The 576,716-nt window shown below is 47.2% G+C and overlaps 6 protein-coding genes and 2 long non-coding RNA genes across 25 annotated transcripts; 2 read left to right on the top strand and 6 right to left on the bottom strand.

Annotated features, from left to right (window-relative positions):
* Positions 1–35,145: 35,145 nt before the first annotated feature.
* On the bottom strand, positions 35,146–130,849 carry CAPN15 (calpain 15). 6 transcript variants are annotated; one of them, XM_048866762.2, is made up of 13 exons: positions 130,608–130,849; positions 106,608–106,908; positions 58,513–59,995; positions 50,685–50,893; positions 49,243–49,426; positions 46,342–46,565; positions 44,999–45,124; positions 43,706–43,858; positions 41,827–41,988; positions 40,695–40,924; positions 39,701–39,846; positions 38,820–38,998; positions 35,146–38,466 (listed from the first exon to the last, which is right to left on the bottom strand). In XM_048866762.2, exons 2-13 carry the CDS (start codon positions 106,781–106,783, stop codon positions 38,289–38,291), a joined length of 3,450 nt encoding a protein of 1,149 aa, XP_048722719.1. In that variant the 5' UTR covers positions 106,784–106,908; positions 130,608–130,849; the 3' UTR covers positions 35,146–38,288. The 6 variants fall into 6 exon arrangements, with proteins under 6 accessions (XP_048722719.1, XP_074988979.1, XP_048722720.1 ...); XM_075132878.1 differs by lacking the exon at positions 130,608–130,849 and adding an exon at positions 110,566–110,925; XM_048866763.2 differs by lacking the exon at positions 106,608–106,908.
* A 330-nt stretch (positions 130,850–131,179) lies between these two features.
* LOC142073346 (uncharacterized) lies at positions 131,180–138,457 on the top strand. The gene is made up of 2 exons (XR_012670170.1): positions 131,180–131,948; positions 134,302–138,457. It is a non-coding gene; the product is annotated as an uncharacterized LOC142073346 (long non-coding RNA).
* A 28,356-nt stretch (positions 138,458–166,813) lies between these two features.
* RAB11FIP3 (RAB11 family interacting protein 3) lies at positions 166,814–347,093 on the bottom strand. 6 transcript variants are annotated; one of them, XM_048866367.2, is made up of 15 exons: positions 345,177–347,093; positions 286,416–286,509; positions 241,564–241,655; positions 209,048–209,235; positions 204,500–204,676; positions 195,768–195,902; positions 188,863–188,898; positions 184,645–184,738; positions 181,468–181,571; positions 178,761–178,901; positions 176,997–177,078; positions 173,880–174,017; positions 172,822–172,977; positions 171,885–172,025; positions 166,814–170,453 (listed from the first exon to the last, which is right to left on the bottom strand). In XM_048866367.2, the coding sequence occupies exons 1-15, from the start codon at positions 346,173–346,175 to the stop codon at positions 170,340–170,342; spliced, it is 2,691 nt and encodes an 896-aa protein (XP_048722324.2). In that variant the 5' UTR covers positions 346,176–347,093; the 3' UTR covers positions 166,814–170,339. The 6 variants fall into 6 exon arrangements, with proteins under 6 accessions (XP_048722324.2, XP_048722325.2, XP_048722326.2 ...); XM_048866368.2 differs by lacking the exon at positions 195,768–195,902 and having other exon boundaries at positions 345,177–347,062; XM_048866369.2 differs by lacking the exons at positions 195,768–195,902; positions 204,500–204,676 and having other exon boundaries at positions 345,177–347,062.
* Positions 276,265–277,966, bottom strand: LOC125643559 (uncharacterized). The gene is made up of 2 exons (XM_048866374.2): positions 277,391–277,966; positions 276,265–276,801 (listed from the first exon to the last, which is right to left on the bottom strand). Exons 1-2 carry the CDS (start codon positions 277,947–277,949, stop codon positions 276,551–276,553), a joined length of 810 nt encoding a protein of 269 aa, XP_048722331.2. The 5' UTR covers positions 277,950–277,966; the 3' UTR covers positions 276,265–276,550.
* Positions 347,094–369,277: 22,184 nt separating the features above from the next.
* DECR2 (2,4-dienoyl-CoA reductase 2) lies at positions 369,278–407,863 on the bottom strand. 5 transcript variants are annotated; one of them, XM_048866198.2, is made up of 11 exons: positions 407,746–407,863; positions 407,270–407,379; positions 404,954–405,022; positions 403,624–403,675; positions 390,431–390,566; positions 389,238–389,362; positions 386,690–386,783; positions 380,753–380,857; positions 379,622–379,810; positions 377,266–377,454; positions 369,278–376,205 (listed from the first exon to the last, which is right to left on the bottom strand). In XM_048866198.2, exons 2-10 carry the CDS (start codon positions 407,365–407,367, stop codon positions 377,420–377,422), a joined length of 903 nt encoding a protein of 300 aa, XP_048722155.1. In that variant the 5' UTR covers positions 407,368–407,379; positions 407,746–407,863; the 3' UTR covers positions 369,278–376,205; positions 377,266–377,419. The 5 variants fall into 5 exon arrangements, with proteins under 5 accessions (XP_048722155.1, XP_048722154.1, XP_074988976.1 ...); XM_048866197.2 differs by having other exon boundaries at positions 407,698–407,759; XM_075132875.1 differs by lacking the exon at positions 407,746–407,863 and adding an exon at positions 407,528–407,730.
* Positions 407,864–407,878: 15 nt separating this feature from the next.
* On the top strand, positions 407,879–414,639 carry LOC125643505 (uncharacterized). Of its 2 annotated transcripts, XR_007358738.2 has the most exons (3): positions 407,879–408,510; positions 411,965–412,044; positions 413,125–414,639. It is a non-coding gene; the product is annotated as an uncharacterized LOC125643505 (long non-coding RNA). The 2 variants fall into 2 exon arrangements; XR_012670169.1 differs by having other exon boundaries at positions 411,965–414,639.
* A 9,302-nt stretch (positions 414,640–423,941) lies between these two features.
* On the bottom strand, positions 423,942–433,666 carry NME4 (NME/NM23 nucleoside diphosphate kinase 4). Its single transcript, XM_048867406.2, has 5 exons — positions 433,352–433,666; positions 427,264–427,394; positions 426,223–426,324; positions 424,988–425,100; positions 423,942–424,359 (listed from the first exon to the last, which is right to left on the bottom strand). The coding sequence occupies exons 1-5, from the start codon at positions 433,503–433,505 to the stop codon at positions 424,239–424,241; spliced, it is 621 nt and encodes a 206-aa protein (XP_048723363.2). The 5' UTR covers positions 433,506–433,666; the 3' UTR covers positions 423,942–424,238.
* A 6,843-nt stretch (positions 433,667–440,509) lies between these two features.
* Positions 440,510–555,190, bottom strand: XPO6 (exportin 6). 3 transcript variants are annotated; one of them, XM_048866287.2, is made up of 24 exons: positions 553,941–555,189; positions 521,692–521,782; positions 519,034–519,146; positions 514,923–515,120; positions 506,802–506,961; positions 506,079–506,156; positions 500,165–500,621; positions 496,235–496,361; positions 495,206–495,315; positions 484,524–484,632; positions 480,384–480,473; positions 474,776–474,845; positions 472,271–472,430; positions 471,392–471,484; positions 465,865–466,009; positions 465,142–465,288; positions 463,444–463,633; positions 457,359–457,514; positions 455,661–455,775; positions 453,561–453,732; positions 452,920–453,081; positions 448,975–449,073; positions 445,598–445,828; positions 440,510–441,227 (listed from the first exon to the last, which is right to left on the bottom strand). In XM_048866287.2, exons 1-24 carry the CDS (start codon positions 553,941–553,943, stop codon positions 441,126–441,128), a joined length of 3,378 nt encoding a protein of 1,125 aa, XP_048722244.1. In that variant the 5' UTR covers positions 553,944–555,189; the 3' UTR covers positions 440,510–441,125. The 3 variants fall into 3 exon arrangements, with proteins under 3 accessions (XP_048722244.1, XP_048722243.1, XP_048722247.1); XM_048866286.2 differs by having other exon boundaries at positions 480,384–480,476; positions 553,941–555,188; XM_048866290.2 differs by lacking the exons at positions 440,510–441,227; positions 445,598–445,828 and adding an exon at positions 446,543–446,637 and having other exon boundaries at positions 480,384–480,476; positions 553,941–555,190.
* Between the last annotated feature and the right edge of the window lie 21,526 nt (positions 555,191–576,716).

The raw sequence follows: 576,716 nt of genomic DNA, 5'->3' as shown, positions 1-576,716 counted from the left end.
GTTCAGAGTGCTAAGGAGGTAACCCACCTAGGGCACGGGATTGGTCCTTAAAGGATGGGCCAGGTACGATACGGCTCTTATACCCCATGAGCTCTGGGAGTGGGTCCACTGCCAGCTTCTCTAAAGGGCTGGTGAAGGTGAAGAACCCCCGCTACAGAGGGGGAAAGGGCGCAGGCCCCAGAGCCTCTTCCACACGGTCAGTTTGGGGTTCTTCTCCGCCTGGAAGATGTACCCAGCACAGGCCAAGCCTGACACTGAGGCCTCTCCTGGACTTCCAAAAAATTACCATGGAGACAAGAAAGGGCCCAGGTGGGCGGGGGGGGAGGGAGAAGGGAGGCGAGTTTAGAGAGTGAGCCCATCCTTCCCTCACACTGCAGCGGTGCCCCTTATCCCACGGGGATGGGCCTGGCTCCCCACCCTGGGCATTGTGACCTGGCCCACAGGGTTGCAGCGCTGCTTCAGTTTGGTCCCCTCAGTTACACAGCGACCCCATGCGCCAGCTCACAATGCCACTCTCGCAAGTTCCATGGGTTTGGGGGCCCTCTCCAGTGGCAGGGGGGCAACTGCCCCTTTTGCCCCCCGTTCCAGGTGCACCTGATTCTGCTGCTTCTCCTCGCCTGAGTAACTTAACAGCCGAGGGAGCCTTCGACCTGCCAGACTTCAGAGCCCCACGGACGCTGCCCAGGGGAACCCACCCGGGTGCAGAGTTCTGATGGACCTTGGGACCATCCATCCTAGCTCCGCATGCCCTCGTTCTCCTCCAATCACCGGTGGCTACACAGCACGTAATGCCGCTTAGCAGCCACTGTATTAAAAAGATGAATCCAACTTTTAAAGGGACTTTGAAATACCCATCCAGGAATTTATAGAAGGAGCCACTGAGGGAGGACGGGGGACGCACCTTTCCAACGAATGGAGACTGCAGCCCTAGCATTTCTTGGCCTCAAAGTGTGTTCAGCTGCAGCTTCCTAATTGTCCCAGCTGTGTATCGCTACCCCATCCCCCCGCCTTCTCCACCCCGCCGGTGGTGCTAACCTGCGGGTCCTTGGCTGGTAAGCCCCGATTACTGACCTGCTATTTGCCTGTCAAGAGTTTGCTCCACAGACAAAACACCCCCTGTCAAATTAGTGAGTCAGAAGACGTAAGAGAGACCACCGCTGCTAATTTGTACATTAACTGGTTCTGACAGAAATATTTCACAAGTGAAAAAACAGAAAATGTGCCTCAAGAAAACGGTCAGCCTCCATACCGGCAAACTTCTGCTTAACTGGTTAGTGCAGGGGGGAAAAAACCGCAAATGCCAGGCAAGGTGAGCAAAGCTCACAAGCCCCACTTCCTCTGCCCTCCCCCATCTTTGGGGCAAGAGAAAGTGGGCCAAATGCACAGCCAGCTGCACCAGCAGTTCTGGGCCATATGCTGCTGTTTTTAGGAGGTGGGGTTAGAACTCTGGCTGGTTCTGGGTTGGATCTTCCCAGCCGCGGTGAGAAGATTGGGGTTTTGGGGTTGTTTTATTCAACTAGGGCTCAGAGCTGATCCTGAACTAGCAGGTTGGGTTGCAATGGCAGGCGCTCAGCCCCTGGGTCTGCAAATGTTGCAAGAGGCCTAGTGCAGGGAGGGCCTGCCAAAGAGAGAGGTAGAGCAAAGGGGTAGATTCAGAGGTGACACGGGGGGAGCACGTGCCCCTTCCCCCCCCAATTTCTGCCAGGGTTTGCCAGCCACACCTGGGCCCCCTCCCTGCGTGGCAGCTCCTGGAGCTGGCGAGCTGCAAGCTGCTGCCATGAGGAGAGACAGCAGCAAACAGCTGGGAGCTGTAGGGAGGGGCCACTGAGGATAAGGGGAGTGTGCCTGGGGGAGCGTGACAAGTTGTTCGGGGAGGGGGGACCTTTAAATTTTGCACTCCTGCTACCAGCAGGTACCAGTCGTCTCTGGGTAGATTTAGATGTACATGGCCTCAGCATTCACAAATGGGGCCAGAGTTTCTGAAGTGCTCCACATTCAGCCCCGCCCCGTGAGATGCTCATGGCCAGTTTCTAAAGCACCCACCATGCACCATCTGGCCCCAGACCTACAAATGCTTGTGTCCATGATCCACTGAGTCACTAGGATGGCTAACATGGAGGAAGTGAGTTAGGCATTTACAGCATCGTTCGTATGGATTTGCTGGCCAAACAGCAGCAAAGTGGGGACCCGAGAGCTCCAGATACTTGCAGGGTGTGTACACGCCAAGGCACACAAAGAATGTTCAGGGGGGCCCCCAGGGGATCAGTTGAGAAGTAGTGGGATGAACCTGAGTGACGGAGAGCGCTTGCTTCCCGGGTGGGATCCACTAGGCTGGGGAGGAAGTGGTAGAAGCTGTATCCTGGACTAGATGAACCACTAGCGCATCCACAGTCCCAAAGAGGCTCTGAAGCTTTGTACTGGGGACTCGTATGTTGACCCCAGCTAGGTCTGGGCTCCAGACAGTCTCTGGAAATTCTTCTAGATAGTGTCAGCTCTTCAAGTCCTTCTTTTCCATTCCCCTGTCTTGAAGCTGCTCCTTGGAAATTCTGCAGTTTATCAAACCCTTTTGCATGACATCCATCCATCCATTTAGTTTTGGGGCTTCCAGCCCTATACATTCTTCGAACCTTCTTTTCAAATGCCCAACCAGCTAAGCTGCATTCCTTCCACTGTTCTATAATTGGTACCACCTTCACGCTTCCCCCAGTTCATTCGTTCTGAACGTAGGCCATCCTTGTAACTCCAAGCACCCATCTTAACATTTGCATCGCTCCCGTATTCCAGCTCTGCTCCTGTCTCTTCCTCTGTGCTCAGAATTTGGAGCCATACCCAAGTGCAGGCCCCTTGTAGATCTCACTTTTCAGTTGGACAGGCGTTCTCCTATCACAGATCGCACCACTCACGGCTCTCCATTTAGTCCACGTCTCTCAGTTCAATGTGGAGTTTATCATTATCCTCTACTATCAAACCCAGTTACTTGAGCTGCTGTACCTTTGGGAGTGGCTGACCCCCCAGACTTGCAGTCTTGTTGACTTCCTGCAAGGTATCATCGAATCTACAGACCATATGTTCTGTTTTATTTCTGCAGATTTTCATGCCATTTCTTTCAAGTCCCTGGAAATTACAATCTGCAGATTATAGGATCACTATTTGTTCCAGTACCATAGGTCCCATGATGCTAGGTGCTGTACATACCCAGAGCGAGGGAAAGTGCCTGTCCTGACCAGTTTACAGTCTGAACAGAGGGTGAGAGGGGAACCAGGCACAGAGAGCAGAAGGGACTTGCCCCAGGTCAGCGGCAGAGCTGGCAATAGGACCCAGTTTTCCTGAGTGCTAATCCAGTGCCTCACCCACTAGGCCATGCTGCCTCTCACTGGTGCAGTACCAAGTTTATCAGACTCCAGGCAGCCCCAGCCAGAAGAGAGGGGGATGAGGACAAGGGAGTGTGTGTGTGAGAGAGAGAGAGAGAGAGAGTGCGCGCCAGCCATGCATGAAGCTCAGGGCCACTTCTAAGCATGAGTCAAGGGGAGCTCACCCTACAGACCTAGAGCCTACACACTTTGAGGAACCAGCCTGAATCCTGGAAGAGCACACTACAAGCATGGCTTTCAGACATACAGTGGGGCGGGGCTGGGGACAAGAACACCAATGCCTGGTCCAGATCCTCATAAAGCTGCACTGATTGACACCAGCTCAGGACCCAGCCCACTGCATCCATGCTAACCTGTGGATAACAGACCTACAGCTGCACAATGTAGCCACACCACCAGGACTGAGTTCCTCTTGCATGCTGAGCATCTGAGTCTCTTTTGCTTCATAGAGCAAAGACACCTGTGCAAAGTGGGTGTCCCACGGTACATGGCCTGACTATTCCAACCTTGGAGAACTTGTATCAGATGCTTGCTTCAAATGCTGACACTGCTGACATGGGCAGTGGGTGAAGAACCCTTTCAGGGAGGCTAGCCGCCGGCCCTGCCCTTTCTGATGGAGCCCCCCACCCCCCCCACCCCGCTTCGACTGCCAGAACTCCGAGCCCACCCACCCCCTCCCACGGCCAGAGGAGCCCCAGCCAAGCTGCCCCACGTCCCAGGCCATTGGTAGGGTTGCCAGGTGTCCAGTTTATGACCAGAAAGAAGCACTAACCAGACACCAAAAGTCCAGTTGCCACCTGCAGGAGCATGGGCGACACATAGGGGGGACATGCAGGGGGCAAGTGCTCCCCGAGATTGGCTTGCCGGGGTGGGGAGAAGGGCTCTGTCCTTCTCCAACTGCCACTGTCACCTCCCGCAGCCAGCCTCTCTCTCTCGCAGGCAGCCACCACGCTGGCCGGGCTCTCATGCTGACCCAGAGTGGAGTGGCTATTGGGAGAAGTGGGTGGTCATAGAATCATAGAATATTAGGGTTGGAAGTGTCCAATATTAGGTTCCAACCCCCTGCTCAAAGCTGGACCAACACCAACTAAATCATCCCAGCCAGGGCTTTGTCAAGCCGGGCCTTAAAAACCTCTAAGGATGGACATTCCACCACCTCCCTAGGTAACCCATTCCAGTGCTTCATTACCCTCCTAGTGAAATAGTGTTTCCTAATATCCAACCTAGACCTCGCCCACTGCAACTTGAGACCATTACTCCTTGTTCTGTCATCTGCCACCACTGAGAACAGCCTAGCTCCATCCTCTTTGGAACCCCCGTTCAGGTAGTTGAAGGCTGCTATCAAATCCCCCCTCATTCTTCTCTTCTGCAGACTAAATAACCCCAGTTCCCTCAGCCTCTCCTGGTAAGTCATGTGGTCCAGCCCCCTAGTCCTGTCCCTTCTGCTCCCCACCCGGGCCTGGCTGCCAGGGTCAGAGGCTGAGTGAGCCAGAAACATGCCGGGGAGCAGAAGGGGAGGGACCACCTACTTCTCCCTCTGGCCGCTCCGCTCTGGGTCAGCGTGACAGTCCAGCTGTCCAGTGCAACAGCTGGGCTGCCTGAGAGAAAGCCTGGCCGTGGGAGGCAGCAGCAGGCCACCCCCAGCCCAGTCCCAGCTGCCGGGAACAGGGGCTGAATGGGCTGGGGGGCAGGTGCAGCAGGAGCCAGATAACTGGTGGAGTGGGGAGAGTGCAGCAGTCCCCGGGCTAGGCGTAGGGGGTGGAGAGTGAGTGGAGGGCAGTACCTTGAGGGAGGGGGTGGAGCATGGGGCTGGGCCTTAGGGGCAGAGGGTGAAGCAGGGGTGTCCAAATTCCAGAAATGGGAAAGATGGCAACCTTAGCCACCGGCCGGCCCGAACACCACTCCAAGCCCCGGGGCCACCAGCTGGCCCAAGCACCAGCCCGACTCCTAAGCTACCTCGGGCTGCTGGCAGGCCCCAAGCTCAAGGCTGCTGACTCAAGCTGAGCCCCCACTGACTTTGGGGAAGAAGGGGAGCAAGTACGGGGCCTTGGGGCAGAACATGAGCAGGGCCTCAGCCTGGGTTAGGGGAGGCTTAGCCTGCCCTGGCCTATGATACCTGCTGCCCATGAGAGCAAGTCTGTGCTTCCCTCTCTGGCTTTCCCTTGCAAATGCAGCTGGGAACCTGTAACTGTGGAGATATATTCCTCCTGGGAGTACAATAGCCTCCAGAGATGTAAGACTGGGGGATCACACAGAGCCAGCCTAAAACACAGTGCTGGAGCCGAGAAACAAATACGAGCCAGCTCCTGACTGAAAACAGAACTTGCACCCAATATGGTGTTTCACACGTATTTATATGAGCCATCACTTGCGATGTGATTAAACAAGAGCAGGCGCGCCCATTGTGCAGCACGGCACTCCGAGAGCCTGGTACACCAGCCTGCTAAAGCCGACAATGGGGGCCAAAGGCCAAACTAGTGGGTCAGCCACAAATACAACAGGCCGCACCTGCCACAATGAGCAACGCTCCTGGGACATGTCTCCACAGCAAGCGGAAACCCCTGGCAGCAAGACTCACAGCCTGGCTCGGTAGACGTGAACCTGCAGGGCTCATGCTACAGTGCTAAAAATAGCTGTGGAGACATTTGAGCTGGAGCTTGGTTTCTGAAGCCTAGACAGGGTGGCGGGCTCCAGCCTGAGTCTGAACACACCAGTGTGTCCCCAACGTTCCAAGTGTAGACATTGCCTTAACCAGTGTAGGACCTGCGGGTATGACACAGGCAAAGCGCTTCTAGTGTGGATAAGCCATCCCAGCAAAGCTGAGCTTTGTGCAGGTCTAGTAAAACCACCCTCCAGGACAGAAATAAACTAGCTTGGTAAAAGCCCAGCTTTCCCGGCATAGCTGCATCTATACTGGGGGCTGCCAGCACAGCTTTGTCAGTCAGGAAACCCCTCTGCCCGCCATTCAACACAGCTGGGCCAGCAGAATTCTGGAGTGTAGACATGGCCTAAGATCCAAGAAACTTTGCTGGTGTAGCGCTCCCAGCAAAGCCTCCTAGCGGAAACAAGGCTTACACTAGCAGAAAATGCTGTGATTGGTAGCATGTCCCCAGATGGACTAAGCTATACCCCCCATGGGACTGCTTTGCTGGTATAACTCCATCAACACTGGGGCCTACGCTGACATGAAAGCGTGAAACCCTAACACCCACGACTGGGATTACTACACCCACAAATGAGGGGTCTCTACTGCAGGCCTGGCTTAACACCAGTATTCTCAATAGCTGCTGGCATCACTTCATCCAGACCAGTGGGTGGTACCACTCAAATGAAACTGGCGCAGTTAAAGCGGTACAATCTTCTAGTGCGGCCAAGGCCCTTAGACACCCGAACAACGGGGCCAGAAGAGCTCCGAGCCCCGCAGCTCCCACTGAGGACAATGGTGAAGTCTCTTCCACTGAGAACCCCGGGAGCTGATGGGTGCTGAGGCCATTTGAAAACGTGGCACTACTGGAGAACCCCTATATGCAGTGCTGCTGGAGGATGATGGTGCCTAAAGTGCCCATCGCTGTAGCATCTAGGCACCATCTTCCTTAGCTCCCAACATGAAATTCCACGGGCAAGCCCCCAGCCCTTCTTCCCCCTGCATGGCCGGTTGGCTCACTTTTGGCACTAAGCTTGCTAGTCAATAATAAACATCCTGCCAACATACACCCTCTCCCCAGTCCGCTCTTCACTCATCCCCTTGCTCATTCACTCCATTTTGTAAAGTTCTACCTGGATTAGAAAAGGGATAGCAGGGGAGGGAAGGTGGCTTAGTGGCTACAGCACTGGGCTGGGACACAGGAGAGCTGGGTTCAATTTCCCACTCAGCCACCCATTCCCTTGTAACCTTGGTCAAATCACTTAATCTGCCCTGACTGTCAGTTCCTCATCCATAAAATGGGGCTAAACCCATTGCTGCTTCATGGGACTAGTGTGATGGTAACAAGTCATTGAGGCTTGGCCGGTGCTACAGTGATGGGGCCATGTAAACAGACAGAAAACAAAGAACAGCAATGAGTGTCTGTGGTACTGGGTGCAGACATTTATTAATGATCCGAAACTGAGCAGTGAGCCGCAAGCTGGCCAGGTTTACATTCATCACACAACTAGTGGGAGGCTTCTGCAGGCCACATGGGAACAAAGCTGGGTGACACACCCAGAAGAAGGATGGCAAAGGGAATCACATTGGGGCGAAACATCCCTCAGCAAGACAAGGGCGGGGACTGAGGCCAAGACCGCAGGATCAAATGCATGAGTCTCTACAGCTTGAGCCAGTTGTAACTAGCTGGGGGCAGCAGCCCCAGAAACATCCATACCTGGGCTAGATATCAAAAGGAGATAAAGCACCACAGTGTTTGTGTGTGTGTGGAAACCCCTCTGGGGGCAGCTATATTGCTGCTCTGTCACAGTGTCTGAACCCTGGCTCTTGGGTGGTTTGCTGTCTGAATATACTGGGGTCCATGCAGTGAAGGGCGGAAAGGAAAAATGAGTTGGATGCAGAAAGAGTGGCTCAAGAGAAGCCTCTTGAGGGTTGTTAAGAGAGAATGCCAGGACAGGGGATGGCTCACCCACCCCAGAGATCTGAAGGACTGGGGCAGATTTAGAAAGGAGCACTCGAGATGGGGATGTCATTCAGGGGTACCCAACACCACGCAGGGTCTCTGGAAAAGTCAGGCCTACCATCAGGGGATGGGAATGCCTCAGGTCAGACAGAGAGCTGTGCAGACTGTTTTCAAATCCCCTTTTTTTCTAAATGCTGCATCCCTGCTGATAAAATAAACAATCCTGGGGGTTAAGGAGTCTGGCAGATCCCTGGGCACCATTGGTCCCAGCTTCCCAAAGGGGGAACGGCCAGTGTGTGAACCCAGTCAGACCTGCTGGGTAAGCACAGTTGTAGCCCTGGGCCCCATCAAAGAGGGGGACGGATGTAAAATTCCAGCCCAGGATAGGGAAAGGCCTGAGAGGGTGAATGCAGGGAGCCCAGCAAGGGGACAGCATACAGCTAGACCCGTAACTGTGGTAGCCTCCACAGAGAGGAGATGAAAAAGATAAGGACAATCTAGTATAGAGGGAAGCTAAATAAGAGGAGATGAGACAGAGATGCATAACATAATGGAAAGCGTAGGGCAGGTCAGTCAGGTTCCCCTGCGTACCCTCTCAGAATAAAAGAACAAGGGGGAAGCAACTGAAATTAAGTGACAAAAAAAATTTAAGCCCACCCAAGGAAGTCCTGTTTGAGATGAGATAATTCACCTGTGGAACTCACTGCCACAAGGTATCAAGGCAGAGAGATTAGCAGGATTTGTAAAAAAAGGCTTAGCCATTCATATGAATAATAAAGACCTTGTCCTACAGCAATGCCAGCCCTGCCATGAACCAGCCACACAGAGGCCCGGTTTTCAAATGAGTTCTGAATATCTGGCCAAGTCAGTGCAGTGGCCAGCTGTTCAGAAGTGCTCAGCATCCAGTAGCAGGCCTTGAGACCAAGGGAAACTCCCTGTGTTGGGTGCTGAACGAATGGAATGGAGAGGCACCTCTGTCCCGTAGCATAAGCACCAGAGCAGACCAGTTCCTGCAGGTCATGCTGCAGCATCACAGGCGGGCGGCTAAGTCCAATTCTTGAGCAACTGTCCTTGCCACCGATAACGTAGGTGTAAAGCACAGGGCCAGAGGATGAAACCGGCACACTACTAGAGCGTGAGGCTGGCTGCACTTTTCACTCTCTTCCCTTTCCTCTCTCTCAAGAACCTCTCTTCGGCCTCTTTGCCTCCCTGTCACAGCACTGAGATCAGTGGGGCCTCTTGCTAGGTCTTCCCAGCTTGCCGTGGCGATATTCTAAGTTTTCAAGTCCCTCTTGAAAACATCCTTGAACCTGAGCCGAGGTCGGCCCAGTGTCCTTGGAGCAGCCACCAGTTCTCCGAGAAGGACATACTTTGGAATGCGTCCAATGATCAGCGCAGGTGACCAAGCTGGTGTTTGAAAATCTGGTCATCAGAACCACGGCGATCAGCATCCGAGAAAAACCTAAGTCAGACGATCAGCTACAACAGAGAACAATCCACGGGCTCTGCCACTGGTGCATCTGTTAATGGCTCAGTGCTTGCTCTTACCCTCAGCCCACTAAGACATGAGAGAGACGCAGCTGAACACACCACAGGTGGCCCAGGGGATCAGAGCAACATCCTCCAAACCACTGGCATTCAGCCGAATACCCAGCATGGCAGCCTCCCTTTCCACACAGTGCGCTGCTGAATTAGGGATTGGCTCACCTGTCAGTCAGCCGAGCTATTAACGCCTAGTTCAATTCAGAGGGCTTAGTGACTGCAACCAGAGACCAACAGGGGAAGGGAGAGAAGCCATCCTCCAGGGATGCTCTCAGTCAGGCCTGGACTGCCACTGTGACAGCACTGCTCACACGCCTGCTCTGAGAGATCACGAAACCAGTGAATGCCTCCTTAGCACCACGCGTGGCAGCGCCCCTCTCCACACGAAACACGGCCAGGCTGACTCCGATGGGCCTACTCAGAGCACTAGACTGGGACTCGGGTTCTATTCCTGACACCGGCCTGCAGGGTGACCTTGAGCGTGTCACTTCACAGCCCTGTGCCTCAGTTCCCCTTTTACGAAGTAGGAATAATGATGCTGGCCGCTCTGGGGAGTGCTCGGAGATCCGCAGCTCAGCTCTTGTAGAAGAGCTAAGGATTACAATGATACAGTTAACCCCATGCAGGACCAGGACCCCCATGCTCAGCACTTTGCAGAATCAAGCCCTTGGTAGAGACCGTGAGGCTAACGCTCTGAGTGCTGGTATCATGTGTCTCGCCTCCCCCTTGGCACCGAGTCTTCTGTAGGGCAGATGACTTGGGCGGCAGCAGCAAAGGGGTGGGCTGAGATCTATGGGACCCTCTCCCTGCCCCTGTCAGGAGCTGCTTGTTTGGGGCATGGGATGCAGCAATAGGTTTGCAAGCAGTAACGGGGGTCCCCTCCTACCTAAGCCATTCAAGAGGGAGCAGGAGCCAGTTTCAGGGCATGGTCTGTCCTCACTGTGCAGTGAGCCCGTCAGAGCAGGACCTGGGTTGGGGTTGTCTCCCTGCCCTCCACACAGGGCCGGCTCTAGGATTTTTGCCACCCCAAGCAAAAAAATTTTTGGCCGGCCCTGCTTTTTTTTCGTGCCCCCCCCACCCCTGGCTCCGCCCCAACTCCGCCCCTTCCCAACCCCTTCCCCAAATCCCCAGCCCCGCCTCCTCCCCCGGGCGTGCCGCATTTCCCCCCATTGCTTCCTGCAGCTCCCCCCCGGCACAACCCTCGCCCTAGCTCACCTCTGCTCCGCCTGCTCCCCTGAACATGCCACCACTCTGCTTCTCCCCCCACCCAGGAGAGGGAGAGGCAGCGCGTTCAGGGGAGCAGGCAGAGCAGAGGTGAGCGAGGGGGGGAGCGCAGGAAGTAATGGGAAGGGGGTAGAGGAACCGCTCCCCGCCCCAGCTCACCTCCGCTTCACCGCCACCACCTCCCCCGAGCGTGCCGCTGCTCGACTTCTCCTCCCTCCCTTCCAGGCTTGCCGCGCGAAACAGCTGTTTGGCGCGTGGCAAGCCTGGGAAGGAGTGAGGAGAAGCAGAGCAGCAGCTGCGCGCTCAGGGGAGCAGGCGGAGTCGAGCTGGGGCGGCGGGGGCACATTTCTAGCTAGGGGCGGCATGGCCGGCGCCGGAATGCCGCCCCTAGAAATGTGCCGCCCCAAACACCTGCTTGTCTTGCTGCTGCCTGGAGCCGGCCCTGTCTCCACACTCCCAACCTCCCCATTGATTCTTTCCACACCTGCAATAATCGACCAGTTAAAGCCCTGGATACTAAATATGCCTCCAGCCAATCAGAGTGTTGCTTTTCACTGATGCACCCTCTGTCCTTCCCACAAGGCCTCTCTTTGGAGGTTGTGATTGGTCAAGACTACAACAGGCTGATTTGAGGTATTGTCAGCATTAATATCTAAGGCTCATATGGCACCATTCTGTCATAGACCTCCAAGCCCTTTACAAAGGACGCCAGTATCATGACGCCTATTGTACACATGAGGAAACTGAGGCATTAAGTGGTGATATGTCTTGCCCAAGATCACCTGGCTGAGCCAGGAACAGAACCCAGGTCTCCTGGCTCCCAGGCCTGTGCTCTATCAATGAGGCAACACTGCCTGTCCTCTGCAGTCATTAGCATGTATCCCAACATTTTCATAGTGTGTTGAGCGATCTCACTGTTAAGCTTTTGTTTTATGAGCAACTCACCTTTCCATTCCTAGCCCGATGCCATTTTGCATTTGGTTCAGATGCTGCCTGGACAGACAGAGAGAGACAGTGCTCTAGGGAGCCTTGATGTTCCTTTCTTGTTTGGCGGCTTCTGTGCACAAGGACAATGGTGCCGCCAACCCCACACTCACCTCAAGAGCTGTGGCTGCCCTTTGGGGAGCTCACGCGGGACGTGTGAATGCAGAGAGGCTGTTGGAAGGACGATTCTTTTCCAGGTGTGACAGCAACGCATGTCAGAGGCTCCCGCTCCCAGGGGCCCTTGAGGCGCTGTAGATGTTGGTTCCTCAGAAGGCAGGAGAGCTAAACGCACCTGAGGGAGGAAACGCAGCGATCAAAGGGACGCGAGCCATCGCAGCTTCCCTACTTGGCTTGGCCACTTTTGGCAGAGTGGGTCTTTTTGAAAACCCGAAGCGCAAGCGGGCAGGGTGGGGCCATAGTGTGATGGTAGCTGCTGGGCATTAGAACACTAGGGAAGGTGAGATATTGGGAGCGTTTCTAAAAGCTCCGCTCCAGGAATTACTGGGGGATAGGACCCAACGCAAGACCTCCTGCTCCCAAAGCACAGGTCCCTGGAGTGAAAGGAGGCTTGCCAGGTGCTGTTAGCAGACCCAGGCCTCTGACACGCACTGGAGCCATTCCAAGATGTTCCAGCAGAGGGCACCACACTGTTCATTTAAATACCGTTATCATCTTTGCTAGTGTCATGCGCAGGGAAAGGGAGACCCTTTGGTCGAAGGGCAGTAACTGCCCAGCTCGGGGTGTGAGATTCTGAAGAGGGGTAATAGGGCTACCAGCCCTTTCCTGGGGTGCTAGCGGTGGTGTACTTTGGTACCTGCCCCTCTCTGTGGGGTGTTGGCGAGGGGGGGTATACAGGGGTACCTGCCCCTCCCTGGAGGGGGGTGTCAGAGAGGGGAGTATACAGGGGTACCTTCTCCTCTCTGGGGAGGTCTTGGGAGTACACAGGGGTACCTGCCGCTCTCTGGAGGGGGGTGTCAGAGAGGGTGATATACAGAGGTACCTGCCCCTCTCTGGGGGTGGGGTTGGGGAGTATACAGGGGTACCTGCCCCTCTCTGGGGGGGGTGTTGGGCAGTATACAGGGGTACCTGCCCCTCTCTGGGGGTTTGGGGGGTATACAGGGTTTGACTGAGGGCAGGGGGCAGACTGCCAGGTCCTCAGCAGCACCAGTGCAGCTCGTTGGGTCCTTGGGTCCTTGCCCCAACGAGTCTCCATGGGGAGCACTGGTGGTGAATGCAGGGGGTGTGAGGGGGTAGGTCATACTCTTCAGGGCCCCCCAGTGCAGGAGGGACTCCATGGCCATTCAGGAAGGGAGGAGCTCACAACTCAGGCCTCTCCCCCCTACCCCGGGCCCTTCTCAGGCTCTCCTTTCTTGGGGGGGGGGGCGAGACTGGGGGGCCTTTGTTCTGAACCGCACAGCTCCCGTCCCTGCCATGAACCCCAGGATCTGACTCCCTTGTGCCCCAGAAGGAGCTGACACCCTGGGCAGGGGTTGGGGTGGGCACCCGTCTGAGTGACCCATGCGAGTGGCCAGGAGCAGGCAGCCCATCCATGTCTAGTAACGACTGATACCCTGAGAGCAGCCAGAGGCCCAGCCAGGATCGAGACCCTGTTGTGCCCAGCACTGCCCAAACACACATGGGGACATGGCCCTGAGAGGCTCACACTGGTAGTGACAGCACAGAGTGCACATAGTGGGCACGGCAGGGTGGTGAATGGGGAGAGGCGGGGTATGGCACTGGGGCACAACAAGAATTCATCTGGTCTGTGGAAGTTGTAGCTTCTCGTGAGTTCTGGCAGGTTCCTGAGGCCCATGATCCCCGGCCTGACCTCCCGAGGCTCCGTGCCAGGCCGGCCCCCTCTCCTGCGGCGGTAGCCACATTGGTGTGACAGAGCATTTTGAAAAGCGCTGATCCACCAGCATGGGGGGCTCTGGCCATCCCCCCGCCAGGCAGGTGGGAGGCAGGGAGCGCACTGGCTGCGGCTGGCTCCTCGGGATAGCAGCACACGCTGCGTGATCTGTTGTGGCAGCTTCCCTGCAGCCTGGAGCCAGCCTGGAGCTAGCACTGAGGATGGCTTTAATTGCTTTCAGATTCGGTAGTGAGCCCATGACAGCCTGGGCTATGCAACTGGAGCAGCTGCAGCACGGCCAACTGCCCCCGGTTTGCTAGGGACAGGGCCTGGTTTTCATCCCTCTTCCGGCTGCTTTTGAAAGGAAAAAACGAAAGGAAGGCAAGATGCTGCCTGTGCCCCTTTCCAGACTGGCAACCTCTTCGCTTAGAGCCCAACGCTCTAGCAGCTTCAGGCAGCCCCTCTGGCCCAGCGGCGCCAGAACCCCGTGACATGGGGACCTCCCAACCTTCCTCTATTAACTCCACTGGGTGGTAACAACACAACCAATAGCAACCTGCTGCCCCTCACCCACCAGCTGAGGTTTCCATGGCATGCACAAACCTCGACTGAGCCTCATGTCTCTGCTACTGTGTCTGGTCATCAACCCCATTTTACAGAGGGGGAAACTGTGGCACAGGGCAATGACATGATTTGCCCATGGTGACATGAATCAGGGGCTCCCAGAACCATGCTGTAATCCATAGGCGCCGACTTCCCCTCTGCCCGGTGGGTGCTCGACCCCACCCCGCCCTTGGCCCCACCTTTTCTCGTCCCTACCCCTCTCCCTTCCCCCAAGCACCTGTCATTGCCTTGCGTCTTCTCCACCTCCTCCCCTGAGCGTGCCTTATCCCCACTCCTCTCCCTCCCTCCCAGAAAGTCCTAAGCGCCACCAAACAGCTGTTAGGCGGCACAGGGGCGGGAAGCACTGGGAGGGAGGGGGAGGAGCAGGGATGCGGCATGCTCGGGGTGGGCGGGGAGAGCTTGGTTGCTGGTGGGTGCAGAGCACAGGCTAATTTTTTCCCATGGTGCTCCAGCCCCGAAGCACCCACGGAGTCGATGCCTATGCTGTAACCTCACCAGGGCCTCTGGGCCCTGAGCTTCTACCCAGCCAAGCAGGCTAGTGCTCTGTAAACTCAGCTTGCCTCCCACCCCCACAGTTAACAATCTGAGGGCTGGGAATGGGGCTTTTGCTCTCACCAAGGGGCTGTGATGTTTGCCCTGAGATGAGCGATAACGGGAATGTCACAGAGGGATGGGGGTGGGGATTTGCAGGGGGGATCAGACCCCAAAGAATGTCAAGCAGGCGAGGGTGATGACAGAGCGATGATAGAGCCAATGGGACTATTCAGTCTGAAGGGCAGAGAGCACAGTCTAGTGGGGGTCATGTCTCAACTCTGCCTGGGATCATGGGCAAGTCACTGCCCTTCTCTACACCTCGGTTTCCCCACCTGGCTCCTGGGGCACGACGATGCTGAGGAAGCACAATGGGATTCTCAGCTGGAAGGTGCTGTAACATTATTACTGAACAGCCGCATAACTGCGGGGCAGGAGACACAGGGGCCATTCTTTTTGAAAGGGACAATTGCCATCAGACATCATGCACCCCTCCCTCCCGCTCTCCTCAGGGCTCAAGCAAGGTCCCCCTCCCCACCCACCTGGGCATGAACAGCAGGGCTCACTGGGCAAGGGCTCCACAATTAAAAGCCTGCACCAGATTGAAGCTGCATGGGTTGGCCCCTCTTCATCGTGATTCCTGCCATAGAACAGCATTCGCTTTCAGCCCCTCTTTCCCCAAGCACCAGTAAAGCACTAGCCAGGCCGGAGCTGCACTGTGTGGTCCCCAGCGCCCCTCGGGGGATAGAACCGGGCACCCAACCTTCTGCTACCTGAAGCAAAGGGGGAGCCCCGTACGGCTCTGGCAGCAATAGCCCCATACACCACTCGCTGTTATCTCCCACTGCAGGGAGACAAAGGCCCCCACCTCAGCCTGGGGAAGCGGGAATTTAGTATCACAGGCTTTTAAAAGGCTCAGCCCTGTTCGCACTGTACCCGGGGCCCATCACTGCAGGGCTGTAGCCAGGGCTCCCACCTACTGCACAGCCCTTTATGTAACAGGTTGGGTACAGTGCAGAGGGGCTCAGCAGCCATCCCCTTGGTCACAGGTCCCCAACAAGCGCCCCCTGTCAACTGCTCCCCAGACACTGTGAGGGAACCCAGCCGCTGGGCCCCAGGTGTTTCAAACTTGAAAAGAGCCCAGGAATTTCCCGCAGTCTTGGGAACTCAGGGCACAGACCCTCTATCTTGCACGCCCTCACCCCCTCCTGAGACCTGGACCCTGCTTGTCCGGCTACCTCATCCCATAAACATAGCCTCTCGCAGACGTGAGCCTTCTGGGTTAGTCTAACTCTCTCAGGGGGGCCGTGGTCAGTGTAACCATACAACACAGAGAGCCATTCTGTTCAGGAGCGAACACCATCACTCATTTACGTAACAGATACAGCACAGGAGAGGCCAGTTCCCACAGAACACAACAACCTGTCATGTCCACCCCCCCATCAGCTCACCTTGGGAAGCCTGGGTGACCGCCTGTGTTCAGGTAGGCAGGGCCCCTGCCTCCTCAGGCCCCTACATGCTGGGTTGCATCTCCCTCCTTTTGAACTGAACTAAAAATGGCTCCTGAGCAACTCCTGGCCTTTTATAACTTTCAGGCCCCCCATCAGGTGATGTCTTTCTCAGGTGATCACAGACCTTGGCCAGGTGACTTTGTTACCGAGACAACTTCTGCTAAACCAGTTCTCCTGATGGAAGCCATCTATTGTAATTAGAGAGCACTTAACATCAACAACCCTTTGCCACCAGTCTTGGGCATTTCAGTCCGTCGTGGAGGCAACCAGCCAATGGAGAAAGCAAAGGGGGGCTGCACATTCAAAACGGAATCTGTGGTCTGGTAAAGTTCCCTGCAAAGGGTTCCTAAGCTCACACAGCATTCACACATTATACGGCCAGATCCCCCAAATCCTCACATCTCGCCCACCTGACTTACCTTGTGACAGCTCAGTACAATGTCTATGCAAGTGAGCTAGCCCTCTTCAATACCATGGCAGTCCTGGCTGACTCTGGCAATGAGGAGCAGACTCTTGGGACAGGCAGACCTTCTGTTTAAACCTAAACTCCCTGGGCATCAGCTGGCCTGGGGGAGGAAATGCTGCTGGATGCACTGACATCCTGCTTGCTAGACAGGAGTGCCAGAGCAGCCACAGCTTTAAGGCTCTGGCATTCCCATCTTCCGCAAGCCACCCCAGCAGGTAACGAGCCCTTCTGCAAACGCTTCCAGTAGTTCTGTCACTGGAGCCTCAGATCTGCGCAATAACTGACCCCAATCAAGATAGGAGGGGGAGAGGGGCCAGGGCTGGGAATCAGGACTCCTGGGTTCTATTCCCATCCACTGGCAGGAGTGTGAGCTAGTGCATCAGAGCCATGGCAAGGGAGTCAGGACTCTTGGGTTCTGTTCACAAGTCAGGGGAGTGGGGTCTAGTGGTTAGACTGGAGGCTGAGAGTCAGGGCTCCTGGGTTCTGTTCACATTACCTGGCAGGAGTGTGGTCTAGCAGGGATTCTGCTAGGGGCTCAGATTACAGCAGGGATTCTGTTCCCAGCTCTGGGGAGTGGGGTAGAGCATGGGGGACTGAGAGTCAGGACACTGGGTTTTAGTCACAGCACCTGGAAGGAGTGGGGTTTAATGGTCTGAGAATCAGGCCTGTTGGGTTCTCCTTCTTAGCGCTGCCCCTGACGTGATCTGTGGCCTTAGGCACGTCACCTCTGTCTGGCCATCCAAACTGCCAATCCTAGGTGCTTTTAATTTGTCTGTCACCACAGCCTGCAGGTGCCAAGGCTCCACCCACCCTGCGCCTCAGTTTACAATGGAGGGAATGGTTCTTCCCCAGGGGCAGTGGGAGATGGCATTAATGGCAGAACGGGCATCAGATCCTTGGCGGCCAGGTGCTAGAGGAGCAAAGGGGCTCAGCAGCAGTGGGTGGCGATGAGGAGGGCACCCCACTGTGAAGCAGGGCAGGCCTCTCACATGTCCTGCGTATGACTGGGTGAGATGTGCACACACACACAAACACTCCAGGACGGGCTTTGCCCAGGTGGCTAAACGGCAATGGCAGCTGTTCCCAGGTCAGCTCTCTGAGCAGCTCCGGCAGACCAGGGCCTTGGGGTGCCATGGTCAGCACTGGAGTCCATTGGCAGACCTGGGGGCAGAGGGTCAGGTCAGGGGTCTGAGGTACATGGCGTGTGGAGGAGGTGGAGCCCAGCACTGGAGTAGCGGGGGGCTGTGGGTCAGGACTGAGGGGTGTTGTCAGAACTGGGGGGGCAGGCCCCCTACACACAGAGCTCTGCCAATGCCCCTCAATCCCGACCCGCAGCCCCTGCTACCGCAGCCCTGAGTTCCTCCACACACAGCCTTGCCAGTGCCCCTCAATCCGGACCCGCAGCTCCTGCTAAGGCTGCCCCTGAGCAGACACTCCCATCCCACCAGCATGGTGTTCTACTTCTGTGCCTCAGGTAGCATAGTGCTACCAGTGCGTCACCTCACTGCCCCCTTCCCTCCAAGGGGTAATTACCTGCCTGGTCATTTCTGCCCACCCCGCCCCCATGCTAGGCAGGTGATGCATGAGCAAGCAGAACCATCAATAAATCCCTTAGCCCAGCCACCTGTGGGCAGCTTTCCCAGGCCCCACTCCAGAGACGCCAGCCCTTCCTGCTGGTTCATAACACCCTCTGCCCCCTTCCTCACAGGAGAGCTGTGACCTGGACACTGAGGCCAGCCAGGGGAGGGCTGGGGCATTGACACGCTCACCTGTGAGGATTTACACTGTCAGTGCCCACAGCAGGAGCCGGGGTCTTTGGAAAGCACTAGCTTTCAAGGGAGGGACATCCCCTTGGGCGTGACACCTTCGGGGGCTGTGCTGGAACCAGCTCAGATGGGGTGTGAGTTGGGCTGTTGATCCTGCTGGCCCTGCTGTGTGCAAGGAGCTGCATGAACCACCAGTGGCACAGGGACTGTAGGCCCAGAGGAGACCTGAGCCAGGGGTGCCTTGGCCAGCAGCTCAGGAGAGCAGGGCCCAGGTCCGGGGGGAAGGGGAGGAGGCCAAGCTGAAAGCTGGAATCTTTCCTGCCGGGGAGTGGAGGCACTGGCAGCTGCGTACGGCCTAGAGGCCCATTAACCCGGCCGCGAGCAGCCTGCATTATTGACAAGGTTGAAGCCAGGCCCTGGCGCAGGCAGCCACGGAGCCAGCCCAGCTGCATGTGCGCGGGGCCGAGTGCGCGGCAGGCAGCCCCCAGGCAAAGCACTCTGCCTGCTCCACAGAGCCCCCCTCCCCAGCAGCTGGGCAGGGGGGCTGCTCAAAGGAGTCTCTGAGTGGGAAGTGTTTCATGGCAAGAGGGGGTTGGCTCCTTGTTGGAGTGGCTGGAAGGTGTCCAGCATATGAGCAGGCCTGGACTGCTCTGGACCCAGGGTATGGGGGGGGGGGGTGGCTTGGTCCAGAGACAGGGATCCCAGGGGAGAGCAGTGTGTAGTTTCCCCACCCCCACCCCTCGGTCACCAGGCTTTGGCTGTGCTGGCTGGGGTTTCATAGGCAAGATCCTGGCCAGAGACATGCTCAGTGCCCAGAGCATGGAGGTGCCATGCCCATGCCCACCCTGCCCAGCCAGCGCCACCCCTCCATACTGACAGAGGCATCACATGCAGGTGATGTCACATAGGGATGGTGCATGTGGACAGCACCAGGTATCACATGGGCACAGGGGGTCTCACATGGGGGTAACACAGGGGGATGGTACAGGGAATATCACATGTGGAGTCATGGAGGGTATTGGGGGCATGGAGATGGCTTGGGGTGGCATAGGGATTATCTCATGAGGGTGGCACAGAGGCATCATCCATTGCAGAGCACCACACTGAGGCTGGGGCAGGGGAGGTGCTAAGGCCCCTTGCAAACCCTGTCTGTTCACCCAGACACTGACACCCCCCACCCCGCCGGTTGTTCTTTTCAAGCCTGCCTTCGTCTCAGCGGAGCTCCGCGGCGTGAAATGCACAATATGCTCTATCTGCCCTGTGGGAGCCATAAAATATTCACCAGCAGCTCCCATTATCGTCAGATGCAATCAAAGAGGCAGAGCGTATGCGAGGCCCTGCTCGGTGACACGGCCCCGCGCTCTCCTGAACGGGGCAAACTGGCCACGGGGCCCGGCCGTCCCTGGCTCCCACCCAGCAAGGCAGGGAGACTGCGAAACAGGCTCTGCTCAGGGGGAGCAGAACCCACCGCAGATGAGGCACTGGTGCTAGCATCTGACAGGCGGCCAGAAGCCTTCTAGCTCAACGGCTGCGTGTGTACGGAGAGGGGCCGCTGAGGCTACCCTGGTGCACATCCGCCAAGGCACAGGGTGGGGATGGGGTTTGCACCCCCTTCAGGGGGGGTGTAGACAGGCCGAGTATTGTCCCGATTTTATGGTGCTCTTCTCCCATCATGCACTGCGCCCAGCCAGGGTGCCCTTCCCCCAGTCACAGTCACTACTGCCGCACAGCTCTTCCTGCCCTTCCCACCCAGCACAGGCATCGCCTCCCAGGATGTCCTGGCCTTGCCAGGGTTCAAGGGAGGGATCCTCCACAGTCGGCACTAAGGTCCTGCCCCAATCCATGCCCCTTGCCCACAGCCCTGCGGCAAACACCTGCCTTTGTGCCCCTGCCCAGCTGGCCCCTGACACTGGAGCAGGTGGGGAGGTGAGCCAGCTGGTTCTAAGCCAGCCAGTGCTGTTTTTCCGAAGCATCGTCCCCTGCCTGGTAGCAATTTAGACCCGGATATGGGTTTATCTGGTGTTCTCATGTGGAGTTGCTGGGGACACAGTGGGGGCCGTTTTTCACACATGCAACCCACCCCCGCCAGTGTGATGGTGCGTGCGAGGTCATGCCGATGGGGGCAGGGCACTCTCAGCAATGGGATCCGCTCACAGCAGCACCAGAATGTCTGCTATCCTGGAGATGCAGCAGTGCACACCCTACCCCGGGGACTGCCCCCAGCCTCTCTGCAGGGGCTGATGCCCTGCGGCAGGGCAGTGACACATGTAGGCTTTGCCCTACAGGATGATGGGAAGAAAGTGGCCACGCCCCAATCCCAGCTCCTGCATCAGAAGCCACTGCCTTTAGCAGGTCCATGTGTGAAAACACACGAGGCAAATCAGGACCAGGCTGGCCAACAGGGCGATTGACAATTCCACAGAAATCACTTTAAAGGTCTTTCCTCATGGCAGCTTTGGCCTTGACTCCAGCTGACTCTGAGCGAAGGACATCGCCTATGGACTCACCAGCACCACTTCCCTGGAGGCCTCCTACTTCTAAATCTAATTACCACCACTGGGGCTAGAACTTCAGCTAAACAAGTAACTTGATCCTCTCTGGCAGTAGGAGTAGGCTCTTATCCTCTCTGCAGAGTAGCCACCAGAGGGGGAGGTGCTAGACCTACCCAGAGCAGGGTGTTGGAGCTTGTTGGCGTGGCCAATTGTTGATTGTACAGCCCCAGATGATCTGGCTCCAGGACGGTCACTCCCCAGCATGTGTTGTGTGAACTGACAGCTGGTAGGGTCATGCACCGCCCCTGAGCTGCAAAGCAGGATACTGTGCAGTGGTGAATAATATATTTATATTGTATAAGGGGGAGTTGCCAACAGAGCTGGACGTTGAGGCCATCGGGTGCCATCACACTGCTCTTTAATCAGAAAATGTTGCCATTGTACAAATACTGGCGGAGAAATACGGAAAAACCCAGACATTGTTTGTTTGTCCTGGCAGATTTTTTAAAGGAGTCTTTAGACGTAGCAGGTGGCAATAGAGCCGGGCAAAATATTTTGTGTGAAATTTTTTTCTGGCACAAAATGAAGATCTAGCAACACCTAAACATTTCCCGCATCTGTGTCAGCTTCACTGACCTGGTCATTTGCCAAATACCCTACCAAAACAATTCTGAAATACCCCAAACGTTTCATCTTCACATTTTTCAAATGAAATATTTCAATGTTTTGGTTTGAAATGACTTTTCATTTCAAAATTTCCTTTAATTTTAGTTTTGAAAATTCAAAAATGTTTAAAAATGGTCATAATGGAAATGAAACCTTTCCACTTTGTCATAATGAAACATTTCACTCAACCCCAAACATGTTTTTTTTGACTTTTCAATTCCCCAAAACTTTTGAAAAGTTTTCACTTTCCATGTGATCTGAGACTAATTTTCTTCTGACTTCTTGCCAGTGAACCAAAAACTCCATTATTCACCCATCTCTACTTGGCAACACCTCTGTTTGCCAGGGGCAGAGAAATCAGCATGCTATTTTGGTTGCGAATGTGACCATTACGGTTACAGAACCTTTTATAGCTCTGAGTTTTGTCTGTTGACTGGTAATGATGGGGGCTTGAATGTGAGGTCATTAAGGCTCAGACAGCATCTATGGTCTCAAAATGGGGTCTCTGGATCGCTGGTGGCTCATGGAGCATTTTTGCTTTTCCTCAGCGCTGGATGATGAATCTGTGAGTCTCCAAGCAGTGCCTAGTCCAGGACAAGTGGAAGTCCCAGAAATTTAGCCAAGCACATCTGCTGGGCATGCCAATCCACCAGTGGCTGGGCAAAAAATGACATCAAAAAGAGCCTCAGCATCAACTAATCTGTGTTGCCAGTTTTCAGAGTAACAGCCGTGTTAGTCTGTATTAATTCTTGACATCTGATTTATGTCCATTATAACATTCATAAACCAGCCGGAGAACACTTCAATCTCTCTGGTCACGCAATTACAGACATGAAGGTCGCTATCTTAAAACAAAAAAACTTCAAATCCAGACTCCAGCGAGAAACTGCTGAATTGGAATTCATTTGCAAATTGGATACTATTAATTTAGGCTTAAATAGAGACTGGGAGTGGCTAAGTCATTATGCAAGGTAGCCTATTTCCCCTTGTTTTTTCCTACCCCTTCCCCCAGACGTTCTGGTTAAACTTGGATTTATGCTGGAAATGGCCCACCTTGATTATCATACACATTGTAAGGAGAGTGGTCAGTTTGGATGAGCTATTACCAGCAGGAGAGTGAGTTTGTGTGTGGGGGGGTGTGAGAAAACCTGGATTTGTGCTGGAAATGGCCCACCTTGATTATCATGCACATTGTAAGGAGAGTGGTCACTTTGGATGAGCTATTACCAGCAGGAGAGTGAGTTTGGGGGGGGGCGGCGAAGGGTGAGAAAACCTGGATTTGTGCTGGAAAGGGCCCAACTTGATTATTATACACATTGTAAGGAGAGTGATCACTTTAGATAAGCTATTACCAGCAGGACAGTGGGGTGGGAGGAGGTACTGTTTCATGGTCTCTGTGTATATAATGTCTTCTGCAGTTTCCACAGTATGCATCCGATGAAGTGAGCTGTAGCTCACGAAAGCTCATGCTCAGATAAATTGGTTAGTCTCTAAGGTGCCACAAGTACTCCTTTTCTTTTTGTGTTGCCAGTGTCTGTGTTCTTGAGAAGTCAGCACTAAGCCGGACAGATGCTGCAGTGATGGACACCTTAGAGATGCAGACGACCAATAGCAGAAGCTGCTGCTGCTGCTGCTCTTGAGGGAATCCAGTGCTTGGCTGGGTGCACTGCTGGAGGGTCACCTACATATTTAGTCTGCAGAAGAGGAGAGTGAGGGGAGATTTGATAGCAGCCTTCAACTACCTGAAGGGGGGTTCCAAAGAGGATGGAGCTCGGCTGTTCTCAGTGGTGGCAGATGACAGAACAAGGACCAGTGGTCTCAAGTTGCAGTGGGGGAGGTCTAGGTTGGATATTAGGAAACACTATTTCACTAGGAGGGTGGTGAAGCACTGGAATGGGTTACCTAGGGAGGGTGGTAGAATCTCCATCCTTTGAGGGTTTTAAGGCCCGGCTTCACAAAGCTCTGTCTGGGATGATTTAATTGGGGTTGGTCCTTCTTGGAGCAGGGGATTGGACTAGATGACCTCCTGAGGTCTCTTCCAACCCTAATCTATGATTCTATATCTCCAGGCAGAGGTCTTCAACTGCCAGCAACAAGGGAGACTCAGGCCAGACAGCGGGTGCTGTCCTCATTTTAAAGACAGGTTCAATCATCAAATAATTATTATTTAATTGGTCAACTGCTCATTGAAAGGCAATTTCCCACACCCCTCTGTCTCAGAGCTGCACCTCCACAGCTCACCCAGTGCCCCATAATCCTGACTCCCAGCTCTCTCACTATCCCGGCCCTGGGGGACCTGCTCAGCAGAAGAATTGGGGCATGAGCTGCCCAGGCCAGGCCGACAGCCAATGGCCACAGCAGCCTCAGCTTAAATCCAGGCTCAGGACACCTCCCTCAGGTGCCTCAGTCTGGGGCCCCCCAAGTCAACTCCAGCGCCACACAGCACCTCTCCCCCTCTTGTCTCCGCCCCACTTCTCTCTAGCTTGACATCCAGATCTGGTCGTTCCTGTCACAGTGCTGAGAGCTATTTGGGGGTCTCCGGCATTGAGCCGCCCTTTTCAGGATCTGTCTCGGTCACTTAGCTTTGCTCAGCAGCTACCTGTGTTGAACCTACCTCTCAACATGCATCAGGCCTGAAATCCTGCTTGTCACAGGCTGGCCCGACCAGCTTCCAACCCCCCTCCCTTGCTCTTCCTGACAAACCTTCCCTTTCACGTCCCCCACCCTCAAGATTTAGCCTAGCAGTAGGTTCGAAAGGGGCAGCTGATTTCGTGGTTAGATGGAGGTGGCTTCCATTCGGTCTTGGGGTAGTCCATCAGCCATAGCCCTTTTTCAGGTATCCCCACCACTAGCAACAGCAGGTTATTATCCAGTGTAGCCCTGGCTAGTTTAACTTGCCTCGTGGTGGTCACTCTGACCTGTGTAGTCAGGCTTAGGGCCCCTGAAAGGCAGCTAACCCCAATATTGCATTTTACTATGAATGGGAATTTGTCCAAACATTTATATCAGAAAGTGTGTTACTCGCTCATTCCTAGCCCTGTGTTGTATGTCATCCAGTAAGGGAGCAGATGTGCCATCATGTGACCTTTGGTGACCAACCACAGGACAGAGATGGCAAAGAATCAAGGCAAACAGTTGGCAAGGGTCCCCTCATCTGAAAACGCTGTGGTAGAAACTTGGGAAGAAGAGAATGAGGATGCACCAACCAAACCGGGGATACAATGCACCAAGAATCTTTCAACTCTCTCTGCTAATAACCATACCTACAATAAAGGGAAATCCTCTCACATCACCACAATTTTGCTTTGGTCTGGCATGGGAATTAGACTCCAGAGAAAACCAGCCTGGGGGAATATTACAGAGGGAGCCCAGCAAGCAGTGCAGCGATCAGAGAGTGGAGTGAGGGTGCTCTGGGAGGAGTGGTAACATCCTAGGTGGCAGGGAGACAATGCCCCAATTCAGGAGCCCCCTGAAAGGCTCAGGCCATCCCATATAATTCGCACCTTAGCTGCCAGCACTGCTGGTAACAGGCATCAGCCACAGCCACCATCATCTTCTTGGTGACTGTCCCCAAAGCCACCATCACTGCTACTGCTGGCTGCAGTCCCCGCACACCTTCCACCCATGCTGCCAAGAACGGAAACTCAATGGACTCTCAAACAAATGGGGGATGCAGCTAGGGTGGAAGTGACGGGCTCCCCTCTATGACTGTTCGACAGAGGTCAGGCTGTAGCGACAGGCTGCGTTAGTCATTCCCGGAGCTAGAGAGAACCACAGGATCTGTATCCAGCAGCCTCAGTAAAGGATCCCCCTTTTTACTCAGCCTTACTAACCCCAGCCTGTCTCCTCTCTTCACCAAGAGACAGGACAGAGGCTAGGCCTAGCTGGTGGAGGAGTGGGGTGAGTTAAGGAAGCCGAGGGCAACTTGAACCTTGGGGGTGGGTGGCTGCAGAGCATGCCCCAACATAGCACTAGGGTCTACGGCCGAACACTGAGGCAGCATCCAACAGGTCCCCCCTTCACTCCTCCCCCTGTATTTGACACTGCCCTCTATGCCCCAGCAAGAGATGGCAGGAAGCTGATGGGATGCAGCGGGGAGGGGAAGCAGCTGAGGAGAACAAAGGGTTGAAATAATAACTCCCTCCCTCTCCAAGTTGTCCCTTTCTGACCAGAGCCAGGCCCCAAAGCAATGGGGAAAGGCAGGGAAGCCGAGGAGACGCTGAGCCTGCCCCCCCCCCCCCCAAATTAACTCTCCATCTGTTTCTTCTCAGCTGAGGCTGATGGCTTGTGACAAGGCCTCCTCACTGCAAATCTGTTTTGCCTGGAAAATCTATTACAAGTTGCTCTAAGAAAGACAGAAATTCTCTCCTTCTGTCTCGCCGCACTGGTCTCTCAAGGTGCCCACCCCAGGCAAGAAAGAGGTTTGGGAGCTGGCGTGCGCGATCTGCTGCCTCCATCGAGGTGGAAAGCTCGCCCGCTGACCGTGAGGCCAGGCCTTGGGCTGCCTCCCTTCCTCCCCTACGCTCTCGGGGGTAGAGGGCATCCTGCCCATCTCAGGGGGCCAGGCCTACCTTGCCTGTTACAGTCAACAAGAGGACACCCTGTTGTACCTTTGTGGGAGGGGGATTCAGCCTCTTAGGGGCTATAAATGAGAACTCTACGCAGTCCAAAATAGATGGGCAATGCAAATCCCATCAGTTATTCCAGTGCTGAGTAACCTCTCCCTCCCAGCCCTGCTAATGCATATCCCATCCCACGGCTAGTCCAGTGCTGGACCACCCCTCCCCCTCATCACTGTTAATGAAAATCCCATAAGTACCTACATGGCAAACAAATATTTAATAATGGGCTCTTCAATCTAGCACAGAAAGCATAACACAATCTGAAGGCTGGAAGATGAAACTTGATTAATTCAGATCAGAAATAAGGTGTACATTTTTAGCAATGAGGGTAATTAACCACGGAACAATTAACCAAGGGTCGACTCATGGTGGATTCTCCAGTGCTAGCAATTTTTAAATCCAGACTGGCTGTTTTTCTGGAAATTGTTTTGGGGCAGGTCTCTGGCCTGTGCTATGCAGGAGGCCAGCCTCCATGATCCCAACCTTGGAATCTATGAGTTTGGAAAACTGGGGTCAAATTCACCAAATTGTTCTGATGGGGGAAAAAACCTAAAAAAGAATTCTAAAAAAATTTAAACCCTGTTTTTTCAATTTGAAACGACGACTCCTTTCAAAACCTTCTTCAACTTAATTTAAAGAACATTTTAAAAACTCACTCAGGAAAAGAAAAAGAAAATGTTTCCTATGAACCAAAATTTATTTATTTAATTTTAAGTTCACTGAAACTTTCTGAAACTTTGCACATTGGATCATTGTCAACCTGAAATGAAAACTTTCTTCTATTTTTTTTTTCAGAACAGCCAGTGAACTGAAAAATCAGGTACTTGCCCAGCACTAGTGTTTAATACTAATGCCAGCTGTGCCGCTGGATGCCTTTATAGATTAAGCTAAGGTCCGGCCCTTCTCTGCCTCAGTTTCCCCATCGATGCCATGTGGTTAGCAGGTTTGGCCTACCTCCCAGGCAATCATGAGTGTTCATTACTCACACACCCCCCCATACGTTATCCCAAGACCAGCGATGCGCTGCACCCCCCACACCACTGTAGGAGCCGTCAGGGGGGTTGATTAGCACTTTGGGGGCTTCTTTTGCTCTATTAATAACTTCAGAGCAGCAGTGCACAGACAAGGCAACAGGCCTTTCAGTGAGTCACAGCTACAGACGCAGCACTCAGCCACGTGTTGCCCAGGTGTAATGAATGGGTGGGTAATGAGGGCAAAGTCCCCTGGCGCTATGTTGCTCAGCGGTGGGTGTCAGAGGCAGCTGTGGGTCAGAGCCCACACACTGTAGGGTGCACAGTCCTCTCTGGGGGCACGCTCAAAACCAGGGGCAGAGGAGTGAGCTGCAAAGGCCTAGCAGCCCCCCGAGTCCATCCCCTTTCACGCACATAGCGGAGTGGCACTGTTAGTGCCACGGAAAATCCAGGCATTGTGCTGATGGCCAGTGGGGTAGAAGGCCAGGTGGAGAACAAGCCGAACCCCTCTGACTCTTTCAGTGTGGAGCCAGCCCTGAACCCACTTGGCTGGCGTAACTTGGCCGGCTTCAGATCCGAAGGCAATGACTCCAGTCGACTGACAAAGGGATGAGCTGGGGCAATTGGCTCTCTGGAGCTGCCTTCTGGGCCATGCTGAAAGCAGCAAGTCGCGTGGCTGGAGACAGTTCTCACCTGGGTAGTGCTGCACTCCGTGCACCCACATGCTGTGCTTTATTATTTACAGGGGATTTAGTGACCCCAAAGCCCCTCCTCTAGTCCCTTGGGGTCCCAAGGGTAAAGGCTCCAGGCCCAGGGCAGTCCCACTGGCAGGCTGAGACAGAGGAGGGAAGGATGGCCTGGAAGACTGGAGAAGGGCTAATGTGGCACCCATCTAGGGGGAAAAGGAGGAACCAGGCCTGGTTCCTCAGTACCTGGGAAACGACGACAGCAATGTATGAAACATTCCATTTGCAACTACCTGGAGGATGAAGGGATGATCGCTAGCAGCAGCATGGATTTACCTGAAATAGCGTAACTGCTTTGGTGGATAGGTGGAATGTGGTGGACATAATATACCAGGACTTCAGCAAGGCTTCTGCCACAGTCCCACAAGACAGTCTGATAGGTAAGCTGGAGATATGCGGGCTCGACGGAACTACCATTACGTGGATACAAAATTGGTTAAACAACAAACAAAGAGTATTAATGGAATGATGTAAGATTGGAGGGAGGTCTCAAGTGGGGTTCCCCAGGGATCTGTTCTGGGGCCAGTGTTGTTTAACATGTTTATTAGTGATCTGGATGTAGGTATAGACAGCAGACTGATCAAATCTGCAGATGACACAAAGCTGGGGCAGGGAGCGTTGCCAATACTTTGAAGAATAGATCTAAAATTCAGAGGGTTCTTGATAACTGGGAGAACTGGGCTATAGGTGACAAAATGAAATTCAACAAAGACAAATGTAAGGTGCTACACTTAGGGAAGGAAAACCAAATGCACAAATACAGAACGGGGAAAACTGGCATGGCAGCAGCACTGCTGAAAAGGATCTGAGACATGTGGTGGATCACAATCTCAACATGAGTCAGCAACGTGCGAAAAAAGCAAGTGCAGTTTTAGGTTGCATTAATAGAAACATAGCATGCAAGTCACGGGAGGTGATAGTACTGTTCTACTCGGCACTGGTTGGGTCTCAGCTGGAGTATTGTGTCCCGATTTGGTCACCAATGCAGAGACAGCCCAGGCCTGCCAATAGTGGGGGGATGGAGCAGAATGAGGGCAGCTGGCTTCAGCAGTGTTACTGAGCATGCTCAGTACAAGCCAAGCAGTAAATCTGTGACACCCTCCATCCTCTTCCCCCCATCCCCATGCGTTGTCTGTGCACCAGTGTATAGAAACTGGAAAGGATCCAGAGGCAAGCAACAAAGATGGGGTGGAATCTAAGCCACATGAGCAAAGGCTTAAAGGACAGGGGATGTTTACTTTGGAAAAGAGGAGATTAAGAGGGGGACATGGCAGCGGTCTTCAGATACTTGAAAGGCTGCCATAAAAAAACGAGGGCAGGACAAGAGGCAATGGGTTCAAACTAGAGCATAGCAGATCTAGACTGAATCTCAGGAAAAACTTCCTAACTGTAAGAACAGCAGGACAATGGAACAGACTCCTCGGGCACTTGTGGAACCTCCTTCGCTGGAGGTTTTCCAAAGGAGGCTGGACAGCCACCTGTCTGGGATGGGTTAGACACAACAAATCCTGCATCTTGGCAGGGGGTTAGACTAGCTGACCCTTGCAGTCCCTTCTCACCGAATAGGTCTATGGCCCTGTGAGTAGGACACTCGCCGGGAACTCAGGAGATCTGGACTCAATGCCCGGCTCTGTCACTAGGTGATTTTGGACACTCAGGTCCAGATCCTCCGAAGTATTTCAGCACCTAACTCCCCGTGATTTCCCTTTGCGACACTGGGCCTCAACACCCCACCTGTGCACTGGGGCAAAACCGTGACTATCCCCCGGGGGCGTTGGGCCGGTACAGATGGCGGGGCACGCGCATACTCTGCTGCTCTAAAACCTGCGCTGGTACATGCCCTGCCCGCCCCCCCAGGGCGTGGGACGCTGCGGGTGGGCCTGCGCAAAATGCATCACAGGGAACTTTTTCTTTTCCCTTCCCTGGTCTCAAAGATAAACACCTCTGCAACATTTGGCTTTTTTTCAAAATTGTCTATCCCCCCAGCAACATTTTCCTTTCCCCCTTCCCCTCCCCTATCTGTTTGTTCGGAAGCCGCAGAACCAAACAACTTCGGCTTTTTCGCAATGAATCACTACCATCCTCTCCCGCCCCCTAACTGACCCCTCTCCCCATGGGATCCCCCATCACCATGGGACCGATGACCCCTCAACACCCTTACCACCACATCCGGTTTCAATTAAGGCAGGATGACCTGCTATAACCCAGCTCCTGGAGGCCCTGGTAGGCCCAGGAACCTAGGAGTGACTTCAAACGTGGCTCAGAGCCTGTGGCGGGGGCCAAGGTGGTATGATGGTCCCAGGGCCACGCCCATGGACTTCGGACTGGCTGTGGTGGAGGAACTCTGCGAGATCGATGTAGCAATGCAGAAGCAGCTGAGTCCCTCCCCCCACTGCACACCGCTCTTAGCACCAGATGGCCTGCAACGGTGCTGTCCGTGCCCCAATCGACAAGCTGCCAAATGCAGCGTAGCATTGAGTGAGATGCAGCTCTTGCCTCCCTCCCCGCCTGGCATCTCAGGGCACAGAACTCCCTGGGTCTGAACCTCCCATCAGAGCACAAGCCCTTGGCTCCCAAGAACACGTTAATCCTACAGTCCCCAGAGGGGGGGATGAGGGGCAGAGCTGGCCAGCCAGTGATGTGTGACCCCGGGATCTTTCTCCCCAGTGACAGTAGCTGGTGCTGCCCCCACTTAGTCCTGCTCTGCTGAGAGATCATGGAACCTCTCCACTCTTCGCCTGGCTCCCAGACCTCCTAGTTGCTAGGTCGCTCTGACATTGCCAAGGGCGGATCAGTGCGTCTGAGTTACACTGGTTTTTGTATTGCGGGGAAGGGTGAATGACACATCCCTACTCACATTCTGACGTTAATAGGCTGCAGGTGGCATACAAACAAGAGGAAGTATTTCTTCACACAATGCACAGCCAACCGGTGGAACTCATTGCTAGGGGATAGTGTGAAGGCCAAAAGGCTAACAGGGAGGTGGGTGTCAAACAAGCCCTGAATAGGTTCATTGAGGATGGGTCCATCAATGGCTATTCGCCAAGATGGGCAGGGATACAACCCCACACTCTAGGTGTCCCTAAACCTCTGGATGCCAGAAATCAGGCATGGCACCCCATAACTGCCCTGCTCTGTACACGCCCTGAGGCTCTGGCATGGGCCAGCGTCAGAGCCAGCAGGGCAGCTCTCAAGTTCTTCGATCCCCTGGGCTCCCCTGCACTGGCGGGCAGACAGCCTGTGTGAGGTGGGCAGCAGCTTTGCAGGAATCTTGGTCCAATGGTCCGTATCAAGACTTGGAATGATCCTCGTCCTTCCCAGCTGGGGGCAGTGAGTGGCTGCAGGGCTGTCACCCCACAAGTGCTGCAAACTGGTGTCCAGGAGGGCAGGCTTGGAATACCAAGGGGCCAGGCCCCCAGCACTGCCGTATGCCAGAAAACCCCATCCTTTTCCCCAGCGTAGCCACGGGTTAACCCCGTTTACTGGGCATGGTCACACCTCGGGGCGGGGGGTGGGAGCTTCACCTTCCAGTGAAACGCACAGGGCCAAGATGCCCATGGCTGGAGTTTGGGGAGGGCTCAGAACCCACCCTGGCTCATTGCAGCTGAGGATTGGGCCCCGCTGCGCAGAGTATGGTCAGGAGGGCTGGGCAAAGATCCACAGGGGGGAGGGGGCACAGTAGGAGGCGGTGGGGTGGGATTCCACTACGGCTTGGGAAGTATTCAGCTATGGGGGCCAGACAAGTCCCCTGGCCAGAGAGAATCTGTGAAGCAGGGGTAGAGAACATGCAATGAAGACCCACAAATGCGATGCCTAGTCCAGATTCCCCACCACCTGCCCACTGCTCCCACGGCCACCCCACCCGACAGCAAAGGGGCAAGAATGCTTGGTGGGCTGTGACAGCCCTTGAGCACTGCTGACATGGGGACATGCACTGAACAGAGCACCCTGCCCCAGCAACCAAAGGAAAACCCTGGGACAGTCCAACAGGGCTCAGGCAGAACAGGTTTCAGAGTAACAGCCGTGTTAGTCTGTATTTGCAAAAAGAAAAGGAGGACTTGTGGCACCTTAGAGACTAACCAATTTATTTGAGCATAAGCTTTCGTGAGCCACAGCCCACCCCATTGGATGCACACTGTGGAAACCGCAGAAGACACCACATACAGTGGATAGGCTATTACCAGCGGGAGAGTGAGTTTGGGGGGGGGGGGCAGAGGGTGAGAAAACCTGGATTTTTGCTGGAAATGGCCCATCTTGATTATCATACACATTGTAAGGAGAGTGATCACTTTAGATAAGCTATTACCAGCAGGAGAGTGGGGTGGGAGGAGGTATTGTTTCGTGTATGTGGTGTCTTCTGCGGTTTCCACAGTGTGCATCCGATGGGGTGGGCTGTGGCTCACGAAAGCTCATGCTCAAATAAATTGGTTAGTCTCTAAGGTGCCACAAGTACTCCTTTTCTTTTTGCAGAACAGGTTGGTATCCTAGAGAGAGAACCAGGCCTCAACTCAGGCCAATGTATTTCTTGTGACTACTCTGCCCCTCGCTGGCTGGTCTCAAAACAGATTTCTGCACAGACATTGTATTTCCACAGCTCCTAGCCAGGGACTAGCTCATGCACTGCCCAAGCAGCAAGGAAGGGTCTGACCAATGTTTCCATGATGGCATCAGAAAGGTTTAGCCCCACCCAAGATATCTCTCGGTAACTCAGTCCAGCTGGGAATAGGGCAGAGACATTTGCAGGAATTGGGGCATTATGGATTTAAATCAGTTTGTTTCTGTCTATGCAGGAGCGCGCTCTCTCTGTCACCTCACACACACACACACAGTGTGTTGCCAACGCTTGCAATTTTATCATGAGTCTCACAATAAGTGATGTTTTTTTTCTCAAGCCCCAGCTCCTGGATTCAAGTGAAAGGCAAAAATCCCACCTGTCATTTAAAAACAAACACTGTCAAGCTTAAAACAGGCCCCAACCACCCACGACAGGGAAGGAAACCAGAAGACAAAGAAAATGAGCCCCAGTTTTATTTTTAAAGCTCATGATTTTTAAGTCAATCTCATGACTTTGAGGCCTGACTCCGGATTCTTGAATAGTTGGGGTTAGGAACACCACCCACACCCACACCATTTATAGCACACCCTTTATGCAGATCCTTGGGCCCAGATTCCGACGCGGTGTGAGCGGGTGGCACTGCCGAACTACGTCCCCTTACAGCAGTGGCAATGGCGGATAGCTGAAAAGAAGCTGCTAGAAACCAGGAAGCCTGGACATTCTCATAAGGAATCTCGGGAAATGCTGTCTCGATTAAATTACTCTAAAATGGATGTGAACCTGTTTGAAAGACCGTATTAAAAGCATAGTTCACTGTCAAATGGGGGCCACCATAGCTAGGGGCAGTCCTGCATCTGAAAATAACAAATAACGGAGTGGAGCGTGTGCTTACAAAATGCGTGGCTGACACGCAGCTGCGAGGGGTCGCCCGTACTAGAACTCAAAAACGACCTCGATAAATTGGAGACTTGCTCTGAAATGAACAAGATGCAATTCAATAAAGACAAGTGCAACGTACTACATTTACGGAAGACAAATAAAATACACAGCTCCAAAATGGGGACTAGCTGTCTAGGTAGTAGTGTGGCTGAAAAGGATCTCTGGGTTACAGTGAATGCCAAATTGAATAAGAATCAACAATGTGATACAGTTGCAAAAAAAGGCTAATGTTAATCTGGGGTGAATTAACAGGAGTGCTGTCAGTAAGAGACGGGAGATAATCATCCAGCTCTACTCAGCACTGGTGAGGCCCCAGCTGGAGTCCTGTGTCCAGTTCTGGACCCCTCACGCTTTCGGAAAGATGAGCAGCCCCAGTTCGAGCACCTACGCCCAGCCATACAGCACACTACATCCCCAGTGCCAGTAATGAATGCAAACATCCCAGATCTCAATAGCACAGGTCCTGCTCCCAGCACGTCCCACGGGCCAGGAGATGTGCTGGTCTAAGCAGTAATATCGCCCTCACCCACACAATGATTGCTGCAGTGACCACTTCCCCCTGCGAAGGATTCTGTCGGCCCAGGGACTGTTTACGACGCAGCAGGTCCAAGATTTCTCAAGGATTCAAAGAATCAGAGCAGCATGGGGCTGCTGGCCTGATCCACGGGCCAGTTAAGGAACATAGCAAATAACAGACATGGCAAGCTGTTGGTGTGTTACTGCTACCCTCTAGTGGACAGAATTAGCACTGCTGCACAGGCCCTATACTACTAGCCATCAGGAATTCTCTCTCAGCTCAGGGCAGGACGGATCCAAATTCAGTCCTTTTTGTTGCAGTGAGGCTTCGAGTGACAACAGGGTGCAGCACAGTTATAATACCACATAACATTTATGTCCTGCCACCTCTCTAGGGCCCACAGCTCTTTACAAAGTTGTCATTATTCCCTTTATACAGATTGGGAAACCGAGGCACAGAGCGAGGCAGGCTTCTTCCCCAAGGTCACCCAGAGAGCCAGGAATAGAACCCGCCTCTCCTGCTCCTGCTTCTCAGGACAGTGCCATACCCACCCAGCCACATCACCTCCTACACACTGTGCCATCCCAGCAGGCCATGGATTTGTTAACTAAAGTTCAGAATTCAAAGGATTTGGAAAATTTGAGGAAGAACCACCATAAAATTGATGAATTGTAGGAACTGCCACAACAACTCAGACAAAGGTTCCACCTACACCAGCATTCAGCCGCAGTACCAGCTGCTTTAGAGGAAGATAGGAGAAACCCTGCAGCAGCAGTTATGGGATAACAAACTCTCAGGGAAAGTTTCCTCCTGACCCCCATTAGGGAGAGGTTGACTTGTGCCCTGAAGCATGAGTGTTTATATTTCCTCCCCAAACTCTTGTTTAGTTTTTAATGTTTACTATAACAGTTCTAGATACTTATGTTGTCCCTAGATGTGTCCAGTCCCTCTTTGAATCTTGGTAGGTTCTTGGCCTCTGTAACATCTTGTGGCAATGAGTTCCACTGGCTAACTGTGTGCTGCGTGAAATCATTTCCTCTTCGTTTTGAACTTTCAATTTCACTTCTTGTATGAAACACAGAGAACCCTGCTTCCCAGCGTGGGCTTCTAAGTGTATGACTGAAAATGACCTACACAAATAACAACAGAGTAAACGAGTGGCTTAATTAAAAAACAAAACTTTATTTGGTCCATTGGAACCTGAGTTTGAAAACCACCCATGGATTAATTCGTATCATACAGGGATTACAGATCTGATTTACAATTGATAAAATAGCCTGTGTTTCGTAAGAGCTGGACCGTATTTACAGGGTTAAAAATATTCACAGCTCAGAGAGAGAAAAAACAAGAGAGAGAGAGAGAAAAGAAAAGGACGGAATCGTCCAAAGAAGGAAAGGAAAGAACAGAACACATCGTTCGACGAATAAAAACTACAAATAACAGAGCTTGGCTCAGCTGCTCCCTGCCGTCGGGGGGCCAGCAGGGTCTGAGAGGCAGCGCACACGATGGGGCAATATCCCTCCCAGCAGAGATTCCCCCATTCCCACCCCCCTCCTTCCCAGGGAGCACAGTGCAGACCATAAAAACAGAAGGGAGGAGAGAATTGTCCCACGCTCTCAGCCTGGAGGGGAAACCTGGGATCAAAATAAGCCTTGGCACTGCCAACCCCCTCGGTGCCCAGCAGAACGCCAGCCTGCCCCCATTCTGGGTCTCTACAGCACAGCTGATCTCTCAGGGAGTGAGACGCTGCTCACGGGGGACAGCCTGGCAAGCTACCTGTGCAGGCCTCACCATAGCACACATCTCTGCTGGAGAATCTGAACCCGGAGTACACCGGGGGCCTAAATGCCTAGGGACTGAGTGCCTGTTTCAGGACCTCCGAAAACTATCATGTTAATCAGGGCAGGTAAATGAAACAGGCAGTTCCAGGGCTGAGCTAGGGCTGATTCCATCTGAGCATCGCTCCCCCTCGCTAAAAACACAGAACATTTCCCAGGAGCCTTTGGGGGAAGATTAGTGCAAAGCTTAAATCCAGAGTTAAAACCGCCCTGGGATTTTCATGTCAAAGGGCCTACTATGGGAGAGAGGCTTTGCTGAGCTGGGGGAGTCACGCTCTGCACAAAGCCGAGTGGACTCATCTGCCGTGGGACCTGGCTAGCTCAGAATCCCACATGCAGAGGTGGCAGCTTGGGGGTCTTGGGCCCATTACACTGATCAGCCATGAGCACGGATCTCCTGCTAGCGCCCAGTGGCCAGGGGCTGCACTGTCACTCCCATGACACCCCATGCCAATGCTCTCCAACGGGCCCCACGACGTCCACTGCACAAGGCGTTTGCTGCCGCTCCAGACTCACTGCCTCTGCTCTGGACGTGACCCTCACCCCCTGCTCCCTCTGCCCTGAAAACCCACAAGGTGCCTAGGCAGAACCCCCTGCCCCACCAGCAGCTCTGGGATCCCTGCAGAGTGGGGTAGTTGTGGGGCAGGGATTCCCTGACTAAGCTAGCTGGGGTTTGACTGGCCGTTCAAAGCAATGATCGTTTAAAAAAAAGAAAAGTCAGTGCATGGCAAAACTGTCAAACAATGGGGGAGGGGCGCAAGTCTGCTCAGCCCCCAGCCTGTGTCCAAGCCCCAGTGCTAGCTGGTGTACCCACTACGCTGTACCCACCCCATACACTGACAGCCCTGGAGAATCCCTGCTCCAGCTGCGCCTTTCACCTGGGCCCAGCCATGTGCTGCACTGAACCATCAGTCGAGCTCAATTTTTTGTGCAGGGGCAGCTCCATTGGCTTCCCTGGTGCAGAGCAGGCCAGGATCAGGCCAGACAGCCTGTAGTCGGACCGTCTCTTTGGCTGGTCTCCCTGCACGCCGGCACCAGCCCTCCCAAAGCTGGGACAGCGGTGCCACAGGTCGAGAGGCGCACTGAGGAAGGCTGGACTGTCAGTGCCAGGGGATGGTTCTCCAGCACAGCTCATGGCTTCTCTCCTAACACTGCTCCCTACGGCCAGTACTGCATAGTACACATGTGTTCCTCGCACACACTGAGCACGGGCGCTGGGAGGGGGCTGGAATCCCACACATGCCCCGTGTCTCATAACGCAGCGAAGAAAAGGGCCATTTCACTCCATTTTGGTAAAAGACGCTTTGTAAAACGTTAACAGCTGCTTTTCAAAAGAAATCACCGCCCCCCTCCCAGGGGAAAAAGCAGCTCCGAGCAGCCTCGTTTTGCCCGCTGCAGGAGGGGGCTGCCCCCAAACACTGTTCTTTGCCCTGGTGAAATATGGACAAACATCCCCCTGCAGGCCATGGGACAAAAAACTACCAGTCCCAGAAACCTCTGGGGCATAAGGCTTTACCCAGAGCTGGTTTGGGGGCTCAGAGATCAGGCCATTGGCCAGCAACTTTTACCAGATTTGTGGGTCATGTAAATTCCCAGCCTGATCTTCCTCTCCCTGATATTCACCATCAGCCTCCTGCAAAGCCGCTGGCATGAGATGCAGCTGGAGGCAGAGATGCCAGTGCCCCAGGCCGGGCCGAGCAGAGGCGATTCCATGCACCCATGGCCATTTAAAGCAGCAGCACCTTCCCGACAGCCCACGTGAGCCCACTTCGCCTGGGCTGGCCCCCTGGCTTCCTCTGTCCTTGCCAGGAGCTCGGTCTCACACTAGCTCTCAATTCTCTTTGGCTGGCAAACAGCCGACAGGAGGGCAAGGCAGGGCCCGAGGCCGGCTACACCGGGCCCCACCAGCTTGCTGCAGCCATGCTTCCACAGCGACCAGGCGGGCGATCCCGGAGCCGGGCCCCGCGGTACCAGGGAGCGCAGACAGACGGACAGACGTCAGTCAGAGGTATATTGTTTTTTGCAGCATCAGGTGCCTGACGCTAGCGGAGGGAGCAGAGTCCTGAGTGACCGTAGGGTTGGGAAGGAACCTGCCTCCCCGCCCCCGTTCTCCTCCCCCAGCCTGGCCAAGGCTCCCGGCTGCCCTGGCGATTGGTGGCCATTCCTCCAGACCAAGCGCATGCGCTGGAGGGGCGGGGGAAGGGCCAGGATCCTGAGACTGCCCCCGCCCTGGCTGGCTCCCTGTAAAGTGCGTGCGCTGGCGGACAGGGGTTGTGCGGAGGCAGGGAGGGGAGCGGGGGAGGATCCCCAGCCCTGAGGGAAAGGCGCTTGGCGGGATGCTGTGGCACTGCCCCCTGGTGGCTCAGCACCGCCGGGTCGGGAAGCAGCCCGAAGCAGCCGGGGCCAGGGCCTTGGTTAAAGCAAGAAGGCAGAAGCAGGAGAGGGGCAGGGAGGGCTGGGCTGGTTGTCATAGCGGCCGGGGCCCGTGCAACCCCGCCACTTCAGGGGTGAGCAGCGGGTTGTGGGTCCCTTTCGTTGACATCCAGTCATTGAGGAAGGCCTGGGCGGCTTTGCGGTGCACCAGGCGGTGGGTGATGGAGAAGCCAGCATTGCCTTCCAGCTGGGAGAGGATCACCAGCACCTGTCTGCAGGGGGAGAGTGATCAGTGTGGGTGCAGCCGGAGCCTGCTCTCTGCCCATGGGTGAAGCTGCTGAGAGACACGTGCTCCTATGTGGGGCTCCCTCATGGCAGGGCCTTGTTAGGGCCACAGGGCTCGGGGGCTTGGCCAGCAGCTAGGCTCCCTCGGCAGCCCCTTTCCCAGAGGGGCTCTGTGGTTGGGCTGGAGGTACCGGACTCCCTCACCAGCCCCTGCCTCATGGGGGTCTCTGTGGTCAGGCTGGCGGCAGCAGATCCCCTCGCCAGGCCATGCCCTGGGCCGGCAGTCTGGGCCCGCCACACAGCAGCCTCATTCCTGGCATTCCCCGGGGCGTCCCCTCACCTGTGCAGCGGTGGCACGCTGTCCTGGGTTTTCAGGCTGCCCCGCGTGGACACCACATTGAAGCTGTCCGTGCAGTCGCACTGGACGTGCAGGTAGGACTTGGGGTGCCGGTTCTCCACCACCACGATCAGCCCCGCCCAGCCATGCGTCAAGTAGTAGCAGGTCATCCCCTCGCGGCCCTGCCGGGACAACCAGCAGGGTCAGACGGGCAGGCCCCTCCCAACCCCTGCGCCAGAGCCACAGAGTCAGCGCCCACCGTCACAACAGGAACCCAGCCAACCAGAGGGAGCTGCCGGCCTCTCCTGCTCACTCCAAGCCATCCAAGGCACCTGCCCTCACTTTGCATCACCAGTATTTTCCCACCTCAGCACCCAGGGGAGGGAGGGATGATCCTGCAGGCACAGGGATGCCCTGTGTCCCCATCCCCTGCCCTCCCTGCTCTCCAGGGACTGAGCCCATTCACACCCCCATGCACCCAAGCAGGGTACCCGTGGGATCTGCCAGCCAGGTATTGCCCTCCCACCAGCCTGCCCTACTCACCTGGCAGGGAAACCTGGCCCCCAGAGGTCAGGGCACACGACTGAGCTGAGCCAGGCTCCCTGTGGGAGAGGGACGGAGAAGCTGCAGCAAAGGGGAGACCCCCTCTAGCCACAAGCAAGAGCCACCAGTCCGACCCAGGGGAGATGTCTCCGTAGCCAGCAGCAGCGGTGAGCTAGGGGCGAGTGGGGCCAGCTGGCTATTTGTAGTGCACTAGCTCCAGCCCCACTAGCGCACATCCCTCTCCCCGGGCAGGGAGGCTGCAGCACAGACGGACCTGGGGCAGCCCGTGTGTACCGACCCGTCAGCCTGCAGCTTGGGACTCAGCAGGGCCCCGCACCCACCTCGTGCCGCTCGCCCTTGTTCTCGGTCAGCAGGATGATGGCGTCGGCCAGTGTGGTGGGCTGCGCCTCGACCTGCTCCACCATCACCAGGCGGGAGCTGTAGATGGCCAGGATGTAGCTGGAGCTGTCGGCGGGGGGGCTGGAGGCTGGGGAGAAAAAGATGGCTTCAATGAGGGGGTGTGCCAGGCCCTCCAGCCCCCACCATCCTGCCCGTGCTTCCCCACTCGTCCAGCTCCTCCATCAGATTCCAGTTCAACTCCTGCTGCTTGGGACAGGACGCTGCCCAGGGCACCCTGTTCCCTTCACCAGCATCTCACTGAGCTCCACTGACATCACAGCCCCCTTGGGACAGGCCTTAGTCACCCCCGGACAGGGGAAACCGAGGCACGGGGCGGCGGTATTACTGGCCCCAGTCACATAGTGCCTGGAACAGGACCCAGGAATTTGGATTCCCAAAGACAGGAATTCTTGAGTCTGTCTGCAGTGATTGGAGGTGACTCACTTGCCAACTGGTGGCACGGCTGGCTCTGGGGGAGCTCCTAGGAGGGCCAGTCTAGCAGGCAGAGGACTAGCAGGGCTCGCATTGGGAACTGGCACCGAGTTCCCAATGCCAGCCCTGCTAGTCCTCTGCCTGCAGGTAACTGCAGGTACCAGGCTGGGGAAGGGCTGGGTGGGCTGTGCTTACGGTGGCCCTCTTTCCCCCGTGAGATCGCCTGTGTCTCATGAAACGGAGATGGGGCGCAATCCTGGAGAGACAAGGACCTGGACTCTCGCCAAGCTGCCTTCCCTCTCCAACCCACCCCACAGCCCCTCAGGGCAAGCTGCAGGGACATGCCCAGCCAATGGGGAAAGCCGGGGGAGATACCACTGTCCCCCCCAGCCCCTGCCTGCAGCACAGGAGCGAGGCGGCAGTACAACCGGTCCCACAGCCCCTCCCTGCAGGGCACGCTCAGTGGGCTGGTGTGCTGAGCTGGGAGTGCACAGGGGGCCTCACCCTGGCCAGAGGACGTGCCCGGCAGCGGGGCGTTCCAGTGGTTGAAGGCACAGCACACGACAGCGTATTCGCCTGGCTCCAGCATGACGTCGCAGTTCACAAACTTCTTCACTGCCCGCTTGCTGTGGGCCACCAGCCGGCCCAGGTTCAGCTTGTTTCCGCTGGTGAATGTGGCGCGGAACACCATGATGCACAGGTCCAGCAAGTGGCTGTCCACCGTGTCGGAGCGCCTGCCGGCGGGGGGGGAGGGAAGGGAGGGGAGGAAAGAAGTCAGGACTGAGCCAGCCATGCCCCTGCCCACCCTGGATGGGGAGGCTCTAACCGGGGGATACGGCTTGACTGCCAAGGTGAGCGGTGCTGCCATGAGCAGGACAGGCGAGCAGAGCAGATCCACCAGCTGGGCCTGGGGAAAGCATGGCAGGAGCACCCCCTAGCAGCAACGTGAGTGCTTTACAGGCATAGCTCTGTCATACAGAGTAGGGATTCAGGGGGCAAGCGTGTACCCAAGAAAGGCTCCCCATGCTGACCTGGGTGCTCTTTGCCTGATACAAACCCCTCCTGCTTGCACCCAGCTCAGGCAGAGGGAGACACGTCCCGGGTGCTGGTATCAGCGGATTACAATAAAACCCAAGGCAGATTTTGGTGATCTTTCCCCTTCATGTGTCTCCTGCACCAAGCCTGTGCTTTACACTCGCCGCCGGCAGATGGGGCAGAGAGCTTCCTGCCAAGCCCTGTTCTCATCCGCAGTAAGCGGCATCGAGGCATCGCAGCAGAGCCGCCTCCCAGGCCAGTCCCAGGAGGGAAGATCCAGACAATTCCCAGCCCAGGCTGCTTTGGGCAGTCAGGGAATAACAACAGCTGGCCTGTCGCCAGCATCACTCGAACAAGGATCCCAAAGAGCTTTGCACGTGTTAATGGCAGGGCAGGATTACTATCCCCATTTACAGAGGGGAAACTGAGGCCCAGAGCATGGCAATGACTTGCCTGTGGTCACCCAGGGGCGAGGGGCAGAGCTGAGAATGGAATCCCAGACTCCTGGCTCCCAGACCTGTTCCCCCCTGCACTGCTTGTCTGAACTGGATCCAAGGCATTGCTCCTTGCCCAAGTGCCACACCTGGTTTTCCTGCCTCACCTGCTGCCCTCCTGGAAGAGGGCGAACTCCAGCGCAGCGCGCTCCAGCACCGTCAGCGAGGTCACCGTCACGGGTCCGCTGGCCTTGTTGGGGAAGGTGCCCTGCACCCGAACTTCATGCCAGTCTGAGTGGAGCTTGCAGATATCCACCGAGTCAAAGTATCTGCCAGGAGCGGGGCCAAAGCCAGCGTCAGTCCCAGGCAACGGTAGCCATGGCTGAGCTGGGGCTTGCAAACTCAGGCTGCACCAGGGCCTTGGTGAATGGATCCAGCCCCACCCTACCCACTGCTGGGCAACAGAGTGCCTCCAAGGAGGATGCAGATGGCTACCCACAGACAGGAGCCGCACTGCGGGTGGGTCAGCATGGTGCGACCCACATTCTCTGCAATGGAGAGGGGCTTCCCAAAGAGCAGGGGCTGGGCCAGACTCGCCTGGCCAGCACACCCCCACGCTCAGCCTCTCTCCTTGCACGGCTCCCAGGCTGGAGCCCGAGCCCAATGGGGTGGCCCTGGGTGGCTGTGCTGCCCAGCAGGGGGTGCTACAGGGACTGCCCTGGAGACCTGGCCCAGGCTCCCCAGCCCCTGGTGTTCCCAGTGGAAGAGGCAAGGAGCGGGTGGGAAAGAGGGAGGAAGGGGCAGAAATAAAGGAAAGCAGCACGGGGGATGGGGGGGGAGGTAATTAAATGGCTCTTTCCCAACAAGTGCAGGCCCTGCCCCCATGCCCAGGGGCCTCAAAGGACCCTGAGGGGCTAGAGGCATATTAGGAGAGGATTCCTCCTTCAGGAGATGGCACCAGCACGATGACCACCACTAGGTGGCACCAAAGCACCAGGCTTGGCAAGGGACAGGTGATGCGGGCACAGCCCAGCCAGCGCTGCACCAGACCCTGCCAGCCCTGCCCCTGCGGCCCTGAAGGCCCACAAACAACCAGGCGCTTGGATTCAAGTCTCCTCTAAGGTGGCACACACCACTGGCCTGGGCCCACGAATCGCCAGCAGCACATCTGGCAGGACTTCCTCATCCCAACACTGGCCAGGTCTGACCCTGCATCACATACCGGACCCACTGGGATCGCGGGTGGGAGTCAACACAGACCCCTGCCACAGGGGCCGGCCGGCCGCACTGCCCTGGCCAGAGGGGCTAGCGAGGACTGCCTTAGCTAAGAGGCCTCCCAGCCCCTGGAGCATTTACTGCTGACTCTGAATTGGGCATTTTAATGCAGTCTGTGTATCTGTCCATGTCTGACCTCGTGCCCAACTACCCATGCTTGTGAGCCTCAGCCCCAGGCTGTCATGGGAACCCAGGGGTCCTCTCCACAGGCCCTGGCCTTGCCTTGCTGTGGAGTACATGGGAGCCCAGAAGCAGGGCAGGACTCAGCCCTCAGGATTTCTCCAGAGCTGTGTCCTGTCCCAAGTGACGGCTTCCCCCATGCCCCTCAGGAAGCTCTGAGAGAGCTCAGGAGCAGCCAGATTTTTCCTGATTTAGGGGCTAAATTTTCCCTTTTGTAATTTCATCCCGTTTCCCCTCCTCCTTCCCTTTGAGCCACCTCCCTCGCCCCAGGTATTTACCCCATGCAAACCTTGGTACCCTCCCAGCCCCAGCTGCCACTCAGCCAAGCTCTGCCTAGCTTGGCTTTTTTTGAAGCTAGACTCTCAGTCCAGGTGGCAGCAGAGTCTGACATGAGCCCAGGGATGTTGGGATCTGGCGCTCTCACTAGATTCAGTCCCAGGGGGAGGCAGGACAGGCCCGGTGGGGGAGCTGCCCAGCTCCTGTCCTATAACAGATAATGACGAGGCCAGGAATTCGGAGCCCAGCAGGGCGAGGGGGACCCAGTGCAGCCCCCAGGTGCTGGCACACGGGGAGCCTCCTGCTCAGCTTTACCTGATGAAGTCGCCATACTCCATCCAGAAGACGCCCTCGCTACTCCCATGGGGCATCAGATCGTGACGCAAGTGCACCGGCCAGTGGGGCCACTCGTCGGACCAGCTGCCATTCCAGGAGAAGCGGCCCCAGGGGTTCCGGAGCCGCAGCAGCCTGATGGGACAGAGGGAACAGTCCCCAGAATCACAGCAGTGCCTGGCGAAGGGCATAGCTACTGCGCTCATCAGCTACAACCCACTAGACATTTTTCATCTCCCGAGACTCTCCCCCATCCCCAAGGGTGAGCCAGCAAAAAAGGTAACTTCTTGTCCTCACTCTGCCAATGCACCTAGATCCTAAACAGCTGCCACTATCCCACCCCTGGGATCCTGGCACAGCTCTGCCCTGCCAGTGCACCTCAGTCCAGACCCACAGCCCCCTGCCTGCTATCCCAGCCTTGGGCCCCCCACACCTCCACCAGTGCCCTTCCATCATGTATCTGCTGCAACCCAAGTACCGTCCTTAAGCTGCACTCAGCAGAGGCTACTTGCACGGCAGCACCAAGCAGCAGAGTGGTGTGATGTAGGCAAGCCATTAAAGAGATCCCAAACTGAGTGCACTGAGCTAGCTTTGAAAGCAGGCCTTCCATAGCATACCCCTCCCCATCTCTGCCAGTGAGGATGAGGAAGTGGCATGGCATATTGCCAGCGCAGGTAGCAGCCCCACCCCAAGGCCCTTACAGCCTCAGCTGGAGGCTGGCCTGTTTGTACCAGACAAACAGACAAAATCAGGGGGGCAGGTGGGGAACCTTTCTGTGCAGCTCCCTCCCCCCGGCCAGTAAAGATCAGGGACAGCTAGCCCAGCTAGATCAGGACCACCCAGCATACAGCAGGCAAGGACGCTGGGGGTGGTGGCCTACAGCACAGCAGCACCCCAAAGCATAAACCAGTTTGTGTGACACCAAGGGACAGAGCAAGGGATTCCACTGTGGAGACTTGGCCATGTTTGTTATTGGGGTTCCTGGAGTCCCCTTGGGGCCAAGGCCTGCAGGGGGGCCATTCAGCACAGATTGCCCCTTAACCCAACACCCCCATCCTCAGCCACATGACACACACACTCCATTTCCCCGGGATTTCAGCTCGGCCCTACACTGACACCACAAACCCGCTAGAGCAAGGCTCTGTCAGTAACCCCTGGGCAGGTGCAGGGGGCTGGCAAAGCCTCAACACTCCAGGCTCTGTGCTGCTGGCCCCACCCTCCCGAGCACAGAGGGGACTGGCGACACGATACCATGTGCACCGTGGCCCGGCTCACCTGCGGCTCTGCACGTCCCGCACGTCCAGTATTGAGTAGGCGTGCCGCGGGCGAAGGCCCATGCTCTCATAGGCTGCGTCATCCACCTTCATGTTGCCCCCGCCGCAGGAGGCGCCCATCAGAAACCTGCAATGGGCAGGGAGGAGAACAAAGGAGATTGGCGCCAGGCCGCGTGGCACTGACAGGGATGGAAGGAGAGGCTGGGAGCTAGCCCTTCCCCTCCACATAAGGACATAGAGCCAGGGACAATCATTCTCTAATCCCAAGAGGAGCTCCCCTGGTTCAGTGACAGGTGGCCCAGTGCCAGCCAGGAGATGGCCCCGCCCACGGCTGCTAGTGCCAGTCACACATTCTGCTCTCAGGAACGTTCGCTCTCTATTCATCCCACAGCCAGGCTCTTTGTCCCGAAGCTCCCCAGGTCTCCCCGTATTTTGCCCCAGCCCAAGGCCCCACTGGCAATGCCAAGGGCTAGGGCTGCCCATGCCGGGCATACAGCAAAACAGACTGCAGCCACCCCATGTAGATGGTGCCTGCTGAGACCACTGGCCTGGCACACAGCACTCAGGTCTGCTTGGAGCAGGTTATAGACCATTGAGTGCTGCACTCTAGAGCTTCCACTGGACACCCTACTTCAGACACAGAGAAGCACTGCATGCTGGGCTCTGTAGTCTCTGCAGGTGGCATCACACTATTAAAGAAAAGGGCAGACAACCAACTGTGCAGCAGAACCCTGGACATCGCATATGGTCTGTTTAATGATCCCGGCTCCACTCTCCCCTGCCAGAGAGAAATATCGCCAGTTCCGAGCACTCAACACAACCTGCCATCCAGGACCCTAACTTCCCTCCCTTATCCCTGCATCTCCCAATGCCCTTCATCGCAGATCCAAATGAACCCTGCCTTCTTCTAGTCTCACAGATCCGGTTTCACTCCTCACTGCAGCAACGTTACGCCCCAGTGGGAGAATATGCAAGGGTGGGGCCTTAATAATATAGAAGATTGGAAAACAAAACTCAAGCAAAGCAAAAACATCAAATGAATCATCAGGTTAACAATCAGCCATTTAAAATGCAACCCAGTCTGGTGATAACTATGGGAGCGAAATTCATCAGGGTTGGATTTTCTGTACAAAAACGAATAAGGAGAAAGTCACTTCCTAGCACTATGCCCAGGGCCCTGCTGCCAACATTTATCAAGGCTGCCAAGTGGGGCAGGTTGCATCCTGGGTTGACACTCTAGCTTCTCTTCTGTGCTCTCTATGAATAAGAGCTGCCACTCTAGACTCTCTTTTACAACTCTATGCTCCTGACAGCTGAACATGAACCCCTCCCGCCTCATCTTACCCAGCCTCCTTAGAACTCAGCATTTTGGCCCAGATGAGGTCAGTGTCAATGGGCTCCTCGCGAGGGTTAGTGGAGCTGACCTGCAGCATCAGGCTCTCGCAGGGGGCGCCGGTTAGCGTAGCCAGGCCTTCGATGGCGCGCCCCGCCTGGAGGGCAAAGTATGAACCATGCAGCTTGGCCAGAGCCTTCTCAATGAGGGCTACCCACAGCTGCTTCCTCTGGGCCTGGGAAAGGGAGAGAACCAGGGGTTACAAGCACATGGAGGCGTGAAGCCAGCTACACAGAGTCGCACTCACATTCATGCAAGCCAGGACCTTTGCGCGAAAGTCCCCCCCCCCCGGTCTCCTTGACCCCACCCTGCAAAGATCACGCAGAGGAGGTCACAGGGTGAGTTACTGAGTGGCTGCCTTTGAATGAATCTTATCTGACCAGCATCTTGTTCCCGTGGCATCACTCCCTCCACCACATGCTGGAGTTGACCCAAGAGGCTGTGAAGACTCTGCCGACAATGTGGTGCAGAGATGTATCTGGACAGGTTTTCAAACGCAGGCTAATGGCCCCACTTCCCAGTAAATCTGGATTTAGGAATGTTTAATAAGAAAAGGGGATTTCAAATGAGCCTTGAATGTCTGGATTCATACCCACTCCCTCCAAAAGCCAGCCCCATGGATTAGGCTGATTACAGAGCATTTGCAGATTGAACCAATTATATTTCACACAACATAGACACGAGATTGCTTCAAGGACAAATAGATGACAGCTCAGAGATGTCAGAGACACAACAGCAAACTTCTCTCCCCCGCAGTGCAGGGACAATGGGAAGAAGTAATTAGACAGAGGCTGCTTCGCAGGAGGAGCGTTCCCTTAAATTGCTTTATTATGGTGCTAGGCTGTGGCATTGTTACGCGGATTATATATTCATAAATAAATGCAAAGACTGCGTGAATACAACTAGAAATCTGCAAAGGTTCCATCAGCACTAGCCACATGGCACAGCCTGTATGATTGATTGTGCAGCGCCTAGCATAATGGGGTCCTGGTCTATGCCTGGGGCTCCTAGCACTACCACAATACACATAATAAATAATCCTAGGGCAGGCGCTTTGTTAGATGAGTGAGGCACTTGGCAAACACACGGCAGCTCCCCACCCAAGGAGCTTACAGCCCATGGAGATAAAAAACAGAGGCGGAGCAGATGACAGCAAAGTGACTGAAGCGATATCTGGCATGTCTCTTGTTGGGGCTAGATGTTAAGTTACACATTTCAAAAAGTAACAGAAAACACCGCCTACATGCAACCTGGCTGAGCTAACACCGTGCTGCAGGAACAGTGGTAAAGTGCTTTGAGATCAACAGATGAAGCGCACCCTAGGATTATCCACATTGCATGACATTTTGTGACTGAAAGGTGACATTCCAGGAGGAGGTGACTGGGGTGGGACCTTCTGAGATGGGGGAGAAGAATGAGGCTTCTTTGTGATCTACAAAGAAAGCCTGAAAGTGCTTTTGTGTTTTGTTTTTAAAAGTCCCTTCTCCCTGCCCTACAAAAATGTTATTTATCTCTGCTTGAGATCCTATACAAGTGGGCCCTGATGCTGCTCTTACTTTGACTTTTTAAAACTCAGGCTTTTGGTTCACATTGGTTATCGCTTATAAATTCCAACACCTACAAAACATCTAAGAGAAAAATTCCTTTTCTTAAAGGTTCAATTCTGCTCTTCCACCCAAGACCAAAGAAAGTTCAATCCACATGCAAGACCTGCAAGGAAACCTCCAAAAAACTCAGGGAAGGCCCTACTTAATATTTCTAAGGTAAAATAAAAACACACTTTATTCTGAAAATAAATATGTAACTGTAATTCTTATCCAGCCTTCTCTGTGCTTCATGAGGAGGCACAAGCTGGGCACAGAGATGTATTTCCCCCCTTTTTAGTTTCCCTTTAATGGTGCCCTGGCTTTCCTATATATCTCTGTTCACTCACAGGGGAGCTGGAACAGATGCCTGCAGAAATCCGGCCCACGGTTGTTTTGATTTTGAAATGAATGCTGAGGATTTGCAGAAAGCTGCCAGCCAAGCAGAGACCCACACTGTTTTCTGTGCCCCTGATTTTCTCGGGTCTCTGACACTGAGGCAGTGCGGTTTGTCCGGAGGATTTTCCGGCCTGTGTTTCAGAAAGGACACTTCCAATCTCCTTCATGCAAATGAGCCCAGCAAGCAGCCGCTGGGCCTGTCAGACTGGGCAGGGAGAACAGGCAGTGATGTCCCAAAGGGGCCGAGCCTTTTTTAATCAGTCACAATCCAAGCAGATGCCAGCTGAGCACGCCCAGAAGCGATCTGACAATTGCTCAGAGTGTATTTATGTCAAACATCCCCCCTCAAACCAAGCAAAGGTTAACGGAGGCAGTCCCCACTGAGAACGGGGCCCTGCCCTGCTTCAAACTGTGGCCCTCTTTTCTCCCATCCCAAGGCTCGAAGACGGCTCATGCTTAAAAAACAGAAGAGTCTGTAAGTGCAGAAGGGAGGAAGGAAACTCAGCAAGTTACATGCACGTGAGGCCCAAGGAGGCTGCAATGGAGACAGCTTGGCAGTCTAACACAGGCGCCGCCTGCAACCACTGTAATAAAGGGAGAAACTCACCCCACAGCAGGCCGTGGAACCATGACTGTTCCCCATTACCCATTCCACAGCCAACAGCAAGGCACAGGGTGGACTGTGATCAGCATCCCCCCTAGCCCTGTGATTTTGATCTACATGTCCTGGTGGAAGGGGCTATTCGCGTCGCTCTCTGTCCCACTGCAGGCCTGTCAGAGCTCCCCACCCGCTCACCCATGGAACATCAACCCCTCCTGTCGGCCACCCAGTGGCCAATGGTTGCCAAGGCAGGAGGAGGGGGTGCTGACCTGAGAGAAGAGGAGGTAGCCACACTCATCACAGGGCAGCATGTCATCCACCAACACTGTGGTCCACGTGCCGTCTTTGCACAGCCGCACCTGATAGGCTCCTTCTGGGCACATGGTCCGCGTGATCATCACCCTCTCCACCAGCTCCGGCCGCTCTGCCAGCACCGCCAGGGCGCTCAAGAACCTGGGGAGAGACCAGACAAGAGGCCTCAGGAACCGTGCTGGAGGAGGCACGTCTGCGGCATTGGTATGGAGAGACGGCCTTGAGCTGAGAGGGGGCACAGGGCCAGGTGGGCGGCGGAAGAGAACATTCACCTTGGGGATATTCCTGTGCCTGCTCTACAGAGGAGCCAGGAGCTAGCTAGACGTGCCCTTGGATCCCACCAGCCTAGCTGGACCCTTGGAATAGAAAGGTCCCTCCAGCTGGATTCCTGCCTTCTTAGCCGGCTGCGGGACACCCCAGCCACAGGGTACCTGTGATCTGGCTGGGGTGGGCGAGGTGCCAGCCCAGCCCCGAGAGCTTTGCCAGGGATTCCAGCTGCAGCAGGCTTGGCCCCTGTGCTGTATCCTGCCCTGTGGGGCAAGGAGTATTTTGCGCACTGGCCCTGCCCAATGGATTAGCCCTTTTCATGCTTTCTGCTTCCAGGAAGAATAGCAGAATGGTGTCCAGGTTGGCTAAGCATAATGGAGTACAAAGCCTGGCACTGCCAGCAGGGAGTGCCCTCCACCTAGAGTCAACACCCGAAAAACTCTGCTTTATGTTCCCCATGGGCTGCAGAGAAGAAAGAGACGAGGCAGCTCCAGAGACCAGGAAAAGAGCAGGCTTTCTGAGCTATCCCGGCCATTCACTGCCAAGTCAAGGGGGCGGGCATGTAGATGGGCATGGAACATGCCAAGTGCTCATCAGCAACCATTCTGGAAGAGACGTTAAACCTTGTGCTTCAGGGTTTGAGCCAATTGCTAGCTATTAAGTACCAGGATGAGGCAAATTATCCCACATCTGCTACTGCGGGGTTCTTGCCTCGTCATCTGAGCGTCCAGCACTGGCCACCGTAAAACAGGACACTGAGCGTGAAGGACCTTGGCTCTTATCCTGCCTGGCCATGCCCAAGTCATCTTACAGCCATGCACATGCAGCCACGCCAGAGGGGCAGAGACCACAAGGGAGTGGGACAGATCCCGGCGGCCCTGTCTGAACTTGTCTAGCAGGAGATCAGGAATGGGGCTCAGGAGTTCATCTGTGGATGCAGACACTAAATAGGAGAGGAGACTGGCTCTATAATGAGGGGTGAGAGCACACTAGGGACTGGGATAGCAGTGGATGTAGGGGGTAGATGAAGGAGACTGGGGTCCGTGATGGGATGAGGGATGGCAGCTGGCACAGGGGTGTTTGCGTGAACACAAGAGAGGGTCGGTGTGGCTGGAGTGCTATCAGCCCTTACCAGCAGTTTCCCAGGAGTCCCTGCAGAATGTCCGAGGGCCGGGGCGTCCGGAACACTGACCACTTGACTGACCAGTCCTTGGAGATGCTACAGTTGATTTCGTGGGGCCGCAGCCACAGCTTCACCCTCTGCTGCACGCTGTCCCCATCAGGGAACCCCACCGCCTTGGGCCCTGGGTGAAAACTGTCATCCACAAAGTTGACCTTGTTCTGCAAACACAAGTATACTGTAAGGGAGGAGTGGGTCTGCACAGCCCCCCACGCTCCCATCAGCGCAACTCCAATGGCAGGGGACTCCTGGCTCCCCACACCCCCCGGGAGGAAGAGCCAAGGTGTATCTGCCACTGCCCTGGCTGGGAGGGTAGGACACACTGGAGGCTGAGCCCTCGGGCTGCTGCCAAGGAGGGTGGCACCTCAAATGCTCCCCTAAGGCTGGCATTCAGAGTACGGTGCCTGGAAACTGTAGTGGAGAGGGCACAGCAGCATTAGACCTCAGCAGGCTTTTCCCAGGGCTGCTGCTGACTGGAGCACCTCCGAGAGCGTGGAAGAAGCGGGTCCCTGCAGCTCCCCCTGCAGGAAGCTGAGCCAGGCTGAAGGGACCATCCTGCTATTCTCCACATGGGTCAGGGGCTATCTCACAAAGGGCAAGAATTCGCCCTCACACACCTCTTCATATCTGGTCCCCAAGGAATGTGCAGCCCCACGAACACATGGGAACCACAACTGCTTTCCACCCTCCTGAGACCAGTCTCGTGGCTAAGGAACGAGGAGACCTGGGGTCAATTCCCCACTCTGCTAGACTCCCTGTGTGATCATGGGCTTGTCAGTCAGTCTGTAGCTGTGGAGTGGGATTGATACCCCTGCCTTTCTCACACCGTGTTCATCTTGGCGAGTTAGGTTGGGTGCTGTTGGGGGCAGGGCCTGTCTCTCACCATGTGCTGCACACCGGGGCCTGGAGAAGATAAGAATAGCAGCAAACCTCCAAGGAAGCCTCTACTCTAAACCATGCTCTGAACGCTCACTGCTCTGTGCCATCAAGGAGCCTTTGCCAGCTGCTCCCTTGTGGTCTGAGTCATGGAAGCTGCAGGCTGCTCAGAAGCACTCAGCTTGAGGAGGCCAAGCAGGGGAGGAGCCATTGACCAAGGACACATGCAGCAGAGAGGTTAGACAACAGCGATAAAAATCAGAGGGCTGCTGCCTCAGCCCCAGACCATCCAATTCCCTTCCTATTATAGGCCCAGCCTGCTTCCACCTGCGCTGCACTCTGCGCGGAAGGGGGAACCAGACCAGGCTGATCACTAGGAGGGTCTCCAGTGCACCCATAGGAGGAGGATCTGGGAATCGAGAGACTGTGCAGGAAGAGGGCTAGGTTGAAGCATTTGTGTCAGAGATAAAGAAAGAAGCATTTTGGGGGCTGAAGTGCAGGTCTACTCTGGGAGACCCTGTGGCCAGCTAGAGAACTGTTGGTGTATCTGTTGTCTTAACACTCAGGGAGCAGCCCCTGACAGAGGAGAAATAACATTTACTCAGACTGTTTACAACTGGCTGGTACAAACCAGAATCTTTTTAAATTAAAGAAAAATCAAATTGTTACGATAGAAAACAAATGAGATTTAAATGAGGTTCTCTATCCATGGCAGGGGTGGGCAAACTTTTTTGCCTGAGGGCCACATCGGGGAATAGAAATTGTATGGCGGGCCATGAATGCTCACAAAATTGGGGTTGGGGTGCTGGAAGGGGTGAGGGCTCTGGTTGGGAGTGCGAGCTCTGGGGTGGGGCCAGAAGTGAGGAATTCAGGGTGTGGGAGGAGCTCTGGGCTGGTGGAGTGGGGTGCAGGGAAGGGCTCCGGCTGGGGGTGCGAGCTCTGGGGTGGGGCTGGGGATGACGGGTTTGGGGTGCAGGAGGGTGCTCTGGGCTGGTATCGAAGGGTTCGGAGGGCGGGAGGGGGATCAGGGCTGGGGCAGGGGGTTGGGGCACAGGGAGAGGCTCAGGGGTGCAGGCTCCAGGCGGCTCTTACCTCAAGCGGCTCCCGGAAGCAGTGGCATGTCCCTTCTCTGCCTCCTTTGTGCAGGCACAGCCAGGCGGCTCTGCATGCAGCCCTGTCCAGAGGCACCGCCCCTGCAGCTCCCATTGGCTGTGGTTCCTGGCCAATGGGAGCTGCACGGGTGGAATTTGGGGCAGGGGCAGCATGCGGAGCTGAGGCCCTAGGGTGTTCCTATGCATAGGAGCCAGAGGGTGGGGCATGCTTCCGGGAGCCATGTGACACAGCTCCCGACCCTGCTGGAGCACTAGAGGGGGGCCATGCCACTGCTTCCGGGATCTGCGTGGAGCGGGGCAAGCCCCAAACCCTGCTCCCCAGCAGGAGCTTGAGGGCCAGATTCAAACAGCTGGCGGACCAGATCTGGCCTGCAGGCCATAGTTTGCCCACCCCGATCTATGGGGCTAGCTCTCTTGGCTCCTGTTCCAGTCTGAAATCACTGTGGGAGTTGGGTTGCTCATTTCTTTAATTAGTGTTTCCTAATTGTTCACAGCCTTCCTGATTTTGCAGAGGGTTTTTTCCTACTGACAAGTTTCACACTTACAATATTCATCTGTATCGAACAAGAGAAGTCCCAGGGCCTCCTTAGTCCTCTCTGAGGGGAGCTCGCCACACAGTCAGAGACTAAATTCATGAGCAAATAGCCTGTGCTCTATTTGAAACCAGCAACATCTTCGGATATACTGCACGTACAAAGGTGGGTCTGTGGCAGTATCCCCACTGGACAGGTGGGGAAACTGAGGCTCAGGTTGGTAGCAATGAATGTGTCAGAGCCAGGAACAGAACCTTGTTCTCCTGACTCTCATTCTAGCACCCTCATCACTGGACCAGGAGCGATACCATCAGAATTGGAGCAGTTACCGTTTGTCGGGCGCTCGGGGTTCCGGTCACCACCCCTTCCTTCATGCTCGCTGAGGCTTCCCACCCAACTGCCTTTCTGGATGCGGTGCTTGATCTGGTCTAGAGCATGACGGGCTAGCTTCTACAGCAGCAGTGGGCCCCAGTGGTACCAGCTGCCACCAGAGTACATACCAAGGATTGGGCAGGAGGGTACTCGAGCAGAGCTGGCGTGTGTATTTCAGCCCACACTAGGAATTACACCTCCCAGCTGCTGTGTCCACACACCCTGGACATGATTGTGGGCAAGTCATTCCTGCTCTGTTTCTCAGTTTCCCCCTTTGTACAACAGTTTGCTGGATTACCAGAGGGGAGGACATGAGAATTAGCCAACACGGCAGATTCTCGAGTGGTGTAAAACTGTCACAGCTTCCCTGACTTTGATGGAGCTCTAACAATTTGCATCAGCTGAGCATCTGCCCCAGTGTCTGTGCAGTGCTTTAAAACAGAACGTGCTCTATTAGTGCCAGGTGTTACCATTAGAAAGGGAGGGAGGGATACAGGATCAGGGGATCCAGACAGCATAAGGTAGAGAGAGAAATGAGAAGGGGAAACAATGCCAGGCAAAGAGACAAAAGAAATGGGAGAACCTGAACGAGTTTTGTGCCTAAGGGGGCAGAGCAGAAATAAGACTGTAGGTGGGGAGATTAAATCTTATTCCATTCTGGGACACAGAAGGAGGACAAGGCTAAAAATGAATAAAGCCAGGGCCGTGTTGGTTAATACACAGACCCAGGGAGAAACATTTTGAAATGTACAAGCAAAACAGACGAGAGCAGAACGCCATCAGCAGTTAATTCAAGCAGAACTTCCTCGCTCAGAGGGCTACTAACATATGGAATAAACCACCAGAGGAGACTGCTGATGCAAATAGCATCAATGGGCTTTAAGAGGTTACTCCATATATTTCGGATGCTTGAGGCTAGTCCAAATGGGAACTGCCACAAAAGAACAGAGCAATGGTCCATCCAGTCCGGAGTCCAGACTCTGGCAGCGGTCTGTACAAAACATAGCCATGGCTTTAAGACTATCAAACACAGCAGCAGATCGAACTCTTTAACCTCCTCTTAAATTCAGGCACAGAGCGGGAATGAATTCAGTCAGGCAGAATCTCTCATGCTGTTATGGTGGGAGCACAGATCAAGACCCAGCACACAAAAAGAGAGGAACAGGAAAGAGTGGGGGAAATCTGTAGAGGACGAGAGGTTTACTGCTTTGTTAATTATCCATCGTGGTGTATTTCTTTCAGGTCCCAGGATCCTGTAAAGCTTCTCCCTCCAACCTGTTGCAGGAATTCTGATCAGGTGGGTTGATCTAGCTGCAAGCTTCAGGGATAATACCTTCACAGCTGGCCAGAGGGAGTTCGCTGTGCCTCTGGGGTCTGGAGAGCCGCAGGGCACTGGGCTAGACCTCTCTGTCTGATCAGGTGTAGATTAGCCATCAGGGAATGAGGTGAGTTATTCTCTACCTGACTATTTTAGGCCCTGATTCAGCAACACACTTAACATGCCAGTAGCCCCAATGCCTCCAAAGTCACTTGCTTAAAGTTAGGCCCATTGTAAATACCTTCCTGAGTCAGGGCCTTATGGATGTAAAGGTGCGCAGCTGCCTTGGCAAAGATGGGCGCTGATAAAAATAAATGTAGGCCATAATTTTCTACAGCCTTGTATTCAGAGTCAGTATTCCGGTGGTCAATAATCTTCAGTGGGGAGCTGTAGGGGGGAAACCCCAGCAGGGCTGAGTGAGGATGGAGGTGAATTCCTCACCAGCAAAAGGGAGCGATAGTACCCAGATTCCACCCGCAATAAAAGCTACAATGCCCAAGTCTTCTATAGTGCTTTTAATCAGTAGATCTCAAAGTGCTTTACACAGAGGTCAGTATCATTATCCCACTTTACAGATGGGAAAATTGAGGCACCAGTCAGAAAGTGACTTGCCCAAGGTCACCCAGCAAACCAGTGGCAGAGCCAAGAGTGACACCCATGTTTCCCAAGTCCCAGTCTAAGATTCTTAACACTAGGTAACAGTGCCTCCCACTAGCCCAGAACAGCTGGATGCTTTCTCCATAAGGTGCACCTACATTACAGTGATGAAAGCAGGAGAGATTAGAGACTTCTTTAGTAGAAGCAATGAATGAAGGTTGCCATCAAAGCATCCTATCAGAGCAAATCATTGCAGCGTGGCCAACCCTTACGGCAAATCTCATGTTTGTTTTTTTTCTTAAAGCCCTAAAACCTTGGAGTCACATGAAAACAACAGAACTACAGCTTTCATTTAAAAACAAAAACAAATCAAGAAATGCCTAGCCTTCCTGGCTGCAGACAGAAGCTTAAGAATGTGAACCCTAAAGTTTAAAAAGCCAGATGGCAAATAAGAGCTCCAAATGAATGATTTTTAAAACCTCATGTTTTTTAAGTCCATATCATGACTTTTTAGGCTCCAAGTCACAGATTTTTAAATTCTTGGGGTTGGCAAAAGTGGTATTATTGCTATCAGTCTGCATCCACCTTTTGTCTCTTGTTTTATTCTTGGACTATACGTTCTCTGGGGAAAGAACCATTTTTGTTCTGTTTATACATCACCTAGCACAATGGGGTCCTAGTCTCCAGCTGGGTCTTCTAGGCAGTACCAGAATACAAATAATAATGTTCCTTTATAACATCATTAGGTTTCAGAGTGAACACACATTCAGTAGAACTGGGCAATACACACACCTCAGAACTAGTGTTTTGGGCTCTCTGCAGACTCAGGCAGACAGCACTGCAATGGGTCAATCTGTGAAAGTATCCTCTGCAACCATAAGGGCTAGAAACCTAAAGGGAAGATTAAATTGAGCAGATTGGACAAATGACCAGGGATGAGTATATAAATATTGCTCGGGCATGTAGGAATGGGATCAGGAAGGCTAAATCACACCTGGATTTGCAGCTAGCGAGGGATGTTAAGAGTAACAAGAAGGGTTTCTTCAGGTATGTTGGCAATAAGAAGAAAGCCAAGGAAAGTGTGGGCCCCTTACTAAATGAGGGAGGCAACCTAGTGACAGAGGATGTGGAAAAAGCTAACATACTCAATGTTTTTTTTGCCTCTGTCTTCACAAACAAGGTCAGCTCCCAGACTACTGCACTGGGCAGCACAGCATGGGGAGGAGGTGGCCAGCCCTGTGTGGAGAAAGAAGTGGTTCGGGACTATTTAGAAAAACTGGACGTGTACAAGTCCATGGGGCCGGATGCGTTGCATCCGAGAGTGCTAAAGGAATTGGCAGATGTGATTGCAGAGCCATTGGCCATTATCTTTGAAAACTCATGGCGATCGGGGGAACTCCCGGAAGATTGGAAAAAGGCAAATGTAGTGCCCATCTTTAAAAAAGGGAAGAAGGATGATCCTGGGAACTACAGGCCGGTCAGCCTCACCTCAGTCCCCGGAAAAATCATGGAGCATGTCCTCAAGGAATCAATTCTGAAGCACTTAGATGAGAGGAAAGTGATCAGGAACAGTCAGCATGGATTCATCAAGGGAAAGTCATGCCTGACTAATCTAATTGCCTTCTATGATGAGATAACTGGTTCTGTGGATGAAGGGAAAGCAGTGGACGTGTTATTCCTTGACTTTAGCAAAGCTTTTGACACGGTCTCCCATAGTATTCTTGTCAGCAAGTTAAAGAAGTATGGGCTGGATGGATGCACTACAAGGTGGGTAGAAAGTTGGCTAGATTGTCGGGCTCAACGGGTAGTGATCAATGGCTCCATGTCTAGCTGGCAGCCAGTATCTAGCGGAGTGCCCCAAGGGTCAGTCCTGGAGCCGGTTTTGTTCAATATCTTCATTAATGATCTGGAGGATGGTGTGGATTGCACCCTCAGCAAGTTTGCGGATGACACTAAACTGGGAGGAGTGGTAGATATGCTGGAGGGCAGGGATAGGATACAGAGGGACCTAGACAAATTGGAGGATTGGGCCAAAAGAAATCTGATGAGGTTCAATAAGGATAAGTGCAGGGTCCTGCACTTAGGATGGAAGAACCCAATGCACAGCTACAGACTAGGGACCGAATGGCTAGGCAGCAGTTCGGCGGAAAAGGACCTAGGGGTGACAGTGGACGAGAAGCTGGATATGAGTCAGCAGTGTGCCCTTGTTGCCAAGAAGGCCAACGGCATTTTGGGATGTATAAGTAGGGGCATTGCCAGCAGATCGAGGGACGTGATCGTTCCCCTCTATTCGACATTGGTGAGGCCTCATCTGGAGTACTGTGTCCAGTTTTGGGCCCCACACTACAAGAAGGATGTGGAGAAATTGGAGAGAGTCCAGTGAAGGGCAACAAAAATGATTAGGGGACTGGAACACATGAGTTATGGGGAGAGGCTGAGGGAACTGGGATTGTTTAGTCTACGGAAGAGAAGAATGAGGGGGGATTTGATAGCTGCTTTTAACTACCTGAAAGGTGGATCCAAAGAGGATGGATCTAGACTATTCTCAGTGATAGCAGATGACAGGACAAGGAGTAATGGTCTCAAGTTGCAGTAGGGGAGGTTTAGGTTGGATAATAGGAAAAACTTTTTCACTAGGAGGATGGTGAAACACTGGAATGCGTTACCTAGGGAGGTGGTGGAATCCCCTTCCTTAGAAGTTTTTAAGGTCAGGCTTGACAAAGCCCTGGCTGGGATGATTTAGTTGGAATTGGTCCTGCTCTGGGCAGGGGGTTGGACTAGATGGCCTCCAGAGGTCCCTTCCAACTCTGTTAGTCTATGATTCTAACCACTTGGGCTTGCCAGAGAGATGCCAGGCTCAATGGCTCAGAACCAGCTCATTCCCCCCACATGCTATGCAGAGTGCCAGAGGAGCACGGGCACAGAGGGCAGAGTAATGCTGCGGGGTATTAAAGGGCCTGGCAAGCACTCACCTCCTGGCAGAAGCTCACAATGTTTTCCCACAGGGCCTTGGCCTCCCCCTCATCTGTCTGGCGCCGCTTCTCCGCATCCATGCTCTCCCGCCTCTTGAGCGGCTTGGCACCTTTGCGCTGTGTCATGTACAGCTGCGGGGTGTGGCAGGCTGCACAGTGCTTCGCCTTGAGTTCGTTGAGCAGTGTACAAGCAGGGCAAGACCACTGGCTCGGGCTGTCCTGGACCAAGGGCGGCTGGGAAGGGAAGAGGCGGGCCATTTTCCGGGCCGACGGGGCCTTGCTCCCACAGGAGGTGCAGCCCCCTTTGTCGGAGCCACAGTCAGAGCACTTGGGGGCCGGCTCGCCCTGCGCTCCATGCTCCTGGAAGCCGTGCAGTTTGGAGCAACCACAGGCTTTGCACTTCTGCGCCAGGGTGGGGTTCTTTAGGGTGCACTTGGAACAGGCCCAGGTGGTGAAGTCGGGGCTGGAAGGGCTGCAGGGGATGAAGCGAACCGAGTCCCCCGCCAGGTCGATAGTGTCACTGCCTTTCAGCGCACTGCAGGTCTCACACTTGCTCGACCCAGCTGAGTTGAGCAGGGCACAGGTGTTGCACTGCCAGTGGGACGGGCTGACCTCCATCTCCTCCTCCAGCACGCTCAGCCGCTTGTTGGACAGCAGCTCCTGGAAGCGGGCAGCAGGGGGCGCCCTGGCCTGGCCCTGCGGTGACCCCTTCTGCCCAGATGTGGGCTGAGAGGCGTCAGGCACCTGTGGCTGCAGCTGGGGTGGCACCTCCCTGCGGCTCCTGGGCACAGGGTTGTTCTGGAGGCCAGGGGAAAAGGGGCTGAAGGTTGGCATCTTCTGAACGTCCTGGTCCGTGATCACCGGGCTCTGGATGGCAACAGGGTCACTGTCCAGGGTTTCTATGGCAACACCGGGCTGTGCGGGAGCTGAGGCCACATGGAACCCAGCTGGGGCAATGACTTCGGGAACTACCAGCGCCTCCGGGGGGATCTTGGGTAGCGAGAGCTTGCGTGGTCCCCCACAGGCGGAGCAGGAGTTGGCCATGGGGGTGTTGTGCAGAGTGCAGCGCTGGCAGGCCCAGCCATCCTCCAGCTCCGCCTCGTCAGGGCTCTTCCCCCCAGACTCTTCGCTGTTGCTCTCCACCTTGTGTGCCTCCTCGGTGGCGATCCCCTTGGGCTCCACCAGGACAGCGGGCTTGGGCAGGATGCCATTGATGATGGGCAGTGGGGAGCCGCCAGGCCCAGGCTCTGGCGTGAAGCCGCACACCTCACAGGCCTCCTTGCCCAGGAAGTTCCTGAAGGTGCAGCGGGCACACGGCCATTTCTGCTCCTCCACGCTGAGCCGCAGGATGTGGTTGAGGTCTGGCTTCTGGCGGGGGGCCTCACAGATGGAGCACTGGCGCTGGCCCACTGGGTTCAGGAATGTGCAGCGGGTACAGGACCACTCCCGCACAGCAGCCATAGAACCAGGAGAGTGGGTGTGACTGCAAGAGAGCAGGAGAAGAGATCGTTACCAACCCACAGCGCAGGGAGGGGAGCAAAGGAACACATCAGAGCCTAGAACTCTGTGCAAAGGAGCCTCGAACCAGCTACCATCTGATGGGCTCTTGGTAGGGGATGGACTCTCTCTGCACTAGCCAGGAAGAAAGTGTGCATACCTCTGTACCAAACACCCACAGCTCCTGCTAGAAAGGTGCTCACATGCTTACGTAGACAGGACCTTGCTTACAGTATGGGAATGTACAGGAACCCAACGTACTAGGGACTGGTTTCTCTGGCACTGACAACCCGTTTCTCCAAGCGCACAGCACCAACCTGGCTTCCTACCAAACAAATTGAGGAGCAGCAGAAAGGCAGCAATCCAATGCTGTGCAATGCCTGTGGTCCCTCCCTGGACAGAGGAACACCCTTGCCCGCCAAGGAAATGCCAGGCTCTCAGTGGATGCATCAAAGACCTGGAAGTGATCCCTTCCCTCTTGCTTATCACTCCGAGATTTCACGTGTCAGAAGAACCTTCATGGGGAATTCTCTGAATAATCACATGGCACCAGGCAACACAACACAGATTCAATTGCACTTCGGACTCTACCCCACAGGAGCAGTGCTTTGGCCTAGAACTGTAGAGAAATGCATGGAGCACAGGCTGACAAGTATCTTAATACCATACCTCCAAGCGGCTTTTCTAAAGCAACTTTCTCCAGCTTACACTTGATTAGTTTAAACCGCACCTGTGTCCATTCACCTTAGGTGAATATCTGGATTACTTACAGACAGACACAGTGATCATGTAACAGAAGACCCTGTTGTAAGACAGATATGCAAGGGGAAGAAAAAGACACTCTGGTTAAAAAATCAAGTTTTTAAAAGAAACAAATGTTCTTACCCGGGTAATTCATAACAATGTAGCTTATTAAAACTTGAACACATTTTAAAAATCTAATCTATATCTCACCCTGAATGGTGAGTATTTGCTTTGTTCCCACTACTCAACTGTGGCACTAGCCAGTTTCACTTTTGGTCTCAGACTCTTTCTAGTAGCACAGGAGAAACTTGCTACAAGGTTTGCAATGTAACACCGCAAGGGAAGCTTTAAATCCTAACCAGGCAAAAAACAAACCCAAACCACTTTTCATTGGAAAAGGAAATGAAGTGATGGACACACTGCTAGTGATCTTAGATTTTGTCAGATCTTTTAGTACAGAAACATTTGGTAAAACGTTGAGCCTATGCAAAGCTGGCTGTTCCCTCAATGCTGGGGAAGCCTTTATTCGGAGCTGTACGCTTGGAGATTAATCCCTCTGCCTTACCATCGCACTAGTAGTGTTTTCTGCCTGAAAAAAACACCATCTCCCCTAGCAGGGATGCAGGGTCAGATGTATACCCACCAGAGTAGCAACGTACCAACAAGCGCCAGAAAACGCAGGGTCCGTGCCAACACTCCAGCCACCCTTCACCCCAGAGCCTGAGCGAAGGTCAGCACATCAGGCTGAAATGGGAACTTCCTGCCTCTTTCCTCATTTACGGGAGGGATTTGAAGGTTAGACAAATTATAAATCTAAACAGAAAAATTATAAAAAGACAGATAAAAATCCCAATCTGTGTCAAGGGGATGGGACCCCTGAAAGGGGAGCATGGCCGTACACCTGACTGGTCAGCTGCCTCCTAAACGTGTATTAAGAGAAGGCACCTGGGGTAACTCAGGAAAGGGCAGGAGAGAGCTGCCTGAGAAAGACACAGGAGCAGCAGAGGAGAGCTGGGCCAGGGATCCACTGCAAAGACTGAAAGGTGAAGAACGTTGTTGGTGAGGACTGGCCAGAGCTGGGGATGCCCTGGCAAATTTCAGGGGAGCTTGTGCAGAGGCCCCTAGGAGAACCCGCCTCTGTATGGGACGCTGAGCCTAATGTTGGAGGAGGGACTTGCAGGCAAGGGACCCCTGGGGGAGTGGAATGCTGCAGGAAGCCCCCATGCGATAGGCTGGAGCAGAGGGCTGTGGGAAGCTGAGCCCTGGCCCAAGGGGTGGTCCTGCAGGGATGTCCCCTGAGCATGGGTAGGAGGCCCAAGCAGGAAGGAGGCCAGATGTGGGACTACGGAAAAAGAGTCGTGGGAAGGAAGTGATTCTGGGAGCAATCAGGTGGGTGATCCGGAGCAAAAGGCAGAAAGAGGAGAGGGACAGACCCATTAATGGAATGGTTTAATCACGAGGGTTTTACAGGTTATTGCATGTATGCTACGCCTAGAGGCAGGCTTTTGAATTGGGCATTGAGAGAGACTCAGCTCCTTGTATGGCTGGACCATGTCATCTGTGTCGCCGGATTGGGGTCACCCTATGACACCCAAGCCCAGTGGGCCCTCAGCAAACAACCCTGATCCTGCCATCAGGTCCATCAAGGCAGACCCCTTCCCCCACACTGGGGATCAGTGCAGCACAAGGGTCCACCTGTGCAGGTCTGGCCTCATGATCAGGCTCACAAAGAGAAACCCAGCAGTTCTACAGCAAAGAAAGCTACATCTCAGGCCGCTAAATAGCACCTCCTTGCAGCACCTCTCCCTTGGAAAAAAGAGCTTTGCAGCGTGCTCTGAGGGCTGACAAGTTCCAGCTACTCTGGGCCACAGGGCAGGAGCAAGATCCAGACCTGAGGGGCTCTCACACTGGATGACAGGCGCCTCTGGCTCCCAGCTCCAGTGCTCCTACTGATCTCAGCTGCAGCAGAACAGCATGGGGAGTGAGGGCAGCCAGGCAGTCCCAGAGCTTTAGGAGTTAGTACAAACACCTTCAACTCAGCCCAGATATCTACAAGTAGCCAATGCAAGCCCATTGTGCCCCGGCACAGCGCCCTAATTCCCGAGCAGCCCAGATCCTTCTGCGACAGCTGCACTTTACAAACACAGCCCCAAGCTGAGCACTTTGCCACAACTGAGTCTTGAGGCAACAAACCCATGCAACAGGGTAGTGAGAGCCACACAGGAGGGGAAGAGACACAGCCTCCTGGCCACATGCAAATGAAAACAGCTATCTTCACCAGCGCTGGAAGACAAGGCAACAACCACTTAACAGTGACACTCCCAAATGGAGAGCCCAGGTAACCAAGAGTGGGAAGCCCCCTCCCCACACACACCCCACCACCACCAGAAGGGCTGCTGTGATCTTTGCCATCTCTTCTACTGGATTTTCCCAACCCCCCAAGAGAATACTTCTCAGAGACTCAAATTAATTCTGAGAGCCCGCGCAAAATCTCTTTCTGATTCACATCATGCTCTTTAATAGTTTGTACTTTACCATGTGTTTATTGGAGTTATTTCAGGAAACTTTCATAACAAGGTGAAATATAAAAATTGATTTTCCTTTCTTCTGCCTTGAGTCATACAGCTGTGAGCTACCACGAGATGATCAGCAGCCTCTCATGCAAGTCTCCAGCTTACTGGAGTCCACTCTAGCTATTTCTACCCACTATTTCCATCCGTGTGCTCTACACATACAGATACACACCTGCAAACACACACACACGCGCACACTTACTTACCAGTCTCTGTACTGTAGCTGAAGCCAACTGACTCAATCAGGATGAGGGCTGCAGTGTAGGGGCTGTACAAACCCACGGGGAGACATGGTCCTTGCCCCTAAGATATGTGCGCACACGCAGACAGACAGAGCGACTGACTGACCCTCATTTCATACTCTGATCTGCATGGGTGGGCCCCTTTGGAGCCCCCTGACTTCCTGTAACACACACAAGTATGGGAAAATTCAGTTGTTCCCCCAGTTCTGTGGCCACCTCCCTCTGCTTCCTGACCTCACAGACACTTCTCAACTCTGGGGGAAGCAAATGAGACAAACTGACTGTGCTCGCCTCCAGGCTGGGCATGGGAGGACAGGGAATTTGGTTTACAAAGATCAGTCACCACTCAGCAAACCACAGACCCAAAGCACGCAACACCAAGGAATCAGCTGGCTCCTTACTGCCCGGTGCAACACACAGGAGTCTCTTAGCACACGCAGCTGCCACCTGGGAACAACCGAGTGCAAAACCTGCTGCAGCTCACCAGTGGAATGAGCTTCAGCAGTCTCAGTGCAGCGCCTCGTCCACATGACAGCTCAGCACGATCACATGGACTTGGGGTGCTAGTAGCAACCAGAGGCTACCACCACCTGACAGCTGTTAGCTTACATACATAAATGAAGCTGGCAGCTGCAGCCACACCGCCAACACACCACTGCAGTTGGTGCCACGTTCAGCACAGAAGCCATAGATGGACTGGGCTGCAGAGACTGAATTAGCCCGTCCCTGCTGTGGCACGTCACTGGAGAGGCCTGCGCTGCTGTATCCCCCCGCTTGGCTGAGGCTACAAGAGTCAGGGACCATCAACTATCAGGTATGAGGAGGGAGAAGAGGAATCCGCATGGATCTCTTGTCATACACTGGCCACAGACAGATTAGGCACCTCAACGCTCCCCATGCCCAAAATGGGGCAGCATCCCACGTCTGTCAGCATCTGCACAACAGGGCCCAGGCTGGCCCACAGCCAAGCTCTAAACCAAGATGCTAAACCACAAACATCCCCTTCTCACGAGCACGCTGCAGGCCCAGAGAAACTTTTACCTTTGCTCTTCACCTGGGTGAGTGTGGGGAGTGCCCCTCAAGTGCTGCAGGGTCATACTTTGATGGTAGACCTTCAAGGAAAGCCAGTGGGGTTCATGATCAGTAGGCCACCCTTTTCCCACACCAGCTCAGGACTGAATCCAGACCTGTGTGTGACAGGGGTGGGATATAAATGCAGGGACCCTAACTAGGAACAGGAGCCTATGGAACTTCTTGGAAGAACAGGGCTAGAACCCCTGATGCCCTAAGTAAACTTCACTCTGGGTTACCCCAGGTTCTGCTTCTTGTGCCTGAAGTCCCCCCTGCAGTTTTGATTGAAGGCAGTATTCTTCCATTCCTGCCTTACAGCATTGTGTAATACTGCTGTGGGGTGTTAACCAGCCACCAAGTTCTACCCCAGAGCTGGCTGCATTTCAGTGGTGGACAGAATTAGCCTTTTCTATAAATTTGGCAAAGTGTTTTGCAATCCTTTGGCACTGCAATACATTATTATTACTGCCTCAAGGAGAACGACAGCCTGCTAGCCTCTGTGAACGTGGGCACCGGTGCAAGGAAAGATTTGAACAACAGATCCCACACACTATGCAGACCTCCCATCTAAATCACAGGACTCAACAGGTCTGTCCTCTCAATTAAAAAAAATCTCCTTTATACTTACACTACAGCCAAGTCCACTCTCCTCTTCATCACAAGGGGCCTGGCTCAGAAAAGGGAACATGTATCTAAAGTCTCACTGATGGTGTATTCACCATGCCAGCAGCCCTCGCATCGGCCAGGTGGGAAATGCCCACTTGCTTATGACCTGAGCCAAGAAGGGAGGGGAATGGGCATCAGTAGCACCAGTAATACTGACTGAGCTGCTCAGAAGCGCAGTGCCCATTGCAAAAGTCAGTCCGGTTAAGTTGAGGAGGTGGGGATCAGATGAACGAATTCCTGCTCCACTAAATCACAGACAAACTGGGGGATGCTCTGGCCTAGCTGCTTCCCAGCACTTTGCAAGGAGAAGATCCTAATTACGAGCCTCTGCCCTGGGCCACCCTGTCTGTCTCTGATTCAGCCCGTACACACACTGACCCACTCTACCAGTCCTCATCAGCACTGACCCTGCTCTCCAAGTCACAGAGAAACCAGCCGCTGTTCCCATCCCTGACCCTCCTCTTCCCCTCTCAGCCTCCCCAATCAACCTGACCCCCTAGCCCAGGAGCTCCTTCACCCACCCCTCCCAGGAGCCTGCCCTTGAGGGAACCCCCCAAACCATCCCCTCCTAGGAATCCCTACCTCCCACACCCCAGTCCCTGCTCCTTACCCCTGCTGCTGGCAAGCCTCAGGTCTATCCACCCCACCTCCCTGGCACTGAGAAGAGCCAGAGCCCCAGCTGCTGTGGTTTCAGCACACCAAGGGTCCAGCATGCACAGCAGCACACGGCACTTACAAAATTGCTGCATGGCCACTGGCGTGGACATGCCTATGCACAGCTTGCAAGGAAGGGAGAGGGCGAGGAACTGGCACATTTCATTGGTTTTTCTACTGCCTTGCCAGTTGCCAGCCATGCTGGTTAAAAACCAGCCAGCTGGCAACCCTGCACTCCAGCCACTGCTCTGGTGAGCAGGTGCAGCCCACGTCCTGTGGCATGGTCGAGAATGCACAAAAGGCCCCATGGGTCAACTGGGGAAGCGCTGAGCTACACACAAAGGCCTGGCCTACACCACACAGTTGTACCACTTTACACCCGCAGAGCTTAACCAACACAACCCCCTCGTGCGAATGCACTTACACTGGTATGAAGGTGCTTGGGAGTCACATCCCCGAGCTGACTCAGTTATACCCGCACAACTTCCCAACTTGCATGGAGGACAGGTCCACCAATGGCTGTTAGCAACCCCATGCTCTGCGTGTACCTAGCCTCTGACTGCCAGAAGCTGGGACTGGATAACAGGGGATGGATCACTTGATAATCACCCGGGTCCGTTCATTCCCTTTGAAGTCTCTGGTATTAGCCACTGTCCGCAGACAGGATACTGAGCTAGATGAACCATTGGTCTGACCCAGTCTGGCCACTCTTGGTGCATTCCACTGGATGGCGTGAATTCACCTCTCCGAGAGAGGATCACTAAGTCAACAGAAAAATTCTAGCTGCCCTTCGCTGAGGGTTCAGCCACCTACCTACTGCGCTCAGGGTGCCTGATTTTTAAGTGTAGAGCAGGCCTTAGAAAACAATCGCTGCAGTGCTTTACACCGCCTTGAGTTCCCAAGCTGCCAGGTGCAGGTGGTATGAGCTTGAGGTTCCACCAACCACGTCACAGTCCGGCTTGCAAGAAGGGGGTACATGAACCAATACAGTCTGGGAGCTGCTTTTTAGAGCAGTGGCTCCCAAATTGGGGTTCGCGAACCCCTGGGGGTTTGCAGAATGTTACAGGGGGTTCGCCAGAAAAATTTCACTCATGGCGGCCAGAGGACCCAGGGCATTGGAGGCAGCAGGTGGGACCCGGTTGCAGGGCAGACAGCCCGAGCCCCAGGGAGAGCAGGGCAGGGCACTTGGGGCTGGCAGCCCGAGCCCCGCCCCCCACCCCGTGAGCAGGGGAGCCGGCCACCCAAACCCCAGCACTCCACACGGGGCTGGCAGCCCGAGCCCCAGGGAGAGTGGGGCCAGGCAGTTGGGGCTGGCAGCTCAAGCCCCGGCGGTCAGCGGGACCTGCAGCCCGAGCTCAGTGGAGCTCAGTTGACCGGGGCGGTCAGCGGGGTCCAGCAGCCCCGCGGAGTGTGGAGGAAATTTAAACTTAAATCCCTGGAAATATTTAATTTGTAATGGGGGAGGAGGTTCACAAGATTTCACAAGTTAGTGAAAGGGGTTCGCAGGCTGTTAACGTTTGGGAACCACTGGTTTAGCGCTTTCCCACGGGCAGATTTCAAGCGATGCTGGGGAAGAGAGCAAAAGGGATACGAATCCCAGATCAGATGTGGGCCGGCAGAAAGTGTGGGGGGCATTCATAGCAGCAAAGAAAAAGGAACCATGAGACTGAACCTGCCTGAAGGGGCAGAGGCTCCTTGCGGAAGCTCCAGGACATGGGACTGAAGGGAAAACTGTGTGCCATTGCCTCCGGGAGGCTTCCCTTCCAATAACATTTCCAAGGGCACGGATGTGTCAGAAGACCGCTGCAGCTGGAATTTCCAGCCGAGCACCACCCCCTCCCCCATGCAAGAGGCAGTCCAGAGCATTTCCAGATGTACAGGGAGAGAGAATGGAGAGCCCATTACAGAGCTACAATTGTTCCTCTGCTGATCTGTCCCTTAACTAAACAGGACAAGATGACTCGGGCTAGATGGTGCAGAGGGGAAAGCACTAGTCAGTCCCCCTTTGTAAAGCTGGGCTCCCATCCTGATTGGCTCTCGGCTGTGACGAGTTTGGTGGCCTCTGTTAAGCTGGCAGTGAATATTTGCCCATCACCACCTTTGGCATGCTTGTGAGAGAGGCCCAGGGCTGGAATAAGCTAGGGGGCTGCTGGTGAGGCAGAGTTGGGGGAGTGGGGCAGGACTAGAATAGCAGCATCCGGATAGTACTGACAGCCGCTAGCAGGATTGGGGGGGGGCAGAGGGGGAGGCTGGAACAGCAGTCCTCACCCCCCTGCAGCTGAGAAGTGAGGGGCATTGGCACATCAGCTGTTCCCAGCCCTTGCTACCCAACCCACCACGTTCATCTACTCGAAAAAGAGGACAACAGGTCCGATGGGAGAGGGAAGTAGACTCTTACTCTCTTGAAGGGGCAGCATCCACCCCTGTACTAGCCATCCCTATTCTGTAGTAACATCCAGCAGGCAAGAGGCAGATGACAGGGCCCTTCCCTGGGGACTTACAGCACAGTGAGACTGGAGGCCTAACTAGAGCAGGGATCAAAAAGAGCAAGAAACAAGGTGAGGCAGGGGACTGCTTCGTTATACCGCTGCTTTGCAGGGAAATGAGCAAGCCAGGGGTTGGCATGCTGCCACCAGCTGTGCATTATGGAGCAGATGCATACTGGTTTCTCCCATGTGAAGGGTGCTAGCCATGCCCACCCCCCATCTAGAAGTGCCCCCTGCTGGCGGGTTAAAGGAGTTTTGGTACAGTGTGATGAGAGAGAGGAGATCCAAGCATCAGAGTGAAAACACACAATGGTCCCCATTATGTAGGTACTAGCCCAGAGTGACTGCATTGACAGGAACAGAGTTATTCACCATCTACAGCAGCTCAAGGGTCACCAGAATCAGGCCCTCTCTCTACAGAAAATTCTTCTAAAAGATCTGAAGCCCTTAAACCTGTTGTCTCAGTTCTCTCTAGTGGAAAAATCAATTGTTCTGGTTAACAAGGTGCAAACTCGGAATTCTCTAATACACAATATATTCCAGCCAAATCCTCCTGCTTGACAACGCAAGAAAAGCACTAAGCTTCTTTACAGAAGCTATCTGACTTGATTTTCCTGTAGCAACAAATCATAGAAATATCAGGATTGGAAAGGACTTCAGGAGGTCATCTCATCCAACCCGCTGCTCAAAGCAGGATCAATCCTGAATTTTTGCCCCAGATCTCTAAATGGCCCCCTCAAGGACTGAACTCACAACCCTGGGTTTAGCAGGCCAATACTCAAACCACTGAGCTATCCCTGCCCCTGACAGACAGATGGAGCACAGCAAAAGCAACCCTTCTGCATTCACTGATATTTCCAGTCTCAGACACTGCTCCACAACGGTAGCACGGACAGCTCTGAGGCACGTGGATCTCAATGTGGCCCCACAGCCATTTCACAAAAGCCCCACCCAGGAGGCCCAAGAGACAGTCTCTTCTCTTGAGAGATACCCCATGACTGTAAAAGCAGGAGATGCTGTCAATCAGGTAACAAGCCATACGCATCCAAGATTGGAAATAGGTGGCTCGAGGTCAGGACTGAAGTGCAGGCCAGACTTTGGCCATACCCTAGGCATCAAAACTAAGATTAACAAATTCTCGTCACTTATAATCTAATGCAGAGTTAACCCTCCTGTCTTCAGGATGAAATGCCAGGGGGTTTGCCCACTGCTAGCATGCCACAAAACATGGTTTGGCAAGTATTTTATACCTTTCCCACCGTGAACCCAACACCTGATGAGAAAAGAACTGTTGTCTAAATGAGACAGGTCCCAAGCAGGGACCCTCATCAAATCCTGGTAAATTACAGTACAGGCAGGAAGAGTCCGACCATTATCCCAACACTTCCAAGCCTGTTCCAGACAGCCAACCACCCCGCCCCTGCCAGAACTAGGCACTGACTGCCAGGGCTGCCCAACATGAAAAGAACCACCCAAATACAAGAAAGCTGTTCCTTTTTCCTTTCCACCCTCCGCACCCAACTCACCTCCTAACCTGCGCCCCCAGCTGTGCTGGGGACTTGCTGTGAAGCCAGTCACTGCTGCCTGAATACAGCTGTTCATACTAGAACCAGGCAGGGGGAGCCCATTTCCCGAGAGAAGCAGGTCTTCTAGGTCAGCAGCCGAGCAATGCCATCCTGCTTTTCCAGGAAGGCCCATTGTGATGTCACAAGCGCTGCTTCATACACGGGTTACTCGCCCAGCTCCAGCTCCAGCTCGAGCCAGCTACCCTTTGGCTTCACTGTGCTCAAACTTGCCCACATCTCCGCTGACTTCAGAGATCAGCTCTGTTTTACCACCAGGGATGGCGGCACCAGTAAGTGGGCAAGATCCTACTAAGAGAATGTCTACACTACAAAATTAGGTTGAATTTATAGAAGTTGGTTTTGCAGAAAAGCGTTTTTATACAGTCGATTGTGTGTGCCCCCACACAAATGGTCCTAGTGCATTTGTCTGCCATTTAGTCAGCAGAGTGCGTCCACAGTACCGAGGCAACCGTTGACTTCTGGAGCGTTGCACTGTGGGTAGCTATCCCACAGTTCCTGCAGTCTCTGCCGCCCATTTGAATTCTGTGTAGAAATCCCAAAGCCTGATGTGGCAAAAACATTGTCGCGGGTGGTTCTGGGTACATATCATCAGGCCCCCCCTTCCCTCCCTCCCTCCATGAAACCCAGGGCAGACAATCGTTTCGTGCCTTTTTTCCTGGGTTACCCGAGCAGACGTCATACCACAGCAAGCATGGAGCCCACTCAGCTCACCGTCACTGTATGTCTCCTGGGTGTTGGCAGACGTGGTACTGCATTGCTACACGGCAGCCGCGCATTGCCTTTTGGCAGCAGACAGTGCAGTATGACTGGTAGCCATCGCTGACGTACTCCAGGGCGTTCTTTTAACCGACCTCGGTGAGGTTAGGGGTGTCTGGGCAAACATGGGAGTGACTCAGCCAGGTCATTTCCCTTTTAAGTTTCGTCTCATGGAGATTCAGTCCTGCCAGCAGTCCTACTGCACCGTCTTCTAATGAGCAGCCAGGAGACGACGATGGCCAGCAGTCATACTGCACCGTCTTCTGCCGAGCACCCAGGAGATGACGATGGCCAGCAGTCGTACTGCACCATCTGCTGCCAGCAAGATGTATAAAGATAGATGAAGTGGATCAAAACAAGAAACAGACCAGATTTGTTTTGTATTCATTTTCTCCTCCCTCCCTCCGTGAAATCAACGGCCTGCTAAACCCAGGGTTTTGAGTTCTATCCTTGAGAGGGCCATTTTGTTTCTCCTTGATGCAAAGCCATCCCCTTTGTTAATTTTAATTCCCTGTAAGCCAACCCTGTAAGCCATGTTGTCAGTCGCCCCTCCCTCTGTCAGAGCAACAGTAGACAATCGTTTCACGCCTTTTTTCAGCACAGACGTCATAGCACTGGGAACATGGAGCCCGCTCAGATCACCGCGGCAATTATGAACACTATAAACACCACGCGCGTTATCCAGCAGCATATGCAGAACTATAACCTGCAAGAAAAGCGAAACCAGGCGAGGAGGAGGGGACTGCAGCGTGGTGACGAGAGTGATGAGGACATGAACATAGACTTCTCACAAAGTACGGGCCCCTGCAATGTGCACATCATGGTGTCAATTGGGCAGGTTCATGGTGTGGAACGCCGATTCTGGGCCTGGGAAACAAGCACAGAGTGGTAGGACCGCATAGCATTGCAGGTCTGGGACGATTCCCAGTGGCTGCAAAACTTTCGCATGCATAAGGGCACTTTCATGGAACTTTGTGACTTGCTTTCCCCTGCCCTGAAGCGCAAGAATACCAAGATGAGAGCAGGCCTCACAGTTCACGAGCGTGTGGCAATAGCCCTCTGGAAGCTTGCAACGCCAGACAGCTACCGATCAGTCGGGAATCAATTTGGAGTGGGCAAATCTACTACAGAGACTGCTGTGAAGCAAGTAGCCAATGCTAACACTGAGCTGCTGCTATCAAGGGTAGTGACTCTGGGAAATGTGCAGGTCATAGTGGATGGTTTGGTGCAATGGGATTCCCTAACTGTGGTGGGGCGATAGACGGAACCCATATCCTTATCTTGGCACCGGAGCACCAAGGCAGCGAGTACATAAACCGAAAGGGGTAATTTTCAATGGTGCTGCAAGCACTGGTGGATCACAAGGGACATTTCACCAACATCAACGTGGGACGGCCGGGAAAGGTACATGACGCTCGCATCTTCAGGAACTTCTGGTCTGTTTCAAAAGCTGCAGCAAAGGACTTACTTTCCAGACCAGAAAATTACTGTTGGGGATGTTGAAATGCCAATAGTTATCCTTGGGGACCCAGCCTACCCCTTAATGCCCTGGCTCATGAAGCCGTACACAGGCACCCTGGACAGTAGTCAGGAGCTGTTCGACTACAGGCTGAGCAAGTGCAGCATGGTGGTAGAATGTGCATTTGGGCGTTTAAAAGCACGCTGGAGCAGTTTATTGACTCGGTTAGACCTCAGCGAAACCAATATTCCCATTGTTATTACTGCTTGCTGTGCGCTCCACAATATCTGTGAGAGTAAGGGGGAAGACGTTTATGGCGGGGTGGGAGGTTGAGGCAAATTGCCTTGCCGCTGATTACGCTCAGCCAGACACCAGGGCGGTTAGAAGAGTACAGGAGGGCGTGGTGTGCATCAGAGAAGCTTTGAAAACTAGTTTCAGGAATGGCCAGGCTACAGTGTGAAAGTTTGGTTTGTTTCTCCTTGATGGAAACCCCTTCGGTTTCACTCTACTTTCCTGTAAGCTAAGAACCCTCCCCTCCCGCTTCAGTCACCGCTTGCAGAGGCAATAAAGTCATTGTTGCTTCACATTCATGCTTTCTTTATTTATTCATCACACAAACAGGGGGATAACTGCCAAGGTAGCCCAGGTGGGGTGGTGGAGGAGGGAAGGACAAGGCCACACAGTACTTTAAAACTTCTTGAATGCCAGCCTTCTGTTGCTTGGGTAATCCCCTGGGGTGGAGTGACTGGGTGGTCAGAGGCCCCTCCACCGCGGTCCTGGGCGTCTGGGTGAGGAGGTTATGGAATTTGGGGAGGAGGGGGGTTGGCTACACAGGGGCTGTAGCAGCAGTCTGTTCTCCTGCAGCTCAACCATACGCTGGAGCATATGAGTTTGATCCTCCAGCAGCCTGAGCATTGACTCCTGCCTTCTTTCAGCAAGCTGACGCCACCTACCATCTTCAGCCCACCACCTCTCCTCGCGGTCATATTGTGTTTTCCTGAACTCTGAGATTGTCTGCCTCCACATATTTTGCTGTGCTCTGTCAGTGTGGGAGGACAGCATGAGGTCAAAGAACATTTCATCGCAAGTGCGTTTTTTTCGCCTAATCTTCGCTAGCCTCTGGGAAGGAGAAACATATCCAGCTGGTGGAGGAAAAAAAAAGGAAGAGTGGTAGTTAAAAAGACACATTTTATAGAACAATGGGTACACTCTTTCACGTTAAACCTTGCTGTTAACATTACATAGCACATGTGCTTTCATTACAAGGTCGCATTTTGCCTCTTATTGAGGATATGCCGGTTTGGTGTGAGAGATCACACACGCAGGACCAGGCAGCAGAATTCGGCTTGCAGGCAACCATGGTAAGCCACAGTCTTTTGGCTTCTTTAACTTTCAAAACATGTGGGAATGGCTTCAAACGGCAGCACCCTTATTTCCCATACGAAGTAGCCATTGGGTTGCCCATTAAAAATGGCTTGGCAATTTAAAAGGAGGGGCTGCAGTTTCCAGGTTCACGTGCAGCAGAAACCCAACTAACCCTGCCCCCCCCATACACACACAACCCCAATTCTCTGGGATAATGTCTTCACCCCCTCCCCCCACCGCGTGGCTAACAGCGGGGAAGATTTCTGTGCAGCCACAGGCAAACAGGCCAGCAGGAACGGGCACCTCTGAATGTCCCCTTACTAAAACCACCCTGTTTCAACCAGGTGACCATGAATGATATCACTCTCCTGAGGGTAACACAGAGAGATAAAGAACGGATGTTGTTTGAATGCCAGCAAACACCAGGACCACACGCTGCAATGCTTTGCTCTGCAATGATTCCCGACTACGTGCTGCTGGCCTGGCATGGTAAAGTGTCCTACCATGGAGGACGGAATAAGGCTGCCCTCCCCAGAAACCTTTTGCAAAGGCTTTGGGAGTACATCCAGCAAAGCTTTATGGAGATGTCCCTGGAGGATTTCCGCTCCACCCCAGACACGTTAACAGACTTTTCCAGTAGCTGTACTGGCCGTGAATACCAGGGCAAATTAATAATTAAACATGCTTGCTTTTAAATGATGTATAATATTTACAAAGGTACACTCACCAGAGGTCCCTTCTCCACCTTCAGGGTCCAGGAGCCCGCCTTGGGTGGGTTTGGGGGGTACTGGCTCCAGGTCCAGGGTGAGAAACAGATCCTGGCTGTTGTGGAAACTGGTTTCTCCACTTCCTTGCTGTGAGCTATCATCTTCCTCGCCCCCAAAACCCACTTCTGTGTTGCCTGCCACTCCTTGGACAGAGTCAAAGCACAGGGTTGGGATAGTGGTGGCTGCACCCCTTAGAATGGCATGCAGCTCATCATAGAAGTGGCATGTCTGGGGCTCTGAACCGGAGCAGCCATTTGCCTCTCTGGTTTTTTGGTAGGCTTGCCTGAGCTCTGTAATTTTAACGCGGCACTGCTGCGGGTCCCTGTTGTAGCCTCTGTCCTTCATGCCACTGGAGATTTTTTCAAATGTTTTGGCATTTCATCTTTTCAAACGGAGTTCTGCCAGCACGGATTCATCTCCCCATACAGCAATCAGATCCCGTACCTCCCATTCGGTCCATGCTGGAGCTCTTTGGCGATTCTGGGACTGCATGGTCTCCTGTGATGATGAGCTCTGCATGGTGACCTGTGCAGGTGAGCTCGCCTCATTGGCCTAACAGGAAATGAAATTCAAAAGCTTGCGGGCCTTGTCCTGTATACCTGGCCAGTGCATCTGAGTTGAGAGTGCTGTCCAGAGTGGTCACAACTGAGCACTCTGGGATAGCTCCCGGAGGCCAATACCGTCGAATTGCGTCCACAGTACCCCAAATTTGACTCGGCAAGGCCGATTTCAACGCTAATCCCCTCGTCACGGGTGGAGGAAAGAAATCGATTTTAAGAGCCCTTTAAGTTGAAAAAAAGGGCTTCGTTGTGTGGACGGGTGCAGGGTTAAATCGAGATAATGCTGCTAAATTCGACCTAAAGTCATAGTGTAGACAGGCCTGAGTCTCTCTCAACCTCAGCATCATCCCCAGAGCCATCCTCATCCCCTGGAAAGCACTCCAGGGCCTGAAGCTCTTAGAGTTGACTCCTGAGCCACCGGCCAAGTCAAGTAGTGCTCCACCTTCCTCTAAAGCAGTAGTGTACTTCTGCAAAGGAATTTTATAGAGCGTAAATCCCCAAAGACTTTTAGAAACATACAGACTTATTCGTAAGGGAAAGGGCACTAAAGCCAATGACAGGAGATCACAAGGCCAGGGTTCAGCTCCCAGCTCTGCTACTAACTCCCCTGTGTGACCCTGGGCAAGTCACTCTGCTTGCATGTGCCTCGGTTTCCCCATGCAAAACAGGGATAGTAATTTACCTGTCCCTCAAGTGGAGAGAGACTCAGGCCCATTGAGGTACAGATTCTGTCTACACCAGGTGAAAAGCTATTGGGGCTGGAATGCCTTGAGCTCACAGCTCACATCACCTGTTATCCCAGGGGTTTTTAAGGCACTGTTTGTAACACTTTGGCTGCCAGGTTTAACTCCACTGTCTACAACAGCTGCTCCCTGGCCCATCCAGGAAGCCAACAAACCTTGCAGATCCAATAGTCTGGCCAATTCTACTCCACCCTACAGCACAGAACCTTGCATTTGGAAGTTACCCATCAGTCCGAACCCGCCCTGCTCTAGCCACTGGGCTGGGTACACTGGAGCAGGTGCTGCAGGAATCGAGCATGCATTGGTACAACTGCCATGCTGCTGAAAGGTTGAGCAAGAAAAACACCTGCTTCATGAAACCGCAGTCTCACTGTGTGTGGCCACACCAACTGCAAGCTTGGATGGGGCTGCGGTTTGAACCACTGCAAACCTAGGCTACTCCTTCGTTCCCTCGGTCCAGTAGAAAGGGGGGAGGGGTTCAAAATCCATCCTCTTGATGAAATAAAAGTTTCTTGTTCCTGAAATATTAACTGAGTGCTCCAGGGCTTTATTTTAAATGTTTACCTTCTCCAACTCCTGCCTGATCTTTGGAGTTAGCCTAGGCCAAACCAGCCACCAGCTCCCAGGAAAGCAGCTCAGAAGGGGAAGAAATTTACCAGGGGTCAGGTCATTAGTCCTTCATGCCAAACTCTCATCCAGCCGGCCCCCGTCCTTCCAGAAGTTTCACTCCCCTGAATGCAGCAGAGACAGAGTTATGGGCCATTTACTGAAGCACTGCGAATGCATATGTGCTGAAAATTGCACTTTCCACTGGTAATAACTTGTGAATGAGTTGAAGCATGAGGACTGTATTTGCAGAGTTTAATAAGGACATGGGAGTAGGAGGGTTATTCATCAAAATATAAAAGTGTAAGAAATCCAATTCTGCGGCTACAGAATGGGCAAAGGTGTACGATTGGAGGGCAAACTATAAGAGGGGGCAGCGGTATTAAAAGGACCATTAATGCATTCATGTCACACACACCCAACAGCCCACAACAGACGCAAACTGCCTAACTCCAGATCGTGTATCAATCCCTCCCCAGCTTCAGTTTAGCAGCCTTTCTGCCCCAGTAAGGTTAGCTCTACTAGCTCTGCCGTAGCATACATATCAGTAAACATACTGTGGAATCCCACAAAATATACCAGACTGGAGGATACTGAGGATGGTGACTTTTAAGCAAATATTTCTGGTCAAAATATAAGAACCCAATCAATGAGAACCCTGTAATAAAAACAGACTCAGAACACTGGGAGTTTATTTTGTAGGAGACTTTGGCACTAGCAAAATAATGCACAGAACCCATGGTAAACTGCGGTGTTTTGGGCACCAATTTACATCAGTTGCTGTATTCCATAAAGCATTTCTTACACGTCCTACACTTTTCACTCACCATTCTTCTGATCAAACAGGAAAGCTGGGGGCTTTGGAAAGCACTCTGCTGAAATATGGAACGAAAACACTTTTCTAAGCACTTACAGCACAATCCAGCTACTGTGGCTTAGCTGGATCAGGCCCTTAGGGCAAAGTTTCTAAATCTGCCTCTACTGGGTGCCTGCAGCTTTGCAAGCAATGGAATCTAGGGCGGGATGCTCATACTAAGGCCCCATTACACTGCTCTGGCAGGGCATGGAAATGGCTGTTCAAGACCCTCACCTACACAGGGGGCCTCCTGGCTAGGGCAAAGGCTCTACAGAAACCCTGGTGCCAGCTCCCAGCATAGAGGATGGACCACAGGACTGTGGCTCGAGTGCATTGCACAGGGGTATTCTCCACTCCCCACTGCTCAAGAAGGCCATGGAAAGAAGAACATGAGAAGCCCTGAGGTTGGCCTAACACACACCGGGGCTGGTAGAGCCCCATGCACAGACTCAGAATACAGGAGCAATCAAGGTAACTTCTCCCCATCCCTGCCCCAAACACAGGAACACCCTAATGAGAATCAAGTTATAGATGTCTAGCTCCTCGATTGGTGACAGCAGATGTTTAAAGATGACTTATTTGCATCCACAGAACTGCAGGTGACATTCTAGAGACTAGCAGGCGAGTCCTCAGCTGTGACCAAGCACTTGCCCTAGCACAAATCAGAGCAGCCCAAGGGTTGCTCTAAGTTGCACTGCAACTTAGCAGGGATGAGCAGCCCCTCACCTCACCCCAAGGACCCATTCTGCCAGGCAGTGACACGCAGAGGATAGCAGAGTTTCAACCACACTGCCTTTTCCTAGCTATGGCCTCTGCACCAGGGCCAGAATAAGGGGCCAACTTAGGAAATGCCTTACTAGCCAGTTAAGCTCTGCACTGCAGGTAGAGGGAGGACAGCAGGATCTAGTAGAGGTTATAGTGCATCTGAAAATACAGCCCCTGGAGTTCTAAGCTTGGCACCAAGTTTTAAGTGTCCAGAAAGGGGGTCTCCTCTCCGACCTCCCTGTAGCCTGAAGCTCTAGAGTACTGCACAGCCTCTGATGTTCCTACCCAATAGCTAACACAGAGGAGATCCAGGATTTTATTATTTCTCCCATAAAATCACCAAAGCGGGATCTCAATTTTTAAGGTCTGCCTGATGAGAAAAACTAAGATGTGCATCGTTAGCCTTTAATTGGTCTTAATATCTCAGGACACTGAAGCAATTACCTTTTGGGAGGAAACCGGTTTAGCTAGCAGTGAGCTGTGCAGTTACAGACATGTCGAGACACTGTAATCTTCAAAGGCTCACTCACAAGTGAAAAGGTTACCCAGATCTCCATCTGGGGCAACCGGCACAATCCCAAGGGGTATGAAAGGAATGAAGACAGCCCAGAAATTATTTCAAGGAGGTGTGCAAAGTCAGCAGTCCATCCTCAGCTAACAGTTGGTCTTGTCACGGATTATATAAAATCTGGGCTGAAAATCCTATGGTGAAGAATTCTCTTCTTAACACAAAGGGAAAGTCATTTCACCCACTCCTTGCGCGATCCTGGATGTAACATGATAAAAAGCATGGCAGATGGGAAAGATATCCAGTGGGGAGAGTTTAAGACCTTGGTTCAATTCCCTGCTCTGCCACAGACTTGCTGCGTGACCTTGCGCAAATCACTTAGTCTCACTCTGCCTGGTTCCCCATCTGTACAACAGGGACAAGAGTCCTGCCCAACCACACAGGCAGGTGGAGGAGAGAGACGTTAAAGATTGCAAGGTGCATAGATACTGCTGTAATAGGGGCGGTACCAGTACCTCTAGAGAGAGAGAGAGAGAGAGAGTCTGATTTGGGAATCTGGATTCTATGTTTTTCTTTTAATAGAGAGGGATTTCAAACATTCTTCACTGGAACCACTGACAGATGCAATAAGCTTCATACGAAATGGAAAGGGGGGGGGGGGAAGGGCGCACTCAGAAATCTCTCCCATGATTAAAGCATCTGTATCAAGATCCCAGATCATAACAGCTTTGGGAAGATTTGCAGTCAGGCTCTGGATCCTTGGGCTTTTCTAGTTATAATATTTTTAAAAAATGCATGGAGACCAATTATATCCAACTGATAGAATGAATAAACCAAACCTCACTCGCTGGGTCTGAGAGAGACATTTCTGCAGTCAGAGCTACAGCCTAACAGCTTTTCAGTGCGGCCAAGTTACCATTGCTATGTAAGTTCAGTCATTTTTGGACTCCATATACGTGACTTCTCAAGCTCAATGCTGCATTAGCACAAGGCTTCTTGCATTTAATTTCCCTAAAGTTTTGAGGGGAGGGAGGAAGAGGGGAATAAGGAGAAAGCACTATTAAGGCCTGTTTACATCAAAAAATTGCGCCAATTTAACTCATTTGGGGCACAAACTGATGGGGTCAAATTGTGCATAGCGGGGGCTGCATTTTCATAAATGGGTTCAACAGCACCTTATCTGTTCATAAATGGGTTCAACAGCACCTTCAGTGAGGAACTAACCGTAGAGCCATTTATGAGTGTGCACACCAGCAGATTGCACTGACCAGCACCAACTTCTACCTAGTGCTTTTCATCAGTAGATCTCCAAGCATCTACAAAGTGGGGCAGTACTATCATCTCCATTTTTCAGACGGGGAAACTTAGGCTCAGGAAGGTGAAGTGATTTGCCCAAGGTCACCCAGCAGAGCCAGGATTAGAACCTCATTGAACTACACCAGTTTCTGCACCAATTTAGTTGAATCAGTGCGACTTTGGGGAGTATACAAGGCCTAAATCTCTCTAAAGATTCGCTGGCTCTGCAAAAGCACCTAAGATGTAGACCCTTAAACACATGCATCCCTGAGGATAGTTCTTTAAAAGGCACCCGGAAAAAAAATCCTATAGAAAACCTAGTGCGTGTGAATTCAGGAGCTGACTACTTTAAAATGACAAGAACCAATGCACCAAAACTTGAACAATTTCCACTGTCGTGATCCTGCAAGGTTCCAAGCATCCTTAAATCCAACTGGAGCCAATGGGATTAAAGGGCACTTGGCACCTGAGAGATCAGGCCCACAATGCAGGCTACAGAACCAGTCGGATATTTCTAGCTTCAACTTTTGTTCCATTTGTGATGGAAGAGCAAAAATTCCAGTCAGAACACAAGGGGGAAAGTTGTTTTGTTTATTAAGAAAGTTGGGGGAAAGTTGGTTCAGCTGGTTATGTTTACATTTTAAAGAAATAACATTCAAATATTTGGCCTGAGAAGAGGCATAGAAATTTTCAGCTCAAAAGGAATTCGTCTGACAAATTTATGAGCAACTGAAAATGGGGAGGATTACGAGGGAGGGCAGAACTCCCTTGCTAGATTCTGTGGTGACTGGTGCCGCAGAAATATCATTAGATAAAACAGGTAAGACAGCTCCCAGGGTTGAAAATGAAGATCTGAGCCCAAACTATGAGAGCCAACGGCAGCACGTGTGTTAGAATAAAAAAGAACATGCGCTGATTCAGCGTTACAGCTGAGGTTTGAAAACATGAGGGGCCAGATTCTCAGCCAGCTGTAAAACAGGATTTCACTGGATTTCAAAGGACCTGGGCTGACTTTCACCAGCTGAGAAGCTGGTCGATAAAGTCAAGAGATGCAAAGCCATTTTACTACAGCAACTGTTACTTGGCCTCGGGCCCTTATGGGTTACCCTACTGGGTAGCACTAGATCACTGTTTCAGTTTAAAACCTTGATACATAGGTGCCACCTTGCCAAGTTATGACTGCTGTGGGAACCATAATGGGCTTTTTGCATTGAATTGCTTTGTGGAGGGTTGATTTTTTTGAGGAGGGGGGGGACTAAAAAGAAAAAACAGAGCTTGATCGCATTGTTGGAGTGTGTGATGGAAGTGGGATATTCCACAACATGGTGAAGTGTCCACATCCCCCCAGTCCTGAGGCAGTCTCACTCCAGAGAACATCAGAGGGAGCCTTTCCCTTCATGGGGCCTGGAGGATCAAGCATATTCTGAGGAGTGTTTTACATATGAGACTGTATGTTCGGGTGCACACTTGGAGAATATTAAATAACAGCTCTAGGCTTATTTCAGGGTAGGGACCTCCAGACAAAGAAGGCACCACTAAAAACTCCACAGCTCTGCCACCGTGGGGCCAAGGACTGGATCCAAAGTCCACCAAAGTCAATGATAAGACCCACTGATTTCAACAGGATTCAGATCAAGCTCCGATCACAGCACACCAGCATCTCCTGTTCCAAGTACAGGAAGATACTGGTTACAGCAGGGGCCTCAGGCTGGAGTGTAGCATGGGCTGCCTGTGCACAAGGGGCCATCTCTGGAGCTCCACATGCAGTCTGCTATTGCCGCTGGCAGCAAGTTGTGCGACTTCCGAACGTTGTAATTTCATAGGTCACAGCCAGAGGGAGTTCCGAGAACTAGCTGCCAGTTACCCAAGGACAGAGTAAAAGTCTGGACAATCTTGTAGCTGATGTAACCCCCAAGAACAGCCATGCAGAATTTTACCAAAACACCCCCGAAGGCTGATGGGTTTGGAGAGTATATTGGCTTGAAGTCGGGGCGTAGGATGCTGATGCTCTTGTCTGAAGGAAGTTTTGGCGCTGATGGGGTTTAATTGTTCTCTCACCACACTGTAGATCCTCTGCCTCCTCAAATCACCTTTGAAGGACACAGCCAATACAAGACCCAGTGAATCAGATGACATGTTCCTCCCTCCTGTACCCATGGCAGTGAGCAGCCGGCTGAGTGGAGGGGGAAAGTCATTACAAAGGGATCTGCAGTTTGGTAGCCACAAAATAAGGCAGGCTATGCTCAAAGGCAGCCAGCTGCAACGGCACGCCAGGGATTTGTGCTCCTGGGCTCTGGTGGGTGTCGGGAGTGCTGAAGAGCTGGCACACGCAGAGCCCCAGGGGGTGAAATGCTCACACCACTCAACTCCTAGTACTTCCAGAGGATTGACTGGCACCAAAGGGCATTGAGATGCAGGAGCTCAAAAGGGGCCAGAGAGGCTGGTTAGTAGGCAAGAACAATGGGGAGAGTCCCCAAGGCTCCAGAAAGGATGTGGAGATCCCAGAGCCAAGGTACAGGAAAATCTAGAAGATATGTTGAACGTTTTTTTTCCCCCCAATACCCTGCTCCATCCTCCTCAGGCAACCCAGCCCACGCTGAACAAGGCTGAGACACTGGCAGTACTGCAGCAAGAAGTGGATGACACCTAGCCCTCACTCTTCAGCCACTGATGCCACTCAGTCTCTTGGTGGCTTCTCCTAGGTTCCTCTTCTCCTGCGCCTGGAGTTCCAATCCCTTCCGGCACCCCCTCAAACACCACCCCCTGCAGTCCTATCTTCTCCCCATCGGGGCAGCGGTCAGCCAATGCCCTCCTGACCCTTCCCATCAGCCTTCCTCTCTGACAGACACTTGGCTCTCCCACACTCATCCCTAGTGCCTGCAATGTCCTCTCCCTTGCCCCCACATTTGACCTTCACCCCGATCAGTTCTCCTGACTGTGAAATTGGCTGCCCTTGCCTTTGCTGAACATTCCTCCATCAGTCTCTCGACCATCATGTTCTCTCTCTCTACCCATCACCTCATCTCCCTCAGCACCACCCGCTCACCTCTCTTCCAGGCTTTTTGATCACACAACATCCATGTCTTCTCCACCCCCCCAGTTCCCTTCTCCCCTGTCAAATTCCTCCCCTCCCCTCGCCCCTCTCCCGCCAAAGTCTGCCCTGCTAAGCCCCGACCTCCCAAGTTCTCCATGTCCCACTGAATACCTCTCAGCATCTTCTACTTGGTGTACTGCAAACCCCCCCACACACACACACACACCTACTTCTCACCCCCCTACAAGACACAACAGCTAGGACCATCTTTCTTGCCCATTGACGCAGGCATGGTAACCAGAATGCCAGGAATCCGGGTCTCTGGTCCAGGCAGGGTAATGGAGTAAAAGCAGCCCTGCCAGGTATCAGGAAAGTTTGTGCTGAAAGGAAGAGAGCAGCTCCACATACCAGCTATGGCTAAGCTACAATGCGACATACTGGAAGCCAACGGAAATCAGTACCAGCATAGAAAACGTTGTGGACATCCTCTCAGAGCTGGGAAGTTAATTACACTAATTAACTCTATATCTTAGCTTTTTAAATCAAAAATCTCTGTCCTTCTAAGAGGGCACAAACCTCAGGAACAGCACCACAGAGCCTGGCACTACCAGGAGAGGAGTGAAGACTACGTGATGTGGCTAACTCCTCTCAGAACAGCATTACGAATAGCTTGGGGGTGCTGAAGGATATCACTCTTGCTGGCCAAGGTTTCAGCACTCCTTTCTGAGCCTTTCATTCATGCCAGGACAGGCCCACCAGGGAGACTCCATCAGCTCTGATTTATAGCTGAGCTGCACGGAAAGTTGGTACAGCAAGGAGAGGAGTCCCTTCCACTCCAGCCAAGGATGCAACTCCTCCCCTTGGCGCAGGCTTGCATAGCTTGGGGGTTGGGGACGCACGGCTTTTTCCTGCGTGTTCTCCTCGATTGCCCATCTTAACCTTCTACCTTCGAGAGTCACTGAGCTGGCTCTTCTCCAGATACACACTCGCCCGTCCTTCCAGCTAGCCCGGATGTGGCACCTGGCATATACCAGCGCTGCACATAACTTGCTGCATCAGCCAATGGATGTGGTAGGATGTAGAGGGCTGATGCACTGGCCTGTCACGTCTAGAACCACAAAGTCAATGCTAGATTTAGACATAATTAAATGAAAAGGTCTCAGTTTTTCCTAGTGGATCTCGGAGCCACGACACAAGACTTCCCTATAATTTGCATATAATTTGGGCACAGCTGATGGTAAATGCTCGAGAGAGGCCCAGGTCTGGAATAGCAGGGGATGCTGTCAATCAGGATCGAGGGGCAGCAGTAGAGCTGGGTGTGGGGAGCAACGGGACAGACTAGCAGGAGCTGCTCAAGGGAGAGGTACACTGGACAGAACTGGGCCTCGGTAGAGCTCTGTGCAGGAAACTGCACAACCTGGCCTGAATGTAGCCAGCACTAACAGCCCCTCACTTTGAGGGGCAAAACACTGCCCCCGATTTAAGACGTTAAACTCCTTCCTCCCAGAGCGAAATGGAAATTCCAAGTTATTTGCTGTCTTTAATGAATACTTTTGTGTTTATGAAATCCTGCTGTGTCTGATGCTCTACAGAGCAGCCCCCCTGCGCCCCTGCTGGGAGTAGCTGTCCTGCACAGTGGACACAAAGCTTCACAGCTCCTACCACTACATAAGACCCTACAAATATCTCCCTTTCCATTTGCTTCTGCCTTGACCCAAAGCGGAGAACTGTGCGATTCCGTAGCCCCTGCTCTGTCCCTGAGCAACAGAGAATCCTCTGGTTCTTGATCCCTGCAACACATACATCTGGCCTAACCAGAGTGCTTTACAAAGCCCTAACAAATCAGGCCTCAAAAGCCAGGGGAATGAGCCCCATTCCAAAGATGGGGAAACTGAGGCACAGACAGGCAAAAGCCCCTCTCTCCATCTTCCACATTAGCCTTCCTCCTTCTAGGGTGATCAGATGAAACGAAGAAAATATCAGGACACATGGGGGGAAGCAAAAAAAAAAAAAAGCTGCCAGAGTTGACGAAGCAAAAACAAAACAAAACAAAAAAAACCGCTGGAGCGGCCAAAGCCACAGTATTGGGACAAATGGCGCCCTGACCGATGGGCGCGGGACAAAGACCTAAAAACCGGGACAGTCCCAATTTTATTGGGACGTCTAGTCACCCTTCCTCCTTCTCATGCCCTTCTCTCAGCCTGCCAGCTCTTGCTGGCCTTGACCTCACAGGCAGCAAGCTCCACAAGGGTTCTTAATTTGTCTAACAGGCTTGGCCAGCTGTGGGGTTAGAGGCTAATCAAGTGAAAACAGGACCGGCCCATGACTACACAGCTAGTCAACGGCAGAGAAGGGAACAGAAGCCAGATCTCTCAGCCCACAGACTTGTGCTTCCAGCTCCCAGGCTGGGATTCCAGAACATCTGCATGACTTGGGCCACCTCCCAACAGACTGCTCCCCTCCCACTGGGAGTCTGCCAGATGCACTTCCTGCCCTGTGCAAACAGGCTCTCTCTTGCTGGGAGGAACTGCAGACCAAGAGTGACTTTGATCCAGGCAGTGCCATCTGCCTCCCTGGGGCAGGTTGATGACTCAAGAAGAGTAATGCTATGCTTTTGCCACCACTGGTGGTGCTCTCGGGGGCAACACGTGAGCAGGACCTGGGACCTTCTGGCTGGAGAAGGCCTGCAGAGGAAGCACTGGGCCTGGGGCAGTTGGAGGTGATCAGTACCTCCCTCCAAGAGGACCAGCTGTCCCAAAGGAAGCTACAGCAAGGCCTCTGCTCATGACACCACCTCTTGCTGCATATATTGGCAATTCTCTTTCAGGGAAGAGACCGCTGAGCAGGCTACTGACTCTGGTGGTGTCTGACATCCCCAGATTTCCCTGAGTCCAGCTGATCTGCTTTTTGACTGGGGTACATTACACAAACTGCACTAGTGCCCCAGTAGATGATCTCCTAGTGATGGGCAAGGGTCAGGTGTTCAAGGCAATTCTCTGCAAGCAGCCAGCTGCATTCGATGCCACCGATCATGGGGTTCTGCTGACATGTCTGTGGTCTCTATGGATATCATCACTGGAGTGGCTCTGCTGCTTTCAGGGAAAGTGATCCCAGGGCAGATGAGAACAGCGTCCATCCAGGATGCACCAGATGTACATTTCTATATGTAGCCACCATGAGCAGGGGAGTAGCGACCCTGCCAGGAAACGTCAGTTGCATTGCAGGGCTCACAATATGAGCATTCCTAGACCATGCTCACACCATTGTATGTAATGTAACTAGGTACTGGGGTTCTCTGTCACACACACCCTAGTGCCCTTCCACAGGACACAGCATTAGAACAAGCTCACATGAGCTGCTAGGAAAGAGTTGTGCTGGAAGATTTGGTTTAGCCTGCTGATTAGGGGAGCCTGATGTCCATGGGTCTGCCTGGCCTGGCAATTGATCGAAGGGAACTGTAGCCTTACTTTGTGTCTATGAAGAGAAAATTGTTGGGGCTGCCTGACCTCCAAGGGACATCACTGTTTTGAGCAATGACAGATCCCATTAGCCTCATAGAAGCCCCTACCTCTCCCATCAGCACCTCCTCTCTCCTGGATCTTCCTTCCTCCATCCCTTCCCAAGGTGTTTCAGGGCTAGCAGATGAGTGCAACAAAGCGCAAAATTGTCTGCTGCTGCCACGCTGCATCCATCCGACAGCCTCTGCCTTCCCCATGGACTGGAGGCGGGGGCAGGGAGGGGGCCATGAAGCTGCTGCAGACGCTGTCAAACTCACTACAACATTTTCCCACCCACGGGATGGTGGGAAGTAATTCACTTTGACAAGTGGCTAAACCCTGCTTCAGACTCTGCCTTCTCTGACAAAAGCTACTGCCACAAGTCCAGCCCTCCACAAACCCTACGCACTTCTACCCCGACACACAGGAAGCAGGAGGGGCAGAAGCCACTGGGCCAAATGCTGCACTGGGGTAAGCAATGTAACTTCACCCATTATTAAGAGAGAAGAGAAAAGAATCAGGAACAAAAGAAAAAAATATTCCCCCCCCCCCCCCCTTGCACAAAAAACTGTCCCCCAGTGGGGACAGAACCAACAGCACCCTTACACTGGTGGCTCTGTTGCGATATCTGCGCCTACAAATTTACCTTGAAATTTAAATTTACAAATTTACAAGCAAGTGGATGTTCAGAAAAGGTCACAACAACCTAGAACAATAAATGCTGACAGAAAAAGGGAGACAGACTGAATTAGTCCAAACCAAATGTCGGAAATTAGGTCTAATTGGTGAACAAAATAACGAGGGGATGGGCTATTCTGCCCACCACTCTCTTTCGCAGCTCTTAACAAGAGAACACTTTTGTAGGGGACATTAGCGGAAGCAGCTGTCTGCCAACAACCACTACAGAGAGCTTTACCTTGAGGCCTTCCACCCCCACTTTCTCCTGGTAGCCTGGAATCTAGCGCGACACCACTGGGCCTTCATTATCCTGATCCTCTTCCTGACCAGGCTGGGCCAAAAAAGGAACCCAGATCACATAGCCACCTCCACAAGCTTCAGCTAAATCCCAGCCACCACCCGGGATGTGAGACTGCCACTCCACCTCACTCCTCCATGTATGTGTTCTCTTTCCTATCCCTCTCCTTTTTCCTAGTAAGAGTCTGGCTTACCTGGCCAAAACACGCCACAACACTGCCGTAAGAAAGGCACCTACAAGCAATGCCCTAAAGAGATAGACACTAGTACAAGTTTGCCAGATCAAGGAGTGTGTTCTTCCAACAACGAGGCAGGCCAGAGCCAGGAGCTGCATTTTCTATCCTTGCTGTTCTTTTCTTCCCCCTCGTGTGTGCTTTTGGCTTGTTTGGTCTGTCTTGAGTTTAACAGCAAGAGCAATGACAACAGCTCCTGCCCATCTCAGCTAACTCGCTCTCTTTGGCAAAAAGGACTTATCACCATTTTTAATACCATCTAACTGACCATCAAGCAAGGGGTTTTTCCCCTCTAAAGACACACTCTAGCTAAGGGAAAGGGAGCAAGGGACGCTGTTAAAATGAAAGCCTTACTTAACACTTCACATTTCAATGCTTTCACTGGTTTTCCAGCTCTTCAATAAAGGGTTAAAAGGAGTGGTAGCGGTGTTTACACCAGCTCTCTGTATGCCAACCTCTGAACCTTGTTTAACACAGGGTTGGGTTAACACCTTTGACTCTTTGGACCCAAATATTCCATTGAAGTTAATACAACAGCTCTCCATTCCCTGGCCTTGCAGCACTCATTAGTAATCCCGCCTCCTCCAGCAAACCCAAGGTGGAGAGGCAAGTAGCTGCTAGGCCTGGATTTATGGTGGCACTGCCGGTGTAACACATGCCAGCCAGCCACTGCAATAGCAAAGCTCAGCTCCTGGATGGAGGGCTGGCTGACTGTACGCGCGTGCTTGCCCCAAGATGCCGTCACTCAGCACTGTTAGGACGCTGCTGCCGAGAACTGCGACATAGCTAAGTGATAAATGGGTTAGTGAGTTTCATCCCCAAGCATCTGAGGCGTGCACTGTGGAATTACTTCAGTCCGGAAATGCAGCACCCTCTGGAGTGAGGCACCGCAGCTGTTTAATGGTGCACAGCAGCTCAGGACAGGAAGGGATGAAAGCCATACCTAATCAAGCCTGCAGGGAAGGTTACATAGTCCTGGTGTCCTGGCCAAGTTCCAGGCAGCCTAACACATCTAACTCAGGAAATGCATCATGGGACTTTAATTGCCACAGCTAGTCAGGCCCCCCATGGTCAGGTTTCATGCCAGCTGTACAGCACCCCCCAGCATTGTGATGGACTATTGATTCAGAGCAGATGCAGACACCAGCTACCTATCCACCACCACCGAGTATCCCCTGATTGCGAGTCCACCATCAAAATGCTGAGATGGCTGGACACTGCTTGACTTCTAATGCCAGATTAGCTCACAAACCAAGGGGATGTGGCAGCAGAACAGGCTCAACAGACAGCAATGGGACTGAATTTCCCACTCCCCCTCCCACACCATAAAGCCTCTGGCTGCCATGTCCCACTGGACCTATGGGCCTTCAACAGCATGCAGCTTGAGAAGATTGTCAGTGGGCTATGCCCAGACCCCTGTAACCCGGCAGTATCCGAGTGCCTCACAAACATCCCTGAATTCAGCCTCACAGGCAGGTTGGTGTTACCCCATTTTACAGGTGGGCACCAAGAAACCACAAGATGCACCCAAGGCCAAACGGTGTGTGTGTGTCAGAGCCAGGAACCAAAGGCAGATCTCCAGGCTCTCAGGCCAGTGCCTTACCCAAAAGGCCATCCTTCCTTCTGCCCTCATGGGCAGACATCACCATGCTCAAACCACGAACACAACTGACGCTCCACTGCCCCTGTTTTCAATCGGCAAAAAGCGAGGATTCAATGGGCCATGGAGCCTGAACTCTCCACTCTCCCTGGGCGGTGCAGCTTTGCCAGGTCAGCGCTGCAGCCTCTAGCAGACCAGCACAGGGAGCCTGCATAGCTGCTGCCAACACTTCCTAGACACAGGAGCCCTCCAGGGCTGTCAGTCAGGCACCTTTCCGTAGCACTAGAGTCACATCCTGCCTTCCCAGCTTGTCCTCGGCTCGCTGGTGGCCCAGCCAGCCAGCTGGCAGCCAACGCACCTTGGTAGGTCTGAGAGCACCTCCCTCAGGAGCAGGAAGATGAAAGACCGAAGAGCGCTCCCCTCGTTCCACTGACGCCGCCTTTATGGGCTTTCCCCCTACCCTGCCAGATACACGACTCCTTTTATTGCCAATTTTCCATGGGTGGTGAAGTTCCGGATGCTCCGGGGTGGCCTCTCCAGTTTATTTGAATCATATGGGCATATGGTATATTACTGCAATTAAGGAGGGCAGCGGGGAGGGATTTTAAAAAGGACAAATCACCAAACTGCTTCTGCAATTCAATGCACGCGAGGGGCTGTGAGACTTTCAAGCACCCTTTAGCACTGCCGGCACCAGCACCTGAGTGGACGGGCCTGGGGCATTAGATCAGGGACTGGTGGACCCGCTTCCAGGCCTTGGCCTGCGTCACACACGACCCTCCAGGGAGACTCTCACCAGCAAACTGCTATTTGTGGCACCGCCATGAGCTTCCTCCCACCGTCAGCTATAGCAGCTACTTCTCCATAGAGCTCTGTGGTCCTACAATGTAGGGAAGAGGCTGTGTTCACACTGAGACGCTGGGAGGACAAGAGTGGTCAGAGCCGGAGACAGAGGGCAGACAAATGGGGTCTGATTCAGGGCTGATTCGACCACCCCGGGCAAATCTACCCATCCCAAGCCCCAGTTTTACTATGACTACAAATCCCAGCACGCTGTGCACAAGCAGCCAGGCCTTATGATGAATTCCATGCCCCCTCATGCCTAAGCTTGACTTGTAGCCTGCAGCAGAGCGAGGCCCCATTTAGGGAAACTGGGGGCAACCTCAAGCAACAAAGTCCCCCTGACTTCAGCATCCTGAGGCAGCCTTCCACGAAGAGAATCTTTTCATCACCCCACAAGACTGACTGGGCCACCATGCATGGCACGGCAGACTCGGCGGGTGCATCAGACTAGCACAGAGAAGCAGTACGCTTCCTCTCCGTCCCGGGGCCATGTGTCGTTAACAGCTGGCAATCTAGCAGGGAAAAGCTTTCCCTGGAGACAGAAGATCCATACAGGGCCAGCTGCTCTACTGACCCAAACTGTGCGGCACACTTCCCCCATGGAGCCAGCCCACTGCTGTAAAGCCAGCAACCCCACTGAGAAACCTTTTCAAAAGAGCCCTTAAATAACCAGCACATGGTCTTGCAGTTAGTGCAAGGAGTCAGAGTCTTTGGGCAAGTCACTTAAAAAGTGGCCCACAGAGAGGAAAGAAACTGGGTTTGTGCCCTTTTCTGCTTCTTTATGATTTGACTCCAGTAGGGAGTCAAAAAATGTTTGAAGGGTTGTGGTTTGTTCATTTTTTAATTAGATATGTAGGTCTCATCTATCCTGGATGAGTACAGATTTGGAGCCAGAGTGCTTCATATTCAAGTATTTGACAGAACGTCAACCACGGCTACTTCGGTTAGGGTAACGTTCTCAGCAAACATCCTGCAGAGCTGCAACAAGTCTCCCTGTAAAACTGGGGACAGCCAGATGTGCCCAGCATGGTGTTTCTAGGCTTAAAAGCTTGACTATCAAAGCTCTCTCACACGCACACCGTTTTCCACCATACTTCATTCATCTTAAAGAAACAAGCACGCTTTTCCCAAGCTTGCAGGTGACCTGGAATCTCAATTTCCTCCTCAGTAAAACATGCCTAATGATGCTCAGCTACCTCCAGAGGAAGCCGTGATGAAGATGTATTAATGTTTGTGTAGTGCTTTAAGATCCTGAAATGGAAGGTGCCAAAGAAACACGAAGCACTGTAAAGCACAGGCGAAGGTGCCTATATGCTCTGTCACTTATAGGACAGAGAGCGCTATATGGGGGCATGTAGGGCATGCGTCCAAGGAAACATCTCAACACGGGTGATTAGCCAGAGGTAACGTGGGCCTGATTCTCCTCTAAGCTATACTAATTGTGGCAAACTGCCGGCACTACTATCATGGGTCTCACACTTTCTTATCTTGGGGGGGGGGGTGCACCGTTTCTTGTCCCTGAACAAGTGGGGAGGGATAGCTCAGTGGTTTGAGCACTGGCCTGCTAAACCCAGGGTTGTGAGTTCAATCCTTGAGGGGGCCATTTAGGGATCCAGGGCAAAAATTGGGGATTGGTCCAGCTTTGAGCAGGGGGTTGGACTAGACGACCTCCTGAGGTCCCTTCCAACCCTGATATTCTGTGATTTCTATGAACTGGAATATTAACTGCCCCACTAGTGTCCTAGAGGAGGGGAGTGGAGAGGCAGAGACCTGGGCCTGCCCTCTACTCCAGGTCCCTGCCCAGGGGCCCTAGGGATAGCGGTAAACCACTTGAACCACTTCCTTCCCCTGGGCTACTTTCCTCTCCTGCCCTTCAGCTTGTGGGGCTTCCTGCCCTCCCTCTGCACAAACCAAGTGTCCCTTTACCTAGGGTCTTGGTCTTCTTAGCTCACCGCAGCATTTCTCCAAACTCTCCTCTGCTTCCCCCCAAACTGCTCTCTGCTCCAACACCAATCCACTCGGCTTCAACTCCGCCTCTTGTCTGATTGAAGGGTGGGGGGGGGAGGGTTATCAGGTGACTGGCTTCAGGTGCTTTAATTAATCTATAGCAAACTTTCTTCCCTCTACAGGGAATAAGGCTCCCTTCTAACACTCTCCTGCTGCCCTCTGGCCATGCTGTACCACATAATGTAACATCATACACAGGAGAGCAGCTCCTGATTTACACCAGTGAAAACAGAGTCAGACCTATGGAGTTCGGTGTCAAGAGTTCATAGTCAGTTCCAGAGATGCAGGATCTTTCCCACTGGGACAGCACCTCACAGGCATCTTATTCGAGAGGGAAGGATTTCACAGCTTGCGCAGGCAGTCATGAGACGAGGTTACGGGGGCTTGATGGCCCACAGAGGGGAGAATCAGAGGCAAGCTGCTGGGATAGTGAGACAGACCCAGGGGTTTCTATTCTATAGGGAATCAGGACCAGCTGAGGTGCTCACCCACAGCCTCCGTTCCCAGCAACAGTCCTCCAGCATGGGGGGTGGGGGGGGAGGGGGAGAATTTACTGTTGGCTACCCACCTGGATTGCTGCTCAGCTGGGATTTATGCTGCAATTTTCAGCACTGCTAAATAAAGTCAGCAAAGAAAAAGGAGGGAGGGGGGTGGATGGGTCGCGGTGGCAGCATGGCTCCAAAGCTCCCATCACTCACATCTCCACTAAGTGAATCACAAGGCACTTCCAGCTGTTGGGCTCCAGCCTCCAGTGCCTGAAATGCTTATACCTGGCTTCACTTCACACGGACACGCAGGGTACCTCGAACAGGAAGCCTCCCTGCTTTTACTGCATTGCAGGGGTCAGACTCACTGTGAGCGGACAGGCACAGGGAATGCAATCAAATGCCCTGGTGCACACAGAGGCCCATGCCGAGATTTGTACAATGTTTCCCAGGTTCCTTGCATCAGCCGAGGGGCAACCCTGCCAACATCTCTCCATCACCCATCGGCACACTTCTCTGCAACCCCTAGGAGAAGCGTGGCAAAGGGCTCTACGAACTAACTGACATGTGAACTAAGGCCCTGATGCAGAAAGGTACTAGAGCACATGAACAGCCCCAGGGAAGCTAGACAAAGTTAAACACATATTTAGGCCTTAATTCAGGAAGGTACTTGAGGGCACAATCCTGCAAGGTGCCAAGTAACTCACAGAGAGTGTCTCCTGGGTAGAAGTCAACCAGTGTCGAGGGCACTCGGCAGATCCCATGGAATATTCACTGCATGCTGCAGAATTAAACTCTGTCATGTTCCCACTGAAACAGCAAAATTTCCATTGGACTTCAATGGTAGCCGCAGCCCTTCACCATCAGTGAAATGCAGACTGCTCTGACAGCACCACATCAAACAAAATTCAGGGAGAGAGTAATTATGATGGGATAGCCTAGTTTTGGCAATTAATTGATCTTTGACTATTAGTGGTAAATATGCCCAATGGCCTGTGATGGGATGTTAGATGGGGTGAGATCTGAGTTACTACAGAGAATTCTTTCCTGGATGTCTGGCTGGTGAGTCTTGCCTACATGCTCAGGGTTTAGCTGATTGCCATATTTGGGGTCGGGAAGGAATTTTCCTCCAGGGCAGATTGGCAGAGGCCCTGTGGGTTTTTCGCCTTCCTCTGCACCTTGGGGCACAGGTCACTTGCTGGAGGATTCTCTGCAACTTGAAGTCTTTAAACCATGATTTGAGGACTTCAATAGCTCAGACATAGGTCGGGGTTTATTACAGGAGTGGGTGGGTGAGATTCCATGGCCTGTGTTGTGCAGGAGGTCAGGAGACGATCCTGATGGTCCCTTCTGACCTTAAAGTCTATGAGTCTCATTTCCCGTACTAGAATGTAGTCAGCTCACTGGGGCTCAAAATCCCCAGGTCCCACAAGTGCTGCATGATCTTTAAGGGACCATGAGCGGTCAGGACCACAGTTTTACACCTCGTCAGATCCAGCCCCACTACCATTTTGGTAGATGTGGCTTGGGACTGATTCCAAGGGCACCTGTGAGCTTCCAAGTTCTATTTTCTGAAGCACCTCCTTGCAGTTTGCCACCCAACTACTGACCAGGCCCAATTCCATTTAGCTTGGGCGGTCAGATGGGATCACAGCAGTGGATAGGATCTGCAGATAGCAGCTCACTAAGTCTGGATCAGTTCATACACACAGCTGCTCCAAAAAGGTCATTTAATTCCTATATCTGTGACACTCCTGCCCACTGGATATTGTTCATCTCTTTGGCTACCTCTTACATTGGTGACAGCCTCTGAGAAGCTCGAAGGATAAACGCTTCTATCCATACTGGTCTCATCCTTTGCTAATCAGCCAACATGCCTTCCCCTCTCCTCCTTGTGCATCTCCTGGAGGTGCTTAAACAGACCCCGGTTTTGTGGTGCTTCCTCTCTTCCCTGTGCCGATGACAGCAGCTCTGGGGCCAGCATGCTAACTGATCCTAATGGGCTAGTGCAAGGATATGAAATATTGCTTTGGGCTAGAGGTGCTGACTAGCTAGTTGCAAAGCCAAGATGGAAATTCACCTCAGCTATATCTGCTTCACAGAGCACCCTGCACAGTAAAGAGGGGGCACTAGTCTATGCGATCCCAGGGCCTGCCAGACAGAAACCCTCTCTCTAGACTTCCTGCTTCACTAAAGAGGACAGTAGAATGCACCATAAAATGCCAGAACTCTTGCTGTTTGCTGTCCTTGGTATTTGTGATGTCACAGGATGCTGCATTATGGGATACCATCAGTGAGCTAGGAAGCACCAAGAGGATATCAAGGGGTGGAATTGTACCTTATAATATGCGGATTCCCTGACCTACTCGGTGCCTGCCGATTCAGGGGAACATTCTGCACAGAAATCCAGGCTGCTCAGCTTTGCTGTGTGGTTCACCTATAAAATGGTCACTCTTTTGGTTTCTCAGGCACAGCAAGGTGAATTAAACAGATTACACTGAACCAGAAAGGGCAGCAGGGACAGACTCAGAGTTGTTAGCAGCGGCTGGACTGTACATGTTCAGTTCTCACTCTGGGACATCAGCACTGGATGCCCACAGCAAAGATGGCCCCCCTTGGCCTCCCAGGGTATCTACCCAGAAGGAGAAAACCTTCACTTGCCCCAGCCAGGCCTCTGAAATTCTCACTCCTGTGATATTTCAGTAAGACAGTAATTACCAATTAAGCACCTACAAATTATACTGTACCCTGGAAAACTTCGGACCCAGACTTTATTAAGCACAACATACTGTTTACTAAAAAGAAAAGGAGTACTTGTGGCACCTTAGAGACTAACCAATTTATTTGAGCATAAGTTTTCGTGAGCTACAGCTCACTTCATCTTTATGCATCCGATGAAGTGAGCTGTAGCTCACGAAAGCTTATGCTCAAATAAATTGGTTACTCTCTAAGGTGCCACAAGTACTCCTTTTCTTTTTGCGAATACAGACTAACACGGCTGCTACTCTGACACTGTTTACTGCCTCCTTCAGAGTACGATTGTTCAAGTTAGCAGCTAAATAGCTAGAATCCAGCTGTCCAACTGTCCAACCATAACCAATTAACACCTTAATTGCCAAGTACCATAGAAACAGCACACCAGGAACAATCTGATTCCCAGGCAATCCCACTGCACTACACCCCTCACTATACAATGCCTGCTCCCCCCACCTGCAGCTCCCCTCCCTCTCTCCCGGCTGACTGGTAGCCACGGGCAGCTGTGTGGTGTACTGACCGGCCGGCCCTCACCCTGGGGTCCCCAGATCACTGCATTTTCCACTCTCCACCCCACCCCCCACAGCTCAAGCTCTCCTCTAACCCTACAGTCCTCCCTCCCATCCCATCCCCCATGCACACAGCTGCTAAATAAATCCAGGCACATCATCATTCTTGGATTTATTTATTTTTTTTAAAGTTCCACGATTAAGGAGTTAAGGCAGGTCAAATTCTGCAGCCTGTTTAAACGCACATCTCCTGCCCCTCCTGCCAAGGACTTCCCCCTCCTGAGTAGTCTTGGCACAGGCTGGCATGTGCACACTCTGAGGGGAGGGAGGGAAAGCTAAGCAGCACCACTGCCAGCCCATGGGTCACAGACGAAGGAGAGAGAGAGTCAGCATTCTGCCCACAAGAGACTTAACACTACACATGACAGATGGGGCTTGTCGACTGCTGTGACCGCTCAGCCACCTTACTATGGACAGTGCACTTGCAGACAGCCTATTAAACACACAGAGCAAGCTGAGACGCTCCCCCCCCGCATCCTCCAGGCTGGCTCTAGCACCCAGACTCGCACTCCAAGGGAGTGGGAAGTGTCTACATGACTGCAGTGAACCAGAGCATCGTGACCCGATTTTATTTGCTCATTAGGAGATTCTGTACTGTCCACGTGCTCTGCGTCATGCCTAATTCACCCACCGCCATGGCATCTCGGGGCCGGGGAAGCTGCTGTCAATACGTTGACAATCCTGATGATCAAGCAGTCTCATGCCAGAGGATGGAATCCCAGGGCGCGTGCTAATTATTTTTTTTAAACACCCCCAGAAGCATTATGTGCTTCTAAATCTATCCCTCTCTGCAGACACACACTAAAGCCACCCGGCAACACAGCTGTGAAAGACTCCTCACTCAGCTTCCTAGCATGTTAACAACAAGCAGCTATGGTCTGATGAGACTCCCTACTCCAGCCAAGGCTGCGTGACCCTCAGCACAGGGACCAGAATAAGCACAGAATTGCCAGTGCACACAACCTCAGTCCCCTAAATGTAGTCTGAATGGAGACACCGCCTCCTCTGGCTCAGGGGAAAGAAGCTGCTGCTTTCCTGCCATTCTGCTTTTGGTCTGCATGGCTATCTGGAGGCACTCTCATCATGCCAAGGGTCAGCTGGAAAGAAACTGCTTGCATCACAATCCAGCCTGGGCAGACCAATGTATAGCTCCCACCAGGCTCTAAGGGGGACCACAATAGCCATTCGGTGAGATTTTCGAAGACACAAACTCTCACTAACCGTCAATGGGAGTGAGACACCAAACCGATACTGGTGCACCCATTGTCTTTAAAACAAAGGCGGGCGCCTGTGGAAACTACAGGGCCCAGCAAGCACTGCCACTCTGAGCACTGCATGCTGGGAGCTGTAGTCTCCAGGGTCTTACCCACTGCACTGAAGATGAGGGGGCTGCAATCTGATCCATTGTACACAAGGCAGAGGCAGCTCTCGGGCTCCCAACAGGTTGTCAGGCTGGCCTTCCACAGGACAAACTTTGCGTGGTTCTGGCACCAATCCAACAGCTGTACCTTTCTGTGAAGCTCTGTCAGTATGTCTGGGCGTGGGAGGGAGGTAAACGGCAGGGCAAGGAGGCATGTAGGGTACACCCTGAAACACCAGGGCCACACCCTGTACAGATTTGGGGTGAACCGCCCAGCAAAGACACAGATCTCAAAGTGAATGTGTGCGTAACCTTCCAGTCGGGGGCTGCAGGCACTTTGCTGCTGGATTTGATAACCTGCTATACCAGAGAAGAGCTTCCACCTAGTACAAGCCATCTGTAACACAGGCTCTTCCCCCCCACCCCCTTCAGTTGGTTTCTTCATAACTCGTCATTGCCGACTTCAGTTCCACTCCCAGGGATGCAGAGAGAGACCATTTCTGGCATGAATGACGGGATGTTCTGTTAGCTAGTCCTCACCAGCTGCATTATTTGTGCTCTGCTAGTACTGTGCCTGGAGGCCTGGTGAGGCTTGCAGTGGGTCACTGGGCAGCTGTAGTCCTGGGGGAAGGTGCCCTAGCAGTTATTGGGAAGGCTAGGCACTAGAGGGAAGAAGGTCTGGAACAATGCAGCGGCGAGGCCTCACTCAGAGCAGAGCACAGATGCACAATGTAATCTACAGCCCAAGGACTTTTACATTCCAAAAGCACTGACACCTCATTCTCCCAGTCCTGATCAATTTTCTTGTTGTGCCCCGACCCCCAGAACAGTTGCCCTCCCCATCACACTGGCCATCTCACCCTGGATTCAGATGGACCACTTGCAACGGACATGGCCCAGAAGTCTGTTTCCCCCAGGTACAGCAAACAAGCTTGAGATAAGTTGAATGCAGTTCTGACAGAGCCCTTCTATCCCACTCCATGAGCTGCCCAGGGACTCAGGGGCAGGGAAAAATCACTACCTTTTAAATGTTCTTCTGTTGGCTTCTCAATCATCTTGTTAACCAAGACCTGACTTTCCATTCTGTAGGAGCGTAGGTGAGGTCAGACCAGATCACACTTAAATCCAGCATCCTGCCTCCTGCAGCGGCCCATACCTGATGCTTCAAAGCAAAGCAAAAACAACCACCCAACAATCCAAGAAGCTTCCTGCCTGACCTCTGCTGTGATCAGCTGTCACCTCAAAGCCCGCGATTCGGTCACCCTTACCCTTGGCTGCTGGGACACATTGTAGTGGGAGTGCAAGGGTTAACACAGCCAGTTTCTCAGAGGGGCAGACATTCCCCAGCACTCTGCTGGCGCAATATTGGCTCTCTTATTTCCCCAGCCCTTAGCATGACCTCTGGGGAATCGTCCTACCTTTGCCTTCCTTGAAGTGGCTGAACCGTGCCTGGGAGCTCAGCAGGTTCCCCCTTTCTGCTGCCAGCATATTAATTCCATAGTTACTTCTGAGAGGCAGCTGTGCACGATGTCTCTCGGCGGCCCCAGAGCTCCTTCGGGATGATCTTCCCTGAAATACTGGTCCACACTTCCGCTCCAAACCTGTTTCCTTTCAGGCAGCAGAGGAGTTTGCAGTGAAACTAACAGAGCTGTTCAGGGAAGACTCAACAGAGCTCTCTTTTTTTAGTGCTCGCTCTTCCCCCTCCCGCCAATCCCCTCTCCTTTCCCTGCCCCCCAAGTCCCTAAGGACTTTTGTCCAGGTATCAATGAGGAGAAATGCATCCAGAATGCTCCAAACCCGTCTCCAGACCCCTCCCCAAGGGGGTACAGCAAGCAGTTCCAGTGGCATGGGGGACCCACCAGCTGCCAGAGCAGCTTTCACACACACAGGAGACTGCTTCCTTGATAACCAGCCCACAGCTCTGGACTCGCTCTGGAAGGGATCATGAGGACAGGACCATGGACCTGAGTGTATTCACAACAAAATGCTAACCTGCTTCTGTAAAGCAAAACCATCAAGGCGTCTGCAGACTGGGAGACAGCCACAGATCTGCGTGTACATGCAGATATCAGATATCACAGCGATGGGTGCAGAAAGAACCTAGAGGAAGTGGCAAAGCCACTGGTCTCTTGCTACACCAATGGTGAGCATCTTGACATTAACACTATTTAAAACACAGGCCAGCTGTGCTTTCTCTACTGCACTACAGCAGAGCTCTGTGCTGCCAGAGCCCAGGCAAAGGGTCTCAATATTTGCTTTCGAAATCCAATCCATGGGCTCTAAATGCAGCTATTAGATTTTGCACTGGGCTGGCCCTTACCATGCACTTTCTGAGTCCACATGCAGATTCCTGGGGAGGGCCACAGGAAAGAAAAGTTATAAAACCCTTCCATTGCCCTGGAAAAAGGATACATAGCTTTTCACTTCTAGGTCCTGGCTTGGAATCCCGCCCAGGTTGGTAGGGCCTGAACTCCATTATCACTGGAGGGCTGTTCAGCGACCTACGTGTGGCTCAGTTGAGGCCCCAGTGAACAAGCATCCTCCCTCCCAGAATTCACCCCACCAGGGCCAGAGACACCAGACTCCCTTTTTGTCCCAGGCTTATTGCGAAGGCAGCACAAGGGGGAACCCTGTCCTGGTGCTGCTGCTGCTGCTACCTGTTTGTGGGCAAACTGAGCACATCAGTCTCCAGAGCTACCATGCCACCACCAGTCACCAGCACTATGGTGCACATGCATGGACTCCACAACCCTGCCCCACCCCCCAAGTATGTCCTCCGAGCTCTCCACAGCTCCAGAGCAACATGTTCAAAATAGCAACAATTTAAACAACCGAGAGGCTTTGCAGACTAATGCCCGGGTCAAGCTGCCTGTGTGCTAAACATACAGGTGCGACTGAAAGGCTGGGGATGTCTCAGGAGCAGCTGGGGGGCCACAAGGAAGCCAAGATATCACCCCAAGCACCATGTGTTTCAGAGAGACCTGGCACACAGAGAGTTACAACCCAGCATTCCCAGCTAGATGGTATCCGTGGCAACGAGCAACACTCTTACTCCACCAAGTCCCAGCTGAAGTTCAACACCATGGTGATTCCCAGAGGGAATAACAGCGAAGCGCACAGAGCTAAGCCAGACGTGCCCATCTCACTACTAACATAGCACCCCGCTGCTGTGGGGGGGTGTCCCAGTACTGGCATTACAGACGGATCCCAGCCAGATGACAGCCCAGAGGGAAGCAGAGAAGAAGTGAAGACCCTGGCCCCATGTCTAGCATGAGCAGGAAGGGTGTCCAGAGACACGCAGGCCATGTCTGTACCATTACGGTTTGGGAGACAGGGTCTCTCTTCCCTGCTCCACACATGGAAACAAGCAGCATAATCTGCTGCAACTCAGACACATCATGAGTCAAACCAGAGCCAGGTCTTCTCCAGCCGCATCTTAGCTCGGGGCCTCTTTGAGCCCAGTCTGAGAGACCTGGAAGCAGTTCGCCAATTCCAGAATCCCCATGCGCACAAGCCGGTTTTGGCTGGTGCTGCACAGAAGTGGCTCCACTCAAATCCAGAAGCTCTGGAAATATACCCCTGACATCCCTAACTGAACCTCCCACCTCACAGCACAGTCCCTGGTTTGTGCTGTTCAAATTAAATGGCTCAGAGAATGAGATGAGAAGAGGGGAGTTTAGGGAGGTAAAGAGTAGAGGGAAAATAATAAAAAGTTTCTGGCAGGTCTAACCCTGCTCCATGTAGAACTGAGGTGAGGGAGCTCTCAAAAAACATGAGCCACCCAGTAGGCAGTTGTAGCCTCTGGGAATGAGGTATTTGGCTCTGTTTGAGTCAGGCCAGAATCCACTGGGCTGCTAGAGAGACTAATAGATCCTCATAACTCCACACAAAAATTCCCCTACAAAAACATCGGTTAGAGCCAAATTTCCCATATAAGCTTATTTACACAAGACCTGGAGAAATGTCCCAAACTAGTGATCGTATCATTTTTACCTACACAGAGACATGGCTCAAGGTCTGAGCAAATGGGATGGAAGCCAGGAAACTCGTAAGACTGACCCAGACTCTGCCACTAATCGCTTGTCTACACTTGCAGCTGTAGAGCGCTTTGGGCTAAACCAGCCTTCGGAGAGCACACCAGGGAAAGCGCTCCAGTCTGTCCACACTGAGAGCTGAAAGCGCACTGGCGTGGCCACATCTACAGCAGCATTGGGAGCAGTGCATTATGGGCAGCTATCCCAGCATTCAAGTGGCTGCAATGTGCTTTTCAAATGGGGAGGGGGTGGGGTGGAGTGTGTTGTGTGTATGTGGGGGGGGAGTGGGTTTTGGGGGGGCTGAGAGTGTGTCAGCACACTGACTTGTAAGTACAGACCCCCTCCTTCCCACGCCACTCTCTCTCTCACTCACTCAAAGCAAACATTAGCTGTTTGGTTTTTTACATGGAGCTTTGAAAGGGCCAATTCCACATTCCTCCCAAGTTCACAACAAAGACAAGAGAAGGAGTACTTGTGGCACCTTAGAGACTAACCAATTTATTTGAGCATAAATTGGTTAGTCCCTAAGGTGCCACAAGTACTCCTTTTCTTTTTGGGAATACAGACTAACACAGCTGTTACTCTGAAAAAAGACAAGAGAGGCCACTTCAGTTAATGGGATTATGGGACGTTTCCAGAGGTCAATCGGAGCGCTGTAACGTAAATTCTCGTGTACACTGGACCTGCAGGTCTCACCCAGTACACAATAGCCGTTAATCCTCTGGTGGAGGTGGAGTATAAGGAGCGCTCCAGCCAGGGAGTTAGAGCGCTGTACGTGCCTTGCCAGTGTGGACAGGGAGTAAGGTAGAGCACTCTAGGAGGCTTTATTGCAGTGTAACGTGCAAGTGTAGCCAAGCCCTAACTCCTTTCTGTGACTTTGGAAAAGTCACTTCCCCTCTCTGCCTCAAATGTAAAGTGTGAATAGTGTGACCAGCCAACCCTCCCAGCGCCCTTTCGGGGTAAAGCCATTTACATCTCTAAAGTTCCAGCCCCCAAACCTCCACCTCGGGTGACACACATGTGCAGGTACAGCCCACCAGCTTCAATAATGACCAATATAAATTCTGCTAATCTCCCTAAATAAAACCACCCAGTAACCCAGTGCATGGAGATGTGCTGGGACACCAGAGGATGGGAGAGGACCAGAGATTTGGCTGCCTTCCCCCGGTTAATATGCAGAACACCGCTGAGATCAATGATCAGCTAACGGCACCATGTGCAAATTAAGAAATCTGGAGAGTTTACAGCCATCCTTCACCACTTGTTAACACTCCCAATGGCCTTGTAGGCATGCTGAGCAGCAAGGGCAAAAGCACAGAGCCTGCAGAACCCCACCCAGGAGAGCCAATTGTTCAATGCTACCCAGGCCACTGTGGCTGCTCCAGATTTGGTGATGACCATGCTGATCTCTGCAGGACTGGAGAGAACCCCGAAGCAGCTTGTGGCTGTAGGTGACAGCACTGCCCAAGCCGCTGCTGGCAGGACCAGAGGTCGCTGTCTCTCAGCCAACTAACAACAGCTAAGCCAGCTCCTTGCCAAGCAGCCAGCATGATCACTGGCCATAAGGAGGGGAGGTGTTGTCTAGTGGATGAAGCGCAGGAGTGCTCCTGTATTTTAATCCTGGCTTTGGCACACCCAGTCTGTGGATAAATCACTTTCCCCCACCACCCCCACTTCTGTGCCTCAGTTTCCCCATCTGTAAAATGGAGAGAATACCACCTCCCTTGCAAGGGTGGTGGTCTGACTACTACTGTCTTTTGAGCCAAAAATTCAGTAGAAGTCATGCTCTGCTCCCTACAGTGATTGGGGCCCACCAATATTTAATTCAGTAAAAGCCTTTTAAAAATGTATTTGATGCTGCAGCAGAATTTTTAGAATTTCTACAGTGCTTGGAAAAGTCAAGAGACTGTGCTGCAGAATTCCGCTCCAGCTTTTCACAGAGCCCTGGGGGCTATGGGCTAGAACAAAACTGGCTGCAGTCGAGGGGACCAGAAAAAAACAGATTCAACTGGGAGTTGTCTCACCACAACCTTCCTCAAAAGAGGAAGATTGGTAACATAGGTGACTAAAAGAAATTTTCAGTGTTAAATTAAATGCATTTTCACAGCGAAATCCGTCCAAACTGCTTCATGAGGTGTCTACACACAGGAGCCACCAGTAAACCACTAAAATACAGTCATCTCTGGGGTATAACACATCAGCTATTTAACAGCACATAGCAACGCAACAGATTAGTACAGCAGGTACCATATCAGTCTGCAATTACAGGGGGGAATTCAGAGAGGCAGAATGCAATTACTCAAGTTTGAATTGAGCAAGAATTTTTTTTACCTCTCTTTGTGAAAAATGCCATGAGAATTCATGACAAGCAACCACAACCTCTCTTAAGTCTCACTGCAAAGACAGTCCGGAGCCCTCTAAGACCAACCCTAGTTCAATACTGATGGAAGACTGCACCCTAACGAGCCACCAATACCAGCACCTAAATGATCCATAGAAAACTGTCACCCAAAGACTGACTCGGCCTAGCTCCATTTAGCTTCCAAGATGTGATGAAATCACAGGCAAAGGTGACTCCAAGCTAATCAGAGATTTCAACAACAGAACAATAACCTCAAACCCCAGGGGTTCCAACTCTATAGAAGGCACTTAGGTAGCTCCCAGCACCACAGCACCTCGCTAGCTTTAGCAATACACAGCCTCACAACTCCCAGGGAGGCAGGGCAGCACTGTTACCCCCTCTCCATGATGGGGAACTGAGGCCCAGAGGCTAACTGATTTGCCCAACATCACACAGGAAACTTACGCAGAGCAGGGCTTTCTCACACCTTCTAAGCCAGCGCTCTAACCACTGGGCCACCCTTTTCTTTCCTTCAGGTCCTTCTGTCTTGAGCATAAGAGGAATGCCAAACATGAGGCCTACCCAGTCTGCAGTATCAGCATCTTTAAACACAGTGCCTGCCTCATTCCAGCCTATAAACCCCTAAAGGGCGAAGGCACCTTTTCCTCCCTCCCCACCACACTGCAAGTCTCTGCTCTCCCCCACACCTTACTCACAATCACCACCTACCAAGCAATTTTCTTTGAGTAAACAGATCAGTGTTCATTCAGATTACACAAGGCAGCTAGAGTCCTTTGCTCTGCGCTGGACTACATAGACCAATGTATTATTAGCTCAGAAGCTGGCTGTACCCAGGCAGGAAATCAGCAGGCAAAATCAAGTCAATCCTAGAACTTCACTCCAGCCTCAGATTGACTGTGCAGTACTGTACTTCCTTCCTGCTCTGCTGGGCTCCAGGGGATAGGACATTCAAAGGCAAGAGCCGACGCCGTCTGCTCGGGTTTGGTTTATTTATTTATTTATTTATTAGAAGAGTGTATTCATCCACCCTGCTCTGGATACAGATTAGCTGCCTTTGCTCAATATCGTTGTTCCACAGGCCTCGAGATGGGAACTGTGGGTACTTTGATGTATGGATTGAAAGACTGTCTAATTTCATTGGGGCTTCTGAACCTAGCCCTGGAACTGCTGCCTAAAAGCAAATTCTTCCCACGCAAGAACTCCTTGGTGGATCACAACTGGAGATCTTCCTGCCTGCTAGAGCCACAGTCTACCTTTTTTTTTTTTTTTTTTTTGGTGGTGGGGGAAGGGGGCTATTTCTTTACTCCTGCTCTAGTGGGAAACACACAGCTCTCATACAGCTCCCCTAACAAGACACCGGCTTTATCTCTTGGAAACCAGTTGTTCCTCCTCTTGAGCACCACATCCATCACACCTTTTCCACCATGGAGGCTGACCAGTTAGGAAATTTACATCCATGCTCCAGTATCCCACAATGCACCACCTCACCACACCGGTTCTCAAGTCCTCAAAAATATGAATCAAATGCTGCACTGAATTAGATCAGTCAGATCTTCTACAAGAGTAGCACACATTGCCTTTTCGTATCACGCAGGCCCACGAGCTGCAGACCGGCTCAGCCCGGCGGACCCTGGCTCCTGCCTCTCCAGCATATGCCGCTCAGAAGTTTCAGCCGGAGGATGAACGGTTGTTTGTGCCATTGTTTCTCTCCCCTGTGAGAGGTTTGGAAATTCAGTTTCAGAACCCTGATATGCAGTATAGATGAGAAGCAAGCATTTAAACTGGGAGAAGAACAACTGTTGCACAGACATAGAAGGTACACACTTGAAATCTAAACAAGCTAACAAGAGGCCATCCCCAGAGGCTGGTGGCACAGCTATAATGGCACAGACTACATGACATGGCCTTTTTAAAGCCCCCTGGAGCACTGCTGGGAATCTGGTCACATGGCTGAGAGCAAAGGTAACAAATGATTAAATTACACAGTTGCCAGCTTATAGGAAACCCAAGGCAAAGCTGCGAAGGAGCACAGCATGAAATCGTTCGCCCCAGGGTCTCCCCGTGTCTGTGCCAGCAAGACCCAGATGTCACGAAGCAGGGCAAAAAAAACTCACTGGGGTTTACAGCAGTGGGCAAAAGACAGGTACACGACATACACAAACACTGTCATCACAGCAAACACTTTCAGAGTGAAGCCAGAACAGCTCAGAGACGCTTGGAAGCAAGCTGCTACTCCTACAGTCTCTATACAGACTCAGGCTGGTACAGTCACCCTACAAGCCAAGAAGCTATAAAAAGCAAGCGTTAATCAGAGGCTCAAATATTATTAGCACAAAACACAGCAGCCTTTATAGCCAAGGATCCCCGGGCAGCACACTGTTAGATGCTTTCAACATACCTCTCAACCTGCAAGAGACTAAATATAGGACACCAGCCACCTAATAGGAGGAAAAATCTTAATTGCAAGCAGCTCACGGGGAGAAAAGATAGTGGGACGTATAGTGATTCAGCTGCAGCTGCAGTTTGATCTGCAGATCTCGCTGGAGCTGGGGGGATTGGTGATGTGGGACAAGTTCCCCTCGGAGGTAATTGTCTCTGAGGCCGGTTTGGTTTTTGGTGTCTGATTTTTATTTTCCTCTTGTTATTTCTTGCCAAGGGCAGAAGCACAAAAACACCATATCTTGCTCTTAGGAGTTCATGGACTCTTGCTGCTTATCCCCACCAACCTGGAGTCATAATCCTCCATTTGTGATACCGTCATCACTTCTATAGCAACCAGTTGGGAAGTCACAAGTAAGAAGAGGGGCCATACGCAGCAGGACCAGGGCCAATGCTTAAAGGAATCGAGAGCCCGTTCTCATGAAGGCAGCTTTGCAATTAAAAGGAGCAGGGAAATTTGGGATAGACATGCACAAGGTTTTCCTTGAGACATCAGCTGCTCTTTAAAAAGGACCCAGCCTGGCCCTACTGATGTCAACAGGAATTTGGCCCCAGATTTCAACTGGACCAAGATCTGGCCTCAGTAAAGCTAACTCAGCACCAGGGCCAAGCAGGGCAGAAGGTAATTTAGCCCCAAATTACTGTCCTGGGTTCAGGGCACAGCTGAGAGGTATGCAATCAGGCTCCTTCCCCTCTTTCTTACCTTCGTGCCCGGTGCTGTAAGTGCTGATGCTGCCGTGTTATAAGGGCACTTTCCCAAACAGGGCCACTGTGGCTACTCCTATACCAGCTCGCAACCGGGTGCCCCGGGTAGGGTGGGCTAGTGAAGCCATGGTCCGACTCCGTCTCTGCGGCCAGCGATGAGGCAGAGCTCCCCATGGTTCCCCCCTACCCAGATCACGCCAAGATTTATCCTAGGTTAGGTCCGAGCCAGTGGAAAGGGGCGAGGTGTTGCGGCATGGACTGGCGTAAAGATCCCAACACTGTAGAAAGGGAGGTCGGTTCTGATCAAAAGAAGGGAAAAAAAAAAAAAGGAAAGGAAAGGAAAGGAAGAGAAAGAAACAAGGTATGATATAGATCACCACCACTGGGATTCCCAAAACCTGCTAATGAACTCTCTGAACAAGACAGTTCCAGAGTTTATTGGGGATGGGGAGGTTTTGTTTTAACAGGACAGTCCATCCCAATCTGGAGGTGGGAGACGCAGGGTGGTTTCATAAAGGCTTCCTTTGGCTAAATACCCTAGACTCCTAGCTCCCTAAATTTGGGGGGCAGCTATACCACACCCAGCTGTACTTTGGGTGTGATTGACAATGCCTGTGGACGCCTACTCTACTGTTCCCAACCCACCAGGAAGCGCAGTTGGTGTAAGACAACCGAGCAGAGCCAAGCACAGAGGACTGTCATTAAGATAAAGGAATCTAAGGATAAACCGTAGAGTCCCAATCACAACACCTGAAGCACCAGCTCTTGGGAACGACTAGCACAGAAAGGGTTTCTGAAGGCCCCAAACTCTGAAAATCTGACAAGCCAATTAAGTCAACCCTGAAAAGTAGGACTTGTCTGTTTGTCTAGAGAAGCGGTTCTCAAAATTTTTTTACTGGTGACCCCTTTCACACAGCAAGCCTCTGAGTGCGACTCCCCTTTATAAATTAAAAACACATTTTTAATATATTTAACACCATTATAAATGCTGGAGGCAAAGCGGGGTTTGGGGTGGAGCCTGGCAGCTCGCAACCCCCCATGTAATAGCCTTGTGACCCCCTGAGGGGTCCTGACCCCTAGTTTGAGAACCCCTGGTCTAGGACAAGGAGGTGTTTTTTGGGTTTTTTTTTAAAGGAATAAAGTTTCATTCCTTTTTTTCAGCATCATCATACTAAAAGGGATGGCAAGCAGATTTTGTGCCTAGGCTGGTAAATTTTCCTCAACCATTTTTTGCATAGTGGAATAAAATGTGAAACATTTACACCCTTCCAGGTAGACTAGATTTCTAACAAACATTCAACAACAAAAAGGGGCAGCCCTTCTTCTTTCTTGTTCTTCCAATTTTCACAATTTACTGCATCAAACTTCCACAAAATAGAAGTATAGGAACATTTACTTTCTCCTTTGGTCTTCAAAGACTATATTATATTACACACAGACACACACCTTTTCTTAAGGAAAAATAAAGATCTTACAGTCTGAATTTGTGTAAGAAGGAAAAGGATCAAGGGAACATTTATCAGAGTAAAAAAGAAGAAACAAGGAGGGGGAAAAATTTCACAGCAGAGCTTATTCAATTACCCACCAGGATTTGCAGAGGCGAATGAATTGTAGGAAGACCTTCATGAAGAAGCAGCTTAGTACAATAAAAGACTGAAACAAAGACTGTAAAATACAGTTTTTCATTCCCAGGATTGTTCCAGGGGATCAAGAAAGGTCTCGGTGGATAGCAGACCTCAGAACACTGGAGCTCTTGCAACAGGTGCAGTTTTGCTAGAAGCTTAGCACCAAAACTAAATGCATTAGTTATTAAATGGATATTATTAACCACCTTTTAAATGGTTTCTTCTTTATTCTCTATGGTCTGTAATGATCGGTTAAAGAAAAAAAAAAGTCTGAGAATAATTATTTCTTTGCCCTTCCTTGATTTTTGTCTCCCTAATTGGCCAGCACAGATTCTGTGCATCTGCATTACCAAAAGGCAGCACGGCTCTGGTACATTGCTGCCAACACGAGAAACTCATTGATTATTGGGGGACTGGCAAAAATGGTCCCTTTTTTTTTCCTTCAATAACTGCCATCTGAGTAGTTAAGTTGTAAGAAGTTATATTTTCCCTCCAGGGGGTGGGGGGAGGTGGAATAAAAAACAAAGAAAGATACTTAACATCCAGAGGACATTTCTCCTAAGATTAGTATAATTTTAAAGGTAGGTCAGATTTGAGACATGGTCTGTTTTGCATCTGCCTCAGCTGTTGATAACTTCAACAGTGCTACTCTCCTATATGTTCCAGCAGCCACTTTAGCTAAACAGCTGAAGGGACAGAGAATGTTTGGCACATGACCTACAGGGCTGGTAGGCTGAAACTTTTTTCCCCTCCAGGATTCAAATTTTAACAGGCAAGAGGGAAATTGAGATCAGAAAAATGCAGACACTAATGATTCACCAAATTAAAACACAAGCAAAGGATGGGAAGGAAATCTAACATTAAAAATCTTTCTGAGCACAGAGTTGCACAACCAAATAAAGCAACTCAACAGTCTCATTTGAAACCATTTCCTCAGCAACTCACCCAAGTTGAAAAGGCCACGCCACTCCTCTTCCCCCTTCTATAAGAGAAAGCCTCAGGGACATGCAAGTTTTAACTCCCCAGACTCTGCTAGGTGGAAGACAAGTTAGCAATGATGCAAGCAGCTGGCATCCAGCATATTACTGCTGCCCTGTCCCATTCCTCCTCCCCTGCCCCTCCAGGTCTGTTACAGGAAGTCTGATCAGCCACCCTGAATACAAATGTATTTTGGGAAACAGAGATGATGGAATCCTGGTTTAATACTACTCAGTAAACCTCTGTGGTGGGTGGAGTTGGGTGAAGGAAGAGATCTATATATAGGGTCAGGATAACCTAGCTAAGCTGGAGCTGTCTCTAACGCTATTTGGGCTACTTTTCTGTCAGCACTGTGAAATCGGATTGCTTTGGGCAAAGCATTAAATACCTCATCTTGGGCTGGACCCCTCAGCACTAAGAATGGCCCTCCCTTTAACCAACAGGAAACCCTGTTGTTAAAAAAATGTGAGATCCAGTTTGCAAACAAGCAAGAGCAGGATCATAGTGTCAGCATTGGATGCCTCCTCATTTCAACTTTATGCAGAACTCATGCCGGCTCCCATGTCTAGAACAGTGGTGGTCAGGGAATGGCTTAATAATCCAACCCACCATTTGCCCTTCAGAAAAATAAGTGGTGTTTTTTAAAAATGAATGCAAGTTCTAATAATTACATGCTACTTCACATGGGTATTTAGCCATGATTAGTTAATTCTTTGCAGCAGTGTGAAAACAGGTAAAGTGCAATATAAGTGCTGAATATTAAGGATCTCGCATTCAGTGATTTGTAAAACTCCAAAGGTGGAGAGGGCACACAGAAGGGTAAATAATGTGTGTTAAATATATTTAGCAAGTGATACAGCAAGCCACAGAAAACTTCACACAGGTGGAGGGGAGAAAACAAACAGAGGCTTCCACTCCCTAGTTAGGAAATTCCTGGACATCTGGAGCTGGGGGACAGCAGATTTTTCCTCCTAGTGAAGAAGGCACTTCTTCTATTGATCTTATTTGTACTTGTATCGATTTCATTTGCTCCAGGACACAGGGGCAACACAAGGAAGAATGGGGTGGGGGGTTAGCTAGTAGAAATGAATAATAGTTAAGCACCTATGTGTTTTCTTTGTGGGTTTTAAAGTGCAGTAATGACTAGGTATGGAGTGGTACAGTTAATTGCTCCGGAAATACTGTTTTCAAAACAAACTGATTTGATTTTTGGAAGTAAATTACCCCTACCACCACTCCCTCACATACCCTCTATCACCCACTTACCACCCCTCGCTCACACATCCCTCCCCAAAGCCACCAGCAGCAGCCTCCAGAAGAAGTGAGCCAGCCAGCCGGCAGGCAGGCACTCACAGCGCGGGAGGACCGAGGGGTGAAGCTCTCCCATGAAGGGCACTCTCCGGCCAGCCCAGAGCAGCAGGCGGCGGGATCGCTGCAGCAATGCCAGCTCCAGGGGTCACGCCGCTGCGAAGCCGATCCCGACCAGGCGTGCACGAGGCTCCGCTTCTCGCTCACACAAGTGGCTCGGGTCGGCACGCCGGCTCCCGGGAAGGAAAGCGAAGCGGACTCCGGAGCTACCGGTGGGCGGCTGGTAGCGTTCCGGGGCTCCCAGCGACGAGTGGGCGCGCTGAGCTCCTGCCCCGCTAGGGAGACAGCGCGCCCGGGGCAACGCAACAGCCCAGCGCGGTCCGCACCGACCCCGCCTCGCTCGCTCCCGCCGCTGCCCAGCCCGGGGTGGGGTCGCTCCGCTCACCCGCCTTTCGGCTGCAGCCGCTCCGAGCCCCCGGGGGGCGCAGGGAGGCGGGGGGGCACCCTCTTCCCCACAAACTGTGTGCCGGCTGGAGGAGGTGGAGCCTCTGGCAGTGCCCTAGGATAGCAGCTGCAACTGCCCGGCCACCTCGCCTCGCACGGGAGATCCCCCCGGCCGTCTACCCCTCTCCTGGGAAGAGCAGCGTGCAGCGCCGGACACGCGGCGCAAGGGACTCGCTACCCGCCAGGAGGAAACGGGAGAGCGCAGGGCTGGCCCCACAACGCTGTGCTCGCAGGCTGAGCCCAGGGTCCGAATGGCTCACAGCTCGCACTGCGGTTCCCAAGCCGGAGCAGATGCTTCCAGCCCCAGGGCCAGCTGCGCACCACCTTGGAAACAAAGCGCGATGCCAGGGGGGCAGCGAGGGGGTGTATTTCGCGCCTGCAAGATGTAGCGTCACACAGTGATGGGTGTAAGGGAGCGCACAGCTCCTGGGGGTATGCTCAGTGACAGACTTAGAGTTAGGGGGGCCCTGTGTGCCGCTTCATTTTTGGGGACCTAGCCAATTCTCTCATCTCTCTCCCCCCCCACACACACACACACACCATTTTCCCTCCTTCATCCTCCTCCTCTATTATAAGTAATGAGAAATAAAATAAAGTGAGGTACCTTGAGTGGGGAAAGGATGCAGGCTCTGGGCTGGGGCACAGGGTTGGGAGTGGCAGCACTTACCTCAGGTGGCATGGCTCCCAAAGCAACTGGCACCCACAGCCCTCCAGCAGCAGCTCCTAGGCACGGAGGGGGAGTCTCCACATGCCGCTGCCCGCAGGCGCTGCCCCGCAGCTCCCAGCCAATGGGAGCTGTGGAGTCGGCACTCAGGGCGGGGCAGCGCACGGACAAACAAACACACCCCAGGGACCATAGGTCATTCTGGCCGCTTCCGGGAGCAAAGCGGTGCAGAGGGAGGGAGGCAGAGGGGGCAGGGAGCCGCCTTAGCCCTGCTGCTGGCACATCTCTGTGCACCCCTTGGGGGGAGGGAGGCAGCGAGTCTCCATGCGCTGCCCAGGGCCAAGGCAGTGCATGGAGCCGCCTCCTCCTCCTCCCCCCCACCAGGGGCGCACAGACATGGCAGCAGCTGGCCGCTTCCAGGAGCGGCGTGGAGCCAGCAGCCACGGCATGCAGACAGCCTGCCTGAGCCCTGCTGCGTCACCAGCTGGGATTTGAGGGCAGTTTGTCAGATATTTTTCCTGCATTTTTGGGGGGGAGGGCTGTTGTTGGGGGCCCCCATGCCACCACACAGTTTGTTTCATGGTAAATCTGCTCCTGGGTATGCTGTAAGGGGGAGGGGGGCGTCACACACTGATGTGTATATAGTTACAGGATGTGTGGGTAAGGGGTTTTAGAGTGATGGGTGTAAGCTACTGGGGGTGTGCATATAAGGGGGTCATAGTAATGTGTATGTAAGGCTGTGCATAGCTACACAAGAGTGTTTATGTAATGGAGTCACCCAGTGTATAGCTACAGGGGGTGTATGTGTAAGGGGTGTTGTATGACTGTGTAAGAGTAACACAATGCGTATGTGTTAGTGTAAGAGGATCATAACGGTAAGGGGAGGGTCACACACAGCGATCAAGTACATGTTACAGAGGCATGTGATGTATATGTGCATGGGTGTCTATTTTGTGCGTAGAGGAGTGATGGGAAGGGGGAAATGTAAATAAAATAAGTAGGCGTTTGGCTCCATTGGGCCAGGGCTGAAAGATGCCATAGGGGTTCGAAGCAGTGTGGGTTTCCAGAGGATGTGGATAGGACTTCAATAAGAAGCTACACTGGGGGAGGGGAAACAACTACGTTCCTTTCCATCCTCAGATGCCTTTAGGGAGTCACAGCTGCTGGACTGGGAAAGCAAACAGCCTCCCTAGGATGGCAGGAAACTGTTTAAGCAACAAAACGCCACCACCTTCAACCCTCTCCTCCCTATATTTTGAGGCTGAAATAAGGCCCTGAGACTTCATGGCCATGACAGCATGCAGGCACCGGTCTGAATGGTCCTGTGGTACAATAGGTAGCCGCATAGGCTTCCCTGCTGGCAGCTGCAGCAGCTTAAGGGCGGTTCAATTGAAAAGTGGCCAGGTAGAAATTGACACTTCCTTGTACAGTCAACGCCCTGCATGTAACTGCTGCCTTGGTGACAAAAAACAAAGTTTTCACTGCCGTTTCCACCAGTTAACCCTGCAGAGCCAGCACAGCTAGGGAAAGGACAGACTCCAGCTCACTGTGCATCAGTAAACAATGCTGTATCATGCATCCAATGAAGTGAGCTGTAGCTCACGAAAGCTTATGCTCAAATAAATTTGTTAGTCTCTAAGGTGCCACAAGTACTCCTTTTCTTTTTGCGGATACAGACTAACACGGCTGCTACTCTGAATGCTGTTGATAGTTTCTGATCAGTTACAAAGTTGTGCAAACCCCCTCACAGCCTGTACAACCTCTGGGACATCAATAGGGTTGTGAGCAGGATGGCCTCATGGCTAGAATACCAGCCTAGGACTTCAGAGACCAAAGTTCAATTCCGTGCTCTGCCACAAATTCCATGTATGCTCTTGGCAAGTCACTTAGAGGGGGAATTAAGGCACAGAGAAGCTGACAACAGAACTGCAACATCCCTGGGAGGCAGGGCAAGGATAAATACAGTAAAGATTTTGAGGTGCTCAGATAATACAGTAATGGGGGCCAGATAAATATGTCTTGTAGAGAGCTGTAAAGGAGGGTAAAATTTTCCCTGCAGAGTCTATTACGGGTGGTGATGTGCCAAGAAGAGAGCACCCAAGTTCCCGTTACCAGGAAAGATCCTTTCTACAGAGTACATCAAATGTGGGGTCACTAAATGGCAATTATCAGAGCCACATACTTAAAACCACCCCTTTAACAACATCATAGGAGCTACACATATGCCACTAAATAAAGCCACATCTCTCAGTTCCATATCTGAACTCCCTATAACCTGGGATCATGGGGGATTTGTTTCTGGACTATCTCGGGGTGTCGTGGGGGGAGGAGAAGCCAAGAGCCAGGCTGGCTTGAGCTCCATTTAATACCACTTCCTAATACTTTGCAACATTGACACAGAGGGAGTGGAATCAGGGTATGACACATACAAAAAGGTCACAAGCAATAGGAATAGCAGTTTCAAGCCAGCTTCATGTCAAACTCATTGCTGCTAAGGTCAAAGAAGTTTCCACCTCTTCTGTCTACAGCATGGTGAAAAGTAAAGCAGTGACCACAGCTAGAAGCAGGACACCAGGGCTAGACAGAGCAACTGTCTGATCAAGTACAGTAAATCTATCATGCCTAACAAACTTCAAGACAGGGGATTATACAGATTTGAAAGGGGAATCAAAATCCTAATTAAAAGCTACGGAAAAGCAGCTGACTGTGTCCTTTTAAGTGGCAACTAATCCCAGCACCTATTTCTGTCATTGATTTATGAGTAGGAAGTTCATTTTATCTGAATAAGCACTGAGATCGCAAGCCAACTGAGATTAAGCAGGGCTGAGTGTACACAAATTTCAAAAAACAAACACTGTGGAAACCCGGTGCTCTACTAAGCCAATTAACATTACTTCAATGAGGTGCAATAGGGCTGCTCATATTTTCCAGTTTATTAGCCAATTGTGGATAGATTTTGAGCACAGAGTTAACAATAGCATGTGAGCTGGCATGGCTGGTCTCATTAGCAACACTGCAGTAGTTTAAACAGGTGCCTCATGTGGCTAGGGGAGGAGGAGAAAGACAAGCCAGGCCACAGCATCCAATCTCTGCAAGCATTTAAGAGCAGGTCTAAATTTCCAGAACCCTTTCCTCCTCTGTGTTTATAGTCCTTGCAATAGACCCTTTATCATCTCGGTCAGCCCAGTGGTTTGCCTCACCTTTACAGTCTGCCTATTGAGAACAGTTGCATTATAAGCAGGAAGCTTTATGTTGTGTGCTACAAATGTGCTATATATTTAATAGGCATCGGAGTCTAACAAGAAGATTCCATGAAAGGAAAGCATGCAAGACTCTCATTAGAATAATGCTTCTTGGATGACATGCACACAAATTTCCTGTTTTTAGACAGATTTATCCTAACTCTGAATTTCCCCTGCAGCCAGAAAACAAACAGTTTCTCTTTCCTGCTACAGTTGAGTGTTGATTGGTCAAGAGCCGATCCTCCCGTCTGAGGCTGTGCCAGCCTGTGCAGGGTAGGATTGTTGTTATTGGACATTCACAGCTAGAGATAAACATGAGTAAGAACCAGGCACTGTCTCCTCACTCGACCCGCTTTATCAGATCTCCCTGATTCAGTGCAATGAGTGCTTCTGACACCATCTTTCCATACAGCAGCATCAACGGGGGAGCAGCTAGAGCAATAACAAGGGAAAGCCAGATGAAAGTGACGCTAAAATGAAGAGATCCTCTGTATTGACTGCCATTTACAAACTATGCACCCCTTCTGAACCAGCTGCTCTTACGGTCACTTAATGCTACAACGTTTGGAAATAACTAGGAATGAAGTCAACTAAAAACTCACCAAAAAACTACGCGAAAGAAACTGTGTTTACACAGCTCTTTCAGGCAGGCCTGAATAAAGAACCAGGTCTTTCTCTGTGCCCTGACAGTCATGAAAGGCTGGCTGTGTTAGATCAGTGGGGAAGTGAATTCCTGAGTCGAGGATCACCCCCATCAATGAGATGAGCAGATTTAACTACATTTTATACAGCATCTATTTCCCCACCCCTCCTCTAACCCATCTAATAGGCTACCCCATGGGGGGTAGAGTGATCACAGGTATGGTTGTATTTCAGTGGAGGTTTTAAAACACATTGCATTCCATGTCACTGTACAAAACTGAAGATATTCCACAGGGTAAAGGGAGTGTATGTAATTGCATGCCAGCTAAGCCACAGAGATAAGTGGACGAAGGGCTAGCCCATCAACACAGGACACAGCCAACAGCTGGTATAAGATGTGGAGTTTCAGAGTCACCAGAGGGAGCATGCATCAGGCAGGGACTGGAAGAGCCAGATCTCGGAGCAGGAAGAAGTAGGCATCCCACCCTCTGACACTATCCCTTGGGCAATGCAGATCTAGATTTAGTTATAGTTCATCTGGGGAACATTTGGATGCCAGAGTGATGGGTTCTATAGAAAATCCTATGGTAGCTAGGTAGCAATATCTTGCCTACAGAACTTATCCTGCAATGTGAGAGATGAGGGCTATGCGCAGCATCCATACCGCATTCCTGCCCCAGTCTACAGAGCTGCTCTTAAGCCCTTGCTGTGCTTTATCAAGCCTCCTTTCATGATACAGGGAACGAAAGACTTACAGATATTAAGTTAGCCAGCTAAAGTTACCGAGAACCCTTCCTCCAGGTTACAGGGTTTGGAGTTTCCCTGAACTAGTCATTTACTGTGTCCTTATTTCCAATTCACTGTCCTAGATTTTGGAGGGCCAGTGTTTCGGAACTGGCCTCAAGCAAGTGGAGAGGTCAGATGAGCGTTACAGGCAGTAGGTTGTTATTTGGTATTTGCATCAGAAACAAACCTAAAAAGATAGATATCGGAATAACTGAGAACTGCCCAAATGTCTGCACACGCACCCCAGGCCCCTCTATATAAAGTACAAATAGTCTGGTCTACACCACTGTAGACCAGTACACAGATTTTATATTGGTGTAACTACTTCAGTTTGGAGTGATTTCTTAATGAAATAGTTATACAGGTACAATCCCTGGTGTGGATGCAGTTATACCAGTATAAAGCGGCTGTATACTAATGCAGCTTATTCCCCTTCCAAAATGGGACTAGCTATACAGGGTATGTAAGCACTTTTATACTGGTGTAACTGTTTCGACCCTACAGGGAGTTGTGCCACTTTCACAACTCCAGTATAACTAGTGTGTTCAGACAAAGCCTTAGCAGCACTTAACCAGCACAGCAGCAATGAACAAAGAAAACGGTCACATGGGGAACAGGTGACTTCCTAAAAGGCAAGACTTCAAAATAACATGGATGCTTTCAGGGAGTTGGTGTGGCTATCCAGACCAGAGCACGAGCAATGGCATCGTACTTGCTATAGCTAGGGTCTCCCTCCAAGAGAAACGCACAATGCAGAGGTGACCAGCAGCTGACCCCTGTGAAGTGGGTGGGGAAGGAATCCACAACTACTCCAAGACCACCCCCCTAGATTTTCTCAGAGTGCCATTAAAGAGAGCAGCTCAGATATCACCTGCTCCAGATGTAACACTCAGGTGCCTGGTTAGACATGCGGTCATGCTGCATCACTGCACTGGTAGTTCCTCCATCTCAGCCCTCTCTCTCTCTCTCTCAGGTAGTGGCTACCACACCCAGTGACAGGCAGAAAAGTTTCACTCTGGAAAACAAGTTGTATGACAATAAGGCACGGGAGTCACAACACAAGAGTTGAGTTTGCAGCTCACACCAAACGGAAAGTGATCACAGAGGCTGCTGCATGCGTTGCAAGGAGACCACACTGCTGGGTCTGGGCAGCGGCCCAAGGGGCACACTGGCACAGGGTGCAAGCAGTAGACTAAAAGGGGGTATGACAGGAACTAGCCAAGTCACTGACCCAGAGGCAATAGGTGGAAGGGCTGACCTCATCCTTCTTTTGTGAAGGCAGTGCATAACCTCCGGGTCATCGCTGCTCCTCAGATAGCTGTAGTGAGAGATGCCTGTAAGTGGCCAGGAGATTATACCCCAAAACTGGCCTCAGTGACCCAGGCTGGATCACCCCAACTCTTCACCTGAGGCTGGATGCCAAGGAGACTCCATCCAGTCCATAAAGTGGACTGACTTGGTGAGAGCATTTCACACAGGTACCCCTTGCAGTCTGACCTCTCCCCATTTGATTCCAAACCCAGTTCAAGGTCCTGGTTCTTAGCTACAAAGCTCTGGATATCTTGGAGGCTTCCCCTCTTTGACAAGCTGACAGCATCCAGGGTAAAGCTTCCAGGCCCTAAAAATGGTCTGTCCCCAACACAGGGCCTGAAGGCATGGGATCCTTGCAAGGGAAGATCAGGATAAGCCCAATTTAGCCCCGTTCCTAGTTCACTGGGATGTGAGGCTGGCCAAGAAAGAAGTCCTCTAGAAAAAGAGCAGCCAAGCCAACCCTGAAAGTGCAAATCCAGCCCAAACACACCCATCTCCACTCCTTGGGCTGAGAAAAGGAGCAGGTGACATTGTACTCCATATGTTTATGGAAATATGCTTATGAGTGTAAATATAATTTAACTGGAATATGCTTTATGCAAAAGGTGTCTGGTAAGGTGTCGTTACAAAGCTTATAAGCTACTGAGGGTGTTCATCCTATTTGTAAAAAGAATGAGGAGTACTTGTGGCACCTTAGAGACTAACAAATTTATTTGGGCATAAGCTTTCGTGGGCTAAAGCCCATTTCACCAGATGCATGCAGTGGAAAATACAATAGGAAGATATATATACACATACAGAGAACATGAAAAAAAGGGGGGTTGCCATACTAACTCTAACAAGACTAGTCAATTAAGGTGGGCTATTATCAGCAGGAGGGAAAAAAAACTTTTGTAGTGATAATCAGGATGGCCCATTTCAAACAGTTGACAAGAAGGTGTGAGTAACAGTAGGGGGAAAATTAGCATGGGGAAATAGTTTGTACTTTGTGTAATGACCCATCCACTCCCAGTCCTTATTCAAGCCTAATTTAATGGTGTCCAGTTTGCAATTTAATTCCAGTTCTGCAGTTTCTCGTTGGAGTCTGTTTTTGAAGTTCTTTTGTTGAAGAATTGCCACTTTTAGGTCTGTAATTGAGTGACTAGGGAGGTTGGAGTGTTCTCCGACTGGATTTTCAATGTTATAATTCTTGACATCTGATTTGTGTCCATTTATTCTTTTGTGTAGAGACCGCCCCTACTCTACTTGCGCTACATTGATGACATCTTCATCATCTGGACCCATGGAAAAGAAGCCCTTGAGGAATTCCACCATGATTTCAACAATTTCCATCCTACCATCAATCTCAACCTGGACTAGTCTGGACAAGAGATCCACTTCCTGGACACTACAGTGCTAATAAGCGATGGTCACATAAACACCACCCTATACCGGAAACCTACTGACCGCTATACTTATCTACATGCCTCCAGCTTTCATCCTGACCACATCACACAATCCATTGTCTACGGCCAAGCTTTAAGATACAACCACATTTGCTCCAATCACTCAGACAGAGACAAACACCTACAAGATCTCTATCAAGTGTTCTTAAAACTACAATACCCACCTGCTGAAGTGAAGAAACAGATTGACAGAGCCAGAAGAATACCCAGAGGTCACCTACTACAGGACAGGCCCAACAAAGTAACAGAATGCCACTAGCCGTCACCTTCAGCTCCCAACTAAAATCTCTCCAGCGCATCATGAAGGATCTACAACCTATCCTGAAGGACAATCCCTCACTCTCACAGATCCTGGGAGACAGGCCAGTCCTTGCTTAGACAGCCTGAAGCAAATACTCTCAGCAACCACACAACAAAAACACTAACCCAGGAACCTATCCTTGCAACAAAGCCTGTTGCCAACTCTGTCCACATATCTATTCAAGGGACATCATCATAGGACCTAATCACATCAGCCACACCATCAGAGGCTCGTTCACCTGCACATTTACCAATGTGATATGTGCCAGCAATGCCCCTCTACCATGTACATTGGCCAAACCGGACAGTCTCTATGCAAAAGAATAAATAGACACAAATCAGATGTCAAGAATTATAACATTCAAAAACCAGTCAGAGAACACTTCAACCTCCCTGGTCACTCAATTACAGACCTAAAAGTGGCAATTCTTCAACAAAAAAACTTCAAAAACAGACTCCAACGAAAAACTGCAGAACTGGAATTAATTTGCAAACTGGACACCATTAAATTAGGTTTGAATAAGGACTGGGAGTGGATGGGTCATTACACAAAGTACAAACTATTTCCCCATGCTAATTTTCCCCCGACTGTTACTCACACCTTCTTGCCAACTGTTTGAAATGGGCCATCCTGATTAACACTACAAAAGTTTTTTTTTTCCTCCTGCTGATAATAGCCCACCTTAATTGACTAGTCTTGTTAGAGTTAGTATGGCAACCCCCCTTTTTTTCATGTTCTCTGTACGTGTATATATATCTTCCTACTGTATTTTCCACTGCATGCATCTGATGAAATGGGCTTTAGCCTACGAAAGCTTATGCCCAGATAAATTTGTTAGTCTCTAAGGTGCCACAAGTACTCCTTGTTCTTTTTGCTGATACAGACTAGCACGGCTACCACTCTGAAACCCATCCTATTTGTACCGAATGTATCATTCTGGTATCTGAAGCTAGAAATATGAAGTATTACTCTGAAGTCCTATTGTAACTATGCAAAGTGTGAGCCATTAATGGTGGCTTGGAAACTTGATGGCTCCCATTAACTAGTACAATTGGTTCTGAATGGCTCTGTTTACTCAAAAACTTTCCTGGGTAGGTGCAGGCAAGCCGTGCAAGAATGGAGAATGAGGTCTTACAGTGACATGTGATCATGTCACCTGGTACTGGAATCCATCTTAAACCTGGTGCTTTTCCTTTTAGAAGGAAGCGTGGGAACCCAGAGAGAGAGAGAAAGGATTCCTGCCTTGTGCCAAAGATATAAAAAGGGATAGAAGAGAACAAAGGGGGCTGGAGTCATGAGAAATCCCCTAGTTACCACCTGAGCTGGAACTAACAACAACTGTATTGGGGAAAGGATTGGGCCCAGACTAAGAAGAAGTATAGTCTGTGAAAGAAGCTTATTGGAACATCTCTGGGGGTGAGATTTACCTGTATTCAGTTTCTTAAATGTTCTAGGCTTAGACTTGCGCGTTTTGTTTTATTTTGCTTGGTAACTTGCTTCGTTCTGTCTGTTATTACTTGAAACCACTTAAATCCTATTTTTTATACTTAATAAAATCACTTATTTATTATTAAACCCAGAGTAAGTGATTAATACCTGGCGGAGCAAACAGCTGCGCATCTCTCTCTATCAGTGTTATAGAGGGTGGACAATTTATGAGTTTACCCTGTATAAGCTTTAGAAAGTGTGAAACTGATTTATTTGGGGTTTGGATCCCATTGGGAGCTGGGTGTCTGCGTCCTGGAGATAGGAAACCTGCTGAGCAGTTTTGGTTGAAGTCTGCAGCTTTGGGGTCGTGGTTCAGACCCTGGGTCTGTGTTGCAGCGGAGTAGCGTGTCTGGCTAAACAAGACAGGTTCTGGAGTCCCAAGTTGGCAGGGAAAACAGGCTCAGAGGTAGTTTCAGCACGTCAGGTAACAGTCCCAAGGGGGTCTCTGTGACCAAACCCGTCACAATGGGATCCTTACAAGGCAAGATCAGGATATGCCCAATTTAGCCATGTTCCTAGTTCACTGGGATGTGAGACTGGTCAAGAAAGAAGTCCTCTAGAGAAAAAGCAGCCAAGCCAACACTGAAGGCACAAGTCCAGCCCAAACACACCCATCTCCACTCCTCAGGCGGAGCAAAGGAGCAGTAAGAGCTGCATTACCCTAGATCCATCTTCCCCTGCCGCTTCTTATCTCTGTCCCACTGGTGGGCCCTGCTCCCCAAACTGGAAATATCACATACGCTGGTGACTCCAGGTAAAGCAGCATGGGGCTGCTTAAAGCCACTTGCCTGCCCTACCGGTTCTGGAGATGGCCTCCGACACAGCCAACTGTCTGGGGAGCTCCAGTTTATAAGGCTGCAAAGCTCAGGCCATCATCCCACTAGGCCAAGGTTCTCTCCCCGGCTGTCGCAGCACCACTTTGGTCACAAGAGTACATGCAACCCAGCCCCAGCAGCACAGAGCCTTCTGATACAAGGAGGGAGCATTACCAAAGAGTGAAGGGGAAAAAGTCAGAAAACAGACAGGGAAAAGGGGAGGTGGTGCAGACTGTACTGGGGTAAGGGGATACAGAGAAGGGGGAGAGAAAGGATAGAACCCCTCCTGCCATCCATGATAAGAATAGAAAAAGGTTGTGAACCAGTGGCTTGGGTCTTGGTTTCCACTCTATAGGCCAGATCCTCAGCTGGTGTAAGCCAGCAAAGTGCCACCATAATCAATGCATGTAAGTTGCACCAGCTGAGGATCTGGCCTGTTATTTATATGTCGGCTACAGTCTGCTAGGATCAGCACTAACTGACACTGGTGTGGGGTCGGTGAATGGAGGGAAAACGAATATATGAATAAACCATTGTCGAGATACCACGCTGATGAGCACCTCACCAATGCATACAATACACTCCGTATTTTTAAGTCATTCACGATGCTTGTGGATTCTTCAGAACTACAACTCCCAGAAGGCGTTGGGGCTTCTTACAGCATCAGTGTCTGAACCTGCCTGGAGACAGGAGCCTATCTGTTGTGGTTAGGGGTTACACAGAGACTTTTGCTCTCCGTTCAGAACAGGCTGTCGCCTCACTGTTCTGTTACCATTTCTGCTGTCACTAGCTCAATGAGGGCTCTTTGACACCTAGAAAACTCAGCAGGATCCTAACAATACGGACTCTGGGTAGCTTCCTACAATCAGGAACAGGGGCAGGATCTCCGGAGGGATCCGCACATGCCCACCCGGCTCTCCGGATGGTCCCACTGCCTGCGTGTTCAAATACAGTAACAGACATTAATTATTCGGCATGGCCAGTGTGTCATTAGCAATTGCATCTACTAGAAATTTATGAACAAAGATTCCTCTGAATAGGTTAAATGCGCTTGTCCCCTGTGAGCACTAAGACCTAGTAAGCTTTGAAGTTTAAAGGTTAATTTTTGTTATCCTACTGCAAAAAAACAGCTATTTTAAAAAAGATGCATTTCCCCCATGTTCTCAAATCTCTAAACCAGCTCAATGGATTTTAATAAAACCCACCCTATCCCAGCCCTGCTCCCAGTCTCCTTTGGGCTGAGACACCATATGAGAAATTATAGCCCTGTGACAAAGTCGCGAAGAACCCCTGTTTGTAATTGTTTGGCTCCTTTAATCTACATTTCAGAGTGGCCACAGTGTCCCACAGAGACACTAGAACAGCTGCAGCTCAGGGCTGTGGAGTGAATAAGAGTTAAAACTACAAGGCTACCTACTTTTAGGTATATACTTTGTGAATCGTACGGGGGCGGGGAGGAGTTAAAAAAACCCTCAAAACTTTACTACAGTTTATCTTTAAAATTACAAGCATGCTTCTGCACCTAACTTCCACCTTGTGCTGTCAGTTACACCTGTGCAAAGTGGGTAACCATCAGCGCAGGCAAGCAGAGAATTTTATTTCATAGTATTTTGCGGATACTTTGCACAGGCACATGGGATGCCAGATGCCAAGGCAATGGAGAATCAGACCCACTGCATGAATTCAGGCCTGGATGTAGGCACTGCTAATAGCATCTAACCAGCAGTATACAAGACATGCTAAAAGTGATACCGAGCAGGCAAGAAATTCCTCCAGACTCTGAGGCCCAGTACAAGTTCATAGATTAAGGCTGGAAGGGACCACTGCGAACATTTTAGCCTGATCTCTTGCACAGCCATAGAATCTCATCCAGTGATTCCTGAAGCAATCCCAGTATGTTCCTGCTGACCTAGAGCACATCTTTTATAAGACAGCCAGATATTCAGGCCATTCCAACTCCAGCTCCAAAACTATTTATTTCTGTTCCTCATGAAGATGGCCGCTAACTCAGAGTTAATGAGACATTTTCAGATTGATGCCAGATGATAACATGCAGCATAAGTGACGGTATTAGGATAGATGGTTCCACATCACTTTTGGAAGCATGTGTGCACATACAAACCTCCTAACTGTGCTTGGGCACAGGAAGTTGAACGTGGGTATGTCACAGTCTCACTACCCTGCCTGTCTGCTCTGATCTTAGCGCAGGCGGGCAACGGATATGGACAAGAATTTGAGAGCAAGATCCTTGTCCATTTCAATCCTCCAGCCGTTCGAGAAAACCGAGCCGACAGGGAGAGAAGTGCACAGCACAGCGCAACGGTCTTGCCTGCCACCACAAGGAAACCAATTGCCTCAAGTTGAATAATAGGGCTTCATATCTTAACAGCGCTGCACAAAAACAAGCTAGTTAATATGTCACCTGGCAGAGCATTTAATGATTTAGCTTCCAAGTAAACACTTATTTTATAGGATAGACAGATTTTCAGCAGACAGGAGAACAGTGTGACAGAAAACAAAGTAGTGAGGCCTGCTATGATCTTGTCAGCACTCAATAGGCTAAGCAGGACTGGGCTGGGTTGATACCTAGATGCAAGAAGATGTCTAGGTATTGCAGGTAGTGGTGGTTGGGATTCAGTAGGTGGCGCTCTTCCCTCCAAGTCAGTTATGTCGCTGGCAGGTAGTAGCGGGTGCTCTTTCACAAAGGGAGTAAAAACAGATGTCCTGACCATTTGCGGTCTTTGCTGATCCAACAGCAGTTTTTTAAGAAGAGAGCCATTAATCCCAGTGTCCTGGCACAATTCCAGTCTGGACCATTCAATCTGGCCTGCCTGAATTTTCACATGGATACAGTATTCCTCACATCCCTTCCAAAGGCTCACGTGGTTTTGCTGTGCACCATTAACCAGGTGTTACGTGCTGTCCCAGAATCAGCTGCATTTCAGTGGTGAGTGAAGCAATTTATATCTTGATGTATAGATACCCACACAACATCAGCAAAGCGCTGCAGGATCCATTTGTATGGGAATGAGCATACACAGGCAAAATCATCATTACTTTGAAATGTAGGTAGAAAGATCCAATGTTCAGCTTGAGATTTCTGAGGTCAAATGTGATCATCTCAAGCTTTTCAGAAACAGCCTGCCAGTCCCAAAAGAAGCAAGACGCTGTCCTCCTCCCAAAGGCAATAAGAAACCCACCAAGAAGTCTCAGTGGCGATGGACTTGACCCTCTAAAAGCCCGAAGGGTGCTGCACAGGCCGCAGACACTCTCCTGTCCCACGGGAGCAGCTCTCCAGTCCCTACTGTTGTATTTAGGTGATTTAGAGTGAAAAGCACAGTGCCCCTGAGACAAACAACAAACCCCAGGGCCTGCTAATTACATCAATATAAAAGCACTATCTGGGCTGTCAAACATTGGCGCCATTGACAGGACAGCAATCCTCTGCGATGTAAAGGCAGGGGAAAAAATCCCTCTTGCTGCTGGTGACCCACTTCTCTGGATTGGATTCAATTTCCCTTCGGGTGCACTCTCCCTCTTCCAATCCAAAAACAGAGGCAGCTGCTCTTCCCCTGAGAGTGAGGAAATACACACACCCCACCCGCGCCATCCTTTAACTCAGGAACAATAAGCAGCTTTAGGGAGCCTCTGTGGCATTTTCCATCCACTAAGGCAAGAGCCTCTAATACGTGGGAGAGGCAAGAGTTATGCTCAGGCCCCTATCCCTGCCTTTGCTTCCTCGATAGTGATCAACAAACACTAGACAAGCATTGGCACTCCAGACTACCCAGGACTCAGTGTACTGGGAGCCTGTTCTGCTCCACCCCACCCCTTCTAGTCCAAGGCAAAGATGAAGACTCATATATAGTATAACCCAGGGATCGGCAATGTTTGGCACGCAGCCCTCCAGGGTAAGCCCCCTGGCAGGCCAGGCCGGTTTGTTTACCTGCTGCGTCCACAGGTTCGGCCAATCACAGCTCCCACTGGCTGCGGTTCACTGCTCCAAGCCAATGGGGGCTGCGGGAAGCGGCAGCCAGCAAATCCCTCAGCCCTCGGACTTACCCTGGTGGGCCACGTGCCAAACGTTGCCAATCCCTGGTATAACCTGATAGCCATATTCAATACACTCCAGCCTCACAGAGGTACATCCCATGGAGCTACATTTGGGATGGCAGGGGCAAGGAGGCGGATTAGTGAAAGAAAACCAAGGAGGACACCTTAACTCAGCAGCCTGAACTACATTACAAGCAGGATCTGCTTTGCCCAGGGGGATTCTCATAGCGAGGCCATGTTCACATGTCCTTGTCAGAGCCACGGTGCCCCTCATTCCATCGACCGGCTATTAGCTACTGCTAACGCCCAACACTACTAGCTTAGAGCACTCACTGTTCTGAACTCCATTCCTTTCCCTCTCCTCCCCAAGTGATACTGAGCCCTGATGCTAGCAGCTCAGAATGGTCCCATCTGCCCCCATGCATGGCAAGAGTTCATGATGGGACACAGAGGACTAAGCAGAGAAGGGAACAGGGTTTAGATGGAAAAGAAGAGAGGAAAAATGTCTATTCATTTTTTTCTAGCCTAACTTAAAATAACCACATGCCCCAAAAGCGAGGGGCCAGATCCTTAGCACGTGAGAGTTAGCTTCGCTCTACTGACTTCAGTGGACCTATGCCAATTTGCAGCAGCAACAGATCTGGCCTGCTCTCTCTCTAGGACAGGGCCGGCAACCTTTCAGAAGTGGTGTGCCGAGTCTTCATTTATTCACTCTAATTTAAGGTTTCGTGTGCCTGTAATACATTTTAACATTTTTAGAAGGTCTCTTTCTATAAGTCTTTAATATATAACTAAACTATTGTATGTAAAGTAAATACGGTTTTTAAAATGTTTAAGAAGCTTCATTTAAAATTAAATTAAAATGCAGAGCCCCCCGGACCAATGGCCACGACCTGGGCAGTGTGAGTACCACTGAAAATCAGCTCACGTGCCGCCTTTGGCACGCGTGCCATAGGTTGCCTACCCCTGCTCTAGGATATGAATATGGCTTGTGCTTGTAGGTGCCAATAACTCAGGGGAGAGGCACTGGCAACTCCTACCAGGATATCCCTCCCCAGTGATTTCAACAGTCTTGTATCAACAGAGGAGCAACCCAGCAAACTTACTCAAAGCCCTCTTGACAAAACCCAGTGAATTCTTTTCCACATGACAAAGCCAATTATACCATACATACTCCAGCCTGCCACAAGGACAAACAGTGCTGAGGTAACGCCGAGGGCTAGGCTTAAACTCCCAAAGCAGGAGGAATTCAGAGCAAAGATAAATGGTGTCCTCAGGACGCCCAAGTCTGGCGCACACAATCCAGTACGTACCATCACTCACGCCTGTCTGTGCACCAGGGATACCTGGCTGCCTACATGGGTCACTCCAGCACCTCAGTAACACAGACTTTAGCAGTATGCCAGACTCTTTTAGTGGTACTTCAAACTTTTCTATGGCTTAATATTTATTCAGATTTACAAAGACAACACGCACCTGGCACATCCTGGGCTCCCTCCTTAACTGTACAATAAGTCATCAGAATAGGGAAGACTGCTCTTCCCACCTCAAGGAATTGACCCCACCCCACCCACCCACCCACACACACATACATAAAAACCTACCACTGCAATCAAAGGCCTTTCAGCCCCCAAACATCTGGGGAGCAGTGGGGGACGGTGGGCCACCCCTTGTGTCCCAAAAGGCAAGAGATCAAGGCTCTGACAGAGGTTGAGTGAAGCATGAGAGACTTTTACTCATAAGGATCATTAGGATCTCATATGTACTCAGGGATTCCAAGTATCAGTTCAATACAGGGTAATGTTTACATCCCGAATGAAGTGGGGTGATGCAAGTCACTTTTCCCAATACATTACTGGACTCTTGATCCCTTAACATCGCAAGCCAGACTCGATCCTGGTCCCATGCCAGTCAATGGGAAAACTCCCATTGGCTTGAACAGTGCGTGATCACACTCAGACATAAACTAATCGATTATGCTGCTTATCGTGCCAGTGGGTCCCACAATGCAGCTGCAAAGGAAGTCACCCAGCAGACTCAGTGCAGCTGGTCCTCAGCATGCCTCAAGATGAAAGGAAAATGATTTCCTGGCCTTATAGATTTCTGTTACCATTTACAAAAACCACACCTAATGCGTACAATGAACAGATGGCAACCAGATTTTCCTTTAACACAACAGGCAACCCCTAGGAACTACAGGTCCCAACATGCACTGCTACACTGTGATCTGGTCACTCAGATTAATAAGTAACATTGCAACCTAGGATGCGTAAGACTCTTGGGGCCACCCTGTCTGTATTAAAAGGCAGCTCTGGTCTATACTTTGCCCAACCTAGCCTTAAGTCTCAGCACATTAATAGCAGGGCCTCTGGTAACTCCTGAACAAACCATTACTGTCTCCCACTATCAGTTGATAATATCCCTGTGCATGTGCAGTAGGTACATTAAGGAAAACCATTCATTATGTTTGGCTATTCACAGGCACTAGTGCATATCGCGGAGAAAAGCCTACAGAATATCAAGCACAAATGTATTCTCCTGTTGTAGAAATGAAAAAAAAAAAAAGGCATTTTCAAACACGCATGTATATAATCTTGTCTACCAGCTAGTACACAGGATAACCATTCCATGGAATTTGCTTTCAGGCTAAGCAAGGTGGAGGAGATGTAAAACTCAATTGTCTGAATGCAAGAAGGGCATATGAAAGTTATTTAAATAACAGAGGCTTTGGTTAGAGGAAAGAGCCCATTACATGCACTGTATCAGACTTACAGTGATGTATTTAAGTCTTATTTGCAGTATAGTAACACCGAGGGGTCACAAAGACAGATCTAAGTCCCTGAAGAGCTTACAATGTGAGACAGGTGACAACAGGTGGATACAATAAACAGGCAATAGCACCTAAACACTTGAACACATGACCCTGCTTCAGATAGTGACAGGAGTCCTGTTCTAGCAGTTACAGCATACAAATGGGAGGCAAGATTTCTGGGTTCTTTTTCTAGCTCTGCCACTGATTCACTGTTCAACCTCCAGGCAGTCATTTAACTAGACTGTGTCTCCGTTTCCTTGATATAACCTGACGTGAACAATACTTCCCTGTCTCTCAGTGGGATTGGGAGGCTAAATTCATCCCTGTTTGTGAAGCACTCAGGGACTGGAAAGCACCGCAGAAGTGCAAAGTGTTAATAAATAAATTCATTATATTGGGAGGGATTCACTAAGGTTCCACAGCATCTCTGTTTCTGCCCTGTAATCTTTTTTTTTTAAGCAATCTGGCTCCAATTATAAATAAAGTCAGAAATATTAAGGGGATAGGCATAATTTTAGGCTCATCATATGCACTATTATACAGCAATAATTACAACCACAACCTCAGCAGCGCTGCCCATTGGTCCCATATTTACTGGACTATATTCCTATATGGGACTGCATCCAGGTTTTCTTATCCATATTTTATCCTGGCTATTAAGAAGCTGTTCCCATCGATCTGAGGCAGTCCAGCTTTCAGAATGGATCTACTTTGCCAATCCAGCTAAAAATTCCTCTTCATGCAAGGTGACCAGGTGTTAGCAGAAGAGAGCCCAGTAGCTCTGCCCACTTTGTGGTTTGTTATAAAGAGCAGTCCCCTTGCTACACAGCACATCAGGGCCAGGTCCCTGAGCAGTAACAGGCGAGGTTGGGCAGGTAAGGGAGTGGTTGTTATTTACAAGAGGCAGAACAAACCACAGCAAAATACTGTGAGGAATAAAACGCACAGAAAGCACAGGGCCCAACAAGGAATCAGGTGAGTGTGAATTAGCAATAGCCAGCAAAAGCCAAGATTGTCAGTCCCAACTTCCAGAGGGCTTTAAAATGCTTCTGGGCCATTAGGAGAGTCAGTGAGTTTCAAGCAGCAAATATCTCACCCATCCTGCAACCTTCTCTCTCCCAGTTCATTTAGCTTTCATCTTATTTCAACAAGAGGAGAGAGTCTCCACTGCCCTGTCTGTAATGATCCAACCTGACATCCCCAGCTACACCACTGCCCCCTACACTCTATGGAACCATTCCCAGCCAGGACAGGACAACACCCCTATCAGGGTTTCCTCCCCACTCTGAACTCTAGGGTACAGACGTGGGGACCCCCATGAAAGACCCCTTAAGCTTATTTCTACCAGCTTAGGTTAAAAACTTCCCCAAGGCACAAATCTCTATTTGTCCTTGGTCTGAGGTATGCTGCCACCACCAAGTGATTTAACAAAGAACCAGGGAAAAGGACCACTTGGAGTTCCTCTTCCCCTACTGTCTCCTACACCCTATGGACCCATTCCCAGCCAGGACAGGACAACACCCCCGCCCCCCAACACACACACACACGCTGCCCCTTCACTCTCCATTCCCAGTTAGACATTTGGCGGCAGAGGGGCACTCCTAGATAGGCTCAGAGCAAGATACAGCTGCACTCTTCTCTCCTGGTTATTCCTACTTGGGTAAGAATGCTGGGGGATCCCCCTCTTTTGGCGGGGCTCAGAAAGCTAGATAGGCTGTAGAAGGGCTGCCCCCCATTTGCTGACTACTCCCTCCTTTTAGCCAATGGTTTTACAGAGAGGATCCCCTTTTCCCAGCTGTAGAAAACTCCATGGGGAGAGGACTCCCTGCCCCCTTCCTCTGCCTCCCCTCTAAACTCGCCCGGCTCCCTGGGGAGGGGGAACTCCACCGCCTGGCTCCATGGGGGGGGCGCTCCCTAGCGCCTCGTCGTCCCCTCCGCCGGCTCCAGAGAGGGGGCTCCCCGGCCCGGCTCCATGGGGGGGGACTCCCCAGCCCCTGCGCCCCTCCCTCGCGGGTGGCACTTACCTTTGGCGAGAGGCGGCTGGGCTGCAGCTCGCGTCCCCCGGGCCCCTCACTTTCCCCCGGGCAGAGTAACTTTGACCCTCTCCCTTCACGGCTCCCAGCTGCTTCGGAAACTGTTTCCTCTCCCTTCAATGAGAAGCTCAAGCGGAGCCTGCCCGGGAGTCCAGAAACCCGGCCTTACGCCAACTCCGTAGCGCAGCAACCTATAGAGGACCAAAGGGGCTACGTCGCGGAGACAGTGTAAGAGTCACGGTGAATCGCTCAGGAAGACTACAAGCCCCAGGGGGCTTTGCGAAGCCGGAGCGGAAGCCGCTGTGGAACGCGAAGCATTGTGGGAATTGTAGTCCGTTCGGGCACACTGCCACCCCCGACAGTGGGTTTGTTGAGGCCGCGGCTACAGCGCCGAACCCAGGAGGCCTCCTGGCCGCGGCGGTACATTGGGCTGAGGTGCCGGGGATGAGGAGCAGCGAGGATGGGAGCGGGGGACTGGAAGGTGGGAACTACAAGTCCCATAGTGCTCTGCGCTTGGGATGCAACTTCCTAGCTCAAGCTGCTGGGCACCTCCCCGCGCATTCACTTGGGGTTGCTGCTGCCCGCAGCTGCCCACGAGCGGCCTGCAGCGCTGCCCACCGCCGGCAGCGGGCGCTGCAGAGTCTGGCGGCTCAACGCCCACGCGACCCCCAAGAGCCGGCTCGCCCCGATCCCAGGGGCTCCGGCTAATGGGGCCAGTGGGCTCTGACTGCCCCCACCCCACACACCAGGGCTGAGGTGCAGCAGCAGAGCGATTTGCACGGGGCAGCCGCCAGCACAGAGCGGGTGGGGAACAGGCAGGGAAGGAGAGAAGGTGGCTGCATAGCTGTGCCGGGGGAAAGGGACACGTGTCCCGGTTATGGCCTGGTCCCCTGACCCCATCGCAGATGCTGAGCCAGATGTGACCCTATACTTCTACAGTACCTGTAATCCCAGACACTCAGCACTAGCCTAGCCCATTCCACCTGCGTGGCTCCAAGGGCTTTACAAAGTTGGGCATCCTTCACCCCCATTCTACAGCTAGAGAAAGCCAATGCACACTGAGTGTCAGAACCAACAGTGGAACTCAGGAGTCTTGGTGTCAAGTCCTGTTATAACCACTAGACCATGCTGCCTTTCAAAGCAACCCCCACCCAATACCTGGAAGAATCAATTCACTGCTGAAATGCAGCTACCTCTGGGCTGGAACACAGCACCTGGACCTGGTTTAAGACAGGAAGCTGTAGAAATTCTCTCCTCAATTCATTGGACCGTGTGGAGTCAGGAAAAAACAACAGAGTGCCAGCAGGAGCCCAAATTCAATCCTGTCCCAAGGTAAGGGCCTCTGCTTTGCATGTGGTTTATACTTTGAAAAAAATCAATACAAAGTAATAAGACTTTGCAGCTTTGCTGCAGCTTTAATCAAATTCCAAAGCACTTTACAGACTACCCCCTGCCAGGGAGCCGAAAGTTGTTATCCAATTTTTATTTACAGAAAAGGTAAGCAAGTTGCCCAAAGCCAGAACAATTTCTTAGCAAAATCCAAGAGTCTCCGCATTTAGTGCCCCACTTTTGCAATGAGTTCAGTCGTGCCAACTCTAGGCATTCAAACATCACTAGTCAGGCCCTTCAAAAAGTCAGAGGCTTTTTTTTCTTTTTAAATAAATAGGAGTTCTTTTTCTTTGCTTTCTCTCTTTTGAGCCTGTAAGGATCATGTTTTCAAGCTTTTCTCCACAACTGTGAAGACTAGAAACTTCCTTTTTAAAAAATGATAGCTCAGATTCTCACAGTCCCCGGACTCCAGGAGCACCAAGGAGCTGCAGGATTACTTCAAGAAGACACCAAATATGGAGACTTGTGATAAAATTGCAAGTATTGTCAATGCACAAGGGTTAGAACCTTTGACACTGCAGCAACAGGCATTTTAAATGAGGTAGCTAGACTTAGGGCTTGTCTACACAGTGTGAAAAAACACACCCCGGAACAATGCAAGATTCAGCACTGTAAAGCGCCAATGTAGACAGTGCACCAGCTCTCCGTGCTCCCAGCGCTGGTAGCTACGCCCCTCGTGGAGGTGGGTTTTTTAGAGCGCTGGGATTGCTCTCTCCCCGCGCTCTGCCGCAACTACGCAAGCCGCGTTAAAGTGCTGCTGCAGTGTAGACTAGCCCTTAGATTAGAATGCTGGCATCCACTCCCCTGTTCTAACCACTGAACCAGCCTGAACTGTCAATGGAAACCACACACAGCACGCAAGCAAGATTATCGTAGGTCAATCCCCCCAAAAATGCTACATCTGGGAATGTAGGGACTATACCTTTACCTGTGAAGACAACTGCCTTCAAAGTTGTGTACTACAGACTCCACTTGGTATGTCACGGTGTTCAATTAAATTACACACAAACACTTTCCAGCAATTTAGGCCTCACTTTTCACCTTTTAAAGTGTCCCATGGTCTGAGAAACGTAAATGTGAAAACCCTACTCATTCTAAATATCTACATCGCTTCCCTTTCCCTTTTTCTATTTAAACTATAAATCAACCAGTTTATTGCAGAGAAATTAAGAACAGAAATAGCCACTATTTTTGAAGGACATACCAAAATGGTAGTTAGTCACTGTTCTTATTTTGTCACAGAAATTAAAGTGGAAATCATTGTTCCCAGATGCTGATCCGCTAAGTAAGATGACTTGGCACAAGACATTAAACAAATTATTGTTGTTCAAACAAAAACAGCTTTGTTAATTCAGCTGGATTCAGAAGGAGGAGAGAAATCAATGTTTGTTAAAGGAAAAAGGACAGGCACTTATTTGGGGTAACATTATCTTTAGGCTTGCAAATAGTGGAGCCTTACAGAGAAAGGGACACATTTTCTGGTTATGGCCTGGTCACCCTTTGTTTTCTTTTTATACTTTTGCCCCCTTGGCCAGTGAAACTAAACCAGTCAGTTACATTTCAGTTTATAGTCAGCTTCACTTCCTGCTCCTAATGTCCTGCCTCAGCCCACCAAGCACAAGGCATAAAAATCCAAATAAAAGAAAAAAACACCCCACCACTCCAAAAAAATCCTCCCTGCGCCCACATTTAACTGAAGGGTCAAATCCCCAAGTAATCCACCCAAAGCCATCCCCGTACACCCCATCCCCACCCTTTTGAGGTTGTCTTTTAAAGAGATGCATGGAAACCTTGCAGATAAGGACAGATTTTGTTGGAGACTGGGATTGGTTTATTTCTTTGTCGCCATCTAAATTTGGGCCTTAAACTGACTTGACATGGGCCCCTTTAATGGGAATCTCTGCCAGGGGGACCCTAAGACACTGATGGCTGAATAACTTGGATTCATTTAAGTCCCTCTATTTCTGCGTATAAGATCCTGTGTGCCTAGCAGAACACTTGGCTCCTTGGAGAATCTGCATTCACAGCCCTGTGTTAAGCCTGATCTCTCAAGCTCATAGCAGCACACAAACCCTACCTGGTGGAACGCATCCTGGGGCTGGGGCTTGGAACTGCTCTGATGGAACCTTGTCCCATTCTCGTCAGCTGGGAGGAGGGGCACTGTCAGGTGGAGCATGTTTGTGTACTTCATGGGGGTATAATTTAGACTTCTCTCTCACACACACACCAATCAGTATAACAGGCCTCCAAAAACGAAGTGAGAGTTGAGCTGCTAGTTTTTTTCTTTCCACCCCAGATTGGTTTAATGGCTGAGACGGTGCCACCCACCTTCCTACCACCTGCTTGTGGTTTGGGACGCTGAGCCCAGACAAAGAAGGACAGTTACCGAACTACACACGTCAGGGAAAGCATCAGCAAACGAGGAGAAGGAGGAACAGCTAATTACTGCTCCACCAGGAAACAGATCCTGGGTGTATGGATACCTCACTGACTCCATTTCCACTGTACAGCATGCAGGGAAATGAGACCACTTGCATGGCCACTCACCCAGACAGGAGTCAGAGATACGGGAAACCACAGACATGGGGATGGTTAAGCAGAAGCAGGAGGTCACTGCTGGTGCAACTGATCCTGCAGCTTTATTCAGTTGTTTTGATACAGATCTATGGGGAGTTCCTGCCCCTCTCGGTCTCTTGTCCACCTTCCCTTCCCAATCCCTCACCTAGGGCCTCGCAATGCCAGACTCCACTGCTGGGCTTTCTATCCCCAGCTCTTGTCCCCCTGGAGTCTGAGGCCTGGTCTACGTGGGGACGGGAAGGTGAGCTAAGTCGGTCTAAGTTACACAACTTCAGCTACGAAATTTGCGTAGCTGAAGTCAACATACTTAGAGCTATTTACTGCAGTGTCTTCACTGCGGCAGGACAGCTGCTGCTGCTCCCGCATTGACTCCGCCTACGCTTCTCGGAGTCAAAGGGAGAGCGCTCAGAAGTCGATTTATTGCATCTTCACTAGAAGCAATAAATTGACCCCCGGTGGATCGATCACTCCGGAGGTAAGTGTAGACATGCCCTGAGTTTTAACAAGTATTGAAAAAGCTACAGTCACAACATAATGCAGCTCCACAGTGGGGCCCCACACGAGCCGCACTGCCCGCGGTGCACCTCGGAGACAGCCACAACATGGGCAGTAAGTGACCTTTGTGACTCTCTGGTCCTGAGAAGCACCTTAGAGCAGCCTCAGGGCTGCTCTAAATTGCCCCAGCTGCAAAGAGCTGTTCTGGTAACCTGGGACAGCCAAAGTGCAGCAGCATTCCTAGCCACTCCCCATTTCTCCTGGTCTACAGACTGTGGGCCACTGGAGCTGACACACGAGCTGCCTGCAATCTGGAGATTTCCTATGCCAGATGAATCCCCCAGACAGCTGGCTAAGCCAAATTTAATGTTGTTTGGCACTGGCAGAGTGGCACAAATTAGCCTTAGCATCCCAGGATCAGGCCCTTTTTCTTAAATTAACTGTAACCCATTCATCCCATTCCGTTGCTCCCATCTTCACTCCCTGCATTTGTCTAATTCCAACTGGAAGCTCTTAGGCGCAGGGGCTGTGCCTTTCTGTTTTTGCAAAGCACTGTGTAAACAGCTGGCACTTTTCAGAGACAACCAGCCTGATTCGCCACTGCCATGGGTGCAAAGGAGATGCAAAAGCAGACCCAGGGTGTACCATACTGCACGAATGTGAAGGACTGCACAAGGGATGGGGCAGTGATCCCCAATGGAGACCCATCCACCTCACTGGCGGCTCCACCTAGGGGATTTATGAAATGGAAGCAAAACTAGTTGTTTATTCCAGCTTTATGTAAAGCAGAGAGAACAGATGTGCTGTGTCTGAGCTCAGCCCACTCGGGATCAGAAGCTCCTCTTAGACAATCAATTATATCACATCCACTTAGAACCATACAGAGGGTTCTCTCAGCTCATCCCCAGCTCCCTCGCACCAGTGGGAAGCACGTCTCTTCGGGAAAACAATCCATCGCGCACTCCAGCCTCTCAGGAAGAGCAATCAGCAGCCTCTATTGAGTTTAATACCTTCGCATTTGCTGCACTTCACAGGGAACAATAATTAGAAAATTGTCACTTGAAGCCAACTCGGCCTTTCCCTTTAGCTGCAATGTTACCAATTAAAAGGGGTTAATAGTCAGCAATTTACACACATTAACGTTTATAATGCCCCCTGGAGGTAAATACTATCCCCATTTATAGATGGGGAAACTGAGGCACACAGCAGGGCAGGGACTTGCCTAAGGTCACACAGCAGGTTAGGGGAGAAGCTGGGAAAAGAACTCATATTGTCTGACTTTCCCCTCAACTTTGGTTCTGTGCTTAAACCACTAGGCCAGTGGTTCTCAACCAGGGGTCCGGGGCTCCCTGAGGGGCCACGAGCAAGTTTCAGGGGGTCCATGAAGCATGGCTGGTGTTAGACTTGCTAGGGCCCAGGGCAGAAAGCTAAAGCCCCGCTGTGCAGGCCTGCAGCCTGGAGCCCCAAACCCCACCACCCAGGGCTAAAACCAAAGCCTGAGCAACTTAGCTTCACGATGCCCCCTGTAGCATGGGGCCCCGGGCAATTGCCCTGCTTGCTACCCCCTAGTGCCAGCCCTGGCTTTTATATGCAGAAAACCAGTCGCTGTGTCACAGCTGGGCCGTGGAGTTTCTATAGCATGTTGGGGGGGCCTCAGAAAGAAAAAGGTTGAGAGCCCCTGCACGAGGCCACACTCCTGCTCCTGTCTGCACTGGTGAGGGTTCCAGAGCTGGAAGCTCCTGGGGGCGCTCACTGAGTGTTTGTACAGCGCCTGACACAGCGGGGTCCTGATCTCAGTTGGGTGCTGCTGTAACCAAGGATTGGAGTGATAATCGCCTGTGGGAGATGGACAGGGATCCATTGGCGGTTCTTACCCAATGCATGAGGCAAACTGGTTTGTTTGGCCTGGGGTTTCCTCCAGCAGACTGTTCTCATGCTGCCAGCTGCTCGCGCTCCGGCGGTGTAAGACTACACGGCATCTGACACGGCAATTGGCAGCACCTTCCATCATGCCTCCAACTTTGCCAGGCTCCCACGTGCCCCTCATCCCAGGGCCCAGTGCGGAACCTGCCTCTCACACCCGGTCGCCACTTCCCCCAAGGTCACTAAAAGCAAGAGAGGAAAAATCGTTAGTTGCTTACAGCTGGTGCAGCACATTGAGCAAACCCAGGGGAGAGGCACAGGACCAGGCAGGGGGCCTGAGAGGGGAGGGGTGAACTGGAAGCCATGCAGGCCTGGGTGGGAGGCAGACAGAGCCCTGCAGGAACCCAGGCTGCTGCTGCAAATTCAGAGTGAAATAGGGAAAGCCAGAAAGAGAGACGAATTTGCTGGGGAGGTTGGGTCTGAAATCCAATGGGGATATCCCAAGCACCCACCGCACTAACATCAGGGGTTCAAGCCCTTTTCTCTTCCCTCTTTGATGCCTGCTTTCCCTGTGCAATTCGTCTCCCCCATCCACATGACCCAGGCCGGCCCTACATGCCAGCATCGGCTCCTTGGCTGGGGCTGACAAGGGCAGGACCAACTTCCCTGCCCCTGCCATCCCTCAGCTATTTCCCTTTCCTTCCTCTCCCCCACCTGCAGCTGGACTCTTCCCACCTCTCAGCCCGTGGTCATTTCTGGTGCTTTTCTCTGATCTCTTTGGCAAAGAGGTGCCCAGCCCCGGTCACAGCATTCCCAGTGCAGCCCCACCAGAGTCATGGAGTCATCCCGTGCTCTGGGATGAGATCTCTCTGCATACACCCTCCCCAGATTTCAGCAGCCCTTTGTGCCTGCCGGACCTTTCAGCACCTGTTCAATCCGAGCTCTCCCTGTTGCCCCTCCGCTCCCTGCTGTAGGGAAGCAGGTGCATTACGGGATGCATGGATCAGGAGCTTGCCAGCACTCAAAGGAGAGCTGGTGGGACCATGCTGGAGCTGCAGAGCACTGCATATATGTTTATATCCTCTGGGCTTATCTGGGGAGGAGGAGCTATAGGGTTTTAACAACATTGCTGAGGCCACAGCTCAGAGCACCCAAGATCCTGATGCCAGGGGTGGGGAAGGGTGCAGGGAATGCCAAGGTCTCAGCCCACAAAGCTCTCATCTTCTCTCAGATAGCTCATTTTCCTGCATGCCATTCCCATCATGGTGGCACCTCAGAGCACCATGCCTGTGCCTCGCCGTGGAAACCCAGTATGAGCCACCAGCTGCAAAGAGGAGGTGCCACCCACCCCCAGAGGCTCCTTGCATCAAGTCTGCAGGGAGCTGGGGAAAAATACCCTGGCCTTGCTGCTGGAAGCCACAGGGCCCCCATGGCGGCTGTGGGGTATGCAGAGAAGGCTCCTTTGGAGCAGGAAGGGGGAGTGACCTCTGGCTCCTGGGCTCACAAAAGGCCCTTGAGGAGGAAGATCCAAGGGGCACACAGCTACCTAAGGGCTCCCTCTCCTCTGGCCAGGGCCCAGGGAGCGAGTACTTGGCTCTAGAGCCCACGGATCCAAGCTGGGTCTTACTGTCCAGCCTCATTAAGGGATACCAGCCAGAGTATTCCTCTCTTCAACCCACTCCCCTGCCCCTGGGCCTGGAGCTACAGCTGGGGAGAGCAGACATGTTTGGGAGGAACTCACCAGCTGACCAAAGCCTAGAAAATTGGGTTTGCAAAGTGCATAGGAGCTCCCCGGACCTCAGACAAGACCCAAAGACCTCCTGCTGGTGGGCAGAGCCCTGCCTTATAGAAAGCAGGAGATGGGAAGGCAGCGCAGCACTATATAAATGCTCCTGGCCTGCCCAGCCTTGCAATGGTGGGAGTGTGTCAGTCAGACAGACAGCTGGATGATTGTTGTTGCTAGTGTGGCCCCGTGTTTGACTTAGAGTCAGCTGCTGCAGTTGGGCAGATCTGGGTTTGCTGAGCCTTTGGGGAGGGCCAGTTGGATCGTAGCCAGGTCCCCACCATGCTCCACTCAGTAGCTGCCTCAGTGAAACACAGCCATGAGGGAGGATCCCAGTCTGTGTGTATCAATGGGATGTGGGGGGAGGGAGCAGCAGTCAGAATGGGAGGACCCTGCCCTTCCTCTAGGGCCCTTCCACTCAGTTTCCCACCCAGCACTAGGGATCCCTGGCCCCAGGGAAGGGAGGGATAAGGAGATTGACTGCAATGCAGAGGGAATAGCCCCTGGCTGGGGAGCCTGGACCCAGTGCAGGGAGGTGCCCTACATGGAGCTAGGCAGCCTCTCATTCCTTCCACCCCCCTAATATCCTAGTGAATTTGCTGCACCTCCTGGCCTCCCATCCTGCTGCAGCTGGGGGGCTTTGGGTCCCCATTGCCAGGAGCCCTCCCCTGCGCTCCCTAGCTGCATCACTCAGTGCCCCAGAGGCAGGGCTGGAAAGAGGGAGGTACCCAAGCCAGGCTCACCTGCTGCCCAGAGGTCTGTGGGGCGGGGGGGGGGGGAGTGAGCTGAGGGCTAGAGGGGACACGCCACTCTCAATACAGGATGAGCACTGAGCCTGGCTCCTCGCAGGGATGCTGAGTCAGTCCCAGCTGGGCTGGGGTGGCTCTGAGAGCAAGAGAAGGATGCTCGTTAGCCAGTTCTGTCCCCGCTTGGGGCTGACATGGCTTCGTGGGCCCAGCTGCGTTTGCCTTGGGATCATGCCAACTCCACAGGCGCTGCTCAGTCACTGCCAAGGGAGGCAAAGGCCCTGTGCTGCACACTGGGGATGTGGCAAACAGCCCAGGCCAGCTGCATGGGGGGCACGCTTGCCCTGCAGGAGCCAGAAACCACCCCACAGTAAGAAGCCACAACTGCAGCCACCCTACCCCCAGCTCACGTCTGACCCTCTGCAACTCTCCTCTGAATCGGAGAGGGCGCTGGGCTGGCAAGGAGAGGTTTTGAATTGTTGTAGCATCACCAACCCCAAACATTACAAAATCCCATGCTAGGCCCCGAAAATCATGAGATTCTGAAAATCGCATGATTAGGGCCCTACCAAATTCACAGCCAGGAAAAATGCATCACGGACCGTTAAATCTGGTCTCTACTGTGCAATCTGGTCTTTTGTGTGCTTTTACGCTATACTACACAGATTTCACGGGGGGAGACCAGCGTTTCTGAAACTGGGGGCTCTGACCCAAAAGGGAGTCGCAGGGGAGGTCGCAAGGTTATTTTAGGGGGGCCACAGTGTTGCCACCCTTACTTCTGCACTGCTGCCTTCAGAGCTGGGCGGCCGGCCAGCAGCCGCTGCTCTGCAGCTTCCCAGCTCTGAAGGCAGCGCCGCCGCCTGCAGCAGCGCAGAAGCAAGGGTAGCAGTACCACAATCCCTTGTGCCTCCCGCCCTGCCCCCAACTCCTTTTTGGGTCAGGACCCCTACAATTACAACACTGTGAAATTTCAGATTTAAATAGCTGAAATCACGAAATTTACGATTTTTAAAATCCTATGACCATGAAATTGACCCAAATGGACCATTGGTAGGGCCCTACACATGATTTTTAACCAAACAAACCATTTTGGGAGACGTTTATTTGCCTGCTGGGTTTTGGGGCTTTGGAGTCACATTTTCACATTTCTCTCTGCAAACAGAAGGGCTAGAAATTCAGGCCCAGATGCTCAAAAGTATTTAGGTACCTATCTCCATCAAAATCAATGGGAGTTAGGTGCCTAAATACTGTTTGGGCCTTTCTTGTATGAAAGCTGACATCCTCCAATAATCCTATGACTCCTGGAGCTGAGGCTTTAGGAAAACACCAAAGATCTTGAGAGTCTTGCTAAAATAGCAAAAGTTGGGAACACCACGTGCAGTGACTCTTGTGTCTTCTACTCTTTACACAACAAATAGATGTAAGCAGAGTCAGGATGAGCTCCACCCTGACATCTGGTGGTGAGGTGTGGCAAGTTGTGGAAAAGAACTTCAGGGGCCGATCTCATTTGCATAGGCACACCCACCCCGCCTAGAATGAGGCCATAGCTGCCCAAATGGTCACTTTGGCTGCTGTGAGATCCCAGTGGCTCTGTTATTGGGGCAGGAAGAATAAGTTGTTATTACCCTGATTATGGGAATCAAGGACAGTGGAACTGCACTTGGCCTTTTGTTATGATGGAGGGACTCGCCATCAACTAAGTAGCACTCGCTAGGCAAGGGACATGGGTTCCAAAACTCTGTGACTTGAGAGAGGCTGGGAATAGGTATTTATGCTTGGTAGTATGGGCCCTCTGGTGAGGGCCTTACATGTTAATTGCTCTGCCTTCTCTCTCCACTGTAGAATACCAGAGCTACTTTTGATTCCATTAGGAGTCTAGTTACAGACTGCTGAGCTGAGTTCACTTTGGGTTAATAGTGCACCAGTACTGAGGCTCCTGTACGACAAGCTGAAATCATGAAAGAGCTGAACTTACTAAGAGCTGAAATCACTGAGTGTTGTGTTAAGTAGTGGTGGAGCAGTTTGTGGGACGGCGAGTGGAGTGGCTGGCGGAGCAGAGCAGTTTGTTGGATGCCTAGAGCAGCCCATGGGGCAGCTGGCAGAACAGGGCCCCATGGAGAGGTGGGACCATCAGCTTTGGACCACATAAGGTGCCCCTTAACCCCCCCAATCTCCACCCAGGTTGGGAGGTAAAACTCTGCAGATAAACTTTTGAACTCTGGGGCTGCCCTGACCAGGGACAGAGATTTTTGGTCATTGGACTTTTTGGGACTTTAGGTGATTTTGGGTTGCTGGACTCAAGAACTAAAGGGAAAGGACATGCCCCAATTTGCTTGGGGTGGGTTTTTTGCTCATGGGTTGTGTTATGAATCCTGTTGGTGGTGTTTCCCCAACATAATGCCACATTGTTTCTCTCTGTTATTAAAAGGCTTTTTGTTAAACTCAGACTATGTGCTTGCGAGAGGGGAAGTATTGCCTCTTGGAGGCGCCCAGCGGGGGTGGAATATATTTGTCCCAGGTCACTGGGTGGGGGCTCGAGCCGGTTTTGCATTGTGTTATTGGAATGGAACCCCTAGATACTGAACCCGGCCCTTGTTGCTACCAACTCTGACAGGCAGAAGGGTTACCTATAAGATGGATAGTCCCAGGGGCATGGTGGGCACCAGGGAACCATGCTTACTGAACATACACATCATGCAAGGCCAAGCTGGCTCGCCTCTGGTGTCTTCATAGAATCATAGAATATCAGGGTTGGAAGGGACCTCAGGAAGTCATCTAGTCCAACCCCCTGCTCAAAGCAGGACCAATCCCCAACTAAATAAAAAACTAATTCAAAAACATAGAATACTGGTATGACATTTCACTCCATATTCTTTATGAAAATATGCTTATGATATGAATATGACATAACTGAAATGTACTTTATGCAAGATGGGTCTTGTAAGGTATCATTGGAATGGTTATAATTTACTGAATGTGCTTATCCAATTTGTATGCTAGTATCATTTCTGTATCTGAAGTTAGGAATATTGACTATGTATCTGTATTTTAATTATGTTACTTTGGGTGATGCCCACTGCTAACACTTCAGGTACAACAATGGAAAAGCCAGACAGGGCGGATGTCCCATTGGCGAGGACGGTGGACTGTGAAAAGGCTTGGCCTTCTTGCCGAAGCTCCATATTGCCACTGACTCATGGACGCTGTGATGCTACAGAGTCAGGTGGTCTTGTCACCTGATACTAAACATTTCTTGGGACTTCTTGTAGCTTTCCACTGGAATGGGGTGGGGTGTCAAGTTAGGGAAACAAAGGATTCCAGCCTTATGTAAATCCTATTTAAGGGTGGGGAGGAAGGCAAAGGGGACTCCTCCTTTCCATGGCCTGACTGCCCAAGAAGAAAGACTGCTAAAGCCACCTGAAGGGAAAGCGGGGGGAGGAGGGAAGTCCAGACTGAGACAGGTATCCAGTCTGAAAAGGAATATACCTGGAACTTTGAACCACAAAAACTTTGCAACCTGCCTAAACTAACATTTAGGGTAAGAAATTACATTTTGTAACCTGTTTCTTAAGTATATTGAGCTTAGCTTGCGTATTTTGTTTTATTTGCTCAGTAATCTGCTTTGTTCTGTCTGTTATCTCTTATACAGTATTCACTTAAAATTTGTTTTGTTTATTATTAAACCCAGTTTCTGTAATTTCTAACTGGGGGGGGGAAAGAAGTTGTACATATCTCCCTCCACATTGAGGGAGGGGATGAATTTCATAAAACCTTTGGGTTTGTACCCCTGAAAGGGAGTGGGCACGTCAGACCTGGGGGAGCCCTCTCTGTGCAGCTAGCTGTGGCCCTGCCTGTGTGCTTGGCTGGAAGAGGCTTGTGAGCCTAATCCAGAAGGCCAGGTAAAGGGGACCCAGGCTGGCAAAATAGGCTGATTGAGTCGGGGATGCTCAGTTAAACCCCAGCACATCAGGTGGCATCCCAGAAAGGGGGTTGAACCCGTCACCCGGACATGCTGCCTTGGCTGCTGTTGCCACAGCACACTGGCTGGGTGTTTAGCACAGACCGGCTGATGAAGCAGCAGGTACCTGGTCAAAGATCTCACACCCATATGACTGAAATGTGCACAAAGGCTTGGAAGCCATCCTATTCTGGAATCCACCATTTTCTGCTCCCAGCCAGAGCTCTCACCCAGTGCCATCCTGCTCTGCAGTGACCCCGGTTAGTCCAGTCCTGAGCCCCCCACTCTCAGCTCGGCCAGTCCACCTCGCTCCTGGCCAGCAATGCTGCAGTGGCCCCTTTGCACTGAGGCAGAGGACAGGGCAGTTCCACTCTTCCTCCCCCGCAGCTGGGTTGCAGTACAGGCAGCCCCTGTGGAGTTACATTTCCATATGTCACCAACGCCATTCAGTCACTCGTTTATCCCCCTCCTTGTTGATCTGCACTTGGACCAGGTGATGCTACCCAGATCTCGCTCAAGTGTCCCTTTCAGCCTAATAAAAACATGCTGCTGAAACACATTACTACGCAGGTATAACAGTCAATTTGAAAAAAACACTTAATTAACCCTGTGCTGGTGGGGGGATTTCAATGTGGGTGTTCTCTGAAGACAAATACCAGGATTGGGACAGTAACATCCAAGTGGTGGAAGAAACACTGCCTGGCTCAGTTCCAGTCATTCGGGAGGCTCAGTAACAACAATACATTATATAGCACTTACCGTCAGTAGATCTTCAAGCACTTTACAATGGAAGCTGGCATCATTATTCCCCTTTTAAAGATGGGGAAACTGAGGCACAGAACGGCGAAGGGACTTGCCCAAGCAGGCCAGTGACAGAGCCAGGAATAGACCCCCAGCCTCCTGAGCCCCTGGCCAATGCTCTTCCACTAGGCCATGCTGCCTCCCTATAATTATTTTTCAAATGAAAACATGACTCAAAGTAGGAGCTTTCAAAGCAGGTTCCAGAAATGCCTCTCCCAGTATTACTGTATGGCTGGGGCTGGCATCTCTGCCACTAGATGCTGCCATTTTACCAGGCCTTCCAAGCAGAGGGTCCTTTCTGCCATAGCTCAGAAGACCTGGCATCGGATTCTCCATTGCCTTGTACAATAGGCTGTCACTGCAATGTGCAAATGTACTGTGAGTGCACAAAGCTATCACTGCAGCCCCCTCCCCAGATGTGCATGATAGCACATGGTGCCAGCTAGCGGGCACACAGCTGCAGGAAGTATAGCTCATCTGGATGCATAAGGACCCTTCACAAGGGGCTTGGAGAAGGCGTCAGTGACTCGCCCCTGGCCCTGGGCCTTGGTCCATTTTCTTTATTCAGAGCATCAGGCTGAGCGTCCACGACATGCTGGGTCTGCCGCTGTAACACCCTGCCCGCAGCCCCTCAGCGCTCCCAGCAGCACTCAGAAATAGCCAAAATAGAGACTGTTCAATCAGAATTCACTGCCCCACTGCATGCTGGGCCAGGGCACTGTGGGGAGAGTCTGGTCACTCAGCTAGATCCCCAGGAAAGCTGGAGGTTACTGAAAGCTAGACCCAGATCTGCAAAGGTATTTAGGCACCAAGAGTTAGGTGCCTAAATACCTTGGAGGAACTGAGCCCTAGGATACAACAGCCCTGGTAGAGCCTTAGATCTGACCAGGGTTTTGTTACTAATCCCAGGTGCAGCTATGCTGGACTAAAGCAGGAGCAGCTGATCTGGATTGGGTGAGTGACAGACAGTAGAATCAGTTTGGTTTTCACATCTATTAAACAGCAAACTGTACTGGCTGGAGAGTTAGCCAAGGCAACAGAGAGCTCCTAGGGGAAGAGGTCATTTAACAACCTAGGAGGCAATTCAGAAAGGAGGTGTGCTGAGACCCCCCTCCCAGGAGGGGACAACCCTTGTCAAAGTACCAAGGTGCTAATAGCAACCTTCACCTGAATCATGGCAGATTTGCAAAAGCAGCGTCGGCCTCACTCCGCTCCCACGGATGTCAACGGTGAAATGCCCATTGGTCTCTATGGGGGCTGTGTTCAGGCCAGCCAGTGCTGCTGATGCTTTTGAAGATTCTCTCCCATTAAAAATTGAGTTTGTGCCCTTTCTTTGCTCCTTTATGATGGAGAAAAAAAGGTCTGGGGAGGTTTGGTTTGATGTTGTTTAGTGACGTTCCTGGTATTTCTATCGAATCTAGCAAGATTTTTAACCGCCCTTTATCACAGTCTGCAGGACCATCTTCATCTTATGTGTTTGTACAACACAATGGCGCCCTGATCCAGGAGCAGGGTCCCCCAGCACGACAGTAGTCTGAATAATAAACAATAAGTAATAATCTGAGCAGCTCTCAAGGAATTAGAAGGAACAGTGATTACAAAATAAACTCTTTCTCCCTGCCCAAAGGAGTAGAGCTTGGTTGTATCTGAGCATGTTTCAGTGGGATGGAAGTAGCCATGTGTCTGGGCTGGCAGACTCAACCTAATGTCTGAAACTGGGGTTTGCAGTGGTTCTGAGCTCTCCTGGCTCCTGCAGGAATTTAGACCCATGGTCCAGGTTTGCCTCTCATAAGGTTCTGTTCCTGGCCCCCATGAACCTTCCCCGACTGGTGGACAGTCTCATTGGTCCACTAGGACGCAGCTGTCATGGTTGGTCGTGGTGATGGAGCGAGAGGCGTCTCTCACACAGAGAGGGCCAATCCCACTGGGGGCTCTGAATATCAGAACATAAACCTTGAACTGGTCTCTATCCAGTGGGGTGCCAGAGCAGAGCACCTGGGTGACATGTACACAGCAACGCATGTTGCAAGGCAGACAGGCTGCTGTCTTTTGTGCTATCTGGAGCTTTTTCAGGGCAGGAGGCCACATGCCCAGATAGACTGAGTAGCAGTGGTCAAGCCTAGTGGTCACAATTGCACAGATCACCACCGCCAGCTCTGTGTCTGATGGGAGAAAGTCCAGTCTTCTGCCCAGTGGCAAGTGGTTTGTCAATAACTGGTTTTGTTGGGGGACCCTTTGGGGAGGGTCTCAGAGCCCTCCATTGCACATTCACACCTTAACTGAAAGGGTTGAGATACTGACCCTTTAGCAAAGATAGTCTTCCCCCAAGTGTCTATTAGTCATTGGAGTTCTAGGTGTTAAAAACAAGCTGAAAGTCGTCATTTCCCTTCTTAATTGCTTGGCTTTCAGTCTCCTCTATTGGAGATCACTGGTTCTTCCAGTAGCATAACCCTTGTCTACACTAACAGTTTACTTTAAAACCGCCTCCCCCCTCACACTGTTGGGGAGGGGTTAGATAACGTGGGGTTAACCACCAGGGGCAGCAGAAACCTTTTCTATACTAGAACCCCAGCGTTGTAAGCGTCAGCATTGGTGCCAGCTGCAGCAATGGTTGGGATTTTAGTTACAGAACCACCTGGGCCCGATCCATACACACAGGCTGAACTTTCCACAAGGTCGTCACCATGGAAGCCAACGTGACTGCTCACAGTCGTGAGACTTTGCACATAGAGGAAGAAGGGTTCAGCAGTCAGGGCGCCAACCTGGGCTTTAGGGGACTCGGGTTCTCGGCCCTGCTTTGCCAGAGACTTCCTGTGTGACCTTGGGAAAGTCACTTAATGCCTCTCTACCTCCTTGTCCCCAACTGTACAATGGGGATTACGGGCCTCTGCCTCACAGGGGGGGTTGGGAGTGGAGCTGGTTGGAATTTTTTTAATTACACTTGGTTTCCATCAGAAAATACTGATTCAGCAAAAGCAAAAGTGTTCACAAAAATGCATCTGTTTCAAGAACAAGACTGTAGGTCCAGGATGGAATTTCTGGTCAAAACGAGAGAGCAATACCCCCAGAGTAGCCAATAATCCAGTAGGTAGGGTACTTACCTGCACGATGGGAACGCCAGGTTCAAATCTCTGGTCTACCTAGGGTTGCCAACTTGCTGATTGAAGAAAACCAGTCTTGCCCAGGCCCCACCCTTGCCTGGTCCTTTCGAGGTCCCCCCCCCCCCAACTCACTCCATCCCCCCTTCCTCAGTTGCTCGCTCTCCCCCATCCTGACTCACTCGCTCATTTTCACTGGGCTGAGGCGGGGGTTGGGATGCAGGAGGGGTGAGGGCTCCAGCTGGGGCCAAGGATGAGGGGTTTGGGGTGCAAGGTGTTCGGAGTGTGGGAGGGGGCCCTGGGCTGGGCCAGAAGGTTGGGGTTTGAAGGGCTTCAGCTGGGTGTGCGGGCTCCCAGGTAGGTCCAGAAATGAGGGTGTGGTTAGATGTTCGGCTGCATGTGTGTGTTCTCAAAAACTCAAAAGGTAATAACAAAATATTTTTTAAAGTACATCAGAAGCAGGAAGCCGGCTAAAAAACCAGTGGGGCCCCTGGATGATCAAGATACAAAAGGAGCACTTAAAGATGATAAAATCATTGCAGAGAAACTAAATGAATTTTTTGCTTCAGTCTTCATGGCTGAGGATGTTAGGGAGATTCCCAAACCTGAGCCATCTTTTGTAGGTGACAAATCTGAGGAATTGTCACAGATTGAAGTGACACTAGAGGAGGTTTTGGAATTAATTGAGAAACTTAATAGTAACAAGTCACCAGGACCAGATGGCATTCACCCAAGAGTTCTGAAAGAACTCAAATGTGAAATTGTGGAACTATTAACTATGGTTTGTAAACTGTCCTTTATGTCAGCTACTGTACCCAATGACTGGAAGATAGCTAATGTAACGCCAATATTTAAGAAGGGCTCTAGAGGTGATCCTGGCAACTACAGACTGGTAAGTCTAACGTCAGTACCGGGCAAATTAGTTGAAACAATAGTAAAGAATAAAATTGTCCGACACCTAGAAGAACATAAATTGTTGGGCAAAAGTCAACATGGTTTCTGTAAAGGCAGACTATGTCTGACTAATCTGTTAGAGTTCTTTGAGGGGGTCAACAAACATGTGGACAAGGGGGATCCAGGGGACACAGTGTCCTTAGATTTCCAAAAAGCCTTTGACAAGGTCCCTCACCAAAGGCTCTTATGTAAATTAAGTTGTCATGGGATAAGAGGGAAGATCCTTTCATGGATTGAGAACTGGTTAAAAGACAGGGAACAAAGGGTAGGAATAAATGGTAAATTTTCAGAATGGCGAGGAGTAACCAGTGGTGTTCCCCAAGGGTCAGTCCTAGGACCAATCATATTCAACCTATGAAGGGAATAGAGAATAAGACAGAGAGTATCTTATTGCCCTTATATAAATCCATGGCTGCCCACATCTTGAATACTGCATACAGATGTGGTCCCCTCATCTCAAAAAAGATATACTGGCATTAGAAAAGGTTCAGAAAAGGGCAACTAAAATGATTAGGGGTTTGGAATGGGTCCCATATGAGGAGAGATTAAACAGGCTAGGACTTTTCAGCTTGGGAAAGAGGCGACTAAGGGGGGATATGATAGAGGTACATAAAATCATGAGTGGTGTGGAGAAAGTGAATAAGAAAGTTATTTACTTTTTCCCATAATATAAGAACTAGGGGGCACGAAATGAAATTAATGAGTAGCAGGTTTAAAACAAATAAAAGGAAGTTCTTCTTCACTCCGTGCACAGTCAATCTGTGGAACTCCTTGCCTGAGGAGGTTATGAAGGCTAGGACTATAAAAGAGTTTAGAAGAGAACTGGATGAAGTTAACTTTAGGTTAATGGACTTAACTGGAGGTTAAGCCCATTAATGGCTATTAGCCAGGATGGGTAAGGAATGGTGTCCCTAGCCTCTGTTTGTCAGAGGGTGGAGATGGATGGCCGGAGAGAGATCACTGGATCATTGCTTGTTGGGTTCACTCCCTCTGGGGCACCTGGGGTTGGCTGCTGTCGGTGGATAGGATGCTGGGATGGATGGATCTTTGGTCTGACCCAGTGTGGCCTTTCTTATGTTCTTCCTGTGTGCTCCCCCAGCTCTGCACAGATAGCCGGCACAGCAGACCTCGAGCGAACCACCCAATGACCACAAGATTCATTAAGAGACGAAGGCACCAGGCCAGGTTTATTGTCAACAAAAAACGGTAAGAGCACCTGGCAGACTCTATGAGGATACTAAGACATGTATGCCCATGACAATGGACGCAGCTCAGTGAATGGCAGGACTTTCCATTCCGCACTAGGCTGGACAAAGATACTCCCTCTGAGATACATCTTTATACCCTGATACAAACAAGTTAGTACTGCCTCTGACATAGTTACTGCCCCCTGAAGTGGCTAGTTATTACCCATCGCCTTGTACGTGTTGGTTCAATCAAAACATTTTTATTACGTACTGTCATCCTCACCTTAGCTTTTAGGCGCTGCCCCTGCAGCTCCCCTTGGCCGCAGTTCCTGGCCAATGGGAGCTGCAGATCCGGTGCTCGGGGGGGTAGCAGCACATGGAGCTCCCTGGCCACCTCTGTGCCTAGGAGCCAGAGGGACATGCCAGCCACTTCCGGGATCTGTGCAGAGCCAGGTTGGGAGCCTGCCTAGGCTGCCAACCAGACTTTTAATGGCCCGGTCAGCGGTACTGACTAGAGCTGCCAGGGTCCTACTACTGGGCGTTCCAGTCGAAAACTGGACACCTGGCAACTCTAGGTCTACCCAAAGCAGTGCGCTAACAACATCAGTCTCTCTTAGCCCTGTCTCAGTGCAGGGACTAGACTAGACCAGTGGTTCTCAACCAGGGATCCGGGGCCCGCTGGAAAGCCATGAGCAGGTTTCGGAGGGTCCTCCAAGCCAGGCCAGCGTTAGACCTGCTTGGGCCCAGGGCAGAAAGCCAAAGCCCCACCACATGGGGCTGAAGCCTGGGGCCCTGAGCCCTGACACCAAGGGCTGAAGCCAAAGCCTGAGCAACTTAGTTTTGTGGGGCCCCTGTCACACGGGGCACCAGGCAATTGCCCTGCTTGCTACCCCCTAACACCAGCCCTGGCTTTTATATGCAGAAACCATGCATAGCAGGGCTGTGGAGTTTTTATAGCATGTTGAGGGGCCTTAGAAAGAAAAAGGTAGAGAACCCATGGACTAGAGGACCTCGCAAGTTCCCTTCCAGCCCGGCATTTCTACAATTCACTCTGGCCCACTGAACATTCGTGTAGTTATACAGTGCAGAACACCACTAGGAGCAACTGACTCTAGCTGTAGGTTAGGGCCATCATCTGGGCTGGAAGAGAGCTAGGTTCAAGGCCTTGCTCTGAAGGGGGCAGCAGATCAGGGGCATGAACTTGTAACCCACCCTCCCCGGGAGGGCCCTGCCTACTCAGCTACTGGCTACGAATGACCTCACTCTCTCTCTGAGAAAAAATGCAAATGGTCTCAGGTCAGGGGTGCCGGAACGGGGGGACGGACGGACCAGAGGTCTATGGCCCCATCACTTTTCACCAGCCATAAGGACAAGTGACAGGGGATGGTGAGGAGCGAGCGGGGGGTGGGGGGGAGGGCAGGGTCTTGAAGGGAAGGGGCGGCACGACGGTGAGGCCTCGGGAGAAAGGGGCAGCATGGGGGGGGGGCGGGGCCAAGGTTCAGACTCTGGTGGCTCCCCCACTTTTAGGGACCTTCTGCCGCTCCTCTCTCAGGTTTGTCCTGCTGCAGAGTGAAAACAAATGTTGACCCCTGCACGTTTTTTGTGACATGGAATGCCTGGTTCCCAGCCAGCCCTAACGCTAGATTCCCAGGCCAGGAGGGACCACTGCAATCAGCTTGTCTGACCTCCTGTAATGCACAGGCCAGAGAACTGCCCCCAAATAATTCCCAGAGCAGACCTGGCTCTAAAGTTTGTGATGTGGGGGGGCCCGAGAAGTACCTACGACTGAGAGCTAGCCCTAGTGTAGAGGGGGATAGAGAGTCTTCCAGGACAGCCAAAACCTATATTGCTAATGTAGAAAACAAAGCAGGAAATAATGTTAAGATAATGACCATTTATTGAGGAAAAACCTTTCTGGCTTTCTTACACCAGCAGAAGGCTGCCCGAGAAAGGCACAACTCCCAATGTTTCTCTGTTGAGGGCACTTGGGCTGAACCCTGAATTGTTTTTCCTTCAAGTGAATGGTTTATGTTCTCCCGTAAAGGACCCCGCCTGTGTAAAATCCAAGTGTCCCAAGATCCGCTGACAGGGCCAGAATGCATAAATGTAAATCAGAAGGAAATTGCACCACTGTAAGTGTTGTAATGATGAGAGTCACCCGGGTAATTGCTTATTAAAGTCTGAATGGAAGAGTAATGCAATGCCCAACATGCTAAAAAGGGCTCAGACACCTGAGATCACACAACCCATACCAAACAGCCCCTCAGGATCGGATGCTGGGAAGATCTGAAGTCTCTGTGTACAGCCTGAGGCCAAATAAATCGCCCTAGGACCACATTATTCTGCCCTCTGGAGACCCCTGTGTGTCCTGGTTTCTCTGTAACTCTCAGGGCAGGGTCCATTCTGTGCTGGGGTCTTGCACAGCGGTGGCACCTGGTTGACACCTTCACAGAGTTTGAGGCCAGTAGGGACTATTGAGATAATGTGATCTGTGTAACACCAGCCCTAAGACTTCCCTGAGTTAATTTAAAGGCTGTTGCCCTTTGGCCTGAGCACTTAGCCAATAATTGGGGCTGTGCAGGGCTGTTTCCATCAGGAGGAGAAATGGATTATACAAGTCAGGCCTGACCTTGTGGGGAATCTTGTTTATTTACAATCAAAGTCTGGTTTCTCTCCCTGCAAACAGTGGAGACAAACAGCAGCCCGTGGTTGCCTAAACCACCCCCTGGCTGCTTGGAGGGTTATTTGTTTTTGAAATAGCGACATCCAGAGAACCCAAAATACCACTTGTGCCCCCCCAGTACAAGGACTCTAGAACTGGCCCTGCTCATTGGGAGTGAATGAGGGAAAAGCCTGTGCTATATTTTGCCAGAGGCTTGACCAGCTGTGATGTTTGTCTCCTTAAGTCTCCCGTCACCTCCAATTCACGAGGCAGCTTTTCTCATCTCAATTTACCCTAATTGGCAGTGAAATAACAGCAAGTTTATGGGTCACAGGGGAAATCTGGGTCCTAATGAGGCATTTTGGGCAGCGCCGGAGACTGGAGATTGGAGAAAACCCTTTCCAGGAGGCCTGGGACCATTTTGTGCCAAAAAATGTGGGTTAGTAAACACCTAACTTGGCAATTTCAGCAGAGTCAGCTGTCTGGTCCAATCAGCACAGGTCTTGCATGAAGCTTGATCACAGATGGCCGATCTCTACTTCGGATTCATTCAGTGCAAGCCAAGCAGGTAAGGTCCCCGGAGTTCCAGAGGATGGGAATCTAGCGGAGAGCAGTGAATGCTCATCAGGAACAATCTCAGGAAAAGCTTCCTAGCTGTCTGAACAGTCATGCAATGTAACAGCCTTGCCTAGGGAGGCTGTGGAAACTCCTTCACTGGAGGTTTTCCAAAGGAGGCTGGACAGCCACCTGTCTGGGATGGGTTAGACACAACAAATCCTGCATCTTGGCAGGGGGTTAGACTAGCTGACACTTGCGGTCCCTTCTCACCCTATGGTTCTAGGATTCTAACTTACTCAGGAAACACTTACCTGACCCCAAACTCTGTCCAGATAAAGCTGGGCCCAGATCTGAACAAGGCCTGGCTTTGCAAAAGAAAAATCCCAACCATCCAGATTCACAAACCCCAAACCACCCTTGCTTTGCCCCCCACCATGGCTTCATCCACACTGGTGCTGCAGCTAGCTTTGCCCTCAGCATGTTGAGCAGCGACTCTTAGGTTCACTGAATGCTCTAAAGGACATGGCGTGAAATGTCATCCCCACTGAAGACAAGGGGAGTTTTGCCATCATTTCCAATGGGGCCAGGACTTTACCCAGGGGGCATATTAGCCCAGTGGGGAGCAAGTCTAACGTGTTCCACGCCCAGGCCAGCTTGTGACACTGATGCTGCTGTAGCTGAAACACCGGGGAGTAGCTCATATGGTGTGGGCTGCCCTCCCATCGCTGCCCCACAGTGCACTGCTTGCTCCTTTGCCTTGGGAAGTGGGTCCGTTCCAGGGGGGCAGTGCCCCCACCCCCACTTCACCATCCCACTGGGCTAAATGCACCTGAAATAGGAGCAATAGGGTAGGCGCTCGGTAACATGCCACCTACACCCGAGCCAGAGTGAACATCTCAATTACACACCGGATAGCTCTCCAAAGTCGACAGGGATTATTTTCCACCACCCCTGAGCCACGGTGCTGCCTCTCCTTCATCCCGGGCACCAGCCCTGCTGTGAAATCAACCAGGAGCTGTGCTGAGGTGGGGCTGGCCGGTGCAAAAATCCAGGGCGGGACAATCCCTCCAGGGGCTGGGCACAGTGCCTGATTGCAGGATAGTTATTGTGCCTGTAGAGATAAGTAGTTGTGTTAGGAGTCTGGAGAAGAGGAAGGAGCCCGGGAACGTGAACCAGGAAGTGGGAGCAAAGTAGCTGTGGTAGGGGATGGGAAATTTTGGCCGTCAGCAGGATAAATTTCACTACCCCCCTCCCCCCCAGTATAAAGGGTGGTGTCATCACTGGAACCTGCTCAGAACAGATAGAACCTGGACTCCTATGGCGTAATCTGAAAGTCTTTTCCTTGGGGCTGGCCGGGCAGCTGCCCTGCCCCCATGGGAACCCCGGGGGTGCAGTGTTCCCTCTAATTTTCGACAGGCCGTGTGCGCAAAAAATTTCTTCTGTGCAAATTGTTGTGCGCGCAGTTGAGGATCTGTGGGTGTGCGCACACGTGCACAGTTTAAAGGGAACAGTGCTGGGGTGTCTCCGTCCTTGCAGTCAGTGAGCTTGGAAGCCTGTCGCAGGCTGTAGCTGTAAAGCAGCAGAGCCGGGCTCATTTCCCAGCCTCTGAGGAGGTGTCAGAATTCTCCCTCTGGTTCCTTTCTCACGGGGGTTGCCCTAACTGTGGGGAGATGGGTCAAGTGCTTGCACCCCCCATCCCTGCCTCCCCCTTCCACGGGGGCGGGGGGGGAATGAGCGCTATCGCATAATGAGCTCCTGGCTCAGGCAGGGAGGGACCGATACAAGCTAAACAGTGTTTGTGTGTGTTTATAACCCCCCAAAGCACCCAGGCTGTGGCTGGTTTGATGCTCTGCTACCCAGGGGGCTAGTTCGGGATCAGGAGTGTCAATTTCAGCTGATTTTAATTCTTCACTGTGCCTTTTTGCCATCCAGGGTGGGCGGTGACTGTGCAGAGCAGCTCTTGGCCGCACCTGCTTCCCTGCCTGCCACCCCACACAGGGCCCCTGGCCTTGACGTGTCTTCCCCTAGCGGTGAGGAAAGAGCACGCCTGCCACCTGCCTCTGGTCCACTAGGTCTGGGGCAGCAGGCAAGGACTTGATATAGGCAACAGCATCCACGGCTGTTGCTGGGAGGCAGAGCGGCTGAGCAGCGGGCTCGTCTGTGAATGTGAGGGTTTCTGGGCCTGGGCTGTCGTGCACCTCCTAAAGTACTGCGGCTGCACGCCACCACTATTCTGCGCTAACGATATTGCAGCCTGCAGCCATAACACTGCACCGATCTGCACCCACGAGCCGACAGAACTGCCCCAACACCTCAGCAGGCTGCACTCGAGTCTCCAGCCTCAGTGCCACAGCATTCTGCAATAAAAATCCCAGCTGCCCTAACCTTGCAGGAGGGCGTGCGAACACTGCAGCAGCCTGCAAATGCGCCAGCCCTCAGAGGCTCTGGCGACAGTATTCATTTCCATCCTCACAAGCAACTGTCTCTGAGCACACGGCCTGAAGTTAAACTCGAGGTAACCAGAAACGTTTCCAAATGGGTGCAGTGTTGCCCAGGGACTGAGCAGCCCGTAGGCACACATGGCAGCTGGAGACCCCAAGCCAAGGCTGCTGCGCTTGGCATCTCCTGACATACGCACGGCAGGTGCAAAGTCACAGCTGTTAGTTGTCTAGTCTGTCAGCTGCAAAAGAGAGAACCCCCCACCCCCACCCCCACCCCCACCCCTCTTGGGGCAGAGATCAGTTCTCGCAGCCTCTGGCAGTTCTAGGCTGTAACTTCCACCATATTCAGGGAAGCTGGGCACAATTCTCACAGGGTTCAGAGGCAGCCGAGCTGTGGGCTGACCAGGCTCCTGCACTACACCCCAGCCCAGCCAGTGTGCAAGGGAAAATACTGCAGACACTGCAGGGCGGCTAGGCTGCCAGCCTGACCAATCCATGCTATATCTTGACTTTGGCAAAGACTTTGGTACAGTCTCCCACAGTATTCTTGCCAGCAAGTTCATAAAGTATGGATTGGATGAATGGACTATAAGGTGGATAGAAAGCTGTTAGATTGTCGGTCTCAACAGGTAGTGATCAACAGCTCGATGTCTAATTGGCAGCCGATATCAAGTGGCATGCCCAGGGGTTGGTCCTGGGGCCGGTTTTGTTCAACATCTTTATTAATTATCTGGATGATGGGATTAATTGCACCCTCAGCAAGTTCACAGATGACACTAAACTGGGAGGAGAGGTAGATACACTGGAGGGTAGGGATAGGGTTCAGAATGACCTAGACAAATTGGAGGATTGGGCCAAAAGAAATCTGATGAGGTTCAACAAGGACAAGTGCAGGGTCCTGCACTTAGGACGGAAGAATCCCATGCACCGCTACAGGCTGGGGACCGACTGGCTAAGCAGCAGTTCTGCAGAAAACAACCTGGGAATTACAGTGGACGAGAAGCTGGATATGAGTCAACAGTGTGCCCTTGTTGCCAATAAGGCCAATGGCATATTGGGCTGCATTAGTAGGAGCATTGCCAGATCGAGGGAAGTGATTATTCCCCTCTATTCGACATTGGTGAGGCCACACCTGCAGTATTGCGTCCAGTTTTGGTCCCCCCCCACAGAAGGATATGGACAAATTGGAGAGAGTCCAGCAGAGGACAATGAAAATGATCAGGGTGCTGGGGCACATGACTTACAAGGAGAGACTGAGGGAACTGGGGTTATTTAGTCCGCAGAAGAGAAGAGTGTGTGTGGGGGGGAGTATTTGATAGCAGCCTTCAATTTCCTGAAGGGGGGTTGCAAGGAGGATGGAGCTAGGCTGTTCTCAGTGATGGCAGATGACAGAACAAGGAGCAATGGTCTCAAGTTGCAGTGGGGGAGGTCTAGGTTGAATATTAGGAAACACTATTTCACTAGGAGGGTGGTGAAGCACTGGAATGGATTACCTAGGGAGGTGGTGGAATCTCCATCCTTAGAGGTTTCTAAGGTCAGGCTTGACAAAGCCCTGGCTAGGATGATTTAGTTGGGGATTGGTCCTGCTTTGAGCAGGGAGTTGGACTAGTTGACCTCCTGAGATCCCTTCCAACCCTGATATTCTATGATTCTATGATGTTAGGAATCATTAAGAAAGGGTTTTCGCATCGGCGTGCTGCTCTTTTAAGACTTCTAAAAGCATGCTCCACACCTCGTTTCTCTCAGATTTTGGAAGGCACTTCAGATTCTTAAACTTTGGGTCGAGTGCTGTAGCAATTTTTAGAAATCTCACATCTCACAAATCACCTTCTTTGCATTTTGTCAAATCTGCTGTGAAACTGTTCTTAAAATGAACATGTGCTGGGTCATCATTCGAGACTGCTATAACATGAAATATATGCAGGTTAAAACAGAGCAGGAGACATACAGTTCTCCCCCCAAAGGAGCTCAGTCTCAAATTTAATTGACGCGTTCTTTTATTTAAACGAGCATCAGCAGCATGGAAGCATGTCCTCTGGAGTGGTGGCTGAAGCATGAAGGGGCATACCAATGTTTAGCATATCTGGCACATAGATACCTTGCAACGCCGGCTACAAAAGTGCCATGTGAATGCCTGTTCTCACTTTCAGGTGACATTGTAAACAAGAAGCAGGCAGCAGTATCCCCCGTCAATGTAAACAAACCTGTTCTTAGTGATTGGCAGAAGAAGAAGTAGGACTGGGTGGACTTGTAGGCTCTAAAGTTTTACACTGTTTTGTTTTTGAGTGCAGTTATGTAACCAGAAAAAAATCTGCATTTGTAAGTTACAGTTTCACGATGAAGAGATGGCACTCCAGCATTTGTATGAGGTGAACTGAAAAATACGGTTTCTTTTATCATTTTACAGTGCATATATTTGTAATGAAAAATAATAATATAAAGTGAGCACTGTGCACTCTGTGTTGTGTGTTGTAATTGAAATGAATATTGAAAATGCAGAAAAACATCCAAAAATATTTAATAAATTTCAATTAGTATTCTATTGTTATAATCTTTTTAATCGTGATTAATTTTTTGGATTAAATTGCATGAGTTAACTGCGATTAATGACAGCCCTAATCAATAGTAATAGAGGATGCTGAAGAATTGGCCCAGCCTTGTTAGTTATAAGGTGCTGAGACCCTGTGAGGGGGAGAGTCGCCTGGGCTCCAGCCTGAACCCAAAGGTCTCTCTCGCTATTTTTAGCTCCGCAGCCTGAGTCAGCTGACCCAGGCGCTGAGTCGCGCAGTGTAGACGTAGCCTGACTGTTTCAGCTGCTAGCCCATGGGCCACCTCATGAGCTGACCTGGCTCAAGCACCTGACTCCAGGAGCAGGTTCAATGCAGAGGACCCCAAGTGGAGGCAGGTGACAATCTCTGGCCCTTCAACCACGTAGGCACCGAAGCCCCTTCCTTAGGTACCTAGCTGTCCTGAGGCCTTGTCCGGGGAGCGTGGGCACCTGGCTTAGGGCCAAGGCTTCCACTGGGTGGCAGGCTGTGTAGGGAGTAGCAGTGCAATGCCAAGCCTACATACCTTTCAGTACCTAGGCCTAAATCCTTAAAACGACAGACTCTCCCCTCATATGCTCAGGCCTGCCCTCTGTCAGACTGAATGTGCCAAAGCTGTGTGCTTGGGTCTCCCATCTGCAGGACCTGCTCGAATCACTAGCACCCACTCTGCTCCCAGAAGCACGAATGAAAGCCAGGAATCCTGATACTGAACAGTCCGTTGATGGCCTCACAAATCATTGTGCATCCCAAGTGCACGTCCCCCCTCTAAGCCAAGGCCTGGTCCACATACAGGAAAACAACCTGCTCTTGCATCTCCTGCTCTTGAGCTAAAGATGCAACTGGCAGCATGCTATAGCTCTGAAGGCCTGTATGCAAGCCTTGCTGCTGACCCAGGTGGGAAAGAGCTGAAATGAAAGGCGGTATCATACTGCATGCACCCAAGTGAACAGAGGGTCGCCCAGGTAATCAGTTCTGGCAGCTCCTGTCTTTAAAGTGCTTGGCATTGCAACCTGAGCACTTCGTTATACGAATAGCTTTACGGCCCACACAAGTGAATGCGAGAGCTCTGGAACAATCGTAACTGCTGGAATTATTTATTATTGCAAAACACTTGTCTATAGATGTGAAGCTGGCTGTTAATAGTGGTTGTGGTATTGTGTTTTTAGTTTGGTTAATGGCAGCTGTCTCTGAGAAAAGGCTGTTTGCCAAGGACTGGGGAGATATTTCCCCAAGTGCCTAGAGAGCAGAAGACCCTGCCTGTGCAAGCGCCAAACAGTCAGAACTTTATTACATCTATTTATCTTTCCAGAGGCCAAGTCTCCTTGCTGAAGGCCCTTCAGGGGGACTGGGTGGCTCAGGACGTCGGTAGGGATCAGTGATTCGGTCCCAGTCTGAATCCAGCCCGGCTCCATCAGGATTAAGAACTTTTCCCATCCCAGGGATGGCTGGTGACCTCTACATGAGAGGAGTTTTTTGTTTTTGTTTTTGTTTTTTTTTTGCGGGGGGGGGGGAATCTCAGCTCCAGCTCCCACATCACAAACTCAGCACCACCCTTTATGTTAATTAGCAGGCTCAGTAGAGAAGCCAAAAATGCACCAGCCACTGAGACTGGAGAGAGGAAACCCCTTCACCTACGCCAGTCAGGGCAAAACATAGCAACTGGGTACTCTGTGTGGGGGAAACCTGCCCGGCAGATAGAAAAGCTTCATTCCACAGAGCTCTCAAGCCACTGCCTCTCATAACCACTGCCGGCTAAATCCACCCAGTTGTTAAACAGGAGTTTCTGCTTAGAGCAGTGACACCCAGATCTCAGTGGTTCAGGAGCCAAATTAGCAATCAACATTACCCCCAAAGAGCCACAGTCCTGTGACTTCATTGGTTCATTTATATAGTGCTATTGAGTAATATTTAAACAGCATGACAGGGAAATATTTAGTTTATATCTATATTATTCTCACAGCAAAATAACTGACTAAGTATTATTATTTTATCAACTACAATTGGTCAATGACATAGTAAAAACATTCTGATTGGTTAAGAACTCAGACTGGTTAATAATGAAATCACACAGTGTTTTAATATGTGCTGCAAAGAGCTGCAGGAGACATGTTAAAGAGCCGCTTGCGGCTCCCGAGCCTCTGTATGAGTATCACTGTCTTAACTGCAGATTATATATAGGCTTGGATGATTGGCTTTTTATTGGTAAATGTCAGTAAATATGGATCTCACTGTACACATGCAAACTGACAAAAAATATTTCCATAGAGAATCACCACCACTGACAGCAGAGTCGGAAAATGCTGCTTGAGAACTTATGAGGGCTTGACTGAAAGCAGTTTCCTTTGTGTACTTTGACAGGTGACGTTGACAATCTGTGGGTTAATGTTTAGAAAGCTTTTGTTTTGGAATCTCAACGGGTACAGTCATTAAATAGCTGTTGTCTGCCCCCAAACTGTGAACATCTATAAAAACTAAAAAAAAAAAAAAAAAATGCTTAAAAATAAATGTTGATATTATTGGCCACAATCATAACAAAATAAAACCAAAATTGGCCAAGCCTAAGTATAAATAGCCAATAGGAGCTGCCCTAAGATAGGACTTCATCATCATCATCATCTGCTCTTCCTCCCAGCCCCCTCTCCAAGTGCCCCAGCCAGGGGCTGCACGGAGCTCCCTGCACATCACATCAGTAACTGTACCCGCAGTAAGGCCAGGGACAATGTGCATTAAGGGACTCCCTGCCCCAGCACTGGCCACCTGCTCGCCCAGGCCTGCTGCAATCACAGCTTGGCAGAAGCCTTCAAGGCAGTAACCCTGTTGTCCCTCAGCCTGGACCAGCTGTCAGACCGCAGAACACCTTCCAGAGAAGCTATTTCTTGCTGTTCTTGGGTACAGCTCAGGCCAGCAGCTTCGGGTACATTACACACAGCACTGAGTAAGGAAGGTGGCTTTGGGAACAAGCTCAGAGCAAGCAATTCAGCCGTGGGAAACGCACAGCAGGAAGGACACGTGTGGTGCAGCTAGCCCAGTACCCAGCTGCCTTGGGAGTGGCATTACAGGATCAAGGGCCTTCAAGTGTCCCAGAGTGGCAGGTGTCGGCTATGATAACGGGCCCACTTTGAAATGAGTTGATGCTTTTCTAATGTGCTGCGGGTTAGGGTGTGGCCGGGGGAGGGGGTGTTGCTATGCCGGATACCGGCAGTGTCTGTCCCTCCAGCCATTGACCACAAACCCCCAGCCCTGGAGGTAAGATGGAAACACGGGGAGGGAGGAACACTGGAGTGGTTACAGCAATCCAGAGTGGTCAGGGAGTAACGTACAGCGTGGCCTTGGCTCCAGTACCCACCCAGTGGCCGTGGTGAATTCAGAGAGGTGCCATGTAGCTACAGTTCACTCACTTCGGGATCACAACCTACCCAGCTCCTTCCGCATGCCCCACGTGCTGGGGGCTTGAGGGGAGGCTAGTGCTTCTCCTTGCTGAGCATTTCCTGCCCCTCAACTCGCCATGCCCTTGCACGCAGCCCATCTTACACGTTGACTCTCCTCCCCATCAGTACCTGCTGCGTCCTCCGGGTCGTATTCCTATGCCCTAGCTGCACTGATCAGCTCAGGGCACACCCGCTGAGCAAGAACTCTGGGTCCAAATACCAGGCTGGATGAAGTAGGGGAGCAGGCCCTCCTGTTGGCCCTCTCAGATGGTGAGTGGCTAAAGGGAAGGGGTTACATGGCAGGACGTACAAGATCTTTTATAAGCCTTGCGTATTTCTATTACAGCTTTCATCTGGAAGGATCCCAAACCACGTGCATGGGCTGCCACCCTCCGCCGAGAGGTGGCTGCACGGCATCCCCATGGGGCAATCGAAACATCGACTAAGGGCTCTGCGGAACTTTAAAGTCCACGTGGAACAGCTGTTTGCGCTGAATACTCCACCAGGGAGAGTGCCTGGCACGCAGGTGACCTGTCGTGCGAGGAGGAAGGGCTGAGCTGAGCCTGCTGGGTTTCGAACCTGTGCTTCCAGGGTGGAGGTGTTTCGTGGCTGCTGCTTAGCTCATTGTGCCCCCCCGGCCCCTGCAGCAGCAGCTCCATCCTAGAGCAGTTGTGCACAGGGCAGGGAGCAGCCTGTCAGCAGCCGTGGCTGGCTCTGGAAGGAACACTGGAGGGAGATGGTCAGAAATAGACAGCTCTGCAGTTGCCAGACTTACAGCCTTTGGACGCCACCAGGTGTTGGGATGAGAAAAATGCTCCTCCTCCTTCCAAGCCAGGCTGCAAACTCCAGCAGCTTCAGTGAGCAGGAATCCAGTCCTCTCCTGGGCTAGTCTCCCAGCACCAACGGGGGAGGGGGCAGAGCTGGGCTAGCCCACAGCAAAGCCCCAATCAATGCCAGCTGCTGGCCAGGTACTGTGCTCGTGTTTAAGGGGAATTGTGACTCTTCACACATTAAAAGCTGCCTCGAGAGCAGCTGAACTGGGTGGGAGATGAATGCCCTGTGCACACCCAGTGCTGCAATAGGGACCCAGAGACACGGCTTCACACCTGAGGAGCAGGAAGCCCAGGGAGGCTCAAGGGGTACAACACCTTGAGGACTTCACCAAGAAGTCAGACCCCTGGGCAGACAAGCAAAACCACCTTGCCATCCCTGAGCAAGTCAGAGCACTCCGCATGCTCCAGACAGATGCACCTACCAGAGCACACCAGTCCTGCTCGTCCTGACAATCACACTCTCCAGCTGGTCTGGTTGGAGCTGGGGGGGGAAGATTTCATTTTGTTCTCGGGGATGTGATCTTTCTGATCTTGCTCCTCGGGACAGCGCCCTCTTGGGGTGTCAGCAAATCCAGCCCATGGCAGTAGGCTAAATCCCAGAGGGTGCACCGTTCGGGCCCTGCAACTCTAAAGCCTGCTCCAAGAAAGCTGCACTCAGAACAAGCCATGCTTCAGGGGCCGATTAGAAAAGCATTTTATAAGCCATTGTCTCTTGTCTAGTGATGGCACGAAACCGCTCAGAGCAGGTGCCAATCAGCTCTGTGAGGCTTTTTTAGTGGAACCCTTGAACAATCCTTAGGATTCCCATCAACTTTGGCTTGGCCAAACATGCCCGGCCCATGCAGAACAGACTGAATAAATCCAGAGCAGTCCTGCGCCTGGGTTTGGAATACTACTTAGGGGAGCTTGCAGTCTAAATACCCAAAGACAAAGAGGTGGAAAGGGGTATCACATGCAGAGCTACCACAGACAAGGAGAGGCACAGGGCTAATTACTTTCATGCGTGTTTGCTGATTGAGGGATTTTAAAAGTTTAAAGTTCCCCTCCCTGATATTAAACCCTCATCTCCCTCCCAGCCTCCCCCGCTATTTACTCTTTAGAAGTACCAGAAAGGCAAGAAAAGACTTGGCCTGTTTTGTTGGAGGTCGTAGTTGTGGACTAGAAGCTCTTTTCTGGCCCTAATTGAAAGGCCAAATTTTATCAGCTTGATTAAGCCGTCCCTTCTCCTTCTCTTCAGGTTTCTTTTGCAGGATAGCTGTGATATGATCCTACTAGTTCTCCAGTCTTCCAGAGACTCTTCCAGCAGAACTGGGGGCAGAAGGACCGCCAGCATTTCTAAGATAAAAATCAAGTATGTCCTCTTTCCTTTTCCACCTGTGTTTTTAAAAGCCCTTTCAGCCTTCATACCAAGCAGGATAATGAGGGTTCCCACTACATTGCCCCCACCTCACAGGTCACTGTTCTGTGGTGTCTGCCCCTCAGGGCTAAGCTCTGATGAGAGAAGTGTGCGTCTCTGAAGCACTGAAGTCTAGGGTTTAAAAAGTATTTAAATGCCTAAAGAAGCAGGGAAAATGGAAACCACTAGTCGGGTTTTCAAAAGGTCCTGTGCTAGACAGGAGGCCAGATGGGACGATCTGGTGGTCCCTTACTCTCTTCTGACCTTAAACGCCATGACTCTAAATAAAATCTGGCCCTCAGGCTTCTGCTGGCAGCTATAGCAAACCTGCAATATGTGACCCAGTCACTAGCGGGGGACAGTGCAGAAGGTGGGGTAATAGGGGTTATATTTACATCACCCATTTCAATAGCAGCCTAATTTACCCTCTCGTTCCCCTATCACACACTGGTAGGGGCGTATGCAGCTCAGATGTTGGGCAAAGATGCGTGTGAATGTGCACAGCCTCTGCAGCTCGCAGAGGATCCGTTCCAACAAGGGGCAGTGCTCCATTCACTTCTCGCTAGCAAAGAAACCTTGCAAAATATGACCAGTAGAGGTTTGCACCAGAGTGCTTTGAAGGCTGCTCAAGACACCCCATCATGGCTGAGAGCTCTCGAGAGGACACATGACCTTTCGTCCCACAATAAAACAGGTGCGTGTGAGAGAGAGAAAGGAGAACCGAGGAAAGGGAAGAATCACTTACAGCTTCAATGGTGGTTTTCCTCTTGTCCATCCAGCTGCTGCTTTGGAGTTCAGCCTTTTCCTTCATAGTGGCTATTGAAAACAATCCCAAGCCCATACTCCTGGTAGAAGCTCAAGATAGACACAAGGACTGAGGCCAGGAGCAAATTATAGATTGTTTCTGTGATGCAAGAACTCAAAACACACCATAGTTTAATGGGTCTCAGTCCAGGTCTGTGGGGAACTAAAAATCACTACCATCTGACAGCTGGTTGCATGAAGCCAGCTTTTGACTTCACAGTGCAAAAAAGCCACCACCACCACCACAACTGGGGCTATAAAATTTATATAAATTTTTATAAATTTTATCACACCTTCTCATAGGAATACGCTCATGAGAACTTGTGCCCTACGCCAAATGTACAACTGGTTTGCAGAGTTTATATCTAGCCCTAAAGCCTATTGCAATTTACAGCCTACCGTTCACACCAGATTCTACAAGTGTGCTTGAAATGCACTGCAGCCTGTGAAGCAGAAAGCCATTGCAACGCAGGAGGTCCAAAACCTGAAGAGTTTTATTGTGGTTGCCAGTAGCACTTGCTGTTAAGATTGCCCGTCTGCTTCTATTACAACCCCCCGTCTCCACACACTCGCAGCTTCCCAGCACATTCCTTCTTCGGCCAGACATCTCCATCTCTGCCAAGGTGATCTTTAATTTAAAGTACTTGCTTCTGGCCATTAAACATTGACATTAACCACCAGCATATACTTTCTTTAAAAGCAGAGGAAGTTTAAAACAGTTCAAGTGACATCAGCAGTTCACAATTAAAGATCAGAAGTCAAAAATGCAAAGGTCAAGGTCTCGGCAGTAATAACGAGACACCGGTAGTCTAGTCATTCATTTCAGACCCTATTATGGTGCCCCAACCCCCTTCCAATTTTTGTTGTTTTCCAAACCCATTTTCCTATTGTAAATCCCTTTTCTCTCTCCCCTATGGCTGCAGGAAAGTCCCAGGCACAAAGCGGAAACCGAGAAGAGGGAGACAATTGACTGTGCACAAAAAGTGCTCAGAGATGCTGAGCAGTTTCAGCTAACATAGACTTAAAACAGAATAGTGGGTACTCAGCACCTCTAAAAATCAGCCCCAAGTGCTGTCCAAGGCATCAAGTGAACCAGCTGTCAACATTCCCTTAATCTCTTCCAGTTACAGTCATCTCAGGCATTCCTTCCCGTGCGCCTGGGTGAATGCATTTTTAGAAGGAAGTGTGACTGAGTCAGCCGTGTCCTTTTCAAAGGGCCACAGAGCACTCCCTGTTCCTGTAAGACACGGGCCAGAAGAAATCCAGGGTGCACAGCATGCTCAACCTACTGCTGGTGCTGGAACCACAACTTCTGCATTTCCTGATGCGTCATGGTTTCAAGTGTGGAAACTCAGAGCCCAGTTCTGTACTCTCCCGAGCAGCCCTTGGGCGCACATGTCAGACCGCTGAAGTCAACAGGATCCTCGGGCGAGTAAGTGGGCTGCTCCAGCAGATCCCTTTACGTTGCGCTCATGGCACCTTCTGCACGTCACTGCCCTTCAATGCAAGAGAAGGCCGGGGAATATCTACCTGAGAGAACATTCAGTGTAAGAGTTTGTAAAACTTCAGAATTTTGTAACCATTAAATGTATTTGTTGAATTTAAAAAAAGAAGACTCCCATTTCACAGGGAGGAATGGTGATCGCAGCAGAGTGGAAGGGACTCTGTTCCCCTTGCACAACTGTAACACTGTATAAATGACACTCATTCATCTCCCCAGGTTACTTATACAATGCCCATCCTCTAGGCACCGGAGCTCCTAGCCTGCAATTGTACTCACACGGACTCTGGCTGCACAGGCAGCCCTGGGATTGCCTTTGGCGTTGCTCTTCGCCATTCAGTGATATGCAACTACTGGTGTGCAGCTAAGCACCACAGGATGGAATGTCCAACCTTCCCACTGATGGGTTTCAGGGACGCGTTTGGCATGGCTCACGGTGGTGACTGCACCTCCCAGGATAAAAGGGGACCCCCCTCCAAACCCAACAAGGTTCCAGTTCCTCTCCCGTCTTTACTTTGCAGCCCCTTCTCACCGGATGTCATCACAATGAGGGGTGCTCAGAGGGAAAGGCCGGATAATGCTGGCTCCAGAGCCCAACACCATTGCATGATTTCCACAGATGAGGTGGCTAGGGGGCAACACAACGAATGGGGCATCGAGCAAGCAGCATGCATGGTGAACCTAGCCTCTGCCAGCCTTGAGATCGGAGGGCTAAGGCCCCGTCCTGCTTCTGCTGGACAAATAGGCAAAACTCCCCCGGCGCAGACTCACGCACACTCTGCTCTGTTACCCTGCATAAATCCACAGTAATCTTGTGGAAGTCTATGGTGTTACTTCCCATTTCCACCATGGTAACAGCAGGATTTGTGTCTCGGTGTGGCGACGCTTTCTGCTGCTAGGAGAGCAGTAAGGCTGTACTCACTGTGCGCTCCCGGGGCTTTTACACCAGGCCTGGCTAACAGGGGCAGGAAACGCCTCGCCGAGTCTGCGCCAGGCCCAATGGAAGCTCACTCTTTCCTAGGTTAATAGTGATTTTCAATGCTCAGCCACTTCTGCTTTTAAAGTCTGTGTCAGCATTTACGGGGTTATGACAACAGCATCTCCCAGTCCTTCCCTCCTCTGCCATCCCTTCCTTCCTAGGGAAACAGGAGGAAAAAAAGCCCCCCAAAAAGAGTAATGGTAACAGCTTTTAATTTGACAAGAATCAATACATCAGTTCAGACAATACTGGTTTTGCTTCTTGTTTGGAGTTTCCTTCACATACCAGCAGGGAGAGGGGAACTTTGTCGGGGAGTACAGTTTTCCCTCAGGGCTTAAAGCATGATCAGTGTGCAAGTCAGTGCTTCTTTTTTGTTTAAAACTCTTTTCCCGGTGATTTATTTACAATTACAGTACCTCTTAGTGATCAACAGAAAAAAAATGTAAACTGGGGATTCACGATCCCAAGTTGAGAAAGGCAGATCTCTGATATTTATATATTTATACATATATATATATATATTTATGTGTATACACAGATACATTTCTCTCTTCTTTAAAGTATTAAAAAAATTGATCAACCTCCATTCTATAAAAAATACCTACTCTACAAGATAGAAAAATTTCCCTCTTGAAGTATACACTGATTTACACCCAAAGCTACTCTGGAAATATACATTACGTGGCTTCTTCCCGCGGGCTCAGGGAGGGAAAAGGTCCACAAGGGGGCAGCTTAGAGAATGAATGAGCAGGAGCTCTTGGCTGGCTGGGAGATGCTACACAAGGGTGTGGGGAGGGAGAAGGAAGACGATAGCGGCTCATTGCTCAGGTGTCCAGGAAAGAGAGAACGCAGCCTTCGCTGGAAGGCAGGTTGTCTCATCTCTGTCAGCAGATATTACAAAAGACAAGCCCAAGGGTATTGTGTGTTCACAGAATGCGACTGGGGACTTCTCGAACATCCCAATGAGACTGAAGCTTCAGCCCCTGCATGCGAGAGATGGAGTTGAAAACAGTGACCTGCTGCCATCTCTCCCTGCAGCTGCTTTTTCTCTTACTTTAGATTTCAAATGAAAAGCTGGGTAAGTCTGGGTTAAAGACTTAATAGAAGGCAAACCCAGATGATGATGGACATTTTTCACAGGCATCCCAAGAAACCACTCTCCATTAGCATGGGAAAGACAAGGACTGTCAGCACCACTGTGTGTTTTTGGGATCCCCCAGCTATCCTCACTCACGCATGCTCTTCACCCACCTTAGAGACATCCCTTGGGTCAGCATGAATCAAGTTATGCAATTATGCCCTGAAGAAAGCCATCTGGGACCAAGGGCTTTTACTCTCCAGACATGGAATAAAATAAAGGAGAGATGCCTGCTCAGTAGTTGCGATGGTCTAAAGGGATATTAGGTGAGCGAAGGGGCTGTGGTGTTTATCACTCTCCAACTCTCATCAGAGGGAGAATTTGCATCTGGGTTCCCTGGGCTAGCAGCTCAGATGTCCCAGTCCTATGAGCACATTTATGATGTTCCAGTGCAGACCAATGCACCAGGATTTTCCATATTTTGTACAGATTTGGGATTCAGCCCAACTAACAGGGCCCTTCTAAAAGCTAACCAGGTGATTTAAAAATGAAATCACCCCCGGTTAAAATAGAAATCTATATATTCAACATGCTGACTGTGCCTGGAACCAGGATGCCTTTCGGTTACAGGTCAAATGGATTTTCAGCCAGCGGCAGGGAATAATTTAATATTGGCTCCTAGAGCATGCCGGGGTCTGATGACAGGTTTTAACAGGAAAATCCAGATTTCTTCAGGCCAAGGAAAATCAAAGCCAAGGAAGCTGAATCATTTGGGTGTGTGCTAGCCTGGAGGTTGTTCTGGTAGCCCGGGGTGAACAGGTGCTTTTAACCAATGCCTGTTTTTACTTATTGAATGATGCATTGTATAGGGTTTAAAATGCATTAAATCAGATGAATTGTACAAGGCTTTTAAAACGGCATTTCACACTGAATGGGTCTGAGGTTAATATGGTTTTTGAGTCTCAGAGGCCTTCAATTTCAGCCTCCAGTCAATTGTACCCCTTAGCTTCCCAGCACCACCTTCACTGGGGTTTAAGACTCGGTTGCAACCACTACACTGCAGGCGGCCTCGGTTGTCTAAGAAGTCAAAACAGCAGCCGCTGGTCCCTTGTTTAGAGCCACTAAGCTACTCAATAAACGCGACAGCAAGCCAAGTGCATCGCAGCACAGGAACGGGGAGAACCCGGGCACTGGAAAGGGCTCTACCTCCAGTATCATCAGCAGACCTTACCTCTGAATGGATCATTGCAATACACTTCATGGTAACACTGGCATTCATGCACACAGAGGACGATGGCGGAGGTCCTTGGCTCTTGAAACAAACATGTGAACAGTTCGCATTGGTCCCCTCTGCTAAAACTTACTCTGTTACACCAGTAGGGGACCAGCCTAAACAGCTGAGTGCCCACTTATGGCTGAGCACTACTACGGCTACATGAGTACTGTGGGACCATACCGCAGAAGTGAGGAGGGCATAACAGCTACCAGGCTGGCTCCAATGCATGCTAATTAACCATGAAGAAATCACTGCGCTTCCTTCACTTGCTCAAGGAAACAGCATGATAGGGAGCCCTTGTCCTTCCATCTACAGCCGTGTGGCTTTCACCACTCCCACTAATTGCTACCTTACTGCAGTCCTGTCCAACTCAGGTCCCACAGGCTTGATAGAGAAATGCTAACATCTGATGCTGAAGGAGCATGCCACAGAAGAGGAATAAAGAGTGCTGAAGATAGCCACCCCTCTGTATTGTGAGAGGAATGGAGCCAGATGAACAGTGAATTTAAAGAAGATGCTGTACGTGTAAAATGTTACCAAGCCAGAGAACAAAAATACAAATGCCGAGGCATGTGTCAAACTCCGTTACGCCCCATATCAAAGACGGCCATTCCCCTGCCCCCTTCCTTCCACCTACTAAATGGAGAGAAGTCATCTAGGGTTCCTGCATGCAACCCCCATGAAGGGGGGCGCGAGATGATGCTAGCTGTGCAGCCGGAGGGAGGAACTTTGCACTAAGTTCAAAAACATTCTACAGGTGTGGAACGAACATTTCTCATTCACAGATCTGCCTCAGTAAGGGTGTCCTGGGTACTTTGGCAAAGCAGATTTCTGGGCTGTGCAGGGGAGGGCAGGAAATTATCTCAGAATTCAATCAACTAACTTCTCCACCCCACTATTATTCTCTTTTCATTAAATTTTCAGCAGGATGAATCTATGCACGACCCTGTATTTTGCTTAACCCCTTAGACCTATTCCCCACCTTTGCGTCAGTAGGGATTTCAGGGTTACATATTGCGACAGTTCCAGTTAGCATTTGTCAGCCCCACTGTTTGAAATGTTCCATCAGCAGGGAAGCAGGTCCTTTTCTTTCCTTCCCCACTCCCGCTCCACGTTTTGCTCCATTTATTCTCCAGATTCCCTTTCACCCCTCAAAGCCAGCAAGGGTCTTGAAAGAGAGTCCAACAAAAGGCTTTGTTGCTGGTTTTCTTTTTCCCCTGGGCACTGGATTAATTCACCCAGTGATCTGAAGTGACACTTCATGTGGCTTCATGGAGATCAAAGACATCCTAAGTCTCTCCTTTGCCTCTCAGTGCACCAAGTCCACCCCAGATCAGCAACACACAGTCTGCAGCTCTCTGCTTCCTTTACTTGACTTCCAGAATGGATGGGTTGGTTTCCATGATGGCCACAATGATCCTGTCAATGTAGTCTTGCAGGCGGAAGTTGATCTCCTCCTGCTTTTGAATTGCCTCCATGAGCTATAGGGGAGGAAGAGGAGGAAGCTGGTTACTGACAGATCACAAGTCAGGGCCACCTAGCACAGATTTCTTTGCAATTTTCACCCTTGGACCGTTTGCTCAGCAACAAAAATACCAGAGTCTGCTACAAAGGGTTCCTTTGTCCCTCAAGCTGCATCCTGCACAAGCTGTGTCTTGTGTCCCGCTCCGATTTTAGACTTAAGAGGAAAAACTGCATGTATCTTAAAAGAGCTACTGGTGACACATTCGTTCCCGTTCCTGTCCAGCACAAACTCCAATGACATTTACGTCCTCCCCAAAACCCGGCTTCAGCTCCCTCGAATCCCCATTGTTCTAGCTTCTCGTTTCTCGTGGGGGAATGCGGGTTGGCTGGGGAGGCCATTACATGTTCTCTTCCGCTCTCTAGTGGTTCTGTTAGTGGAAGGTGCTCGTCTGCCAAAGTCAAAGCTAAGCCACAGGCTCATGCTGAATATTAATATTGTGGGTCCTGTTTTCAAACCTGGCACCTCAGATGGCCAAATCATGCTTCCAGATGCACATATCAGGCAACCAAACACCTGTTTTAGGCATATGACAGTATGCGGACTTCAGCACTACAGTGTGAAAATTGAGCTCGTCACTGAGTTTCTCTAGGGTTTTGTGTTTATGGAATGAGTCTCACAACCCCTTATACTCTCACCTTTCCCATGAGAGAACGCGGGTTCTTATACCCTTAGACACCTGCCCCCATGGACAGACAAGGTTTACTCCAGTGCTCTTCCTCTAGCTGCCAGACAATGGCTGTGACTTGTTCCAAGAGAAAGGAACATTGCATGTATCTCACTCAAATAGCAACATGTACTGTCTCACTTGGCTCCTGCTGGTGAACTCGTCTGTCCACGTGTGCAAGTGTCTGAGGTACAGCTACATGAGAACTTGGTACAACAACCAGGGAAGGGGGAGAAGCATAAAGAGCACAGCCATGACAGACCCAGGTTCTCAGTCCTCCACCAATCGTAAGAGGCTAGATTGAGATTTCTAAGGTATTAAGCAGACAACTTACGTAATGTTCTTTACATTATCCTAGCAAGGGGGACATTACCTCATGAACAGCCCAGCTAGCACTTGGCTATAGCCTTGCCACGGTGTGCACCACCATCTTAAGGAGTGTCTGGTTTCTATGGGAAGCCATGACCTATGGCGAGTCAGCATCTCTGCAAGATGGGCCCCTTTCTAATTGCAGTGGAGCTGCAGAAAAGAATCGCCATGGCTCTCAGTGGGATCCCTGGATTATCAGTAGTGATCTCTACTGCAGAGAGAGCCCTTTCAGCTCCTTCCGGGCACATGCAGGTGCTTAGGAGCCAAGAGTGGGGATTAAAGACATCACTCATGCTAAACAGGAAGTGGTTTGAGGTAAACAGGAATACGCTTTCTCTAGACACCACACAGTACCTCGTCTCTGGAGACCGAGCTGATTTCTGCAGCCAGGGACTCGGAGAAGGAAGCTGAGAAGAGGTTCTTGGCTCCCTGAATGCTAAGGTTTATAATCTGTCCATTCAGCTCGTCATTCTGTTCTTTCAGATTGCGGTTATCCTGCTCACAACAAAAAAGAAGAATCAGGACATTCATAATTCACATTTCTAGAGCCCCACAGACGGCAGGTGCTGTCGGAGCTTCACAAAGGGGGTGCTCTGTATTTTATAGCTGGTAGGACTAGAGGCACAGTGAAGTTAAGTGAAATGGCCAAGGTGCCCTGGTGACTAAATGGCAGAGCAAGACCAGAATACAGCTCTCCTGACTCTTGTACTACCCTGAGCTAGCAGAGCCCTGGGAAGCTTTACTCAGTAGAGGAGCGAATACATACAACATGCTGGGGAGATTGGAACCCCCTTTTGTTCTGACCAGATTGATCTGCAACGGATCAGCATTTCACTGGGGTATCTCCAGAATGCCTCCCCTGGTCCAAGATACTGAAGTGAGGCTGAAATCTGTGCCTCGCCAGCCAGGGAGATCGTGTTCTGCAGTCCTCTGTTGAACTGAGAAAGGCGAAGCATTCCCCCGCCGTGAAACATGCTCACGTTGTCCGTGCTACTTGGGCGGGCTATGGCGATTCTCTCCCAGAAGCGGCTTTTAGGCCAAACAGACATGGTAGCTGTGAGTATAGTGCTGAGATTTCTCCCCAGTGCCTCTCCTGTTTCCCATACACAGTCCCAGCTGTACTTTGCCAATGCTTAATCATACCTCCAGTGGCTAAAGAAGAGGCTGGTGCAGTCCCCAGAGTCTACGCCCGCTAGCGAGACTGGACATGACAGTCCAAGCTGCTGCTGTGGTGTTGAATTGATTGGCGTCTAGTAGCCAAACCAATACATCGCTCCCACCACCCCAGTACCTGCTTGAGCCGCCTAATCTCTTGCTCCAGCTCCGTCTCCCGCGTCCTGCTATTGTACTCTTGGAGACCCACGCTGCTGCTTCTGCCTCTTCGCTGCTCCGCTTCAAGTTTAAACAGCTGCAGGTGCTCCAGCTGCTTTCGGAGGTCCTCAATCAGCTGCAATGCAATGAAGGAGAGCGATCGCACCAGAGGGCCATAAAGTGCCACAGCGCTAAGCGCGGAGTGAGCCTCCCTGCTGCACCAGAGAGGTGCGTGAGGTGAGACAGCAGGAGGAGAGAGAGAATGGTCGGTCTGAAGTGTACAGAAATCAGTTATGTTCTCAGTGTTGTTATATTCCTGTCCTCCCCCTGCTAACACTGGCTGGGCCCAAGTTCCTACCTCAGGCCTTTGCCATTACACCTTTACATCCAGACAGAAATATGCCATGTTGAGCAGGCTGGTGAATCCTGACTTGTGCAGGCCTTTGAATGTGAATGCAGAGACACACTGGAGTGAATTTTAATGTACATGAAAGCAAGGGACTAGGTACAAATTGATGCCACACACGATGCCAGTGCACCCCTGCAGACTATCTTGCAACTAGGCACTGCCAAAGAGCAGTGGTTTGAAGAGTGGCAAACAGCTAGAACAAGATGATCAAATACACTTTCACCTGTTACTCAATTTAAATCCCCGTCGCTGGAGCAAAAAGGCAAGAGCTATTCCACCCAGCTGTGTCCATTGTAACTGCGAACACTAGACACACAAGCATGTGGAAACGAAAAAGCCTTCAGGTAAGGGCAGCTGAAAGCATCAATTAATTTCTCTCTCTCTCCAGTTCATTGTGTTTCTTCCGTTTGGCAACAGCAGAGGCCACATTACGCTGATAACAAGGTTAATTCATGGTGCAATTTGTATCTAGGGTTATCGAGGAACTAGACTATCACTGAGCCCTGTTTACAGGACGCAGCATATTGACCTCTGGCGAAAGTGCTTGTAAATAGCTGCAGTTTCCGCTGAGGGCTTCAGGGAGAAGTGTGTGGACAGGCTGAATGGTGTCAGCTGTTCACTCTGCTCACCTCCTGAGTGGACTCCTTCTCCTTCTGGAATTGGTGTCTCTCATGAGTCAGTTTGTCTCCTATCTTCCTCTTGCTTTCCTGCTCCTCATTGAGTTGAGCAGTGAGGTCTTCTATCTCATCTAACAACTTCTGCTTCTCCTGCAACAAAGTTTAGCAAGATGAAATCACAAGACCTTCCCCACAGCACGGCAAGGCCCCTCTCCTGTCATTCGGAGAGGAGAGCACATATGCACATTGCCACATGGGAACATTCTTTTAGCCAATGTGCGTTAGTTTGGACACTTTTGCCTGCTGTGCTTTCATCTGTTGTCTGAGGACTTTACAGCCTCAGTGCTTTGCCAGCAGTAAACAAAATGCATCAGCAGAGTCAGGAGAGACATGTAATAAATGACTCCTGCCATAAGTTCCATTTGAGCAATCTCTTGCATCTGCACAGAGCCCAGATGATTTCAGTGACTCTGCACAGGGGCAGGACAGAGTTGTTGCAGGACTGGGGCCTAAGTGAGGGCTACCGGATGAAAATGACATCAAATCAAAGGAATCCCTTAGTTTAAACAACAGCTACCCTCTCAGAGAAGTTTACAATAGACCCAGAACTCTGATCTCATTAAACCCTTTTTTATCCTGAGTTTTAGCTGAGAATGGATTTCACAGAAAGCAAACAGACAATGAAAGAACCCGAGCACTGTAAATTAGTATCTAAAACTGAACTATACCCATGGATTTTCAGAAGAACCCTTTTACTATTCTCCACCTTGGCTCAATGGTTGAACAGGGCAGTCAACTGAATTTGTTCAAAGTTTAAAACCACGTAAAACTCGTTATTTAATTGTGACCAGAGCCCTGTGAGTGACAAGGTTTCTTTATGCTGCTAATTTTCCCCATAGGATCAGCCCCTCTCCCCAGTGTGTCATGTGCTGCTTGTAAGTTCTAACTTGGTTCCAAGTTTAAAGGTGATTGCTGGAGTCACCTATTTTTATACATGCCAAAATTGTCCCAAAAAAAGAAAAAAAAAGAAAAAAAAAAGGGTCAGTGCTTCACGTTATATGCCTGGAGACGTGACCCAGGTTTCAGGAGTGCTGAGCGCCAACAGCCCCCAGCGAAAATTCAGTCACTTGATTCGGAGCAGACACTCATCTTTGCCAAATGTGTTACTAGTTTGTAACATGCATCGATATTTTCTGTGATGAAAGGTGCTTTGTCAATGTGAAATAATATTAACAACAATCAGGAAATCGATGTTTCAAACAAAAACAAAGGAGACATCCAGTTTATCAGCAGGGGGTTGCATCCTCCATGGAGAGCTAATTGCATCTGTTACTGCTCATTAGCCACATTAACGCTAATTTAAGCTAAAATAGAGATGAGCAACACCATGTGATGAGGAGAGGACAGTCAAGAATAAACACGTCTCAGGTGGCTGAATGCACCTAAGAACCCTCACAATTTACACCCTCTCTCTCAGATCTGGTGTTGCTGTTTGAAACGTGGGAATGTTGTTATTGTGTGTTACTAAATTATATTCTTTATATAGCATCTTTCCTGCCAGGAAAATCTCAATATACTTTATAAACAAGATCTCAATAGAGGAATCACTGGGTGGAGTTCTACAGCTTGTTTTATGCAGACCTCAGACTAGATCAGGGTAGTCAATTGTTTTTTGTTAAGGTCCAAATTTCTTGGTCAAGGTAAAGTCAAGGTCCAGACTCCAGAAAGAGTTACACAAAACCAACAACAATAATGATAATAGGTAAATAAAAAGATTTCGGTATCCATTCAAAAGCATCTGGTGGTCTGGATTTGGGCCACAGTCCACCTACTGACTATCCCTGGACTAGATGATCACCATAGTCCCTCTGGCCTTGAAGTTTATGAAGCTACGAAAAACTTGTGGGCCAAATTTTAGGCCCATGAATCCATCATTTAGGTACCTAGATCAAATCTGATTTCTTCAGGGAACCTTATATATTGGCAAATAAAAGTCAGAAATTAAAATAAATTTAATACATACCTATTATATTACACACCAACACAATACATCCATACTCCATTACACACACCCCTTTCCGCACTCACACAAGTTAGTGTAAAAATGTGTCCTCTGCTAAAACTGACAATTAAAAAATTCAATGGTGATAAAGTCTCCCATGACATCCCCTTCTCAGTTACACACACAATGGAACCTGGGTATTGTGACACAGGAGGAAAGCTGACAATCATTTCAGTGCACTGCAGCGGGAGAGTGTCTAACCTGTTAGTGTGAACCTGTGTGCACTGCCAAGTTTGTGGGTAAAGCTTCCCTACAAGAAGGTTCCACCGCCGTCCTGCATTATGTTTTCAGTCAGCAGGACCCAAGCTGGAAATGACCTTCCCCACAATTTGCCACAAGAGGGCAGAATTTCATTCATAAACAGCGAAGACATTGCTACAGGTACCATACATAAGGCAACCAAAAATAGCAGCCCTGCTTGTTTGGCTGTATGAGGTTCTATGGGCAGCTGACAGAATTACTGCTGAAGTACATGTAGGACTGCATTGCCTCAGAGAGGTTGGTCCTGGGCCTACAGATTTCACAGCGACAAACACAGTGACTCAGTCAATATCTATAGCACTACTGCCGAGCTAAGGCCCTGGTTTCTATTTAGGGTAGGACTAGAGGAGGAAACGGCTCCTTGCTTGTTTGACATAACTTGGGACTCATACAGGTCTTTTGTGCAAACCATTCCATCTCTGCTGTTTGCAACTGGCACTTAGCCTTGGCCAAAATTCCTGATTCGGAGGGAAAACCACAGCATGCTCTCATTCTGCATGGGCTACACTGCCTTTGAAGCTGGGCAGAACACAGGTGTCAGTGACTAATACACTGACAGGTTAACTCGAGGCAAGTTGGAATGTGCACTGCAGAGATGCTAAAGTATGATATACTCAGGAAAGCCAGCAGTGGGCCAGGGTGCTGAGTCACAGTGGCATAATTAATGCCACGTCCCATGCAGAGATGCACATTCACGCTTCACCGCTAAGGAATCTCTGGCACAGAACAGATCCCTCAGCCTGTTTTCAAACACACCAAAGTATGAGCCTGAAGTATCTTTCTAGGTGAGAAGGCTCTCCCCTCACCTCCTCCAGCCTCTCGATACTGGCTTTCAGACAAGGGACGCAGGATCTCAGCTCGCTGTTCTCGTCCTCCAGCTGCTGCAGTCTGTGGCAATGAATGAACACACTTAGAAACTCTGCTACCAGAGCCCTGAGACCGGAGAAAGTCATGCAAGCAGCAAAAAGTAATAAGAGCACATTAGTGAAGACTGGAGCGTGGATGTAGGACTGAGGATGGACTCTGCCTTTGTCCGCCCCACTCCTTCTCACCAGCAATCACGGGGAAGGAAGAGACATCTACCAAGACTTAGCTGGAGTCATTTGAAGTCCTCTGCGCAATTTTTGCCTGCTGTGACTGATATCCCACCCACAAGGGACCAGGCCATCCTTCAGGCTCAGCACTGACTACCTTCATTGCCCCACAGTAGCAAATCCCAGCTCTGGGCACCAAAGGGTGAAACCTTTTATCTGAGCACAGGCTCTTTGCATTCCAATTATTTCCCCCCATTTTTGATGCCTCTTGGTATTTTTACCTCAGAGGCCAAGTACCAGGGATTGGCACACAGCAACCAGGAGGAATCCAGAGATGGCCTCACCTAGTGCCCCAGGTTCAGATCTCTGAAATTCACATGGGTATTCTTCCTCCCATATTATCTTCCTGGTCCTTTCTTGTCAATCATGGCCAGTTAGGACTGAGCAAGAATGGAACATTCTGCATTTGCTGAATCCCTAATGAAGACCACCCAGCCAGAGAGAAGACACCCCTCGCCCAGGAAAGGTTGGCTCTGCCCAGGAAGCCAGCCTGAGGGTGTGGGGAAGCCTACAAGCTGGTTACTGCCTGATGAGATCAGTCACTAGGAGCAAGGGTGTTTGTTACTTAAGCTGGTTTTTCAGCTCAGATCTCCCCATGCTGCTGTTACTATTCCTCTGGGACAGCCCAGACAGTGCTGTTGCTCTGTTCCTTCTAGAACAACCAAACACTGCTCAGATGCTTCTGTAACTGCTCTTCCCACTCGGGGCTATTCAGGCGGAGGAAAGCTGTAGTCCTCGCCTTGAGCTCATGCCTGTTGAAGTCAAAGGCAGAACTTCCATTGACTTCCCTAGGAGCAGAGCAGATACTTTGCATGTCTTTGTGAAGCCGACTCGTGTGACAATGTCAAACTGAGCTCCAGGGACTAGTCATGCCAACGGGCCGGAGATTCAAGTGGACACCCTCTTTATTCGCACCGTTAGGGGCAGATCAAGAGGGAGCATGCATGAACTAATGGATCCAAATGGAAAGTTCTCTCTGGCTGGAGACAAGTGTCACTGATCTGAATCATAGAATATCAGGGTTGGAAGGGACCTCAGGAGATCTAGTCCAACCCCCTGCTCAAAGCAGGACCAATCCCCAACTAAATGATCCCAGCCAGGGCTTTGTCAAGCCTGACCGTAAAAACTTCTAAGGAAGGAGATTCCACCACCTCCCTAGGTAACGCATTCCAGTGTTTCACTACCCTCCTAGTGAAAAAGTTTTTCCTAATATCCAACCTAAACCTCCCCCACTGCAACTTGAGACCATTACTCCTGAAGAGGTGGGTTAATTTACTACTTTGGGACAAAGTTACAGAGGAAGGAGGTAGTCAAAACCAGGGTTTAGAAAGACATGGGGGCAAGCTTTATGGGAGGCAGCATAGCCATGGCTGGAGTTTATTTTGGAAACTCACCCCCAGTTGTCTTCTAGTTGTCACTGATTAGCGATACACCCCCAAAGCTTCACCATGTGGAGGATATGGTGGCTGTACCAACCTGGCTTGCAGATTCTCAATCTCAATACTCTTCTCTCTCTCCATCCTGGTCAGGAGCTCTCTTTGTTTTCTGATTTCCTCCAGGAGTGTCTCATCTGCTTTCAACTCTTGTTCCTTCAGCTGTTCCTCCAGGGCATTAGCTCTTTGGAGAAAAGGAAAGAAGGGGTTTAGCCAAGTCTGACATTACACAGCTGTCCTACTGACATTTGGATATTTTATGGAGTGGGATGTCCTCCTTTCTTTTTACCCTCCTCCCCTCCTCCTCCTATTGCAAAGCCAGTAGAAGCCACCATGGAGTTTGAAGATCAACATAAAAGGAGCAGCATCTGTACAAGACAAAGAACAGGCACCTGCAAGACACTTACAGACACCTGGGAGAAAGCAGGTAGCACATCCTCACAACCACCCAATCCTTGAACACTCTGTGATGCTGAACCGCTTGGAAGCCATTGCCTATTTGGCATTTAAATCACTGGAAACCCGGGCAATGGATACTGGTATCTTATCACAAGTTTCTACAAGCCTCAGTGGTCACATTAAAACTAACCAAAAGGAGGAAAGAAGAGAGGATTGAGAAGAAAACAAAGTAAAAGATTTTCTTAAAACTTGTGTCTTAGTGGGTAGCAGAGTCAGGGTACTGCACAGAATAAGCTACTGAGGCTAATTACTCCAATTAATTAATTATCTTCCTTTTCACCTGGGTTTGTAGTGGAGTATGAAATTCACACGCCACTTATGGGTAATTCCTTTGGGCACCAGCATCAGTGATAATTGTATAGCTCTAGGAATACAACATTTGGCTGTCTGCATGTTGCCAATAAATTTAGCAGGGCCTACATAATGATTATTTAATTGTTGCAGAGAAATATTATAATACAAGACAGAGAGGGGGTTTAATAGATGTTGGGATTTGCAAGACTTGTAGGATCTTATAATAATTTTAAGTTAAATCAAATCTAGGACCTAAAGAAAGTGACCATTTCCCTCTAAATTCTCAAATCACAAGTGGAGCGTGGAGGGTTATTTTTCCAGGCCACATCCATAACTGGCAAACATTTTTAATGTCACATGGTTCTCAATGGAGCACACAAGTCTCAGAAGACATTCAAGCAGTGGACAGATGTTTGTTGCTAATCTACTCACTCAAACCTGTCCTTGGAAGCAGGTGAATAAATAGTGCATGAGTGGCTGTCATTTTATGACCTTTGATTACATTACTGTAAAGTTGCTTCTGCTTCCCAAAGCAGTGCATTATGAACCATCTTCAACATCAGCAGCTGGGAAGCTACACTTTCCTGGGATATTGTTTTGTTATAGAGCTTGTAAAAACACAGGACAAAAGCATGAGGTGCGAACCTCTGATAGAAGGACATGTTTTTCTAACTCATCAACTTGTTACCTAAGCCCTTTATTTGGATAAAAATAATTAACCCTTCTGGACTAAGTGATTAGAGCACTCAAGGGGGAGTTGTGTGTATTAGGGAAAACATCTTGTTACTGTGAAGTTTATCAGGGCTTACGGAAACCTTTACTTGAATCACTGTTGTCCATGACACACATACTACTTAATCTTATAGTCCTGTAGATAAACTCCTAATGGCTTTATCTGAGGAGCATAAACACCCCTGGAGAATAGGAACCCCCGAGATTAAAAATCCCAGGGGTTAAATAAAATTTGCAGATTTACACTTGTCCCAAAATCCAAAAGCAATAGGGGCATTTCAGGGGGAGGAGAGCGGAGTCAGAGACACAGTATAGAACTTCTTTAGTTCCCATTAAAATGCAGGGGATTAAATGAAAGGCCAGAGCGGAAAAAACAGTAACTTTCCCTTCCCAAATAACAATGCTCAATATTATTGCTAATTATTTGTAATGTAGCAGCAGCCAGGGGCCCCAGTGAAGGATCAGGGCCCCATTGCTCTAGGCACTGGACCCACAACAACAAACAACAACAAAAAAGGACTGATTAGGTTATGTGTAACTGGAGAGATTATTTAGAACTATCAGAGCATAAAGCTGGCATTGTAACCAGAAGATCAGAGACTCAGACCTGCCAATCTGCAGATTACCTGAATTCCCAGCAGCTAGTCAGTGGCACAGAAATTGAACAGGTGAGGCATGGAAAATGAAGCAGAGGTGGCCTTTTGCGAAGGCAGCAGTTTGGATGCCTGCTGGCTTTTGACAGGGATGGAATTTAGATCAGTTAGGGAGGGCAGATTTGCTAAGATTTAATAGTCTCTTCTTTATCTTTCTATTGACTTCTTTTCCATTGGCGTGCTTTCATCACACACTTAACCCAACAGAGGGAGTTCTGAGAACAGCTGCCTTTTATTTACAGACAATAACCTTAGAGAGAGTTGCGTGTGTGGATCCTATGTACACATGTGCTCACTAATTCACACAGGGAGCAGAGAAAAGAGATCAATTCTAAAATACATTAAGGGCTTTCCTACTTGGTGCAGCAATGCAGGCTCAAGGGGTGTGAATTGCAAAGTGCACTAAGTAGAAGTCCCCTAGTGCGCACTAATGATGAAACAGGGACCTGTAGGGGATGTCAGCAGGGTCTATGAAGGTCACTTCGTGTGCAATACGTTTGTGTGTGTGAGAATTCACACCCCTCTAGTGTACACTGCTACACAGTGCAGACAAGCACTTAGAAACGCCTCATGAGGATATGTTTGCTCCTGTGACAAGCCAAATGCCCTCACCTGTGCACCAGCTGCAGGTTTTCCTGCTTTAACCGACTGTGCTGCTCTCCATTTGCAGCTGTGTCCTTTTCCAGCTCTGTTACCCTCTTCTCCAGGAAGATGACCTGTGCAAGCAAGAGAGAGGATTCAGTTACCAATAGGTTCTTTCAGCTTTATTTCTCTTCCTTAGAAGTGCAGGCCAAATGATAGCACTGACAAAACTCAAATGCAACAATTGAAGTAATAACTGAAGACATTCAATTGGTTGCCTCTAACTTGAACTGTATCTTGCTTGACTTTGAGAATATCATGTATGTTCTGTGCTTCATCTTGTCTCACCTATAACTGCTGAAATGTGCCATGATCTAGGAGGTGACCTCATTCTCATTCAAGAAATTTACAAGTAGGCATTCCATCTTGGTGTGTCTCACAGATTTTTAAAAACACAATTTGCACTTTGCTAGAATTTAGCTCCTAAATTTTAGAAGTGTTCCATAATACTAACACAGGGCCAAATGCTTCACTGGCGTTTCTCCTTTGAGGAGAAAGGCCACTTCAGTGGTCATCTTCATTAAGTTTTTGAATATGTGGATCTATCGAGCCAGATCCTCAGCTGGTGGAAATTGCCATAGCTCCAATGGAACTGTGACAGCGTATACCAGCTGAGAATATGTCTCATGCTACCTAAAAGGGACAAAATGTCCCTTTTGTCCTTTTCACAGATGGAGAGAGACAAGGAAAAAGGAATAGACTATTGCCAAGCCACAGATATTAGAAAGGGGACTCAAGGGCTTGTTCACAACCAGAAACTACCTTAAGTTCCTTTTAAACATTGACTAGATTTCACTTTGATGGTGTCCTTTTAAGAGACACTCCTGCAGAGTTGCACGAAACAAGCTGGATACATTATAACTTTCCTTTGGTTATAAAAATCTGCATTTTAGGGGTCTGAATGTTAATTTAGAATTATTCCCTTTCCTCCCCCCCGAGTTACATTGCTCCCTGCTCTGCTCTCAGCCTTATTGAAAAAGCAACGTTACATATGCTATCCGCAATGTGTTCTTCAGACCTTTCAAGCACTCTGTCAGACTGCGGCACTCAATGTTGCGACACCATCCCTACAGCTGCAGTGAAGAGGGCTGAGAATTGTCACTGCATTTGATAAACAAGCAGGAGGTGGGAATACTTTCCTAAGGACAAACTATCTATTTGTGTAAAAACTAAAGTCATGATTATTGAGATAAGAACAACAAAACAAGTCACAACTGATTCTTTTATTGGATATGCCTAAAAATGAATTTTACATGTTACTTTAGAGTGAAGGACAAATGATGAACAAATCTATACTAAGTCCACGAATCTGGGGTATAAACCAAACCCTGACAATACTCTAGCCAAATGTTTCAAACCTGGGTGCCTGACGTAAGGCTACTAAATCTATATTTGGGCTCAGAGTGGCCAGAAATGCTGAGCACTCACAAATCCCACTGAGGTAAAGGGGAGCTGCAGGAGTTCAGCACCTCAAAGCCAGGGCACTTTGAAACAGGAGCTGAATTTCAGACATCTAGGTGTGAAAATTTTGGCCTGTATTCTTCAAAGAGACAGTATAAATGATACAATTCTATAAATTATTGTACTAAAGTGCTGTCAAATGGACAAGTAATGTGTATATGTATACATATATATTTATTTCTCTGTCATACCCACAACTCCACACGTCTTCCTATTCAGGATGTCAGAATTAAGCAGTTTTAAAGAGGTATTTTCACATTGGGGCAAACATTTATACAAAGCACAATTCACTTTTGGCTTGGAGTTTTCCATATTCCCTCGGCTATTTTTAGCTACTGATGTTTGAGTAAAGCTTTCCTTTCCCAAATGCAGTTTCTCCTCCTCCTGCCACATGATCCTTTGCCCATAAACTCCCCAGTAAGTTAACGTGGAACTAAATAGAGATGTCACAAAGCCAGCATTTATAGCCTCGCTGCAGGACAAATTCTGAGCAGAACAGGCATGAGTGAAAGACAGGAAGTCCCTGTTTCAAGTCAAATAGCTTTGCTTCCTAGGAAGAACAGCATTAGACAGCCGTGTATATAGCATTATGAAACAATTACAAAATAAGTTGATTTAAAATATATTTCTCCGTATTAATATTGCTCTATGAATGGTTATAATGACCAACTGCAAATACAGTGTATGCAAATATTGTATCTCTTACCACCCGTGTCAGTGACATCAGTCATTCAGACTAAGGCCATGTCTATACGTGCAGCACGGCAGCAGCACAGCTGTATCGATGCAGCCACACCATTGCAGTGCGCCTGGGGAGATGCTCTCTGACGACGGGAGAGCATAAAAAACAGCTCCGTGAGCGTTAGAAGCTGTGTCGGCGGGAGCAGCTCTCCTGCTGACACAGTACTGTGCACACGACCGTGTATGTCAGCGTCACTGAGGTCACTCACGGGGGGTGGTTTATTCACACGCCAAGCGACATAAGGGAATCTGACACAGACTGTAGAGTAGACATAGCCTGAGACAGAGGGACAGACCTCTTCCCCCTGCAGTACTGCAAGAGGCTATGGAACACAGAGCATTGTTTAGTAAACTGTAGGGGGGCAGGAGGAGCCACAAGCCATTTACCATGAAGCAATCTTCAGCACAAGCTGTGCAGCTCCAGCTTCAGCTTAACACCCACGGAAAAGATTGGAATTTGACCTCCCAACCCGAACACAGGAACACTCTATGCCTTTTCTGATCGTTTTGTCAAATCACAACCCCCAAGTCAGTACAGAATGCTTTGAGTTAACCACCTGTCCCCAGTAGTTAGCTACCCAGTGTCAGCCAGCATTCAATAATAGCAAGTAATTAACACCTTGCATTTCCCCAGCAACTTCTGTCCTAGGATCTCAAAGCACGGTAAACCATTATTTACTCCATGCAGGAATAGGTACTCGGCTACCTTTTTCATTAATGAGTAGGCTGATGCACAAAGAAATGCCTTGCCCAAAAGCACCCAGTGCATCAAAAGACAGAGCCAGGAACAGAACCTGGGTATCCTGTTCCCTTGGTTTAACCACTAGGAACATGTGCTCCGCCCGCCCAAAGGAAAACCGCTCGACGTCAAAGATAAGCTTAGTAGGACACTCAGACGCTATGCCTCCATTAAAACTTCAGAGGCAGCTGCAATAGCATTCATACCTTGTCAGTGATGTCCTCATCTGCACATTCCATGTGGTCACGGAAAGGTTCTTCCATAGCATCCACAGTCAGGGTGCCCGTCTGATGTAAATGCCTATATCCGAGACAGACCAACCCAACCCAAAGCAAGATGACCATTAGAGAGAACATTGCAGAAGGCAAAGTATCATTTCTTATACAATTCCTCTCAACTCCCCACCCCTTCTCCTGCAGGAGACATTAGGACATTGCTCTCTTTTGGGTGACAGTAGGTAAAGATGATGAAACCAGGAGGCTGGCCTGGCAAAACAGTGATTCTATCGAGTAGCAGGCCTCGCTTTCACCAAATGAGGCTCTGACAAGTCAACAAGAGTCAGCACCCCACAACACCTCGGTACTGCCAAACTATGGGACAGGAATCTTCACTATGTTTGTGACTTTTAGTGAACAGCACCTGGCTGTCAGAGGGGAAACAGACAAGTAGTGTTGGAAGTTGGTGCTATCACCTCTTATTCTTGCTCTTTGGAATATGGAAAGATAAGAGTTTACTTTCCCCACTTCATTTTGTTTTGAACTTAATACTTATATTCCAGAGCAGCAGGACTAAAAGTACTCCGCTCTCCCCAGAGATAAAGCCAGAAAGGAATGGGGAGTGAATTGAGCTTGTTGTGAAATACACACTCAACTTCAGCTCCCCAAGTGGGAGACTAGTAAATCATTAACCATGGCTTGTAACATTTGGGTTTTTGTTTTCTTTCAAAGGACACTGTTCAGAATCAGTCTAGACATTCACCCTGTAACGTAATGACGTGTTCTACAGGAGCTGAGCGCAGTATTCCATCTTAATGGGGGTGGGAAGGGGGAAAGCAGAATTATTTTTACAACCTTGAATAATTAAACACAGGACTTACATCAAGAACTATAGATATAGAGAGAGCTGAGGATACACGGACTATGGTTCTACTGGCTCTCTCTCTGGAGCTTTTAAATGAGTCTGTAACCAGTTAGTAACATGGGTATATTATGGCTTGTGTCCCCAAACATTATGATTAATACACTGTTAGCAGCATAGGTGCTGGAGATGGGCGGAAGGGGAATGGGAGGAGCAAAGGGCCATTACCTCCTCAACTTTTAAGCAAGGGGGACCATACCCCCACTTTTGAGAATCTGAACTTGGCAGGTCACAACAAGCGGGGGGGCAGGAACACAGCCCCTCCCTTGGCCCTGGACCAGAGCATTATGATGGAGGGGTAGTATATCAATGGATTCTAGCTACTTAAATAGTCACAAAGTATTGAGCATTCTCAAAATTAAAAACCATTTCTTGATAAGGCTCCCAGTCACAAAAGATGATGATGGTTCCTTTGGTCACTTCTGCTGATCCAAGGGAGTTAAAAGCAAACAGAGCTAATCTGAATCCCTGAAGACAATCTTCTTTAAGCAAGTAGCAGCCTAATTCTTAATTTGGTCTTTAAGTACTGACAACTGGCCCTTCAGTATGCTGACTAGATTCAGAAAGAAGGCACAGAATGGATCCTCTTAGAGTTTTAAGATAGGTCAGCTCTGCTTTTTTACCTACTGCTTTCTACAAAAACATTTAATATTTTGAACTAAAGGTCTGGGACACATCCTTGGAAAACGCCTCAGTGTTGGATGACAGTGTCAGTAAGATGTCAAGCAAACCATGCAAACCAGGCAGAATGATTATAAAATAGTTATTGACCGTAGAGAGAAAGGATCTCTCCTACTGAAGAAATTTGGGGTTTATGAACTACAGCCCCGTTTCCATCCGAAAGTTATTCTGCTCTGGCCCCATCAGGAAGGTGTATGCATCCAGTCAGAATCAAGACGAGTTGTGGTTTTTTTAAAAGCATCGCAATATCACTGAACGACTTTATGCTCTTAATGAGAGCTCAACAAGTAGCACATGGAAGAATAACTTCCCAGGAAGAGGTCAGTTTGCTTAAGCAGAGAACCTCTGAATTTGTGACTCTGACTCCAGCTAAATTTCTAGGTATGAAAATACCTAGAATTGTGATCTTGGATCTAGTACTCCAAAACTTTAAAATATCACATGAGAACAAACAAGAATCAGAGGATGGTGAGGGAGCAGCTTAATCTTAAATTAAAACTCCCTGATGGTATCTGAAGCAGATGGAAGAGAAACAACTTAATTGAGCGAGAGAGTGTTCAGAACCTCTGGAATCACACAAGGTCAAATTATAAAGACTAGTCTAAAATAGGAAGCCTGGAAATTTGCCTGCTAGCTTAAAACCACTAAGAAGCAAAAAACTTTCGAACAAATAACTTGCAAGTGAGAGTATGGGAACCATGAAATGTAATACTCAAGACATATTTCCTCATCAGCGAGAAAGAACTGAGTCTGGAAACGTTTGCTGGTTACAGGAAAAATTAAAAAGAAACAATTTGGGAAAACAGCTGGAAAATATTTCCAAAGAACTCCTGAGCTGCTGAAAGCAGGGCAGAGAAACTGCTTCCCTGGGATAAGCCTGATTTAGACCTAATCTCCAGCCCTTCCCTTGATTCCAAACCCAAGAGATTCACAGGGAGTGAAGATTTCTTGGAATTCGTTCCAGAGCTCAACTGACCCACTCAGGAATGCCGCTAAGTAAACAGACTCCTGGGATCAGAGAGTACACGTTTCTAGAGAGTGCCAAATCATCACACAGACTGTTCAAAAGACCAGCCCATGTTTCCCAAACATCCCAACAGACGTGAAACTAGAGAGACCTGGAAACAAAAGAGTGCATGTAAGAACAGCAGAAATACCAAAACCTTCCTCTCCCTTAAATCCTCTCTCAGAGTATCAGGGAACAATGTATTTGAGTCTCAAATTAGATTTTCAAAAATCCTAGAGAGGGGTGTCAGTAAAGATTATGCCAGAGAACGAACACACACACACACACACACACACGTTTGTACAGCTAGGACAAAACTGTTTCCTTCAGCTATAGAAAAGAAACACCATGGAAAGAAGTATTAAAACCAACCCCCTCAAGGAAGAGATACGAAACTGACAAAATGCTACGGAGACTCAATGATCTTGCTTCTGAGAGAATTTCAGAGCAAATGTAGTGTCTGCCCTTTTGTTATACAGGGAGAAGGTCTCATAGCTTCATTAGCTAGTTGTTACAAATTTCCTCATACAACTCCGCTGGAGAGGCAGGGATCCTTAAAGAATTATCAAGCAGATCCTGGCCCTTCAGCGTTCCAGAGGATTCTTGAAAACAAGATAAACTTTGGGGGAAAATTTGAATGCCTGCACTCTCATGTGACAGTGAGGAAAAGCATTATGTCCAGAATGAACTGCTTCCTCCCATCCCCCATTATTGGGAACCTAAATCCCTTGTGAAAATAAAGCAACAGCCCAGTCATAGTGCTTCCTTTAACAGATCATTGGAAGAATCAGAGACAAGGGGCTTGTCTAGATGGGGAAATTTATCAGCATAATTATATCACTACCGTTATACCTGTATAACTAGAGAGGTAAATTTCCGCATGTAGGCAAGCCCTAAGAGCGTCCCTATACCGTACCACAGGAAACATATGCAATAATATAAAGCCACAGCTGGGGGGAGTAGCTCTGCCCCTATGTTTAAGAATTCCTAAGGAGTCCATGAAACAAAGTGTGGAAGAGATGAGGAGTAACTCTCATGACATCCATGAAGTCAAAAGGGAGGAGCACATAACTCGAAATATGGCAGAAGCAAAACAGAAACAATGAATCTGTCTGCGTGGACTGGCATTTTAGTGGTGTGACAAAGGCTTAATTTCTGACTTGATGCATCTACTCAGCTGACTGGGCAAGGGCTCACTCAACTCCCCAGGGTAGTGATACTGATGATACAGAAAAGCACGTACATCAGTAACTAGGAGTTTTCAAAATGGGCAAAGTCTCCTGCAGACTCTCACTCTCTGGGCATCCATAGACGGGGGGTCTGGGAGGACAACCTAGGAGAAGTCACATTTAAGTCAGTCTCCAGAGGTGAATGCGTTCGGAAAATATCTTTTTAATTATTTAAAAAAAAAACCTTTAAAATCTAGAATGTGAATTAAAATTGCTGTCCAGTACACATTGCAGAAAACGTACTGTACATTTCTCTCAAAGGAAAATGTTGCACATCTACGTAGATAGCTGTAAGCCCACAGTACGTGTGACAACCTACGCAAGCACATTCCTTAAGGACAACAAAATGATAATAAAAAGTATCAGCATACCTTGCTACCTTCTTGCTTGAGAGTCTCTTATTGGGACTGTGGGAATGAACAAAAACAACAGGAAAACAGAGTCAGGAAAACTGAGAGTGAAGAGCAAGGGGAAACAGGAAACAAACTAAGCAACAGTGACAGGGGGCATATCCTACAATTAACACCACAGCACAGCACAGCACACGCATGAGGCATGCATTACTCAGCTTCTCAGAGGAAATCTCCATGTAAAAATCCAGGTAAAGCCACATTTGCACACATGTAACGACATGACATGTCATGATGAATTGGAACATACAGCACTTGTCATTGCTGCAGAAATTTCCATGGATCCAACAAAGGGCTCTCTTTTTTGACTCGTTGATTCCAGTCCTGAAAGCAGACCCTAGGAAAAGTGCTAATAATAGAATTGAGCTTGGTGGGACTCAGACCCGTTACAAATGGACAGTAGCCTGAAATATACTCGATCCACCTGCAGCTTGTGCAGACAATGAGCCCATCTCTGAAAGAAAACACTGAAATATCCTGCTACAAATACAAGCAGGACTACTGCACTAGAATCACAAGTACGGAGAGCAAAAAATAATAATTAAAAAGCAAACAGCCCAATGAACTATCCTCTGTAGCTCATTAACTCCAAACAATTATAATTTTACTGAATTGTGTTTGACATCGGACATAGCAACACAGGCTGATATACGACTGGCTGGTTGCTTGTATTTCAGACAGGGACTTCCCCAGATTTTGGGGGTTGATTTGTTTGACCTTTTCTTCTCTCCCTCCCTCATATGCAGCTGTATTTGCATCTAAAATCAGGAAGACTGGATTTTAAGCAAGATCATGTTTCAAGTACTAAAAATAGGTGCATTCATAAGCTATACTTAGCAGCAGCTAACAGAGTCCCCTCTTACGGAATTGTATTTTCTTTTTAAATACTTAGCATGCTATCCCAGCACATGCTATAAGGACATAACATCAACATCATGATGCACCGCTTTAATGTCCTGATGTAGCGACCCTCTCTCAGTGCATAGCTCACCTATGATGATGAAAAGCACCTGATCACAGGACGTCTTTGCTTACAACGTAACAGATTAATACTTTCTTCACATCAGCCACTTGCGATTTGCCACTTCACGTCATTTTAAGTCATGATTTATCTATTTTTTCCTCTTTGAAGTTTACTAACATGCAACCAAAATTAGAACTAGTTACTGCATATTGTGCCTCAAATTTTTTTACATCTATTTTTGTATGCTACTGTAATCACGTGGTTGCATAAAAAATCAGCTTCCTCCAGAATCTTCTCTCTTTCTCCTTTATTCACGCCCCTTGTCCCAAGGTTGGGAAATAATGGCTTTAACTTCCCTCCGCAACCGGATTCTTCAAAACCATGATCACATGGAAACTTGCAAGAGGATAAACTGGGGCACTCCAGTGTCTACCACTGCACAAACAGAGATGGTCTCAAGGGAAAGGAGATGGATTAAAATCTAACAGAACCTTGCTCCCGCCCAGAGCAACGTGACGGTTTGAGAAGAGAGGTTCTCAATTTCTAAAGTTTGACGTTTGCAACATGGTATCTCCATGTACAGGGAACTACTATAGTTAATGAGACGTTGCAGATGATATGGAGCATTTATAATTAGGTATTTTCCAGAAACTGGTAGAGGTTTAAATTTTTTGCCATTTATTCTCCTCAACTGGACAGAGTGACTTGCTGTCCCAAGCACTGAGTAAGCCAGCACCACCCACCATCCTTTTGTGAAACAGCTCAAAGCCATTAGACCAGCTCTCTTCCCTCAAATCATATAGACCTGCTAAATACCTCCCTCTCCTTTCAGGCAGGGGGAAGGCTACAGAGGAAACTCCTTCCCAGAGAGGGAGGGTCTGAGTTGCTCATTCAAAAATTTAACTTTTCTTGCAAATCTATTCCCCCTTCTCACTTTCCAACATCTTCTGACATTTTTAGAAAAGATAAAAGATCTACTTAATTAGTCAAGCCCGGTATCATCAAAACAATGGAACGTTCATTCCCCCACTTTCTCCTAATTTAAAAATGTAAAAGAGAAAGAAAAATAGAAATGAATAGATCTGCATCTATATGTTCACATGCGAGGAGTAAGTAACTGGGCCAGTTTTATTTATTTTATTGTTGCTATAGTATCACTAAATTAGGGATAAAGTAAATGTTTTTTTCCCCCCCAAAACATGGGGAGTTCCGAAAAAAATTCTCAAAATAAGATATTGGTGGGAGTCACACTTCAAGATCCAGAAACTTAAAATGAATGATTGGCTGAGTAGAGAGGAAAGGCAATGGACATAAAATGTAGATCAGTGACTCCTAAAGGTGAAATGCTTATATTACCCCTTAGAACAGGGGTGGGTAAACTATGGCCCGCGGGCCGGATCCAGCCCATCAGGGTTTTGGATCCAGCCCGCAGGATTGCCTCCCGTGGTGCCGCAGGCCCCGCACTGCTCTCCGAAGCGGCCGGCACCACATCCCGGGGCGGGGGGGAGGGCAGGCAGAGGGCTCCATGCATTGCCATTGCCTCCAGGCACCACCCCCCGGAGCTCCCATTGGCCAGGAATGGGGAACTGCAGCCAATGGGAGCTTCGGGGGAGGTACCTGGAGGCGTAACAAGGGCAGTGCGTGGAGCCCTGTGGCCCCCACCCCAGGGCCACGCGGGGACATGGTTCCGGCTCCTTCCCAGCGCGGCGCAGAGCCCAGCCCCAGAGCGCGGTGCTGCCACCCCGGAGCCGCTTTAGGTAAGTGGTGCCAGGCTGGAGCCTGCACCCCGCTTCCCCAACTCCCTGCACCTCACACCCCAACCCCCTTCCCTGAGCCCCCTGCTGTACCCCGCGCACTCCAACCTCCTGCCCTGAGCCCCCTGCTGCATCCCACACCCCTCCTGCACTCCAACCCCCTGCCCTGAGCCCCCTGCCGCACCCCACACCCCTCCTGCACCCCTGCCCTGAGCCCCCTCATGCACCCCGCACGCACCCCAACCCCCTTCCCTGAGCCCCCTCATACACCCCGCACCCCTCCTCTGCCCCAATCCCTTGCCCTGTGCCCATTCCTGCACACCACACCCCCACCTCCTGCCTTGGCCCTGCATACAATTTCCCCACCCAAATGTGGCCCTCGGCCCAAAAAAGTTTGCCCACCCCTGCCTTAGAAGGAGGAACTAAAAATAGCTTGAACCAAATCAACCCTTGAATAGTTTCTGGGAAGCACTGGCTGACCATGCTTTTCAAGCTAACTGGTTTCCTAATCATGGTTTTGACAGTGAACTTTTGACATTCCTATTGAGTGAAGGAATCACTTTTGGCGAGATTTCAAGGATTCTGCAAACCTGCTTCCCCTCTTTGATGGATAGATACTGCTTCTCCAGAACTTGTGAAGAAAAATAAATAAAATCAATGCATGTCACTTGTATCTGAGGGAGATTAATCTGTTTTTCTTCATAAATGGTTGATCAAAAATGTATCCGGGCATCTTTGGATCCCAGGCCTGAGAAGCCACCTGGCATGGGAGGTGCATCTATCTATTGCAATAGTTGGATAGAAGCAGTTGCAGCTTGGTGGCAGACACACACATCTGACAATGGAATCCTGGGTACATTTTAGACAGGGTTTGGGGGTGTTTTTGCTGTTTATTTCACAGAATTGCGACTGCTCCTTTGAAGGATTTCCTGCGATCAGGGAAAGCATTGCTGAAAAAAAGATCTATGATTTTGCAATACTGCTCCTGTTGCTAGACATTTTGGCTGTTTTAGATATTTTGGCTCCTTGTTTTCTTCTGGGTGCAAGGTGTTGGTAATCACCTTCAAAGCCATCAGTGGTCCAAGGCCATTGCCTGAAAGAGGATCTTGCAGACTCTATTCTGTCACAGCGTGTAATACCAGCTGGGATGTTCTTGCTGTTTATTGTGTGGATTCAGTTCTCTCAGAAGAGTGCTCTCTTCTTTGGAGATCTTTCCCCTTGATGGGCCAACACGGCCAGAGTTTGGCTGCCTCCAGGGCAAGATACAAGGCAAATTATTTAGTCTAATTTTTGTCTATGATATTTCATTACTCTTTTGTTCCTGTGCAGTCATGTCTTCCAGATCTCAGCCCAGGACACTACGTGGGTTTCTGTCCAATGAGCTGTTGGCTGCATCATTACTACTGATATAAACAAAACTCATGAACAGGCAAGGCAATCTTTAATCTGTGCTCCACGAAGGCAGCCCTATGACACCCCCAGCCCCCAAGCCCCATTCACAGACTACATGGGTGACACCACTTACACCAAATCACCAACCAATGTCACTTATCACTAGTCTCTTTTGATCTACTGTGTCCTCTGCCTGCTCTTTGTACATCTCTGCCTTTGTAGAGGTCCACTCCTCGTAATCAGCTAGAATGAGGTACCTTTCCAAAGCAGGAGATATTCTTGAGGATCCTATTACTTTGTATTCTTGTCGTCATTTTTCATCAGCCCATTTCTGATTCTTTCACCATTACTCTACTCACCGACTCTTCACAAGATACCAACAATAGAGAGATTCACTGAACTTCCGACTTCCTGATCTTCCTTCAAGGGGTTGGCTGGCACTTGGGTCCAACTGCTTCTCCAGTTGGGTGACCAGCTTACACTTCATGTAGTACAATGTATGTATTCTGTCTCCTTGCTGGGCAGAACATGATTAATCTTCCATGATGAGCTGCCCTCACTTTAGAGACAGCTATTATTTTGCAGAGGTTGGTTGTTGCAACCTCTTTTATCTCTCTGAACTAGTCAAAAGTAAGTTGGAGGTCTACTTCCTCTTGCTAATCTGTGCTCTTCAATGCGCTACTTACGTTTGTCTGCCAAATTTTAAAATAGCTGTTACCCTTCTTAAGCACTGCCTCTATTCACATTCTAGTCTGAATGCTTAGCTCTCTCAGTACCGGCATCCTCCTTTGTCACACTCATTGTGTTATCACTTCCTCCTTCTCTTGTTTCGTCATGCCCAATAGCATTTTGCAGCTCCAGAGAACAATTTTTAAACTATTATCTGTAATTTCTCAGGTTTCCTATAGGGCTGATAGCACAGAATCACAAAATGGTGTTTGGGGTAAGTCAGTTCTGCCTCACAGACCACTCCTGGTCAGTCAGAGGGTGTGGCTACATGAGAAAGTTGCAGCTCTTTAACTTAAATCAGTTTTAAAACACAATGTATTTAAACCAGTGAGGCTGAGATTTTCAGAGAAGCCTGAGGGAGTAAGGACCACAATTCCGACTGAAATATACTGGGATTAGGGGCTCAATTCTCTTGGGATACTTAGAAAATCCCTCCTTAATTAACAAGAATTTGGGCTGGCCTTGGAATTCCTCCATCACACCTACTTGAGAAGCTCATAATGTGGGTAAAAATGAGGCTGTCAGCACATCAAGGAAAATCTAGCATCTTCATTCATCGATTGCATAACTGGAGATAAAGGAAGGCATTCAGGCTGATGCTTTGAGTCCTTTGAAAGCTGTAACAACTGATGCAGCTGTTTGTCATAAGAATTCAGAGCAGTTCTTTTTAGCTAGTGTATGTCTACATTAGAAATGCTATAGCAGCGCAGCTGTAGTCTAGATGCTTACTACTTCTGCCACTGTAGTAAATCCACTTCTGAGAGGCAGTAGCTAGATTGATGAAAGAATTCTTCCATCAACTTAGTGGCGTCTACACTGGGGCTTAGGTCAGCTTAGCTACATCACACAGGGCATGACATTTTTCACAGCCCTGGCGATGTAATTCAGTCCAAATGCCCATTTTCTGATTCACTTCCCATTTTACATAGCCCTGAACCCTCTAATTCCACGCTGTCCCTTACAAAGGAAAAATCAATGGCAGCAATTGGGGATTGCGACATGACAAAAGTTAGGCTTCAGGAAGGGACGGGAGGGAGGCAGTTTGGATAAATCAATATTCACTAATAACATTAGTTTCTTCAGTCCTCCTATCCAACAGATTGATTTGTAAACAACAGCTTGAACGTAAAAATCAAACCCCATGTGTATAGTCTACATAACAAATAAACTATAAGCTGGTAGAGTAACTTTCCTCCTGAAGGTTCTCACAGTGCTTGATGACCTATATGCTTGCCCAATCAGTGATATGGGATTGCGGGACATTAAGCAGGGAGACAGCTATCTTACACTGATCTGAGGATGTTGGCCAAAGACCTTAAAACAAATTCCTATTTGGATATCATGTACCATGGAAATTTTAGTGGCCACCTGGAACAGAAAAGACTTCCATTTTTAGTGTCTCTGCCAAAAGAACCACCCAGAATTCAAGTTATTTACTGTGGAAGAATGAAGGGTTGAGTTATCCCAGCCAGGATTTGAACCGGTGGTTCTAGAGCATCTTGGTATTTCTGAACTAGTTGCTTGCAAAACACCTGCAGCCAACTTAGCTGGCTACTCAAAATTAATGTTTTTAATCAAAGTTGCTATCTAGCCATTTCTCCCAGTGATGCAAATAGTGCACATGTCAAACTTAAGACTTCAGTTTAGTGTTAAGAAGTCTTACTACACAGAGCATGGTAATCAAGTACCGCATTCATTTAACACTCAACCAACAGTACATGCAAAGAAACTGATTAGAGTAGAATGAAAGATTCCCATTGTCAATATCTTTTTTTCACTCCATATTTTGGATTAAAGAGACTTCTACTTAGCTTCTATAAAGACTTCCATAAAGTCACAGGGTAAACTTTTAAGACCTGGAGAGGCCTGATGGCTCTCTTACATCAACTTCTCCATCTATTTAAAATGGTCCTTTTTGTATGAAGAAATCAAGCAAAGTAACTTGGCAAGTGAGGATGACAATGAGAGTCTCCCCTTCTGGAGAATGTCGTTCAAACACTTAGAATGCCACGCACTACATCAATTACCTATTCATTTCAAGATCATTCAGGCGAGCAGAAAGATCCTCAAGGCGGTTGATTTGTTTGTGGCACTGGCTACAGTAAAACTCAAATGCCTCATCAGTGATAATGCTGTGCAGTTTCACAACGAGCGGGCTGACGCTAGAGAAATCACAAGTGTCATTTTAGCAGGACAGAACAGACCAATCTGATTTAATCTGTGGCTTCCACAAGTTAAGTGGATATTTGGAAGGGTGGAATCTGGTGGTAAATCACAAGCTTTTCATGCAAGAATTGCAATAGGAAATTTCGGGGCAACTGTTACTATAAAAATATTAAATCCAAACATCAATGACTGAGAAGTGCAACTGAGCTGGTAATTAAGCCATTTTGTTGGACACATTGCTTACAATAAAGATGATTAGACCCAATCACCTCTTTCCGTTTTGTCCAATGGGGATTATGCTCACTTACCACAGGTATGGATTTGGACAATTGACTTTTTCTGGTCTCCCAATGTACCTGTCAGGCTGCCATTATGTGTCACTGCTTTCTTAAACTCAGTGGGATGTTAGGATGTATGTGGGCCATTCAGCAGCATGTGGACCTACCTAGAATGGTTCTCAAAATTTTGGGAGCTACCCTTTTAAACAGCACTAAAACTCTTTCTGGTTTGCCTGGTCGGAAACAGAGCCCTAACTGACATGTTGCTGTGACGTGATTTAGTTTGAAAGCCAAATATCTTCAGTCAGACACATCATTTTCCATTGGGAATGTTCTAAAGACAGATTGGAAATCTTCCGTATGATGAAAACAGGGCAGCACATTAACAGGTAGGATTTTCATTTTAGAATGCACAGCTTTGAAAGAAACATTAACAAAAGAATAAAAGGTCATGGGTCCAGCTTCAGACACTTCAATATTACCTTTCTCTTTAAAGTGATGTGCAAGTGTTCACAGGATCAGCTTAGTTTTGCTGTTAAAAAGAGAACCTAATATATAAAGCCCAAAGTTTGTGAAGTGAGGATGTCAGAAAAGATTTCGAAGTGCTTCACTAGCTGCTACAGACTAAGGCTTTGGCTTTCAGTAACTTATGTAGAACACAAGGTACTAATGAATTTAGTGACATTTGGTAAATGAAACAGCTGATCATTTTTGATTACTGACTAAATTACCAGTGTTGTTGTAGCCTTAACAGACCGCTTCACCTTGAATGGTCCCTTGAAATGTGTGTGTTAACTACTTATGCTAAACAATCTGTTCAAACCTTATATTTAGCTGTGACATTTAGTTTCCAAGACCTGAAGGAGAGCTCTGTGCAGGCTCAAAAGTTTGTCTCTTTCACCAACAGAAGCTGGTCCAATAAAAGATACAACTGACCCACCTTGTGTCTCTAAACTACCAGTGGTTTCACAAAAAGATTTTTAATAGCAAAGAGTATGTAATATTTCTGGGATACCATACATCCTCTCCAAATGGAAAATACTTCTGGAAGCCACAAACTTTAATCAAAGGAAGGTTAAGAGTGAAAAAGCACGACATAGAAGTTTAATAAAAAAACAGAGAGGTAGAGGTGTGAGCAGGCAGAAACAAGGTTAAAACTGAAAGACACCTGAAAGGACTAGTCAACCACGTGGCACAGATGGATACTGCTTGTCAAGCAAATGGCCTGCGTCCAAAGAGGTACCAAGCACCATTGCAGTCAATGAGAGCAGTTACTGTGGCTCAGCAGCTCCGTAACTCCCCACACTGACTTCAAGGGGAGTTTCAGAAACCCAGTGTGTCTCAGGATCAGACTGTAAAGCTCCAAATTTAAATTGTGTGCAGTATTCACGCGCCTCCCTACAACATATCCTTACAGACCACACAACTCCTTCTAATATTTCATCTCTGAATGGTTGAAACCCATGTTAATTTGGGCAATGACATTTTGAAGACTTCTTTCCTCCCTCTAGGGCTGACTCCGTTCAGCGACGATCATTACTTCACAGCGGCAGCGACTATAGGTGCTAGTGCTTTGCAAGCTGGGGGGTGCTGGGCAGCTGCGAAAGAGTGACCAGAAAAAGGGAAACATCCATTTCAACCACAAAGCGTGAGAAGGGATTCTCATTTGAGAGGTCTTAAAAAAAACAAAAACAGATAATCTAAAAATAATTTGCCTCTGAAATTTGATGTCAAGCTGAAGATCCAAAGGAGGATTTTTATTAGTGCATAGCCCGTCACAGACACAGAAGGAAGAAGCAATTCACCCTTTGGGTGGTTCGCTACATCTAATAAGTTTGTCAGAGTGATCTGTATTAATAAAAACTAACGTGCTAAAATGCAAAACCTCATTGGCCAACAAGAATATAAAAAGAATAATCCCACGGGCAGGTTCTCCCTATCATCACCTTATTGGTAGTATTTTTAAAATAGTGTTTTAATCACACTTCAAGAAATGAAGTTATATACTAGACTACCCGCCCATTGGGTGGGTGAAGGAAGGCCACTGGCCGTTGGCCTCTCAACCTACACGCAGCACACTGATAGCCCAGTGTCACCACACTGACTGTCATACATTGCAACTTACATAAACACATTGCTACCCTCTCCCATCTTTTGGCACAGTCACTTAACATTGCCTGTGTAGGATCTGTTCAGTGCTCACAACAGAAAGGATGTTGTTAGTTAAGAAAAGGAGTGCTGGAGCCTTTTATTTTGATTACCAATTACCAGTCATTTTTCAGCAACGAGTGCTTCAGTGCAGCTCTTTTGTAACTGCATGAAGGTACCAGGAAGTGGGCGGGAACTCAATACAAGGAGTCACAAACACAAAGCGTTTGTTAAAGGCGAAGTGTCAATATACTCTAACGTTCCCTTAATTATCCTAAGTTTCTGATGAACCTTCTGGTGCAGGACTCCATGAACTATAGCAGACAGCTGTGACATTACTGTTCCTGCTTAGAGAAGCTGGTAACATGGAATTGGTGATTGGAGACATGATTGTTTATTATGCAAACTGCTTCTTGTAGCAAACAGCTCAGCAAAAATTCAGTCCAAACCAGTACATCCTCCAGTTCATTTCAACAAAAGCCAGCTGCACCAAACCTGGTTACATAGGGATGTTGTTTAGGAAAATAGCACGTTATTCTTGGAGAAAATGCAAAATAGGGGACTTATCGACAATGCACACCTGGACAAAAAAGTCAGGAGAGGGGGGCAGGCCTACAGTCTAGTGACACATGAGGATACAGGGTACTACTTCTGACAGCATCTTCTGCCATGATCTGGGACTTAGGCCCCGTCTACACTGGCACGTTTCTGCGCAGTAAAGCAACTTTGAGCACTGTAACTCCCGAGGTGCACGCACGGCCAAGCCACTTAGTGCGCAGAAACTGCGCAGATGCAGCGCTCTGAAAAACCCACCCCGACGAGAGGCGTAGAGCTTTCTGCGCCAGGGCTACAGCGCCGTGGTGCCAGTGTAGACACAGTGGCGATTACAGCTCTGCGACTGGCCTCCGGGAGGTGTCCCACAATGCCTGTTCTCACCTCTCTGGCCATCGGTTCGAACTCTACTGCCCTGCCCTCAGGTGACCAACCGTCAGCCCCACCCCGTACATTCCTTTGAAAATTTGAAAGTCCCCTTCCCGTTTACTCGGTGATGTGTGCAGTGGTCTCAGTGCATCTTTCCAGGTGGCCATGCCCGCTCCACGCACCAGGCGATCCCCCGCTTGGAGCAATGCCGAGCTGCTGGACCCCATCGGCATTTGGGGAGAGGAAGCTGTCCAGTCCCAGCTGCTCTCCAGCCATAGGAATTATGATATCTACAGACAGATTTCACAATGCATGATAGAAAGGGGCCATGACCGGGACACATGGCAGTGCAGGGTCAAAATGAAGGAGCTGCAGAACGCCTACCCCAAGGCGCGGGAGGCAAACCTCCACTCCAGTGCTGCACTCATGAGCTGCCAGTTCTACAAAGAGCTGGACGCGACACTCGGTGGTGACCCCACCTCCACTGCGAAGGCCCCTGTGGATACTTCATTGGCTCACGTGCCAGTTGAGAGTGGACCAAGCCAGGAGGAGGCAATTTTGGATGAAGAGGGGGAGGGGGAATTCAGTCAGAGGATGACTCGGAGGTTAGAGATGCAGGCAGTCAGGAGCTCTTTTCGACCCCGGAGGAGCCTAGCCAGTCACAATAGTCGGAGCTTGGCAAAGCACAAACAGGAGAGGAGGCCCCTGGTAAGTGGATCTGATTTGGGGAATTGCTGAAGCGAGTTGTTGGGGGCAGGAGGGTTGCAGAAAGCAGGCTTGTCTCCCACCTCATGCCTAGAGTGGCGGAACAGGCTGTTGATACACTCCCTCACTTCATGAGAATCTCCCTCAGATCTCAGGAAACTTGTGCAGATACTGGGCAATGCGCTCCCACAGGTTCCTCAGCAGAGCTGCTTTGTTTCTTGCCCCATTAATGGTAACTTTCCCATGCCACTGTGCCGTCACGGGGGTGAGGGGGAAGAACCATTGCTGCACACAGGGTAGCTACACAGGGGCCAGGGCAGAAGCTGCAGGCTTGGAGAACACCCTCCCTTGAGTCCCTGATCACCCTCAGCAGCGAGATATCTTCCATAATGATCACCTCCTGTGGAAAGTGTGGGGACAGGAATGATTATCAGGCCCACCCTACAGTGCTGGCTCTCCCCAAGTGCCCAAGAGCCACATGCCCAGTTTACAGCAGGGTCACTGAACAGTGATTTACCCTGCCCCTGCAGCTACTCACCATTTTGGGGGTCTTGTAGCTTGTGTGTGCTTGCTTGGGGTCAGCCAGTTAGTGACAGGTGTGTGAGTACTGGCTGTGTTTTAAAGCACTGAATCAGTGTTGCCTGTGTTGCAAAAAATACAGCTTCCGTAAAATGTTGCATTTAGACTTCAGAGAGATGACCTTGGAGCAGAGCCTCCCTCTTTGTTATCAGCGGCAGAACAGTTGCAAAGAATTAGGAAGCGTCCAAGAAGAACTGAGGATGACTTTATGTGTGAAGTTATGATGCACTCCGCTGCTGAGAAAAAGGAATTAAAGGAGTGGCGGGACAGCGAGAAGAGGAACCAAAAGGAGAAAGCTGCACACCAGAAAGAAGCCATGGAACAGCTCTTAACACTTGGTGCTCCATAAGTGGACATGCTCTAGCTCTTCAAACTGAGCAGTTCCGCGCCTGCCCTCCCCTGCAGCCACTGTCACAAAACGCTTTCCCATGTGCCCACCCACACACCGCTAACATACTCTTATCAACCTCCTGTCCACTCTCTACCTGCAGCATTCCACTCCTCTCTTCTCACAGTCCAGCAGTGTGGATTCCCAATACCCACTACACTCAACACCCGTCCCTCTGCAGTTTGGCCCTGCTGAAGTACAGCACCCATTCCATCGAACTCCAAAGGAGAAGGCTGGGTATGATCCCTGGACATACACAATCTGTCACCATCCCGGGACCCTTCCTCCTCTTGAGACCTTCCATTCCCCCATCCCGCTGATGAATTTTTTCGTTTGACTCTCTCCTCTGGTTGCTGTCTTTCAATAAAATAATTGCGTTTGTTTGTAAGCAATCTTTATTCTATTAAGTGAAAGCAAAAGGAGCACTGCAAAGAAACATACAATTATGTTAAGGTCCCTTCTTGCATCATGTGCACCAATCACCTCCTAGCATTACAAGCACTGCAATCCCGAGCATAGCAAGAAATAGTGGCTTTCAGCTTCAAATTGCTGCCAGAAAGCACCCCTGATCCTTATGGCCCCATGCTGTGCCCCTCTAACAGCCCTGGTCTTCGGCTATTCAAACTCAACCTCCAGGCACTAAGCCTCTGCAGTCCAGCCCTGAGTGAAGCTTTCATCCTTCAATTCACAAATATTATGGAGCGTACAGCACACGGCTATAAGCATAGGAATATTGTCATCGGCCATGTCCAGCTTCCGATACAGGCATTGCCAGCGGGCTTTTAAAAATGGCCAAATACACATTCTGCATTTGTCATTCTGCACTTGCTCAGCCTGTTGTTGAACCACTCCTTGCTGCTGTCAAGTTGCCCCGTGTATGGCTTCATGAGCCACGGCATTAAGGGGTAAGAGGGGTCTCCCAGGATCACAATGGGCATTTCGACTTCCCCTACGGTGATCTTCTGGTCCATGAAAAAAATCCCTGCTTGCAGTTTCTTGAACAGACCAGTGTTCCAAAAGATGTGTGTGTGTCATGCACCTTTCCGCACCAGCCTGCGTTAATGTCTGTGAAACGCACAAGGTGATCTAGAAGCACCTGGAGAACGATAGAGAAATATCCTTTGTGATTAATGTACTCAGTGGCTAGGTGGTCTGGTGCCAGAATTGGAATGTGCATGCCATCTATCACCGCTCCGCAGTCAGAGAAGCCCATTTGTGCAAAGCCATCCACAATCTCACACACGTTGCCCAGAGTCACAGTCTTTCGGAGTAGGATGCGATTAATGGCCCTGCACACTTCCATCAACACGACTCCAACCATCACCTTTCCCACTCTGAACTTGTTAGCGACCAATCGGTAGCAGTCTGGAGTAGCCAGCTTCCACAGTGCAATTGCCACGAGCTTTTCCAGCGACAGGGAAGCTCTCATTTTTGTGTCCTTGTGCCGCAGGGCTGGAGAGAGCTCATCACACAGTCCCATGAATGTGGCTTTCCTCATGCGAAAGTTTTGCAGCCACTGCTTATCATCCCAGACGTGCATGATGATGTGATCCCGCCACTCAGTGCTTGTTTCCCGAGCCCAGAAGCGGCGTTCCACTGTGGTCAGCAGCTTCATGAATGCCACAAGCACTCTCGTGTCATAGCTACTACGTGTGGCAAGATCAATGTCACACTCCTCTTGCCTTTGTAGTTTAAGGAACAACTCCACTGCCACTCGTAACGTGTTGGTCAGTGCATTCTGGTCAACAGCTCAGGATCCATTCCTGCAGCCAGAAAGAGGCAGGGCAGGGAGCACAGCACACAAACTGTTGAAAGATGGAGCCAAATGCAGATGGAAGCACAGGGATTGCTGGGAGGCAAAGCAATGCACCATGAGGCATTGGGACAGGACCCAGGATGCCCCGCGACTCCTTCTGCCTTCCCACAAGTCTTAGCGGCAAAAGAGAAAAAGGTGTTTTGTGGGATAGCTGCCCAGAGTGCACCGCTCCGAACAGTGCCGCAAATGCCGCAAGTGTGAGCACGCTATTACGCAGGCAGCTGTCAGTGTGAACACACAACAGCGGTTTTCCTTCGGCGCTCTCTGAGCAGTGCTGTAACTGAGCCAGTGTAGATGTGCCCTTATATGGCCTTCCTTTAATCTGTCTTCTTCAAAAGCCCCTCTAATGGGTACATAGAGTAGCGGTGAAGGCTATCAATCAGAGTAATCCACATCCTTCTCCGCCAGAAGGATGATGCTGTGATGCAGGATATTATAGGGAGGGGATCAAAGCTGGGCAGATCGCCAAGGCTATGGGGGCTCATATGGAAAGGAGATTGCATTTGGACACTGCATGGAAAGTCATAAAAATGCTACGTCAGGATCATGAATCTTAGTTTAAAAAGTGTCTCCCAAATGGAAGTTACTTAGCTTGGGATTGTAGCTTCTGGATTCTAGGGTTAGCAAAGATCATCTTTGTTGTCTGAGATTGCTAAAATCACCGGTGAAACAAAGAAGTGGTGTCCCTTCTACTGCAATTAAAAATGACATATGTGAATTTCACAAGAGCTTTTCCTTTTTGGACCAATGGAGTCCTGAATTGCCTACTGAGTTTTAATCAGGCTTTGTGAATCTTGTGAAACAGATATCTGGCAAGTCAGATAGTTATGAAGGGCTTTTACAGTTACTTTAAAAAAAAAAAAAAAGCACAAATGTGTTTCCTTGGTGGAGCCACTCTAGGTGCCATTATCCTAAAGAGAAACTATCATGTTATTTTTCCCAGCAATTTCAGGGTTATCCTATTGGCAATGGTATTTTATACTCCCATTCCATAAAATTATTGTTTCTGCAAGACAAAATACTGGCTTCTCAACAGTTAAAAGCACACTAAGGATTTTTTCTAGTTATTTATTTCTACAGGAAACCTCTATTCAGATGCAGCAGTGAGTCAGCATCAAAGAACTCTTCCTGATTTTTACTCTTTCTAGCTGGATTGTTTATTCACAAAACACAACAAGTGACTTGTTCATGAAACACACCGGCCCCATGGCCAGCAACTTTCTGGTTCCAAGCCTCCCGCTGTATCCACTGCACTACATTCCCTCATCTGCCATTGATGCTGACTTCAACAGAGAAAGCTGCATCAGCTAGTGCAAACTAACCAACTTACCACATGCAAGTCATAAAAGGAAGATTTTTGAATCAAGAGGCACCAACAAAGGCAGGGTGCCAGTTTTCTCTTACAAAAGGTTTTGGTATTAATCACACTTCTCACAGGAAAAGAAACATGACTTTTTCCCTGATGCATGTGAAACTGAACCCCCCCTCTCCTCCCCGGCCCCCATACTCCCCCAACAAATGCTACTGGAGCTGTGAGCATCTTCGGTAGGGGCGATGAAGGGTTGCTCTGAAAATCAACTTGGCAAGAGATTTTTAACTTCAGAAGTGACGCATCAATTGTATTCAACTTGACAGGATTCCTTCTGTGAACCAGTTCGAAGTATGAAACAAAAGGAAATCCAACATGTGCAAAGCCTGGTTAAAAATGCCGTACAAAGGAAGTAGGTACAATACTGCCAGTCCTAGGTGCGATATTACCTGGGAGAAAGGAAAGAGGAGCTGCTAAAGCTGGTTTCCCCGTTACATAGGCTGTCTGAGAACAAATCTGCTTCATTCCCTTCTCCGTAATCCTCAAAGTGCTCCTCTCCACTAATTACGGTAACGATGGAGTGATTGTTGAGGTCTGAGCTCAAGGGTAGGTCATGTGGGTGGGATCTATCAGAGCAAAGAGTAAAAGAAAGGTGTTAAAATGTTGCCAAGGTAGTTGCCATTCCAAAGGTGCGTATTACACCCACAATTCCAGTTGTGCTTATTACACACCAATTCAGGATAAAGGACTAATTCTTTTGGAAAGTGGAAGGCTACAGCATAATTTGTACAGTACTTGGACCCTGGAAGGTGCAATACAAGTGCTCTGTGAAAGTTTGTACCAACAGTCCATCATGTGCCCATAAAGGTGGGCACCAAAGTAAATGTAACAAACTTGTCTCAGATGGACCATGAAACTTGGCAGAATTAAGACTGATGAGATGACGTATAATTTGGTCAGTAAAACAAGTGTGAAGTTGTCACGGAGTCACTGGGCCAATGCTCTGGAACTACTACTCAAAGCCAGTCAGGACTCTGGTGTAGCATGCCTCCTCTCTCTGAGCAAGGTCAGGCTTGACAAAGCCCTGGCTGGGATGATTTTGTTGGGGATTGGTCCTGCTTTGAGCAGGGGGTTGGACTAGATGACCTCCTGAGGTCCCTTCCAACCCTGATATTCTATGATTCTATATTGTCACCAGGGCAAGAAGCATACACAGCTTTGACCTTCCTGGGTCTGACCTTGGAGCATTCAGCATCCCCTTCCTCCCCATGTGCTTCCCACAGCAAGTCTGCCCGGGAGGGGCTCTTGGAGAAGCCAGAGGGCCCTGGCACCCCAAACTCTTGCAGTCAGCAGTGACTCTCAGCCAGCATGTAGAACAGAAGGGTTTATTAGGTGACAGGAATACAGCATAGCACAGAGCTTGCTATCACAGAAATCAGTGACTTTCAGCCAAGTCCCTCTTGGGGAGTCTTGGGCCAAATGGCCTGGACTCTCCCTCTTCCAGTCCCCCAAGCAGACTGCCCAGCTTTCAGCAATCGTCCCCCGACATACCCGTTGCTCCTCTTCTTTGTCCTGCTTCCCGGGCAAAAGGTGCCACCTGGTTGCAGCCCCTTCTGGGTCTCAGGTTACAAATGGCACCGCCATAGCATATGTGCAGACCACTGGGCAGCCTCACCTGCCCCCAGGGCCTCAGCAAAAATCACACACCCAATTCCCACCACCAAAATATTGGTGCAGTACACAGGGAAAAGGAGGTACACACAGAATTAGGATAGGACAGTGACACTCACATGCAACATAAGATTAATAAAACCCCACTTCGTCACAGAAGTATACTCGGTTAGCTGGGCAGAGAAAACAAAGCTAAATGATTCCTGAGTTAACACCACGCAGTTAAGTTATACAGTCAGCCTACAGCTACACATTAGCCTTTATTTCACTTAGCGCTGTGTAATCCTATTAAGAGTCCAGTACTGGGGTTTAACCAGTCAGTGGCACAGATCCTAGTTGGTTGCACAAGGCAGCTATTCAAAACATCAAAGTTTCCTTTAAGTCTGCCACGAACCTAAATAGCCCTTCTCTGGTTTCCATTGCAAAATGTTTTAAGCAGTCAGGTGGATAAAAACGGGGAGGCACTGCTGCTTTTTTACATAGCTTTGACATCAGATTCACAAGTGACGTCTGTATTAGCATATTAAGCCCTTATCTAAATATGAATGAGATTCATCGCTGGTATCCCACTATTTCATTTGATTAAGACAGAATACACAAGCTACCAGTAGTCATTAAAAACGTCCTGCTTTACATAACACTTTTCATCTTCAACCCATTGTACAAATATTAACTCATTACACCATTGATTACATACTAATTTATGGAAAATCTTGCGGAATTGGAATGCAGAGTTTTTGTGCAACTCTAGAGAAAATAAGGGATTGTAAGAGTCAACTACTAGAGAAAGTCTAAGATACCCAAACTTTGGTTCCAAGCAGACACTGCTATTCAGACTAACTGAATAAAGAAAAAAGCACCCAGGCACCATCATCCTTTCATGATTCCAAAGATAATTAGAGAACCTGTCATTTAAAAAATTCTGCTATTTATGAGGATTTGGCTTATTTCATTATCCACTCACTAAAGAAAAAAAGTTTATCATCCCAACAATGTTAATTCTAATGAAAAAAAGTTATAAATAAGCCATTTAAGACAAAAATATACAGCATTTAAGAGACTTCAGCCTTACTCTGCTAATAAAAGTTTTACATCCATGCAGAAGGGACTCTGACAGCAGATAAATTCAGCTTCAGCTTGTTGGGAATCTGCACACCTTCCTACACACTAAGGAAGTGCAGTTAAATCTCTAACTAGGTCCATCAAAAATTATGCTTTCAAGCCTCAAAGTTTTTAGGAATGTCTTTCATCCACAAGGTAAATTCACAAACAGAGGCTGCTGGATTGATGCTCAGGGCCCTGCCTTTACAAATGAGTGGAGGGCACTCTACTTAGCAAGAAAGCAACACAGGCCAGAACAAAGCAGAGGAAAGATTATTTACAAAACAAAAAAATATATAAAATGAGCCAGAGCAGACATCTCCGCTGATCTCAGTGCGGCAGATCCCTTTAAAGGACAGAATGGGCCCTATGCAAGGGCAGTGTTATGAAACACATTTTTGTGCTGTTTCATGAATGCCTACTGTAGGTGTCAAGGGCTTCAAAATCCTACAGTAATCTTTCTGATCAACAGCTGAAATATTTACTTCTGTTCATACAGGCTAAGGTACACAGACTTTAATATCATTGACTGAAAGGTCACCTTTAAAACTACGCTCAGCCTGAACAGCCACATTGACAGGGTTTTACCATGCGATGGATCCATGGAAGCACAATGGAGGTGCGAGAGACAGTTCTACAGGGGCCCTGCCTCAATACCTTTAAATCCCACAACCTGCAGTCAGATTTCTTGGGTAAATGTTCTCCCTCACACAATTTTCAATTTCTTAAGCTTCCTTCCACATTTTAACCCAAAGTTTAACATTTATTTAAAGCCTTATTATAAACTATCTGAACCACAGCGGGTTTTACAGGACGCTGCCCAACTGAACAAGTAGGAAGGTGGGGGATGGACAAAGCACCGTAAACACCTTCCCCCTCCCTAATCTAATTGTGATGGTCCCAATTTAATTTAAAAAAAAAACAAACAAACCCACAAGCAAAGGCTTTTGTACCTACAGGCAGGTGAGTCCAAGACATGTAGCCATTTTCCCAGAGGGTCGGGGGGAACATATGCAGGCCGGCATGTTTTGCTGACCCTCCTTGGTACAATCGGCACTGTTTGGTGGCCTAGCAGCTTGGAAGCTGATTATATACTGAGAGTTAATAATCACTGAGCCGAAGAACGCTCTTCAGGCAAAGAAAGCACAGCCAGCTAATCTCCTTTCCTTTATAGTCCACAGGGCCTCTCATGGGAAGCACCCTTTCCTCCCCAGTTCAGAGCACCAGCTCCCCACCCTTTCCCCACCGTGCAAAGAAGCACTTTGAAAAGTCATCCCCTCTTCACTTTTGGAAGAAGTGAAGCGACAGGCTTAACAAACAAAGAAATGCCAACCTGAATGGAGACCTCTGGACTCAGCTGATCTGCTTCTCAATCTTACAGTGAGCACATTAATTAGCAGACTTTAAACTAGGAAGGTTAAACAAACCTTTATTTCGATAAAGACTGAAGAGGTCATTATGTTTCCATTGGTGAGGTCATTACTAAGAGTAGAATTTGACAGCTTCCCCATTCTTCCCTACCTCTCTCCATCATCCTCTCATTTCTCTCCCTCCCTACCTTCACAGTACCCTTTGGGGGGGGCTCAAGGCAAGCACAGCAGTTCCTCCAAAGGAATGTCAGTGCTGCTCCAGAGACCACATGAAAGAATGTCTTTTAGTCATACCCAGCAACCAGATTTTTCAGACAAAAGTCATTAAGCTGGAGTTACAGTTCTCATGCATATTTACAAGGGAAGACGTGGGTGGGAATACTACTCCTATTTTAAGAAGCCAAATAACCAAAAATATAATTTAAAGTGGTATATTAAACTTTCAGCTTTGCTCCTCCAAGTGTTGTGAGATCTCAGGCCCTGAACAGCTCAGCAACTTGACAACGGATCGAGAGGTGAAAGTTTCTAAAGAGCTTTCAGATGTGCACAGGAGACGGCACTTTCTGTGTCTAGGTTCCAAAAGATTACCACGCTAAATAAGGTCATTAAAACTAGGCTGTATACTAATTTTTTCAGGATATTTAATTCTTGCCTAAAGTCACAAACACTAACAAGCCATTGTTAGAACTAGAAAGACCCAAAACTCAGTATATTCTTGCCAGAAATTCAGATCATGGGGGAGTTTACCATCAGTGGAGTTGTGCTTGCTTTACGCCATCAGTGAATTTTGCCCTGTTGCTGTCCTCCTCCTCCTCCCTCCCTCTTACATACTTGTCAGAAGCGAGCAGCACTGACCCATTCTCTGGTTCCTCTATAGGATCAGTGAACTCTGAGTGCACCGTGGAATCAATAGCACTGTCCGTTTCTACTTCATCATGCATCTCGGGATGTACCAGCGTGCCGGTGTCCTCGTCTGTGAAGGTTTCACACTCGCTGTAAGTGCTCTCTGAGCCCATGTAGGCGCTGTCAGTCACCTCATTTGCCTGTTATAAAATACAACAAAAAAACTATTAGCTACTCTTACCTGATTTTGCTCTACAACAGGAACATCAAACGCACACATACTAATTAAACGTTAAGTAAAATGCAGGAAATAATTTAAGGATTAAAAAAAAAAAATCAGATCTCCGTTCCATGAACTGTAAATCATGACCACATGTGAAGTTATGTATGCCCAACACAAAACAACCACTTGTAAATTGACAGACAAATCAGAAGAGACCAAATGATTTCACTAACCCCAGAATTTTGGGCTTTTAGGTACAACATAGTTTCCTGCAGTAAATTATTGCTTTTAGATTGCATGTGTTTTGATACAGAGATCGTGTCAGTGGTTAGAAAATGTCAAGTACATTTTGGGCACTTCTGTAACCTAAATAAATAAAAGTGTAATACGTAAGAGGGAGTAGAGGTTGTGTTAGAAGAACATAGGGATCAATATCAACATACTGCCTTAGAAGGAGGTTTGCAATCTGACCAATGATGGTTCGGATCATTTTATTCCTTTTATCCAATTCATTTTAAAAAGTTTGGCAGTTTAGCTAGTTGGGGTTCTATGATGATCACCATGAAGACTGTAATTATGTGGGCTTTATTGCTGCAAAGTACTGTTTTCTGCTGTTTCAAGAAATCCTCCATTCCTCAAAAATATAAAAATAAATTTGTTCAAAATCTTTAAGATGATATTCAATTTGCAAGGGTTGAATCTTCAATCTATAATCTTAAAAAGACTTGAACAGAGACGCTTTTCAACAAAATTTTTTTGTTAAAATATTTTTGAACTGCTTTACTAATAATGTCTGTAGATGGTGGCATGATCTGGTTGTCAGGGCCCCATATTTGGAGTTAAAAAACCTAGGTATTTGGCTTCCCAACTGGCCTGGCTCGTGACCCTTAGGCAAGTCAGTTCACCTTCCGTTCTTTGGCTGTTTTGTCTATTTAGGTAAGTTCCCTGGGGCAGGAACTGTCTCTCAATATTTAAGTGTACAGTGTCTAGCCCAGGGGTGGGCAAACATTTTGGCCTGAGGGCCACATCTGGGTATGGAAATTGTATGGCGGCTATGAATGCTCACAAAATGGGGGGTAGGGGTGTGGGAGGGGGTAAGGGCTCTGGCTGTGGGTGCGGGCTCTGGGGTGGCAGCAGAAATGAGGAGTTCACGATTCAGGAGGGGGCTCGGGGCTGGGACAGGGTGTTAAGGTGGGGGTGGGGGTGGGGGTGAGGGCTCCCGCTGGAGGTGCGGGCTCTGGGGTGGGGCTGGGGATGAGGGGTTTGGGGTGCCGGAGGGTGCTCTGGGCTGGGACCGAGGGATTCAGAGGGTGGAAGGGAGATCAGGGCTGGGGCAGGAGCGCAGGAGGAAGGGGGAGGGCTCAGGGGTGCAGGCTTTGTCGGTGCTTTCCTCAGGCAGCTCCTGGAAGCAGCAGAATATCCCTCCTCTGGCTCTTACACAGAGGCGTGGCCAAGCAGCTCTCTGTGCTGTCCTGTCCATAGGCACTGCCCCCGCAGCTCCCATTGCCCACGATTCCTGGCCAATGGGAGCTGAGGGGGCAGGGCTTATGCAGCATGTGGAGTCCTAGGCTGCCCCTACACATAGGAGCTGGAGGGGGGAAATGCCGGCTGCTTCCCAGGAGCTACACGGAGCCACGGCATGCATGGAACGGGGCAAGCCCCCGACCCCGCTCCCTGGCGGCAGCTTGAGGGCCAGATTAAAAGGTCAGACAGGCCAGATACGGCTCATATAGTTTGCCCATCCCTGCCCTAGGCCAAGAGGTCCCTAATCTTAGATGGTGCCTCTGTGAACTACTGAAATGCTAATAAAATAATTACTACTACTAGTGACCAAATGGCAGGAATATAGTTTAGTTTACTGCATACATTTTGTTTCCTTTCTGCACTTCCCTCACCTTGGGAAGTGAAACTAGTCATTTTCATTTCTGACACAACCACAATGGTGATCCCATAACAACATTTAAGTGACCTGCCTTTCTACGTTAAAGTGTCCCATGGGAGCAGCAGACCAAGAGAAGGAATAGTGACACCTTTCCACCTATGAGAAACAACCTCACCCAGTGCTTCAAGAGGAGCAGTCAGCAGACTTGACCACTATGGGAGATGAGCTTAGGTGAGAGTGCAATGGGTGGTGGGCCTAGCGAATGCACAGCTTGGTAAGAAGCCACAAGGAGGAAAGGCTTATGCCAGGTTTTTTTATTTTATTGTAATTCTCTCTCTCTCTCATTTCTCTTCTTTTTTGTAAAGCTGAATCCAGGGCTCCTACATCTGGGCACCCTGCTGAAAACCGGTAACATTTGGGGGTTTCCTCCCTCATCTCCACCCTGCCTGGAAGAAGCAGAGGGAGGTTTTCTGCAGCAAAGGGCCAGCAGGCAGGCATCACACAAGAGTTAGAACTGTGAAGACTCAAGTGCAGCAGCAGGGAGCCCGCCATGGTGAATGACCGAGGGAGAGTGTCGGAGGCCCATGAGTCTACATACAGGAACCACAGTTTTGCTGGAATCCCTTTCAAAGGCCTTTTGCTGGCAGCATTTGCCATGATCAGCGTTCCAGCCACCACAGACCATTTCTCTCACAGACCTCAAGAATGTCTGCGTTATGTGAAGTTTACCCAATTGAATCAAAGCAGCTCTGTAACGGATGCTGCTTTTCTTCAGCAAGGTCAGAGGACTAGAGGTATAGAAAGCAAGTAATACCTTGAGTGGACCAATGCAATAACAGCAATGTAAAAGCCAACCCCTTGTCATTGGCTAAAGACTGTGAAGAGGAGCTTTTAGTGCTTTTCCATCTGCTTTAGAGGAGAAGCTGCCCTAAGTTTCTCATGGGACTGAAGTCTAGTATGCAGTTTTATTGTAGCAGTGTTGGTCTCAGGATGCTAGAGAGACACGGTGAGGGAGGTAATATCTTTTATTGGACCAACTTCTGTTGATGAGAGAGACCATTTGAGCTACACAGAGCTCTTCATCAGGGCTGGGAAACGTACTCTGTGTGTCACAACTAAATACAAGGTGGAACAAATTGTTTCGCTAAGTAGTTAACACATATTTCAAGGGACCACTCAAGGTGAAGTGGCGAGTTAATACCTATTCAATCATAAGGGGGAAAGGAGAAAAAATGCTGGAGGGATGTTAGTGGGTTATAGATTTGTTGTAATAAGCCATAAATCCAGTGTCTGTTCAGTCCATGGTGGTTAGCCTCTAGCAAAGTTATGAATTTAAGCTCCCCTGTTCATCTTTGGAAAGTGTTGTGCAGGTGTCCTGAAGGTGAGGATGGAGGTATCAGATATGGAGCGACTGCTCTGTGAAAAATGCTCACACACAGATGATAGGGTGTTTTTGTCTTATCATTTTTCTGTGTGAGTTCACTTGAGAGCAGTGATTGTCTGGTTTTGCCCACAAAGTAGTTATTGGGTCCTGTAGTATACTGTGTTAGAATATAGATATTCAGGCCTGTCGGTAAAGACCTGTACTTTAAGAATTTAGGTGTATTCTTATCACTTGGCTAGTTAGAGGTATAAAAGAAAGAATCAAAATCACTGTCTGCCAGTGTAAGGTCCTTCTCTTACTGTGACAGTCTGGGGCCCTGTTCTTAGATTAAGGCCTTTGGCTAAGCAACAGAGGCAGCCATAAACTGGGAACCGATCGGTCACATCCTCACATTCCAAACTAGTCACATTGAAATCAGGTGCTATTGGGCTGTTAGGAATACAATCCTGTCCTGATAGTACCTATCACCTCCAGAGAAAGGGAAGTGCCTAGAAGATGTAAAAGGAAACTTAGTTTGATAGCATCCTGTCTGGCAAGAACTCACTTATCAATACTGGGATGTGAAATCCTCACTTTTGTGTTGTTTTGTCATTATAGTTCCCACTTTGTTTGTCTGTATAATCTCTGTCTGGTTCTGTGATTGTTCCTGTCTGCTGTATAATTAATTAATTAATTATTAGTATAATTAATTTTGCTGGGTGTAAACTAATTAAGGTGGTGGGATATAATTGGTTACATAATCATGTTACAATATGTTAGGATTGGTTAGTTAAATTTCAGAAAAATGATTGGTTAAGGTATAGCTAAGCCGAACTCCAGTTTTACTATATAGTCTGCAGTCAATCAGGAAGTGAGGGGGTGGGTGTGTGGGTGGGGGAGATGGGAACAGGGAATAGGGGTAAGGAAATTGCAGTCATGTTTTGCTAAAGAGGGAAATGGGAACAGGGAATGGGGGTAAGGAAATTGGAATAATGTTTTGCTAAGGGCAGGAATGGGAACAGGGACACAGGTGTAAGGCTCTCTGGTGTCAGAGCTGGGAAGGAGAATACTAAGGAAGGAAACTGGAATCATGCTTACTGGAAGTTCACCCCAATAAACATCGAATTGTTTGCACCTTTGGACTTCGGGTATTGTTGCTCTCTGTTCATGCGAGAAGGACCAGGGAAGTAAGTGGGTGAAGGAATAAGCCCCCTAACACACTGGATGAGGTACGCCATCCAGTCCAGTAGACTGCTGGAAGAAGCACCATGCATGGTCACTTATGGTCTCTGAAGAGTCACCTAAGAGCTGTTCATCTCATGGAGTCTTGGGGGGGAGAAGAAATGGAGTCCAGTGCAACACTTCAAGCACCATAAACCTCAACTACATTAGCATTTTTCAGGGTCTCCCATGGCTCTACCACCATCAGTGCAGCAGCCTCAGTGCTAGCAAAAGGTGAGAATATTAGCATAGAGAGGACACATTTTTACCACCATGTCATCTAGACCTAGTAAAAACCACCTGTGTTCTGTATACATTGAGAAAATTCCCAGAAGAGGGTAGGCCTGACTCTGATTTCACTTCACTTCACTCAGATTTAAACCAGAAAAACTTGATTGATTTCTGTGGAGTTACACTGGTACAAATGAGATCAGGATCAAAACCAAGCTCTTACTTCATTTTGAAAACTGATGTCTGGGGACCTCTGTGGAAACTTCGTTAAGGAGAGCACGAGGCTTCTTTTCCATCCCACCCTTATAGCACAAGAGTTTTCTAGCAAGTGAATGTGTGTGAGGTGCGATATAATTTGTGTTTTCTAACTGCTGTGTGCATATATTCCTCCAGAGGCCTCCAATTTCTTTCTGTTGTGCAAAATCAGCATCAACTCTTGGGTAATTTATCGCAAGTGACTAAGACACACACACACAAAGTCATTTGCTGACTAACATTTTTCAATCCAGCTTCTACCTTTGAAAACTGTGCAGCCTTTGTTGTAAGGAATAACGTATGAATCCACCCGCAGTTTCTCACACTGTTGGGCGCCTCTAATAACACGTAAGACTAAGTTATACTGCAAGGAACGTATACGAAAGCACCTACTTAGTGTGCAATACTCTAAGGACAGAAAGCTCTATGCCAGCAGCGTGAGACAGGGAAAGGGTATGTTAAAATGCAAGAGCCATTGTCTCGAGTATAAGGGAAGGACTTTTACCTTGTGAAAGCAGGTAAAGTTCATCAGTTCAGTCCATTCACTTACTTTCCACACATTGGCTCTATGAGATCATAACCAATTCAAACAAAACATTGTTTTGTTCGTTAGTCGGCAGGTCGCTTAGCCCCATCGCCATTTGAGCTATACACTTTCTGTTTGTACGCTAGGTCCACTGAGGTTGCAGCCACAAGAAAACAGGAAGTGCTTAAACACTGAGCTAGAGTGGTCTTGTGGTTAGAATTTTTTGGGGGGAGGGTTGTGGGTTCAGTCCTTGAGGGGGCCATTTAGGGATCTGGGGCAAAAATTGGGGATTGGCCCTGCTCTGAGCAGGGGGTTGGACTAGATGATCTCCTGAGGTCCCTTCCAACCCTGATATTCTATGATTCTAAGGCCTCACATAGCAAAGATGTGCTCAGCTTTATGCTTGTGAGTAGACCCACTGACTCTCCAATAATTCTCTCCAAAACACACTCCTAATGTCAAAGTGAAGCATGTATGTAAATCCTTACAGGACCAGAGCCAAAGTCACCAAGATGATGAGATCAGGTAGGCCAGTTTAATGCTACTCAAGCGGTGGTGAGACCTTCGCCAACTAGCTAGATAACAAGGGAAAGAGGCTTTCACTAACCTTAAAATTAAACACTTTAAAAAACATACTCATAGGCATAAAGTACGTGCTTTAGTATGTTAGTACATTGCTGGATTGGGACCTTACTTCCTATAAGTGATGGGCAGAATCTTAACGAGGCCCCAGGAGTATGGGTAGAATGAGGACAGAGGAGATCGGAGGTCAGCCCTGGGAAAAGTAGAAGCTCAGTGCTCACTGCAGCATGGCCTCTGATGTTTGCTGAGAGATACGTTAGCACAGTACGTTGGAGAGAATTATTTGCACTCCCCTACTACAATACCAATAGGAAAGCAACTATGTCTGCGTCTACTATTGAAATACGAGAAGGAGGAATGGTAGAAGAACTGGATGAATTTTTAGTGCTAACACAAATTAAGCCAACTGCTAGCACAGACTGGACTTCCATTTTAAAAAAAAAGGAGGTTTTTGTGGTAGCTGTGTTGGTCAGGAGCTGGTCACATTTCACCGTTGGACAGAATATTTCCAATAATACAGACTTCCTCAGCGCTCTTTTGTGGTGACAGTATTTAGAACAAGCCAGCCTCTTGGTTTATGAGGCCAACAAACTTCTGTTCCAGATTGGAACTGCTCTGCTACACAGGAAATGAGAAACCTGATACAAGAGAAAGTTCCAACAGGCAATATGAGGGCATGTCAACACTATGTCCACAGCTGCCAATGTTTGTCTATAGATCCAATTGCAAATTTCAGTGGAATATATTTTTATCTGTGTTTTCCCACTAGGTTAAAAGAAAGTCTTTCAATAATACTATTTACAGCTTTCGGTTATGAAGTCCAAAACAAACTCTCCATCTCTTTTTCAAGAAAGACAACTTCCCAATAACGCCCCCCAGTCTTTTAAAAGAGTTTTAAAGCACATAAGTACTATGCTCGAAAACAGCATTACAAGCGTAAAAAAATTAACCCCCCCAAATCCTTAAAAACAAATATTTCATAAAAAAAATAAATGCAGTTACGGTCACTAGCCTATCACATCATCTAGAAAACCCAAACACATAAAACAGTTAAGAACATGGCAATCTTACTCTGCCCACAGGATAAACATTTCTGATCCAGTATAAAGAAACATTTCATTACAACAGTTCAAGGACATGTAACTATGTGGAAAGTTTGAAAGAGCAATCATATGTTTTTGAAATAGAAGTAGTCGAAGTGGTAGACAAGACAAAATTTTGATTTGGAACTCAGTCTCATAAAAATTTCTTCACATTTTGCAGAAGACACTCTCTTTTGCTTTCAAAGCATGACAATTTTCAGGCCAAACCAATTTTCCAGACAAAAGTGGTAAGAAGACTGAAACAGGACTTTATAATGGAAATGGAATTGCAACTTTAGAGACACTGTCATCTGTCTGTAGCTAACACAATAAAACACCCCATGTCCATGATAACAGGACAAGCAAAAGCACATAGAACTAAGGGATCACTTAAGAAAAGAAATGGGAACCATCAATCAATCACTTCAAAATAAACAACAGACTTACTCCTACTGGATGATTTTGTAGCCTTTGTTATCATATAGGTATAGAGACATCCCTGCTAAGAAGGAATGTTACTGAAATAAAGGGAGAAGTCTATGCATATTCTTGTAATATTTTAAATAAAAGTTTGGAAAAACTTCACACACACACACACACACACACACACACACACACACACCCCTACCTCACTCATCACTTCACATCCAATTTGAATACACTGGCTGCTGTTGAAAAGTCAGCTTTTTAGCACAAAGTTGCAAACGTTAACTATTGACATCTGAGACACTTATCAGGTCCCCCTGCAATCTAAGACATATTTTAACTGTAATCTCTGTTTGTAAATGTTCACTTTTTAATATCCATGCAACACAAAACAGATATATAAAAATAAATTCTACCCCTAAGGAATCTCCCATGCTGTTATTTGCTTTATGTATAAGGTAAAAAGCTTCTTTTTATTGAAATTATATGTTAAATCTCTCATTAATGGAAGGAAGGGAGACCTGAACATTCCTAATTTTTGCACATCATGTGACAGGCTCTGGTATGCTTTGGAAGTTACTATATAATGAAAGATTTTTTTATTTATGTTCTGATTAAGCTCTGAACACACTTCTTGGCATTAGAAACAGAAGGCTATCAATTTTTTCTAACAGTGATTCTGACTAATGCTTAGATTCCTGTTCTATATAGCACTATGCATATGGTTTACTTTTATTATTTATAGCAGAGGTCCCCAATCTGTGGTATGTGCCCCCTATGGGGGGCACAGAGGAATGTTCTGGGGGGGTAGAGGGGCGCAGCCGGGGCCTGGACCAGCCCCCTGGGGTCAGAAAGGGAGCGCCACTCTGCTCTGCTCTTGGCCCTGACCACCAGCCCCGCACCCAAGGATTTGCTCCGCTCTCAGCCCCGTGTGCAGAGATCCATCCACCCCTGGCTGCTGGCCCCACATCCGGGCTCCTGGCTCCCGGCCCCGCACCCAGGGATCCACTCTCTGCCGCGGCTGCTGGCCCCACGCCCAGGGCCCTGGCTGCTGGCCTTGGCTCCCAGCTGAGGTTGTGCTCCCACCTCAATCCCCTTGCCCCTGTCTGTGTCCCCCCTCCCAGAGCCACGGCCCTACTCCTGGCCAGGTGGAGACAGGGGTAAGAGGGCAAGGTAAAAAGTTTGGGGACCACTGATGTATAGTCTCAAAAGACTCCTGCCACTGGCTTCTCTGTATATTTGAAACAAACCTTCTCTGATACGTAATCTCTACCTAATTATGCAAAACCTTGCTTTGGTGGGCATATATTATGTTTTCCTTTAATCTAATTTGTATGTAATCTCAAAAGTAAAAAATATATACACACACACACACACACCCTGAGGACTGGCAACACCTGCTGGCCTGACAAGCCAAGGACTATAAAGGCTGGGAGGGAGCCAGAAGGCCGGGGGGCAGCAAGGGAGAAGTCAGTCAAGGAGGGAGCTGGAGGCCTCCTAGCTGAAGGCTGACTCTGCCTGTAAAGCTTGTATATAGATGGACACTGGTGGTGGGACAACTTCACATAAATAAAGACACGGGTGTTGCACAACCCTGAAACCTCTCTGAGTCTTACTGGGGAGAGCAAGTGGGGCTCAGGAAGAGGGGCAGGTCATGAACCCTGTTACACACACACACGTTTCAACTGCTTGATAATCCAAGTGTTCCTTAGGAGCAGCAGTGTGCAGGACTGTGTTTTACATTTCACTGCACAGATTAAATATTAAACCTCAAGACAAAATGCGGGGAAGACAGGCTTATATGTTATACCTAGTTCTCCCTTTCCAAAAGCAAGGACTAAAACTGTTACAAAGTTGAAATGCAAGATTTTGCCAGGATATATTTTAACTTAGCCCAAAGTTCCTTTTACAGCTGCATTTAAACAGCTGTCTACAGCAACTATATAAAACCATTTGCGGGCTCCCTCTAACAAAGATTGCTCTTATATTAACAGGCAAGATGTAAGCACATTTTCAAAGAAATCCCTGATACAACATGGCATGTAAGATCTGCTCTTAATGCTTGATAAGGGATCATACAGACAAGTAGATGAGATCGCTGTAATCTTATTCCATGTACAGAATGCAAATGGATTATTGTGAATATTTTACCTCCATTTAAGTAAATAAAATACATTAATAAAAAGTTGAGTAAGTTTTTATCAAGTAAGAAAGTTTAATTGAAATTCCCATTTCCTTTCTTAAACACATCCTGAGTTACTGTAGGTAAGCTTCAGGGCTAAAAAGCAATACAAGGAGGGTTAAAAAAAAATACAAGAAGGGTTTAAAAAAGCAGTAAAATCTTAAATATGCTAAATGAATAATTAGCATCTCCTTTGAAATGAGCCTTACACAATTAAACAAGCTTTCTTCAGGCCATGAGAAAGGCATTCTTGGTGGTAGCAATATATACTTTCATGCCTTCAAGTATGGGATAGTTAAACCCGTGGTGCTGTGGATCAGATGGAATAATGCACCCACCAACACAGGCTATAAGGGAGAGTAGTCATACAAATCATCAAATGTATTGTTCTGCTTCCACTATCAGAGTCCAGGCCTACCAGTTGCTACAGAACAGCATTAATAGGAAGAGTTCTCTCTGTATTAGCCTTCCCTTCCTGCTACAACCCCATATTTTGGGACAAACTCAGTCCTAATACGAAGCATCAGTAGAGTACATGGGCACGGGAGTTCCACAGAGACCAAAAGGAGGTATTCCCTTGTCCCAGGCTGCAGAACAACAGCTCCCACTGACAGCAGCATCTGAGCAACTGTTAAGACTCTGGCAGTAGTCTCCAGTTTTGCTGTGCTCCTGCTCCTTGGGGGGGGGGGGGGGGGGGAAGGGAAGAGTGCAGAAGGCCAGGAACACACGGCTGTTCCTCAGATGTGTGCCTTCTCTGCGCCACTTCAGGAGAGGAGGAGCTCCTGGGAGCTGCACTTTATGGCACTCACTGAATCCAGGCCAGACACTGAATGGGCACAAAGTCTGAACCTTTGACCATTCCTACACTAAGGGAATTCTGCAGTCTTGCATTCCCAAGGAATTCATCTGTTGTGTAAAACAGGGGTAGGCAACCTATGGCATGTGTGCCAAAGGCAGCATGCGAGCTGATTTTCAGTAGCACTCACGCTGCCCAGGTCCTGGCCACCGGTCCGGGGGACTCTGCATTTTAATTTAATTTTAAATGAACCTTCTTAAACATTTTAAAAACCTTATTTACTTTACATATAACAATAGTTTAGTTATATATTATTATATATATTATAAACTTATAGAAGAAGACCTTATAAAAACATTAAAATGCATTACTGGCACACGAAACCTTAAATTAGAGTAAATAAATGAAGATTCGGCACACCAATTCTGAAAGGTTGCTGACCCCTGATGTAAAAGTATCAAACACTGTCCTTAGATGTAGCAATACCTCACACTTTTCATCTGTGGATCTCAAAGCATGTCACACACATTAAATGATTCCACCTCCCATCATCCCTGGCAGGTAGGGACTGTATGTACAATGTATGTCTTCTCCTTTCATGGGAGGAGTCTCAGCTTTGGCTTTTAGAATCATAGAATATTAGGGTTGGAAGAGACCTCAGGAAGTCATCTAGTCCAATCCCCTGCTCAAAGCAGGACCAACACCAACTAAAGCATCCCAGCCAAGGCTTTGTCAAGCTGGGCCTTAAAAACCTTTAAGGATGGAGATTCCACCACCTCCCTAGGTAACCCATTCCAGTGCTTCACCATCCTCCTAGTGAAATAGTGTTTCCTAATATCCAATCTAGACCTCCCTCACTGCAACTTGAGACCATTGCTTCTTGTTCTGTCATCTACCACCACTGAGAACAGCCGAGCTCCATCTTCTTTGGACTCCCCCCTTCAGGTAGTTGAAGGCTGCTATGAAATCCCCCCTCACTCTTCTCTTCTGCAGACTAAATAACCCCAGTTCCCTCAGCCTCTCCTCGTAAGTCATGTGCCCCAGCCTCCTAATCACTTTCGTTGACCTCTGCTGGACTCTCTCTAATTTGTCCACATCCTTTCTGTAGTGGGGGGACCAAAACTGGACGCAATACTCCAGATGTGGCCTCACCAGTGCCGAATAGAGAGGAATAATCACTTCCCTCGATCTGCTGGCAATGCTCCTACTAATGCAGCCCAATATGCCGTTAGCCTTCTTGGCAACAAGGTCACACTGTTGACTCATATCCAGCTTCTCGTCCACTGTAATCCCCAGGTTCCTTTCTGCAGAACTGCTGCTTAGCCAGTCGGTCCCCAGCCTGTAGCGGTGCATGAGATTCTTCCTTCCTAAGTGCAGGACCCTGCACTTGTCCTTGTTGAACCTCAGATTTCTTTTGGCCCAATCCTCCAATTTGTCTAGGTCACTCTGGACCCTATCCCTACCCTCCCTCGTATCTACCTCTCCTCTCAGCTTACTGTCGTCTGCGAATTTGCTGAGGGAGCAATTCATCCCATCATCCAGATCATTAAAATCATTTACTTGCTAAATCCTTCAGTGTTTATAAAAAGGTTAAGAAAAAAAAAAGTCCTCAGCTCTGCCCCAGGTGCTTTCGACAGTCCTCTCTGGCAAGGAAAGGCCTTACAATTTTGGCAGTTAATTCCACTATCTGCCACTTTTTTTTTTTTTAAAACCTGTGGCATGCCTGTTGTATTCTACATACATATACATGTATTATACAACATATATTGCTGTTAAAATTCCTGTATGGTCTGTATCCGAGAGCTGCTCTACTTTTCCCCATGTTGCCATGTTTACACATTTCATGGTCAAATTATCTCCTACTCAAAGGCTTTAAAATCTTTTGGTCCCTGCAGTTTGAGCGCTGCTCGTGGTAGAGAATTCTGTACATATAGTACACGGCAATGGCTGCACAGCTGCATTTCTCTGCTTATCTGGAGTGCCATCACGCAGGCTTTCAGGGTCTGGAAATCAGGCCATTGAGTGTCCTGCTGCACGAAGGACGTAATGGAGGAAACGTGTGACACAAATGCAGTAATATACCCACGGAGATAGGATAAAACAATGGGACATTTTAGAACAAGTTGATAATAAATATTCCATCTGTTTTGTTTTGTGGTTTTGGGTCAAAAAGATAGCGGAGATGCAGCCATGCACCAGTTCCACTGAAAAATGGGCTGCAATATATTAGTAGTTACATATTCACATCAAGGGAAGAGGAAACCCCCTGAAAATCCAACTCTACGAGTTACTCTAAATGGTGGTGGGAGGTGACCCAATGGATCCAGTGGAAAGAAAAAAGATTCCAAAATTGGATTGATATTTGAATTTGGAAGGGAGAGTACAAAGGTTTCCCACTGACCTGTATTCAGAACATGTATTTTATTTATGGAGGCAGCATCCTTGGGTGGACTGAGCACAGACACAAGAACACCAGAATTCTTATTCCATCTCTGCTGACACATTGTGACTTGCCAGAGGTAACACAAAGGGACAAAAGTTTTCAAAAAGTAGTCTCAAGTTTTGCATGCTCAACTTGTGACATTTATGGCCTAGTTTTCAGAGGTGCTGAGCACCTAAAACTCTAAAGTCAAGGGGAGCTGCAAGTCCTCATTACTTCTGAAAATAATTGGGTCCTAGCCATCTCAGCCTGGGCACTGAAATACTGAGGTACCCAAAAATCAGAGGAGAACTTTTAAAAACTGGGCTTTAGCCTATAATCCAAAAGGGTATGGACATATGGTGAGGATTAGGTAATGTTTGGAAAGTACCTTTAATGCCATGAAGTACAAAGAATCCTTATTTTAAAAACTGTCTTCTATTCTGTAGTTCTAGATAATGTACCCAAGTGTACTCAAGCTGTTGCAAAGCCCCCAACTAATTCATATCCTGGAGAAGAGCAATTTGTATTTCTCATGCCAGAAAGATCACACATTCACACAGGTGTGGCCCAGTGATGTGGGAAGGAACCCTAATCCAATGAAAAAAATAAAACTCTGCTATGTCTACCCCTTGGAATGCCACACAGCCTCTGGAAGCTTGCAGATCTCTTGTTTGGTTTCTTTTTTCGGGTGGGGTGGGGAGGGATAGATTACTGTGCAGATCTGCGCTCCCAAAATTGTGTCCATCAGTCAAGAGAAGAGCGTAACTGGAAGACAGCTGGGTGTACCCCAAGATTCAGAGCGAGTGAGTTTTACCTACTGCAAAAATTCTAGGCCAGGGGTCGGCAACCTTCGGCACGTGGCCCATCAACGTAATCTGCTGGCAGGCTGTGAGACATTTTGTTAACGTTGACCGTCCACAGACACGGCCCCCCTGCAGCTCCCAGTGGCCGTGGTTTGCCATTCCCAGCCAATGGGAGCTGCGGGAAGTGGTGCGGGCCACAGGGACGTGCTGGCTACCACTTCCCACAACTCCCATTGGCCGGGAACGGCGAACCATGACCACTGGGAGTTTCGGGGGGCCGTGCCTGTGGACAGTCAATGTAAACAAAATGTCTTGCAGCCTGCCAGCGGATTACCCTGATCGACCATGTGCTGAAGGTTGCTAACCTCTGTTTTAGGCCATACTACATAGTCGCATTCTGCAATGGATAAAAGACAGGGCAAAGAGTGGGGTGAAGGAAGAAACCCCACCTCAGAAAACCAAAACCAAGTAAAATGGTCTATAGCAAAATCTGCTAGACTGGTCTAATGCAGGAGGAAAGATCGCTTATGGTTAAGTCATGAGCCTGGGTGCTATTTTCATATCTGCCATGTACTTCCTGTGTGACCTGGGGTTAGTCATTTGCTCTTTCTGTGCTTTACTTTCCCCATCTGTAAAATGGAGAGAATGTTTTTGTTGAAAATGTAAATTCACTGATGCCTGTAAAGCATTTTAAGTTCTTCACATAGCAGGAGGTACAGTAGTGTAAAATAGCACTAATGTTATTAACAGCAGTAATCAGAGGAAACATATTCCCAGCAAGTGCCATTTTATTACTGTGCAGTCATTCCTGCCCCACCCCCGAAAAATTTGGGAACTCAATAAAAAGCTATCTGTATTGGGTAACCAGGGATGGCTCACTTGACCATTACCTGTTCTGTTTATTCCCTTTGGAGCACTTGGCATTGGCCACTGTCAGGAGACAGGATACTGGGCTAGATGGACCTTTGGTCTGACCCAGTATGGCCGTTCTTATGTATTTTAAAATCCAGACTTGAAATGCTATTGTCCCTGACCACAGAAACTAGGAACTATGAAAATCTTTGTTTTCCTAGTAAACTGCGTATTTTTAGATTAATGCCTGTATTGATTACACAGTGAAAACAATGGGAGGCCATTTGAGATCAGCCGTCCCTTTGCTAGCTGTACAGTCACACAAAATACCTGCCAAGGGTATTTCCAGTTTCATACCGATCTCCATTCTGATGGATCTCCATTGCTGGCTAACAAGAAGAACCAACAAAGCCCATTTAGTTAGGTGGCACAAACAGAGAAGACACTTCTTTCTGGAGTGAAGGCCCACCAACTGTACAAAAACCTCCATAGCAAAACCAAAACCAAAAGACAGAGTCAAGCAGAAGCGACAACACCACAAACATTCTCTTTGTATTGAGGAACCAAACATCCATTTCCTCTCTCTGCACACTACCTATGATACCTTAATAGTGGAATCAAGGCTTCAGGGGTGTTTCAGACAACGCTGGGTGAATCCGAAGCCAGCTACGCAGGCTCCAGTGCCACAATGCCTGGTGCAGACCAACAGCCTGTTCTGAACTCAACACTTGTTCTCCTGTGCTCGTTCCCTTCCCATCAGGTATAGCACAGCAGGTCAGGGAAGGTGACACACAATCACTGACCTGGCAGCAGAGGATCCAAATCAAATGGCTTTGGAGGGACCCCTAGATATCTCCTTACGCCGGCTGTGAGTTCTCTACCACCACAGCTTGCTTGTCCACAACAGGTGAATGGTGCTCTACAGCGTAACACTAACCAGTGCTGCTAAAAATTAAACAACTTTCAAAACTATGACCCTGTTAAAAAAGAGAACACCTGAAAAACAGTTTGCATGTGGTATGATCTTCCAGTGCCAATATGCAAATATATGCTTTGAGACAGAAAACTATTAAATCGTTTAGCATTTCCGTACAGCTGGTCACCACCTGTAGGACTCTGAGCTCTCAGGTGTGGTAATACCTGATTGTTTCTATGTATTTGGGCAACATCCAGTTTTTTGTAGGAACCTGCAATTCTCCACCTGGGATGTTGACAATTACCCACCTTGCAGGGTACAGCCTTTACAAGTTACAACACTTTTCAAAAGTTCATATATTCTAGCTTTTTAAACCGGACTTCATTACGGACATATACAGAAGTGTTTTAAGTTAGGCAGGATTCGTACCATATTTATCCAGTGAATATTTAAACAAAGGACTCTCCTAAGAGCAATTACCAATATCTCACAGAACCTGTCTTCAGTGCTGCAGAACAACCAGCAAGCCATAATTCTTCCTGAAAGAACTCCCCCACCATAAACAGGAACGCAGTGGAGACAACTACAGACACCTTTCGAAAATCTGCAGACACACATGCACACAGAGCACCATGGATGGCAGGGAGAAGAGATACTTTCTAACAAAATTAGATATTCCAGTGGATTTGATGAAAATCAATCAGAACTCGCAGCAGGGTAAAGACTGAACTTCTCTTCATTGCAGTGTCATTAAACTTCTTACCTGTAGCACTGTGGCGTTCCAGATTGGATTGAAATTTTGATCTCCGTGAACTAACATGGCTTTCTGTCTTTCCAGTTTTGCAATTTGGTTAGTTCCTCCTTTGAGTTAAATGCTGGGCCCTCAGGTGAGCACATATCGCTGCCTCTCTAAAGGAAAATTCACCTCCAGCTACACATTGTTAACTCCCAGCTATTTCTGACAGGGAGGAGGGAAGCAAAGTTCAGGAAGTATTTGTGCTGGTTTTAACAGACTAACCTCAGGTCTCTAAACAGAGTTCCTTTTGTTCTTGACCTACCAACCTCTCTGATAACAAATGTGTGAGCTAATGCATTTTTCCCTGCCATTTTACAGATTCATGTGACTTTCAAAAATTATTCCCTTCCTTCCCACTTAAAAAAAAGCCACTAAACAAAGACTTGATTCAAGGTGCGCACAATTTCTCTTTCTTCCCAGCACATGACATTCCATATTGAGATTTTGTTTTTGTATTGAAAGGAAGAGCACATCTGCCTCACTCACTGTTTAAAGCACTCTACAATTGATCTGGGGCACATCCATTCCCAGACTACTTCTCTCTCTCTCTCACACACACACACACACACACACACGCGACTAGGAATATTACTTTGCTATAAAGGACACAGAACTGAAAAAAAAAATTAGACACAAATACCTTTCCTAGGCCTATAAATAATAAGGGGAATGAGGCTTGTAGAAAAGGAGTACTTGTGGCACCTTAGAGACTAACCAATTTATTTGAGCATAAGCTTTCGTGAGCTACAGCTCACTTCATCAAGCGAGCTGTAGCTCACGAAAGCTTATGCTCAAATAAATTGGTTAGCCTCTAAGGTGCCACAAGTACTCCTTTTCTTTTTGCGAATACAGACTAACATGGCTGCTACTCTGAAACCTGTCATTATGAAGTGTGTAACTTTTGGCAAAAGTTCATTTTTTTGGGTTGATAATTACCATAAGCTGTTAATAAAGAACCAAAATGTCATGACAAACAAAAGTAAATGGGTTTATGCAGCCCTAATGACATGACTTATTTCTCATTTCTCTAGATGGTCTTCTCAGATGGTCAGGGAACATCATGATCATCTAATCTGACCTTCTGCACATTGCAGGATCCAGAACCTCACCCATTCACTCATGTAATAGACCCCTAACCTCTGGCTGAGTTACTGAAGTCCTCAAAGCATGATTTAAAGACCTCAAGTTAGAGAATCCACCATTTACTCTAGTTTAAACCAGCCAAGTAACCCGGGCCCCATGCTGCAAGGGAAAGCGACAGATAGAAGGGATGTTTCTTACATCACCTGTGACACCTAATAATTTTTTAAAGAGTTAAAACAAAAAAATTCCCCTCTATTGAAATTTTTCTTTATACCCTCCTAACAAGGAAGGGCAGCACAAGACGCAACAAAGCTCATTAGGAACTTCTCTCTGACAATTATGCTACATGGGAAGTGCTTAGGTACTGTTTCTCCAGGTTTTCTAGAGCCCTCATTATTGAAACACGTTAAGGCCCCTTGATCTCAGATCAGGATCTCTCTGAAAATATAAGGTTTGAGGGTGCAGAATTCCCAAACTTGAAGTTCCTCTTTTTAAACCATCTCTTGACGTTTCCCTTGGCTTTCTGGCTTCAAATGAACCCACTGCCGTACCCCTCCATGCTGAGGGCTATGGTATTCTGCAGCTATTTGTCATCAGGACTTCAGGAGGGAAGGTGTTAGGTATATTTCAAAGGAACACATTGTAATTTTTAAAAGCTACATGTGTAAGTGTTCTTTTACATTAAATTGTGAGCAACTTGAGGATGGGAGAACCACACCCCCTCCATACAGTGCTTGGCACACCACAATGGTCAATACTAATAATGACAGAAATAGTATTTAGCCTTCTTAATCACACAAGTGCTCCATGCCTCTGGTAGCACACATCCATTTATTTTTAATATCTTTAATACTGAAGAACAGATTGTTTGTATCGCCAGAGGTGAGGTGAATGAAAGCTTGGTTGACATGGATAAGAACAACCTACAAGCCATAATTCTTCCTAAAGAACTCCCCCACACAAACAGGAACACAGTGGAGAGAACTACAAAGACACCTTTTCAAAAATCTGCAGACTGGTGCCTCGCTGCCCTTTGTGCCTTTGAAAATTTCTCTAATGTGCAAGGTCTTCAGAGCAGCCACATTCAAAAACATTCATGGCCAGATTTGATTTTGGCCCTCGGAGAACAAACACACACACACTCCACTCTAATAAGCAAGCACCAAAAGGGAAGTGTTTAAACTAAATCATAGAACCTAGGTTTAGAAGTGACCACAAGGGTCACCACCTGCCAAGATGCGGGATTTATTGTGTCTAAATGTTCCTCCTTCCATCCAAAGTGAAGCTTACCCAGTTTTCACACATTCGGGGTTACATTTATTTATAAAAAACATCTCCAATTGTCACAATGGCATTCACCCTCGTACAGAAATAGAATTCTCTACTGGACTCTCTTCATATGTTTATTCACCTCCTGGACCTTCTTCTAGGAACCTCTTCACAAAGGCTCTACCCAAGAACAAAAAAAAATCTCAGTCGTGGGTTACCCAGAGCTTTGCTGGAAATGGGAGGGATGATGAGATCCCTTCTATGACATTTTTACTCCTGGCACTCTCAGTGCTCTCTCTGAAGTGACAGGGAAATCCCGAGTTTTTCCTCTAACTCAGCTGCCACCAGAAATGATTCTGCCTTTTGCATCCACTACCACTGCTTTGCTCATCAAAAATGCCATCAGCTCTTGAAGGTCCAACCTCTGTTGAAGTGGCCACTCCCTTAAACAAGATGCTTGACCCACCCAGAGTTGCAGCCTTGTTGATGCTAACTACTCCCAGCGTCATTGGTTTGTTCGAGGTGGTGCACTGGGTCCCAGCTTTTCTAGTTTCCCATCCATTGTATTCAGAGTTGAAGATAATAATTCCATCTCATTTCCTAAAGTCTGAAGTTTGTTTTCTAAACTCTTTGCATCCTGTTTTGCTCCAGATAAGACCCTGACAAACTCCCAGACCAAGGGCTCTTTGGCAGGCAGCAAAACAGTCCTGCTGCACTGTCATCTATGAAAAAGAAGCACATATTTTTAAAAGCCACTATTTTCCTTTATTTCCCCTCCTTCCCTTTTCTTTAAGGAATATCAGCATCTATGTTGGGCAATTTTGTAACAAACAAAACGAAAAATCTATATTACCCATTCAAACTGATTTAAGGATCCAAACAAAGGGCTTGCACCAATGTAACAATTAAATTTAGAAACTGGATTTAGTTAAGTCAGTACAATTTCTATGTCTACGCTAGCCTTTATGAACATGAGACACCTAAGTAAGTATGATTTACTGGATTTCACCATTACTGTCTTTATACAGTGACAAAGGTACATGAAGATGGCATACAGGACTTTGGCATTATCGAGAGAGCTAGTCACTTGGCCAAACACAAAAAAGTATCATTCAGAAGCCTCCAGCCACCCAGGAGATTCCAAATTCAGCAATTATTTATACTACAAAAAAATTAAATAGGAATTTACATTTCCTTCAGTTAGAACAAGACAGGCTTCTGTTCACTCTGCTGGGATGAAAAGAGAGGTTCTTTTATAGATGATATTTGTTTTCCATCAGGAATCTTTGTTTTTAACTCTTTTTGCAGAGATACAGAATCACTGTTGCTACCAGATAAAAGGAAGCATTTATACACCTTCAGAGGAATAATACAAATATTCTAGGAAACCATGTATCTACAGTATAAATCCACAGTGTAAAAACAACAACATATTTCAGGGGGTGGTGGGAGTAAACTGAACAATAAACTAAACAAAAATCCTTCGTTAAACTGGAATTCAGATTATAAATATATGGAATATACTTCAGGTGGGAAATTGTACAATGTAGTTTTGGTTTTTTGGCTTTTTTAAATCCACAAGATTTCCTGAAAACCAGGAAATTGAAAAGTGGAAACTGTACAACACTGTCTCACTGGGGCATCACTTGGGTTCACCGCCTATTGGGCCCAAACCTTGGAGCCTTCAGTGCTCCTGCTTCATGCCATCAGCTCCCTGCAGCGAGTCCACCTGAGGTAGACACCTGCGGGAGACTTCCACACCCAAAGGGAACAATACACACCAACTTCCTTGATCTGGAGTGACTCTCAGCCAGTACTGTAAAAGCAGGAGGGTTTATTAGATGTCTGGAACACAGCGTAGAAAGTCCTTAGTTACCATAAAGAACAGAACGTTTAAAAACAGTAACCATGAAACCAATTAAAATTCTATCAGTTACATGTTTAAATGTTTACATGGGGAACTACAGGTGCGGGGGAGGGAAGGGAGTGCTGCCAGCCCTGCGGCACGCCCAGAGATCCCCGCTGCTGCCAGCCCCATGGCATGCCCAGGGGTCTCAGCTGCCACATGGTATCCCAGCACACACGGGGATCCCCGCTGCTGCAGGGAAGCACCCCAGGTGCATGGGCCCAGCAGGATCCCGGGAGGAGTTTAACCATTAACAGAAACCGATAAGTATCAAGCTTGTTGGTTAACCGGTTAACTGATTGAACTCTTATATCCCTAGTTATAACATAGTCCATTTGGGTTAGTCCCTAGCCCTCTGACCCCTCCTTAAGCCCAGTCCAGAATCTTCTCTCCTGCCTCCAGCAGCCCACACTTAACAACCCCACCTGGACACTCCCCAGCCCTTTGCTCCCCAGCTGATCATACCCAGTTGGCTTCCTAAGGAGGGTGGGCCATCCATGGTCATTTGTTGCTAGGTGCCAAATGTCCGGACAATTGAAGTGGCCATTGTCTTCTAGGAGTCTCCATGGGCATAGGGCCTGGGCAGCTAACTTTTTTATCAGAAAGTATCCAAGTGTCACAGCTGGTTGACAGCTAGCTGTCAATGGCTATGTCTAGACTTGGATTTTCAGACCCTAACAAGTGCAGCTCCATCAGGTAATTCCAGCAGAAGCTGGGGTGTAGATAAGGCTCAGACAACTTTATGGACATGTCACAATTTGTTCAGAGCAAGGTTAGAGGACATGGTAGTGAAGAAAACCCAGAGCCCTCCTAAGTTTTATCTATGCTATACCTTCCTCTTGTCTCGCCATTGGTCAAAAAGCATAAAATAGACAAGGCCTTATGTGCATGTCTACACGACACACACACACACAACCAATGGCAGCAAGTCTCAGATTTCAGGTCAACTGACTCTGACTTGCGCTATGGGCTAAAAATAGAAAGGATAGATGCTGCTGCTCGGGCTGGAGCCAGGCTGTGAAACAGGTCAAGAAGGGTGGGTCTCAGAGCCCACCTCCAGCCAGAGCGCTGTTCCGTGTAAGCTGTGAGCATGTGCGTGCGCACAGAGATCCTAAACCCTGCACACACGGCGAAACATCGTGCATACAAAAATTTGCACAGAAGCACAACAATTTGCACAGAAGAATTTTTTTGTGCACACGGCCTGTCAAAAATTAGAGGGAACATTGAGCCAGAGTGGGAGCATTTTTTTTATTATTTTTAGCCCCCGTAGCATTAGCCTGAGCCAGTTGACCTGGGCTCTGGGATTTGTGGCTCAAGGTGGTTTTTTGATAGTGTAGACATATGTATACCGGCATTTCACCCAAGGACACCTTGAGTATTGTCCACCTTAGTTTACTAAGTAGATTGTAGATAGCCTAGCTTCACAGATAAAGAAGATGTAAGATGATGGATAACAAAATGGCCACTGCTGTTGTAAAAAGCTGTTGTAAAATGAGGGCGTTTGGACGGGTCTGGGTGTATTTAAAGTGCAGTACTTTGCACTGTTCTAGCTCCTTCCATGGCAAGAGAGCAACATGTTTAAAAACATCAATTTATCCTCGCCAGAGGAGTGGTGTTTCTCCTTCATAGATCAGGAAAATTCAAAGTACAGAATAAAGAATACGACGACACTGCAATAAAAGACACGTGGCATGACTTTGGCTGGCCCAGGTCAGTGGGCTTGGGCTGTGGGGTTATAATAAAGTTGCACTGAAGATGTCTGGGGCCTGGGCTGGAGTTGGGCTCTGAGACCGCACAAGGGGGCAGGGTCTCAGAGACACTCTCCAACCCAAGCCCAAAATGTCTACATTGTTATTTTTAGCCCCACAACCTCAGCGCCACTAGCCTGAGTCAGCTGACGTAGGCTCCGATGGTGCTGTGGATTTTTAATTGCAGTTTAGACATACCCTAAGGGGGTTTCCTAAAGTCTATGGTAGAGACAGGATTAGACCCAGATCTGACTTCTAGTTCTGTGCCTTAAAGTAAGGAAAAGATTTCCAAAAAAATAGATACATTCAAAAAGGATCAAAGTTGAATCTGAAAGCCAAAAGATAATTCAGGATAACACCTCTTTGAAAAAGGGGGTCTTACAACACCAACTCCTTCATGTAGCTATATACTCCAATTTTAAAGTGTTAAAACAAACCCACCCTGCTGCCAACACCAATAGTATTTAGATGACAAGTAAGCCTGCAGTTAGAAGAGACTATATCTCAGAGAAAATGTCTGCCCTGGCAGAATTCCTAGATACAGATCTGAACAGCTTCTGTGATCAGATTTCATTATTTTTAAAGCAAATTCCTCTACATGATGTAGACATTGCTTGTAACATCAGCCTTCATGTATAGAACATTTCTCACAGTGCGGGTGATAACTACGGCAGGTCTTTCAAATCTTCACCTCGCTGGCAGGAAATGACTTACTGGAATCATTCAAAAAGTGCAGAGCTAAGCACTGATCAGGAAGAGAGAGAGAGACACTGTCAAATTCTCTCTCTCTCTCTTTCAAATAAGACTCCCACCTCCCATGATACCAACACTCCCTGATACTTCATGCACAAGAATGACTAGTAATATCTTGTGAATTTACTCCTACGAGAAACAGCCTAAAATACATTTATCTTATTGAACAAAGCAGACTAGAGCTACATGTGCTTTAAATTCATAGTGCGAGTGTGGCATGATTTCCACCAGGTGTGGAGAGGTTAGCCCTAGCTCCAGTTGCGCAGAGTTGGCCGGGGGGTCTCTGAAACCTCTAGCTCACTGGCATTGCGCCAGGGGATATTCTGACCATTGTCCAGCCTGGTTTATAAAACAATCTACATAGCCCAACAGTTGTGTAGATCTCCAAGTGGCTTGTGCTCCTCTCTCCCAGGGCAGAGACCACCAATCACACGGGTGTAGCTGGATCAGCGGATGAACAGAATGCACGATATTTGGAGGAGGAAGAAAATGATACTATTTAGAAAACTAGCTTGAAATCACTAAAGGCTGAGGCCAGGGCCCTCTAAGACATGGACTCCAGGAATTATCTGCACCCTCCTGACACTCCATTTCCACTAGGCAGCATAGCCCAGAGAGGACAGAAAATGTACAGAATTTTAGTTGTAAGTTTCTCCTGGCTGGGATTACCTTTATATACCCACTTGTACAGCACCCAGCATGACAAGGCATCAGATCCTAATGGGGGCCTTTGGCTGCTACTGCAATTTAAATAATACAAATCTTATTTTAAGAAGTGGAAGAGACGCAGGAATTATGCAGCACTGCCCCAGCCTTTTCCCCTTCACCATTCCCCTCTGTTCGGTCAATACTTCTTTGGCTTTATTTATTAAAATTAAGTTGAATAGCAATGAGGTTTCCAACTTTTCACTGTTTGTGTACCATGGATGTAGGCATTTTAAATGCACATCTACACTCACAGGTTGTCACTGAGAAGCGGGAGCTTTGGGCAGCTGGGCAGTGGCAGATGAGGCTTTGGGCACCTAGGAGGGGCATTTTTTGTTTCATGGATGCAGTACAAACTTTGGATTCTGATAAGGGTACACATATCAGTTTGTCTCTCTATTTTGGGAAAGGGCCAAGGATGACAAATTTGAAGGGGGAGGGACCAAGGGCTTGAATTCCTCGATCCCAACTAGAATCACTAAGTGCTACTGCACCTTTCCCCCCACATTCCCAGCCATGAAAGGAGAACACTAGCTTGATGTTTCTGCTAAGGCGTGCAGAAATGAAATAGTTAAAATCACATTTTAAAGTGGTGGATCTTAGGCTTCAGATTCAACAGTAGAATTCCCACCTCTGAGTGATTGCCACAGGCTGGATACAGGCTCAGGCAGGCAGTCCTACATCACCATTACAGTGTTCCCATTTGGAAGGTTTTCTTTGCAACCTTAAAGGATGTAGATTTCTCTCCCCACCCCTTCATCCCACAAAAGCTTAGATTCTGGAGAACAAGTTTGGCATAACCATACAATTACACATCCACTCAGACGGCTGCATAACCACAAACATACACCGGGTCCTGCTGCCTAGAGGGCTTGGTGAAAGCAATCATTATCAACCACATTGTTGCACTGCAAATTTCTTTTGCTAACCTGAACTTTGTGGCCTTGTCTGCACTGAACAATTTTACTGTGCTAAGAAACATTTATTTCATTTCATCCGACTGAAATGCAGCTGGCTTTCACAAACAGAAGTGCTTTGATAGAGAGCCCAAGGGCTAAAGAAATATTACCAACAGACCTTGGTTTTTCAGGGCTCAATAATAACTGAGACTGCATTGTTCCAATGCCAGTGTAAACACAACTCCATCACTAGAGCTCCTAGGCACTAGTGTAATACAAATAACCACAGGGCCAGTAGTTGGAAGGGACAACATCTATTTGTAAAAATTTCACATCATGCATCAATTAGCACGTCTTACTTTCATTGATCAATAGTTTGAACAAACTAAAGAGCTCACAGACTTTTTGCTGTTCTAATTTTGAACCATTTAAAATCATCTATTCGGTTTCATCATCTCTGAAAAACATTGCATTGATTGGCCGGCCGAGGGCAATGCTGCCAATGCAGTTCTCAGCACCTCTAGTATGATGCACATTTGAACTTTCTGGTTAGCATTTTTTCCTTTGGCAATTTAACACAGGTCACACTCTGTCTTATCTCAGGTTGACAGAAAGTTTAGCTGCTCCCCCTGGCTGCCCTACTTGGTAGCTACCAAAAGGGCTCTAGGCCGGGGTCGGCAACCTTTCAGAAGTGGTGTGCCAAGTCTTCATTTATTCACTCTAATTTAAGGTTTCACGTGCCAGTAATGCATTTTAACGTTTTTAGAAGGTCTCTTTCTATAAGTCTTTAATATATAACTAAACTATTGTTGTATGTAAACTAAATAAGGTTGTTAAAATGTTTAAGAAGCTTCATTTAAAATTAAAATTAAAATGCAGAGCCCCCCGGACCAGTGGCAGCATGAGTGCCACTGAAAATCAGCTCCCGTGCTGCCTTTGGCTGGTGAGCTGAAAATCAGCTCCCTGCTCTAGATCTTACCATATTTCTTCCAAATCAAAATATCCCTGAGATTATAAATGCTAATATACTCACTGTCTCCCCATCTCACCTGAGTATTGCAAGGATACAGTCAGCCTTGCCGGGCGTGCTCATTCTCTCCCCTACTCACTCTCGTCTCTCTACCCCCTGGGTCAGATCCCTAGTGTCCCTGATTTTGCAGTCATTTCAGGTGACTCCGCCTCCCTGTTCCACAACCCGGCCAAGCAAGGCAAGCCTTCCATCAGGAGGCAGGGAAGAGAGAGATTCTCCAAATGCCCTTTAGCGCAAATCAGGGCACAACAGGCTCAACAAACTCACCTCTTCCACAGAGCCGTTTATGTTTCTGTGCACTTCAAGGCTCTTACTTTTGAGGGCGGCTTCACCTTCCTTACTGCAGGGAGGAGACAACTGTCATTCCCACCATTCTACTAAGAAGTTAATGGAGAGGAGGTAGAAGGTCACGTTTGGAAGAACTAGAAACAGACCCCTGGTGTCTAACATGACAAGCTCAAGCCTCATCCACAGTGCATTTCAGAATGAACGTACCGAATCTATGCAGTGGGTTATCCTTTCTAATTCCTAGACAACACTTTGCTCCTGAAATAGAACCGAAGAATCCTGACAACCAATGTCCTTCTCTAATCACAAGACAACCCTCCCCAATCCAACGCAGGAATTGTCAACCCCCATATTCTACTCCAGTCTAGCAATAGTTATGTAACCAACTGGCAAAATATTTTGTGTCTCACTTTGGAGGCCAGTTCACACAAAGACCACTATTCTTTTAAACTCAAGTAGTAGAGCTCTGTGCTGCGGATCTGAAGGTCCTGAGTTCAAACCCTGCTGATGATGTGTGTGGAGAAGCCGCACACCCACACAACACAGAATTTGTTTTTCCAGTTTTCTATTTACTCAGTTGGGTTATTTAATTCATGAATGAAAAAAAAAACATTCTTAAAATAGGCTTTTCAAACATAATTTGTCAATTATGGTGTATGATGTGCAAGAAAACTCATATTTCACATTTCAGTTTTGTCTGTGACACACTGGCAGGTTTGAAAGTTCAGAGGTATGCTTGAACCTCCAGTCACGAGGAGCAGATGAAGCAGTTTTGCTACGCTCTTCTCTGCGTCTTTGCCAGCCAGCAATCTGGCAGGATTTGTGTGGGTTGCTACAGTTACAGAAATATCAAATCTCCTCTAGATAAGAAATGAAAACTTTACATTTCCCCCTATCTTCTACCCTTCTTTCCTCCTCCTCCCTTCCACCCATCCACTTTCCTAACCCAAGCCTCTCTCCACATTGTTATGACTATTGCAACACAAATTGGTCAAGTTGTAACAGGGCGTTTGGCCTTCTAAAGGTGACCTGCAAAGTGCAAACAGTCGGGCTGAGGCCCTTTTGGGTGCTTTTTTATGTTGCTCTGGAAAGATCCAACAGGTCCTTCCCCCTCTACAACGAAAACAGATTTAAAAAAGAGACAAACTTTTTAACATTACAGATCAGGGGTGGGCAAATTATGCCCCGGGAGCCGCATCCTGCCCTTCAGACATTTTAATCCGGCCCTCGAGCTCCCGCCGGGGAGCAGGGTCCAAGGCTTGCCCCGCTCCAGTGCCTGGCCAGGAAGTGGGGTCAGGGTTGGCCCTGCTCCGTGTGGCTCCTGAAAGCAGCGGTATGTCCCCCCTCTGGCTCCTACGCGTAGGGACAGTCAGGGGGCTCTGCACACTGTCCCCGCCCCAAGCAGCTCCCATTGGCCGGGAACCACGCCCCGTGGGAGCTGCAGGGGCAGTTCCTGCAGACGGGGCAATGCGCAGAGCCACCTGGCCATGCCTCTGCATAGGTGCTGGAGTGGGGACATGCCGCTGCTTCCGGGAGCTGCTTGAGGTAAGCGCTGCCTGGAGCCTGAACCCCTGTCCCTCTCCCAGGCCCCAACCCCTGCCCCAGCCCTGATCCCTCTCCCGCCCTCCAAACCCCTTAGTCCCAGCCCGGAGCCCCCTCAGGCACTCCAACCCCTCATCCCTAGCCCCACTCCAGAGCCCGCACCCCCAGCCAGAGCCCTCATCCGCTCCCCACACCCCAACCCCCAATTTCATGAGCATTCATGGCCCTCCATACAATTTCCATACCCAGATGTGGCCCTCAGGCCAAAAAGTATGCCCACCCCTGTTACAGATTCAGGTCTTCCCTACCATATGTAAGGGGACTATTGTCCCCTTACTAACATTCAGTGGGGGTGTTTTGGTTGGCTAGCTCCCAGTACTAAAAGAAAGCGGAAGGTTCAACGGGAAATCAGGACCCTGAGACTGACAGTCCCCAGGAACAATGGGGACAGGCCAATGCTCCAGGTCAGCCTGACTGACAGAGCGGGCAGGCTACTCAGGGAGTCAGGAGGGTCCCATCCTCCGTGTGAGCTGGAATTGGAATTGTCAGGGAAGCATGCAGTGCAGAGAGAGCACCCTGAAGTGGGGACACCATAGCCCAGGGATGGGCAAACTTTTTGGCCTGAGGGCCACATCTGGGTATGGAAATTGTATGGCGCGCCATGAATGCTCACAGTTCCCGGCCAATGGAAGCTGTCAGGGCGGCGCTTGGGGCAGGGGCAGTGTGCGAAGCCCCCTGGCTGCCCGCATGCATAGGAGCCAGAGGGGGGAATATGCCACTGCTTCTGGGAGCCGTGCAGAGCAGGGCAAGCCCCGAACCCCGCTCCCCAGCAGGAGCTTGAAGACCAGATTAAAGCATCTGAAGGGTCGGATGCAGCCCCCAGGCCATAGGTTGCCCACCCCTGCCCTAAGTGACTGCGACAAGGTTGGGGGTCAAGCCCCCTGGGAATCCTCGGCCCAGCCTTGTTGGGGTTACAAGGACTCTGCCACATAGGAGAGGAGGCCTTTGGATAAAGGGAGTGGGAGCGAGGACTCTGATCCTTTTGCTAGCCCACTTCATCGGGGTATTGTATAAGCCAGGAAAGGTCCCCACAATAGCGGGACCGTTCCCCCGCTTACGCATAGAAGAGGAAGAACTATGAGAATTATGATATCACAAGTAAGAAGAGTATAGAACAACCACCTTATTAACAAAAAGGGAAGAAGTTTTTATTCAGACTATTTATAACTTTTGTTTACACCTATTTAATTCAAACATTTGGGAAGAAAGATTTTTTTTTAAGGACTCAGACGAAGGGGAAGAAGTACTAAGGGCAGGAAGAGTGTGATGCTTATTAAATCCTCCAATAAAATTAGGGAAATATAAAATAAGCAAGAGATTAGGGTATATTTTAAAGAGTTTTCCTGACTCCTTTGTGCATCATAGAGGACGAAAAGCGGGACATTTTATTCCTTTGCAGGTCACCTGTAAGAAATTTCTTCTGAAACCAGACCTCTGACAACTGAGAACAAGGGAAACTAGATGTTACCCATCTCCCTTTGCCCAGCTTAAGGACATCACTGCTTTTGAAACGTGCTCACCTTCATCTAATCCACAGCCTAGAACCTCGTGTGCTGATTTACATGTTTGGGAACCTAAAGAGAGCCACTATCTTAAACGACAATTCTAACTGCATTGCCTTGCCCAGTAAACAAAAAAAAACTGCTGCGAAGTTGTTTGATTGCTGCACACACATACACTGGAAATTCCAACAGGAGCATGAAACAAGGTACTTTCCTCTGGAACACCAGAGTCGGTAAGTCTAAGGGAAACGTCTGGACTTTTGAAAGTGTGCGTCCTTTTTCCTTTTCTTCCCTCTTATCACCCGGATCAGCCTGAAAGAGGCTTTTGATTATGTCTGTGTGTTTTATACTGCCTTAGAAATTCTCTAGGGCAGCTCCTCCATACAACCACAGGATGTTAATCCTTAGTTCCTTGCTCAGATAGCAGAACAGCACAGTGCTTACAGGGTACATCAAAGAAAGCTCACAACACATTTGTTTGTGCCAGCACGCCTCGCTTGCTTTTTCCCTAGCTTCCCCTCTAAACAGTCCAAGCTTTCCCTGGTATAGCACTGCAGGATGCGCAGAATAAAATGCCAAATACCAGGGACCTGTCGATCAGCTATATTAAAAGAGAAAAGGAAAAAAAAACAAAACGAGATACTCATGTATTTTTACACTTGCAAGACTAAGCAATATCTTTCTATCATGCTCCCATTTGCAGAGGCTCTGTGATCTATATTTTCCTTATAGCTTGGAAATTATTTCAGGTCGTCCATCAGACAACAGTGGTGATTTTTACCAAATACATTCAAAAACACATTGGGCTCATTATCAGCTAAAAGCTACCCCAAATACAACCCCCCCAGAAATGGATTCTAGTTTTAAAAAACAAGCTACAGGTTTGCCATTCATTTTCCTTCTATTTATGTTTTTATTCTGACAAGTAACTGACAGTAATTCCAGCAGGGTATGCTAAACTTCTCGGTATGGACTTGTTCCCACAACAACAGGTTAATTGCAACACTCTCACACAGCCACTAGGAAGTGCTCTTGCTCTATTTCCCTTCCCTTTAAAGACAGACTCTCATCCCCACAATGGCTCGCAGCAGCTATGTAAAATAAGCTAAGATCGTTAACAGTATGAGTGTAACGGAGCCATCAGTCAAATCCAGGGAGTGAATATTTAAAGCCTCTAGCTGTCTAGTAGCAGAGAAAAGGTTAGAAGCAGCTGCAGCTCCCATTTAGCTTAGCTCAGTCAGCAGAGGTAAGAAGCATTTGTGATGCTGAACAAACTGGAAGAGGAATTTGAGAAAATGCATTTCCTCCCCTATCCCTCCAAGTATAAATTGTGGTTTCTCAGTCAAAAGGCTGCAGTCACCTTGCTAAATACAGCAATGGTATTTGTGAGGTTTATTCAAATACCCAAGAGAGCAAGCAAAATGGTGAAGCGTGTACTTGTATCTTCTCCTGTACACAGTATAAGGCAAGACAATGAGGGTATTTTGCACATAAAGAGCCAGACTCCAAATACATAACTTTACTCTTAAGGAAAGCCTCCCAATGGAAGAACTTAAGGGTCACACATTCATCAAGCCCCTGGTATTGTTCCCTTTCTACAGACAGGGAAACAGAAGTGATTCCTCCAAGGTTGGAGAGCAAGTATCCGTGGTTTTGGTGAAAAGTGGGAACCAGCCAACAAGCTGTTTCAGTAAATGCCCCGGAAGTGGGAGAAGCAGAGGATTAAAAATAGGAATAGTTTATTCTGATTTTACTTTATACCAACCAGGGTCTTCAAAGTGACACGTGAGAGCCATATAAAACTTACTGTCTTGAAAGCACAAGGCAGCCAGTGGTTGCTTTTTAATGACAAAGGACAGAACAAAGCTGATCAGTGTCAGGTGTATTACCAGGGAACTCAAGAGAGCAGCACCTAGCCCTCTACTGAAGAAAATACAAGACCAAGAAATGCATTCTGGGCTGTATATTTATTTGTGATCAAGCAATAGCAGGCATATTTCTATGTAAACACAGAGCAGCTCTGAGACCCTGGCCTATCCAGTGGAGTCTCAATATTGCAAACCCTGGAGTCTTCCATTTTAGACTGTTAAAGGCTGGGGCAGTCTGGTAGGTAAGTGAACAAGCATGGGCACCATATACAGGGAGTGCCATCAGGCAGGGCTTTGAAAGAAATACTGAATTATATTGGGAAACATTAAAAAACAGATTTGGAAAAACAAACAAACAACCCGGTGAGCTGGGCCTTCGTGGAAGCAGGAGAGTGTTTGCTCAGAGGGTAAATATGGTGGCCCTCCTGCTGCTGCTGTCTGGAAGGCACCCAGTGCACCTGCCGACCGGGGAAGAACAAAAAGCCCACAATAAAAGCTGACAGGCATGTCCTGGTAACAGCAGCCTCATTTACAGACAAGGAGAACAAACAGCAAGAGACAAATAGAATGGCCTAATCCTTCCCACTAGGGAGGGCCAAGGGGGAAGGGCATCATTTGCTTTTTGAAATGGAACATTCCATGTCAACAACAAAAATAAAATGGGGGGGGGGAGGGAAAATCACACTGCCCTTTGCTCTGCCTTTAGCTTACAGCACAGCAATGAATGACATCCGAAATATTCTGTGTCGTCCTTCTGTTTAGGAACAGCCTCCAAGAGATTGGAGCAGACAGGCTCATGATGGGCGTATTTATAGTAAGTACTTCCTGGAACTGGGTTCATGCTCTCTGTTGCCACAATCCCCAGCGGCAAAACGAACGCAACCACAGCAACGCACCTTTGCCATGCTTCTAACATTCTTTTGCCACAAGGGGCATCACTCCCACAAAGAACACAACACACACTGGGAGCTTGTGGCCAGAGATGGAAAAACCTTATGAGCGTTCAATGCTATCTTCAACTCTGAGCACCAAAGCAACATGCAGTGATGCAGAAATACTGATTCTAATACAAGGGTAAGCCGAAGGGATGCTATCAGACTTTTCATGTAAGTGCCATTTTCTATCAAGAACAGTGCTTGTGTTTAACATGTCACACAGGGCCCAGCTTTCAGAGATTCTGAGCACCACCCCCACTGAAGTTAACAGCAGCTTGAGGGCTCAGCACCTCCACAAGTCAGACTGCCTATGTATTTCAAGTCCCAGACTACATACACCCCCAGTTTTCATGCCCTTATTTAGCTTATTAATACTTGCCTCAAACGTGACGAAGTCATCGAACTCATCAGGACAGACAGAAGGTTCCTCCTCATGGGTATACCCCATCTCACACAACTGGCTGTCAGAATCTGAAAGCACAGAAAACAAAAAGGTCAGCTGTTACTAGTGGGGAGGAAAGATCAGAAGAGGATTTGAACCCCAAAATGAAGAGCGTGTCTCTGTGAGAGCCGGTAGTTGCAGGGCAGACTTGAGAGAGGACTTAATTTTCAACAGAGGGGGATTTTTATGAGGGGGGATTTTTAATCATCATTATTAAAGATCCCAGTTTGAGAGCAGCCAAAGTCACAGGATTAATCCAAAAAGAAAAGGAGTACTTGTGGCACCTTAGAGACTAACCAATTTATTTGAGCATGAGCTTTCATGAGCTACAGCTCACTTCATCGGATGCAAGTTAATACAGTTAAAAAAGTGCTTCCCAACATTAGATTCTTGGTGTCCCTCTGCACCTTGAAGCTGATTGGCATCTGGGTTCCTCTCCCCCCCACCCCCAAACACACCCTAGCACAATTGCTGCCATCTCTCCTTTTCTGCGTGTTCTTTCTTTGCTCTTTATTCTTCTCTGTTATTGTTGGTCACTAGCTTTTTTTGCTGTTCTCCCCAGCAATGCCACCTCTTCCCACTTCCCCATTCTCCTACTCAGCAGGAGACTACGTGCTGCTGGGGGCAGGGGAATCCATCACTTCTACACAAGACTGAACTGACTGCCATGGGACTGGTGAAGAGAGCAGGCTGCTGCTGAGCCTGCAGCTTCATCACGAGCCACCGAGACAGAAGGGCAGGGACAGGGGGTAGCTTTCAAGGGGCTTTACTTGAACCACTTTACCCAAAACATGAGCATCTTGACATTAGAGTAGATCTGGGATCATAGAATTTTTCTCAGCCCAGCGCTCCCTTCTGAACAAGTCCTCCCCACCCCTCTGAGCCAAACCTAGAACTCTTCCCACAGGTTGAGAAACACTGGGTTAAAGTAAGATACCCAATCCTGTCAGCTCAAATTAAACGGTGGGAGCAGGATTACATCTCTTGAACGTACACATATCAAAGCTGTTTAACTCAGATGATGTTAACCAGGGCAAGGAATCATTATGGACAATAATGTTTTAGAGAAGCTCTCCAATCATGTTGTATTTTGGGAGCCGGAGGGGCTCTCCCCTCACAACTGAGGGAGGCGGATGGTCAAAGCAGAAAGCACAGCCTATGTTCATGTGTCCTTTAAGCTATTTTCCAGAAAACTTACTCCACAGCCAATTCAGATCTCTTCTAGGCTTCAGTCCAAACTAAGATTTCTCTAGAAGTCATACAAAGCTCAACAATACAGCCACCAGGACGGAACAGGTGTAAACACCTTTGTAGAGTACATTCCTTAGTCATAGCAACAAGCCTTTAAAAAAAAGTGTGTGCACAAGTTCAACATCTATCCAGAAAATGTTATAAATAGCTTTTGCTATTAATAGATTTGACTTGTTATTAAGAGTAGAAGGCAGCATGGTCTATTAATTATTATTATTAGTACAGAGCTGGACTCCCAGTCCAATGTTCTGTCACTTATCTGTTGTGTAAGCATGGTCAAATTACTCTTCCCCAGCCCCTTCTCCATTTCCCTTCCCATCCATTGACTCCTCTATTTAGAGTGAAAACTCTTCAGGACAGGGACTGTCCCAATCTCTATTGGGGCTTCTAGGCACTACTATAACACAAATAATCACCACCTAAACAAGTTGCTTTCTGTCAGTTCTATGGCTGCAAATTGTTCTGCAATTTGAAAAGCCTGGGGAATAGTGCTTTTACCCTAAGGGTGAAGAAAAGCATCCTAGCGCAAGCCACCACCAAGCGATGTTTACAAGAATATTTCACTGCTATCATCAATAGATCCTTTGAGAGCAGCAAAACCAAGGAGTGTGTCAGCATTAACTGTGATGCACAGAAACTTGACAAGCAGCAGGAACTCAGTTGCCTGGGGTGGGAAGACTGGGCTGAAATGTGCATACCTGGTTTAGCTAGCTTGCTGTACTCATTACAAAGGCAGTGTACATTTACTTTAAAAAAAACCCACTTTGAAAGAGGGGATTATTTTAAAAAAGGAGCAAACACCTCTTAAAAATAGGCCTGATTATTCCATGACTTCAGATCTCCTTCTAGGGCTACCATATTTCAGGTTCCCAAAAAGAGAACACTGCCGGAGCGGTGTGGGGAAGAGCTGGAGAGGGGTGTGTAGTGGAAGGGGTATTGGGGGGGGTGGGAGCTGGAGGGGATACCTACAACGGGGGTGCTCACTGGAGGTGGGGGGCAGTGTCACTCCCTGTCATGGTGACAGGGTGGCTGGCACAAGCCCAGGACGCAGTGACAGTCATCAGTTAGCACCTCCCGCAGGACCTCCTCCCCAGGGCTGGGGCCTGGGTAGGCAGGATCCATCAGCTGTGGCTGCAGGGGGATGGACCAATCAGCTACGGAGGTGGGGAGAGACTAATCAGGAAGCAGACCAATCTGGGCTCTTTCTGAGCTGCAAAGACTGTTCTATAAAAATCCCGGACATTGCCTGGTATTTGAAAAATCCACCCGGATGGAGGATTTAAAAAAGAGGCTCTGTCCAGGAAAACCCAGACATATAGTAACCCTGCCTTTACTCCTATCTCCTCCCACCCCCTTTTTACTCTCCCTAACTCACTCAAAGCCAAGAGTTGCAGTAATCTTCCCTAAAACCCATCAATGCTGCCCTTTCAGTGGGCCAGTAAAAATGGAACATTATATAAACACACGCACACGCACCAAATCCAGGCTCTAGGAGCAACTACTGTACAGCTAACCTCTGGCTTGATGGATATCCTCAGCCTATGTTTACGGACTGTAAAGCTATCTAATTTAGAGGAAGCCTGCAACACATGGCATTCTGACAAAGCAGTCCTCTCTTAACCTGGATGTGTGGTTTTTGGCGGCAACACCATAAATCACAGCGAGGAACAAGCCTGAACATGTTCTTCAGCAAGTAGTGTCTGATTATGTGCTCTCCCATACAAGCCTGGCAGGGTCATTCCTTCAACTGATGAAAGGTGCTCCTGTGTGTGATTTACATCTGTAATATCTCTTGGAGCAGCACAGGCCAAGTTCTCTTTTGCCAGTGGTTTTAGTCTTTTGATTCTGCTTTGTAATCAAAGAGAGATTGTCACATACTCAGCCAGAGCTAGTCAGTACGCTAATAATGAGACAGCTAGCCAGCATTCCTCCTCCTAGGCAAATAAAGTGGTCATGTAAAAAGGCACTTTAAGACTGTTTTCTTTACCTCATTTTTAGCCCCAATGTTATTTAGAAATTCGAAGTCTTTTCCTACCAGAAATAGTTTCTCTCTCTGATTTTAGTTACTCGGCTCTATATGCAGCTTTGCTTTAAACGAGGCTGGACAAAGCACTTGAGAATCTCCAGTAGCCAGGAACAATCCTGAACCGGATTGGAAAGATAACCCAACAGAGCTTTTCCATCTCAACTTTCTATCATTCTAGGATTTCAAGTTTTGAAAAAGGCAATGTGGGCTCCTGACTTCTACAGCTGCAAAAACCCAAGGAAAGTGCTCTCATCCCAACCACACGAGGCAGAGACTGTGACCTGAGAGTCTCAAAGACGAGTAGGGAGAAGGCTGATCTTTGTGGAGGAGTGAGCAGCCCTTCTAAAATATACTATTAATATTGACATCTCTAGGTGGATGAGGAGAGATGTCATCAGATGTGGACCTTAAAATTCATGCCTCTGGATTATTACAACATATCTTAACTCAGGCTAGACTTGAAGAATATTTGGAAGCTGCAGCTAGAACAGAATGCAGTGGCCCATTTAGTGGTGGTCTCCATAGACTGCACATTGCTCCACAGACTCTGCTGACTTCCAGTTAGTTTCCAGATGCAATTCATGGTGAAAGTTTCTATTTCTAAAAGCCCTTTATGACTTCAGAGCCCCGTCTTTATGTGGGTATCAAGAGAGTTAACCATATAGGGAGTGTTGAGCTGAAAGCGACCAGACCTGTGCCAAGCAGCTGGGAATTGGGTGGCTGCTAGCCCTTTTACCACTATCATCTAGAATTGCTCTAAGCTGGGTCAGGCAACATGTTGGCTGAAATACTGAAGTCTGGTCTACAATACTGCTCCCATTGCTGCTAGCAGCAGAGGGGGGGGGAAATTTACAAGTCTACAGTAAACACAGCCTCAGCAAAGAGCTCTTGATTCAAATTTACTCCTCTCTCCAGTCTAAGACAAAGCACCTACTGGCCCTCCATGCATGCTTCCAGGCACAACTATTTATTCAGGTCCTTTCTGGGGGGATAGGCTGAAATAGGAGGGTTTTAGGTTGGGGCGGGCGGGCTTTTAGCTGTATTAAGAGAGCCTGATGTTTTATATGCACAATTTGAGATGTTGATGGGAACCCTGCACAATTCAAATAAACAAAATCTCTGCTACGCTCAGCCTCTGTCATCATTTCAGTCGGCTCAAACGCTGTCTGATCCCACCCTTTGTGCTTGCTCAGTTACATGAAGGAACAGTGTCTAACACACTATATCTTATTCAGTTGCATGGAGAATATGGATGCAAGTTGCCCCATCTGTTTGTGACTTGGTTATGCTGGAGAGGTCTCTCTGAACAGTCAGATATTCTATTCTTACTGTGATTTGTGCTTTGAAAATGTAGCACCACTAAAAAGAGCTCTGCAAGAAAAAAAAGTATAGGTTTCTCAATAGCTGACTGCACACTTGCCACTGCTCCATTCTCCAGGAGCAATCGCTAGGAGTCAGGTTTGTTTCCACATCCCTCCAACTCAGGGCTACTTTCTCCACTATCAGCAATGGTGCTGAAAGCAGACAATGAAGACAAAAAATAACCAAAAAAACAAAAACCAGTGAACACCATGGATGAGTTTTCTACTCAACTCATTATCTTTCCTCTTATGGCAGGTTCTTTCCCCAATTCCCCCCCCCCCTTCCTCCCATATGGCGCTTTGTGTATACTAAGGGTTGCTATGGAGATCTTGCCTTCCTGTCCTCCAACACAATAGGCTGCATTAAGCTTTCAAATTCCTGTCCAAATGAGCAGAAAAACAAAAGAACTACTTAACTGTTTATTAGGTGCTCCAGATCCATGAACACCACCTTCACACGTATGTACGAACTCATGCATGAAGTCAGCATGGTATAAGACCTTGCCCAGGCTAGAATGAATGGTTTCTGAAATGCTCCCACTATCGCAGCCAGCAGCACAGCTTCACTAGCAGCATCAGCAACAGTGGGAGTATTAGAGTAGAAAGGGCACTGGCATTAAGCAGCATTTACACACGGTGGACTATGACACCAGGGACACCCATGCAAACTCTCGCCTCCTCCCTGTCCTCTTTCATCTGCTCTCCACTAACCTTCCACCTGGCCAAGTGACTCCATCCCACCTACGATCTCCCTCACACCCACTCTCATCCCTCTTACTCTCCTTTACTCTGGCTCTTCCTCCACTCCACCCCCCCTCCCAGAACAAACCTGCTTTAATCTCTGATTTACAGGAGGTGCCTTGACTCCACTTGTCCCTCCATCCACACCTCTTTCTCCCATTAGTTTCTGAGTTCACTGTATGACAGGTTGGATCACAGAAACCCCCTGGGAGCTGCCGCCTGATGTGCCAAGACTACTTCTGCTCCTGCTTTCCTGCCCTGTCAGCTTAGGACTTCAGTGTCCTGCCTGGTTTGAGCCAGACCCGCTAGCCTGCTGCAAACCCAGACCCAGGTCTGAGCCACTTCCCCTAACAGCTATAGGCTTAATTGAAAGCAACTTAGGAAATGTTCCTGTCCTTGACACTCAGATGCCCAACTCCCAATGGGGTCCAAACCCAAATAAATCTTTTACCCTGTATAAAGCTGTTCTCGCCCCCCCCCCAAGTATTAATACATACTTTGGGTTAAATTAATAAGTAAAAAGTGATTTTATTAAATACAGAAAGTAGGATTTAAGTGGTTCCAAGAAGTAACAGACAGAACAAGGTGAATTACCAAGCAAAATAAAATAAAACACGCAAGTCTTAGTACAGTAATAAAACTGAATATAGATAAAATCCTCACCCAGTAAACTTCCTTTTACAGACTAGTCTCCTCCTAATCTGGGTCCAGCAATCACTCACACCCCCTGTAGTTACTGTCCCTTGTTCCAGTTTCTTTCAGGTATCCTTGGGGGTGGAGAGGTGCTCTCTTTAGCCAACTGAAGACAAAATGGAAGGGTCTCCCAGGGGTTTAAATAGACTTTCTCCTGTGGGTGGAGACCCCCTCCAATCTCCTATGCCAAGTCCAGCTACAAAATGGAGTTTTGGAGTCACCTGGGCGAGTCACATGTCTGTGCATGACTGAGTTTCTTACCACCCAAGCCACATTCCTGGGAAAGCTCAGATGTGGATTGGCGTCTCCAAGTTCTTTGTTGGCTTAAGGGCTTCTTGATTGGGAACTTACTGAGAATAGTCTTTTCTCAGGAAGCTGACCAACTGCTTCACTAAAACCTACTCAGAATCAAATAAGTATGCAGCCAATATTCATAACTTCTAATACAAAATAGATACATGCATACAAATAGGATTAATAGATTCAGTAGATCATAACCTTTACAGAGATATGTTACCTGGCATATGTAGCATAAAACACATTCTAGTTATGTCATATATACATTATAAGTATATTTTCATAAAGCCTTATGGGGGGCACCGTCACACTCTGAATATGCCATCTGGAGTTCTCCTCTTTCAATTCCATCCCAGGCCTCCTACAATCTGACTTCCACTCCTAGCATCCCAATGGAACTGTTCTCACCAAAGTCTCTCCTGACCTCTTCTTGGCCAAAGCTCAGAACCAGTGCCCCACCCTTTTCCTCTTCAACCTGTCAGCTACCTTCGACCATACTCTGTCTGCTCTTGTCCTCATTTGGCTTCCATGACTGTCCTCTCGTAACTCCCCAGTCGCTCCTTCTGCATATCGCTCAGAGGCTCCCCATTCCCACTGCAACTTTCTGTGCTTCATCCTTGGTCACCTTCTCTTCTCCTCCTATACCCTGGAGGTGGGTAATTCATCCACGGACATAAATTCAACTCTCATCTTTATGCCAGTCACTCACAGATCTACCTCTACTCCAGACCGGTCGTCTTCTGTCCAAACTACATCCCAGCCTGTCTCTTGGTCATCTCCTCCTGGACATCCAACTGTCAGGTGAAGCTCAATGTGGCAAAACAGACCTCCTACTTTGCTCAAACCCACCCCCCATTCCCTGCCTCTCCCAATCACTGTGGACAACACCACAATTATTGCCACTCAGAGCTGTACCCTGGGTGTCATCTTCAATTCTGCCCTCTTTAGATCACTATGTACAGATTGTGTCTAAATCTTGCCACTTCTTTCTGCATAACATCCCCCAGATACAGCCTTTCCTATTTCATCCAGACTCAGCATCTCACATCTCAGTTACAGCAACATGCTCTTCTCTGGCTTTCACAAATCCCATCTTGCCCTGCTTGTATCCATTCAAAATGCCGCTGCAACGATCATCTCCCTGGCTTCTCAATTTGAGTATGTCACCCCTCTTTGCATCCCTCCACTGGCTCCTTTTTCTCCGTCACATACAACATAAGCTACTGGCCTTCATGTTCAAGGTCCTCCATTGCCTATCTCCTCTCATACACTATCGAAATGTGACTTGCCTCTGATCACCCATTGTTAAATAGTCAAACATCTTTATGCTTTCTCCCATACTGCCCTGCGTTCAGAGTGGGGGCTCCCAATGAACATCTGCAAAGCTACCTCAGTGTCCTCATTCAAATCCCTTCTTAACACGCTCCTTGCTATGATGCCTATGAACACACTTGACAATGGTTAGGCAGATGGTGTACAGGTGGTGACCTATATTATCTCATTGGTTCCTTGTGCTCTCTTGCCTGTCTGTATTCCCCTATTGTGTATCCTCTTATCATTCAATTGTAAGTTCCTTTGGGCTAGGGCTTCTCTTGGTTCTGGGTTTACACAGCACCCAGCACAATGGGGTCCTGCTCCATGACTGTGGCTCCTAGACACTACAGCAGTACAAGTTATAAACAGCACTGCGACTGGCATAGCTGGTACTAGAATGGTCAGAAACTTCCTCCACGAGCCTAGCACAGACACAGTGACAAAGGGAGCAGGATGGGCTAGTATACTGTACAGAGACCTCCCCGAGTTCTAGCCGCAGCTCTGACAATGAGGCCTGTGGCTTTGGACAAGTCATTGAAGCTCTCTGTGCCTGAGTTCTCCATTTGTCAAATGGGAGCGAATTCACTGGGACGAAGTGCGGATAAGTTTTTATAAAGGGCTTTGTGAGAGCAGAAGTATTCCCTGAAAGGCTTGAGTTATACTACAAAGCAAAATATGGAGCTAGAGTACAGGAAGTCATGAGCAGAGACGGCTCCTGAAATAAATTAAAAACTGACTTAGGGACACACTGCAGAGGGTTTTAACAGAAGAACAATTCAAAGTGGAGAGCAGCGAGGGCAGTAACAGGCAGGTCACTAGCAGAGCCACTTGTGTGTACTTCACTTCAGAATGATCAAGAAAAATAAATCTTTTCAAAAGCGTTTAAGTGAGTTGACAGCACATACTGTACCTGGTGCCGGGAGCTACTAAGCCAGCAAACTCACAATGATTTGAACAGTAAGGATTATGTAGAGAACTCAAATTATTCAATGTCAGGTAACAAGGCTGGGAACTTGCATGAACTGTAAGTGTAGAGAAGAGACCAGTTTTCAGAGGAACAGCCGTGTTAGTCTGTATTCGCAAAAAGAAAAGGAGTACTTGTGGCACCTTAGAGACTAACCAATTTATTTGAGCATGAGCTTTCGTGAGCTACAGCTCAGCTCAGCTGTAGCTGTAGCTCACGAAAGCTCATGCTCAAATAAATTGGTTAGTCTCTAAGGTGCCACAAGTCCTCCTTTTCTTTTTGAGAAGAGACCAGGAAAGAGACCTAGAGGCCTTGTAAAAGAGTTTGGGGTGGGGTGGGACAGGGGACAAGAGGATGGGAGGAATCTTAATGTGAACCTCAGAAAGAAAGACTGAAGTATAGTTTAACTTAGATAGCAACTCCACATCAAAGAAATGATGGACTGACGTTTAGGAGAATAAGCTATTAAAAGCAGAGGGTTTTAAAAACAAGGTGGTCAAAATATGCAGTAAACACAAGAAACTGTCAGGGTCAGCAATAGCTAAGTACTATGAATCTGTCCAAGAGAGCAAATCATATCTGTACAAGCAGCTCTTCCACAGAGGGGCAAGCCATTAGCTGTATTTTTTAGGTTAAAATAATATAAAATAGCTGGATTGGTATTTCCAGAGGCATCACGCACCACATGCCTTTATTTTAGTCCCAAATAGCCATCCATTCTTAATTACAGGACAGAATTAGCACTGGCCTAATAGTCCTCCTGCTTCAGGGACAGCATGTACTTGATAAAACGGATTCCTATTTCAGCAAGGGGAGACCTTCACTTTGCAGGGCCTTCTCCAGGTATAAATGGGTGGCACTGATTGGGGCTGGAAGGGGTAGGGGAAGGTCTCCCTCCTTTTCCAAACTCTCCCCTCCCCATTTCTTTATATCAACAGCAGTTTCAGATCCCACAAGGTGGGCAGCACTACGGTTCTTTCTACATTTCCACAGCTTCAAGTTGGACTCAATTCTTAAGCATGCAAGGGGCTAGGGATAACCTTCTCTCTCACTGTGCGCCTGTTACCATTGGCACTTCTGCTCTTGGCTTCCTGCGAGTCCCACAACAGGAGCAAGGAGCAGATGGAGTCATCACTTGACCTCTCCCCAGCTTTGGAGAGCTGATCCCCCCGATCATGCTAGTACTCAGAAAGTGGGAGCTTATGGAAATTACACAGTGCTGCTGTGTGAGAAATTCAACACAGGTGTCCAGTTTGAAACACCTAGCTCCTGATTTTTCGGAGTACTCAGTATATTTATAGCACTTTATATGTTCAAAGCACAGCTTCAATCGACTTCAGTAGTAGGTGCTCAAAACGTCTACAAGTCTGAGCCCAAGTCTCACATGTTGGGTACCGAGAAAAACAGGGAACATTTTGGATTCATCTCAGTTTAAGGGACTTGCCCAGCATCACATATGAAGACAGTGGCAGAGACAGGGATAGACTCAAATTCTCCAGGGTGGCATTAAACTTCCTTAATCAAGAGACCATCCTCTCTTCCTCCAATCCCTTGCCTCTTTGCTACACATCTTCCAACTTCTGCAAAAAAGCAATGTAGGGGTTCTACAGAGAACAGCCTTATTCACTACACAACCCTGATCAATTCCCAGAATACCATCCCTCCTGTGCACTAATGAGGCAGGGGTACTCTAGGGAGAAAAATAGCATGTGATCATGTAATTAAAAATTGGTTTCAGAGTAACAGCCATGTTAGTCTGTATTCACAAAAAGAAAAGGAGTACTTGTGGCACCTTAGAGACTAACCAATTTATTTGAGCATGAGCTTTCGTGAGCTACAGCTCACTACATCGGATGCAAATGCTCAAATAAATTGGTTAGTCTCTAAGGTGCCACAAGTACTCCTTTTCTTTTTAATTAAAAATTGTATCCCAACGCATATGCACAATGGGGCTAAATTAAGGCTGAAGGGGCAACTCTCATTTTTGTATGTCCTAACTTTGGAGTGCTTGAATTTGCAGTCTTAACATTCTGTTGATGTGGGCTTTTTTAAAATGTAATTTCCCAATTTTGTTTTAAAAAATGAAAATCAGAAATTCTATCATGTGAAACCATATTGATCTACAACCTGGATTACAGCAGGGTTCATATCTTTACTTCCACATCACAGATCACTTGAACTAATGGAATAACCAGCAGCAATCAGCTGTGAACCACTCTGTGGATCAACCACTAGAGGGAGACAAGATCCACTGGCTAAGTGTCTTTCAGCTATTTGCTGACAGTAGAGCAATACAAAGACTCAGGACTCCTGGGTTCAGCGCTTGGTTCTGGAGGGGAACGTGCTCTAGCGGCTACAGACTATTCTGCCCCATAGCCTTAGCTGGATGCCGGCAGCGGGAGCACAGCAAACACAGGAAAGAAGTTCCCTAGTCTTGGTCCTGCTGGAACTGCTGTGGTAGTAGGAACGAGGAACAATGGTGAAGAAAATCCAGCTCAGTCTCTAGAACCTCAGGATGGAACATGTTCAGATGCTCTGCGGGGACAGCGCTTGTCGTCTGGTTGGTTCAGATGAACTGAGAGGGGATGGGGCAGGCTGAGTGCAAGGTCCCAAACTCTGAATATGTGCAGACAGATTTTCAGAGGCTTATAACTTTGCCAAGTTTGGGTGGACTTTCACAAGGAATATGTAGCATTGATAAGAGAATGTTAGGATTAGATTTACCTGCACCCTGCCCCTTTAATGGTTTGGAGCTCAAAAAGCAAGGAGGAGCTAAATGTTAGTAGGAATTTAATGCGGACAAAACAATGTGCTTTTATTTAACCTCGTTCTGAAAACGAGCTGGACTGATTTTGCTGAAATTTAAAAAGACCTGTAGCAGACACTTGACATGGAAAATTTCAGCCTAAACAGTTAAAGTTTGGCAAAAGTTACAAAGCAACTGAAAACCAAATTTTATATTGGAAATTAGTCAACCCTAATTTTAGGCATCATTACCTGCAACACTTATAATACTTAGTATAGAATTATTTTATAGGAACACTATAGAAATCTCACAGATATAGTTATTTGTACAAGAACAGGTGTTGCATATCTTCCCTGTCTACCACATACAGTTAGGATAAAACTTCCTAAATGTCCCCTCAAAATGTGTGTGTGGGGGGAAATGAGAACACTTTTTAAATGGATTCATTCCACCGTGCCCCCTGGTTTCTGAATCTTTGCCTAACAAAATACACAATTTTGAGCTTTAATTTCAACACTCAAAAGAATTTAAAAAAAATAAAGTCAGCTCTGTTCCAGTATTTGTGAATTTCGACTGAGCTTCAGCAGTCAGATTTCTTATATGAAGTGCATGAATTTTAAGAAGGTTAGTGGCTTAAGTGTTCCATACACTACTATTGAAGTGCTAAGCGTTGTCCCAGGCAGACTGAAGTGCTTTGTGTATTGATCCACAAAACACGGATCTCTTCTACAGTTCTCATCTTTTCATTTGGACTTTCCGGGAGCGATGGTAATGAAAAGTTAAAAGTAAGAACGGTTTTAAAGCACAAAAAGGTCATCAGGCCAACACAATGATAATAGCTCAACACCATATTGCAATGGACACTGCCTCTTCCCAAGGTACTGCAGATGGGCTCTAGTTCCTAACCCACATAATATAGGCCACTAGCTTACAGATTTGCCAGTGCTATACACCAGAAGACTACCAAACTATTCTTGCACAATAGCCTGCAAATAATGCACTGCAGGGTGTTTTACAGTCCATAAAAAGGCAAAAATCCTGTTGATAAAGTGCTTTTGGCTTCCTGTGACATTACCCACAATACAATCTGGACTGATGGACAGCTGTGCCCCTCAACTGTACAAACTGGGATGTCTTTTACACTGCTCTGCTGTGAGAACTACCACTTGTCTATTCACACACAGCCTCTAGCATGCAAAATCACTCCCAACTGAATTATAGAAGTGCTCCTAGCCAGCCACTCCTGAATTACATTGCAGAGCAACACCAACGAACTTCCAGTCCCAGACTTATCCCCAGAAATGTGCCTGTTGTACTGCCTGGCTCTCTCCTTCTGGACAATACAAGCTCACAGAAAGTCTGTCATTTCATTAATAGAAAGTGATATGCACAAACCCTGTTATTCCAAATGAAGGTTCTCAAACATTTCAATCTAAACACACTAACTTAGATAAACAATAAAACAAGTTTATTAAAGACAGAAATAGATAGATTTTAAGAGATTACAAGTAATGAGACATAAAAGTCAAAATTGGTTACAAAGAAAGGTAAAATGCAAACTAATACCTAACTAACAGGCTAGATCAGAGGTGGCCAAACTACGGCCTGCGGGGCCTTCCTGCCCAGCCCCTGAGCTCCTGGCCCAGGAGGCTCGCCCCCGGCTCCTCCCATGCTGTTCCCCCTCCCTCACGGCCATGCTGCCGTGTGGGGCAGCAGGACTGCGAGCTCCTGCCGCTCTGAGTGGCATGGTAAAGGGGGGTGGTGGTGGGGCACGCATGGCAGGAGAGGGTCTGGGGGAGGCAGTCAGGGGTGGGGGATCCCAGGGGGCAGTCAGGGGACAGGAGGCAGTCAGATGGGGTGGGGGTTCTGGGGCGGTCAGGGAACAGCGGGGGTTGGATAGGGCATGGGAGTCGTGGGGGGACTGTCAGGGGGTGAGGGTGTGGATAGGTTGGGGCAGTCAGGGGACAGGGAGCAGGAGGAGTCCCCCAATGAGAACCAGGGCCTGTGATCTAGTAACTTCTATTAGTTGCCTGAAGAAAGCCTCATCCACCTCATCCCCCTGGTCCGGTGGGTCTATAGCAGACTCCCACATGACATCACCCTTGTTGCTCACGCTTCTAAACTTAATTCAGAGACTCTAAGGTTTTTCTGCAGTTTCATACCAGAGCTCTGAGCAGTCATACTGCTCTCTTACATACAATGCAACTCCCCCACCTTTTCTGCCCTGTCTGTCCTTTCTGAACAGTTTATATCCATCCGTGACAGTACTCCAGTCATGCGAGTTATCCCACCAAGTCTTTGTTATTCCAATCACATCATAATTCCTTGACTGTGCCAGGACTTCCAGTTCTCCCTGCTTATTGCATTTGTGTATAGGTACTTAAGATAACTCGCTGATCATTCTGCTTTCTCAGTATGAGGCAGGAGCCCCCCCTTCTTGCGCTGTCCTGGTATCCCACGTTCCCACTTACCTCAGAGCTTTGGTCTCCTTCCCCCGGTGAACTTAGTTTAAAGCCCTCCTCACTAGGTTAGCCAGCCTGCTTGCAAAGAAGCTCTTCTCTCTCTTCGTTAGGTGAAGCCAGTCTCTGCATAGCAATCCTTCTTCTTGCAACACCATCCCATGATCAAAGAATCCAAAGCCTTCTCTCTGACACCACCTGTGTAGCCATTCGTTGACTTCCACAATTCAATGGTCTCTACCTGGGCCTTTTCCTTCCACAGGGAGGATAGATGAGACCACCACCTGTGCCTCAAACTCCTTTATCCTTCTTCCCAGAGCCATGTAGTCTTCAGTGATCCACTCAAGGTCATTCTTGGCAGTATCATTGGTGCCCACGTGGAGAAGCAGGAAGGGGTAGCGATCTGAGGGCTTGATGATTCTCGACAGTCCCTCCGTCACATCATGAATCCTAGCTCCTGGCAAGCAGCACACTTCTTGGTGTGAAGATCATTTCCTACTGAGGTTCAGGAGACTAGAGTTCAGGGGGAACAGAAACCCCCAGCTGTTTCTTTGCCAATATGTAAATTTATCGCTTACACCCTTCTTCCTGTCAAAGAATGGTGATTAACCAGGTGATAATCAAATGGACTAGGCTGACACCCGGCTGAGGTGTTGTCTAGCCTTTGGTCCCCGGGGAATTGGTCTGAAGTGGTTTCCCCAAACTTGGAACATGCCTTACACAGTAGAATTGTATAACTTTACATACACAGTGTTGCCACACATTTTACCAGTAGAATAATGTTCAGCAGATTGTGGGTTTTCAAATGATACCTCTCAAGGCATACTTGTTATAGAATTTATCATAGATGTGTAAAAAGGGTGAAAGTAAGAGTACAGATTGTCACACTCTCTCCCTTTTTCCCACTCAACATTTGTTTTATTTCCTTATCTCCCCTTTTAAAAATAAAAATTAGAATGGACTAGAAGTACAATAAGAAAAGACAAGCACCACATCCCTGCTATATTGTGGGTACAGAAAAAGTCAGCGAGTCTTATTCCTTTTAAAAGGAGTGAGTCAAATAAATGATCTTTAACTCCCCAAATAGCCACTTGAAGGCAGCCTTGGAAAATTGCACTCAATCTATTCCTCGGGGAATTTTGCACCAAAAAAATTACACACACAATATTTTAAAATCTGGCACATTTTATTTGTTAAAAACACCACAATATAATCATGCCTGTTTCAATCATTTTGGTAATTTATTTCAAAATGCCCATCAACAAGTATGTCTGTAACAATACAGACAACAAAAAAGATTCAGGAACTGTTTTTTGACAAATAGATTCCTTACTAGGCATATTAATACAGAACTGAGTGATAATTCATTTAAACTAGAACACAAAAACGCATTTCCTGCACCCCTCAGAAGCAGTGCAAAGGCTTGGAGGAGTCGGCGATAATGGAGAAACTGAGGGAGAGGGAAGTAATTGCTGGAAAGGAGACTGGAAGTGAATCTACGGGGTTGTTGGGTGTTGTGGGTGGGAGAAGTATGAAACAGGTTTTTGGGGTTTTTTTGGTTTTTTTGGGGGGAAGGAGGGTAAGGGAGGAATTGTTAGCGACTTGGGGAGCCTCCCCCACGCAGACCCTGGCTGACCCCTAGCCTCTCCCATTCAATCAGGCACATCTGCACATGTCCCAATGTGGCCCTGAACCCCCTTCCCCATACCCATACGCCTTTGCACTCCCCACTCCCATTCAGCCTCTGGCTTAATGTCACCCCACTAGCACCTGTGCCCCCAATATGTCCCCCATCAGTAGCCCTTCTGAACCCGTGTGGTCCCTCAGCAGCCCCACACTGTCCCCCTCCCACCCTCATAACCTGTGCCTCCTCATCTGGTCCTGCGAGCAAGGCAGCCTCTGCCCCCTTCCTCTCCACAGCTGGCTACTCTGCCCCTTAAGCCAGCTGCCCTCTTTTGGGTCTACATCAACCCCTGGTGGGCAAAAGGTGTAACTGCAGTGTGACCCCTCTCGCAGCTTCCCTTCAAGTCCCCGTCAGAATCAATTATTCTGTAGGGTGCCAGGGGGTATCTGTGGGGAACATTAATTCTGTGCTTACGTAGTGGCACAGAATTCCCCCAGGAGCATCATCCTTTCACCTGGGTCAGCTCTTTATTTTTAAGATTGGAAGAAAATCCTTAGTTTTTCCTGCAGCTGGATTTTGTGGCTGGGATGGTAAGTCTTCATTACTATTTTGCCAGACTGTTTGAAGGGGGTGATGAAGTAAACAATACAATGTGTGCACAACGAACACTCCCCACCTCTCACCCTGGTTAGGTTATACTTTAAAAAACAAACAAACAAAAACTCGTGACAACAAATATTTCCCGATTAAACAAAAATCTGTAGCATTTGTTTCAGTGTTTCCTCACTCACACTACACTTCTCCAACTCTCTCTTCTTACTGTTCTGTTTGGCTCTTTCCAGTCTTGGAGTTGGCTCTTCCTTTGTGTTGCCCCAAGTGCTTGGTTCAGCCTCCCAGCATCCCATTCTCTCCTCCTTAAAACCCTCTTCTTTCTGAACTCCTTCACACTTGGTTCTCACCTGAGCCTTTGTCAAGTAGCCTGCCTATTTTAGAAATTTTCTTCTCAGAACTGCTGCGAAGTCTGACCCTCCCCCAATCTGGTCTCTCACATCTGGCCTACACTTACAATTTTCTGCTGGTACAGCAATATCAGAGTGGAAAAAAAAAATCATCACACCCCTATGCTGGCAAAAGCCCTAGCAAGGGCATGGTTATAACAGAAAATAAGTCCTTTTGCCAGTATAGCCTATTTCAGTGATTCTTAAACTTTTTTTCGTGGACCACTTGAAAATTGCTGAGGGTCTTGGCGGACCACTTAATGATCTTTCCAAATGTTGTTTGTACCGTTAGCTAATGATGTAAAGTGCTCTGGATAAAAGCACTATATTAAAAAAAATCTTAATTAACTTTTTTTTGTTCTACAAATAAAAGCACAGCTCATATTTGAATATCAGTAGTCTTACCTTTCTAATGCGATGGATGTGCCCTCTCTCCTCTGCTGCGGCAGCCGCAGCTCTGGAGCTGGGAAAAGTTGCCTCTTTCTCTTGCCGCAGCAGCCGTGCACGTCACAAATTCCCCCCATGCCCTCTCTTCTCACTCCACTGCCCCCTCCCACTTACCCCCTATTCCTCCCAAGGCCACCACCTCACCTTACATGTGCATCTTCTCCAGGGTCCAGGCACCTAATCGGTGGAGCCACGCCTAATTAGGTGGGTGGCCCGTCATTCTCTTGCGTGCAGCTGCCCAGGCACGCACCTTAGAGGGACCTATCTGCAGTCCACCTGAATGGCGCTCATCTGCGGACCTCAGTTTGAGAACCTCTGGCCTATTTAGTTTGGGGGACTGGGTTAAGTATATGAGAAAAAGAATTATTTTGCTGATATAAACTGCATCTCCACAAGGTGGTTTTGCTGGAATAGCTATACCCACATACCCATGTCTACTGTAGACAAAGACTCAGATCTAGAGGTGACGACCAGCAATCAGAAAAAAAAATTCACTTGTAAAATAGGCAACTCTAAAGTCACTGAAACAATCCACAGTATCATTTCTATAGGCACTTTTCAGAGTAGAAATCCACTTAAATGCAGGGGGGTCAAAGGAGACAGGAAAAAGGGAGAAAGATTGGCCTGTTGGCATTTTGATAGGACTGAAGAGAATTTCACTAGAGAGCATTTAAAGTGATGGCTCAGAACTTGAAAAGCACAGGGGAAAGGGTTTTTGCTTCCATTTATTTTTATTTTCAGTGATTTTAAAATGAGTGACTGTTCCATGGTTCCCGGCAAAGCCTCACTTGTTTGCAGTGCTTCTTTTGCTGCCAGTTCTCATGGACTAAAGGATCTGAGTGAACACGGATAGTTCACAGGGTCACTGATTCTCACAGAAAAATAAATACACACAGCAGAAAGGCACTTCAAAACTGCCATTGGTGCAAACCCAGAGGAAAGTTTTAAATAAGGCGCATGAAACTTTCCTCCAAGGCTGCAGGTAGACTAAATGCTTTAAAAATAAAATTAAATAAAAAAAAATACAAAAAAACCCTCCCCCCACCAATTCTTACCCTTTCAATCATAGTGTCAGTGATGGGCATAACAGGGCTTTGGTTTTTTGAAGTGTTTTTTGCTCAGAGTACCTTATATAGAGAGCATCCAGAAAACATTTTAAATGAAAGAGGGAAAAGGGAAAATGTTTACATGAATTGGGTTTGTAGTCCATGGTCTCATCCTTAGAATCCACAAGGCAAGACTCCTAGAGAGTATGTCTAGACTGCAAAAAAGGTGTTCTTAACTCAGGTTAGCTAATCAGGATTAAAATAGCAGTAAAGACACAGCAACTCCGTTTTAAATTTGTGTTAGCATATAGAGTTCAAGCCCAGGTTCCCCTTAGGTTTTTACTCAAGCTGCTAGCAAGGTAAAAACAGAGATCCTGTCTTCACTGCTATTTTAACCCAAGATAGCTAATCTGAGATAAGAACACACTTGTTTAAAAAGGGGGGGTGGGAGGGCAGGGCACAGTGTAGACACACGCTTTGAAGAGTACAGGCATGCACAGCTATTGACAGGAGGTAAACAGGATGATAATTCCTCTTTCCTGAATTAACCAACTAAATCCCAACAATGGAAATAACATTTAAAATAACTGATCCAGTAACAGCAATGAGGAAAGTAGCACAGGGTGTTTGGGTTTTAGCTATGCATTAGTCTGTCACAAAATCTTGCGCAAAATTAATTCAGATCAATGTGGATATGCTTGGGTATTTGGCTCTTGGGAAGTCCAGGATACGGCTACGCATGATCTCCTGGGTGGTGCAGAGAACCACCATTTTTCAGCCAGAGCCCATTTTCCAATGCCCAGCATAGCAATGCTGTTCTCATTTCCATGCTTTTGAAAATTTCCTGAAGAAAGGTTACTAAAGGGTTCTGGTAAGCAGTAAAACTTTTAGTTGGGAGAAGTATCACCATTAACTGGGTAAAGTCCTGTCTTATCTAATATCTATCTTGTATAATAGCGATCTGCAAGGGGGACATTTAAAAACACATTAGTTGTGTTCAGAGATGTTATTAATTGAGAGAACACCACACACCTGTTATGACTGAGAAGTAATACAAAGGGGCCTAGACAATAAAATGAAAGTTATTTAATGGAAGTGGGGGGGGGAAAGCAATTAACACACGAGACTTAGGACAATATTAGACCACAAGTTACATAGGAATTTGCGAAGTGACATAGAAACAAAATAGCCCTGTGTAATTTTGGGCTGCAGAAGCATCTTGTCTTGGGGCAAGGTGGCAGAGGTCCTTTCTCCATATGGCTCTTGTACTGCCCTAGGCACCAGAAAAATCCCTCCATTTGGAGAGAGTTCAGAGAAGAACAAATTATGAGGGAGTTGAAGAGTTTGATTTATGACGAAAGATAGCATATATATATAATGCATGCTAACTGCTTGAGAGATGACAAAAGGATAGGTAAGAGGTGTAATATTTGACGGATATAAAGAACTGCTGTTTGGCATAATACAGTGGGATGCCTGGAGAGAAAGGATTGAAATTAACAATGGAATCATTTAGGCTGAATCTCAGGACAAGCTTCATGACAACACAATCTATTAGATGGTTATAATTTCCCCAGTGAAGCAGTGGAAGCCACTTCACATGGCATATTTAAAACAAGTCTGAACAAAACACTAGGAAATGCTCAGTAGAAAGACTTGTTGACCTAACAAGAGGCTTTCTGAGAAGATATGATCATCACAATATTCTCCCTCTTGGATCTTAAGCCTCTAATGCATGACTTGAAGCTGGGAGCCAAAGGTTAAGTGCTATTCGCAGAGAAAAGTCACAGGGGAGTAAATTATTCCCTCCCTAAATATACCAGATTGACCTTATTCCCAGTGCAAGCCGTCTAGTCAGAGACTTGAGATCCAAGGATGAGATAACCTCTTTGAAGAAACAGAATGACAGGTTAGTTATACTTCTTCCACCTGCAGAGCCTCAGAACTACCGTCTACTCGTTTTCTTCCAGGGGCTCCAAATTGAGCCCACGACTCCTCGGGGCAGGGTGGTCAGTAGGATAATGACAAGGGGAGCAGAAGATGCCTCTTACATCTCCCCCCATCACCTCTGCAGGAGCTGCAATTGCCGGGCACTTCTGGATGGACTGAATGACTGGAACAACAGAAACTGCTACCTTGGACGGCCTATGATCTTATATACTGGTATTGGCTCAGTGACTGTTCTAATATCCCGCTCTTCCTACTACCATCTCTCGTATGGTTTCATGTAAACAAGCACATCCCCCTCTGGCCCCATTCTGTTATCCCTCCCTGTCTTCCATCTCCAGGGCACTTTCCATGCCACATCGCCTCACTCCAAGCAATCCCACTCTTCTGCATTCTCCCACCTCCCTCACTCCTAATATCTATGTCCTTCCATGCCCCCTTCAACTCCTTTTCGCATGGTTCAGAGCCATCCATTGGTCACACTGAAGGCTATGGGAGCACAGACTTATCACCCTCACTTGCTCTCCCTTCTTATTGTTCATTACATCCCTCACTTGTCTTTATACAGTAAATTCTTCAAGGAAAAGGAATATCATCTTCCTGGGAGCCTGGACACACCTAGCACAATGAAGGCCCAAGAGTCACCTTTGGCCACTATTGTAAGAAGAATAATTTGTAACTACTGGGAACTATAGTGATGTCCAGACAGACAGACAGCCATTTCATCTGGCTGGAAATGAGAACAGCATTGCTATGCTGGGCACTGGAAAATGGGCTCTGGCTGAAAAAAATGGTGGTTCTCACAACCACCCAGGAGATCATTCGTAGCCATATCCTGGACTTGCCAGGAGCCAAACACACTCCCCTCAAACGCTAGAGCATTCATGTGCCAGAGAAACAAAACAGGTTGAGCTGAGAAAGAGGAATGTGTCCACAACTGTTAGGCCTTCCATTTGATCCTATCCTATGCAGTCCTGTGCTGTAACTTGTTGGAAAAGGCAGAGTTTGTGGTCCTCCTCTTGACTTGAGAAGTTCCCCACTCTCCCAGGCTTGAAGTTTAATTTGTCTGGGCACATTCCACCCTTCCTGGGCTGTTCAGCTTCCAGGTCACATTCTGAGGTGAGAATGACATGGCTAAAGTACACCAGGATTAGAGCCCGGCTCTTCAGTGTCAGAAGACTGTTAGAATTAAAATAATGGGTCTTATGAACTAATTTAGTACATTAGTAAGTGTAGTGAAAATGAGTCTGACATGGCCTAGCACAGTGGCTCTCAGCCTTCCCCCACACCTGTACACCCTTCAGGAGTCTGATATGTCTTGCATACCCCCAAGTTTCACTTTACTTAAAAAGTACTTGCTTACAAAATCAGACATAAAAATATAAAAAAAAGTGTCACAGCACACTATTAATGAAAAATTGCTTATGTTCTAATTTTTTCATATATTTCTCATATATTTATAAAATTGGAACAAATATTGTACTTACGTTTCAGTGTACAGCATTTAGAGCAGTATAAACAAGTCGTCTATATGAAATTTTAGTTTTTACTGACTTCGCCTGTGCTTTTTATGCAGCCTGTTGTAATACTAGGCAAATATCTAGATGAGCTGATGTACCCTTTAGAAGACCTCTGTGTAGCCCCGGGGTACATATACCCCTGGTCAAGAACCACTGGCCTACCATAAGGCCACCACTTGTGAACAAACTCATTTAACCAGACAATTGGCATAACCAATCCAGGTCTAGGACTATGATAGCAGAGGGTGCTAAAGGTTAGAAGTGACACACTGGCAAAGCTGTGGTGATTGGAGACATCCGCATAGCATCACTCTTCACTATGCCCAGCTCAAACCAATGGTATTAATCTCTCATTCATGAGCACTAAATAAATACATGCACAAAACAAAAAAACCCTAGGAGTTAAATCAAACATACAGGACTGGAATGAGAACTGCTTTGTCCTTCGGATGCTGCTATGTTTCTGGACTGGAAGGAGGAAGATTATTAAAGAGACTTGAGAAAGCAGATGTATGCTGGGGAAGTTCTATATTTTCCAAACAAGAAACTGTCTTTATAAAGGTAACTATTTTCTGTATTGTGCACAAATCCACACCACACAGTAGATTGCACTAGGAGTTGCACACAGCAATTCTGTAGGGGAACAAGTATAGAAACTCTCAAGGTAGCTAGTTTCCAGTTTGGAACTAGGGCTGGTTATACGTTGATGCTAAGATTTCAGTGAGACGTGATGAGATTTTAAGAGAGGCGTGATACTCCTGCATGGGATGGCATGGAATCTGATGCACTTGGAAAACACTAAAAACTACTTTTTCAGACAAGTAAGAGATTCTTATGCAAATTCATCTCATTCAGACCCCGAGGGCTGCTAAACTATAGCAATGGTTTTATGGCAGCATGTCTGAGTAATTCCCTGTCATCCCTATTCCAGGGCTGCAGTGATCAGGCCTATGGACATCATTGCTACAACCTTCTTGTGTTTCTCTTTAAACTAGGTCAACGTACTGTGTTATCTGATATATCGTTTTGGGGCAAATATACCATCCATTGGATAGTAGTGTAAGGACAGTGGTCCACATTCATTCTTGGTGTAACTATTTAATAAATTATTGGAGTTACACCGCAGATTAATTGGGCCCAAATAGCCCCAACTAATTTTAAAGATACTTTAAAATTACTTTTAAATTAAAAGTTACTTTTCACTACTCTTGCTACTGCATAACAAATGCAAAAGGCAGCTTTGATGGCTATTTGCTTCCATTCTGTCTAAACCTGCATGAGTGCAGAAGATAATTTAGTTACTCATATAACCAGAATGTTAGAGTACATAATGTGTTCTGTGAAAACTCTGTGTGCTACTGTACATGAACCCCTAACAGCGACAGAAATATTTCGTGGTGGAGGAATGTTTACTTATTCTCCATCCTAACCACAGTTCTTACTTCTACTCCATCAGCTCTGAGGGGAGACAAACCGATCTCTGTGATTAGCCAAATCTCACTGGATGCTCTGACATTGGGATGAAAAAGTAGAATTTCCTAAGATAAAACTATCTATATAGTCTCAAGAATGTAACTTGCAGGATTGCAATAGTCCTACAGCTTACCTTAGTAAAATAACTACTAGGCTGAAATTGCATGGTTCTATCTGAAAACGAGGGACACTCTCTGAAATGGAATGCCACTTTGGGAAAAAAAAAAACAAACAAGACATTCAAGTTCTAGGGGCCAAGCTGACCCAGCTTTAAAATATTGTCACGTGGCGGGGGAGGTACTCTGGATTCTAGATTTAAAAAAAAGAAAAAAAAATCTAAGTCCTCTATACCTCCCTATTCTCTTCTCTCATGACTGGAGTGTGGTCTCCACCCCACAATAGCTGTAGGACAATTTCATTCCCTCTGTAGCAGCAACTAACTCCTACACTAAACCCAGAGCTGGCCTTGTAATGGAATGTTAAACTGTATCACACCGTTCAGACACTAGATGGCGCGGGGTGTGAACAACAAACAAAAGGTATCTGTTCCACCTTCATCCATAGAATAAAATATCTTCCTAATGGGTGGCACTTTAGGGCGGTCTGGATCATTAATGAAATCTTTTAATCAGTGACACAATATGGATAAAAATCTCAGCAACAAACCTAGACCAGAGAAAATGTCAGATTGCACATCCTGATGCACTGAGTATCTAGCATTCTTAATTAAATGTACACATCGCCACTCAAAGTTCTTTTCTACATGACTGCCCTGCATATTAAATAAGGTCTAGGGACCCTCCCAACAGCTCTACTGTTTAGCTAAACACTAGGGCTGTCAATCGATTAAAAAAATTAATCGTGTTTAATTGTGTGATTAATTGCACTGTTAATAATGGAATACCATTTATTTTAAATATTTTAGGTTGTTTTCTAATTTTCAAATATAGTTATTTCAATTAAAACACAGAATACAAAGTGTACAGTGCTCACTTTATATTTATTTTTTATTATAAATATTTGCACTGTAAAAAACAAAAGAAATAGTATTTTTCAATTCAGCTAATACAAGTACTGCAGTGCAATCTCTTTATCATGGAAATTGACCTTACAAATGTAAAATTATGTACAAAAAATACATTAAAAAAATAAAACAATGTAAAACTTTAGAGCTTACAAGTCCACTTAGTCCTATTTCTTGTTCAGCCAATCACTCAAACAAGCTTGTTTACATTTGCGGGAGACAATGCTGCCCACTCCTTGTTCACAGTGTTACCTGAAAGTGAGAACAGGCATTCGTATGGCACTGTTGTGGCCGTCATCGTCAGATATCTGCATGCCAGATGCGCTAAAGATGCATATGTCCCTTCATGCTTCAACCACCATTCCAGAGGACATGCATTCATGCTGATGATGGGTTCTGCTTAACAATCCAAAGCTGTGCAGACCGACGCATGTTCATTTTCATCATTTGAGTCAGATGCTACCAGCAGAAGGCTGATTTTCTTTCTTGGTGGTTCAGGTTCTGTAGTTTCCGCATCGGAGTGTTGCTCGTTTAGACTTCTGAAAGCATGCTCCACACCTCATCCTTCTCAGATTTTGGAAGGCACTTCAGATTCTTAAACCTTGGGAAGAGTGCTGTAGCTATCTTTAGAAATCTCACATTGGTACTTCTTTGTGTTTTGTCAAATCTGCATTTTAAGAACACTTTCACTGAACATGTGCTGGGTCATCATCTGAGACTGCTATGACATGAAATATATGGCAGAATGTGGGTAAAACAAGAGCTGGAGACACACAATTCTCCCCCAAGGAGTTCAGTCAAATTTAATTAACACCTTATGTTTTTAATGAGTGTCATCAGCATGAAAGCATGTCCTCTGGAATGGTGGACGAAGCATGAGTGGACATATGAATGTTTAACATATCTGGCACATAAATATCTTGCAATGCCGGCTACAAAAGTCCCATACAAATGCCTGTTCTCACTTTCTGGTGACATTGTAAATAGTAAGTTGGCAGCATTATCTCCCGTAAATGTAACCAAACATGTTTGTCTTAGTGACTGGCTGAACAAGAAGTAGGACTGAGTGGACTTGTAAGCTACAAAGTTTTACATTGTTTTGTTTGAGTGAAGTTATGAAATGAAAAAACATTTGTAAATTGCACTTTCACGATAAAGAGATTGCACTACAGTATGAGGTGAATTGTAAAATACTATTTCTTTTGTTTATCATTTTTACAGAGCAAATATTTGTAATGAAAAATAATATAAAGTGAGCACTGTACACTTTGTATTCTGTGTTGTAACTGAAATCAATATATTTGAAAACATAGAAAAAATCCAAAAATATTTAATAAATTTCAATTGGTATTCTGTTTAACAGTGCAATTAAAACTACGATTAATTGCAATTTTTAAAATCGTGATTAATTTTTTTGAGTTAATCACGTGAGTTAACTGCGATTAAAATCGACAGCCCTACTAAACACTAACAACCTCTGCTACAGAATGTTGCCATGTCTTTACAGCCTTAGTTAGGATACAGCTAGAATTCTGTACTCTTAACCAGGATTCATAATTCTTTATACTCTTATCAAAGCCAGCTGGATTCAGAATGCTTGAGTGCATGTAGACTTGGGTTTTATATACTTTTGTGCACTGAAAGCTTTTATTTTCTGTAGAAAAAGCCATCTCAGTGGAGACCCCACAAGAAAAAAAAAAGAATCAGTGATATAGGTTACCAGATGTAGCAGAAGAGGACAGATGTATAAAGCTACAGTCTTGTCCTCTTCCTCCCCACATGCATTCTGTACCTTCTTCCTGGTTTTAAATGACAAATTATGCAAGTTTCATGCAGAACTAGAACAGGCCCTCCTCCATGTTATAATAAGGAGAAGGACATAAAACAGCTGTAAAGATAAAGCAAGCATCAAGTGCCACCACATGGCAGCCTGCCACAAATGATCAGTGGATCATGACCAACCAGGGTATTCCATCTGTGCTAAGATGTCCCCTAGAGCAATCAGATCCAGAGACGCGCCAGCAGGCGCCGATTACTAATGCACGTACAGCCCGATTACACTATCCACTGGCCTAGCCACGCTGCTCCCCTTAAAAACACGCAGCAGAGCACAATCACATGTCTCAAGGTAATAACTTCAGTATTGCCAAGCCAAAACCATTCCAAAAAGTCAGATCAGGCACCTCAGAAGGTCACGAGATTTAAAAAATAACAAAGGTTGGATTCTTTTTTATTAATCCTCTGGTTTTCAAGCCTTTAAGGGGTTATGTTTTCAAGCTTTTCTCTGCAACCAGGGGGAATAAGAACTTGTTTTTTATTTTAAATGCAAGCTGAGACTCTCACATGATCACCTGACTCCTGGAGCTAGAGCTTTAAGAAAATTGCCAAAGCTTGGGAGACTTGAGATACAAATCCCAGAAACTGTCTGCACTATCACCAGCACCCACTGCTACAGAGATAAGCCCTCTCAAGCCTACCATGAGTCCCCCTCACCAACGGGAAATAAATGCAGAGGCCCATGGAGACAGATCTTTGAGCTACTCTGAATTTACTCCAACAAACCAAGGGAGTGTCTACACTGCCAAGTTGTCGACAAAACTTTTGTCTTTCACGGGTACTTAAAAAAGCCCACCCCAACCCCCCGAAACAAATAGTTTTGCCATGGCAAGTGGCAGTGTGAATGCAGCTTTGTTGGCAGGAGCGCTCTCCTGCCAACAAAGCAAACGCCGCTCGCGGGGCTGGAAGTATTTTGTCAGCAAAAGTGCTGACAAAGTGTTTACACATGCCAACATTTAGCGACAAGGCTGTGTCGACACAGCCTTGTTGCTAAAATCTGCGTGGTGTAGACAAGCCCCAAGGGCTTGTTTACACTACCGCTGAAGTCGAAGTAAGTTACACTGCTCAGAGGTATGAAAAAGCCACCCCCTGAGCTACACAAGTTACGTAACAAAGCGGTTTCCACAACACTCTCCCATCGGCATAGCACGTCTTCACCAAACCACAGTGCCAATGTAGCGTTGTAGTGTAGACTTGCCCCAAGTGTGCACATGCAACTATAGACTAATTGGTTCCAGTCCTTTAAATACTTAGTACCTTTGTTTAGGTGGTGGTTTAAGTAGTTTTCTACAGCTATCTCTGCATCCTGGATAACTCAGCTTGCTGAGTTCTTCATGGTTTTAAATGACAAACTATGCATGCTTCATGCAGAACTAGAACATGTCCTCCACGTTATTAAAAAAAGGACATAAAACAGCTCAACAGCTGTAAAAAAAAGAAAGCATCAAGTGCCACCCACATGATGGGTCTGGCACATGGCAGGTCCATGGGATCTGTCAGCTCTATCCAACTACAAGCATCTACCAGTATTCAGCCAGTAAAAAGCCTTGACAAGCTGAAGTGCTTTGTGCCACTGTTGCAGTGACTTACTGTCAGGTTTCAGTGGGAAAGCATTGCTTCAGAGGGGAAACTTGGTTTCGGCTCTTTCCTGGTGAATAATGCTGCAGGCCAGAACCAATGCAGGAAGGAATATTGACACCAGCCTTAAGCCATCTCCTACACTGTATCAGCAAAACCACGCCTCTTTAGGAGACAGAGATTTAAAGGGAAAAAAGAAACTCTGTCCATCACAAAGTGACTTATCCTCAGCTGTGCAGATTCCTGGTTTCCTGATGAACACTTAAGAGGCAAGTAGGTCACACAGAGAAAACAGAAGCTGCGAAGGTGCCTTCCTCCCTCAAAAAGGAAAACACATACTGCTAATGGCTTCTTTGAATCAAGTTCCCTGTATTAAGATTTTAAAGCGGTCATTTAACCTTCTGTCCTGCCCTTGTCTAAGCTAAGGCAATTTGCACCAATGCCAACCTCACCTAACACCAGTGCAGTGCATCTACACAGGGCTTTGCACTGGTGCATCCACATTCTCACACACACACACAGCTTTCAGTTCTGTAACAGTTCTGCAGCAAGAAGTTTTCCATTCAGCATCCTATTTTTCCCCTCCCTTCCTACCTCGTTCTAGGACTCTCCACGGTCACCAGCAGCCTTTGATACTGAACCTTATCAAATACCTTTGCAAATTTACATGCACTGAATTTCCCTGATTTGACTGGATAGGATTATCTTCACAGAACTGCAGAAGGTTAGTTAAACATGACATCAGTGCTCAAATCTCCATGGACTAGCCTCTAACAGACTCCTACTTTTCCATGTGGTCTTTCTCAGCCCCTACAATAGTTTCTAAGATTCACCCACACCAACCAGCGAGCTCTGTTCTATAGTTTCCAGGTTTCAGTCTTGGCTTTGGAGTTATTGTCCATTCCTCCCAAATCCAAAGAGAGAGTTTAGGTTCTAGTGTCCCAATAAGACTGAACTATTTACATGTTTAATCCCTTAGAAAAAACTTTCAGATTTATTTGGTCCAGACCAGGTGCTGTGTCAGCAAAGCGTACAGAGCTCTTTTGAATGACATCAGTACACCAGTAACATCAATACACCATGAAGGCCCTTGTCTTCACAAGAGATTTGCTCTGACTTCAGCCATCAGTGAGCAGCACTGGTGCAAACCTGCACTGCAGGCAGAGTAAATCACTATGATCCACACTTTTCACCAGTGCAGATTATCTTGGTTTCAAACAGAGGTAAACTGCCTGTGTACAAATAGCAGCCTTGCCTGTTTACACTAGAATTTTGCACTGATGCAGCTGCACTGGTGGCTAGCTACCCCCGCCAAATTCACAGTGCAGACAAGACCTAGGTTCTCCTACCATTTTTGAAAAATTCATGCTTGACTTTAGCATCTTTCTACTCTCTCTGCATACAGAATACAAATACTGCAATTATTTAACAACTCTCATTTGTTCTGTGTTTGTACAGCACCTAGCACAACTGGGTTCAGGTCCATGACTAGGCCTCCTAAGCACTATGGCAATAAATAATAAATCCCGCACCCCCCACCACCCGATTCAAGTTCTGTGCTCTCATCTTCAAGAGTTTCAACCTGCACAGCATTGAGCACATACTTGTGGGGAGGGTCCAAGCCTGCATCAAGTCAGGACTCAGGTTCAAACCCTATTCCTGCAGCATACACACAGCCCCACAGGGCGCATGCTTGGGCAGTTTGCCGAAAGTATCCCACAAGCCAAGTTTCTTTGTTCTCTGGACAGTCAGATTTTCCCACGCATGCACCACGAACAAAGGGCTAGAATGGCCACATTCTCGAATATGGGTGGTTGGACATGGCCCAGCATAATGCAGCATAGATACTGGTGCCCCAGGTTGGGACAATTCCTAACTAATTTGGTGTCACAAATGAGTGTAGACACTCAAGCCCTAGCTTAACAAACCCAGGGTCTGCTAACTCGAGTTCAGCTAACCCTGGGCTTAAACTACAGTGCAGAAATGGTCTTTAAGGCCAGAAAGGACCATTATGATCATCTAGTCTGACCTGCGAAACACTGTAGGCCAGAGAATTTCACCCACTGATTCTTGTGTCAAGCCCGCAACTTCAACTAGAGCATATAGTTTCTAGTGACAGCAAATCCATTGCTCCCCTAGGTAGGCTGTTCCAATGGCTAGTTATCTCACTGTTAAATATTTGCACATTATTTCTTGTTTGAATTTATCTAGCTTCAGACAGCTTGCGTTTATCCCAGGTTGTTTAGATCTTAAAACAATATCACAAGAGACAATGTTTGTATCTCCCTACGTTGCCACATTAGTTCCTGTTGCCACTTCATCTTTTTTCTCTCTCTTTACTGGAATTATGTTCCAGTAGGTGCTTACTTGACTGTACCAGGAGTATTTTGCACTTTTCCACTGTGGATTTCCCAGGCCTTCCTGAGTTCACACAATTTTCTTGACACTTTACACAAACTCTGTTCTTCCAAAGGCCAAGGTGTGTTATTTCTTTCATAACTTATCACCATTTCCAACTACACAATATAAGGAGTCTAGATTTTCTCCAACCCCAACCTTATTTAACCTTATTGACTCATTTCCAATTATCAGTTCAAAAAAGTTACCTTACCTTGTTCACTGTTTGCTTCCTTATGCAATGTCAATCTAGCACAAAGGTGGGCAAAGTACGGCTGGACCATCCTGCCTGGCCCCTGAGCTCCTGGCCTGGGAGGCTAGCCCTGGCCCCTCCCCCTCAGCCTCAGCTCACTGCGCCACCGGCGCAATGCTCTGGGTGGCGGGCTGCAAGCTCTTGCAGGGCCGCCCAGCTGCAGAGCTGCGGCCTGACCCGATGCTCTGTGCTGCGCGGTGGCATGGCTGGCTCCAGCCGGAGGCACGGCTGCCTGTCCTGGTGCTCTGGGCAATGCAGCTTTAGTGCCACCAGTGCTCAGGCAGCGCAGTGAGGGGGCAGGGGTGGTTGGAAAAAGGGCAGGGAGTTCAGGGTGGTGGTCAGGGTGTGTGCATAGGGGTTGAGGCAGTCAGAGGGTGGGGAACAGTGGGTGCAGTCAAGAAGGAGAAGGGGGACATCAGGGGGCAAGAAGCAGGGGGGGTGGATGGGGCAGGAGTCCCCTAATCACCCTCCATACAATTTCAGAAACCCGATGTGGACCGCAGGCCAAAAAGTTTGCCCGCCCCTAATCTCGCAGCATCTCAAACTAAGTTGTATTTTAGTCTTAGTTTTGCTGCTATAATTCTCCCAGCTAGTCACTAAAAGTCAACATGGCCATTTCATTAAAAACAAAAAACAAACAAACAAAAAAACCAATTATGTCTCCTTTCCACGTAATACTTCCAAAGACTTTTCCTTGTCCCAGAAGACGATAGCAACACATGAGACTGTTATTGGAAAATCCAAGCTGAAGTATCGAGGCAATGCTCATAGGTCTGTAAAATCACCCTGCAAGAGTGGTCAACATAAAAGTACTCTGTGATTCTTAAAACTGTATAGCTGTTAATGGAGAATTACCAATGCACATTTTTGGCCCATATGGTGAAATGAACATTTCAAAAGGTAGCAGAGTACATGATACTAAACTGGGAGGAGTGGTAGATACGCTGGAGGGCAGGGACAGGATACAGAAGGACTTAGACAAATTGGAGGATTGGGCCAAAAGAAATCTGATGAGGTTCAATAAGGATAAGTGCAGGGTCCTGCACTTAGGATGGAAGAATCCAATGTACCGCTACAGACTAGGGACCAAATGGCTAGGCAGCAGTTCTGCGGAAAAGGACCTAGGGGTGACAGTGGACGAGAAGCTGGATATGAGTCAGCAGTGTGCCCTTGTTGCCAAGAAGGCCAATGGCATTTTGGGATGTATAAGTAGGGGCATAGCGAGCAGATCGAGGGATGTGATCATTCCCCTCTATTCGACATTGGTGAGGCCTCATCTGGAGTACTGTGTCCAGTTTTGGGCCCCACACTACAAGAAGGATGTGGATAAATTGGAGAGAGTCCAGTGAAGGGCAACAAAAATGATTAGGGGTCTGGAACACATGACTTATGAGGAGAGGCTGAGGGAGCTGGGATTGTTTAGCCTGCAGAAGAGAAGAATGAGGGGGGATTTGATAGCTGCTTTCAACTACCTGAAAGGGGGTTCCAAAGAGGATGGCTCTAGACTGTTCTCAATGGTAGCAGATGACAGAACGAGGAGTAATGGTCTCAAGCTGCAGTGGGGGAGGTTTAGATTGGATATTAGGAAAAACTTTTTCACTAAGAGGGTGGTGAAACACTGGAATGCGTTACCTAGGGAGGTGGTAGAATCTCCTTCCTTAGAGGTTTTTAAGGTCAGGCTTGACAAAGCCCTGGCTGGGATGATTTAACTGGGAATTGGTCCAGCTTCGAGCAGGGGGTTGGACTAGATGACCTTCAGGGGTCCCTTCCAACCCTGATATTCTATGATTCTATACATAACATTGCCAACTGCAGCAACATCTTCCATAGAGGACCCATGAACAGTTACAACTTCTAACTAGTTTCAGAATAGCAGCCGTGTTAGTCTGTATTCGCAAAGAGAAAAGGAGTACTTGTGGCACCTTAGAGACTAAGGGTATGTCTACACTACGGAATAAGGTCGAATTTATAGAAGTCGGTTTTTTAGAAATCGGTTTTATATATTCGAGTGTGTGTGTCCCCACAGAAAATGCTCTAAGTGCATTAAGTGCATTAACTCGGCAGAGTGCTTCCACAGTACCGAGGCTAGAGTCGACTTCCGGAGCATTGCACTGTGGATAGCTATCCCACAGTTCCCGCAGTCTCTGCTGCCCATTGGAATTCTGGGTTGAGATCCCAATGCCTGATGGGGCTAAAACATTGTCGCGGGTGGTTCTGGGTACATATCGTCAGGCCCCCATTCCCTCCCTCCCTCCGTGAAAGCAAGGGCAGACAATCGTTTCGCGCCTTTTTTCCTGAGTTACCTGTGCAGACACCATACCACGGCAAGCATGGAGCCCGCTCAGGTAACCGTCACCCTATGTCTCCTGGGTGCTGGCAGACGCGGTACGGCATTGCTACACAGTAGCAGCAACCCCTTGCCTTGTGGCAGCAGACGGTACAATACGACTGGTAGCCGTCATCGTCATGTCCGAGGTGCTCCTGGCCACGTCGGCTGGGAGCGCCTGGACAGACATGGGCGCAGGGACTAAATTTGGAGTGACTTGACCAGGTCATTCTCTTTAGTCCTGCAGTCAGTCCTATTGAACCGTCTTATGGTGAGCAGGCAGGCGATACGGATTGCTAGCAGTCGTACTATACCATCTTCTGCCGGGCAGGCAAGAGATGAGGATGGCATGCAGTCCTTCTGCACCGTCTGCTGCCAGCCAAAGATGTAAAAGATAGATGGAGTGGATCAAAACAAGAAATATACCAGATTTGTTTTGTACTCATTTGCCTCCTCCCCTGTCTAGGGGACTCATTCCTCTAGGTCACACTGCAGTCACTCACAGAGAAGGTGCAGTGAGGTAAATCTAGCCATGTATCAATCAGAGGCCAGGCTAACCTCCTTGTTCCAATAAGGATAACTTAGGTGCACCATTTCTTATTGGAACCCTCCAAGAAGTCCTGCCTGAAATACTCCTTGATGTAAAGACACCCCCTTTGTTGATTTTAGCTCCCTGAAGCCAACCCTGTAAGCCGTGTCGTCAGTCGCCCCTCCCTCCGTCAGAGCAACGGCAGACAATCGTTCCACGCCTTTTTTCTGTGCGGACGCCATACCAAGGCAAGCATGGAGGCCGCTCAGCTCACTTTGGCAATTAGGAGCACATTAAACACCACACGCCTTATCCAGCAGTATATGCAGCACCAGAACCTGGCAAAGCGATACCGGGCGAGGAGGCGACATCAGTGCGGTCACGTGAGCGATCAGGACATGGACACAGATTTCTCTGAAAGCATGGGCCCTGCCAATGCATGCATCATGGTGCTAATGGGGCAGGTTCATGCTGTGCAATGCCGATTCGGGGCTCGGGAAACAAGCACAGACTGGTGGGACCGCATAGTGTTGCGGGTCTGGGACGATTCCCAGTGGCTGCAAAACTTTCGCATGCGTAAGGGCACTTTCATGGAACTTTGTGACTTGCTTTCCCCTGCCCTGAGGCGCATGAATACCAAGATGAGAGCAGCCCTCACAGTTGAGAAGCGAGTGGCGATAGCCCTGTGGAAGCTTGCAACGCCAGACAGCTACCGGTCAGTTGGGAATCAATTTGGAGTGGGCAAATCTACTGTGGGGGCTGCTGTGATGCAAGTAGCCCACGCAATCAAAGATCTGCTGATATCAAGGGTAGTGACCCTGGGAAATGTGCAGGTCATAGTGGATGGCTTTGCTGCAATGGGATTCCCTTACTGCGGTGGGGCCATAGACAGAACCCATATCCCTATCTTGGCACCGGAGCACCAAGCCGCCGAGTACATAAACCGCAAGGGGTACTTTGATAGTGCTGCAAGCTCTGGTGGATCACAAGGGACATTTCACCAACATCAACGTGGGATGGCCGGGAAAGGTACATGACGCTCGCATCTTCAGGAACTCTGGTCTGTTTCAAAAGCTGCAGGAAGGGACTTTATTCCCAGACCAGAAAATAACTGTTGGGGATGTTGAAATGCCTATATGTATCCTTGGGGACCCAGCCTACCCCTTAACGCCATGGCTCATGAAGCCGTACACAGGCAGCCTGGACAGTAGTCAGGAGCTGTTCAACTACAGGCTGAGCAAGTGCAGAATGGTGGTAGAATGTGCATTTGGACGTTTAAAGGCGCGCTGGCGCAGTTTACTGACTCGCTTAGACCTCAGCGAAACCAATATTCCCACTGTTATTACTGCTTGCTGTGTGCTCCACAATATCTGTGAGAGTAAGGGGGAGACGTTTATGGCGGGGTGGGAGGTTGAGGCAAATCGCCTGGCTGCTGGTTACACGCAGCCAGACACCAGGGCGGTTAGAAGAGCACAGGAGGGTGCGGTGCGCATCAGAGAAGCTTTGAAAAACAGTTTCATGACTGGCCAGGCTACGGTGTGAAAGTTCTGTTTGTTTCTCCTTGATTAAACCCCCCGCCCCTTGGTTCACTCTACTTCCCTGTAAGCTAACCACCCGCCCCTCCTCCCTTCAATCACCGCTTGCAGAGGCAATAAAGTCATTGTTGCTTCACATTCATGCATTCTTTATTCATTCACCACACAAATAGGGGGATGACTACCAAGATAGCCCAGGAGGGGTGGTGGAGGAGGGAAGGAAAATGCCACACAGCACTTTAAGCACAGCACTTTAAAAGTTTACAACTTTAAAATTTATTGAATGACAGCCTTCTCTTTTTGGGGCAATCCTCTGTGGTGGAGTGGCTGGTTGGCCGGAGGCCCCCCCACCGCGTTCTTGGGCGTCTGGGTGTGGAGGCTATGGAACTTGGGGAGGAGGGCGGTTGGTTACACAGGGGCTGTAGTGGCAGTCTGTGCTCCAGCTGCCTTTGCTGCAGCTCAACCATACACTGGAGCATACTGGTTTGGTCCTCCAGCAGCCTCAGCATTGAATCCTGCCTCCTCTCATCACGCTGCCGTCACATTTGAGCTTCAGCCCTCTCTTCAGCCCGCCACTTACTCTCTTCAGCCCGCCACCTCTCCTCCCGGTCATTTTGTGCTTTCCTGCACTCTGACATTATTTGCCTCCACGCATTCGTCTGTGCTCTGTCAGTGTGGGAGGACAGCATGAGCTCGGAGAACATTTCATCGCGAGTGCGTTTTTTTTTCTTTCTAAGCTTCATTAGCCTCTGGGAAGGAGAAGATCCTGTGATCATTGAAACACATGCAGCTGGTGGAGAAAAAAAAAAGGGACAGCGGTATTTAAAAAGACACATTTTACAAAACAGTGGCTACACTCTTTCAGGGTAAACCTTGCTGTTAACATTACATACATAGCACATGTGCTTTCGTTACAAGGTCGCATTTTGCCTCCCCCCACCGCGTGGCTACCCCCTCAACCTTCCCCCCTCCCTGTGGCTAACAGAGAGGAACATTTCTGTTTAGCCACAGGCAAACAGCCCAGCAGGAATGGGCTCCTCTGAGTGTCCCCTGAAGAAAAGCACTCTATTTCAACCAGGTGACCATGAATTATATCTCACTCTCCTGCGGATAACACAGAGAGATAAAGAACGGATGTTGTTTGAATGCCAGCAAACATACACTGCAATGCTTTGTTCTACAATGATTCCCGAGTACGTGTTACTGGCCTGGAGTGGTAAAGTGTCCTACCATGAAGGACGCAATAAGGCTGTCCTCCCCAGAAACCTTTTGCAAAGGCTTTGGGAGTACATCTAGGAGAACCACGAATGCCAGGGCAAAGTAATCCTTTCACATGCCTGCTTTTAAACCATGTATAGTATTTTAAAAGGTACACTCACCAGAGGTCCCTTCTCCGCCTGCTGGGTCCAGGAGGCAGCCTTGGGTGGGTTTGGGGGGTACTGGCTCCAGGTCCAGGGTGAGAAACAGTTCCTGGCTGTCGGGAAAACCGGTTTCTCCGCTCGCTTGCTGTGAGCTATCTTCTTCGTCCCCAAAACCTGCTTCCATATTGCCTCCATCTCCATTGAAGGAGTCAAACAACACGGCTGGGGTAGTGGTGGCTGAACCCCCTAAAATGGCATGCAGCTCATCATAGAAGCGGCATGTTTGGGGCTCTGATCCGGAGCAGCCGTTCGCCTCTCTGGTTTTCTGGTAGGCTTGCCTCAGCTCCTTCAGTTTCACGCGGCACTGCTTCGTGTCCCTGTTATGGCCTCTGTCCTTCATGCCCTGGGAGATGTTGACAAAGGTTTTGGCATTTCGAAAACTGGAACGGAGTTCTGATAGCACGGATTCCTCTCCCCAAACAGAGATCAGATCCCGTACCTCCCATTCGGTCCATGCTGGAGCTCTTTTGCGATTCTGGGACTCCATCATGGTCACCTCTGCTGATGAGCTCTGCATGGTCACCTGCAGCTTGCCACGCTGGCCAAACAGGAAATGAGATTCAAAAGTTCGCAGTTCTTTTCCTGTCTACCTGGCCAGTGCATCTGAGTTGAGAGTGCTGTCCAGAGCGGTCACAATGGAGCACTCTGGGATAGCTCCCGGAGGCCAATACCATCGAATTGTGTCCACAGTACCCCAAATTCGAGCCGGCAAGACTAATTTAAGCGCTAATCCACTTGTCAGGGGTGGAGTAAGGAAATCTATTTTAAGAGCCCTTTAAGTCGAAATAAAGGGCTTCATCGTGTGGACGGGTGCAGGTTTACATCGATTTAATGCTGTTAAATTTGACCTAAAGTCCTAGTGTAGACCAGGGCTAACAAATTTATTTGAGCAGAAGCTTTCGTGAGCTACAGTTCACTTCATCGGATGCATTCAGTGGAAAATACAGAGGGGAGATTTATATACATAGAGAACATGAAGCAATGGGTGTTACCATACACACTGTAACGAGAGTTATCACTTAAGGTGAGCTATTACCAGCAGGAGAGCAGGGGGGAAAAAACCTTTTGTAGGGATAATCAAGGTGGGCCATTTCCAGCAGTTGACAAGAACATCTGAGGAACAGTGGGGGTTTGGGGGGCGGGGAGAATAAACATGGGGAAATAGTTTTACTTTGTGTAATGACCCATCCACTCCCAGTCTCTATTCAAGCCTAAGTTAATTATATCCAGTTTGCAAATTAATTCCAATTCAGCAGTCTCTCGTCTAACTAATGTCACAGCGTTTCAAGAATGTCTTTGCTCTTTTGGATCTGTCTCACAAATTAGACATTTTGGCTCTGTTCAGTGTGAGGCATATCTTGTCAAGGAAAATATATCGGTTTTGGACGAATTCTTTATACAAAGTGTTAAAGGCTTTGCATTTTTTTTTTACAATAAGCAAAAGGGATAAACACACATAGAGGCTATTTAAAACTTTAAAAAAAATCATGCTTAGCAACTTGCACCCACAATCACAAAAAACTTAAGCAATATAGAGATGCAGGGGAAAATAAGCTAGCGATGAACCGGAATAAAAGAAGAGAAAAGAATGCACAGGAAGGCTAAAATGGTCTGCACCATCTTCCCCAGCCCATTGTAGCAAGACTGGTCCCATTACTACTAAATTTATGACAGGTTTCAGAGAAGCAGCTGTGTTAGTCTGTATCCGCAAAAAGAAAAGCTGGAAATAGCCCACCTTGATTATCACTATAAAAGGTTTTTCTCTCCTGCTGGTAATAGCTCACCTTACCTGATCACTCTCATTACAGTGTGTATGGTAACACCCATTGTTTCATATTCTCTATGTATATAAATCTCCCCACTGTATTTTCTACTGCATGCATCCGATGAAGTGAGCTGTAGCTCACGAAAGCTTCTGCTCAAATAAATTTGTTAGCCGCTAAATTTATGGCTTCCCGACAGTATTATGGAATCAGTGCACAGTGGGATGATCAAAGGCAGCTTAGCTATGCCCCAAAACAACATGCATACGGAGCAGACAAAACCATTCTCTGGCCATTAAAATCAGGGACCATATTTTGGCGGTGGGTGAGGGATAATGTATGGGAATTAGGGCTGTCAATTAATTCAGTTAACTCACATGATTAACTTAAAAAGAAATTAACCGCGATTAATCTCAGTTTTATCAAACTGTTATACAATAGAATACCAATTGAAATTTATTAAATATTTTTGGATTTTTTTCTACATTTTCAATCATATTGATTTAAATTACAACAGAATACAAAGTGTAAATTGCTCACTTTATATTATTTTTCATTACAAATATTTGCACTGTAAAAATGATAAACAAAAGAAAAAGTATTTTTCAGTTCAGCTAAAACAAGTACTGTAGTGCAATCTATTGTGAAAGTGCAACTTACAAATATCTAGAGTGACCTAGTTAACAATGTTGATGTTCAAAATGTCCAAGTTCACTAATTTAAATGAATAATTGCACTGCCCAGCATAAGATGGGTCAGTGAAAGAGAACCAACCTAATACCACCAAGATAATCTACCCAGATCAAGAAAGCAAGCCATGGCCCAGAGATGCACCCATTAGTGGCTAATCTGCCTTCATGGACTCATGAACTTCAATGACAAAGCCGCATTGCCCGTCTGTCTTTATTCTGTTTTTTATTTTTTATTTCTTTCGTGAGAGTCTACTGCAGAAATAATTCTAACCTGTGATTTTGAGAAACACAACCAGAATCAAGATGAACCTTTTCCTTTCTTTACAGAGAAAAGGCTGTTTCATAGAATCAGAGGACTGAAAGGGGCCTCGAGAGGTTATCTAGTCCAGACCCCTAAACTCATGGAAAGACTAAATATGGACCATCCCTGACAGGTGTTTGTCTAACCTGCTCTTAAAAATTTCCAATAATGGAGATTCCACAACCTCCCTGGACAATTTATTCCAGTGCTTAACCATCCTGATAGGAAGTTTTCCCTAATGTCCAACCTAAACCTCACTTTCTGTAATTTAAGCCTATTGCTTCTTGTCCTATCCTCAGAGGTTAAGGAGAACAATTTTTCTCCCTCCTCCTTGTAACAACCTTCTATGTACTTGAAAACTTATCATATTCCATCTCAGCCTTCTCTTCTCCAGACAAAACAAACCTAATTTTTTCAAATCTTCCCTCAGAGGTCATGTTTTCTAGATCTTTAACCATTTTTGTTGCTCTCCTCTGGGCGCTCTCCAATTTGTCCACATTTTTCCTGAAAATGTGGAACCCAGAACTCGACACAACACTCCAGTTGAGGCCAAGTCTTCTGCTGTAGTCTATGCTGAATTACTTTTACTGACTTGCTTACAACACTCCTGCTAATACATCCCAGAATGATGTTCGCTTTTTTTGCAACAGTGTTAAACTGTTGACTCATACCTGGCTTGTGATCCACTATGACCAAGCTATGATTTTGTCATGGAAGTCACGGAATCTGTGACTTCCAAAGACCTCAGGGACTTCAACCCCGGGGGCTGAGAGCTGCAGAGTCCTGCCATCTCGCGCAGTGGCAAGGAGCTGTGAGGTACCCCCGTTGCCTGAGACAGCGGGCCCCTGCTGCTCTCAGTCATAGAATATTAGGGTTGGAAGAGACCTCAGGAGGTCATCTAGTCCAATCCCCTGCTCAAACCAGGACCAACACCAACTAAATCATCCCAGCCAAGGCTTTGTCAAGTTGGGCCTTAAAAACTTCCAAGGATGGAGATTCCACCACCTCCCTAGGTAACCCATTCCAGTGAAATAGTGTTTCCGAATATCCAACCTAGACCTCCCCCACTGCAACTTGAGACCATTGCTCCTTGTTCTGTCATCTGTCACCACTGACAACAGCCTAGCTCCATCTTCTTTGGAAACCGCCTTCAGGTAATTAAAGGCTGCTATCAAATCCCTCCTCACTTTTCTGCAGACTAAATAACCCCAGTTCCCTCAGCCTCTCCTTGTAAGTCATGTGCCCCAGCCACCTAATCATTTTCGTTGACCTCCGCTGGACTCTCTCCAATTTGTCCACATCCCTTCTGGGGAGGGGGGGGGGGGGAGAGAAGGAGGAGAGACACCAAAACTGGATGCAATACTCCAGGTGCCGAAAAGAGGGGAATAATCACTTCCCTCGATCTGCTGGCAGTGCTCCTACTAATACAGCCCAATATGCCATTGGCCTTCTTGGCAACAAGGGCACACTGCTGACTCATATTCAGCTTCTCGTCCACTGTAATCCCCAGGTCCTTTTCTGCAGAACTGCCGCTTAGCCAGTCAGTCCCCAGCCTATAGTGGTGCATGGGATTCTTCCTTCTTAAGTGCAGAACTCTGCACTTTCCTTGTTGAACTTCATCAGATTTCTTTTGGCCCAATCCTCCAATTTGTCTAGGTCACTCTGGACCCTGTCCCTACCCTCCCTCGTATCTACCTCTCCCCCCAGCTTCGTGTCATCTGCGAACTTGCTGAGGGTGCAATTAATCCCATCATCCAGATCATTAAAAAAGATGTTGAACAAAACCGGCCCCAGGACCAACCCCTGGGGCACTCCACTTGATACCAGCTGCCAACTAGATAATGAGCTGTTCATCACTACCTGTTGAGCCCGACAATCTAGCTAGCTTTCTACCCACCTTCTAGTCCATTCATCCAATCCATACTTTTTTAACTTGCTGTCAAGAATACTGTGGGAGACTGTATCAAAAGCTTTGCTAAAGTCAAGATATCTCACATCCACCATTTTCCCCATATCCACAGAGCCAGTTATCTCATTGTGGTAGGCAATCAGGTTGGTCAAGCATGACTTGCCCTTGGTGAATCCATGTTGACTGTTCCTGATCACCTTCCTCTCCTCCAAGTGCTTCAAAATGGATTCCTTGAGGACCTGCTCCATGATTTTGCTGGGGCCTGAAGTGAGGCTGACTGGTCTGTAGTTCCCCGGGTTCTCTTTTTTAAATATGGGCACTATATTTGCCTTTTTCCAATCGTCTGGGACCTACCCCGATCGCCATGAATTTTCAAAGAGAATGGCCAATAGCTCTGCAATCACATCAGCCAACTCCCTCAGCACCCTTGGATGCATTAGATCTGGACCCATGGACTTGTGCATGTCCAGCTTTTCTAAATAGTCCTTAACCTGTTTTTTCACCACTGAGGGCTGCTCACCTATTCCCCATGCTGTGTTGCCCAGTGCAGCAGTCTGGGAGCTGCCCTTGTCTGTGAATGCATCCAATGAAGTGAGCTGTAGCTCACGAAAGCTTATGCTCAAATAAATTTGTTAGTCTCTAAGGTGCCACAAGTACTCCTTTTCTTTTTAGAGGCAAAAAAAGCATTGAGTACTTCAGCTTTTTCCACACCATCAGTCACTAAGTTGCCTCCCTCATACAGTAAGGTCCCACACTTTCCCTGACCACCTTCTTGTTGCTAACATACCTGTAGAAACCCTTCTTGTTACCCTTCACATCCCTTGGTAGCTGTAACTCCAGTTGTGCTTTGACTTTCCTGATTACACCCCTACATGCTCGAGCAATATTTTTATACTCCTCCCTAGTCATCTGTCCAAATTTCCGCTTCTTGTAAGCATCCTTTTTGAGTTTAAACTCACCGAAGATTTCACTGTTAAGCCAAGCTGGTCGCCTGCCATATTTGCTAGTCACCCAGCAGCTGCCCAAACACTTCCCATTTTATCATGCATATTTTTAGTAAAGTCAGGCACAGGTCACGGGCTCCCGTGAATTTTTCTTTATTGCCAGCAACCCATCCATGACTTAGTAAAAATATCCCCGACAAAAATCTTAGCCTTAACTCTGACCAGATCCCTTTCTGCAGTACTCCTTCCTAGGCAGTCATTTCCAATTTTGTATGTGTGCAAGTGATTGTTCCTTCCTAAGTGGAGTATTTTGCATTTGTCCTTATTGAATTTCACCCTGTTTACTTCAGACTAGTTTCCCAGTTTGTCCAGATCATTTTGAATTTTAATCCTCTCCTCCAAAGCACTTGCAATCCCTCCAGTTTGGTACAGTCCCCAACCTTTATAAGTGTACTCTATGCCATTATCTAAATCATTGATGTTTGATAAAAGCAAATTGCTCCGTTCAGTAATCAACCCTCTGAAGGACTTTAAGGGCTTGAAACCATTGAAAAAAAATAAATAATTGTTCAACCCTCAAACTCATTAAGAAACATCCCATGCCTGCTTTGAGTCTCTTCTTATGCTTCTATGATTAATAAAAACTTAAGGGAATTTGTTGTGTATTTGCTATAGTGAATAATACAAACTAAGCTCTCTGTAGCTGCAAAAACCTCAATGCAAACCATATTTTAAATTGTTTTTAATGTTGTCACATTAAGAAAGATCTTAACCTCTCTGGGCCTGCTACTTCTATCCGATTAAAAAACACAAACACCAGGGCAATGAATTATTGAAGAGAAACATTAGCCAGGGCTCCGTTAACACACACTCTTCTCAGATAGCAATTTCTCAGATTAATGGTTCTTTGCTACCTCTTCAGAACTCAAGAGCAGTTCTTATTACAGAGCTGCACCACACCAAGACTTCAAGCTATATAATCTGCAGTGAGCTGTAAATATTTAGATTCGAAACATCCAAGGGAAAAAACAATGTCATTCAGTGCTGAATGGTTATAAAGCCAACAAGCAATCTAAGTGACCATAAATCACTCACACCTTCAAGGGTTATTAATGTACTCATGGAACCAGACATTCCCAAAAGGAGTTTCAGTAAAAAGCTAGACTCCTTTCACACTTGTGGTTGTGTTGCTCTAAAACAGTGACACTCAGACTGAGGCTAGTGAGCCACAAATGGCTCTTTAAATGCGTCTCCTGCAGCTCTTTGCAGCACATGATACTAAAGCACTGTGTGATTTAATTATTAACTTAAGTTATTAGCCGATCAGGATGCTTGCACTAAGTTATTAACTTATTTGCTGTAATAACTGTATTGTATTTTACACACACACACACACACACACACACACACAAATGAAACAATGAATTCAAGCCACTGTGGCTCTAAAATGTGCTTAATCTGCACATGCTGCCACACATGAAAGTAAGCAGCAGGTAAGCAGCAACAGAATTTATTCTCTACACCGGAAGTAGTAATGATATTGGAACAGTTATGGAGAAAAATACATATACAAAATACTTTTACATATTTCAATACAGAATATATCAATACCCCTTCTCAACATTTTAAAGATTAAAACAGAAAATGTACTCTTAAAAGGGCTGAAAACAATCATTTCACGTTCTGTTCATAATATCCAGTTGCCCCAATGAGAACTGCTAAAATACTGTTTTCATACAGGTAACAGCTAAATAGCATCCTTTAATCATTCTTTTCTGAACACATTCTCATGTTTGAAGGGTCATTTTGTGGAAGATTCATTGAGATTTCTATAACACTATAGGCATGCATGGCATTTTACTGACAAACATGACAGGACCTTGCCCTTAGGAGTTTACAGTACAAGGTAGATGCAATACCTTTTTCGGTATTCTAGGACAAAGATTACAAACAGTAAAAGATCAGAAGAATCTTATTACATCTGCTTCTTGTTCGACATTATTTACACATGCTATGTTCACTGGCGGTTAGAGTAAAAATTAGTGCATTTGCATTAGCAATTTACAAGGTTCTACACCCTAATCCAGAATTAGCCATGCACTGCAAACACTCCATTAAATCACTTGACTGTGTGCCTCTATTGACCAGCCCCATGGGAAAATTACAAGATTCAGTATATACTAAACCAAAGTGAGTTTTCCTAACTAGACTTACACTAATTTCAGCATATATTTATGAAAACCCATTTCTGATTAGTAGGGCTGTTGATTAATTGCAGTTAACTCACGCAATTATCTCAAAAATATTAATCCCTATTGAAAAAAAAACATTAATCGCGATTAATAGCAGTTTTAATCGCAGTGTTACACAATAGAAAACCAGTGGAAATTAAATATTTTCTGATATTTTTCTACATTTTCAAGTATATTGATTTTTGTTACAACACAGAATACAAAGTGTACAGTGCTCACTTTATATTATTTTTTATTACAAATATTTGTACTGTAAAAATAATAAACAAAAACCAGTCATCAACATGGATGCATGCCCTCTGGAATGGTGGTTGAAGAATGAAAGGACATATGAATCTTTAGTGCATCTGGCACAAATATCTTGTGATGCTGGCTACAACAGTACCATGAGAATGCCTGTTCTCACTTTCAGGTGACATTGTAAACAAGAAGCGGGCAGCATTATCTCCTGCAAATGTAAACAAACTTGTTTGTCTCAGCAATTGGCTGAACAAAAAAATAGGACTGAGTGGACTTGTAGGCTCTGAAGTTTTACATGGTTTTATTTTTCAATGCAGTTATTTTTGTACTTAATTCTACATTTGTAAGTTCAACTTTCAGGATAAAGAGATTGCACTACACTATTTGTATTAGGTGAATTGAAAAATACTACTTCTTTTGTTTTTTACAGTGCAAATATTTTTTATTATAAATAAATATGAAGTGAGCACTGTACACTTTGTATTCTGTGTTATAACTGAAATCAATATATTTGAAAAAGTGGAAAACATGCAAAACATTTAAATAAATGGTATTCCATTTGTGTTTAACAGTGCAATTAATCGTGATTAATTTTTTGAAATCACTTGACAGCCCTACTGATTAGTTGTGAAATGCAATTTAGTAGCACAGAGTTTTTTTAAGTGTGTCTAAAACCAGTCTGCTTTGTTCTTCATACAATGCAGAAAATAATGGACCTCATGTTTCAACATTAATACTTTAAATAAGGTTTATAAGCTTTCTAAAGGGATCAGAAAACCCAGGAACTGTTTTTACCAAGCAATTGGTGTACAGGGTTAACTCCTTGAATTTCTAAATTTGATCTCTCTCCTTTGTTCATACTGTAATAGCAAACAAACTAACCTCCATTTCTGATAGCTCCGATCCCCCTACAGAAATCTTCAAAGCTGATTACTCCAAGTCCACTGGGGTCTAGATATTTTGTTAGGTCCTTCACCTGCAATTACAAAACCAGCATTATAAATTTCATGATAAAGCATTTCAAACACAGTACATTCCACTTATTTCGGAAGACTAATCAGATGGTGCTTTGTTGGATTGTGTCAAAGACAGCAGATTCAGCCTAATGATAGAAAATGGCAAGGAGTGCTGCTTAATTGAGATAGTATTAACAAAAAATCCATTTAATGGGGACACAAGCAGACACTGCCAAGGGGTTAACTGGTATTTAATGAACCATTAAATGGGAGTAAAATTCTAAGTGCCAGTCTTAATACTGAAGCTGACCGACTAGAAGATACAAAGAGGAAATATAGTGAATATGAGTCAGTACAATATTTTTTGTTTCAACTTAATTTTTTTCAATCAGCACTTTTAAAAAAAAGGCTTCTCTTAATTGGGACAGGTGCTTAATTTGGACAATAAGATGTCCACCAGGGGGTCCCAATTAAGAGGATTCATCAATAATGAACTAATCTGTGCTATGTATTTAGACATAATTTGGAAAACCTTTCGTGATTAGGCAATGTTTAAAGTAGGCAGGGAGTAGGGAAAAAAAGAATCACATCAGCTTGCAAGGATTAGGAGGCTACTACTGAATAGGAGACAAGGAGTAAAAAGACATTTCTGGCAAACTGGCAATGATTATTTTGGCATTTCAAATAGAATAGTTACAATTAGAGGGCAAAACTAAAGTCATTCCTCCAGTCCAAACAAAGACTTCAAAAAGGTGTATCTAATTCCCTCAATGGCTGCTACTGAGCCTTTGTTTCAGACAAACAATTACAGAATAGCTTTCAGAGTAGCAGCCGTGTTAGTCTGTATTCGCAAAAAGAAAAGGAGGACTTGTGGCACCTTAGAGACTAACAAATTTACTTGAGCATAAACTTTCGTGAGCTACAGCTCACTTCATCGGATGCAAATCATCCGATGAAGTGAGCTGTAGCTCACGAAAGCTTATGCTCAAATAAATTTGTTAGTCTCTAAGGTGCCACAATTACAGAATAGTTCATTCTAAGGATGTTGAAACAATTAGCCACTTTTTCCTAGGCTGCTATTTTAGCAAATTGCCCTTTCAAGTGACATTGAGGCATCTTTATATATTTTAAAGTCATATACTTTAGGTCTAAAACAAAAAAGAAAGCCCAGACACTGAATAAAGGCACAAAGGGAATTATAGAATTTGTTTCATACTGCTGTACTAAAAAAAGAGGTCACAGAACTTTCTCAATTCACATTCTCCTTTTCCTCCCCAACTTTACTATTTATAGAACCCATTAGGAAGCTTGGATTTAGTTTCCTTATTGACTCTTCCCCCCACCAAATCCATTATGAACACAAACTACTTTCTGATTCCAGTTGCTCGGAGTTGCATGGTGCTGGATCTTGGATTATTTCTTTATTTTTGCTTGTACTTGGCAAAAAAGGTGATGAGACAACATTTATTTTGAGAAAAACCCTGCACCTAAAAAGAATCTGAGAACAAGCAAGAACAGGAAAAGCAGGAGTTTGGAGTTTACCAAGCTTAGCAGTATCCCTTTGAGTTGTCAATGTGTCATGAATGTCTCATCATTGTACACTGGTCTGTATTTATATATAAAAAGCCACCCACACATGCACTTTAGTGACATTTAATTGAACTTTCCATGGTTCCCTGACAGTCTCATGCATGATTTCTAACATTTCCAAGAGGGAAAAAAATACATCATTGCTTCAGAAAGACTCCACCTACCAAAAACAATTGCTAACATACCATTAATGCACAGGAAGTGACAAGCAATAAACCACAAACATTTTAAGGTGTACGTCTTCTCCAAGTAACTTGTGAAACTAAAAATAGTGTGATGTATAGGTTTGGTTACTCTTATGAATTTTCTGTGTTGGAATATTTTTGCTTTTAAAAGAACGAAGAGCATGTTAGCCAGCAAATTGCTCGAGAACCTAATTATGGGAAGATTTACCTTACCCTTAAAAAACAAACAAAAAACAAAACAAAAAAACACTGTACAATACTGAAAGAAACAAAAAGTTAAGATATTGCATTTTGACACGACTTGTGCAGATTTAAGGATCAAATCCTCATATGGCAGACTGAAAAATGTACACTAATTTAAGAATAAATTAATGCCCATTTTCTTCATTTCAAGCTTATCTTATTTAGGAAAAAAACAAAACAGACTGGCAAATAATGGAGTTTTCCTCGCAGCAACTCACTTTGCCATCTAAAATCCCATTTCCAACCTACCTCCCAACAGTTCTTTAGGGCTGAAGTGGCCCTCTCCAAAAATTTATCTTGGGTCTAAGACAACCTAGGGCCAGATCCTCAGCTAATGTATAGTGTCAGAGATACACCAAAATCAGTAGAGCGAATGCTAATTTACATCAACTGAAGGGTTTCCCCAAGCATGGAAATTAAGTAAAACCAATTCTGTCATCTTGCGGGGGTGGGGCATTGTTTGGTTTTATTTTAAGTAAGTGGAGGTGGAAATCTAAAACCACTTTTCCTGTTTTTGGGAAAAAAAAAGTATTTGTTAGTACACAGGTAAACTGCTGAACTCACATTTCAGACTTCGATTTTAATCAGAGTCAAATTTCCTGTCAGATTGAAAAAGGTATTTTAAAATAAAATAAGCACATGAGAACGTGTATCAGTGCACATAATTTCAAATAAGTTACTGTTCCACCATGAGCTATAAGGAATTGCAACTATGGCTGCACTTTGCCTAGCACAACAGTGCTGCAATCTTGCCTGGGGCCTATGGGCACCATGCAATATAAAATTATAATTAACATTCAACACAAAGTCTCCACAAGGGTTTAACTGCATGGTTACTGGCAACACTACTGAGTCGCATTAACCCACCGGTACCCAACCCCAGTGTGGCACACCCAGCAGATAATCCCCCTCTGCACGCAGGCACAGACAGACCGGCTCCTTGGGAACTCACCACCAATCCACTGCCATATCACACCAATACTCACAGGGCCAGATTTCCCTGTGAACCTAAGACAACGAGAACAGCAACTAGAGAATTCCCTTTCTTTAGGGGGAATCTCCACAGGCATGAAGTCAGTAGAGGCAGTTCCATCATCTTGTAGGTGTGAAAATGAGCCTCCCACATGTAAAGGGAATGTGGATCAAAGCTCCACAACACCCAGTTCTCCACTGGCATCAGGTTGCTGAGGATCCTTCCATGTCAAGTTGGCACTGGGGGCATGGGGGGGGGGGTGGTGTGGGGGAAAGGAGAGAGAGACAGGCACAGAGGACTTTAAATTGAACTAGAGCCAGGCAACTGAAAATCAGGGAGCTGGAGCTGGCTCCCTGATGCCACCCACACTCTCAGTCAAGACTCAAACATTAGCACAGGGGCACCCCTACAGCTTAGGAAACAGAAGCTGAAGTTTATGTACACGGCCACATCAGCAATGAAGGATTGCAAACGCACCATTCAGCCCTTGTGGCATATGTTGTTACTGTTAAGAGACCCCAAATCCTACGCATCCATACACAAGCTACATTTAAATCCTAAAAAGAGAGACAGACAGATTTTCTGCATGGCCTAGCTGAATCTCTGCTATGCACACATACACATCTCCTCTCAGACACCTAGCTCGAGAGAGAGAGGCCAACCATGCACAAGTGCATACTTGCACAGGCCACTGGTTTCCTCCCTCTTGTTTTACGTTAGTACACATTACTACAACATGCTACACACATATTTAAGAAGTTGCAAGAAAGAAATACTATGCAATATACTGCAATTTCTGTTTCTCAAAAAGGCAAATTTATGGTGAGTCAACGTGTGGAACTCCTTGCCAGAGGATGTTGTGAAGGCCAAGACTATAACAGTGCTCAAAAAAGAACTAGATAAGTTCATGGAGGATAGGTCATCAATGGCTATTAGCCAAGATGGGCAGGGATGGTGTCCCTAGCCTCTGTTTGCCAGAAGCTGGGAATGGGCAACAGGGGATAGATCACTTGATGATTACCTGTTCTGTTCATTCCATCTGTGGCACCTGGCATTGGCCACTGTTGGAAGACAGGATACTGGGCTAGATGGACTTTTGATCTGACCCAGTATGGCTGTTCTTATGTGAGCAGTCAATCTTAACTGCATTTCCTGATGTGTGCGAGCTTAACTATGAATCCATAACATTACAGTAGTGTGTAATTTTTGCATTAAATAGAGAAATAAATAAGTGAGAGAGTTACAGTTTATAAGTTGATTGGGGCGCGGGGGAGGGAGGGGGGGAATCATATCTGACATAAAAACCGAAACAAGATTTGATAAAGCTAAAGTTATCAGCCATCCATATTAACACAAACACAGGGGGGAAAAAAAACAAGCTTCTTATACTGAATCAATATTTTGCTTTCTGAAAAGAGCAGGATTTATTTTAAAAATCAATCTTCAACTTCAGCAATGTCTTTTGACCATCTTTAACTATGCATAAGCATTATGGAGTATATCACACAGAATCATAGAACTGCAAGGGATCTTGAGAGGTCTTCTAGTGAAAGTCTGTTAAAGCATCCTCCTTTTAAAATGCATAATGCCTGAGGTTTAATTACTTGTCAACCAATAACCTGCTTCAGTAATGATTTCTGGAACTACATTTCCTTCACCCAAGACCAAGTTCAGAATTGTGTGTGATTTCAGAATGGCCTGCTATCATTTCTGTTAAACTGCACTTAGAGAGAGAAAATAATTTTTTTTTTAACTCTTCAAAGCTATTCTTTCCTCTTCCCCTAACAGCTGGTCACATCTGAAGTGTTTTGGATGACATATTAAAAGGATGCTAAAAAGAGTATTTTTTTTCTTCTTGTTATTAATGCAAAATGGCTACTTGATTATGCCCCAAAACTTGTAAAGAAATGAGGACAAGGAAATATATCCTTATTTTATTCTTTACACATACAAACTGAATTGTTGAGAAACCCTGTCTTGGGGGCGGAGGAAATTGATGCTGAGATTTCATTCACATAACACACTTGAACATTCAAAGCAGGCCAACTACCAAGCTTAATCTTCCAGGTACACAAATTGCATCCATGCTGCAGTGAAATACATCATCAGATTATCTTGGATCAGTGAAAAGGATTTAGTATTGGAATTATTCCTCCCTTTCATGGGGAAAAATTCATTCTCTGGTCTCTTCAGTTATCTAAAAGGTATACAAGTACCAAGGTAATACAGGGAGGTACCGGAGACAAAGATAGGAGGGGGAAATTTTGGTATTCCTACCAGTAATCTCAGGAAATATCTATATCTATTTATTTATTTGGGGTGGGGGAGGAAATCAAGAGAAGGGGATGCATTTTGGTGGGATGTTTTAAACACCTCCACAGGTAAATTGTTAAAGTTTGAACTATTCTGAATGCAAAATATATGCAGTGGAGGCAGGCCAATCACATGTCTTAGGCTCAAACAGAACCCTGAGCCTACAGGAAGCAGGCAGATGCAAGGGAAGAAACAACTATCAAGCTAAGGTCACACCTATGTAGTCCTTTATCAAGAGGGAGAACCATCTGAGTTAGAAAAAATTCTATACTTGTTTTCACATGGGGAAAGATACGCTTAGACAGAGTCCAGCAAGTGATGGGAAAACAAACCACAAAACCACAGCATACAGCCAGTGATGAGCTGCCAAAATCTTAACAACCGGTTCCCTATAAAAAGTTCTGATTTAAGGGACGTGCCCCAGTATGTATTTTTTGTACCAACAGGGTTACCATACGTCCGTATTTTCCCAGGAAGAATTTTTAAAATTTAAAAATTCCTCCCTGACGGCCATTTAAGAACCAAAAAGCCTGACCTGTCCGGGAAAATACGGATGTGTGTTAACCCTGCTTAAAGTTCTCTTTTAAAAAGATGGGCCTGAACTAGAAATGAGCTCCGTTTCACATTTGTGGGTCCCCACTGCTCCCTGGGGGTGTGCTAGGGTGACCAGATGTCCCGATTTTATAGGGACAGTCCCAATTTTGGGGTCTTTCTTATATAGGCTCCTATTACCCCCCCACCCCCATCCTGATTTTTCACACTTGCTGTCTGGTCACCCTAGGGTGTGCACGTTTGGGTCCCAGCTGCTCCCTGCCCCCCTCATTGAAGCAGGTGTGCAGGGTTACTGCCCTGGGAACTGCAGGGCACCAGTGGACGTGGGACCTGCTGCAGACAAGGGGCAGGGCTAGCTGGAGGCAGGGGGTGCAGGGCTGGCTGTGGTCAGGGCAGGGGGTGTGGAGCTGGCTGTAGACAGGAGGGTGCGGGATTGCCTGGAGACAGGGGCTGGCTGGCTACGGGCAGGGCAGGGGGCGTGGGGGTGGCTGGCTGGCTACGGGCAGGGCAGGGGGTGCATCAGGGACTGGCTGCAGGCAGGGGGTGCAGGGGTAGCTGCGGGCAGGGGGTGCGGGGGTGGCTGGAGACAGGAGCTGGCTGAGGGCAGAGCAGGGGGTGCGGCAGGGGCTGGCTGGAGACAGGGGCTGGCTGAGGGCAGGGCAGGGGGTGCGGCAGGGGCTGGCTGAGGGCAGGGCAGGGTGTGAGGCAGGGGCTGGTGCAGGCAGGGGGTGTGGGGGTGGCTGGAGACGGGGGCTGGCTACAGGCAGGGGGTGCAGGGGTAGCCGCGAGCAGGGCAGGAGGTGCGGGGGTGGCTGGAGACAGGGGCTGGCTGCGGGCAGGGTGGTGGGTGCTCACGGGGAGAGTGGCTCGGAGCAGCCCAAGCAGCAGGAAGCAGCCCAGGCCCAGCAGAGCAGCCAGGGACCCACCAGGCAGCAGCAGGAGCCCCAGGGCCAGGGGTTGGGGGAGCAGCAGCAGCAACAGGACTTGTGCCCAGGGCCAGGCGGCAGCCCACATGGCTCCCGCAGCGCAGCTCCCGCAGCGCAGCGCCCCCGGCGGCCGGAGGAGGAATTGCATCACTTCCCAGCTGGAGTCCATCAAAGCCTCAGCGCCCCCTGCAGGGAAGCGGGTGAACAACCAGTTCTAAAACGGCTTCAAAATTTAACAACCAGTTCGTGCGAACTGGTGCGAACCAGGTCCAGCTCACAACTGCATATAGCTGGACCTAATAAAAGGGGGAAAGACAGGTGTTAGCTGGAGACGTGAGACCTGACTAGACACTCCTGGAATGGAGCACAGGATAGCTCCCAGATAACAGATGATTCTGGGAGCTTAGAAGTGTGCTGAAGAAGAATGTCCAAACAATCTTCTCCAAGATCCTTCCTGTCCCATGAGCAAAAGATGACAAAGCAGAAGATTCTAGAAGTGAACTGCTGGGTGGAGAGGTTTGGTTTTGTGGAATGTTGATCGCCTTTTACAGGAAGAAGGGACTGTATGGTTTGGATGTCCTCCACCTCACTAGAAGAGGGACCAATCTCCGGGACAGGCTAGCTAGAGGAGTCAGGAGGGGGTTAAACTAACAGCAAAAGGGGAGGGGTAAAAAGAAAAAAAAAACATACATATGAGCACTCAGTACAAAATCAAAATGTTGAGAAGAAAAAAAATCAAAGAACCAAAAAGACATCGCGAAGGAATTCTTTAATTCTGCTAGGAGCCTGGGTAACAAACAGGGCAAACTGGAATTGCTCATTTATGAGTTACTGAAACCTGGTAGGATGATTCATATGACTGGAATGTTAAAACCAATTATTAGAACCTATTTAGGAAGGATCGAGTGGGCAAAAGAGAAGAGGGGATGGTACTATGTCTAAACCGGAATTACCTGTTTCCCAGTCACTGATAACTCAGAAGAAAGTTATCTTGAATGCTTCGGGATCAACAGAGAAAGCTCACAGTGGGGTACTAATTGCTGTCTGCTACACCACCAAATCACACTAGGGAACAGGAGGACTGCTTCCTTACACAGCTGCGTGATCTCAGGGGACTTCAATTTGAGTGACATATGCTGGAGGTCTCATGCTGCCAGTACTAACACATCACTGGAATTTGTAAACATGATAAATGACCATTTTCTAACAGGGGAATTCTACATTAGACTGTGTCCTAAGAGATCAAGAGGAACTGATCACAGATCTAAGAATTAATGGTAGCTTAGGTACAAGTGATGTTGACTGGATCACATCTATAATGTGTAAATGGAATGAAGACCAGACCAGTAATATATATACTTGGTGCTTTCATAGGGCCAACTTCTCAAAGCTCAAAACAATTATGAGCCAAATCAGCTGGGAGGAAGAATTTAACCAGAAAAGTGAGAGTGATAATTTGGAATCATTTAAGAATACCTTAGTAGATGCCCCAAAAGCCATAAACGAGGAAAAGGGCCTGTGACAAAGTCAGGCTGGACAGCTGTAAGAGGGTGGGAGAAGGCAGGTATATTAACCCTAGAATGATAAAGGCCTATTATGTTATGCCAATTTTTAAAGAGGGTAAACTGGATGATCTGGGTAATTATAGGCCTTTCAGCCTGACATCGAATCTGAGAAAGAATGAAGCAGCTGATGTGGGACTGTATTAATAAAGAATTAAAGGCGGGTAATGTAATTAAGCTTATGGAAAACCGCTCCTACAAAACTAACTTTATTTCTGCGATTACGAGTTTGTTTGATAAAGGTAATGTTGCTGACAGAATATTTGACTTGGTGTTGCAAAATATTTTGATTAGAAAACTAGAATGATATAAAACTAACATGTCACATATTACATGGATTAAAATATGGCTAACTGATGGGGAATCATCATAGAGTAGGTGTGTTTTCAGTGAGGTCCTGCAGGGATCACTTATTGGCCCTATGCTATGTAGCATTTTTATCAATGACCTGGAAGAAAAAAGAAAAAATAAAATAATCGCTAATATAATTTGCGGATGACACAAAAATGGGGGGGAAAATAAAAAAATGAAAACAGCAGGTCACTGACAAAGCTATCTGGATTGCTTAGTAAACTGGGCGGAAACAAACTGTGTTTTAATATGACAATGTAAATGTATAAGTCTAGGACAAAGAATGTAGGCCATACTACAAGACGGGGGATTCTATCCTGGGAAACAGTGACTCTGAAATAAGTTGGGGATCATAGTATATTATTAGCTGAACATGAGCTCCCAGTGAGACAATGTGGCCAAAAAAGCTAATACAACCCTTGGATGCATAAACAGGGGAATGTTGAGTAGCAGTAGAGAAGTTATTTTACCTCTATATTTGACACTTGTATGACCACTGCTAGATTCCGATGTCCAGTTCTGGTGCCCACAATTCAAGAAGGAGGTTGATAAATTGGAGAAGGTTCAGAGAGGAGCCATGAGAATGATTAAACGATTAGAAAATATGCCTCAATCTATTTAGCTTAAGAAAGAGAAGGTTAAGAGATGACTTGATCACAGTCTAGAAGTACCTATATGGGGAACAAATATTTAATAATGAGATCTTCAATCTTGCATAGAAAGGTATAACACAATCCAATGTCTGGAAGTTGGTGCTAGACAAATTCAGTTTGGAAATAAGGCATAAATTTTTAACAATTAAAGAAATTAACCCTTGGAACAATTTACCAAGGGTCATGGTGGATTCTCCATCATTGACAATTTTTGAATCAAGACTGCATGTTTTCCTAAAAATATATGCCCTAGGAATTATTTTGGGGGAGTACTGTGGCCTGTGTTATACAGGAGGTCAGATGATGATCACTATGGTCCCTTCAGGCACTAGAATCTTTGGAATGTGTTTCCATTCTGTTTTGAAACAAAACTTTTTGAATATTTTCACAAAAAAAGAATTTATCAAAATGTCCACAAGTGGACAAATCTTGAGCTTTGAGCTCATTCTGGATCAGCCAGAGCATGAATTTGAACTTAGATCTCCCATGTCCCAGGCCAGTGCACTCATTACTAAGCTAGAGAGAGTCAGTCACATGTATACACTAGTCTCTAAGGTGCCACAAGTACTCCTTTTCTTTTTGCGAATACAAACTAACATGGCTGTTACTCTGAAACATGTATACACTAGTTAGAGAATTTCATTTGGACAAAAAAATGATACAATAAGCTCGATTTGCAGCTCCTCTTCTGAAACTGCCAGGGAGTAGCACAAATAAAACGGTCTCACAACCACTTTGAGGCCAACCTTCTGTATCCCATTCTTCATCTCTCTTCCTCCAGAAGAGACTTCCAATCACTCAAAAAAAGGTTAACTGGAGAAGAAAAGCATCTGCACTGTCAAATCCATCAGTCTAAAATGATAGGACCAAGCTAACAATCTCATATTACAAAAAGGTAGAAAGGGTTAAACTACTGGTTAGAGCACTTTTGGTTTTGTAGTTGCAACATTGAGTTACAGCGCTTTACCCAGGCTTGATTGGTTATCTGCCCATTATAAATTCCTCTTTTTGAAATCTCCTCCCCACTTTCTGCTCAAGCCACCACAACCCAGGTACAGTGATCCAATCCCTGTAGAATATTAAGAACCCTTCCAAATACCTAGACATTCTTGAACCACTGGACTAAGTTCTCTCGGGTAATAGTTTAAGTCATCTTGCTACCAGAACAATTCCAGAGATGCTCTTTCCTTATTAGGCAGCTTAGCACACAAATAGGGGCCAGGACCTCCTGGTTCAGGTTTAAAGTGTTGGAGGAAAGGTAAATGTGTGCAGTAACACACTTTAACAAAAAGGAATAGAAATCTTAAGACAAGACTGCCAGATTCCTGACCCTTTAGGCTAACACAATAGTCATGCAGCATACCACCTTTCAGTTGACAAACTTAAAAAAAAAAAAAAAAAAAAAAAAAAAAACCAAAAAACCCCACAAATGATAGGTTCAGAGCTGCCTTCAGGACTGGGATTCCAAAGAGGGAGAAAAAAAAAAAAAAAAAAAAAGAGACATGAGTAGTGGTGGATGAACTAAAAAGGCTGCTCAAAAGGAAAATGGCCACCAAGCTAATTTTTCCCCAAGGGCATTAAATGCCAAAGCCTGTACTTACAGAACAACAGCAATAAACTGACCTCTAACTTTGCCATAGGACATCTGGATACAAAAGTTATGATATGCCACCACAACAGAAGATGGAATCTCAGGGCCTGTACAATGATCTGGAGCAAATCCATAGTCTAGGACAGGCTATCCAACCCCAAGAGCACAGAACAGTCTCTCAGAAATATACCTCAACCTGAGCAACTCAGCTCCATCCCCGAAAAAGTTGGGCTAATAGTCTCATTCTAGTAGAGAGACCTGTCAATCGTGACCTGAGCCATAGCTACAACTCACCCATTCATCTGGCTGATACTTGATGAGCATCTTTTGTGCAGCACCCCGGATGCATTTTGATACCACGATAGCCTGCCTGTTGCCCTGAGAACCCTTCTCTGAGCAGGAAGGGGTGAAGTGGAGAGAACACTGTTAGCTCTTCCCTCTCCAGCAATTAGTGGAAGTCTCTCAAGCACACCTTTGGGAACGAGTATTGAGATGCTGGATCATTGGAGCGTTTGCCTTCTATGCTAAGCCACATGATTGAATGAGGTTGGTTAGCCCTTCTTCTTGATCTAATAAGGAAACTTCTTTCTTGCAGCCTGCCTCCAAGATAAGGTCAATTGCTCCCTACTCCCTCCCCTTCAGGAGAATTTGAAGAGAGGCTTGGTATCTCTGTTTAGCATGGATTGTCAAAGGGAAATGAGGAAGGAAAGCCATTCCCAAGGAGATACTGGCTATGCTCTAAAAATACTTTGGAAATTAAAGTTGGAAACGCAGGACAGATGAGGGATTAAGTCAGTTTCACTCTGATGCTCTCACTGGCACTTCAGAGGAAGAAAGTGCAATTCTCTTCCATGGGACGAGAATTTCAAAAATGCAGAAAGAGGGGCAGGTAAATGCAGCTGTCATAAATATAAAGGGAAGGGTAAACACCTTTAAAATCCCTCCTGGCCAGAGGAAAAACCCTTTCACCTGTAAAGCGTTAAGAAGCTAGGATAACCTCACTGGCACCGGACCAAAATGACCGATGAGGAGACAAGATACTTTCAAAGCTGGGGCGGGGGGAGAAACAAAGGGTCTCTCTGTCTGTATGATGCTTTTGCTGGGAACAGAAAAGGAATGGAGTCTGAGAACTTAGTAAGTAATCTAGCTAGATAGGCGTTAGATTGTTTTGTTTAAATGGCTGATAAAATAAGCTGTGCTGAATGGAATGTATATTCCTGTTTTTGTGTCTTTTTGTAACTTAAGGTTTTGCCTAGAGGGATTTTCTATGTTTTGAATCTGATTACCCTGTAAGGTATTTATCATCCTGATTTTACAGAGGTGATTGTTTTACTTTTCTTCAATTAAAATTCTTCTTTTAAGAACCTGATTGCTTTTTCATTGTTCTTAAGATCCAAGGGTTTGGGTCTGCGTTCACCTCTGCAAATTCATGAGGATTTTTATCAAGCCTTCCCCAGGAAAGGGGGTGTAGGGTTTGGGGAGGATTTTGGGGGGAAAGATGTTTCCCAACAGGCTCTTTCCCTGTTCTAGATTTGTTAGATGCTTGGTGGTGGCAGCAATAAAGTCCAAGGGCAAAAGGTAAAATAGTTTGTACCTTGGGTAAGTTTTAACCTAAGCTGGTAAAAATAAGCTTGGGGGGGGGGGTCTTTCATGCAGGTCCCCACATCTGTACCCTAGAGTTCAGAGTGGGGAAGGAACCTTGACAGCAGCAGTCCCATATTTCGACTCTACCTTTAAAGCAGTCTACCAGAGGGCTCTGAAGTGCTTTTACAGTATGGACTGTCACTTGACAGATCCTTTCATTACTCACAGCTCCTCCTGATCTCATTTCTACACTGTTATAGTACCTTGAATATATGAAAAATATATTAGGGTAGTCATAAGTAGACAAGCCAAAAATAAATTCACTTTAAATGGAATAGGTGCAGCTGTTTGGCTAAGCCTCCACATTTTCTCTGTGTTATTTCCTCTCCCCATAGGCATATGTGTACATATTGGGAACAAAGCTCCCCTCATTACCTGCAGCTTCCACAGATCTGACCAGTCCACGTCACTTTGGTGTAAAGTTCAACTCTGACTAAATCTGCTGAAGTCAAATAAATTATGCACAAAGCTGGCTTATGGAGTCATGTGCTGTAAGGAAAAGAGTGAGGTTCACAGGTCATGTCCTAGGACCTTGTAGGGCTGGAATAAAGGGCTATTGCCTAAGAAAGCACTTTTTTAAAGAATATGCTGATAACATACTACAGAGACTTGACCTCTGTGGATGTATAAGAATGTCCAAGCACACAAAGGGACTCCTGGATGAACTCAAGGCTTTCACTTGTTTAGTATGGTAGTTAAACTATGGGCTTGGCTACAATTGCGAGTTAGAGCGCATTAAAGGACCCCAGGCGCACTCGCTCACTACCTGTCCACGCTGGCCAGGCACGTAGAGCGCTCTGACTCCGCAGCTAGAGCGCTCCTGGTAGTCGACCTCAGTGAGTGGAATAACATTTTGTGCACCCCTGCTGGAGTGCCGCAGCGCCAGTGTGGACACCCTGGTCCATTAGTGTGCTCTGATCGGCCTCCAAAAGTGTCCCACAATACCTGTTCTAGCCACTCTGGTCATCACTTTAAACTCTACTGCCCTGCCCTTAGGTGACCAACCATCAGACCTGCCCTTTAAATTCTCTGGGAATTTTGAAAATCCCCTTCCTGTTTGCTCAGCCAGGCATGGAGTGCTCTGTGCGAATCTTTCCAGGTGACCATGCCTCCATGCGCTTCCCAGTATGGAGCAATGGCGAGCTGCGCTCCAGCTGTAGGAATTACGATACCTTCGGGCAGATATCAAGGGACATGATGGAAAGGGGCCATGACCGGGACGCACTGCGGTGTGGGGTTAAAGTGAAGGAGCTGCGGAATGCCTACCACAAAGCCCCTGAGGCAAACAGCCGCTCTGGTGCTGCCCCTGTGACCAGCCATTTCTACAAAGAGCTGGATGCGATACTTGGGGGCGACCCACCTCCACTCAGAGGACCACCATGGACACTTCAGAGCCCAGTGGAACCAGGCAGGGGGAGGAGGAGGAGCAGCAGCAAAGCAGGAGTGAGGGTGCTGAGGCGGAGGAAGGCACCCTGGAATCCCTAGATGCATGCAGCCAGGAGCTGTTCTCAAGCCAGGAGGAAGGTAGCCAGTCAAGGCGGCTGGTGCTTGGGGAAGGACAAAACACCAGAGGAGGTTCCCAGTAAGCAGCTTTTATTTTGGGAAGGAAGTTATTCGGTGCAGGCTCTGGGGTGAGGAGGGTTAGGGCTGAATGCATGCCTAGATGCGGAATAGGGCGTTGATGTGCTCTCTCACATCGTGGTAATTGGCCTCAGTGATCTCTTCAAAGGTCTCATCCAGAACTTGGGCAATGCACTTGCGCAGGTTTCGCGGGAGAGCCACTGTGGTCCTTGAGCCAGTAAGGCTAACTTGTCCGCCCCACTGTGCCGTGAGGGGCGGGGGGGACCATTGCTGCACACAGGCAAGCTGCATATGGGCCAGGGCAGAAGCTGCATTGCAGTAGAAGACCCTCCCTTGCTTCCCAGGTCACCTGCAGCAGCAAGATATCTTCCAGGACAAACTCCTGTGGAAAACGTGGGGACACTGTTCAGTATAGGGGCCCCCTGCCGCTTTTGGCTCTCCCCAAGGCACAAAAACCCAGAGACAGTACAGCCATGAAACAATCACCAGCAACAGTCACACCTGACCCTGTGCTTACTCACCATTTTGGGACTCCCGTGGGTTGTGCGCGCTCGCTTTGGGATGGGCAAATTATGCTATTGTGTAGACTGCGCTTGAGGGGGAATCATTGCTCTGTCTGGTGTGAACAATGCTGCCTCTGTTAAAGCGTTGCATTTTCCCTTTACAGATGCAACCTTGAGATCTCAGCCATCCATGTTATCACCGGCCGAAAGACTCCAAAGAATCAAAGAAGCCACGTAGAAGCAAGTAATGCAGCATTCAAGTAATAAAAATTGAAAAGCGCAGGAGTGGCGGGACAGTGAAAGGAGGATCCGCCAGCAGAATGAGGAGTGCTGGCACAAAAGCGCGGTGCTCCGGCAGCAAAGCAGGGATCGCCTGATAAGCATAATGGAGCGTCAAGCGGACTCGATCCAGGCGCTCATAGCCATGCAGGCTGAGCACTACCACGCCCCCCCACGCAGCCCTTGTCCCAAAAAACTCTTTCCCTTGTGCCCCCACGTCACCTCCAACCCACTTTCCCCAACATCTGGGTTCTTACCACCACCAGCTGCCTCCAACACCTGTAGCTTCATCTCCCAGCCCTGAAAACTACAACCCTTACACACTGCACTCAACCCCCATCATCATGCAGTGTAGTCATCCTGAAGTGCAGCACTCCTTGCACAGCACTCCAGACAGGAAGGCTGAGTATGATAACAGGACATATGCAAATCTGTGATTGTACCATTCCCCACCCCAACCCCTGGCCCTTTGTTTCCTTTCAATAAATGGATTTTTTGGCTTTGAAAAAACATTCTTTATTATTGCATAAAGTAAAAGATACCTTAGCCCAGGGAAGAAACAGGTATTGCAAGTCAGTGTACCAGACACAGATTCCTACTAACATTGGAACCACTGCACTTCACTAGACATTTTTGGTGGCTTTCAGCCTCAAATTGCTCCCTCAAGGCATCCCTAATCCTTGCAGTCCCACGCTAGGCCCCTCTAATAGCCCTGCTCTCTGGCTGTTCAAATTCAACCTCCGGGTTCCATGCCTGAGTTAATCATTCACCCTTCCCTTCACAAATGTTATGGAGAGTACAGCACACGGATATAACCACGGGGATGCTGTCATCGTCCAGGTCCAGCTTCCCATACAGAGAGCGCCAGCGGCCCTTTCAACAGCCAAAAGCGTGCTCCACAGTCATTCTGCACCAGCTCAGCCTGTTGTTGAACCACTTCTTGCTGCTGTCAAGGCTTCCTGTGTAGGGTTTCATGAGCCATGGCATTAAAGGGTAAGCGGGGTTTCCAAGGATCACAATGGACATTTCGACTTCCCCTACGGTGATACAGAGCAGGTTGCACAGAGGAGCCAAGAGGCCAGTGAAGAAGCTTGGCAACATGTGACCTCCAGAAGAGGTAAGCGGAATGTCCGGGTTCCAGTAACACAGACACAGGTAACTAACCGCTTTCATGTTCTCTCCACAGGTATCGTTGCGGAGAGCGGACCAGATGATATGTCTGGGGCGAGAAAGCAGAAGGAGACTCCGCTGGTTGGAAGGCATGAGATGCGCTGTCCTGAGGTTGGGAGTTCCACGACCACCACTCCCAAGAGGAGAAGGCGGGTGGTGGTGGTCGAGGACTCGCTCCTCCGGGGGACTGAGTCATCTATCTGCCGCCCTGACCGGGAAAACCGAGAAGTCTGCTGCTTGCCGGGGGCTAAGATTCGCGATGTGACGGAGAGACTGCCGAGACTCATCAAGCCCTCGGATCGCTACCCCTTCCTGCTTCTCCACGTGGGCACCAATGATACTGCCAAGAATGACATTGAGCGGATCACTGGGGACTATGTGGCTCTAGGAAGAAGAATAAAGGAGTTGGAGGCGCAAGTGGTGTTCTCGTCCATCCTCCCCGTGGAAGGAAAAGGCCTAGGTAGGGAGCGTCGAATCGTGGAAGTCAACGAATGGCTACGTAGGTGGTGTCGGAGAGAAGGCTTTGGATTCTTCGACCATGGGATGGTGTTCCAAGAAGGAGTGCTAGGCAGAGACGGGCTCCACTTAACGAAGAGAGGGAAGAGCATCTTCGCGAGCAGGCTGGCTAACCTAGTGAGGAGGGCTTTAAACTAGGTTCACCGGGGGAAGGAGACCAAAGCCCTGAGGTAAGTGGGAAAGCGGGATACTGGGAGGAAGCACAGGCAGGAATGTCTGTGAGGGGAGGGCTCCTGCCTCATACTGTGAATGAGGGGCGATCAACAGGTTATCTCAAGTGCTTATATACAAATGCACAAAGCCTTGGAAACAAGCAGGGAGAACTGGAGGTCCTGGTGATGTCAAGGAACTATGACGTGATTGGAATAACAGAGACTTGGTGGGATAACTCACATGACTGGAGTACTGTCATGGATGGTTATAAACTGTTCAGGAAGGACAGGCAGGGCAGAAAAGGTGGGGGAGTAGCACTGTATGTAAGGGAGCAGTATGACTGCTCAGAGCTCCGGTACGAAACTGCAGAAAAACCTGAGTGTCTCTGGATTAAGTTTAGAAGTGTGTGCAACAAGAGTGATGTAGTGGTGGGAGTCTGCTATAGACCACCGGACCAGGGGGATGAGGTAGATGAGGCTTTCTTCCGGCAGCTCACGGAAGCTACTGGATCGCATGCCCTGATTCTCATGGGTGACTTTAATTTTCCTGATATCTGCTGGGAGAGCAATACAGCGGTGCATAGACAATCCAGGAAGTTTTTGGAAAGCGTAGGGGACAATTTCCTGGCGCAAGTGCTCGAGGAGCCAACTAGGGGGGGCGCTTTTCTTGACCTGCTGCTCACAAACCGGGTAGAATTAGTGGGGGAAGCAAAAGTGGATGGGAATCTGGGGGGCAGTGACCATGAGTTGGTTGAGTTCAGGATCCTGACACAGGGAAGAAAGGTAAGCAGCACGATACGGACCCTGGACTTCAGGAAAGCAGACTTCGACTCCCTCAGGGAACGGATGGCCAGGATCCCCTGGGGGACTAACTTGAAGGGGAAAGGAGTCCAGGAGAGCTGGCTGTATTTCAAGGAATCCCTGTTGAGGTTACAGGGACAAACCATCCCGATGAGTCGAAAGAATAGTAAATATGGCAGGCGACCAGCTTGGCTTAATGGTGAAATCTTAGCGGATCTTAAACATAAAAAAGAAGCTTACAAGAAGTGGAAGGTTGGACATATGACCAGGGAAGAGTATAAAAATATTGCTAGGGCATGTAGGAATGTTATCAGGAGGGCCAAATCGCACCTGGAGCTGCAGCTAGCCAGAGATGTCAAGAGTAACAAGAAGGGTTTCTTCAGGTATGTTGGCAACAAGAAGAAAGCCAAGGAATGTGTGGGCCCCTTACTGAATGAGGGAGGCAAACTAGTGACAGAGGATGTGGAAAAAGCTAATGTACTCAATGCTTTTTTTGCCTCTGTTTTCACTAACAAGGTCAGCTCCCAGACTGCTACGCTGGGCATCACAAAATGGGGAAGAGATGGCCAGCCCTCTGTGGAGATAGAGGTGGTTAGGGACTTTTTAGAAAAGCTGGACGTGCACAAGTCCATGGGGCCGGACGAGTTGCATCCGAGAGTGCTGAAGGAACTGGCGGCTGTGATTGCAGAGCCATTGGCCATTATCTTTGAAAACTCGTGGCGAACCGGGGAAGTCCCGGATGACTGGAAAAAGGCTAATGTAGTGCCAATCTTTAAAAAAGGGAAGAAGGAGGATCCTGGGAACTACAGGCCAGTGAGCCTCACTTCAGTCCCTGGAAAAATCATGGAGCAGGTCCTCAAAGAATCAATCCTGAAGCACTTGCATGAGAGGAAAGTGATCAGGAACAGCCAGCATGGATTCACCAAGGGAAGGTCATGCCTGACTAATCTAATCGCCTTCTATGATGAGATTACTGGTTCTGTGGATGAAGGGAAAGCAGTGGATGTATTGTTTCTTGACTTTAGCAAAGCTTTTGACACGGTCTCCCACAGTATTCTTGTCAGCAAGTTAAGGAAGTATGGGCTGGATGAATGCACTACAAGGTGGGTAGAAAGCTGGCTAGATTGTCGGGCTCAACGGGTAGTGATCAATGGCTCCATGTCTAGTTGGCAGCCGGTATCAAGTGGTGTGCCCCAAGGGTCGGTCCTGGGGCCGGTTTTGTTCAATATCTTCATAAATGATCTGGAGGATGGTGTGGATTGCACTCTCAGCAAATTTGCGGATGATACTAAACTGGGAGGAGTGGTAGATACGCTGGAGGGGAGGGATAGGATACAGAGGGACCTAGACAAATTGGAGGATTGGGCCAAAAGAAATCTGATGAGGTTCAATAAGGATAAGTGCAGGGTCCTGCACTTAGGACGGAAGAACCCAATGCACAGCTACAGACTAGGGACCGAATGGCTAGGCAGCAGTTCTGCGGAAAAGGACCTAGGGGTGACAGTGGACGAGAAGCTGGATATGAGTCAGCAGTGTGCCCTTGTTGCCAAGAAGGCCAATGGCATTTTGGGATGTATAAGTAGGGGCATAGCGAGCAGATCGAGGGACGTGATCGTTCCCCTCTATTCGACATTGGTGAGGCCTCATCTGGAGTACTGTGTCCAGTTTTGGGCCCCACACCACAAGAAGGATGTGGATAAATTGGAGAGAGTCCAGCGAAGGGCAACAAAAATGATTAGGGGTCTGGAACATATGAGTTATGAGGAGAGGCTGAGGGAGCTGGGATTGTTTAGCCTGCAGAAGAGAAGAATGAGGGGGGATTTGATAGCTGTTTTCAACTACCTGAAAGGGGGTTCCAAAGAGGATGGCTCTAGACTGTTCTCAATGGTATCAGATGACAGAACGAGGAGTAATGGTCTCAAGTTACAGTGGGGGAGGTTTAGATTGGATATTAGGAAAAACTTTTTCACTATGAGGGTGGTGAAACACTGGAATGCGTTACCTAGGGAGGTGGTAGAATCTCCTTCCTTAGAGGTTTTTAAGGTCAGGCTTGACAAAGCCCTGGCTGGGATGATTTAACTGGGAATTGGTCCTGCTTTGAGCAGGGGGTTGGACTAGATGACCTTCTGGGGTCCCTTCCAACCCTTATATTCTATGATTCTATGATCTTCTGGTCTGGGAAAAAAAGTCATGGCTTGCAGCTTCCTGAACAGGCCACTGTTCCATGCACCTTCCCAGGCCAGCCTGTGTTAATGTCAATGAACTGCCCACAGTGATCCACAGGCGCCTGGAGAACCATAGAGAAATACCCCTTCCGATTAACGTATTCGAAGGCCAGGTGGGCTGGTGCCAGAATTGAAATATGTGCACCATCTATCACCCCTCCGCAGTTAGGGAAACTCATTTGCACAAAACCATCCACAATGTCATGCACATTGCCCAGAGTCATGGTTCTTCTGAGCAGGATGCGATTAACGGCCCTGCAAAGTTGCATCCAATGGTCGACTTTCCCACTCCAAACTAGTTAGCGACCGATTGGTAGCTGTCTGGAGTTGCCAGCTTCCAGACTGCAATAGCCACCCACTTTTCCACCGACAGGGCAGCTCTCAATCTCTTGTCCTTGCACTGCAGGGTGGGGGCGAGCTCCTCACACAGTCCCATGAAAGTGGCTTTTCGCATCCGAAAGTTCTGCAGCCACTGCTCGTCATCCCAGACTTCCATGATGGATTTGATCCCACCACTCAGTGCTTGTTTCCCGAGCCCAAAAATGGTATTCCACGGTGGTGAGCATGTCAGTGAATGCCACAAGCAAACTCATGTCATATGCGTTACTCAGGTCGATATCATCGTTGGAACCCTCACTGTCACTTTGGATCATAAGGAATAATTCAACTGCCAAACGTGACGTGCTGGCAAGACTCGTCAGCATACTCAGCAGTTCAGGCTCCATTCCCGCAGATGGGAAGGGAAGACAGCACACGCAGCACAAAAAACGTTGAAAGATGGCGCCAAATGCAGATGGAAGAACAGGGATTGCTGGGATGCAAACCAATGCATCACTGGATGTTGGGACAGGATCCAGATTGCCCCCCCCATCCCCTTCCCACAAGCCACAGCACCAGAATGGGAAAAGGTGCTCTGTGGGATAGCTGCCCATAATGCACTGCTCCCAATGCCGCTGCAAGTGCCACAAATGTGGCCACGCCAGTGTGATTGCAGCTCTCAGTGTGGACAGACTGCAGTGCTTTCCCTACTGTGCTCTCTGAAGGCGGGTTTAAGTCAAAGCGCTCTACAGCTGCAAGTGTAGCCATGCCCTAAGGCAGTGTTTCCCAAACTTGGGACACCGCTTGTGAAGGGAAAGCCCCTGGGGGGCCCAGCCGGTTTGTTTAGATTTGGCCGATCGTGGCTCCCAGTGGCCGCGGTTTGCTGTGCCTGGCCAATGGAGGCTGTGGGAAGCAGCGGCCAGTACGTCCCTCGGCCTGTGCTCCTTCCCGCAGCCCCCAGTGGAGTTTGCACCAGCCAGGAGAATAAATACTATTTGTTCACTTGTTTTAGGGTTTATCCACATGCAAACAGAGCAAATGTCTGTAGGACAGTAAAATGGGAATGTCAAGATAGAAACTTGACCTTTAGGAAGTTGAGGAAGTTTCAGACTGAGCCCTGCTCTGTTTATTCCAGGTTCTTTGAGCCTAAAAATAAGATAGGGAATAGGTTGTATAAGATGGAGGATTTCATTTGTGTTTTGGCATTTCCATGGGTTGCTCAAGATTGGGAACGGAACATGGGAGTTCACAACCTGGCAAAGTCCCCTTGTCTGGACAGATTTCAGTCTGATGTTTGTCAGCCCAACCATGGGATCCCCTATGCTTCAAAACCCACTGGCCTCAGTACCAACTGGTACTAGCTCTGGGTCACTCAGATGCAGGCCCCATATATGGCCTCACAGTCCAGCTGCCCTTGATCCCTAGATCAGTGTCCACTCCCCACCAAGTCCATAGTTGCTTAGACAAGTTTCCCCATGCTCCACCTGGCTGTGAGCTCTGGTTCAGAGTTAAAACCTTCAGGGGCCTTATGGCAGGAAAGCAAAACTCAGACTTTGTACAGGAATTCTTTAAGCACAGATACTTTACTCTTAAAGCACACTAAACAGTACAAATCTTTGTACAAAAGAAAGTACAGTATTCCCCCCACCACCTTTGATCTCTCTCCTCCTGTCAGTTCTGGGTTTGGTCAGCATCTCAAGGCTAGGCAGTCTATCCTGCACGTCATGATGGTTTGCCTCTTGTTAAGAAAAAAGACCCCTCTTTCAAAACAGTGCTTCCACTGGGAAAATTCCAGCCTCCAGCCCCCCACCTCACAGCACCTTCTGTGTAGAGATAGTCAACGTGAATGGCTCGAGCAGTAGAAAACCCATTGTTCCAGCAGGGAAGAGTCATTCGTTGTTGATGACCCTAGATTGCTCTGTGCCAGCTTCTCATACAGTCATTCAGTTATGTGTCAAGACCTCACTACAAAAAGGGAGGCTCTAAATTTACATTGAAAGTTACAATAAGGAGTGGAGTGACAGAAAAGAAAGGACGTTCACAGAACAAGATGAAGTTCACAATTTGACAGGCCCAATCCATCACAAGCTGTGCCTGTGAATCTTGGATAGCTTCACAGGAGACCCTTTCTGGGCAATCTCCAGTGACCTCATTTGGATCAGAATTATAGTGGTCATTTCCTCTCACACTGAAGGAGCCTGGCACCAATCAGGGGCTTAACTCCAGACCGTGCTAGCTAGGAGTCATGCAGGTTGCTCTGCTGCAATTCAGGACAGCGACTAACCTCGCCTCAACAACCTGAACGTATCGCACTTGCAACATGGCATTTTCTCCCATCGTACATCAAGGACAGCTTCCATTTGCCCTATGATCTGTATTCTTTTTTATATTGTCTGGCAGGAGCCAAGTTTGTAAGTCAACTTTTCCAATGACTCTGAATAACCATAATGTTTTCCATTTTAGTGCTCAGAGAACAGGGAATTGATTTGCTTGAGCAACTAATCTTAAGGGAAAAGCCCCACGTACCTGTGTGAAATAGATTTGAATCTCACCGACCCCCATCTTTTTTCCAGGGAGAAGTTCTTAGGCCGTGGGATTTTTGTTTTGGGTGGGACTACATCTGCAATATTGCGCACCATAATTAGCATTGGGTAGCAAAGCACGAAGACTGTGTGTCACATGGTGTCCATAGGTTGTTATTTTTTTATTTGTTCTGCTCGGTCTGATGCCATCTGAGTTCTCTCATGCCCAAGAGAGGGGGCTAAGGTGATGCCAGCCTGAACTCAGCTGCCCATGAGGAGCCTGTACAGAGCAGAGGCCACTCTTTCACTGTAAAAAAGTCTCCCCTGCTTAGAAATGGTGAATCCCTGTCCACCAGGAAAGATAGCCATGTTCACCTTTTGTAGTGAGGGCTGGCAATATAATGGGACGGATCCAAGGCTGCCTGTATTCCTGGAGGAAGAACTCAGGGCGGCTGTGAATCAGGCCTCTCAGAACAGGACTGCAGTGCTGGCTCTGAGGGAGATGGCTAGCTCCACTCCTTCAGAAGAGCTCTAGGCTTCTGAGGCACAGAAGGCGGGTCTTACAGTGAGGACATGCAGCAGCAGTTCCATGAGCAATATTTTGGAAATAGCATTAACTTAAATAAAAACCAAAACACTCTCCTTTGGTAGGTTTCAGAGTAGCAGCCGTGTTAGTCTGTATCCGCAAAAAGAAAAAGGAGTACTTGTGGCACCTTAGAGACTAACCAATTTATTTGAGCATAAGCTTTCGTGAGCTACAGCTCACTTCATCAGATGCATTCAGTGGAAAAAACTGTGGTCGTAATTTTAAGAGTGTCAAAAAAAACCCCAAAACAAAACAAACAAAACCACATTTAGTGCGCAGGTGGAGTGGTTTTTTTTTTTTTAGTGCACCTCACATGCAGTTATAAATAAAGCAGGCATCAAAACATACCAAACGTTCCAGCCACATTCCAAGCATACCTCCAGGAATGCCCATAAGATGGGTAGGGCCATAAATATTCCTAAGCTTCGGTCTCTGGGCTGTTTCATTGGGCCTCTGACACACTAAGGCCTTATCTAGAAACATTTCTAGATCATGTATCACTGTACCATCTACGGATTATCAAATGTCAAAAACATTGCTCCCTATTGACCTCAAGCCAATGGGAAGGAGCAGGAAGAATAGTCTGGCTGCTTACAAGGACAGAAACACCTGATCTAAGATGTGTGACATGGCAGAACTTCTCATTCTAACAGGAGTCAATCAAGTTTTCTGCATCAGCTTTTGAATGGTTGGCGTGATCAAGGTCAAACATCTAAAAACTTCATTAATACCATACACAAGGTGGTGTGGAGAGAAGGGTCTTCAGCAATCCCCCTCACTGTTGTTTAGTCATCAAGTCTCTTATTCCAGTAACCGTAAAATGATAGATCATGTTGGCAGCAAGCAGATTGCAGTGCTACTGTACAGTACAGGTGCACAGACATGAACCACTTCTCTAAAGGGGTTTATTCTACAAACTGCTGAGCACCATCAATTCTGGAAGCTGCCTCACAGGATCAAACTCCAGGTCAGCTAAGTTTGGGAAGCCTAAATGAGAACACAGCATTGGGAAAAGAGAATCACCTGAGAGAAATGTTACTGCATATGAAGCTGAATTACTCATAAAAAGAATCAGTGCCCTCTTTAATGCTACAAGGTAACTTCACTTTCTGTGCTCATAGAAATTTTGCCATTTGGGAACTAAGATCACAGAATTATCAGAGTTTTAGCAGAAGAACTGCTCTTTCTGGAATAACCATCCAACAATTTAAGGACCTTTGTCTACTGGAGAGAAACACACACACACACACACACGCACGCACGCAACTAACATTGTCAAAGTTTTACAGGGGGAAAAAAAACCCCCACACACCTTTAAACTATCCAAGATATTGTCCAAAAATATTTAAATAAAACAGGTTTATAAACCAAGATAAAGTTTCCTGTGTTTAAGATAAAGACATAGTTTTGTACTTTTGAGAGAAGTACTACACAGAATCTTTGAGGGTGACTTGCAAACGAAAATAAAGTTGGTTTTATAACTTCTTGTTGTTGTGGTTCTTTTTGGATGTACGCACATGGCCTAAAAGGTTTTCCCCTCCTGGGCAGAGTTGATTGTATTTGTTATTTTACTTTCAAAAATAAAAAGAAGAACAATTCTGGTCTTCCTCTTCTTGATGGAGAACTCCCTAAAGGACCAGAACTGGTGAAAGCATTCTCAGCTCTTAATAGAAGTAAGGAGGATGTTTAGTATTTCATAGAGACCTTTTCTCACAAATGATTGACAGTTGTGAAACACAAATGAGTTTTGCAAGTGACTAAAAGTCCCTCTCCTTTGCACAGATTTCACTCTACTTGTGATGTCCAGCAGGCCGGTGCTAGCTCATTGTGGGCCCCTAAGCAGGAGTATTTTTACTCCTCCCTCCCCCAAATACTAAAACAGGCAAGTTCTTATAATAAAAAGTGAATGGGGTGCCCCCCTTGAGGAGCTCAGGGCCCTAAGTAATTGCTTAGTCTGCTTATGCCTGGCACCAGCTTGGATGTCAAGCCTCCTAAATATGTAGCTTTTGGAGTATCTTTCAGGAAAAGGCGCTGCACAGAAGATGCGAATCACAAATGTAAATAAGGAGCTGGAAGGACAAGTCGCTTCTTTTATGCATCATAAAAAGGACACAAACCCAGGTCTTCCCATGACAATTCCCAGCAACAGTTCAAGTTACACAATATTGATTAGGACTCAGGTTGTTGCTCACAATGTAACATGAGAAATCAAGGGCTTTAACAGTTGTACTAACCAATTGCTTTTGAAATTAACCAAAATGATACATCTTCCCTACAGTTTCAGAATTTCTCAGCTTCCAATGCTTTGAAAATGTCAAGGTGGATTCTTTTTTAATCTTCTGCTTCATTAGTTTCACCTTCCTCACCAAAGTTTGTATTTAAAATGATCTTTTAAAGTGTTTTGTTAAGCATTTTTGGTTTCCTTATTTTTTTTGTCCCCCGATATTTATTCCTTTTTCCAAATCAGATCAATACGTGGTTATAGTATCTTTAATATCAGACTAAACCAGAGAGAGTTTTAAAATAATGCAATTAAACTCTTTCAAAATGTTAAAGTCACTAGCCAGCAATGAAGTGCGGCCTCTAACGTAGTGTACCACTGTAAAAACAGTACTATAAACACTTTTCCTTCCCCATTCAGCTGAGCAGTTACATAAGCCTAAACTACAGTAGAGATGAGAACCAGCTTCCCATGCTGAAATGAATGCTATCTACAGGGCGAAGAACCAAACTAAACCAGACAGTGCTCAGGCCAGCAGCTGCAAGGGAGATGAAAGCATCACCCTTCAGTTTGCTTAGTTAGATCTTCCTTTTTGAAGCAGTAAAGCCAGTAAGGTCTTAATTGCACATTAATGAGAAATGGGGAGAAATGTTAGTTGAAACTAGGGTGACCTCAAGAGGTTCGTAACAACGCAAGAGGAAGTAGAGCATTTTTAAACTCAGTGTTTAATTAGAAATATGCACTAGAAAGGTTTGCTTATTTTAAAATGAGTGCTACATCATCCCGTGTTTCAATAAGTATTAAAAAACATTACACTTAGTGAAATCATACTAATTGTATAATTTTATTATTGAGTGTCAGGCAAGCGACAGTTCTCTCTGCAGGATAATACAGTGCTGTACGGTTTGGTAGTGGCATGTGCTGTCACACATCAAGCAGTTCTAATTAGATCACATATGATTTGTAAGCCAGTGAGATGCCACATGCCTGTTAGAGGAAAAAGGACGGACCTTTATGAACATGCCATATTTGTGTGGGCTCACCTCTGTATCTATTTATCTGTACTGTGGAAAAGAGTGATTAGTAAGACACAGGCCTGGTGTAAGTGTAACATGATGACACGGCAATGTGGCATATTTCCCAGAGACCTACAGCCATAATCTGATCTACCATGTTGGACACCCATATTCAGAAGCATTGTTTAGCCAACATAAATAGCAGACCAGCTAAATGAATTGGTAAAGTTAGGTTTGCACCTTCCCTGGCTAGGTTTATAAGTGAGTAATTTGTTAAGGTATTTGCTGTTGCGGAAAGCATCCAGAGATGCCCGAGAGCAGGTTTCTATTCTGCAGCAATTATAGCTAATTAATTAATCTTTAAAATATCCTCAAGGGACTGGATCTCATTACAGCGAGAAGTGATGGTCAATTATGACTGAGCAAGGCAAGATTTGCAAGTGGTGGTATTTATCTGCAATTGCCAGGGTAGTGCACTGCTCTTTGCATTTTTTTTTTAGAAAAGCCACAAATAGATCAGAAGCAAAGCTGATAGTTTGTCCGTTAAAGCTTTTTCTGTAAAGGTCTAGCATAAATAATGCTCAGCTGGAATGTCTTCTGCAGCATGGAGAAAAAACAAATTCTTGCATGCATGTCAGATCATACATTGTCTCTTGTCACTTTAAACCTGACATGGCATCAGGATCCCTCATACCAACAAGAAAGTTAATTAAAGAAGAGGAATGATGTGATCACAGTTCTGTTTTGTTCCCATCTCCCCCTGTGCCAAAGGAGACTCAAACCTACTTCTTGAGACTAATATGAAAAAAGACAGAGGAGAAAGTTCATAGAACCATAGAATATCAGGGTTGGAAGGGACCTCAGGAGGTTATCTAGTCCAACCCCCTGCTCAAAGCAGGACCAATCCCCAATTTTTTCCCCAGATCCCTAAATAGCCCCCTCAAGGATTGAACTCACAACCCTGGGTTTAGCAGGCCAAGGCTCAAACCACTGAGCTATCCCTCCCCCCCACGTTGTTCACTTCACACTAATTTGTCAGAAGCTCCAAGGAAACAATGGGTGGGATACATTCTAGAACTGAGTGGAATGAGCGTCTCACATTCAACCCACTTGGTCATTATGCTTGAAATAAAATCAGGCCAGTTTAAAAAAATATTAAAATAAATAAATACAAAAACAGAAGTCAACACTAATGCTCAGCATTACCTCATAGGCCTGTCCAAGTTAATCAGTGATTGGAACATGCAGACTCCCTTCCTCTTTTCTCTCCCGGGGAAGGGGGGGACAAAACAAAACAAAAACAACGAAATCTTAGCTATTTAAGAAGTCAACTTTCAAGTACATTTTTTCTGATTTAGCAAGACAAAGCTTGTCTTGGAACATGTTGGATGTTTGATATATGTCACCGAGTTCACTAGCTTTGTGCAGGGATCTCTTACATGAATTATATTAATTAAAAAATATTCTGTTCCAGGTATCATGACTAGCCATTCACAGAATCACTCTCATTCAAATGCTAATACAGGAAGTATTCTGACTTCCACAGTCAGAAGTTGCGTGCATTGTGTCAGGAAGGCAGTAGATGCACAGTAAAATTCCTCGCTTCTAGGTGAATACCCCCACTAACAGCACTGTGAAGTATCTGAAGAGAACGATGAGGCAACTTGTGGAATATTCCATCTTCTTTAAAAGTTCTATTTAAAAGAAAAAACAAAAGGAAGAACTGCATTTAAAGTTAATCAAGAATGGAGACTGAACCGAAAAGCCATGCAGCTGACTAAATAAGTAGCCTGTATATAGGATAAATATCTTACCACTCCTAAAGCAAGGACATTTTTGGAATAAGAGAGCCATATGGATTGGGAGTGTGAAAAAAATAAAACAAACCTTCCTTCAAAACCTCAGATTTCAACAGGAAGGAAAGACTGGAATCCAAGCCAAAGTACATATACAATTGTAAAAAGAGGTGGCCAACACCCCTATAAGCCAGCTGAAACAAAAAATCATGTGCACCTCCCCCCCGCAATCACCCCAATCAAAAACCCAGCAGCAGACAAAATTGATTAGGGCTAGTAATCTTCTGACAACTGGCTTTCTTTGAACCTCATAGGATTTACACGCCTCTTATACAGGGTTACACACACTTATTGAAATAGGACCAATGCAGGAAACTTGTGTGCGCTTCATCATAATCAAAAAGACTGCAGGACAAAAGTTATGTAGTAGATGCAAGCATGGCGGGGGTGGGGGGGGAGAAGCAGGGCGCGATTTCTTACTTTGAGGATATTCCTCAGCAAGATAAACTGTATCAGAGGTGCTGCAGTTCCACTCCATACATAAGACTAGGTGGAGAACAAAGTTTTCATTATGTCTTTCATAGTAGATAAAGTCTGAACAGGATTTCTCTATAAAGTTTTTTTTAATTAAATCACAAAATTTCATACATTAGATTAGTGGGGAAAAACAATCTGTAAAAAGGGCTGATTGAAAACAGCTTCTTAGAAAAACAGCAGCCACACTGAAAGAAAAGGAGCCTTTAATCATACTGTTTAAGGAAGACATTCTTGATTTCTTGCCACCCAAACCTCAATGCCAAACAAGGGACTCTCCGTGAGCAGGCACTCCCTGCTGTCAAAATACATTTATTTGGCCAAACCAGTTTGAAAGTTGAGCAAGTTCTCCTCCCAGTTATAGCTTCTCTTTTTGCAGCAGTTTCAGCTTAAAGTCAGAAAACTCTGGGATACCAAGAAGCTCTCAAAAGCTTTTATGGTTTAACAGTTCACAAGTTCTCCAGCTGCACCCCTTTGCCCAACCTGAAATGGCTAAAGCAAGGTCAATCGGGATCATATCAAAGTCTAGAGGAAAGCAAAACATTTTCTCAAAGCTAAAGTGTAAACTCTACATGGACTTTTAGATTTGATTTTTTGAACAACAATGAATAACTTAGTAAAACATGTAGGGGCCAGATAAAATCCACAATTAAAAGCCAGCGCTTCCTCTAGCTTTAGTTAAATTCCCTTCAACAAGACATCCATATCTACCACTGATACTCCTGTAGCAGTGAGCAAGTCTGTAAAAGGAAAAAAGTTCTAAGATAGAAACAAAATTACAGTCTCCTCCAAACCAGGACAAACAGTGACAAGAGGAAAGGTTGATAGATCTGATTCCTAAAATGTTTGTAATAAAACTGAAATATAGTTTCCATATTTTAACCTTGAAAACAGTGGGAGTATAACAATATCTAGTGACAACCATGGAAAATACTGCTCCCAACATATGAATAGAGAAGAAAAGCCTTTTAAAGAATGATAACCAAGTGGACAGCTAGCACATAGGATACTAGATAGCATGAGTAATATGGGAGTTTCCACTCAATCATATTCATAGAATCAGAAATAATGTCCTTCATGCGGGGATTTGCTTCACCGCCCCACAGAAGAATTTCCACCTCTCAACCCATGAACCTTGGCAGATCCACCACTGCCAGAGGCCTGCTCTAGACAACACAACTCCTGTAGAAGCCAGGTCAACACAAAACAAAAAAAGAACCTATCCCTTTTCATGGATCCTATTATCATGCACTCTTTAACATGCCAAGGAACTTCACAAATCTTGATTATAAAAAGGTGAATACCACAAAGGACAGAGTTGTACCTCAGCATTTATGGGTATGTGATAGAGACTTACCTGGAAAACTAAGAGGGATAAACATCAGAAGCATGAAGTCAGATCACCACCTAACATGCTCATCACACCACTTACTAAAAGTCTTCTAAACCTAGGCACGGGGTGAAGCAGGGCATTCCTACACAGCAGCAGCAGAAATATAGGATAAGACATTCATGAGCTTTCTTGCTGAAAGGAAGCTTTGGAGCTCACAATGGAGACTAACTTGCCCCTTCCTAAAAAACTGAGGCTGAGTTAATTACAAACAAACATGGTAAACTTATGGCTTAAAAAGGCAAAAAAAAGATGTTTAAATGACTGGGACTACTCGATAATTGTAATGAATTCTTGCAGAGAAATATGCAGCTCACCTGGACTTGTAGAAGTCTGATTGAACCAATCAACCCTTTCAAACGCCAGTTGTCTAGATGAGCAATGTAATAGTGTAGAAAGACCTGACATCTTACTACACCTGTAGTGATTCTGAATTGATATTTTAAAATTCCATACTATGCTAGCTTTATTGAGAGAAAAATAAGTTACCCATTCACAAAACTCACCCTCTGATCTGTCAACTGTAGGCATTCCCAATTCAACCTAGAATGGGAATAAAGTTGTTCTGCTTCTTACGTTTCCACCAGTAATAAAAAAAATTACAGAGTGAAGGAGACGTCTATTTATGCACAATAGTTCCCATAGTTGCACTGGTTTTGCAAGTGCCAATGCTAGTAAGAACTTAGTTTGGTCAATAAAATAAGCAGATAAGATTCAGAGACTCCCCTGGGAGCAGAACTACTGAGTAGGACAATACCATTCTTACACAGTCAATTCTGTCTAGAGCCATGATCCAGAATCTCCCTCCTTCTAGTGACCCTTCTTACAAAATCTTCAGAAAGTTTTATTGTTCACTAAAAACTGTGTCCAAAGCAGACATCTTGGACAAATAGACCAGTCCCCAGAATCAGAAAAGGTCTCTGGAAAACGAGCGAACAGAGAATAAGCTGATGTTTAGATGGACTACATAACCTAAAAGATGCAAGACTTCAGGAAGGAACAAGATCCTAATGGGATCAAGACCTTCTAAACATCCCTAGAGAAAAAAATTGCAAAAACAGGATTTAAGAAACTAAAATCTGTTTTATTTTCATGGGTAAACACAGAGGAAGCATCACACCTCAGATCCCAGATGTTAAACAGTAATACATACGCAATACCGAGAAGCGCATGCCTTCTGAAACAGAGATGCCTGCAAAATAGTCACAACAACTGCTTGCATCTTTCAGCTCTTTAGGCAGATGGTAAGTAGCACAAAGGAGGCAAACAAGCTGCCATACCTTCTCAGTTAAAAGACAGTTAGAACATTAACCTCAAAAACATGCAGCCATTCACAAACGAGAGAGTGGATGAAGTGCGATGGTAAGAATTTTTGGGAAGGGACACCATCTCCTTAGAATCCACAGTTCTGTTGGAAAATTGTTTATCTACTATTAATATAATCTTAGATGTTAAGACACTTAATGAGTAGATATAAAAGTATTGCCTTATTTTTTCCAGTTTATTTTGTGCATTTGACAGCCCCACATCACTCATCACTGTTTGTGTGGGTCTTTCACAGAGCAACTGAGGAGAGAAAGATTTTTAAAATAAGGATAGGAAAATATAAACTGCCAAACCACAAAAATTGGTAGGGGGATTGCAGGGGTAGGTATAACACCTGAAACGACTTCACACAATTTAAGTGACTAGTTTTCAAGTTGGGTCCTTTTAATCTAACTTTGTCAAGAACCATTTATGTTAGTATATAAACGATTAATAATAAATAATAATAATCCTAAACCTGAGAGGTCCCTGTAATTGCTACAGTACATTTGTTCTTACTTGGAGAGTAAGTCACTTTAACAATTGCATCATTGCCTTATTGTGCCAAATGGAAAGAAAAAACAAAAACTATATAACAGTGCTTCTGATGGCTATGCTGTGCCTCGACAGCTGGCTGCATCATTTCATCCAATGATCTTCAGCACTTCACTAGGCAGAGTGAAACTCAAAGTTCTCACCGTTGAGTTCACCATGGTCCCATCAAGTCCACCAATACCGTGCATAATTAATTACACTCCTCTCGATTTCAGCGTAGGCACTCAGTAGCAAAGGCAGTAAAAACACAAGGTGCTGACCACGCCTCCAGTCCTTCATTCTGGAGCTGCCTTTGTCCTCCATTTACTCCTGTCTCCCTAGACCCCTGATGTTGGCATCTTTCCTTAGACAATAAAAAGGACCAATTTCTCTCCCACCACTATCAAAACCCCTCTGACAGGAAGTTGTCAAGGGATACATGCTTGGGGACAGGCTGAAGAGGGATAGTACATTTAAAATTAATTTTGAAAAAGCAAAAGGAGAATTTCCTTCCCTCGGTCAAGTTACTGCTATATGCCTAAAGAACCATATTCATAACAGTTTCTCTATACCTTTAATTTTCAACGTTGGCCTGGGGACTTTGGATTTTGCTGCATTTGGTGGCTATCTTACTAAAGTCATCAAGTTAATAAGGCACGTAGGATGCAATTTCAATCACACAGCTGAGTGCTTCAGTCAAGAGACCCACTTGATTGCTAACCCTCAAAAGAATTCTGGAATTGACTAAAGGAACCCTCTCTTCACCACATTTTCATTCATCAGGGCTGTCAGACCACAAAACGACTAGGTCAAGCAAGTATCTATAGCCTAGAGTGTTTCAGTTAGATCTGTAGCATACCCAGCAGTAGTAGATCAGCATGGTATTTTTTTGTTTTTAAACTGCCATTTATCATGGTATATTAAATACATTGTCTTAAAAGATGCTCAAATACTACACACACTTGTGTATAAACTGAGAAATAATGATTGGGTGGTTGTTTAAACTGATGATTGGTTTAAAACGAATAGCAATCATCATTTGCACCACATAGTTCTAGGTCAAGGTTTTTCAAAATTCGGGTCATGACCCAGTACTGGGTCACAGCATGTAAGGCACTGAATCGCTCTGGTCAGCACCACCAACCAGGACGTTAGAAGTCCCATTGGCAGTGCTGCCCAGGTAGAGGCAGGCTAGTGCCTACCTGTTCTGACACCATGCTGCGACCTAGAAGCAGTCAGCAGCGGGTCCGGCTTCTAGGCAGGGGGGCCATGGGGCTCTGCGCGCTTCCCCAGCCCCAAGCACCAGCTCTGCACTCCCATTGGCTGGTTCCTGTCAAATGGGAGTTGGCAGGGGTGTCTACAGGCGAGAGCCACATGGAGCTGCTTGTGTGCCTCCTCCTGGGATCTGGACCTGCTGCTGGCCGCTTCTAGGGCACAGCGTGGTCCACGGTGCCAGGACAGGCAGGAAGCCTGCCTCTGCACCCCGGCTGCAACACTGACCGGGAGCCACCGGAGGTAAGTCCGTGCTCCAACCCCCTGCCCTGGCCCTGAGACCCTCCCCCCACCCCCAAATTCCCTTGTTGGCTAGTGACTAACGTTTTGAAAGAGTTTAATTGCATTATTTTAAAACTCTCTGGTTTAGTCTGATATTAAAGATAATATAACCACGTATTGATCGGATTTAGAAAAAGGAATAAATATCGGGGGACAAAAAAATAAGGAAACAAAAATGCTTAACAAAACACTTTAAAAGATCATTTTAAATACAAACTTTGGTGAGGAAGGTGAAACTAATGAAGCAGAAGATTAAAAAAGAATCCACCTTGACATTTTCAAAGCCATTAAATCAGCCTTAGCAATATAGCCCATTCTCTGACTTCCATGACATTCAAGTGTGAGGGTCTCTAGGGCATGTCTGATGTACTCAGGATGGTCCTGTCCTTCTGTGGAATTCTTGAGATGTACGGGTATGTGTGAGGAGTCCCCTGGCCTTCAGAAAGCACACCTACCAATAATGTGTATCATCAGTAATCTGGATTACCGTAGTGCCTTGGAGCCCCAGTCTCTGATTCCACCCTCACTACACTAGAAACTGTACAAACACACAACACCTTCTTTCAATAAAAGTGTGTCTACTTTGCACTTTTTCATGGAAACAAATGTGATTGCATTCCTGCAGTATCAAACAGGAGTTCCTGGCTCGCAACAGGCTAATCTTGGATCTGCCACAGGCTTCCACTCAGACTTGGAGTAAACCACTTCTCTCTGGATTTGACTCCAATTCCATTTAAAAAAGGTAGAACGTTTCCAACAATTAGCACTCTGGAAAACTGTTGGTTACTAACGAAGGAAGAATTTCTGGCAGTGAAGGGCTGAAGCTGAGGGCTGGTTATAGGAGAAAGGCTCAGTCATTGGCTGACAGTTCTGAATGACAGTCTCTGTATCAATTAAGCAGGATGAACAGGATAGTCCATGAGGTCCCTATCCTCTCCTCAGTCAATTTCCTCACACCTTTTAAGGTCAGGCTTGACAAAGCCCTGGCTGGGATGATTTAGTTGGGGATTGGTCCTGCTTTGAGCAGGGGGTTGGACTAGATGACCTCCTGAGGTCCCTTCCAACCCTAATATTCTATGATTCTATAATCAGGGCTGATTCCCCACTCTGGCACTTCGAGTGCAGAAGGTGGGGGCCCGCAAGGACTTTAAAAATTAATACTGGCCACTACAGACTTGTATTAAACTTGCAAGGTTACAGCTTTTCTCTGACCTTGGATGGGTACATGCTGTACACCCAAAAGGTTTTTCCCTTTGAAAACCCAGGAAGGAGCACTTGGGAATTCCTTCCTGTAGGATACCCTCAAGCCCTTTCACTCCCCGTACAGCACAACCTTCATAGAATATCAGGGTTGGAAGGGACCTCAGGAGGCCATCTAGTCCAACCCCCTGCTCAAAGCAGGACCAGTCCCCAGCGTTTGCCCCAGATCCCTAAATGGCCCCCTCAAGGATTGAACTCACAACCCTGGGTTTAGCAGGCCAATGCTCAAACCACTGAGCTATCCCTCTTCCTCCGAGGAAGAGCGGAGAAAGAAAAACAAGGGAAATTAGCTGTTGCCATTAGCTAATTAAACATGTGCACAAACCTCTTAGACACAAAAATTCAATTCTGTTCTTAAAAAGTTAGTTTTTATTAAGAAACATTTGGAAATTTAGGCTTTTTGCTAGATTTAAAAAACAAAAAAAAATAATTACAAGGATTAAGCATCAAGAATAGCTCTCTTGAGGTCGAGCTTAAAGGTTACAAGCAAAACAAAAAGTACCTGGCTGTGACGAAGCAGGACTGTTCTTAATGTTTCCTCTGAATATTGTGAGGGTGCCTCAGTTTCCCCATGGCAGTTCTTAAGTATCTAGGTGGTGGGATAAGAGTGTATGATTGTTGCAGAGCCCTAGAGGGCAGGTGTGTGCAGGGGTCTGTACAGAGAGAATAGCCAATACCCTGTTTCCTGGCAACTGATGTCCTGAGCCCTTCCCCGCTGCAAGGTGAGAGCTAAAGTTTGTTGGAGAACAAAGGAATCAGGTGAACTCCTGGCCCGGGAAAGGGACAAAGCCCGGAGGAGGAGCTGGAGATAGTTTCAGTTTGGGGCTGGCTAGGGACGAGGAGTGAAGTGCAGATGTGGTTGTCTGGCTCACTGCCCCCCAAAATGGACCCAGCTGAGGGGTCCTGTTCTCTGCACCTAGAAGCTCTGTGTTAGACCATGTTTCTGTCGTCTAATAAACCTCTGTTTTACTGGCTGGCTTCGAGTCATGTCTGACTGTGGAGTTGGGGTGCAGGACCCTCTGGCTCCCCAGGACCCCGCCTGGGCGGACGCGCTGTGGGAAGCGCACAGAGGGGCAGAGGATGCTGAATGCTCCGAGGTCAGACCCAGGAAGGTGGAAGCTGTGTGTCCTGAAGACAGGCTGCTCACAGAAAGGAGACTTCCCCAGAGTCCTGACTGGCTTCATGGGGAGCAGTGCGTTATCACAGAGGAAACCACAAGCCATAACGAAATAAAAGGAATAAACCTAATTGCCTCTTCCTCAACATTTCCTGATCTACTTACATATTTGGGGTTTTTAAATGAATAGTTTCTAGGTATGAGACGGAGGATTTTTTTCATACCTGGCCGAAGCTCTTACAGCATAGCTGCTCTGATACCTTCTCTCTGGGAGAACAAGGGACAGACAAAAGGGGAGTCTTGTTTCAATTTTAAAAAGTTCTAGCCTTCCCACTGCCTCTTTTGGCCATGTGCTCAGTCACTTCCTTTTACCTATGCATAGCAGTGAGACTTTTAATCCTTTACAGGTAAAGCAAGTAGAGAACAGTTACTAAGAGGATTTTATAGCTAACTGGCTGGCTGGGTCCATAAAAGGGAGCCACCTCCCCCACCACCCCTTCATTTATCACATCTCTCTTCCATGACCAGCTGCTATGGCAATACTGTGATTTGGGACTCTCAAGATATGCATTGTTAAACCCTTCTATCATCAGGATGTAGCTCTTCGCCCCCTAGCCACCTTGTTTGTTGTTTCCTTTTGGTCTCTCTTCATAGGAATATGGGCTCTTTGGAGCAGAAACATGGGCTTCTTTTGTATTTGTACACACCTAGCACACTGTAAACTACCAGAAACAAAAAACACACTATACTACCATATCAGATATCAGGAGAATGGGAACCTTGGGAATGATGCTTTTGAAACCAACTGGGTTTAGAACATCAGAGGGATCAAGTGTTGAAGATACAGAAAGCTTCCTTCAGATTAGAGCAGATCTAGACCACACCAGCTAAGTGATAAACTGATTGCATCAAACCAGTAATCCAGATTTGATCCATTACCATTTCAGTCATCCATCACACATCTTGTCATCAGGGATTTAGTGGGGATGATCCTGTATGATATAAGGACGACTGCAAAGAGGACAGGACAGGCTGCTTAGACCTATCAAGTCCAGCCAGAGAGTCTCAGTGCCAAGAATGATAGGGATTTCCCTCCCTGGTTTGAACAGGAAAGTCAGTCAAACTCAGTGGCTTCAGTCAGTTGCTAAGCAAATTATTTAAGTTTAGTCAGTGTCACAGACCAAGGATATCTACCTTCCATAGGTATATCTAAGGAACCTAGAACGCTGTTGTGTAAGTGCCAATATAAATATGTTTTGCAAAAAGCAGGTCCATAAACTAACTGCTCAAGTTCTCCTTTTGAACGGGTTTTATTTCTGATCAAGACACAGATGTCTATTTGTTTTTTCTAATGATTAATTCCAACAGGACTTCCCTCCCCACCCCCCTTTTACTTGTAGCTGATGACTCATTTTCAGAACATTCTTCAGTAGGTTTTATTCCAAAAACACTAAAGTTTCAAGAATGCCCAGGTTTGGAATAGCTGTATCAAGTGGAGTGCCCCAAGGGTCGGTCCTGGGGCCGGTTTTGTTCAATATCTTCATAAATGATCTGGAGGATGGTGTGGATTGCACTCTCAGCAAATTTGCGGATGATACTAAACTGGGAGGAGTGGTAGATACGCTGGAGGGGAGGGATAGGATACAGAAGGACCTAGACAAATTGGAGGATTGGGCCAAAAGAAATCTGATGAGGTTCAATAAGGATAAGTGCAGGGTCCTGCACTTAGGACGGAAGAACCCAATGCACCGCTACAGACTAGGGACCGAATGGCTAGGCAGCAGTTCTGCAGAAAAGGACTTAGGGGTGACAGTGGACAAGAAGCTGGATATGAGTCAGCAGTGTGCCCTTGTTGCCAAGAAGGCCAATGGCATTTTGGGATGTATAAGTAGGGGCATAGCGAGCAGATCGAGGGACGTGATCGTTCCCCTCTATTCGACATTGGTGAGGCCTCATCTGGAGTACTGTGTCCAGTTTTGGGCCCCACACTACAAGAAGGATGTGGATAAATTGGAGAGAGTCCAGCGAAGGGCAACAAAAATGATTAGGGGTCTAGAACACATGACTTATGAGGAGAGGCTGAGGGAGCTGGGATTGTTTAGCCTGCAGAAGAGAAGAATGAGGGGGGATTTGATAGCTGCTTTCAACTACCTGAAAGAGGATGGCTCTAGACTGTTCTCAATGGTAGCAGATGACAGAACGAGGAGTAATGGTCTCAAGTTGCAGTGGGGGAGGTTTAGATTGGATATTAGGAAAAACTTTTTCACTAAGAGGGTGGTGAAACACTGGAATGCGTTACCTAGGGAGGTGGTAGAATCTCCTTCCTTAGAGGTTTTTAAGGTCAGGCTTGACAAAGCCCTGGCTGGGATGATTTAACTGGGAATTGGTCCTGCTTCGAGCAGGGGGTTGGACTAGATGACCTTCAGGGGTCCCTTCCAACCCTGATATTCTATGAGAACTGCTGGGGAGATCAATGACAGATTCATGCCAATCAACATGGGTTTATGTAAAACAGATCTTACCAAGCCGATGATACCTTTTTTTGAGAAGATTACAAACTTTGTTGATAAAGAGAATAGCGCTGATGTTATATGGTTAGGTGTCTGAAAGGCATTTGACTTGCTACCCCACAACATTTTGATTAAAAAATTAGAATGATATAACATGGCACATTCAATGGATTAACTGGTTAACTGATAGGCCACAAAATGTAATTGGAAATGGGGAATCAGCAATGGGTGTGTGTCTAGTTGGATCAGTTTTTGACCCTATGCTATTTAACATTATCAGGTGACTTGGAACAAAGCATAAACTACTGATAAAGTCTGCATAGGATACAAAAATTGGGGGAATGGTAAATAAGGAAGAGGTCACTAATAGAGGGCAATCTGGATTGCTTGGTAAACCGGGGGCAAAGAATATATGTTTTAATACAACTAAACGTAAATGTATACATTCAGGAAAAAAATTTAGGCAAGACTCTGGGAAGTAGTGACTCTGAAAAAAAAATTGGGGGTCATGGTGGATAATCAGCTGACTGTGAGATGCTATGGCCAAAAGAGTGAATGTCATCCCTGAATGCATGAACAGGGGAACCTCGAGGAGTCAAGTAGGAGCAGAGAGGTTATTTTACCTCTGTACTTGGCGCTGGTGAGACCACTGCTGTAATTCTGTGGCCATTTCTGACAACCACAATTAGAGAGAGAAGGACACTGATAAACTGGAGAGGGTTCAGAGAGGAGCCACAAGAATGATTAAAGGTTTACAAAACCTGCCTTATAGTGGTAAACTGAATAGATTGAGCTCCCTGAGAAATAGTTAAGGAGTGACTTGATTACAGTCTAAATACCTACATGGGGAACAAATAGTTAATAATGGGCTCTTCCATCCAGCAGAGAAAGGTATAAAACACAATGCAGTGGCTGGAAGTTGAAGCTAGACAAGTTCAGACTGGAAATAAAGAATAATTTTTTAATAGTGAGTGTACTTTTCTAGCCATTAAAGCCAAGCCAACCATGCTTATGAGCAGAATTTACTCCCCACAGATGTGATCACAACACTATTTGAATGTTACTAACACACAGACAATTTAATACTTACAAAGAGGAGATCAGACTGGGGGGATAAGGGATGAGCTCCAAGTCTGGGTAATAGAATAAGGGATTTTTCCACCTTTAGGTTGTCAGTTTGTATCTGTCCCATGTTGTACTGAGCCCATGTGATGATGGTTCAGTATACTGCATGAAATGAGTTGGAGTTCTCAATCCAGCAACGACTGAACAGCTCTCGGGATCACAAAATCACCGATGAAGTGAGCTGTAGCTCACGAAAGCTCATGCTCAAATAAATTGGTTAGTCTCTAAGGTGCCACAAGTACTCCTTTTCTTTTTGCAAAATCACTACCAGAGTTGCTAGTAATTGGTATGCTTGACTCACCACAATTTAAGTAGCTAGACCCAGGTTTGAATGGGCATGACAAATTAAAATTTTCCAAGCCACATTTGCAATATTGTCCAGGCAGCATACCTACCTTCTGTGCTGCTTTTAGCTACAGTCTCCAAACCATCAACTCAGCCCCATCCACAAATGCTAGCATTCCTTAAATTAGACAGCTAGAAGTGGAAACTAAAGTACTCTTGATCACTTACAAATAGATCAAGCAGAAGTATTGGGCCTTAAGTTTCTGTACTCACTTAATCCTGGCATTTCGGCCAAGAGAAGAGCCAAACTGCCTAAACAGAGGCCATGCCAAAATTCAGAACTATGCACACAGGACTTGTTACTGCTACCACAAAGCAAACAGAATGTTTAGAACGCCCTTTTTTTTTATTTTAAACTTAGAGGGACACACTCAACTTGAAACTACTCTTTTTAATTAACTAAATTACAAGTACAGGCAGTCCTTGGACTTAACAACACAGTTGGTTCCTGAAAATTGCGTCATAAGTCGAAACGTCGTAACTCGGATCCGCAATCCACTCCATTGCGGGACCAAGCATCGTGAAGTCAAAACCAATTGTTGTAAGTTGAATCAGGGTGTCAATTCAGAAACATCGTAAGTGCCGTTTGTCATAAGTTGAAAGTCAAAGTCGAGAACTGCCTGTAATAGACCTGCTCCCTATGTCCCCCTGCCAATGTTTGTGATTTTACAGTCATTTTCCTACTGAAGATTTCCAATGTTGCCATGTAAAAAAGCCCATACAAACACTAACTCAAAAAAATAATTAAGCTGACTATACATAGAGTGCTGTTAAGTGCATAAAACAAAGAACTGAGCACATGTTCTCCTAGTCTTGAAGACGGTATACTTCTAAAAATACCCTAACAGTAGGTAAAAAGGGAGACCTCACCAAAATGAGGCTGCACTGTACTAGGCATTGTGCAGGCACAGAATCAAAGCTGGTCCCCAAACCGAAAGTTTTGTTTTTTTGTTTGTTTTTTTTAACTTAAGAGACAGGGGTGCAAAAATTGGGTTTTTTTGTTTTTGGGTATTTTATACACAGGAGAAGGGCAGGCAATAAGACTAGTGACATAGGCCAGCTAGCGCACAACATGATGGTTTCTTATTCATTTGAAAAGAACTGTGTTTTGTTGGGAGACCAATTGTCTTTTAATTGTCTATTGCCTATTTTTTTTCTTCCTTTGGCTAGTCTCAATTAAAAAAAAAAAAAGAAAAGAAAACACAACACACCATACATAGGAAGAGTTCCAGGTTACCCAGTTTTCCTCCCAGCAGTGCCCTTCCCCAGGTTCAATCACTGCTGTTGCCACTTCCCTCCCCGTAAATACCCATTTCAGATTGTGACATATACCCAAATGCAAGATGCAAAGATCCAGATTACAGTGGAACCAATTGTATTGTGTGTGTTCTACTCCCCCAGAGCAAAGAAAACTAACACCCTCTTTTCAGAGCTGCCCTGATGTCAAAGAAGGTGGTATGGAAACCTCACAACTGAGGCTTCAGAAAACCCCCAAACTTGCTGTAAATACCACTTCCCTCCCCCTCTACATTCAAAGCTGAAGACTCTTTTGGAGTTTGCCACCATCTGGGTTTCTGTTTACAGCTGTGGTCACAGCAGAAGCACAGGAGCAACGACGGGATGCTGCCAAAGCAAGCTTGGTCCAAAACTTAGGGTTGTAAACATACAGTTTGCTCACAAGAGACTGTTTTTTTTATTGTTTGTTTAATTCCAAAAGGCAGCTGTTGATTTTAAGACTAACTCAGGAGCCCTGCAGCTCAAACACCACAACACTGAATCCAAAAGCAAAACCCACTCTCAACAAGAGCGACACTAACTTTTGTCCAACTCGGAGAAATGCAAGAAAGGAAAGAGCGTACGTAGTGAGTAACAAGTCAACTGGATCAGTTTTGGTCTTACCAGTTTCAGTCATCTACCGTGTTAACAGCACAAGGGATTTGTTTACAATCATTTCACAAATGACAACAGTCCTCAAGGACTTCCTCCCCAAATCACAGAAGCAGCACCACTAGTAGCCAACATTAGTATATGGAGTAGCCCTACTTTAAGGCTTTGAGTGTTGGGCTGGAACCAATATATGTATATGGTATCTCCCAGCTGTCCCATGGGAAAAGTGATTGTGACATTATTGACATGGACTGTGATTGTATAGATCCTTGTTGTAACCAAGGTCCTATAGCTGCACCAAATCTTGTACAAAGGAGGTCAAGTAAGGGGTCTATGGAAAGGATGTAATTTGCTGGTTATGATTAAGCTGTCTGTCTGTGTGTATCATTTTTGTATTTGAAGTTATGAATATTGGCTATGTACTTGTATCTCAATGTATTTGATTCTAAGTAGCATCAGTGAAGCATTTGGTCAGCTTCTTGAGAAAGGACTATTCTAAGTAAGTGCCCAGTCAAGAAACACTTGACAGACAATGGACTTTGGGAGACACCAATCCACATCTGAGCTTTCCTGGGAACTTTCAAACTGGTATGTAAACAATGGCATTGGCCTGCAAAAAGCTGAATATTCACGGACATGTGACTTGCCCAGGTGTCTACAAACTCCATCTTGTTGCTGTGATTTTGCACAGAAGAACAGAGGGGTTTCCGCCCACAAGAGAGAATATAAAAGGCCCTGGAAGCCCCCTCCATTTGGTCTTCAGCTGGCTCAAAAGATGGCCTCTCCACCCCAAAGAGATGCCTGAAAGAAACTGGAACAAAGGACTGTAACTACGGGGGCTGGGGGGGGGGGTGAGTGACTGCTGGACCCAGGCCATAAACCACAACACTGGTCTGAAAAGGATTGGGCCCAGACTAGGAAGGAGTCTAGTCTGTGAAAGAAGCTTATTGGTACATCTCTGAGGGTGAGATTTACCTGTATTCAGTTTCCTACTGTATTAGGCTTTGACTTGCGTGTTTTGTTTTATTTCGCTTGGTAACTTACTTTGTTCTGTCTGTTATTACTTGGAACCACTTAAATCTTACTTTTTAATACTAGATAAAAATCACTTTTGTTATTAACCCAGAGTAGGTAATCAAACAGCTGTGCATCTCTCTCTATCAGTGTTATAGAGGACGGACAATTTATGAGTTTACCCTGTATAAGCTTTATACAGAGTAAAATGGATTCATTTGGGGTTTAGGCTCCCAGAAAGACTGAATACTGGGTGCTGGGAAAGTCCCTGTTAACTGAGAAGACCCTGGGCTAAGTGAATTTTAGTTTCTGTGAACTGCAGGGGGACATGGACCAACCTCTTGGTCTGTGCTGTAGACGACTGGTGTGTCCAGCTCAGCAAGACAGAAGTGGAGGGAAGCCTTCTCTGGTGTGTGTGTGGGGGGGGTGTTCTCAGTGGTATCCCAGCCCATCTAGTGACAGTCTTGAGGGAGTTTCTGTGACCAAACCCAGCACAGTGATGACTTACATCGCCCACATCTTAAAGGCCAATAGCCTGCAAGCCTCACTAAATTCGTACTAGCTCTCACTGCATCTACTTAGGGTCTTGTCTACACTAGAAGAATTAGGACCTATAAATTCACTCCAATGCAGTTCTGTTAGTGGTTGCAACAGCAGAAATTCTAGTTTAGGCAGGCTTTGGGTGTTTTTAACCACTATTGTCCAACTCTACTCTGCACAGAGTTGTATGCCTCCTCCTCCACTGGTACTGGTAGCACCAGTGGTGAATTACAGGTCCTAATATTGCCAGTACAAGTGCAGCTTTATGAGGATTCAGTGAGCATCTACTGCAAACAGAAATATCACACTGAAAATGCATCTGAAACAGGAAGGCTCAATGTCTTTGAAATAGAAAATGAAAATGTTGAAAGGAGCTTTTTTGTTGGCATTTGACAGTGTCCTGTTTTGTCTGAGTTATTAACTCAATCACCAACGAAGTATCACTGTGCCTTAAGGTTTTCATTTAGCTAGTTAAGCAGACAGCTGTAGTGCAGATGTAGTAAAAAAAGAAAATGCTGTCAAAGTATTTTCATTCAGTTAATGCTGCACTGAGAATATGCATTACAGTCAGACAGGAGATGGAAATTCTCTGGCATGTGTTAGAGAAAGAGTTGTTGAAAGTATGAAATATACAATTCCCTGGGGATAAATTTGTGAGCAAGCATGTTTAACAAAATGAATACAGTAGCAAGATATCAAAATCAGGGATCCTTTTTATACATGACTATATAGCATTAAGAAAAGGAGTACTTGTGGCACCTTAGAGACTAACCAATTTATCTGAGCATCCGATGAAGTGAGCTGTAGCTCACGAAAGCTCATGCTCAAATAAATTGGTTAGTCTCTAAGGTGCCACAAGTACTCCTTTTCTTTTTGCAAAGACAGACTAACACGGCTGTTACTCTGAAACCTGTCATATAGCATTAAGAGATGCTCATTTCTAGAGCTGATGATTCCAATGGAATTTTAAAGCTGAGTTTGTTTTTCCTTGTGTTCAGGGCTAATCGAACGTGCTTTGACCACAGTATTTCAAACACCCTACACAACCAGATAAGAATGTTTATTTATGAAGCAAGGGTGGGGGGGCAGAGGGGAAGGAGGAGAAATGTTATAGAAACCAGTTTGACAGGATTCCCAAGAGGTAAACAAATACTCAGTTGTTCCCAAAAACTACTGAAAAAAGAGAATACAATGCTGTCTAAGGAAATTCAGGGGTCCATTTACAAATAGGAAGCACCGTGGCAATATGGACAAGGAAAACCTATACCACAGACATTCCTAAACAGGATAGGGGGAGGATAGTATTCAGTTACCTACTTCTTAAAAGTAAGATGAGCTACCAGTTTTCTGCAGATTTATTCTCCTGTGCTAGATGGAAAGGACAACAGGCCTGGATTCCACTTCTAACAGCACTAACTGGTGCCATAATGGCTACTAAAACAGAACTAGAACAGAGTGTACGACACCTCAGATAGGAAACATGAAATCCTGAACTCAGGACCTAGTAAGAAGGAATGGCTTTTCAAGTTTTTCTTTTTTTTTTTTAATTGTATTCTAAGTATGTGAGGGTTGGAACCATCTGACTGACAGGAAGCAAGGAAACCTAGTGCCATTACAAAACTCTATGGGTAGACGATGTCAGACTTATTTCTTACCATTTTAGTTCTCTCAGAGCCCTCAGCTTCTGGGGAACAGAGACCAAAACGTACTTTAGGCACTTTCAGCAAACAAATGAAACAAGACAAACTTGCTCCCACCAGCAAACGTGCTCAACACCAAACCAGCTGCTACCATCTTCTTCCCAAACCTACAAGGAGATTTCATGCCATGCAGCATAAAATAGACACAATCCAGGTAACAATTGCTTCTTCATACTCTGCTGTTGAGAAGGGGGGGAGGGTGGTATAGAGAAGAAGAGCTCACTGCTTACCAGCTTAGATACTAAAATGGATGTAAATCAAAGCCATCTGCCCCAAGACACATTGCTACAAATCAACCTAAAGATATATTCCTCATTAAAAGGAAAAATAAAGAACAAACAAACAGAGACTGGAAGCATTTGAGAACTCTGTTTAATTGAAAAATATTAGCATTGTGAACCCGCCTGAGGGACTAGAAGGAAAGGATGCAGCTGGATTTTCTTGGAAATTGGCTGCCAAGGATTTTGAAACAAAAGACGAGAATGACCAGATAAATGTTGAAAGATTTTTTTTTTTAAATCCATGTTAGAAGACCAACAGCTTGAAGCACATGATTATCGTCATCAGCAGGAATTAAGGCAGTCACTTCACCTAACACACACAAGAAATATAATATTTTCCCCCCGAATGTTATGCTGTTGAGCTACAGTCTCAGGCTGACTCACACAGTCTCAGAAGAAAAAAAAAAAATTTAAAAAAATCTGGATGTGCGCACCAAGCAGCAGCAGATGACTCTTCTACCCACAAACTGTGGGTTGCAGTTACCAGGAAGTCATTTGTTCTGTGACATGAAGTCAGCTGGGAGGACAAACACTTATTTAAGAGCACAAAAGGAATCTCAGCATCCAATGAACGGCAAATAATTTTACTGTCTTGATTTTAAGTGTGGAAAGGATTATTATGTATGCAATTGGTTGTTTAGCTGTGTAAGGATATAAGCAACTTTGAAAGCAATCTTAATATGACATACTTCTAACTATGAACCATTTCTTGCAGATGAGAATCGTTGTACAAAAAAGTATTTTTGATTATAGTGAATAAAATACCTCCCAAGATGACCCCGCTGCCCTTTAATTAGAGAATTTATTAGACAATAGTACTGTTCTTCTAGGCTTATTCCATTGGGGAAGGAAACTTTTCCCAAATATCCACTTTATTTTATAGAGGATATTATCCTGTAGGTATGGAAAAAGTTAAATATATCTGTCATAAATATAAAGGGAAGGGTAAACCCCTTTGAAATCCCTCCTGGCCAGGGGAAAGCTCCTCTCACCTGTAAAGGGTTAAGAAGCTAAAGGTAACCTCGCTGGCACCTGACCAAAATGACCAATGAGGAGACAAGATACTTTCAAAAGCTGGGAGGAGGGAGAGGGACAAAGGGTCTGTCTGTGTGCTGCTCTTGCCAGAGACAGAACAGGAATGGAGTCTTAGAACTTTTAGTAAGTAATCTAGCTAGGTATGTGTTAGATTATGATTCCTTTAAATGGCTGAGAAAAGCATTGTGCTGAATAGAATAACTATTTCTGTCTGTGTACTTTTTTTGTAACTTAAGGTTTTGCCTAGAGGGGTTCTCTATGTTTTGAATCTAATTACCCTGTAAGATATCTACCATCCTGATTTTACAGGGGGGATTTCTTTATTTCTATTTACTTCTTTTTTTTATTAAAAGTCTTCTTGTACAAACTGAATGCTTTTTCATTGTTCTCAGATCCAAGGGTTTGGGTCTGTGGTCACCTATGCAAATTGGTGAGGCTTTTTATCCAACATTTCCCAGGAGAGGGGGGGGTCATTCCACTGGGAGGGAATGGGCAAGGATGTTTCTACCTATGTCCAGTCTTGTGAGGTGTGCCAAAGAGTGGGAAAACCCCAAGACCAGGTCAAAGCCCCTCTACAACCCCTCCCCATCATTGAAGTTCCATTTCAGCGAGTAGCTGTGGATATTCTGGGTCCTTTTCCGAAAAAGACACCCAGAGGAAAGCAGTACATACTGACTTTCATGGATTTTGCCACCCGATGGCCAGAAGCAGTAGCTCTAAGCAACACCAGGGCTAAAAGTGTGTGCCAGGCACTAGCAGACATTTTTGCCAGGGTAGGTTGGCCCTCCGACATCCTCACAGATGCAGGGACTAATTTCCTGGCAGGAACTATGAAAAACCTTTGGGAAGCTCATGGGGTAAATCACTTGGTTGCCACTCCTTACCACCATCAAACAAATGGCATGGTGGAGAAGTTTAATGGAACTTTGGGGGCCATGATACGTAAATTCGTAAATGAGCACTCCAATGATTGGGACCTAGTGTTGCAGCAGTTGCTCTTTGCCTACAGAGCTGTACCACATCCCAGTTTAGGGTTTTCCCCATTTGAACTTGTATATGGCCGTGAGGTTAAGGGGCCATTGCAGTTGGTGAAGCAGCAATGGGAGGGATTTACACCTTCTCCAGGAACTAACATTCTGGACTTTGTAACCAACCTACAGAACACCCTCCGAACCTCTTTAGCCCTTGCTAGAGAAAACTTACAGGATGCTCAAAAAGAGCAAAAAGCCTGGTATGATAAACATGCCAGAGAGCGTTCCTTCAAAGTAGGAGACCAGGTCATGGTCTTAAAGGCGCTCCAGGCCCATAAAATGGAAGCATCGTGGGAAGGGCCATTCACGGTCCAGGAGCGCCTGGGAGCTGTTAATTATCTCATAGCATTCCGCACCTCCAACCGAAAGCCTAAGGTGTACCATATTAATTCTCTAAAGCCCTTTTATTCCAGAGAATTAAAGGTTTGTCAGTTTACAGCCCAGGGAGGAGACGACGCTGAGTGGCCTGAAGGTGTTTACTACGAAGGGAAATGTGCTGGTGGTGTGGAAGAGGTGAACCTCTCCATGACCCTTGGGCGTATGCAGCGACAGCAGATCCAGGAGCTGTGCACTAGCTACGCGCCAACGTTCTCAGCCACCCCAGGACTGACTGAACGGGCATACCACTCCATTGACACAGGTAATGCTCACCCAATTAGGGTCCAACCTTACTGGGTGTCTCCTCAAGCTAAAACTGCTATAGAACGGGAGATCCAGGATATGTTACAGATGGGGGTAATCCGCCCCTCTGAAAGTGCATGGGCATCTCCAGTGGTTCTAGTTCCCAAACCAGATGGGGAAATACGTTTTTGCGTGGACTACCGTAAGCTAAATGCTGTAACTCGCCCAGACAACTATCCAATGCCACGCACAGATGAACTATTAGAGAAACTGGGACGGGCCCAGTTCATCTCTACCTTGGACTTAACCAAGGGGTACTGGCAGGTACCGCTAGATGAATCTGCCAAGGAAAGGTCAGCCTTCATCACACATCTCGGGCTGTATGAATTTAATGTACTCCCTTTCGGGCTGCGAAATGCACCCGCCACTTTCCAAAGACTTGTAGATGGTCTCCTAGCGGGATTAGGAGAATATGCAGTCGCCTACCTTGACGATGTGGCCATATTTTCGGATTCCTGGGCAGACCACCTGGAACATCTACAAAAAGTCCTTGAGCGCATAAGGGAGGCAGGACTAACTGTTAAGGCTAAGAAGTGTCAAATAGGCCTAAACAGAGTGACTTACCTTGGACACCAGGTGGGTCAAGGAACTATCAGCCCCCTACAGGCCAAAGTGGATGCTATCCAAAAGTGGCCTGTCCCAAAGTCAAAGAAACAGGTTCAATCCTTCTTAGGCTTGGCTGGTTATTACAGACGATTTGTACCGCACTACAGTCAAATCGCTGCCCCACTGACAGACCTAACCAAAAAGAAACAGCCAAATGCTGTTCAGTGGACCGGAAAGTGTCAGAAGGCCTTTAACAAGCTTAAAGCGACACTCATGTCTGACCCTGTACTAAGGGCCCCAGACTTTGACAAACCGTTCCTAGTAACCACAGATGCATCCGAGCGTGGTGTGGGAGCAGTTTTAATGCAGAAAGGACCTGATCAAGAATTCCACCCTGTAGTGTTTCTCAGCAAAAAACTGTCTGAGAGGGAAAGCAACTGGTCAGTCACTGAAAAAGAATGTTATGCCATTGTCTACGCTCTGGAAAAGCTACGCCCATATGTTTGGGGACGGCGTTTCCACCTGCAAACCGACCATGCTGCACTAAAGTGGCTTCACACCGTCAAAGAAACTAACAAAAAACTTCTTTGGTGGAGTTTAGCTCTCCAAGATTTTGATTTCGACATCCAACACATCTCAGGAGCTTCTAACAAAGTGGCTGATGCACTCTCCCGTGAAAGTTTCCCAGAATCAACTGGTTAAAATCGTCCTTGAGATGTGGAAAATATTGTTAGTCTTTATGTACTTGGTAGTATATTTAGAGATGCATGTGTCTTATTAACTCTGTTTTCCTAGAGCTCCAGGAAGAAATCCCAGCCAGTGTTTCACCCTAGCTGAGATTTGGGGGGCGTGTCATAAATATAAAGGGAAGGGTAAACCCCTTTGAAATCCCTCCTGGCCAGGGGAAAGCTCCTCTCACCTGTAAAGGGTTAAGAAGCTAAAGGTAACCTCGCTGGCACCTGACCAAAATGACCAATGAGGAGACAAGATACTTTCAAAAGCTGGGAGGAGGGAGAGGGACAAAGGGTCTGTCTGTGTGCTGCTCTTGCCAGAGACAGAACAGGAATGGAGTCTTAGAACTTTTAGTAAGTAATCTAGCTAGGTATGTGTTAGATTATGATTCCTTTAAATGGCTGAGAAAAGCATTGTGCTGAATAGAATAACTATTTCTGTCTGTGTACTTTTTTTGTAACTTAAGGTTTTGCCTAGAGGGGTTCTCTATGTTTTGAATCTAATTACCCTGTAAGATATCTACCATCCTGATTTTACAGGGGGGATTTCTTTATTTCTATTTACTTCTTTTTTTTATTAAAAGTCTTCTTGTACAAACTGAATGCTTTTTCATTGTTCTCAGATCCAAGGGTTTGGGTCTGTGGTCACCTATGCAAATTGGTGAGGCTTTTTATCCAACATTTCCCAGGAAAGGGGGGGTGCAAGTGTTGGGAGGATTGTTCATTGTTCTTAAGATCCAAGGGTCTGGGTCTGTAGTCACCTAGGCAAATTGGTGAGGCTTTTTACCAAACCTGGTCCAGGAAGTGGGGTGCAAGGTTTTGGGGAAGTATTTTGGGGGGAAAGACGCGTCCAAACAGCTCTTCCCCAGTAACCAGTATTAGTTTGGTGGTGGTAGCGGCCATTCCAAGGATAACGGGTGTAATATTTTGTACCTTGGGGAAGTTTTGACCTAAGCTGGTAAAGATAAGCTTAGGGGGTTTTTTTCATGCAGGTCCCCACATCTGTACCCTAGAGTTCAGAGTGGGGGAGGAACCTTGACAATATCTTTTACAGTAGAACCTCAGAATTACGAATACTAGAGTTACGAACTGACCGGTCAACCACACACCTCATTTGGAACTGGAAGTACACAATCAGGCAGCAGCACAGACCGGGGGGAGAGGGGAGGACAGTACTGTGTTAAACGTAAACTACTAAAAAAAAAAAGGGGGGGGGGTTAAAATTTTTTGACAAGGTAAGGAAACTGTTTTGATGTTCGTTTCATTTAAATTAAGACGGTTAAAAGCAGCATTTTTCTTCTGCATAGGAAAGTTTCAAAGCTATATGAAGTCAATGTTCAGTGGTATACTTTTGAAAGAACCACCATAACATTTTGTTCAGAGTTACAAACAACGTCCATTCCCGATGGGTTTGTAACTCTGAGGTTTTACTGTAGTTGTAAAATTGCTGCTAGTAGAGTGTCTCTTTAAGCAGTTTCCTAGCTCAGAGACTGCAAAACACAGGGTTACATCTTAACGAGGAAATCAAAGCCTAAGAATTGATGACTGGTTTGAAGCTAACTCAAGTTCTAGTAAACTACACCTGACAGCATAGAAAAGATCACTGCCTCAAAAAGCAGCTGGCCTAGACTCTCACCACACACTTGTCCCCTCAAACTCTGCTCTGAAACAAAAAACCAAAAGCCACAAGCCTTGATTAAGACTTAAAATCAAATCAGTATCTTCAAGCATTCTCTGATACCATTCCAACGAGAGATCAACAGAGCTCCAAGATGGAGCGTTTGCATTATATGGAAAGCTGCAGTTTGGCATTATCAATGCGAGTCTTAAGATTTTCTGTCAGTAATTTGGAATTTTTTCCTTGTAATAACCTTTCCAAATACTTTCCATCTCTTTTCTTTAATCCATATTTTGGCCACCACCAGATAGAGAAGCAAAGCTAAAGCAGTTTGAATCAGACACCCATCTACCCATATTAGGCATTTCTAATGTAGCCATCACCATATAATCAAGGCCTGAAGAAAAAATTCTGCCCTGAGCAAAGGAACAAAAAAGGAATTTAAAAAGGGTAGGGAACTTGGGCCTGATTTTGCGCCTTTAAAGTCAATAGTTTTGCCACCGACTTTGGGGGAACACAGGATCAAGAATAAATCTGAAAAGATACACTTTCTCTCCCCCCAGACCATTCCCAGATTTCAACTAGTGTAGTTATAATCTGAAAAGGGACTCTAGAAGTGGCAACATGAGCACCTATGTTTCTTCCAGCTCATAAAGTCAACAGCAAGTTTCTTCAGTGTACAAGTAAACAGATTTTTCTAATTGCCAGCCCCACAAACATGACTAACTGATCTGCAGGCCAAAATTATTAAACATTTATATGGGGTAGCACCTAAAACCATAAATCAGACTGGGACCCACTATGCTAGGCACTGTACAGACATAAGGACAGTCCCTACCTCAAAGGACCCCAGTTTTCTAAGCTCCAAATCAACTGAAACTGGCTCCTAAATAAGCCAAAAATAGACTTGTCAGCCCACCCCCCTGAAGAGCTTATTAAGGCTCATGGGAGCCCCTTAGAAGTCCCCCGAAGGGTCCATGGATCCCCAGTGAGCATAAGGCTGGCAGACAGTGGAGGCCCTTACCACAACCCACAAGCACAGCCAATGGTTATATTGCCCCCCCCATATCACTGCAGGAGCTAAGCACCCCTCAAAGTTTAGTGAATTTATCCTCAACACCCCGGAGAGGTAGAGAAGTACCCCCCACAAACATTTTACAGAAAAGGAAAAATTGATGCACAGAGAAGTTAAGTGACTTGGCCAATGCCTCACAGGAAGTTTGTGGCAGAGCCAGGAATTGAAATCTGTCTGTCAAGTTCCTGGACAAGGACTTGGGAGATGAAATACAGACAGACAATCTGTCCTCTGCACATTCACCAAAAAGGGCAGAGTTCTCTATGCCAGTCTCAGACAGACCGACCGACCTTTCTTGCTGCCCAGCCCATGTTTTCCAGGCCCCTTGGTCCCCCCTTCCCTTTCTCTGCACAGCAGAAATCCAGGGCCAAATGCCAATTCCCCACCAGTTACTGAATTCCCCCAACAGAGAGGTCCAAGACCCCCACATCCCTTCAATATTCCTCATTTCTCACTGCACAACTCTGTCCCCTCCCAAACACTACTGAGTTTATCTACCCCACAACCTTGGAAAGTAGGGAAATAGATCATTTCAGGGAGGGGGTGAAGGGGCGAAGGCATCCAGACATCTTAAGACAAAAATTAGTGGCAATCTTCAAAAATTCTGGTTTAAATTGACTTGCCAACTTCATATATAAAAGTCTGACAGAGTACCTGGGTTCTGACCATCACTTGTTCATTTCTTTAACCAGAGGGAACCTCTTTTTCCTGCAGTTCCTTTCCTTATTCGTGCACTGAGAGAGATGTTTTTGATACTATACACTTCTCCACCCGCTTTGTTCATTTTGAAAAGTGATGCTTTTAAAGTTAAAAAAAAATTCCCCATATTCCTAATACATATATTCCATAATGAGAATCTTTTAATAAGGCCTCTCTCATTTCAAAAGATAAAGTGACTTTCATTTTCAGCTAGCTGGCAATAACCATAACTTCTCATGATATAATTTGGATATTTGTTGGAGTATTCCACCTCTGAAGTGCTTTTCCTGCCACAGGAGAGAGAGATCCATGTCTGTTGGAGTTCCTCTACATAGAATGTTTTATTAATAATGATGTAATGCCTGTTGAAGGGGGGAAAAAAGCAGACTAACCACTATGGTAGATTTTCGGCCAAACCAGCTGAATGTTTGAGACAGCTGAATCATTAAAGTTAATGGAAGATTTGTCACTGACAAAAGAATAAGAGGGAAAGTGAAGTTTTGTATCACCCGCACACTTCATTTAGCAGTTCAGAGGCAACATAGGCATTGTGCATCTGCCTCTCTCTCTCACACACACAAAACATGTTTCTCACTGGAATTCTAGTTCCATTCCCAAAAAGCAAACACCAAAAATGAACCACCATTTAAACCTTTGAAAGTTGTTGCAGTGGCAGTACAGATGGAAGAAATGTAAGTGTCATTCACATTTAGATGGTGTAAGAATCCACTTGTTTTCATATACTTCAGACAGAAATATTAGCTCGTTATGTAACTAGAACTCTCCCTTCACAAAGTCAGACAGAGAAGTTTGCAGAATTAAGGTTCACCCACAGATTTTTATATATTCCCCCTAAGTTAGATTCTGGGGGCACTGATTTAAATCTAAATATAATAAGTGAAATCAGAGACAAATACAAGTGTATCATCAGTGATTCCAGAGGAACCTTAATCAAGAAGTCATAAGTCTGACTATACCTTAGGCACCTATCTAGCATATAAAACGACCTATAAGTCTTGAAATAAGATGTTTTACTCTGATGGAATAACAAAAAAGAATGAATGTTTGTTGCAGTCCATGTTCTCCATTTCACAGACTAATGTAAGCTGCGCAGTGTATATAAAGAAATGTGAACTGGAGAATACAGAGTGACACCACACCCAGGTGCAATTTCACCAGGAACATTACCTTCTATTCTGGTATTCTCTTCTGGTATTCTATTCATGACAAGAGATGTTGACAAAGTGGAGGAAGTTCAGAGAACAGCATCCAGAACTGATTAAATGGGCTGGAGGAAAGATGAAAAGTACTAAATATGCAAAGCTTGACTAAGCAACAGCTCACGTGGAAGTAGAAGAGAAGCAATATGGTTACCCAAGAAATATCTGAAGGATGTAAACATCAAGGGACCGGGTAGATTATAACAAGAGGATCTAACTAGGAGTGACGGGATATAATATAAGCTCATTATCAGGAAGAAGAAAAAAAATACACACAGTAAGATGGGTTAGGATGCAGGCCACTCCCAAGAGAAAGCAAAGAAGCCCTATTGCTTGGCACATTTAAAACTAGACTAGACAAACTGTAGGGGCTAATCTTTCATTTAACCTAGATGGATAGATTACATTGTGTAACAGGCCTTTTCCCATCTCTATTTTTTCTTATTCTATTCAGAGGGAGAAGCCTCCAACCAGTAATCTTTTGGATCAAAAATAAGATTTTTAATTTTTTTTTCAACTCATATATATAAAACAAAACTTGTCAGAATACAAAGTTCCTACTCCACTTTGCTGCAACGATTTACACGGGTTACATTGTGCATTGCATAAAAGCCTTTTCCGAGTTTTTAAATTTGTTGGTATTTGATTAGCATCCCCTTGTTTTTGTATAGTGAGAGAACATAGGAACATCCAATTAACCTTCTCTATACCATTCATTTTATATAACTATTACATCCCCTCTTATTTATTTCCTCTCTAAACTCAAGTTTTAAGCTGTTTAATCTCTCCCCATAATAAAGTCTTTCCATGCCTCTAAACTTAAGCATCACCCATTGTGGACCCATTTTATTTCTCTGTATCTTTTTTGAAATAGGGTGAATGAATACAGTATTCCATGTGAAAGCATGTTGTTGATTTATGTAATAGCATTATAATAATAATCAGTATTTTTCTCTCCCATTCTTTATCCTAACTTTTTTTTTTTTTAAAAGACACAAACACAATTTTTATTTTTTTAAAATAAAGCTGTACCAGGTTTTTAAACCATAAACACATAAGAAACTTAGAAATGTCCAGAGTGTATGACTAGTTCAATTATTCCTTTAAATGTGTATTGCCTTGCTTTTGATATCAGTTTCATCTGACATCGTGCTATCCAGTCACACTGTTCCTCTAGAGTTCTTGCAGTGTTCTCCAGCCTGCACTATCCTAATCAATGGTGTCATTGTCAGTTGTTGCCATCACACAGTTCATCCTTTTTTAAAGTCATTAAAAGATACCTCTCATTGTACAGATCCCCTGCACTATAATACATTTCAGCGTTGTCACTGATCATGCTCACCCAGAAGGAACAAAGCAGGATGTTCAGATTTTAAGGTGAGGTTGGGGGGACGGGGGGCTGATAGACCTAAAAAAGAAAACTTGTAAACTGAGCATGTTTGATCTAGGATCACAAGACAGCATTAAAATAGAACCCTGCATCCTGTCTCATGTTTGAAACTTTATCATTTTTGAAAAGACACTGCCTCAGTGTAAGCTAGTGCACTGATCAGACAGTAATAAATAGCACTATGAATAGATGATGCTAGAGAAATTAAAGAATCTCAAAGTGCTTTACACATTTTAAGTAACTAACATCCCTAACACTTGGTGTTATTCCCATTTTACAGATAGGAAAACGGAGGCAGGCTGGGAAAGGATGGGAGACTTGAGCAAGGTGATACAGTAACAACTCTTCATCTTAAATGAATTTGTAATTAAGCTTAAACTGAATTGCACTGTTAGTAAGTGCAAAAAATACATATATTTGTTGCACATAATCTATATGCCCTTATGTTCTATTGATTTGGATTGCTTAGTATAGGAAGACTGTCATGCGATTATATATATAGTTGAACAAGTTAAGATTGCTAGGCTCCATTTTAATTTTCATCCCCAAGACTACGCAAGATAACAACAAAAAAGTTGTGAGCAACCTGTAATGTTAATGGGTTTACCAAGTATATTACCAAAACTGAGGACCAAGTTTGGAAGGAGGGACTGTCTGCACCCTGTTGTAGGAATTATATTGTCTCTGGAAAGAGACAAGATAGAGAGTACACACCTGAGGGCAAGGAATTCCAAATCCCTCCTCCTTTTACTGTGGGCTTGAGTGTTTCATAATTTTATGCCACTTTGTCCAAAACATTTGCTACTACCTATTAGAATTACATTATGAAATGTTTACAGTAAACATTTTTAAATGAAGTTCACTGTATTTAAGTTCTGGCAGTATTTTGCCTTAGTTATGCATTCACAGGGTGAGTGTTTATATTTCCTTATAAGAATATGTTAAGCAAAGAAACCTCCAGACTCATTTCTGAAGTAGCCCGCTGGAAGAGTTTAATCAAAATTCTGCAATTTGCAAGGGGAAGGAAGAGAGAGCACTACAGCTTCTACTATAGTATTCCACAGATTTCCATTAAGATGTGGTTTACAATTTATACTTCCAAGTACAATCTAAATACGTGTGTAGAAACATAATGCCACAACTAGAGGTTAGGATTCTGGCTTGTCCCTTGCTCTTGTACTAAGCAGAGCAGCGGATGGGGCAACTGGAAGAGCACATGGCTCTTCAGCAAACCCTCCTACCAACCCAAGAGTTTTGGAGAGAGAGTTATCCAAGCCTGGAGCTGAGGTAGGGAGGACAACAAAACAGAGTAATTCATTCTCTGAAGTGGAGGTCTTGTTACTACTTTATCCTTTGGGGGCTGTAAGAGGCTATGAAATTTTCAAATAGATGACTTAAGCCTAGGAAAGCAAACGCTCCTTCCTATGAAGCTACATAGAAGTATTGTTTTGTTTATAACTTTCCTTCGTCTTTGTCATTCCTATTATGCTACCTATTTAGGCATGTAACAAGTTGGTAACATACTTACACTATCCCTTATCCCAGTATATCAGACTTGAGTTCCCTTCCCTTTTGTGACTTACAAGAAAAAGGACACGTTGGCTTGCTGCTGCTTTTATGTGGATATTTTTCTAAAAACAATGGGTTTTTCTTAAATTAGAGAACAAGATTATAGACAGCTTCTCTCCTGCAGAAGTTCAAGATATTGTGTGCTGTTTCACAGCAAATTATATCTTTATGTATCAGGTCTGTACAGAAGACCAGATAAATCTCCTCACTGGATAAACACTCTATTTAAGATACATGCACACTCAAAAATGTAATGTCATTTTGAATATAGTTTTAGGTTTATATAGGTATCAATACAAACCAAAACTGGAGATAGCAACCAACTAATTTCTTCCTCCTTGTAGGAAACCTCAGCTGTTAATTCACATTTTGGGTCATACCAGGTGGCTTCGTATTACACCATACCACATTTGATCTGCTACAAAGGGATATATCAAAATCCAAACTCACCATGGTACAATACAACAGAAACAAGAAAGAGGCTTAAAAAAAAGTTGTACCCATCAAAAACTGAGCTATTTAATACCTACTATTGTGTTTAACATAATCAGGCAAATATACAGGAAATAGTGTCCACAAACACCAGCAAATGGCGTAAGTTGAGCTGAGTTTGTAACACTTCATTAGCAAACATGTGCTTGACCTTTAGCTCATTTTGATTTGTTTTCTTTGAGACAAATAGTAAAAAGTAGGTAAAGCAATGCTTCAAATGGACCAATCTCATTTCTAACAAGCAAGTGTTCAAAACTCCCAGTTGTCAAATTTTACTTTATTTTCCTCAGGAAGGTGCCTTATATGATACACATGCAAGTGTTTACTAATTGCCACAATTCTGAGGTGTATCAAGCTTATCAAGGCCCCATTGTACACACTCTTTACCTAAATACTTGGTTTATATGAATAATCTGAAGAAGTTGGCCTGGATAAGCAAAGAAGTCTAAAATGCAACGACAGGGTTCATAAATTAATGCATCAACAAATTGTCTTTCACAGAGCTGGGAGCCCACTCACTCAGAAATTCTGCAAGTGAAGAGGAGTATGAGTATATTACAGGTCCTCTCAATAATAACTAACTGTTTAAATCCATCAGGCTGAGAGATCAAGCTACTGAAGACAGACGCAAAGTAAGAAGGACCTACAAACCCATAACTAGCAAACAAAAGGACCTGGAGTTGTAAGCTTTCATTTGTTTTCCCCATCAAAACATAAGAGAAGTTACCAGAAATCATAGGAAATGTGAGTGGCAATTGAAGACATTTTAAAAATAAGGGTATCAGTCTGTGTCTAAAATTCACATGAAATTAGAACAGCAGCTAATTTGACATAGGATACCATGTGCTACAATACTTAAGCACAATAGGAGGAGCTCAGCACTGTGCAAGTGTAATGCTGGCTTTTGTCAATTTATTGACCCCCTCTTAGAGTTAGGATACTGATCAAAGTCAACAGGAGCTTTGCCCAAGTCAGGACTACAGAAGAGGGTCCTCAGGCAGACTGTTAACATTATTATAAATACACTGCTGGAAAACACATATTGAAAGTTCATTATAGGAAATGTAATACTGAAGTCTTACAGTACATAAGACTTACAATACGTATACACCATTTTTATGCACAAAAGAGAAACATACCTGAACAACAGATCAGAGTGTACCTTAGGAGTGAAAAGAGTAACCATTCACGGGCACCTCGGCCTACATGAAATACAGATGATAAATTAATATTACCTGTTCTGCGCCATAGACTGTAGAAAACTGAACAAACTCCTCTATCTGCACAAAGCCATCCCCATCTCTGTCTAGGGCATCAAATACAGCTCGGAGCCGGGGCTCATCTTCTTGACAACCTGGAGAGTCATTAGTTATGGAATCAGGCTGGGCAAACTCCGGGGACTGGCTCAGGTTGCTAGAGGAATGGAAAGCAGGGAAGAGATCCATCTCTTTGTCAATCTGGGAGAAATCCTGGGTACTTAAGGAAAGCATCTCCTGGCAGCTTTGGGATATATAGTCTTCTGGCTCTTTAGTCCAAGGGGAAGTTGGAGTGAGTCCTTCAGAGTGGCTCTCCTCCTGGGAGGTCTCCATTCCTAAGTAAAACTCCCCTTCTGCTTGCAGGCTTTCGCTGCTTTCAGGAAAGCTTTCTCCCGTGTTTGAGTTCTCTGGACTTAGCCCAGCACTCCTAAATTGTAAATCCCGAAGAGGTGAAGAAACAGCCTGGTCCAGAACGAGAGAGAAGAACTGCTCTCCCAAGTCTGTGATCTGAGCAGAGGCCAGTGCACCCTGCACCACAGAAAGGTTTAAATCAAAATCACTCTGGGAGCAACCATGACGATTATCACCTGCACCTGACTCTTGTACCAGGTGGCTGATTGGGTCTGTCGTGTCTTGGTCCAAGAGGCCGTTCTCCTGCTTTTCCATGCGGTATAAATACTCAATGGGCCCATCTGAGAACAGCGTAGGATCCAGCCCTGATAGCTTCATCTCTCCCAAAACCTGCTCTAGCACTGCTGGCCCACTCTCCCTCTCCTGTAAAGAGGGTCCCAGGAATAAAGGGGCGTCTGGGGGCGTCTCTCTGGGGACCAGCACCAGGTCGGGGCTAGGCAGCTGCCCTCTCTGCTCCATGATGAGATACCTCCCATTCTGCTCGGCAAACAGAGTCAGCAGCGATGCCCGCTCCGATTTGCTCCCTGGGTCCGAGAGAGTCATTAACAAATCCGGCTCCATTTTCATCAGAAAAAAAATAAAGGATTTAATACAAACCACAGCGGCTGTTCAGACCCTCCTGGACACAAAGGGCTGGGTTTGTGAGCAATCACTGCCCTGCCGTCTCCCCGCGGCAGAGCTCGGGTCTCCCGGAGAGCCCACCACAGATCCGCTGCATTGCTGCTGCTCCTTGGAGCCTCCTCTGCAAACGGGAGATGCGCTGCTGCCATTTGCCTGCATCCATCTTCTCCATCCCTCCGGCGTCACATCCCAGGAGGCGGCGGCGGCGGCGGCGGGGCAGCGGCTAAAGGGACCCCCGTGGGGAGGAAAAGGCAATCGCAGCCGCGCACGAATCGAAGGCGCCTCGGTAGCTGTCCGACAAAGCCTGCAGCCCGGGCTCAGCCCGCACCCCGAGGCTGCCCCCGCCAAAGAACCGGCGGCGCCCCTCGCAAAGGATGGTGCTGCTAAGCCACGAGCTCACAGGGCATCTGCTACTCCGACGCCCCCGGGCTAACGGGGGTCAGGGGCGGGCTGTGCTGCGGCACCGGGCTGTGCTCCCGGCCCTGCTTGTGGCCCCGAGAGCAGACTGCGCCCTTCGAGCTACTCCGGGAGCTGGGCTCCCTCGGCGGCCGAGGAGAGTGTGGGGCGCCCTGGGGGTCCTGCTCCCCGGCTCCGAGGGCTCCCGCCTGCGGCTGGCTGCAGCCTCTGCTCTGGCAGCCGGCTGAGCGGGCCGATGTCCGCGCTGGCCGGCCTGGCTCCGCCTGCAGCCCGGGGAGGGCTTTGTGTCGCCGGCCTCAGGCTCCTCCCGCGCCCGGCGACAGGGGCGGAACCGCGTCCGCCTCTGAGCTGGGCTCTGCTGGTGTGGGGAGCTGCGTGTCCCCCCACGGGGCTCCGGCGTGGGGGTGTTGTGTTGTGTGGCTGTGCAACCCCCGGGGGCTCTGGGGTGGGGGGAGCTCTGTGTGTGTGTGTGCGCGCAGGCCCCCCCTCCGGCTCTGGGGTGGGGGGAGCTCTATGTGTGTGTGTGTGTGCGTGCGCGGGCCCCCCCTCCGGCTCTGGGGTGGGGGGAGCTCTGTGTGTGTGTGTGTGTGTGCGCGGGCCCCCCCTCCGGCTCTGGGGTGGGGGGAGCTCTGTGTGTGTGTGTGCGCGGGCCCCCCCTCCGGCTCTGGGGTGGGGGGAGCTCTGTGTGTGTGTGTGCGCGGGCCCCCCCTCCGGCTCTGGGGTGGGGGGAGCTCTATGTGTGTGTGTGTGTGTGTGTGTGTGCGCGCGGGCCCCCCCTCCGGCTCTGGGGTGGGGGGAGCTCTGTGTGTGTGTGTGCGCGGGCCCCCCCTCCGGCTCTGGGGTGGGGGGTAGCTGCGTGTGTGTGTTTGTGCCGCCCCCAACTCCAGAGGCCGGGGGAGGACGGACGACCAGACACACACAGCTACCCTCCCCCCCCCCCCGCCCACCCCACAGCCCGGGGCGGGGCGGCGGGACACAGAAACACACCGTGTGTCTGTGCCGCCCCCTCCCCGTTTCGGGGGGGGAGCTTTGTGTGTATCTGTGCCGCTCCCCCCGTCCGTCCCCCCGCCCGGCTCTGCGGTGACGGGGAGCTGTGTGTGTGTGTCTGTGCCGCGCCTCCCCTGGCTGAGATTATTTTTGATGGTTTCTCCCAAGCCTGAGGAGGCGGGTCGGTGGCGCCGTGAAACAAATCCGCCGCCCGCCCGTTTACACCAACACTGCCCGTTGGCCGTGAATCGCAGAATCCAGTCCCACCCTGCCTAGCCGCCGCAGTAACCACAGCGATGATGTCATTCCCCCGCCATTCTCCTCCCCCCTCCCAACCAGGGCACGGCGCAAGGAGCTTCCGATACGACCCGGCTCCGCCGGTGCAGCGGCGCTGGTGCGCTTGCGCGTGGCCGCAGGAGGGAACAGTTAAAGGGGCCAGCAGCCTCCGCCCAGCCCCGTGCTGCGCTCTGCAGAGCGGCGCGCGCTGTACGGGGCGCACGGAGACCGCGCTTCGCCGGTGCGCTGGCTGGCACCGAGCAGCCCGCAGCGCGTCCGCTGGGCAGCACGGGCTGGAGGCGGGCTGAGCGCTGACACTCCCCTGCGACCTGCCCGCAGCTCCCGATCTCTGATGCTGAACAGCCTAATGATGACTTGCTGCAGGAGGAGCTGGGCAGGCGCTGCATGAAGGGCAAGCAGGGCCGGCTCCAGCGAACCAAGCAGGTGCCTGGGGCGGCAAATGTAAAGGGGCGGCAGGACAACGGGCTCTGGGGCCGCGATCCGGCGGCGGGACGCGACTCTTCTTCGGCGGCCGCGCCATCACTCCGCCTCCGCTTGGGGCGGCGCTGGAGCCGGCCCTGAGTGCGACGTGAATGTAAGCGTCAAAGAATAGTAATTGATCAGCAGGAGTTAATACTAGCAACAGGGCCCCCAACAGTGATGAGCATAGAATAGCTTCCTGACAAGCACCCCCACACAGAGTGCTAGGGGGACACTGAGAGCCTCTCGTGCCATCCCACCTAGATGGGGAGGGGCCTGTGCTGGAAAATGTTGAGCTCATTAGCCCGGAGCCTACGGTGTGACTTCAGTGGGGCTCCTTGTGTTATGAAGCTTTCCACTCTGTAAGTAGTGTCTGCAGGATTGCTCTCTAAGGATTTTAGCACCCAACAAATTACTAAACATTTGTATTTGTGGAGCACTTGGGAGCCGCACTCATGGAGCAAGACCCTATTGTGATAAGCCCTGTCTAAACACTGCCAGTGTTATTACTATTAATAATCCTCATTTTATGTGGTAAGTATGAAGGAACTCTCACAGCATGCCACATCTGATGATGATGATGTTACCCCTCATAGGTAAGGCCAGGTCTGGCTTTGAAATGCTGTGAGCTGTAGCTCACGAAAGCTCATGCTCAAATAAATTGGTTAGTCTCTAAGGTGCTACAAGTACTCCTTTTCTTTTTGCGAATACAGACTAACACGGCTGTTACTCTGAAACCTGTCATTATGCAATGATAGAGGCATCAGAACAAGCATAAAACTAAATGTCTCTCAAGCAGCCGTGAGACATGGGCAAGATGTGGACAACACATTATGCAACTTGGTCAGTTCTGTATACACTCTCTTAGGGCAGTTTGCAGCATCAAATGGTAGGACAAGATTTCCAATATTGAAATCCTTAATCATTGTTGCATGTCTAGCATTCAAAGCAAGCTCATAAAAGCTCAGGTGCATTGGCCTGGGCATCTTGTTCGTATGGCCATCTCAAGCCATATTTTATGATCAGCTAAAACAAGGCACCCACTCTTATGGTGGCAGGTATAAACGATATAAAGACACACTGAAGTCAAACTTGAAAGCATGTCCCTGTCAGGTTGATCCCAGCAACTAGGCAGCATCAGCCCCTGACAGAGTAAGGTAGGGACAGAATTGGCAGGTTGCCATTAACCTCTTTGAAGCAAGGCATATTAACACCATATGTGGAAAAAATGAACAGCACAAAGCAAGGCTACAACAGTCTGTAATGGTCATGGACATTCTTATCTGTCACATGAGACCATGTTTGCAGTACTCACATTGGTCTGAGCTGAATCTTCATATGTCAACATCCATGTGAGACTGTATCATCATTAAAGAATTGAGCATCATGCCAGCACCACTATCAAAAATACATATTCTGTCAACATAATTGGTTCATTTTAGCCAAGTATTAATCATTTAGCATCAAGAATTACATCAAGAATTAAATTTAAGATGTTGAGCATCGATTGACAAAGTATCATTAATGTATATTATTAATGCATTGCTCTAGGATAGCCAATAACTACACTTCACTTCTGAAGGGCCCTTTCATGTAAGGATCTCAAATATTAAATGTCACGGCATCCGATGAAGTGAGCTGTAGCTCACGAAAGCTTCTGCTCAAATAAATTTGTTAGTCTCTAAGGTGCCAAAAGTACTTTTTTTTTTTTTTTTTTTTGGCGGCTACAGACTAACACAGCTGCTACTCTGAAACAGGGCATAGTGTGCGCTTCGCAGTGCCTTTAATGATAAAAACAGGGTCTTGCTTAATCTTCAACACCCATTTTACAGAAGGGTAATTGTGCACAAGAGGGGAAAATGCACCTTGAAGTGAGGAATTGTGCTTCATTAGGGAAAAATATAGTTTGCTATGAATTTTTATTGAATTAGTTATTAAATGTACAGGCCTCAAACCCTTACATACATGAGTAACTTTTCTACACAGGGCTAGTTCTCACAAGTAAAGTTATACATGCATTTAAGGGATTATCTATGCAGCAAAGTTATACTGATAGAATCTAAGATGTGAATTTAAAGAACTATAGTTATAGTGGTATAACCCCTTGTGTAGAGTCTTATTGCAGTTTTGTTCATTTTAAAAGAAGTTTAAGCTAAACAAATAAATGTCACTCTTATTCCAAAATAAGAGCATCCACACAGCAATTGCCATGATATAATTATAGCAGTGTAATTATACAAGAGCAGCTGGTAGAACTTTCCTGTGTAGACAAGCACTAAAGTGTTTGCAGAATCAGGGTTTTATACTGCCATAGTGCCCAGAAGCCCTGTCATGATCAGTCCTGTTGTGCTAGGCTATGGGTTCTCTGCGACTCCATGAGCATTCTGGTTGGGATCAGTTTGCTCAGGTTTCTGATCTAGTTCACACTGGCATGCTCAGAGGCCCCCTTTGAAGGACAAGGCCCAAGTAGGGACCATTGAATTGTGGAAGTAAATGTGTGGTTAGGCAGGTGATGTCAAAGAGAGGGCTTTGGAGTCTTCAACCATGGAATGTTGTTCCAGGAAGGAAGATTGCTAGGAAGAGCTGGGATCCACCTAATGAAGAGAGGGAAGAGCAGGCAGGCTTGCTAACCTAGTGAGGAGGGCTTTAAACTAGGTTCACCAGTGGGTGGAGACCTAAGCCCTGAGGTATGTGCGTAAGTGGGATAATGAGAGGAAACACGAGGAGGGTGCAACAGGAGAGGCCTCCTGATTCATACTGAGAAAGCAGGGCAATCAGCTAGTTATCTTAAGTGCCTGTAAACGAACACAAGAAGCCTGGGAAACAAGCAGAAAGAATTAGAATTCCTGGCACAGTCAAGGAACTATGATGTGATTGGAATAACAGAGACTTGGTGGGGTAACTCACATGACTGGAGCACTGTCATGGATGGGTATAAACTGTTCAGGAAGGACAGGCCCAGGGAGAAAAGGTGGAGGAGTTGCACTGTATGTAAGAGAGCAGTATGATTGCTCAGAGCTCCAGTATGAAACTGAAGAAAAGCCTGTTGAGAGTCTTTGGGTTAAGTTTAGAGGTGAGAGCAACAAGAGTGATGTCGTGGTGGGCGTCTGCTATAGACCACCAGACCAGGAGGATGAGGTAGACGAAGCGTTCTTTGGACAACTAACAGAAGTTTCCAGATCACAGGCCCTGCTTCTCATGGGGGACTTCAATCACCCTGATATCTGCTGGGAGAGTAATACAGCAGTGCACAGACAATCCAGGAAGTTTTTGGAGAGCATTAGGGACAACTTCCTGGTGAAAGTGCTGGAGGAACCAACTAGGGGCTGTGCTCCTCTTGACCTGCTGCTCACAAACAGGGAAGAATTGGTAGGGGAAGTAGAAGTGGATGGCAATCTGGGCAGCAGTGACCATGAGATGGTAGAGTTCAGGATCCTGACAAAAGGAAGAAAGGAGAGCAGCAGAATACGGTGTGACATTATTGACGTGAACTTTGACCGTATAGATCATTGTTGCAACCAAGGTCCTACGGTTGCACCAGGTCTTGTACAGAGGAAGTCAAGTGGGGTGTCTATGGAAAGGTTGTAGTTTCCTGGTTATGATTATGCTGTCTGTATGTGTGTATCATTTTTGTATTTGAAGTTATGAATATTGGCTATGTACTTGTATCTCAATGTGTTTGATTCTAAGTAGCCTCAGGGAAGCATTTGGAGAAAGGACTATTCTCAGTAAGTGCCCAATCAAGAAACAACTGACCATGGACTTTGGGAGATGCCAATCCACATCTGAGCTTTCCTGGGAACGTTCAAACTAACGTAAACAGTGGCATCGGCCTGCAAAAAGCTGAATCATTCACGGACATTTGACTTGCCCAGGTGGCTACAAACTCCATCTTGTTGTGTGATTTTGCACAGAAGAACAAAGGGGTTTCCGCCCACAAGAGAGAGAATATAAAAGGCCCTGTGAAACCCCTCCATTTTGTCTTGAGCTGGCTTAAGAGATGGCCTCTCCACCCCCAAGACATGCCGGAAAGAAATGGGAACAAAGGACAGTGACTACAGGGGTGTGAGTGATTGCTGGACCCAGACTAGGAAGGAGTCCAGCTGTGAAAGAAGCTTATTGGAGCATCTCTAAGGGTGAGATTTACCTGTATGCAGTTTAATGTATTAGGCTTAGACTTGCATGTTTAGTTTCATTTTGCTTCGTAACTTACTTTCTGTTTGTTATTACTTGGAACCACTTAAATACTACTTTTTATACTTAGTAAAATCACTTTTTGCTTATTAATTGAACCCAGAGTAAGTAATTAGTACCTGGGGGAGCAAACAACTGTGCATATCTCTCTATCAGTGTTATAGAGGGCAGACAACTTGAGTTTACCCTGTATAAGCTTTATACAGAGTAAAACACATTTATTTGGGGTTTGGATCCCATGGGGAACTGGGTATCTTGGTGCTAGAGCCAGGAGCACTTCTTAAGCTGTTTTCAGTTAAGCCTGCAGCTTTGGGGGATGTGGTTCAGACCTGGGCCTGTGTTTGCATCAGGCTAGCATATCTAGCTCAACAAGGCAGGGTACTGAAGTCCCAAGCTGGCAGGGAAAATGGGCTCAGAGGTAGTCTCAGCACATCAGGTGGCAGTCCCAAGGGGGTTTATGTGACCCAACCCATCACATACAGACCCTGGACTTCAGAAAAGCAGACTAACTCCCTCAGGGAACTGATGGGCAAGATCCCCTGGGAAGCTAATATGAGGGGGAAAGGAGTCCAGGAGAGCTGGCTGTATTTTAAAGAAGCCTTACTGAGGGCACAGGAACAAACCATCCCAGTGTGCAGAAAGAATAGCAAATATGGCAGGTGACCAGCTTGGCTTAACAGAGAAATCTTCTGGGAGCTTAAACTCAAAAAGGAAGTTTACAAGAAGTGGAAACTTGGACAGATGACTGGGGAGGAGAAAAAATATTGCTCGAGCATGCAGGGGTGTAATCAGGAAGGCCAAAGCACAATTGGAGTTACAGCTACCAAGGGATGTGAAGGGTAACAAGAAGGGTTTCTACAGGTATGTTACGAACAAGAAGGTGGTTGGGGAAAGTGTGGGACCCTTACTGAATGGGGGCGGCAACCTAGTGACTGAGGATGTGGAAAAAGATAATGTACTCAATGCTTTTTTTGCCTCTGTTTTCACGAACAAGGTCAGCTCCCAAACTGCTGCACTGGGTGGCACAGCATGAGGAGGAGGTAAGCAGCCCCCAGTGGTGAAAGAACAGGTTAAGGACTATTTAGAAAAGCTGGACGTACACAAGTCCATGGGGCCATTTGGCCATTATCTTTGAAAACTCATGGCAATCGGGGGAGGTCCCAGATGATTGGAAAAGGGCAAATATAGTGCCCATCTTTAAAAAAGGGAAGAAGGAGAAACTGGGGAACTACAGACCAGTCAGCCTCACCTCAGTCCCCGGAAAAATCATGGAGCTAGTCCTCAAGGAATCCATTTTGAAGCACTTGGAGGAGAGGAAGGTGATCAGGAACAATCAACATGGATTCAGCAAGGGCAAGTCATGCCTGACTAATCTAATTGCCTTCCATAATGAGATAACTGGCTCTGTGGATATGGGGAAAGCAGTGGACGTGATACACCTTGACTTTAGCAAAGCTTTTGTTACGGTCTCCCCCAGTATTCTTGCCAGCAAGTTAAAGAAATATGGATTGGATGAATAGACCATAAGGTGGATAGAAAGCTGACTAGATAGTTGGGCTCAACGGGTAGTGATCAATGGCTCGATGTCTAGTTGGCAGCCGGTATCAAGCGGAGTACCCCAAGGGTCGGTCCTGGGGCTGGTTTTGTTCAGCTTCTTCATTAATGATGTGGATGATTGCATGGATTGCACCCTCAGCAAGTTCGCAGATGGCACTAAACTGGGGGGGAGAAGTAGATACATTGGAGGGTAGGGATAGGGTCCAGAGTAACCTAGACAAATTGGAGGACTGGGCCAAAAGAAATCTGATGAGGTTCAACAAGAACAAGTGCAGAGTCCTGCACTTAGGACGGAAGAATCCCATGCGCTGCTACAGGCTGGGGACTGACAGGCTAAGCGGCAGTTCTGCAGAAAAGGACCTGGGGATTACAGTGGACGAGAAGCTGGTTATGAGTCAGTGTGCCCTCATTGCCAAGAAGGCTAAGGGCATATTGGGCTGCATTAGTAAGAGCATTGCCAGCAGATTGAGGGAAGTGATTATTCCCCTCTATTCAGCACTGGTGAGTCCACATCTGGAGAATTGTGTCCAGTTTTGGGCCCCCCACTGCAGAAGGGATGTGGACAAATTGGAGAGAATGCAGCGGAGGGCAATGAAAATGATTAGGGGGCTGTGGCACATATTGTACGAGGAGTGGCTGAGGGAACTGGGATTATTTAGTCTGCAGAAGAGAAGAGGAAGGAGGGATTTGTTAGCAGCCTCTCAGCTACCTGAAAGGGGGTTCCAAAGAGGATGGAGCTCGGCTGTTCTCAGTGGTAGCAGATGACAGAACAAGGAGCAATGGTCTCAAGTTGCAGTGCAGGAGGTCTCGGTTGGGTATTAGGATATACTATTTCACTAGGAGGGTGGTGAAGCACTGGAATGGGTTACCTAGGGAGGTGGTGGAATGTCCATCCTTAAAGATTTTTAAGGCCCGGCTTGACAAAGCCCTCGCTGGGATGATTTAGTTGGTGTTGGTCCTGCTTTGAGCAGGGGGTTGGACTAGATGACCTCCTGAGGTCTCCTCCAACCCATATCTTCTATGATTAACACAGGCATTAACATAGTTATTTCTATGCTAGTAACTTTATAGCTACCCCATAGTAACCAGAAAAATATCATGGTATTCTTGTGCGGCTTTATTTTATTCATGAGTTAGTTATGCACACTGGCCTGAATTATGGAACATTATGTATAACTGATGATAAAAACATTTGAGGGAGATTAGCCTGCTTCCTGCACTTAATGCTGAGTCAGGATGCTTACCAATAATATTTGATTTAAAGATGTAAATACCCAGAGCTGGCCTTCAGGTATTTCAACAGTTGCTTTTCAAGTGAACCCATCAGCTTTAATATAAAATGCCCTGTAATGATAACATAACTCACAATGACAGATAACAAAAAGTATCTATTAACTTCAGTTTACATACCTAGAGCCTAATTCTGGCCTCTCTTACAGCTGTGTAACCTTTGGAATGCCCCAGACTAAGGTGGGATTTTCAAAGTTGTTCAGCATTGGCCTAGCTCTGCTCCCATTGACCTTTGCCACTGAAAACATTGGTCATAGTGTAATGCTTATGTCTGTTCCCATCGGCCTCTGTCCTTTGCAAGGTTAGATTAGAACTGACATCTAAAGAGTTAACTGTCAGATTTGATAAACTCCACCAGATCCCAGAGAGTTTTCAAAGGTTCTAAGCTGTCACGCAATCTCTCTGAAATTAATACCTAGGCACCTTAAGAACACTTAAAGGCACTAGTTCTCACTGAGGGCAGAGCAGTTGAACAAATGTGAAGTTGTGAAATGTGACCAAGCTGGTTTTGAGATGAAGGTCCAAAGAAGCTAATCTTTTCTCACAGCAAAACACCTGAAGTTTCTCAAACTTCTCTCTTTGGGAAACCTTAAATTAACCTCAAAATTTGCCTGTGCACAAACATTTTGGGGGGGTGGGGCGGCTAGAGCCCACACACATGAAACTTCATGAGGGAGGAAGCTTTCATGAGAAAGTTAGAAGTGGATCAAAATCAGGCTTCTAATGGAAAGCTAGTTAAAATTTAACTCTGGTGTCTCTGCTTTACCTCCATAATTATCTGGAAAAATGTTCCCATGGGGTTTTCTTTTGCTGTTTTTTTTGTTTTTTGTTTTTTAAGAAGGAAAAGCAAATATAGGGACAGTTCATGTGATATGACAGGCTTTTTGGAGAAGGTGTAATGTCTGTCTACATTATTACATATAAAGGGAACTATATTGGAATAATTGCTAGTGTTTTTTGTGGTGGGGAACAAATTCCCCTTTTGTTACTTGCATACAATCTCCCTGATTTCAACGTGGCTACTTGTTTCACTGAAGTTACCGAGTTTTGCTCCTTGCATTTTCTATGAACAGGACCCTGAAAGAGAAGGATGCAGTGCATGGTATAATTGCTAACCCCTCTGTAGGCATGGTTATTGTATTTACAGCGGCCTGTGAGATGTGTGCTTTATTCCAGATATGCTGCTTATCAAAATAAACTGAAACAGTGAATCCAAAAAAGAAAACTCTTCTTAGCTATGAGTCCCACACTGTTCACATAATAATACAATAGTTCAGAAGGCATCATTAGCTGTTGGTGCTGTTTATTGTTCCTTTATTTAGGCTTTAGAGAAAAAAAAACTTATGCAGCTCCAAATTTGAAAAGTGAAGTCTTATTAAAGGGAACACACATTTGGTCAATTCAGGAAAGCACTTAAGCACCCACTTAACTTGAAGCATTTGCTTAAGTTCCAGTAACTTCAACTGATTTAAGCATTCAGGAAAGCACTTAAGCCTATGCTTAAATGCAGTTGGAGTTATTGGAACTTAAGCGCTTTCCTGAGTAGGGATGTTTTCCTGAATCAAGGCTTAAATGTATCCATCCTAAATCAATCTGAGGTTTCAGTTTGCTTTTATATTTCTATCATGTCAAAAGTGTTAACTGGAGCCCCATTGTATATTTATCTACAAAACCACCACCCATATCTTCCATTAAAGGTGTCACCCCCAACTCACCTTGCTAGGAAGCTTCCTGTAGATATTCTTAGGTTTTTCAGTTACCTTTTACAGTGTTTTCCTAAGGCCTTCAGTTTGGTTTCAGATGGCAGGAATTTGAGTTTGGCTCCAATGTTTTATGGCAATTTTCAAAAGAGCAAAATAATTCAAAGATAATATATATAACATGAAAGCTTCGCTCTTTATCTTGAATCTGCCTCCCATGAGGGGGTGGGAGAGAACAGACAAGTTGTTCCATGTATTGGCCAGCTGAGGCTGTGCAGCAGATGCGACTTTCTGAGAACTCAGTGGGCCAAATTCTGCTTCCATTTACAGGGCCGCCCAGAGGATTCAGGAGGTCTGGGGTCTTTGGCGGTGGGGGTTCTTCCACTCCAGGTCTTCGGAGCACTTCACCGAAGACATGGAGTGGAAGGACCCCCACCTCTGAATTGCCACTGAAGACCCGGAGCGGAAGAAGCGGTGGCAGGTCCTTCACTCCAGGTGTGTTCAGCGGCACTGAAGGACACCCCCCGCCGCTGAATTGCCACCGAAAACTCTCGTGGGGGCCTGAGGCAAATTGCCCCACTTGCCCCCCCGGGCAGCCCTGTCCATTTAAGACAGTGGGAGTTTTGCTAAGCACCACCATCTTCTGCCAGTGTTAATGGAAGCTGACTAGTTGGCCCCTCTGAAAATCCATCCAAATGTGACTCACATTGGACACCCAAAATCACTGGCCTCTTTTGAAAATGTGGCTGTAAGATATTAAATAGTTAAAAATATGAATTCATAAGCCCGTACACGCTGGTATGTGATTAAGGTGATTTCTTGAACAAGGCCAATGTACAAACCAACTGGGCAACCATTGCAACAGCTAGGAAGAAGCCTGTTCCCTGGCATGTCTCTTTTCTACCCACAAGAGAGCAGACCTCTGCCTGGAGATGTCATAATGCAGCAGACTAAGAGACTTCTGGAGCTGAGCAGAAAGGAAGGGGCATGTGTTCACAACTATTGCCAAGTGTTTGACTCTAGGAGAGCCGAAAAGGTCAACTCAAGCCAGTGTCCAATGCTGGCATATCACATTCCAGACCTAAGGACCAGAAACACAAACAGGAGAAACATCTGGCCATAATTCAAGAACAAAAGCAATGGGAGGAGCAAGAACACATCTGGGGTGGGGGGTGAGGGAAGGAACAGCTGGTTATGTGTGTAAAAGTGTGAAAAGACCAACCAGTCAGAGGCAGAAGAATAAGAAGAAACTCATCCACCCAGCTTCCATCTGACCTGGTCACTCAGTCTGACATTTCTAGGCATGCTTTGAAGTGAGCTCCCCCAGCCTCTCCCAATTTCCTGGAGCGGGGAGCTGACAGCTCCAGCAGCGCTGAATTCAGGTCCAACAGGAGCTGTTCAAGGGTCTCTTCCTGCTTGAGGAAAGTGCGCGGGAGGCACTGAGGGGATCCAGATGCAGGGTTTCCTCTGTTCCACCACAGGAATGAAAAGCAAAGCAAGAAATCTGGGGCAAGCCTCTACCAGATCCCATATCTTCCCTTCATGCTTCATTAAAGCCTGGACCATGAATCCTAGCGGAGAAAACCGCAGCAAGGGCAGAACTAACACCTGTACAATCCAAAGAGGCACTAATTTAATCTGCTGCAAGATATGTGGGAAAATGATGCAAAGACCCTCCCATGAAGGTGTTATCTTGGATAAGAACATGAGGAGATGCTAGTGTCCCCCTCAGTCTGAACTCCTGTCAGCTGTAGAACTGTTCCTTCCCTCCCCCCCCCCACTTGCAGACTACGAGCAAGGACAGAAACAACAACGATTGAACAACAGGCTCCAGGGCCCTGTCAGACCCTGGAGAATCATAGGACTGGAAGGGACCTCGAGAGTCATCTGGTCCAGTCCCCTGCACTCACAGTAGCACTAAGTATTATCTAGACGAATCGTGGGCAACCTGCGCCCTGTGGGCCACATGTGGCCCGTCAGGGCAACCTGCTGGCAGGCCACTAGATAGTTTAACATTTGCAGGGCCCCCGCAGCTCCCTGTGGCCGTGGTTCACTGTTTCCTGCCGATGGGAGCTGCGGGAAGTGGCATGGGCCACAGGTACATGCTGGCCGCCCCTTCCCACAGCACCCATTGGCCAGGAACGGCGAACCGCGGTCACTGGGAGCTGCGGGCAGCTGTGCAAATGTTAAACTGTCTGGTGGCCCGCCAGCGGATTACCCTGTTGGGCCCCGTGTGGCCAATGGGTTGCCCACCACAGATCTACACAATCCCTGCAAGTGTTTGTCTTACTGGAGGTTTTTAAGAGCAAGTTATAGAGACTCCAGCCTCCCTGGGCAATAGAGACCTAAACAGGCACCTTTCAGAAGCTTACAGAGGACTGGTGCTGAGACAAAATAAACCCTGTCTCTGGATATTTTCATTTTAGTATATGTGTCTCTCGCTGCCTCTCTCTCCTTGGTCTGGGCCTGCCTATTCTTCAGTTCTGGAGGGCAGCCCTCTGAAGAGCCCAACCTAAATACCTGAGAGGGGGGGAGAGACAGGAGCTGAAGCTTTGAATCTCCTTGAAATCTATCAAGGAGCTAGTGAAACCTGCCTGTGTCTCGTCACACAGCAGCTGGCAAGACTATCCAAAGCAGCCTTTTCCGATGTCAAACTTAACTGTGGACCCAGTGGTCCCATTTCCTTACACTGAAGGGGACTGAAAGCTCTGCAAAAAGGAAGCCTCCATCTGAGACCAGCTTAGCACAGCTCCTAGCAGCTCATGTGGGGGGCAGCTGCCTCAGGACAACATGTGTCCCAGGTAAAGTCTCAGCTATGGGAATGGGTGGCATGTGCAAGGAAGGTCCACGCTTACCTAATTGGACAAGGCTAACTGTGGTCAGTAGCTGGCAGGTATCACTGAGAAGAGACATCACGATAAATCTGCCTCATTCAAGGAGCATTCAGAGACAGGGATTAGGCTTGTTTCCAAACGGAGGGGAGAATAGAATCAATTTATTTGGCATAGAATCCTAGAATATCAGGGTTGAAAGGGACCTCAGGAGGTCATCTAGTCCAACCCCCTGCTCAAAGCAGGACCAATCCCCAACTAAATCATCCCAGGCAGGGCTTTGTCAAGCCTGACCTTAAAAACTTCTAAGAAGGAGATTCCACCACCTCCCTAGGTAACCCATTCCAGTGCTTCACCACCCTCCTAGTGAAAAAGTTTTTCCTAATATCCAACCTAAACCTCCCCCACTGCAACTTGAGACCATTACTCCTTGTTCTGTCATCTGCTACCACTGAGAACAGTCTAGATCCATCCTCTTTGGAACCCCCTTTCAGGTAGTTGAAAGCAGCTATCAAATCCCCCCTCATTCTTCTCTTCTGCAGACTAAACAATCCCAGTTCCCTCAGCCTCTCCTCATAAGTCATGTGTTCCAGTCCCCTAATCATTTTTGTTGCCCTCCGCTGGATGTTTTCCAATTTTTCCACATCCTTCTTGTAGTGTGGGGCCCAAAACTGGACACAGTACTCGAGATGAGGCCTCACCAATGTCGAATAGAGGGGAATGATCATGTCCATCGATCTGCTGGCAATGCCCCTACTTATACATCCGAAAATGCCATTGGCCTTCTTGGCAACAAGGGCACACTGTTGACTCATATCCAGCTTCTTGTCCACTGTAACCCCTAGGTCCTTTTCTGCAGAACTGCTGCCGAGCCACTTGGTCCCTAGTCTGTAGCGGTGCATGGGTTTGTTCCATCCTAAGTGCAGGACTCTACACTTGTCCTTGTTGAACCTCATCAGATTTTTTTTGGCCTAATCCTCTAATTTGTCTAGGGTCCTCTGTATCCTATCCCTAGCCTCCAGCATATCTACCTCTCCTCCCAGTTTAGCATCATCTGCAAAACTTGCTGAGGGTGCAATCCACACCATCCTCCAGATTAATGAAGATATTGAACAAAACTGGCCTGAGGGCCGACCCTTGGGGCACTCGGCTTGATGTCTAGTTGGCAGCTGGTATCAAGTGATTGATCACTACCCGTTGAGCCCGACAATCTAGTTAGCTTTCTGTCCACCTTATCATCCATTCATCCAGCCCATACTACTTTAATTTGCTGGCAAGAATACTGTGGGAGACAGTGTCAAAAGCTTTGCTAAAGTCAAAGAACAACACATCCACTGCTTTCCCCTCATCCACAGAGCCAGTTATCTCGTCATAGAAGGCAATTAGATTAGTCAGGCATGACTTGCTCTTGTTGAATCCATGCTGACTGTTCCTGATCACTTTCCGCTCATCTAAGTGCTTCAGAATTGATTCCTTGAGGGCTGCTCCATGATTTTTCCAGGAACTGAGGTGAGGCTGACTGGCCTGTAGTTCCCAGGATCCTGCTCCTTCCCTTTTTTAAAGATGGGCACTACATTAGCCTTTTTCCAGTTGTCTGGGACCTCCCCCGATCGCCATGAGTTTTCAAAGATAACGGCCAATGGCTCTGCAATCACATCCGCCAACTGCTTTAGCACTCTCGGATGCAGCGCATCTGGCCCCATGGTCTTGTGCTCATCCAGGTTTTCTAAGTAGTCCCGAACCACTTCTTTCTCCACAGAGGGCTGGTCACCTCCTCCCCATGCTGTGCTGCCCAGTGCAGTAGTCTGGGAGCTGACCTTGTTCGTGAAGACAGAGGCAAAAAAAGCAATGAGTACATTAGCTCTTTCCACATCCTCTGTCACTAGGTTGCCTCCCTCATTCAGTAAGGGGCCCACACTTTCCTTGACTTTCTTCTTGTTGCTAACATACCTGAAGAAACCCTTCTTGTTACTCTTAACATCTCTTGCGAGCTGCACCTCCAGGTGTGATTTGGCCTTCCTGATTTAACTTCTGCATGCCCGAGCAATATTTTTATATTCTTCCCTGGTCATTTGTCCAATCTTCCACTTCTTGTAAGCTTCTTTTTTGTGTTTAAGATCAGCAAAGATTTCACTGTTAAGCCAAGCTGGTCGCCTGCCATATTTACTATTCTTTCTACATATCGGGATGGTTTGTCCCTGTAACCTCAGAAAGGATTCTTTAAAATACAGCCAGCTCTCCTGGACTCCTTTTCCCCCTCATGTTATTCTCCCAGGGGATCCTGCCCATCAGTTCCCTAAGGTTGTCAAAGTCTGCTTTTCTAAAGTCCAGGGTCTGTATTCTGCTGCTCTCCTTTCTTCCCCATGTCAGGATCATGAACTCGACCATCTCATGGTCGCTGCCTCCCAGGTTCCCATCCACTTTTGCTTCCTCTACTAATTCTTCCCAGTTTGTGAGCAGCAGGTCAAGAAGAGCTCTGCCCCTAGTTGGTTCCTCCAGCACTTGCACCAGGAAATTGTCCCCTACACTTTGCAAAAACTTCCTGGATTGTCTGTGCACCACTGTATTGCTCTCCCAGCAGATATCAGGGTGATTGAAGTCTCCCATGAGAACCAGGGCCTGCGATCTAGTAGCTTCCGTTAGTTGCCGGAAGAAAGCCCTGTCCATCTCATCCCCCTGGTCCTGTGGTCTACAGCAGACTCCCACATGACATCACCCTTGTTGCTCACGCTTCTAAACTTAATCCAGAGACACTCAAGTTTTTCTGCAGTTTCATACCGGAGCTCTGAGCAGTCATACTGCTCTCTTACATACAATGCAACTCCCCCACCTTTTCTGCCCTGTTCAGGAAGGACAGGCAGTTTATATCCATCCATGACAGTACTCCAGTCATGTGAGTTATCCCACCAAGTCTCTGTTATTCCAATCACATCAGAATTCCTTGACTGTGCCAGGACTTCCAGTTCTCCCTGCTTGTTTCCTAGGCTTCTTGCATTTGTGTATAGGCACTTGAGATAACTTGCTGTTTGTCCTGCTTTGTTAGTATGAGGCAGGAGCCCTCCCCTTTCGCATTCTCCTGCTCGTGCTTCCTCCCGGTCTCCCACTTCCCCACTTACCTCAGGGCTTTGGTCTCCTTCCCCCGGTGAATCTAGTTTAAAGCCCTCCTCACTAGGTTAGCCAGCCTGCTTCCGAAGGTGCTCTTCCCTCTCTTCGTTAGGTAGAGCCAGTCTCTGCCTAGCACTCCTCCTTCTTGGAACACCATCCCATGGCCAAAGAATCCAAAGCCTTCTCTCCGACATCACCTGCGTAGCCATTTGTTGACTTCCACGATTCAACGGTCTCTATCTGGGCCTTTTCCTTCTACCTGAGGATGGACAAGAACACCACTTGCGCCTCAACCTCCTTTATCCTTCTTCCCAGAGCCACATAGTCCGCAGTGATCCACTCGGGGTCATTCTTGGCAGTATCATTGGTGCCCACATGGAGAAGCAGGAAGGGGTAGCGATCCGAGGGCATTGGTGAGGCCTCATCTGGAGTACTGTGTCCAGCTTTGGGCCCCACACTACAAGAAGGATGTGGATAAATTGGAAAGAGTCCAGCGGAGGGCAACAAAAATTATTAGGGGACTGGAACACATGACTTATGAGGAGAGGCTGAGGCAACTGGGATTGTTTAGTCTGCGGAAGAGAAGAATGAGGGGGGGATTTGATAGCTGCTTTCAACTATCTGAAAGGGGGTTCCAAAGAGGATGGATCTAGACTGTTCTCAGTGGTAGCAGATGACAGAACAAGGAGTAATGGTCTCAAGTTGCAGTGGGGAAGGTTTAGGTTGGATATTAGGAAAAACTTTTTCACTAGGAGGGTGGTGAAGCACTGGAATGGGTTACCTAGGGAGGTGGTGGAATCTCCTTCTTAGAAGTTTTTAAGGTCAGGCTTGACAAAGCCCTGCCTGGGATGATTTAGTTGGGGATTGGTCCTGCTTTGAGCAGGGGGTTAGACTAGATGACCTCCTGAGGTCCTTTCCGACCTTGATATTCTAAAGGAAATACAAGTAGCTAATCCTAGAGAAAACACTGCTCAGTGGAGTCTCCCCAGTGCAATGGAATACCTACGTGGTCAGAACTGCAACAGTTTGCCCATATATGAGGAAAATGCTTTTCCATGCAGGTCTAAGTTTAACACCCCATCATGGGGTTCACTATCACCACTGGGTGCCTTTTTGGGTCTGATCTGGGGATTAGTGCACAACAAGTCTGACACTCCCTCCTTCAGGTTCTCACCCCCAGAGTCTCTCTGTCTCTGGAGTTAGGTTACTCCCTCTTCAGGGTTTGGCCCTCCAGCCAGCTCACTATAGTTTTCCCCTTCCGGGGTATCAATCTCTCTGGACTGTCTCCTAATCCATTGTCCAGATTGTGCCCCTTCCCCAGGGGCTGGTAGGGGAACGCAGGCCAGCCCACTACTCCGGGTTCCAGCCCAGGGACCCTATAACTAGTGTCTGCAGTCTACACAATCCCAGACCCCACTGGGCTGCTCCCTACCTTTTGTCTCTAGCTTTGGCCCTCTCTGTGTTAGCAGTGGCGCTTCTGCTGTTCCCTGTGGCTGTTTCACCCTTCTTGGGCTCTTGTTAGAGTCTGTAGTTCAAGGCAGGATCCCAGGGCTTAGTCTCCCCCTAGTCCTCCTTGTCTCTTGCCAACTCCTACCTCTAGGGAGTGACTGCAGAGCTCCTCCCCACAGCCCCCTCTTACCACCAACTTCCTGCCTAGCTCAGCTCCTCCGCAGCTGGGCTTCGTTAGGCCTTAGTAGCCCTGCTCTCCCCCAGGTGCAGCCTCTCATGGCGCTAATTGGTCCTTTTTAACTGGACACCCCATCACAACCCCCCCAAGCCCAGGCTGCCCGCCAGCCTGTCAGTTGCCAGGATCCTACCACCTGCTGGTTGCCATAACTATGAGAGGTGCTCTTAAATACTAGCAAATGCATCTGGATTATAGCTCCTCTAACCCAGTTGATTACAGAGAGGAGGTGGGATTAAACTGCTAGCAACTGCCCACTGCCAACAACCTCACAGGAAACGAACAGCTCAGTCACACCCACAGGTAAGCCTGAAAAATCTAAGGATCAAAGCCAGAACCAGCACACCTGAAAGATGGTAAAGAAAGCAAAGAGCTTGCCTCAGTTCCCCTTGAGGTACACAGCAATCACAGCCATTCTCTGGAGCTAGCGTCATGGAGACCTCTCTCTGGAGCCTGTCAGTGCAGCTCTGAGACTCTATACACCCATGCTCCCAGCATCTATCAGCTCTGGGGGTGAGGGGTGGGGAAGCTCCCATGAGGAAGAAAGCCATATCTCTGTCTCGGCTGGCTGGCTAGCTGTCCTGATGGTATAATTTGAAGCTCATCTCTCTCTCTAGTGTTGATGCCACAGTGCTGAGTGTGGTGTATCAGAGCATGTGGTGTAAAAGAAAACTGTAGGCAACCGTGGGGCCTCAATGTGTTAATTTTTTGGGCAGGCTGCAAAGTCCCTTTCTCAGAGGCGTTTGGGGCAGAGGTGAAAGTGAGGGACTGAAGGCTGAAAGTCCATGTGGGTTTGTGGCTGGGTCATTATTGAGTAGTCTAGTCATCCAGTGAATTGCAGTGCAGTTTTGTGTTTTAAATAACAATGAAGCACTGAGAACCCAGACTAGACTCTGAAGCAATTGCTCTAAATCACGAAGCTCCATCCATGTTTAGCTGGTTAGTGATGAGAAGCCCCATTAACATTCACTATCAATGCCTTGGTAGAGGTCAGCAGTTCCAACAGGATTGATTGTGTCAGTGTCATAGCCATCTGCATAGAACAGCCAAAGAGAAATGCTCCAAAACCATTAGTCACAGATCTATCCTTTGCTCTGACAAGCTCTTGGAACAGTGGGTGCTGATTCAGGGTACATACCATCTGCGAGGAAAGGGGGCAGTTCTTTTTCTCTGCATGGGCCAGTGGCGAGAGCATCAGGCTAGGGGTCAGGAGATCTTGGTTGTATTCCTGGTTCTGCCATCAGCCTCCTGACTCTATCTTGTCCACGCACCTGTGGCGATCAGAGGCAGGAATTAGCCCCTTGTCTGCCTGTGAGCAGATGGGGCCTCTGCCTCCTGTCACAGACATCCCGTTGAGTTCAAAGCAGGTTTTTGAAAGATTCATGGCAAGAAACGTACCTCACTGTGAGTAAATGAGGGGAGAAGTCCAACAGTGCAAAGAAACTTTTGTAGCTGTCTAGAGCAGTCGTCTCCAAACTGGGTTGCACGAGATGATCCCGGGGGTGTGCGGCCACAGGAGCGCCGCCAGACCGCACTCCGTTTTTTTTTTTTCTTTGGTAGCAGCTCTGCATGTCCACGGCTGGTGTTCCCCTCCGGTGGTGCGCCTGTGGCAGGTCTTCCGGACCTGTTCCATCGGTGGCGGGCCTGTGGCAGGTCTTCCAGTCTTCGCCCTGGGGGTGTGCAAGCCAAAAAGTTTGGAGACCACTGGTCTAGAGGATTTAGATACACAGCTCCCCTCGTTTCAAAGCCAGCTAGGGGCTTTAGACTCTTAACCAGCTCTTTATGTTAAAAGAGGGGTTCTTATGAACCTTGGGGAAAACCTCCATCTGGCTGAAAAGCACCATGGAATCAAATTTTGTGGCTAGATTTAAACAAAGGGTGGCTTTACACCCCTTCATGACACATTTGTGACACACCTCCAGCTAAGATGGTGATGAGCATTCATGAGTCAGAGTGTAAGCGCCCATCAGTGGGACACAGGAGAACGTTTCCCCTACGTGGAGCACTGCACAGTTGGCCAGCTGCATTATGGGTATTGCTCACCTTCCTCTGAGTCATTGTTGGAAGCAGGATACTGATCTAGCTGGGTCCAGTGTGGTGGATTTGGTTTCCTTTATCTTGCTAGAAGTCCCATCTCAGCACCCATAAATCTACGTCCAGCCTGCTTTGTCACGGCAAACCTGCTGTGTCCATCACTGGGGTCTCTAGGCCCCAGTACTGGCCACAAACAGATCTTTCCCATAAACGATGAAACAAAACGTATTGATGGGAATCTGTGGTTAACAGAAGCTATGGGCAACTTTCCAGGCCGGCTTGCCTATGTCTAACTGTCCTCTACTGCCACCTAGGGGAAGTGTCTGTATATACTAGGGAAAGAGGTGTGGTGGGACAGGAATTCAAAGCAGAAGCTGCCCATCCATTCCCCCTTTGTGCTTCCAGGTCCATTTCCCATATATTGAATGTTAAGATTTGAGCTGTGTGGCTGCTCCAATATGCTTATTAGGGCTTGAGACAGTTCTGCAGAGCCAGCAAGAATCCGGCTGAGGCTTTGACTTCACAGCAACAGTATTTGGCAGTAAGTGACTATAGGGCTTGTTTTAGTTTGTACAGGTTTATTTACTGTGAGGAACATCGTCTGCAACCCTCCCTGCACCCTACAACTAAACACCAGGATCTGCTTCCATCTAGAGTCTTCTTGGCAGCTCAGTGAACATCATTTGGTTTTGGTGATTTATAATCAGCATTTGAACTTCAAAAATTAATGAAAGAATTGGGCCAAATCTGACCAGCAGCCCCTTGCTGTTCCAGCCCTGGCCTTCCCTATGCAGCTTATCCCTGCCCTGCAGCCCCACCTTGCTATTCTACTCAAGCAGACCATGTCAATTTCATTAGCGTGTGTGATGGTTTTGTCACATGGAGAACAGTGCAGAACCTCAAAAAGAACAGTGGGAGGGGCTAGGTTGGGGGAATATATGAAGCCCGTTCTCTAATGCTCCTCTAAAGGGGGTAGGGACTGAGCAATTCAGCTTTTACTGTTCAGACATTCAGGTTGGGTTGTTTTTAAATGGTGTATATAATAGGATCCTGAGGGGCTGTGGGTAAAAATCTCTTTAGTTTTGGAAATAATGCTCCCCCCAGCGGGTGTTCTGTAAAGTGTATTGTGTGCAAGGAACATGTTTCATTCATGAAAGAGCTGACACGCCTCATGGAATTGATTTTAGGGCCAGAAGGAATAGTTAATTTAGCCACTGACCTCCTTTCTATCACAGGCCAGAGAATTCCATCCCGCCACTCCTGCAGTGAGCCCAATCACCTGTGTTTGACTAAAGCCTTTCTTCCAGCAAGGCTTCCTGCCTCATCCTTTGCATCTTCACTTCCATCCTAGTGCTTGGGTCAAGGGCATTAATTGTCAGCCAACACTATTAATCCACACTGAGGGGTGCCCAGCAGCTCCATTGCTGTTGCAAGGGATGGAGTGGCATCAAGAGGGGGACTGGGAGAAGCTGAAGCAGCTAAATATTGATAGAGCCCCTGGGACCCAAAGATCCCAGTTAGGATCAGGTCCAGGAGTGGCAGAAGTGCCCTAAAAGGAGGGTGGGGGAGGCACAGGTTCCCAAACCATGGCCCCACCCTTCTCCCCAAGGCCCCGCCCTTGCGCCGCCTATTCCCCCAAGGCCCTGACCTCGCACTGCCCTTTCTCCCCAAGGCCCCGCCCTTGCGCCGCCTATTCCCCCAAGGCCCTGACCTCGCACTGCCCTTTCTCCCCAAGGCCCCGCCCTTGCGCCGCCTATTCCCCCAAGGCCCTGACCTCGCACTGCCCTTTCTCCCCAAGGCCCTGCCCTCACACCGCCTCTTCCCCCCCCCCCCCCATACCCCCACTCGCGCCTCTCCACCCCCTCTTCCCCATCACATGCCCTTGTGGCCAGTATAAAGTGGGAGGCCATGGACTCTTGGTCCACCCTGTGCCGGCACCCCTGATCAGGTCACCATGGTGCTAGGCTCTGAAGTGGCATCTTAACCAGTACTGGATTGGTTGGTAAACTGGGCCCATTCCAACAAAATGTGTTTGAATGCAGCCAAATGCAAAGTCATACATGTAGGAAGACGGACTGCAGGCCAGACCTACAGAATGGGGGGCTGTATTCTGGAATGCAGTGATGCCACAAACAATCTGGGGGTCATGGTGTACGAGCAACTCAACAACAGCTCCCAGTGTGATGCTGTGGCAAAAAAGGCTAATGCATAAATAGCGGAGTAGCGAGTAGCAATAGGTAGGTGATTTCACCTCTGCATACAGCATGGGTGAGACTGACACTGGAATGGTGCCTCCAGAGCTGGTGGCCACATTTTTAAAAGTTATTTGAAAATTGGAGAAGGTGCAAAGAAAAGCCACATCAATGTCTCAAGGGCTGGAGAAAAATGCCTGACAGTGAGGGATTTAAGGAGATCAATTTGTTCAGCTTGCCAACAAGATGATTGTGAGGTCACTGGATTGCAGGGGATAAGAACCTTCATGAGGAGAAAATACCGAGTATTAACAAGCTCTTTAATCTAGCAAAGAAAGACATAACAAGAACCAATGGCTAGAAGCAGAGGGCTGACAAATTCAAATTGGAAATAAGGCACACATTTTTAGGTGAGGGTGGTTAAACACTGGACCAAACTCCCAAAGGAAGTGGTGAATTCTCCATCTCTTGGTGTATTCAAATCAAGACTGCATGCCATTCTGGAAGATGTGCTTTACTCAAACACAAGTTATTGGGCTCAGTGCAGGGGAAACTGGGTGAAATTTAATGGCCTGTGATTTACAGGAGGTCAGAGTAGGTGATCTAATTCTGGATTTACACTCTATGAATTTCTTTGGCCAGTAGGAGCTCTGGAACAAAGGGCTTTGCCTGAAGGGGAGAGTCCTCAGCTGGGACATTAACAAAACAATCCAGAACAGTTAAGTAAACTTAGCAATGAGAGCAAAGTGGATTTAAATCGTTTGGGGAATGGGACCCTGCCCCTCCCTCTCTGTGTGCCATGAAAGCTAATCCAGAAACACGGCAGCCATGGATCTCAAGGAGACAACCCCATCTCTCCCCACCCCATACACACTGATCCCAAGACCTCTGAAGAGCTGGCCTTTCAGCAGCACATCACTTCTTTCTTCCAATCATCACTCACAGCTCCCTATGCCATGTGCAAATAGCACTGGTTAAAATTTAGAGCTGCCCCCGCATGAGGCAATCTTATCGAACATGCAGTGAAGAAGCAGCTGATGGTGCATCACAGCATCTTCCACCAAGGAATGGATTTCATGTCATTACTTGTTTAGCTCCCTGGAGAAATCAATTTTGACAAACCATTTCAAGCTCACTTGGAGATGGTTTTCAAAATTAATTGAAATTTAGAAAGGCACCACTAACTAGCACCAGAAAGAAGGGCAGCTCTGCTTAAGTTTCCTCACCCTGGCATTGGACAATGGAGCTGCTTCTGGGAGCTAAGCTGGATGAGAGCTGAAATGCATCTACAGGTCAGAAGCCAGAGTGCAGGAGCATTATCAACAAATAAAGCCTGAGCGTCAGCCTCTTGCCACACAGCAGAGCCAACAAATCTGGCACTATAGACACTTACATCCCTAAAAGCAGGTGTAGCGCTCAGAGTGGGCCCAGACAAGACCCTCATTCATGCTGGGGCAGGACAAGTGCTCCATTTACTGACACACATCATACCACAATACTTACGCTGCCAAACTTCCACTCCCCTTGCCTAGCACCCCTACCCAGTCTCTGCCACAAGAGTGCTGAAAATGGCATGGCCTTGCTAACCAAGACTGGGAACTCCAGCGCAGAGGGGTCAATCCCATGACTTAATGAGCAAAGAACCCACTTAAGAGTCAAGGAGAGTAAGAGTGTGTGTAGATCTGACAAGTGCAGTAGAGCTGTAACTCTTTAATACTCCCACTGAAGTCAACAGCAAAATTCCTATTGACTGAAACAGGAGCAGGAATGAGCCCAGAGCTCCTGGCAAACATCCTGTGAGTGACATTAACCATCTTAATGATCCAGTAGCTCCCTGCTGCGCTCTGGAAAAGAGTCTGTACTCAAATTGGAGATTAGCAAAGGCCTGTTCTATGGCGTTTGGTTCGCTTGTTCCCATTGACAACTGATGTTTAGAGACTTATTCCCTAGTTGTATTCCTCACTGATGGTGTTTGTAGAATACTAAATCCTGCTGCTGCTACAGACCTGCTCGGAGAGGTGTGTCTTATTGCAAACTGGGACAATTGTCTGCATTTTTCAAATATTTCATGTGTAATTTGTGTGCATACTCAGGTGCATGGGGGCTTCCCTCAGACCTGTTCTCCTGGGTAGTTTACCTTGCTGCCGTTTATATGTTACTGCAGGAAGTGGTTGGTTTAATTCCTCTCCCCCCACCCCCATTGTTGTGTGCTAAGATTCTCACATCTGCCCTGCAGGCCTCTGGATTCTTCCAGGTGAACCTTTGTAGTCAGGCATTGCCCGATACGTGACAGCATTTTGCTTAACTGCAGTGAATGGTAGTTATAGATCTGGTGCAGGATAGCACTGTACCAAGGCAGCATGCTGGTGACTCTCTAAGGGTCAGAGCTCAGACCCAAGTAAGGGCAGCAGGATGGTCTGGACTCAGCAACACCTTCTGCACAGGACAGAGCTCCTCACAAATGGGAGCTTTGCCAAGGCATCTACAGCTAGAGATCCCCTGGCCAGAGACAGTAGCAGAGTGAGGCATGCAGCAATTGCTGAGACTACTTAAGCCAATGGGCTAGGTAATGCCCCAATGCCTTGTGGAACTCCCCTATGCAATCCCTATTTATTGAGGTGTGGCAATGGTGGGGGGAGAAAGTATTTGTAACATGACCTCTTGTAGCTAATATATAACAGATAGGACACCTTTGGGTTTACTGAGTCACTGTTATGGGTGTATGTACTCACTGCAGAGCTCCCACCTAGTGACTATAAACCCTACATGGCATTTCATAGGTGCTTAAGCAACACTTCTAGTTTTACAATTACCCTCTCTGACAACCTGATCCAAAGCCCACTGGCTTCACCAGGCTTTGGATCACGCTGCTATTGTGAAGAAGGCAGGAAATCTCCATCCTTTGTGATGCAGGAAGAATACCACTTGGCTAAGGAGTTTGGTCTCATTTTCATTAGCCTTTCATGCAGCAAACTGGTTGGCTCAACAGCCTTGGGTCCACATACAAAGCTTGTCACCTGCTCCAATCCAAGAGCTCCATGGATCTTTTAAATTTTCAATTGCTACTGTTCTAAGCTCTATTAAGAACGTGAGAGGAAATGAAGATTTACCGTGTCTTTTCAAACCCACAATGATTCGAGGCAGAGGTTAGTCAGCGGAATAAAACACTGGTGGGTAAATATATGATCGCTCAGATGGGGTTCATTCTTTAGTGTTAACTTGGAGGAAGGATCAGTCAGCAAAACCACAATCAAATAAGAAACAGAATCTTCTCAAACAAGCTTTTACAAAATTAGAAACAGATTAAGTTATTTCTAGCACCGAGAGGGTGGCATGAACCTGCTAAATCAGAGGTGGGCAAACTATGGTGGGTGGGCCAGATCCAGCCCACCAGCTGTTTTAATCCGGCCCTCAAGCTCCCGCTGGGGAGTGGGGTCTGGGGCTTGCCCCGCTCTGGCACTCCAGCTAGGGAGCAGGGTTGGGGACCATGCCATGTGGCTCCTGGAAGCAGCAGCATGGCCCCTCCCCATGGGAGCTGCAGGGGTGGCACTTGGTGTGAGGGCAGCGTGCATAGGAGCAGGCATGGGCCTCCGCTCTGCACGCTGCCCTCACACCAAGTGCCACCCCTGCAGCTCCCATTGGCCGGGAACCACAGCCAATGGGAGCTGCAGGGGCGGTGCCTACAGACGGGGCAGCGTGCAGAGCCGCCTGGCTGTGCCTCTGCATAGGAGGTGGAGAAGGAACATGCTGCTGCGGCTGCTTCCAGGAGCCGCTTGAGGTAAGTCCTGCCTGGAGCCTGCATCCCTGAGCCTCTCCTTGCACCCCAAACACCTGCCCCAACCCTTATCCCCCTCTCACCCTCTGAACCCCTTGATCCCAGCCCAGAGCACCCTCTTGCACCCCAAACCTCGCATCCCCAGAGCCTGCTCCCCCATCCAGAACCTGCACCCCTTCCCACACTCCAACCCCCTGCCCCAGCCCTGATCCCCCTATTGCCGTCTGAACCCCTTGATCCTAGCCTGGCGCACCCTCCTGCACCCCAAACACCTCACCCCCAGCTCCACCCCAGAGCCCTCACCCCCTCCCACACCCCAACCCCAATTTTGTGAGCATTCATGGCCTGCCATACAATTTCTATTCCCAGATGTGGCCCTCAGGTCAAAAAGTTTGTTCACCCCTGTGCTAAATCCTTTCTAGGAGTCACTCACACCCCTTCTGCGTGGCATTTAGTTTATTCTATGGTGCAGTGCTAGCATGCACTGGGCAGTGGAAGATCAGCTGATTTGTCAATTTAGAAAGGATCTATTCCTGCTGGGCACCGAAATCCAGCCCTGGATTTACCTAATGATTGTACTGTCTGTAGCAACACAGAAGAGACAGGACTCTGTTGTAATGGACGTAAATAGGATTCTTTACAGAGGCTGCTGGACAGAGACCCTGTGGTTCTCTCTGGGTTCACAGACTGATTCAGGGGCTGCTGCCTATGGTGCAATGATGAGTGGTATCCGATCAAATCTGCACCACTGTCAGGGAGAGAATTTTCTTCCTCTGTTCGGTTCCTTAACTAGAAGGACCGGGCCAGTGCACCGCGGGAATCCTCCGCCCTCAAATTTAGCACTGGTGAAGCAATACCTCTGGCATTTGGTAGACTGGCATTCCAGTTGCTCCGTGGCAGAAGGTAGTTTGTGCTCAGCAGAATCACAAGAGGCAGGGGTGGGTTTTCAAACACATCAATCGGTCAGCAGCAATAAAGGCTCTGCCTCGGCTCTCGTCCAGTTCTGAGCTGCTCCACATGCTGGCCTGACTGCATTGCCTCCCGGCCCCGCGAACTGCAGCCAGACTAAAGCGACCAGCTAGCACTGACAGTGCTGCACTGACTCTGGCTGTGGCGAATTGCACCTCATTTCCTACCACTGAGGGCTGCACAGATATGCAAAGGTCTGAGGTACTGGGCTACAGCTTGAGAGGCTGGGACTCAGAAGCAACGCTTGCTGGACACAAACCTAGGATACCTCAGGGCTTGGCTACACTGGCGAGTCACAGCGCAATAAAAGAGCCCCAGGCGCACTAGCTCACTACCCGTCCACACTGGCAAAGCACGTAGAGTGCTCTGACTCCACGGCTACAGCGTTGCTGGTATTCCACCTCGGCGAGTGGAATAATGTTTGCTGCGCCTGCAGCGCCAGCGTGACCAAGGTGTTGCTTTACTGCGCTCTGATCAGCCTCCGCAAACATCCCATAACCCCCTGAAGTCAAGTGGCCGCTCTTGTCATTGTTTCTGAATCGCTGCAGGAATGTGGAAATGCCCTTTGAAAGCTCCATTTCTGACAGCCGGCTGCTTATCTGCTCCGAGACAAAGCAACCATTAGTGTGGAATGCTGTGTGGGAGAGAGAGAGGTGGGGGGGCGGAGAGGGGGGTTTGCTGCTGTCTGAACTTACAAGACACGATGCTGACATGCTCTCAGCCCCCCAAAAACCCACTCTCTCCCCCCACATACACACAACACACTCCTTGTCACACTCCACCCCCCACCATTTGAAAAGCACGCTGCAGCCACTTGCATGCTGGGATAGCTGCCCATAATGCACCGCTCCCAATGCCACTGCAAGTGCCACAAATGTGGCCACACCAGTGCGCTTGAAGCGGTCAGTGTAGACAGACTGCAGCGCTTTCCCTACTGCGCTCTACGAAGGCTGGTTTAACTCAAAGCGCTCTACATCTGCAAGTGTAGCCATGCCCTTAGATAACGATTTCTTCTTTAAAGCATTTTATAGGCAGGAGTTAATCCTCGCAGTACACTGGAGAGGTAGCCTACTACCATCATTCCCCGCTTTACAGATAGAGAAACTGAGGCACAGAGTGATCAGGGCTTAGGACCATGAAGGTATTTAGGCTCCTAACTTCTGTTGCTTTCTGTAGAAGTTCGGAGCCTAACTAGCTTTGTGGATCTGGGCCTAGGAGACTTTTGGGAAAATCTCGGAGCTAGTGGAGACTGGGTCAGATGCAGGATACGCTTGTTTCAAATCTCCCTCTCTGATTTTGAACATTAGGGAAGATTTGGGGCAACCAGAAAAGAAATAGTCAGTTTTAGATCTGAAAAAGCTAGAATATTCTGTGGGATACAACCCATTGCTAGATCAGCCACGCGAAGGGCTGAGGTATTACAGGCATTAGGGATCCTTCCAAAGACCCACTACAGGCAGGCAAAGAAACCACCCTCATGGGCCTCTCCTTCAAGGTGCTTCCCTTCTCTCTGGGTGCTGAACCAAAACTAGAATTCTAAACCTGCTGCTACCAAGTAAGTCCGAGCAAGGACAAGCTGCTGGCTGGCTAGTTACCTCCCATTGTTATAACCTCTTTATCCTGAGCCAGATGTGTCCCATGTGTTCTAGCTGTTTAAATACAGGGCTAGGAATCAGGAACTGCTCAGGGAGTCCTAATGCTGGATCTGACCCTCACGCCTTGAGTGACCTTGGGCAAGTTGCTTTCCCTCTCTCTCTGCCTCATAGCCTCACATGTGAAATGGGGCTGATAATCCAGACCTAACCCACAGGATGGCAGCAGGACCAGTCTACACTGAAAACCTATATCGGGATAGCCATGTTTCTCAAGGGGGTGTGAAAAATCCACACCCCTGAGTGACACAGTTAAGCCAACCTAAGCCTGGTGTGGACGACGCTATAACAACGGCAGAGTTCTCCTGTTGCCTTAGCTCCTGCCTCACGGGAGGTGGATTCCATCAGTTGATGGGAGAACCCCTCCCGTCGCTGTTGTCCACATGGAACCACTTCAGCTGTACCGCTGTAGTGTTTCAAGTGTAGATATACCCTAATTGCCACAGTCAGGGCCCCATTGCCCAAAGCAGAATCCTGGATCCAGCAGCAAAGCTCAAATAAACAGCAAAGCTTCTTTTTCTTTGCAACCATAAGAACTTGTCTTTCAAATGTGAATTGAGCATAACTGATGTGTTGTCTACCTGAGTGTGCAGGCAGCCTGAAACCACAGGCTGAGAGGTGTGAACTGCCCCATCCATTTCAGTGGTGTGTGTGAAATATACACTATTAAGATCCCATTGTCCACATTCACTATTTCACTACCACTCTTTTGATCATTTGGCTTGGGTGCTTATCCTGGAGCCCAAACTGCCTGCTGCACATTTCCCCAAGTGCCAGAACCTCTTGCTTCCTCCAGCAGCTGAAGTACAATGATGCACTGGTGAGACACGAACCTGCAGCGCAATAAAAATAAAAATTCACAGGCTCTGATTTTCCAAGGTGCTGCGTACCTATGACTCTAGTGGAGATGAATGGGAGTTCTGGGCACACCAGCACCCAGAGACTGAAGGCCCATTTAGTGAATCGCACAAGGAGCGTGGTAGACATTGTACTGATTGTTTTCATAACTCAGTAGCATCACCCCAGAGTGTATGAAGCTGCTGCGGAGTCTCACCCCTGCTGTGCTGGGGTGCCTCAGCATGCAAGGGTCTGGGCTGCTGAATACCACTCCTGAGCGCTGGAGCGTACAGAAGGCCGTGACAGTAGAGCAGTGCTGGTGAGCTGGCTCACATCCACGACAGGATGAACGGTAGCAGGGCACGTGCTGCTATCAATGGGAGGTGGACATTTGCAGCTTGCTGAGGGCGATTTTTAATGGTGGGAATACGGACTCTCGCCTGTTCACAGGGCACTCTCTGGATGGTCACTAGCCCATCTAAGTGCAGGAGGGGAATGGAGATTCAGGGCTGGCCGCAGGCAGCATGCGCCACAGAGAGATCAGTTTGCAACCTGGGTGCAAGTTTCAGGAGCAGATCACTGCTGCCTTCAGCTCTCGAATGGGAGTGAACTGAGTCTGCAACGGGGAAGGGCAACATGCTGCTTAACTCTCTGGCTGCCTGGAACACCCATCTGCAGAGAACATCTGCCCAGATGAAGGTATCCACCAGTAATGTGGAAAGATACCAGCAGTTTATAGGTTAAAGCTGGGAAAAATCAGCTGGGAATCGAGACAGAGGGGTGGCAGGGCTGCTCTCTGGCATTACCAAGGTTACTCAGCAGAAAAACAAGGGGTTTGATGTAACAGGAATGAAAACAGTAAAGTGAAGGGGAGCAAGGCTCCAGCAACCCACCTTCCCCCCACAGACCCATCACCAGAGCTGCACCTATTGCTAGACCAGCTTCAAAATATAAAATCAGGAGCAAACTTGGGCACAGCTGCCTTCTGGACAGGACTCTCGTAATGCCCCTTCCCCCCCCCCCCCCACCGCTAATCCCACCCCCACCAAGACATACATTGAATCTTCAACTTTGCCATTTTCACTTTTGCCCCAGCAAGGTCATCCCAACGGCTGATGGCCAGAGGTCATAGCTGTTCCCTGACCCTGTGTCATAGGGATGTCCAAAGCCGTAGTGTTTGCTCAGCGTCCTGTCAGTCCCTGGTCGTCCATCATTTGTCTTTCTTCACTTCCATGGCCCAATGATCTGTAAGACAGAATGGAAGTCAAGGAATGAAACTGACGTGAAATCCATCATGGACTGGCCTAGATCAAGGCAGAGCTCAAAAAGAGCACTGGGGGATGGGGACCGGGCAGGGAGGGAGCCCCCTCATTCAAACAACTTCAGTAGCTTATTGTGGAGGTGCCATGGCAGCTCCACAGTTCAGACTGCCTAGAGATTTGTGCTTAAAGCACGGCTTAAACCTCTTTGGGATAAATAACAGAGTGCACCTTCCCCATACTCTGAATACAGAGTAAATGTTCAGGCAAGCCTCTTAATTAACGTGGGTTCTGATTAACATAACATGGGCCCTTCGAGACAGGACAAGCCCCTCCCTTCCAACTGTTGGTGTGTTGTTTGGTTAGGTAACATTACAAATTAAACAGGGGATACTTCTGTGTGGGTCTCTGATTAGTCCTGTGTGCCTCAGAGCTGATCTGGGTTGTTGAAAATCATGATGCAACTATACAGTCCGTGGGTTTGGCAAGGTGAGAGAGGGCCAGGACGGAGAGAGGGGGCAGGGTATGCTGACACCTACACGTGTCTCTGCACAGTGAGCCTGCAGTCAGAGCAGACGGAAAAGGCACCTCATTACTTAGCAAGGACACACCTTCTCCAGGGGCCAATGGTGCTAGTTACAGGTGCCAGATGAACAGCCCTGAGCTGGCTGGAAAACCACAGCTCTCTTTCACCAAACATTTAGAGCTTTCAAAATTTATTTTTGTTTTGACCAAGACCTCCCAAAATGATTTGTTAAATGGTGGGCAGCCTGCGGGGGACAGAGGGAGAGATACCACCCACCAGCGCAGTTCATAACCACTGGGCTTAAGAGTCAGTTAATCTCTTCTCTTGGAGCTATTCCACTTTGTACACATAACGAAATATTCATTGGGCCAAAAGGAGACTGACTCTGCAGCCTGGTGATCAGGGCCCATCGCCCAGGACATGGGAGACCCAGGTCCAAATCACAGCTCTGAATCAGGCGAGCCTGGGTCTGCCACCTGCAGCTGTAACTAATAGCTCCTTGGGCATTCTGTGAATGTGGGCAGCTCACTCAGTGTGGGGCTCCGTCCCCCCTAGTGTGGCTGGGCCACATATAGTGGAAGATGAGCCTACATCAGCCTTGGCTAACAGAGCTTGGCCTTTTAGCTCAGTCAGTGCCGCTCCTGCTTTAAGATCCAGAGGCCCAAGGATTAATTCCCACTGCCAACGATGCACCCAACTCAATGGGCAAGCATGCACCAGCCCCTCCTGGCAGATTGGTGCCATTGTCCTTTACACCACTTTGTATTACGTGGCTTGGCCCTCTTTGAACACCTGGGGGCAGATCCTGTGCTGGTGGAACTAGCCAAAGCTCCATCGTGCAACCTCTCACACACACGCTTTCTAATTGTGCCCAGACGAAACCAGCTGGCCTGGAATTTCTCCCACGTGGCCCTGCCCTGTGGGTTTTGGGAGGGAGACTGCAGATTTAATAACCACACATTTGTGCTTCCTAACTATTTGCCCGGCCTTTTCTCAAGAAGCCTAGCCTGGAACTCTTTGGGCAGGGGAGGTATCCCAGATGAGTTTTTGCAAGCCTTCAGGACCTTTGGAGAGGTCCCACACACTTGGGAGCCAAACACACCTTCGGTCTGTGGCCCTGGGCTACGAAGAATCTGCTCATGAATCACCGCAGCACAAGGTATTTCATATTGCTGATCTTGGAAAGTCTACATGGGAAGGGTAGAGGCTCCTCTGCGATGTGACCCCACCCTCACCCCATCTAACTACAGCACCAGGAAAATGGTGACAGCTATTAACCAGATGTGCAGTGCGGAGGCACGGACAAGAAAAGCAGTGTGACCAACAGGCAGCATGGGGTCCACTCCAACCACTGACCAGTGCAACACAGCCCTGACCCCTGCCTGGCAAGGAAAGCCCAGGACTACCATGCCAGCTGCTGATGAGTGCGTGGTGACCCTCAATGCCTGTGACCCTGAACGCACTCACTCTGAATGCATCATGCCTGGGACAACACCCTTGTGCCAAAGTTGCTGGTTTGCCTGCAGCATACCAAGAGGTGTTCAAACATTAGGCCCGGACGGCGCATCTAGTCCCACAGAGGGGGAAATACACGTCACCTAGAGCTTAGCAGAGTGTGATGCAATACCCAACAGCGCAGGGAAGTTGTTAGGGGAGGTCAGCCAGCTTCCCCCATCCACCACCAGGGTTGTGCCAGTCACATAGGATGCCAAGGGGCTCGCCAAGTACAGCACACTGTGGGCAATCTCCGTCTTATTCCCTGCCCTATGGAGGGGCACTGTATCAAAGTAGCTGTCCGCTTCTGCACGAGCACCACCTATAGAGAGAACAAAACAAGCTGAGGCCCTCAGGCTCTTTACCCATCAGGAGGCTGTTCCCCTACCCAGGGCAAAAGGCTGCAACTGGCTGGCATTGTTTGGGTGCTACAAGGAGCCCAGATACTACACTGATGGAGCCACACTAAGAAACTAGAGCAGATGCAGAAACATACACGAGGATCTGCCCATGGGCAAAGGGGGGAGATTGAGGAAGAGAAGATCTAGATGATTTAACTGGGAATTGGTCCTGCTTTGAGCAGGGGGTTGGACTAGATGACCTTCTGGGGTCCCTTCCAACCCTTATATTCTATGATTCTATGATTCTATGATCTAGGCTGAAGAGTAAGAAAGAGTTCTACCAAGGAGCTCTCTTAGCCTGGGGAGCAGCCTCCCCTGGAGATGGTGGAAGCCCCTTGCTTAGGACAGGACAGATACCTGAAGAATACAGACGAGGAAACAATCCTGCGGCAGGGAGGGTGGATTAGGTGACCTCATGACCTTGATGGTCTCTTAATTATCACAGAAATATACCCAATGTTTCCATACACAGGCCAGTCGGCTGGGGCAGCACAGGTAGGGCTAGACCACCTGTTGTGACACTGCAGGACAACGCTGAGGGCAAGAAACAAGCCTTTGTACAGCACCCAGGGTGAGAATCTCAGCGGCTAAGCAGAGGGACCAATACTTGCCCCTGTGGCCACAGGGTAAACTAACGAAGTGGTGCAAAGTCCCTACCCAGCTTCACCACAAGAGGGGGCCTGCGAGCATCAGGGCTTGCAGCACGACGCTGGTCAGGGTTTGGCAGAGGCAGCATTCTGAGCTCTGGGGGGCTGGTACACCATCTAAACTCCCCCCTTACACACATATAGTTGCACTAATCAGAGAGAGTCCGAGCTCTCAGGAGAAGCCTCCACCTGGGGACTTCTCTGAGAGCCCCTTACCGAGTCGCCGGTATCCCTCGGTGCCCGCAATGGGGCCTGGTGCCAGACTGTTGACACGGATGTTGTTGGGCCCCCACTCCACTGCCAGGTGCCTGGTCATTGCATCTGGGAGGAAGGACATTCAAAGCAGAATGAAAAACAGAGCAAAAACAGTGAAGGGATTTCAGAGTGAACAGAGGGAGCCGCCGGTTGGAACGAGAGGCAGAGGTGGGGGGTGTAGGTCTTTGCGAACAGGGACTGCTAACAGGAAGTTTTGAGAGGGAGTTCTCCAGGTGAAGGAGGAGCAAATATAAGACTCTTGGAGTAAGTGGCTATCTGTAGTGTGTGTTTGTGGGTTACTTGCTGTATGCTGAGCTTGTGTTTCTCTGTCTGTTTGTTTTTGTTTGTTTGAAGGACTGTGTGCTGTGGCCGGCAGTTGGAAGCTGTGAGCTTCTAAACAAGGTTTGAAATCTAGAAGCCTCTGTTCACTGGCTGAGCCTTAGTCAGGGGGCAGCGCTTTCAAGAAGGCCAGGGCTTTATAAAGCAGTGAGCAAGCGACCAGGGACTGCTAACGGGGAGTTTTGAGAGGGAGTGTGGAAGGGGAGTGGGAAGGGGGTGAGGTACACTTGCCATTCTTTAAAACCTTTAAACTAAACTATCATCAAAACTTCTTGATTTAAACAAAACCCTATCATTAACCTAGGTAGCTGTAGGAGAAAATGCAGGCAGAAGCCCAGCAGCAGAGTGGGGGCTGTCCTGTTTATTGCATTCAGTGTAGCATGTATGATTACCTGCCCTGTGGGCAGGTGGCGTCTAAGTGTGCATTCGGTGCAAGGAGTTCCTGGCCCTCAGAGACATGTACGGGCTTTGGAGGCCAAGGTGGCAGAACTGGAGGAGCTAAGGGAGGCAGAAAGGTATGTCGATGAAGCTTTCCGGGACACTGTACATTTGTCCCACTTCCGGTCAGACAGCCCCTGCACTGTTAAGGAGGATGAAAGCCCCAGAGAAGGAGAGCGGTCAACAGGAATAGAGGGAAACCTTCCCATAGTTGGGACCCTCCTTCCAGATGATGTTGGGGTATCCTCTCGCACTGAGGTTACCTCTCCGGGGGGAGGGAACTCCAGTCATTAGGAAAAGGCAGGTGTTAGTAAAGGGAGATTCAATCATTAGAGACATAGATAGCTGGGTTTGTGATGATGGGGAGAACCGTATGGTGACTTGCCTGCCTGGTGCAAAGGTTGCGGACCTCTCGTGGCATCTAGATAGACTTATGTGTTGTGCTGGGGAGGAGCCGGTGGTCGTGGTACATGTAGGTACCAATGACGTCGGGAAGGGTAGGAGAGACATCCTGGAGGCCAAATTTAGGCTGCTAGGAAAGAGACTGAAATCCAAGACCTCTATGGTGGCATTCTCAGAAATACTACCAGTTCCACACGCAGGGCCAGGAGGGCAGGCAGAGCTTCAGAGTCTCAATGCGTGGATGAGACGATGGTGTAGAGAGGAGGGGTTTAGATTTATTAGGAACTGGGGAAACTTTGGGGATGGGGGAGCCTATACAGGAAGGATGGGCTCCACCTACACGAAATTGGATCCAGATGGCTGGCACTTCACATTATAAAGGTTGCAGAGCAGTTTTTAAACTAAGAGATGGGGGAAGCCAATTGCTGCAGAGGCGCACGTGGATCGGGCAGAGACTTCTCTTAGAGGAGAGTCTATTGATAGAGATTCTCTAGGGTTTAGTCAGGAGGAGAGGATGGAAGAGGATAACGTATGGGCCAGATCAGATGAGAAACATTCACATAAAGAATCTGACGCATCAGAAAAGGGCAGACAAATAAACAGTGACAAGTTTTTAAAGTGCGTGTACACAAATGCTAGAAGTCTAAATAATAAGATGGGTGAACTAGAGTGCCTCGTGTTAAAGGAGGATATTGATATAATAGGCATCACAGAAACCTGGTGGAGTGAGGACAATCAATGGGACACAATCATTCTGGGGTACAAAATATATCAGAAGGACAGAACAGGTCGTGCCGGGGATGGGGGGCGAGAAGTGGCACTGTATGTGAAAGAAAATGTAGAATCAAATGAAATAAAAATCTTAAATCCATATTTTCCACAGAATCTCTATGGATAGTAATTCCATGCGCTAATAAGAATATAACCGTAGGAATCTATTATTGACCATCTGACCAGACAGTAATAGTGACGATGAAATGCTAAGGGAGATGAGAGAGGCTATCGAAATAAAAAACTCAATAATCGTGGGGGATTTCAATTATCCCCATATTGACTGGGTACACGTCACCTCAGGACGAAATGCAGAGACAAAATTTCTTGATACTTTAAATGACTGCTTCTTGGAGCAGCTGGTACAGGAACCCACAAGGGGAGAGTCAATTCTCGATCTAGTCCTGAGTGGAGCGCAGGATCTGGTCCAAGAGGTAACTATAACAGGACCGCTTGGAAACAGTGACCATAATATAATAACATTTAACATTCCTGTGGTGGGAATAACACCTCAACAGCCCAACACTGTGGCATTTAATTTCAGAAAGGGGAACTATGCAAAAACGAGGAGGTTAGTTAAACAGACATTAAAAGGTACAGTGACTAGAGTGAAATCCCTGCAAGCTGCATGGACACTTTCCAAAGACACCATAATAGAGGCTCAACTTAAATGTATACGCCAAATTACAAAACACAGTAAAAGAACTAAAAAAGAGCCACTGTGGCTTAACAACCATGTAAAAGAAGCAGTGAGAGATAAAAAGGCATCTTTTAAAAAGTGGAAGTTAAATCCTAGTGAAGTAAATAGAAAGGAGCATAAACACTGCCAAATTAAATGTAAAAATGTAATAAGAAAAGCCAAAAAGGAGTTTGAAGAACAGCTAGCCAAAAACTCTAAAGGTAATAACAAAATGTTTTTTAAAGTACATCAGAAGCAGGAAGCCGGCTAAACAACCAGTGGGGCCCCTGGACGATCGAGATACAAAAGGAGCACTTAAAGACGATAAAGTCATTGCAGAGAAACTAAATGAATTCTTTGCTTCAGTCTTCACGGCTGAGGATGTTAGGGAGATTCCCAAACCTGAGCCGTCTTTTGTAGGTGACAAATCTAAGGAAATGTCATAGATTGAAGTGTCACTGGAGGAGGTTTTGGAATTAATTGAGAAACTTAACAGTAACAAGTCACCAGGACCAGATGGCATTCACCCAAGAGTTCTGAAAGAACTCAAATGTGAAATTGCGGAACTATTAAGTATGGTTTGTAAACTGTCCTTTATGTCAGCTACTGTACCCGATGACTGGAAGATACCTAATGTAACGCCAATATTTAAGAAGGGCTCTAGAGGTGATCCTGGCAATTACAGACCGGTAAGTCTAATGTCAGTACCGGGCAAATTAGCTGAAACTAGTAAAACTGTCAGACACATAGAAGAACATAAATTGTTGGGCAAAAGTCAACATTGTTTCTGTAAAGGGAGATCATGTCTTACTAATCTAATAGAGTTCTTTGAAGGGAGTCAACAAACATGTGGACAAGGGGGATCCAGGGGTCATAGTGTACTTAGATTTCCAGAAAGCCTTTGACAAGGTCCCTCACCAAAGACTCTTATGTAAATTAAATTGTCATGGGATAAAAGGGAAGATCCTTTCATGGACTGAGAACTGGTTAAAAGACAGGGAACAAAGGGTAGGAATAAATGGTAAATTTTAAGAATGGAGAGGGGTAACTAGTGGTGTTCCCTAAGGGTCAGTCCTAGGACCAATCCTATTCAACTTATTCATAAATGATCTGGAGAAAGGGGTAAACAGTGAGGTGACAAAGTTTGAAGATTATACTAAACTGCTCAAGATAGTTAAGACCAAAGCAGACTGTGAAGAACTTCAAAAAGATCTCACAAAACTAAGTGATTGGGCAACAAAATGGCAAATGAAATTTAATGTGGATAAATGTAAAGTAATGCACATTGGAAAAAATAACCCCAACTATACATACAATATGATGGGGGCTAATTTAGCTACAATTAATCAGGAGAAAGATCTTTGAGTCATTGTGGATAGTTCTCTGAACACATCCATGCAGTGTGCAGTGGCGGTCAAAAAAGCAAATGGGATGTTAGGAATCATTAAAAAAAGGGATAGAGAATAAGACGGAGAATCTCTTATTGCCCTTATATGAATCCATGGTGTGCCCACATCTTGAATACTGCGTACTGATGTGGTCCCCTCATCTCAAAAAAGATATGCTGACATTCAAAAAGGTTCAAAAAAGGGCAACTAAAATGATTAGGGGTTTGGAATGGGTCCCATATGAGGAGAGATTAAACAGGCTAGGACTTTTCAGTTTGGAAAAGAGGAGACTAAGGGGGGATATGATAGAAGTACATAAAATCATGAGTGGTGTGGAGAAAGTGGATAAGGAAAAGTTATTTACTTGTTCCCATAATATTAAAAACTAGGGGCCACCAAATGAAATTAATGGGTAGCAAGTTTAAAACAAATAAAAGGAAGTTCTTCTTCACTCCACGCACAGTCAACCTGTGGAACTCCTTGCCTGAGGAGGTTGTGAAGGCTAGGACTATAACAGGGTTTAAAAGAGAACTGGATAAATTCATGGAGGTTAAGTCCATTAATGGCTATTGGCCAGGATGGGTAAGGAATGGTGTCCCTAGCCTCTGTTTGTCAGAGGGTGAAGGTGGATGGCAGGAGAGAGATCACTAGATTATTACCTGTTAAGTTCACTCCCTCTGGGGAACCTGGTATTGGCCACTATCGGTAGACAGGATACTGGGCTGGATGGACCTTTGGTCTGACCCAGTATGGCCATTCTTATGTTCTTATGTTTAAAAGCAAAGGAGTGAAAGTGGTCGGGATTGACTAGCAGAGGGTCCTGTGGGTCAGGACTGAGGGGCTTAGGCAGCGCTGTGGAGGAGATGGTGTATCCAGAGCTGGAATAGCAGAGGTCTGGGGGGCAGGGGGACAGGCTGGAATAGCACGGCTGCTGCAAGTCAGCACTGAGCACTACTGGCAGGGCCGGGGAGGGCAGATCAGGCATACGACGGGTGCTGAGCGTCTGAATGAAGAAGAGGAGTCAGAATGCACAGGACTGGGGAAGCAGCTGGCCTTCTGTAGATACCCCCTTCAAAGAGCTGTGCCTGCCTGCTGACGGAGGGCCTTTTATCACTGCCATCTGCCAGCTGGTCCCAGCAGTCGCCCTGACAACGTGTGAGTTTGTGCTTGTGTCCCACAGGCCATGTGACTTAAGTCGTCTGGCATTAACAAGCCGGGGAGACTGGCAGCATAGTGTGGTCTGCTGGACTGAGCCCGGCACAGGCCTGGGTTCTAAACATAATGCTGTCACCAGCTCAATGTGACCCTGGCAAGTCACTCAGAGCAAGATCCAAACCCGACTGAAGTCTGTGAAAATGCTCCCAGTGATTCCAATGGGCTTTGGATTGGCCCTTAGTAGTGAGTTTCTGTTAGGCTCTGATCTGCGGAAGGCTCCGCAGTCGGGGTGCGTGGTGGGGGGGGGATTGGAGGTGCACAGTCAAACCAGCTTTCATTAGTCTCCTTTCATATACTTTTCCTTTCTGCACAACCACGGTTTGCTGATGGTATCCCAGAATGCATCATCCTGTGTCATCACAATTTTTCTGCAATGTCACATCCTGGAAAGCGGCAAGTACAGAGATTGCACAAGGGGGGAATAACTGGTTAAGCCACCCTAGAGAGCCAGGCTGAGTACCCCTCTTAGCCTGGTCAGGGAGGGTGCCGCAGAGCTCTGGGCTTGACTCAGCCTATCTGTACCAAGGGGACTACTATGCAAGATCCTAGTATTGTTCTTCCAAGCCCCTCCATCAGAGGCTCTGAAAGAACCAGTATGTTGGCTGGGCTTTGGCAGCTTGAAAAGACACAAAAAGGAACCAAATGGATCAGGTGTGTTTACTGTACCTACAGCCGCCTTAGCTGTCCCAGCATGCACCTGGAGAGCCTGTCCTCTGTAGCTCAAAGTCGCTGTGATGTTAACTATAACCCCGCCATGGTCCTGGATAAACAAGACAGGGAGTTAGGGAACAGAGCAGAGATATCATCTGCTGGGGCAACAGGACCTGGGCATGGGATGGAACAGAGAGACTGACCAGAGAAATACCCTGAAGGCGAAACTGGTCTGGTGATGAATGGGGATTGTCTGCCCAACTCTTGTGGCTCTGCCATCTCTGCCTGGCTCTCTGAACACCTCCCTCCTTGGGATCTGCATAGGACAGCTCTCATTCCGGGCTATGCTGGAACATTCCAGAACAATCTGCAGCCCGTTTCTAGAAAGGTATAAGCACCCAGAGGAGGCAGGAGATGGCAGAAGATTAGAGGCCTCAAGGAAAAGTGAAGGAGCTGGAAGGATTTGGGATGAGAAAGAGAATCAGTGTTTCACTGGCTCATGTCGCCTCCCTCCATCTACTTCTCCTAAGTCAAGGTCACCCTCTCCCCAGAATTACGCACAACCCACATTTTGCAGGCAGCCACTTTCTAGAGGCCGCCCAAACCACATTCACTGTCACAGGTGAATGGCTGTGTCTGGGGAAGGTTCTGCTGCTCCGATCACTTCTGCGAGGATGGAAGGTACAGGAAAGACACGAGGAGACAGAGGTGATATAAAATGGGGCTGCCAATGAGACAAGATTAATCAGCATGATTGGCTGTGGTCTTAGCACACCAGCAGCCTAACCACTGTCAAGTGTTTTGTATGCATCACGGCAAAGGGGAGTTCTAAGGAAGGGTTTGGTGGAGGAGGAGGCAGCTGCTTTGGGGGTGTTTAAGGGGAGCTCCTCCCAAGCAGGAGGGGCAGCCTGGCAGAAAGCACAAAGGGGCTTGTTGGAAAGTTTAATGAGTGGGCGATGGAGGTTGCCATCGTGGGTCCGCTGTGGGCTGAAATTAGCCTTTCGATACTGGATAAGAGATGATAGGTGGGGCGGGGCTGGGCTGAGCAGGGCCTTGGAAGTGATGGCAAGGGCTTATGTTTGATATGCTAGTGGTCTCCAAAGTGGGATGCACGCACCCCAGGGGGTGCGCACGACCATCTGTGGGGGTGCGCGGAAGGAGGAGCGCCGCCAAATGAGCACTGCTGGCACGGTGGCAGCAGCGCTCCGGGACCTTTGATTCTTCAGCGGCGTGCCGGCGGCAGCTCGGCTCTCCCCGCTCCGTCTTCGGTGGAACAGTGGCGGCAGCTCGGCTCTCCCCGCTCCGTCTTCGCTGGCACGCCGGCGGCAGCTCGGCTCTCCCCGCTCCGTCTTCGGTGGAACAGTGGCGGCAGCTCGGCTCTCCCCGCTCCGTCTTCGCTGGCACGCCGGCGGCAGCTCGGCTCTCCCCGCTCCGTCTTCGGTGGAACAGTGGCGGCAGCTTGCCTCTCCCCGCTCCGTCTTCGGCGGCGTGCCAGCAGCAGCTCGGCTCTCCCCGCTCCGTCTTCGGCGGCACGCCGGCGGCAGCTTGGCTCTCCCCGCTCCGTCTTCGGCGGCACGCCGGCGGCAGCTCGGCTCTCCCCGCTCCGTCTTCGGCGGCACGCCGGCGGCAGCTCGGCTCTCCCCGCTCCGTCTTCGGCGGCACAGTGGCGGCAGCTCGGCTCTCCCCGCTCCGTCTTCGGTGGCACAGTGGCGGCAGCTTGCCTCTCCCTGGTCCATCTTCGGCGGCGTGCCAGCGGCAGCTCAGCACTCCCCGCTCCGGCAGCGGCAGCGCGCCGGCGGCAGCTCGGCTCTCTCCGCTCCGTCTTTGGCGGCACGCCCGGCGGCAGCTCGGCTCTCCCCGCTCCGTCTTCGGCGGCACGCCGGCGGCAGCTCGGCTCTCCCCGCTCCGTCTTCGGTGGCACGCCGGCGGCAGCTCTTTTTTTTTTTTGATTCCCCAGAGCTGGCCCTGGGGTGTGCGCGATTCAAAAAGTTTGGAGACACCTGTGCTAGAGAAGAGGGATCCAGGGGAGTGATGGAAAGAGAGAGGGGTGATGTGGTCAGAGCAATGGGCTAGGGAAAGGATCTTTGCAGTTGCTTTCTGAAAGGATGGATACAAGCGCGTGTTCATCTTGTTTTGTCCAAGGGAAACAGGACTGGACTTCAATAGACTATCCAAAGTTAACTCTTTCTCTCTCTCTCCCTGTCCTCCACCCCCCAATCTAAACGCCTGGCAAACAGGGGGGTTCCCCCATAAAAGACTCTCTGCAGTTGAAGGGAAAGGGACTAAGGAACAGTATGACAATTAATACATTACATTTCAAATGCTTTCACTGTTCTCTGTGCTTTAATAAAAGGTTAAAGAGATTTTTTCAGAGGTGATTGGTACAAAGGGGGTCACTAGTGATAACATGCCCTTGAACCCCAGACCACACGGTAACTGTTTAATGCTGTAATAGCAAGCAAAGATTTTATTAATAGCTTATTCATGGTAGGACCCAAGACACGCTCCTTATCAACATGACAGACTTTCCAGCAGCACATTCCCTGATGTAGGATGAACTTACCCGCAAGCATTTCTCATAGAGCACTTTGGAGACATTGAAGGTGCCAAGGGTGTCAATGTCGATCACTGTCTTATAGGCATTGAAGGACAAAGCACTGGCCGGGCACAGGAAATTACCAGCAGCATCTGGAGAGGGAGAGCATCCAGGAGCACAGTCAGTGGGGAGCGGGGGAGTGAGACTGCTATGATCTATTACCAGGTGAGCATAGGGTGCTGCTCCCTCCCTTCCTCTGAAGCAGGGACAGGATGTGTGTGCACGTGTACAATCCTCCTAACTGTTCACTATATAGAGAACACACGATCCACCTCAAGACTACCAATCCAGAGCCACACTGACACAGGCTGCCCTGTGCAACTTCTAATGGCTTCTGGCTCCTCAGTTTAGGTGAGGCACTGTAACTTGCCTTAGCTGCCCCCACTTTAGTTAGCGAAAGACATTTTTAAGAGTGCCCCTCAGGCCTCTACTGTGCTATTCAGGAAAGTCCCCAAAGTCTTACAGCATCTGCTTTGGAGTCCCTAGCTCTCTGGGGCAGCAGAGCAGCTAGCTGCACACAGACCTTTCAGGCAGGGATAAACTTTTACATACAGTAGCTGAGCATATCCCAGAACTGGGTGAAGGGATCATTGTTCAGAGAAGAGCAGTGCCCCGGGTGACCACACCAGGGCTCTTGAGGAAGAACGCTACTGGGACAATTGGATATCAAAGGGTTGGCTGCAATCGATTTCCAGATCAGCCAAGCAGGGGCTGCTTAAATTGCTGCTTAAGTGGGCGATACAGAACAGGATAGAGTCAAACAGAGATGAGTAGGGAACTCTGCTGGGTTGGGAATGAGGCTTGACTGCCCCCTTCCTCGCTTCATTTTCTGGCAGACAGTTGTCAGTCCGCTACCTCCATGGGACCAGTATTCCCAGCCTCTCGTGTCACTTGGCACTGCAGGCTCCCACAGGGCAGTGAGAGCATAGGAAGCTTTGCCCAGAAGAGAGCAATATTCCTTCTAGTCCAGCATCCTGTTTCCAGTGTGACCAGCATTCAGACGATGGTACCTGTGACAGCAATGCACCCAGACATTAACAGAACACTGCCTCCATAGGGGGGCAAATTTCTTCCCGACCCTCAGTTGGTCATGAGTTTGTTCCCTGAAACACGTGGGTTTGTAAAATCCTGTCACTTCCCCCGATTCGCAAGCAACTCACTGTTAACGAGGATGTCAATTCGTTCAAACTCTTTCACAGCCTCGTCCACCGCTGCCAGGATGGTTTGGGGCTGCCGGACGTCTAGAGAAAGAGGCAGGCATCGCTGACCAGTAGCAGCCTCCAGCTTCTTGGCAGCCTGGAAAAGAGAAAGAAAGATTTTGTATGAGGGATCCCAGTCCTACCTCCTGTTGTTAGGAACCAGAGGGGAGACTCATACTCTGGCATCAGCAAAAGGACATATCAGGCAGAAGGACATGCTCCGTCCCTATCAAGACCTGGGGCAGCTGTTTGTGTCTCTCATCATATGATTGTGTTGTTAAACAGCTGCCATGTCCCACCCCAGAAGGAGCTGCATTTTGGTGGTTGGTGAAGTGATTCTTGTATGTACTATAACCTATAAATTACTCTGTCGAGCGCGTGGGATGTTTACATCGAGGCTCTGTTGGAAAGATCACAGCAGAAACGTGCGTTTGCTTCTGAGCACTGTATTACCAGAGAGATATTGACACATTAGAGGGATCCAAGAGAGAAGCAACAAAAAATAATAGAGGCTGCAGGCACTGGTTTACACTGGAGGACTGAGAGAGCTAAAATTTAAGCTTGGCTAAGCGACGCCTAATGAGGATGTGATAACAGTCGGCAGTATCTGACGGGTGTAATGGAGAGGAATTGTTTAGGCTGGGGATGTAATTAGAAGCAATAGAATGAAACTAAGAAAAGTAAAATGTAAGCTCAATAAAAGCTTCCTAACAGTGAGATCTACCAGACTTTGGAAAGAGTCCTTGCATGTGTCATTTGAATGGGAACAAAGCACGGAAGGCGATCCTGCTCAGGCCCTCAGGGCCGGGCTGCTAGATCTTTTCATCTCTAACTCCTCTGTTTCATTGCCAAGTAAGAGTCATCAGTGCCTCTTGAGCCACATTGACTATGGGATGTTCTCTCTGTGTTCTTTCCATCCTCCTCCCACGGATAAGTCTCCAGAGAAATCTCACAGAGAATCTCTCATAAGCCATTTACTAAAAGGCAAACTCAAAGCTCCAGCAGAAAACACAGAACCGGCACCCATTAAAAAATGCTTTCAATAGACATCATTATCATACGGGTTAGGAGGACCACACAGGGGCATCTAATGGGGAAAAAGGCCAACAACCTGGAACATACATATGGCCACACTGGGTCAGACCAATGGTCCATTTAGCCCAGTATCCTGTCTTCTGACAGTGGCCAGTGCCAGGTGCTTCAGAGGGAGAACAGGTAATCATCAAGTGATACATACCCTGTTGCCCATTCTCAGCTCAGGCAAACAGAGGTTAGGGACACTTCAGAGCATAGTTTTGCATCCCTGCCCATCCTGGCTAATAGCCATTGATGGACCTATGCTCCATGAATTTATCTAGTTCTTTTTTGAACCCTGTTATAGTCTTGGCCTTCACAACATCCCCTGGCAAAGCATTCCACAGGCTGACTATATGTTGTATGAAGAAATATTTTCTTTTGTTTGTTTTAAACCTGGTGCCTATTAATTTCACCAGGTGATACAAAAAGGAGTACTTGTGGCACCTTAGAGACTAACAAATTTATTTGAGCATAAGCTTTCATGGGCTACAGTCCACTTCACCGGATGCATAGAATGGACCATATACTAAGAAGATATACATATACATACAGAGAACATGAAAAAGTGGAGTAAGAGGATAATTAATTAAGATGAGCTATTATCAGCAGGAGAAAAAAACTTTTGTAGTGATAATCAAGATGGCCCATTTAGACAGTTGACAAGAAGGTGTGAGGATACTTAACATGGGGAAATAGATTCAATAAGTGTAATGACCTAGCCACTCCGAGTCTCTAGTCAAACCCAAGTTAATGGTACCTAGTTTGCATATTAATTCAAGCTCAGCAGTTTCTCACTGGAGTCTTGTTTTGAACTTTTCTGTTGCAAAATTTCCATCTTTAAATCTGTTACTGAGTGGCCAGAGAGCTTGAAGTGTTCTCCTACTGGTTTTCGAATGTTATGATTCCTGATGTCAGATTTCTGTCCGTTTATTCTTTTGCGTAGAGACTGTCCGGTTTGGCCAATGTACATGGCAGAGGGGCATTGCTGGCACATGATGGCATATATCACATTGGTAGATGTGCAGGTGAACGAGCGTTCTGTTATTTTCTTTGTTGAGCCTGTCCTGTAGTAGGTGACTTCTGGGTACTCTTCTGGCTCTGTCAATCTGTTTTTTTCACTTCAGCAGATGGGTACTGTAGTTTTTAAGAATGCTTGATAGAGATCTTGTAGGTGCTTGTCTCTGTCTGGGGGATTGGAGCAAATGTGGTTGTATCTTAGAGCTTGGCTGTAAACAATGGATCGTGTGGTGTGTCTTGGATGGAAGCTGGAGGCATGTAGGTAAGTATAGCGATCAGTAGGTTTCCACTATGCCTCCAGCTTTCATCCAGGACACACCACATGATCCACTGTCTAGAGCCAAGCTCTAAGATACAACCGCATTTGCTCCAATCCCTCAGACAGAGACAAACACCTACAAGATCTCTATCAAGCATTCTTAAAACTACAATACCCACCTGCTGGAGTGAAAAAACAGATTGACAGAGCCAGAAGAGTACCCAGAAGTCACCTACTACAGGACAGGCCCAACAAAGAAAATAACAGAACGCCACTAGCTATCTAATATGGCTGCTACTCTGAAACCTGTCATCAGGTGACACCTACTTCTTGTGTAATGAGGAGTAAATAACACTTTCTTATTTACTTTCTCCACACCAATCATGATTTTATAGACCTCTATCATATTCTCCCTTAGTCATCTCTTTCCCAAGATGAAAAGTCCCAGTCTTATTAGTCTCTCCTCATATGGAAGCTGTTCCATACCCCTAATCATTTTTGTTGTCCTTTTCTGTACCTTTTCCAATTTCAATAGATCTTTTTTGAGATGAGATGACCAGATCTTCACACAGTATTCAAGATGTGGGGGGTACCATGGATTTATACAGAGGCAATAGGATATTATCTGTCTTATTATCTATCCCTTCCCTAATGATTCCCAACATTGTTAGCTTTTTTGACTGCTGCTGCACATTGAGTGGATGTTTTCAGAGAACTATCCACAGTGACTCCAAGATCTCTTTCTTGAGTGGTAACAGCTAATTTAGATCCCATCATTTTATATGTATAGTTGGGATTATGTTATCCAATGTGCATTACTTTGCATTTACCAAAATTAAATTACATCTTCCATTCTGTTGCCCCGTCACCCAGTTTTGAGAGATCCTTTTGTAGTTCTTTGCAGTCTGCTTGGGACTTAACTATCTTGAGTAGTTTTGAGGAGTTTTGCCACCTCACTGTTTACCCCTTTTTCCAGATCATTTATGAATATGTTGAACAGCACTGGTACCAGTACAGACCCCTGGGGAACATCACTATTTACCTCTTTCCATTCTGAAAAATGACCAGTTATTTCTACCGTTTGTTTCCTATTTTCAACCAGTTACTGGTCCATAAGAAGATCTTCCCTCTTATCCCATGACTGCTTACTTTGCTTAAGAGCCTTTGGTGACGGAAGTTGTCAAAGGCTTTCTGAAAATCTAAGTACACTCTATCCACCCTTGTCCGCATGCTTGTTGACCCCCTCAAAAAATGTTAATAGACTAGTAAGGCATGATTTCCCTTTACAAAAACCATGTTGACTCTTCCCCAACATATCATGTTCATCTCAGTGTCTGACAATTCTGTTCTTTACTACAGTTTCAACCAATTTGCCTGGAGTTAGGTTTACCGGCCTGTAATTGCAGGATCATCTCTAGAAACTGAATGAAAAGAGAGTTGGTGTTTAAAATGGTTTACAGAACAAAACATTCTCCCTTTTGTATGAAGTCTTGTTATACTGCAGCATATCTAAGACCCTCCAAGAATCTCACAGATCTAAAGAGGTTCATCTCATTATTGACAGAGTTACAATATGAAGCCCCAGTCCTGCCATCAGGTCTGCACAGGCACAATAAAGTCCATGCAAGCATAAAGAGTCACTATGAGAATCCAATTGCAGGACTGAGGCCTAAGTCAAGAGAATTCTTCTGCTGACCTAGCACTGCCCACATCTGGGAATAGGTCAGCATGGTGCCGTTGTTCAGAGGTGTGGATTTTTCACACCCCAGAGAGGTAGCTCTGCCGATGTAAACTCCCAGCGTAGAGCAGCCCCATTCCACTGCAAGGCAGACTTTGCTTTGGGTTGCAAAAGTAATTGGGTTGCAAAAGCCCAAAAGTAATTAACCTTGAGGTGGAAACTGAATGGCCAGTTGTGACAAGATGGGGTGCAATCGAGACCAGTGAGGGGCTGTGTCACACCCTCCCTGCGATCTTGTGTGCCTTCAATACCTTGCTGCAGTGACTCCCACCTGGGCCAATCACAAACAATCTTTCAGCAGGCAAGTCACACCCTGAGCGTCTGTGGGTAACTGCAGCCTGCCAGCCACACATAGGTTACACTCTGGCTTTTACCAGCTTTAGTTACCTTTGCCGGGGACCCCAACACACTCCCAATCCCAGATTTTCCCCCAGAAATGTATGTCTTGTACTGTCCAGCCCTCTCCTGGACAATCCAAATGTATTATGACTGGTATTCCTCTAAGGGAATAATATACAATAGCTTGTTACCTTAGAGTTACCCAGACACTTTAAGTTAAACACACTGGATTAGAATAAACAATAGAACAAATTTATTAACTAAAAAGAGAGATTTTAAGTGAGTACAAGCAACGAGGTATAAAAGTCAGAAATGGTTACAAGGAAATAAAGACAAAAACATTTCTAGTGCCTAGCTTAACAAACTGTATTACAGTCAAAGCAAAAGTTTCTCACCACATGCTTCCAACATTAGACATGCCAACACTCACCAATTAGTTGTGAAAAACGCCATTTCTAAGTAAAATTAAGCCTGACTCATGATCTCATGTTAGAACTCTCAGAGTCAGCCTTAATTTTACTTAGAAATTTCTATCAGCCCCTGCTGTCAGATAAGCTTCTCTGTCCCTTCCCACCTCACCCCACTGCCCTAGCTCAGCCTCCATCCCCCACCTCTTTCCACTGCCCTGGGGTGCACATTGTTTTGGGGAGCCACTTCAATACACCTCTTCTGCCAGGGCTGTATAATGCCTCCCCGGGTAGCTGCTTGGAGCTCAGCTTCCACCAGCACCTCCTTCTCATTTCCCCAGGACAGGGGTGGCCAACCTGAGCCTGAGGAGGAGCCGGAATTTAACAATGTACATTGCCAAAGAGCCACAGTAATATGTCAGCAGTCCCCCCATCAGCTCTTCCCTCCGCCCCTACTCCTAGGGCCTCTCGCCCACCGGCAGCCCCACCAATCAGGGCCTTACCCTCCCCGCACCTCCCAATCAGCTGTTTCGTGGCGTGCAGGAGGCTCTGGGGGAAAGAGGGGGAAGAGTGAGGGCATGGCAGGCTCAGAGGAGGGGGCGGGAAGGGGTGGAGTGGGGCAGGGCCTGTGGCAGAGCCAGGGGTTGAATAGTGAGCACCCCCCGGCACATTGGAGAGTTGGCGCCTGTACCTCCAGCCCTGGCTATGCAAGGAGCTGCATATTAACTTCTGAAGAGCCGCAGATGGCCACCCCTGCCCCAGGGTTTTCCTTCCTGCTCTCAGCACTGCTGCTGCTTCTGACCTGGAGCAAGGCAGAGTTAAAATTCCATCATCTTCCTCTGCATCCCCCAGTCCTGGAGGAGGGTTACCTGCAGGATAGCGGCAGGAGATGAGGCAATAATGGGCATTCACAGACTATTGGGGGGAAGTAATGTTTTGTGAAGCTCCATGTGTGATGTTCCTCCTCAGTGAGCAAGTCTTTAATGTCCCTCATGTAGCTGTCTCCCCCACAAACAGTGGCAGGGGACCATTTAGGAGAGACTTTTCCACACTGGTGCAAAATGTCCTGCATGGAGCTGCACATACTTTGGCAGTTATGGGAACAGGTGACTGCCATGGCCTGGGCGGGCAAATGACAGGGAGTGGACCCTGCAGGTCCTGCTCCATAACTGCATAAAGGTAAGAGCTCATCGTATTATTGAGAGAGCTCCTCCAGCAGGAGCCCAAATCCTCTTCCTTTCAATAAATATGCAAGTGCAGGCAGCACTGTGCTAGTCACACACCCTCTGAGAGTAGGCAGGGGGAGATCAAAAACCTGAAGGTGGACTAAAAAAACCCATGATTTAATCTTTTATAAGAATCTCATGATTTTTCGGCCAATCTTATGATTTTTCGGGTCTGATTCATGATTTCTGAACTGTTGGGGTTGGCAATGCCACAACAGAGTTGCTGACCAAACTCTTCAGGTCACGACCCCTCCTCCAGAGTCCAACGGCTGCTTCTTTTGTCTTTTCAGGTGCAAAGAGTGAGATGGACAGGGAGAGAGAGGAGGGGTCTCTTGGAGTGTTTGTCCCTCTTTTTTTATAGTGTCAGTTCCTCTCTGAAAAGCATTTCCAGCTGAGAACCAAGAGACGGGCTGGTGGAGGAAGGAGATCTCATGCTGTTTCTTTGCTAACATCCAGATCTCTTTGTCCCTGCCCCCCCCCCCCCGTTTCTTACCAAACAATGGCCACTTCATAGGTGATGGCCCATCAGCTTTGTTGACACCTGACTGGGCATCAGCTTGCACTTTGTCTCAGAGAAACTGGTTTAGCCACTTCCCAGACTTATCTGGGAAACACAGGCCAGCCATAATGTCAACTTATGTTCATAAAATTTATGCAGGTTACTGATCAGCAAGTTATGAGTTTTCAGATGATACCTCCCACGGCGTGCCTTGTACAAAGATCATTACAATAGCGTGTGACTACAAGGGCACATTCTGTCACACCACTGGCATGATTGGACTCCATCACCCCACAAATGGCTACTGTGTCAGTGAGAACAGGGGAAGAAGGGGAAAGAACAAATGATCGTTGGGCACAGCCAGGGAGCGCAGGCAACCAAGAGAGCAGCAAGGCTGGGAGGCCCCAACAAGCTGTGTGATGGCATAGGGAAGCAGAGCCTGTGTCCCGGCCCTGCCAGAGCTGCAGCCAATGACGAGAAGGAAGGCAGGGCTTTTGGAGGCTGAGCAGCCCTCTGACAGCAGGGAGCCTCTCCCCCTCCTCCCCACTGCCCCAAGTCACCGATGTGCCGCCGCGGAGCCGTCTGGGTGTGACGTGACATGCTCCTGCCCAGCCCCAATTTCCACCTTTCCGGGGTGGGGGGGGAAAGGAAGGAGGAAGGGGAAGCCCCTGTCTGATTGGCTGCCTGCCCCACTGAGCCGCCTACAGGGGAGGAGCAGCCAACCAGGGCTGCCACTGCAGAAGGGCAGTGGAGCTTCCCCTCCCCACCATGAGCTAGCTGAGGAGCATTAAGAGCCACTCTCCTGTGAGCAGCAGGACTAGTTTCCTTTCCCCCTCTCCCCCACCCCCAGCACCTACCTGGGAATGGATAGGGGAACCAACTACAGTCCCCCAAGGCCTGGGAGAGGTGGGTGAGGAACCCAGGAGAAGGAGAGATGAGACAGAGCAGAACTAATTCCTGAGCATTGGCAGATGGGAAAGACTGGTTTCCCCTATAATTAAGGATACTCTGGCTTTCTGCTTTTCACCATAATCAATAAAGTTCTGAGCAGAGGGGGAGGGCCACGGGCCTAGTTTGGGTAGAGTGAAAGGTCTGGATGAGGGGGGCCTGAGCTGGTATGTGTGTGAGGGGGGTGGGGGGGGGCAATGTGGTACTTGGTTGAGGGGCCCTTAACTTCAGTCAGTATCTCCCTTCACATCCAGAGTGACTCTGCCCCTCCCCCCGCTACAGATTTATGAGGTCATCACTGCCTCACCCCATACCCTGCGTGACACCCCTCTCTCATGTCTCATTCAACCCTGAAGGCTCTTTGCCCCATCATTTCCAGATTTCCTGCAGCAGCTCCTGAGCACAGTGATCTCTTCCCCAATCAATGTGTCTTTCTCTCTATCCCTCTCTCCCACCACCACCACTTCTCTCTTCTCTGCCCCCCAGGACACATGGCAGGGCTGGGTTGGGAGACTGCCCAGGGCTGGAGTCCACCAGTCTTCGCTCTCCCACACTCCTGGGGATGGGGCCAGTCCCAGGAGTGAAGGAGGAAATCCCTAAAGGACAGTTTGGGGCCCCCACATTTATGACTCATGTCCCTGATGCTCAGGCCAGGTACTATGGCTCCAGCCTCTCCCTGCTCCAGCCCCCCGCTGGAGGACAGATCCCACAGGGCACGTACAGCACATGGCTGCTGGAAAGCCAGCAAGGTGCTGGCAGACCACAGGCAGCCAGGCTGCCCTTGACCTACATGCCACCTTCCACGGAGGAGCCGCAGCTTTGTCAGAGCCCCACACGCCACTGCTGCTGCGGGGAAAACCCAGGTGGTGATTCCCAGCCCCTGCCCCATGGAAGAGCACCAGGGACCTGGAGCCAGTGAGCATCGGGCAGGCAGGGAAACAAGGAGGGGGACAGAGCCTGGGTGCTTATCAGCTGCAGCAACATCACGCTACCCCTCACCCCTCCCGCATGAGTGGGGTAAGAACGGCCAACACACCCTGGCCTGGGGAGGTAGGGTTTGTGACTTTCAGGATTTTCTTTTTACTTGTTGGCCTTTCCACCCTCCCACGTAATGTCAAACAATTAAGTGCAAATCAGAATGGGCTGATGCATGGCCAATACTTGCCGTGTTGCCAACTCTTGCAATTTTAGCACAAGTTTCACAACATTTGGTGTTTCTCTTCAAGCCCCAGCTCCTGGAGTCAGGTGATTTCCTGAGACTCTCAGCTTTTACTACATAAAAAAATTACAAGGAAGTTTCTAGCCCTCACAATTGCAGAGAAAAGTTTGAAAATGTAACCTAGTGGCCCCTAAAGACTCAGACCCCAAAAGGCAAATACAAGAAGGAAACAATTTATTATTTTTAAAAATCTTGTAGGGTTTTTTTTAGCCCAACTCATGATTTTTCAAGTGCTTGGTGTTTGCAATCCTGCATCTTAATCAGCCCAACAGTCACACAGATTCACTCTCCAGTTTCTATCTGGATCTTTGTTCCACTTCAGTGAATTCTACACAGGGTGAAGCAGATGCTGGTTTACATCTGATGCACTGCTGTTACTTTATGAATCTACATGGAAATCAGCAACTCACAATTGGAGGCTTTGATTTAATTGAAATAAAACAAACAAAGCTCAATTGAACAAAGTCATTCAGTTTAGGGCATCTTCCTCATGCGTAGTCAAGTCTAAGGGTATGTCTACACTGGCAGAGTTACAGCGCCGCTCTGAGAGCGCTGAAGGGAAATCGCTGTTGTGTGTTCACACTGTCAGCTGCCTGCGCAACAGCATGTTCACACTTGCTCACTTTCAGCAGTATTTGGAGCGGTGCATTCTGGGATGCTATCCCACAGAGCATCTCTTCCTCTTCTGCCGCTAAGAGTTGTGGGAAGGTGGAAGGGGTCGCGGGGCATCCTGGATCCTGTCCCAATGCCCCGTGATGCATTGCTTCGCATCCCAGCAATCCCTGTGCTTCCGTCCACATTTGACACCATCTTTCAACGCTTTGTGTACTGCGCACTCTGTTTCTTTGGGCTGCAGGAATGGATCCCAAACTGTTGACCAGTGTGACGTTCTGTATCTCGGGGGAACACGCAGCACCCCCATGTTCATCCTTATAATATGATTGTGTAGTATCTAATGCAAAGTTTGTCATGTCAGGTGTCTTCAGAAGGCTCATGATGCACTGAGCACTGTTGTTATAGTAATGTAATAGTAATTGTTATAATAATGTTATAGGTTGTAATTTCATGTATATAGTTATGAGGCTGAGAATGTGTCCTCATGGCTTAAAGCAAGCCCAGGCAAAAACTCTCCAAAAGCAGAGGGGCAGTTCAAACCTCATCAGGGCATGTATGGGACAAACCCAGCCCAGCCTCACAGGAACAAAGGACACTGGCCTAGGCAACAACAAAAGATCTATTGGACTCCCCAGTGAGTCACCTCTCTTCCTTTCGTCAGTTTGGGACTGCGATGAGGTAATGCTCACCTGACTCTGCAGGGGGTAGGCAAAGCCAAGAGGGAAGAAAGAACATGATAAAAGGGAGAGACGCTTGCCATGCTCTTCTTCTCTCTTCCCCCTCCACCTACAGACATTACCACCAAGCGACTGAAGCGCTGATCAAAGGGGAGAGCCTGGCTGAAGGGCAACCAGACAGCCTGTGGTGAGAAGCATCTAAGTTTGTAAGGGCATTGAAAGTGTTAAGATCACCTTAGAATGTGTTTTGCTTTTATTTCATTTGACCAAATCTGACTTCTTGTGTTTTGACTTATAATCACTTAAAATCTATCTTTGTAGTTAATAAATCTGTTTGTTCATTCTACCTGAAGCAGTGCATTTGGTCTGAAACATGTCAGACACTCCCCTTGGGATAACAAGCCTGGTACATATCAATTTCTTTTTAAATTGACAAACTCATAAGCTTGCAGTGTCCAGCAGGCATAACTGGACACTGCAAGATGGAGGTTCCTAGGGTTGTATCTGGGACTGGAGATGTTGGCTAGTTTCATTCCGTTGCACAATCCTAGGAGCAGCTTACATGCTAGAAGCTGTGCATGAACAGCCCAGGAATGGGGGTTCTCACAGCAGAGCAGAGCAGAGCAAGGCTGCCTCCCAGAATCAAGGATTGGAGTGATTTAGCAAATCATCGGTACAGGTAACACCAGAGGCGAACGTCTGCTGCTCGTTCTGACAAACATGTCACGAGTGGCAGTGGAGTTATTCCTTAAACTACAAAGGCAAGAGGAGAGTGACATTGATCTTGCCACATGTACTAGCTACAACATGAGATTGCTTATGGCATTCACGGAGGTGCTGACCACAGTGGAAAGCCACTTTTGGGCTTGGGAAACAAGCAATGAGTGGTGGAATCACATCGTCTGGGATGACTAGCAGTGGCCAAAGAACTTTCGGATCAGGAAAGCCACATTCATGGGACTGTGTGATGAGCTCACCCCAACCCTGCGGCACAAGGACACAAGAATGAGAGCTGCCTTGCCGTTGAAGAAGCGCATGGCAATTGCACTGTGGAAGCTGGCTATTCCAGACTGCTACCGATCATTCCTGTCCTTACATTTTCCACAGGATATGTTCACTATGGAAGACATCTCGATGCTGACGGTGAGCAGGGAATCAAGGGAGGGTTTTCTTCAAGACTGTGGCTTCCACCCTGACCTTTATGCGGCTTGCCTGTGTGCAGCAATGTTCCCCCCTCTCACCCCGTGACAGCACAGTGGTGCAGGAAAGTTACCATTAATGGGGCAAGAAATAAAGCAGCTCTACCAAAGAACCTGTGGCAGTGGATTGCCCAGTATCTCCATGAGAGTTTCCTGGAGATCTGAAGCAGATTCCCACAAAGTGAGGGAGTCAATCAACAGCCTGTTCTGCTGCTCAGACTAGGCATGTGGTGGTATGCGCATCATACAAACACAAGCCTGCTTTCTGCAACCCTCCTGCTCCCAACAACTTGCTTCAGCGATTCCCAAAATCAAATCCACTTACCAGGGGCCTCCTCTCCAGTTTGCACTTCGCCAAGATCCGACTGCTGTGACTGGCTAGGCTCTTTTCTACCCCAGAGGAGCAGAAAAGAGCTCCTGGCTGCCTGCATCTCTGACCTCCATGTCGTCCTCTGCCTCTGGGTCCTCCTCCCAATTCACATCCTCGTCCAAGGTTTTCTCCTCCTGGCTCGGTCCACCCAAGTATCCACAGCAGCCTTTGCAGTGGAAGTGGGGTTGCCACTGAGTATCACGTCCAGTTCTTTGGTGCTGTGTCCATGAGCTGCCAGTTCTACAGAGTGGCAGTTTGCCTCCCACACCTTGTGGTAGGTGTTCGGCAACTCCTTCACTTTGACCCTGCACTGCAGTGTCCCCCGGTCATGGCCCTTTTCTGTCATGCATTGTGAAATCTGTCCGAAGGTATCATAATTCCTATGGCTGGAGCACAGCTGTGACTGCACTGCCTCGTCTCCCCAAATGCTGATGAGGTCCAGCAGCTCAGCATTGCTCCAAGAGGGGGATCACCTGGTGCATGGAGCGGGCATGGCCACCTGGAAAGATGTGCTGAGACCACTGCACACATCACCGAGCAAACAGGAAGGGGACTTTCAAATTTCCAAAGGAATTTACAGGGTAGGGATGACGTTTGATCTCCTGAGGGCAGGGCAGTAGAGTTCAAACCGACGATCAGAGAGGCAAGAATAGGCACTGTGGGACACCTCCTGGGGGCCAATCACAGAGCTGTAAATCGACCAGGGTGTCTACACTGTACCCTCAGCGCAGAAACCTCTACGCCTCTTGTCAGGGTGTTTTTTTTACAGCGCTGCAACTTCGTAGTTTCTGCACACTAAGTGGCTTGGTAGTGTGTACACCTCAGGAGTTAAAACACAGAAGGCTGCTATACTATGCAGAAACTTACTAGTGTAGACAGGGCCTAAGAGGCCTTTTTCTTTCTCTACTTTCTAGAATTTCATTCTTTTTACCTCCCTTTTAATCATGCACAAAACAACAACATGTAGTGACTGGAAAAACCTTGCTAGGACCCAGGTAGTCCATCCTCTGGAGCCAATACAGGATTAGACCCTACACCAAACTCAGTCCCATTTCAGCTCTGCCATTGGTTTAACTTCCTTCCATGCCTCAGTTGCTTCATCTGTAAAATGGGGATTATGATACTGGGAACCCCCCCGTTTTGTAAAGCACTTTGAAATCTATGGATGAAAATCACTAGATAAGAGCTGGGTGGTGTTATTACAATTGATTTTTCCAGTGCTCCATCCAGTCATGCTGTAAATAACTCAAGCACTGAAACTTCTACCACTACCCTTGGAAGACTAATCCAAAATGCAACAGATCTCACCAAGAGGCGTTCTGAGCTCAGCCTTCTCCTAATACTCCTTATCATACCCCCTCAGCTCACTGGTTATCTTTCAGATACTGAGGTGCCTGGAACAGACCATACTCCTCAAGACACACATGGAGAGGAAAGACGGTGGAGTTCATTAGGTGTTTAGTACCACCATGCCTTACTGCCCCATCGTATCCTGGTCTCTGAAATATGCAAAAATGGTCTTGGACCTCGCAGCCTCCGTCCCACCAGTCTCCCATCTACTCACCTCAGCTACTCTCTGCAAGTTCCTGCTGGCAATGATTGTACGGCAGCCATGCCTGCAAAGAAACCCCAATGGGGACACTGAATGCCTCGTACAGATCGCACTCAGCTCATCTACCCCAAAATCTTTAAAGAGATTAATAGTCACACCCACAGTGGCTTAGTAAACCTGAAACTGAACTCCACCACAGGAATGCCTAGGAATTTCTCACCCCACAGTGCTTTCAGGGGAAGGAGACAGGGTGAGCTCACTTCTCTTTCCTATAGTGTTTGAGAGCAGGTGGTATTATCCATGACGTGCCTTCCACTCTCCACAGTGGGCATCTGGCAAAGGTAAGTTGGCTCCCTCTTTCTCTCTGAAAGATCTAGTCTAGCTCAGACAGAAGTTATAGGCAGGAATCGCTGGGTTATGACTTCTGGCCTGGGTTATGCAGGTCAGACTACATGATCAGAATGCTCTCTTCTGGTCCTAAAATCTATGCATCAGTAACAGTGCTTAGGGGATTCATCATCCGAAGAAAAGTACAACAGGAAATTGTAGTGAAGAGAGCCCGACAGGGCTCAGCATGGGAGCAAATTCAGAGTGTTCAATCCATAGCATGCTCAGGTTAAATTCAATCCGAGTTAGAAGGCTATTACAAATGTTACCATTTGTTATTCTGGAGAGCAACCAGATTACAGAATGAACTGTCCAGAAAGCACGGAGGGGAATGGCCAGCAATGATGGACATTCATCAGAATTTAATTTAGCACCAACATTATGTTCAGTGCACAAAAGTAAAAAGATTTAAACAAGTCAATGGTTAACACGACCAGGGAAGTCTCTCTCTGCATTTGATACAATCTAATGGGCAGGATCTGAAAGACAGGACTGGAAGACAAGCATTCCTCCAATCATCCATCCAGCTAATGTGATGGATCCTCTCTGCACTGGCTATGCATAGCAGAATATACAAAGGATACAGCACAGATACTATGGAGTGATTTTACTTTATGTTTTTAAAGATAATATTTTCTATGAAAATATATGAGCACTAACTGAACATGAAAAACTGTGCTGGAAATCACAAGAGAATAGCCTTTCTCAATAGATTTTGGCATGTACAAAGCTAGCTGGGATCCAGTAGCAAAATGAAAAGTCATGAAAATAAAAGTTAGGCTTTTCCAAAGGGTGAGTTCAGGAATCAGACAAAAGCTATACTTAGGGAAATACTTGTTTTCTCTGGGCTGGTTCAGCTAAACAATGAATAGAGAAAGCTGGGGAATATGAAAGTAGAGGAAGAAGATGGGGTGGGCTGGGAACAAAACTATCATGGAAGATCAGAGATCCATACCTCATGAAAACCTCCGCTACCCGGAATCCAATCCCAGAGCCGCCTCCAGTGATGAATGCAGCTTTGCCCCTGTTGGCAGAGGAAGTAAAGCCATTCAAAACCAAACTCTCATGGATGGAATTCATCTAGATGTTTCCCTGCCTCAGTCATGGAGGGCAACAATTCTGATCAAAGCCAAAGACACAGCAATGACGGGAAGTGCATGCACAGCAATCTCATGGAAGCAACAAGTACCCTACCCCCTGGAGTGAGACAGTGGGCTGTTGGCATGGAGGCTGCTTTAGGAAGCAGATCAGATACTAGCACACACCATGTTAAAGTACAGCATGCTTGGGATACTTAGTCCCAGACTCTGAATGTAGGGGTCAGTTTAGAGAGACTCCTGAGGTTGAATCTACTGAGGCAGCGATGTCCATCTGCTATAGCAGGGGCGGGCAAACTTTTTGGCCTGAGGGCCGCATCGGGTTTCCAAAATTGTATGGAGGGCCGGTTAGGAAAGGCTGTGCCTCCCCAAACAGCCAGGCGTGGCCCGGCTCCCGCCCCCTATCCGACCCCCCCTGCTTCTCGCCCCTCACGGCCCCCCTGGACTCCTGCCCCATCCAAGCCCCCCCGTTCCCTGATGGTCCCCCGGAACCCCTGTCCCATCCACCCGCCCCGCTCTCTGCCCCCTAACCGCCCCCAGACCTCCCATCCCTAACTGCCCCCAGCCGCCCCATCCAACCCCTCTCCTCCCTGACTGACCCCCCCTGGACCCCTGCCCCATGCAACCACCCCTTCTCCCTGTCCCGACTGCCCCAGAACCTCCACCCGACTGCCCTCTGCCACCCCATCCAACCCCTCCTCTCATTCCTGACTGCCCCTCCAGGACCCCTGCACCCATTCAACCCCCCTGTTCCCCACCCTCTGACCGCCCCAACCCCTACCCACACCCCCGGCCCCTGACGACACCCCGAACTCCCCTGCCCTCTATCCAACCCCCCCGTTCCCTTACCATGCTGCCTGGAGCACCGGTGGCTAGCGGTGCTACAGCCGTGCTGCCCAGCTGGAGCCAGCCATGCACCGCGCAGCACAGAGCACCAAGTCAGGCCAGGCTCTGCAACCCCGCCGCCCAGAACATTGCACCAGTGGCGCAGTGAGCTGAGGCTGTGGGGGAGGGGGAACAGCAGGGGAGGGGCTAGGGGCAAGCATCCCGGGCCAGGAGCTCAGGGGCCAGGCAGGAGGGTCCCATGTGCTGGATGTGGCCCACAGACTGTAGCTTGCCCACCTCTTTGCTACAGCAATCTGTCTGTCTGCAGAAACCCTTCCATCGAGGGGGCACTCTCACTGATGACACAGTACTTTAAAATCTATAAATGGGGAAGTTAATCCAAATTCTAGGGGCTGAATAACATTAGGAATCTGAATCTATATATGCTAAGAGAAGAGTAATTAAATCTCATGCTTCAAGGTATGAGCTGACCACCAGAGGTGACGGAAAGAACATCCCTTCCCACATATGAAGCACTGCACAGTAGGCTAGATGTCTTTAGCTATATGAGTGGAGGGGTCAACTTTCTCTGAAGCATAAATTTAGATCATAATATCTGTGCAACAGAAACCTGTAGACAGAGCAGTCCCGTGGGTAGGGCGAATCAGGACAACCGCTCTGGGCCCCGGGCCTCATTTCCGCCCCTGGCCCCGTATCCCACTAGGGATGGCCCTGCCTGTAGAGTATAAACTACCCTATTTATATAGGGCAGAAACATGGCCTAATGGATAGAGCACTGGACTGGGACTCAGGAGACCTGGATTCTATCATGATTTTGCCACTAGCCAGCTGAGTCATTTTGTGAGAGTCGCTTCATCCTGTGCCTCAGTTTCCCCATTAGTAAAAATGGAGATAATGATATTGACCACCTTTGTAAAGAGCTTTGAGATCTACTGATGAATAGCACTAGATATTAATTTATTACCACGTGAAGGACCACGCACACTCATGTGCTAAACAAATAAAGAGAATCATGTTGGCAATGGCCAGAAGCACACTACTGGATCTAATGGACCAGTGGCCAGCTGTGATAACACAAATCCCACATTCATAAATAATACAGACTAACACAGCTGTTACTCTGAAACCATAAATAATAAGACAATTCCTGTGAGGGGCCCCCAGAAAGCACCCTCCCCCGCTTTTCAGGCTGAAAGGCGTGAGGCAGGGTTGTTATGGTACACGGGACAGGGGCAAAGTGCAGATAACCACTGGCTAGCACAGGTCATGGGCCAGAGAACAGCTAGGACGTTTGGGGCCCAGAAAGAGCGGCTTCGCCCTGCACTCACTTGAGAATATCCGGGCTAAAGAGGTAGGAATAGTCCTGGAGACAGTCATCTGTGTCAACGTCCGGCGGCGGCTGGCAAGCGGAGCCGGGCTGGGACATGGCTTCCCTGCACTGCAACGGAGCGAGACAGGGTCAGGCACAAGCCACGAGCTCGAGAGCGGCAGGCGGCAGCCGCCGGGGAGAGCGCCCCCAGCCAGCGCGGCCCGCCTGCATGTCCAGCCTGCTCTCCCGTGCACCGCCCGCAGGGACCCGCTCCCACCCAGGGCCGGCCCATGCCAGCCTGCCCCAGCCTCGGCCGGCCGGCCGCCCGGTCCAGCCCAGAGTCACGGTGAGAGGCTCTCGCGAGGGCCGGGGACACTCCCTGGGGCGCGCACCCCCAGCAAAGGGCTCCCTGGTCCGGGGCACGGGGCAGCCCTGCTCGGGACGCACCTCGCACCCGCCGTGAGCGACTCAGCCGGAACTCGGTCTCTTTCTCACCTCCAGGGCACAGCGCCTGCGCCGTGGCGGGCTCCGCGCGGGGCACGCCGGGATTTGTAGTCCATCCAGGGTATTCTGGGGCTCTTATGCCCGCTCGGGCCCCCTGCCCCGTCAGGGTGTTTCTCGAGGCGCATGCGCGCTGCTCGCTTTGCTGCGGCTGGGCTGTCTGCGGCAGCCCGCTCCCGCGAGCCGTGCGGGGAAGCGGGGCGCAGCCCCCGCCTCAGGGGCACACGGCGTAGCGTCCCCGGGCCTGCCCAGAGCGTGGTGGAAGGGCCCAGCCACGAACACTCCCGCCCAGGCTGCCAGGCCGCGCGGACGCTCATGGCTAGTGTCTGACGCCCGCCTCCCGCGGGGACTGAGCAGAGAGCCCGCCCCCCTCCCGGCGGCTGAGGAGCAGCTCCGGGTCCATCCGTGGCAATAACTGGCCCCAAGGGGGGCCCCGTCCGCGGGAAGCCTGCGGCAGACCCAGGAACAGAACCCTGCTCTGTCGCTAGGCAGCGCGGCCTCCCCACCTCATGTTCAATAGGGATTTATTAGACTAATGAACATGTCCAGCTTGAGATGAGTCGAACACTTGGGTCTTCTCTCTCCCCCCATCAGGCCCATACAAGAACCCCTACGAGCTGATTTGAGAAAGTCCATGCAGAAAAGAGATTAATAAGATCCCTGTCTCTAAGGTGCCACAAGTCCTCCTTTTCTTTTTGCGAATACAGACTAACACGGCTGTTACTCTGAAACCTGGCCTACTAGAGAGTCTGATTTAAGGTTAGTAGCTGTCATTCAAATAGCCCTTTGCTGTGTTTCCAGTGGGAACATCCACATTGCTGATCTTCACGTGGTCCCCGTCTCCACATGTGTAGAGGTCATGGGATGTAACCCTCAACAATGGTTTTCTTTTTCCCTTACTTTTGCATGTGCTGGGGGAGGGGCTGTAAAATACAGTCCAGTATGGGGGTGGGTAAACTTTTTGGCCTGAGGGCCACAGCTGGTTATGGAAATTGTTTGGCAGGCCATGAATGCTCACAAAATTGGGGTTCAGGTTTAGAAGGGGGTGAGGGCTCTGGGTGGGGGTGCAGGCTCTGGGGTGGGGCCAGAAAAGAGGAGTTCAGGGTACAGGAGGGGGCTCTGGGCTGGGGCAGGGGGTTGGTGTGGGGGGGGGGGAGGGTTCTGGCTGGAGGTACAGGCTCTGGGGTGGGGCTGGGGATGAGGGGTTTGGGGTGCACGAGGGTGCTCCGGGCTGGGACTGAGGGATTCGGGGGGGGGGGAACAGGGCTGGCGCAGGGGGTTGGGGCACGGGAGGGGGTGGAGGTGCAGACTCTGGGCGGTGCTTACCTCAAGCAGCTCCCGGAAGCAGCAGCATGTCCCTTCTCCGGCTCCTACACAGAGGCACGGCCAGGCAGCTCTGCATGCTGACCCGTTCACAGGCACCACCCCTGCAGTTCCCTGCAGATCTGTGGGAGTGGCACCTGCGTACAGGGCAGCATGCAGAGTCCTCTGGCTGCCCCTAAACGTAGGAGCTGGAGGGGGGACATGCCGCTGCTTCCGGGAGCCGTGGCGTGCGGAGCGGCCCTTGACCCCGCTCCCCAGCTGGAGTGGGGAAAGCCCCAGACCCTGCCCCCCAGCGGGAGCTCGAGGGCCGGATTAAATTGGCTGGTGGGCTGTCGTTTGCCCATCCCTGGTCTAGTATTACACTGAACAAAACTGATTCGTGATCCAGAGAAGGGCCCAGATCTAAACAATCCCAGCCTTCGGGGAAGTAATTTCACCTTCACAACTGCCCCTTCTCTGGCAGTGGCCAGCTGTAGAACCCCAGATCCAAACATCTGAAAATATAGGGAAGATTTGGACCTGGATTTGGATGTTTCTACTCTGGCCCAAATCAAACATTTATTCTATTACATCTGCCTTCTCTCTTCACTTGTCCCCTCTGCTCCTCCCTCCAGTTTACATGCTAATTCCAAAAGGAAACCACACAGTGCTTGAATAAGGTGGCTTTGAGTGGCTTAAGCATTTCACCTAGTTCCATTTTCTTTAGGATGCATCTAACTGCACTAAACTGAGCTTTTATTGTTGAGAATTTTGAAATAGTCTGCATGTTTGCCATTGAAATTGCATAGCCTGTATTGCTTTAGGGCTGTTCCATTCTGAGCTTTCACTGTTGAGAATGTTGAAATAATCTGCATGTTTGCCATTGAAATTGCATAGTCTGTATTGCTTTAGAGCTGTTCCATTCCAACCTTTGTCACTTTTACTGTCTTCTTAACCTTAGATGCTGAGCTGTAAAGTTAAAAAAAAACTGTAAAGTCAAAGCGAGAATTTAAAATCAAACAAAAGGAAATGTGTTTAAGGTTTACAAGTGGGGGAGGGGATGACTCAGGGATTGACAGTGGGAGAAGAGCTAAAAACATAACAACACTGAACATTTCATCTGTTAATCTCAATGGGCTTTGCAAAAGGGAGTCTATATCATATCCCTCTCAGGGAAACTGAGGCACTGGGAAGTGATGTGGCTTGCCCAAAGTTACACAGTGAGTCAACCGCAGAGCTAGGCCCCAGATCAGGTCTTAAATGACGAGCCACACACAGAGACAACGCTGGAGGTAATCCACAGTTCCTAATAAAAATGAACTGTGCCGCTCTTGGCAGAAGGGTGATACACATTTTTATGACTTACAGTACATTTAAGCAGCTCTTTACCTAAGCTCATTTCTTTGAGGTTATAAAGATCACACTAAAGAAGGCTCTGTGGAGCTTAGTGGTGTTGAACTATGCACTGTAAATTGTTCCTCCTACAGCACATCACACACTATACTTTACAGGATTGGGGCCTTTCTGCTCTAGCGCCCAGGAGATACGAGTAGTACATAGCATTATGGGCTCAATGGAGGAATTACTAGATAAGGTTCTCTGGCCTGTGTGGTGCTGAATTTCAGACTAGATCAGTAGTTCTCAAACTGTGGGTCAGGACCAGTGTTCCCTCTAATTTTTCCCACCCATGTATGGAATGAATTTTTTTATATGCACCAATATGAAGGTGATGTGTGACACATCACCTTCATATCATTGCACATAACAAAATTCATGTGGTGGGAGTGGGGCTGAGGGGTTCGGAGTATGGGAGGGGGCTCAGGGCTAGAGTGCAGGGGTGTGAGGGCTCCAGCTGGGGGTGCAGGCTCTGGGGTGGGGTCAGAGATGAGAGGCTTAGGGTTGGAGTGCAGGGATGTGAAGGCTCCGGCTGGGGTGTGGGCTCTGGGGTGACGCTGGGGATGAGGGGCTCAGGGCTGGGGGAGAGGATTGGGGTGCAGGGGGTGAGGGCTCTGGGGTGGGGCCAAGAATGAGGGGTTTAGGGTTCAGGAGAGTGCTCAGTGGCTATGCACGGAGAGAGGACTCCCCCCAGCTCTCTCTCCCCACAGAAGCAGTACCTGGGCTGTGGGGGAGAAGCTTCTTTCCCTGCTGCGGCAGCTCTGGGTTTGGGGCTGCAGGTTAGGCGCCCCTCCCCAGGCCCCAGCAGGTCTAGGCTGGGGGAGGGCCACCCCGGGCACGCCTGGGTCCGGGCCGCTCTGGCTGCGGCTGGGGCCAGGCAACTCCAGCCAAGCCACCGAAGCAGGTTTGGGCTCCCCGACTATGACTGGGGCTGAGCCGCGCCGCCCCAGCTGCAGCTGGGGCCGGGCTGCCCTGCCCCAACCACGGTTGGGCCCAATCCTGCCGCACTGCCCCAGCAGGTCCGGGCGACTCATCCACGGCTGGGTCCAGGCTGTTCCGGCCCAGCCTGGGGCCAGCCCAGGCTGCACCGCAGCAGAGTTGGTGCTGGGGGAAGGGGCGCCCCGCATTCTGGCCACAGCACATTGTGGCTCAGGCTAGGTGGGGACCAGAGGAGGAGCGCCCCTCCCCCAGCTGCAGCAGGTCCCTGGGCAGGTTCCTTGAGCGCCTACTCGGCACTAAATAGGCTGCTGTGTGGCGCATAGTTCACAGGACCCCAAAGTGGGTCGTGACCCAGTTTTAGTGGGATTACCAGGGCTGTCGTTAGACTTGCTGGAACCCAGGGCCGAAGCCAATGCCTGGTGTCATGTAGTCATTTTTGTTGTCAGAAGGGGGTCGCGGTGCAATGAAGTTTGAGAACCCCTGGACTAGATGATCACAATGGTCCTTTCTGCCATTAAACTCTATAAACCTCCTGTGCTCTGACTACTAGATAAGAGCTACTCTCCCTCACCTGCAGGTGACTGTTCTAATCCAGCCCAGCCTAGCAGTGCCAGAAGGTCATTTACCATCCAATGGCTGTTAGGAAGCGCATGCAGGGTAAGTGGAGGGCCTTGGTCTAGTTCACAGGGGGCAGGTATTCAAACCACAAAGACACAGCCAACTGGTACTAGCTGGTCCCTTGCTTAGCAGCCACTGTAGAAAGGAGAGTAAGGCCATGTCTACTCTACAAAATTAGGTCAAATTTATAGAAGTCGGTTTTGTAGAAAGCGTTTTTATACAGTCGATTGTGTGTGTCCCCACACAAATGCTCTAAGTGCATTTAGTTGGTGGAGTGCGTCCACAGTACCGAGGCAACCGTCAACTTCCGGAGCGTTGCACTGTGGGTAGCTATCCCACAGTTCCCGCAGTCTCCGCCTCCCATTTGAATTCTGGGTAGAAATCCCAATGCCTGATGGGGCAAAAACATTGTTGCGGGTGGTTCTGGGTACATATTGTCAGGCCCCCTCTTCCCTCCCCCCCCCCCCCGTGAAAGCAACAGCAGACATTCGTTTTGCGCCTTTTTTCCTGGGTTACCCGTGCAGACGCCATACCGCGGCAAGCATGGAGCCCGCTCAGCTCACTGTCACCTGGGTGCTCACAGACGTGGTACTGCATTGCTACACGGCAGCAGCTCATTGCCTTTTGGCAGCAGACAGTGCAGTATGACTGGTAGCCATCGTTGACGTACTCCAGGGTGCTCTTTTAGCCGACCTCAGTGAGGTCGGTCAGGGGCGCCTGGGCAAAAATGGGAGTGACTCAGCCAGGTCATTTCCCTTTTAAGTTTCTTCTCATGGCAATTCAGTCCTGCTGGCAGCCCGACTGCACCGACTGCACCGTCTTCTAATGAGCAGCCAGGAGACGACAATGGCCAGCAGTCATACTGCACCGTCTTCTACCGAGAACCCAGGAGATGATGATGGCCAGCAGTCGTACTGCACCGTCTGCTGTCAGCAAGATGTATAAAGGTAGATGAAGTGGATCAAAACAAGAAATAGACCAGATTTGTTTTGTATTCATTTTCTCCTCCCTTCCCCTGTGAAATCAATGGCCTGCTAAACCCAGGGTTTTGAGTTCTGTCCTTGAGGGGGCCATTCTGTTTCTCCTTGATGCAAAGTTTGTTGATTTTAATTCCGTCAGCCAACCTGTAAACCATGTTGTCAGTCGCCCCTCCCTCCGTCAGAGCAATGGCAGACAATCGTTTTGTGCCCTTTTCCCTGGATTGCCCAAGCAGACACCATAGCAAGCAAGCATGGAGCCTGTTCAGCTCACCACAGCAGTTATGACCATTGTAAACACCTCGCACATTATCACGCTGTTTATGCAGAACCACCACCTGAAAAAACTGGCGAGGAGGTGACAGCAGTGCGGTGATGAGGACATGAACACAGATTTCTCTAAAACCGCAGTCCCCAGCAATTTGGAGATCATGGTGTTAATGGGGCAGGCTCATGCCGTGAAACACCGATTCTGGGCCCGGGAAACAAGCACAGAGTGGTGGGACCACACAGTGTTGCGGGTTTGGGATGATTCCCAGTGGCTCTGAAACTTTCGCATGTGTAAGGGCACTTTTATGGAACTTTGTGACTTGCTTTCTCCTGCCCTGAAGCGCAAGAATATCAAGACGAGAGCAGCCTCACAGTTCACAAGCAAGCAATAGCCCTGTGGAAGCTTGCAACGCCAGACAGCTACCGGTCAGTCGGGAATCAATTTGGAGTGGGCAAATCTACTGTAGGGGTTGCTGTGATGCAAGTAGCCAACGCAATCATTGAGCTGCCTCTATCAAAGGTAATGACTCTGGGAAATGTGCAGGTCATACTAGATGGCTTTGCTGCAATGGGATTCCCTAACTATGGTGGGGCTATAGATGGAACGCATATCTCTTATCTTGGGACCAGACCACCAGAGCAGCCAGTACATAAACCACAAAGGGTACTTTTCAATGGTGCTGCAAGTACTGGTGGATCACAAGGGACGTTTCACCAACATCAACGTGGGATGGCTGGGAAAGGTTCATGACGCTAGTGTCTTCAGGAACTCTGGTCTGTTTAAACGGCTGCAGGAAGGGATTTACTTCCCAGACCAGAAAATAACCATTGGGGATGTTGAAATGCCTATAGTTATCCTCTGGGACCCAGCCTACCCCTTAATGCCCTGGCTCATGAAGTCGTACATAGGCACCCTGGACAGTAGTAAGGAGCTGTTCAACTATAGGCTGAGCAAGTGCAGAATGGTGGTAGAATGTGCATTTGGACATTTAAAGGGTCGCTGGCGCAGTTTACTGACTCGCTCAGACCTCAGCAAAACCGGTATTCTCATTGTTATTGCTGCTTGCTGTGTGCTCCACAATCTCTGTGAGAGTAAGGGGGAGATGTTTATGGCAGGATGGGAGGTTGATGCAAATGACCTGGCCACTGAATACGCGCAGCCAGACACCAGGACGGTTAGAAGAGCACAGCAGGAAGTGCTGCGCATCAGAGAAGTTTTGAAAACCAGTTTCATGACTGGCTAGGGTACTGTGTGACACTTCTGTTTGTTTCTCCTTCATGAAAACCCACCCCCTTGTTGCCTCTAAATTTTCTGTAAGCCACCCGCCCTCCCCCCTTCGATCACAGCTTGCTTGCAAAGGAAATAAAGTCACTATCATTTAAAAAATATGTATTCTTTATTAATTGATTATAAAAAGAGGGAGATAACTCACAAGGTAGCCCGGGTGGGGTGTGGGAGGAGGGTAGGAAGGAAAGAAAAGGCCACTTTAAAACTTGTTGAATGACAGCCTTCTGTTCCTTGGGCTGTCCGCTGGGATGGAGTGGTTGGGTGCCCGGAGCCTCCCCCCCCCCCCCGCCGCGTTCTTGGGCGGTCTGGGTGAGAGCCTATGGAACTTGGGGAAGAGGGAGGGCGGTTAAACAGGGGCTGCAGCGGCAGTCTGTGATCCTGCTGCCATTCATGAACCTCCACCAGACGCCGGAGCATGTCCATTTGATCCCACAGTAGCCCCAGCTTTGCATCATGCCTCCTCTGATCTTCCTGCCGCCACCTCTCCTCACGTTCATTGGCCGTTTTCCTGTAGTCTGCTATTGTGTCCCTCCACACATTCTGCTGAGCTCTGTCAGTGCCGGACGACTGCATGAGCTCAGAGAACATTTCATTGCGTGTGGGTTTTTTTCGCCGCCTTTTCTGAGATAGCCTTTGGGATGGAGGAGGGAGGCTTGAAACATTTGGAGCTGCTGGAGGAAAAAAAAGGAGTGAAGTATTTTAAAAGATACATTTTACAGAACAATGGCTATACTCTTTCACGGTGAACAACACTATTCACATTACATAGCACATGTGATTTTCGTACAAGGTCACATTTTGCATCTTATATTGAGTGCATGCGGCTTTGGTGTTAGAGATCACATACGCAGCGCCAGGCAACAGAATTTGGCATGCAAACGGCCATGGTAAGCCATAGTCTTTTGGCTTCTGCAACCTTCATAACAGCAGCACCCCCCTCTCCCATACCAATCAAAGCACGTTGAGTTGGCCATTTAGTGCTGCAGTTTTCCTGTTAACGTGCAGCAGAAGAAACCAAACTAACTCCCTGCCTGCATCCAATTCTCTGGGATGATCGCTTTACCCCTCACCCCACGCGTGGCTGGTATCAGGAAAGATCCCTGCTAGCCAAACGTGAACAGCTCAGCGCCAATGCCCCACCCCCACCCCCCACCGCGTGGCTAACTGCAGGGAGGATATCTTTTCAGCCGCAGGCAAACAGCCCATAGGAATGGCCACCTCTGAATGTCCCCTTAATTAAATTCCCCTATTTCAACCAGGTTACCATGAATGATATCACTCTCCTCAGGATAACACAGAGAGATAAAGAACGGATGTTGCTTGAATGCCAAAAAACACCGGGACCGTACGCTGCCAGGCTTTCTCATGCAATGATACCAGATTACTTGCTACTAGCATGGCGTGGTAAAATGTCCTACCATGGAGGATGGAATAAGGCTGCTCTTCCCAGAAACCTTCTGCAAAGGCTTTTAGAGTACCTCCAGGAGAGCTTCATGGAGATGTCCCTGGAGGATTTCTGCTCCATCCCCAGACATGTTAACAGCCTTTCCAGTAGCTGCACTGGCCACAAATGCATCCCAAGTCCTCATGGCTACTTAATCATTAAAAAACGCTTGCTTTTATAACATGTATTATATTTAAAAAGGTACACTCACCAGAGTGTACTCACTCCCTTCTCTGGCTTGGTTGGGTTGGGAAGGTATTTCAGGGTGATAAAAAGATCCTGGCTGTCGGGGAGAATGGTGTGCTGTGTGCTCTCCTCAAGCTTGTTCTCCCCCTCCTCATCTTCCCCAGCCACAAAATCCTCAGGCAGGGCAGAGAGTACCCCTCATTGGAGTCCACGGACAGGGGTGGGGTAGTGGTGGCGGCCCCCGCTAGAATTGCATGCAGCTCAGCGTAGAAGCAGCATGTCTGGGGCTCTGTCCCAGAGCATCCGTTTGATTCTTTGGTTTTCTGGGATGCTTGTCTGAGCTCCTCTAAGTTTCACGCGGCACCATGTTGCGTCCCTGCTGTAGCCTCTGTCCCTCATGGCCTCGGAGATTTTTTGAAATGTTTTCATAGAATATCAGCCTTGGAAGGGACCTCAGGAGGTCATCTAGTCCAACCCCCTGCTCAAAGCAGGACCAATCCCCAAATAAATCATCCCAGCCAGGGCTTTCTCAAGCCTGAGCTTAAAAACTTCTATGGAAAGAGATTCCACCACCTCCCTAGGTAATGCATTCCAGTGTTTCACCACCCTCCTGGTGAAAAAGTTTTTCCTAATCTTCAACCTAAACCTCCCCCACTGCAACTTGGGACCATTACTCCTCGTTCTGTCATCTGCTACCACTGAGAACAGTCTAGATCCATCTTCTTTGGAACCCCCTTTCAGGTAGTTGCAGGCTGCTATCAAATCCCCCCTCATTTTTCTCTTCCACAGACTAAACAATCCCAGTTTCCTCAGCCTCTCCTCATAAGTCATGTGTTCCAGTCCCTTAATCATTTTTGTTACCCTCCGCTGGATGTTTTCCAGTTTTTCCACATCCTTCTTGTCGTGTGGGGCCCAAAACTGGACACAGTACTCCAGATGAGGCCCCACCAATGTCAAATAGAGGGGAACGATCATGTCCCTCAATCTGCTGGCAATGCCCCTACTTATACATCCCAAAATGCCATTGGCCTTCTTGGCAACAACAACTGTTGACTCATATCCAGCTTCTCGTCCACTCTAACCCCTAGGTCCTTTTCTGCAGAACGGCTGGCTAGCCATTCGGTCCTTAGTCTGTAGCGGTGCATGGGATTCTTCCATTCTAAGTGCAGGACTCTGCACTTGTCCTTATTGAACCTCATCAGATTTTTTTTGGCCCAATCCTCTAATTTGTCTAGGGCCCTCTGTATCCTGTCCCTGCCCTCCAGCGTATCTACCTCTCCTCCCAGTTTAGTGTCATCTGCAAACTTGCTGAGAGTGCAATCCGCACCATCCTCCAGATCATTAATGAAGATATTGAACAAAACCGGCCCGAGGACAGACCCCTGGGGCACTCCACTTGATACCGGCTGCCAACTAAACATCGAGCCATTGATCACTACCCGTTGAGCCAACAATCTAGCCAGCTTTCTGTCCACCTTATAGTCCATTCATCCAGCCCATACTTCTTTAACTTGCTGGCAAGAATACTGTGGGAGCCCGTGTCAAAAGCTTTGCTAAAGTCAAGGAACAACACGTCCACTGCTTTCCCTTCATCCACAGAGCCAGTTATCTCATCATAGAAGGCAATTAGATTAGTCAGGCATAACTTGCCCTTGGTGAATCCATGCTGACTGTTCCTGATCACTTTCCTCTCCTCTAAGTGCTTCAGAATTGATTCCTTGAGGACCTGCTCCATGATTTTTCCAGGGACTGAGGTGAGGCTGACTGGCCTGTAGTTCCCTAGATCCTCCTTCTTCCCTTTTTTAAAGATGGGCACTACATTAGCCTTTTTCCAGTCATCCAGGACCTCCCCCGATTGAATGAGTTTTGAAAGATAATGTCCAATGGCTCTGCAATCACATCCGCCAACTCCTTTAGCACTCTCGAATGCAGTGCATCCGGCCCCATGGACTTGTGCTCGTCCAGCTTTTCTAAATAGTCCCGAACCACTTCTTTCTCCAGAGAGGGCTGGTCACCTCCTCCCCATGCTGTGCTGCCCAGTGCAGTAGTCTGGGAGCTGACCTTGTTCGTGAAGACAGAGGCAAAAAAAGCATTGAGTACATTAGCTTTTTCCACATCCTCTGTCACTAGGTTGCCTCCCTTATTCAGTAAGAGGCCCACACTTTCCTTGACTTTCTTCTTGTTGCTAACATACCTGAAGAAACCCTTCTTGTTACTCTTAACATCTCTTGCTAGCTGCAACTCCAGGTGTGATTTGGCCTTCCTGATTTCACTCCTGCGTGCCTGAGCAATATTTTTATACTCCCCTCATTGGGGAGGAGTACAGAAATCGATTTTAAGAGCCCATTAAGTTGAGAAAAATGGCTTCATTGTGTGGATGGGTGCAGGGTTACTTCGATTTAATGCTGCTAAATCCAACAAACTCATAGTGTAGACCAGGCATAAGAGAAGAAGGGATGAAAATTAGAGTAGAAAAAGAAATAATGAAAAGCAAACTACAGAACACACACAAATAAGCCCAAAAGGATCTTTCTTCAAAGGATAAAAGGAACCATTAAGCCAATTAAAAATGAAAGTGGATACCATGTGTGGGGGAATAAAGAACGAACATCGTTAAACAGTTACTTTGCTTTTGTCTTTTCTGAGGAGATGGGAAGAAATATAACAAAGTCAGGGATCAGATTCTCAGAGGGGAGCCAGGCAGGGTACTGATAATAGGATGGGTTATACAAAGTTTAGCTGTTCTTAAAGCAGCAGTTCTGGGTTGCATGCCCACATGAGCTGTACAGGAGCCAAGAGGGGAAATGGGCGAACCTTCACAGCAACAGACACTAAGTTAAAGTGCATTAGAGAGGTCTTGGAGGGACTGGACAGCAGACAGATAACTCCAAAGGCAAGAGTCAAACCAAGAAACTACAGAGCAGTGAGTTTACTGTATAGTATTGGGGAAAGCTTAGAAGCTGTGGCAAGGGCTGGAGGGAGAACCCCTGGAAAAGTAATTTGCTAGAGGATAGTTAGTGTGGATTCAGGCATGGTAGGTGTGACAGTCTATACTCTTATTTTCACCTTTTTTCCAAGACTATGATAAATTTTGCATAAAGTATACCTTATGAGGTATCATTTGAAAACCCAATCTGCTGAACATTATTGTCTGATAAAATGTGTGTCAACACTGTCCGTAAAGTTTTAAGATTCTACTGTATAACATTGCTGAATATGTTCCAAATTTAGAAAAACAGCTTCCAACCATTTCCCCAGAGAAAAAAGGCTAGCCATCACCTCAGCCAGGTGTCAACATAATCAAATAGACTATCACAGACGATCACGTAGTCAAACAGCTATTATTTGTCAGGAAGAAGGGTGTGAGTGAGAAATGTACATATTGGCAAAGAAACAGCTGGGGGTTTCCATTCCCCAGACCTCCTGTCACCTGAAGCCCGGTTAGAGAGGATCCTCAAAGAGAAGAGAAAGATATAAGAATAGAGAACACACAACACAAATTACATTTCTCCTCCCTTTCTTTCTGCTCACAACATCAACAGCACCTGAAAGAACACAACTGGGGGAGGGGTCCTAGCTGGGAGGCTTCCCTCTAGTAAAGACTACGGTCAGAGTTCCCTCCCCACTCTGAACTCTAGGGTACAGATGTGGGGACCTGCATGAAAAACCCCCTAAGCTTATTTCTACCAGCTTAGTTTAAAACTTCCCCAAAGCACAAATTCTTTACCCTTGGAGGGTATGCTGCCTCCACCAAGTGATTTAACAAAGAATCAGGGAAAGGACCACTTGGAGTTTCTATTCCCCCAAAATATCCCCCCCAAGCCCTTAAACCCCCTTTCCTGGGGAGGCTTGAGAATAATATCCTAACCAATTGGTTACAAAGTGATCACAGACCCAAACCCTTGGGTCTTAGGACAATAGAGAAATCAGTCAGGTTCTTAAAAGAAGGATTTTATTTAAAAAAAGGTAAAAATCACTTCTGTAAAATCAGGATGGAAAATAACTTTACAGGGTAACAAAAGATTCAGAAACACAGCAGAACTTCCTCTAGGCTTAGTTTCAAAGTTACAAAAAACAGGAATAAACCTCCCTCCAGCAAAGGAAAAATTCACAAGCAAAACAAAAGATAATCTAACACGCCTTGCCTGGCTTTTACTTACAATTTTTGTAATATGAGAAACTTTTAGGATGGTTTATAGGAGAAGGAGTTTTCTGACCTGATGTTTCTCTACTTCCCAAGAGAACACACAAAACAGAGCCTTCCACACCACCAAGATTTGAAAGTATCTTCTTTCCCCATTGGTCCTTTTGGTCAGGTGCCAACCAGGTTATTTGAGGTTCTTAACCCCTTACAGGTAAGGAGGAATTCTAGGCTACCCTTAGCTGTATGGTTATGACAACTGCAAAAAGCAGGTGGTGAGAAAAACCTTTGCTTTTAATTCATTTAGCTTTCTAAGTTAGATATTAGTTTGCATTTTATTTTTTATTTTCTTTGTAACCAATTCTGACTTTTTTATCCCATTACTTGTAATCACTTAAAATCTATCTATCGATAGTTAATAAACTTTGTTTTATTGTCTTATCTAAACCAATGTGTTTGGACTGAAGTGTGGGGGAACCTCCACTTGAGATGACGTATCCGAGAGGGTTTGTGCATATCATTATCTGATAATAAAATGATGGACTTTCTATGGGTTTGTATTGTCCAGGAGAGAGCTAGGCAGTACAAAATGCATGTTTCTGGGGACAAGTCTGGGACCGGGAGTTTGCTGATGTTGCTCTGCAATATAATTCAGGAGTGGCTGGCCAGAAGAGCTCCTATAATTCAGCTGGGAATGGTTTTGAATGCTGGAGGTTATCTGTGAGCAGGCCAGGAGTGGTGGCTCCCACAGCATAGCAGTGTAAAAAGCACCCCAGATTGGAGAATTGAGGTGACACAGCTGTCCATCAGTCCAGACTGTAGCCTGAGTAATGTCACAGGAGGTAATGCTTAACTAACTGCTGCAGTTCTGAGAACGTAATGCTGTCACGGTGAATAAGGGATATTCAGAGGCTGGAGAATACTTAGAATTTCAAAAGGCGGTGGATGGGTTTTGAAAAGAGGATTTGCTGATGCTACTGAAGTCTGAGTCGCAGCAAATGGCAAGGAATGCTGCAATCAGATTCCAAAGGATTTGCATTGTTTTATAGGATTGGGGTGCGGAAGGCAAATGCATCTCAATCCCCAGGTGAGAAAGTTACAGTTGAGACCCTCTAGTTCAAGTAAAAGCCTAAATGGTTGAAGACAGGAAATTTGCAGTTCCAGCACCAGACCTGCCTCTGCACCCAACACCTTCCCTCTCTCCACCTGTGGGCTGGAGCCCCTCACTGATCCCCAGAGAAAGCCATCCCTCTGTTCTGCTGGGTGTATGATCTCCATTAGTATGGTATTTAGCTGTAGATCATGCACCCCCCGTGCCAGCCTCTACTGGGAAACAGAATGTAATTGCAAGCAGGCAGAACACAACTGACTGCTAGAGCAATACACAGGACCCAGAGGGACTGGATAGAGGAATAAGAGACACACTGGGTGCATCCAACCTCTTCAGTCTATATCACGACTTGTTGATTGACCTGAGTGGGCCTGCACTCTGGCAGTGACAGATGCTGGCTGCGGTCTCAGGCACAAGGAAGAAGGACTTCTACCCTGCTGTCTCATGGGTCTGTGGCCAGTATTTGTGGCATGGAGGAGGTCTGTGGAGCACGTGTGGCGGGAATTCACAGTCACTCGAGGGAGAGTGAAAGCAGGAGGTACAATGGGGTTTCCAGGCCATGCAAGGAGGAGGGGAAAAGAAGGTGGGCTCTTCAGCCCATCATGGGATGGTGGATGTAGGAGGGTGTCAGGACTGCATACTACAGGTAAGACATTTTATTTATTTGCATCAAAACCCTCCACCCCAAAGAAGGCCCTTCCAGGCAGTGCCTGTGTCACAGATTTATAAGAGGCGTTACAAACCACAACCCCTGAAATCAGCAGCATTTTCCCTTTCCCGCCCCAGCTACACTTCGTGCTAATCAGCAGCATGGATCAGAACTCCCATCCCACCTGGACAGACTCAGTTCTGCTGCACTGCCCACTCAACAGGCCTGGAGGGTTACGGGGTTTAGGTTGTTCTGGACGTTGGTTGGGGGATGACTCCTTTCTGTCTGAAGGAAAAGGGAATGACACAGAAAGCACTTTGCCAGCTGCTGCCTCTGTGTTGTAAACTTTAGATTGTGAGCACTCAGTGACAGGAACTGTCCCATGCTATGGGTCTGGGCAGTGCCCAGCACAAAGGGGCTTTGATTTCAGCTGGAGCCTCTGGACACTATAATCAATTTAAACAATATCAGCAAGTAGGTTACATCAAGAGCTCCCCTGATCATCTCAGTCATGGCAGCATGATTCAGGGGGAGAGGGGGCTTCTCCAGCAGGAAAGTCCCAGGCTGCTGATAGCTTTCGAGCTCCTGCGCTATGAGATACTGTAGTCTTTGTAGTCACAGTGGGATAGCGGGACAAGTGGATGATCGAATCTTCGCTTACTATGGAGTGGGTGGCTGCTGCACTCTTCAAAATGTGGGCGTGTAGCCCATAGTAAATGTGAACATAGGGTACTGTGGGCAAGACAAAGGGGTCTCCAGCCTATACGTGGATGGCCGAAATCTCCATCAGCATCAGATCCCCTATGACACAAGGAGTTCATAAAAGCCTACCAACAGTTCATGAGAAGACAAGACAGCTTACTATCATTCGACCACAGCCACGGAAAAATCCTGAGCAGCCAAACCATACCAACAGTAAAACCACCAGGCCACACTGCTACACCTCCGAGCTCAGCATCACCCAACGCAAAAATTTGCTATCATACTGAATTTGGGGGGAAAAAATCAGCAAAGGTCTCTGAGTGCCCAAGCAGCAGAATCCACAACAGGACAAACACCATGCTACCCCCGTTAGCATTTCCTGAGTCAGAGTGGTAGAGGCCCTGGAAGTACTATGGGATGTCTGTGTCCCTTGTGGATCGTGAAGTCAAATGAAATACACCTGGGCCCATTCTGCACTGGTGTGGTCAATGTATTACTCAAGAAGAGCAACTGCCCAGGGGGCCTAGAGGATGTGTTAGTCCAGCCAACACTTGGAATGAGAAGATCCACAGACCCCAAACTATCTCTTTAGTTACCGCCTGACTGTAAATCTTTCCTTGCTAGACTAGGTCACTGAGAAAGTTGTGGCAAACTACCACCAGCAGCATCTAACGGTGGCCAATATCCACTTGGCTGTGGCACAGATGGGTGGTCTCATAGCTCTGGAGGAGGATGGTGGACCCTGTTGGATCCCGTTGATGGAGCTGTCCTCCCAAAGATTCTGCTCGCCGCCAGACAGATTCCCAGAGCATCAGGACAGGCAGCTGCTTCTCCTCATCCACAGCCCACCTGCAGAATCCCACCAGGCTCAGCCCTATCAACTCTCCTGCTTAGCCTCTCTGTCCAACCACTAGGGCGCATTGCCAAGCTCAAATCAACTGCCGATATACTGATAGATATGGGGCACAGTGCCATCCACCCAGCTACACCAGATTGTTCCACAGTAATGGATCTGGGAAAAATCAGGGGTTTGGACTGGGTTGCCCCATGGCTACTCCATTTACATGGCATATTACAACAGAGGTGGTTGCTGGCCCCACAAGACACTCCCATACTCACCCCCCAAGAAGGGCAAAAAAAGATAAGAGGAAGGGAAACAAGAGTCACATTTGTAACATATTAAGTTTTAATGTGAATCCTTCAAGGACTTAACCCCATCGTTCTTCCTTCATGTACATCAGTTCTCCAAGGGCTTATTGGCACTACGGTGAGAAGAGGGGTGAGTCTGCCACATCTGAGAAGGGAAGTGCGGCCCCCTCTAGTAAAGTCGACATAAAGGAAGCGTGGCCTCCACTCTGCAGCGTCAGGATCTGTGGCATACTCGCTGGGCCCCAAGGAGCTACAATAAGGCAACGCTGTCAGAGGTAGTAGATCCTGGGCGAGGCAACGCGGCCAGAAGAGGCCTTCAGAGCTGGTAAGTGTTACTGTAGTCACAGCAGTCCCAGTCCACCAACTCGCTGCTGTGAAACCACAAACTGATCTCCCTCTGGGCCGTCTCCACAGAGTCACTGGCATGAACGACGTTCCTGCGGCCAAGAAAAACACGTGATAAGGCAGACAGGCAGCCTCAAGGGCAGAACCTGGGTGCCCTTGGGGACATGGTCCTGCAGCCAAGACCCTTCCCCTTGCCTCTAGCCACCACAGATGGGCAATATGCCCATGTCATAGCCTTGGTCACTTAAGTGTTACGTCAGTCCCCCCCAGCATCTCCCCACAGTTTCATTAGCTACCCCCCTGTGAGTACTCTCCCCTCACCCCGTGCCACTGGGATGGGGCAACCAGCCCTCTACAGTAATGCTGTCCATGGATGGGTCTACAGGAAGCTCAAGACACAGACTGTCTCAGATGCCAGGGTGCTGCCAAGGAGGTTCAGGTCTGTGGGACTGCCAAGCATGGCACATGGGGGGAGGGATAGCTCAGTGGTTTGAGCATTGGCCTGCTAAACCCAGGGTTGTGAGTTCAATCCTTGAGGGGGCCATTTAGGGATCTGAGGCAATAATTGGGGATTGGTCCTGCTTTGAGCAGGGGGTTGGACTAGATGACCTCCTGAGGTCCCTTCCAACCCTGATATTCTGTGATTGATTCTTGATTGATTCTATGACACTGCCCAGCACGGTGGAGCTAGTTGGCTGGCTGGCTCGGTGCGATTTGTACCTGCTGACATGGATGCTGAAATCTCCCCGGATCGTCCCAGGCTTGGCTTCAGCGGAGTCGGTATCTCCTACCATGGCCCTGGAAGTCCTAACCACATTGTAACCTTCCCACACCTGCAATACACACAGGCTCTGTGAGCTGAGACAGGGCAAGCTGCACAGAAACTCCCATTGCACAACCACCCTGGGGAGACAGAACTCTGCTCCAGTGGCCAAACTGGGTCTCCCCTTCAGGACTGATCTCAGGGCCATTATGCAAGCTGACTGGGTCCTGCAGAAGTGTGGTGGGGGGATACTGGGGAAGGCTGGGGGTGCCTGGGATCATGTTGAGCTCCTCAGTCCCATCAGACTCCTCCTGTCCGGTGTGAAAGAAGCAGAGTGGGGCAGCCAGCCAGGCACAAGGCAGGGGAGGGCCACGCCAAGCTGAGCCACAGCACAGAGTCCTGGGCCTACACTGGCAGCATTGGCCCTGTGAGCGCTGATTCTGTGGGGGAGGGGAGTAGGGCAGAGGACAGAGACAGAGTGACGTGTGGGGAGGAAAAAACGAACGGAGGCCAAAGCCAAAAGGGCTGAGCGAGTGTCAAAGCACCAAGGCCTGGGCCGGGGGGAGAGGCTGCACCTGGGACTGATGTCAGCACAGGCTCATCATCTCCCCCCACCGTGATCGTAAGCCCCTCCGCAGGTCACTGGAGCAAGGGGGTTTCATGATGTTTGCACTAAAGTGTCACTCGGCTGGGGAGGGCACACGAGGCTGGTCACCCTCACTTTCCGATTCCCGCGCTCACGCAGGGCAGGTGCTGGTTCCCAGCACAGCAAGGGAAGGGCCCAGTTCCACCCAATATACGGTCCCCTGTATTGCACCGGGTGGGGAGCCTTCTCCACTTGGACCTGGGCAGTGCTTAATTGGTAATGAAAGAGATGCTGGGGCTCAAGCAATTGTTTTACATTCATAACTGACACAGCAAGCCCAGAGGTGCCGGGGCTCAGCACAAATTAAGCACTGGATCTGGTGTTGAACAAAGTGACTTTAGAAACCAAAGCCCCAGAGAATATGGATTCCAGGACAGAACGTGTTGGAAGATTCCCTTTCCTTGAGAGAAATCAACGATGAAACTAAAGTTAATGTCCTAAATCTACATTCCCATTCCCATCCCCACCCATCACTTTTAACCCACCCCACCCTTCCCCCACACCCTTTGCCCCTAAACACACACACACACACACACACAGCCTTACCATGGCAACCACTGGGCCTGAGGTCATGTAATGGATCAGTGCTGGGTAGAAGGGCTTCCTCCGCAGCTCATGGTAATGTTCTGCCAGGATCCCCTCATTGGCCTGGAAGGAAGGGGGGACCCCAAAGTGAGAAGCAAGCCCTGCACCCAAGACAGGATCCAATGGGAAATCAATGCCCCCTCCCTATGGCTAGAAGAGAGAGTTCATTCAGCAGCTCCCGGCACTCAGCATTTCCTCTGCACCTTCCCTGTGCAGAGAGTGACTCTACCCAGATTTCTGGGAGAGCTGCAGAGGCAGGAGCCAGAGGACAAACAAACTCAGTTCTTCCTTGGCTCATGGCATCAACCAAGGGGGTGTCTCCCCATTTACATTGCCCCGACCTCCATTTGTGAGGGGGTGTAGTGGGGACCTAGTGGTCAGTGGACAAAGGGTTAATGGACTGGACTCCCACCCCAGCAGAGTCTGGTTTAAATCACCAAGGAGATGAGCCTGGAGGACTCAGTCTAAGCCTGAGCAGGCCTATATTCATACCACGAAACAGCACACTAGTGGCAATTGGCTCTGGCTCAGAAAGCCTGGAACTGGAATAGCAGCGGGCAACGAGCCAGGATTTAGGGGCAATGACAGAGTTGGGGCTTGCAGGATTGCAATAATGGAGGCCTGACGATGCAGTGGGAGATGTTGCGGGGGATGTGGGGGTGAGGCTCAAGCCTTCAATAGTAGAGTGTAGAGGGCCAGAGCCGTCAGGGAAGGGAGGGCCAGAGCTGCAGGATGCGTCAGGAGACACACTTACACTCCAGACTGGACCAACAGGGGGTGCTGAGGGCCAGGTTCGAGCTGTGACTCTTGGGGAAGGTTAGACAGCTCCCGCCAGCATGGCCTGGCTCAGGCCAGCGTTGATAGTGCCTCACTTCCATCAACACACAAGCCCAGGCCATGTTTTAAACGTTCCCCGCCATCTAGCTGGTCTGTCCAGGTCTCCAGTCACCTGACCCCAGAACAGAGAACCAGGCTGTCCTCTGGGATGTGGCAAGCAGGTACCTGGAGCAGCTTCATGCCAACTAGCTTGAATCCACGCCTCTCAAAGCGCTTGATCACGTCACCGACCAGCCTCCTCTGCACTCCGTCAGGCTTCACCGCCACCAACGTCCGCTCCTGGATCCCAGGGATCCCTGATGGGCACCAAGAAAGGGAGAAGGGCAGGTTACAGCCCAGGTCACCCGTCCACAAACACAGTGAGACTGGGCACCATCCTTCTCCCAGGAGCTGCACAGGGAGCCCTGCAAGGACCCAACCTGAACAGGGAGCAGGAGTTATTGATTTCACACTGCAGCTGGTTTTGCTGCTCAGACCCGTGGTGCCGGCAGGAGGAGCCAGAAGTTCGGGGAGGATTCCCAACAATCCCAGCACTGCCTAGGTTTTGCTGCCTGGCCCCAGCTGGGAACTGCAGGGTGGGTAGGTTTCTCTCACAGTGTTGGCTCCCACAAGGTGCTGAGCACCCATTGGTTCTGCAATGGGGGTTGTGAGTGCTTGGCATCTCTCAGGACTGAGGATTGGGAACAATTTAAGGAATCTGAGCTCTTCAAAAATCCCCCTGGGGCAGCAGCAGATGGACAAGCCCAGGAACTCAGATACCATGGTGATAGGCACAGCATCAATACCTCGCTGGCACATGGAGAGTGGGCATGCGGGGCCAAAGATCAGAAACTCCTGCAGGGGCTCAGAACTCAGGATCTGGAAGATCAACACCTGTTCCTCGAGCCTCCCAGCAAACCTGTCTCAAGGCACAGACAGTGTTGGGCACAGTGCACTCAGTAATCATCAGCACAGATCTCACGGGTGTTAATGAAAGGACTGGCCAAGCAGCGGGCCCAGGGGAATTAACCCCACTCCTCACCTGTTTGTCACTGTCCGATTGTTAAAGTGCACTGCAAGGCTCCCACCTCCCTCTGAAGGAAGCGGGATGCCAGACTATCAGGACCAATGGGTAGATGCAGAATGGACAATCCTCTGGGATACTGGGCAGCATGGTGCACACTGCCCATGGGCATCAGCAGATCAGTAATGCCCCCTCCAATGCCAGCCTGGAGCCTTGCTGGCATTGCTCTGCAGTCAATACCCCGCAATCGGCTTGTCCTGGCAGCAGCCCAACCAGAGTACAGGATGCAAACATCATTCCTGCTCAGTGAGGAGTCCCAGTCCTGGCAGCTGGGCTCAGTCACCCAAGAGCCAGAGGGCAGGCCTCTCCTACAGTCAGTGCAAAGGCACAGGGGTCAGAGCTTTGGGGGCTCATTGTTAGAAAAGGCAGGCAGTGCCTTGGAGCTGACCTGCAGAAGTGATGTACAGCGGGTAGAGCACAGACCTGGGAGTCAGGATCCCTGGGCCCTCTCCTCAGCTCTGTCACTGACCTGCGGGAAGGTTCCACTCTGTGCCTCAGTTTCCCCATCGGCACAATAAGGAGAATGACACTGACCCACCAGGCTGGGAGGCTGACTTCATTAGTGTCTGCAAAGGGCTTTTAGCTCCTCAGATGGCAGGTGCCAGGGAAGGGCACTACCTGGCCAAGAGACACCCCCCTCTGCCTTGTGCCCTTTGCTGGCCTGTCTGGAAAGCGGGGAGGCTCATGGTGGTTGAGCGTGGGCCGAGACAGTTACTGTGATCAGAAAGAACAAGGAGCCTCAGCGCTCAAAGCAAGGCAGTATCCTCACCTCCATTTCAGAGAGGGGGAAAGACACAGGGTGGGGAAGTGACTTGCCCGAGGTCACCCAGCCAGCCAGTCGCACAACCAGGAATAGAACCAGGTCTCCTGAGTCCCTATCCAGTGCTCCACTCACTAGGCCACACTGCCTCAAATGCAACATTCCCCTCCCAGAGTAGTCACAAGCCTGTGACCACACAAGGTGCAATTGGGGCTGGGCTGCTCAGGCTGCAGCCGACAGGCAGAGACCAGGTCAGGGCACAGGCAGCAGCGCTAGCAGCCCCCCTCCCGCAGTTCTTGCTTCTGCTCAGCGTCAGCCCCAGGCTCCTGCAGAGCAAGCCCTAGGGACATGGGGCGTGCAGAGTGGAGAGTTGCTCTTGCTCTGGGCTAGCAGCGAGGGACACCACCCCAGCTGGGTCATCTTCACCAACCCACACACCTCACCTTTTGGAACTACAGCATATCCCTACGCCAAATTCCTTGCCGCCAGCCGGAACTACTGAGGGCTGCGATGCCTTGTATCCTGCAGCCACTGGACTAGCTGGAAGGGCCTGGCTCAGCCAGGGGACACGGGTGGGGGTCGGGGGTGGAGGCAGCTGGTGCTCAGTTCCTCTTTGCTGGTGACTCTCTGCTGGGTGGGGAGCATAGACCAGGCAGGAGAGAAGATTTCTGGATCCAATAGGACAGACCCATAATGCATTACAATTGGAGCTCCCCAGGCAAGAGCCAGGTGGGGAGAGGAGACATGTGCAGGAAGCCCCTGGGCCTACCAGGAGTTTGCAGGGTCTTCAGCCTGAGGAATGGTTTCTGCGCTCCCCCACTCCCTGCTCAGCTCAGCCCCTGCCCCACTGGGATGCTGCTGCAGAGGATGGCTGCTCTTAGCTGCTTTGGCTGAGCTAGCAGTGGGCTGGGCTTGGGGCTGGAGCTGTGTCAAGGCCGCAGGGAGCTGGGAGAAACAATCCACTGTGCAAAGTGCTCCCGAGCCAGGCGGGGAAGCATGGAGCATCGCAGCCTGCAGCATCTGTGGGAAGAGCTACCAAGCAGGAGCCACAGTGCCAGCCTCCAACACACAGCTGCAGACACCACCCCAGTCTCCTTCCCACCCGGATCACTGCCTGCCCATAGCCCGCCCCCACCCTCCAGTATTAATTCTTCACTTTCAGCTCTGCCATCCTGGTCCATTGCCTTGCCCCTACTCCACCAGTCTGGGCAGCCCAATTATTTCCTTCTCCCACTCCTGTCTCATAGGGGGCTTTTCACTCCCTGCTGCCACTGCTGCATGGGGTGACCCGGCCACCCCAGCTCACCAAGCCAGCACCCTCCCTCTCTTCCCTGAGTCCTACAGTGTCAGGGAGGAGGGGAGCATATTAGTGATTTCCACCCCAGCTGCTTGAGACCTCCTGGCCCATGGCTCTGAGTGCTTGGGACAGGGTCTGGATGGAGTTGGGAGCACACAGGCCGCACTAGCCATTCCCCAGAATATGAGAATACACCTTCCTGCAGGATTCCCCCCCCATCTAGCAAGCAAAAGGGATCCCACCTCTCCCCTTTCAGACAGCTGAGGCTCAGCTATCTGCTAACTGGAACGAACCAAGCTGGAGGCCTCAGGGGACTCATCTGTTTCCAACCTCAGCCCCTTAGTATTAACCAGACTCCCAAAGGTCAGGCCTGGGCTTAGCCAGCCCCATGGGGAAGGGACACAACTCTTTAGATCTCGCTCCAGCCCGCAATCTCTTCCCAGGTGCTGAAGGATGAGCAGCCCCTGGTCTTAGCAGCGGGAGACAGGACTCAGGAGCCTTTTGAGTGGGCTTGAACTCGGCTGGGTGTTCTCTCCAGCCACCTGCGAGGGGCTACACAAAATGTATGTGATTTGCATTAAGTTGTGGGGTCCCAACACAGTTTACAGGCTGTATGCCAACAAAGGATCAGGTCAGCCACCCCGGGGCAACTCCTCTGAACTGGCAACACTAAACAATGGTCCAGGACAGGACAGGAAGACCCCACATGGACATAGCAGCATAGCTCTGCCAGCACAACCCCATTGTGCAGATGTAGCCTGCCCCCCTGGAAGGGGTTTTTCCATGGGTGTAGGAACACCGCCTCCCCAGACGAAGTTAGCTCTGGCGACGAACACACTCTGCCCTCAACACAGCTGCATCTACACAGGGGGTAGGTCAGCATAGCTACATGGTTTATTCACGCTCTGACCGTCATAGCTCAGTCGATATCACTTGTAAAGGCAGACCAAGCCGGAGGCTCTTCTCATCTCCACTGGAAAGTAGAGGGAGAATTGATAGAGGCAGCAGCATGGTGCTTTGACCATGGAACGGGGAACCAGGACACTGGGATATATCTGCCCTTCAGCCCCATTTGTTTGCCTCACATGTGGCTATAACCCACACAGGCAGAACTAAACTTGAGTGCAGGCTTAAACCCGGTCAGATTCATGGTGTGGACAGTCCTCAGGGACTCCAGTGCCACAGGGCTGGGGCAGACTAGATGGTCCCTTCTGGCCTTAGTCTCTGGATCTCAGCTGGATCCCATCCACATAGGCAGGACAAATGAGTCCCAGTAATCAGGGCTAACGCATGGTCAGTTCTACGGTGCAGCAAGGCCTATGTCAAGAGCTACACCTGGACTTCGGGCCTTGCACTTCGCATTATTTGATGCCCAATTGTTTGCCGAGCTGCAGCCATCGCTGGGTGTTGGACTGAAACTGCTTGGAGCCAGGCTAGCAGCCCACTAGTGACTGTAAGCAGAGGTTCCAGCCTAATGCAGCCTGCTTTCAGTAATCCAGGCCTGGCCTATGCTCGGCCCCAAGGCAGTGGATTTTACTAAGACCAGACAGACGGACTGCAGGGGAGAACCCACTTTCCAAATGAAATACCTGGCCAGCTTGAATCTATCCCTCTTTTGCTAAATTATGGGGGATTTCTGAAAGACCCCAAAGCTTTAAATCCCAGCTTAACTGGAAGGAACTAAAGTTCTCACTTCTCTCAAGCAGGGGCATTTGCCGCAGGAGGGGAGAATACGGGGAAAAGATGAGTGGGATGTCGGCCCCACCGAGCCTGTCACCCATGGCTGCCCCTCAGCCCCATGTCAGACGCATCCCTAGCAATGGTGCAGGTGCCGCCAGCCCAGGCCGTGCTTGGGGTTGTGACACTGCTGAAGATGCTGGACCCAGTCTACCCGAGCCCTTACGCTGTTCCTAGCGCTAGAGCAGCTGAAAGAAAAAGGACGTGAATTTTCTAGAGCAGGCACTGCTGGACACGTGCCAAACGCAGAGGGGAGTCCAAGGATGGGGTAGCTTTCCCCTTTTGGCCAGCACCACCTCCTTCAAGACAACTTGGGAAGGGCTGATTGTATCGGAGCTCCACTGTCTTAAATACTGTACTTCCTCTTTCCTCCCAGAAGTTTGGAAAACATTCTGGTCCCCTGCTCAAACCAGGGCAAGGGGGGATCATGCTGCTGGGGCACCAGCAAAGGGGGATCAGGCTGGCTGGACTGAGCGTTCTTGGCCCAGGCACCAGAGGGAGACCCAGCAGCTTTCTCGCAGTGACAAAGGGACCAGCGCTCAGCATCGAAGCCCTCCCACCCCGCAGCGCCATTCCGAGCAACAACGTAGAAGTAAACAGCCCTGCCTTCTTTGTTCCAGGTTACAGTTTAAACCCACAATAAAACAGCGTGGGAGAAGAATCTCACCAGGGTGGCGTGTGCATTTTTAATTCTAGACGATTTCATTCCAGCCCTATTTATAACCAAGGCGTCGGGGCCCAGAGAACTGGTGGTGGAAATGGGTCGTCCCGGTGCAAAGCAGCAGCAGGATCTGGCAGCCTCAGTCCCTGGAGCTTTAGCCAGCCCCCTCCCCCTGGCCAGCAGATGCCTGGAGGCTTGCAGCTCTGGGCAAGGGGCTCGCGGGGAGGGAGCAATTGCAGGCAGTGAGATCACAGAGCCAGCCAGCTGATGACCCAGCTGGGAAGCAGCAGAGGAAGCACATCCACAGGGGGACTGGAAACCAAAACAAACAAACTGGAAGGTGGGGGTGGTGTTCCCCAGGCACGTGGAGATATTGCGCTTACGAGACAAAGGCTAGGAGGGGGTCCCCCTCCCCCGGCCGGCAGCGATCAGAGCAGCGGGCGGCTTTGTTGTCAGTTTACAGACCTGCCCGCACATTCCTCAGGGCCCGCCGGGTGCAGAGGGCAAGTCCCCCCGCACGGCCGGGCTCGGGGCAGCTAGTCCACCCGGCCTCCGCCGGGCTTTGATGCTGCTCGGCGCTGGGAGTGCGATTTGTGAGCGGAGAAACACCCGGGGGGCGGGGGGAGGAGATGGGAGCTGCAGACTGGGGGGGGGGGGGGGGGGATGAGGGGTCCGGGAGAGCCCCCGGCGCCGCTGGGGGGGATCGGTCCCTAGCTCCGCACAGCTCGGACTCACCAGCGCTGTAGGGGCGCCTGGAGCCAGGCCCCAGGGAGCGGGCTGCTGGCGCCGCAGCCTCCGGCTTGAGGCGCTCCGGGCCCGGCGTGGAGCCGCACAGACTCCGCTGGCCCTGCAGGAGGCTCCTGGCCACGCAGCGCTGGAAGAAGCCCATGCTCGGACCCGGGCTGCCCGCTCCCCCTCCCAGCGGACCGGGACAGCAGGGCACAGCCCGGCCGCTGGGCTCTGCCTTCTCAGGCTGGAGTTTATAGTCCGGGCTTGTTGGGGGCCAGGGAAGGCCCCCCCGCAGCACCACCCCTGTCCCGGTGAGGAACAAGGGAAGTGTCAGGTTTCCGTCCCACCCCTTAAAGCGGACGCGAGCCCCACAGGCGGCTGCACCGGCCCCAGGGCCGGCTGCTCTGTCCCTCCCTCCCACGTGCACCCTGCACCGGCCTCCGGGAGCCCAAAGCCGCTCCCCCGCCCATTGCATGGAGGGTACCAGCCACCCCAGGGGACACAGCGCTCAGCTCCTGCCCTTGGAGTGCTGCAAGCCCAGAGCAGAGCCTGCCCCGCTCCAGGCATTCAGCCCCGGGGGCCTCCCTCCCCTGGACTCCTGCTCAGCCTGGTCACCTCCCTCTTCCCAGCAGCTGTCACGGGTCTGTCCTCCCGCTGACCCCTGCAGCCAGAGGCCAAGCTGATAGGTACAGCACAAGAATCTCCAGGAAGGGTTTAGGCTCCCCCTTAGAAAACTCAGGTGGAAGCCCAGCAAATCCAGTCTGGGGAGTTTGCCCCAAGGTTAGAGAAATGAGACAGGAGCCCTGAAATCTTCAGCCCTTACAAACCCCCTTGGGAAGGGAGGGCAACTCCTCAACCAATGCCCTGAGAGACCCCGTGCAGTTCATAGCTCATCCACTCCAGGCCAACAACAGCACTAGGCTCTCCCCTGGGCAGGAAGCTATGACCTCCCCCCACTTTCCAAGCCAAAGTAGGGCTGGAGCAGGAGGTGGCTCATGGCTGCCTGTGCACATAGCTCCAGCAGCAGAGAGCAGCCAGGCCCAAGGAGTGTTTCCAGGAGGGACTGTACAGAAGGAGTTGATACAACACAGCACCTGGATGAGACACTGCGGGGAGGGACGGCTGGTAAGTTATTCGGAGGAGAGGTGGGGACCATCTGCCATGGTGCCTGGTAAGGCTGTGGCCTTGACTAAATTCTTTGCCTGCACAACCCCCAGTCACACCTGGGGGAGTGTGGCCCCTCTGGCCTCCCTGGAGCTGTTACAATGGCAGCTGTACATCTGCTCCTGGGGACAAGGAAATGCAGCCACATGCCCCACCCCCTCAAAGCACAAGTGGCTCTGCTGGATTGTTCTCCGTGACTCCTGCTGTCCCTACTTACTTACCACTTCAGGCACACCTGTCCTGCGCCACAGTCCTGCCACTGGTGATGGGAGAGCCTTCACCTCAGCAGCTTCCTCTGGCACCTGGAGCAGCCTTTGCATGTGACTCTGGGAAGGTATCTTCCATTATCTGGCCCCCCTTTGGGTCAGAATTTGCATTGCCACATACAGGCTGAATTGGGTTACTTTGACTCTTGGCCTGGATCTAACCGTTGTTGTGCATGTTTGGAAAGAGATTTTAAATTTTAGGCAGCTGCAGTACGAGCTCCTCTCTCCTGGCAGTGCCCATGCACCCCATTCTCACACACACGTGATAGTTGTTAGTCACTCTACTGAACTCGCTATTGGAAGGCACTCATACTACAGCAATGAGCAAAGCCTGAGAATAGACCAGAACACAGGATTACTGCTGCATCTTAGGCCTGACCTGGTGTTTCTCTGCCAGCCTCCCCCTACAGAGTCCCAACTATGCCAAAGTGTGTGGGGATTCAAAGATGTGAGAAGACATCCTGTGCAACTTCCCATGCAAGCGACTGGAAATACAGATATCTGCATGATTCCTTCATCCTGGGAAACAAAAGAAAGACCCAAGCTAGGTAGAAGCAGAGTTGGAGGCCCTTCCTAATTAATAGACATTTAGTTGAGCAGGAATCTGGAAAACTGCTCTCACCCTGTAATAATGTTAGGGACAGGCTCACACTCCTGGGAATTCTCACTCATGAGGAGAGAGGCAACAAAACCAGAAGTTTGCATTAGAATATGAAAGGGGGGGGGGGAGGGAAGAGAAGCATTTCAAAACTGATGCTCCAAAGAATGTTTCAAATATCTTATTCAGAGTTTAATCTAAGCAGGTGAATCTGAACAGGGAATGGAGGACACTTAGCACTTTGCATCATCTCCCTGTTACAAACAGAGGCACAGAAACTAAAACAATGTGCCTAGGGTTACACAAAGTCAAGGCACAGCTGGGAACAGAAGTTAGGTCCTCCTGCCACACAATCCACTTCCCTGTGCACCAACAGGCAGGAGATGGCGGCTAGTGCATGGTACCAGAGGTGCAGTCACCACAAAAGCGTCTCGTGGATCTTTTGTACAGAAGATGGTTTGCTTTTATAAATCTCTGGTCACCATTAAAAGACCAATCACTCCTGACAGTGGTAGCGGTCACAGAGCTGTTACTGCTCACGGTAAATCATAGGGAACTACTGCAGTAACTCAGCTAAGAGAGCATGGTGACAGCTGGCAAATTTTGCTGTTTTAATGGTGACCATCACAAGCTCAGCAAGGGGCTCTAGGGACAGCAAACCACAAAAGAGCTGGGATTAATTTCCTGTAATTAATTTGATAACTGGATGAATTTTATTTCCCACACACAAGATTCCTGAGACTCTTCTTAGGACAACTGTTTGACTCAAACATTTCTATTTAACCAGTTCCAAGCTAATGGAAAATTGTAGTCATTAAGTGTTTTCTTTAAAAGGGAGGTAATTTGAACTAGTTCCCAGAATGCTCCTGTCACATTTGTATGCATGCACTAATTAATACTACTTTGCGCTCACATAGTGCTCACTGGATCTCCAAGACCCTTTACAAACTATGAATTAAGCCCTACAACAGACTTGCCCAGATGGGGTAACTGAGATGCAGAAGAGTTGGGTGCTTTGGCTCAAGGTCACAAAGCCAGATCTCTGGGCTCGCACTCCTGGGACAGATCCACAAGACCATTCTCTGCTGCTGTACTGTTCATACAAGTCATACAGTATCCATCACGTGTTATTGATGAGCGAGTGTGCAGCATGTGCTCTACAGCTGTGAATCTTGTTATTCGGACGTTTCCTATTACATCAGAACTCAAGACAATGCCCCCTCTTCAGGTCCCAGTGGCATTAAGAGCCAAACTGCCCCTACAAGTCAAACTGCCACAGCCTTCAAAAATACTTCTCTGTCCCCTCCTAAGAAGCGAGCACACAGCCTAATCTTCCTGATCACTCACTGCACACAGCAAACCCGTGTGCCCTTGATTTGACTCTTCCCATAAGTCCGACCTTGTTTTCAAAATCTCCCTGCTGCACAGGTTGGTCTTCAGCAGTAAGACAGCCCTCCAGAGAGGATAGCTAGCGGATAGCACTTGCACCTGAGCAAGGCTGGGCCAACCAACATCCTCCCCCATCTGTAACAGCCCCAGTGCACTCTAGTGGAAATCGAGAGAGGAGTCTGGCTATCTGCTCTGGACGGTGCTGGCGAAACACCAAAGACAAGAGCTGGGGGAATGAGAGAGAAAAAGGGAAAGGGCTTTAGAGGAAGACCTCATACTTTGCTGGTGGTGACCAACAACTGAGGCAAAATGCTCCAAAGCTCTTAGGGTCTAGAGGCAATGACCAAGCAGGTGAAGGACTGGCCACATACCCAGGAGCAGGGCTATTCTTTGTGGACAGGGAAATGCAGCTGATGCCCAATCCCTCTCCAAGTGCAACAGTGGATTAAAGACAGTGGTTGTGTATAAATGCCCCCTCTCACTCAAGACCTGCTCCTTGGGCACCTTCTGGCCAGTCTCTCACTGTCCTGACAGCAAACTGATACAATCCCTGCAAAGCCAGCACAGCTCTGGAAGAACAGTGTCTCTCAGCTATCATCAGCCTACCCATTACATTCTGACCATAGATGAGGCAAATGACCAGAGAAGAGGCAGTCACCACCACTTTCCCTTTTGATCCCAGACCTGCCTCTTCCTTCTGTCTCCTTCATTGTCTCCTTCCTAGAAGGCAAGAAGAAAGCAGAGGCAGTGGAGACAGGAGGCCTGAGATATCTGCAACTCTGTCCCCTGCATGCTGGAAGCATAAACAGCTGAGAAAGGGACAGACCAGGGATAGACTCCATCAAGATCTTGCTTCCCACTTCCCGAAAGTGGAAGCCACATGCTGAAATAGTCAAGGCTACTGCAAGTGGAAAAGAAGGGTGATGTACAAACAAACAGACTAAGCACTGCAGACGTGATGCGGAGTCAGCAAAGGTAGTCACAAACTTCCTGACATCACACTGCTGGTGGATGCATCAACCCATAAATGAAATGGGAGTTCCCTCTCAGGGTCCCGTTGACCCATAACTTCTCTGCTCAGATTGCCCACAAAGGAGCACTAGTGGATGTGAACAAGCAGCCACTGGGAAATTGACAGGAGTTTTTGATTCAAATGGGCAACAAAGATGAAGGGCTTTTCTCCATCTCCCACCTCTTTCCAGATGATCCCGATATACAACAGCAGGGTATCAGCGTGTGTACAAGGGAGTTTGGTTTCATGGCAGAAGGAAGAGGCAGCTCTGTTACAGAGGAATTAATCTCATTAGGAGAGACTGAAAGGCCAAATACACCAAGCCTTTTATCCACAGATAATCCCACCTGCATTTGTCAATACAACCACAGACATGCAAAGGGGCTGCTGGATGTGCTCTGAAGTAGCCCTGCCTTCAAGCCAGATAACAAGGAGAGCTTCATCCATGAAGACCGGTCCATTTTCTCCCAAAACAACTGGAAAAGAGCTACTAAATTTTAAAGCAACAGTGTGGGAATTCTGCTCTGGAGCAGCTCTCATTAATGGAAGAGAAGGTGCCTCCTTCCCCTTTCCAGTCCCACACACAGCTCCAAAGCAAGGCCATTTGATAGTCCATCAGTAGTCATATTCCTGGCCTGTTCTCACTGTGCTCAGCTTCTCTATGCTGGTCCCTTAAACCTTTTCATCTGAGTGAAGCCAGCGCAGACACTCTCCAAAGAGCTACCTGGTCATTGATCTACGGTCCCCTTGCGTTCCAAGGGGCAAATGTCACAGCTTGTTGCAATGCAGCAGGTCATTGCTCCCAGAACAGTGGCACCAGGAAAGTTGTTTTCTTTTAAAGAAGCCAAGTATCAAGGACTCTACCCTGGTGCTGACACATCACAAAGGGAAACACACATGGCCCTGTGTTCCCAGTACCCTCTCACCCAGTCCCTGTAGCCTGAGTGTCACCCCTGACATCACAAAGGGAACACACATGGCCCTATGTTCCCAGTACCCTCTCACCCAGTCCCTGTAGCCTGAGTGTCACCCCACTCCCTGCAGTAGAGTCCATTCACAGTGATCTCCAGTGGTTAGTGTAAACATCCCCCCTTCACAATAAAGCTTAATTCACTGTGGATTGTGTCTCACCTACAAATTGTAACGTTAACCTTCCCACTCTGCGCTGGCATCTCTCTGCCAGCAGGGTTGGAGGTTAAGCCACTGGGTTGCTCCCATGCCCCACAGCAATGACGGGAAGGGACAGCAGATACACTTGATTAACATGCATGGTCATCTGCTTGCCAGTCAGGACGTGGAAGCATACTAGGAAACGGTCTGGAAAATCTGCTTACTATTGTAAGGAAGGGACAGCCAACATAATAAAAGGACCAGTCTCTTCAATTACCACCAGATACCAAAGCTTTTATCATGGAAGACCAACTCTGCCTGAACTTATAGTGACCTCAGATATGCTGGCATAGGCCTTGCGTGACAAAGATGGATGACAGACAAATGCTAGAGTTTAGCAATTTCAGATAATGTCAGTCACAGATATAGGGATCTTATGAACCACAGATGAACACCTTCTTTGGTTGGTGAGACTAGCCACCTTACAGGTGACCTACAAAGTGCAAACAATTGCCTTTGTGGACTTTTTGATTCTTTTTATGGGTGAATAAAGCTTGGTAGCTTTAGTATGAACTCCAGTCACTCTATCATCCAGGCCTGGATTCCTTCCAGAGTCCTGCCCTTGCTTAATTGTTCAGACAGGGGAAAACATGCACTTTCATCCCAAGTCAATATTTTGACTATGACTTCTAAGTATTGTGCAAAGACACACAAAATGGGTGCCAGCCTGGGAAGCAGTGCACAGAAATGGCTGTGCTGTGTCCATGGCAGAAGTCAACCCCCACTGGATGAACTTCAGTGCACACACAGGCATTGCCAAGGCCCTGAGCACCCAGCCAGCTACCTTCTTGTACAAGTGAGGGGACTGTTTTCAGAAACACAAGATGGAAGTGGAGCTCTTAGAACCAAAATATGAGCGCTCTCTCCCCCCTACCTGGATATGAGAATATTCCTGCTCCCCAAAAATGCCTGGTTTAGGAACACTGTGCACACTGGCAATGCTACTGCAAGGCTCCTTGTTAAGAGTCTCCTTTGCCAACACTACAGTGCAAGATCAACCTGCACATCTTTCTAGGTGGAAACTCCTTCAGGTATGCACCACCTAAAGGAAATTAGCTTGAGATTTCAGGATGCACCAAAACAACTGCTCTCTTCCAACAAGCAGCACTGCTTCCTCAGTGGTGGCATGTGAATCCACGAACATCAAGGGTATGCAAATCATTCAACCCTGGCTCTGGACGGCCTCACCACCCTAGTGGGGATCAGATGATGAAGTAATACTTCAGACAGGACCGTCACAGAAATTAGAGACCATAAAAGCAAAGACCATGTCCCAGTTGCCTAACGATGGCACAAATGTGCTACTGGGGCCATCATAAACTTTGGCCCAGTCAGAATGGAGACTGTTGAACTTTTTACCCGCCGCTCAACCTCCAAGATAAAAACCCCTTGGACTATTAACCTTGAATCTAGGTATCCCATGCTGCAGCATCATGCACCTTTGAAGATGTCTTCCCATTTTGGGATGGGCAGGAGGGCAAGAACCCAGTGCCTCTCCCCTTCATACTTCCCACGGTAAGAAATGCTTTTCCAACTAGCAAAGCAACTTGATGGAGCTAAGAAGCTATTTAAAACAACAAAGTAAGCACTTTATTTCCATTAAGCATGTTGTTTTAGTATCACAATGGAATGATGAGGAAACATTAAAAAACCCTCAAGTTTCTAAATCCCTGAAAATAGCAGGGAGGCTTCAAGGCAGTTTAAAACAAAAGGGAGTGACACAAGTGCCGAACTAGTCCCGACATCACAATTCTCCTCCAAGAGCAGGGCAGGGGCGGGAAGGTGGAATGATGCGAAGGTGCGAATGTCTGAAGTAGTCTTTGGCGTTTCTGCCTCATGATTGACACACACAAGATTTGTCAAGACGACTCACTGAAATCTCTGGACGCAACAAAGTGCTACATTAGTAAAACAAGAACCCAGCAAGATGACTTTTCATATGATGGGAATGCCCTACGGTTGGCGTTAAGACGCATTCTTGCGGGCAGTGCTGCTGACTCAGTGGGGAGGCTTCTGGGTTGGGTAAGGAAGCATGGTGGTGCGTGAATCCAAGAACATGTGCCCATGCACAAGACACTGCATCATCCTCGAGTACTGACGAGAGCAGGGAGGAGAGGAAGTGGTGACAAAAGAAGTACAAATCCATTCTTTACAGTGATCAATACGAGTCCAGTGCAGAAACTATAGCTTCACAGTTCCAGGTGGCAAACTGTCATTGCAGAGCCTGTAGTAGCGCAGGTCATTCACCAGTCTGTGCACGTTCTGGGTAAAAGATGGCAGGTCCTGGAGAAAGATCAAGCAACACAGTTACAGTGACAATGGAGTAGGGCCTGCAAGTACCGGTTTTACCACAGAGAGCAGTATTTGGCATTGTCCTAGTAAATCAATGAGCAAAGACAAAAGCCCCTATTTATTTCACCTGTAATCCAGTTCTCCCGTAGATGCCAGAAGAATACCTTATGGCAGTTCCCCCCCAGTTTGATCCCAGGGCAAATCCTTGATGTAAATATGCTCTTATTGAAATCTCATATTAAGAGAAGCCACTTCTCTGCCTGGAATAGTGCTTCAATCTAATGGCTAGTTATTGAGAATGGGGTTGCCTGCAAGAGAAGCTTGAAAATCCTGGGTTTTATTTACAGGACTGATTTCTTAGTGTGCCTAGGCACACAGAACATGAGCTGGTATCATCTGGCCAGGGGAGGAGCCATCTGCTGGAACAGCAACCTGGGTGCTTCTTTGCAGTGGAGCCACACAGGGCAATTCCCAAGTTTCCTAGTGTGACAGGACACATGGAAGCAAAAACTCCTATTTTCCAACTGCATTTTGGCTATATTAGAAGCCAACAAGGAAATCAAGGCTATTAGCCAGGATGGGCAGGGATGGTGTCCCTAGCCTCTGTTAGCCTGAAGTTGGGAATGAGTGACAGGGGATGGATCACTTGATGTTAACCTGTTCTGTTCATTCCTTCTGGGGCACCTGGTACTGGCCACTGTCAGTAGACAGGATACTGGGCTACATGAACCTTTGATCTGACCCAGTAGGGCCATTCTTATTTCTTCCAGGTTTCCTGCCTCCCTCCATACAAATCCCCTTCTAGATCAGGAGCACCCAAAGGCCATGTGCGCTCCCAGGAGCTTGGAAGTTGGTCTGTAATCATTGCCAGGTATATTTCATAAGTAGGGCTGTCAATTGCAGTTAACTCATGCAATTAACTAAAAAAAACTGATTACGATTTAAAAAATTAATCACGATTAATTGCACTGGTAAACCATAGATTACCAATTGAAATTTATTAAATATTTTGGATGTTTTCTACATTTTCATGTATATTGTATCCTGTGTTGTAATTGAAATCAGTGTATATTTTTATTATAAATATGATAAACAAAAGAAACAGTTTTCAGAGTGGTAGCCATGTGAGTCTGTATCAGCAAAAAGAACGAGGAGTACTTGTGGCACCTTAGAGACTAACACATTTATTTGAGGATAAGCTTTTGTGGGCTAAAGCCCACTTCATCAGATGCATGCAGTGGAAAATACAGTAGGCAGATATATATATATATATTACGTGATAGACCCAGGCAAGTTGGGTACAGCAGAGTAGCAGAAGGCAGATATACTGGCCACTGGATAAGCAGTTTCTGTTCCCTGACTGACCAGAGCAGGGGCTGTTCCAGGCTAGGGTGGGCACATAACTCCAATTAGCCTGCAAAGAGTCAGGTGAGGCTGTTAAACTAATGTGAACACCAGACTCTAATTAAGGTCCCTCTGATACTATAAAAGGGCTCACTCCAGTCAGGCAGAGGAGAGCAAGTGCAGCTGAAGGGCTCGGTAATGAAGACACCCTCAAGCCACTGGAAAGGGAGCCCTAAGGTAAAGGTGAAGAAGGCATTGAGAGAGAGAAGTGGGGGAGCTGTGGGGAAGTGGCCCAGGGAAATGTAGCAACTCTGGAAGTGAAAAGGTTGGCTACCAACAGCTGCTGCCATTAGGGTCCCTGGGCCGGAACCCGGAGTAGAGGGCGAGCCCGGGTTCCCCCCAACCCGCCACTACAGAAACACCTCCTGGGAGGGGAAGACAGGCCTCTGTCAGGACAGGAGGCTAAACTGTTTTTGAATAAGCCCGTAGGGACAACAGAGACTGTGGGAGTTCTCTCACCAACCTCTTTGCTGGCTGATGATGAAAAGGGCTCAGTAGACTGTACCCTGGCCCTAGAGAGAGAAGAGCCTACATGGAAGGTCACAGTGACCCTCTGAGGCTAGCATAAACTGCCTGGAAGCGCGGGACCCACAGGGACATGGTCAGAACTCTGCCACAATATATACAGAGAACATGAAAAAAATGGGGGTTGCCATACCAACTCAACCGAGACTAATCGATTAAGGTGGGCTATTATCAGCAGGAGAAAAAAAAACTTCTGTAGTGATAATCAGTATGACCCATTTTAAACCGTTGACAAGAAGGTGTGAGTAACAGCAGGGGGAAAATTAGCATGGGGAAATAGTTTTTAGTTTGTGTAATGACTCATCCACTCCCAGTCTTTACTCAAGCCTAATTTAATGGTGTCCAGTTTGCAAATTAATTCCAATTCTGCAGTTTCTCATTGGAGTCTGTTTCTGAAGCTATTTTGTTGAATAATTGCGACTCTTAGGTCTGTAATTGAGTGTCCAGGGAGGTTGAAGTGTTCTCCGACTGGTTTTTGAATGTTATAATTCTTGACTGATTTGTCTTGTCTGATTTGTGTCCATTTATTCTTGTGTGTAGAGACTGTCCGGTTTGGCCAATAGTATTTTTCAATTCACCTAATACAAGTACTGTAGTGCAATCTCATTATCATGAAAGTTGAACTTACAAATGTAGAATTATGTACAAAAAAAATTCAAAAATAAAACAAACCATGTAAAACTTTAGAGCCTGCAAGTGCACTCAGTCCTACTTCTTGTTCAGCCAATCGCTAAGACAAACAAGTTTGTTTACATTTACAGGAGATAACTGCCCTCTTCTTATTTATGTCACCAGAAAGTGAGAACAGGCATTTTAATGGCACTTTTGTAGCTGGCATTGCAAGGTATTTACATGCGCTAAAGATTCGTATGCCCCTTCATGGTTCAGCCACCATTTCAGAGGACATGCTTCCATGCTGATGATGCTCGTTAAAAAAGCGTTTATTAAATTTGCGACTCAACTCTTTGGGGGAGAACTGTATGTCCCCGGCTCTGTTTTACCTGCATTCTGCCATATATCTCCTGTTACAGAAGTCTCTGACAATGACCTAGCACATGATGTTCATTTTAAGAACACTTTCACTGCAGATCTGACAAAATGCAAAGAAGGTACCAGTGTGAGATTTCTAAAGATAGCTACAGCACTGGACCCAAAGTTTAAGAATCTGAAAGGATGAAGTGTGGAGGAGGCTTTCAGAAGTCTTAAAAGAGCAAAAGATGCGGAAACTACAGAACCCGAACCACCAAAAAAGAAAATCCACCTTCTGTCAGTGATAACTGACTCAGATAATGAAAATGTACATGCATCAGTCCGCACTGCTTTGTACTGTTATCGAGCAGAATCCATCATCAGCATGGACACATGTCCTCTGGAATGGTGGTTGAAGCACGAAGGGACATATGAATCTTTAACACATCTAGCACGTAAGTATCTTGCAACGCCGGCTACAACAGTGCCATGAAAACGCCTGTTCTTCACTTTCAGATGACATTGTAAACAAGAAGTGGATAGCATTATCTCCTGCTGTAAACAAACTTGTTTGTCTGAGAAATTAGCTGAACAAGAAGTAGGACTGAGTGGACTTGCAGACTAAAATTTTAGATTGTTTTATTTTTGAATGTAGTTTTTTTTGTACATAATTCTACATTTGTAAGTTCAACTTTCATGATAAAGAGATTGCACTACAGTACTTGTATTAGGTGAATTGAAAAATACTATTTATTCTGTTTTTTGTGCAAATACTTGTAATCAAAAATATAAAGCGAGCACTGTACACTTTGTATTCTGTGTTGTACTTGAAAACAATGTCTTTGAAAATGTAGAAAACACCCACAAATATTTAAATAAATGGTATTCCATTATTGTTTAATCGTGTGATTAATCGAGATTCATTTTTTTAATTGTTTGACAGCCCTATTCATAAGGATGTGCACATTGGGGAGATTAGAGCCCCCCACTTACTCCAGCTCTATCCAAAAGGCCTGCAGGAGATGGATGAGATTGCAGCTACACTATTTTATACATCTTTGCTACAGCTCTTGAGCTGCAGGTAAATTGCTAGGGTAGCTCTTGGTTGGGCAAGGTGACCTTGTTCCAGAACAAGTGTAAGTAAGTCCTGGCCCTGTGAGTAAGTGCCACAGGTGAAGTTTATTCCCCCAATATGTCAATTCATTCACAGCTGGGTAGACAATCAGAGACAAGACAGCAGCTGGATTTGCTAGTAGCCCTAGGAAATTCCAGTTGCAGGCACAGAGGACAATAGGAATGCCACACGTCTTTAGTGACGATTCTGAGAAATCCCTTTTGTTTGGTGGGGAATTCGCAGGGGTCAGGTCTCCAGCTGGTAGTGAATGTGTCATGATATAACTCTGCTGTGATGCATGCTAGTACCTGGCTCAGAGGTAACCCCTCTGCAGCGTTGCTCCCCTTACCCTGTCCATTTTGAAATTCCTTCCCAGTACATTTTTCTGATTGGAGTCCACGCCGTCACAACTGGCTAAGAACTCTGTGAGAAAGGCCGAGTAGAAGCTATCAAAGTCCACTGAGGCCATGTTGTAGATGGCAATGCCAATTTCTTCCTGCAACAGGTCATGTGATTTGTGGACCAGCACCTGAAGCAGCACATTCACAAACTGAAACAGCATAGTTGTCCGGAAGATCTTCTGCAGGGCGAGAGAAGCACACTCAGTCATATCCTCCCAAGCTGCCAAGCCCCCTGGGCAGGGTCAGACTGAGCCAGTACATAGTGCCATGTCAGTGTGCCCACTAAGGGGAGAAGCAGTTCTTAACAGCGAAGGCCAGATCAAGGCAGTAAGCACAGCTGCATCTGACCACCACTTTGCTGGAGGCCTCAATGGTTTCTCTAGGATTTCAGCTTTCACTTAGGAACAGAAGCTGCTAGCTCCTTTTGACCGTGCAGAACACACCCCAGTGTAGCACTGCTGAGTCTGCAGGGACTGGAACAGTGAGCCAAATTAATCCCTGGTGTAAGGCAGGGGTGAATTTGGCCCTATTCAGCTCAGTGGTTATGGACTCAGAAGAACAAAGGCAGTTTAAACATCCACTCCTTGAGCAGGAGATCAATAAGTCCCTTTCTCACTCCAGCCCGTATGACTCCCACCCAATGCCAGAGGTTCCAACAAGTCTTGAAGATTAGTTACTGCACCAGCCACAACAGCCTGCTGTGGCATCGCTATTGACACAGGTCAAGGACAGAGTTCCTCTGTGGTAGCTGGTCCTAACCTGGGGTCTCTGCTTTCATCTGGTAGCCAGGAGGGCTAAGCCCCAGATTCTACCTCCAGTCCTTCAAGACAATGGCCAATATGCCAGAACTGAAGTGGGGGGAACTCAACACGACAAATCACAATGACTTGATTTTAAAGGTCAAATACCTTGCAGCCTGCCAAGGTGAGGGTCAAATGCTTCACACAGAGATCATTAGCCTTCCTCCACTGATGAGTCCATACTAGGGCTGTCAATCACAGTTAACTCACGTGATTAACTCAAAAAAAATGAATTGCGATTAATAGCAGTTTTAACCGCACTTAAACAATAGAATTCCAATTGAAATGTATTAAATATTTTGGATGTTTTTCTACATTTCCATATATATTGCATTCTGTGTTGTAATTAAAAATATGCACTTTCATTTCATTACAAATATTTGCACTGCAAAAAAGATAAGATAGTATTTTTCAATTCACCTCATACAAGTACTGTAGTGCAATCTCTGTAGTGAAAGTGCAACTTACAAATGTAGATATTTTTGTTACATAACTGCACTCAAACAAAACAATGTAAAAAACTTCAGAGCCTACAAGTGCACTCAGTCCTACTTCTTGGTCAGCCAATCACTAAGACAAACAAGTTTGTTTACATTTACAGGATATAATGCTGCCCACTTCTTATTTACATCGCCTGACAGTGAGAATAGACGTTCACATGGCACTTTTGTAGCTGGCATTGCAAGGTATTTATGTGCCAGATATGCTAAACATTCATATGCCCCTTCATGCTTCGGCCAGCATTCCATGCTGATGACGCTTGTTAAAAAAATACTGTAATTAAATTTGTGTCTGAACTCCTTGGGGGAGAACTGTATGTCCTTTGCTATTTTACCCGCATTCTGCCATATATTTCATGTTATAGCAGTCTCGAATGATGACCCAGCACATGTTGTTCATTTTAAGAACACTTTCACTGAAGATTTGACAAAATGCAAAGAAGGTGCCAAAGTGAGATTTCTAAAGATAGCTAGAGCACTTGACCCAAAGTTGAAGAATCTGAAGTGCCTTCCAAAATCTGAGAGGGATGAGGTGTGGAGCATGCTTTCAGAAGTCTTAAAAGAGCAACACTCTGATGCAAAAACTACAGAACCCAAACCACCAAAAAAGAAAATCAACCTTCTGCCGGTGGTATCGGACTCAGATAATGAAAGTGAACATGCGTTGGTCTGCACTGCTTTGGATTGTTATCGAGTAGAATCTGTCATCAGCATGGACGCATGTTTCCTGGAAAGGTGGCTGAAGCATGAAGGGATATATGACTCTTTAGCACATCTAGCATTTAAATATCTTGTGATGCTGGCTAAAACAGTGCCATGCAAACGACTGTTCTCACTTTCAGGTGACATTGTAAACAACAAGCAGGCAGCATTATCTCCTGCAAATGTAAACAAACTTATTTGTCTGAGCAATTGGCTGAACAAGAAGTAGCACTGAGTGGACTTGCAGGCTCTGAAGTTTTACACTGTTTTATTTTTGAATGCAGATTTTTTTGTACATAATTCTATATATGTAAGTTCAACTTTCATGATAGTGAAATTGCACTACAGTACTTGTATTAGTAAGTGAATTGAAAAATACTATTTCTTTTAACAGTGCAAATACTTATAATAAATAAATATAAAGTGAGCACTGTACACTTTATATTCTGTGTTGTAATTGAAATCAATATATTTCAAAATGTAGAAAACATCCACAATTTTTTAAATAAATGGTATTCCATTATTGTTTAATTACACGGTTAATCGCAATTAATCGGATTAATTTGTTTAATTGCTTGACAGACCTAGTCCAAACCCCAGCACCCAAAGTCATCCTTTGCCATGCTCAAACCCCTAAGTACAATAGCTTTTGGTCCTTCCATTCATTCCAGTCCAGTTCTTCCTGGCTGTTGGGGTAGATTGCAAATTTCCTTCCTCTGCCTCCACAAGGCAGCTCCTATCCTGGACTTGGTCTCTTCTCCTCTCTCCATAACATGGAGCGATTAAGTGATGGTGGGGGCTCACCTATTCTGTGCTCCTTCTGCTCAAGGGAGGGGGAAGATTTGTCCCAGTGAATCCTTTCCTCCCCTCCCATTTTGGGGTGACTCCTTCCATCCTCCTCCCTACTGTCAATGAAGAGCCCACGAGGTTTTTGCTGTGACCAGTGCAGAGGTGGCATCACTTCTGTACCAGACACCAGTGCAACAGACTGAGGGGAATGTTGATTTAATCTGTGCTGTGCCCCTCGCAGAACTATCTCTAGAGGAAGATGAGGAGTCAAGGTCTGCTGCACCCCCTGCCCACAGCCTTTACTCCAAAACCTCTCCTGGGGGTGCTGTATACCACCTAGAGCTTGGAGTTGCAGCTTTCCAGTACCATCAAGCAGTAACTTCTAGCAATCCAGGTTCACAAGATACCAGACCATAATACTGTCACACTGCTCAGCTGAGCAGTGGCTCAGGACTTGGTATATAGCAGGTCCCAGCACAGTGCCCTCTAGCTGCTGCACACAGCACACATAGGAGTTGACCAACTGGCACTCACCTTGTGGTATAGCTTCTGCTTGGTATTCAGTGTCTCCAGGTAGAAGAGATTCTGTTTAAATAGGTGTATGTCAGGCTGCAGGAAGGACTGGCCAAATGCCTATGGAAAAAGACAGATCTTAGGAGATGGAATGAGTAACAATATGCTTAAAGACCAGCATGCAGGTTTGCCAGACAGAACTGGAGTATATGACATCAAGTGCTGGCCAAAGGTAGATCTATATATTGGAGTATTTGGTGCCCGACTGGATCTCCTAGCATCAGAGTACATACCACTTGGCAGGGCCCTCTGTCAGCCCAGAGGCTTGTGTTGTCTGAGCTTTTCAGGTTCAACTCCCATTCCCATACTAGACATACTGCCTAATCCTGCTCGCGCTCTCCTGCAGGGAACTGCTACCTAGTGCCCAGGCTGGGAGGGCAAGTGACTGGTCTCCTTTGAAACAGACACCTGGAGAAGTCAGCCCAGACGGCAGAGTTAGCGCTTCAGCCCCTAAAAGCTCAACCACCACTTCTCCCCAACGCAGAATCTGAAGGCTGTTTGAAAGACCTGCCTCTTTTTTAGGACCTCACTCACACCCTTCCAGCTGTTAATCTGAGCCACATCCATTTACAGTTGTCTTGGTCAACCCCTCCGGCCCCAGCTGTTTGCCTTCATTGTGAACCTGACCTCACACACACAGCCAACCTAGTGTATGGCAATGTGGGAAGCCGAGCTTTCAGCTTTGGCAGTCCAGAAAGGGAACCATTTCCCTTCCTCACCCTCCAAGTAATGTTCCTGCCAAACAGGACCGATTCTCAGCTTTCATCAGGAAATATTCTCAAGGAGCTCAGGGAGACACTCCTGTATCTAATAATCCAGACACCAAGGATACAGGCAGAGCCCTATTCAGAGTAGCAAAGAGCCCATGTCCCAGGGACAAACCCCCTAGGAGTTACAAGAGCCTCTCATGACACTCCTAACTCCAGTCAACTCTCAGAGCAGAGGTGATTGCTTAACAAACCATGCAGATACCAGACCAGAAAAAATGACCGAATTTGAACTGAAGTCTAAGCACATCTGAGACACTCTGAACAGTCCTTTGATTGAGACTCTTGAGAGCTCAAGCCAGTGTTCTCTCACTGGAGGAATGGCTGGTGATGAAATTGTCTCCCTTTGGTAGTCAGCTAGAACCCAAGTTTGTTGGCTGTATGGGAGGATCTGATCTAGTCCAAGGGTTCTCCAACTTCATTGCACTGCAACCCCCTTCTGACAATAAAAATTACATCATGAACCCCAGAGGGGGAACTGCAGTCTGAGCCAAAGCCCAAGCCCCGCTACCCTGGGTAGGGAGGTCAAAGCCCAAATCCCAGTGCCTTGGGCAGGGAGGCCAAAGTTGAAGCCCAAGGGCTTCAGCCCCAGACAGGGGGCCTGTAACCTGAGCTCCGCCGCCCAGGGCTGAAGCCTTCAGAGTTTGGCTCTGGCCCTGTGCCCCAGCAAGTCTAAACCAGCCCTGGCAACCCCATTAAAATGGAGTAGCGACCGACTTTGGGGTCCTGACACACAGTTTGAGAACCACTGGTCTCGATTATGAGGTGTTTTCATCTGGTCAGCTCTTTGTGGGGGTGGGGAGGGAAGAGGGAGAGTACACATGTTCAGGTTTTGTTTTAAACATCTGGATAAGCCCAGAGGCCAGGACAATAGGCAGATATAACACATTCCTACTGTGAGCAATAAAAGAAAAGGAACTGGAACTGCAGGTAGCTGAAAGACAAGCCACAAGGGGTCTAGGAACAAAATTTGCTGGATTGGACTGGACTAGTATCTTGTTGCAGATAGAGGCCAAGACTTGAGGCTTCAGGAGTATGACAGTCTCACATACTAAGCTGCTTTAATATTGTACAAGGAATGGGATGTAGAAAAGTTCTACCTGATGCCTCCCATAGGGTACCACAGCTTCCATCATGTAACAGGAAACTAGATTACCCTTGATAGCCATGCAACTCAGTGTTAATGGTCAAAAACGACCCAGCATTTTTCAAAATCCAGCCGCAGTCCTGGACTCTGACCTGATACGGCTGGCACTCCGCTGGATAACACAGGCTGTTCTTACCATAGAGAACATTTGCAGAACATTAACTAACAGGAGCCAACTAGTAAAACAAAGTCGCCCGGAATCGCTGGCCAAAAGGCAGCTAATATTCAATTACTGAGTAAAGGCACTTTAGAAAGGTGCAGCTGAAAGGTTCAGTTCAGTTACACTGTCAGAGAAGGGGCAAGAACAAACATGCTCAGGCAGCCCTGCATAGCCTGGGTAGTAACGCAGAGATGTGCCATGAGCCCTAGTAGATCTCAGTGGAAACTAAGGGCTTCTCTGTTTGGAGAGTTAGTGCTTGACAAGCTGGGCTGTAAATCTACAGCCTGTTGTGCACTGGCTGGCCGTGTGGACCTGGTCAACAGCAGCAGGGCACAGCGTACTATGGAACTGTCCATGTGCCGCAGCAGAGTCCACATGGCCAGTTAGCATGCTGCAGGCTACTGCACTGAAGATTTAAACCCCTGCTTGCCATGTACTAATTATCCGCATACATAAGATACCAGAAAGGGGAAGGACGCAGAGAAAGTTCAATACAGGGTTTAACTCTCTGAATGAGAGAGAAATGTCTCCACCTGTAATACTACAGAGAGGACCGCTCCTGTGAGTGCTCATTCGCAGGCAGTTGTGTGGCCAGGCCTCTGATCTGACCTCCCAGTGGATGGCCCTGCCCTCTGGAACTCTCTGCCCTGTGCGGACCTGCCAGATATTGAGAGCTCCCAGGGCATGGCGCAAGGCTCTGTTTACTCTGAAGTAGGCTGAAGGTACAGAGCATTGCATCAGGCAGCCCGACTGGGTGATTGATTGGGATGATGCTTTGAATTTTGCTGCAAGCTGCGTTAAACCCTTTGGAGAGCTAATCCTGCTCTTAAAGTAGTAAGTATCCACAGGCTCGAGCAGTTTTGATAAATGCCAGAGTAAAACCTGAAACAAGGAAGTTTTATGCTTTTTAGGACTCTGGCTGTCCAGGCTGGAAAGAATCCTATAGGCTTTACCTGTGGGCTATTATATTTCATTTCCCTTCTCTATTCAAAGGACCAGAGCCTATAGAACAGTGGTGGTCAACCCGCCGGCCGCATGCGGCCCATCGGGGTAATCTGATTGCGGGCCATGAGCCATTTTGCGGACGCTGACTGTCTGCATGGACGGCCCCCCACAGCTCCCAGTGGCTGCAGTTCGCCGTTCCCGGCTAATGGAAGCTGCAGGAAGCGGCGGCCAGCACATCCCTGCAGCCGGCCGCTTCCATTTTCCAGGAACAGCAAACCACGGCCACTGGGAGCTGCGGGAGACTGTGCCTGTGGACAGTCAACTTAAACAAAAGGTCTTGCGTTCCGCAATCAGATTACCCTGATGGGCCGCATGCAGCCCACGGGCCCCAAGTTGCTCACCACTGCTACATAATATCCAGTAACTGTTCTTTCCTAGATGTGGTGGACCCAGATACAGTGGAACATCTTATAGTAACAAGTCAATGTAAACCCAGAAGAGACACCTTAGTACCATACAAGCTTTCATCACTACCAGATTGCCCTATTGCACTTCAAGAGACGTGTGGTGGTAAAGGGAACAATGATGCTTTAGTTCTGGATGTGGGGTGTGCTGCATCATTGTAGTGCACAAATCCACATCGAGAAAGTGACCCTTTGAGATGCCTATTATCCCTTTATGTTCTAACGGGTAAGATATTCTGCATCTTGTCTACACAACCATACATCCCACGTGTGAGCTAACATTTCCATAGCTGTGCAACAAGAACTCAACACGTTAAATCTAGTTTAAGTCAACCCTGAGAGTTTCTAATTGTCTGGTCACTACAACACAAAACTTCCATCAGGAAATCCTAAGTTCTCAAGTTATGAGAGTTGTTGAGTTACCTGCATAATGGCACTGAACTGTGCTTCGTTCTCCATCTGTTCTTCTGCTATCCCTCTCTGGACACTTGCCAGAACGCTAGACTTGAAGAAATACCGCCAATTGTGATGGAGGACCCGGAAAAGCAGCTCAAATAACTCTGCTTTCACATCAGGAGATGAGCGCTGGGGGAGAAACAGAATCTTAGAACAGACTGCTTTGGTGGAAAGCAGCTACTTCAGTGGATCCCACTACGCAACAGCTCTTCCCCATAATATGCAGGTGGTCATCCAGAACAGTATTTCAGACCAGAGGTGCTACATTATAGCAAGGGCATGGCTGAGATGATGAACAAGAACTTAAAGCTTATTTTCCTCTAGGGTAAGCATGAGACCCAATGCTCATCTGGGCTATGCAAAAAACCCACTGTACATGTAGTGAGTCCTGAAGCCTTGCCTTGAACATATCTGAAAATTTATCTTCTTCACAGCTAGCATGCAATGACCTCAACCCCCATCAGGCTCCAGATTTAACAGTAATTCTGTCCCAGCTCACCCCATCTAGTGGCTCAGATTGCAACAGCATGAAGAAAAACAAAATTGCTTCTCCAGCTCAGGATTTTAACTGGACACTAACTCCACCTGCTGTATGGGAGTTGTCCTACCTCTGCAATGATGGGGTAGACCTGTTCCATGCACAGCGAGATGATGCTGGGTAAGAAAGGCTTGAACACTTGGCCTGGTTCTTGTACTACCACTTGCAGAATCTTCAGAAACTTCTCAACCACACGACAGCCAGTGCTGCCCTCGTGGAGGATGCTCTCTGCTAACTGCTCTCTAGGACACAAAGAAAGTCATTGACACTGTCAGAAGTCTGAGGGAGATGTTTAGTCAAATTAAAACATTTGAAGGCAATGGCAGCAGACAAACACCATTAATTTAGTTTGAGGTGTTGCTATAGACTGATTGCAGCCAATCTCAGAAGGGAGCTGGCTCTGACGAAGTGACACAAAACCACCCCGGCTTCCATAGATTTAGGATGATTAGGGCACACTCAATATTCTCCTGATCCAGACCTTAAAGAGCAACAAAGAACAAGGTCATGAAGTCAGTTCTGCAATATTTCTTTTGTCTTAGATGAAACCATAAGATATTACAATAGCTTTGCCATTTCCTTAACATGTCTCACAGCATTCGTGTGCAGGCCCCAGGTTAATGACTGGTGGGCAGTCAATTCCCCCATCCAGCTAGGCCACTATAAACGGCAGCAGCACATATCCTGCAGCTGGAAAGGCTATCCTTTCTTGATCAAGGCACCGATGCGAATTCATGGTCACATGCAAGGTGCAGCAGCCTGGAAAGGTTCTTTCCTTCACAGACGTAGAAGCTCCCAGTCTAGGCCTATGCTGGAGGCAGAGATCAATTTCTGAATGTTGTTTCAGATTCTGAGAAGCAAAACACCCCCTTTTGTTCATACAAGATCTGTTCCCACCTATTTATGAGAGGAGCTTGGGAATGTGATTTGTGTTCACTGGCAGAGGATAGCTTCTTGTGTCATAGCATCGCAGAAGATTAGGGTTGGAAGAGACCTCTAGTCCAACTCTCTGCTCAAAGCAGGACCAACCCTAACTAAATCATCCCAGCCAGGGCTTTGTCAAGCCAGGCCTTATAAACCTTTATGGATGGAGATTCCACCACCTCTTTAGGTAACCCATTCCAGTGCTTCACCACCCTCCTAGTTTATCCTAATATCCAACCTAGACCTCCCACACTGCAACTTGAGACCATAACTCCTTGTTCTGTCATCTGCCACCATGGAGAACAGCCCAGCTCCATCCTCTTTGGAACCGCCCTTCAGGTAGTTGAAGGCTGCTATCAAATCCCCCTTCACTCTTCTCTTCGGCAGACTAAATAACCCCAGTTCCCTCAGCCATTCCTCATAAGTCATGTACCCCAGCTCCCTAATCATTTTCATTGCCCTCTGCTGGACTCTCTCCAATTTGTCCACATCCTTTCTGTAGTGGGGGGCCCAAAACTGGATGCAATACTCCAGATATGGCCTCACCAGTGCTGAATATAGGGGAATAATCACTTCCGTCGATCTTCTGGCAATGCTCCTATTAATGCAGCCCAATATGCCATTAACCTTCTTGGCAACAAGGGCATACTGTTGACTCATATCCAGCTTCTTGTCCACTGTAATCCCCAGGTCCTTTTCTGCAGAACTGCCGCTTAGCCAGTCAGTCCCCAACCTGTAGCAGTGCATGTGAGTCTTCCGTCCTAAGTGCAGGACTCTGCACTTGTTCTTGTTGAACCTTATCAGATTTCTTTTGGCCCAGTCCTCCCAATTTGTCTAGGTCACTCCGGACCCTATCCCTACCCTCCAGCATATCTACCTCTCCCCCCAGCTTAGTGTCATCCGCAAACTTGATGAGCATGCAACCCATCCCATCATCCACATCATTAATGAAGATGTTGAACAAAACCAGCCCCAGGACCAACCCCCAGTGTTGTAACCTGCCTCCTCCCTACAAGTCATCTGGAGTTTTTCAGAAGCATTTTTGCCTCCTTCCCCCAATGGATTCCGTCCTGGGACAGGGAAAAAAATCCAGACACTTTGAGGGGGTGAAAATATTAATGGACACTTTAGAGAAGTGGCCAATCAGCAAGCTGCTCATACAGCAGAAGTTCTCAAGGTAAGGAGCTTCCTCACACAGGGTCCAGAAATAACTTTTCATCAGTTAGGCAACTGGGGTGACAGATACCTGGTGAACATGTTTAGGAAGGTCTGTATGATCTGCTCAGTGAAAGGTACTCCCATCTGTACCCTCAGTCCTTGGAAGAGGGTGAGGAAGAAGCTCAGCATCTCATCTGTCACATCTATAATAGAAAGAAAAAAGGCAAGGGAAGGTATTAACGAGACAGCTGTAAAGCACTGCAAATGTTTGTTTTGTTGATGATCTGCTCCTCCTGTGCTGGATTCCCCTTTACTTATTCATGCTGGGATTACCAGCAGGGCTGCCATTGTAAGTGAGACTAAGGGCTGGTGCCAAAGGTTTATAACCTGACACCTGGTGGAAGAGGCAAACTGGAGTGGCCTTTTATACATCCAGCCAGCATGATACAGTGCTAACAGTAGAGAGCCCACTTAATTAGTCTGAGCCAACATGGAAGGTACTGAGGTTACTCTTGGGCCACGCTCTGTCAGTTCACTGCTTATACAGGATCAACAGGAAGTAACATGAAATTCAAAAGCTACGCACCTTTAAGAGGCAGGGGAAGGGAGGAGGAGAAAAAGGAAACTGACTGGTTTGATTTTTGTAATTATTAAAGACACTTGGCTGAATTCAGAGGTAATTCCCAGCACATGGTTGTGTGCTTAACTGATCATCACTGCAGAGTCAAAGTCTTGTGCTAGCCCTGTCTCACACACTTGATTGGGTAACCATGTTAAAGCTGTATCTGTTCAATTCTTTCACTGTGCACGTCCAACCATGGATAAATATTGCAACTGCATGAGACTGTTCACAAAGGTAATTTCACTGTTCCCTTGTCTGCTAGCTATTCACCAGAATGGTTAATCAGGGAGTTGGGACCCCAGCTCACCCTACTGGATTTTGTTTGCATTTAAAGTTGTCCTCTATCCTGTCTCTTACTCTTCCCCCTACCCCCCAACTCTTTACTTCTCTACACAGCCAAGGGAAACAGTTTTGTATTCCTGCTCCACTGCAGAAGCTGCCAGCTCTCTTTGGGGTACTAGATATGACCCATGAGGGTCTCACTTGGCTGCCCTGGTGCCTCTTTTAAGGTGAGGTGCTGGGTATTCCAGGGGCTTTAGCTTCCAGCTGCCAGAGTGTGATACAAAGCCTGCTTCTCAAGATTAACTGGGGTCTTGCTCAGGATAAGACTGGTTAGCAAGGACCTTTGGGGCCTGGCTCTGACCCAGGATTCTTTGCTTCACAAGCAGTCTCAAGAACTGTCTGCCTTGGTCTGAACGGGGCTACACCTCCACACCTCTTCACCATTCTGAAGAAATGGTAAATGCCAGATAACATTACATGCAAAAAAACATTTTTTGTTTTTAAACCCTTAGCCTGGTTTGTTCCATAGTGTGTGGTGCAACGGACCATTCCCGAGGAGCAGGTATAGGGAATTTTGAGGATTCAGTATGTTACAAGCTTTCATGACTATGTCCTCGTCAGCTGGAATACCAGTTGTTTAAGCAATTTAAGACCATTTCCCTATCAAATGTCCTCTGACCCTTTCCTGATCCAAGATGCAGCTTAACCTGAAAGTTCCTAATTAAACAGCTGCCCATGGTACTGATTCACATTCCACTTGGGCAAACAAATCTATGCATATCATGTATGTGCCAAGGCTAATTTTATCAGAATGGGCCTTGGGCATTTATCAGTAGCTCATAAGAGCTACTCACAGCATTAAAGCTTGTCCTATTGTTATACCTGACTGATGAATGAAAGCTGGGAAGAGGGCTAGTGAGACCTGCACGGATTCCTGCAGTGACTGATAACAGATCTGCCGAGACTTGGTAGACTCTCCAGAGATACTCTCCACAATGTCTTCTAAGACACTAAGTGTCTGGTGGATGATCACTTTGGCTGCAAATCAAGATGGAGAAAGACTTATGAGAGATTTTCCAGGGATATTAAGAAAACTAACCAGGTGGCAGAAATCACACACCCACATCTACAATAGTCAAAACCTAGAAGCCTTTCCACAGACAAGATGACTATACACCAGCTCAAGTTCCCAATGCAAAAAGAGCTTCAGAGAGTGTGCCTAGTTTTAAGCAAACAGGCTCACTGAAGACAACTCACATGCTTAGTGCTAGCCATGTGTTCAAGTACCTTGCTTGTCCAAATGGTTACTGCTTCTACTAAGAGGCAGACTATGGGATCACAGAGAAGGCAGATTAGTGGTCTCATTTAAACATACAGCTAGTTAAAGTAACACCAAACAAGAAGAAAACAAAGAACAAGCATGCTGGAACAATGGGATACACTGGGTCAATTTAGTACTCATGACAATGGCAACAGCAGTGAAGACATTGCAAGCCAGCACTGTGTAAATACCAATGGAGGAGAGAAAACACTGGACCAATTCAAGCTGCACAGCAGGTTTCTGATTAGTAGCAACTGTCCTTTTAGGATTGAGACAGCCCAGCCCCCACACACTTGTACCGTATATAAAGCAGACCACTGCTCTCCAGAATGTGCCAGCTTTGAAAAGACAGTTACCTTTTCCGTAACTGGTGTTCTTCAAGATGTGTTACTCATGTCTATTCCACAATAGGTGTGCGTGCTCGCCACGTGCACCAGTGCCAGAAGTTTTTCCCCTAGCAGTACCCGTAAGGGGGAGCGCCTCAGCAATCCCTGGAGTGGCCCCTCCATGGCACAGCATAAGGGGAGCTGCGCGCTCCCCCCACCCTCAGTTCCTTCTTGCCAGACACCTCCGACAGAGGGGAAGGAGGGCGGGATGTGGAATAGACATGAGCAACACATCTCGAATAACACCAGTTACAGAAAAGGTAACTGTCTTTTCTTCTTTGAGTGATCGCTCATGTGTATTCCACAATAGGTGATTCCAAGCTATATCTGTTGGAGGTGGGTAGGAGTTCACAAATTCTCAGGACGGAGTACAGCCCTGCCAAACCCGGCCTCATCTCTGGTTTGGGAGATGATCGCACAGTGCGAGGTGAACATGTGAACCAAAGACCACGTGGCAGCCTTGGATGGGGACGTGGGCCAAGAAGACAGCCGACAAGGTTTGCACTTGAGTCGAGTGCACCTTCACAACTGGTGGCGGGGGATACCTGCCAGATCATAACAGGTACGGATGCACGAAGTGATCCAGTTGGAGAGCTGCTGAGTGGAGATTGACCGACCCCTCATGCGCTCAGCCGAGGTGATGAACAGTTGTGAGGACTTTCTGAACAGCTTGGTCCACTCGAGGTGGAAAGCCAGAGCCCACTACACATCGAGCGTGTTGAAACGGCGCTCCTCACTGGACATGAGGGGCTTGGGGCAGAGGACCAGTAGAAATATGTCCTGACCCATGTGATAGGCGGAGACCACCTTCGGGAGGAATGCAGGGTGCAGGCGGAGCTGGACCTTGTCCTTATGGAAAACGGTGTATGAGGGCTCGGAGCTCCGAGACCCACCTGGCCCAAGTGATTGCGACCAGGAAGGCCACCTTCCATGAGAGGTGGGACCAGGTTTAGGTCCCACTGTGGGACCGGGGGCAGAGCATACAGGGAAGAGACGGTTCAACCCCTTGAGGAAGCGGCCAGTCACAGTAGCATGGGAGAATACCGTACGACCCTGCACTGGCGGATGGAAGGCTGATATGGCTGCCAGGTGCACCTTGACTGACAAGGGCACCAGGCCCTGGGCTCTAAGGTGGAGAAGGTAGTCCAGGATAAGCTGGATCGGGGCAGCCACCGGGGAAACGCCCCGCTCATTTGCCCATCCGGACAACTGGGACCACTTTGCCAAGCAGGAGCAGCGCGTGGAGGGGCGTGGATTGAACCCCTTCTGAGCATGTCCTTTCCTCCGTACCTAACCATTGAGCAGCCACACCATGAGGTGGAGAGCTGCTAGGTTGGAATGGAGGAGGCGGCCCTGGTCCTGGGAGAGCAGGTCTGGGCGAAATGGCAACGACCATGGTGGAGTAACGGCCAGGTCCGTGAGGGTCCTGTACCAATGTTGCCTGGGTCATGCCGGGGCAATCAGAAGGAACCGGGCCTTGTTCGTCTTTATTTTTTTCCAGCACCTTGCTGATCAGTGGGAACGGGGGAAAGGCACAAAGAAACTGGCCTGACCAGGACAGGAGAAAGGCATCAGAACCACTGGAGCAGAACCGGGGACAGCGCCTGTTCTGTTGAGTTGCGAACAGGTCCACCGGGGGAGTACCCCACACTTGGAAAAGCCTGTGAGCCACCTCTGGGTGGAGAGACCACTCGTGCTGAGAGGAGACATCTCTGCTCAAGCGATCCACCCGCGCATTCCGGGCGCCCGGTAGATGGAAAGCCTTTAGGCAGATGATGTGGGCTATACAGAAATCCCACAGCCTGTGGGCTTCGCGGCAGAGGATTGGGCCCCGCCTTGCCTGTTGATATGGAACATCAAGGCCATGTTGTCTGTGAGGACTCTGGCCACCCTGCCCTCCAGGTGCGAGCGGAAGGCCATGCACGCCAGCCGTACCGCCCTGAGCTCCTTGACATTTATTTGTAGGGTCAGATCCTGAGCCGACCACAGACCTTGGGTCTGAATGTTCCCCATGTGGGCCCCCCAACCCAGGTCCGATGCATCGGACACCAGTTCCAGCAACGGGACCCCTTGGAGCATGTTGCTTGGGGCAGACCACCACCGGAGGGAGGCAATCACCGAGTCGGGTATGGTGAGGACTTTGTCCATCCTGTCCCTGGCCTGGGAGAACTCTGAGACCAACCAGAACTGGAGGGGCCGCATCCTGAGTCTGGCGTGCCGGACCACGTATATGCACGCCAACAGGTGACCCAAGAGCTAGAGGCATGCTCTGGCTGTTGTCACCAGGACTGTGACTGTGTCGATGAGCCCCTTCAGGGTCTCAAACCTGTCCTTTGGTGACGTCTGCTTTGGTCCCATCGGTATTCGCTCCTTGAGGTGGAGCGGTGCCAAGAATCTCGGTCGGATGGAACCCAACCAGACAGCGTAGTGGGAGTCAAGGGCAATGCACTTGGACTTTGCCCTGAATGGTCACTAGACGGTGAACGGAGTTGGGAACATTCTCTCGACTGAGACGGGGGCGACTGCGGAGATCCCAGCGGTGGCTTGCCTCTGAAGTGTGGAGCCGACATTGGCGGTGCTCCTGGTACCAGCATGGACATAACGTCCCGGGCCACCTGCAGGGCCTCCGGTGGAGGGCATCTAGACATCTGGGGAGGCCTGCTCTGAATAGGCCGGGCTACTCCGCTCAACTTGAGTTGGAGGTCTAGAGGCCGGTGGGGATAGAGGACTGCCGGACATGGGTCTAGCCTCTGTTCCGGGTTTACTTCGGTGCTGCTGCAAAAGCGGTGTCTTTCTAGCCTTCTGGGCATTCCCCGTAGACGGGGAGAGGTGCCAACTGGTCAATAGTGCCGGCGGGTCGCCGCACACCGACACCGCGGTGCCGACTCGGAGCAGCACACTGAAGTTGGGGTCAGCGCCGACTCCATCAGAATAGCCTGGAGCCTAATGTCCCTTTCTCTCTTGGTCTGAGGCTTAAACGACTTGCAAATTTTGCAATGATCGCGGATATGGGCTTCTCCCGAACTGCGGAGACAGTCCGCGTGCAGGTCATTCCTTTGCACAGGTCGCCTACAAGTGTCGCACGACTTAAAACCCGGGACATGCCCCAGCCCGAGCGCTCTAACTGAATTAACTAAACAGCTAACTAACTACAGGTATTAAGACTGAACGAGCAAGCAGTTCTGGGGATGAGCTACAGCATTAAGCTTGAGCAGAGCAGTTCCGACGCACCTTCGCTGGTGGCAAGAAGGAACTGAGGGTAGGGGGAGCGTGCCGCTCCCCTTATACCACGCCATGGAGGTGCCACTCCAGGGGTCGCTGGGGCACTCCCCCCATGGGCACTGCTAGGGGAAAAACTTCCAGCATTGGTGCACGTGGCAAGTACGCACACCTATTGTGGAATACAAATGAGCAATCATTCGACGAAGAACACCTTGTGTCCATACTGTAGCTGTAAGTGATAATGTAGGATTCCAAATAGTATTTAGTAGAATGATCCTCAAAACTAAAGCCCCACAACATGCATAGGAACCCTTTTAGCTAGCAGAGAACATGAAATTTCAACCCCCCGACCCCAACAAGGGTTCTCTATATCTCAGTCTTGACAAAATCCTTACTATTTTCTCACAGCTGAAATCTTTGGGAACATTACCTCCAACCCAGATTTCCAGAATGACAGCCTAATGGTAGCCCCCCAAACTATTGCATTAGCGAGCCAGAGTATTTTATAATGTAATCTTTCTTGCCTAGAAGGTTAAAAACGACTGTGACGGTGCCCCCCATAAGGCTTTATGGAAATATGTTTATGAATGTATATATGACATAACTGGAATCTGTTTTATGCTACATACGCCATGTAACATCTCTGTAAAGGTTATGATCTACTGAATCTATTCATCCTATTCATATGCATGTGTCATTATCATATTCGAAGTTATGAATATTGGCTGTATTCTTGGTTATTTAAAAACAAACTTAGTAAGGCATTTGGTCAACTTCTTCAGAAAGGAATTTGCAAGTTAAGTGCCCAATCAAGAAGCACTTAACGCACAGTGGATCTTGGAAGGCTCCAATCCACATAAAAAGTCTACCTAAGGACGTTCAAGGTAGCATGTAAGCAATGGCTGCTGCCTGTAAAAACTGTGTCATGCATGGACATGTGACTTGCCCATGTAACTCCAAAACTCCATCTTGGAGCTGGATTTAGCATAGGAGAGAGGAGGGGGGTCTCTACCCACAAGGGAAAGTCTATTTAAGCCCGTGGAAGACCCCTCCATTTTGTCTTCAGCTGGCTAAAGAGAGCCTCTCCACCCCCAAGGATACCTGAAACAAGGGACAGTAACTACAGGGGGTGTGAGTGATTGATGGACCAGACTAGAGGGAGAATAGTCTGTAAAAGGAAGCTTCCTGGGTGAGGTTTTTATCTGTATTCAGTCTTCTTAGACATAGACTTGCGTATTCTATTTTATTTTGCTTGGTAATTCACTTCGTTCTGTCTGTTACTACTTGGAACCACTGAAATCCTACTTTCTGTTTTTAATAAAATCACTTTTTACTTATTAATTAACCCAGAGTATGTATTGATACCCAGGGGGAGGGGGGAAGGAGAACAGCTGTGCATATCTGTCAGCTTTATGGGGGGGGAGGGGAGAAAACAGCTGTGCATCTCTATCAGCGTTATAGAGGGCAAACAATTTATGAGTTTACCCTGTATAAGCTTTATACAGGGTAAAACTGATTTATTTGGGGTTTGGACCCCATTGGGAGTTAGGCATCTGAGTGTTAAAGACAGGAACACTTCTTAAGCTGCTTTCAGTTGAGTCTGCAGGTTTGGGGCACGTGGTTCAGACCCTGGGTCTGTGTTGGAGCAGACTGGCGTGTCTGCCTCAACAACTCAGGGTAGAGTCCCAAGCTGGCAGGGAAAGCAGGGGCAGAAGTCGTCTTGGCATATCATTTGGCAGCCCCAAGGGGGTTTCTGTGATCCAACCCGTCCCAACAACAACTTGATCCTGCTCTCAGAGCAAAGAAGTGTACTGACAACTCACTGGAGCAAAAGTTCCCTTTAAAACACTCACTGAAAAGGTGGGAAGCACAGTCGCATAAATCGTCATTTGATCTAACTGTTCACACCTCAGCCTCCCAAATAAGTCTCTGAGTACAGGCCTTCCAGCTAGTGGAGTTATTGGAACAACTCTGCTTAATGATTCCCTATCAGCAGCTGCCCTGGTGGGTGGCTCATTTCAGGAAACAGAGCACTTACTGTCCTCCAGCCGCACTTTCCTCTGTGGCAGGATGGCACTGGATTTCAGATGGCGGTATTCCCTTGTGAGGGCAGAAATCAGACTGGCATGGTTGGTTGAGCGAACTGCCCACTGCTGCTCATTCTCTGGGAGATTTGGCCATGGCAGCAACAACACATTTGAGAGCGCTCTGCACACCAGCACCTGGGCCTGGAATCAACGAAACATTAAGCCTTGAAACAATGCAGCTTTAAGGAACCTGCTATTGCCTCATTTAAGGGAGACCTCTCTCACTTTATATGGAAGTGCGATTCTAGCATAAGCCCTGAAAATCAAGTTTAATAAGAGACATTAAACTCAACATGCAGCTGAAATCTTGCAGCTCTACAAACTAGAAGGGGAAGGCGAGTATTGTGATTAAGGCACTAGACCCAGCCTCAGATCTGGATTCAGTTCCTAGACTCTGGTTTCAGAGTAGTAGCCGTGTTAGTCTGTATCTGCAAAAAGAACAGGAGTACTTGTGGCACCTTAGAGACTAACAAATTTATTTGAGCATAAGCTTTCATGGGCTACAGCCCACTTCATCGGATGGGTAACCTTGAGCAATTCACTCAATCTTTGTGCTTCAGTTCTGCATCTGAATAATGAGGGCTTTGTCTACACTGCCCAGCAGCGTGGACTACAGTGATGTGAATTACAGAGCCCACCAAAGTGCTGTGATCTAACTGCCCTGTGTGGACACTGCTGGCATGAACCAAGGGTATGTCTATACTGCAATAAAAAAAACGCAGCACAGAGTGTTTCAGTGGGCTCCTGCTGCAGGGACAAAAATAGCAATGTAGATGTTTGGGCTCAGGCTGGAATCCAGGCTCTGAGATCCTCCTCCCCTTCGCTATTTTATAGCCCCACAGCCAGAGTCACCTGACCCAGGCCAGCTGTAGCTGCGCCACAGGTCTTTTACTGCAGCGTAGATGTATCCTAAAAGCTATCTAGCTTACATTAACAGAGTCCTGTTTGAAAGGGGACATACGTTAATACAAACTGGGCACCTTTTAGTTTGTGCCACTAGTGTCCAAACAGGGCAGTTAGATTGCAACACTTTGGTGAGCTCTGCAATTGGCCCCTCTACAGTCCACAGCACTGTGTACACAAGCCCAAGGATAACACTTCCTTGCTCCTTCCTATGGTCTGTCTTGTTATTTATATTGCAAGTTCTTTGGGACAATAGGTTTGTACAGTCCTCAACACAAGGAGATCCTGATCTTTGCCAGGGCCTTTAAGTACTACTTAATACAAATCAGCATTTAAACTGGGAATGCAGACTAAGGAATCTGAATGGAAATATTCCTCCCCATGAGTCACAGTCAGCCCTAGAATGCAGAGGTTCAGAAACAAAACTATCAAGTGTAGATAATTCAGAGCTCTTGCCATCATAAAACAGCCAGGACATCAGGTACAAGTTATGGGAAGTTAAGTTGTTGTTTAATGAGATTTGTGAATTTTATGTTTTTCCTCATTTTTAGTACTTCTACTCTAAACATTAAAGGCCACGGACGTATCCAAGACACTCAGATTGCTGCATGTAATGTTTATAGAATCCAGGAGTAACGTCTCTTTCCCTGAAATTGATGTACCATGGTGGTAAAAGCTGTGATATTGTTTCCTCAGGGCACCGAATTAAACTGACATTCTGCATTTGTGTTAGAGTCAAACAGCACCTTATCAGGAAGCCGCTGAGCTGAGGTATCTGTGATCCTGTTGAAAACTTTCTGTACTGCTGGGATTCTAATCAAGAACACTGGCCGCACTGTGGTAGCTAACGAGACCAGCAAATGGCATGCAGACAACAGCAACTTCTCTTGCACCTGAAAAAGAAAGCATGTTCTCTTAGGCTCTGCAGTAACTCAGTCCCACACAGCGTCAAGAAGAGACAGTGGACTTTCTGGGACACAGCACTGGTATTCAAGAGCACACTGAATCGGACAGACAGAATATTCACACAAACTAGCCTTCAAGCACAAGTCAGTATTCAGTGGCCTTTAATCAGAACACAGGTCAACCCCTTACCACCGAGTGTGAAGATTTCTCAACTCCCAAATTAAAGGAGCCACAATATAATCAGACCTTTATTAATCCATCTTTATTTAAGAGGCTGCTCTTGCAGCTGTCATTTATTTCTAGGATGCTATTTAAGGCAGCTTTTGTCTCAGTGACACTACCTTCACACCTCACCAAGTTTTTCACCATGTTCTTGGAAAGCAGACAAATGCATTGCATAGGCAAACAAACAGAACCTCTCATCTGCAGATTCACTTGTCCTGAGGGCCAACCTGCTAAATGCATAGAGACAAGAGTAGCATCTGCATGGAAGGCTGGATGTTAATTTCAGGTTTTATCCTCTTGTTTCTCAGAGAAGTATTCGCCTTTTTTGATGAAGGTACCTTGGAGCTGATGAGTGGAATAATTGCTTCCAGGGCGGTGGAGACTAGAGAGATGATCTGCTCTGGATTCTGCCGATGAACTTCACTGTAGAACTGGGCTAGCCAATGAGAGTAAGCCTGCAATGCTGCCAGCGACTGAGCATGGCTGGAAGGAGGGAGAGACAGTTATAACAAAGATGTGATAAAGGGCATTCCAGAAGGACCACAACAGGATGGCAGAAGTCTCGAATACAGTAAAGTTGCTCTGATGATGTATTACGGAGAGGCACTTTTTTCCCCGGAGTTAAGGTGGACAATAGCTTTTCCCATTATAAGACATCCAGAACTGTCCATGTCTGAAGTTTAACATGTGCATTAGAATTTCTGGAAACTTTAAGGCAAACTGGACCTGACTTTTTTGAGAGAGAGAAAAATAGGACGACTGCACTTCTGGAACATTTCCAGAACTTCCTTTGGCACAACAGTTGGCCAAGCTTCATAGAATCATAGAATATCAGGGTTGGAAGGGACCTCAGGAGGTCATCTAGTCCAACCCCCTGCTCAAAGCAGGACCAATCCCCAATTTTTGCCCCAGATCCCTAAATGGCCCCCTCAAGGATTGAACTCACAACCCTGGGTTTAGCAGGCCAATGCTCAAACCACTGAGCTATCCCTCCCCCCTAAAACTCTTTGGTATGTGCTTCATAGAATATCGGGGCTGGAAGGGACCTCAGGAGGTCACCTGGTCCTCAAAGCAGGACCAATCCCCAATTATTACCTCAGATCCCTAAATGGCCCCTTCAAGGATTGAACTCACAACCCTGGGTTTAGCAGGCCAATGCTCAATCCACTGAGCTATCCCTCCACCTCTAAGCTTGATTCAATCTGATTGAAACCACACTCATGGCCATATTTAAGCACCTGATAAGGCCAGATATCTGTCTCGTTTGTAACGGTTTTTATTAGGTGTGCATGTGGGAGGAAATAAAAGCAATTTATGGTGACATGATGAATTCTGTAGAGTTCTTAACTCCGCATAGCTTCAATGGTAGCAGCCACAACAGGGATGGAGGGGCAGAAGCAGCATGCAGTCAAGATGGGAGAATGGGGAGGGACACTAGACCGTCTCTTGCCCATGTGAAGAGTGGGTACCCCTCTAGCAGTCTAGGGACTACTCCCCAAACCAGCTAGTTTCATTTTACGTGTCCTATCCCTATGTACCTATCCACTTGACTGGTGGTAGAAAGGGAACCCTGCTCCCGGGACAGTTTGGGGGCTGGCCCCACACAGGTTGGAGACTGCAGGACTCCCATCACTGAACAATTCAATATATATTTTAGACACCTAAGGAAATTCCCAGCCTGGGAACTTTAAGGTAAATTTTAAGACTAAACACCTATCAGTTACTTACAGGGGACTCCCTTGAGAATGTTCTAGTCCACACAAACACCTCCCCCCCCCCCCCCCCCAAACATTACAAAGCCTGAAAATTCAACGCAAAGGCTGTACTTAAGTCACTTGAAAGTTTGGAGCTGAATACTCCAAATACTTGGATTGAAAGTATACTTGAAGTTTTTCAATCCACCTTAACTCTGCCCATAGAACTGAAAACTAAGCAATACTCTGAGCCTCAAGGTTGCAGATATCACAACATCAAACACTGACCAGTAACTTAACTGGTCTATCAACCAGAATACGGAAGTCAAGTCTGCACACTTCCACATCTTTTAAATAGAAGGGAGTCTTTAAATAACTACAGTAAGCTTTTCTTCCGAGCCAGATGCAGTCAAACAAAGTGCTGCACCTTTCACTGAAAGACACCTGGTTAGATTCATTCCCCAGGAGTTTACAGGATTTCAAACGTGAAAGTTGTCATACAGCAAGACTTAAGACCTTGTTTGTAAAACTATGAAGATGGAGGGTTGGACCAAAAATTAGAGCGCTTACATGCCAAGGACTCCTGGCGGTGGGCTTCACATGGGCAGATATTTTATGCATTAAACCATAGCCCCACACTCCAGCATTCCCTCTATGTAGCTGGCACAATGTGCAAATAAAGCACATGGAGCAGATTTGTAAGATCTCTGCTGCCTGTGGCAGCAAACTGAATGGCTTTATCAAAACCTCCATCCCACTGTTGGGTGTCCACAGGGGGAAGGTGAGCAGAGAAAGAAGTTTACATCTTGCTGACTTTAGGTTTATCTTAATTTTGTATTGCCAAGATAATGTTTGTTTCTTGTTGTTTTAAACTGCGCACCTCCCTCAGTGTCTACAGCTTATCTCTAGACTATTTTTGCCAGGGATTATCACATGAATTGGGAGTTCAATCAACAGTAAATAAGTTCAGTTACTTTAAAATGTTGCCTTTGCCAGGGCCATCCCTAGCCATTTGGGTAAACTACGGCCCCGGGTCTGGGAGGCAGGAGCTGTGGGGGTGCACTTTGGGGGGCTCCACAGGCCCATAGTAGCCAGGAGGATTAGTGGGGGACCGGGAGCAGCCCGGTCCACTTCCCTTGCCCAGGCCCCAGCTGTGTCGCTCGGGGAAGGGATCCCACCCCCACACTCACTGTCAGCGGCAGGAAGTGGAGCAGCCTGGCCCCAGCCAGCTCTACTTCGCCAACTCCCAGCCGCAGGGCTCCGCTTCCCGCCACTGGTGAGTCGGTGGGGCGGGGGACCTTTTCCTAACCACCCCCACAGCGACACGGCTGGGGCTGGGGCAAGGGAAGTGGAGAGGGCTGGGGCCACGTCGCTCCGCTTCCCGCTGCCGGCGAGTGCGGGGGACGTCCTTTCCCCAACCTCCCTGCACTCACTGGCAGCGAGAAGTGGAGCGCCGCAGCTGGGAGCTGGCGGAGTGGAGCGGGCTGGGGCCGGGTTGCTCCGCTTTCCGCCGCTGCCGGTGAGTAAGGGGTCACTGGAGGAAGAGGTAGAATGGGGGTGGGCCGGGGTAGAGCGGGGGGGAGGGTAAGAGGTGTGGTGGAGGGAGTTGTCCGGGGCCCCACACTCCCCTAGGGACAGCCCTGCCCCTTGCAGTGGGCGCAGCCCATGGGGTTGGGGGGGGGGGGGGGGGGAGGGGGCAGCCAGGGGATAGGGCTTGTGTTGCTGCATATGCAGCACGCAGCTGCCTAGGACACCACGCAATTTCAGGCAATTTGGTGCCCCAAATTTCATGGTGCCCTACGCAGCTGCGTATGCCTGAGGACGGCACTGGCATTTGCCCTAGTACCTGCACCCACCAAGTGCGTTGAGATAGGTTGCATAACTGCACCCTTGTGCTATTATAGCTCCACTGTGCATCTGTCAGGAGTACAGGAAAGTTAGCAAGAGGTTAAATTAAAATAAACTGCTGGATTGGTGTTTCAAGTGCTCTGTTTCAGGCTCAATGCCATGTCAAAAGCAACAGACCAGAATGATCCTCACTGATAGTGCTGAGGGAAAGAAGATGGAGGTGAAAGTTACACAACTTAAGAACATGTTGTAGTGGGGAAGGTTTAGGTTGGATATTGGGGAAAAATTTTTCACTAGCAGGATGGTGAAGCACTGGAATGGGGTTACCTAGGGAGGTGGTGGAATCTCCCTCCTTAGAGGTTTTTAAGGTCAGTCTTGACAAAGCCCTGGCTAGGATAATTTAGTTGGGGTTGGTCCTGCTTTGAGCAGGGGGTTGGACTAGATGACCTCCTGAGGTCCCTTCCAACCCTGATATTCTATGAACATAAGAACGGCCATACTGGGTCAGGCCAAAGGTCCATCTAGCCCAGTATCCTGTCTTCCGATAGTAGCCAATGTCAGGTGCCCCAGAGGGAATGAACCGAACAGGTAATCATCAAGTGATCCATCACCTGTCGCTCATTCCCAGCTTCTGGCAAACAGAGGCTAGGGACACTATCCCTGCCTATCCTGGCTAACGGCCATTGATGGACCTATCCTCCATGAATTTATCTAGTTCTTTTTTGAACCCTGTTATGGTCTTGGCCTTCACAACATCCTCTGGCAAGGAGTTCCACAGGCTGACTGAGCATTGTGTGAAGAAACACTTCCTTTTGTTTGTTTTAAATCTGCTGCCTATTAATTTCATTTAGTGACCCCTAGTTCTTGTGTTATGAGAAGTAGTAAATAACATTTCCTTATCTACTTTCTCTACACCAGTCATGATTTTATAGACCTCAATCTTATCTCCCCTTAACTTCAGTAACAGACTGAAATAAGCATGGCTTAAATTGATGTCAGACTAGAGCAATATGGATTTCTGCTTTGATTGACAGGAGGATTGGAATTATTGATAGCAAGTAGATGAAAACAGGCCAACAAATCCAGAAGAATTCCAGACTGGCAGGGCTGTTATGAGAAAGGGACAATAGAGCTATTTAACATGGAAAAGTTAAGCTTGGTTTGAACCTAATGTAAGCAACACTAAGTTTGGATTAATAGCAGAGAGACTCAGGGGACTATGTGATAAAACCAAATTACCAGCATGGAATCACTGAAGTTTGATACATGCAATCACAAATCAAAAGAAACTTTTCAAAAGGACATGTTTAAACCCTGCTCACAAGGTCAGCTGGTAGAAAAAGGCATGTTCAACAGAGCAGAATGGAGAGATGAAGACCATTAAAGTGGTATTCTATTTTAAATGTGGAGTCTCTTCAAGTTTTAACTTGTGGATCAAATTTCCTCATTTTATAACTTGATAGAAATGGGTTTTATAGATTACAAAGGCACATACTCATCCTGAAATCTGAGAATTAATCTGTGTTCTGGCTCATGTACCAAACAGTAATAAAGATTGAGGACTAAATTCCCATCCTTAGTGACACCCATGCAAGTGCATTATCTGAAGTGGGATTGCAGAATTTAGCAGAGGGCAGCATTTAGCTCTGGAATTTTAACTTGGTTACCAGTTCTGCTGATGCCTGGGCCAGAATAGAACCTGGCTCACTTTCCCATAGTAGTACAGGCACTAACAGAAGTAACAAAATATTTGCTACATAAGTCCAGACTACATACCCAGAGCAGGCATGTAAGATGCTACCATTTTTACATGATTACTTTAATTACCCTAACACTTCAAGAGAACTGAGCTTCCTTGTGGTCAGTACAAGGTGTATTATGGGCTGTTATCACTGCTTTGCATTTAGAGCCAACATGGGAGCTGTTTTTCATCTCTGACCCTAACTGATCTTTTTTTTAATTTAAATCTCATATGAATGGAACTAGGCAGCTGGGCTACGAACATGAATTGGCGGAAACAGTGGTCTGAGTACGAAGAGCAGCTGGTTAGCCTTGATCTGGGGACTGTGACCATAAAGCTTCTTCATGGTCAGCTAGGAGACACTGGAGGATAAATGTGTATCACCTGGCATGGAAAGTAAGTGGAGAAAAATACTGACAAGTCCTTGGGATTCCAATGCTTCCCCACTAGGGAAAAGAAATAAGGGACCTAAATTCAGACACTTCCACTCATGATTTTTGGTCCTGTGAACACCAATAGCAGGAAAACCCTTTGGAAGCCTACGGTATAATTTTGGTTTTGCAGTAAAAGTCTCATACTCACACGTCAATAAGGTCAGGTTTCAATACAGATGGCACAGCAGTTTCAATGTTGTACAGTTTAATCTGGGACCCGTACAGTGTTACCTTGACCAGCCTGCCAATGAAGAAGCAAATCAAGGAGTGTGTAGGAATTGTAAAATACAGATATGCATGTACATAAAGAACAACCAGAATATACTTTATCGTAACATGGCACTCAGCTAGACTGCACACTGACTAAATGCTCTCTCTCTCTCTCTCTCACACACACACACACACACACACACACACACACACACACACACACTCTCACTCTAGATTGTCTAGCACAACAGGGCCATTTAGACCAAGTCTGCTTGTGATGCAAGGGAATAGGTACAGTATTTCTGAATGTAAGCACAGGGCTATGTATAAGCTGTGTTTAAACATATGCTTATTTGGGAGTTGAGAAGAGTCAAATGGAAATCTGATTTCCAGCTCTTACATGTACTTTATCAGACAGACAGACATCCAACGGAGATTTTGTTTTGGGTGATGAATACCTGAAGTAATTAAATTATATCCTCAGTTCCATTAATCAGAATAGCTGCAGTTACACCATAAGAGTGGACTCGACTTCCCCAATAATTGTTCAGAATTAAGCAATAATTGATTACTTAGATGTTCATCTCTAAAATATGTATTTAAAGGATTACAGGAGTATATTTGAGAAATTTAGCACTGGTGAAGCAATACCTCTGGCATTTGGTAGACTGGCATTCCAGTTACTCTGTTGCAGAAGGTAGTTTGTGTTTTTTGCTATTCATTGTGGGGGTGGCAGGCCTTAAAAGTCGTAAACAGTTCCTCTGCACTGGTGGAGGAATGGCAGCACTATTCCCTGATGCAGTAACCTTTTGCCTACCTCTCCACTACTGTAAGGGCATCGTTGAACCGGGCAGCAAAAACATCCCCAATAAAGTACTCGGCTAAACGGCCAACAGCCTGCAGCAGGGAACTAAGGTCTCGTAGGGAGCAGTGCAAGCGTCGGCAGTCATTCTCTGCAGTGATATTCAGCCTCTGACCTGAAATGACATTGTGGTCCGTTAGCCATAAAGCAAGGCAAGATTCAAGTGTAAACGCTCTTCGGTTTGCTGTTAACCATTGATTAACATTCAGGCAGTTTGGAGTGTCTCCCTCCCTCTCTCTCCCCCTCAAATATTATAAAATTAAAGCACAAAGCACATGTAACCTATATCTGTAATAAATACAGCTCTTTCAGATGAGAAACCCAATTATGTAACTACAGGAAATGCAGACTTTGTGCTAACTTAATTACAAGCAGTCTCTTTAAATTAACTATCCCATGGGTCACAGTTCAGCTCTGAGCACCATACAAATGATGGAAAGAATGAATAAAATAAGTTTAAATGGACGCTGTCAAATATAGTTTTTGCAGATAGATTTAAGTTCTCACTGCCCATCATTGTAATTCTCTTTAAAGAAGACTGAAAATAAAGTTCCCCAGCCATTTTGCTTTGTTTGGATGAAAGTGTAGCTAACAGAAGTCTTTTTTTGGTTACTGTTTGACATGAAAAAAAATGAAGATCCCAGCTCTGGGAATAAGGTTGCTAGTTTGGCTCCCTCTGCTGTTTGTCTGTATAGCAACAGAGTACAAAAATTCCTAGAAAAACAACAACAAAACCACATTTGTAACCTGGGTGAATTAAATTCAGAGGCAAACACAATGTGTGGCTAACTATCTACAGTCACAGCACCCAGATACATGCAACATACTGAATCCTGGAATTTTGTTTTCATAGACTAGGCTATAACACGATATGGATAACGTAGATGTTTATTTCTATTTTTCCAGTAGTACAGTGTCACCTAGCATGGGACACTCTGCTGGAAAATACATATTATAATGCACAGGCCTAAGGACAATGAGGACAGCTGAAGAATTTTCCTTGCTTTCCTTTCAATTGTTCAGACAACAATTGAACATTAAAACAACGTATTTTTTCACTCATGCCAATTTAGTCTCAGCACTGATGTTGAAATGTAGGAGCTATTTCCATCAAGATTGCAAGATGTGAAACTGCTAAAACAGGCACTTTATAGTATGATCCTGAAGCTGTACTTGAGTCTAAGCTGTCTGCTCTGATCCATGCCCTTCTTAGATGAAAAGCCAGTTCCTGAACCAACTTCTGTTATACACCCTTGTCTATAAGCCTTCCATGAACATGTGTAGTGACAGTTCTAGGTCGGAAGAGGCCATAAACCTGGGTGCAGAACATAATCCACAAATTGCTAATATCTGGCATGGTAAGCTTCTGGAGCCTTGTCTGTGCAATAAATCACTGTACTCTACTGACCCACTGGGGCAGCCAGAGTACCAGAAAAAAAATACTTGGGAGCCAGGGCCAGAATTGTAACAGTTAAACAGCTTAGAAGTAATGAAGCTTTCCATCAGCATACACTGCAGTGATTTAGTGCATTTAAAATGCGCATATTTTAATATATTAGGTGGTTTGTGTTCAACTTCTCTAAGTGATGATGTGGATAACATGAACGTCTTGTGATATTTAGCATACAGCAGATTTTTCTAACAGCCATGTCAGAAGGCTTAATGAAGTGATACATTCTAAAGGGTTAAAAACATGTGTCTAGCTAGTATAAATTGTACACCCCCCAATTAAATCTCTCAACCAGTTAATATCCCCCACCCACCCACCCTTTCCTCAGCTGTCAAACAGCTAGCCCACAAGGCGAGCCAACAGCCTGAAAGAGGGTCCTGTTTCTCTCTTCGGGATTAAACTCTTTTGGTAGGTTGGGAATAGTTTTATTCCTTCTTCCCACCAAGACACACAGGCTCTTGGAATGGCAGTTAGCAGAGAGTCACAAACTAGCCTAAATGCCACTGTCTCCTTGATCTTCTCATTCAAGTATTCTCAACTAATTTTCATTTAATCCTAAACAAAAATGCTTCCACATTCTGAGAGCTTGATTCTGAGTTTAAGCCCAAACCAAATTAAAACGAGCCCTTTCTGAATGGAGTTTCCAGTGGAAAAGCTGACAGTCATTTACCTATATCAACCATGCTACATCTCTGTGCTCCCCACCAGTCTTCCTGTTTCAAGTACCAGAATCCATGAGAAAACATATCAATATAAACCATATTTCTAACCAGAAAGCAGATTCCTCAGAGAACAAACACCAAACTCATATTTCTGAATGCTGAGCCCTTATGCAGTGTGTGTAAGCATCCAGGTGTGAAGAATTTTAGGGTTAACCTCTAGAATATTGATGCTGAAGTAGTAATGGACAGTTTGACAGCAAGCAAGAGCTTAATGCATGAATACAACATTTTTACAGCTAAGTAAGTGTATAAAGAACTCAGAAATGTAACACTGGAGAGTGGTATTACCTGTCCCTGAAGTGACCACAAACTGCTGTAGTCCCAGGTATACTTCCAAGTTATCCTGCAGAACTGGGAACTGGGAAAAAAAGGGACACAACACAAAGGTGTGATTTTAATGTTAAAGCAGAGAGACTTAATGCTTCTCCATTCAATTAATTTGGGCCAGAGGACAATTACTTCCAATTTTCTCCTCCTTCTCCCCATAATTAGTCTTACAAAAGGAATTTGGAAGAAGGGAAGGATTGTAGGTTCTGGAGGATTTGATGCCCTACGCTTTTCTATTCTAGACAGCTAGCATCAAAACCAGAAAGTCCCTGTGTTAGAGAAATTCCTCAAGTAACAGCTGTCCTTTCCACATCAACACTGGTAGTCAATGCTGACATGACTGGCTACCTGAGAAGAGCAGTGGTGGTGCAGTACACCATGTTGCTAGTCATTACTGAAATGCACATGCAGCCCTGCACGGGACCCTGGGTGAAAAGAAGGTGGGGTTGCAGATCAGGATTGAGGTGCACATGCAGGGATGGGTGTGGAAAGCTTGCATTGCACCATCTACATCAGCTTGTCCTCTTTAAAACGGTTAAAAATGCCACCCCCAATATCTTCCACTGGAGAGAGAGGGAAAAAAAAGGTGGAGTCCAAGCGTTTTCAGTCCTTCCTTGATGCAGCATATGGGGGAATGTTGCAGCCACTCTGCTAACAAGCTGCTAACTATAACACAAGTGGATGGATACCCACAAAGAAAGGAACCAAGGGAATGAACATCCTGTGTAAGAGGCTATCTCCGAGGCCAAGTATTCAGAGCATTGAACTCCCCCATAACACAAAAGTCACTGGCAAGCTGCATTACCAATTACTAGGAACACTAACTTGCCAACGTGAAGGGAGATGCTACACACAAAACAGAGTGTAGGAAATATCTTGGCTGGTTCCCCAACAGACCATGTTACTCTAGAAGTGCATACTGTAGGGTATTCACATTTCTAGTGGCTAAGTCAACCCTAGTGTATTCAGTTGGAACTCAAGATCTAGCTTTTCTAACAGATATATCCGGGAAGGGGGGGAGAGAGAGGCCCTTTTCCATTCCTTTTAACCTGGAATAATTCTCCTCCGATTCCTACAAGCAAGGACAGAGGTTTACGAACAAGAACTTTCTCCTGCTTTGAATGCAGTCAAAAGTACACATGGCTAAGGCTGCAAGTCTGTCACGGATTCAGTGATTTATGGGACCTCTGTGACTTCTGCAGCCACCAGTGCGACTGACCCCAGGGCTACCCAAGCCAGCCACATTGGCCATTGCTGGGGCAGTCTTGGGCTACTGTCCCCCCCCCCCCCCCCCAGCCCTACCCTCAGCGATGGTCCCGGGCCACCCTCTGCCCCAGAGCATCAGCAGTTCCCTGGTCCGCCCCCTGCTCCTCCTCCAAAGCGTCCCTGGTACCCTCCCTCTAGAACACCCCCAGCACCCCACCTCCAGAGCACCCAAGATTTAGCCAGGGGGTATATAGTACAAGTCATGGACAGGTCACAGGCCATGAATTTTTGTTTACTGCCCTTGACCTGTCCACGACTTTTACCAAAAATACCCATGACTAAATCTTAGCCTTATGCATGGCTTATGCTAATATATAATAATAATATAATATTATAATAGTTTTAGCAGCTTAACTCTTGGGACTTTATTGGCACTTCTCTTCTCTACACAAACCTAGATATCCCCTCTGCTGAAGTGTGGTCATTCACTCCCCAGTGCCAGACACCACATGCAGAACGTCCAACAGATTAGAGACACGATGTACAGTCACTCAGTTTATTCTAAAGCAGTGGTTCCCAAACTTTAACAACCTGTGAACCCCTTTCACTAATATGTCAAGCCTCTTGAACCCCCTCCTAAAAATGAATATTTCCAGGGATTTTCTCCTTTACCGGAGTATAAATTATAAAAGCAGTGATCTTGGAAATATAAAATTTATTTTTATATCATGCTTATTACACACTATTTATTATTAATTATTATTCATCATTATAGTATTTTTATTACATTATGAAAACGGCAACACTGTTCCAAGATCTCACTTTCATAGCTTGTATCACCTTTGAATAAGCCTGTTATAAGACAAGCCTCCTGTGTTTCATCAAGGAGTATCAGATGTGAAACAGCATGAAGGTATTTAAGAAGCCAACTCAAAAGAGTTCCTCCTACATACGCATTCAGGTCTTGAGCAGTCCAGGCACACAACACACGTTACTACAAAGCTTAAACTTGTTTTTCATAATAATTTTAAAAACAATACTAGCTGCCTATTTAATTTTAAAAACAGCAAAAAATATCCACCTCCTTTTCCATTTCTTATAAGGAGCCTTGAAGTTTAATTCTCCTCAGTGTGATAGATATGCTTGCTTTGATCTGCTTAGCTCTTGAAGTCCAGGGGCTCTGGGCTGCTGGTCCCATGCTCCCTAGGGACAACTCTGTCCACCCTTAGGGAACTTTTTCCCAAGAACCCCCTGTAACATTTCGCGAACCCCAGTTTGGGAACCATTGTTCTAGAATCAATTTCACTTACTGATTTGTGGTCTAAAGGCTGGTCACATGTTACAAGAGCATTTCACAGACTACTGTAACATGCGTATGAGACTCATTAAGTGTTTCTTGGTGTTATCTAATGTCCTAGAATGAACTGAGCAGGGCTCTAAGGAAAGATACTTGATACTGAAACAGGAGCTCCTATGAAGGAACACAGCCACACGGTTAGAACTTTTTTTAAAAGTCCAATATTAACAACACAGAGAAAGGTTTTTTAAAACCATGTGTTCCTCACCAAATGCTGTTTGCTTTCTGCATTTCACCCTGCGCTTACAGGGAAAGGAAACGAAGCCCTTTCACTTTTGTTTGTATTAAGGTTCACTAGCTGACTCATGCATTAACAATGTGCTGCAAACACTGCAGGGGAACATTTCTTTTCATACAAACAATTTTTCATTGGAATTAAACAGAAATCTTTCCATGACTTTTTAGCACTAGTCTTAGAAAAGATTTTCACAAACATGCTTTTGGTATTTGACAATGTCCCTTTAGATGAAATACCAGTATGTGCAACGATAAGACAAAGCAAGTGAGCTTCAGGCTCTTCTCCCAAACACAAGTTTTCTGCGTTGCACGGAATGTGTTCCATGCCTTCAGATGTGTAGTCAGCTCCATGACATAGCAAAGTAGAATAATGACACATTCTCAGGTGATCCTAGTGAGTTCAGACACCTTTTCTTCCCATCCAGAAAGAGCACTGAACAATACTAATTGTTACACTTCTGAACCCAATAGTTTCATTCTCCAAGATTAGCAGCTTGAGAACCACTCTAACTGATTTTCTCCCACACAGCTACAAGAAAAGGCTATTTCACAGCACTGCCATCTTAATAAAGACCAAGATAGCGACATTGTCACAGACGGAGAAGACAAATTTTCAGTAGGGCTGTCAAGTGATTAAAAGAATTAATCACGATTAATCACATTGTTAAACAATAATGGAATACCATTTATTTAAATATTTTTGGATATTTTCTACATTTTCAAAACATTCTTGATTTCAATTATAACAGAATACAAAGTGTACAGTGCTCACTTTATATTTTTGATTACAAATATTTGCACTAAAAACAAAATAGTATTTCTCAATTCACTTCATACAAGTATTGTAGTGCAATCTCGATCATGAAAGTTGAACGTACAAATGTAAACTTATGTACAAAAAATAACTGCATTGAAAAATAAAACAATGTAAAACTTTAGAGCCTACAAGTCCACTCGGTCCTACTTCAGCCAACCCCTCAGACAAACAAACTTGGTTACAATTTGCAGGAGATAATGCTGCCTGCTTGTTGTTTACCATGTCACCTGAAAGTGAGAACAGTCGTTTGCATGGCACTGTTTTAGCCAGCATCACAAGATATTTAAATGCTAGATGTGCTAAAGAGTCATATATCCCTTCATGCTTCAGCCACCTTTCCAGGAAACATGCGTCCATGCTGATGACAGATTCTACTCGATAACAATCCAAAGCAGTGCAGACCAACGTATGTTCATTTTCATTATCTGAGTCCGATACCACCAGCAGAAGGTTGATTTTCTTTTTTGGTGGTTTGGGTTCTGTAGTTTTTGCATCAGAGTGTTGCTCTTTTAAGACTTCTGAAAGCATGCTCCACACCTCATCCCTCTCAGATTTTGGAAGGCACTTCAGATTCTTCAACCTTGGGTCAAGTGCTCTAGCTATCTTTAGAAATCTCACTTTGGCACCTTCTTTGCATTTTGTCAAATCTTCAGTGAAAGTGTTTTTAAAATGAACAACATGTGCTGGGTCATCATTCGAGACTGCTATAACATGTAATATATGGCAGAAGGCAGGTAAAATAGCAAGGGACATACAGTTCTCCCCCAAGGAGTTCAGTCACAAATTTAATTAACGTATTTTTTTAACAAGCGTCATCAGCATGGAAGCATGTCCTCTGGAATGGTGGCCTAAGCATGAAGGGGCATATGAATGTTTAGCATATCTGGCACATAAATACCTTGCAATGCCAGCTACAAAAGTGCCATGCAAATGCCTGTTCTCACTTTCAAGTGACATTGTATATAAGAAGCAAACAGCAGCAACTCTGTAAATGTAAACAAACTTGTCTGTCTTAGTGATTGGCTGAACAAGTAGGAGGACTGAGTGGACCTGTAGGCTCTAAAGTTTTACTTTTTTTTTTGAGAGCAGTTATGTAACAAAAAACTCTACATTTGTAAGTTGCACTTTCATGATAAAGAGATTGCACTACAGTACTTGTATGAGGTGAATTAAAAAACTATTTCTATTTCTTTTATCATTTTTACAGTGCAAATATTTGTAATAAAAATAATATAAAGTGAGCACTGTGCACATTGTATTCTGTGTTGTATTAGAAATAAGTATATTTGAAAATGTAGAAAAACATCCCAAAATATTTAATAAATTTCAACTGGTATTCTATAGTTTAACAGCGCGATAACTCACATGATTAACTTGAAAAGATTAATCGTGAGTAAACTGCGATTAATTGACAACCCTAATTTTCAGTACTTCTTGCTTCTGCCTCCCTGTGGTTTGCAGAGCCCCATCTCCTATGATCTTCATCTATGTACTGCCATGTATTTTGAGTTAACATTCCACCCTCCTGGGAACATCATCTCACCATTTGCCTTATGTGCAGCACCTCCACCTTATGGAAAGGCCAGGATGAATATGCTGAAGGTCACAGCAGAGTGTGCAGCTCTGTCCCAGTTTTCACCTCTGGACTGATCCAAATTTCAAATGCCCCTGTACATTCAGTGAGTGAGGCACAAAAGTGTGCTCTGGCATGCTCTTCAAGATATGGTAGAAAACTTCTCAAAGCCCAGAAGAAAATCTGAAGCTTTCCCCTTTTAAATTTATGGCCTGGATTTTACCAAGTTTTGAATCCAAAAGCACATCCCTGTGCCTCTTCTCCGTAAGCATTGCACAGCAACCTACCAGTGTTTGTACAACAAAATCTTGAGAGCGGAGATCATGTCATATGGTGTAAAGCTGCTTCATCTCGGCTTCTCAGCAGAATGACTACTTACTAGTGTAGAGAAGGCATGAGTCGGCAGGAGCTCCATGACTTTTGCCACTACTTCTAGGCTCTGGCGTAAGTACCGCTGCCACTCAGTCTGCTGCTGTGTGGAGAAAGAACACCTCTTATTTCCCTCCAAGCGGAAACAGCTGACCTATATTTAACAAGCTGGTAGGCTGTAAGTACTTGAGAAATGATTAACTTGTACCTACCAGGGTTTAGCTTCTGTCTGAACATCTGAGAATTGAAACAATACAGTTTATAGAAGTTTCCTACTTTGTCAGCAATCTGAGCTGGAGTTAAGATTTGCAAGTTTTCATTGACAAATGCTGTTGTTAACTATGCTAAGTAATTGTGCATCCAGGTCATATCACTTTCTGGCCTTCTAGTAATTGGGGTGTCCTTTATTAGTCTGTATGCTCTTATCCTGGAACGCATCAGTGTTTTTCTAGAGCACATTTTCAAACATTGTCTTCCATTTAAACATGCCCTCCCTTGATAAAAGGACCAATATCAAATAACGACTAAGTGTCTGCATGTGTAATATGACAACAGTGTCCCAAATCAAAGAACCAATTTCTGCCTTGGTCTAAAAAAAGGGTGTATTTTAAAAACACAGAGGAACTAAACCCAACTCCTACAAACAATGGTTATTGCAGAAGTATACATAAGATCAGTTTCTCTATAGCAAAATAGACTGACTGTACTCTAACAGCCTGGTTTCCCTCTGCGACAAGCCCACAATTTGTTTTACTTTTCACAGCCTGTCAAGGTTCCTCCCCCACTCTGAACGCTAGGGTACAGATGTGGGGACCTGCATGAAAACCTCCTAAGCTTATCTTTACCAGTTTAGGTCAAAACTTCCCCAAGGTACAAAATATTCCACCCTTTGTCCTTGGATTGGCCGCTACCACCACCAAACAAATACTGGTTACTGGGGAAGAGCTGTTTGGAAATGTCTTTCCCCCCAAATACTTCCCAAAACCTTGCACCCCACTTCCTGGACAAGGTTTGATAAAAAGCCTCACCAATTTGCCTAGGTGACTACAGCCCCAGACCCTTGGATCTTAAGAACAATGAACAATCCTCCCAACACTTGCACCCCCCCCTTTCCTGGGAAATGTTGGATAAAAAGCCTCACCAATTTGCATAGGTGACCACAGACCCAAACCCTTGGATCTGAGAACAATGAAAAAGCATTCAGTTTTCTTACAAGATGACTTTTAATAGAAATAGGAGTAAATAGAAATAAAGAAATCCCCTCTGTAAAATCAGGATGGTAGATACCTTAGAGGGTAATTAGATTCAAAACATAGAGAATCCCTCTAGGCAAAACCTTAAGTTACAAAAAAGATACACAGACAGAAATAGTTATTCTATTCAGCACAATTATTTTCTCAGCCATTTAAAGAAATCATAATCTAACACATACCTAGCTAGATTACTTACTAAAAGTTCTAAGACTCCATTCCTGGTCTATCCCCAGCAAAAGCAGCATATAGACAGACAGAGACCCTTTGTTTCTCTCCCTCCTTCCAGCTTTTGAAAGTATCTTGTCTCCTCATTGGTCATTTTGGTCAGGTGCCAGCGAGGTTACCTTTAGCTTCTTAACCCTTTACAGGTGAGAGGAGTTTTCCTCTGGCCAGGAGGGATTTTAAAGGGGTTTACCCTTCCCTTTGTATTTATGACATAGCCTCTTTACCCAACCCAGCCATATCATTAAGGACCAGCTTACTCATCACTCTAAATCATCATCTAGACTCACTACAGCTACCACGTCACTTCAGAGAAGAAAAACCATATGCAAATGACAGGTTTCAGAGTAACAGCTGTGTTAGTCTGTATTCGCAAAAAGAAAAGGAGTACTTGTGGCACCTTACAGACTAACCAATTTATTTGAGCATAAGCTTTTGTGAGCTACAGCTTAGTCTCTAAGGTGCCACAAGTACTCCTTTTCATATGCAAATGGAAAGAGTAGAGTTCAAATGGCTCTTAAATTAAAGCTGATTTTTTTCTGTTTCCTTTTATCTGCTGCACTATAATGGAAATTCTCTGCCTCCACTGTAGGCTAAAAACAGTCAGGCAGGACAGCAACACAAAGTCCATTAGTGAAAACATTTCATCCTTCTTTCAACCTCAAAACCCACACAGCACTGTTGCTTCATGCACATAACAGCTGCCTAGAACTGAATATACTTCTGCACGTAAAATCTAGGTTCAGAGAGGCTAAGTGGGGAATCATAGCGCTGCTGATCCCTTAATGCTCTTGATTTGGAATGGTTGGGATGCTGACAAGTTGCTTAGACACATGTATTATCCCAGCAGCACTGAAACTGTTGATACAGGTTTCAGAGTAGCAGCCATGTTAGTCTGTATTCCCAAAAAGAAAAGGAGTACTTGCGGCACCTTAGACACTAACCAATTTATTTGAGCATAAGCTTTCGTGAGTTACAACTCAGTTCATCGGAGCTGTAGCTCACGAAAGCTTATGCTCAAATAAATTGGTTAGTCTCTAAGGTGCCGCAAGTACTCCTTTTCTTGTTAAGATACAAGAGATGTCAGCAAGAGGTGAAAATTACTAGGGTGAAATAGTGGTCTAGCCTGTATGTTGAAAAAGTGACCAGATCCTGGAAGGTTTCAGAGGAACAGCCGTGTTAGTCTGTATTCGCAAAAAGAAAAGGAGTACTTGTGGCACCTTAGAGACTAACCAATTTATTTGAACATAAGCTTATGTGAGCTACAGCTCACTTCATCGGATGCCTTCAGTGGAAAATACAGAAGATGTTTTTATACACACAAATCATGAAAAAACGGGTGTTAATCACTACAAAAGGTTTTCTCTCCCCCGACCCCACTCTCCTGTTGGTAATAGCTGATCTAAAGTGATCACTCTCCTTACAATGTGTATGATAATCAAGGTGGGACATTTCCAGCACAAATCCAGGGTTTAACAAGAATGTCTGAGGAACAGTGACTGATTAAGATGCAGGATTGCAAACCCCGAGCACTTGAAAAATCATGAGTTGGGTTAAAAAAACCCTACAAGATTTTTTAAAAAGTCACCTACTACAGGACAGGCCTAACAAAGAAAATAACAGAACGCCACTAGCCGTCACCTTCAGCCCCCAACTAAAACCCCTCCAATGCATTATCAGGGACCTACAACCTATCCTGAAGGATGACCCAACTCTCTCACAAATCTTGGGAGACAGGCCAGTCCTTGCCTACAGACAGCCCCCCAACCTGAAGCGAATACTCACCAGCAACCACATACCACACAACAGAACCACTAACCCAGGAACCTATTCTTGCAACAAAGCCCGTTGCCAACTGTGCCCACATATCTATTCAGGGGACACCATCACAGGGCCTAATAACATCAGCCACACTATCAGAGGCTCGTTCACCTGCACATCCACCAATGTGATATATGCCATCATGTGCCAGCAATGCCCCTCTGCCATGTACATTGGTCAAACTGGACAGTCTCTACGTGAAAGAATAAATGGACACAAATCAGATGTCAAGAATTATAACATTCATAAACCAGTCGGAGAACACTTCAATCTCCCTGGTCACGCGATTACAGACATGAAAGTTGCGATATTACAACAGAAAAACTTAAAATCCAGACTCCAGCGAGAGACTGCTGAATTGGAATTCATTTGCAAATTGGATACAATTAACTTAGGCTTGAATAGACACTGGGAGTGGCTAAGTCATTATGCAAGGTAACCTATTTCCCCTTGTTTTCCTAACCCCCCCCCCCCCCCCTTCCTCAGACGTTCTTGTTAAACCCTGGATTTGTGCTGGAAATGGCCCACCATGATCATCATACACATTGTAAGGAGAGTGATCACTTTACATAAGCTATTACCAGCAGAAGAGTGGGGTGGGGGGAGAGAAAACCTTTTGTAGTGATTAACACCCATTTTTTCATGATTTGTGTGTATAAAAACATCTTCTGTATTTTCCACAGTATGCATCCGATGAAGTGAGCTATAGCTCACAAAAGCTTATGCTCAAATAAATTGGTTAGTCTGTAAGGTGCCACAAGTAGATCCTGGAAGGAAGTTTCAGAGGTACTCAGTACAACCCAGCAGTTTAGTGTCTAGGCATGCAGTTTTCCTACCAAGTCTCAGTTTCTTACATCGTCATCTAGAGTCTCGTCATCCAGTTCCTCCAATTGTGCCTGGTTGTACCTGAATTGTATTCGATTCAAAACCTCTGTGAGCAGTAGAACCAAAGCGTCTTCGTACCTGCCACAAGAAAAAGCACAAGACTGAGGAAAGGGAATTCTAGCAGAATACTCTTGCGAACCCTCACCCCCTTCCAGTGAGGAGCAGTGGTAGGTCCTGTATCAGCTTAGGGCAAACTTTTGCATCTCAGGACCTACAACGCTGCCTTACAGACTTGTTTGCTGGGGAGAAACCAGACAGCCACAGCAGTGTTAAATTGTAAACAGGTTTTCTAAACGGAAATATGTGCCATAGGACGATGCAGAGAAACTGCACTAAGAACCAGTAACCCACTCAACTTTGAAAGCTAGACAGGAAACTAACAGCAATAGAGGGAGCTGAAGAGAAAGAAGATCTGTAAGACAGCGAAGCACGACAGGACAGGCTTTAAATGAATGGTCTCCTTTTGAAAGGACTTGCTACTAATTGTGTGGCTCCTGCTTGCTAGTAGCCATTTAACTGTGCCTCTTTCAAGGAGTGGACAGTGCTTTTAAATCATAGAAGATTAGCGCTGGAAGAGACCTCAGGAGGTTATCTAGTCCAACCCCCTGCTCAAAGCAGGACCAACACCAACTAAATCATCCCAGGCAAGGTTTTGTCAAGCCGGGTCTTAAAAACCTCTAACAATGGAGATTCTACCACCTCCCTACGTAGCCCATTCCAGTGCTTCACCACCCTCCTAGTGAAATATCGAATATCCAGCGTAGGTCTAATATCCAACGTAGACCTGCAGAGATGGGTTATAACCAATGATCAAGTTCTGCTTCTTGTTACTAAAAAGCCAAGCAGAGATGCCAACCACAGTTATCAAAATCCTATAATACAGATAGGCAACCAATTAAATAAACTTCAAAACTGCAACACCACTTGCTCTGACTACATTATTCTGATTAACCTTTGTCCAAGGGAGAGAACAACTTGTATAAACGGGTGGGGTGGGAAAACCAATCCTCAAGTCTTAGCTATACAGCAAAGGTTCAGATCATTAGAAGGATTGTGGGCCAGGTAGTAACGGTTTAAACTAGAAGGTCATCCCCAGAGTACTTATGTCTTCCAGTGCCTTCACATGGTTTAGGCTAAGATTTTCAAACCCGTAAGTGCCTATCTTTACGCATCTAAATAAGTGGCCTGATTTTCTTAAGTGCTTAGTGCCTTGTAGCTCCCACTGATGTTGGACTTGTTTTGCTGTTTTGAAGTTGACCAGTTATTGTCATGATAATTCTTTCACCCCTACTATAGCACTACTGCCAGCAACAGATTTGATTTACTCTCAAGGTATTTGCAATGTAGCATACAAAAGTCAAAAGAGTTTTTTCCCCACACAATCAACCATGAGTAATGCCAAATTGCAAAATCAACACAGAACAGCCCCGGGCTTGAACACAGCCAGCAGCCACCAGCAGGGACACAGGACTGTCAAGTTGCTCTGGAGACCCAACGTTTCCTACCATCCTTTTAGAAAACAACTGCTTTGAAGAATGTCTCAGGTCATGTCTTTCTCCATGAAAGAGCAGGCTGGAAAGCTAGGAATTTCTCTATACTAGTAACAAGAAGAATCAGAGCATAGTGCAATATAAGGGACAGTCCAGCCAACTGTGCCCCTAACGGAGCAGCCAGATGTTTTCACTGAAGGATTACTATACTACTCGCGTGTTACTGAAAAAAATGATGTAAAGTTGGATTTGGTAATTTGTATGTTATGCTACTGGATAAAATGTAAAATTCATAAACCACAGGGAACAGGAAGTTTCACATGCTGTTCCTGTGGTGTAACCACACCTACATCATCAAATTAAGACACAAACACTTCTACAACAGTCTGCCTATTTGATAGAGCCATAGAAGCTTTAGCTAAAAACAGGCGCCTTTGCAGAAAGAGCAATACAAGTTTAGGCAGCTCATAGCATTTCTGATCATCAAAGAAAGATACTCTATCTCCAACAAAAAAAGCTAATATTGTTCTGATTTTTTCCTATATCACAAAAAATGAATATATATAACTAGGCAAGGCATGTGACCATGATCACTGTGGGAAAAGAGGGAGAAGAGTGAAAATTCGGCATAATTGTGTGCAGCTTGGTGAACAGTTTATTGAGACTGGACTAGCAAGCTCTCACATCTGAACGCATCTGAAAAATCCAATAAAGCAACTCCCAGGGCTGAACAGACACGGGCTGGTTGGGTTAGCTAGCTTTGCACTTGTTCCTGTCTGAATGTCAGAATGTCTTTTTTGGCAACACATCAGTTATTTATATTTAGCATGCTCACTGGGAAAAGACTGTTACCTATCTTTTTGTAACGGTTGTTCTTCGAGATGTGTTATTCACATCCATTCCAATTAGGTGTGCATGCATCGCATGCATGGATGTCGGAAACTTTTTCCCTTAGCAGCTCCGATCGGGACGGCAGGGGAGTCCCTAGAGTGGCACCCTCATGGCAGTGTATATATTACCCTGCCGGCCTGACCCCACTTCAGTTCCTTCTTGCCGTTGACTCCGATGGAGGGGAAGGGGGAGGTGGGTATTATAATGGACATGAACACCACATCTCGAAGAACAAGTCACAAAAATGTAGGTAACCGTCTTTTCTTCTTCTTCGAGTGATTGTTCATGTCCATTCCAATTAGGTGACTTCCAAGCTTACCATTGGAGGAGGGTAGGAGTCATGGAACGATTGACTGAAGAACAGCTCTGCCGACTGCCGCATCATCTCTGGCCTGTTGGTTAACAGCATAGTGGGCTGTAAACATGTGCACTGAAGACCAGGTGGCTGCTTTACAAATCTCATGGATAGGGACCTGAGCCAGAAAGGCTGTCGAAAATGCTTGTGCTCTGGTTGAATGGGCTGTAATTGCTGAGGCTGGGACCTTGGCCAACTCATAGCACATGCAAATGCAGTCTGCGATCCAGGACGATATGCACTGCACAGAGACAGGAAGACCCTTTATTCTGTCAGCTATGGCAATGAACAATTGGGTCGACTTGCAGAAAGGTTTTGTTCGCTCTATGTAGAACACCAGGGCCCTCTGGATATCCAGTGTGTGTAGGCTGTGGTGTCTCGGACTCTTGTGGGGTTTTGGAAAGAACACCAGTAAGCAAATGTCCTGACCCATGTGGAATTAGAAGACCACCTTGGGGAGAAATTTAGGATGTGGTCTAAGCTGCACATTGTCCCCATGAAACACTGTGTAAGGCGGTTCAGTGGTGAGGGCTCTCAGCTTGGACACCCTCCTTGCCAATGTAATGGCCATCAGGAACACCACCTTCCAAGAAAGGTAGAGGAGGGAGCAAGTGACCAGGGGCTCAAATGGTGGGCTCATGAGTTTGGAGAGGACAAAGTTTAGTTTCCAGGTTGGGATAGGTGGGCAAGAAATACGGGAACAACCTCTCCAGACCTTTGAGGAATCGCCCCACCATGGGATTAAAAAATACCGAGCACCCAGACTCCCCTGGTTGGAAAGGTGAAATGGCTGCCAGGTGTACTCTGATGGAGGAAGGGGATAGATCCGGATGCTTAAGGTATAGGAGATATTCTAGAATAACTGGGATGGTAGCCTGGAGTGGCTGAAGATGCTTTGGTTCATACCAACAGGAAAACCTTTTCCATTTCGCGAGGTAGGTAGCCCTAGTGGAAGGTTTCCTACTGCTGAGGAGAACCTGTCTCACCGACAAAGCACTGGCTCTCCATGGAATTTAGCAGCAGAGCTTTCACGCCATGAGATGCAGAGATTGCAGGTTCGGGTGAAGGAGGCGCCCATGGTCCTGCGTGATCAGATCTCAGTGGAGGGGCAGGGCAATCGGGGCGTCTACGGACAGCTCTAATAGGGTTGTATACCAATGCTGTTGGGGCCAAGACTGATTACCGTCGCCCTGTCTCTGCGAATTTTGAGGAGGACCCGGTGGACAAGCGGGATAGGAGGGAAGGCATACCCCGCCCCATGGTATTAACCCCACTTCTGGGAGACTGACTGTCTGATGTCCGACCTGATTGACGACTCGTGCATGTGGTAAGACCTGCTGAGGCAATCCGCAAGCTCGTTCTGCACTCCTGGAAGGTAGGATACTTCGAGCTGAATGGATCGGGCTATACAGAAGTCCCAGAGAAGAAGAGCCTCGCGGCAAAGAGATGAGGAGCGGGCTCCGTCTTGTTTGTTTATATAGAACATGGCAGTGGTGTTGTCTGTCAGGACTGTCATGCTGTGACCTTGTAATGTGGCGTGAAAGTTTGGCAGGCTAGACGAACCTGAGCTCCTTCAGGTTGATATGGAGAGGTATCTCGACCCTCGACCACAAGCCTGGTGTCCTCAGGTCCTCTATGTGTGTGCCCCAGCCCAGATCTGATGCGTCTGTTACGAACTTCAGAGAAGGTTGGGGCTTGGCGAAGGGGACCCCTGCACAGACCACTGGTTGATCCAGCCACCAGCGCAAGGATTGTAGCACTTGTGCCAGGATAGTCACCACGAGGTCCAGGGGGTCTCTGTACGGATGGTAAGACAGTGCGAGCCACGCTTGCAAGGGTCTGAGTGACAGTCGGGCATGCTTGACCACATATGTGCATGCTGCCATATGTCCTATTAGCTATAGGCAACACCTGACTATGGTAGTGGGATACCGAAGCACTGAATTTACAATCTGCTCTATGGCTTGGCATCTGGGCCCTGGAAGGCTCGCTTTTGCCTGTACCGAGTCCAGGACTACCCCTATAAACTCTAACCTTTGGGTGGGTATGAGAGAAGATTTGGGCACATTGAGGAGGAGCCCCAGTCTGCGAAACGTGTCCATGACCATCGTCACGTGGGGCTGGACCTCATCCCTGGAACGACCTGTGAGAAGCCAGTCGTCAGGGTACGGGTACACTCGAACCTGCCTTTTCTGCAGGAAGGCTGCCACCACCGACATGCATTTCGTGATGACTCGGGGGGCTGTGTGTCGAACAGGAGAACCGTGAACTGGTAGCGATGTTGGTTTATGACAAACCAGAGGAAGCGTCGGTGTGCTGGATGAATAGCGATATGAAAGTATGCGTCCTTCATGTCAAGGGCAGCGTACCAATCCCCCGGATCCAAAGAGGAAATAACAGTGCTCAGGGAGACCATGCGGAACTGGAGCTTGACCGTAAATTTGTTGTGTCCGCGAAGGTCTAAAATGGGTCGAAGACCCCCCTTTGCCTTGGGGATTAGAAAGTAACGGGAGTAAAACTCTTTTCCCCTTAGCTCCTGCGGAACCTCCTCCTCAGCACCTATCTTGAGGAGCGGACAAACCTCCTGAAGAAGGAGTTGCTCGTGAGAGGGGTCCCTAAAGAGGGACAGGGAAGTTGGGTGGGAGGCAGGGGAGGAGGAAAACCGGAGAGAGTATCCCACCTGTACTGTGTGTTAAGACCCATTGGTCCGATGTTATATGGGACCACGCATGGTAGAAGTGGGATAATCAGTTTAAAACCATGGGGATGGATCTGGGAACTGGGTTGGTACACTGTCCTCAGGCGTGCCTTCAAAACCCTTGCTTGTTTCTGGGTTGGGGCTTATTCTGGTCCTGGTTAGGTGTGTTGCTCTGTCTGTGCCTGTTATTTCTGCCCCGCCTGCGATACGGCTCCTGCCTGGGTCCGGGTTGATATTGCCTCAGCCTCCGCAGCAGAGGCCTGAAGGGCTTTTCTCTGGGTTGCCGGCACATGCATTCCTAGTGACTTCAGGGTGGCCCTAGAATCCTTAAGGCCATGCAGCCTGGAGTCAGTCTGCTCCGAAAAAAGGCCCGAACCCTCAAAAAGAAGGTCTTGGAGGGTATTTTGGACCTCTGGAGGGAGGCCCAATGCCTGGAGCCACGCTGTGCATCGCATGACTATCCCCGAGGCAATGGTTCTGGCTGTAGAGTCCGCTGAATCGAGGGAGGCTTGTAAGGAAGTCTTAGCCATAGCCTTCCCTTCCTCCATTAAAGATGCAAACTCAGAGTGAGAGTCCTGGGGCAGGCGATCCTTAAACTTGGACACTGCCCTCCAAGACAGGTTTCAGAGTAGCAGCCGTATTAGTCTGTATTCGCAAAAAGAAAAGGAGTACTAGTGGCACCTTAGAGACTAACCAATTTATTTGAGCATAAGCTTTCGTGAGCTCATCCGATGAAGTGAGCTGTAGCTCACGAAAGCTTATGCTCAAATAAATTGGTTAGTCTCTAAGGTGCCCCAGTACTCCTTTTCTTTTTGCCCTCCAAGAGTTGAAGTTGTGTCTATTGAGGATAGCCTGCTGGTTGGCTATACGTAGCTAGAGGCCCCCGGAGGAGCAGACCTTTCTACCAAAGAGGTCCAAACGCTTAGCTTCCTTGGCCTTTGAGGCAGAGGCTTGTTGGCCATGTCGTTCCCTTTCGTTGACTGCTGAAATGACTCGGGAACAGGGAGTCGGATGGCAGAACAGGAACTCGTAGCCCTTGGAAGGGGCAAAGTATTTCCTTTCTACCCCCCCTGGCTGTCAGCGTGATGAAGGCCAGGGTCTGCCATACAGTGTGGCAATTCGACTGTATAGTCTTTATGAGAGGGAGCGCGACACTGGAGGGACCATAGGGAGCCAGGATGTCCACCATTGGATCCTCCTGCTCGACTGTTTCTTCCGCCTGAAGGCCCATATTGAGGGCGATGTTGCTGAGCAGCTCCTGGTGAACCCTGTGGTCTACTGGTGACGGTCCTGAGACTGACGTGAGGTGCTGTTGGTTGTCCTCATCTAGACCTTTCTGCATGTCCCCATAGACCTGGGTCACTTCAGGGCCCTGGAGGGCTGACACCTCTCCAGGTGTTGCAGAGCTTGGCGCTGCCTCGGGTATTGGGCCTGGGGGCACTGGCTGCTCTTGTGGGTCCAGGGGTGGCCCAGAGAAAGTGGCCTCCCTTATCCTTGATTGGTGCCTGTGTGGTGACCTGGAATGGCGTCACAGATTGTCCAGACCTAGAGGCTCTGGAGGAGATGCACTGTTGCTGGTGGTAGGCCCATGGGGTCCAGAAGGGCCACTGACCTGGAGGGGGCCATTGTGGCTGCCAGGCTGGTTGGGATTCTCTGCTAGCTATTGCTCTATGTCTACTATAGCTAGAGAGACCGGAATTGGCCTCGGATCCAGAGGATGCTGACTGAGAGGACCACGGCAGTGCTGAATGTTGAGTGGTCGCAGGGTGCCGGGGAGCAGTGCCTGGCTGACCGGGACCGCAAACGGTACCGGGAATCTCGGGATCGGTGTCTCACACTCTGTGCCATCGGTGCTGTACTCCGGTGCAGGGTGACCAATGGTGTCGGGGACCGGCGTGCAGTCGCCACTGGCTGGTTCGCTCCGATGCCGTAACCTTATGCTTGGTTGTAGGTGCCAGGGAATAATAAGACGCCAAACTCAACCGGGAGCGGTGCCATGAGCAGCGCCGAGAAGGTAACCTCAAGTGGCGCACCACTGCCAGCTTCCCTCTGGACGGCACGCTTCTAGGTGGTGCCGAAGGCTTCTCCCTGCATGGGAGGGGGCTTGGCGCCAACAACTCAGTGAGGTCTTTTGCTACCTCAAAAGTGTCAGGTGGGGAGGGGTGTTCGAGGATCTCCTCCAGCCCGATGTCGGCACGGAATCCACAGGGTACCAGACTCAATGGGGCTTGTGGCACCAGAGTCGACGGTGCCAGTTCTTGGCTCGGGTCCGCAATGTGTCTTTGCATGCCGGAAGTATCTTTGAGAGGCTTAGTAGCTCTACGGGGAGAGCGCCCTCTTTCCCCTTGCTTGTGCCGCTTAGTCAGTGCCAGAGAAGTGGATCAATGCTGAAGTTGGTCATCCTGTCTCGGTGCCGATGATTTGCGGTGCCAGTTCACACACGGACACCGGGGCACCTCGTACCGAGGAAGCCAGTGCGTCAGAGGCTGGTGGTTGTAACACGGACTCCATGAGCAACTGCTTAAGGCGAAAGTCTCCTCCTTTCTTGGTGTGCGGCTTAAAGGCCTTGCAGATCTTGCAGTGCTCTGCCTGATGAGACTCTCCGAGACACCGGAGACAGGAGTTGTGGGGGTCGCTGTTGGGCATAGACTTGCGGCATGTGGCGCAAGCTTTGAAACCCTGGGCTTGCGGCATGCCCTGCAGCCCAAGGTTGGTGCTGGAACTAGCTTCCAGACACCTGAAACAATGGATTTCTAGCTAACTGATAACTATCTACGAAAAGCTAAGGGATAACCCGCAAGCGAGAGAGAGAAATATTCCAGCACCGCCACGGACAGTAAGAAGGAACTGAAGGGGGGTCGGGCCGGCAGGGTAATATATACACTGTCATGAGGGCGCCACTCTAAGGGGCTCCCCTGCCATCCCGAAGGGAGCTGCTAAGGAACAAAGTTTCCATCATCCATGCACGCGGCGCGTGCACACCTAATTGGAATGGACATGATCACTTGAAGAAAGGAAGGTTCTTCTTGTAGTTAGCACAGACCATAACATGTAGTGGAGAGTTTTAAATCTGCCTACTTTGAATACAGGTCTCCCTCGTCCCCATGCTAAGCAGTTTTAAGACACTAGCGGAGATATTTGCTCAGAGCTGCCAAGATAGCGAGAGCAAAGGGATCTATGAAACAGGGGCTGAACTCTCTGCTTTAAGCATAAGCAGACAAAGACAACAAACTGCTAACTTTATCTTACCTGATGCATTGTGTTATATTATAGGCTCACTTAAATATATTAAGTCAAGAATCCCACTAAAAGAAATAATTTGGACACCAAACATCTGTCAATTGTTTGATAGTGAATGATGTTCACTGCCTCATACTTCAGCAGCAACAAAATACAGTGGTGGTAACATTCTCACCACGAAGCATTTTAGACAATGGAAATTCAGTGTTTTCTGTACTTCCACCCAACTTTCCCTTGAATGAAAATACAATTGAGAAACAGTGCCCCACAGGGTCAGATGTTCGGAGTCCCATTGCCTGAACATTTTGACCACATAAAGGCTTTGAGTTAGGATCACCTTTGAAGAGCATGGCACTTAAAGCTGTAAGTGACTGGGCAACAAAACGGCAGATGAAATTCAATGTTGATAAATGCAAAGTAATGCACACCAGAAAACATAATCCCAACTATACACTGGGTCTAAATTAGCTGTTACCACTCATGAAAGATCTTGGAGTCATTGTGGATAATTTTCTGAAAACATCCACTCCATGTGCAGCAGCCGTCAAAGAAGTGAACAGAATGTTGGGAATCATTAGGAAAGAGATAGGTAATAGACCGAAAATATCACATTGCCTCTATATAAATCCATGGCACGCCCACATCTTGAATACGGTGTGCAGATCTGGTTACCCCGTCTCAAAAAAAGGTATATTGGAGTTGGAAAAGGTACAGAAAAGGGCAACAAAAATGATTAGGGGTATGGAACAGGTTTCCTATGATGAGAGATTAATAAAACTGGGACTTTTCATCTTGCAAGAGAGACAAATGATGGGGGAAATATGATAGCGGTCTATAAAATCATGACTGGTGTGGAGAAATTAAATAAGGAAGCATTATTTACTCCTTCTCATAACACAAGATCAGCAAGGATGCAAAACCATGCGCTGAAGCCTTTGTTTGCCAGAAGCTGGGAATGGGCGACAAGGGATGGATCACTTGACGATCACCTGTTCTGTTCCTTCCCTCTGAAGCACCCAGCATTAGCCACTATCGGAAGACAGGATACTGGGCTAGATGGACCATTGGTCTGACCCAATATGGCCGTTCTTATGTTCAGTCATGTGCTGCATCCAGTGTGAGTTGTTTTTAATCTATCTTTTAATGGTCTTCACTGCCGTAATATCCAAACACCTCAATCTTCAGAATATTTACCCTCAACACCCCATGAGGCAGGAAGTGCTATTATCCCCATTTTACTGATGCGGAAACTAAGGCACAGAGGGACAAAGTGACTTGCTCAGGGTCACATAGGGAGTCTGTGGTACATCAGGGACTTGGCCCCAAAGCTCTCCAAGTCCTAGTCAGTACCCTAACCAGCGGACCATCTTTCTTCCCTATAGTCATGTTATATAAAGCAAAAATACAGTTTATATACAAAATGCAGCTTGATTAAACAGCTTTATTATTTTTGTGCAAAAATTAATGTTTCTCCTCAAGTGCGATACTGCAAAATGATACCGGTGTGCAATATTTCTAAACTTCAGAATTCATATTGCATTCTTAGTAGTCAAACTGATGAATATTGAAGTCCCAACAAAAGCCAGGAATTATGTCTAACATGTCATTGTTAAATACCTAACCAACACAGCAAGATGTCATCCACGTATCAACACATACAATTCAGACAACCCAGTATTCTATAATGCAATGTTGCCAGGCTAGGGTACAGTTTTATTCTCCAAAGTATCAGTTCTTGCCTCTTTACTTTAGTGTCAGGTCTTGAACTGCACAAACATGTAGAACCTCTCACCCCCAACTACATTTTGTTACGATCGTCTCTGTAGATAAAATAATTAGGAAATGCAAGACAGACTCACGCTTACTGTGATGATAAGGCATAAAACAGCAGGCAAGCGTGAGCTCCACACAGACAAAGCTATTTTTATGCAGTATCTCTGAAGCTCTTTTGTGTTAACAGCTGCTGGCATTGCTTACCTGTTGAGTACTGCTTCTTTGTCCGCTAGACGACTTTTAATTTTACTAGTAAGATAGTCCAAAAAGAGCGTCCAAATGTCTAAGCAAGAAAAGTAACCTTCATGGGTAGGCTGAAATACACAAAACCCCATGTTAAACATCGTGAACTGCAGTAAAATATAGGCCATGTGTAGCCAGAATTTGAGTTAGTGTGTACTTTCAAGAATAGAAGGACACTTCCATTAAGTGATGCAGATTTGCTTTAGTGAGGAATTTTCCGTGTCACTTGGAAAAACCCTGCTTGTCTGAACTGTAAAAAGGGGAGTGAGGTCTGAGCTTAGGACTGGGAGCCAAGACCTCCCAGGCTCTCGTCCCACTTCTGACCAACTCCCCCTGTAGCTTTGAACTATGCAAGTATCTTTCCTGTCACAGTTCCTGCCCCAGTCAAAACATATGAATAATTATAAGTGCAAATAAGGTTGTAACTTTAATTGAATGGTGTGAAAGCAGTTAATCTTGTAGCAGGTTTAAGGTGACGCTCACTCTAGGTCATGGTATGTCGGGGAAAAAAAAAAAAGAGATAAAAATCATCCCACATGAAGCCTCAGAGAAGCTGTAAAAGCAACAGTTTCAGAAGTGACAAAAAAGCCAGCCCCCAGCAAAGATGTATGGGGGTTATACAGAGACTTTTCAAAAAAGTTTCCTCAAACCCAATTAAACCAGCAGCAAAGATAAAAGCCAGCCAAGTCATTCTTGTAAGATAACTAGATCTGACCGTTTTTCAACTATTTGGGGCCAGGAGCAAGATTTCCTGCATGTTATGCTATTAGAAAGTAAATGAAGGCTTCCAAGAAGTCCCAAAGTGTTAAGCCAGTAGAAATCTGCATGATAACATGTTCAATTGCTAAAAAGGCATGAAACTGAAGTTTTAGTGGGCTGCCTTTAAGCTATCAGACCTATTGGGAAATAAGCTATCCTTTACTCGTATCCTGCATGGTTAGGACATACAAAGAAGGATGGAATAAGATAAAAGCAGTGTCAGTGCTGTACCTGATGAAAGGTGTATTTGAACAAGAGAGCCAAAAATTCAACCACTGGGAACTGAGAGTATGATTCGATCCTCCTTAGGTGGACGCTCACAAAGAGACGCAGAAAATCTGTAAACTTCTCAATGTAGCTAAAGGAAAAAGGAGAGAAAACAACTGATGAAACATGAAGGAAGCCATGGGGGGAAAATAATTTCATTGAAATAGTGAAAAATTCACTCAAAACCTTTTCATTAAAAAAAACCAACTACATTTAATAGCCAGTAGTACAATTAAAATATAAAGCCCTGCAACAATTACCTACAGGATGGGCAACCCTTCATTCCATTAACACCTGAAACACAGCAGAAAAGACAGTCTAGTCAAAAGCAACTTTAGTGTTCAGATAAAACAATATGAATTAAATAAGGCCTTCAGATAAGCAATCCCCTTAGTGCTACATATATCTAGCAGCAAGACCCATCGTAGCTGAATGGATATGGATGGGATTAGTCAACAGAATGTAACACTCAGGAGATACTGTTGAATGGGATACACGCAGACATTGGGAATTGATTTTCTGGTATTAAAAACACACCAACGCAACACCCATGTCACAGAGATCAATAGAAAGTACACCAGGGACTGGGCGAATATAACCTAGTAATTCCTGCATCCAGTCCAAGAGCTTGTGATTGAACTAGAGCATCTCTTTTAGGAAGATTTAAACACTCCTTGTCAGTATTTTCCCCAGATCTAGGATTAGTCAGTTCCACGATTAACACTGTCTTTCTGATGCTACAGTATATGAAGTGAAGGGCCCACAATGGAACCCTTAGGAAACCCTTAGGAAACCCAATGGAAACTTTAGACACTTCCATGGCAGTGTAAGTAGTTAAAGCTTCAAGAAAGCATTGCTAAAAAAACAATTATAAAGGCCACTGCAGTGTGGGCTGTTACTGTGGAGTGAACATGCACTGTGCAATATGGAGCTTTACCAGAGTTTAGGATATCATTTTAATTACGTATTGACTGCAAGAAAACAACTATCTGTATGCCATCACTGCACAGGATGCTTTGTGGAACATTCTAATACCAAGAACCCCATTGAGGTAGTTACATAACTGCACTGCTTAAAAGTTGATCTCTCCCACCCATGTGACAGTTTAGAGTTCTTAAATATCAAAAAGTATTTCAAGAAATTTTTAAAAAAAGAAACATCACACAGCTGAAGACACCAAAATAATTTTAGTGGCAAAATTTTAAGACATTCAGGAACGACAGCCCCTTATTACAGCTGCGCTGATGGGAAACACTGTATCTGTTTGGCATACCTCACTGAGAAAAAATTGTTCCTTTTAGTTGAACAAAGCTAGTTCCAAACTAGAGAGTCATTACTGAACAGGAACAGCAAGTTGCATTATTCCCTGACCGGTCACTATGAAACTGTGCACCCACACAATTGCTGGAATGCATGAGGTAGTAAGACTATATTTATAGTTCATTTGGCACCAGTCTCCTTGGCAAGAGGGACTCCCACTAAGCATGTACTGGTCATTGGCCAAATACTTCAAAACCAAAGCGACCTAGTGGGAAACAGTTATCCTGAGCTCAGTGCTTTCTTTAAGCCAAGATCTACTGAAAGTTTTATATGGATGTAGGCCTCTAGGATCCACTAAGCCAGTCGTCAGCTTAGAATTACCATTTATACTTAGTTACTACACTTTGGATTTCATTAAAGGTACTGGAAACTTGAAATTAAATGCCACACAAATAGGATATTGCAAAATGTGGTTAAAGTTAACATTTTCTGTACTGGTTTACAAGTTCAAGAAGGCTCAAAACTGCGCTAACTCCATGATAAATAAAGTAACTAGTAACCAACCATCACCCCATGTCACTCCTGTTCCAGATAAGAGTGAACTTTTAAGGAAATCAAGGTTTTAAAGGTGGAAGATACGGTATTGCTATGTAGTTTCACACTATTTTGCAACAATGTCAGCTTTGTTTAGCAGCATGCCAAGTTAAAAATGGCAAGTGAGAAGACAACTTGACTTGAGTCAATTCCAAGTCTTCAAGTCTTGCAAATCAAGCTAACCTTAAAACAAAGAAAGGAAAACCATTTGACAGCCTGCAGCATCTTTAATCCACAGGAGGGAGAGATTGTAGGATAACCTGTCCAGAGAATGTTTTACTCATGAAAAAGCTAGAGAAGTCTATAAAGTTAAGCCAAAATATCTAGGTTACATCCCTGATTCAAATCATATTAAGCACTAACAAAAAGGGAGATTCACTTATGGACCTCAAGATCTTTGAACATGACCACCATCAAAAGCACTCATTTTGTGTTCAACATGTAAAAATTAAACGGGGCTCTAGAAGAACTTCCATATCCTGTGGAGAAAAATCCCTGTGCACTGAAGTCTGTTACACTGCTAGGGAAAGAACTCTTTCCCACTGCAGTATTACTAACTTGGCTTAACTTTCCTGAAAACATCTGTTCTCTATCCATATGCCCAAATGAACATGTAATTAGAGATTTCAATTCCCTACCCAACACCTGATTTTAGGAAGCCAAGTAATGTCGAAGCTAACGGGATAGTCAAGAAAATGGATAATTAGAATTCACTGTTACTCTAGATTTAAATTCCAAAAGAGTTAAAAATATATCTAAAGAAGCCAGCTGAAAAAGATCTAAGGCAATTTGAGAGAGAGAGAAAGAGAGAGAGAGAGAGAGAGATGCACTGCATCTGTATTATATATTGACCTGTTTTTGCTAAACCAAGACTTACACCTGTGTTGAAGTTACAAAGTGCCTCTGTTGTGCACACCCATTAACCTTTTGATTGAAACTTGGGTGTCATGTCTGGGAAGAAGATCAAAGGTTTAGTAGAAGTTTGGTAGTGCAGTGCCATGCTCATCTACTTCTATCACCATGCATCCACAGCAACAGGCTACAATTGTGAATCTGGATACATTTGCGTAATTACAACATCAGAAAAGGTATCCTGCCAACATTAGCATCAGGAGACAGCCCAGCTCCCATAATTAAAACCTACAGCAGTGCTGTAACAGAAGCTAACATCCATAGTTGTCTGCTATGCCACACAAATGACTATTTCAAACCATGGAAAGTTCAACCACACAACATGACTTTCCCTCTTGTCAAAACAAGTGGAAGTATCTCTTCATGAAAGATGTCAAATATTCATAACTGAATTAGGCAACAAGTTTCTTCATATCCCTCTGGAAGTGAAAAAAGGAATTAGAAGCCTCCCAGATGCTTCCGCTTATCCAGCCTTTACACGGATATAAGTTATAATTAACAAATGCATGAAGGCACCTTCAATTTTGGAACTACTTTCATAAGACTGGTTAATTAGCGTATTAACACCCCAAGCAACCTCAAGTTTCCAAAATCCTGTAAAGCTATTTTTTTTTTTTTTTAAAAACAGATATGCTTCTCAAGTCCCAATATAAGGTATGAAACTGGCCAGGTTTCATTCTCTTCAAAGCCATGGAGTGACCTGGAGCATGCCGCCCACTCCTTTTAAACATGACTTTAAAACAGACAGATGGCAGATATCAACTGAAAAGGGAATACTTCAATTCCTTTACCTCACTGTGCCTCTTCTGTTGCTCTGCTACAACTGAATGAAGGGCAGGTTCAGCTCTTGTGCCACCTCACACCTGCAGTCAAACAGTAACGAATCGGGGAGTGGGGAGGAAGAGGATAGGAAAGAATACAAACCTACACTACCAGTCACTTTGCAAAGTCAACCCTCCTGCCACCAACTTACCTGAACACACCTACCTTCCTGCTCTCCTTCAGCAGCACAGAGCTCTGTAAAAAAGGTGATTAAAACACACCATGCATGACAGCAAGTCAGTATAGACAGTCTTTTAGTAAGCAAAAGATCCTACCACAGTTACTTAGCTGGTTGATTTGTTTTACCTTTCATCCAGTTCCTCTAGCCGGCTCTTCACCGTGTGGGCATTGTTCTCCTTGGTAATCTTCTGCAGGAGGTAGAATGTCTGCTGGAACATCCGCAGCAAATACTCCTCAAACTCCATAGGCACGCAATTCTTTGACATAAGTTCATTGATGCAAGACATAGCCAGGATCCCAAGCCTACCACGCTCTTGACCCAAGACAGAGTTCTGGCTGCTGCCATTGACAGAAGACATCTTCCTGGCTCGGGTGTCGCAGCCAAAGCGGGCAAAGTGGAATATGGTGGTGAGGAGTGAAGGAGTGATGCTGGCAGACAGAGGGATCCAGCTGAAGAGGTGGGCCAGGCACTCCAATGCTAGTGAACAAATATATTCACTCTCTGTATCAAGAATAGGGATTGGCTGATTCAATAATTTGGCCGCACTGGGACTCTGCAACAGGCTACTTAACAGGTCACCACCTAGGAAATAAAGCATATGCACTCCTAAATACAGTATGCATACCAAACAGAGGGGAACTGGATGTGCAGAGTTAAATCCTGACCATAAATCAAAAGCAATTTTTTTTTTGCATTTAACTGCTGCTCTTTATGCATCTAACAAGTTAAATATCTAAAGACAAGCATTCAATGCAACATGCCATTAATAGCGATAGGATTCTACAAAGCATACCAGGCAATCCCGTCTCACCTCAGCTACCTCCTTTGTGTTCTAAAGTTTCAGACTGACCAAACCTTTCAGTCTGGCTAAGACACTCCGCAGCAGGCAGCACTGCAGTTGAGAGGAGGTATATAAAATAACTGAATGAAAGCTAGAATTCAGCTCTGTACTGCAGCATGTTACATTGCCAGCTTTACTGGTGTGGCACACACAAGCACTGCTTTAATTAAGGCTCTGGTAGCATTTTCATTATAAACCTATTTTAGGGTTTAGGAGCCAGCTATAAAATTTACTTGCATAATGAAATCATTGGCAAAGTTATGTTTTCCATGCATGTAAAATAAAGTTTGTGGATTCTGTCTAATACAATGCTTACTTACAAAAAATAATATTTACAAGGTATTCATTTCTAATGTGGACTAGATCATATTTAACAAGTATCTCAAAATATGTAGAACTTCATAAGCACTTGACATATCACAGTGCAAATTTTTATTCACATTTTACCTTTTTTAGCCTCTTATTAAAAATGAAGTAATCGGAGACATTGGTAGCATGAGAGACTACAATCCAGTTTCCATCTTGTTTCAGTAGATTACTTTTAAAGTGCTTAATGAAGTTTTGATGGGATTTACAACCTGTGATTGATCTTCTACCCTAACACAAGTGACACCATTTTTTAGCAAGGTGGCTGCTATCACCACTAGCTTCAGAACTGCCCTTTACACTTGCTTACACACATTTTCCAGTTTATTCTGACAAGTGCTTCTCAGCACTGTGAATGACGCATGCTGTTGGGCTGAGTAACTGGATGCTTCTGTCCTTTAGATCTTAACTTCCAGATTCTCACAGCCTCACACTATTTACATCTACGTTAACATTGCAAATGAAGCGTGACCTGGTTCAGCTCCCCTGCCTCCTTCTCCCCTCCCGCAAATGCACCAAAGAATCTAAATCAAACTAGGGTTTTACCTTCTTGTGCAACACCACCAGCAAGACATTGCGCAAATTAGATTCGGTCCTCTGGGACATAAGCAGACCCACTGTCATGAAATTATGCTCTCAGTCACAACTATGCAACCTCATAGCTTTTAAGGGAGTCTGTCAGCTACAACTGAGAACTAATAAACAAGTTATGATTCTATGGAACAATTATGTTGATGCACAAGGAGAAAGAGGTTCAAAGTCACTCTCCCCTAGCTATGTTAAATTCTGCATGGTTAGTAGAACTGAGGCAGTTCATTTTAGTTTTTTTTAGTTATTCACTTTGTTCATTACATATGGCTGAATATATCCAGGAAACAGATCTGACTATAGTAGTACCGTTTTCACGTAGTCACTTTCAAGTAAAGCAACACTTTAAGAGAGGCCGGCTGAGAACTTAAACCATTCAACAACATGCTGCTGATTCAAAGACCCCAGTATTTCCCACCAGAGGGCCTAAGGTTGCAGAAGTTTCCTAGCTTGAGTGTTAGGCCTTGTCCACACTGCCACTTATAACGCTGAAGCTTTCTTCCCTCCGGGGGGTGAAAAAACACATCCCTGAGCAATGCAAGTTTCAGTGGTGTAAAGTGGCAGTGTAGATGGTGCCGCGCTCCCAGCGCTGATAGCTATTCCCCTCGCAGAAGTGGTTTTATTACAGTGCTGGGAGAGCTCTCCCCCAGCACTGGAGCTGCGACTACACAGCCACGTTAAAGCGCTGCTGCGGCAGCGCTTTACCAGCAGCTGTGTAGACACACCCTAAGTATGGAAAATGTGAAGCTACTACAGTGCATAAATGCCACTTAAACAGATTTAAGGGCTCTTAACTCTCTCTCTCTGCTTTTCCTAGAAAAACGTGGAAACACTGCAGACTTAAGTTCTAAAAAAGAGTTCTGGCTGTAAATACAGCTGTTACATATTTATAGAGCTTAAATACAGGATCCCAGCCCTTATCATGCCTGTTTGAAAGTTTCATACCAAAGTATATAGTTAATTACACTCAAACTTATAAAAAAAGAGGAAAGTGCCAAGGGCCATCTATGCTAATAGAAAATCAAAGTTAAAGGCTCTGTATGTCTCATTAGTAAAACACAGATGCTTTATTATATGAACTGGAATCACATGTGACCTGACAAGCTTAAGTACTTGATCTCATAGTTTTAGAGATCCAAAGATTCAGGCCAAAAGGGACCAGTAAATTATCCAATCTTGACCTCCTATGAAGCACAGGCCACAGAACTTCACCCAGTTGTCCCTGTATTGAGCCCAATAACTTGCATCTGACTAAAGCATATCTTCCAGAAAGGCATCCAGCCTTATTTATAGACAAGAGACAGAATCCACCACTCCCCCTTGGTAGTTTGTTCTAATGGTTAATACCCTGTAGAGTTAAAACTTGTGCTGTATTTCTAATTCAAGATTAGATGTTTTTCCAAAAGGTCTGCTGTAGGAATTATTCTGGGACGTTCTCTGGCCTGCATTATACAGTAGGTCAGACTAGATAATGACAATGGTCCCTTCTGGCCTGGGAATCTGAGTCTAGTTTGACTTTATCTGGATTTAACTTCCAGCCACTGGTTCTGGTTACACTTTTCTGCGCTAACCCTTTAGTACCTGGTATTTTCTCCCAATGGAGGTACTTGTACACTAATCACATCACTTCTCAATCTTCTTTTGATTGATAAGAGAAACATTGGACTCCTTACGTCTCTCACTGAGGCATTTTCTCCAGCCATCAAATCATTTTTCTGGTTCTTTTCTGCATCCTCTCTAATTTTCAACCTTCTTTATAAAATATGGACACCAGAACTGGACACACTATTCCAGTATCAGTCTCACCAACATCACACACACAGGTAAAGAAACCTTCCTACTCCCCTGTTTAAACATCCAAGGATCATCTTAGCCCTTTCTTGCCACAGTACTGCACAGGAGCTCATGGTGAATTGCTCAATCCTACGACTCCCATGGAGGTCTTTTCAGAACCACGGCTATCCAGGATACAGTCCCCCATTCTATAGGCATGGTCTGCCTTCTTTGTTCTTATCTGCATGGCCTTGCTTTGGCTGTACTAAAACACATTTTGACTGGGCTTGATTTACCAAGCAATCCATGCTACTCTGTATGAATGCCCTGTCCACGTTATTTATCACTCCAATCTTTTGAGTCATTTGCTACTAGCAACGCCAAACTAGCATTAATCAAGTGTTTTTCCAAAGACAATCTTGGTAAATCAATACTGCACTACAAAAATATACTAGTTGAACAGCAGTGTAAGGAAGACATGCCCATATCAGTGTCAAGCTTACATACAGGGAACCAATCTAGACCAAACAATGCAGTTCATTCTTGCAATACGCTATTTTGTACTGTTTTATTTGGTTAATACTCAGATTCTTCAAATACTTCGCCTGCAACAAGGTTAAAGAATTTTTCCCTTGACAACTAGGTACCACTGTTCTTCTAGAGGAGTTTCAGATACATCCACTAATATCCTAACATGTGCAGTCCCCAAAGCTGCTGCACTGTAAGTTTTAGTTCTTTCAATTGGTTTGATAACCTTTGGAGTTACTCAGCCTAAGTAAACAGACTAGAGCAGTTTGAGCAAAGAGAAGTGATCTGTACCAGTTCATCAGGGTAGCTGTTCTTAATGGCAAGTGAGAAGAAAAGTGGAATCTGTTCCAACACACATCTTCAGTTTTACTACAGCGGAAGAATTGTATTAATTCACAGGATGCATTATGTGATCTAGAAGCTTTTACTGTAACTGCCTGTCAACACTAGTGTGAAGAAATAAGTCACTGTTTTGGTAGAAGAATTTCCTCTTTTCTCTATGAGACTTGACATTTTAGATTGAAAAATCCTTAACTAGCACAAGTTTGTGAAATTTTTCTGTGGAGGGTAGACACAACTTCGGACAGGTTTTTAATTTAACAGCTGTTTCAATTAAACTCTACTTTATACAACTAGATGGGAAATTGCATCACAATATTTGTTCTTGTTTCTCAGAACAAGGGAGGAAGAAAGGGCTACGACTCTTTAGTTGTTGCAGAAAGAAGCCTACTTGAACTCGGATCATTTGATACATGAGACAGCAAGGAAACTGATGGTCCTCAGAACAATGGGGTGGGATTTACTCCTGTTCAATCTCCTGGATCTACAAGTTCCCTTTCCTCCAAATTGCAAAAGCGTAACTATCTATAACATGCACATCATCTTAGTCATTTAAGCAATGTGCACGCTCCATTTTCAAAGCTAGTGAAGAGAGACAAGTATATGAATCAGCTGTAAAGCAGATGCATAGCTAAGCTCTAAAGGCAGTTACTTGTCCTAATGGTGCTGTGCAAGCGGCTGTGTATGTAGTCAGAGGGGGAAGTGGGTAGAGAGTATGTGTTTAAATTATCTTTTGAATATGTTATTGATAGCCAATATGTTGAAAGCCACAGCTGTATATTAGAAGTTAAAGGTCAGACTGGATCACAGTGGTCCCTTCTGGCCTTGGAATCTATGAATCAGCTAAGACTGCAGTCTTTCCTGGCTTCCCATGCACTTACAGCTGCAATTCATAGATGAAAGCCAACACTGATGTCAGACACAGTTTAGGAACTGGCTATTTTTCAACAGCCTTTCCTCCTTTGCACCACCGCAACAGGAAAGGCGCTGACAGCTTAGATGCCACATAAGCAGTCTTGAATGGAAGTAGCACATTTTCAGTGGAGAGTCCCCAGCCCTAAAGATTGCTTCCTCTACTGGACCCATACGTGCCGGAGACAGGGGAAGCCAGCAGAAGGGCCTTGCCCCCAAGCCCCCATACTTTTTAAGACGGCGCCACACACCCCACTTTTGAGAATCTGAATGTGGCAAGGACGCGACAGGTGGGAACAGCGCTGACTGGAGTTGGCTGGTGTAATGGTAGAGCCCCTTCCCTACTGGTACGGCAAAGGAGCGGCTGGGCTGAATTTGAGTGAGTGGCATTCCTATCTAGCACACAGGCTTGCAACACCAGTCAAATTTGGCCTGTCATGATTGGTTGGTCCCCCTATTTTTGCAGGCTTCCTTGTCCACCTAAATCTGGTGACTTTCAGAGCACAGCACAAGGCATATCTTTCCAGTCAAACATTTGTCTGACTATGGATCGCTATTTGGGAAGGAAATGTTACGACAGGGATAGATCTGTGCTATGTACTGTGGGTACCTTAGTGATTTTGGTTTATGTTGGTAACCAAAATCTATGTCCAATACATACAAATTAAGTATTAAATTTTAGTAATCCATACCACTTTCTCCTGAAGATGGGGATGGTGGTGGAGTGGCAGAAGTAACACTATGTTTGTCCCAGATGCTCTCTAAAATACCTGCCAAGAAAGAGGAAGAGACTGCTGTGAGCCCAGCTAGGTTCATAGACACTTCATACAGGGCTACTATCCTTATCCCAAACTTCCTTAATTTAGGATAGCCACCTCAAGGTACATGCAATTGACCTGGGAAACCTAAGTGCATCTGAGCTAGACACTTTCAGATGTATAGGTTAGATCTTTATTCCTTTTTACTGCAGTGACAGCACAAGAAATTAAGTATCCTCACAGGCGGCTGTGGAGATTAGAACTTGTACAGCACTTAATAATAAAACTTGTAGTGCTCTTAATTTATAAAGAGTTAAAGACAACACTAAGTTCTCATGCATGGGAGCATATCTGCTTGGTCCAAGTCCATCTTTATAAACAATGACGACCAAGCACAGCTATTACAGCTACTGTGCTGCATAATCTAGTTTGAGTCATCAGATTTCATCATAAGCTATTCAAAAAGCTATTTACACAGCAGAATTAAGAACTCAGCCACCAGGAAGCAGTCACTACATAACTAGTGTGGTTCTTGTTTCACTGAATGATCAGCTTCACAGCTGCAAGTCTGCCAGCATTTTACATATTCACACACTGTTGCAGAAAGGGGCAGGGGACAGATATTTGTTCTAACCCTACAAGTGCAGTTATACTTACCTGTGAGAAGCCCAAGTACCGTTTGTACCTGATCCAGGAGCAGTTTGCGTAACTCTTCTTTCCGTGCCACGCTAAGATCCTCCCTGGGGCACGCCAACTCTTCCGATGTAGTCTTCAGCATGATCAGCCCAAGAGGAGTGGTCACAGGGGACTGAATCAACTGGAAGAACAAACAAGATATGAACAATGTCACTAGCATTTTGTTCATTGATTAAGTGTTACAGAAACCCACAAGATCAGTCTTTATGGACACTCCCAAGTTTCTGGGGCCATGCTCATCACTAAATCATTTTTTGCAATATACTTTGGGGGAATATAACTATGGATTGTTGTTTTCCTGAAACACCAGTTTATGATCATCACGATGTACCAATCCTAGTAGCATGGGAATCCTTGGGATCTCAATAGAGCTTTCATGCGGTCACACATGTTCCCTGCTCCAACATGTTCACAAGTCAGAGTTGTTTCCTCTCCCTTTGTGGAAGTCGCTCGTCATTAGGACTGCATCACAGACCACTCTAAATGACAGGCTGCTCCTGAAGTAGTTCTCTCATACTAGGAACGTATGCCACCAGCCAAGCAGCTACACCAGTGGAAATTTAGATCATAAGTTAACTGCAGCCAAAATTACATCAAAAGAAACAGTAATTAAGGATTTTCTAGTCTCTCCTGGCATACTCATTTCAATACTATTGTAAATCACATTTACTTTAAGTGAGAAGTTTCCTTTCCCCAACGGGTGCAGAAGAGAACGAAGTGGGTCCAGAGAGAGTACATTACACTACTGTACATTTCATGTTTTCAAGGTATCTAAAGCCTGGTTTAGATACCTTGACATATTAAATTTAAATAAATTCAAGAACTGAGGAGGTGAGAGACTGGGGAATGTGTTGAACCTCAAACTGTTTTCAAAACTTAAAGGTACCTTTACTTCTAGCCTAGAATATCAGACACCAGATATTCACTTCTCTCTCGAAGTATAGCTAAAGAAAAGCACAATAATAGGGTAATCTTTGGGAGTCATAAGTCAATCTGCTTTATGTAGTTTTTGCTCCATTCATATTAGCTTGCCAGACCTGATCATAAACTAGTTTAGCCTGATATGTATTAAAACAATTTAACACTTTAAGCATGTGAAAAAGAGCCAGTGTAGATGGAACCTAACGGCAACTGTAGAAGAGTTTGATTTTTGGAAACTAAGCACCCTCGTGGTAGTGATTATGGCCTGTCAAACAGGGCAACAGTCAGGCTGGCACGTTTTTTATGTTCTAGTTTGTGTCGGTGGTAAAGATTAATTGCAGCCAACTTCCAAGTGGATCATGATGCATCACAAGATATCAAAGCAACTCCATTTTACTCACGTGAGTTAGACTGACATCTCACACTTGTATCATGACATCACTGATCGGATGAAACTACTATATGGTGGATACACACTGGTTAAAAAAAACTGTACTCAGAGTAGCTATCAATGGAACGCTGTCAAACTGGGAGGGCGTACCTAATGGGGCTCCACAGTTGTTTGTCCTCGGTCCAGTATTCGTCAATATTTTCATTAATGACTTTAATGACTTTAATAATGGAGTGGAGAGTACGCTTAAAGTTCACAGATGACAGCAAGCTGGGAAGGGTTGCAAGCATTTTGGAGGACAAGATTAGAATTCAAAACAGCCTTGACAAATTAGAGCATTGGTCTGACATGAACAGGATGAAATTCAATAAAGACAAGTGCAGTACTCTGCATTTAGGAAGGAAAAATAAAATGCACAACTACAAAATGGGGAACAGGCTAGGTAACAGTACAGCTGAAAAAGATCTGAGAGTTATAGTGGATCCCAAATTGAATGAGTCAACAATGTGATGCAGTTGCAAAAAAAAAAAAAAAAAAAGGCTAACATTCTAGGATGTGTTAACAGGAGTGTTGTATTTAAGACACGTGAGGCAGCTGTCTTGCTATACTCAGCGCTAGTGAGGCCCGAGTTCTGGACAAACCATTTTTAAAAAGACGTGGACAAACTGGGGAGAGTCCAGAGAGCAACAACAAAAGTGATAAAAGGTTTAGAAAACCTGACCTAGGAGAAAGGTTAAAAAACCAGGTATGTTTAGTATTGAGACAAGATGACTGAAAGGGGACCTGATAATGGTCTTCAAATATGTTACAGGCTGTTATAAAGAGGACTGTGATCAATTGTTCTCATGTCCACTGAAGATAGAACAAGTAGTAACAGACAATCTAGAGCAAGGGAGATTTTGCTTAGATATAAAAAAACAAAAACAATAAACCCCACCTTTCTAACTACACAGGTAGTTAAGCTCTGGAACAGGCCACCAATGGAGGTTGCAAAATCCCCACCACTAGAGATTTTTACCAACGGATTAGACAAAACCACCAGTCCTGCCCTCAGTGCAGGGGAATGGACTAGATGGCCTCTCAAGCCCTACATTTTTATAATTAGCTCATGTAAAGGTTAACTTATTATAGTGTATCAATTCTTTTTTCACAGTTGTGTGTTCTTAGTATAGTCTGAATAGACCCTCTTCATATAACCTACAAAAAGATCAAAAGTGACAAGCTTCTTCTATTGATGAAGCTATACCAATTAACAAGAATTCAGATTTAAGCACCAACAACTTCTGTGCATTTGTGTAGCTCTAGATAAAGAAGATTTTTGTGTAAGTTATATACTACTTCTTCATACGTCAGACATGATCTTACATTATTAGTTATCTGAAGCAAGTGTGTGGCACAGAGAAGCAGAAACTAGAGGAGAAAATTTAAATGGGACCTGGACTGCTTTAGTCAACTTCAAAGATGGTTTAAAATTTCTTCCTAGAATAGTTTCAGATGTCAGTGAAGTTTATTGAAAACCAGTGGCATGCAACTGCTGAGACCCAATATCCTAACAGTACGTGAATTAATACTTTCACAAATATATCAAGCTTTCTATGAAGAACTGTACTATCCTTAAGCAAAATCATCTGCAAGGGTCTTAGTACCATTTAATACAATGTATTGCTTTTCTCCACTACTTAAAAAACTTTCCCTGAAAAAGAAGTAGGTTAGAGACTTCTGCAGATTCCAAATATGATTTTAAGGCTTGAATGGCAGACAAAATTGGGTCAAATAATATATCAAAAGAGGAGGAAACAGTGGATAGAACAATTTATCAGTAGTTCAAAAAGCAACTAAAAGCTGTGGCCTAACACGATTGTGATAAGAACCCCTTTTAGGTACTTTATCACTTTTGGGTACTTCAAAGTCTAGCATAATTTTTTTCTACACATACACTTCTCTTTGAATATTTCTTTTAAGGATTTGTACTATAAACTAGAGAGAATGGGGGAGCACTCCCCATGTCCCAGCAAAAGAGAATACGTGAGAAACAAAATAAAATATGCAAAATAGGCTCTCTCGTCACTTAGATATCCCACAATATATTGCAAAAATCAGTACCTGTTCAGAGAGCATTGTAATTGAAACCTAGGTAAAGCCTGTTCATAAGTCACAAAAATCAAAGCTCTAATTGTGGACAGCTGTCTAACGCTGTTTATTCAAGACATGGCAAGTCAGTTTCTGGAAAGGATATAAGTTGTATTTTCACCACCAAAGAGGCTATTGTGCAAACAGATGACTTCCATCAGTAACTGAAACCGCGTATGAAGAGTTGGTATTTCTCAATGTGACAAGTAATGTAAAATACATTTGTGGTAACACGTGAGCTCTTGACTTTTAGGGGTGAGGTGCGAATTGATTTAAAGAACTGGAGTGGGACTTGTCTACATGAAGAGCAGTTTGACTAAAAATGTGATTTTAAATTAATTTAGTCACATCAGTGGACAGGACGACTGTGTGGACACTTCAGTTTAAATTAGGCTCATTTTGGTTTATCTTAAATCAATTAATAAATTTTAAAATAATCCAAATAAACTACTCTTCAATCAAAATAAGGGATTGTCTACACTTACAGTGCTGCTTCTTCTGTTGCCACAGGTACTTCACCTTCCCAAGAGGTGGAAGCTATGTCGACAGGAGAAGCCTTCCCATCAACATCACAGTGTCTACGCTAGGAACTTATGCCAGTACAACTATGTCACTCGGGGTGTGGATTTTCCACACCTTTGAGCAACGTAGTTATACAAACATAAGTTCCTAGTGTAGACTAAGGCTGTGTCTACACTGCTACTTTCAGCACTGAAACGTTAGTTGTTCAGGGGTGTGAGAAATCACCCCCGAGGGACAAAAGTTTTAGTACTGAAAAGCACCAGTACAGACAGCGCTTTATCGCCGGGAGCCATGCTCCCAGCAAGAAAGCTACCACCCCTCATTCGGGGTGGTTATTTATCATCACCGGGAGAGTTCTCCCCCAGCGATAAAGCATGACTACACTGCCCACGTCACAGCGCTGCTGCGGCTGCACTGTAACATGGGCAGCGTAGACATACCCTACGTTTAAGAGTGACCACACAGAGGCTTTGCACTGGCTTAATTAAGCCTGTGCAAGTTTGTGTGTACACAACACTTCAGAAATCTCATATATGATCTAGTGTAACTAATCCCATTACAGTATTGTTACTTATTGACAAAGTATTTTATCAAGCCTCAATTATAATCACTGAAAGAGTACGTTTATACTTAGGTTTGTATTTTTCCTAAATATGACAAGAGTTAATTTAAAAACAAAAATGACCCCCTAAGTTATTTAATACATTTAGACTTAACACATGCCAGGGAAACTGACTATAAAGTTGCTTGAAAATTGTTGAATTGTGACTAAAGAAGTGTTGGTATAATCTAAACTATGACATTATTACAATTATCCCGCCTTCCCACATGGGCTGACAAAGTCTTAAAACACCAGCCACGTTCAAAGCAGCAACTCTGTCTATTACAGCAGGTGCTTAGATTCTACAGTGATAAGTGTATCTACTAGCAACCTACTCTATTAGTTTTGGAGGGCCAACTATAATTCAGTGATAAAGAGGATGGAGATCCTTGTAGAAACTGAATGATTTAAGCTTTTCTTTAGCTATTAGGTGAATTAGGTGAACAATCTGTAACAGCTGAATTCAGACCTTTCATATTTGTGAAGCATCCAGATTTACGTATTTGTTTGCTACTTGCAAATACACAAAACTGCTCACAAATTTCACCCTGTGCATTGCTGGCTCCAACTATTCTGTATTTCAGCTGTGATCATCATTTAATTCACATAGTTCCTGTTCACCGACTGGATGAACAAGACTTTATGAAACGACTGCTTCCTCAAAATCAGCTTAGATTTAGTTTTTAACTAATATGAGCTACAGTCCTAAAATTTACTTTGTGAACCAGTTCGGTTTGTGAAAACCCCCACAAAATGCAAGCAAGTTTCAAACACGGTCAAATGAAAATATTTAGAAATCTCTAGAGCACTGATAAAAATTCTCACTATCCTCTCAGTTCTATTAGCCTTACCCAAAGTAAATCTTGAAAAAACTACATTTAAACAGTTAATTTACAATGGTTACTCAACATTTTCAGAATACCTACAAGATTAATCTAGATTAAAGTGCACCAAAGATGATTAAAGGTTCTGAAACAAACCCAGAAGATAATTCTTAAAGCTCCTTCACTAACTGAAGCTTATTGAGTACAGGCACCGCTATTAGCCAGGATGGGCAGGGATGCAAAACCATGCTTTGAAGTATCCCTAGCCTCTGTCTGCAAGAAGCTGGGAATGGGCAACAGGGGATGGATCACTTGATTACCTGTTCTGTTCATTCACTCTGAAACACATGACTTTGGCCACAGTCAGAAGACAGGACACCGGGCTAGATGGATCATTGGTCTGACCCAGTATGGCCGTTACTATGTTCTTATATAGGCCTGAATTTCACATTTACACTAAGGCTCCTTGACATCATTCTATCAATGGAAAGGGGCCTAAAAGTGGATATAAAAGGACCTTAGTGTTGCTCAGAATCAGCCACTCTACGCTACCAAATCCCTCTCCTTATTTTCCCAACACAATCAATATGGCAACAGGAGTTGTTGCCAAAAGTCAAGAGGGATGCACTGAATTACATTGTATTCTAGTTTTTTGTGGTTTTATGTGGAACATGAGGACCCAATGTGACACAGTGGCTGAGAGCACTAATGTGATCCTGGGATGCATAAACAATGGAATCTCGAGTAGGTGTAGAGAGTTTATTTTACCTCTATTTAGCACTTGTGTGACTGCTTCTGGAATTATGTCCAGTTCTGCTGTCCACAATTCAAGAAGGATGTTGATAAATTGGAGAGGGTTAAAAGAAGAGCCATGGGAATGATCAAAGGATTAGAAAACCTGCCTGATAGTGATAGACAGGTTTCAGAGGAACAGCCGTGTTAGTCTGTATTCGCAAAAAGAAAAGGAGTACTTGTGGCACCTTAGAGACTAACCAATTTATTTGAGCATGAGCTTTCGTGAGCCACAGCTCACTTCATCAGATGTTTACCGTGGAAACTGCAGCAGACTTTATATACACACAGAAATCATGAAACAATACCTCCTCCCACCCCACTGTCCTGCTGGTTACCAGCAGGACAGTGGGGTGGGAGGAGGTATTGTTTCATGATTTCTGTGTGTATATAAAGTCTGCTGCAGTTTCCACGGTAAACATCTGATGAAGTGAGCTGTGGCTCACGAAAGCTCATGCTCAAATAAATTGGTTAGTCTCTAAGGTGCCACAAGTACTCCTTTTCTGATAGTGATAGAGTAGACTCAGGAGCTCATTTAACAAAGAGAAGGTTAAGGGGTAACTTAATCACCGTCTATAACAGACGTGGCAAACTACGGTCCGCTGGCCACATCCAGCCCGCAGGACTGTCCTGCCTGGCCCGAGCTCCCAGCTGGGGAGGCTAGCCCCTGTCCCGTCCCCTGTTGTCCCCTGCAGCCTCAGCACGCCATGCCACCAGCACTCTGGCCCGGGCAGCGTGGGTGGCATGGCTGGCTCCGGCTGGGCAGCAGGGCTGCGAGCTCCTGCTGCTCTGAGCAGCATAGTAAGGGGGTGGGGGTGAATAAGGGGCAGGGGGTCCCGGGGGGCAGTCAGGGGACAGGGAGCGGTTGGATAGGGCATGGGAGTCCCGGGGGGAGGGAGGGGCTGGCAGGGGTGTGGATAGGGATTGGGGCAGTCAGGGGACAGAGAACAGGGGGGACTGGATAGGAGGTGGGGTCCCGGGGGGCAGTTAGGGGGAAAAGGGGAGGTTGGGGAGCAGGGGGAGATTGGATGAGGCTGAGGTTCTGGAGGGGCGGTGTCAAGGGACAGTGAGAAGTGGGGCTTGGATAGGGGGTGGGATCCCAGGGGGTGGTTGGGGCAGAGGTCCCAGGAGGGGGCGGTCAGGGGACAAGGAGCAGGGCAGTTTGGATGGGTCGGGGGTCCTGAGGGGGGCAGTCAGGAGGCGGGAAGTGGGAGGGGGCGGATGGGGGGCGGGGGCCAGGCTATTTGGGGAGGCACAGCCTTCCCTACCTGGCCCTCCATACATTTTGCAACCCTGATGTGGCCCTCGGGCCAAAAAGTCTGCCCACCCCTGGTCTATAAGTACCTACATGGGAAACAAATATTTAAAAATAGGCTCTTTAATCTAGAAGAGAAAGGTCTAACATGATCCAATGGCTGGAAGTTGAAGCTAGACAAATTCAGACTGGAAATAAGGCATACATTTTTCACGGTGAGCATAGTTAACCATTGGAAATAATTTACCAAAGGTTGTGGTGGATTCTCCATCACTGACAATTTTTAAATCAGGATTGGATGTTTTTATAAAAGGAATTACTTTGGGAAAGTTCTATGGCATGCATTATACAGGATGTCAGACTAGATGGTCATGATGGTCCCTTCTGGTCTTGGAATCTAGGAATTTATGCAGGAGACTAATGGCTGACTATTTGTCAAAGTAAGGGAGGTGGAAATGAAAAGCAATTTTACTTCCTCTTCAGCTTTCTCCAAAAGAAAAATGAATAAATTCATAAGATACTTAAAGGTTTTACTCGACCACTCCGTCTTCCCAATAAACGTAGCCTTTAATTTAGACAAAAGTGTTCCATGAAGTGGCACCAAAGATTTCCTGATTTCATCACAGTTTCCCAAAGACATCCTTACCTGTAAGATGTTTGTGAAGAAGTCATGGTAGAACATAGGCCAGTCTTGTCGGCCAATGTCCACAATGACTTTGCAGAGCTTGTTCCTGATAAAATAAGGTAGAGTTTTGTGGTGAGCTAGTAGGAGTTTGGGAAGGCAGCTGCGTATCTCCATTTTATCTTGAGATGGGACCCCAAGCCACATCTTATTGATCAGGTTCTGAAAGAGAGGCACATCCTGATTTAGCAGATCTTAAAAAGCACAAAGAGAACTGGTTTTAGTGCAACATTACAATCAGTGGTTAGACACGATGTCTGGAGAGCCAGATGGAGGAGCAGATATCTGTTATCAGGCAAGTAGCTTTGGGAAAAATTTAGTGTTTCAATACATTTCATTTGCAGAGTTTTAAAACAAGTTTGTTATCCTCAACTAGTGCATGGGTGAAAAACTACCCTTAATCAGTAAAGTGACGCAGTTGCAAGTATTGCTACTTTAATTTACTGCCAAAACCAGATAACTATTGGTAAGTGTTGCAACAGACGTGATAGAATGATCAAAGTAATTAGAATCTAGAGCACAAGAACTTAATCTGGACCTTGAAAGTGATTCTGTGTGGCCCTGGGCACATCTACAGATAAAGAAACTGAGGTAGGAGTTAGCGGGATATATCCCTTACAAAACTGGAGGATGTATTGCTTAACATTTGTAAAGTGCTTTGAATGTAAGCAGCATTATGTGTTAAATAGAACATAGGGAACTCTAAAGGTAGACAAGTTGATTTTAAGAGAAGCTCAAAGACCAAATGTCAAATTTATGGAGTTCTTCCCTTTTCATATACTGCTTCACATCACAGTACACTAACAATTTTCTATCCTGAAAAATATAGGCAATTTCCATTATTCTAGTATCATTTTTCTACAAGCATGGCTTGAATGAATCAGTGTTTTTAAGAATCTGTAAAACAGTCACTGGTTGGCGAGTCTCAGTATAAACAATTCAGACTGGAGCAGGCCTGATTTTTGCATATAAAGTCTCAGTGCCCTCTGAACCCTAGGACAGCTAGGTTTCCTCTTTTAAGAAGGGTAACATCATAGTAAATAGAGAATCATCATAGCTCCTTCAAGGCAGAATGAGAACCAAGTTCTGCTTTGGATGAAGTGTGGGGGCCTTCTGAAGCTTTTAAATCTAGAAAGTCCAAGTCAATAGGCCTTTAATGGAAGAGTGCTAACTTTAGTAAAAAGAAAAGGAGTACTTGTGGCACCTCAGAGACGAACAAATTTATCTGAGCATAAGCTTTCGTGAGCTACAGTTCACCTCATCGGATGCATTCAGTGGAAAATACAGGAGTTTTAACTCACTTAATGGCAAAAATCCATAAGAAGGCAGAGTTGTGAAGTATTTTTCCTGCAATGCTGAAACCCCATTTAGAAGCTCTAGAACATTAGTGGCTATTAGTAGCTGAGCCTGTTAAGTAGATGTTTGAGGATAATAGATTCAGAAAGCCTGCTTCTGAGGCAATAGCTCTACCCAGTTTCAAGCACACGGCAGGCATAAATTAAAGACAAATAGCTTATACAGTCAGGAGGATCATTATAAAAGCTGGGAAGCTTTACTCATGGTATGACAAAGCCAATTCACAGTATTCAGGCTTCAATGCAATTTAGACTTGAAGCCACCATGAAGTCTCCTAAAGAGGTCAAAATTTTATGGTAGGGAGCCAATGTCCAGAGCTGCAGGTTAACAGTGACAAAGGAATTGCTTATAGGAAGAATACAGGGCACTGACAAAACCCACAACACTGAGGACCCTCACAAAAAATCCGTATTAAGAGTAATTCCAGAAGTGTACTGTGTATACATGAAATTTCTCCCATGTAAATGAGATTTTAAAGTGGTAACTTCCTCTACCTGCCCAATGTCTCTGGTAACAGGTTCCCCTTTCCCAGAAGATCAACTAGCAGCCTCCATTTGAAAGGAGAGGTAAGTGGGCACGGGCGGGGGGAGAGAAGGAAGAATTTCATTAAAACTTTCTCATTTTTCCACCTCTTTCAGAAAATATCAGCCCCTATAAACCTCCTAGAATAAGTTTTGGGTTTACTATCCTGCTTTTGCTGATAAGTTCACTGTTCTCATATAACTGATCAAACAGGACTACAATAGCTGGAATTAATTTTAGAAATTCCAGGTTCTAAATAGAAAGATCTGAATCTCTAACCTGGAGTTTATTTCCTTAGAGTTTATGCACTGGACAGTGATTTCTTTGTTCTACTAGGCTCTGGACAAAATTATTTTTCAGAGTTACATTTTTCAGTAAGGCAGAAAGGGGCAGGAATCAAGCTAGGTTGCCAAACCCATGAAAATAATTCAAATTGCTGGAATATGTAGCTCCATAAAATTCCTCTTTAGACAATAGTATGGTCCCCCTATTTTTGTCTTAGTTACTTCTCCTAAGACGAAGGATGTGCCAGTGGTTAGGGTGGTGGACTGGGACATGGGAGACTCTGATTCAATCCTCTGTTCTACCACAGACTTCATGCAGGAAGCAAGTTGCTCAGGCTCTGGCTCTGTAAAAAAGGCATAATAGCACTTCCCTTCTTCACCGTGAATTGTGAGGATAAATACATTAAATATTGTGAAGTGCTCACTATACTATGGTAATGAGAGGTGTATAAGAACCTAAGAGAGACCAGCCACTGACGGCAGTTGGTCAGCACTAAGCCCCGTTTTGGGCATGGCCCAGTCTGCTTTATCCCAATGGCCTATAACTTTTGTACATGTCCTCTTAGCTCCAGATTTCCTCCTCCATCACAAGGCTCACAGTTGCCATGGAGCAAAGGTTCATCCCATAAAGTGACAGTTGCAAGTTAGCGTGCAGCTTTCAGCCCCACTGCTCAATTATTTTTTGTTTGATCTCTTTAGTATGTATTATCTGTGTCCTTATACCTTTTGGAAACATTTGGAATTGCTACACATCTGACATCACCAGAATAGTTTTTTTATTTATTGGGGTAGCTGTTTTGAGGGAAAACTTTGAATGTACCCCTAGTGTGCTTCATTTTCTTAGCACTCTTTTTCCCCTGCCAAAAACTTAAAGTACACCTGCAGCAAGAGTTGTAAGGGAGTTTCTTTTTAATCATAGTAAAAGTTTATGGTATGGCTGCCCTAAGTGGTTTGTCCACAATGATGTCAGTAGAAGCCGGTGGGGTGCTACTCCTTTGCCTACTGAGGAGCAGTTTTCCTTACTCTGAGCTGTGTCAACCATCCCTTGTTGCATTTCCTGGGATCAGACACAGCTAAGAATGTGACAGATGAGCAAGACAAAACTGCTTTAAGTGAACTAATGTAAAGTATGTAAAGACTATGACACTGCAATTCAATAAATAGATTCTTTGCACCACTATTTTAGAGAGGACCTAAAAGTAAGGATGCAGAATAATATGGTAGAACAAGACACTTCACATGCTTACTGATATATCAGTTGATTGTATTCTGTGAACAGTTATCAGATATTTACACACAAGTCAGTGTTTGGGTTTTTAAACTTTCACTTAGTTCTCTTTCATAGCTAGGTAAAAAGTGGAATGTGGTCTTCCCGCAGAGTGATTTTACATCTTTGATTAATTCATAGACAAAGCAGAATGAGCTGTCAACCAGATCTCTTAGATCCCATAAAATAAAAGGAATTTTGTCGTACCCTTTATACTAGTTTGTGGTATCTAGCTATACATAACCGAGTTAGCATTTCTGATCTGTAAAGGATATGAAGGATCTATTCTGTGAAGGATCCATTCATAATTCTGTGAATTATACCAAAATCTAAGATGATGTCCTAAATTCTAGACAATTCCTAACTATTTGAAGTCAGCAATAAGCAACTTTCTCAATCTGTACGCAAGGATTCATATTCCATTTTATTTCCTCTCAAACTGCACTTTAAAAAATTCCCTTTGCAAGAGAACTATGAAAGCAAGCCATGTGCACTTCAGTTGGTTCCCACTTTAATCTTAAAAAACGTAGTTAATATGAACTATTTCAAACACAAATCACACCAAATAAGAGTTAATGCAGAAGAATCCACTAATTAGGCAATAATGGTGTTCTGGATAAGTTTACCCTTTTTTCTTATGTCTCACCTCAAACACTGTCAAACTGTACATCATTACGTAGTCGTTTCTTGTGCTTGACAGGAAATAGAGGCAGAATCTCCAGGCGCCTATCTGCTGGGCAAAGTTATTCAGAAGCTCCTCTGGGAAAATCAAGTATCAACAAAACACGTGCATTAATATTCATAAGCTGTCTTCAGACCCAAGACAATATTTGTTTCCACAGCGCCATAAAACTGAATGGCACTTCAGATATTTTTCAAATCTGATTTATCAACTATCAGTTTAATAATGCTCAGACAACCTGAGCTACTTCAAAAACAGCCATGAAAGTTACCTAAAACCTTTAATGCAACCAAATGACTAGGTGCATAGTATCAGAATTTGTTGTGTATGATTTTAACATTCCCAAAAGCATAATGTAACAACAGACTTGGGTTAGATTAGTTTGAAATTAATGGAACCTTTAGATCCACAGCACAGATCTCTGTCACCTAAGATAAGACACGGATAGCAGTAAGATGAGATAGCAGCAGTAGGTTGTCACACTCTATGTGGACCAGCCACTAGAAGGGGTGGATCTACTTTGCCAGGGGTCTTTACAGATAATTCCTTTGCTGTCAGCAACACTTGGATTCAGGAATCTTGGTTTCAGTTGCAGGTTCTGTAGAAGAATGTGCTCTGGGGGGGCACAGATTTTTCTACCTGTGTTCTTCAGCCTGTTCCTTTCCATCACTTCTGGCTTCTTGTCCAAGTCCTCCTGCCCCACCACCACTTCTACCAACTCCTTGTTCCAGTCTCCTTTCCTTGCTCAGCCAGTTCCAGTATATTCCCAAGCCCTCTTCCCAGCCTTTCCTCCACCTCAGACTCCTTGTCCCCTCTGCATTGTAGTCAGACAGCTTTCTCCTTCACTATGCTGCCTGGAAGTCGGGAGAAGGGGCAGAGAGGAGTAGGGGAGCACTAAGACTACAGGCGAGTGTCTCCCTGCTCTCAACTCCAGTGCCCAGCACCTTCGCAGCTCACAGCACCCAGGAGCAGCAGTTGCAGGAAAAGTCCTCCTCAGCCCGAGGGTTGACTAATCAATGCAGAAGGAATCTTCTGAATTTAGCTGCCAACCTAAAATCTCTATTGAACTTTCTTAAAAAACATGCCCAAGCCAATGTATTTGCCATGTTTTCAGATATTGCTGAACTGTTTTTTGCTCACATTTTCAAAAAAGAAAATCTGAGGCAGACACCCAGCTTGCAAAATTTCAAGCTTAATAGCTGAAGTTTGGCGAAGTTCTGAGCAACTGAAAACTGCACCTTATATTGGGAAGTGTCAGACAAACCGTAATGAGAGCCAGTGCTACCAGCTCTGCCTCTAACAAATAAGAAAAACAAATTGCAAAAGTTGGGATACTGGTTCACTTGAAAACGGACTGGGTAGAATTTAAGGGTTTGTCTACAGGAACGGTTTGCAGCAAGCTGGGGCACGAATCTATCTTGCACTTGCCAGCCACAGACTGACTGTCCATGTGGACGCTGCTGACAAGCATTAACAGTTTAAGGAGTTTTCACCTAATCCCATTTCAAAGAGGACTAGATGAATTTGTTAATGCATACAGCCTACACGGACAGTCTGTGGCAGGCTAGCCCGGGATAGATTCACAGCTGAGCTTGCCACAAAACTAAAGTGTCCACGTAAACCACGTATTGCCCTCATACTGACATTCTGCAGTAAAGTTTTCTTTGTTTTAATGCTAGTTGTTCTTAGAGCTGCATATACCACTGATGTGGAGCATTATAATCCCCCATCTTTTACAATTTCTCTTAAATGCTCGGAGAGATTCTGTTTCTAGGACGACCACATCCAATTTCTCTTTTTGTAAAAGTTTGGCCTTGGGGAAAAGCTGCATGGGTTTGTGTTCTACAAGTACATCAAACCCAAGAGTCTGCCAACGATCTCCTTTCCTCCAATGACTGGGTATGTGCGGGGGTGGGGGAGTCATCACCACCCTTTTTGGCCAGACAGTGAAATTTCAGGTGAAGACAGCGTGCTTACATGCTGAGAATATATTTTCAAGTATAGTGAACCTGAAGGGAATACAGGCTACATTACTGAAGTCCCAGGTTATAAATCCATAGCCTGTCCTCACAGAAAGGAACCAGAAGACTGTGTAATCCCCTCATTTTTCAGTGTATTGCAGGCCTGATTCATCCATCCTGCTGCCATATTATGCAAGATATTTCTACTGGTCTTCATAAGCATGGATCTGCTCAGATCCACCAGTATGGAACACAAATATATTTCCACCTGCCATTCTGCACTACCAAGTAGCTACCCCAAATGTGTCAGTGTGGGTAATGTATGCCTCCTCTTTTGGATCTGCTCTCCTACATCTTTCTCATTCCCCTCATAGTACAGAAAAAGTGTCACGTATTTGCTCTATCACTTGTCACACAGCAGTCTCCTTCACAGGCTCTTCATGAAGTGCAGCAGTTTATAGGCAGAGAAGTTGGTATCCACCCTCACAACTAGCTAAGTTTCCATCAGCCTGGGAAACAAGTTCCCTTCTCACCATTTCCACCTTCAGCAGACAACCGAACTATGGAGTTTTCTGCTGCTGTTGCTTGGAGATTACATATCTAACCCAAAAAATGTTGAGGGAAGTAAAAGGGACCATTCCTTAAGTTTGTCTGAACTTACCTATCTCACGTTTCCGTTCATTGGTTGTGCAATTGTGGAAAAACTCTGTCATTAGACTCTCCAAAGCGCGCAGGGAGGCCTCTTCTGAAGCCTGACAATGACATTTAAAGGAAAAGTAGGTTAGAAAGTGCCTCTGGTTTACATTCAATTATAAGTAAAGTTTACTTCCTTATAAGACAAAGTGCTAAGGGGTCCATATAATGCATGCTGGATGAGCAGTCTCAGAAACCAAACAAAAGAGCAGCATATTACAGGGTGAAATTTAATATGGAGTCCACAAACTGTAGAAAGGAGTCAACAGCTACTGACAGAGAATATGTCCAGGATGAGTAAAAAGCCTCAGAGGTTATTTTAAAGTCTCATTTGTTCAGTCAAGCTTGTTAATGAGAGCAATACTTTATAAAGCAAGTTCCCCTCCCTTCTAATTACAGATACTTGTTCTCTTTACAAATGTTAGCTCATCCATCAGAATAATTCTTACATGAACATCAGCTTCAGATTAACATACTTCAGAAATTCAGAGGTATTAAGGAATAGCAAATTGAACATAAGACTAGATGCTAAAAGTCCTAAACTCTATTCCCTGGCTCAACACGTGGCCATGGTCAGTTTACCACCTCTTTGCTTCAGTCTGCTCATATGTAAAAAAAAGGGCCACCGATGTACTCCACTTGGCATAGGGAAATAGGGGGATTTAAAGGATTAATGTTCGTACAGAGCTTTGACAACTGAGTGCTATACAAATGCTTAATAATTTGATTCAGGGAGGATGAGTTGCCCAATTTCTTTTCCTTTTTTGCCAGCACCAATCAGCTGCAGCTTGGCTTTTAGAAGACTTCAAAGACACTGGCTCAATATGGAGCAGTTACAAGGTAGCTAGAGCTTTATTTCTCTCGAGGCCACCTCGAGAGAATGGGACTAATTCCTTTTTTTCGCAATGTCTGGAGATGGAACGATTGCGTTGAGCCAGAGTTAGGACGATACTTGACCCAACCAGTATGGAGGCACTGTGCTTGCCCTTCTTGTCTAACTCTTATAATGGATATCCTTTAGTTTTATCACTAAGATTTTGTTGTTATGGAAGAGACATGCCATTCATCATTTCTCCAATATTTTCAGCTAACGCATTGCTCTTTCACTAATAAGAGCACAGACTTAAGCCCAGACCTTCCTCGGGACTATACAAAGGGTAGTGGCACAGGTAGGCATCTACTGTTCAATCCTATGCTAGGCACAAAAAAATTACACATAAACCAAGGCTTTGCCTACAGTGCCAATTGAAAGACAAAACTTTTGTCGTTCACAGGTGCTTAAAAAAGCCCCTCAGCCCCAAAAGACAAAAGTTTTGCCATGGCAAGTGGCAGTGTAAATGGCTCGTTGTCGGCAGGAGCACACTCCTGTCGACAACACAAACCCTGCTCATAGGGGGTGGAAGTATTTTGTCAAGAAAAGTGCAGACAAACAGCATTTACATTGCCTGACTCTTAGTGACACGGCCCTGTCGCTAAAAGCTGTGTAATGTAGACAAAGTCTTAGGCAGACTAGCACTGTTACAGGTAGTCTTCTGGGAGAAGATCAGTTTGCACCACCTACAGAAGCTGTATGAATTTCTCTACTGCAAAAGCCCAATTCCACATGCTCCACACAAGGCATCCAGTTGTCCTAGAGCGCCACTGCAGAATCAAGTTGGAGAGGATAGTTTTAAGCTACCCCACCCACATACTAAGTTGGATTTAGATTTATTCACACAATGAGAACCAATCATTTAAAAAGAGATTAAGAAAAATACAACTGTTCTCCTAGCAACTGATAATGGATACCTAATAAGACTTAGCATTCTGCTGCTAAACAGAAAATACACATTTTCCTGTTGTCCTTCCTCCATGTAACTCAAAATTGGGATGCTCCATAGAAAAAGCCACTTGTGATTGTGAAAGCCATCCTGATGGTGAACAATGATATTTAAAAACTTAAACACAATCAAGCTGTAGATCACATTTTTCCATTTTAAGCAACTGCACAGGCCATTATTGTTTTTCTAAATCCATACAGATTTGCTTCTTTGCAAAAAAGTTGCATGCACAATAAACTTCATCTTCAAGTTGTTCCTTCCAACTGCTACCCCACTTTTTCCTGTCTGTCTCCCCTTACTAGGTTACAGCAACAATACTTATGCATAAAACAGGGTGGAGTTTGAGCGAAGTTTTGGAATAGCCTTCCAAGGGAAGCAGTGGGGGCAAAAGATCTATCTAGCTTTAAGATTAATCTTGATAAGTTAATGGAGGAGATGGTATGATGGGAAAACATGGTTTTGGTAATTAAATATTCATGGTAAATACACCTAATGGCCTGTGATGGAATGTTAGCTGGGGTGGGATCTGAGTTACCCAGGAAAGAATTTTCTGTAGTATCTGGCTGGCGAATCTTGCCCATATGCTCAGGGTTTAGCTGATCGCCATATTTGGGGTCGGGAAGGAATTTTCCTCCAGGGCAGATTGGAAGAGGCCCAGGAGGTTTTTCACCTTCCTCTGTAGCATGGGGCACGGGTCACTTGCTGGAGGATTCTCTGCTCATTGAAGTCTTTAAACCACGATTTGAGGACTTCAATAGCTCAGACATAGGCGAGAGGTTTTTCGCAGGAGTGGGTGGGTGAAATTCTGTGGCCTGCGTTGTGCAGTAGGTCAGACTAGATGATCATAATGGTCCCTTCTGACCTTAGTATCTATGAATCTATGGATAAAAATCAATGATTTTTTAAAAAATGGATTTTTTTTTTGATAAAATGATTTTTGAGGAAAAAACCTATCTAAAGATAGTTAAAGCTAAGATACATTATAGCTGAAAGATATCATGGAATAGGGATTATAAATTAGAATTCTATAGTATGAGACAATATATTCATGTAATGTTTAAGAAAACCTTTGTAAATCAGTTCCAATAGGGACCCCAATCTTATAAGGTTCCAGGGGCTTCTGTATAGATTTAGGTTAATCTTTTCATCTACCCAATGGGACTCAGTGCTCAGTCTAGAAAATACCATCTGAGATGCTTAGTTTTGCAGTTCTCAAACTGTGGATTTGTGTCTCCAGAGATAACATGCTTCTTAACAGCAAAAGTGTTTAAATAAAGAGAGAGAGAGAGAGGGGTGAGAAATAACAGACCTCAACCCTATTGTCCTTCTGCAAATTCATGTACACAGAGTCAATCCCTTACCTCTCTCTAAAAGTGAAAAGTTTCAGAAAGTTCAATGAATAGAAGATTGTTGGGGGCAGAACAGATCTGGACAAGGAGAAGTCGTCTAGAGATAAATGTGAGAAGGGAGGGACAGGCACTAGAAACAAAAGTGAAACTGTTTGAGCAGCATATTCCAGAAGGCTTGAGGTCTTTCTGAGTGTAGCCTTCATTGATTTGAGATCTACCATATCATTCTCTCACTAGAAGGGAAAACCTATAATGGCAACAGGCCGTAAAAGAGACCCAGTTTGGGAATATTTTGATGAAGTTCCTCTACCTGTGGGTAAGACAGGCATGCATGCAAAATGCAAACAGTGCAACAAAGAAATGTAAGGTTGCCCAAACGAAACATCATGAGAAGTGTTCCCTCTCAGGAGGAAGCTGTGTTGAAGATGATAAAAGGAACATATCTGAACATGCAGGATCTTCAGGTTGGTAAGCTTTTTTATTTCATACTTCTTTCCTAAGGACCGCCTGTCTTCCTTCTGGAACATTCTTGAATTCTCATGTTTGAGCAAAATGTTACTCTATGGTACTATCATTTTAGATGCAGTTGGGATAAAAAATAAATAGCTGAAATAGGCAGATCATCGTTTTACAATTTCACCTTTAAAGTAGATCTGAGCGTCAGTGAATGCAATGAGTAATACTAAATGAGCAGTATGGTAATAATAATTAAATAACTGCATTGATTTATTTTGTTTAGGAGAATACATCCTCAACATACAGGATTCTGAAGACTATCCACCTTCAAGTTCACCATCATTTTCTATAGTTTCAGAGTTATCTGCCAAGGATAGTGTTTGTCACATCATGTATGTCACATATATATGGCTATCACCTGTAGCAAAAAGAAAAAAAAAAATCTCCATCATCCAGAAACAACCATAGGTAAGTTTGTGATAAGAACCAGCAGATTACAAAAAGAGGTACTTGAACCATGTTAATGAAGCGTGGGTTTTCAAACATATGGAAAGGAGAGTTTGTTGCATAAACAAGCCAGGCAATTTTTTCATCAGTCATTAAGACCAGGATACAGTCCACCCAACAGAGCACACACATGTCACAGGCAAATTGCTGGATCAAGTGTATGAAAGAAATTGAGCAGTGTGCAAAAGGTCTAGAGGGTAAAATTGTTTATCTGAGTCTTGATGGGTGCAGCAAGGTCCAGAATGATCCTGTTGTATGTGCTTATGTGACAACAGAAGGGGATGTCTTCCTTACAGAAACACCTGATAACGTCAGGAAATGCACACACAGCAGAATACTTACAAGTAGCAGCAGTAAAAGCTATAACAAACTGATAAAATAAAATCAAATGTCTAGTACGCAGCTTGGTGACAGGCAATGCTGCAAATGTATCCAAGATGAGAAGAAATTTAGAAGAGAGTCCCAAGCTAATAACATACGGTTGCAGTGCTCATTTGATGCACCTCCTAGCCAAAGACTTCAGTGTTCCAGAAATAAAGGCTAATGTTGTTGAAATTGCAAAATACTTCCGTAACAACTACTTTGCAGTAGCTGCTCTGAAAAAGTGGGAGGAACCAAGCTAACTCTCCCACAAGACGTGCGATGGAACTCAGTAGTGGACTGTTTTGAGCACTAGATCAAGAACTGGCCTAATCTGATGACAGTTTGTGAACAAAATCGTCAAAAAATAGATGGCACTGTCACAGACGAAGTTCTCAACATGGAGCTTAAGAGAAAGGTTGAACACATGCTGAGCACCCTGAAGCCTATTTCTGTAGCCTTGAACAAACTGCAGGGAAACAGCTGTTTTATTTCTGATGCTGTTGAAATTTGGAAGGAACCGAGTGAGATCTTAAAGAGAAATATGCAATGACAGAGTTAAATTACAAGCATTTAAAAAAAGAGTGGGACAAGCACTATCTCCAGCTCATTTTCTTGCAAATATTCTCAATATTCGGTACCAGGGTCAAACCTTAAGTGCTGAAGAAGAGGAATTGGCTACGACATGGACATCGAGCAATCATCCCTCCATAATGCCAACTATAATAAACTTCAGAGAGCTAAGGGTGAACCATTCAAGAAATATATGTTTGCTGATGATGTTTTAAAGAAAGTCACACCAGTGAACTGGTGGAAGTCACTTAAGCACTTGCATTCAGAGACTGTTGAAGTGATAATCTCACTTTTAACAGCAGTAGCTTCTTCTGCAGCGTACAGAGAATATTTTCTTCCTTTGGACTAATTCATTCCAAATTGAGAAACTGTTTGGGACCTGACAAAGCAAGAAAGCTTCTTTTTCTTTTCCAGATTATGAACAAACAGGAAAATGAAGGTGAAGACAACTGAGTTAGCTGCAGAAGCAAATATTTTAGGTTGACCCAACCCATAGTTGGGTTGTTGTTGTTGTGTTTTTTTAATATTTCATTTAACTATTTTAGTTAAAAACAATTTTAACAAAAACAAACCTGATTTTAAAAAACTTGAATGTTTAACTAAATTCAAAAATTCATATGCTTGTTTTGTTAAAATATTGTATGTTTGCTGTTGAAGAAAAAAATCCAGAATATACAACGTTGTTGTTTTAGTTAAATAAAAAAAATTAAATGTCTGTCTGGTGATGTTCTCCTCCTCCTACAACATGGCAAGAAAATCCTCCAAATATTAATAATTAACATGTTGAACTGGAGATAGTTCACCTCCCAATGACTTCATAAATATCTGCTTCAATTACCTTCAGTAAATGAAATAACCAAACAATTATTCATTTTCTGATATAGCTGTAAAACTAGTCTGAAAAGTTTTCAAAATAAATCACTTTAAAAATGTATAATGTGTACCTTCTAAAAATGAAATCTACATCTATCTGAGTTGTGAAGAATATGGATTAAGGTTATAATAACCAACAAGAATGCACTTTTATGTAGAAATCCATGATTAAACTGAGTCTTCCTGACTAGTGATTTAAATCATGATTTCATAGAATCATAGAATATCAGGGTTGGAAGGGACCTCAGGAGGTCATCTAGTCCAACCCTCTGCTCAAAGCAGGACTAATCCCCAATTTTTGCCCCAGATCCCTAAATGGCCCCCTCAAGGATTGAACTCACAACCCTGGGTTTAGCACACCAATGCTCAAACCACTGAGCTATCCCTCCCCCCATTAAATTAAATCAAATCCACCCTGGCATAAAGTCTCAGTCTGAGGATTCAATTTTTTAAAAATTCCACAATAATCAAAGGTTTCAGAGTAGCAGCCATGTTAGTATTTTGTATCAGCAAAAAGAAAAGGAGTACTTGTGGCACCTTAGAAACTAATTTATTTGAGCTTAAGCTTTTGTGAGCTACAGCTCACTTCACTGGCATGCATCTGATGAAGTGAGCTGTAGCTCACGAAAGCTTATGCTCAAATAAATTGGTTAGTCTCTAAGGTGCCACAAGTACTCCTTTTCTTTTGAAAATAATCAAAGTTGATTACATAATATATCCACAATGACATTTCCACACATTCCTTTCTCTCTGTAGAGTGTTTTATATTCTTCCCTCTCCTACATGCTACCCGATTAGATTTGAATGTACAAATTCAGCACTTTAGTGTACACTCTTGCAATTCATCCCTTGCTACTGAAGGGCAAACTTTACATCTCAATACCTGCTTCAGATGTCAAATAGGGAAGAATGAATTGTGAGTTGTCAAACTCTGACCACAGCAATATGAAGCAGCCAATTTCCTCCACAGCAGAAGTGTTTTTCTTCCTATCCCACTGCCCAAATGAATAAGGAAGGTCTCTCACAAGAAGATTACACTGCAGCCACCCCCCCACAAAAGTGCTAATATTCATCCAGGAGCATCAGGACTTGCATTGTTTTGGTACAATCAATTCTACGCTTTTCAAGCTTCTTGATAGCTCTTCCCGTCTTAAGAATTGTTAATGCACAATGGACAATTTAAGAAAACAGATGCTTGAAGTTAGGCTCCTAGTTACTTTTTTTTTTTTTTTTTTTTTTTAAAGTACTGAGGACTTGGCAGCTTATCCAATGACTAATGGGAGATACTGGGCACTTTGCAGTTTTGGAAAGTCAGTTCACATATTCAAGAGCTTAACTCTCTGCACCTTTTTTTGTTTTCCTTCTTTAAATCTCAATCTATGCTTTCATTATAAAAAACCTGAAGAATACAACACAGATTTAGTGTTAACATTTGTTTTGAGAAAGCTAGTTTTAGCAATCCCATCCATGGCTATCTATGTATTCATCATGTGGACAGTTGCTATAGGATATGGGTACTCTATTCATAGGTTTGAAATAGTACAGGACAAACCAGGAACAAGCAATGCAGTATCCCCCTCAAATCTTCCCTTCCTGGGAGTGCCACACACTGGACAATAAGGCTCCTCAGAATTGCATTTTATGGAAAGTCCCAACAAACATTTACTTCAAAGTGTGCTCTAAAGTTACTCAGACAAAGATACATTTGGGACAGAAAAAAACAAGGACCCCCCAGCGTGACTGTTATGCTCCCCAGCTTGAAAGATACACAAAGCTCAAAGTTTCTATCAAAGGAAGGTGGCATGGCAGAAATGGCCTAGGTTAACTGGAACCTAGACCATTAAGGGCTTTGCAGACAGAAACCAGCATCCTGAATTTCTCCAGAAGTGAGCTGTCAGTAGGTAGACAGTACAAGTGTAATACACCCTTGCCAGTCAGGTCTACTTAAGTGGGCAGCAGTATTCTGCATTTGCTAATGTTTCTGGGTATCTTTCAAGGTTAGCTCCACATAGTGTGCTGCAATGATTTCCACACATGGGTCACCAAGACATAAGAAAGAATACACTCCCTTCTCAAGGCTGAGCAATGGAATCTGGGCACTGCCCTAAGGAGACGGACTGCTGAAACTAATTTCCTTGCCATACCCTTGTCTGGTCTTGTTGTTTGAACCCCAAACAACTAGAGACCACCAGGTGCTCCTGAAGATAGCCTCCAACTCTCACCTCGATGACCTTCCCCAGAAAGACTTGAGACTGGGCTGCAACTGGCAAGATTTCCAGTTATTCTCTGTAGAAGCTGGCAATTCACTTTACCATGGGGGAGGCATTAAAAATCCCCATCAATAAAGAACCAAAGTATTCCTCACGCACTTTCACTAACTGCAAAGGGGATAAGAGCCTTACGCTTCCACAGTGTATCAGATATCTCTAATTGAGAAACTGGTTAGAACTTTTAGGGAAGAACACTTGTTCCCTCCTGCAATCTCAGTCCGGGGGGAAAAAAGTTCGACATCCAATCAATCCTGTTTGCAAAGCATACAGAACACCCAAAATAGTTCCATTGGTTGGAACTTCCCAGATACTACAACAGAGGCGTGACCAGCCTCAGCCTCACCACAGCATAAGAGTACACAAATTATTTATAAGGCGGGCAGGCAGATTCAGCACACCAAACTTTTTGCAAAAGATGTTTCATCCCCCTATTCCCCTGCTTCATAAATTGTAGCTGACCAGTTAACAATGGTGCTCTGAAAGGACAATTGACAAGAGGTGTTTAGGAACAAGGACACTGGTAGTCAAACAGATTGCTGTATCTCACCATGACATCCACACACTGATCCCAGAGAACGTTTGAATCTAGTAGGATCCACGTCTTATGGAGAGGTTTGTCACAGCTGGTCCACCTTGACTACTTTGTGGGGTAGTAGTAATCAGACTATAATAGTGTTGAGCAATACAAGTTAGAAGGAGAGTGTTTAGAACTAGGGCTGTCGATTAATCGCAGTTAACTCATGCGATTAAAAAAATTTAATTGTGATTAAAAAAAATTGCAATTTATCACAATGATCAATAGAATCCCAACTGAAATTTATTAAATATTTTTAGATGTTTTTCTACATTTTAAAATATATTGACTTCAATTACACAGAATACAAAGTGTACAGTGCTCACTTTATTTTTATTACAAATATGTGCACTTTAAAAATGATAAAAGTAGTATTTTTCAGTTCACCTCATACAAGTACTGGAGTGCAATCTCTATCATGAAAGTGCAATTTACAAATGTAGAATTTTTGTGTTACATAACTGCTCTCAAAAACAAAAACAAACATAAAACTTTAGCGCCTACAAGTCCACTCAGTCCTACTTCTTGTCCAGCCAACCGCTAAGACAAACAAGTTTGTTTACATTTATGGGAGATAATGCTGCCCGCTTATTTCATCACCTGAAAGTGAGAACAGACGTTCACATGGCACTTTTGTATCTGGCATTGCAAGGTATTTATGTGCCAGATATGCTAAATATTCATATGCCCCTTCATGCTTCGGCCACCATTCCAGAGAACATGCTTCCACGCTGATGATGCTCATTTAAAAATGAATACGTGAATTAAATTTGTGACTGAACTCCTTCGGGGAGAATTGTGTCTCCGGCTCTTGCTTTACGCACATTCTGTCATATATTTCATGTTATAGCTGTCTCAGATGATGACTCAGCACATGTTGTTCATTTTTAAGAATACTTTCACTGCAGATTTGACAAAATGCAAAGAAGGTACCAACGTGAGATTTCTAAAGATAGCTACAGCACTCTACTTAAGGTTTAAGAACCTGAGGTACCTTCCAAAATCTGAGAGGGACAAGGTGTGGAGCATGCTTTCAGATGTCTTAAAAGAGCAACACTCCGATGCAGAAACTACAGAACCTGAACCACCAAAATCAATCTGCTGCTGGTGGCATCTGACTCAGATGATGAAATGAACATGCACTGGTTCGCACTGTTTTGGATAGTTATCAAGCAGAACCCATCATCAGCATGGATGCATGTCCTCTGGAATGGTGGTTGAAGCATGAAGGGACATATGAATCTTTAGCCCATCTGGCAAGTAAATATCTTGCGACACTGGGTATGACAATGCCATAAGAATGCCTGTTCTCCCTTTCAGGTGATATTGTAAAAAAGAAGAGAGCAGCAGTATCACAAATGTAAACAATCATGCAAATGTAAACAGCATAACAAATGTAAACATCATGCAAATGTAAACAAACTTGTTTGTCTGAGCAACTGGCTGAATAAGAAATAGGACTGAGTGGACTTGTAGGCTCTAAAGTTTTACATTGTTTTATTTTTTGAATGCAGGGGTTTTTTTGCACATAATTCTACATTTGTAAATTCAGCTTTCATGATGAGAGATTGCACTACACTACTTGTAATGGTAGAATTGAAAAATACAATTTATTTTGTTTACAGTGCAAATATTTGTACTCAAAAATAAATTGAATGTATAGTTTGTATTTTGTTGTAACGGAATTCAATATATTTGAAAACGTAGAAAACATCCAAAAATATTTAAATAAATGGTATTCTATTGTTTAACAGCGCGATTAATTTTTTTAATCATTTGACAGCCCTATTTAGAACACCTCTTAAAACACCATATTAAAATGTGATAAGAATGTGAATCATTTCTTTAATTCCTACTCCCTTCCCTTTTCATTATCTTATGAAGTTTACCATAGATAGTTTTATAAGGATTTTTTAGAGGTGTGTAGATATTTACGCAGACTAGTTATCTGCTAATCCAAAGCCTTCAACCTATATGACTAGAAAACAACTGATTCATAGTTATAGAAAAGCATAATTCCCTCCTTTACTTCAAAGAAATAAAAGTTATAGTTTGGCACCAAGTAGTTGTGAAGTCTAGAACACTGACCATCCATCCGCAAAAGCTTCCAGGCATTCAAGTAAACTAGGTATGTAGGCTAATTTCAGCGCTATCTTTCTTTCATTTTATTTTAAGGCTTGAGAGCAATTAACTGCATATCCAACCTCTAGTTATTTTCTAGGTCAACAGAGGATTAAGATTTGCCAAAAATTGACAGCTCAGATTTTGTAAACCCTGATTTATTGTAGCTTATAATGTCACTGACATTTTTAATATTTAAAAGCCACATTCAGTATTTTACTGCAATATATAGTGTATTGTTTTAGTAATAATATGAATTATTATAGGTTAAAGCTACAGACAGTGTGGGACTGACAACTAATTATGAATCAAACTGTTTACAGCATTTTCAGTAAAGTATGCCAAGATGCGAAATACAGGCAAACATTTGAGCCTTCATATTTGAATTACACCACCATCCAGTGGAACACCAAAAACTGCCTATATTCAATTAAGCAGACAAGGTGAGTGACATGATAGCTTTCATTGGACCAGTTGCTGTTAGTCAGAGACACTCTAAATATGTTTCCCAGACCTGAAGCTGAGCTTTGTGTAGGCCAGGGGTCGGCAACCCTCAGCATATGGCCTGGGAAAGGTGAACCATGGCCACAGGGGGCTGTGGAGGGGCCGTGCCTGCAGATGGTCAACGTAAACAAAATGTCTCGCAGCTTACCCTGATAGGCCGTGTGCAGAAGGTAGCCGACCCCTGGTGTAGTCTCAAAAGCTTGTCTCTCTCAGTAATACAAGTTATTCCGATATAAGATATTACCTCACCCACCTTGTGTCTCTAAAATCCTGGGATGAACATGGCTACAACAACATTGCATGAATCCACTTAAAAAGGTCTAAAGCTTTAGAATTTGAAAGAATCAGATTTATCTTAAATATGAGTTTGTTTCAGATGCAATCAAGATAGAGAGTACCCTTTTATTTCCCCAAGTAAAGAAACTACGGTGGTTGAGAAAAAATTAGAAACGACTTATTACTCTACAAACAATTTAAAGTGTTCCCCTGGGAGGCTTTTCCATTCTAAAGGTTTTTGGGTTTTGTTTCCCCAGTATCACCTTCTTCCTTCATTTCACACTGTAAAAAGCTTAACTAAATTTTCACAAATTCGAAACTAAACCTAGATATTAGGCTTTCAGTTCCTCTACCCCAAAAAACATTGTTCCTATAGAGATGACTGAATTATTCAGGTCTTGCTTTCAAGATTTAATGCTTTTTAAAAGGAAGTGAATATTTTTAAAAGCTTGTCTCTAATGATTTCCCATACCAACACAAGCTGTTAACCTTTTAATGTTTGCTATTAACAGCTCAGGATAGAATATTGATCAGGACAAGAACTATGCGCTAAATACGGTGCCTACAAGCTGATGCCAAACATTTTTAAGAGGAAGCTGGTGTCTCTTGTTGCTTTCCTTAGGTATGAATTTGAAGACATGCATATCCCGGTAAGGAAAAAAAAAACAGATAAACCTACTAAAAGCTAAGTGTTCTTACAAAATGTTAACTGCATCCACAAATACAACTTCAGCTGTGTGTCAGACAGAGCTGGGGCAGTTTCCTCTGACATTTGAGAATGGTTTTATACCCTGCAAATCACACACCTTGAATGCTACAGTTCATCCAGTGTTTTGTGGCACAATACTGATGGTATCTTCCCTCTCAAAATGAAGCTGAAGGACAAAATCTCTCGTTAAGTAATCTGCCCCTACTCTAGTCACATTTTGAATCCAAACACCCATTCCTTTGTTTTGACTCTTCCAGCCTTGTTTAATACCATCATGTGTTGAGAGGTTATGACAGCAGAGATATTTTTCAGAGGCCACTAGACTTATTCCTTGGGCTAGTGAGTGTTGGGTAAATGGCCGCACCATATACTGTAAATTAACAAGCATTGAGAAATTTTAGCCACCTACTAGTCAGAGGACTAAACCCAGTGTATTAAAAATGCAACCACTAGGATCTTGGACATCATTCTTATGTCACCTCCCTCCTGCCCCCCCCCCCCCCTGGACCTGGTCTACACTACAAGTTTATGTCAGATTTAGCAGCATTAAATCGAATTATCCTGCACCCATCCACACAACGAAGCCATTTTTGTCGACATAAATGGCTCTTAAAACTGATTTCTGTACTCCTCCCCAATGAGTGGATTAGCGCTGAAACTGACATTGCCGTTTTGAATTAGGGTTAGTGTGGACGCAATTCGAAGGTATTGGCCTCCGGGAGCTATCCCACTGTGCACCATTGTGACTGTTCTGGACAGCACTCCGAACTCTGATGCACTGGCCAGGTGTACAGAAAAAGCCCCGGGAACTTCTGAATCTCATTTCCTGTGTGGCCAGGCAAGCTCATCAGCACAGGCGACCATGCAGTCCCAGAATCAAAAAAGAGCTCCAGCATGGACCGAACCTGATCGCTGTATGGGGAGAGAAATCCGTGCTATCAGAACTACGTTCCAAAAGATGAAATACCAAAAACATTTCAAAAAATCTCCAAGGCCACGAGGGACAGAGGCTACAGCAGGGAAGCAACACAGTGCCGCGTGAAACTTAGAGGAGCTCAGAAAAGCGTCCCAGAAAACCAAAGAATCAAACAGATGCTCTGGGACAGAGCCCCATACATGCCGCTTCTACGCTGAGCTGCATACAATTCTAGCGGGGGCAGCCACCGCTGCCCCACCCCATCCGTGGACTCCGATGGACTCTGTGGACTCTCCACCATGGCTGAGGATTTTGTGGACGGGGAAGATGAGGAGGGGGAGGACGAGCTTGAGGAGAGCACACCGTTTTCCCCGACAGCCAAGATCTTTTTATCACCCTGACTGAAATACCCTCCCAACCCAACCAAGCTGGAGAAGGGACCTCTGGTGAGTGGACCTTTTTAAACATAATACATGTTATAAAAGCAAGCATTTTTTAATGATTAAGTAGCCATGAGGACTTGGGATGAATTCGTGGCCAGTACAGCTACTGGAAAAGTCTGTTAACATGTCTGGGGATGGAGCAGAAATCCTCCAGGAACATTTCCATGAAGCTCTCCTGGAGGTACTTTAAAAGCCTTTGCAGAAGGTTTCTGGGGAGAGCAGCCTTATTCCGTCCTCCATGGTAGCACACTTTACCACACCATGCTAGTAGCAAATAATCTGGTATCATTGTATGACAAAGCTTGGCAGCGTACAGTCCTGATGTTTGCTGGCATTCAAGCAACATCCGTTCTTTATCTCTCTGTGTTATCCTGAGGAGAGTGATATCATTCATGGTAACCTGGTTGAAATAGGGGAATTTAATTAAGGGGACATTCAGAGGTGGTGGCCGTTCCTACTGGGCTGTTTGCCTACGGCAGAAAAGAAATCCTCCCTGCAGTTAGCCACCGTGGAGGGGGTGGTGGTGGGGGCATTGGTGCTGAGCTGTTTGCGTTTGGCTAGCAAGAATGTTCCCTGATACCAGCCACGCGGCGGGGTGAGGGGTAAAGCGATCATCCCAGAGAATGGGGGGGGGGAGGTAGTTTGTTTCTGCTGCTGCACATTAACAGGAAAACCGCAGCACTAAATGGCCCACTCAATGTGCTTTGCTTGGTATGGGAGAGGAGGGCGCTGCTGTTATGAAGGTTGCAGAAACCGAAAGACTATGGCTTACCATGGCCGCCTGCAAGCAGAATTCTGTTGCCAGCACTGAGTGTGTAATCTAACACCAAAGCCGCAGGCACTCAATGTAAGATGCAAAATGTGACCTTGTACCAAAAATCACATGTGCTATGTAATGTGAATAGTGTTGTTCACCATGAAAGAGTATAGCCATTTTTCTGTAAAACGTACCTTTTAAATACTTCACTCCCTTTTTTTCCTCCACCTGCAAATGTTTCAAGCCTCCCTCCTCCATCCCAAAGGCTACCTCAGATAAGGCGGCGAAAAAAAACGCACGCGCAGTGAAATGTTCTCTGACCTCATGCAGTTGTCCGGCACTGACAGAGCTCAGCAGAACGTGCGGAGGGACACAACAGCAGACTACAGGAAAGCGGCCAATGAACGTAAGGAGAGGTGGCGGCAGGAAGATCAGAGGAGGCATGATGCAAAGCCGGGGCTATTGCAGGATCAAACGGATATGCTCCAGCATCTGGTGGAGGTTCATGAACAGCAGCAGGATCACAGACTGCCTCTGCAGCCCCTGTTTAACCGCCCGCCCTCCTCCCCATATTCCATAGCCTCCTCACCCAGAGACCCAAGAATGCGGGGTGGGGAGAGGCTCCGGGCATCCAACCACTCTACCCCAGTGGACAGCCCAAGCAACAGAAGGCTGTCATTCAACAATTTTAAAGTAGCCTTTTCCTTCCCTCCTCCCACACCCCACCCGGGCTACCTTGTGAGTTATCTCCCTCTTTTTATAATCAATTAATAAAGAACACATTTTTTAAACGATAGTGACTTTACTTCCTTTGCAAGCAAGCTGTGATCGAAGGGGGGAGGGCGGGTGGCTTACAGGGAATTTAGAGGCAACAAGGGGGCGGGTTTTCATGAAGGAGAAACAAACAGAAGTGTCACACAGTACCCTGGCCAGTCATGAAACTGGTTTTCAAAGCTTCTCTGATGCACAGTGCTTCCTGCAGTGATCTTCTAACTGCCCTGCTGTCTGGCTGCGCGTATTCAGCGGCCAGGCCATTTGCATCAACCTCTCACCCCGCCATAAATGTCTCCCCCTTACTCTCACAGAGATTGTGGAGACACAGCCAGCAGCAATAACAATGGGAATATTGGTTTCGCTGAGGTCTGAGCGAGTCAGTAAACTGCGCCACCGATCCTTTAAACATCCAAATGCACACTCTACCACCATTCTGCACTTGCTCAGCCTATAGTTGAATAGCTCCTTACTACTGTCCAGAGTGCCTGTATACGGCTTCATGAGCCAGGGCATTAAGGGGTAGGCTGGGTCCCCAAGGATAACTATAGGCATTTCAACATCCCCAATGGTTATTTTCTGGTCTGGGAAGCAAATCCCTTCCTGCAGCCGTTTAAACAGACCAGAGTTCCTGAAGACACTAGCATCATGAACCTTTCCCGGCCATCCCACGTTGATGTTGGTGTAACGTCCCTTGTGATCCATCAGTGCTTGCAGCACCACTGAAGAGTACCCTTTATGTACTGGCTGCCCTGGTGGTTCCACAGTCAGGGAATCCCATTGCAGCAAAGCCATCTAGTATGACCTGCACATTTCCCAGAGTCACTACCTTTGATAGAGGCAGCTCAATGATTGCATTGGCTACTTGCAGCACAGCAACCCCCACAGTAGATTTGCCCGCTCCAAACTGATTACCGACTGACCAGTAGCTGTCTGGCATTGCAAGCTTCCACAGGACTATTGCCACTTACTTGTGAACTGTGAGGGCTGCTCTCATCTTGGTATTCTTGCGCTTCAGGGCAGGGGAAAGCAAGTCACAAAGTTCCATGAAAGTGCCCAAACGCATGCGAAAGTTTCGGAGCCACTGGGAATCATCCCAAACCTGCAACACTATGCGGTCCCACCACACTGTGCTTGTTTCCCGGGCCCAGAATCGGCGTTCCACAGCATGAGCCTGCCCCAGTAACACCATGATCTCCAAATTGCTGGGGACCGTGGTTTTAGAGAAATTTGCGTTCATGTCCTCATCACCGCGCTGCTGTCGCCTCCTCACCTGGTTTTTCAGGTGATTGTTGTGCATAAACTTCACAATCACATGTGAGGTGTTTACAATGGTCATAACTGCTGCCATGAGCTGAAAGGGCTCCATGCTTGCTGTGCTATGGCATCTGCTCGGGCAATCCAGGGAAAAGGGCATGAAATGATTATCTGCCGTTGCTTTCACAGAGGGAGGAAAGGCTGACTGATGACATTTACCCATAACCACCCGCGACAAACATTTGGCCCCATCAGACATGGGAGCTCAGCCCAGAATTCCAAAGGACAGTGGGGACTGCGGGAACTGTGGGATAGCTACCCACAGTGCAGCACTTGGAATGTCGACGCATGCCACAGTACTGTGGACGCACACCGCCGAATTAATGTGTTTAGTGTGGACGCATGCACTCAACTTTATACAATTGTGCCAGCCTGAACCACTGGCTGCCTCATTTCTCTCCTTTGCGCATTCTTCCACACAGCCCCCTTATATACAGAACACTCAAGTGAAACAGCTTGTGAAGCACTACCGTCTCCTCCAAATTCCTCCCCAACATCTATTTCTGTACTGCCCATAGGAAGTAAATTGATAATGGCCACACAGAAAGCCACTGGGGACTGCTGATTTTTTAAAACAGTGATTCAGAACCATGGAACTATTCCAAGCCTATGTAAAAGCATTTTCTTACCCATCACCCTCTCCACCTCTTCAGTTTTCTTTCCAATGGTCATACAAACTAGACTAAGTTCTTCAACACAGAGAGTGCCTTCTGTGGGGTTTGGACAGCACCAGCCACAATGGGGCCCTGATGTTGGCCTGGGCCTTTGGGTACTATGTAATGAATGCAACTTAAACATTTATCAATTTTATTTATTAAAATAGCATTTTTGGTGTTTGAGACATCACCCACTAGTGGAGAAACCAAGACGGCCACAGCTCTGATTTCTCATACATTTTAACAGCCATATTATTTCTCCTTATTGAATGTTACAGCTATTTAAAAGACAACAACAACCGACCACCCACTTTGCAGCTCACTTTTAAGAATACTCAATTGAAGGTGAATATCGAATGTATTAAAATACCATGAAAATTATTCACCTCAACCAATTTATATTAAGAACTGGTGGGAAATCTTCAGGTGATCCCTTGAGAACTTGAAGGCAATACAAGGATATGAACAACTCCAAAGAAGCTATTAGAACCAGAAAAAATTAGAAGGGTCACTTTAAGCTCATCTTTTAAATAAACTTTCCTCAGGTGACCTTTAGTGTTAAGGTTTGTTAATAACCCAGCCAAACCCTTACAGACTTTTAGTTCCCTAGATGCAGTTGAGCAAATTATGAACCAAGTTTATTGATAATGGCAGTTTTAAACAGTAATCTGTGACACAACTAAAGCATAGCCCCTGAATTTGCATCATTTATTGATGAAAGGTAGGATCATGAAGCGTAACAAGCATGCAAAATTCTTACGCACCAAATTCCCCATCTCTAGAAAGGTCAAAATGCACTACATGGAGGCAGAATTGTAAGGGGAACAACCAGTATTAAAATTGGCACTTAGATGTTACCTTTTAGTCATTTTTGGAATGACTAATACCATTAGACAGTATGGGTCTACAATGCAATACTAGACGCTGACACTATGCTGAAAGGGTCTCCTTAACAGTGGGAGAAATATCTACAATGCTCAAATGCAAGTCTCCTGTTACAAGTCTGAAACAGTGCTTACACCAGCAGAATAATCCCTATATTATATGTACTAAATTACTGATGTACTATTGGCAAATTAAAGGAGTTCTTCAGGCTTCATTCTGAATTTCCTTTTTGTATTTCAAGCACTTTGTGGTTTAACGAATCGAAACTAGAGGAAGCTTCATTTTATGTTCAGAAACAGCTAACACGCACGGTATATCTGAATAGATGAGCAGACTGCAAACACAATCTGGTGATCTGCTCCATTCATGTTAACAGCCAGAGCTTCAGCAATTCATCAGCATGGCACCCCACCTGCAAAACTGACTTATCTCCACACCACTATTTAAGACAAAACCCACTGCAGAAAATTATGAAGAACTATTCCTGTATCTCACAACAACAAAAGTTAAACACATCAGGTGAGGAAGGAGCAACCAGAGCTACTCTCTTCTCCCTCCCAACCTGCGACATAGCAAGATGGCCAGCATGTGAGCTGCTGAGCAGCCACACAGCAGCTATTTGGAATGCTCTGTCATATTAGAATTGCTCCAGGAATTTAACACCACTTCCATTTAAAAGTCCCAGGGCACAGCTCATTTTCTGTTAAAAAAAATAAACACACATTTTCTATTACCAGCAGGACAGTGGGGTGGGAGGAGGTATTGTTTCATATTCTCTGTGTATATAAAAAGATATTCTGCATTTTCCACAGTATGCATCCGATGAAGTGAGCTGTAGCTCACGAAAGCTTATGCTCAAATAAATTGGTTAGTCTCTAAGGTGCCACAAGTACTCCTTTTCTTTTTACACATTTTCTTAGCAGTCACCTAAGGAATAAAAGTGGCCACAGACTGGCCACTTCTGGAGTGGACTGTGCTATGGAAATCTCTCTCACATGCAAGAAATTTGTCACTATTAAGTAAAAAAATACCATCTTCTGATACGCATAAGTGCTCAAGCCGGCACGACCAGCTTTTAAAATATCTAGGGTAATCAATTATTTTTTGTCAAGGCCCAAATTTCTTGGCCAAGGTATAGTCAAGGTTCAGACTCCAGAGAAACATTTTTCACATGGCAATAATAATAATGGTAATAAATAAAGATTTCACAGTCCATTCAAAAGCATCTTAACTACCCCTGACCAGGGGCAGGGTGTGTGTGTGTGTGTGTGTCATGTTTTTCAAACCTTCCTGTACAGACATAGTTGGAAACACAGTTAATTAAACCTAAAGCCATGTTTTGGAAAAAAAAAAAAAAGGCTCAAATGTTCAGGATCAAATTCTATCTTAACTGATGATTGCATTTGGGCCAATGGTAAATACAATCCAGCTGCCTTTTGGGAGTTGCCTGCTCCTCCTCCTCCATCTGAACAGCGCTGGCACAGTAAACCTTGCATTGCTCTTTAAGAACACCTGTGTTCGCTCATAGACCCCAACTAAAGTGTTATATTCAGGGTCCACATTTTCTTCGAGAAACCTGCCAAATGAAGCTAGAAGAGCTGGAATAATGACACTAAGTGGCATATGGATTTACAAAATAAGTTTTTATATGGCACCTTTACAAACATTAAGCATAAGCCACCCCCCCTATGAAATGAGTTTTACATCAGCCATTCTCAGATTGTGATCTGTAGGCCAGGGGTAGGCAACCTATGGCACCCGTGCCAAAGGCGATAAGCAAGCTGATTTTCAGTGGCACTCACACTGCCCGGGTCCTGGCCACTGGTCCAGGGAGCTTTACATTTTAATTTAATTTTAAATGAAGCTTCTTAAACATTTACTTTACATACAACAATAGTTTAGTTATATATTAAAGACTTATAGACAGACACCTTCCGATAACGTTAAAATGCATTACTGGCACATGAAACCTTAAATTAGAGTGAATAAATGAAGACTCGGCACACCACTTCTGAAAGGTTGCCGACCCCTGCTGTAGGCCCTTGGTGGTCTGTGGGGTGCTGGCTGGTTACAGGATACTGACTTTCCTCCTTGATTCCAGCTGCATTAAGAGAGGATTATAAAATACATTACTTTCCCATGTGAGCAATTGCTATAGCTGCCACAAGGATGTTGTGTGATCCTAAATGAGAGGGGAAGTGTCCAAGACAAACACTATTAAGATGTATTCTACACTATGAGAGATTGAAGACCCCGGTACTATATCATTTTATAGATAAGCTGAGGCACAGAGATTGCATGACCTGCCCAAGGTTAAAAGTAAATAGAGTTAATACTAGAACCCACAGTCCAGCTCCAACCACTACACATTTCTTCAGTGTGTAAATGGGATAAGCAGCTCTTTGCAACAAGTGGAACTGCTTCTTTCTAGCTATCACAGATGAACGGCATGGATCAAATTAGTTAACCCAAGAAAAAGTAAAATAGATGTATGCTCTTTAGAGCTCAGCAGACACTGAACAAAGCCAAATACCTGCCCAGTGTGGTTAACCCAGTTGCCAGTTTATGGATGGTGAGATACTACACAGATGACTTGCTTTTTCCTCAGTACCTGCGAATAGTGACTCAACAATTAAAATCCTGTTAATTAAATCTGGAAGTTCATATGCCTAAATCAAATAACTTGGCAGTCCTGCCCTTCATTGCACATCCTCCTTACTACTTGTTACCCCAAATCATTGTGTCAGACCTAAAATAAGAATGGAAAGATCCTGGAGACAGGAACCTTGTCTATTTGTCCTGTAAAGCATCAGAGCACACTTCTGGGTGCCATAAAAAAAATGAAAGGTTAATATAGGAAGTCAATCTGTGATAGAAGTCAGTCACCACAGCTTGAGATCATTTCCCCTTTACCTAGATAAGCACATCTAAAATGCACAAACAAGATCACACAACAGGCCAAACAAATGTGTACAACTAGTTTCCATTTCTAGCTTATCAAGTCCATTGGAATTTTGAGTGAATAAATAAGCGAAAGTTCTCAGAGGCAGGAAACCATATTCAACAGAAAGGGGAAGAATGGTTCAGAGTATCCAAAGATCATCATGTATCCGAAGATCGCCAATATTTTGGCCACTGAAAAAGGATTTTTAATGTAAAGTCTGGAATCTTTGTTTTCCCGATGAACCACCACGATTGGCACAGAAGATTATATGAACAATGCAGAGTGACAGTACACAATGTGAATTAGGTGAGGAATCGCAACAAACAAACTCTCCCAGCTTTGTATTTAAAGTCATCAGCAGCTGAGCATTTTTGTGTGTGTAAAGCTTTTGACTGAACATTCAAAACAGAACACTGCTCCACCTCCTCATCAGCACAAAGACATCACATTTTAAACTGCTTTTAAAGAAGATTCTCTCTAATGAGCTATTCTATTGTAGTAGCTACATCTCTCTTTTGTTCAGAGTCTGAGGGTGGCAGAAGAGTTAACAGTATCACATTTGCCTACCTGTACCAAACTGTACAATCTGCTTTAGTGCGTTTTCAAGAGCACGAGTCTGAACACTTTAGAGCCTACAATTTTGCAAACACAAATCTGAACTGAGAGCTACACAGACAAAAAATAAGTTGGCTGAACACACAACACAAACAATTCTCACAGTAACAAGCAAACAAGGACTCTAATTTGCATTTGATTGTAATCCAAGCCTACAGAGCCCTAAAAATACACACCTACCTATTTACTAGATAAAGCTTTCCATTAATACAAATAGAAATTGAATAGAAGAAGAAACTGACAGTACAGCACATTCCCCTGAAGAGAACTGCCAATTTAAGCACAATCCAGTATCTGATCAACTCAGCTTGCAAAAGGCAATGAATGCTGGAGCTTTAATTACATCTGGGAATCCCAATTTCACATTCTCCAGGTAGTTCTCTGGCATCCATTCCTGTTAAGAGTCAAACCTACCACCTTGGGCAGAAGCTCTTGTCATGCTGCCACACACAGAGCACTATTGGCACAGAACTACAGACTGGAATGTTTAGATTATAAGATCCTCTGGGCAGGAATTGAGAGTTCTATGACTTGTACAGCAACAAACACGTTGGCTGCACTTAATTTATTTCTACAGAAGTTGGTTCAAGATAAATAATAATACTATTACAGTACCACGTTTTTGCAGAGGAGGGGTGTCAGAGAAAGGATGAACAAGGAATGCTAAGGCTGTTTAATTTAACTCCTGCCCCAAGTAAGAGTCTTGAGATGATATACAGGGAGTTGGTGGCTAATATTAAGCCCCAAGACGGCTACCACCTCACCTTATGGAAGGAGCTCTACCAAGGAAAACGTCTATTTCCTCTTTTTGTAAAAATTTGTTCCAAGAGCAGCAAAATCAGAGTAAGTACCTAGTCCACTGATGAAGCAAAGAAAAAATGCCATGGAAATATCCCTTTAAATACAGAAGGACTCATTCACCTGAATCCTCCTTCAGTTGCAGATGGGACCCACTATGTGTAGAATGCATGTACAAGTGAAGGGCTGACCTCCCACATTTCAACTAGAACAGGGTTCTCAAACTTTTTGTATGGGCAACCCCTTTAACACAGCAAGCCTCTAAGTGCAACCCTCCTTATAAATTAATTTTTCTTTTTTTTTTTAATATTTAACACTATTTTAAATGCTGGTGGCAAAGGGGGTTGGGGGTGGAGCTGGGCTGGAGGGGCTGTGGCTGTCAGCCTGAGCCCCACCATGTGTGGAGTTGACAGCTTGCGACCCCCCATGTAATAACCTCAACCCCCGTTTGAGAACCCCTGAACTAGAGGAACAGGAAGTATAACAAAGTGGCCAATATATGACTAGGTATGGATCAGCCTGAGTTGATGCACTCCAGTCCACCACTTGATCACCACCACTGAGAAGCAACAAGCAGATGCCAGAGCCTTGGGGAAAAGCTCCTGCAAGGCAGTTTCCTTTTTCTCCCCCAGCACAGAGATCAACCTCACTCTCCTGATCCTGCAGCTGCCCACAGAGGGGAGCTTGAAACTTGGGGACTTCCAGTCATAAGAGTAGGAGAGTCCTTGCTATGGAGCATCTCAGACTCAGATTCCAAGGTGAGAAGCGACCATTGTCTGACCTCCTGCATAAACACAGGCCCATAGAACTTTCCCAAAATAATTCTAACCAATCTTGATTTAAAAATAATCAGTGACCAAGAACCCACCACGACCCTTGATAAATTGTTCCAATTGTTAATTACTTTCACTATTAAAAGTGTATGCTTTATTTCCAGTCTGAATATGTCTAAGCTTCAATTTTCAGCCACTGGATCGTGTTATTTCTACCTCACCCCAAAACATCATGGAGCAGCAGCAGCTGCAAAGAACTCAATTCTCCTTCCCCTAGCAACAGGAACTGCTGAAAACTCTAAAAACCCCCTCTCCCCCACCCCCCAAGCAAAGAAATGGAAAAGGAAAAAGGGAAAACAGAATTTTGAGGAACCTGCTTTGAAGGTCTGGAAAAGTTGCTCTTAACACTCCTGTCAGAGTCTGACTGCTCAAGGAGAGAGAACCTTGCTGAATTTTGTCCAAGCCATCTTCAATCTACAAGAAGAGAGTATTTACTTGTCTTCTGATGTTGCTACAACAAAAGGGGACATTCTTCTTTTGTTAGACTGTTAAACTCTTATTTTAGAAGGTGCAAAAATAAATAAAAGGGGAGAAAAAAACAAGTTCTACTTAAAGTGTCAGACAGATCCTCCAAAATTTAAGAACTTTTCTGATAAGATGCAGAAGTCACCTGTTGCCAATACTTGGATTTGGCTCTCTAATCAGCCAGTACACAAAATCAATTGGAAAAAGACAAACATGCCCTTTCCACAAAAGTGACACAAAGAAGTTGCTCCTGAACTAAAATCCATGAAGAATGAAATTCAAGCCACAATTAAAAATCTTAGAAACATAGAAGAACTAGTAGAACAAATCACCAAAATGGATGCAGGCATCTACGAACATGTAGATATTGCCACAAATATGGGGAGGTTGAAACACAGAATTGGAGCGTAAGTCAAAGGTCTCAGAAAATTTTGAAAGACAGAAATTGTTAGTCTATACTACAAAGTTTTGTCAGTGTAGCTACGTCAGCTAGCAGTGTTGACTAATCACCTCTTTAGCCGACATTAGCTGTGCTGGCATAACACCTGGGGTAGGTGCAACTACGCGGACAGAAGAATGCTTCTGTCAGCAAAGCTAATGTCTTTTGGAGAGGCGGTTTAGCTAGGCCAGCCAAAGAACTCCGCCTGCCAGCGTATGTTGCATCTCTACAAAGGGGCTACATCAGCATACCAGCAAAAGCTCTGTAGTGTAGACAAGCTCTTAGACAAAGAAGTGCCTGTGGGGCTTGAAAAGGGGACCTTTAATTTGTGGAGGCTCTGTTCAAAGAGACTATAGGAGAGACTTTTGGTGGAGTGAGAGAAGAAAAGGCTTCCTTTCCCGTCCTTAAGGATAATTAATGAGAATCAGACACTTGGATAAAAACCTATTTAAATTAAGCAATAAAATTAAGACAATCCCACTTTCCCAGCACCTCAAAGAAAAGAGCTAGAAATAAAGGTATCTTGTGAGTAGAATCCACTTTCCTAACAAATTTAACATGCTCATCTACTCAAGGATTCTAAGAGAAGGATATTTGCATCAGTGCAGGTGTTTCAGAGAACAGACTGTCTCTTATTTGAGGACCCACTTGAACATCGAACTCAAATTTGCAGAAAGAAATAGCAAAGCATGCACAGCTGATCAAGTTGCTTCTTGGATGGTATTACCTGAATGAGCATTTTTTTTTGTAGATCACGAAAGCTCATGCTCAAATAAATTGGTTAGTCTCTAAGGTGCCACAAGTACTCCTTTTCTTTTTGCGAATACAGACTAACACGGCTGTTACTCTGAAACCTGTCATTTTTTTTTTTTTTTTGAGCGTCTCTCTCAGCCAGACTGCTAACTCCACACTCTTAAAACACATCATTGGTTGGAATGGTCAATTCAGCAAACCATTAAAAAAAGTTATGAAGCAAAATTCTCAGTACAACAGATGTATAACTGACATTCTGAGAGTTTTGTTTTGGCAGAGGAGGTCTGTGGATGAGGTGGTAAACAGCTGAACTAATTTATGAGAACAGAGAGAACTGCCAAGTTAATCTCAGGGATGTACTTGAGGCAATGAGAACAGAAATCCACATTTGGACTAATCTGCAGGGGTTGCTGTTGCAGGATACCTGCTGGCTTAACAGGGATACTGATTTTAAGTGACATTACACTATTAGTTGAATACCAAATAAAGAATATTTAACTTTGACTACATAACCATGACTGCTTTCCTTAAAATTAACAGTTCTCTTCTTCCCTGACCTTTCATGAACAAACCATAAGTTTTTATATAACTGAACATGACAAATGACTAGCCTTAATCATGATTATTATAAAAGTACTTTAAAACTACTCTCTCAGTTTGAAGTAATTTTTTGACCATGCTTCTTGTTCTATACACTGAGCATTTACTTGCATTATGTTTCTCATGCCAATCGAACTTGACTCCTTGCTTCATTTTCACAAAGCATGCCTATGGCACTATAGAGATAGTGAACTTATTTTAAAAGTAAAAGCTTTTATTATGAAGAGATGGTAGCTTCTTAATGATGGCAGAGCTTGTGAAGACCTTATACTTAACTTGATGGGCATTTCAAATGCAGAGGTGCTTTAAGGTTGTGGTGGTGTTAAACAGATGGCAGGGGCTTCACATTTCCTCCATTTCCCTCCTTTTGGTTTACTAATTTTCCCCAAAATCAATAGGGTTCTAGCCACTAATGCCTAGAATATTCCCTGGAATTCTGGAATTGATCAGATGAAACAATCAAAAAATACCACATTACAAAACAGACAGAATGGGGGTAAACCCTGCTGTGGGAGATGGGGGAATGGGAGAGAGTCCCAGCCACAGAGGGGAATAGAAGTGCACCAGAGCAGCTGGTATGGGGGAAGAATGGGGGAACCTGGTATAGGAGGAGGGGGAACAAGGGATGCACAGAACCCCTGGCAGAGGAAGATTAGGGGAAGCTGCAGGGAGTCTCTAAAATAGATGGTGATGGAAAGGACAGTGAGCTTGTGCGGTGGAATGGAGCGATACAATGAATAAGCTCAGTTTACATAAATGTGCCACCCGCTAGTTAAGGTTGAAGCTAATTTTCCATTGCAATCTCAGTTCTGATCCTCTTTTCCTCTAACTTTCCAAAATTAACTTGTGTGCCTGTAAACTCACAGCCTTATCCTATTCCAGGGCAGAATTTTGACAAAGTTTGCATTGTATCAGACATAGCCAGCTAGCCAGTTCTGTCGCATCATGGAACGATGCATTCTGGGACACGTCTACAAGATAATCTTGTTGCAACACTGAACAGGTATAAATTTGTCAGGTAAGTGGAATTTAACTTTATATACAAACCACTTTACAACCATTAATTAGTTAAGTCTCAATCTTCATGGAGTATTTCCCTCATCTGTTAAAATGGGGCTATGGAGGTACAAAAAGTTAAATGACTTGCCAAAGGTCAAAAAAGGAAGTAACGCTTTAGAACTGGGGCTAGAAGTCTAAAGCTCCTAGACTTGTTTGGTCAATCCACTAGACCACACTGTCTTAGACTGGTTTAAAAAAAGGCTCTCTTTTTAAGGTTATGTATGACCTAAGGGATTTAAAATATGAAAAATTTTAAGACACAGAAAGCAGCCCACTGTTTATGCAACAATTGTAGGCTACCTCAGTACAGCAGCAGGTTTCCTCGGTAGTTATATAACAAAATAATGTATAGCTGGCCAGCAAGACTGGACAGGGACCAAAATACCCAGGACTTAACATTTACTTGTCGGGGCAATCAGGCAGCATCTCCTGGCAAACGTGGGGCTTAAGTCACAGCCAATTTCTGCAGAGTAAGTTTTTTACTTAAAAGGAGGAAGTGATAGCACATATGGTTGCAAAAACAATTGGAAGGTTATTTTATAGCATGCACAAATACACACACAGATCCCTGCTCTGCAAAGCTTAGGAAAAAGGCTCAAACAGTCAGTGTCCATTTTGATTTCTACAAACTGTGGTATGTTATCCTATGCACCCCTGTTTTATGTAGGCATTCTTTGTTTACTTGCATGCTGATGCTGCTTGCACTGTATACTTCCTACTTCTCTATGTCCTGTTGGCGTCTAGTAGCAGCAGCACAGAACTTAGTTCTCTGCTCCAAAAATGAATGCCATAGCTACACTATCAGCTAAATCAGCACGGCTGCGAGGGATGCAGTGGTGTCGATTTAGCGGGTCTGGTGAAGACATGCCTCTCCGAGAGGCAGAAGCTATGTTGGCGGAAGAGCGGCTCCCGTCGACATAGTGCGATGTAGACACCGCTGTAAGTTGACCTAAGTTACATCAACTTCAGTTATGTAACTTATGTACCTGAACTAATGTAACTTAGATCAACTTACAGCATTAGTGTAGACCAGCCCAAAGTGAGGGAGTGCTTCACGTCACTTTGAAGCAAACAAGGACTGGCACCAATGTATTTTTGGACAACCTTCCTCCAGTCCTTTGACTGAAAGGATGGGCTGAAGTGAGGTATTTAAAGCAGGTGATGATGGAAGAGAAAACAGGTTTTCCGGGAGGAAGTCCCCCCACCTTCGCTGTTTTGTTCTTAAAACAACCCAAAATACACTTACCAGACAACACCAAGGTACATCCCCCTCTACACTCCTGCCCACATAAGCAGAGGACCAGGAATCACACTTTGGTATATCATAGGGCAGTGCCCAGTAGAGCAGCCCAAACTGTCATTTTTGGTCAGTCAAATGTAATAATTCGATGCTTGAAGAGATGTTCTAGTACTATGGTGTTTCATGCATAATAAATGCTAAAAAAAATAGTGTATTTTCTAAGACAAATGCACTAAGATCCTGGGTTGGATCCAACCTGAGTTAAAACTGCACTTGTCAGGATCATGAATGATCTTGCACGGGTTTTAGTTTGGGTTCAGCTGACTGTTTCTATCATGCTGGACCCAAGTTACTTTTAATATAATGGACTTTGACTTCTATTTCAGCAATCAACTGACTTCGCTGGTGTAACTGGAAAGAAGATAGAAATCAATTCGTTCTGATGGACAATTGTGTGTCACTGATGTGGGATTAACATTCAAGGACTGAAAGCTTATGGTACAATAATTATTTTCAAGTTACGTGATATGCTCTACCCATTTGTTTGTCCTGTGATCACCTCACACCACCACCACAACAGCTTTATTTTTAGTTGTTTAAAAGAGCTCTTGATAGAGCTGTTTTATTGCTTGCAGTTCAGAATGCAGCAGCATTGCTCTCTGATGAGTTACCGATGAAATAGCAAAATTACTTTAAATTGGTACCGTTAGTTTTTAAAGCCATTAACAGAATTAGGTCTAGCTACGTTAGCATTTGCTCTATGAGACTTTGAAGAGTATTTCTGAACTGACTGCATGAATTCAGTTTCTCCCATTGGCTATGAAGGGTACTACACTGTGAAAGTTGTTCTGCACCTTGAAATTCCCATAATTCCTGCCCATTTAAAAAAAAATTAAAACACATTTGAGAAAAATAGCTTTAAGAATGACCATTCTTGGCCCTATTTCCTTCAATTTCAATCCAACTAAACCTCAATTAAGTAACCTGTTTTCATTAGGATGTATGTTAACAGGGGAATATATTTATTTATGTCTGTTTCCATTATGTGGTACAGCATCTCTCCACCACTTTTCCCAAGGCCTTTTTTTGGGTGGGAATAGATGTGACACAAAAGGTGAGTACTACATAAATGAAATGATACACAAAGTAGGAATATAAGGAAAATCTTAAAGTTAATAGTTATAAACAGGCTTTACCATGCCTTATCATGACCCTCATAATAAGTATCCTGCCCCCAGCAGCAGCAAATATTTGATGATTCAGAAAAAAGGAAAACAAAGCTGTAATACATCTAGTCAAATGCATAATTCTGCATGCATGTGAAGGTGAGAATTCCCTTCTGACACCTGGGATGATTAGTTTATACCCTGAAGCATGAAACCTGAAAAACTGTAGTTATGCATGCTAAGAGAAGTAAATGATCATAAGACTACTCCACCTCTTAAAAATACAGCTATGATATTTATCCAACCTCCTGAAGCAGAGATTTCCCCAGGCTGGGTAGCCACTGTGGGCAGTACTATTTTTGTTTGTTTTAGATGTATTTAGCTATTAATTTAATGGCAAGTCCACTTATTCGCCTATTAAGTGACAGTTCTACTCTGAAAAATGACATTGTAGAGTTCCACGTTTATGGTGCCTTACTGTTCTCAGATTACATGTGCTCAGCTTACAAGTAGACATCTTGAAGTAAGGCAGAAAGTCATGAAATACTGCTTTCACCTGAGAGAGGAGACAAGGGTCATGGGGAATGTACTGAAAAGATCAGAGTTCTTCCTGGAGAGATGCACACAAATGTCAGTGACGTAGAACCCTCTGCCATCAGATCCCTCACTTCCAAAGTTGCACGATCAACTCTCTTTCTGGTCCTATTCTTCATTTACACGGAATCAACAGGAGAACTGATGAAACATCATGGGCTCAAACGTCAACAAGACACAAGTGACATCTATCCATTCATATGACTCCATTATTATCACATCACTATCCCAATGCTTGGCTGAGATCATCTTATGAATGAAGGATAGTTGGTTGAACTTAAACTCAAGCAAAACTGAGGTCATGTTGGTTGGCACAGGAAAACAATTTTGAGATGTTTGCAGCCATGGGGCATCCTCCTCTGGCTGAAAATGTACATCCACAACTGGTCACGTCCGTTTGCAGTTTAGGAGTGCTCCGGTACCCCTCACTTATGCTAAGCACTAATAGAGCCACATCCACAAGCAACATGTTCTACCATGTACAGCTAGCTAGAAGACTACTTCCCATCCTGGTGAATCAGGATCTTTCCTTGGTAATACACACCTTTGTCACCTCCCAAAGGGAGTACAGCGTTGAAGTTTACTTGGGCATGAAACAGTCAGTTCTCAGTAAACTACAACAAGTGCAGAACGAAGCAGCAGCAAGCCTCCTCAGCAAAACCAGGCTATAATAAAGACATCAAACCTGTTCTGGGCTCACTACATCATCTCCTCATAAAATATCACATCTAATTCAAAAGTTCAGGTCTTTTCTTCAAGGTACTCAAAGACATGGGACTCAGGATGTCTAAGAGATTGCCTAAAGTTTGAGGAGGAGAACTGTGGTTGAGAACTCCACACCTATGGCACTGTGGAACTTCCTACAGCAAGGATAAAGCTTGTGTGCAAGAGACAGAGCTTTCCCGGAAGCTGGTCCACGATAGTTGAATGAACCCCTATAGGATCAAAAAACTACCTCAAATCTCACTACTTACCATGTAAGTTCAAGGTATACTTCTTTGAGCTTGTCTTTGCAACGCAATGACAGCACCCCATACATTAAAAAAAGTCCTCATGCAGTTTTCTGCCAGAGAGAGGAACAAAAGAACTAGCCATGATAGATGCCAGCAATGTCATTTAATGCACTACTGGAAGCCATTTCAATAACACAGTGATGAGGACAATGTAAGAACTTGAACAGAATATTTTTACTCCTAACAGCCAGCCTCACAAACTTACTGTAGGTTTAAACTCAAGCTGGGTTTTGGGGGTTTTTTGCCCATCACCACCAGGAATGAAGGCCTGTAGGTCAAACTATGTTATACCTTTGCAGCGCCATTAAATGCTATAGGATTATCACAGGGACAAAGCAAAATGCAGAACAATGGCAGCCTAATACCTGAAACTTGGTTAATATTTCTGTTACATTATGATGTATGGGAAGGAAAGAACCCATTTCACTCTTCCATAGCGTTTGACAACTAAGCAATGAATAATTGTTTTCACTAAAGAAAGCAGTACAATTCTGAATATACGCTAGATTTGCTGAGTAAGAAGAATCTGCTTTTATACAGTCCTTTTGAAAGTAAAAGCCAAACGTTAAGTATCTGTGAGCAATTGCTTACAAGAAAAATCCCAACTTGAGGCTGATTCTGCAACAGGATCTGCATGCATAGACCTCAGACCAGCACAGCCCAAAGCTCTGTGTGGTCACAAGAATCTATTAGTGTGATCCCAATTGCCGAATTTAGACCATATGGTTTAGTTTATTTTTAGAATGCATTTTTGAATACTTTAGCAGGTGCATATGTAATAATGACAGGATCAAACCTGGGACCTCTGAAGTTTAGTGTATGAGTTTCTACTGAGGGAGCTAAAACCACTTGGCTTTTAGCTAAGGCCTTAGCAGACTCATTAATCTCTAAGTCAGTCGTTCTCAACCCATGGCCAACTTGCAGCCCAATTAGCACATTGCTGCAGCCCATGCAACATTCTCAGGCATAAAACAGAAAGAGCTGCATAGGCGGCCCACCATGGTAAATAGGTTGAGAACCAATACTTTAGGTGGTCTAAGTGCCACACGAGGGGGACAGAGCATCACACCTAGCAGTCATGTGTCACACACGGGGAAAGAGTATTTTATCTGGTATACCGACAAGACATCCTGCAGTAAGAATGGACTGATATTAGAATCAGCTGATCAAGCAGAAAAAAGGGGCATTTCTATAGTGCTCACTCCTTACAAGGTTCTTTGTTACAGGCTACTATTCTGGTTGTGTCTTATATCCATGCTCCACCTTTAACACAGCCCAATTTTAAACACTTCACCTCTCCATCCCAAGAAGAGCCTTTTTGACAGTGGACTGTATCAATACTCACCCTTTGAAACACAAGCATGCCAGTGGCAGTTAATTCCCTTGCAGGCAGGTACATGCATATCCCCATAGAGGTACATTATCCTCCATTTTGCCTGAATCCATTCACAGCCACCCAGGACCTAGTACCCCACTCGCTCTTGGGGTACTCATACAGGGCAAACCATACACCCACCCCTTGCATTTGTGTTTCACACTGGCCAATGTTGCTCTCACTTACCATGGTGATTTCGGAGGCGTTTCAGGTGATTTGGTTCTTAGGTATGGCTGTCTCACTCAGTTCATGTCATGGTCAGAGGCAGTTTTATCAGGTCTTCCCCATCCATTCAACTAAAAATAACCTACCCCCTAGTACTCCCTAAAAATAACACTAAGACCCACACTTCCTCTCTTGTCCCACACACAGCCTCAGCAACCCATCAGCCCGAGAGAGCCAGTTACAGAATCATTAAAAGTTCTCCCCTCCACAGGAGTACAGCAATTATTAAATTAAAAGAGGGAGACACCTAAAAGCCTGGTCTTCTTTTTTCTTTGGGAGAGGAGAACAAGTCAGAGGCCAATGCCCTTGCCTTGGGGTAGGGACCTGCCTATTGTTGTTGGTGCAGGGGGAAGTCCTATGTCCCAAGGCCCACCCTGAGGTTGTTTTTTTTCTGTAGAGAGGGGGGCAGTCAGTGATGTAAGGAGACCTGTGCCCTTACTAGGGTTGTGCGTGTGTGTGGGGAAGGAATACAGTTCTTATAGCCCTTTCTGTGGTTGAAGGACCCTGTCAAGGAAGGGGGGGGTGTGCAATAAAGAAGGTGGGAGTGTGTTCCTCCTCCTGGGGGGAAAGGCCAGTGTCCCTCCCTGGATGAGAGATCTGTAACCTGGAGGGAGAGGCCTGTTCCCCGCAGTGGCAGGGAGATCTGTATTGGGGGAGGCCTATTCCCCCCCCCAGTAGAGACTGTATCGGAAGAGGGAAAGGCCTCGGTCCCTTCCTGGCGGGGGAGAGGAGCTGTATCAGGGGGCGGGGGCTGTATCCTGGGGGGAGAGCCTGTGTCCCTTCCTGGCGGGGGCTGTATCCGGGGCCGGGGAGGGAAAGGCTCGTGTCCCTCCCTGGCGGGGGGAGGGGCTGTTCCCCTCAGTGGCGGTTGTGGGCTGTAAGGGGAGAAGGCCCGTGTCCCTCCCTGACTGAAGGGTTTGTAACCTGCGAGAGAGGCCTGGCCCCTTGAGTTGCGGCTGGGGGGCTGTAGCGGGGTTGGGGAGGCCTGTGTCCCTCCCTGGCCGGGGTTAGGGAGGCCTGTGTCCCTCCCTGGCCGGGGTTAGGGGCTGTATCCCGGTGCCGGTGGCCCTCGCCTCTCTGCCCGACCGATGCGCGCTGCTGTCCCCGCACGAAGCCCCCCTCGCTGCCCCTGGCCCCGCAGTCACCGCCGCTCCCGCACCAGGCGCATCCTTCCTCCTCGCTTCCTCTCCGCCTCTGGGGGCACGGCAGCCTCCGCCCCTCCCCGCCGGAAGCGACCTATGGACTCACAACGAGGCTGGCCGGGTTGCCGGCGGCCTGACCAATCCGAAATCGACAGGGGCGGAAGCGGTACCGCCGGTCGGGGCGTAACGCAGTGCGCACGAGTGCGGGCGGTGTGCCTCGGCCGCCATGTTGGTAAAGGACAGTGAGGCGATTACCTGGCACTGTGCATGGGCGGGCTGCGTGGGAGGCTAGTTCCCCGAGCTGCGCGTGACGCGAGCTCAGTCCCGCCTTTCCCATCACCCATCCCTCCCCCCCTTCCTTTGCAGGGCTAAAGGGGGCTGCCACCTCACCTTTGCTTGGGGTGGTCACTTCCCATCCCCAAGTGAAGGGGCAGCCCCTCCCTCCCCCCCCCCCGAGTTGGGTGCTTCCATAGGGGCTCTTCTGCTGGCTACAGCTGGCTAGAGTGACCTGTACCCAAATATTTCACTGTGCAGAATTAGTCAGTGGAACTCACTGCCACAAGATATAATTGAGGCCAAGAGCTTAGCAGGACTCCAGGAAGGGCTGTATACTTACACTGATAATGAGACCACCCACAGTAACATGAGAGGATTTAACAAAACAGAAGGGATATAAACCCTCCTGCTGCAGGGCATGACTGATGGAGCTCCCCTTGTCACAATTCAGAGCAACTGCACCTGTATTCCCCCTTTGTGGCCTAGCAAGGGAACCCACTCTGGACTCCTGGCTCCTCTGCTGTCACTTCTCTAAGGGGGAGAGCCATGTTTCTCTCTCTCCGGAACAGGTTTTTTCCAGGCTGCACAGTTCCCTGTCTACACGATTACTCCCAGCAAGCCAGGGGGCCTAAGCAGGCCAGCGTCCACATTTTTCTGGCTCTCTTCATAATTGACCACAGTTACAAATTATCACACAGCTCTCTCTAAGTAAGCACATTTATTCTTAATGTGAAAGCACTACAGAGAAAACATTAAAAATAATAAGAGAACCTACACACATGCTAATAAGTTTACCAGAGACCACTCCAACTCCAGCAGGGTCTCTGGTAGGAGTCAGTCCTCCAGGCTCATACAAGCTCATAATACCTTCAGTTCAGGACAAGCACATCCACGCCCAGGTTAGTTTTTCCATCTTACAGACCTGAGCCTTTGATCTTCAGATTCCAGGAACAGGTAATCAGAAGACAACAGTCTGTTCTTTAGGGCATAGCTTCAAATGGCTGGATTTTTGCATATCTGGGGTGAGGAGAACTGTGGAATTTCCATTCACCTCCTCCTAGCTAGTTCCCAGGAAATCCAACTTGCACATATTTGTCTAAAAAATTATTCTTGTCTGCCGTATTGTTCAATATAGGACCATCCTGGCCCACAATAATATGTAACTTTTACATTTACTATAATGAACTCCAAAGATAATAAGAAAAGGAGTACTTGTGGCACCTTAGAGACTAACCAATTTATTTGAGCATAAGCTTTCGTGAGCTACAGCTTATGCTCAAATAAATTGGTTAGTCTCTAAGGTGCCACAAGTACTCCTTTTCTTTTTGCGAATATAGACTAACACGGCTGCTACTCTGAAAGATAATAAGGTTTTTCAAAGATATTGCAGGAAATTGCTACCGCTGTCACACCACTTATGGCTGGTTATTCCACAATTGTCTACTATGGGTTTTCTTGCACGTTCCTCTGAATCATCTGGTTTTGGCCACTGGTCAGCCAGAGTACTGGATTACCTAGATCACTGTCTTGATGCAGTATGGCATTTCCTGTGGCTACTACTATGAGTTCAGTTTGCAGAATTTGGCCAGTTTTTGTAACTTATGCCTGGGCCACCACATGTTTAAGCCATGTTACCAGGAAGTGCATCTCAAACTGGTTCAAAAACATGATTGAGTCCATGGTGTGGAAGGAGTCTTTGGGCCTTTAAGTGGCAGCAGAAAAAGCACAGAAACCAGATTTTGTCACAATATTCAACTATGGTACAACAAAGAGACTTGCCCCAACTGCAGCCATGCTCTGATTAAGGCATGGCTGAGCTGCTTGTAAAAGAAATCCTTTAGCAGTATTCCTCATTTGCCAAAGAATTAATCTGTGTATTGCATGGCAGAATATTAGGATCCATTAAAGGTGAGGCTGAACTGAGCTGTGAACCACGTTTACAAGAGTATTTAATGGTCTGAATCGCCTCAAGCTGCCATTTATTTCAATGATCATTAAATCAAGATATTATAGCAGCATTTTCAGAAGATAGGTTACCATGGTGACCATTGAAGGACTAATCTTATTATCACAGTTTGTTATTCCAATGAGTTGTTTGTTTACAAATGCTCCAGGTTGTACATTTCAGTCCACAGAAAACACTTCTTCCCAGTACAAATCTGTTTCAGCACTCAGCTTCCAATTGCATGTCAGTCTGGGGAGCCATGGAAACCCCATTATTTTGGCATTGGGTTTGCCAAGGGTTTTGATTTTAGTGCCATGAAACAAGATAAAATTCAGCCCACTTGCACAGAATGTAAATGATTCAGTGTGTTAAAAGCAGAAAGAAGGTCAGGGAGACCCAGCAGATGAGACCAACACCAGCTGGTCATTAAAAATGACCTGGAAAGGAGAAAAAAATAATGTATCCATTTTTATGGTGCATGAAGAAAGCCTGAAAGGTTTGTGGATTTTCTTCTTTTTTTCCCTTCAACAACACCAATTTCAAGTCAGATCTTCCCTAATTTTGCTGGAGAGGCTCAGAGAAGTAGACCAAGAGCTCTCTCAGCCCTCAATCGAAGAAGTGAGGTATTGACTCTTTAGAGAGAGATTTTCTCCTTAGTGTTCCTTAGTTATTTGTGCTAAATGGGCATGAACAAAAACAATTGTGAAAGTCTGAATAAAAATCACTTCCCCTTCATTCTTCTTCCTTGGGATCTGTGATGTCATTTCAACAGTCATCCATAGAGTCGTGTAGGGTTAAAATACACTCCAGTTTCCCCTGTAAAATACAAATTTAGAAAAAAAATCTTTTCAGTCCTTCATACATCATGAAGTTAAAAAACAAGTGCAGAACCCCCTTTTTTTGCTTTGCCTTTTACCTTTGACGTCCAAACATTTGGGACAGCAGCATTCTTCTCTGAGGCAAAGGGCAGGGATGGTAAGAATAGGTTTTACTCAGTGATGAGCTGCCAAAAGCTGAAGAACCGGTTCCTTCACTCGCTCTGGGCCTTCAGCAGCACTTCGGTGGTAGGTCCTTCAGTCGCTCCAGGTCTTCAGTGGAACTGAAGGACCCGCTGCCGAAGTGCCGCCGAAGACCCGGAGCGCTACCGGGTAAGTAAAAATTAAAAAGGGATTCTCAGGGGAGCCTCCCCAGCCGAGAGCTCAGGCGGGCCGGACAGGACGGTCATGCGGGTTGGATGTGGCTCACAGGTCAGAGTCTGCCCACCCCTTTAACAACCGGTTCTAAACCGGCTTCAAAATTTAACAACCGGTTCGCGGAAACCGGTGCGAACCAGCTCCAGCTCAGCACTGATTTTACTGTCACAAAATGTCTGCCCCTCGTTGCCATATGCATTATTAAGGGCCAGATAAATGACCTACTGAAGATAACTGACTTATTTTAGTTTTGCCCAGGCCCATACATTGTCTACACTGTAAATATGTTAGTGATAACTAGGACTGTAGCAACTGAGGCTAGTCAACCATGTCTGCTCACCCCTCCAACAGAACCAAGGGACCTGCTCAGGGCCAAGGTCATGACTCATGGCAGCTGCCACACGCAGAAGAGCTACACCAGCTTCCCCCAGCCAAGCCCCCAGCTCCACTAGAAAGCTGAAGTAGCAACAAGGCATCTGAGGGGAGGAGGTCAACAAGAACATACCCATTGAGCCTGATGATCTAGCCAGCTTTCTATCCACCTTATAGTGCATTCATCCAGTCCATACTTCTTTAACTTGCTGGCAAGAATACTGTGGAAGACCGTATCAAAAGCTTTGCTAAGTCAAGGAATAACACATCCACTGCTTTTCCCTTCATCCACAGAGCCAGTTATCTTGTCATAGAAGGCAATTAGGTTAGTCAGGCATGACTTGCCCTTGGTGAATCCATGCTGACTGTTCCTGATCACTTTCCTCTCCTCTAAGTGCTTCAGAATTGATTCCTTGAGGACCTGCTCCATGATTTTTCCAGGGACTGAGGTGAGGCTGACTGGCCTGTAGTTCCCCGGATCCTCCTTCTTCCCTTTTTTAAAGATGGGCACTATATTAGCTTTTTTCCAGTCGTCCAGGACCTCCCCCGATCACTATGAGTTTTCAAAGATAACGGCCAATGGCTTTGCAATCACATCCGCCAACTCCTTTAGCACTCTCGGATGCATCCAGCCCCATGGATTGTGCTCGTCCAGCTTTTCTAAATAGTCCTTAACCACTTCTTTCTCCACAGAGAGCTGGTCACCTCCTCCCCATGCTGTGCTGCCCAGTGCAGTAGTCTGGGAGCTGACCTTGTTTGTGAAGACAGAGGCAAAAAAAGCATTGAGTATATTAGCTTTTCCCGCATCCTCTGTCACTAGATTGCCTCCCTCATTCAGTAAGGGCCCCACACTTTCCTTGACCTTCTTCCTGTTGCTAACATACCTGAAGAAACCCTTCTTGTTACTCTTAGCATCGCTTGCTAGCTGCAACTCCAAGTGTGATTTAGCCTTCCTGATTTCACTCCTGCATGCCCGAGCAATATTTTTATACTCCTTCCTGATGGTTTGTCCGAACTTCCATTTCTTGTAAGCTTCTTTTTTGTGTTTAAAATCAGCAAAGATTTCACTGTTAAGCCAAGCTGGTCACCTGCCATATTTGCTATTCTTTCTACACATCGGTATGGTTTGTTCCTGAACTGTGGGGAATCGCACATTTCATTGCTTCTGTAGGTGATGCTTCTTGTTGTGCACTGCAGGGGCTGCTTGCATCCCTCGTTCTCCCACACGTTTCCTGTGCCACCCTCCCAGCCCCCTCTAGTTCAGGGATTTCCCGCAACCCATCCCTGCCCCCTTCCTTATGTCAGAGATGGTATGTCCCACATTCCCCTCTCCTAGCATGCTAGGGCCTCTATGTGGCCCCCGCCCCTCCCCCGCTGGGGGGCTCTGTGTATGTCTCCACGCCTCCCCCTACCTTTCTTATTCTCCTTCACTTTCTCTTTCTGGGTGTCAATGTTTTTAACCTGTAGTGGGAAGATGGGCAGAGCTGAAGTTTGGGGTATCGTTACACTGGAGGGGTTTGGGATTTTCTAGGCACCTAAAAGTTAGGGCTTCGTGCCGCTTAGTGTTGCAATGCTAAGTCCATTTGTGGATCCCTCCCAATGGCCCATTACCAAAACCCTGAGCCATTTAGCCTTTCCCTAGGGGTTAGTTGCAATCCAAGCAATAAGCGATGCCAGAGTATGAATGAAGGGGCCAGAGGTGTGGGGGGAGGGGGGAGCATTTGGAGGCATGGACGGTGATACCAGGTACTGCTGTCACTGCATGCCTGGCTAGGAACAGCCCCACTCTTCAAGACTTGTTTAACAAGAGCCTGTTGTGGCTAGCACAGGTCCCTAAACCAGCCCTGCTTGCGTCTATAATGAATTCCTTGCTGACCTACTTTCTTATTCCTGTTGATCAAGTACGAACTTGTTTTTGGGTAGCATGTCTGACAGTAAGGGGGTTTCTCTTCCCTTGGCTTTTGCTCTCGTCGTCTTACTTTAATAGCTGGATCAGAAGGAAGCTGGCTTGGATTAATTGGTTACTACTGAGGTTTTGATGGTGTTTTCTTTTCCCCAATAACCTCCTTGGTACATTTCATCATGTTGCTCAATACACGAAGAGAGTCCATCAAATGCCAAGGCAGAGGAAAAAGGAAGATGCTTGTTGACATTGCTCGTTATCAGAGAGGGAGAGAAGATGATTCTGTGTAGCTCCTTACACTGACACAAAGAAGACAAAGGAAAACGGCTCAGGAAGAGAAAAGAAGAGGTGGAATCTATGGAATAATGAGGCTCAAGGGGACCATAACAGCCTCCAGTAGGTAATAACAGTGCTAGACACCTATATAGTGTCTCTTCTTCAGAAAGATCACAAAGCCAACTACACAGTGTTTAATTACAGGAATTCCTTTACACCCACCCCTGAAAGGTAGCCACTTCTAGTGCAGAGCATAGCAACTCTATTCACAAATAAGAATATAGAGTAGCCAGTTGACAAGGCAGGGATAATTTAGGTAGGATAATGGTAATTCTTCAGATCTGTTGTCTCACCAGTATTTGAAGGGTGATGCCTGTACATTCATCCTGTTACCTAATCACTGTCTCAAACAGCCTCAACACCTGCATCTGGAGAGTGATATAGGAGCTGTCCTGGTCCCAAGAGGACCGACCAGTTAATTCTGAGGAAGGAGGGAGGGAGAGGGGGAGAGAGAGAGAGGAGCAAGGAGAGAGAAAGTGAGGGAAGAGGGATAATAATGCAGAGAGAAAAAATGCAAGATGAAGAAATTGAGGAGGAAGAAATCCCAAACAAAGGAGATCTTGAAAAGCAAAGAATTATGTTAATAAAAGGTATTTTAAAACCAGTGAGACAATATAGAAAAGTTTGCTTGAGGGCAAGGATGGGCACTGGAAAAGACTGAAGAGAAGATCATAGAATCATAGAATATCAGGGTTGGAAGGGACCTCAGGAGGTCATCTAGTCCAACCCCCTGCTCCAAGCAGGACCAATCCCCAATTTTTGCCCCAGAACCATAAATGGCCCCCTCAAGGATTGAACTCACAACCCTGGGTTGTTCCAAACTGGATGGAAAAGTGGAGATTACATCGGGAAGAGAAAAGAGGAGTGACACAAACACTGAGGTCACAGTAGTGTTCTGTATCTGACCGAAAGTTCTCTTGACACAATATTTGGACTTACAGTCAGGAATGATTTTTGCCTATTTCTAGCAACAACAAAAAATCCCAGACAAAGTTTTGCACCCCTTTCTCCCCTTTCCCACACACATTGCAGTGCTAGATTGCCTCTTGCTTCCTTTTGAAAAGGCGGAAGGCATGGTATATCCCTAGGGCGCCAGGATTAACACCATTGCTTTCACATAGAAATGCCCTGGATCACCTGCCAGAACCTGGGTTTTATATCTGCTCTGAAAGACAGCATCTTCCATAGCCCAGCACCTCCTTAGCACTGGGATGGAGTTTGGGCCCAGGCTGCACTGACTCATGGGGAGTGTTATCTACTGAGTCATCATTGCTACTTCCTGTCATAATACCAGGCTTGTCCTAGAAGACTCCCATTGAAATGGTGACTAGGTCTGGTCCTGCTCCTTTGAGATCTACAGGCTGGGACAGATCTGCAGCATTCCAGGAAAAGATGAACAGGCCCAGCATGGGGATCATAGAATCCTTTGGGTTGGAAGGGTTCACAGGTGGGTCACCTCATCTAATCCACATCCGTACATCTAGGCAGTCGTGTAACCATCTTCCACTGAATAACTTACTGGGCAACTGGGGTTTCTCTCTCCAGGGGTTAGTGAAAAGGCTCAGCCACCCTTTCTCCTCCCTTCACACTCACCTGATCACTGCAGCCTCCCAACCCTTTCAGTTAGTTTCCCACCATCATGATGACATTTCATTGGCCACAACCAGCAGAGAGAAGTGAGTCCTGGGAGGATCTGAAGGATTTGGCGTTCAGCTTACAGGCACCAGTTTAGCAAGCCCCAAAACCAACGTTGCAGTGTAAATAGCTGCAGCCCAGAAGAACCAATGTGCTACTCTTCTAAGCCAGCTGGGGGAGAACGTCCAGCCATATCCTTTTCTCTCCTGGCCACTGCCAGGATCCTGCAGCACAGCGGGTGACCCGATGACACCAAGTTGAACCTGCAATGATGGGCTGTGGGTCTCCCCGGATTGTCTGCAAATGCCTCTCTACTAATAGTGTGGTACTATTTAATGTCCTTCTGGTGCTTCTGTTAGGATATAGATATTCAGGCCTGTCTGCAAAGGCCTGTACTTTAAGAATTTAGGTGTATTCTTATCACTTGGCTAGTTATAGAGGTATAAAAGAAAGAATCAAAATCACTGTCTGCTGGTGTAAGGGCCTTCTCTTACTGTGACAGTCTCAGGCCCTGTTCTTAGGCTAAGGCCTTTGGCTAAGCAGCAGAGGCAGCCATAAGCTGGGAAGCAAACAGTCACATCCTCACATTCCAAACTAGTCACATTGAAATAAGGTGCTATTGGGCTGTTAGGCACTATCAGGACAGGATTGTATTCCTATCACCTCCAGAGAAAGGGAAGTGCCTAGAAAATGTAAAAGGAAACTTAGTTTGATAGCATCCTGTCTGGCAAGAACTCACTTATCAATAGCTGGGATGTGAAATCCTCACTTCTGTATTGTTTTGTCATTATAGTTCCCACTTTGCTTTGATTATTCACAGCAATAAGATTCACAGATCCATTTGTGCACCAAAGTCCAGATAGCAGCACGTAAATGTGTGTAGTTTGGTTATGGGCTGGTGTAATTGTGCCCCCAGTAATATGTACATTCCCAGCAAAACACCTTATACACAGTACACCCAATTGTCCACCCCTTGCATAGGCCATTGATCCTGCTCCTCTATAGTCATAGGAGAGGGGCACATCCAAACATCTTCTATTGATTTACACTATTTTACACACCCCTCCATTAATTCCCAGTGAGCTCCTCCCCTTTTCATTAGTTCCATAGGGCTTGTGGGGGCCACCTTAGCTGCCATTCCATTTCCAGGTACCACGGTAGCTATTACACTGCTGCTGGCCTCCTAGTTGAGCATTTTGCATTCCCATACACATCTTCCCACCAAGGTCAGCCTTTTGAAGCCATCCCCCACCCACATCATGAGGTTTTCTGTTCATTAAAACATAACAATGCTAGCAACAAGACAAACACCACAGACAAACAACACAAAACATAGATCCATGGTATTCTGAATTATTCTTCCGCTGGCGCCAGCTTGCTTGTAGAGTGTCTGAAAAACAAAAGAAACAATTTCCTTCCCCATGGTGGGGACAGACTATTGCTTAATAATAATACCACTTTCTTTTACAAATTTCCTTGCTAATTGCAGGAAAAACAGAAGAATTACCCCCAGGCTGTCCTTATTTTGTTCTATAGTCAGGCTAGTGAATTACCTCACTCACTGGTCATTTATGAAATTCATGAGATGGTGTACCTCAGTTTCCCCTCTTGTACAACAGACCAAGTTTGCAACAGTTTCTCTGCTGTACCAAGCTTTAAGTTTATTCTCAGGTAATAGCTGAGACACAGCTTCAGATTTTAGCACTGTACTTGTGTTACGTTGCATAGGGAGATAACCTATAAGTAATGTAGTAAGCCCTCCAAACCCTGCAGTGTACTAGACAACCTGGACCCAACCTTCTCAGGCCCACTCTAATGGGAAGTCTGGAACACTAATTGGAATAGGTGTGGTATGCCCGTACGAGAGAAGGTGCAGGGCACTATACTACACAAGGGGCAGTGGGACAAATGGAATATCGACACCTTCCACCTTGATGCCTGGCCCTATCAGGAAATGTGTCGCCATATGTCCTATGCTTTTCCAGGGATACCTGGGCAGGAGGATCCCAAAAGAAAAGAAAAAAAAAAGTGGTGGAGTGTTAGGATATAGGTATTCAGGCCTGTCTGCAAAGGCCTGTACTTTAAGAATTTAGGTGTATTCTTATCACTTGGCTAGTTATAGAGGTATAAAAGAAAGAATCAAAATCACTGTCTGCTGGTGTAAGGGCCTTCTCTTACTGTGACAGTCTCAGGCCCTGTTCTTAGGCTAAGGCCTTTGGCTAAGCAGCAGAGGCAGCCATAAGCTGGGAAGCGAACAGTCACATCCTCACATTCCAAACTAGTCACATTGAAATAAGGTGCTATTGGGCTGTTAGGCACTATCAGGACAGGATTGTATTCCTATCACCTCCAGAGAAAGGGAAGTGCCTAGAAAATGTAAAAAGAAAAGGAGTACTTGTGGCACCTTAGAGACTAACCAATTTATTTGAGCATGAGCTTTCGTGAGCTACAGCTGAGCTGTACCTTTTCTTTTTGCGAATACAGACTAACACGGCTGTTACTCTGAAACCTAGAAAATGTAAAAGGAAACTTAGTTTGATAGCATCCTGTCTGGCAAGAACTCACTTATCAATAGCTGGGATGTGAATTCCTCACTTCTGTATTGTTTTGTCATTATAGTGGTGACCTAGAATCCTATTTTCGACGTCTCCGACTCAAGGAATATTTCCAAAATACCTCTGAACAACATACTAATCCACAGAGGTCTCCCTACCAACACTACAGAAAGAGGGATTCTAGATGGACTCCTCCTGAAGGTCGAAACAGCAGACTGGACTTCTACATAGAGTGCTTCCGCCGACGTGCACGGGCTGAAATTGTGGAAAAGCAGCATCACTTGCCCCATAACCTCAGCCATGCGGAACGCAATGCCATCCACAGCCTCAGAAACAACTCTGACATCATAATCAAAAAGGCTGACAAAGGGGGTGCTGTTGTCATCATGAATAGGTCGGAATATGAACAAGAGGCTGCTCGGCAGCTCTCCAACACGAGTTTCTACAAGCCGTTACCCTATGATCCCACTGAGAGTTACCAAAAGCAACTACAGCATTTGCTCAAGAAACTTCCTGAAAAAGCACAAGATCAAATCCGCACAGACACACCCCTGGAACCCCGACCTGGGATATTCTATCTACTACCCAAGATCCATAAACCTGGAAATCCTGGGAGCCCCATCATCTCAGGCATTGGCACCCTGACAGCAGGATTGTCTGGCTATGTAGACTCCCTCCTCAGGCCCTACGCTATCAGCACTCCCAGCTACCTTCGAGACACCACTGACTTCCTGAGGAAACTTCAATCCATCGGTGATCGTCCTGATAACACCATCCTGGCTACTATGGATGTAGAAGCCCTCTACACCAACATTCCACACAAAGATGGACTACAAGCCGTCAAGAACACTATCCCCGATAATGTCACGGCTAACCTGGTGGCTGAACTTTGTGACTTTGTCCTTACCCATAACTATTTCACATTTGGGGACAATGTATACCTTCAGATCAGCGGCACTGCTATGGGTACCCGCATGGCCCCACAGTATGCCAACATTTTTATGGCTGATTTAGAACAACGCTTCCTCAGCTCTCGTCCCCTAAAGCCCCTACTCTACTTGCGCTATATTGATGACATCTTCATCATCTGGACCCATGGAAAAGAAGCCCTTGAGGAATTCCACCATGATTTCAACAATTTCCATCCCACCAGCAACCTCAGCCTGGTCCAGTCCACACAAGAGATCCACTTCCTGGACACTACAGTGCTAATAAACAATGGCCACATAAACACCACCCTACACCGGAAACCTACTGACCGCTATTCCTACCTGCATGCCTCCAGCTTTCACCCTGACCACACCACACGATCCATCGTCTACAGCCAAGCTCTGCGATACAACCGCATTTGCTCCAACCCCTCAGACAGAGACAAACACCTACAAGATCTCTGTCAAGCTTTCTTACAACTACAATACCCACCTGCAGAAGTAAAGAAACAGATTGATAGAGCCAGAAGAGTTCCCAGAAGTTACCTACTACAGGACAGGCCTAACAAAGAAAATAACAGAACGCCACTAGCGGTCACCTTCAGCCCCCAACTAAAACCCCTCCAACGCATTATTAAGGATCTACAACCTATCCTAAAGGATGACCCAACACTCTCACAAGTCTTGGGAGACAGGCCAGTCCTTGCCTACAGACAGCCCCGCAACCTGAAGCAAATACTCACCAACAACCACATACCACACAACAGAACCACTAACCCAGGAACTTATCCTTGCAACAAAGCCTGTTGCCAATTGTGCCCACATATCTATTCAGGGGACACCATCACAGGGCCTAATAACATCAGCCACACTATCAGAGGCTCGTTCACCTGCACATCCACCAATGTGATATATGCCATCATGTGCCAGCAATGCCCCTCTGCCATGTACATTGGTCAAACTGGACAGTCTCTACGTAAAAGAATAAATGGACACAAATCAGATGTCAAGAATTATAACATTCATAAACCAGTCGGAGAACACTTCAATCTCTCTGGTCACGCAATCACAGACATGAAGGTCGCTATCTTAAAACAAAAAAACTTCAAATCCAGACTCCAGCGAGAAACTGCTGAATTGGAATCCATTTGCAAATTGGATACTATTAATTTAGGCTTAAATAGAGACTGGGAGTGGCTAAGTCATTATGCAAGGTAGCCTGTTTCCTCTTGTTTTTTCCTACCCCCCCCCCCCGATGTTCTGGTTTAACTTGGATTTAAACTTGGAGAGTGGTCAGTTTAGATGAGCTATTACCAGCAGGAGAGTGAATTTGTGTGTGTATGGGGGTGGGGGGGATGTGAGAAAACCTGGATCTATGCAGGAAATAGCCCGACTTGATTATGTAAAGAGTTGTCACTTTGGATGGGCTAGCACCAGCAGGAGAGTGAATTTGTGTGGGGGGGTGGAGGGTGAGAAAACCTGGATTTGTGCTGGAAATGGCCCAACTTGATGATCACTTTAGATAAGCTATTACCAGCAGGACAGTGGGGTGGGAGGAGGTATTGTTTCATATTCTCTGTGTATATATAAAGTCTGCTGCAGTTTCCACGGTATGCATCTGATGAAGTGAGCTGTAGCTCACGAAAGCTCATGCTCAAATAAATTGGTTAGTCTCTAAGGTGCTACAAGTACTCCTTTTCACTTTGCTATTGTTTGTCTGTATAATCTCTTTGGTTCTGTGATTGTTCCTGTCTGCTGTATAATTAATTTTGCTGGGTGTAAACTAATTAAGGTGGTGGGATATAATTGGTTACATAATCATGTTACAATATGTTAGGATTGGTTAGTTAAATTTCAGGAAAATGATTGGTTAAGGTATAGCTAAGCAGAACTCAAGTTTTACTATATAATCTGTAGTCAATGAGGAAGTGGGTGGGGGAGATGGGAACAGGGAATGGGGGTAAGAAAATTGGAATCAAGTTTTGCTAAAGGGGGAAATGGGAACAGGGAATGGGAGTAAGGAAGTTGGAATCATGTTTGGCTAAGGGTAGGAATGGGAACAGGGACACAGGTGTAAGGCTCTGTGGTGTCAGAGCTGGGAAGGAGGATACTAAGGAAGAAAACTGGAATCATGCTTGCTGGAAGTTCACCCCAATAAACATCAAATTGTTTGCACCTTTGGACTTCGGGTATTGTTGCTCTCTGTTCATGCGAGAAGGACCAGGGAAGTAAGTGGGTGAAGGAATAAGCCCCCTAACACCTTCATGTACAACAGCCTGACAGAAACCCCAATAAGGCAAGGGAGATTGTCATGTGTAATGCAGGCTGCTGAGATACATTAAAAAGAAGGGATGAGACTGACCATTTTGGCAGCAACTTGGGAGATTGTGAACTCTGCCTTCCCAGGTGATAGTTACATACCTAGGCACTGTGCTGGTCTTTGGGGCATGAGATCACACTCAGTCACTCATGCAGCTGATCAAGGTGGGAGGAGCCAGAGAAATTCAGGCATTGGTTTGCCTGGTGACTCACAGGCAGGATCCATGGGTGTGAGCAGGAACACGTCAGTTACACGGTGGTGGATGTCTGTTAATTTCCTATGGGCACTGGTAGGATTTTTGTTCTACATCCAATCTTCTAGATGTTGACCTACCAGCACCTACTTCATCTGCAACCAGGTACCATGAAATGGCACATCTGCCTTAGGAGTGATGAAGGTATTGCAGGCAAAGGTCAACACATCAGGGGCAGTGTGTGTGTAACCAATCCATATGCTTTAGACCACACACACATGTGACTGGAGTCCTGATCCTTCAGGGTAGAAAACATGGGTCTCTCCATGCCTGTCAGCAATAATAGATCCAGCCTGTATGCACATACGTGTGTGTTCACTACAGTCCAGGTGAGAGCTGCTCTCCCTTTAGTTGGAAGAGTCCCGTTTGTAAGTGGCCATTGCTCCGCTTTTCAGGAGAGTTCTTTCCAGTCTGTGTGCTCTGTTCCTGAAGGCGGGAAGGGATGTGGAACAGAGGCTGCACCTGCTCTCAGGTATGGGGCAGCAGGGAATGAAATGTCCAGTCCAGTATTAGATCTCTGTGTTGTCTCATAGTTTAACATCCTAGGAGGGGAAAGAGGGGTCTCCCTCTCTCTTTGGGAACAGGCTGCATCTTTTACTGTAGCCCCTTTCCTCTTCTCCAGCCTCTCGTCAGAGCTTCAACATGAATTTGGGATTAACTCCAATAAATGTGCCTCCCCCCCGCCTTTTTCCTACCAGACCGTTGCCAAGGAGACAAGGAACAGGGCAAGGAGGGAGGAAGGCAGATTTAAGGGGACTAGCACAGGCCAATTTTTCCATCCCTGCTTGAAGTCCAGCTTCAGGGGTTTCCTTTCATTTGCAGTCAGGCTGAAAGCTTCAGATCCTCTCGCTTAGGAGAGTACAATACAGAGCTAGTGTTCAGCCCCATGCAAGCCAAGGATGTGATCCAGATCCAGCTGGGCTAGGGGGCCTGCACGTGATACCTCCTTTCTTTCTTTAAATGGCAGCCCCCTCTTATGGCTCCACCGCTTTGCCTGCCTAATCAACAGGATCACATTTGCCCAGTGCGTTGGGATCTTGCTGTTTTTCATCCTCATTCTGTAGTGAACCCCTCTCTGAAATCTGCTTCAGCTACTCAGTTCCCATCTATGCCCTGGGGTGAGGCAGCATGTTACCAAGTAACAACAGCCCAACATGATGGGTGGGATCAAACACTTTGCTGAACTATCTGGAGAAGTATTTCCTACATTCATTGTAATTATCTTTTTGATTTGCGTTTGTACAGTACCTAGCACAGTGGGACCCTTGGCTCTGACTGGGGCTCCTAGCCATACTATTTATAGGCACTACAGCAGCACATAGAGAAGACTCCATTGTGTTAGGTTTTGCACAGACAGTCCTTGCCCTGAAGTTCTTACAATCTATACAAACAAAGGGTGGGATGGGAAACTGAGGCAGAGACAGGGGAATGATTTGCCCGAGGTCACAGAGCAAATTAGCGATGGAGGTAGGAATAGAACCCATGTCTCCTGACTCCCAGTTGTATATCCTGTCCTCTGGATTGCCCTGCATCTCCTGTTATCTAGTGGCCCAATATAGTATTGTGGCTTCCAGGAAGAAGGTTACAGCAAATACTTGTACTGTACATTTCACAGCATTACAACACAACAGGGGAACACAATGGTTATCAGAATTTTAACTCACAAGAGGATCCTCACTCAGTGTCAAACACACATCTGATCCAATTCCTTCCAGTTTCATAAGAACATAAGAACAGCCATACTGGGTCAGACCAAAGGTCCATCCAACCCAGTATCCTGTCTCCCGACAGTAGCCAATGCCAGGTGCCCCAGAGGGAGTAAACCTAACAAGTAATGATCAAGTGATCGCTCTCCTGCCATCGATCTCCACCCTCTGACAAACAGAGGCTAGGGACACCATTCCTTACCCATCCTGGCCAATAGCCATGAATGGACTTAACCTCCATGAATTTATCCAGTTCTCTTTTAAATCCTGTTATAGTCCTAGCCTTCACAACCTCCTCTGGCAAGGAGTTCCACAGGTTGACTGGGTGCTGAGTGAAGAAGAACTTCCTTTTATTTGTTTTAAACCCGCTACCCATTAATTTCGTTTGATGGCCCCTAGTTCTTATATTATGGGAACAAGTAAATAACTTTTCCTTATTCACTTTCTCCACACCACTCATGATTTTATATACCTCTATCATATCCCCCCTTAGTCTCCTCGTTTCCAAGCTGAAAAGTCCTAGAGTCTTTAATCTCTCCTCATATGGGACCCATTCCAAACCCCTAATCCTTTTAGTTGCCCTTTTCTGAACCTTTTCTAATGCCAGCATATCTTTTTTGAGATGAGGGGACCACATCTGTATGCAATATTCAAGATGTGGGCATACCATGGATTTATATAAGGGCAATAAGATATTCTCTGTCTTATTCTCTATCCCTTTTTTAATGATTCCTAACATCCCATTTTGCTTTTTTGACTGCATGGACGTCTTCAGAGAACTATCCACGATGACTCCAAGATCTTTCTCCTGATTAATTGTAGCTAAAATAGCCCCCATCATATTGTATGTATAGTTGGGGTTATTTTTTCCAATGTGCATTACTCTACATTTATCCACACTAAATTTCATTTGCCATTTTGTTGCCCAATCACTTAGTTTTGTGAGATCTTTTTGAAGTTCTTCACAGTCTGCTTTGGTCTTAACTATCTTGAGGAGTATCATCTGCAAACTTTGCCACCTCACTGTTTACCACTTTCTCCAGATCACATATGAATAAGTTGAATAGGATTGGTCCTAGGGCTGACGCTTGGGGAACACCACTGGGTACCCCTCTCCATTCTGAAAATTTACCATTTATTCCTACCCTTTGTTCCCTGTCTATTAACCAATTCTCAGTCCATGAAAGGATCTTTCCTCTTATCCCATGACAACTTAATTTACATAAGAGCCTTTGGTGAGGGACCTTGTCAAAAGTTTTCTGGAAATCTAAGTACACTATGTCCACTGCATCCCCCTTGTCCACATGTTTGTGGACCCCCTCAAAGAACTCTAATAGATTAGTAAGACATGGTCTCCCCTTACAGAAATCATGTTGACTTTTGTCCAACAATTTATGTTCTTCTATGTGTCTGACAATTTTATTCTTTACTACTGTTTCAACTAATTTGCCCAGTACTGACGTTAGACTTACCAGTCTGTAATTGCCAGGATCACCTCTAGAGCTCTTCTTAAATATTGGCGTTGTTATATTAGACATCTTCCAGTCATTGTGTACAGTAGCTGATTTTAAGGACAGGTTACAAACCATAGTTAATAGTTCCGCAATTTCACATTTGAGTTCTTTCAGAACTCTTGGGTGAATGCCATCTGGTCCCGGTGACTTGTTACTGTTAAGTTTCTCAATTAATTCTAAAACCTCCTCTAGTGACACTTCAATCTGTGACAATTCCTCAAAAGACAGCTCAGGTTTGGGAATCTCCCTAACATCCTCAGCCGTGAAGACTGAAGCAAAGAATTCATTTAGTTTCTCTGCGATGACTTTATTGTCTTTAAGTGCTCCTTTTGTATCTCGATCATCCAGGGGCCCCACTGGTTGTTTAGCAGGCTTCCTGCTTCTGATGTACTTAAAAAACGTTTTGTTATTACCTTTTGAGTTTTTGGCTAGCTGTTCTTCAAACTCCTTTTTGGCTTTTCTTATTACATTTTTACATTTAATTTGGCAGTGTTTATGCTCCTTTCTATTTACCTCACTAGGATTTAACTTCCACTTTTTAAAAGATGCCTTTTTATCTCTCACTGCTTCTTTTACATGGTTGTTAAGCCACAGTGGCTCTTTTTTAGTTCTTTTACTGTGTTTTTTAATTTGGGGTATACATTTAAGTTGAGCCTCTATTATGGTGTCTTTGGAAAGTGTCCATGCAGCTTGCAGGGATTTCACTCTAGTCACTGTACCTTTTAATTTCTGTTTAACTAACCTCCTCATTTTTGCATAGTTCCCCTTTCTGAAATTAAATGCCACAGTGTTGGGCTGCTGAGGTGTTCTTTCCACCAAAGGAATGTTAAATGTTATTACATTATGGTCACTATTTCCAAGCGGTCCTGTTATAGTTACCTCTTGGACCAGATCCTGCGCTCCACTCAGGACTAAATCGAGAATTGCCTCTCCCCTTGTGGGTTCCTGTACCAGCTGCTCCAAGAAGCAGTCATTTAAAGTATCAAGAAATTTTGTCTCTGAATTTTGTCCTGAGGTGACATGTACCCAGTCAATATGGCGATAATTGAAATCCCCCACGATTATTGAGTTTTTTATTTCGATAGCCTCTCTCATCTCCCTTAGCATTTCATCGTCACTATTACTGTCTGGTCAGGTGGTCAATAATAGATCCCTACTGTTATATTCTTATTAGAGCATGGAATTACTATCCATAGAGATTCTATGGAACATGTGGATTCATTTAAGATTTTTATTTCATTTGATTCTACATTTTCTTTCACATATAGTGCCACTCCCTGTCCCGTCCCCCCCGCACGACCTGTTCTGTCCTTCCGAAATATTTTGTACCCCGGAATGATTGTGTCCCATTGATTGTCCTCACTCCACCAGGTTTCTGTGAAGCCTATTTTATCAATAACCTCCTTTAACACGAGGCACTCTAGTTCACCCATCTTATTATTTAGACTTCTAGCATTTGTGTACACGCACTTTAAAAACTTGTCACTGTTTATTTGTCTGCCCTTTTCTGATGCGTCAGATTCTTTATGTGAATGTTTCTCATCTGATCTGGCCCATATGTTATCCTCTTCCATCCTCTCCTCCTGACTAAACCCTAGAGAATCTCTATCAATAGACTCTCCTAATGCATGCATGGTGCCTAATTTAGAAGAGAAACTCCACCTTGTCTTCTCAGTTTGTCTGCAAAGTGCTGGGCTGTCAGGGAACCGGGCGTGGGTGGTCCGGCCTAGCGATTGAAGTAGAAGTCAGGAGCCAGGAATAGAAGCCCAGGGTCAGAGGTAAAGGCCAAATGCCAGAGCCAGAGCAAGGAATCGCAGATGAGGGTTGGAGCTAGGGTTGCCAGCTTTCCACTCACACAAAAACAAACACCCTTGCCCCACCCCTCTTGCAAGGCCCTGTCCATGTCCCACCCCTTCTCCAAGGCATTGACCCCCCTGCTCACTCCATCCCTGCTCCCTCTGTCACTCGCTCTCCCCACCCTCACTCACTCACTCATTTTCACTGGGCTGGCTCAGGGGTCTGGGGTGCGGGAGCGGGTGAGGGCTTCGCCTGGGGGTGCGGGCTCCGGGGTGAGGCTAGAAATGAGGAGTTCAGAGTGTGGGAGGGGGCTCCAGGCTGAGGCAGTGGGTTGGGATGTGAGAGGGGGTGAGGGCTCTGGCTGAGAGTGCGGGCTCTGGGGTGGGGCCAGAGATGAGGGATTTGGGCTGTAGGAGGAGGCTCTGGGTTGGGGCTGAGGGGTTCAGAATGTGGGAGGGGGCTCTGGGCTGGGCCAGGGGGTTGGGGTGTGTGTGGGGTGTTGAGGGCTCTGACTGGGGGTGCAGGCTATGATGTGGGGTTGGGGCTGGGGATGAGGGATTTGAGCTGTAGGAGAGGCCTCTGGGTTGGGGGGTGGAGCCAAGGGGTTCAGAGTACGGGAGGGGGCTCAGGGCTGAGGCAGGGGTTGAGATATGTGAGAAGGTAGGGACTCCGGGATGGGGGTGTGAGTTCTGGGGTGGGGCCAGAATTGAGGGGTTCAGGGTGCGGAAGGGGGCTCCAGCGTGGGGCAGAGGGTTGAGGTGTGTGTGGGGGGTGAGCGCTCCAGCTGGGGGTGCAGGCTCTGATGTGTGGCTGGAGATGAGGGATTTGGGGTGCAGAAGGGGGCCCCGGGCTGGGGCTGAAGGGTTCAGAGTGGGGGAGGGGGCTCCAGGCTGGGGCATGGGGTTGGGGTGAGGAGATGTGTGAGAGCTCTGGCTTGGGGTCAGGGCTGGCTCTAGGATTTTTGCTGCCCCAAGCAAAAAAAATTTCCCTCCCCCGCCCCTGGCTCCGCCCCAACTCCGGCCCTTCCCAACCCCTTCCGCAAATTCCCGCCCCGCCTCCTCCCCCAGGCATGCTGCATTCCCCCCCAATTGCTTCCTGCGCTACCCCCTCCCCCGCAACCTTCCGCCCTAGCTCACCTCCGCTCCTCCTGCTCCCCTGAACATGCCGCCGCTCCACTTCTCCCCCTCCCTCTCAGGTGAGGGAGAGGCAGCATGTTCAGGGAAGCAGGCGGAGGAGAGGTGAGTGAGTGGGGGGGAGCGCAGGAAGTAACGGGGGGGTAGAGGAACCGCTCCCCACCCCAGCTCACCACTGCTCCACCGCTGCCACCTCCTCCGAGTGCACCGCCACTCGACTTCTCCTCCCACCCTCCCAGGCTTGCCGCATGAAACAGCTGTTTGGCGCACGGCAAGCCTGGGAGGGAGGGGGGAGAAGCTGAGTGGCGACGGCATGCTCAGGGGAGGGAGCAGAGGCGAGCTGGGATGGCGGGGGCACATTTCTAGGGGCGGCATGGCTGGCGCTGGAATGCCTCTTCTAGAAATATGCCGCCCCAAGCACCTGCTTGTTTTGCTGGTGCCTAGAGCTGGCCCTGGTTGTAAGAAGGGGATTGAAGAAGGCAGGTCTGCATTTGGTGAGCAAATATAAAGTCTGATGTGAAAGACGTTACCAAGTTGTGATAGGATGTAGTTGATAGACAGGAAGAGTGGTCAGGGGAGGGACATACTTACGGGATGGGGAGCTCTATTCTGGGAGGCAGTGACTCTGAAAAAGCTTTGGGGGTCATCGTGGATAATCAGCTGAAAACCGGCCTTAGAGTGATGGATTCCAGGAGCTCGATCAAAGAGCTTTACAAAGAGAATTTGAAGGAGTGACTTGATCACAGTCTATAGGTACCGCTACATGGGGAACAAATATTCTATCTTGCAGACAAAGATCCAAACATGATCCAATGGCTGGAAATTGAAGCCAGACAAATTCAGACTGGAAATAAGGCGTAAATTTTTAATGTTGAGAGTAATTAACCATTGGAACAATTTTCCAAAGGTCATGGTGTATTCTCCATCATTCGCAATTTTGAAATCAAGATCTGATCAGTTTCTGAAAGATTTACTGTGGGGAAGGTCTCTGGCCTGTGTTAGACAGGGGGTCAGCCTAGATGATCACTCTGTTCACTTTCGGTCTTAGACTCTCGGAGTCACAGGGCTGGTGTGTGTGGGCAGCAGGTGTGAGGTGACAGAGAAGGCCAGAGGGAGCAGCCTGCAGCAGCTCCAGAAACACCATCTGGCTAGTGGAACCTGCAGGCCAATCCCTAATTGCCTTCCACTTCAGGGTGGACGAGAAGGGGCATCTAAGAGACTAGGCTTGAGGAGCTCCATGGAAGAAGGCTACTCTTAGGCCAGATCAGAAACTGCTCTGCTTCTCTCTTACTGTAACCAAGCCCTTATGCCCAAGGTATTTGTGCCTTCTCTCTGCCAGCCCATGCGAATTATCCTTCTTTACTTACTGGGCATGTAATGGGAACCCACCCTGGGGTCCCATCTGTCAAGTCTACAGCACCTGTGTCACACTGTCCCACTGAGTGGGTTGTCGGCCATGGGGATTGAACTTGGCACATCTATTGCCTGAACTAGGAGACCCCGCTCTCTTAGCCAAGGCCATCAATGTGGGCACGTAGCCCAGCCACCACTCAGTGGAAGAGAACACAGCAGCAAGGGAGTTGCACCTGCCTCTGATCTCATGGTGCACAAAGCACAATGACATATATTTACCAGGACCACACAGCACTCACAGGGATGGGGCCAAAGGTCCAGGACCCTCAATTTCCCTCTTTCCCTTTGAAAGTGCATCATGTAACCATAGTCTTG

This window comes from Caretta caretta, chromosome 10 (assembly GCF_965140235.1).
Source record: "Caretta caretta isolate rCarCar2 chromosome 10, rCarCar1.hap1, whole genome shotgun sequence".
Taxonomy (NCBI): Eukaryota; Metazoa; Chordata; order Testudines; family Cheloniidae; genus Caretta; species Caretta caretta.
Note: the sequence above shows the minus strand (reverse complement) of the source record. Positions and strands in the feature narration are given on the sequence as shown.

Excerpts from the sequence above, each read along its gene's own strand:
- CAPN15 (XM_048866762.2), bottom strand. The coding sequence starts at position 106,783 with ATGGGGAGCTCTGCCTCATCGCTGGCCGCAGAGACGGAGTCGGACCAT. Across the intron at positions 41,989-43,705 it reads GAGTATGGCGACTTCATCAG|ATACTTTGACTCGGTGGATA; the intron begins GTAAAGCTGAGC and ends CGCTCCTGGCAG. Across the intron at positions 38,999-39,700 it reads ACAAGGGCGAGCGGCACGAG|GGCCGCGAGGGGATGACCTG; the intron begins GTGGGTGCGGGG and ends TTGTCCCGGCAG.
- LOC125643559 (XM_048866374.2), bottom strand. The coding sequence starts at position 277,949 with ATGCAGAGCTCATCAGCAGAGGTGACCATGATGGAGTCCCAGAATCGC. Across the intron at positions 276,802-277,390 it reads AGGCGGAGAAGGGACCTCTG|CTGCATGTGTTTCAATGATC; the intron begins GTGAGTGTACCT and ends TTTCTCCACCAG.
- RAB11FIP3 (XM_048866367.2), bottom strand. The coding sequence starts at position 346,175 with ATGAAAATGGAGCCGGATTTGTTAATGACTCTCTCGGACCCAGGGAGC. Across the intron at positions 177,079-178,760 it reads ATTGAGAATCTGCAAGCCAG|ACTGCAGCAGCTGGAGGACG; the intron begins GTTGGTACAGCC and ends TCATTGCCACAG. Across the intron at positions 172,026-172,821 it reads AGATTAGGCGGCTCAAGCAG|GATAACCGCAATCTGAAAGA; the intron begins GTACTGGGGTGG and ends TGTTGTGAGCAG.
- DECR2 (XM_075132875.1), bottom strand. Across the intron at positions 405,023-407,269 it reads TTTAGCCCGGATATTCTCAA|GGGCAAAGCTGCATTCATCA; the intron begins GTGAGTGCAGGG and ends CTCTGCCAACAG. Across the intron at positions 403,676-404,953 it reads GTAGCGGAGGTTTTCATGAG|GCATGGCTGCCGTACAATCA; the intron begins GTATGGATCTCT and ends GTTTCTTTGCAG.
- NME4 (XM_048867406.2), bottom strand. The coding sequence starts at position 433,505 with ATGGGCTTCTTCCAGCGCTGCGTGGCCAGGAGCCTCCTGCAGGGCCAG. Across the intron at positions 427,395-433,351 it reads CAGGCGCCCCTACAGCGCTG|GGATCCCTGGGATCCAGGAG; the intron begins GTGAGTCCGAGC and ends GGTGCCCATCAG. Across the intron at positions 424,360-424,987 it reads TTCAGCATCCATGTCAGCAG|GAACGTCGTTCATGCCAGTG; the intron begins GTACAAATCGCA and ends TCTTGGCCGCAG.
- XPO6 (XM_048866286.2), bottom strand. Across the intron at positions 453,733-455,660 it reads TTCCTAAACATGTTCACCAG|AGAGCAGTTAGCAGAGAGCA; the intron begins GTATCTGTCACC and ends TTTGTGTCCTAG. Across the intron at positions 449,074-452,919 it reads AGTTCAGTGCCATTATGCAG|GCATTTGGCCAGTCCTTCCT; the intron begins GTAACTCAACAA and ends CTTTTTCCATAG.